At 40.6% G+C, this 425,060-nt stretch overlaps 29 protein-coding genes and 1 pseudogene across 46 annotated transcripts in view; 19 read left to right on the top strand and 11 right to left on the bottom strand.

Annotated features, from left to right (window-relative positions):
- LOC114473789 (drebrin-like protein) overlaps positions 1-1,946 on the bottom strand; it is a 13,218-nt gene extending 11,272 nt beyond the window's left edge. The window contains exons 1-3 of the mRNA XM_028463585.1: positions 1,811-1,946; positions 1,661-1,716; positions 257-369 (exon numbers count right to left, since the gene is read on the bottom strand). Coding sequence (XP_028319386.1) covers positions 257-369; positions 1,661-1,716; positions 1,811-1,893 — 252 coding nt within the window. The 5' untranslated portion in view covers positions 1,894-1,946. The remainder of the gene's footprint in view (positions 1-256; positions 370-1,660; positions 1,717-1,810) is intronic.
- A 1,794-nt stretch (positions 1,947-3,740) lies between these two features.
- casp17 (caspase 17, apoptosis-related cysteine peptidase) lies at positions 3,741-6,344 on the bottom strand. The gene is made up of 4 exons (XM_028463599.1): positions 6,136-6,344; positions 5,744-5,907; positions 4,937-5,054; positions 3,741-4,337 (listed from the first exon to the last, which is right to left on the bottom strand). Exons 1-4 carry the CDS (start codon positions 6,329-6,331, stop codon positions 4,033-4,035), a joined length of 783 nt encoding a protein of 260 aa, XP_028319400.1. The 5' UTR covers positions 6,332-6,344; the 3' UTR covers positions 3,741-4,032.
- A 2,850-nt stretch (positions 6,345-9,194) lies between these two features.
- Positions 9,195-10,743, bottom strand: cox5ba (cytochrome c oxidase subunit 5Ba). The gene is made up of 4 exons (XM_028463611.1): positions 10,587-10,743; positions 9,973-10,043; positions 9,621-9,720; positions 9,195-9,559 (listed from the first exon to the last, which is right to left on the bottom strand). Exons 1-4 carry the CDS (start codon positions 10,681-10,683, stop codon positions 9,447-9,449), a joined length of 381 nt encoding a protein of 126 aa, XP_028319412.1. The 5' UTR covers positions 10,684-10,743; the 3' UTR covers positions 9,195-9,446.
- Positions 10,688-25,176, bottom strand: LOC114473791 (uncharacterized). The gene is made up of 13 exons (XM_028463587.1): positions 25,164-25,176; positions 24,020-24,135; positions 22,680-22,796; positions 21,617-21,762; positions 20,812-20,932; positions 20,588-20,726; positions 15,818-16,022; positions 14,988-15,085; positions 14,241-14,307; positions 13,963-14,127; positions 13,810-13,847; positions 13,593-13,702; positions 10,688-10,823 (listed from the first exon to the last, which is right to left on the bottom strand). Exons 2-12 carry the CDS (start codon positions 24,106-24,108, stop codon positions 13,640-13,642), a joined length of 1,248 nt encoding a protein of 415 aa, XP_028319388.1. The 5' UTR covers positions 24,109-24,135; positions 25,164-25,176; the 3' UTR covers positions 10,688-10,823; positions 13,593-13,639.
- A 754-nt stretch (positions 25,177-25,930) lies between these two features.
- LOC114473663 (cell wall protein DAN4-like) lies at positions 25,931-28,664 on the bottom strand. The gene is made up of 2 exons (XM_028463426.1): positions 27,118-28,664; positions 25,931-26,055 (listed from the first exon to the last, which is right to left on the bottom strand). Exons 1-2 carry the CDS (start codon positions 28,247-28,249, stop codon positions 25,931-25,933), a joined length of 1,257 nt encoding a protein of 418 aa, XP_028319227.1. The 5' UTR covers positions 28,250-28,664.
- An 897-nt stretch (positions 28,665-29,561) lies between these two features.
- LOC114473664 (uncharacterized) lies at positions 29,562-36,002 on the bottom strand. The gene is made up of 6 exons (XM_028463427.1): positions 35,730-36,002; positions 33,868-33,978; positions 33,651-33,760; positions 30,281-30,565; positions 29,633-30,211; positions 29,562-29,576 (listed from the first exon to the last, which is right to left on the bottom strand). The coding sequence occupies exons 1-6, from the start codon at positions 35,935-35,937 to the stop codon at positions 29,562-29,564; spliced, it is 1,308 nt and encodes a 435-aa protein (XP_028319228.1). The 5' UTR covers positions 35,938-36,002.
- A 2,389-nt stretch (positions 36,003-38,391) lies between these two features.
- Positions 38,392-50,447, bottom strand: actr1b (actin related protein 1B). The gene is made up of 11 exons (XM_028463588.1): positions 50,255-50,447; positions 43,274-43,338; positions 43,057-43,132; positions 41,672-41,797; positions 41,450-41,574; positions 39,975-40,191; positions 39,812-39,904; positions 39,543-39,717; positions 39,182-39,243; positions 39,036-39,076; positions 38,392-38,954 (listed from the first exon to the last, which is right to left on the bottom strand). Exons 1-11 carry the CDS (start codon positions 50,300-50,302, stop codon positions 38,852-38,854), a joined length of 1,131 nt encoding a protein of 376 aa, XP_028319389.1. The 5' UTR covers positions 50,303-50,447; the 3' UTR covers positions 38,392-38,851.
- Positions 50,448-51,895: 1,448 nt separating this feature from the next.
- LOC114473802 (molybdopterin synthase catalytic subunit) lies at positions 51,896-60,265 on the top strand. The gene is made up of 7 exons (XM_028463610.1): positions 51,896-51,952; positions 57,060-57,152; positions 57,222-57,362; positions 57,980-58,093; positions 58,862-59,018; positions 59,086-59,209; positions 60,140-60,265. The coding sequence occupies exons 4-7, from the start codon at positions 57,982-57,984 to the stop codon at positions 60,209-60,211; spliced, it is 465 nt and encodes a 154-aa protein (XP_028319411.1). The 5' UTR covers positions 51,896-51,952; positions 57,060-57,152; positions 57,222-57,362; positions 57,980-57,981; the 3' UTR covers positions 60,212-60,265.
- A 2,560-nt stretch (positions 60,266-62,825) lies between these two features.
- Positions 62,826-76,981, top strand: ugcg (UDP-glucose ceramide glucosyltransferase). The gene is given in 14 exon segments (XM_028463586.1): positions 62,826-63,119; positions 67,355-67,490; positions 68,625-68,727; positions 68,813-68,914; positions 69,029-69,141; positions 72,554-72,732; positions 72,815-72,901; positions 74,340-74,380; positions 74,383-74,429; positions 74,431-74,447; positions 74,880-74,958; positions 75,990-76,005; positions 76,008-76,043; positions 76,046-76,981. Coding segments are annotated over 14 exon segments (1,344 nt in total). The 5' UTR covers positions 62,826-62,844; the 3' UTR covers positions 76,159-76,981.
- Positions 76,982-81,182: 4,201 nt separating this feature from the next.
- On the top strand, positions 81,183-89,609 carry hsdl2 (hydroxysteroid dehydrogenase like 2). The gene is given in 14 exon segments (XM_028463614.1): positions 81,183-81,350; positions 82,366-82,378; positions 82,380-82,530; positions 83,536-83,634; positions 83,713-83,827; positions 83,905-83,915; positions 83,918-83,992; positions 83,995-84,006; positions 84,079-84,177; positions 85,111-85,305; positions 85,375-85,446; positions 85,510-85,650; positions 87,370-87,525; positions 89,291-89,609. Coding segments are annotated over 14 exon segments (1,269 nt in total). The 5' UTR covers positions 81,183-81,333; the 3' UTR covers positions 89,404-89,609.
- Positions 89,610-92,672: 3,063 nt separating this feature from the next.
- Positions 92,673-101,260, top strand: LOC114473665 (mucin-5B-like). Its single transcript, XM_028463429.1, has 7 exons — positions 92,673-92,957; positions 95,428-95,538; positions 96,109-96,218; positions 97,350-97,628; positions 97,697-99,416; positions 99,580-99,910; positions 101,221-101,260. The coding sequence occupies exons 1-7, from the start codon at positions 92,750-92,752 to the stop codon at positions 101,258-101,260; spliced, it is 2,799 nt and encodes a 932-aa protein (XP_028319230.1). The 5' UTR covers positions 92,673-92,749.
- A 5,755-nt stretch (positions 101,261-107,015) lies between these two features.
- Positions 107,016-118,357, top strand: LOC114473666 (mucin-2-like). Its single transcript, XM_028463430.1, is given in 12 exon segments — positions 107,016-107,146; positions 107,214-108,085; positions 108,087-108,271; positions 108,274-108,444; positions 108,447-108,695; positions 108,739-108,846; positions 108,849-110,107; positions 115,338-115,622; positions 115,672-117,150; positions 117,917-117,985; positions 118,091-118,210; positions 118,313-118,357. Coding segments are annotated over 11 exon segments (4,800 nt in total). The 5' UTR covers positions 107,016-107,146; positions 107,214-107,255.
- Positions 118,358-126,393: 8,036 nt separating this feature from the next.
- Positions 126,394-134,410, top strand: il7r (interleukin 7 receptor). The gene is made up of 8 exons (XM_028463592.1): positions 126,394-126,513; positions 127,131-127,245; positions 127,320-127,474; positions 128,532-128,677; positions 133,296-133,452; positions 133,524-133,623; positions 133,707-133,779; positions 133,965-134,410. The coding sequence occupies exons 1-8, from the start codon at positions 126,453-126,455 to the stop codon at positions 134,268-134,270; spliced, it is 1,113 nt and encodes a 370-aa protein (XP_028319393.1). The 5' UTR covers positions 126,394-126,452; the 3' UTR covers positions 134,271-134,410.
- A 68-nt stretch (positions 134,411-134,478) lies between these two features.
- On the bottom strand, positions 134,479-150,082 carry capslb (calcyphosine-like b). Of its 5 annotated transcripts, XM_028463601.1 has the most exons (8): positions 149,956-150,082; positions 144,488-144,547; positions 141,201-144,379; positions 140,932-141,091; positions 140,388-140,565; positions 139,118-139,327; positions 135,675-135,804; positions 134,575-134,707 (listed from the first exon to the last, which is right to left on the bottom strand). In XM_028463601.1, the coding sequence occupies exons 4-7, from the start codon at positions 141,066-141,068 to the stop codon at positions 135,703-135,705; spliced, it is 627 nt and encodes a 208-aa protein (XP_028319402.1). In that variant the 5' UTR covers positions 141,069-141,091; positions 141,201-144,379; positions 144,488-144,547; positions 149,956-150,082; the 3' UTR covers positions 134,575-134,707; positions 135,675-135,702. The 5 variants fall into 5 exon arrangements, with proteins under 5 accessions (XP_028319404.1, XP_028319402.1, XP_028319406.1 ...); XM_028463603.1 differs by lacking the exon at positions 135,675-135,804 and having other exon boundaries at positions 134,479-134,707; XM_028463602.1 differs by lacking the exon at positions 134,575-134,707 and having other exon boundaries at positions 135,097-135,804.
- Positions 150,083-153,349: 3,267 nt separating this feature from the next.
- Positions 153,350-173,583, top strand: fer (fer (fps/fes related) tyrosine kinase). Its single transcript, XM_028462557.1, has 20 exons — positions 153,350-153,699; positions 155,619-155,712; positions 159,402-159,533; positions 160,838-161,011; positions 161,103-161,202; positions 162,323-162,506; positions 162,589-162,726; positions 163,595-163,714; positions 163,792-163,914; positions 164,908-165,103; positions 166,057-166,155; positions 166,228-166,434; positions 168,624-168,746; positions 168,857-168,913; positions 168,982-169,100; positions 170,328-170,422; positions 170,495-170,618; positions 171,450-171,604; positions 172,881-173,003; positions 173,072-173,583. The coding sequence occupies exons 2-20, from the start codon at positions 155,644-155,646 to the stop codon at positions 173,206-173,208; spliced, it is 2,475 nt and encodes an 824-aa protein (XP_028318358.1). The 5' UTR covers positions 153,350-153,699; positions 155,619-155,643; the 3' UTR covers positions 173,209-173,583.
- cdc26 (cell division cycle 26 homolog) lies at positions 173,579-175,764 on the bottom strand. Of its 2 annotated transcripts, none has more exons than XM_028462566.1 (3): positions 175,581-175,764; positions 174,384-174,474; positions 173,579-173,817 (listed from the first exon to the last, which is right to left on the bottom strand). In XM_028462566.1, exons 2-3 carry the CDS (start codon positions 174,462-174,464, stop codon positions 173,632-173,634), a joined length of 267 nt encoding a protein of 88 aa, XP_028318367.1. In that variant the 5' UTR covers positions 174,465-174,474; positions 175,581-175,764; the 3' UTR covers positions 173,579-173,631. The 2 variants fall into 2 exon arrangements, with proteins under 2 accessions (XP_028318367.1, XP_028318366.1); XM_028462565.1 differs by having other exon boundaries at positions 174,384-174,477.
- A 993-nt stretch (positions 175,765-176,757) lies between these two features.
- Positions 176,758-182,906, top strand: prpf4 (pre-mRNA splicing tri-snRNP complex factor PRPF4). Of its 2 annotated transcripts, none has more exons than XM_028462559.1 (15): positions 176,758-176,836; positions 177,294-177,465; positions 178,152-178,338; positions 178,401-178,482; positions 178,557-178,636; positions 178,730-178,823; positions 179,026-179,120; positions 179,200-179,258; positions 180,375-180,498; positions 180,573-180,662; positions 180,741-180,863; positions 180,947-181,054; positions 181,134-181,252; positions 182,558-182,664; positions 182,749-182,906. In XM_028462559.1, the coding sequence occupies exons 2-15, from the start codon at positions 177,309-177,311 to the stop codon at positions 182,833-182,835; spliced, it is 1,512 nt and encodes a 503-aa protein (XP_028318360.1). In that variant the 5' UTR covers positions 176,758-176,836; positions 177,294-177,308; the 3' UTR covers positions 182,836-182,906. The 2 variants fall into 2 exon arrangements, with proteins under 2 accessions (XP_028318360.1, XP_028318361.1); XM_028462560.1 differs by lacking the exon at positions 176,758-176,836 and adding an exon at positions 176,843-177,209.
- A 1,511-nt stretch (positions 182,907-184,417) lies between these two features.
- LOC114473141 (multidrug resistance-associated protein 1-like) lies at positions 184,418-201,712 on the top strand (annotated as a pseudogene).
- A 1,436-nt stretch (positions 201,713-203,148) lies between these two features.
- fktn (fukutin) lies at positions 203,149-211,400 on the top strand. 2 transcript variants are annotated; one of them, XM_028462562.1, is made up of 10 exons: positions 203,149-203,416; positions 204,686-204,724; positions 205,076-205,249; positions 206,396-206,542; positions 206,640-206,770; positions 208,349-208,481; positions 208,549-208,678; positions 209,589-209,722; positions 209,796-209,920; positions 211,053-211,400. In XM_028462562.1, exons 1-10 carry the CDS (start codon positions 203,321-203,323, stop codon positions 211,264-211,266), a joined length of 1,323 nt encoding a protein of 440 aa, XP_028318363.1. In that variant the 5' UTR covers positions 203,149-203,320; the 3' UTR covers positions 211,267-211,400. The 2 variants fall into 2 exon arrangements, with proteins under 2 accessions (XP_028318363.1, XP_028318364.1); XM_028462563.1 differs by lacking the exons at positions 203,149-203,416; positions 204,686-204,724 and having other exon boundaries at positions 205,212-205,242.
- ufc1 (ubiquitin-fold modifier conjugating enzyme 1) lies at positions 211,354-212,079 on the bottom strand. The gene has a single exon (XM_028462564.1). It carries the CDS (start codon positions 212,002-212,004, stop codon positions 211,501-211,503), a length of 504 nt encoding a protein of 167 aa, XP_028318365.1. The 5' UTR covers positions 212,005-212,079; the 3' UTR covers positions 211,354-211,500.
- Positions 212,080-214,356: 2,277 nt separating this feature from the next.
- Positions 214,357-229,103, top strand: ythdc1 (YTH N6-methyladenosine RNA binding protein C1). Its single transcript, XM_028462558.1, has 16 exons — positions 214,357-214,769; positions 216,998-217,105; positions 217,187-217,425; positions 219,416-219,758; positions 219,876-219,938; positions 220,009-220,103; positions 220,190-220,298; positions 220,373-220,490; positions 221,225-221,309; positions 221,380-221,534; positions 225,553-225,632; positions 226,366-226,402; positions 226,496-226,535; positions 227,408-227,470; positions 227,633-227,788; positions 228,676-229,103. Exons 1-16 carry the CDS (start codon positions 214,742-214,744, stop codon positions 228,862-228,864), a joined length of 1,908 nt encoding a protein of 635 aa, XP_028318359.1. The 5' UTR covers positions 214,357-214,741; the 3' UTR covers positions 228,865-229,103.
- Positions 229,104-230,180: 1,077 nt separating this feature from the next.
- On the top strand, positions 230,181-236,294 carry LOC114473146 (uncharacterized). The gene is made up of 11 exons (XM_028462561.1): positions 230,181-230,320; positions 233,266-233,373; positions 233,466-233,723; positions 234,282-234,408; positions 234,489-234,764; positions 234,837-234,857; positions 234,932-235,103; positions 235,179-235,261; positions 235,338-235,409; positions 235,484-235,614; positions 235,942-236,294. The coding sequence occupies exons 2-11, from the start codon at positions 233,274-233,276 to the stop codon at positions 236,091-236,093; spliced, it is 1,392 nt and encodes a 463-aa protein (XP_028318362.1). The 5' UTR covers positions 230,181-230,320; positions 233,266-233,273; the 3' UTR covers positions 236,094-236,294.
- A 1,133-nt stretch (positions 236,295-237,427) lies between these two features.
- On the top strand, positions 237,428-245,963 carry pisd (phosphatidylserine decarboxylase). Its single transcript, XM_028462031.1, has 8 exons — positions 237,428-237,672; positions 239,473-239,519; positions 239,594-239,733; positions 240,098-240,232; positions 240,310-240,408; positions 244,196-244,469; positions 244,586-244,746; positions 245,559-245,963. The coding sequence occupies exons 1-8, from the start codon at positions 237,488-237,490 to the stop codon at positions 245,829-245,831; spliced, it is 1,314 nt and encodes a 437-aa protein (XP_028317832.1). The 5' UTR covers positions 237,428-237,487; the 3' UTR covers positions 245,832-245,963.
- rnf224 (ring finger protein 224) lies at positions 245,523-258,122 on the bottom strand. Of its 3 annotated transcripts, none has more exons than XM_028462032.1 (4): positions 257,665-258,122; positions 249,066-249,193; positions 246,379-246,615; positions 245,523-246,302 (listed from the first exon to the last, which is right to left on the bottom strand). In XM_028462032.1, the coding sequence occupies exons 3-4, from the start codon at positions 246,577-246,579 to the stop codon at positions 246,009-246,011; spliced, it is 495 nt and encodes a 164-aa protein (XP_028317833.1). In that variant the 5' UTR covers positions 246,580-246,615; positions 249,066-249,193; positions 257,665-258,122; the 3' UTR covers positions 245,523-246,008. The 3 variants fall into 3 exon arrangements, with proteins under 3 accessions (XP_028317833.1, XP_028317835.1, XP_028317834.1); XM_028462034.1 differs by lacking the exon at positions 257,665-258,122 and adding an exon at positions 255,183-255,332; XM_028462033.1 differs by lacking the exon at positions 257,665-258,122 and adding an exon at positions 252,675-253,087.
- apc (APC regulator of WNT signaling pathway) lies at positions 252,695-278,034 on the top strand. Of its 3 annotated transcripts, none has more exons than XM_028462028.1 (18): positions 252,695-252,873; positions 258,323-258,466; positions 265,904-265,991; positions 266,071-266,188; positions 266,888-266,996; positions 267,199-267,312; positions 267,415-267,477; positions 267,548-267,598; positions 267,669-267,755; positions 268,457-268,634; positions 268,715-268,915; positions 270,523-270,618; positions 270,704-270,843; positions 270,920-270,997; positions 271,670-271,786; positions 271,851-272,065; positions 272,158-274,930; positions 275,995-278,034. In XM_028462028.1, the coding sequence occupies exons 2-18, from the start codon at positions 258,338-258,340 to the stop codon at positions 277,711-277,713; spliced, it is 6,276 nt and encodes a 2,091-aa protein (XP_028317829.1). In that variant the 5' UTR covers positions 252,695-252,873; positions 258,323-258,337; the 3' UTR covers positions 277,714-278,034. The 3 variants fall into 3 exon arrangements, with proteins under 3 accessions (XP_028317829.1, XP_028317830.1, XP_028317831.1); XM_028462029.1 differs by lacking the exon at positions 252,695-252,873 and adding an exon at positions 255,188-255,281; XM_028462030.1 differs by lacking the exon at positions 252,695-252,873 and having other exon boundaries at positions 258,331-258,466; positions 265,908-265,991.
- A 4,458-nt stretch (positions 278,035-282,492) lies between these two features.
- fsd1l (fibronectin type III and SPRY domain containing 1-like) lies at positions 282,493-295,143 on the top strand. The gene is made up of 13 exons (XM_028462666.1): positions 282,493-282,525; positions 284,154-284,249; positions 284,326-284,457; positions 284,523-284,624; positions 284,728-284,750; positions 288,230-288,351; positions 288,447-288,662; positions 288,725-288,823; positions 288,903-289,029; positions 290,220-290,308; positions 290,454-290,708; positions 294,513-294,601; positions 294,683-295,143. The coding sequence occupies exons 1-13, from the start codon at positions 282,511-282,513 to the stop codon at positions 294,773-294,775; spliced, it is 1,458 nt and encodes a 485-aa protein (XP_028318467.1). The 5' UTR covers positions 282,493-282,510; the 3' UTR covers positions 294,776-295,143.
- Positions 295,144-295,644: 501 nt separating this feature from the next.
- On the top strand, positions 295,645-303,054 carry LOC114473646 (cilia- and flagella-associated protein 53-like). Of its 2 annotated transcripts, none has more exons than XM_028463408.1 (5): positions 295,645-295,830; positions 299,583-299,604; positions 299,928-300,104; positions 302,620-302,863; positions 302,948-303,054. In XM_028463408.1, exons 1-5 carry the CDS (start codon positions 295,758-295,760, stop codon positions 302,996-302,998), a joined length of 567 nt encoding a protein of 188 aa, XP_028319209.1. In that variant the 5' UTR covers positions 295,645-295,757; the 3' UTR covers positions 302,999-303,054. The 2 variants fall into 2 exon arrangements, with proteins under 2 accessions (XP_028319209.1, XP_028319210.1); XM_028463409.1 differs by having other exon boundaries at positions 295,761-295,830; positions 299,549-299,604.
- Positions 303,055-306,117: 3,063 nt separating this feature from the next.
- Positions 306,118-375,910, top strand: myo5b (myosin VB). Of its 6 annotated transcripts, XM_028462376.1 has the most exons (40): positions 306,486-306,915; positions 317,331-317,441; positions 318,749-318,920; positions 318,989-319,133; positions 320,091-320,247; positions 320,610-320,753; positions 321,475-321,556; positions 321,625-321,732; positions 327,490-327,599; positions 332,333-332,598; positions 332,675-332,756; positions 333,983-334,123; positions 335,037-335,159; positions 340,587-340,670; positions 340,776-340,910; positions 341,140-341,237; positions 342,398-342,484; positions 342,618-342,729; positions 343,699-343,910; positions 344,007-344,163; positions 345,789-346,028; positions 347,140-347,211; positions 347,272-347,376; positions 347,452-347,545; positions 352,082-352,215; positions 353,412-353,531; positions 353,618-353,752; positions 353,893-353,958; positions 354,294-354,536; positions 354,730-354,821; positions 357,892-358,090; positions 360,305-360,398; positions 360,476-360,610; positions 361,620-361,771; positions 361,845-361,934; positions 362,014-362,164; positions 365,316-365,610; positions 366,309-366,483; positions 374,106-374,186; positions 375,306-375,910. In XM_028462376.1, the coding sequence occupies exons 1-40, from the start codon at positions 306,889-306,891 to the stop codon at positions 375,456-375,458; spliced, it is 5,379 nt and encodes a 1,792-aa protein (XP_028318177.1). In that variant the 5' UTR covers positions 306,486-306,888; the 3' UTR covers positions 375,459-375,910. The 6 variants fall into 6 exon arrangements, with proteins under 6 accessions (XP_028318176.1, XP_028318177.1, XP_028318179.1 ...); XM_028462375.1 differs by lacking the exon at positions 306,486-306,915 and adding an exon at positions 306,118-306,245 and having other exon boundaries at positions 347,140-347,376; XM_028462378.1 differs by lacking the exon at positions 345,789-346,028.
- A 3,701-nt stretch (positions 375,911-379,611) lies between these two features.
- denr (density-regulated protein) lies at positions 379,612-398,738 on the top strand. Its single transcript, XM_028463017.1, is given in 9 exon segments — positions 379,612-379,791; positions 387,303-387,415; positions 387,504-387,523; positions 388,845-388,929; positions 391,601-391,634; positions 391,636-391,688; positions 395,798-395,914; positions 395,989-396,128; positions 398,463-398,738. Coding segments are annotated over 8 exon segments (597 nt in total). The 5' UTR covers positions 379,612-379,791; positions 387,303-387,312; the 3' UTR covers positions 398,508-398,738.
- An 8,034-nt stretch (positions 398,739-406,772) lies between these two features.
- Positions 406,773-423,437, top strand: LOC114473667 (unconventional myosin-Vb-like). Its single transcript, XM_028463431.1, has 13 exons — positions 406,773-407,021; positions 413,048-413,158; positions 415,049-415,220; positions 415,291-415,435; positions 417,393-417,549; positions 417,914-418,057; positions 418,789-418,870; positions 418,941-419,048; positions 420,057-420,166; positions 421,019-421,284; positions 421,361-421,442; positions 422,846-422,986; positions 423,420-423,437. The coding sequence occupies exons 1-13, from the start codon at positions 407,004-407,006 to the stop codon at positions 423,435-423,437; spliced, it is 1,554 nt and encodes a 517-aa protein (XP_028319232.1). The 5' UTR covers positions 406,773-407,003.
- Positions 423,438-425,060: the final 1,623 nt, after the last annotated feature.

Raw genomic sequence — 425,060 nt, forward strand, 5'->3', positions numbered from 1 at the left:
GTATATTGTATAGCTAATCTGCTTCTGTCCTGTAATTTAGTGTTTTTTTAACGTTTTTCTATGGTTTTGTGTTTCTACTTGTGTTGCTTGTTTTGTAATAACAAATAAATAGAATAAAGACATGGACATGTCAAATATTAGCATGGCTAATTAATGATATCTGTAATTGTGTGTGTGTGTGTGTGTGTGTGTGTGTGTGTGTGTGTGTGTGTGTGTGTGTGTGTGTGTGTGTGTGTGTGTGTGTGTGTGTACTTACCCAGTTTATGAGGACACATTTAGGCAGACCAGAGTTTGGATCCTGAACCCGACAGAAGGCGTACATCACTTTTCCACTGTTCAACTCCTCCACCAACTCCTCCAATCCACCATCTACACACACACACACACACACACACGTAAATCGTAAGTGAGGGATAAGGTAATGTCCATATTTTAGTTACTATTGTCAGTTTGTAGAGCTGTTGTGTAATTTGGGTTGTTGTTGTTTTAATGTAGTTGTGTTTGTCCTCCTCTGTGTGTCTCTGACAGTCTGTGCAGTGTCTGTTTCATCTTCCTTCCAAACATGTTGTGTATATTCTCAGGTGAAGAGAATTAAAGTTAAAGATGAATCTTTGTGTTCCACATGTTACAGACGGTAGTAAATGTTTTTCTTCCACTGAGACTGGGAATAAACTCCATACAGAGACCAAGGCTGTGTTCCAAATGTCACACTCTGTACTACACACTACAAACTCAATTTATGTAATGAAGTATATATGAAGTATATACTGTCTACTATATACTATAAGTATGATTAGGATGATGAGCGTTCACACTGAAGTATACTCTCAAGTTTCCCAAGATGCATTTGGAACCTACAAAGACAAAAACCTTGTTCACACTGAGGTTAAATATCTCTGTTGATTCTCCACCTTTACTTTGAAAGTTCTGAAAACATTTGAAGTGAGAAAGTCACCAAGTAGAATATCAACATGTGCTCATTTGATCCATAAACACATTTCATGCTGACATTTTTCATAGACTATCCATTGTGCTACTGACAAAACTTTAAATTAACTTCAAAATAAGAGCAAAAGTGTTAAAAAGAAAATGAATAGAAGACAAGAAGAGATGCTTTTATTTTGAATAGGGGACGTTAGTTTTTTAGCTTGAACCCATCCCAGGACAATTTTACGTTCCGCTCACAATGCATCATGGGACGGTTGAGTACAAGTAGTGCCCCACGATACAAACTTCAAAAACGTCCCCATATAGTTTACATCCTGGTATTTATTTGTACTCATTCTTTTCATACTATCTAATGTGAACGTACTACATAAATATTTTAACATCAGACTCAGTATGAGTAGTACGTTAGTATGACGTTTACAACACAGCCCAGTCCACATGCTTGGTGGTTAGCTTAGCATGTAGCGGGGATGACTGAGCATGGGTAAAAGGGTAAAGGGGCGGGGCTCGATTATCAAGTTCACTTATCGCTTTAAATTCCTCGCAGACGATAACAATCAATGGAAAATATGTCAATAATAAGTTATTGGATCAATTGGAGAGTTTTATAGTTTGTTTTACAACAAAAACACTGTTTGCATGAGTTCGATTACGTCGCTCTGCATTAAAATGTTATTGATAATAATAATGATAGAATAAAGCAAAGTTTTACCTCCGGTCCCTGCCAGGCGGAGGTTGTTAGAGTTTCCCTCATAGGTGAAGAGTGCCCTGAAACACAGAGAAGTGTGTGTGTGTGTGTGTGTGTGTGTGTGTCAGTCCAGCTGTGGATCATCATGTTTGTCCATCAACTCCTCATCCTCACCAGTTGGTGTCTGTCCGTCCATCCACCACCTGTCTGTAGGCCGACAGCAGGTCCGATCCATTCTTACTGAGGTCCACTGACATGTTGTCTGTCTGTCTGTCTTACACACACAGACACACAGTCTGACCGGTCTGGATGAGCTTCAAACCTGAAGAGTCACATTCCTCCTGTTGGGTGTGTACATGTGATCCATCCCTGACGTCTGACTCTCTGGAGCTCTTATTGTGAAAGGGTGGGAACTTTGTGGAGATTAAACAAGTTTGTCTCTCTTTAGATCAATGGTTCTCAAACATTTTTGGGTGTTCCCCACTTTGAACGAAGGTGAACTTACCTATGCCCGTTTCCCCCCAAATAACACATTTTTAAATTCATTGAACTAACAGAGAACAAGTAACATCATATTTCATAATAAATCAAAAACTAAATTAAACTAATTACCTGCATTAAAAAAGTCGTCAAAAATACAGAAAATAACGGAACATTGTTTGCATTCTGTGACAAAAAGACTAAGAAAACAAAAAAGATCATATTTTTTTTAAAGTCAGCTATTAAAAGTTTGTTCATTGTTCCGCTCCACTTCACGTGCTGATGTAAATCATTATTTTTTAACTTTAGTTCCACGTTACATTTTTTCTCAGACGCATATCTAATGTAGTCTAATCATTTAAAGCACTTTTAATTTCTGCTTAATTTTTGAGCTTTTCATAATTACTTATTATAATAAGCATAAGCGTTGTTTCCTCCTGTTTGGCGCACCCCACCTGTCATACCTCCATTCCCCACCAGGGGCGCGCCACACACTTTGAGAAGCACTGCTTGTGTCCACTGGGGAGTAACAGACAGAAACAAGCTAAAGAAGTGCCCAGCAGGGGGCAGCAAACACAGTTGATGACCTGAAGGACTGACTTTGAAAATGTATACTTTAACCTCCCACGTTTATTTTTGGTAATAAATCTTGCCACGGTTCCCTTGCATACAGTAAACATCAAGGAAGAGATGAAATCTTGCACAATTGGAACATGATTTATTTTCCACAAAGGCATCTGTATAAAACAAAAGGTTTGTCAAAATGTACAAATATTTTTTTAAATAAAATAACACAAATTCAGAAAGTGGCATTGATCAGAAATGGCAAGACCAAGAACGTATGGATTATGTTTCATGGTCTCAGGTAATCTGGTCAGCAGTTTATGAAGAGACCATGTAACGAAAATTAAAAAAAAGAATCCAAAAGTAATAATTTACTCAGTAACAGTTGGGTGTAGAATTATATTAATTTACTTTACTTCTTTCAAAACGAATTTCAGTACAAGTAAAATGACTAATTTAGAAATATATTCAAAAGAGTACAAGTGCCCATTAAAGGTGCAGTCCGCAACTCTCAGATCCCTCCCTCCCCACTGCTCTCTTGCCCTGCCTCCAAACATTCCAAAGTCCCTCCCTCAGAGGAGCTAACAAGCTAACGTTAGTCCGACAGCAACATCACAGTAATATAACATGCTCTGTTAAAAGCACATTACTGCAGCACCTCTCTCTCTCAATGTGCATACACCTCAGCAGCAGCAGCAACAACACAGTGTCACTTACAGCAGCCCACACGGAGGCTGCTGCGCACACATGAACAACACATGCACTACAGAATTCTAGTGTGACAATTACAAATCAAAGACAACATAAATCAAGCAGCAGTAATTACCTTTCAAACAGAAAAGTTGCTAATTCCAACTTCTACTCCTCCAGACCATACACTGTAAAAAAGGGGCGGGGACTGTGAGCAACAGCTGATCAGATAGCCCATCAAACACAATCCTATCTCTGATTGGTTCTTTTTGCTCAGTCGCGGGGCATTCTGGCAATGAGCCTGTTTTTTTCACACAAACTACTAGTTTCTTGTAAAGCTGTCCTTACATAGTGACAGCTTCAGCAAATATGACAAAGAGTTGCAGACTGCACCTTTAACGCAACTCACTTACAGTAACGTGAGTACTTGTAATTCGTTACTTTCACCTTTGGTATTTGGTGCTGTATAAATAAAGTTGATTTGAATGGAACATCAATAATAACTCAATGTTTAATGAGAGATGGCGTCAGTGTGGGCATGTGGATTCATCTTCCTTCAAATGTCACATTCTTCTACTTCAAGCATATTTAAAAACAAGTTCATCATTTCATCGTCAGTCTGTTTCATAACAGCTGATAAATATCAAACAGAGTCAAACAGTCTAACTGATGGACCGCGTCCTGCTCCGTTCTCTCTCTGAGCTGACCAGTGCCGTGGCTGTAACTCCTGTGTCTCCGCCCACTTTTCTGGGGGCAGCGAATGGGAACACCTCCCTGGTGAGGCGTGTGGTCAGACAGGGCATCTGCTTCTTCCCAGAAAACCGGCCTCTAGCACTGAACCTGAGGGCCACGCGCTGAGAGAGGCGGGTCATGAGGCGGGTCAGCTCCATGTGGGCGTGGTCCTCCAGCAGGTCACAAAAGGTCTGTAGGAAGAAGGAGCCCGTGGGGTTCATGAAAGCTGCGTATCCTGAGGGGGAACAGAGAGCAGGTTTAGAACACACACACTGTTACAGGCCATTACAGACTGTTACAGTCCGTTACAGACTATGTTACAGACTTTAACAGACTACGTAATAGACCATGTTACAGACTACGTTACAGACTGTTACAGACTACGTAATAGACCATGTTACAGACTGTTACAGACTGTTACAGACCATGTTAAAGACTATGTCACAGATCCTTACAGACTTCATTACAGACTGTTACAGACCATTCCAGACTGTTACAGACCATGACAAGCTGTTACAGTCCGTTACAGACTATGTTACAGACTTTAACAGACTACGTAATAGACCATGTTAGAGACAGTTACAGACTACGTTAAAGACTGTTACAGACTATGTAATAGACCATGTTACAGACTATGTTACAGACTGTTACAGACTGTTATAGACTGTTACGGACTGTTATACACCATGTTACAGACTGTTACAGACTATGTTACAAACTGTTACATACTGTTATACACCACGTTACAGATTGTTACAAAGTATGTTACAGACCGTTACATACTGTTATAAATTGTACTTCTGTGTATGTCAGTGTATATATGTGTGTGTGTACCTGGTACAGCTGCGTACATCACTGCAGAGTCCACAGGAACAGAGAGATGTTGTGAGAAGCTGCTGAATGTGTTTGAGTCTGTTTGGACTCCATCGTCCATAGCTTCTCCCTGACAGGCCTGTAGGACACACACACACACACACACAGGTCAACAGCAGAAACCTGGAGGACCCTGTTATGGCAATTTTTATATTCATCATCATATCATCAAATGTATGTTCATGTGTACAATTTGTCATGTTTTAATACATGATGACTCCATTACTCTTTGCACTTTTGAACAGCTGAATCATGTTAGATTAAACAGTACAGATCGTATTGTACTCAGTGCAACACAGAGTCTCTGCTGAAGGCCAAAACTCAAACTCACATGCAGATATACACGAACGCACACACTATCAAGGACAGATAAGAGTGGCGCGCAGTCTTCCTCATAATATACACGTCTTCATCATCCTCAAATATTTCCACTGTTGGGCATCTGACCCCCCCTTCTCCTTACCTCAGGGTGGAACTTCTTATGTTATCTGTATAAAAAGCTTAAGCTGTGAAACGGTTAGACAGAGCGGGTCTCTGTCTTCGGATCGCCTGGCCGGGCGCTCACCAATTTTTGTCCACTTTGTACTCTTTTTACTTAATTTTATAATAAACCTTTTTTATAAAATCATCAATGCCTCGCCTGGACTCCATCACTCAACCAGAGCAATAAATCATGTCTCCAAATGAGGTCAACTGCAAATTTGCCGTGACAACCCTCTGCATCAGCACTCAGGGCTCACATCCTGGTCTGATGGACCTACGGCTCACCTGGATCAGGAAGACTTTGGTTTTGTCCTCCATTGTCTCGTTATCAAAGAATCCAAAGATCTTAGACAACAGAACGACTTTTCCATCTGCTCCGAACACACAACCCTGGTCACCGTGAGACGACAACACAGTCAGGAAACAGCTGTCCACTGGGCGCCTGCTCTCTGTGTACACACACACACACACACACACATAAGGGTCTTTACTGACTGTTAGGGACCATTACAGACCATTACAGACTGTTACAGACCATGTCATAGACTGTTCTTTGATCTGTCTACAGGTGAACACATGGAATAAATATGACTGTATGCACCCTGTCCCTGACTCCAGTCCACCTGATGGACCTGTTCTGGGCTCAGGTGAGGCTCCGCCCCCTATGGTGAGGGTACCTGTTCTGAACAGCTTGTAGATCTCCTCACTGGTCAGGTCGTTGTGCAGCTCCACGCTGAATCCTCTCCTGCTCAGACAGCCGTGAAGCCTCTTAGTGTCTCTGGGAGCTCCAGGTCTGTTGCTCAGCTCCACCCCGGGGTCAAAGCGACCCACTGACACCACCACAGCCCTGTTACTGGTTCCACTGGGAGACATGACTGGCAGTGAAGGCTCCTCTGAAGCTTTTATAGAGCTGATCCACCACTGACATGCCTTATATGGTCAGACTGTAACAGTATGTCAATAAATGTTACACAACTAAGTGGTTCCCGCCTCTGTGTGTGTGTGTGTGTGTGTGTGTGTGTGTGTGTGTGTGTGTGTGTGTGTGTGTGTGTGTGTGTGTGTGTGTGTGTGTGTGTGTGTGTGCAGGAAGCTGTTAGTCAGCCCATACAGGTAAGAACACACCTGATCACCATCATGTGATTTATGTTTAGTTTAGGAAACTCCATCATCTGATGGCATAATAAGTCGCTATTTTTCATCAGAAATTGAGGAGGAGCCTTTTGTGTGGATTTTTCCAGCACCATCTATTGAAGGGTTTCTGAACCTTAAAGTCAGGTCACGACACACAGGGAGGGGGTCGCCAGATGCCTTCAAGAAACTGAAAAAATGTTCTGAACAACTGGTGCTAATCTTCTATTTCTGCTCCTTTCAATACAATTTTTCAACATTACTCGCATTTCTCCATCAAATTTCAAAGCCTTTTCTGCACCTTTTTTCCACTTTAAAGACATTTATAAACTACTTCCACCGCTTTTCCCACTAATGTCCCACATGTTGACCCATTACGCAGTCACTTTTAATCTCTTTTCACCATATTTCATGCTTTTTTCCTTGTTGTGACCAATTTAACATGCACATTCACGGTTTACCATGCCCATTATTTGCCAGTTTAAACTTAACGTTCCAAAATTGACACTTTGAACAATTTTTATCACTTTCCTGTCTGCCATTTCACCACCTTTGGTCACTTTTAACCCATTTTATTTCTGATTGAAACAAGGATTTACATCTTTAAGATGATTATATACTATGGCACATATAATACATAACTTCCTGGTTAACAGTGGATATTATTCGGATAAATAAATAAATGTGCTTATCACAGATTTATAGATTTTGCTGACTTTATGGATGGGAATAAAATGTGATTGTGAAAGTGAAAGCATTCTTACATCTCCTGTGAACTTCTGTTTATATGAACTATATGTCAGTGATACACTCACTATTGCATAAGATAATGATAAATAATAATAATGCATTGGATTTTATATAGTGCTTCATCATAGACAATCCAAGGGCTTTACAGAATTAAGGCATTATTCTTTCACTCCACACTTAGTGGTGGTAAGCTACAGGGGTGGACTGGGGGGGAGTGGTCCGGGACTCATTGACAGACCGGCCCACTTAGTGTGGGGAGCCAGCCGGCAACACAAGTTTCATGTCCCTTGATGAAAAAAACTGCATTTGATGTTGCTTTAAACAATAATTACAGCAGTAGAATGATTTTACAGCATGTAGTGATATTAATGCTAACAGGTCATTGATAACTTTGACATTGAAATGCTATGAACATTCCTACTAGAGCTGAGCAATATGGAGAAAACCTCATATCTCAATATATTTTCTCTAAATGGTGATATACATCAATCTTGATAATTTTATTTCAAATGAAGTCTGGGCAGAAAGACAATTCTGGGTTAAATTTGCTGATGCAAAATGCGACACAGGCACAACAAACAGCTGCACAATGTGTGCTTCTTTTGGCTTTTTTTACCTCTACGGGACAGCACGTGTGAGTGAGTTCTGTAGTGTAGCTTGTTATGGGAAAGGTCTGGGTTAGTGTACTCATTGATTCATCTAACTGAGCTTTACATGTTGTTCTGAGAAGTAAAAGCAGCGACCAAAACTAGTATTATTTTTTAAAAATACGATATATATCAATATATGCGATATTATAGTTTTCTATATCGCCAAAATGGAAAACTCGATAGATCTTGAATCTCGATATATTGCCCAGCCCTAACTCCTAAATTATAAAACAGCCTAAATTTTAAAAAAAAATAAGTGTATATGACACGTTTATTTAATAAACTTACACTTTATATACGTACAAGTTAACACATTGCATATTTGCTGCTAATTTCACATTGCTTGTCTTTAAGTTAGACATTAACATTTTATTTTCAGTACAGATTTTCTTTTAATTTCTCATGCTCACTTTACATCCTTTAACAGTTTTTAAAACAGTGTATATTTGTGGAGCTTGTGATTGGCTGATTTTTCATGCTGACTTACATGGTTCTTTCCGCTGTGGTAGACGTTGAAATCTCGGTAACAAATCTAACAGAATGTGTAACTGTGTCACATCCTGCTGCTCTTTAGGAAGCTAAACTCTCTGTCACATTTTACAACATATTTACACCAGTTCTTTGTTTTTTCACTAGAAAATCTTCATTCATCGTCTCTTTTCCGAGTTGTTGCCGCTGTCAGCACTAACCTCGCGAGAACTGCCACTCAGGCCATTTCAGGTGGTAGTTCTCGTGATGCTAGTGACAGGGTTCAGTTTAGTAAGGCATCTTTTAATTATTACTACATTAAAATACAGGATATGTACGGGGAAATAATACGGGACGATGGCGGGAAAGAGGGGTAAAATACCAGAGCTTCGCGGCCAAAACAGGACACACGTATGTTTATTCCTTCTTTCTCATGGCCCTTTTTGATTTGGAAGACATTTTAATAATTATATGTTAATTGTATATATAATAATATCCCGTTTCGCTTTAAATTATAATTGACAATTTTTTATAGAATTTTCATGGCAATTACAATTACAAAGACAATTATTTAAACTCAATTACAACAGCCTTTTAAATTTACAATCATAATTACATCATAATTGTAATTATCAATTACATGATTAAAATTATAATTCACCCCCAACCCTGGTGACTTTTATACTGGTGCGACTTATAGCCTGGAAAACACTGTAGAGCTCAATAAAAACACAGGTTGATAATGTTTAATGTTTTATTAAATATGTAGACAGGTCTGTAACTGACAGGTCTATAACTGACTGGTCTGTAATAATATGGTACAGTACGACTGATCGTAAACTGGTTAAAGTGGAATTGTTGAAGCGTTTGAGTCCCAAACTGTGAGAATGTCACACGATGAGGTCAGCAGTAGGAGTAGGACGACCAATCAGAAAGACGTCATCTCCCTGATTAGCCGGTGTCCGCTGCACAGAGGGAAGCTCCGCCCACAGTTAGTGGGGCAGGTGGTGAGGAACCAGTTTGTAATGGGAACCACAGGAAGGACAGCGCTGGGCGTCGCCCTCATGGAGCCAGAACCAGACCACCGCCGTGTTGTCCTCCTCACCTGAGACACAGAGACAGACGGGTGAGGACAGACAGATGGCTGAGGAGAATAAAAGACTCACAGATGCAGCCCACGATGCGTTTGTTTGTGATGGAGGGAACCAGGTGAGGGTCGACCTTAGAACCAGCGTAGGATTTGGGCTTCATCATGCTGTAGGGATCCTGAGGGTGACAAAGGTCACAGCTCAATCTCTCGTGCAGTTCTTTTTCTCACTGACAAATGTCCGTTACTTAAAGTAAGGCAGTAACAAAGTTTTATTTAATGTTTTTATTTAAACTTGCGCCAGGACCCCCTACAAAACTCATGCCAACGGTGCACGCTTCCTCACTTTGCAATGTCCCTACACTGTAAAAACTGCCCGGTGAGAACCCTGCATTCACAAAAACAGTTATTCATCCCCCCTGTTTTCTTACCTTTCCTTCTTTCATGGCCGTCATGATGATCTTCTCCAGTCCTGTAGCCTGCTCTTCATCAGTAGGCATCCCTGCACACACACACACACACACACACACACACACACACACACACACACACACACACACACACACACACAGTTAACACTCTTCTCTTCTTCTATGGTGGTTTACATTCAGAAGTTAACTACAGTCTGTCACAGAGCACCTTCACTTTTTGCTTTGCTTTGCTTTATTGTGCCCCCTTTTGCTTTAAATCTTTGTTTTTATTCTGTTATTGCTTCTGAAGCTGTAACAAGTTGAGATATTATCCCCATCGAGTGTTTGTAATTTTGAAATTGTTCAAAAAAAAAAACAAAAAAAAAAAAAGCTAGTGTTCGTTAGTCAGCAGATAAAAGGAAAACATTACACCTGTCAAACTTCACCGAAATGTTTAGAATGACAATAGTTTGGATTTAAAGCTCGTCTTTGATCAGTTCGAGCAGCCCGCGGCTCGTTTCTCCTTAAACTTGCTGTGTTTTGACCGGAGTTCGCCATGTCCTTGCCCCGCTGTAAAAGCCGCTCTAACGGACGATACCGGCGGTCTGTGTCTCCGTGAGTCGGTCCGTGCTCACCTCCAGCACCCATCCCGCGACTGGGAACGATGCAGCGGGCGACCCTGCAGGAAGCCGAGGCCCTGACAGCAGAGCGGAGCAGTAACCTTGCAGCCATTTTTGAGTCTTCCTGCTTTTCTTCTTCTTCTTCTTCGGTGCTTTCCGGTGCTCTTTTTCTCCTTCCTCTTCCTCTTCGGTGTTATTAGCGCCGCCTCTGGTGACGCTGTGTCCATGTCCCACAGTTCTGATCATGACCACCTGTGTTGGTCAAGTTAGTTAGTAATGAGTGAATTACTCCTCCAAGGAAGTAATCCAATTACTCTACTGATTACTTCTTTTTGAAAGTAACTAGGTACTTTAATTACGTTACTTTATATAATTAAGGTACTTTTCAAAAATGTGATGCACAAAATATTAATCAGTAGACCTTTCAGCCTAATTATATTATTTTGACCTGTTCCACATTAAAAATGTCATCAAAAATGCAACAGTTTCTGACTCAAAGGAAATTGTTGAACATTTAAACTTATTTACTGCGCATTCGCCCAAATAACAATAAAATAAAGCTATTCTTTCTTTTATGAACTTATGTTTCTGACTTTCTCTGTGGTAGTTTGACGCTGTTTTTGGACAGTATTTTATTCTACGAGTTTACAGTGGAAATTGGCAACACGTCCTTGATAATATAGCCAGGGACAAACTTCATCCGTTCAGAAGCACTAACTTCTGTCGCTCTTAAATCTTTTTTCACCTGTTTTAGCAGGAGATTGGCCCTCAGAGATTGGCTCAGTGGAAGTGGTTGTAGCGGCAGTGGGATCTGGGCCTTTCTCAATGACCACGTTTACATGGGAGCTTTAATTCAGAATAAAAGTTAGATCGTCTCTAAACTGACCATGTAAACACTTAATTCCTAATGCAAATGTAATTCAGAATTAAACTTAATTCCGAATTTAATTCCAAATGAAATAATTCCTCCATCTTGTAAACATCTAATTCCACTTTAAATTAATTCTGACATTCAGCGCATGCTCGGCCAGTCGCGATGATGCGCTAGTGACAACATAATCAAAGGTTTATATGATAAGAGCCATAAAAGACATTAATATAATGAAAAGAGTGGATGGATGGAAGCATAAACATGCAGACATTCACACAGATATATTATGCACACATGGACATCAGCTAACAGACCAGGCTTCACCGGGCGGGTGATACTAAGACCTGGAGTCAGCGCAAATTCTGCCTCGTACTGCATGTACAGGCTGTAATATCACCAAGTTTATCATTGTACCTGATGTTAGAGCTACTATCGTTACCAGGGAGCAAATATTTATTCCTGGTGATTGTTTTCCGGAGTTTCACTGAACTTTATTTACCGGCGATTAGTTCCTATCTCCTTCTCGTACTATTGGTGTGATTTATGCGTGCAACTGAGGTGTACTTGAACGCACCATGAAGCATTTTTGGTACAATACGCCTGTACAGTACTGTTGGTGTGATTTGAGGTGCACTTGAACGCACTATGAAGCTCCTGTCGGCTCCTGACGGCTTTACTGTAATACGCGATGTAAAAGGGAATTCTAGTTTTAAACCGCTGATGGCGTTACTGCAGTCTATCTCAGGACCCGACTTCATTTGCTCGGGATCTCGACTTAGTAAGGTTTAAATCGCCATGCAATTAGAGTGATGAATGCATGACTGTTTATTTTAAAAGCATAAAAATAGATTATCCTGACAAAGAAAAAAAAAAAAAGAAAAAAAAAAAAAAATATATATATATATATTAGTTATGGTTGTAGATGTATCACTGTTTCAACAAAAAACAACAATCTACTAGCTACAATTTGATTTGTCTTTTGTGAATCAGGATGGGGTGGCATTTGGGGTAGCCAATCAGATTTTAGGGGTGGCCCAGGGTGCCATGTTGCCCCGCACTTGGACCTTGTAAACCCCTAATTCCAAACGAAAATGCCCATTCCGAATTAAACTCAAATCCCAATTAATGGCTAGTTTATTCTGATTTTAAATCCCAATGGAATAATTCCTCGATGTGGTATGCGTTGACTTAAGCATGCTTGTCCTGTCGTAATGACGCGCCATAATCCAAGATGGCCGCCCGAAGCAAACGTTGGACTCAAGCCAAGACTATTGATTTAATAAGAGCCTTAAAAGACATGGATATAATGAAAAAAGTGGATGGATAGAAGCATAAACACGCAGACATTCACACAGACATATTACACACACACGGACATCAAAACTGCAATCAAAATAAAAGTGAGTCCGCCCCCGACCCCGGCTGCCATGCCGACTCCCAGCGAAGGTGGCGGATGACGGCGGCGAAGCCAGGGAGTGGGGGGGAGCACCACCCCGGTAGCGGGGAGAGGAGGGTGGCGGCTGCTCCTTAAGCCGTGGCGCGAGCCCAGCCTCGCTTGGCACCCCAGTCCGACCGATCCTTATCCCAAAGTTACAGGTCAACTACTGCCTGCATACACAACCAAAAAACAAGGGAGGCTGGCCCGACTGACTGTTGATTTTTGCGACAGTGCTGCGGTGCTTGTGGCCACTAGGGGCGCTTGATGTGAAAGTCACAGGTCTAGCGTCCCTAGTGGCCAAAATTACACAGTGTGCCTTTAAAAGGGTTATTATATTACTCCTGAGTGTTTAATATTTTGTGTTTCTGTTGTAATTTTTGTGGCCATTTTGTGTATTTGGGATAAGTCTTTTGTGTTTTTATTGTCATTTTGTCATTTTATGATAATTTTTGTGTGCTTTTCTTGTCATTTTGTGTATTTTTATTGAGCCCACATGGGATCACGACCCCAAGGTTGAGAAACACTAGGGTAAACAGTATCTGGGCTAAAAGAAAATGTGTGTTAAGAGAGTTAAGTATTTTTTGGTTCATCAAGCAGGAAGTCGTATACAAAATCAGACCCTAAACCTTTGCAGATGGAACCCCGAGGAGTTCCCCTTATTTTGATAAAGGTTGGTTGAAAAAAAAAAGGAGGGACACCTCCGTTTATTTACCTTTCACACTCTCACTTCCCGTCACACTCCGCTGCATACCAATGACGTCACTCACATACACGGCGCATCGTAATAGGACAACACCGACTGCAGCGCTCACAGTACTGTAACTGTAAAAACAAAAATTGTAAATCATTGTCCTTCTGTAATGATGCAATTCTTGTAAACTTTTGATTGAGTGTTTAAAAAGAAAAAAGACCTCTTTAGGAGTACTTACACATGATGGAGTGGGTACAACACCACGTTTCCGCAGATCTGCAATAAAAAAAAGAGGCAGAGATTGTTGTTTTTGCAGTTGAAATATCACCGTATTCCTTTATAAAACTGTATATTGTGTTTTCCATGTATATACAATCACAGAGGTGCCTACACTGCAGCTGGTGGTCGAGTATTTTTAGAGAGCGGAGGACTTTCTGCTCCTCGAAGAAGATGTCGATGTGTGGCTGCCTCTGTGTTTCAACACTTTCCAGGTCAGACTCTGAGGTGTGCTGAGCTTCAACATCAGCCAGGTGTGACTGGGCTGCCCTCCCATTACCTGAGGGCACAACATACATCAGAGACTTTTTATGCTATAAATCATATGCACATGGGTTGAATAGTGCGTGAAATACTGAAAATGACATTGCATAATGAGAAGAACCTTCCTACCTTCATTTTGAAAGTCCGAGCCGTATGTATTTGATGGTCTGAGCTGCTGTGCATTCAGGTTTATTGGCTACAGGAAATGAAGAAAACACATGTTATTGTGAGGACGTAGTACATTAAGCTAATGCTAACGCTAGGCTAATGTGAGGCTAAAGCTAGATTAATGCTAACGCTAGGCTAATGCTCACACTAGGTTAATGTTAACGCTTGCTTAAAGCTAATGCTAGGCTGATGCTAATGCTACGTTAGACTAACACTAGACTAATGCTAATATTAGGCTAATGTTGACGTTAGGCTGATGCTAATTCTTGGCTATTGCTAACAATAGGCTAATGCTAATGTTAGGCTAATGCTATGCTAAGCAAATGCTATGCTAGGGTAATGCTACACTAGGTTAATGCTATGCTAATGCTAACACTAGGCTAATGCTAACGCTAGGCTAATGTTGACGCTAGGCTAATGCTAATGCTAGGCTATTATTTCATCGTCATTTTGTTTGTTTTTAGAGTCAATTTGTGCATTTACTTTTAGGGCCACCAGTTGCCCTTGTCTGTTCTAGGTCATTCACATGTATACATAGGGATGTACGCAAAAACTGTGAGCACATAGGCTACCCCCCCCCCCCCCCCCCCCCCCCCTTTTTTATCATGTAAGAAAACCTGGTCGGTCAAGTTGAGCCAGAATATCTTGTCTGGAGAAGCGTTACTGACACATCTGATCACAGACATACAGGCAACTGCGTGCATGTACCTGGGGGGTCAGATGATGTCTGTTCCCTGGAGGCCAAGACTGAGTGCAAGGATTTCTAAAACCTCTCCCTGGTTTATGTCCTTTCGTTGGTGTTTTACCTGGAAAAAAAAAAACAGAACAAATGAATTCAAATTGTTACTAAAAAATACTACCTCTAGTTTCCAAAAACAAAACTAAAAATTATTGCATATATTTGTTTGTGTTAGTGTCCCAGAATTGTTTTTTTTTTTTTTAACCTTAGGGGTCTTGTACTTTGAAAATGCATGTGCATATTTTTTGTCGATCGTCCACAAAAAAGGATAAAAATTACACAAATGTGCCTAACGAAAAAGAAAATGAACCCAATGACGAGGCAATAGATTTTAAAATAAAAGAAAACAAAAAAACAATAATACCGCATTTCGGAATGAATATTCAAATACCATGACATCAGTATCGTATATGAAACAAACAAAAGGCAACGTGCAGTTCCAGTAATACAGAAATGGGCAAATTTGATCAAAGTGGGGGCCACTGTGTTGGAAATGTCACACTCCGTACTATACACTACCAACTCAACGAAATAAACTGTCTACTTTATACTACTACTATGATTAGGATGGTGAGCATTCCCACTAATAATAATAATGCATTGGATTTTATATAGCGCTTTATCATAGACACTCAAAGCACTTTACAGAACTAAGGCATTATTCTTTCATTCCACACTTAGTGGAGGTAAGCTACAATTGTTCTCTCTTTATGACTTATTGCTTCAAAGGGCATAAACTGCCATTCAGATTCGACTTGTTTTTTGTGATTTTGTTTTGTCGGTTTCTTTGACCGCTCACCACTGAAAAGGGTCGACCCTGCACCGGGAGCTAAGTCCACTGTTGGTTGGTTCTGGCTGTGTCCGTCTGAAGAGCCTTCCTCCGAGTCCATTGAAGACGATGAAAAGACTTGCTGATCTTCGTTTGAGTCGCAGACATCGTCTTCACACTCCAAACTGTCTATTGACAAGCAACACTCAGACTCAGAGTCAGACTGATGGATGTCCTGAAACAGAAAGCAAAGCCAAGATGATTAGAGAAAAAGTCATTGTAACTTAAATAGGGTCTGAGCACAACAGTGCGTAGGACCCTACTGTAATGCACCTCTTTTTTATTATTATTTTATTTAAGGCGAATCGATCGCATTTTTGTGGGCGCAGCCTCCAGCCACTCCCTGGCCTCGCCACCATCACGTGGTCACGTGACTACTGTAAAGTGAAACATTCTCCAGGCATTCTCCAAGTCACATGACCTGGCGAAAGACGGTCCATCTCTCCAAACTTACATATTTGGTATTTCAAGAGGGAAGCCCCGCTCGAAGCATTGATACTGTCAAGCGCTCATATGGGTCAGCTCTTTAGGTCAAAAAGTCTGCGGTGTGCCTTTAAAGAGTGTGCTGAAACTTACTCCTTCTCCGTTTGTTCTTTCTCAACATTCAACAATGGAGCAGCAACAAGTTGCCGTGCTTTTGGTGGTTTTAAAGCCCTGTTTTGCACTGTCGCCGGCTCTACTTATCACCCACAATGCCATGCGGTCTACCATCTCCAATACTTCCTGTGTTTGTTACGCTCTGTGAACAGCTGTGTTCACGGCACTCCTGAAAGCGGGCAGACACTGTGCGATTTTTCCAATCGTTGTACTCAGCTCCAGCTCAAACTGCGCGACCCAATTGCAGAGTCAGAATGTGCGCTGCTCATGAATCATGTTCTCACACTGTACGGACCGACACTCTGACCCGATCTGACTGGTCAAACTGTACGTCCATACTCATACATGACACGTCGGAGTCTTGTTTCCCGAAATGCAACGTACAAATTAGAAGAACTCTGAAGCGTTGCAATTAAAACAGAAGTAGAAGAAGAACCCGGAAGCTGATAGACACTCGACAAAAAGAGCTGCAAAAAAGAAAAGGCGGCGATATGAATGACTAGGAACTGGCTTGACAGATGTGGGAAGTACAGTCTGTCAATTCTACAGTGGTGTTTGCGCATGCGCAGTGTGAGAGTTTGAGGTAAGCCGGTCTGTGGCACTGCTTCAACAGTAATTTTATTTTCTTACGACCATGCGATTGCTGATCGGGAGCTGGCCATGAGGTGTTAATCGCTTCTTGTGACCCCATGTATACTACACTATGTATACTTCACCATGTATACTACACGATGCGCGATACACAATTTAGCCGAGACTTGGCGTGATCCCAAAAATAGACGCACGAGCGAAAAATTGGCTAAAAATGGGCCAAAAATCATGTATGCCCGCCATTAATCGCTCTAGACTTTGATTGGAAACGCTCCGAGATTGACAGAAACAATCGCTCTAGACTTTGTTTGCACGTTCGCAACGCCCAAATGAGGAGACGAATCATAGAACATTTTAACTAATTTGGATACGTTGGTTACTTGTGACAAAAATTTATCACTTTTGACAAAAATCTTAGTCTAATCTTTCATTTTAGTCAACTTTTGGGGACTAAATTCAAAGGGTTTTAATTTCCTCTGATTGCTCAGTTAAGCTTTTCTCACCTCTTGCTCTAACTAATCTGCTCTCAAAATTAGCCAATGATTCTTTGAAATTAGTTCTAATATTTTTGTTTGAATGGAAGCATCATTCATTTGAGCACAGTTTTTCTTTGTCTGGTTTGCCTGCATCCAGTCCTAGACTAGTGTTTGTTGGGTGCAATATAAAGAGGACGAAACACACTATTGCAATGATTAACATGTTTTTGCCAAGCAGCTAAAAACATTTTAACAAAGTGTGTTATTTTCAACATGTCAACATGATGCGAGCATAAAGCAAAACTACCACTGATTCATGTATCAAAAACACTTGCACTGCTGCCCCTTAGCGGCCAAGGTGTGTAATGACACAAACACTTGCAAAATGTTGTTTTCATTCATTCATCCAACTTCTGGCCTGCCTATTGATGCAATTAAAACCATGCCAAAATCTCACAAACACAACAAGATAATTCACACACATAAATTCTAATACATTTTCTAAGAAATGTCCTCTTTTTTGTTGAATTTATTTTTCAGTTTGTACTTAGAGGATTTATTTTTTGCTGTTGCTGTATTTGGTTGATTGGATTGTTTCTTATTTGCAAAAAAATAACAGTATAACATTAGTTTGTAAATTATTTTTTGCAAACCACACTGAGGGCCAGATTCACGTAAATAAAGAGTGGCAATTCAGTTTCTTCCCTAAATTCTTTAGTGACGCAGTTTCCTCGCCTGCTGCGCGGAATTCACTAAGATTGCAGCAATCATTAGTGCACGAGCAGAACTGGTGCAGACCGCCCTATTTAAAGCAGAACTAAGTAACTTGCACCACCACCTGCCCCACCCCACAGCTACCTGCGCACCTTTGCTCTCCCAAGACGGTAGCACCCACCATCACTGAAAAATCGGATCTGAAGATGGATGAGTGGGTGAGTGAGTGAGTGAGTGAGTGAGTGAGTGAGTGAGTGAGTGAGTGGGTGGGTGGGGGGATGGATATTTGTGTGTGCTGCCTGACGGAGCGCTGGGTTGCGAGTGTGTGTGCATTCCTGTTGCCGCGATGACAGTGTGTTTGTATTGGGCTGCCGTAAATCAGTATGTCTTGCCATCGGTCCGGAGGCAGGAAAGTTGCAAGTGCTGTTTTCTGGCCAGAGACAGCAGGGATTTTGCTCGTTTAATGTGGAGATGCCAGTGCGCAAAATCACTGACATTTGAAGAAGTTAAATTTGAGGCAGAAGGACTTCTGTCTGCTGCATAAACATTTAATAATGTAGAAAACTAAATAAACAGGTTTCTTTTTTTTTTTTTTTCAAACAACCACTTTAAAACCTAATGATATCCCCCCCACCCCCCATTCGTGGGCTTCATTTATAAACGCTAGTGCGTACATACAATATAAGTGCGTACGCCACTTATAAGCAACGTTTGAGACTTATTCAAATATTAAAGATAGTGTTCGCACCTCCACGGCAGCTCTGACCCTGCCGTACCCACAAAATCATGAGAAACGGGAAACTCCGCCCCAAACAGGGGAAGGATGACATTAATGACAGCTCTGTTAAATTGATACATTTGTGTGAAATAATCGAACAATGCACATTTTGCAATACATATCAGATATAAAGGATATATTTGCAAAAACGAAGGAGGAAAAAATGATACTGACGCCCCGGGGAGTGTGTGCTGCGGTTAAGAGGATGAGGTGCTGCGGTGGAAGGAAGACGAAGCTGCGGTGCCCCCGGCCTCACTCACCCTAGCACCACTGACCAGTAAACACTCATAAAAATATGGTTTTACATTAAATTAAATATTGTGAATATTGTGAATTATTATTTCAAACAAATACAATTCAATCCCATGCTTCTAACACATATAGTGCATCTGTGTCCCCCTCAGCCTCCGTTATAACACAGGGAGGTTCACCAATGATCCTCCAGCTTTTTATCTGTGAGGTTGAGCTCTGGTGCGCCCTGTTGAACAGATGCTCTTCCTATGGAGAATAATTCACATTTCTCCGCTTCTATGTCTGACTATTTCTTTTTCAACTTAGTCACAGTGTGACGCCGTGGCAACACAACGTGATCTGCCTTTCTATCATTCGTAATGCGCACTGTGTCACCAAATTATGCTCTCCTGCATGTGTCCGCCTCAACAATTAATACCTCCACCTCACATTGAGTGAAATTTGTTTTATTTGCTCGTTTTCCTTATCGATCCACCGTGAAATTTGTATTAGTGAATATTCATGAAGGGCCAGACCTTTTATAGGCACCGTGTGGGCGGAGTCAGTTGTTTCCTCACGTGCGACAACTTTGGAGTTGATTGTGATTTAAAACTGAAGCAGTCGTGGAACAAGCCTGCGTCCTTGTTTATAAGCCGTAAAAGAAAATTTTGTACGCACTTCCTGGATTTTATCGTACGCCAGTTGAAGTGTGTTTCCCTAGGTACACTTTTAGAAATGAGGCCCTGATCTGCTGATTCTGGCCTGACATCAATATGACACGAGAGTTTGACGGTAAAACATGGACTGAAAGTAGCTCAGTGGAGCACACACACACACACACACACACACACACACACACACACACACACACACACACACACACACACACACACACACACACACACACACACACACACACACACACACTTATGACAGCGATGATCTCTGTGTGTGTGTTTGCACCTCCTTCTCAGTCGTGGTATTTCCTGGTACTAAAACTATCACCGCAAACAGTTCCAGATTTCATGAATCGCATTGCGTCCCTTGCATCAATTTATTTGCATTCACTCCTCCCATATTTTTGCTCCCCCACGGAGATCCGCCCGCTATGCATACTTATCAGAAGGAAACGCGCTAAATGGAATGAGGGCATATTTGGAAGCGCAGCGGCGGCGCACACCTGATTCCTTGGGCTTTGTACTCCTTATTAGTGCGTGGAGTGACGTTTTAATACCCCTAAACTTTTTGATGATCCACCCCTGAGTGTGTTTGTGAATAATTGGGCACGAACCAGAGTAAAACCCGTTTTATGAGTTTGTGAGGTTTGACATGACTTTAGAACAGACACTGTACCTGTGAGCTGTGATCCAGTTCTGGTTGCACATTGTTCTGCTCCTGAACCTGAACAGCGTCAGTGTTGGACTCCACAGCAGAAGGCCTTGGGCGATGATGGGATATAGAAACAGTGGCAGGTTTGAAAGGAAACAAGCCGCTTCATGAGAAAAACAAAGAAGAATGAATTAATCAATCCATAATCAATGAAAAACTTTAGTGTGAATCATAGTATAACTGCTAACCTGGCTTTGATGGTTTTCTGAGACAGCAAGAAGGGCTCAGGTTTGAACCAATTCAAAGAGACTCTCATTTGCTTCTTTGCATCCTCCTGATTGGTGACCTTTCCACTGAAGGCTGGAATAGCTGCAAATAATAATTAATAGAAAAGACATCAGTGAGTAGAAATGCGTGACAAAGTGCAAGAGACAGGCGTGTCTCACATGTTGGGGTTGTGACACCCGCAATTTCATAAAAACAAAAATTAATTTCCCCAGTTTTTACAGAGGAATTCATTTTTAGATTGATTGAATGGTGATCAAGCCAATCACATTTGACGAAGCCACGGTTCCGAGAAGGGAAACAAAAAGTTACAGTGACAGTGATGAGTAAAGTGTAAGTACAGTGGCAAAAAAATAGTAACAGGAGGCAAAAAATGGTACAAAAGTGGCAAGAAAAGAGTAAAAAGTGACTGAAAAAGGCCAAAAGCAGTCAAGAATGCCAAAAAAAAAGGACAAAAAAGAAGAAACAGGTGGTTTGTAATGGCAAAATGTGGCAAACAATAGTGAAAAAGGGCAAAGACGAGTAACAAAAAGAGGCAAAATGTAAGGAAAAAAGAAACAAGTGTTACTTTTTGGGCAAAAGGTAACTAATTTGGATGAAAAGTGTCAAAAAAAAAAAGGTTAAAGAATTGATAAAAAATTAATAAAAGTGTCAAAAAGAACTTGCATAGTGCAAAGTGGGCCAAAAAAAAAGGTAAAAAGAGGTTAAAAGGTTTAACCTGCTACACCCCTGGTATGAGATTCATTTTTTTAATTTCAAACGACTCACTTGGTTTACGTCTCTGTGCAGGAGCCCGATTGGCTCTCTGGAAGCGGTTGGTGGCGTCCTGGATCTTCTCCCGGCGTCGCTGGAGGATCTTTTCGCCCCGATGCTTCTCCTTCATGTCCAACTCTTTGAGTCTCTCTTCAATCATCCTGTGAATGAAGAAGACAGGAGACACATTTGAATTTGAATTCATTGATTATTTAAAAGGGGCAAAGCATGCTGGAAATTATGAGGCGCCAATTTTAAAGATGCGTATCTTAAAATAAACAAATTTAAAGTAACAAACCACGTTTAAAAAACGTACGGGAATTTTTGTGATACTTTTGACCAGATTTACAGCAATATTTGTGAAATTTGTTATCTTTACTTTTCTCCTAAAAATATAATGTCAATGTTAAATCTACATTTTAAATCTAAACCTAAATGTCAAATATTAAATCTAAATGTTAAATCTAAATATTAAATTTAAATGTTACATTTAAATCTAAATGTTAAATCTAAATATTAAATTTAAATGTTACATTTAAATATAAATGTTACATTTAAATGCTAAATATAAAATTGTGTCGTTAGATTGAACATTAAATATCTGACATTTTGCATTTAGATTTAACATTGACATATTTTTACAAGAAAGAAATACCACAAATTTCACAAATATTGCTGTAAATCTGTTCAAAGGTGACATAAGAAAATTCACATAAGTTTTTAAAACATGGTTTGTTGCTAAATGTTGCAAAACGTTGGTATTTATTTTTGCATGAATTAGCCAAAAAAGGCTAGTTTTCATCTGGTGTCAGATTTTTAAAGGCAACCTTAAATGTAAAAGGTCTTAAAATATAGAGAACAGGTATGATAAATAACCAAATAATTAATGTTAAAACAAAGCACTAAGCCTGAACTAAAACACCTCATTACACCTAAAATGGCCAAACTTTAGACTGAGAAGCACCAGTAAAGTCCTGAACCAGAACTAGACCAACACACGATGCAGCACAGCAGCAGATAAAAGCCAGAGGATGGAAATGGGAAAAAAAGTACAAGAAAACCACATTTAAACACAGACCTTCTGTGCCTGTTGGTTTCCTGCCTAAACTTGCGAGCCTTGTCTTCGCATTCTTTCTGCTCCAGGTGGAAAAGTTGTTCCTTAACGACGGCGTCGTCTGCTTCCAGGATGAAATTTCTAAACAACATCAACTCAGGAATAATATTTAACAATGAGGAAAAAAGTACCAGATTGATGAAAATAAATTAACAAATACATTTTTAAATATTAATTTAACAAAAAAAAAGCTATAATAATAAAGGAAAAAGATTGATCAATCAATCATTTTATTTAGTTAGTTGATGTTTAAATATGAATGAAATAATAAAAAAAGACTCATGCAAGTCAGCAAACAAACACATCAGCTCATATTTAACAACAGGGAAAAAAGTAGAAAGAAAACTACTGAAAGATTGATCAAAATAAAGTCAATTACTGAATAAATACATTTAAAAAATATCAATTTAATTCAAAATCAATCACATAATTGGTCATTTTGGAATGTTGATGTTCAAACACTGCGCAAACTGAATTGTACATGCTATTATGGTTTCCTTATATATATAAAATAGATTTTAAAATATATGTATATTAAAGGAAAATGGTTAATCGATTGATTGATCAATCAATAATTGTATTTACGGGAGATAGTTGATGTTGAACTATTATTAAAACACGATAATACAAAAAGTGAGAAGTGGGTCAGAAAATAGATGGATGGATAAATAATTATGATAAATAAATTAATAAATGAGATAAATAAATAAACTAAAAAGTTAGTTGATGTTGAAATATTACTTAAACATGGTACTGTTTAATAAAAAAAATATACTTAAACAGTAATTCATATACTCATAACACAATACATAAGATAGGATATATAAAATGCCTAATAAATGCATAAGTAAATAAATAAATAAAGCCTGCAACCCTGAAAAATGGAAGAAGCGGGTCAGAAAATGGATGGATAAATAAATAATTAGATCAATAAATACAAAAAAAACTGAAAAGTTATTGTTGAAATATTAATAAAACATGGTACTGTGTAATAAAAAATATTACTTAAATAGTAAGTCATCAACTCATAACACAATACATAACAGGCTACATAAAATGCCTAATAAATAAGTAAATAAATGAATAAATAAACCCTGTGACCCTGAAAAAAGGAACAAGTGGGTCAGAAATCGAATGGACAGATAAATAAATCCAAATAAATTATATCAAAATGACTATTAAAAAGTGAGAAGACTTAAGAAAAGGATTATAAAATTTTAAATTAGTGTATAAAGCAAACAATATAATATAACATCACTAAGTATAATTAATCATCATATAATAAGCCAAAGCATGAAGGATACATTTGGTTGAAGAAGTAACAGTCCTGGTGGCCCAAGGTCCCGGTCCCGGTCCCTTTTCTGGTCCGACCTCCGTTTAACGTTGAACTCATTTCACCAGAAAAACACGGCAAAGGCAACTAAAAGATACGATACGTGTGAATGATTTGAAAAAACTAATCTGTGTTCTTTTTTACTTTCAGTTTGTAGCTTCTTTTACTTGAAAGACGCGTCTCCGTGGCAACCGCTGTAATCGAACGCGCCTATATTGAAAGGGATATTCGCTTATTCACTCTTGGTCTTCGCAGACGTAATGACGTCAGGACTCAAAGTGACGTCATAGAGCAGAGGAAATAGAACAGTCCTTTTCGCCTTAATTGTTTAGGAATTGGTTTGAATATTCTTTTTAAAATTGCAACACACCACACAATCTTTAACAACTGTCCTATTTCACTTTCTCAAATATAAATATAGCTCAAGTTAAGAATACAGTATAGAGTAGAACTAAATATCTGAGCAGCTGGCTCATCTTGTCACTTTGTGCACTAATTATATAGCTACAGTATAAGACACGAAAAAATAAATAAATTCTCGGAGAAAAAAAAAAAGTCTTTGGGGTTCACCAGAAATTTGTAATGGATTGGCACCATGTCCAGGGTGTTTTACTGCTTCGGGAGCCATGTCCATCATCAAGGCTTTTATTTAGTTACTGTTCAAATTCAGTGATATTTATATAAAACCATGAGTTATAATTTTTCTGCTCTGCAACCAAAAGTTGCTGAAGATTGTGTAAAGCACGTCATCAGTAAATTATATTTTAACCTTTGGGACACTTTGTAAATGTAATTGTAGCATCCCCCCCCCCCCCCATGAAGGTTGAGACTTTACTGATGAAACAGGTTTATTGACAGGAAACCTCAAATTCACCGTAAGAGCTGAAATATATAAAAACAAAATATAAGCTAAACGCTAAGCTCTTACATCTCTGCATAAAATCCTACACGTGCATAAGTTCAAACAAACATCACAGAACCCAACAAAAGTACAACTCTGGACACACCAAACATTGATGCAACATGATCAAACATTTTAAACGTACCTTGTGCCTCTTCAAGGGGGTAACTCAACATAAAAACACTTTTAAAACCGCTCCGTGTCGTTTACTCACTTCTCCGTGTTTCCATCACCATTAAACTACCTCAAGCATAAGACGGCAAACAGGAAGTGATGATTTCAAAATAAAAGCATTACATATTTAAACCGGAAGTTAACTATAACTAACTGCAAAAAATGATAAGCACCAAAATAAAACACTTTAAACCTTGTTTATAAACATAAATATACCTGTGATTATTTACAGTAATTTATGTATAAAATTGAGTTTTGGGCCCAGGAACTCAGCACTCAGTCTGTGCACCATGTCACCCTTAACCTCATCAGTAGTTATTGCTTATTTTGGTGCTGTTCATGCATTACCATTAATGAGCTAAAAACAAAGCTTTGTTGGCAATTTGAAGTGTTACAACATGCTCAGTGGTTCTGTAGACAGCATCAAACGATAAACACGCAGGATTTTTTTTTTTTTTTTTTTTTAGTTAAGATGGATTGAGTTTGGATTTGTGCTGCTGAGCTTTACCACTCAGCAGTGCCAGTTCATGTTGGTTCCACTCTCAAGTCATTTAGTCACTTTTCAAAATTAGAGCATTTTTTGTTTTGCCTAAGTTTTTTTCATTTAACTTAAATCTGTCCAAAGTTTTTTGAAAGACTAATTTTAGCCCTAAATGACTGAAATATTCAACAAGCAGTGCTACAAACCTGATACCAGAGGTAACAAGGACAACCAGAGTACTCAGTTTAAAGAAAACAACTTTTATTTTGACAGGATATTAAAGTCAGAGGAAGCACTTTAGTAAAACACTTGTTCCTACTCATAAACTAGCCTTTGGTTTGCTGCTTTCCATGGTGGCCTTTGGTTTGCTGCTTTCCATGGTGGCCTTTGGTTTGCTGCTTTCCATGGTGGTGGTGGTCGTCGTCAGTGAATGTGTCGTTACTGCTGTGGCCTGAACAGGTAGAACCTTCACTGAAGGCAGAGTGCAGGAAGCAGCAGGTGAGGAGGTCCCACCAAGAACAACCTCCATCACCATTGGAGAAGCCATAACAAGCCCCTCCTAATCCAGACAAACTGCTGCCACAGGCACTGTTGTTACCAGCAGTGTGATTTGAAGTGCAGTTGGTAAGGCTGGCACTGCAGCAGGGTTCTTGACCATTTGTAACACAGGAAGAGTTGGAAGCTGAATTGTTGCAAAAAGTCCCATTAGAACAGTGGGTAAGGTTCATATTGCAAGCCCCGCCCACACCAAATGAACCACAGCAAGTGTCATTGGAGGAGCAGTTTGTAGAGCTGGCGTTGCACGAGTCTGTCCAACATGTGTGGTTAAAAACACTCGTACCGTTACAGTCTGTGAGGCTGGTGTTGCTGCAGGGACATCCTGAGCCAAAGTTGCCACCAAGGATGCTGCTGCAGCAACAGTCCAATTCAGAGCAGTTTGAGGAACTACAGTTCTGGGAGTTCAAACCAAAACAGGAACTGTTAAACATGTCATTGAATGAGCAGTCTCCCATTTGGCTCCCGTTACAGCACGGACCATCCAGAGCAAAGGTTTTATTGTAGACCCCACTGCATCCATCTATGCCATAGATTCCTATGGAACTGTTGCAGCAGGAAGAGTTGAAGACACTGATGTTACCAACAACAGAGTAAAGGGAGTTCATGCCCAAGTAACTAGTACCATTACTGCAATATGTATCATTTGATCCACAGTCACTAGAACTGTCATTGCAGCCCCTCAAACCAACACAGCCACAAGAAGCTTCATCTGTATTGTTCTGACCCCCACAACAGAAACCGTTGTGGCTCAAACATACAGTTTGGCTGCTACAGTTTTTATTTGCATTATTTAAGCATGACCTGTTGACACCAGAAAATACTCCACCACCAGCAAAGCAGGGTGACATGTTGCATGCACTGCTGCTGTATAAAGTGCTGAAGCTCATGTTGAACTGAGTTTTGTTTGTACCAGAGAAGCTCTGATGAAAGCCAAAACACGAGTCACCATTACTACCATTTGATGAGTCGTCAGCCGCTAGAAGAAGTGGGAAGCAACTGCTAGATAAACCGCCAACACCAGATCCAGCCATCGCACCACCGACTCCAGCACAGACAAAGAGAGCAGGAACACTACCAACTTCAGTTTGGAGACAACCAAATTTGACAAAACTGTCTGTCACACCATCAATAACCGCACTGCTTGGTACAGTTTCTTTAATACTAATCATGCTCTGGATAACACTGACAACATCAGAAGAATCTTCGTTACCAGTGCAGCTGGGAACTGGGACCGTAATGGCTTGGTTAGAACCAGTAACGTCGAATGTGGAATCATCAACCTCACCATCAGCTGAAAAGCTGGTGATTGTGGCAACACTACACAAACTGTTAATGAAGCCACCAACATTAACCAGCCTGGTAATGATGCGATAGATGAAGCAGATGGTAACAAAGTCATTATCTGTCGGAGCCTTGGTCGTCGTCAGCAGTGTCGTCAGAGGGGTGCTGGTAGTAGTCGGAGGGGTGGTGGTAGTCGGAGGAGGAGGGGTAGTGGTGGTCATAGTGGTAGTCGCCAGAGCGATGGTGGTAGTCGTGGTATTTGTCAGAGGAGGGGTGGTACTAGTAGTCAAAGTGGTGGGTGGAGGAGTGGGGGTAGTAGTCACTGGAGGAGGGGTGGTAGTCGTCAGAGGCGGGGTAGTACTAGTAGTCGTTAAAATGGTGGATGGAGGAGGAGTCATGGTGGTAGTCGCATTCGACAGAGTAGTGGTGGTATTTGTCGGAGGAGGGGTGGTACTAGTAGTCGAAGTGGTGGGTGGAGGAGTGGGGGTAGTAGTCATTGGAGGGGTGGTAGTTGTCAGAGGCGGGGTAGTACTAGTAGTCGTTAAAATGGTGGATGGAGGAGGAGTCATGGTGGTAGTCGCATTCGACAGAGTAGTGGTGGTATTTGTCAGAGGAGGGGTGGTACTAGTAGTCGAAGTGGTGGGTGGAGGAGTGGGGGTAGTAGTCATTGGAGGAGGGGTGGTAGTCATCAGAGGCGGGGTAGTACTAGTTGTCATTAAAGTGGTGGATGGAGGAGGAGTCATGGTGGTAGACGCATTCGACATAGTGGAGGCATTTGTCAGAGGAGGGGTGGTACTAGTAGTCATCGAAGTGGTGGTGGGCGGAGGAGGTAGGGCGGTAGTAGTCGGTGGAGGGGTGGTGGTAGTTGTGGAAGGTGTGGTGGTGGTAATATCACAACTTCTAGTACCAACAAAAGCACAGCCCACAAAGGCGACAGTGGAGCCATCGTTAGAAGTGCTGTCTGAACTGCTTCCTGCAACGTTCACATTAAAGCAGGCACTACCAACAAACCCATTAGAGACACCTTGACCTGATAAGTTCTGGAGATCACAGCAGGCAGTGTTGGAACCTGAATTGTTGCAACAAGGGTTACTTAGACACCCAGTAAGGTTCACATTACAACCAGCACAGCTACCAGGGACTCCAGAGAAGTTGGTGAGGTCACATGTACAAAAGCTGTCATTAAAACTGCAGTCAGGGACGGTGACATTAAAGCATGAGCTTTCAGAGGTAAAACTATTTTCTGAGATACTAAAACAAGTTGCTTTAAAGTCTAGGTTACTTGTACTGTTGCAGCAGGTTTTAGCTAAATAGTCCGTAAGGCTTGTGTTGCAACCAAAACCACAGAAACCATTTAACCCTCCACAGAAGGGAACATTAGTGCTACTAGACTCACTCGAGATATTAACGAATGTGTCAAAATTCAAGTTTGTCTTGCAGCAATTAATGTCACTTGAAGAGTCTGGAAAACCTAAATTGCAGCAGTTTTTATTTAAACTACAGGAATTGCAGGATGTTTTATCTTCAATGTTCTTATCACGGCAGCAAGTAGCATTTAGGTCCAAACAAGTATTATTGGAAAGACTTATATTAAAGGACCCATCCTCATTCAACAAGTCTGGAACGCCACAGCTCGACTCAATGAAACCAGAGAAGACACTGTCTAAACCAAAGCAACCATTAGAAATGTTGCTACAAGTATCGGTGTTGTCCAGGGAACCAATGTGAGTTTCAAACAGAGGGCCGTTTGTACCAAAGAAGCTCTGACGGAAGCAAAGATTTGGCAGGGGTTCATTAACACTGTTCAGTAAGCCATTGTCATTAGTTATTATAGTTGGGAAACAGCTGCCATTTGAACCTCCGATGTCAGACAAACCATCCATTACGCCGCTCACACCAGTACAGACAAAGACAACAGGAACTCTCCCAGATTCAGTTGGGACAAAACCAAATCTAATGAAACCACTGACAAAGAAACTGTTTCCTACGGCATCACCGATATCAAGACTACCTGGGATGGTTGCTTTGACAAGAACCACATTGTGGATGACACCAACAACACCTGAGCACTCCCCATCGCCAACGCAATTAGTGTAGGCTTGACTAGAACCAGTAACTTTAAGTGTTGATCCACTGCCAACATCAGCCAACTGTCTATCAGAGAAACTGGTAAACGTGCCGACACTAACCAAGCTGGTGAAAGAGCCTTCAACTTTAACCAGCCTGGTAATGACACTAATAGAGACGCAAATGGTGACGTTTGTAGGTTTGTCGCAGTCGGGCAAAGGCGAAGGCGTCACATCGTCGCAGTCGGGCAAAGGCGAAGGCGTCACATCGTCGCAGTCGGGCAAAGGCGAAGGCGTCACATCGTCGCAGTCGGGCAAAGGGGAAGGCGTCACATCGTCGCAGTCGGGCAAAGGCGAAGGCGTCACATCGTCGCAGTCGGGCAAAGGCGAAGGCGTCACATCGTCGCAGTCGGGCAAAGGCGAAGGCGTCACATCGTCGCAGTCGGGCAAAGGCGAAGGCGTCATATATTTGCACTTTGGGCCCTTACAGTGTGCGCCTGGGTATAGGAAGTCCTGTTGGTAGTTAAGTTCATACTGATGTGCAGGATGGTGTCCATACTCCCAGAGGTCCTTAATATGCTGCTTTAGAATATCTCTACGCTGACGAGTCCTCTCAATGTCCTCTCCTGCTTTTAAACAGGCAGCCAGCATGGAGAACATTTCACCAGCAGAGTCCAAATAAATTATTTCCAAGAAGGAATCCTGAAAAACAGTCAAATGTTAGTGCTCTCCCCCAAACCACTGAGTGATGGATGCCACAGGTGTCCTCACCTTATCTGCTGTGGTGGAGATCTGCACCAATACGGCATCTGGAGTGGAGGTGGTGAGCATCGACCCCACCACGTCACCTTTACCCAGAGCTCTGACCCTCTTCAGGCTGTTTCCTAACGGCAGCTTCACTGTCACATCTGTAGCTCTGCACCTCACCAGCGGTGCTGCTGGATACAGGGAAGACGTTGCAGGATCCTCACAGGAAGCCACAGCAGTCACGTTGGCCTGCAGAAGGTGGTCCAAATAGCGCACCTTGAGCTGGTGATAGTGGGTACCGTTTACCGTCTGGACACAAAAGTCAGGGTTAAAGTTAGTCCAGGTTTCATTAAAGGCAAAGCTCAAACCAACAAACAACAGTTCACAAAGACAAAGTTTGACCTCAAGCATTTCTTCTGATTTCCCCCCCAGTGAAAGTGGTCACTTACTGCTAAATGGACCAAGCTGACCAGAAGTGAGCCATTTCTCAAGTTCAGATCAAACATACTAAAACTGATCTATAACTGAAAGATGATTTTAACCACTGCACAGGACTAATACTGACAATTACAGACCATTTCCTCCTGAGTCTGGAAACTTGTTGAACATTGAATTGAAGTGAACAAATATGCTGAGTGAGGATATGACATCACAAAGTGGCACAGTTAATGAGCTCTAAAGCTCTTCTCTACACATCCAGAGCTCAAAGTGAAATCAGGTTTCAGCACTACTTTAGAGCTTTCTCACTGGTTTGGGTGGTGCTGAAGTCCCAGACCAATCACAACATCTAACTTCCCAGGTTGATTTAAAGAACTAACGTTTCCAGCTACTCTTCATCTTACCATCGGATGAATCATTGAAAAAAAAAAAAAAAGGGAGGACCAACCATACATCTCTAAAGTCCTCATTTCTAGTAGGAGACAATGCTCCAGGACAGGAACTTTTTACTTCTCAATATTACATAAGTTTAATTAAAGAGTAACTAAACCCTCCAATTTTCTATTAGGGGAACATTTTAAAAATGAATCACTAATGACCAGTAAAGACACTAAGTCTATACTATGATCCCTTAAACTACCTACGTAATACTCAATAGTTCTATTCACAATTCAGTCCAACTTACTCAAAATGGATTGCAGTCCACAGCTGCCAGTTCTTAAAGGGGCGGAGCCTACAGTCATACAACTAATGATGGTACAATAAAGTCATAGTATCTCATTCTCAGCCAATAGCAAAATTCAATTGTAATAGCAGAGTTTCAATCCATAGAGCGCAGTCACGATTATAAAACAGCACTACTTTAAAACACCATTATCTGCTGAAAATAAATGCATTTCATTTAGTTTAGTTACTCTGTAAATGTACAGAATATCAGTGGCTTTTGAAAGACCTTACAATCAATAGACTAATGTAAAAAGTATACATTAAAACTACACCATACAACACATTAGATAAAAGCACAACCACCACAACAGGCTAATGAGCAACAATCATCTACACAACCTTACAGTCCACCTAAACATGTTGTACATATGCAATGGTGACGTTGTTCCACCACAGAGGAATTAATGGTTCATTTAAATGAGTCAAATGTTTTGTTCATGTAGAACTGGATTTCTTAAAGTGGCACATAAATAAGTATGTTTATCTTTAGAGTTTAACTGTTTCCTTTTGACTTTAGTTTATGTGTCACTGACCTCTAACAACATTAATGCAATGATTTTCTACATGGTAAATATTGTGCCAATTATTTTTACTTATGAAAAATGCATTAAATTAATTGAGCAATGATGGCTTTATGATGTGGACATTTTCAGTTTTATAGTTTGTTCATCTGTTAAAGTTTTTCCACGAGGAGGTGCCATTTCACATCAGTTGTGTATATGATGAAGGTTTTGCTTTGTGTAATCCCAGGACTACTTTATTCTTTAGATTAATTGATCAGTATTAAATCTCTAGATTCAAGATGTTTAAATCATTTCATCATGGTATAGTCACCTTTTTTGGTTTCTGTTCATTTCAGTGTATTTTTCTGTTAGAGTTACCATGGCAACCATTAGAGTCATTTATTTCCTCAAGCTGATTCCTAGCAATATGTTTGGACTTGGGGAGGATCATCTTTACTTTATTAAATAAAGTATTGTTTATGGTTAATGCTAGGTTAGTGTTTATGCTTGGATAATGTTATTGTTAGGCTAACACTATTACTAGATTAATGCCAACATTACACTAATGCTATTACAATACTGATGCTATTGTAGGCTAATGCTAACATAAAGCTAATGTAGTGTGATGCTAGCCAGCACCTGCATCTTAATTTGCTTTTTCTTCAGGAAATGCAAATATTCTAGTTAGAACTGCTACTATTAAATTAATGCAGATGTGGTTTTGACTGCGTTATATCTGTTAGTGGACTTTTAGATCATAGCATAAAACTAAGTAGATTAGACATTGTTATCCTGTCTGCTTTATAGTAAATGCCATGTCAATTTGGGTTCTAGTCCGGGTCATTTATAATTGTTAGAGATATATAGAGAGATAGATATATATATATATATATAGATATAGAGAGATAGAGATATATATAGATATAGAGAGATAGATATATATATATAGATATAGATATAGAGAGATAGAGATATATATAGATATAGAGATAGAGATATATATAGATATAGAGAGATAGAGAGAGATAGAGATATATAGAGATAGAGAGATAGAGATATATAGAGATAGAGAGATAGAGATAGAGAGAGATAGAGAGAGAGAGAGAGAGAGATAGAGATATATAGAGATATAGAGATATATAGAGATATATAGAGATATATAGAGATATATAGAGATATATAGAGATATATAGAGATATATAGAGATATATAGAGATATATAGATATATATAGATATATATAGATATATATAGAGATATATAGAGATATAGATATTAACTTAATAACTTAAGTTATTAATTACAGGGGGAGAATGATCATTTTAGAGGGTTGTTTTCTGATCGAGAGGTTGGGGGTTCGATCCCAGTACCTGACTATGTGTCGAAGTGTCCTTGGGCAAGACACTGAACCCCAAGTTGCTCCCAGTGGTCGACTAGCGCCTTGCATGGCAGTCCTGTCCCACTGGTGTGTGAATGTGAGAGTGATTGTGTGAATGAGCCGATATGTAAAGCGCTTTGAGACTGCTTCAGTGGTGATAAAGCTCTATATAAATCAAGTCTATTTACAGAAAACTACATTTTGATGGTTTCTTTAAACAGACCAAATGGTTCCCATTCCATACCGGAACTGGAAATGGTTCTGGAACCAGAGCTAGAACCACTGCTCCATCTTAAAGTGCCAATGACGTGGCTTTAACCTCCCAGTCAGTGCTTCATACTGGTCCTTACCAGGAGCTCCACGTGGCAGCTGGTGTAAGGGATCTTCAGTAGCAGCCACGAGCCCAAGCTCTGAACAGAACCACGACATCCCTCCTCTACAGACAGCCACCTCCTCCCATCTGTGGAAACATGTGAAGACAAAGGAGTGAAGCACAAAGCCTGCCTTCATAGAGAACCAGGATGGAGCTCAAAGGAAGTGTTGAGGTGAGCGTCAGCAGCAACTCACCCTGCAGACGCAGGCCAGAGTGTCTGATGAGCGACAGACGGACAGACAGAGACGTGTCGCTGCAGCCAAACTGTGGACGGCCCAAATCCAAGGAGTCTGCAGCATCTGGAACTGACAGACATCAGTGTGAACATCTGGATCCACATCAGCAGGAAGCACAGACACAGGAGCTGCTATAGAGTCAATGAATCCCTGCAACGATTCACCATTTGATGACTCATCGCTTTGTGGCCTTGATTAGAGCATCTGAGCTGCTGATGGACCACTACAGGGATTAGCTCTTCTTCTGCAGTCCTGGAGAGCTGCTGTCCTGCATGTTCTAGCTCCTACAACAGCACTACTGTGTGGCTCAATACTAATAATCATTTAAAAAAAGAATATATCTCAGGCTTTCCACTATCCTGACTTCACTAATTCTTTAATCTGAAACAAACACTTGCAGAAACTTGCTGCAGTTCTATGTGAGTCTAACCCCCAATTTCCACTGGACGCGGCTCCGCTGCGCCACCGAAGTTGATAGGTTTCCACTTTAGTTTATGTGTTAATTTCCACCGGGTCCACTGCTATACGTGTCTGCTCCTTCCCAGCTGTGGTAGTCCGGTGCCCTCCACTAGACATATGCTTATTTTGTTTTAAAATACTCATTTTAGGAGTTGCTGCTGCTTTAATTTCTTCTCAGAGCATGAAAAGCCCAGTTAGATGGATTACTGAGTGCATCATAACCCAGACTTTCCCCTAAACAAGCCTCACTCAAAAGTCACTCACACGTGCTGTCTTTTTATAGGACAAAAAACATATTTTTAAGAGAACTTAACTGAATCAAATGTTTTGTAGAAGCTAAAGTTCCTTGAAAAATGTAATTTGACAGTTTGATAAACACCACTTGTTTTTGATATTTGAACTTGAATTAGAGTGAAATGAAATACAATTAATTTTATTTTGTTCTTGTAAAGTTGAAATTTGTTATTGATATCATGCTCTATCACGATGTATATTGTATAGTTTGGTATCAGGATATATAATATCTTACCACGCAAAACGGGAGTCATATCAGATTCATGGAAATGCATTTTGACTGATTAATGTGGAGCATTAATAGATTTTTTTAATTAATGCATTTATTTATTTTCAACCAATTTTTTTTTTTCTTAAAAGATTTGAAGATTTGACTTTTCCTCAGAATGACGTCACCTTGATTCCGTCCAATCAGAGCAGCTCTAATGATGCGAGCTGAGTTTCTCTGTGTGAACATTACAATGATCCTTCAGTGTTATAGAGCTATAGGAGAACATTTAAAACCTTTTTGCCAACTATAAATGTTATATGGATGTTTAACAGCTTCTGCTTCACTTGGTTTAAAGGAGGAAACATTAAGGAGTTTATCTTCACAAGCTGCTCTATGGTCTGATAGAGATGTCTGGCTCTCATCTAATGAGAATCAACTCAATACATTTTCACAAAAGCACATTATCTTTGGTCTTATGACTAAGTCACACCATAACTTCCTTAATATTTTACTACACATTTTTATAAACAAATATTGAAAACTCAAACCTAATTTTACAATATTTTTGCATTTAAAAAAACAAAAAACAAAAAAAACAGTTAAACGAGATTGAAGAATTTCATGTACGGTTAAAAAAAATTCCATAGAACTTATATAAACACCAATATAGAATGGAAAATAAAGAGGCATTGTATAAGGTAGATCAGTTCATGTTAAAGAGATTACAAAGCAGTCAGAATAAATTATTTATCAAATTGAATGTGTGAATATGCTTATTAATTTATTTGATGGATCTATGCAATATTTACACCACAAATGTTATTTATCTCAGCAAACTTTGAAATGTAACACTCACCTTCCACAAACCTCCACACCGGCACCGGGAGGAACTCTTCCCCGCTGCGGGGCTCCTTCGGCGGCTCAGAGTCCGACCACAGCGCCTCCAGATCGGCCAAAGTTTCCGCGGCGTCCCGGCGCGGTTCCTCCGCCATGCTGAGCCGGACTACGGCCACCAAGCCGAGCCAAATCCAGGCCATCATCGTCCGAACTGGAACCTTCTTCATGTCCGTCAGGAACCGCTGAGGAGCAGCTCACACACCTGAGGATAAATGTCCTCGGACACACCTGGAGCTGCTGCTGATTGGACAGCTGCACGGAGGCTGCACGTGTGGGGCGTGTTTTTGGATTTATTTATTTATGAAATGAAATGAAATGATTTATTTATATGTTTTTATTTTTGCTTTTTTTTTACATTTATAAGTTGTGTGTATGTTATAAATTGCAAATAAAAACAAAGTTCAACAAATAATAATTTTGCATCTGGCAATTTATGAAAGTGTTTTATAAATAAAGTTATTGGAAATCCAAAGTCTTTCTTTCTTTCTTTGTCTCTTATTAATTCAGTCAATGACATAGAGCACGTGTGTCAAACACAAGGCTCGGGGGCCAAATCAGTCCACAGGGGAAAGTAGAAATGGGTGTGAAAACAGTGTAAATTATTAAATATTTTAGTTCTAGATATATCAAAGGGATGTAATATGTCTGGCAAACTTCCACAGGAACTTAAGATTTGGAATTTTGGCAATAGGAAAAAAATAGGAACTATAAATGGGAATTCTTTATTGAGATTAAGCAGAAATTGGTAGTAATTTCAAATCACTGTATCATATCCAAACATAAATATTGGCATCCATGCAAAATAATACACTTAAAAAAAAAACAGACGTATTTGGAAGTAGAACTTTACAATTATTCAAGTGGAGTTTAATTGAATTTGTCACAAATTCATTGAAACTGTACAATATTTACAGGTGTTGACAGTTTTCCCATGCTTGGAAAACACAATGGACGTCATTTTTACTCTCAAATTGTTGAAAAAACCTAATTTTTCCCCAAATTCTGCTCAATACTCAAATTATTTGACAAAATGTCCCCAAATTAAATAAATATAGTCACTACCTGTCACCTTTTGCATGGATATTATCGGTGCCTTATATACTACATACCTTTATATCATCATTTATAATTGTAAATGCAAAGTAGCACTACAGTTGGAATTGTTTGATTCCCAACCTCTGTGGCCCACTGTGATCAAACATTTGTTTTTGGCCCCTGAAGTAAAATGAGTTCAACACCCCTGACAGAGCATCGTCTCCTTTGAGTTCATATTTATGTAAAATTCACACTGTCACTGAGGGAACATTTTAAACCCTAAATGTAACTAAACCAGAACTTTGGAAGTACTGTAGATTTGTGTTTTTATTATTCAGTCATAAAATATAAATCAAAAAACCTTTTCAGAAAAAAATGTTAATTTCAATCAAAAATAAATATTTTCAATTCAAGAAAAATAATGTTCAAATGCAGAAAAAAATTTTTGATTGAGAAGATTTTTTTTAATTGTCTTTTGTGTATTTGTGTCATATTATGGTAAGTACATTTGTGTCTATTCAATCAACAAAATTAAAAAAAATTCAAAGAAAAAAAATTGTAATCAAAGAAAAAAAGTTTGAAAGCAAAACAACTCGACCCTAAAAAAAAAAACATTTTTGATGGAAGTAAAAATATATTTTGATTGAATAATAGACACAAATTTACCTTCATACTGAACTCCCTCACATTTGCTTTTTTGAGTCTTTTAACCAAGCTTGGATCTGTTTTATGCAATAGGCATAGACTGCCGGGGGGGGGGGGGGGGGGTCTGGCATGCTCGGTTGGAGAGAGGTTGGAGAGGGCGTTAAGAGAGAGGTCATTTAGGTTAGAGAGGGACCGGAGAGGGTCCCATTCCTCTTTCAAACACTCCCTCTATGTCTGCTTCTTCCCTTGTGTGTTTGCTCCTGTACTCCTTCTGGCTTTTGTCTTGCAGGTCCGTGGGATCCTCAGTGTGGAGTTACAGAGACTCAGCGGCTCTGTCTCCACCCTTTCCTCTGCACACACCCAACACAGCATAACGTGGATGGCTGTTCATCATAGGAATGGGATCCACACAAGGTTCCTGCTGCTTAACAGAAGGTTTTCCTTGCCGCCATGATGAATTCATGTTGGGTGTGGGATACATATGTATGTGTATATACGTATATATGCATATGTGTGTATCCATAAAATGAAGAGTCCGTCCTTAAGACTGCTCTACTTTAGGTGTCTTGAGATACCATTGGTTATGATTTGGCGCTATACAAATAAAGATTGATTGATTGATTTTACACTTTAGTGGTAGACACAGGATGTGATGTCACACCACTTCCCCTGACAGTAACTCACCTTCATAGGTTACCAACATTTACCATAAACTTCAGATAATGGTAAATACATATTCATATATATGATGAATATATTACTAAAGACTTTTTAAACTCAAAATATTATCATTGATTAGTTCAGGACAAAAGCAGCAGCTTATTTTGTGATGTTTGTATTACATTTAATTATCCGTGTGTGTGTGTGATTGTTTTTATTTGTGTGTCCGTATGAATGTGTGTGTGTGTGTGTGTGTGTGTGTGTGTAAAATAAAAGAACACTTCTTATTCTCAGACTTTATGAAAAGTAAAAGCAACACTCGAACCGTCAGTTCTGTACGACCCCTTCATGGTCGTGGGAAATCTTAGCGTCAGAGGCACACCGTGTCACCTGACAGTCATGTGACCCGACAGTGTGTGTGCAAAAATTTCCTGTCAGGGATTAGCAGGATGCTAATGCTAAATGGAGTCACATGACAGCAGTGGTCTGACGTTGCTGTGGCGACGAGAGCAAGACAAACAAAAAAGGGGGGGGCGAACAACGAGCGAGTGAAGGGAGGAAGAAAGGGAGGGAGGGATGGCAGCGTCCCATTGCCTGGAGGGGGGTACAGTAATGATGTCACAGGAAGCAAGGGGACAAACAGACCTTCAAAATAAAAGCCCTCAGGCTGGAATGAGAGAACGAAGACGAACGTTCGGGGGGTGGGGGGGTTCCCACAGCAGGGGGCGCTGCATGGTGGCCTCAGAACGTCTTCCTGTGGATGGCTCGAGCTCGGTCCTCCTCGTACTCACGCTTCGAAACCCACATCTTCTTAAAGGTGTCCAACGAAGCCAAGATGGAACCACTGAGGAACAGAGAGGACAGACCGTTACTGACCAGTACTGACAGTCAGGGAGCAGAGGTCAAAGGTCACAGAGTTCTTTACCCAATCCACGTGGAGTAAAGTCTCTCCTGAGGGGCTGAGATCTACACACGCAAACACAAACACACAAGCAAACACACAGTGAGATGTTACAGTTACAGACTGATGTCATCATTCCTCTTTAAATAAACACGTCACTATAAACTCACCTTAATCTTCACGTCTTTAGGAGCCAGTTTCTTCACCTCAGTCAGTAACCGTTCTCCAAAACCTGAAAGGAACCGTCAGAGAGGAAACATCAGAGAGGAACAGTCAGAGAGGAACAGACAGAGAGGAACAGACAGAGAGGAACAGTCAGAGAGGAACAGACAGAGAGGAACAGTCAGAGAGGAACAGTCAGAGAGGAACAGTCAGAGAGGAACAGTCAGAGAGGAACAGACAGAGAGGAACAGACAGAGAGGAACAGTCAGAGAGGAACAGTCAGAGAGGAACAGTCAGAGAGGAACAGACAGAGAGGAACAGACAGAGAGGAACAGACAGACAGGAACAGACAGAGAGGAACAGTCAGACCTTTAATAAGCGTGGAACCTCCACACAGGACAATGGTGGAGAACAGTGTGCGTCTCAGGTCCAGGTCCGACTTCTGGATGGCGAAGGAAAGAACTTCATGGATTCCTGAGCTTTCGTCTCCGATCAGGTCAGGTCTGAAGAGCAGCTCAGGAGCTCTGAACCGAGCCGGGCCGATCTGAGGTGAGAGGTCACACAGGACGCTGACTGACAACAAATCCATGAAATGTTCCAACAAAAGATGATTGTGTGCATCAGTGTGTGTGTCTTACGTTGAGCGCGCTCCCATCGGGCAGCACGTACTGGACCTTCTCCGTCTCCAGCGTCTCGTCCTTCTGAGGGTTCAGTGAGAGGTAACAGGCTCTCTGTGGAGACACTCAAGTTAGACAGGAAGTGCCCTCCCTGGCTCAGGAAGTTACTCCCACACCTGCGAACCTCTTTGATGGTGCGCACCACCTCGAACTCGGCCGAGGTGTTGAAGTTGTAGCCCTCCTTACGCAGCAGCAGGCGGAGGTAGCGGGACACGTCTCTGCCTGCGATGTCCACTCTGAGGATGGAGTGAGGGATGGCAAAACCCTCATAGATCGGGACCACGTGAGTCACTCCGTCCCCCGAGTCCAGGACTACACCGGTGGTCCGACCTGTGGCGTACCTGTCAGAGGTCAAAACACAGCAGCTTCAGACCAAACATCATCAGCCTACTATGGATTATTCGAGGAGGGTCAAAAGCTCACATGTTTTCATTCAATGATCATATAAAGCAGGGGTTCTCAACCTTGGGCCCAGGACCCAATTTGGGGTTGCAAGACACTGGGAAGGGTCGCCAGATGCTGTCAAAAAACTAAGAATATTTCTGAACAATTTAAGCAAATTTTACCATTTCTCTGCAACTACACCAAACTTGCCATATTTTAAGCTATTTTCATCACTTTTTCTTGCAATATTTTTGCGCCTTTTAGCATTTTTGCTACATTACTCCCATTTCTGCCATCAAATTTCAATGCCTTTTCTGCACATTTTTTCCACTTTCAGACATTTTCAGCACTTATAAACATTTTCAACCTAATGTCACATATATTGATCCAATATAATTTTGAACCTCTTTTCACCATATGTCATTCTTAATTTTGGCAATTATTTGCCAGTTTAAACTCATTGTTCCTACTTTTAAAACTACATTGCCTCAACCCACCATTTTTGTCACTTTTAAGTCAATATTGACACTTTGAACCTTTACCACTTTTTCTGTCTGTTTTTATCCACTCCAATTTGCAACTTTTAAAAAATGTCTGTGGTTTTTAAAATCATATTTCATCACCTTTTCCAACATTTTTGGTCACTTTTAACACATTTTATTTCTGATTAAAACAAGGATTTACATCTTTAAGATGATTATATACTATGGCACAAATAAAAATAAACTTCCTGGATAACAGTGGATATTATTCAGATGAATAAATAAATGTGTTTATCACAGATTCATAGAACAATGGACCATCATTTTACTGACTTTATGGATGGACCCCAAAAATCTCTCCCCTTTATTCCCCCTTATAGATGGTCCTGTCTCCACATGACTGTTCTTCAATGTTCATGTCTGTGTTCAACCACCTTCAGATACAGTGGTGGTCCCCGCTCTCTGGAACCTTTATTTTGGGGGTCACTGGGTGAAAAGGTTGAGAACCACTCGTATAAAGTATCTACAGACTCCATGATAGTGTGGCACCAACATATTGTCAGTAGATGCGTCCTCGAGTGGAACATAGATGTGAGAATCCCTCACTAGTCAATGCATTGACTATTGTTGGAGCAGGAAAGCTCTTGTGATTTCTGTTGGTAATATGATCATGTGTGACACATTCCGCTAACCGTTAGCACTGTGTGTGTGTGTGTGTGTGTGCGTGTCTCACAGGCTCAGCACTGCCTGCATGGAGATGAAGAGTGCAGGAACGTTGAAGGTTTCAAAGAAGATCTCAGCAGCCTTCTCTCTGTTCTTACTGGGATTCAGAGGAGCTTCAGTCAGCAGCACAGGATGCTGTCACACGCACACGCACACACACACGCACACACACACACACACACGTCAGTCATGTGACCCTGAGCAGGTCAATTGATGCCGAACGCGCCCTCACCTCCTCTGAGAAGGTCTGCAGCTGCTCTTTGGAGTAAACGTACTGCCAGATTCTCTCCATGTCGTTCCAGTCACTCACGATGCCGTGTTCCATGGGATACCTGACAGACAGTAGGCCACGGTGCTCCTACAGACACACACACAAACAACTGACAGACAGTAGGCCACGGTGCTCCTACAGACACACACACAAACAACTGACAGACAGTAGGCCACGGTGCTCCTACAGACACACACACAAACAACTGACAGACAGTAGGCCACGGTGCTCCTACAGACACACACACAAACAAACAACTGACTGACAGTAGGCCATGCTGCTCCTACAGACACACACACATCTGACAGACAGTAGGCCACGCTGCTCCTACAGACACACACACAAACAACTGACTGACAGTAGGCCACGGTGCTCCTACAGACACACACACAAACAAACAACTGACAGACAGTAGGCCACGGTGCTCCTACAGACACACACAAAAAACTGACAGACAGTAGGCCATGGTGCTCCTACAGACACACACACATCTGACAGACAGTAGGCCACGGTGCTCCTACAGACAGACAGACAGACATAGTAGGCCACGGTGCTCCTACAGACGCACGCACGCACGACCTCTGCCTTGGGGCCTATGAACATGTCTCCTTCCATACACACACATTTATCAACCGTTCGTATGTTCAGATCTGAGCGTACGACATATGTTCGACCAAATTCATGTGATGTGATCGTACGCTACGATCAGATCTCACGTCAGGTCTGACCTTGTGCACAATAATCTGAGTGGATTAGTGGTTCGCACAGTCTAATATGACTGAGACTGAAAATAAAGTTTTAAAATAACCTCAGCTGTAATTTAAGCATAATCAGACACGCATTCAGAACAGATTAAAACAGATTATTAAAACTAACTAAACAAAATAGAATACATTTTTAAAAAAGCCCACATTATTATTGATACAACTTTTTGGTTTTCCTTTCACGGAATACTGTATAACCCCACTAATAAACTCTGCTACTGAGCAGGAGTGTATGGGTTGTTTGAGTGTTTCTTTAAGTCCAGTTTTGTCAAAAAGCTCATCTTTGTTTAGCTCCACCTCAGATGTGAAGATGCCAATTTTCATCTTGGAAAAGTTTCCTTTCTTGTTTAACCTCAGTGGGCGGGGCTTCAGAAACAGGAGGACGTAACAACTTAATGACGATGGAATTCAGCCGCCGCATTCATCAACACTCGATCATTTGTACGCTGGGATTGGTCAGATACGAATGTTTCATGAATCACATGTTGGTCCTGTCGTACGAACACGTTCACTCAGATTTACACCTGCTTTCACGAAAGGTTGATAAATGAGGGCCCATGACAAGCACACACACACACGTACCTCTGCCTTGGGGCCTATAAACATGTCTCCTTCCAGAGCTCCTGCCATCACTCTCACATGTTTGGGTCGACCCACACTGAAACACACACAGCAGGTGATAATAGTTCATTCAACACCTGAGGACTAACTATCACTATCATCCTAATCTGTCCAATCAGGAGCTGCTTATTCATGTGAACCATGGAACCTCTGTGTGGTCACATGACTGAACACTCACTAGTTGGGGAAGCAGTATTTGGGGATTTGGTCTCCGGCAAATCCAGCCTTGATGACGCCTGAGCCCTGCAGGAAGAGAGCACAGATCAGCAGGAAGTCATGAGACGCAGCCTGAGGATGTCCCATAATGCTCAGCGTCACATTCATAACCTATAGTATACACCGTGATACATCACATAGAAAACATTTATAGCTTATATCTCGTTTCCATTCCATCATCTTCTATGTTTAGATACTTTACTGCTATTAAACTTCCTCAACTTGTAGCAAATAATGATGAAAAGTCAATCATAAAATACATTAATGAGCTGATCACCATTTAAGCTAATACACCATCAGCTAAACCTGATTTTCTTACTAGAGCCATTTCACATTTGAATGCAGTCATGGTAATCTGAATAAACACATTAAAAACACACTTGAGATGACGCTCCACATTCATTTTCAGTCACAAGGAATTACATGATCACCACACAAACCGTAACACATATGAAAAGATCATAAATGGGATTATGGACAAAATTTGATGCATTTGTTTGTCATATTTTGAAAAATAGAGTGTAAATGTGTGATAATGTCCTAAAAACATGCGTGTGACTGCAAGACATTTCTGTGTCATGTTGGGATTTGATTTTAATTAAAGAGAGAGAAAAGAAACAGCTCAGATTGATTTTTCCCTTTCAAAGGCTCTACCTATACACAGTGATATTTAACAAATAAACCATGTAAAATGAGGTCATCTGATCTAATGGTCGTGGTCTGAGCAGCTCAGGCTTCCATTTCTAATTAAATAGTTACTCATGTTGAGCTGTCCCAATAAAGGAGCAGTATGTAGAATCATGAGACTTGTACAGAAACAACCACGCTCCACCCTCCCCTCCCTGTATAAAACATGCCGTCCCTTAGCGACTTTCAATAGAGACTAGTGACAAATGTAGTGACTTTATCTCATGTTATTGGAGTTGTATGATGTTCACAGTACTCTGCAGTTACTGTCCTCCAAAGCAGCAGCGGCTACTTCGACAAATCTATCCATTATTTTTTCGATTAGTCGACTAGTCAGCAGAAGGAGGAAGATAATATTTCAAAGCGGGTACGTCACTAACTCACTGATGAGTGCAGAGCTAAACATGCTTTCAGACGTACACACAGACCTAATAAAAACTATTATTAATTACTGTAATACATAGGGATGTAACGATTAATCGTAAGGCAGTTTAAAATCGATTAATTGGTATCACGGTTTACATCGCTGCTGTGAAATTGAATCGCAGTACTTTTTTAACCAGCAGAGGGCGCTATCCAGAAGTGTTGGCGGCGGGCGGAATCTGCTAATACTTACTTTCTGGCCGCCTTCTACTCTTAAACATGTTCATAAATGATTCCTTACCCCTTTGGCACTGAAATAATATCTGTAATATTACGTGAATGTCTGGAAAATTTAGGTTTTTCTATTAACTCTGTCTGCTAGCATAGCATCTCTTCTTCACTGCTATAATATCTGCATGCCAACCGACCACTGGGTTACCAGCGCCCTCTGCTGGTCAAAACAAATATCTGACGCAAATACAATGCAATTTTTTTAGTCCAATTGTTAAGGCACAAAATACATTTTCAGTTCCACTTTTAAAAAGAAAAAGAACTATTATGCAGTTTTGTATTGTTTACTATAGAACCAGAATTTAAATTATTAGGCTTCTTCTTCATTTGTATTATTCCTTTATTTATTTCATTCAAGATTTATTTTTTAGTTAAATTGCATTGTTTTGAATAGTTTATCAAGGGATTCTTTTGACAATGAAAAATAAAAGGAAAATAGTACAGTATTTTCCCAAAAAAAAATAAAGGAATATTTTTCAGTCATTTATGTACAGTCCCATTTTGTAAAATAAATTGTGAGAGAATCGTATCGTGAACCCAGTATCGTGAATCAAATCGTATCGGGAGTTGAGTGAATCGTTACATCTCTATACCTATCTGAATCAGAGACTGGTGGCTAACAAACACAGTTGCATGTGATTAGAAATGAAAGATTGGGAAAATATCAGCTGTAGTGATGTCACTCCTATCTCGGTCTGCGGACAAACCGGGTTCCACTGTGGTTCTGTTTGGGGGCTCTCTCCCTCCATGTATCTCCGTCGTGCTTTAATGATTGAGAGCTGAACTTCATAGTTTACAATTAGTGTTTCACTGCTTTGTTTTTGGTGAAAAGTTCTGAAGCTTTAGGTGGCATTACGCTTCTTCTGTTTTTTCCCTCTTTCCTCCATTCTTCTTCATCGTTTACTTGCACAAAGATGGTGGTGAAACACTTCCCCTAGTGGTTAAGGTAAGGTACTGCAACAGAAAGAAAGTAGCAAGCCGGCCACAGGCTGCATTTTGTCATTCATTTTCAAGATTAAACGACACATCGACGCTATAAAATCCGCATCGTAAATTTTTTGTCGTCGACAACCGATTATGTCGACTAATCATTGCAGCCTTACAGCTCACACGTGCAGCTGCAGTAATCACAGCTGCCAGTCAGACCAGCACCATTCCACATCCAGACTGCATATTAATTGCACCTGTTTTCTCCACCTTAGATAAGCTTCTCTTAGGTTTACATGTGGTTTATCACGTCTGTTCCCGCTCTCCCTCTGGAACCAATACTTCTGTACTTCCCCAGTATGCTTGTGCCTTTATTCTGTTGCTTCTCTACATCGGTCTTCCTTTCCCACTTGCTTTGCTGTGTAACCGTTGTGTCTAACGCTGTGATGGAGACTTCTGCTGGAACGTCCACCATTACACTTGACTACAGAGGACGTATACGGGCATTGACTTTAGTCGGGCCAATAGTAACAACCCAAAAACAGCTCATGGAGCACTCAGTAAACAGACATCTGATTGACTGAAAAGTGACGTAATAAGCCTGGATTTCTAAAGCTCAAATACAGAGCCAAGAGAAGGAGAAGAGGTACAATCAGAACACTTTGAATTACAATATACTCAAAGGTGATTATGGATTTTTTTAAATCAAATTAAGGCAAAAAACACATACTGCAGCTTTAAGGGGTACATTACGAAGTGAGATTACCTCTTATCGCACTAAGTTCCAGGATTAATCAGTGTGTGCTGTCCTACGAAGCTCGCTAACGTCTTACTGAGATAAATCACCATGGTAACTTAGGCTGAATGACTAACATGGTCGGGAGCAGGTATTGCTCTGGCTCTACATCACCCCAGTTATCCTCTCCACCATCACTAACTGCTAGGGATGCACCGAAATGAAAATTTCAGGCTGAAGCGGAATAAATTCTAAAATAACAAATACCGAATGCGGTTGTTAAGTTTTTCACTATTTTTTTTAATAGAATACATTTTTAGACATGTTTTTTTAAAGAAAGTAAATGTATGAATATTATGACATTTTTTTTTAAATATTCCAGTAGCCTTTGTTTTTCAAAAAAACCGCAACAAAGTTTTTAATTTATATTAGGCCTTCAAATAAAACAAAACATGCATTCCAAGAAAAATCTAAATCTAAATCTATTATAAATCACTTTATAATAGTTTTGCTACAGTGATATACATCCTTTTAGCCTCATTCAGAGGGACAAAGTTGAAAAGTTCTGTTTCCTCCTCCCTTGTTATAACTCATTTTGTAAAAAGTCAGCTCCAAACGCGACAGTTGGATTTTGCCCACGTTGGTAGGTGACGTCACCTAACACGCCTCCTAGAATGTGAGCTCCTCCCTCTCCAACAATCTAACAGCTAAAACAAACACTGCTGTTTAATATAGAATATATATTATACTTTATTGCCATATATGTAAATACAAACTGCACTACTGGATGCCCAAACTGCACTACTTTTTCTGCTGCCGATCGTGTTGGGAGTCACTGCTTGGAGCCACGGACCCATTGTTTACACACATCAGCTGTTAGCACTCTGTGCTAATGCTACACCAGTCTATGCAGCGAGACACGGTGTAGTGTAAGGAGGAAACAATGAGGAAGTTTACGGATTCGTAGCTCACAGCGCTAACAATGGACTCGGTTGTGGAATTGGACGGTTTACGTGGTGACGGACGACGGAGAGCGGTAAGGAGAGAGTCTGGCTGTGTTTGTGTGTGGGAAGGAGGAGCTGCTGCAGTGTTCCTGCAGCAACGCACACACACTTTCATGCACGTTGTTTGATAGCGTCAATGCTTCACACGCTACTATTCGGCTTTGCTTTTAACTCACAAAACCAAAGGCTGAATGTTGCTTTTTTTGCAATATTCGGCCGAATATATTCGGTGGCCGAATATTCGGTGTATCCCTACTAACTGCATCTCCGATATTAAAACCAGGATAAACAACAACTTTCTCATACTCAACAGCAATAAAACAGAACTCCTCATCAACAGCCCCACATCTCTCCTCCCCTCTGTCCAGAACTTTACCCTCCTCATTGACATTCACAGTGTCAACCCCTCCCCCTCGGCATCATAATGGACTCCACCTTCTCATACCAAACACACATCAACCACATTATTTTTCCACCTACGCAACATTGTCTTCCTCCGCCCCTCCCTTACCTAGTCAACAGCTGAAATCCACATCCACGCTTTCATCACTTCCAGACTCGACTGCTGTAAAAGCCATCTCTAAGGACTTCCCACCACTCATCTCCAAAAACTACCATACATCCAGAACTCTGCTGCCTATCTCCTCACTCACCCTCGGTCCAGAGAACACATCACTCCCGTCCTCCTCCTCACCTACAAGTCCCACCATAACCTGGCCCCGCCCTACCTCACCGAGCTCCTGCAACATGAACAACCAACCCGCCACCTCCGCTCAGACAACACCAACCGTCTCACGCCCATCACTTGCACTAACCGCCGGACCTTGGGGGACCAAGCCTTCACCATTGCTGCCCCCACCCTTTGGAACTCACTCCCACCGCCCATTCGAAACTCTGAGTCACTACCAAACTTCAAATCATTACTCAAAACCCACCAGTTCAAACAGGCTTTTCCATAAACCCCTTTTTGTTTTGTTTTGTCATCTCTATGTAAAACGCCTGAGTGTTCAAAAAAGCGCTATACAAATTTGAAGTATTACTATGATTATTATTATTATTACTAAATCTCCACCTCCTGACCAATCAGTTCTTTTAGAAAACAACCTGTCTATTGTTAGAAGATCCTGGTTGGTGCATATCTGACAGCTGCATTTAGAAAAGAAGATTATTAAGGATAAATGCAATCTTTTCATTTACCAATGACATCATTTAGGAAAGATATAGATTTATATCTGATGGATTGATTTATAGTCAGCTGATGAAGCCTGTGTCCATATGTGAAGTCATTAATTCATTAATTCAACGCTAGTGAGGCTGACAGCATCAGCAGGAACATACTACAGTGAAACAATGTGCTCTCATCCTAGTGTGTGTGATAAATAGGTCTACTTGAATAGCAAAACGTGTGTGCTGTAATAAAGTTTAACTGATCAGAGCGCTGTCTGTTTATCATCCAATGGATTCATATCATAAATAATCTCATGCTTTTACGTATGAACAGTATCAGCAGCTTCCTGCCTGTGTTCTGTCATTCCTGCCTTTTCTGTAACAGCAGTGTTGTTTTTGGTCTGAATTATGAATTTTTATTATTCATTATGTTAAACTTCAGCAACACCTAACCTGGTCGGTACCAAGTTATGAAGTGAATCAGATCTGAGCGAGTATAAAAGCTCCGCCTCCTGGTATGCTGCACTGACACTGTTGCTCTTCGCTGTCATCATGGATTTGAATTCATGATATTTGTTTAAGATCATAAACTGTTCCTTATGACGCTCGCTCTGCCAGGTTCTCCATTGATTGGTCAGATGCTGCAATCTCTACCCCTTTTATGTGAGCACGCACATACCAAGGCCGAAAACACTTGGCTTAAATTAGCATGTTGTTATCGACCTTCGTAGGACAGCTTCTCTCTGACAGGGAATGTTTGGTTAAGTGAAGCCTGCTAACGGGGATTAATCCAGGATATAATTAACAAGCTTGGTAGCATAGGCCCAAAATGAGCTGAGGTTATCTACAGACAGGAGGTAGAGATGAGCCGTTGAACATCACTAAGTTAGACTGAACCATCTCTAACAGTAGCAGTCTATTCTTTGAGTCCAGGCCTGAGGGAGACTTCCTGCTCTCTCATGAGAGAATGAACATCTTAAAGCACACACTCATGCGTCATACTCAGAATTTTATGGCCTATCATGTCAATAAAGGGTTTCTTCTTCAGTAAATCCTGCTCTTGTGTGTGTTTTTGTGCTTGGTGCTGAGGCGGAATGTCTCGGACCAATGTTTGATGAGTTCCATTTTAAAGATGTGATGATGACACACGTCTGTAAAAGCTGCTAAACTTTATGCACCACATTTCTGCAGCCCATTGTTACAACACAACCCTTCAAAATAAAAGTAGAACGTCTCAGTAGGTTTTGACTGGGAAATGCTGAGGACAAATCAGATATTTACATTACAGTACAGATATGAATTATTATCATGTAATTAAATAAAAGATCATTCATACAAATCAACATTATAATATTAATATTTACACGTTTATATGTATTTAATACATACACAATATCTATCTTACACACACACACACACACGCACACACGCGCACACACACACACACACACACGCGTGCGCGCACACACACACAAACTGACTGACAGACAATAACACACACGCGCACGTACGCAAACAATGACAGACACAAACACACAGACAGACAGTCTGAGCTAGCTTAGCCTCGTTAGCATATTAGCTGATGCTGACAGACAGAAAGTGCATCTTCTCTCTACTTTAATGTCAGATCATTCAACCCAGACCAATATAACCACTTCCGTTCGCACAGACGGGTTTGTTTAATCCTGGTCATTAAATAAGCCCGAATCAGGCTGACGGATGCTAACAGATGCTAACGGGCGTGGATCGGTGACATCATCACACTCACGTTATCGATGACCACCGGCTGGTTTGCTAAGATGTCGTAGGACTCCATGAGCGCTGCTCAGTCGGTGATTGTGTGTGTGATTAACAGTCAGTGATCCTGTGTCTGTTGTCTCTTGGTCGGTTTCTGTGTTTTCTCCGTTAGAATCCGCTCCGTCACCGCTACCAAGGCCCCGCCCTCTGTCACCAGCACAACCAATCAGAGAGAACGCATCTGGCTGACACAAACAATAGCCATTCAGAATGATGCACTTGGTGACTGACAGGAGAGAGACGCAATCAGAGAGCAGAAGGCGGGGTTTGTGAGTGACACTCCGGTGATCAAATCCGAGGGTCGTGGGCCAAACACGGCCGTCCACTTTATTAGTATAACTTCAAATTCCTCAATTTTCAAATGCATTTGACAATGATAATTTTATTTGAATATAAACATATTTCTATTCCCCAAAGAATACTTTACAAAACAAAAACATTAAGTATAAAAAAAAACAATAAAATCACAATATGATAAAATACCATGGGAACCAATTAGGGTAAGAACAGGCGGAGCAAGGTGCTCATTGATCATCCTCATTGATCTTCCTTACTGATCACTGACTACGCAAGGCTTTGTGGGATTGAACAGATCTGTCAATAGAAGACACATAAAAATAAAGAACTCGTAAAATAAGATGCCTCAGATAAACAACAGAGCACGTGTATTCAAAGCTGTCTGTGGTATTGAGTGTGTGAGTCTGCAAGTTTGTGTGTCTGTTGCGTTATTGTGTGATGATGATGACACAGTTGCACACAACTGTTCATGTATATTTGATGTATTTGCAGAGGTGTAAAGAGTACTGATATATCCTGATCAAGTAGAAGTACTGGATTGAAATTGTATACACAAGTCATACATAAAATACTCAAGTACAAGTCAAAAGTAGCTTAATTGAATAGTACTCAAAGTAAAAGTAAGTAGTTACTTTCACCCAGCAACTTTCTTTTTGGTAATAAATCTTACATTTCCCTTGCATACAGTAAACATCTCATGTATAAACTTAAAAAGCAAGAGACCAAATATACACAATTGGAACCTAATTTATTTTTCCAAAAAAAGGCATCTGTATGAAATGAAAGCTTGTACAATTGTTTTTTTTTTAAAAATAAAATATCACCAATGAATTCAATTCAAAATTAAAAAAAATTGTCAAGTTCTTTATGAACTCTAAATAACCTCGATTCAATGCTGTTTTTAGCGCGATGTATTACGTTTAATCTGATTGGTCGGCTATGATGTGATGCATTTGATTGTTGTCTGGTCATTTCATTTTTTTGTAGTTTCACAATGTCTGTTGATCATTTTAAAACAAAAATAATAACACTTTTCTCAGTAATGGTTGGGTGTAGAAATGTAACAAATTACTTTTGAAATGTTCTGAACACAAGTACAATGACTGATTTTGAAATACACTCAAAAAAAAAGTACAAGTACCCATAAGAGCAACTCAATTACAGTAACGTGAGTACTTGTAATCCATCTTTCACCTCTGTATTTGTGTTTATAAATGTACCTTTTCTTCCTGTGAGATACTCCAGTCCGTGTGGTGGCGCTATTGCTCCTTGAGGCTTGTTTTCCAATTAAAAACAATAGAAGAAAAATCAGCAGCAGAAAAAGAAGAAGAAGAAGAAGAAGAAGAAGAAGAAGAACTAAATGACTGCTCGGGTGAGTGTTTGTCAGTCTAACATACGGAACTTCACATAAAGTCAGACTAAGTTTAGCTAATGTTTTTGCACTGACCTTTCTCTGGTAGTCCGTAAAAAGTGGTGATTGTGAGATGAAGCCTCACTATTTGAGAAAGGGTTTATTTCCTGAAGCTTTATGTGCACATGATACCCCCTACTGGCCAGGTTTATAAGCACAGGCACCTGTGTTTCCAGAATCAGAATCAGAAACAACTTTATTGACCAAGTAATGTATTGAATACACACGAGGAATTTGTCTTGGTGAACTGTGCTCTCTCTGATAGCGTAAACATTAAATAATAACAATCAACTAGAATAAAATAAATTAAAAAAGAAGTATAGACATAAATATAAAGAGTAGTTAGACTAATATGTGCAAACTAAATAAAATAACAAGACAATAATAATAATAGTAATAATAATAATAACAATGAAATGAAATAAAAATGCAATAATAATAATAATAATAAGATAATAGTGCAGTAGTGCATTGATGAGTAGTGCAGGTGAACATTTAAACGAAAATATTATGTCCATGAACATTCTCAGTGACAGGTTGATCACCTAATGTGTGATGTATTGAATTGAGCCCTTTGGAATGACTATGAATTACGAAAAATGTATGAATAATATATTTCTCTACACATGTATTTAATTTAAATATTTTTTAATGTATTCTCTGGTGTACATTTTCCCAAAAATAGCGCTAACCGGATTTAAACGCCACCTTTTGTTTAAATCCTTCAAAATTTCTTCTAGCCCTGTTTTCTGACCGCCAGGCCACCGGACTTTTAACATGATTATATTTATTTATTTAGACCAAACAATGTGTATTGTTAATGTGTGCGTGTATCAGGGTTGGTGTCAATTATAATTGTAATAGATAATTACAATTAGGACATGATTGTAATTGCATTTGTAATTGAAAAATATATTGCTGTTGTAATTGTAGTTGAGTTCAGACAATTGACTTTGAAATTGTAATTGGTATGGAAATTCTATAACAACTTTCATTTACAATTTAAAGGTCCCATGTCATGCTATTTTTCACCCATCTCCATTTTTTCTAAGAACCCCAAAAACATAGTATTTGAGGTTTATTTTCCCAAACTCGCCTGTTTTACAGAGTTTTAGCCTCTGAAAAGTCACTTTCTGATCAACGCTACACAAACAGGCTGATTTGCGGCCTACTTATGCATATTTGTGAGTGGGCGTGCCTATAGACGCACAGTGACGTAGGGCCAGAGGACGGCCCGCCCTCCTCCCACCCACTCCGTAGCTGAGCTCATGCTGCTTTATAAACACAAGACATCGTGGGGGGCGGGGCGTTCACCGGTACATACATAGACTGTAGAAAATACATACATAGCACTGCGCGAAGGACGCTGAAATGCTCACCTTCGTGGGAGTGTCTGTTTACATGTCAATCACGGTAGAGAGTGTTATGGCAATTATTATATTCATCATCATATTGTCAAATGTGTGTTCATGTGTACAATTTGTCATGTTTTAATACATGATGACTGCATTACTCTTTGCACTTTTGAACAGCTGAGTCATGTTAGATTAAACAGTACAGATCATATTGTATCCACAGTGTAACTCACAGTCTCTGCTGAAGGCCAAACTCAAACTCACATGCAGATAAACACTCACACATACACAAGGACAGATAACAGTGGCGCCCAACCTTTCTCATAATATACACATCTTCATCATCCTCCAACATTTCCACTGTTGGGAGCATCTGACTCCCTCCTTTTCTTTCTTTCATGGTTGGGACTTTTTCTCATATCTGTATAAAGCTAAAACTGTGAAACTGTTGGTCAGTCATGAATATCCTGAGCCGGACACAAGACCTTTTGAACCATCCTGCTTAGTACCTGGCCGTCTTTACTCTAAACAGGATGGGACACTTCCTCTTTTGTACTCTTTTTCATTTAGTTTATAATAAATCCTTTTTTTATAAAATCATCACGCTTCGACTGGACTCCATCATTCAGCCAGAGCAATAAATCATATCTCCAAATGAGGTCAACCGCAAATTTGCCGTGACAAGAGCTTCCTGTAGGCGGGGCTTCTCCAGCTCAGTGCCCCGTCAAATTCGTCATCAAAGTGAGAAGGCGTCATCAAATTGTAGCGAGGTGTTTGTGCTCACCCTGCAGTAAGAAAGGAGCAAATCACCCTCTAACTAATGATTGATGGAATCAATGAAAAAAACACTTTAAGCATGTGTATGAAGCCCTAATAGAACTTTATCATGTTTAAAGTATAGAAAAGCAGAGGAACCATGTTACAGCTTTTTGGCTTACACATATGTAGTTAACAGTTATTAAAATATGTTTCATATGAACTTTTCCCACTACCTGTCAGTTCTCTTCAGGATCATTCTACCATAAAAAAATTAATAAATCAAGAAATATACTTACACCAAAAATATTAATACCAATATTTTCATGGATTAGGAAGCCTAACAAGGTAACCAAGAGATGAAAATCAAATTAGATGATAGTCAATATTTCTTAGTGTATTTTGCAGCTGATTTAAAACATGGGTGAAAACCGACCCATTATCACTAGAGATGCTAACAGAAAGCTAACACAAGAGAGGTTACGTTTTATGGGATTATTTATCAAAGGCTCAGTAATTGTAATTACTCTTTAGTAATTGAGAACATAATTGTAATTTACTTTCAGGGAGAAAATAATAATTGTAATTTTAGTTGTAAATGGAAGAAATTCAGCTCATAGTTATTGATCATGGACAATTGGAGATGTAATTGGAATTGAAAAATGTAATTGACCCCAACCCTGGTGTGTGTAGATGAGGTTGTGTTACTGGTGCTGTGATGCATTTGACTCTAACTTTTTAGTTATTTTATTTATATACAGCGGGTACGGAAAGTATTCAGACCCCTTTAAATGTTTCACTCTTTGTTTCATTGCCGCCATTTGTTAAAATAAAAAAAAGTTCATTTTATTTCTCATTAATGCACACTCAGCACCCCATCTTGACAGAAAAAACAGAAATGTAGAAAATTTTTGCAAATTTATTAAAAAAGAAAAAGTGAAATGTCACATGGTCATAAATATTCAGACCCTTTGCTCAGTATTGAGTAGAAACACCTTCTGAGGTAGTACAGCCATGAGTCTTCTCAGGAATGATGCAACATGTTTTTCACACCTGAATTTGGGGATCCTCTGCCATTATTCCTTGAAGATTTTCTCCAGTTCTGTCAGGTTGGATGGTGAACGTTGGTGGACAGCCATTATCAGGTCTATCCAGAGATGTTCAATTGGGTTTAGGTCAGGGCTCAGGCTGGGCCAATCAAGAATGGTCACAGAGTTGTTCCGAAGCCACTCCTTTGTTATTTTAGCTGTGTGCTTAGGGTCATTGTCTTGTTGGAAGGTGAACCTTCGGCCTAGTAGGAGGCCCTGAGCACTCTGGAAGAGGTTTTCTTCCACGATATCTGTGTTTGGCCGCATTCAGCTTTCCTTCAATTGCAACCAGTCGTCCTGTCCCTGCAGCTGAAAAACACCCCCATAGCATGATGCTGCCACCACCATGTTTCACTGTTGGGATTGTATTGGGCAGGTGGTAAGCAGTGCCTGGTTTTCTCCACACATACCACTTAGAATTAACGCCAAAAAATTCAATCTTGGTCTCATCAGACCAGAGAATCTTATTTCTCATAATATGGGAGTCCTTCATGTGTTTTTTGGCAAACTCCATGCAGGCTTTCATATGTCTTGCACCGAGGAGAGGCTTCCCTAGGGCCACTCTGCCATAAAGCCCCGACTGGTGGAGGGCTGCACTGATAGTTGACTTTGTGGAACTTTCTCCCATCTCCCTACTGCATCTCTGGAGCTTAGCCACAGTGATCTTTAGGGTTCTTCTTTACCTCTCTCACCAAGGCTCTTCTCCCACGATTGCTCAGTTTGGCTGGACGGCCAGGTCTAGGAAGAGTTCTGGTCGTCCCAAACTTCTTCCATTTAAGGATTATGAAGGCCACTGTGCTCTTAGGAACCTTGAGTGCTGCAGAAATTCTTTTGTAACCCTGGCCAGATCTTTGCCTTGCCACAATTCTGTCTCTGAGCTCCTTGGGCACTTCCTTCGACCTCATGATTCTCATTTGCTCTGACATGCACTGTGAGCTGTAAGGTCTTTTATAGACAGGTGTGTGCCTTTCCTAATCAAGTCCAATCAGTTTAATTAAACACAGCTGGATTCCAATGAAAGAGCAGAACCATCTCAAGGATGATCAGAAGAAATGGACAGCATGTGAGTTAAATATGAGCGTCACAGCAAAGGGTCTGAATACTTATGACCATGTGATATTTCAGTTTTTCTCTTTTAATACATTTGCAAAAATGTCTACATTTCTTTTTTTTCTGTCAAGATGGGGTGCTGAGTGTGCATTAATGAGAAATAAAATGAACTTTTTTTATTTTAGCAAATGGCTGCAATGAAACAAAGAGTGAAACATTTAAAGGGGTCTGAATACTTTTCGTACCCGCTGTACTTATAAAAATGTAATTTTATTCTGCACATGTTCAGTGTGTGTGCGTAAGTGAGGTTGTTACTTTGTGTGTGTGTGTGTAGGTGAGGTTGTGTTACTTTGTGTGTGTGTGCGAAGGTGAGGTTGTTACTTTGTGTGTGTGTGTGTGTGTGTAGGTGAGGTTGTGTTACTTTGTGTGTGTGTGTGTAGGTCAGGTTGTGTTACTTTGTGTGTGTGTGCGAAGGTGAGGTTGTTACTTTGTGTGTGTGTGTGTGTGTGTAGGTGAGGTTGTGTTACTTTGTGTGTGTGTGTGTAGGTCAGGTTGTGTTACTTTGTGTGTGTGTGCGTAGGTCAGGTTGTTACTTTGTGTGTGTGTGCGTAGGTCAGGTTGTGTTACTTTGTGTGTGTGTGTGTAGGTGAGGTTGTGTTACTTTGTGTGTGTGTGCGTAGGTCAGGTTGTTACTTTGTGTGTGTGTGTGTGTGTAGGTGAGGTTGTGTTACTTTGTGTGTGTGCGCGTAGGTGAGGTTGTGTTACTTTGTGTGTTTGTGTGTGTACGTAGGTGAGGTTGTGTTACTTTGCTCGGAGCAGGGAGCTGACTGAAGTGAAGGAGGAGGAGGTAACCGTGGCGACACCAATCAAGAGCCAGGACCTTTGGACACTGTTGCTACAGCGACATCCAAGGTGATGTCAGTTGTCTATATGTCCATCTACAGACTGTCAGTGTGACGTCAGTTGTCTCTCCGCATACAGACTGTCAGTACTGCAAGGTCACGTGATCTTGGCTGTCCGCCAGCAATACGTTGCTATCGGCGACCAGTCGGTGTTTCTGGGAGACGGAGACGAAGTGGCTGTGATACCCCCACTCAGCGGAGGCTAGACCTGGGTCTGTAGGTCTGTATCTGTCTGTTTAAATGGGGTCAGCCCTGTGGCTGTGACCAAACCTGGGGAATCATGTTGCAGTTCTATTACTTATACCTACGTAGTTAACAATTATTATTATGTTTTAGATCAACTTTTCACACTGTCAGTTCTCTTCAGGATTATTTTACCATTTTAAAAAAATAAATGAAAAAAAATCTAGGGGTATAGTGACACAATAAAGGCTCAGATGTCCATACCAAAAATATTATCAATATTTTCATTGATTGGGAAGCCTAACAAGGAATACAAGATATTAGAAACATATCAAATTATAGACCATATATTTTAGTGTATTTCACAGCTGATTTAAGACTAGATTTATGTTATCATTAGACATGCTAATAGAAAGCTAATGTAAGAGGAAGGTTACATTTCATGGGCTTTTTTATCATAGGCTCAGTAATTGCAATTAATTGTAATTAAAAACGTAATTGTAACTGACTTTCAGGGAGAAAATAATAATTGTACTTTAATGCAACTCATCATAATTGAGTTGTAATTCAACATGGATAATTGAAGATGTAATTGTAATTAAAAAATGTAATTGACCCCAACCCTGGCTGTGACCTTTGACCTCTGTGTTTCAGTGATGTCACAGGAAGTCGGAGACCTCTTCAGTCTGAAACACGATTGGCTGTCTGTACAGGAAGTGGTCGACGCTGTCACTCTGCCTTCCTGTGGAGCGATCTCTGTTTTTATTGGTCAGTTTGTTTGTAACAGACACTTAAATTAATGGCCCTCATTAATCAACCGATCGTACGCTCACATCTGAGCGTGCGTTAGACCAAATTCATGCAAGCTTGTGTATTTATTAATTTAATTTAATTAATTTAATTAATTTTTTTTTTTTTTAAAGCGTTTTGATTGTTAATTTCTGTTAATGTGATATTTATTGCCTAAAGCGTGCGGACTGATGCCGATATAAACGTCATATCTGTGTGTGTCTCCAGGATCTCTCTTGTGTAGTCAGCGCACACAGGGGGGCAGACTTCACCTGCTCGTTAGATGATTCCCTTCCACAGAGTTCAAATGTGCTTCTGAAATTCCGGTTTTGTCAAAAAGCACATCTTTGTTTTGCTCTACCTCTGATGTGAGGATTCCGATTGATTTTCATCTTGGAAAACTTTCTTTTCTTGTTTGACCTCAGTGGGCGGAGCCTCTGAAACAGGAGGGCGTAACATGTTAATGACAATCAAATTCAGCCGCCGCATTTAACAACACTCGATCATTTGTATGCTGGGATTGGTCAGATGCAAATGTTTCATAAATCACATGTTGGTCCTGTCGTACGACCAAATGTGAACTCAAATTTGCACCCGTTTTCAAATGAGGGCCATTGAATGTCACTGAACCAATCATAGTCTGTCTGTGAACTCCAGCTGATTTATTTCGTCCTAATTGATCAGCCATGAGTGAACCTCACAACACACGTCTCTCTGCCTGTCTGTAACTGACCTGTTGGTCTGTAGGTACGACCCGTGAGGATGAGGTGGAGGGGAGGAAGGTGATTGGTCTGGAGTACGAGGCGTACGAGTCGATGGTCCAATCAGAGTTCTCTAAGCTGTGCTGTGACATCAGAGCTCGCTGTCCCACCGTCGCTAAGATCTGCGTCCATCACAGACTGGGGTGAGCAAAGCTGGACTGGTTCTGTTCTGGTTTTGGTTCTGGCCTAACCCGTTACCCCTCCCTTAAGGTCAGTGAAGGTGGCCGAGGCCAGCGTTGTCATGGCGATTTCATCCCCGCACAGGAAGGACAGTGAGCAGGCGATCCAGCTGGGCATGAAGCTGCTGAAGGCCAACATCCCCATCTGGAAGAAGGTCCTCACCTCTAGATCCAACATTCTATAGATCAGGGGTTCTCAACCTTGGGGTCGCAAGACACTGGGAGGGGGCCCACAATTTTGCTTATTTTTACCCTTTTTTTGCAACTCCCCCAAACTTGCCATATTTTCATCACTTTTTCTTGCCATATTTTTTTTAATCTTTTATTACCTTTTTTCTACATTACTCCCATTTCTGACACTTCATCAAATTTCAATACCTTTTCTGTATATTTTTTCCACTTTCAAGACATGCTCAGTACTTATAAACCCTTTCCACCACTTTTCCACCTAATGTCACATATATTGACTCGTTATTGTCACTTTTAACCTCTTTTTACCATATTTCATGATTATTTTTGCTAATTTAACCACTTTCACAATTTGTCATGCCTATTATTTTCCAGTTTAAACTAATTGTTACAATATTGACGCTTAGAACCACTTTTTCTGTCTGTTTTTGTCCACTCTAATTTGCAACTTTTAACCAATTTCTGTGGTTTTTAAAATCCCATTTCACCACCTTTTCCACTATTTTCGATAACTTTGAACCCATTTTATTTCTGATTAAAACAAGGATTTACATCTTTAAGATGACTATAATAATACTAAACTTCCTGGGTAACAGTGGATATTAGTCAGATAAATAAATAAATGTGGTTATCACAGATTAATGAGACAATGGACCATCATTTTGCTGACTTTATGGATGGGGGAAAAAAAATCTCTCCTCTTTATTCCCCCTTATAGATGGTCCTGTCTCCACATGACTGTTCTTCAATGTTCATGTTTGTGTTCAACCACCTTCAGCTACAGTGGGGGTCCCCGCTCTCTGGAACCTTTATTTTGGGGGTCGTGGGATAAAAAGGTTGAGAACCACTGATTAAGAAAACACAAACAAGATAAGCATCATTATGTCTCTCCACAGGAAGTCTATCATACACAGGAAGTGAGCTGGAAGGAGAACGCTGAGTGTGAGTGGGCGGAGCTTAGCCATTGACCGATCACAGTCAGCAGAGAAACCACAGACTGAATAAAGATTTCAACATGTTTGCTTCCTTAGTGTGTTTCCTTAATACCTCAGCAGACTGAACACAGTCATTGGAATTATACTGGCTTTCACATTAGATTAGATTAGATTATACATTGGCAGTTCAGCCTCAGACAGGAAGTGCAGAGTCCTGTGAGCTGGGATCAGGAGAGATCCTCTGAGGAAACCAGTAAGAACCAGTATACAGACAGAGTTGGGCAATCTTATACTGTTTCACACACCATCAGCGGGTACCAGTATCACTGTTTTGTTCAAACTGGTGTCTGTGTTCACTGATTACTAACTTCTGAGTACAAGCAGCCAACTCCCATGTTGCATTCCAACTCCCTACTTGGAAAGCCGCCTGATGTCTGAGCTCCCACTTGGTAAAGTCGGAAATATAAAAGTCCCCCGAACCACGTGTCAGTGGTAACACAATAATTAATAGGATTTTTAATGCCAAAAGAATTAGGATATCCCATCTGGCATTTTAACGTTGAATCAATGTTAGGTGTCAGTGTTGGATAACTGTTACATTTTGTTTAAATTTTGCAAATCTAATCAACATTGAAATAGCAACGTCACATTTATCAACATAGGTGAATTCACCAACATTGAATAAATATTGATTTTAGTTTAGATTTTGCAAATCAACATTGAAATTTCAATGTCACTATGAAGTCCTACATTTCAACATAGTTTGACACACTATATATCTTTGTTGCACTGTTTTCACTCAGGTACTGCACTGCAAAAAGTACACTTAAAAAATAAGAAAAAAATCAGAATGTAATGTAAGACTAATTATCTTAACATTTTACAAGTTTACAAAAAACAAATAAGATATATCTTTCAACACTTTTATTGTGCAAAAGCACACAAAGTCTAAAAAAATTCAAGACCAACCAGAGTGCATGCAAGAACCAATAGCCAATCTCTCACATGGCACTTGTTATACATCATGGAACATGAGCCACAACTTAAACTAAAACTGATGTTTGATGTCTAAATCATTAAAATTTCTCCAATCAGTCATAGCTTTTTTGTATGAAGTAGTCATGTCCTTTTCATGGATGGTATCTAACAAATCCTGTGTTTGTAGCACAGACAGAAGGGTAGCAATGCATTTGGGATACAGTGGGGCAAAAAAGTATTTAGTCAGCCACCAATTGTACAAGTTCTCCCACTTATGAAGATGAGAGGCCTGTAATTTTCATCTTATGTATACCTCAACTATGAGAGACAAAATAAAAAAAATCCAGAAAATCACATTGTAGGATTTTTTTATGCATTTATTTGCAAATTATGGTGGAAAATAAGTATTTGGTCAATAACAAAAGTTCATCTCAATACTTTGTAATGTACCCTTTGTTGACAATTACAGAGGTCAAACATGTTCTGTAAGTCTTCACAAGGTTTTCACACACTGTTGCTGGTATTTTGGCCCATTCCTCCATGCAGATCTCCTCTACACCAGTGATGTTTTGGGGCTGTCGCTGGGCAACACGGACTTTCAACTCCCTCCAAAGATTTTCTATGGGGTTGAGATCTGGAGACAGGCTAGGCCACTCCAGGACCTTGAAATGCTTCTTACAAAGCCACTCCTTTCTTGCCTGGGCGGTGTGTTTGGGATCATTGTTGTGCTGACAGACCCAGATACGTTTCATCTTCAATGTCTTTGCTGATGGAAGGGGGTTTTTACTCAAAATCTTACGATACATGGTCGCATTCATTCTTTCCTTTACATGTATCAGTCGTCTTGGTCCCTTTGCAGAGAAACAGCCCCAAAGCATGTCAAGCATGTTGCCACCTATAGTATTCTACTAGATGTTTAGCTATGGCAGTCAGTTCACAAGGGCCTGGGTACTAAAATCATCCTTAGATGCTCTTTTCATAGCAATCATGCCTGTTACTGTATTCCTAATGAGTCTATAGAGCAAGTCTTTTGGCATGGTGTCGTCTTCTTCTTGTCCAACACGCTCCTTTTCAAAGTAAGCACTTCTTGCTGGTTCTAGTTCAGTGTCAGTGTATATAACATACTCTAGACTAATGAACCAAACCTTTTCAGTGGTCCTAGAATAATCTTTGTGTCTAGGTTTTGGAGGATTGAAGAGTGTTGGAGAGCAGATGATGTTGTTAAAGGAGGAGCAAGAAACCAAAGATCTGATTTCTGAATCTGCAACATAAACACAACAGACATTTGGCCTCAGTTCGCACGCAGGTAACTTCCGGTTTCTGCTGGATTTAAATGACGAGCTTCCGTTGAAGTTGCGCATGCGCACTGAGCCTGACAATGACAATACCCACTTCGCCATGTTCAAGCGGGTGTTGTCGGGAACCGTCAGAAGAGCCAATAGAATCCTCCAATCAAGCCATTGTATTGAACGATGTTCCAAAATGACCAATCAGACGAGAGTTCCTCTCAAAGTACGCCGGTAGATGTAGAAAACGCTTGTATCACGATTCAACAAACGTGGTTGTAAAAATAATGTTAATAATCATAATACACAATTCCTGGCTGTAAGAAATCGTTTTATGCATTTTGAAAATAAAAGCCTTTTACTTTGAAGGCGCGGCTGTTACATCCGCCCACTTTCGGTCAGATGACGGTCAGCTGTTTCCTGAAAATTGGCAGACCCTCCGCCCTGCTCCGCCCCCTCAGGACCGTCAATCGGCCCGCTCTGACTCAGTCCGGCACTGGTTCGCGTCTGTTGCTGAGAACGGATCCCGGGCCCGGACCCCCCCTTCCCTCCCGGCGTCCCGCTTCCTTCCCTCCCGACATGGCCCTGTTGGATCTGGCCCTGCTCGGCCTGGCCGGGTTCGGCCTGGGTCTGTTTCTGGTTCTATGGCTAATGCACTTGATGTCCATCATTTACGTGTGAGTTACACTCGCTATGCCCCGGTTGACGACTAAATGACGTTAGCTTAGCGCAGTTCTTCCTCATTATGACCCGGGTCACCGAAAACAAAGCTCGGTTCAGAACATGAACTGGCCCTCAAACCGTCTGACACCGTAGCATTTCGGTGCTACTTGTTAGCCTAGCTTGGTTCTGTCTCGTGTTGTTAGCTTTAGCCGCAGAGCCTCTGATTGATCCCCGATCAGGAAACGGCACTTTAACATTCGCGAACCCGGAACAAACACCGAATTCGGGGGCCGTTTGGACCAAAGTTTGGTAATAATAATATACCAGTAATTAATTTATTTTACTCTTTGTAGTTATTCTGAGAGCCAGTTCTCCTGCGTTTTATATTATGGGAAATGGTTCTTGTGTTTACACTGAAAGCAGGTTCTCCTTGTGTGTAATCTCAGAGCCGGTTTTTTTTTTTAATACAAACATTACAATTTAATTTATCAGACACTTTTATCCAAAGTCGTAGGTTTAAGGGACTTCCTCAACATCCCACAGTAATGGACCAAGTTGGATTAGAGCCAGTGACCCTCCGATTACAAGACCACTTCCTTCCAAAACAATTTTTCTTATTTTTGCCACTCAATTAACAAAGATTTCTACAATTGGTACAGTAATTATGTGCATTAAAAAACAACCACAAGATCCAGGATAAACAAAAAAAAAACCAATCAATAATAATGATAGTAATATTGGGAATATTGTTTTTTTTGTTGTTTTTTGTTTTTTTTGTTTTAACAACAAAAAAGTAATAGTGGGAATAATAGCAACAATAGTGTTTTAAGGTCCAGTGTGTTCGTACAACCCTCAGGAACCAATGTGTCACTCGAAGAGGTGTGACCTTATGGAATGACTTACAGGATGAATTAAAAGTGCTGTAAATTACATCAATATAAAAAACAATATAAGTATCTTAATGCAATATGCCAATTGTAACCACTAAGCGTGTCTTTTGTCGGTCTTTAGTACTACTACTTGTGGGCGACCGTGGCTCAGGTGGTAGAGGGTCGTCTTCTGATCGAGAGGTTGGGGGTTCGATCCCAGTACCTGACTATGTGTCAAAGTGTCCTTGGGCAAGACACTGAACCCTAAGTTGCTCCCAGTGGTCGACTAGCGCCTTGCATGGCAGTCCTGTCCCATTGGTGTGTGAATGTGAGAGTGATTGTGTGAATGAGCTGATAAGTAAAGCGCTTTGAGACTGCTTCAGTGTGGGGATAAAGCGCTATATAAATCAAGTCCATTTTACTAAATGAGTATAGGATAAATAATCATATCATGCTGATACAACTACTGTCACCAACGTCTCCACATGATCCGTTATAATTAAAGTGGTGTAAGCCTACTAAATAACCAACTTACCACTTACATACTGACTTTTGATATTGTTATACTCGATTAATACAACATTCTCGTATTCCTGCTTACTACGGTCTAGCTGTATGCTGTGTTCATGTTATTCTTCACGACATAACTTAAACAATATACAGTAATCTTTATAAGCTTGTGACTATATACGTTTGATGTGGAATGTAGCTATAAGCTCTTACCATGTCAAATGCTGCAAATTGTAAGGTCTATGTTATTGATAATAATCAGCCCAATTGTAATAGGAAAATGCAACTCATAAACAGGTACATGCTCATGGTTTTGTGCCTGGATATGAAAATGGTATACTTGAACTTTTACAGTAACTTTACCAATGTAACGTAATTTGTGAGATGCAGTTGTTATTAGTTGAGTTCCCAATGGGAATACAAATGTGTAATGTACGAGTACTGATAATATGAATATAGGGGTAGGCTCACATAAGCTTCCTTGCTTCAGCCTACTCCTTTTGAGCTTCCATTGCTATGTAATGTTGTGATTTCTGTAAGAAAATGAATGTAAACAGCTCAAATAAACTAAACTAAGAAAAAAACTCAACAGATAATCAAGCAGAGCAATAGATATTGGATACCCATAAAATTAAAACGAAGAATAAAAAATGGGGGTCGTACATAATTAGAATGTTCGCATATGTGTGTATATTGACACACACATACCATAGATATATGTACGTATACATCGTGTATAAATCAACAAAAACACAGCATACAGATATTTAAAATAAAAATAAGTAAATGATATGGTTATTAAATACATTTTATAGTTATTAAATAACATTATATAGTTATTAAATAAAATTTGAATTGGTCAGATGTAGTGCTGCAGCTATCGAATATTTTTGTAATCGAGTATTCTGTCTTTTTTCATCGATTAATCGGATAAATTACACTTTTGTGTTTGTAAACAACTATGTCAATAGTGTGTTAAGAAATATGAAAGACCTCTTAAAGTGAGCAAAAGCAATTGTCAGCTATTCCTCAAAATTTTATTCAAAATTATTTTTCAACACTTCAACTTAACATTAAACAAATGCCAGGGCAAAAATAAAAAATAAAAAATAAAATAAAAAATAAAATATATATATATATATATATATGTATATATATATATATATACAACCTATTTCCTTAGGTTTATTTTAATAAAAACAAAAGGTGAAACTCATCTGGTGAGAGGTGCAGCTTCCTCCACGGTGCATGAGGGACCTGTCCGGACACAGCTGTCCATGCTTCGCTGTGATGTACTGTGGAGGACTAAAAAACACATTGATTTGTCCAACAAATTCAATAAACTCATAAGTAAATCTATATGCTAATGATTGGAGGTTTGTCCATATTTAGCATTTATTTAGGATTTTTGGATAAATATTGTTTAGTTGGGTTTTTTTTTTTTTACTCATTTTCATATTTTTGTTGTTGTTTGGTGTATTTTTCTGTAGTGTATGTTTTTTGGGAGTCATTTTGTGTATATTTTTACAGTTATATAGTTGGTATTTGTTGTAATTTTGTGTAGAGGTCGACCGTTATGGGATTTTTAAAGGCCGATGCAGATAGCAATTTTTTTTAAATTCAGCCGATGACCGATATCTGAAGTCGATTTTGGAACCCAATAATTGAGGCCTATATATATATATATATATATTTTTTTTTTTTTTTTTTAAAGCACATTGATTATGAAAGACAATTGAAACAAATGCGGGGTCTTTCAATCAGTCAAGCGGTGGCTGCTGCTGCCCACAAGGGTGCCTGATCAAATATCCTATCTTATATTTTTATATCTTTGATTTGATTATAATATTAGGGGTGCCATTTTTAAATCAAGTTTTTTTATATAAAAAATCAATTTTTTTTAAAAATTGAATCAATATTTTTGTGTATTTGTGCAATATTGCAGTTGTTACAATGCCGTCCTTATGTTGTCATGGTTACTTTGAGACTTCTACACAGTAGTTTCAGTGAAAAGAAACTTGTTGCACTTTATTTTATGATGTCAGTGTGTAACACTGTATTTTCTTTTTTCAGTGAAAATATGCAAAAACACTAATTATAAATAATAAATAGGATGTTTTGAAGCAAATAGTTAGCAACTTTATTTTTCATCTCTACGTTTAATTTTGATATTAACTGGGTAGAATATTGATATTGTGACTCACGTATTGCAGCATCCTTGTTAAATTTTTTTATTTGTAAGCCTATTAACTTCAACCTCTCCCATGCACATGCTATTATTAGTATTATTTTATTACTGTATATTCATACATCTGAATGGATGTTTATGTTATTCCTTAATGGCTACTCAGAAGTGCTAAAAAAATTTTGGCCGATGGCCAATATTGAAAAAAGTCCATATATCAGCCGGCCTCTACTCTTACTTATGCCTCATCACTATTAACTCATAATACAGGCTAAAATGCATAACCTTGTAGAGGCTCTGAGTCTGCTTGCAGAAGTGGGGTTCATGTGAAGATGTTTTCTTTTCTGGTGCAGCATCATTGGGGAAGTCCTGTTATGGTTATAGGCTAGACCTATCTTACCGTATCTACGTTGTCCGCCTTGCGAAGCATAAAATGGTTCCACATTTGAGACATTTTCTGTCTTTTTTGCATTCCACCGGTGTCCACGTCTTCCGCCATTGCCAGAGAAAATGATGCACAACGTCTATTAATTCGTATAATCTGATCAGTGATTATAAATTATTGGCCTCATTAAGACAGTTGGAGCTGTTTTGTGGGTTCAGTTTAAATGTTTAATGTAGTTTAATATTGTCAGTGGTGGGAGGAGTCAGATTTCTTGTTGACCAGTCAGTGTCTCGACCTTAGGAGATTACGACTTCACCGGCGGAGGTCAGAGGTCAAACAGCCGCTGGTCGGTGTCTCTCTGCTCAAACCTCTGAAGGGCGTCGACCCCAACCTCATCAGCAATTTGGAGACATTCTTCACTCTGGATTATCCTGAGGTAACACACATACACATACACACTCTCACAGAGACACACAATATACATACACACATACACACGCTCACAGAGACACACAAATATATATGTATATACACACACATACACACTCTCACACAAATATATGTATATACACACTGTCAGAGACACACAAATATATATATACACACTCTCACAGAGACACATAAATATATATATACACACTCACAGAACCACACTCTCAGAGACACACACATATATATATATATATATATATATATATATATATACACACACATGCACACACTTACAGAGATGCACAGAAACACAAATACCGTGTGTGTGTGTGTATAATATATACTAGGGGAGAGGGTGGGACTCGATAAAAAATAAATAAAAATTTAATAGAGACTTTGTAACTAATTGATTTCAATTGATCGCAAAAAATGGCTTTTGGTGTATGACTGAGTTAATGAAAACACAATAAATGACCATAAACAACAAAATTGTGTTTATTTTCATCACTGACTCCTAATATAATGTGCAATATAATTAAAGAATATTATGAATGGATTGTTTACAAAGCACTAACTTTAGTTATATTCATGATTTTCTGGATTTTTAGTAAACTTTCTAAAATATATGTGTCTTTGTATTGAAATAAAACACAGCAGTTAGTCCAGAACATTCCAGAGAACAATGAAAATAGTGATATCTGTGGATATCATGAAATAAACACAGCAACTAATGAAGGTGATGAAGTTAGTTTAAAACAGTGATCAACTGTCAATCATTTATCCACTGACTTTGCTTTTTTTGTCACTCATGGAATTCATTTTAAGGTTCTATAGAGGTTTATAGTCAATTAGATAGAGATTTTTTTTATAGTGGGTTTTATAGTAGTTTATATTGTAATTCACATAGATGTATTCATAGTAGTTTATATAGTAATAAATATAAAGGTTTTTATAGTTGTCAATATAGATTTTTAAAGTTGTTTATATAAGGTTTTTTTTACAGTTTATATAGATGTTTTTATCGATGTTGTTATAGTATAGATTTATATAGAGGCCTGTCGGTGGGTTACCATGGTGACGGCCTGTCCTAGTGTGTTTGTTTTTGATGCCCCCTGTTGGTGGGTTGTGTGTCCAACAGTACGAGGTGCTGCTGTGCATCCAGGATCAGAGTGACCCGGCCGTGGACGTCTGTAAGAAGCTGCTGGGGAAGTATCCCAATGTGGACGCCCGTCTGTTCGTCGGTGAGCCGCCGTAGCCCCGCTCTACCTACCCCCCCTCCTCAACCTCACACTGCCAATGCTCACTACAGTTTGCTGCTGTTTACAGGAGGAAAGAAAGTGGGCATCAACCCGAAGATCAACAACCTGATGCCGGGCTACGAGAGCGCCAAGTATGACTTGGTGTGGATCTGTGACAGCGGCATACGAGGTAACGGCTAACGCTAATGCACACACACAGGAAGCTAACAGATGAAAGAAGAGCAGGTTTCAGGCCTATTTTTATGATGTGTGTCATACTGTGTGTGTGTGTGTGTGTGCACAGTGAAGCCTGACACACTGACCGATATGACCAGTCACATGACAGAGAAGGTGGGTCTTGTTCACGGTTTGCCATATGTCGCAGACAGACAAGGATTTGCCGCTACGCTGGAGCAGGTGAGGCTAACGTGGACACATTCAGGACGAACACTTAAAAACAAACATTAGAGAAGTGATGGATTTGTGTGAAACATTTCTTATCTGTGGAGGAAGTGTGGCACAGCCCTTTGAAACAATGAGTGGGAGGGGCCAAACCAAGGAAAATGATGGACATGACTTCCTGAAGCAGGACACGCACTACATGGACAATCACACATCGCGTGCGCGTGTGTGTGTGCGTGCGTGTGTGATGTCGAGTACATCCTTTGTCACAGGAAGTGAATTGATGACTTCCTTTCTGTGAAACACACAGGCTGGCTGTGTTTGAAACGTACTACACACTCAATGAGTATATACTGTCTACTATTAGTATGATTAGGTGGATGAGCATTCCCACTAGGGATGCAACAATATTTAGTATTTTACCAAACCGTTCAGTACGCCCTGTTCGGTTCAATGCACAACGGCAAACAACTGTATTTTTGGTAAATTTTCCCCATCACAAAACTTTTTCAAACTTTGTGCAGCCGTGCATGCTGTGTGATCCTCTCAGGAGCAGAGACATGAGAGCAGCACATTGTTCAGGCTCAGTGCCATGCGCTGCTCATGCCACCTTAAGAGCCAATCAGAACGTCCCTGAATTTCCTATTGGCTCCTGGGAAACGTCCTCCACTGTCAGAACAGCGTTCGTACGACTCATCACCAACCGTCCACGTTTCATCAACATTCCTCCACCTTTTGATTGAAGAGGTGCTGACAACAGTCCGCAGCCAGCCCAGGAGCTGGTGTGGATCCTGCTGCATGTGTGTCAGACTGGAGCTGCAGCAGCCTCTGCTGCTTCTACAGTATTTTCAGAACCCGCCCCAACCCAACGGCGTCATGCTTTACGTCCAATGTAGAGTTCAGTTTGTGTAAATAAAAAAGTTAATGCTGCTTGATGTGAACTGAGTGCGCCACACAGCCAATCAGCGCTGGCTCACAGCTGCGATGCATTCACAGACAATCGTAAAATAACACATACCTATACTTTTAGGTAAAAAAAATTAACCGAACCAAGATTAATTGATCATTTTTTCCCCCGCCCCACATCACTAGTGTGTAGGAATGTGCGATATTTTATCATTTATGATTCATTGTCAAAAACATTCTCATCGGTAACAATTTGTCATCCCACGATATAAACGATAAATTCCCATGTCGGAAATTAGCGAGGGCCACGGGCCATTTGTCCCTCAATTTAGCCAAGTATGCCCATAAAATCCTTGTTCTACACGCCAAAACTGCCCCTGTATGTTGTCAACTTATTATTCTCTGGAGTGGAATGCTATTTACGGGAACTCCGCAGCGAAGCCTCCGCGGCCGCAGTGTGCACCACCGCCTCCCGCCCCCAGCTCTCACACCCACAGACAGCGGTGCTCGTCACGGTTACCTGAAGCTCCTGAGCTGCGATGCATCATGGACCGTTACTTGGTTAAAACCAGACAACCATCCATCAAAGTGAACCGGTCCAAGTTCCTCCGTCAGATCCACCCAAAGTTCCACAAACACGGGGACAGAGATGAACCCATAGCAACGATTATGAACTGGAAACTCAACTAAAGCTAACTATGCTAAGCTAACCCACCGACACACAGAGCTGTTGCTAACCACTCCATATAAGGAACAATAGACCAAATAAAAAGAACAAGTCTTACTGTCATAAAGCCACTGATTTGTTTATGGTCAGATTTAACACTTGTATGGAAGAATAAAAGCTAAACATGTCACACATTGTGTGAAATAAATGTTAGCATAAATACTAATGTCACTATTCACTATTTTTTAATTATATTTCACGTGTTCACAGACAAAGCTGGTCCCATTAAACTAATTTAACTATTGAGATTATTACACCTAAATATACTGAATGATTAAATCATCAGCTTGATCTGGTTTAATTATAGGAAATCAGAGAGATATTTATTAACTATAACTTTATGTAACTCATATGATAAATGAAACAAGATTCAGCAACAGTAAAAACACTGATGGAGGTTTTTGTGCTTTTTTTTTATTTTATTTTTTTTTTAGTAAAATAATTTAGTTTAAGTGAGGATTGGAAATAAATTAATTTCGTACAATAACACTAATAGTGATCCGCATGTACTAATATAGTCCATAAAATATCAGCTCATGAACTTTTTGAGTCAGCAGATATTGTAGCATTTTTTAATGTGTTGATGTATTCAAATGTATTTGTAAGGAACCTGTTTACACTTTAAGTTGGGAATTGTTTTATTTATTTATATTTTTATCATGATGTTTATCGTTTTTGTGATTAATACCAGAAATTATCGGGATCATTTTTTTTTGTCCATATTGCCCATCCCTACTAGTGTGCATGTATATATGTATGTTTATGTATATGACTGTAATTTATGTGTTTTGTGTGTGTGTATATAGATATATTAGTGGGAAAGCTGTACCGTTGCATCCCTAATTCCCACTGAAGTATACTTCAAAGTTTCCAAGATTTATTTGGAACCTACAACGACAAAAACCTGAATCACACTGAGGCTAAATATCTCTGTTGATTCTCCACCTTTAAACATTCTGGTAAACATTTGAAGTGAGAAAGTGACCAAGTAGAATATCAACATGTGCTCATTTGATCCATGAAACTCACAAAAACATGTTGACATTTTGGAGATTTTAGGAGACCCTCCAATGTACTACTGACAAAACATAATTTGATTTTTAGCTTGAAGCCGGTCCCAAGATAATTTACATTTTGCAACATACAACGATGCATGCTTTTGTGTCCGTGTGCAACAATTATTATGATGGTACTGATTAAAAAAGGAAGAAACAACAGAAAAGCTCCTCCAAAATCACGCTCAAAAGCACTGGCGAGAACCCTGACGTGTGCCCATCGTGCATACTTGATATAGCAGACATTTGATCATTTTGAGCGGCCCCTGAAGTAAATACACAAAATGACACTAAAAACACACAACGGCAAAAAACAAAACAAAACACCTACTACTCATACTAACGTATGAGTAGTACTACTACTAATGCACTACTCATACTAACGTGTGTGTAGTGCGTTAGCGTGAGTAGTACGTTAGCGTGAGTAGTACGTTAGAATGACATTTACAACACAGCCACAGAGTATCTGAAAAGAGTGACCCTATAGAGGCAGGTTGGGATCATCCCACTGTTCCCAGTAGCAGCTGCTCTGGTCTTTGTGTGTGTGTTTACTCACTCACCAAAATCACAGCTCTGTTACCACAGCAACCAGCTCCACTAACAGAAGTCACCAGTTAAACCACAGCACCTGCTGGGAGAATGTGTTAGTAGCTAACGGCTGATTAACCCGATAGAGTGAGCACTCTGCTCCGTTTCTCATTGTCTTGCATGTTAAACTGAGGCCCTCCCACATGCTCAGGTGTACTTTGGGACATCCCACCCTCGCTCCTACATCTCAGCCAACGTGACGGGGATAAAGTGTGTGACGGGGATGTCGTGCCTGATGAGGAAGGATGTGCTGGATCAGGCTGGGGGGCTGGTGGCCTTCGCCCAGTACATTGCTGAGGATTACTTCATGGCTAAAGCCATCGCTGATAGGTGCGTATTTATTCATACGCTGGTATCTCACTGGCTGAGAGCTTTGGATCGCTTTAAGGACATGTGAATGTTTGTCTTACAGGGGTTGGAGGTTCAGCATGGCGTCTCAGGTTGCTCTGCAGAACTCAGGCTCTTATTCTATTGGACAGTTCCAGTCACGCATGATCAGGTGACCTCACAGCTCCTCCTCTCATTGGCTGCTTTATTTCTTTCAACCCTCCTATTATCCTCAAATATTACCAACGCAGTTTACCCTTGGGGTCGATATGAATCAGAATGGTGGAGAAATACACAACAAAACAACATCAGAAATGACAGAAAAATACACAAATTGACATGAAAGATATAAAAATTGACTCAAAAAAGTGAAAACGACAACAAAAATATGCAAAATGATACAATAATACAGCACATTTTGGGAAAAAAAACCCCCATAAAAAACAACAGCAATACACAAATAGACTCTAAATACATAAAAAGCAAAAACACGAAATGACAAAAAATGTCCAATGTGACAGAAAAGTAAACAAAATGATAACAAAAACATACAAATCAATGACAAAAATACACAAATTAACTGCAAATACACACATTTTACCCTTGGGGTCAATCTGACCCCAGGAATCTTTGTCTTCAGAAAATGATTTTCAAAAAGTTTTTGTGTCAAACCCTTTGTTTATTTTTTGAATACATAAATAAACCCTTGATAATGAAACCATGACCTGTTCTCTAGCACCACCATCAGGACAAACTTTTAAATTAGAATTAATTTATCTTGAATAGTTTTGATTCAAATCTTTTCAAAATTACTGACAACATTAATGACCACAAAAGTATGAATCGTTAATGGTTAGGCACAGGGGTGGGCAACTGACCTTTAGACATATCCCTGGTTCAAAACAATGTCAATGTGTTGTCATCAAGCTCTGCTGAAGCATGATAATGAGCCATTCATTTGATTCTAGTGTGTTGGAACAGTGACACATCTAAAAGTCTCAGGAATCCGGCCCTCGAGGACTGGAGTTGCCCACCCCTGATTTATGACCTTTACTGCAGCGCCACCATCAGGTCAAACTTTCAGTTTTAGTGAGTGTATCTAGAAAATGTTTCACCCAAATCTTCTCAAGTCAACTCAAAGTATCAACTGTACACACACACACACACACACACACACACACACACACACCACACACACACACACCATACACAAACACACACCAGACACACACACCCACACACAAGAAAACACACACCATACACCCACACACACACACACAACACACACACACAACTAAAACAGCTTGGCGTCAGAAGAATACTGATGTGTGCAATATGTGTTCAGCACAACGCAATAATATCTTATTTGTATGCATAATGAATTGTACCCATCAAATTAGAAAGTCATGAAATATGAAGTTAAACAAAAAGGTCAACTTGTTTTTTTTTTTTTTTAAGGAATGATGAAATATTGAATGAGTCAAAGTGACCCCCCAAGGACGAGAAGAGGATTAAAGCAGCGATGAGTCTATGAAGTTGTCAGGCAGAAACAAGTCTCTTTAGAAAAGGTTTTATTTTGAAGGCTGACATGATGTCTTTTATTGTGAAAGGTGGACAAAGCTCAGGATAAACAGGCTTCCTGGGACGGTCCTGGAGCCATCAGCGAGTGTTTCCTTGCCAGCCTGATCCTTGGCTGGGCCCGCCCACCACCTCCTCAGGTCTGTTTTTTATTCACTCATTCATCATTTATTCATTTATTTATTCATTCACTCATTTATTATTTATTCACCTTATTCATTCATATTTCATTCATTCATAATTGATTCACCACTCACTCATTCAGTCAGTTTTCATTCACTTATTCATTGATTCATTCACTCAGTCATTCATTATTTAATTCATTCAGTTCATTATTTATTCATAATAATTAATTATTCACTCATTAATTAATTCACTCATTCAGGTCATCTTCGGCTGTACACGATGATGACATAATCATCTCTTTAATTCATTAATCCTGCATTTATTCATATTCATCTGAGCATCATTAAACTACAGTCACGACAGGATGTCTCGTCAGCGTTCTTCACACAAACTTGATTAATGGTCACTATTAGAATGAACTAAGACTACGCTGTGTTTTCCTGAAGGTGGGACATGATGGTGTTCTTCATGTGTCACTGTCTCGCCTGGTTTATTGCTGACTACGTCCAACTCACCGGAGTCCAGGTACGCTCTTATTCTGAAGGAGTCCCGCTACGCTCTTATTCTGAAGGAGTTGGGCAGTGGTGGCTTAACCTGGTCCATCACTGTTGGATGATCATGTTTGTTTTAGTGTGTTATAAATACAAAGTAACAAGATGCACCACATCAGTTATTTTTATACTGCATTTTATTTGAATACTTTTGTTTCAGATTGTGTGTGTGTGGTAAATAATCATAATGATTCTTGTATATTTGTATTAATTGTATGTATATATATATTTTTTTAATTTATTATTTATTTTCTACTGTAATGTGTGCACTTGTATTAACCCATTTTTGTATTAACAGTCTTTACTTAAATTATTTACGTTTTCTTTTCTTCTTTTCCTTTGTAATATTTCTCAAGCCTCAATAATTAAAAAAAATTATTTAATAGTAATTTAAAAAATAAATAAAAAGGTCATTTTTTTATTAATTACAAGACATTTCAGGTGACCCCTTTTTAATTCCAGGTGACCCCACCCAGGGTCAAGACCCCAAGGTCACAAACATTGCTCTAACTGTTTGTGTTGAATGTTCCTTTGGAAAAAAAGCATCTGATAAATGAATTTGGAATCTCAGAGTCCAGGTATGCTCTTATTCTGAAGGCAGCTTCTCTAACAGGACCTGTAATACAGCTGCTTCTCTCAGTTAGCTCCTCCCCTAAGGCTCAGAGACCATTCAGTGTCTCTGTCAGTGAGGTCCCCACCCCCTCAATGATGGAGAGCTGTTGAGTATTGACTAGTTTAAAGTAGTAAACAGACAAACACCGGATGCTGAAGGACTCCGTGCTCCACTATACGTCAATATCCACTGTAGAACTTCTGCTTTCGTGGAGATTATTGTCATTCAACCTGGGCTGAGTATTTTATTTTGAAAATTAAACCGGCTGTTTTATTTTGTCTGTGCACGACTTCCTGTCCTGCTCGAGCTGATCTTTGCTGAATGTATGCACCATGCACATTGTGAGAAAGCATCAACAAGAACCAGTGTGTGATATGTTTGTTTGTGTCCAGGGCGGGTCTCTGTGCTTCTCAAGCTGGACTTTGCGGTGGCATGGTTCATCAGGGAGTCATGGCGGTGCAGATCTTCCTGTCGGCGCTGTGGGACCCCACCATCAGCTGGAGAACCGGCCGCTACCGGCTCCGCTGCGGCGGCACCGCAGAAGAAGTCCTGGACGTGTAGTAACCACGGCGACTGGGACAGACTGAAAGCACGGTGTTGTTATTTTTTATTTATGTTCGTTTGGTGCTAAGACGACACAGAAGAAGCCAATGAGCCGCTACAGAACAGTCAGTGTTTATTCATCAACCCTTTGACTTTATTTACCACACAATCTGTCAGATGGGATTAATGTGGCAGCTTCAACAGGCTCACCATCATTGCGCCTTCACAATAAAACATGCTCCCAAGACAAAACTGCTCCTTCACAATAAATGCTCTGATATGAGAAACAAATCACTCCTTTTGAATAAAATATGCTGATGGAGAAAAAAATTTCTCCTACAGAATAAAATGCTCACACATAGAGAAAACAAAACTGCTCCTTCACAATAAAATGCACTGATGTAAAAAAACAAACAACTGCTCCTTCAGAATAAAATGCTGACCTAAAATCCAACAAGCTTCTTTTTCAGAATAAAATGCTCCACATGAAAAAAAAAAAACTGCTCTTTCAGAAAAAATGTCCTGATGTAAAAAAAAAAAAAAGAACAAACTGCCTCCTTCAGAATAAAATGCTCTGACGTAGAAATCCAGCCAACTGCTTCTTCAAAATAAAATGCTTTGACGTAAAAATCCAACAAACTGCTCCTTCAGAATAAAATGCTCTAATGTAAAAATCCAACAAACTGCTCCTTCAGAATAAAATGCCCTCACATAAAAACAAACTGCTCCTTCAGAATAAAATGCTCTGACGTAAAACACCAACAAACTGCTCCTTCAAAATAAATTGCTCTGACGTAAAAAAAAACAACAAACTGCTTCTTCAGAAAAAAAATGCCCTGACGTAAAAACAAACCACTTCTTCAAATAAAATGTGCTGATTTAAAAAGGCTTTTAATGGGAGCAGTTTGTTTTTACCTCATTGACGTGGAGGCAAAACGCCTGATCATCAGTGTCATATTAGATGAAGATATTTTATTGTGAAACTTCAGTATTTAATGACCTGCGGTCGAAACATTTCACCTTTAAAAAACAAAAGAAAATTAATAAACGGGACCAAAAAAGAGAGAGAGTGTGTGTGTTTGTGTGTGTGTGTGTGTGTGTAGCTTGGGTTTGGTTGATGACATCATTTTGTCGGACGAGCCTTGGGTCCTGTCTTTAAATCACATCAGTAGAATTTGTTTATAGTTTTTATTGTTGTTGTAAATTGACCAATCACATGCCTGGAGTGTGTCGACAGGAACAATAAATTTTTAACCTTTAAAAGGTGAAGTGGGTGTGGCTAAGTGTTTTTTTTTTTTTAACACAACAGTATCAACAACAAACATGTGTGAACATATACAGTAGATCAGGATTGATCAATCATGGCTTTGTCTAGGCTCAGTGCACATGCAGAACTAATCAGTGTCATAAAATGTAGTTGTTGCTATGGCAACCTGTTGTAGTGACTAATTGCTGGGATAGCCTTTGGTGGACAAGGCTGATGACCAAGGGCCTCATTTAATCAATAATTAATTGTACAATGCGTAAGACCCAAACATGTTGGGATTTATCAAATCCTACTTTTTGTGCAGGGGAATTCATTTCCTGTCCCGCCCTCAACACACCCACATTCTACCATAAATGGCCATATGAGCTTATGAATAGATTTTGCATCGAAACCAACTGCTGATCAATGAGATTCTACGCTCTTTCTCCACAGGAAAGACAAGAAAAAGGAATTTCAGAACGAGGAAGAGCTGTTAGTGAGTGACGGAGGTCAGGAAGAGTATTTGTAAGAAATGTAGCACAAAGTCAATTAAACAACCTAATCTGAAAGAGAGAGTTTAAGAGCAGCGCTTCTCAACTGGTTCTCACATTTTTCATTCAAACGTGACTTCTTTTGTTTTCTTAAATTCAACAACCATAATCTTTTTAAAACAAATCGATATAATTTCTGTACATCATGCATTTCGCAGCATGCCTGTTTCTTTCAAATAACAGACAAGTCCAACATTGAGACATTAAGTATTTATTTATTTATTTTTGACCAGCTGTCCCCGACCCACCAGGACAGGTCCGTGACCCACCAGTTGAAAATTGCTGTCTCAGAGCATGAATGTAGGCGGAACACAACAGAAGGTTGGACCTGGTGGTCAATCCATGGATGCTGATGTGTTCCATCATGTGATGGCACACACTGTTTTTTATATTTAAAAATATGTATTGTACAATAACAATGGCTGAAGCATGCATACTGTACATGTATTAAGAATACTCAAAGGGTCAGAACGCAAAGAAATAATACAAAAATTTTCATGGATAAGAAAAGAAATTGAATGATAAATAATATTTTTTGTGTATTTTGCAGCTGATTTAAAACATGGGTCAAAACTGGCCTGTTATCATAAGAGATGCTAATGGAAAGCTAACACAAGAGGAAGGTTAAGTTAAATGTGCATTAATTGTAATTGAACCTGAGTAATTGAGATTTTCAGTGTAATTTACTTCCAGGGGAAGAATAATTGTAATTTTGATTGTAATTGGAAAAGATGCTGTTCAATGAAATCGTAGTTGAATTGTGATTGAACATGGATAAATTAGGGCTACCAAGCCTTTTCACACTCGCTCTGGTTCAGTTCTCGCACATGAGGTCAAAGGTCAAGGGGTAAAAACTCGCCATAGCTGACGGTGTAAACAGTGAGTCTGACAGAGATTTAGAACAAACAAAAAAAAAAAAATGCGAAAACGTGATATTGGTCTATAAGGAAGAAATGCCAAGTTCTATTTCATAACATTCATTATGATGTCTCACTATGGGATACACGCCCCCTGCGTCTATCCCAGAAGTCCTTTCTCATTCCGTCTATCCTGATTGGCTGATGAAAATGTATCCCTTCGCCGAGTTAGGGTTAGGCTAACCCTAACTCTAGCATAACCCTAACTTCTGTTTGCTATCAATACGTAGATTCCTAAACTACGTAACGAACCAACTAACTAACCCTAACCGTAAGTCTAACCCTAAACTATGTTACGGTCTAACTAACCCTACAATAGCACTGGGGGTTATGCGTACGGCGACGTATGAACAGCCACTATGTCAAATATATTATCAGATTATAACTGACATAAAACAGACACTCTGTGTTCAAGAAAAAGGGATCAGAGACGTTTTATCCACGTTATGTTTTATTCAACATAATTAATATTAGTGTGTTGTAAGATGAGTGTGAGCAACTGTTCTCAATATGATGTTCTTTTAGTTTAATTTTTATTCTTCGTAGCCTGGTCGCCTCTTTTCCTTTGATTTACATTTAAACCTTGTGATGATATTTGAGATTATGTCAGAGGAAAGTGTAAATGTGCTTTTTGTTTGTCGTTTTTTTCCATCACGAAAGACGTCACTAACCTTTGCGGCTGTCAGATTTTTACGTCACCTAGATGAAGTGCGTCTTGATTGTCAAAACAAACTGGATCACCCTTTTTCTAACACCTTTCCTTAACACCGTGACGTCATCTATGGGGTTATGGAAAAGTGGATAGGAAGGAGATAGAGGACTACTCGGACGCAGCCTTATTGTAAGTGAAAAAATGTAATTGACCCTAACTGTCATAAAAACTCTGCACCCCCCACCACCTGCCCACCCCACAGCTATATGCACAACTTTGCTCTCCAAAGACGGTAGCAACCGATCACTGAAAAATCCTAATACAACAGTGACACTAAGGGTGCTTTCACACACATAGTCCCATATGACCATGTGAACATTATGAGGAAGAGAGACGAGTAAAATAAATGAATGATGTGGGAGTGATACGGAAGTAAGTATGGAAATGTGTGTGATGTGTTTGTTTGTGTGCTGACAAAGCGGATCTGAAAATGGATGGATGGATATTTGTGTGTGTGCTGCCTGATGGAGCGCTGGGTTGCGAGTGTGTGTGCGTGCCTGTTGCGCAATCACATGATTATGATTGCTGTGTGTTGCTGCTGAGCTGTCACTGCATGAAGTTGCTCCGTTCCTCAGACAAAGGTCTACTCTGCCTTTTCTTTTTTTTTTTTTTGCTGCTTCCGCCATGATATAAGTTTGAGAAAAGTGAATTTGTAGCCAACCGTGTGCAGCCACAGGGCTGGTCATAATCTAGCATTAGTTTGTATTGGGCTGCCGTAAAACAGTAGTAGTTGCAAGTGCTGTTTTCTGGCCAGAGACAGCAGGGGAGATGAAAAGACCCCCCCAATCACCCCCATAAACACTTATATTACCCTCACAGGGACTATGAGAAGGATTTATTAAAGTGAAAAAGTTATTTAGTTCTGCTTTAAGCTGCTTTGGTTGAGGCCCTACGCTCTGGAGCAGCATGTAACGCTAACGCATCTGCTGTAAAACGAAAACGTAGAAGAGAAGAAGAAGAAGAAGAAGAAGGCAACAGTAGTTTATTGCCACATGTAACCCTAGCGTGTTGAGATCATAATTTAATAAGTACTTAATAATGACTAATTAAGAGTCAGTATATTACTAATTTTCATGCTAATAAGCAAACTAATCAATGGTTAATACGTGTTCTCTAAACTAAAAAGTTACCTTTTTATTTAAAGGTAGATTGGTCCTCTTTTTTTAATTTTTTTAATTTAACCTTTATTTAACCAGGAAAAAAAAAATCCCGTTGAGATTAAAAACCTCTTTTTCAAGGGAGTCCTGGCCAAGAGGCAGCAAAGTTACAACACTGAACAGAAATACATTTACATTACATTAAAATGACAGGATAACATAATAATCAAATAAAACAATTACAGACAACTGAGGCAGTCTCAAATTCTCTCAGTTTCATTTTAAAAGCATTCAAGGATAACAATTCAGTCAACTTCCAGTCTCTTTGCAGTGTGTTCCAAGCACAAGGAGCTGCTTCCTTCTGTTCCACTCAAGAACCGATGTGTGTACTAATGAAATAAAGTAGCTATAGAGCTCGTACTAGCATACGTAGCGGTAGATTGGCGGTATGTTGCTATCTAGTTATGGTTACAACCCGCCAGAAAACTAGAAGAAGAAGCGGCAGTTCTCCCTCCGGCCGTCAGGAGGCAGCATCGTGCATAGAGCCGTCAGTACTGTCAGTACCGTCAGTGGGTGAGAGGTGAAAGTCGACCTGCACCGTCCACACTACACACTACACAAGAACCAGACCCAGAACCAGAACCAGACTGGACACCGGAGACCGGACACCATGCTGCAGAACACAGGGTGAGCCTGAAAACGGAGCCGAACAGAACCGGTGTTCCAAACAAATATGTAACCGTCACATTATGTGACCACATTCCCTGAGTCAGTGTCTGTGAGTGTGTGTTCAACTTAAGGATAAGTTCTGCATTTAGCTGTAAACTGTCTTTGATTCAACATGTCACAAGTTAACCAGTTATTAACCAGGTTAATTAACCACTAACTAGTGCTGGGCAATATGGCCCAAAACTGATATCGTATGTCCAGCTCCATTATTTTAATTCAAATATTTCAATGGGGCGACCCGTGGCAGAGTGGTAGAGTAAGTTGTCCAACAACCGAAGGGTTGGGGGGTTTGAATCCCACTCTAGCCAAGTCATTGTCGTTGTGTCCTTGGGCAAGGCACTTTACCCACATTGAGAGTGAGTGTTGGGGTGGTCGGAGGGGCCTCGCCTCTGTCAGTCAATAGTAGCTTACCACCACTAAGTGTGGAGGGAACAAATAATGCTGTTTTGAGTCATGAAAATAAGGGGCTATATAAATCCAATGCGTTAAATAATAAATAAAGACTTACCATTTGGACAATTCAGGGTTAAATTTGCTGATGCAAAATGCCACACAGACACATTTATTACCAAACAGTTTGCACAATTTTTCCACTTTTGGCTTTTCTTTTCTCCTGTGGGACAGTATGTGTGAGTGAGTTCTTTAGTGTGGCTTGTTCAGGGTTAGGACACAGTCATTAGTCCATCTGTGTTTTTCATGTTGTTCTGAGAAGTAGTGAAAGCAGCGACTCCTAAAATAAGTATTTTAAAACAAAATAAGCTATTCAAAAAAATATATCTATATATATATATATATAGATATATCGATATAGGTGATATTGTAATTTTCTATATTGTCAAAATAGAAAACTTGATATATCTTGTTTTGATATACCACTAACCATTTAACAGCCACTAATCAGATAGGAGTGTGTTATGAGGCGGAGGGTGTGGAACAACCCTGCTGTGATGTTACTAATGGTTATTTCCTGCAGGAAGTTGGCGGGCTTGTACGCTGTTCATCACCGGAGCGAGTCGAGGCATCGGGAAGGCCATCGCTTTGAAAGCTGCCAGAGACGGAGCCAATGTTGTCATCGCCGCCAAAAACCACAGAACCACACCCAAACTACCAGGAACCATTTACACTGCTGCACAGGAAGGTTAGGGACCACTTCCTGTCTGTTTCCTCCTCGTTTCCTCAGTGATTCCTCCTTGTTTTCTCTCCTTACTTCCTTGTGTTTCTTCCTTAATGTCGCTTTGTTTTCTGTGTTTTTCCTGTTACCATTTCCTGTTTTTTTCTTTAATTTCCTACTTGTTTGTTCTGTGTCCTCTTTTTTTCCTTCTCTTTTTTTCAGTGCATCATCCGTGTTTGTCCATCATTTCCTCCTTGTTTCCTGTGTTTTTCTCAGTGTTTTGACTTTTTTTGTCTTTCTTGTAATTTCCATGTATCTTCTATGCTTCCTCCTTCCTTCCTGCTTGTTTTCTGTGTTTCCTCTTTAACCGTCTGTTTGTTTCCTGTGCTTTTCACAGTTGTTACAACTGTTTCCCTAGTTTTTTTCTTTGATTTCCTCCTTGTTTCTTTACTGTAATTCTCCGTGTTTTTGACCTTTGTTATTTTTTGTTTTTCCGTGTATCTTCCTTTTTCCTCCTCTTATCCATTGTTCTCCTTTACAATTTCCTCTCTGCTGTCTCCCTGTTTTGTTTCCTGTGTTTGTTTTTGCTTTGATTTCCTACTTGTTTCCTCTATATCTTCCCTGTATCCTGATCGTTTTCTCAGTGTTTTGACCTTTTGTTCCTTCTTGTTTCTGTGTCTTCATGTTTCCACCTTGCTTCCACATTGTTTCCAGTGTTTTTCCTGTTTACAACCATTTCTTGGTTTTCTCTATAATTTTACTACGTGTTCATCTGTTTCCTTCCTCTGTTTTTTCCTTCTCCTTTTTTTCAGTGCATCATTCTTGTTCTCCTTACTGTTTCTTGTGTTTTTTTCAGTTTTTCTCTTTGATTTTCCTACTTGTTTCCTCTATGTATTATCCTTGTTTTTTTTGACTGTTTTTCACTGTGTTTAGACATTTTTTCCTTATTTTTTATTCCCTGTTTACTTCTTACTTCCTCTTTATTTCCTGTGTGTTTTCTTCTCACTTCCTCCTTGTTTCCTGGTGTTGTAGTGGAAGCAGCCGGTGGGAAGGCACTGCCCTGTGTGGTGGACATCAGAGACGAGCAGCAGATCGGTGAAGCTGTAAAAAAAGCCGTTGACACATTTGGAGGTAAACGCAGGTCAAAGTGACTTCTCTGTAGGCCACGCCCTCTGTGATGTCATCACATCCTCGCTCTGTGATTGGCAGGCATCGACATCCTGGTGAACAACGCCAGCGCCATCAGTTTAACGGGAACGTTGGAGACGCCGATGAAGAGGGTCGACCTGATGCTGGGAATCAACCTGAGAGGGACCTACCTCACGTACGCGCACGCACGCACACACGTACGCATGCACACACGCACGCGCAGCATGCTGATTGGCTGTCTCTGTGTCGCAGCTCAAAGCTGGTCATCCCCACCTGCTGAAAAGTCGTTGTCCTCACATCCTGAACCTTTCTCCTCCGCTCAACCTGAACCCAGTCTGGTTCAGAACCACACGGGTAAACCATGGCAACCAGCTGAGCCGCTGCAGTGGAACTGGTTCCCAGTCTCACCCTGTCCTGTGTCCACAGCCTACACCATGGCCAAGTACGGCATGTCCATGTGTGTGCTGGGAATGGCCGAAGAGTTCAGAGGCCAGATCGCCGTCAACGCCCTGTGGCCCAAAACGGGTGTGTACTACACACTGACGCACACTGCAGTAGTTGACCACTAGTTCAGTGGTTCTCAAATGGGGGTACATGTAGCCCTAGGGATATGAAATGGCGCTACAGGGGGTACTTGAGAGAGAGAGAGGAAAATTAGCAGATGAACGCATTAAAAATATGGGCTTTTATAATGTTTATTTTTAGTTAAAAATTATAATAATACTAAATATTTCCAGAAAAATATCCTAAATAATAAAAAGAACAAACAACATAATACACAAAATACACACACACTAAGAGAAAAAAATATTTAACATTACCAGTGACACACAAATCAACAACAAAGACACTAAATGGGGGAAAAATATACAAGATCACTACAACATACACAAAAACAACATAAGAAACAAACAAACACACACACACACTGAGAGAATAATTTAATACAAAAAAAACGACAACAAAAACACACAAAATAAGAGAAAAATATACAAAATAATAAAAAGAACAAGGAAACAACAACAAAATACACAAAATGATCTTAATTAGAACGTGAACTGAAAATACAAGGTCAGTATTGTCCCACATCAGGAGGGAGATAAACAAAAATGATAAAAACTATAGAAATACATTTATTCAGTGGCCACTAAATACTGTTTAATTCCACTTATTTACCAAATGAGATTCTTTAAAATTTGATTTGTCACTTATTCATTCCATCATCATGCTCTATAGTAGTTTTTTTTTTTCCCAGAATTCTGAGCAAATGTAGTAGTTGGACAAAGGGGGGGGACTTGAATTAAGAAATATGAGAAAGAGGGTACTTGAGCCAAAGTTTAAGAACCCCTGCTCTGGTTGACCTCTAGTTAACCTCTAGTTAACCTCTGGTTGACCTCTAGTTAACCTCTAGTTAACCTCTGGTTGACCTCTGGTTAACCTGCACCCAACTCTGTGCAGCGATCCAAACTGCAGCCATGGACATGCTGGGTGGAGAGGGCGTGGCTAAGCAGTGTCGTACTGCGGACATCATGGCGGATGCTGCGTACACCGTGCTGTCTCAGCCCAACCACTACACGGGTCACTTCCTGGTGGACGAGGACGTGCTCAGAGCCAATGGGGTTGAAGACTTCACTCAGTACGCCGTGCAGCCTGGTGAGCCTCCCTCTGATAGGCCGCTGAACATCACGTGTTCCTTCTGACGTTGCTCTGATTGGCCTGCAGGTCACCCTCTGTTGCCGGACTTCTTCCTGGACGCAGAACCAGAAACGCTGGCTCAGCAAATGGAGCAGCACGGTAGGTCACATGACCTGACCTGAGTTTAATGTGTTTAAATACATCCTCTGTCCTTGTTGCTAGGGGCGACCCCAGCCTTTAAGCCTGCATCTGAGGCCCCGCCTCCCTCTTCTGCTGGACCAATAGAAAACACTTTCGACCTGATCAAAGGAGTGATCAACGACGAGGTCGTCAAGGCGACCAAAGGCATCTACCAGTTCAACCGTCAGGTAACCACGGAGACTTCTTTACCACAGCAGAAGAAAAAGTTATGTACGCCGTAGATCACGTATCAAACTCAAAGCCCGGGGGCCAAATCTGGCCCTTTAGAGCATCTAATTCAGCCCACATGAGACAGTAAAAATGACATTATAAACGTGTCATTGTGTAAATTACAAAATAATTCAGTTGTAGCTAGCTCAGCCCCTCCAAATATACATGGTATAAATCTATACATTTCTAATGCTGCTTATACTGTGTCACATGATGGCAGTACTTTTTTATTTTTTATCTAGAATTAATGAACAAACTAATTTTTTTCAAAATCCTGCAAATTTCCTCAAAATACTGCACTAAATTAAATAAAAATTATTCATAATATCAATGAAATATAAGTGAATTAAGTTTAAGGTCGCTTAATGCTCGGATATTGTTCGGACTCGTACTTTGTTTGATTTAATACCTAGATGTGCAAACTAGGGAACTTTATTGTTGAATAAAATAATAAAATCAAATCTGTGGCCTTTAGAGATCAAACTGGTCTGTATTTGGTCCCTGAACTAAAATATGTTTGACTCCCGACCATAGATAATCTGTGATCTCTCACCTTTAATCCACCAAACAGATTAATCATTAACCATTTTAAACACAACCTGTGAGCAGCAGGTGACTAGTTAATAAACCTGTGACTAGTTAATAAACCTGTGACTAGTTAATAAACCTGTGACTAGTTAATAAACCTGTGACTAGTTCATGAACCTGTGACTAGTTAATAAACCTGTGACTAGTTAATAAACCTGTGACTAGTTCATGAACCTGTGACTAGTTCGTGAACCTGTGACTAGTTAATAAACCTGTGACTAGTTAATAAACCTGTGACTAGTTAATAAACCTGTGACTAGTTCATGAACCTGTGACTAGTTCGTGAACCTGTGACTAGTTCGTGAACCTGTGACTAGTTAATAAACCTGTGACTATTAATAAACCTGTGACTAGTTTAATAAACCTGTGGACTAGTTAATAAACCTGTGACTAGTTTAATGACCTGTGACTAGTTCATGAACCTGTGACTAGTTAATAAACCTGTGACTAGTTAATAAACCTGTGACTAGTTCGTGAACCTGTGACTAGTTCGTGAACCTGTGACTAGTTAATAAACCTGTGACTAGTTAATAAACCTGTGACTAGTTAATAAACCTGTGACTAGTTAATAAACCTGTGACTAGTTAATGAACCTGTGACTAGTTAATGAACCTGTGACTAGTTGGTGAACCTGTGACTAGTTGGTGAACCTGTGACTAGTTGGTGAACCTGTGACTAGTTAATGAACCTGTGACTAGTTAGTGAACCTGTGACTAGTTAGTGAACTGTGGACTAGTTAGTGAACCTGTGACTAGTTCATGACCTGTGACTATTTCATGAACCTGTGACTAGTTTGTGAACCTGTGACTAGTTGGTGAACCTGTGACTAGTTGGTGGAACCTGTGACTAGTTGGTGAACCTGTGACTAGTTTAATGAACCTGTGACTAGTTAATGAACCTGTGACTAGTTAATGGACCCAGGCCTAGTTAATGGACCCAGGACTAGTTAGTGAACCTGTGACTAGTTAGTGAACCTGTGACTGGTTGGTGAACCTGTGACTAGTTGGTGAACCTGTGACTAGTTGGTGAACCTGTGACTAGTTGGTGAACCTGTGGACTATTGGTGAACCTGTGACTAGTTAGTGAACCTGTGGACTAACCGTCCCTCAGGCCAGCACAGCGGCGTCTGGTTTATGGACCTAAAGAACGGTGCGGGCAGCGTGGGACGAGGAGAGCCGAATGTCAAGGCCGACGTCGTCATGACGATGGACTCTGACGACTTCACCAAGATGTTTGCAGGTTAGTGACGACAACACTGCATCATTACACACACATTAATCCTGATTATTGATCAGTTAAACCATCTCTAAACAATCTATAAACAATTCATGTAATAAACCGAGAGCAAACATCACACACATCTAAATACACACACATATACTATGAAGCTGGATTTTCTCTTCTCACGCTAAGTTCTTGGATTTATTCTGTGTGTGCTGTACTACAACGCTGGTTAACTTCTTACCGGGCTAAATCACCATGGTAACTAAGGCCGACACGTAACCTGGTCGGGACCAGGCGTGTGTGTGCGTGTGATATATGGAGGAGTAAGTGAACAGAAACATGTCTGTGCTGTAATAAAGTGAAACTGATCAGAGTGATGTTCCTTTATATATATATATATATATATAATCTCACGCTTTTACGCATTAACAGTGTCAGCAGCTTCCTGTCTGTGTTCTTTTCTTCCTGATTTTTTTCAGTGACAGTGTTGTTTTTGTCTGAATTATGGATTTGAATTCTTCATATTTTTAAAGAATTATTCCTCAATTGTGACGCAAGATTCACAGTTTTTTCTGTGATTGGTCTGATGCTGCAATCTCCCCGTCACACATAGGCAGCCTGAAATCACCTGTTTTAAGTGATCGTATTTATATCCTGCTTCATAGTACAGCTGCTCTCTGACATGAGAATGTTGGGTTAGGTGAAGCTAACGAGCGGAGAGATATCAGTGCAAAATTATCCAGTTTCATAGTACAGAGCACACAGTGTTCTCTCTCTCTGTGTGCGTGTGCGTGCGTGCGTGCGTGCGTGCGTGCGTGCGTGCGTGCGTGTGTGTGTGTGTGTGTGTGGTGAGACACAGAAAAACTGTCCAAGTTACAAAATGTTCCCGTTGTTGTCATTGATCTGAGCTCAGTCCGTTCTCTGTGGATCAATAATTTACTGGAATTTAATTCCGTCAAAATTGAGTAATTAACATGGAAATTCTATGAAAAAAACTGTCAATGACAATTTATTAAACGCAAACCTGGGAACAATGTTACAGTTCTATGGCATACACATACGTAGTTATTAATAATAATTCAAATGTATTTCATATCAACTTTTCCCACTTCCTCTTAGTTCTCTTGAGGATCATTTTACCATTTAAAAAAAAAAATTAAATTTAGGAGTATACTGACACAAAAAAACTCAGATTCCCACACCAAAATTATTAATATTTTCATTGATTAAGAAGTCTAACAAGGTAACAAAGAGATGGAAAAAACCAATTATTAGTTGATAGATAATATTTTTTATTGTATTTTACAGCTGATTTAAGACATGGGTCAAATGACCTTATGATGACCCGTTATCATAAGAGATGCTAACATAAGAGGAAGATTAAGATTTATGGGCTCAGTAATAGTGATTCAGTGATAATCAGTAATTGATAACTTAATTTTAATGGACTTTCAGGGGAAAAATAATATTTGTAAATGGCAAAAAATGCCGGTCATCGTAATCATAATTGAGTTGCAATTGAACATGGATAATTGAAGACGGAATTCTAATTGAAAAATGTAATTGACCCCAACCCTGGCTTCAACAGTACACAATGAGGCAGCTTGATCATGTGACCTCAACATCCCATAATGCTTTGCATGCCATTCAAGATGGCAGAGGAAATAAAAAACTTACATCTCGTATTTTTGAATCAATGACTGAATAAAAGTCATAAAATAAAATAAAACACAAAAGCAGGAGCACTCACACCTCAGACGTGTATGTCTGTGTTTTTCAGGGAAGATGAAGCCCACCATGGCGTTCATGTCGGGGAAGCTTCGTATTAAAGGTGACATGACGCTGGCCATCAAACTGGAGAAACTGATGGGACGGATGAACTCCAAACTGTGAACCTGAAGCCCCGCCCCCTCCTCTGACCACGAGCACACGCTGTGCCTTATCATCCAGTCTGATAGTCTGTGTGTTGTATGTGGATTGATTGTACGATAATAAAGTTTGTAATGAGTAACAAACACCATGTGACCACAGAAGGATCACAGGTCATGTGATGTCAGAATTAAAACATTAATATGATAAACATCTGAACCAACAACAAAGATTAGTACATTTTGTTTTTATTGTTTGATCCTGGATAGAGACGCAAAGTAACAGATATTTACAAACATCAGGAGAAACTGTACAACAGAAAACTTTACAATTACACATTTCACCATCATAGTCTATGTTTAGGCAGCTTTTTTTATTTCTAATCTCTTTAATTGTGGCAGCATAGTGGATTTGTTTTAAAGATAGATAATTCACAAAAAAACACTAATCTTTGTCAACAATCGCTCATCAAAGAAAATTAAATGTTTTTTTTTCCTGGAAACTCTTCTTTCTTCTTGTTTTTCCTTATACATACAGTATTGCTGGACATGTTTCCAAAAGGTTCTACTGCACAAGCATTGATAAAATGGATGAGTGATGGTTTCCACACAAGTCTCATAATTATATAACTTCTATTTTAAATGTTTCAAACGTTTTTCTTTGCAGGGTAGATTTGATGTAATATTTTACGAGAGACTTATTGGGACAGAATTGATCATCATCCAACCATGCTTTGTGCCAGTCCAAATCGCTCTGAATTGTGCAGACCATTAGGTTTGTTCTCTGGCTAAAGGTGTAGAACGTTCTCAGATATCTGTTAGAGCAGGATGTGTTTGAAGTTCACTACAGTGACAGTATTCCTTTCAGTCTAGAAGCCGCAGCACACACTGACTTTCACAAGAAAGTCAAAGACCTCTGTCGTTAAGTAATAACTAATAAAGCTTAGTGAGATGTCCTGTTTGTCAATCAGTTTCAAGGTAACCAGAGCTTGTTGGTGAAAGTTGGAAAGCTTGACAGGAAGCTTTTCAACTTCATAATTACAGTATTTGGCCTAAGGAGTTCTGTGTGGAGTTTGCATGTTCTCCTGTGCTTACGTGGGTTTTCTCTGGGTCCTCCCACAATCCAAAAACACGACTTTTAGGCTGTAGTCTCTAAATTTGCCAGAGGACGCCCTGTCCAGGTTGTACCCCCGCCTCACGCCCAATGAGAGCAGGAGATAGGCACCAGTAGACCCCCCGTGATCCTGGAAGAAGGAACAAGTGGGTCAGAAAATAGATGGAGTTAACACGTGGAAAAATAGTTTCAAAAGTTTTTTTTTTTTTTTTTTTTTTTTTTTTTTTGTCTCCTTAAAGCTGCAGTATGTATGCTTTTTGGCTTAATTTGTTCAAAAATCCATAATCACATTTGAGAATATTGTAATTCAAAGTGTTCTGAGAGGAAATTGGACCTCTGCTCTGTTTCAGAGTGTGGGGAAGTTTTCCTCTTCCTCTAGAGCACCAGTGTCAACTCAAGGCCCAGGGGCCAAATCTGTCCATTTAGAGCATCAAATTTGGCCCACTTTCAAAAGTAGAAAATATAGAAAAAATATTAACCATTTTGTAATTACCAACTAATTCAGTTGTATCTATCTCAGCCCCTCAGAATACAAAACTCAATTAAAATACGCAATATTTGCAGAGCTCAGTTTTCCAGTTCTTACATCACATCCAAAATCTGGAAAATGTTCCTCAAATTATTCCATGAAATTTCCGCAATTTCCCAAAATCAGGGAAATTTAAGTGAAGTTCCTGCAGGGACTGATATACTCACATACTTTATCATTTACATATTATTTATACGTGGAAGAGCAAACCAGGGTGCATTTATGTTGAGTTTGCTCTTTTTCCCACTTAAAATCTGTGGCCCACTTAGGGTCAAACTGGCCCGTATTTGGCCCCTGAACTAAAATGAGTTTGACAGCCCTGCTCTAGAACCCCCTTCTAACAGTCACACTAAAAATAGAGCAACTGATTGTTTAAAGCATTAATAACGTTCCCCTATTAGCCCATCATTCCCGGCTGCTATGTTTCTATTAAAGGCATCAATACATTTTTGCACTTCTACTTGTTTTTTGATCACATGTTCATTGGAAATTTCCATAAATTCTCCTACAATCTGGTTGTTTAGTTTGAAAGAATATTGTCATCTAACACACATATATATATATATATATATATACATAGATATAAAAACTCACTACATATTGTGAGAATAATGTTCCATCCTCACACTCACTATCATTCCTTTTCTCAGGGATGATATTTCATGGTTTCTTTTTTCTAATTTGAAGTTTTGCGTTTTTCACCACGTTGAAGTCATTTCCTCCAGGATCAATGAAGGTACATTGAACCTCTTCCTCATCAATTTCATCCAATTCAGTCTGTAAGTGTGAGTGAGCCAAGTCAGGGTCAACTTTCTCTGATAATGGAATGATTTAGGTCCTAGGTTCCCAAAGTGGGGTACGCATATTGTCATAGGGGGTACGTGAATAGAAATTACAACCAGTGTGACAACATTGGAAGGTGGATATAAATCTAGCAGCAGTCAGGAGCCTCCACGCATTGGTCTCTGTAAGACTGCCCTGCCCAAAACGGTCATTTCCTCCAGTTTTTTCACATCAGATCTTTTCAACAACTTCAGACCTAAACATAAATATAAAGATTTTTCATTATATTTCGGTAATTGTTTTTGTTTTGTTTTTAACACTTTTTGTCATAAAATGAGAAAAAAACCAGGTGCATTTTGTATTTTGAAGGAAGAGGCTGACGTTTCTATGTTTAAACCACAATTATATGTCAGGATGACAATATACCCAATATGTGGTTATAATGGGAGTCAATGGGACCCGAACACAAAGAGTGTCGGTACATTTTATATCTCCTGTTTTATACATCTGCAATAAAAGTGATCATCGGATCATGGAATTATTACCATGATATTAAAAAATACTCCTGGTTCATACAATTAGTCTTTAATAATAATAATAATAATAATAATAATAATAATAATAATTCATTTTATTTAAAAAGCGCCTTTCAAACCACCCAAGGACACTTTACAATAAAAACTGAATAATACAAAGATGAAAAGAAAAGAAAAGCAATGTAGGCAAAATTAGGAATGAGAATTTACAGAGAATTTGTACGTTTGGTCCCCAAATGTCCCGAAGGTTAAATGTGCAGGAGTAGGTTGGTAAATGGCGTCATACCTGCAGGCCCCGCCCCCACACGTGCAGCCTCCGTGCAGCTGTCCAATCAGCAGCAGCTCCAGGTGTGTCCGAGGACATTTATCCTCAGGTGTGTGAGCTGCTCCTCAGCGGTTCCTGACGGACATGAAGAAGGTTCCAGTTCGGACGATGATGGCCTGGATTTGGCTCGGCTTGGTGGCCGTAGTCCGGCTCAGCATGGCGGAGGAACCGCGCCGGGGCGCCGCGGAAGCTTTGGCCGATCTGGAGGCGCTGTGGTCGGACTCTGAGCCGCCGAAGGAGCCCCGCAGCGGGGAAGAGTTCCTCCCGGTGCCGGTGTGGAGGTTTGTGGAAGGTACAGACCACCATGTTCTCCTATAGCTCTATAACACTGAAGGATCATTGTAATGTTCACACAGAGAAACTCAGCTCGCATCATTAGAGCTGCTCTGATTGGACGGAATCAAGGTGACGTCATTCTGAGGAAAAGTCAAATCTCAAAAATCTCTTTAGATCAGTGGTGTCAAACTCATTTTAGTTCAGGGGCCAAATACGGACCCGTGTGACTTTAAGTGGGCCACAGATTTTAGGTGGAAAAAGAGCAAATTCAACATTAATGTGACCTGGTTTGCTCTTAAACGCATATAAATTATACATAAATTATAAAATGTGTGTATCAAGCCCTGTGGGATCTTAATTTTGATTTTGTGAATTTTTGAGGAATAATTTAAGAAAAAATTGTCAACATCTGTTTGGCCCATTGACCAATACTGGGAGCCCTACAGCTTTTCCAGTTCAGTGCAATCAGAAGCTTGGCTTGTAGTAAACCAATGTCAATAAGAATCCGTTCACATTTAGCGTATTTAGGATAGTTTGGATAAATTCCCAAAATGAAAAAAGCAGGTTCTTGAGTGAAGCTTTTTGAGATGATGTCTTTTAAAGTTTGTGTAACTATTCCAAAAAGACTGAATTACCCTACATTCCCAAATGCAGTAAAAAAGTGTACCCTTTTACACTTTGTACAAGTATCTGGAATGTCAAAGTTGTATTTATTCAATTTAACTGGAGGAAAACTGAGCTTTACAAATATTGTGGATTTTAATTGAATTTTTCCATTCAGGAGAGCTGAGATATTTAAACTGAATAAGTTGGTAAATTCACAAAATGGTTAAGGGTTTTTTTTTTTTAGTTTCTTGAGCGGGACAAATTTGATGCTCTGAAGCAGTGTTTCTCAAACAGCGCACCTTCAAATAAAATGCAATAAAAAAAAAAAAAATCTGAGCTCGTGTGATCAAAAAATAATTCTAGAAAAAAAAATGTTTTTGGGGTTAACAGAAATTCTTTATCAAAATGGGGTCATGATTCAAAAACGATTTGGAACCACTGCACTATATGTTTCTTTCCACTTATTTACAAAATGAAATTCTTTAAAAGTGTTGATCTACTCGTTCATTCTATCGTTATGATCTATAGTTGTGTTTTTAAATAGTTTTCTCAGCAAAATGTTGTCGGACAGTACTGGAGCTTTGGCACCTGGGCCTTGAGTTTGACCAATGTGCTTTAGACTCTTCATGTTTACTTTTTAAACCAACTGAAACAGAATATGTTCCTGTTAAAGCTCCACATTAGACATGCGCATAAATTCTGAGCTGTAGTCGTCTGGTGGTTAAAGACGCAGGCTTGTAATTGAAAAATAACCGTTCACATCTTACCTGGGCCGTTACTGTGGAATAATGTGGACCCCACTTCTCAAGAATGGGTTTAACATACAGAACTTTTTTTGCGTATCCAACTCACCCTTAATTAACCTTATCTCCTTCACACCAGCTTTGATTAATTTTGATTTATTAATTACAAATTTCTGAGTGTTTGATTCAGATTGAAGGATTAGTAAAGTCAGGATGGTGGAAATATGATGGCCTGAAATATATTATTTTAAAATAAGTATACAGTAGCACAGCAAGGGGCTGGGCTGTATAGAAAAACTCGTATCGTGATTTATTTTTTTCTCAATACAGCAATATATGATAAACGCAATAATTTTAATTCAAAAAGTCTGACCAGAGACAATTCAGGGTTACATTTGCTGGTGGCAAATGCCCCACAGACTCATTTAACAGTTGATTTAATCAATCAAGGATAGTTTGATCTTGGATGTCGGGCTTCTATGTTGTAAAATAGACATTTTTGGGATCAAATGTTAAATATTCACAGGTGCCAGTCAAGGTTACTGTCAAATACTATCATTTAAAATCGCAGAGGTCCAGAATTTTACAAATGTGTTTTTCATTTTAATTATGTGACTTTTGGGTGGCTGCCTTGTCTAATATGGCGACCCCATTGAGAATCGGCTCCGGCTTCTGCCAGATTTCAATTAAACAGGTCAAAAACTAAAAGTATGCCAAATTTCTTGCTTGTAGAAAAATTTGCACAATTATTCCCCAAACAGACCAGACTGTACTGTAAGACATCACGTGTGAGTGAGTTCTGTAGTGTGGCTGTTTAGGAGAAGGTCTGGATTAAAACGCACTCAAAAATCCAATAATTGTGCTTTTAATGCTGGTTTGAATAGTAGTGATACTGGGGACTCTTAAAACGAGTATTTTAATACAAAATAAACTGTAAATAATATAAACAATATAGGTAATTTATATTAAAATATAAATCTTAATAAATCATCACTCCCTAGTAAGAGCTACAACTTAAAGAACAGCTGCTCTCTAGGACTGCAGAAGAAGAGCCCAGTTAGTGATGAATGGTGAAGCATTGACTCTATAGCAGCTCCTGTGTCTGTGGATCCAGATGTTCACACTGATGTCTGTCAGTTCCAGATGCTGCAGACTCCTTGGATTTGGGCCGTCCACAGTTTGGCTGCAGCGACACGTCTCTGTCTGTCCGTCTGTCGCTCATCAGACACTCTGGCCTGCGTCTGCAGGGTGAGTTGCTGCTGACGCTCACATCAACACTTCCTTTGTTTCAGTTTAACCAAAAATATTCAAACATAAATCACAATTGAAATATATATGTAACGAGACTAAAACAGGCAGAAACAAAAATACTTATATGCCCAACATAAATAACATTCAAGTAAGTTACCTTTTCCAATAATACACAAAAGAAATACAAGCGTTCAACAATTACATTTGAGTTGCCTTTTTTCAAATGCAAAACTATATACATACACATGTAGTTTTATATATATATATATCTGTCAACAGAATTCCACAAATTAACCCCTAGAACTGACAGACATCTTCATTAACTGCTAATCTTGTGGTAATCTAAAAACTACATCTTTAAATCCAGATTGTATTTTCTCGATGGCGCTTAATCCAATACAAACCTGGCCCTCGGATGTCTTATCTAGCTTATCTGTGGTCAATAATATCGAAGGCCTTTTTCAAGTCGATGTACTGTAGATGCTGATTGTATCTTTGAGCTCCATCCTGGTTCTCTATGAAGGCAAGCTTTGTGCTTCACTCCTTTGTCTTCACATGTTTCCACAGATGGGAGGAGGTGGCTGTCTGTGGAGGAGGGATGTCGTGGTTCTGTTCAGAGCTTGGGCTCGTGGCTGCTACTGAAGATCCCTTACACCAGCTGCCACGTGGAGCTCCTGGTAAGGACCAGTATGAAGCACTGACTGGGAGGTTAAAGCCACGTCATTGGTGCTTTAAGATGGAGCAGTGGTTCTAGCTCTGGTTCCAGAACCATTTCTAGTCTGTGGCAGCCTGAGTCAAAGCTAAAATATCCAGTGAAGAAGGGAGTGTCAGTGGAAACCATTTTGAGTCTGACTGAGTTCCGGTATGGAATGGGAACCATTTGATCTGTTTAAAGAAACCATCAAAATGTAGTTTTCCGTAAATGATTAATGGACCTACTAGAATCAATAAAAATACTAGAACCCTAATAGACATGGCATTTACCATAAAGCAGACAGGATAACTAACGTCTAATCTACTCACTGGATTACATTGATTGTAATATAAGAAAGTCCAATGAGGGAGAAGTATCAAACTATAAACGGTGTACTGAACATCCGTTTAATAATGTTTTATTGAGTAGTAAAGGTTTCCTCTCCTGGAGTATCATCTCCTACTAGAATTAAAGATTTTGAAGAGATGCAGAGGTCGGTCCCTTTAATCCTTTGTCCTGTCAAAAATGAAAAACAGCTAGAAACTTCAGTCCTTTGAATCACGCAATGGGAAGTTAGATGTGATTGGTTTGATGGTGCTGAAGTCCCAGACCAGTGAGAAAGCTCTGATGTAAAGTAGTGCTGAAACCTGATTTCACACTGAGCTCTGGGTGTGTAGAGAAGAGCTTTAGAGCTGATTGATTGTTCCACAGTGTGATGTCATATCCTGCCTCAGTGTTTGTTCATTTCCTCCAGAATCTGAAAACCTGCTGGAGCTTGAATTGGTCTGTAACTGTCGGTATTAGTCCTGTGCAGTGGTTAAGATCATGTGAACCTTTTGGTTTCCATCATCTTCCAGTCCATAGATGAGTTTGTGTTGGATCTGAATTTGAGAAGCGGCTCATTTCTGGTTGGCTTGTTACGTTATGTGCTGTAGTCTAGCAGTAAGTGACTACTTTAACATACGGGGATCAGAAGTGTATTCTACTTCAGAGAAGAAATGCTAGGGACCCAACCTATATTTAGGCTAGTTTAATCAGCACCCATAGTAGTTTGTTGGTTTGAGCTTAACCTTTAGTGAAAGCTGCACTAACCTTGGCCCTGACTTGTGTCCAGACGGTAAACGGTAGCCGCTATCACCAGCTTAAGGTGCGCTACTTGGACCACCTACTGCAGGCCAACGTGACTGCTGTAGCTGCCTGCCAGGATCCTACAGGGTCCCTGTATTCAGCAGCACCGCTGGTGAGGTGCAGAGCCACAGATGTCATGGTGAAACTGCCGTTAAAAAGCAGCCTGAAGAGGGTCAGAGCTCTGGGTAAAGGTGACGTTGTGGGGTCGGTGCTCACCACCTCCACTAAAGATGCTGTATTGGTGCAGATCTCCACAGCAGATAAGGTGAGGACAACCTGAGGCTTTCAGCACTCAGGGGTTTGGGGGAGAGCTAACAACTGAATGTTTTCCAGGATTCCTTCTTGGAAGTTATTTATTTGGACTCTGCTGGTGAATTATTCTCCATGCTGGCTGCCTGTTTGAAAGCAGGAGAGGACACTGAGAGGACGCGTCAGCGGAGAGATTCACAATTGCATATTAAAGAGGGGTGGGAGTACGAGGAGCATCCTTGGCATCATTCTGACCTTCCGCAGGAGTATGACCAACACACTGACACTGACATGTACACTCCCTGTGAGAATGGGGAAGATGAAGTGGACTGTACTGATGAGACTGCGTTGCCGATACTAGACTATGAAGTTGAGACAGACGTACCTTGGTCAGATTATGAGTATTACACGGATACACAGTATCAGGATTACGAGTATGAAACTGCCGCACCGACTTCGGCGTGCCACGAGACAACTGCCGCACCGACTTCGGCGTGCCACGAGACAACTGCCGCACCGACTTCGGCGTGCCACGAGACAACTGCCGCACCGACTTCGGCGTGCCACGAGACAACTGCCGCACCGACTTCGGCGTGCCACGAGACAACTGCCGCACCCACGTCAGCTTGCGCCATCACGACTGAGTCACCGCTATCACATTGCATCACGACTGCGCTCCCTCCGAATACGACTGCGCTCCCTCCGAATACGACTGCGCTCCCTCCGAATACGACTGCGCTCCCTCCGAATACGACTGCGCTCCCTCCGAATACGACTGCGCTCCCTCCGAATACGACTGCGCTCCCTACCACGACGGTCACGACCACGCTCCCGCCGAATACGACCACTATGGTCCCCACCACGACCACGCTCCCGCCGAATACGACCACTATGGTCCCCACCACGACCACGCTCCCGCCGAATACGACCACTACGGTCCCCACCACGACCACGCTCCCGCCGAATACGACCACTATGGTCCCCACCACGACGACTCTCCCGCCGACGACGACCACGGCGGTCCCCACCACGACGACTCTCCCGCCGACGACGACCACGGCGGTCCCCACCACGACCACTCTCCCGCCGACGACGACCACGGCGGGTCCCCACCACGACGACTCTCCCGCCGACGACGACCACGGCGGTCCCCACCACGCCGACTCTCCCGCCGACGACGACCACGGCGGTCCCCACCACGACGACTCTCCCGCCGACGACGACCACGGCGGTCCCCACCACGACGACTCTCCCGCCGACGACGACCACGGCGGTCCCCCACCACGACGACTCTCCCGCCGACGACGACCACGGCGGTCCCCACCACGACGACTCTCCCGCCGACGACGACCACGGCGGTCCCCACCACGACGACCTCTCCCGCCGACGACGACCACGGCGGTCCCCACCACGACGACTCTCCCGCCGACGACGACCACGGCGGTCCCCACCACGACGACTCTCCCGCGACGACGACCACGGCGGTCCCCACCACGACGACTCTCCCGCCGACGACGACCACGGCGGGTCCCCACCACGACGACTCTCCCGCCGACGACGACCACGGCGGTCCCCACCACGACGACTCTCCCGCCGCCGACGACCACGGCGGTCCCACCACGAACGACTCTCCCGCCGCCGACGACCACGGCGGTCCCCACCACGACGACTCTCCCGCCGCCGACGACCACGGCGGTCCCCACCACGACGACTCTCCCGCCGACGACGACCACGGCGGTCCCCACCACGACGACTCTCCCGCCGACGACGACCACGGCGGTCCCCCACCACGACGACCTCTCCCGCCGACGACGACCACGGCGGTCCCCACCACGACGACTCTCCCGCCGACGACGACCACGGCGGTCCCCACCACGACGACTCTCCCGCCGCCGACGACCACGGCGGTCCCCACCACGACGACTCTCCCGCCGACGACGACCACGGCGGTACTCATTATGACAAAGACTCTCCCGCCGCCGACGACCACGGCGGTCCCCACCACGACCACTCTCCCCCCGACGACGACCACGGCGACCCCCACCACGACCACTCTCCCGCCGACGACGACCACGGCGACCCCCACCACGACCACTCTCCCGCCGACGACCACCACGGCGCTCCCCACCACGACCACTCTCCCGCCGCCGACGACCACGGCGCTCCCCACCACGACCACTCTCCCGCCGACGACCACGGCGGTCCCCACCACGACCACTCTCCCGCCGACGACGACCACGGCGGTCCCCACCACGACTACTCCTCCGACCACCACAGGTGTTGCCACGACCACTTAAGGTGCTGGAGGCACTGCTGCAGCAAAGCTAAAGTGAAGGTGTTTGCAATAAAATATTTCATTTTAAGTTTTTGTTGCTTCACTTGTGTACAGTCATTTACGTGTTTATGGCCTTGTCCATTTAATCCAACAGTCTTGTTTTGTCAGATAATATTAAATAGAATGGTTCACCAGACATGATCATCATCCCTCACTAGATTAATTGACATTACTCAAAACGTTTTCCTAAATCTAAGAATTTGGATGTATACATAAAACTGTCACATCAGAATATAAAATACTATCTTAAACAGTTTGCAAGAAAAGCTGCCCACTTTAAAGATACCTCGAACAGAGTAAAGGGAAGCAATAACGCCGAACAAAATAACTATCTTATTTTCGAACTCAGTCAAGTTACTAATACCCTGAACCATAAACCAAATATGGTTATTTTAAACAATTTCTGAGAAAAGCAATCCCCTTTAACACGGACGAATGGAACTCAAACCTATATCCTCTTCCATACTTTGTGGCGGGGGATAAAGGATTCACCCTAGGCCACTTTGGTGAAAGGACAGGCAAAGATCCCTGGTTAAAATCATCCCTCAGTTTGAGCGAATCTTTCTCCGTCGGGGTAATTTAATTGCATGAGTAGCGTCATGAATGGGGCTTTTCAGAAGGCTAAACCTCCAAAAGCCAAACGAGTTTGGGAAAATAAACCTCAAATAATGTTGTTGGGGTTCTTAGAACAATTGGAGATATGTGAAAAATAATATAATACTGGACCTATAAGCGAGGTGATAAACTACGTGCGTGCTCTTGTGACGGGGTGGAGATTGTCGTGTCAGACTAATCACAAACTGTGTAGAGCAGCTTATGTTACAATTGATGAATATTTCTTTAAAAATATGAATTAAAATCTATAATTCAGACCAAAAACAACACTGTTGCTGCAGAAAAAGCAGCAAGGAATGAATGCAGGAATTGATGCTCAAAATAGTGAGATTATACATTGTTAGTGCAATAAACAGACACTGTGAAGAGTTTTACTTTTACCTTGTCTGTGGCTCTGATGCTGCGTTCATACAGCTCAGCCTACATCATAAGATGGACAATATTTGTATTTTATACAGCCTTATTACAGGACTGAGGCTCTCTGCATCACCACGGAATACAGTACATGAACAAATGAATTAATGAATTTATTAATGAACATATTAACAGCTGACTAATGTAGGTCAGTCCGTCAGATAAAAAAATCTATGTTTCGTATAGGATGTCATCGATAAAATAAAGGATTGCATCGATGTCTAAATATTCTCTCTCCTGTCAGTGTCACATCAGATCCACGCAGTGACATGTTCACAGAATGATCCTTCTTTCATTGGGAAGGTCGTTTTATAAGAGAACTGATTGGTCAAATAGATTGAGGGACTTTATACTCACTCAGATATTATCCAGGACCAGGTTAAGTGTTCAGCCTAAGTTACCATAGTGATTTAGCCCGGTAAGAAGTTAACCAGCTTAATAGTATAGCACACACCGAGTAAATCCCGAAAGTTAGCGCAATAAGAGGAAATGAAAATTCGTAGTACAGGGCTTTAGTGTTTACCAATATAGTAATAATTACCTCCGCCAAGCGCGAAGCACCGTGCAGTATGGTTATGATTTACCCTCCTTTTGTCCATCTGTGTGTGTGTGTTTTAGCAAGATAACTTGAAAAGTTACAAACAAATTTGGATGAAATTGTCAGGAAAATTGATAAATAGGACAAGGAATAGGTGGTTAAATTGTGATGTTCTGGTTTACCAAAAGAATATATATATATATATATCCCATTCATTTTCCCATCCACACTATGGAAGTTCTAGTTGATGTCATAGATTCTCTCAGAACACGCTTCGCTGATGATGTCATCAGTGTTCCAATTAGAAAAAGAACAAAAATATGGCCCACACACAGCAAGATTTGTAACGAGGTTGCAATAGTTTAATAACTATTCGACAATTAATATTGTTATTTCAAATGCTAAAGGTCTGTTTTGATTAACAATGAATCTAATAGTGTAATTAAAATCAATGTAGGACAACAACATAGGGTGGAAATCACAATATGGGTGGAAATGAGCTGCTTGGTGTTGTTATTGGGGCACAGTGGCTTAGTGGTTAGCATATCCACCTCACAGCAAGGAGGTCCTGGGTTCAAGCCACTTGGATCCTTTCTGTATGGAATTTGCATGCTCCTCTCCTCCGGCTACTCCAGCTTCCTCCCGCAATCCAATGACTGTTGGGATGTTTGGAGTCTCAAAAATTGGTCGTATAGTGAATGAGCGTGAGTGGTTGTCTGTCTGTGTGTTGCCATGCGATGAACTGGCGCCCTGTCCAGGGCGTACCCCCGCCTTGTACCGAGCGGGAGATAGGCACCAGCAGACCCCGCAACCCTGAAATAGGAAAAAGCGGGTCTGAAAATGGATGGGTGGATTATTATTATTTAGATATTATATAAATACAATATAAATGATATAATATACATTATATATCAAACAAAACAATATTTAACAGAATAAAGAAATGTGAAAAATCATAAAAACGTTTTTCTTTGTGTTTATTTGATTCCTATTCAAGACACTTTGGTAAGAATGACTGTATATTAATGTAAGCTTTATTAAACCTTCGGTTGGTGGTTTGCCTTGGCTCAAAAAAGGTTGAAAAACACTGGCATAAATAAAAATGAAGGGATGTATATACGACACGCACACGCACGCCACGAGCTCCAAATACGCAGGCCCCGCCCCCACACGTGCAGCTGTCCAATCAGCAGCAGCTCCAGGTGTGTCCGAGGACATTTATCCTCAGGTGTGTGAGCTGCTCCTCAGCGGTTCCTGACGGACATGAAGAAGGTTCCAGTTCGGACGATGATGGCCTGGATTTGGCTCGGCTTGGTGGCCGTAGTCCGGCTCAGCATGGCGGAGGAACCGCGCCGGGACGCCGCGGAAACTTTGGCCGATCTGGAGGCGCTGTGGTCGGACTCTGAGCCGCCGAAGGAGCCCCGCAGCGGGGAAGAGTTCCTCCCGGTGCCGGTGTGGAGGTTTGTGGAAGGTGAGTGTTACATTTCAAAGTTTGCTGAGATAAATAACATTTGTGGTGTAAATATTGCATAGATCCATCAAATAAATTAATAAGCATATTCACACATTCAATTTGATAAATAATTTATTCTGACTGCTTTGTAATCTCTTTAACCTGAACTGATCTACCTTATACAATGCCTCTTTATTTTCCATTCTATATTGGTGTTTATAAGTTCTATGGAATTTTTTTTAACCGTACATGAAATTCTTCAATCTCGTTTAACTGTTTTTTTTGTTTTTTGTTTCTTTAAATGCAAAAAATATTGTAAAATTAGGTTTGAGTTTTCAATATTTGTTTATAAAAATGTGTAGTAAAATATTAAGGAAGTTATGGTGTGACTTAGTCATAAGACCAAAGATAATGTGCTTTTGTGAAAATGTATTGAGTTGATTCTCATTAGATGAGAGCCAGACCTCTCTATCAGACCATAGAGCAGCTTGTGAAGATAAACTCCTTAATGTTTCCTCCTTTAAACCAAGTGAAGCAGAAGCTGTTAAACATCCATATAACATTTATAGTTGGGATATGGGTTTTAAATTAAAGTTATTCAAGACATATTATTGCATTGGTAAGTTTCTGTTATTGCGCAGATGAGGGGGTCCTTTTAAATGTTGATGCTGCAGGAATTGTGGGTCATCATTATCTGGTCTCCTTTGATTAAGGATGCATCAGTGTTTCCTAGGCTAAAGGAGGTTAAAAAGGAAGCATTGAGCCTCCCTTCCTTAGCCTTTTGAGAATTGGAACACTCCTTATCATGGGCGCCACTTAAACACTTGCGGGGGTTAAGGAAAAGTGGATAGGAAAGGCGATAGGAGGGAATATTCAGACTCACCCATTGACTCTATAGCAGCTCCTGTGTCTGTGCTTTGTGCTGATGTGGATCCAGATGTTCACACTGATGTCTGTCAGTTCCAGATGCTGCAGACTCCTTGGATTTGGGCCGTCCACAGTTTGGCTGCAGCGACACGTCTCTGTCTGTCCGTCTGTCGCTCATCAGACACTCTGGCCTGCGTCTGCAGGGTGAGTTGCTGCTGACGCTCACCTCAACACTTCCTTTGAGCTCCATCCTGGTTCTCTATGAAGGCAGGCTTTGTGCTTCACTCCTTTGTCTTCACATGTTTCCACAGATGGGAGGAGGTGGCTGTCTGTGGAGGAGGGATGTCGTGGTTCTGTTCAGAGCTTGGGCTCGTGGCTGCTACTGAAGATCCCTTACACCAGCTGCCACGTGGAGCTCCTGGTAAGGACCAGTATGAAGCACAGACTGGGAGGATAAGCCACTTGACTGGTCTCAGATTTGATGCTCTATGATAGAGCAGTGGATCTAGCTCTGATTCCAGACTAAGGGTCTAAGAAAAAAAAAATATATATTCTGATATATCACGGTATTTCACTGCAAGATTATCGTATCCATACAAACAAATTAATTCGTGTACCCTTTGTTCTGTTATTTTGATTTGGTTTTTTAAACGGAATAACCAAACTGTGGTTATTTTGTTTTACTCTTTTAAAACCAAAACAGAAAAGCAAAAAACCGACTAAGCAGCATTTATGTTTTAAAAAGAATATATTCTGTTTGTGTGATATTAGGTTAATCACAGGGAAATTAGCGCAAGATCTGAAGTCTGCTGTACCATGTTTCCCTCCTCAGGTCCTGAACCAGGTCTCCTCACACAATAGGACTGTTTAGGATGTGTTTCATGTGTTCCTTTTTTAAAAAAAAAAAAAAAAAATTTTTTAAAAAATTTGAGGTTTAATTTTTTTTTTTTTTCCAATGCACTTAAAAATTGCTGCAGATATATTGTGTAAAGTACAACTTTATTGCTATGATTGTCCTCAAGAGTTAAAATGCATAGAACAATCCCAAAATAAACGAGGCTCTGTCATTCAACAATTTTAAGCTTTAACCCAGTTTTAAGCAAAAGTGCAACATCAATTTCACAGTAGCTTCAATTTTCTGATTAAGAAATCAGGTAACAATTTTTTTAATTGTAACGTAAAATATGTAAACTCGCTAATTTTAACATTCCAGCATAGTGCAAATAAAAAATGAAACATGCCTCTGGCACACATATAGCCTACTCAAAGGATAAACAAATCTAAACAAAGAGGGGGCTGGCTGACATTGCGCTACGGTAACCCACAAGGACTGAACCTGAAGAAGTCTAAAAAAAACCCTAAAATTTGCCAAATTAAAAATGTTTTTATCTACAAATTTGATAAATCGATTTAAAACCAAAACAGAATTCCAGATAAAATTACATTATGTTCCATTTGAAATCAGTAAAACAAAATAATCAGTTTTTGATTTGGTTTTAAAATGGAATAACCAAAGAACGACGGATACACGGATTCAAATGTTCTAATACATTTTTTAATCGTGTTTTAATGAAAAAACATTTTTTTTTGTGCCTATGCATAGCACAAAAATGCTACGTCACTAGGTGTCCAAGAACCACATCAGACCTTTTTTAAGCTACATCACTCCTAAATGCATTTTAGCTGGAAGTTGATGACACTTTTTCATAAAACATACTGGGCACTTTAATGGATGTATGTGGTTACTTTTTTGAAAGTTTAACTTTATCAAACTGTCAAATTAAATTTTTCAAAAAACTTTAGCAGAATCTGTTCTAGTAGCCAAACATACCACTTGTTTTTGACATTGGTACCGAAAGTACAGTTGGTTGCCATTTACTTGTTCTCACAAGTTTAAAAAGAGTTGTATTTTGTTCTTGTAGAGGTGACATTTTTAATTATTGATATCACAATGTATATTTATTATTGGGTATATTGTATTGTCAGATTCTTAGCAATGCACACCCCTGTTCCAGACCATTTCCAGTCTGTGGCTACCTCAATTAAAACTAAAGAGCCAGTGAAGGAGTGTCAATGGAAACCATTTAAAGTCTGAGTTCTATGGAGGACCAACTCTGCCATGAATAAAAATAATGCCCAAATAAATATATGCCAGAAATGCTTTTTATGCACGCACAGTGAAATATTGGGCAGATTAGGGGCTGTCGACACTGTCTCAACTATTCTTTAACTCAGAACACTCAATGTCACCAGCAGTCAAACCAAGCGGGTTGTTTTCTGGTGATTCGTCAGAAAACAACCCGCTTGGTTTAACTAATGCTTGCAATATGGAGAATTATATACACAACATAATTATATAATTTTTCTTGTTTAAAATTATATGAAATGAATGGAAAACTGATGTTATACATAAACAAATCTCTCAAAATAAATGGTACTTCTGCGAATCTTCATTAAAAAAAAAATTGTGACTTTTGCTACATATACTATTGTCACGTGTTTTGTCTGATTTGTGTGTGGAAATGCCACCAGTGGGCACAAAAACCAACAGATGGCATCTGCTATTACTGTAACTGCAGTGAATTTTACTCGCAAGCTCCGTCAAAGATCATGACGGCAGAGATTTTGTAAGGTTCTCTTCTAAAAGTCCTTCTAGAGCAGTAGGAGATAAATTGGCACCAATTTGTGAGACACATTTGCAGCCATTTGCTTGGAAGATTGATAGTGGCAGTTTGTAACATGACTAATCGATGGACTTAATCTGGCTGAAAAAAGCATTTTTCCTCCCCATACCATAGTATCAATCTTCATGTCAGAGTACAGCTCGGCCGGTGTCAAATGATGTAGAATTAGGCTGGATCTGACATATATCACATGGTAAACGTTTGTATCTCGCAACGCTTTGTACCGCACTGCATTAGGTCTAACCTAGGCTAGTTTGTCTTTATCGGGATCCACAGGGGTTTGTTGTGAGCTTTACCTTTAATGAAAGCTGCATTAACTGTGGGCCTGACTTTTCTCTCCAGACGGTAAACGGTAGCCGCTATTACCAGGTTAAGGTGCGCTACTTGGACCACCCTGCTGCAGGCCAACGTGACTGCTGTGGCTGCCTGCGAGGATCCTGCAGGGTCTTCACTGTATCCGGCAGCACCGTTGGTGAGGTGCAGAACCACAGATGTGATGGTGAAACTGCCTTTAGGAAGCAGCCTTAAGAGGGTCAGAGCTCTGGGTAAAGGTGACGTGGTGGGGACAGCAATCACCACCTCCACTCCAGATGCAGTGTTGGTGCAGATTTCCACAGCAGCAGATAAGGTGATAACAACCTGAGGCGTCCATCACTCAGTGTTTTGGGGAGAGCTAAAATCTGAATGTTTTCCAGGATTCCTTCTTGGAAATTATTTATTGGCACTCTACTCGTAAAATGTTCTCCATGCTGGCTGCCTGTTTGAAGGCAGGAGTGAACTCTGCTAGGAGTCGTCAGCGCAGAGATTCAAAGCAGCCAGACATCATGAAGCTCTGGGGCTTGTATGAAGTCGAAGATTGTCAGCATGTCCCAGGATGTACGGAGACGAGCCAAGGAGCGTCAGAATCGATTCCAGAGCAAGAGTTACACGACTCAGAAATCTTTCAGATGTGGAACTTTAATGACATTCCTGTGAAGCCATACGACCCTGATAAAGAACCATGTGACCATCCCACTCCTGTCGCTACAACAGCAGAACCATGTGACCATCCCACTCCTGTCGCTACAACAGCAGAACCATGTGACCATCCCACTCCTGTCGCTACAACAGCACAACCATGTGACCATCCCACTCCTGTCGCTTCAACAGCAGAACCATGTGTCACAACCATGCCCAAAGCCACAACGACGGTTCCTACCACGACCACTCCCACAACGGTTCCTACAACAACAGTGGCAGAACCATGTGACACAACCACGACCACTCCTCTGACCACGACGGCTCCCACCACGACGACTCCCCCTCCGACGACCACGACTGCTCCCACCACGACGACTCCCCCTCCGCCGACCACGACGGCTCCCACCACGACGACTCCCCCTCCGCCGACCACGACGGCTCCCACCACGACGACTCCCCCTCCGCCGACCACGACGACTCCCACCCCGACCACGACCACGGCGACTCCCACCCCGACCACGACCACGGCGACTCCCACCCCGACCACGACCACGGCGACTCCCACCCCGACCACGACCACGGCGACTCCCACCCGACCACGACCAAGGCGACCCCACCACGACCACTCTCCCGCCGACGACGACCACGGCGACCCCCACCACGACCACTCTCCCGCCGACGACGACCACGGCGACCCCCCCCACGACCACTCTCCCGCCGACGACGACCACGGCGACCCCCACCACGACCACTCTCCCGCCGACGACGACCACGGCGACCCCCACCACGACCACTCTCCCTCTCCGCCGACGACGACCACGGCGACCCCCACCACGACCACTCTCCCGCCGACGACGACCACGGCGACCCCCCCCACGACCACCCCCCCCCCGACGACGACCACGGCGACCCCCACCACGACCACTCCCCCCCCGACGACGACCACGGCGACCCCCACCACGACCACTCTCCCACCACGACGACCACGGCGACCCCCACCACGACCACTCTCCCGCCGACGACGACCACGGCGACCCCCACCACGACCACTCTCCCGCCGACGACGACCACGGCGACCCCCACCACGACCACTCCCCCGCCGACGACGACCACGGCGACCCCCACCACGACCACTCTCCCGCCGACGACGACCACGGCGACCCCCACCACGACCACTCTCCCGCCGACGACGACCACGGCGACCCCCACCACGACCACTCTCCCCCGACGACGACCACGGCGACCCCCACCACGACCACTCTCCTCCGCCGACGACGACCACGGCGACCCCCACCACGACCACTCTCCCGCCGACGACGACCACGGCGACCCCCACCACGACCACTCTCCCGCCGACGACGACCACGGCGCCCCCCCCACGACCACTCCCCCGCCGACGACGACCACGGCGACCCCCACCACGACCACTCTCCCGCCGACGACGACCACGGCGACCCCCACCACGACCACTCTCCCCCGCGACGACCCACGGCGACCCCCACCACGCCACTCTCCCGCCGACGACGACCACGGCGACCCCCCCCCCGACCACTCTCCCGCCGACGACGACCACGGCGACCCCCACCACGACCACTCTCCCGCCGACGACGACCACGGCGCCCCCCCACCACGACCACTCTCCCGCCGCCGACGACGACCACGGCGACCCCCACCACGACCACTCTCGACCACTCTCCCGCCGACGACGACCACGGCGACCCCCACCACGACCACTCTCCCGCCGACGACGACCACGGCGACCCACCCCACGACCACTCTCCCGCCGACGACGACCACGGCGACCCCCACCACGACCACTCTCCCGCCGACGACGACCACGGCGACCCCCCCACACCACTCTCCCGCCGACGACGACCACGGCGACCCCCACCACGACCACGACCATCTCCCCCGGACACGACCACGGCGCCCCCACCACGACCACTCTCCCGCCGACGACGACCACGGCGCCCCCCACCACGACCACTCTCCCGCCGACGACGACCACGGCGCCCCCCACCACGACCACTCTCCCGCCGACGACGACCACGGCGCCCCCCACCACGCCACTCTCGACCACTCTCCGACGACGACCACGGCCCCCCACCACGACCACTCTCCCTCCGCCGACGACGACCACGGCGCCCCCACCACGACCACTCTCCCGCCGACGACGACCACGGCGCCCCCCCACGACCACTCTCTCCCTCTCACCCGCCTACGACGACCACGGCGCCCCCCACCCACGACCACTCTCCCCCGACTCTACCACGGCCCCCCCCACCACGACTACACTCTCCCGCCTCCCGCCGACGACGACCACGGCGCCCCCCACCCGACCACTCTCCCCCCGACGACGCCACGGCCCCCCACCACGACCACTCTCCCTCCGACGACGACCACGGCGCCCCCCACCACGACCACTCACTCCCCGCCGACGACGACCACGGCGACCCCCACCACGACCACTCTCCCGCCGACGACGACCACGCGCCCCCCACCACGACCACTCTCCCGCCGACGACGACCACGGCGTCCCCCCACCACCCACTCTCCCGCCGACACGACCACGGCGCTCCCCACCACTACTACTCTCCGACCACCACAGGTGTTGCCACGACCACTTAAGGTGCTGAGCACTGCTGCAGCAAAGCTAAAGTGAGGGTGTTTGCAATAAAATATTTCATCTTAAGTTTTTGTTGCTTCACTTGTGTACAGTCATTTACGTGTTTATGGCCTTGTCCATTTAATCCGACAGTCTTGTTTTGTCAGATAATCATTAAATAGAATGGTTCACCAGACATGATCATCATCCCTCACTAGATTAATTGACATTACTCAAAACGTTTTCCTAAATCTAAGAACTTGGATGTATACATAAAACTGTCACATCAGAATATAAAATTACTATCTTAAACAGTTTGCAAGAAAAGCTGTCCCCTTTAAAGATACCTCGAACAGAGTAAAGAGAAACAAAACAAAGGCAATAACGCCGAACAAAATAACTGCGAGCTCCTCATTTTCGAACTCAGTCAAGTTACTAATACCCTGAACCACACACCGAATATGATTATTTTAAACAATTTCTGAGAAAAGCAATCCCCTTTAACACAGACGAATGGAACTCAAACCTATATCCTCTTCCATACTTTGTGGCGGGGGATAAAGGATTCACCCTAGGCCACTTTGAGGGATGATTTTAACCAGGGATCTTTGCTTGTCCTTTCACCAGTTTGAGCGAATCTTTCTCCGTCGGGGTAATTTAATTGCATGAGTAGGCCCCAAAACAGCCTGTTTTTAGAAGCGTCATGAATGGGGCTTTTCAGAAGGCTAAACCTCCAAAAGCCAAACGAGTTTGGGAAAATAAACCTCAAATAATATGTTGTTGGGGTTCTTAGAACAATTGGAGATATGTGAAAAATAATATAATACTGGACCTATAAGCGAGGTGATAAACTACGTGCGTGCTCTTGTGACAGGGGTGGAGATTGTCGTGTCAGACTAATCACAAACTGTGTAGAGCAGCTTATGTTACAATTGATGAATATTTCTTTTAAAATATGAATTAAAATCTATAATTCAGACCAAAAACAACACTGTTGCTGCAGAAAAAGCAGCAAGGAATGAATGCAGGAATTGATGCTCAAAATAGTGAGATTATACATTGTTAGTTCAATAAACAGACACTGTGAAGAGTTTTACTTTTACCTTGTCTGTGGCTCTGATGCTGCGTTCATACAGCTCAGCCTACATCATAAGATGGACAATATTTGTATTTTATACAGCCTTATCTTACAGGACTGAGGTTGCATCGATGTCTAAATATTCTCTCTCCTGTCAGTGTCACATCAGATCCACGCAGTGACATGTTCACAGAATGATCCTTCTTTCATTGGGAAGGTCGTTTTATAAGAGAACTGATTGGTCAAATAGATTGAGGGACTTTATACTCACTCAGATATTATCCAGGACCAGGTTAAGTGTTCAGCCTAAGTTACCATAGTGATTTAGCCCGGTAAGAAGTTAACCAGCTTAATAGTATAGCACACACCGAGTAAATCCCGAAAGTTAGCGCAATAAGAGGAAATGAAAATTCGTAGTACAGGGCTTTAGTGTTTACCAATATAGTAATAATTACCTCCGCCAAGCGCGAAGCACCGTGCAGTATGGTTATGATTTACCCTCCTTTTGTCCGTCTGTGTGTGTGTGTTTTAGCAAGATAACTTGAAAAGTTACAAATAAATTTGGATGAAATTGTCAGGAAAATTGATAAATAGGACAAGGAATAGGTGGTTAAATTGTGATGTTCTGGTTTACTAAAAGAATATATATATATATATATCCCATTCATTTTCCCATCCACACTATGGAAGTTCTAGTTGATGTCATAGATTCTCTCAGAACACGCTTCGCTGATGATGTCATCAGTGTTCCAATTAGAAAAAGAACAAAAATATGGCCCACACACAGCAAGATTTGTAACGAGGTTGCAATAGTTTAATAACTATTCGACAATTAATATTGTTATTTCAAATGCTAAAGGTCTGTTTTGATTAACAATGAATCTAATAGTGTAATTAAAATCAATGTAGGACAACAACATAGGGTGGAAATCACAATATGGGTGGAAATGAGCTGCTTGGTGTTGTTATTGGGGCACAGTGGCTTAGTGGTTAGCATATCCACCTCACAGCAAGGAGGTCCTGGGTTCAAGCCACTTGGATCCTTTCTGTATGGAATTTGCATGCTCCTCTCCTCCGGCTACTCCAGCTTCCTCCCGCAATCCAATGACTGTTGGGATGTTTGGAGTCTCAAAAATTGGTCGTATAGTGAATGAGCGTGAGTGGTTGTCTGTCTGTGTGTTGCCATGCGATGAACTGGCGCCCTGTCCAGGGCGTACCCCCGCCTTGTACCGAGCGGGAGATAGGCACCAGCAGACCCCGCAACCCTGAAATAGGAAAAAGCGGGTCTGAAAATGGATGGGTGGATTATTATTATTTAGATATTATATAAATACAATATAAATGATATAATATACATTATATATCAAACAAAACAATATTTAACAGAATAAAGAAATGTGAAAAATCATAAAAACGTTTTTCTTTGTGTTTATTTGATTCCTATTCGAGACACTTTGGTAAGAATGACTGTATATTAATGTAAGATGGGAGGAGGTGGCTGTCTGTGGAGGAGGGATGTCGTGGTTCTGTTCAGAGCTTGGGCTCGTGGCTGCTACTGAAGATCCCTTACACCAGCTGCCACGTGGAGCTCCTGGTAAGGACCAGTATGAAGCACAGACTGGGAGGTTAAAGCCACATCATTGGTGCTCTAAGATGGAGCAGTGGTTCTAGCTCTGGTTCCAGACTAAGGGTCTAAGAAAAAAAAATATATTCTGATATATCACGGTATTTCACTGCAAAATTATCGTATCCATACAAACAAATTAATTCGTGTACCCTTCGTTCTTTGTTATTTTGATTTGGTTTTTTAAACGGAAAAACCAAACTGTGGTTATTTTGTTTTACTCTTTTAAAACCAAAACAGAAAAGCAAAAAACCGACTAAGCAGCATTTATGTTTTAAAAAGAATATATTCTGTTTGTGTGATATTAGGTTAATCACAGGGAAATCAGCGCAAGATCTGAAGTCTGCTGTACCGTGTTTCCCTCCTCAGGTCCTGAACCAGGTCTCCTCACACAATAGGACTGTTTAGGATGTGTTTCATGTGTTCCTTTTAAAAAAAAAAAAAAAAATAAATAAAAATTTGAGGTTCATTTTATTTTTTTTCCAATGCACTTAAAAATTGCTGCAGATATATTGTGTAAAGTACAACTTTATTGCTATGATTGTCCTCAAGAGTTAAAATGCATAGAACAATCCCAAAATAAACGAGGCTCTGTCATTCAACAATTTTAAGCTTTAACCCAGTTTTAAGCAAAAGTGCAACATCAACTTCACAGTAGCTTCAATTTTCTGATTAAGAAATCAGGTAACTATTTTTTTTAATTGTAACGTAAAATATGTAAACTCTAATTTTAACATTCCAGCATAGTGCAAATAAAAAATGAAACATGCCTCTGGCACACACATAGCCTACTCAAAGGATAAACAAATCTAAACAAAGAGGGGGCTGGCTGACATTGCGCTACGGTAACCCACAAGGACTGAACCTGAAGAAGTCTGAAAAAAACCCTCAAATTTGCCAAATAAAAAATGTTTTTATCTACAAATTTGATAAATCGATTTAAAACCAAAACAGAATTCCAGATAAAATTACATTATGTTCCATTTGAAATCAGTAAAACAAAATAACCAGTTTTTGATTTGGTTTTAAAATGGAATAACCAAAGAACGACGGATACACGGATTCAAATGTTCTAATACATTTTTTAATCGTGTTTTTAATGAAAAAACATTTTTTTGTGCCTATGCATAGCACAAAAATGCTACGTCACTAGGTGTCCAAGAACCACATCAGACCTTTTTTAAGCTACATCACTCCTAAATGCATTTTAGCTGGAAGTTGATGACACTTTTTCATAAAACATACTGGGCACTTTTATGGATGTATGTGGTTACTTTTTTGAGAGTTTAACTTTATCAAACTGTCAAATTACATTTTTCAAAAAAGTTTAGCAGAATCTGTTCTAGTAGCCAAACATACCACTTGTTTTTGACATTGGTACCGAAAGTACAGTTGGTTGTCATTTACTCCTCACAAGTTTAAAAAGAGTTGTATTTTGTTTTTGTAGAGGTGATATTTTTAATTATTGATATCACAATGTATATTTATTATTGGGTATATTGTATTGTCAGATTCTTAGCAATGCACACCCCTGTTCCAGACCATTTCCAGTCTGTGGCTACCTCAATTAAAACTAAAGAGCCAGTGAAGGAGTGTCAATGGAAACCATTTAAAGTCTGAGTTCTATGGAGGACCAACTCTGCCATGAATAAAAATAATGCCCAAATAAATGTATGCCAGAAATGCTTTTTATGCACGCACAGTGAAATATTGGGCAGATTAGGGGCTGTCGACACTGTCTCAACTATTCTTTAACTCAGAACACTCAATGTCACCAGCAGTCAAACCAAGCGGGTTGTTTTCTGGTGATTCGTCAGAAAACGACCTGCTTGGTTTAACTAATGCTTTGCAATATGGAGAATTATATACACAACATAATTATATAATTTTACTTGTTTAAAATTATATGAAATGAATGGAAAACTGATGTTATACATAAACAAATCTCTCAAAATAAATGGTACTTCTGCGAATCTTCATTAAAAAAAAATTTGTGACTTTTGCTACATATACTATTGTCACGTGTTTTGTCTGATTTGTGTGTGGAAATGCCACCAGTGGGCACAAAAACCAACAGATGGCATCTGCTATTACTGTAACTGCAGTGAATTTTACTCGCAAGCTCCGTCAAAGATCATGACGGCAGAGATTTTGTAAGGTTCTCTTCTAAAAGTCCTTCTAGAGCAGTAGGAGATAAATTAGCACCAATTTGTGAGACACATTTGCAGCCATTTGCTTGGAAGATTGATAGTGGCAGTTTGTAACATGACTAATCGATGGACTTAATCTGGCTGAAAAAAGCATTTTTCCTCCCCATACCATAGTATCAATCTTCATGTCAGAGTACAGCTCGGCCGGTGTCAAATGATGTAGAATTAGGCTGGATCTGACATATATCACATGGTAAACGTTTGTATCTCGCAACAATGTGTACCGCACTGCATTAGGTCTAACCTAGGCTAGTTTGTCTTCATCGGGATCCACAGGGGTTTGTTGTGAGCTTTACCTTTAATGAAAGCTGCATTAACTGTGGGCCTGACTTTTCTCTCCAGACGGTAAACGGTAGCCGCTATTACCAGGTTAAGGTGCGCTACTTGGACCACCTGCTGCAGGCCAACGTGACTGCTGTGGCTGCCTGCGAGGATCCTGCAGGGTCTTCACTGTATCCGGCAGCACCGTTGGTGAGGTGCAGAACCACAGATGTGATGGTGAAACTGCCTTTAGGAAGCAGCCTTAAGAGGGTCAGAGCTCTGGGTAAAGGTGACGTGGTGGGGACGGCAATCACCACCTCCACTCCAGATGCAGTGTTGGTGCAGATTTCCACAGCAGCAGATAAGGTGATAACAACCTGAGGCGTCCATCACTCAGTGTTTTGGGGGGAGCTAAAATCTGAATGTTTTCCAGGATTCCTTCTTGGAAATTATTTATTGGCACTCTACTCGTAAAATGTTCTCCATGCTGGCTGCCTGTTTGAAGGCAGGAGTGAACTCTGCTAGGAGTCGTCAGCGCAGAGATTCAAAGCAGCCAGACATCATGAAGCTCTGGGGCTTGTATGAAGTCGAAGATTGTCAGCATGTCCCAGGATGTACGGAGACGAGCCAAGGAGCGTCAGAATCGATTCCAGAGCAAGAGTTACACGACTCAGAAATCTTTCAGATGTGGAACTTTAATGACATTCCTGTGAAGCCATACGACCCTGATAAAGAACCATGTGACCATCCCACTCCTGTCGCTACAACAGCAGAACCATGTGACCATCCCACTCCTGTCGCTACAACAGCAGAACCATGTGACCATCCCACTCCTGTCGCTACAACAGCACAACCATGTGACCATCCCACTCCTGTCGCTTCAACAGCAGAACCATGTGTCACAACCATGCCCAAAGCCACAACGACGGTTCCTACCACTACCACTCCCACAACGGTTCCTACAACAACAGTGGCAGAACCATGTGACAGTCCCACTCCTGTCAGTACAACGGCAGAACCATGTGACACAACCACGACCACTCCTCTGACCACGACGGCTCCCACCACGACGACTCCCCCTCCTCTGACCACGACGGCTCCCACCACGACGACTCCCCCTCCTCTGACCACGACGGCTCCCACCACGACGACTCCCCCTCCTCTGACCACGACGGCTCCCACCACGACGACTCCCCCTCCTCTGACCACGACGGCTCCCACCACGACGACTCCCACCACGACGACCACGACGGCTCCCACCACGACAACTCCCCCTCCGACGACCACGACGGCTCGCACCACGACGACTCCCCCTCCGACGACCACGACGGCTCCCACCACGACCACTCCTCTGACCACGACGGCTCCCACCACGACGACTCCCCCTCCGACGACCACGACGGCTCCCACCACGACGACTCCCCCTCCGACGACCACGACGGCTCCCACCACGACGACTCCCCCTCCGACGACCACGACGGCTCCCACCACGACGACTCCCCCTCCGACGACCACGACGGCTCCCACCACGACGACTCCCCCTCCGACGACCACGACGGCTCCCACCACGACGACTCCCCCTCCGACGACCACGACGGCTCCCACCACGACGACTCCCCCTCCGACGACCACGACGACTCCCCCTCCCACCACGACGACTCCCCCTCCGACGACCACGACGGCTCCCACCACGACGACTCCCCCTCCGACGACCACGACGGCTCCCACCACGACGGCTCCCACCACGATGGCTCCCACCACGACGGCTCCCTCTCCTCCGACCACCACGGCGGCCCCCACCACCACGGCGGCCCCCACCACCACGGCGGCTCCCACCACCACGGCGACCCCTCCCACCACGGCGGCCCCGGCGACTTTCACATTCTTTCGTCTGGTCTGACCTTGTGTACGCAAACATGAGTGTGGATTTGTGCTGCAGCACAGTAAAATCAGACAGACTCAAAATAAAGTATTAAATGAGCCTCAGCTCTTTTGTAAGCATAAGTAGATACACATTAAGGACAAATTAAAATGAATTTGGAAAAAGTCCAAGTTATTACTGATGCCTGCGCTTTTTTGGTTTTACTTCAATATGGTAAATGCAGCTACCGGACTGGAGCGTATTGGTTCCACATTGCGCAACAAGCACCGCATACGAATGATGGGAGCTCTGCTTTTGCTCTGTGTGTTAAATCAGTAGGGGAATGCTGTATGATTGCTCCCCTCGGCGTAGACTTGGCAGTGTGTGCACTTCTCTATGCGTTCCCCCTGCTGGCTCTGATTCCTACCACCTTGCACAGGGTGAAGGAATGTGGCCATTCTCTGATCCTGGTGGCTCCCCACTGACCGGCTATGCACTGGTTGGTTGGAGATTTACCAGCTGCTCTGTGCTCCCACTGCGCAGGGATCTGTTGTCATAGGCGGGTGGTATGGTTTTCCATCCACGCCCAGAGAGTCTGGGGCTGCGGGCCTGGCCTCTGAGTGGCACAAACTTGGCCGTACGGCTATCACAGGACGTGATCTCTACCATACAGAGCACTTGGGCCCCCTCCACTAGATCTTTTTATGACTCTAAGTGGAAGGTGTTTGAGGCAAGGTGTCTCCAGGGTGGCCATATTCCTTTTCAGTGTTTGGTGGGTGTGATTCTGTCATTCCTGCAGGGCCTGATTGACAAGCGCAAGGCCTTTTCCACTGTGAAAGTGTATTTGGCAGCAATCGCAGCCTGTCACGTGGGCTTTGCGGACAAACCAGCGAGTCTACATCTGCTGATATGCAGGTTTTTGAAGGGTGCGCTCAGTCTCTTCCCCGTATCCAGATCAGTGGTTTTACCATAGGATCTGGCGGTGGTTCTGGAGGATCTTAATGGATCCCCGTTCAAACCGATGGGTGTGGCGGACCTGAAGTTTGTCTCCCTTAAAGGTGTTTTGTTGCTGACTCTGGCTTCGGCCAAAAGAGTCAGGGACATTCATGCGCTCTTGGTTCACCCGACATGCTCTCATCTTTCCCTAGGTGATGTGTGAATCATTCTGAGACCCAACCCAGCCTTTGTGCCGAAGGTGGAGGAGCAATCAGCTGTTCGTCTCCCTGGCCAACCCCCGTAAGGGGAGGCCTGTCTCTAAGCAACGCCTGTCACACTGGGTGGTGGAGGCTATCGCTTTGGCTTACTCGTGTCAGGGTCTGCAGCCGCCTACGGGTCTGTGTGCACACTCAACTCTAGGACTTCCCACATCCTGGAAAACCGCACAACATGGATGTTGTTCAGAATCTCGACGTACTCAAAAATGACTTTTCCACCAAGATTGATGGGGTCCTGAATGAAATCCTGGGAGATAAGAAGGATATACAAGACTTCTCGCATTGCATGGATGAAGCGGAAGAGTGCATCAGCAGTGTCAGACACACTGTTAATTCAGAGAAGAGCAAAACTGATGCGCTAACTAAACAAGTGGCTGTCCTTACAGACAAGCTTGATGATTTGGAAAATCAGTCCCAACGGTCCAATTTATGACTGGTTAATGTGCCCCAAAGAGTGGAAAGTAATGTCGCTATTGCTTTCCTTGAGAAAGGTCTGTTGGAGGCTCTGGGTCCTGCTACTTTCCTGTCTTCACCCATCATCGAAAGAGCACATAGGCTACCCGGCCAGGCACAACACAATAGGCCCCGTACACCGAGGATTCTCATTGTGAAGTTCTTATAAATTTCCAAGATAAAATCCGGGTAATGTGACCAACCAGGGCCAAAGGCAAAATATTATACTGTGGACAGGAGGTGATATTTTGCCCGCACATTTCTACGGAGCTTCACTGGCTACGTAATTATTTACCCTGCCAAGCTTGGTGTGACAACGATTGATGGACAAACTAAGGAGTTTGTCTCCATCAGAGGCCGAGAAGTTTGTCCACACACTTCAATGCAGGAAGGACTCACAGGGTAACTAAGTGGGACTCTTTTGGGATTTTGATTGCACTCCTCACCAATGTAAGTTTTGTGTTCACTATTCAAACATGCTGAAAGGTAACTTTAACTCTTGGTTGATTGAATTGTAAGCACCATTTAATACGACCAACTTGTTTATAATTCATGTTTATATATTGGTTTTGTATTTCATATTTTGGTTTCATGAATTGGGCTGTTTATAAAGAAAGCAAGAATGCATGTTATTTTGCCTTAAGAAGGTGCAGTTGTATTGTTTTTGCCCACAAACAGGAAGTTGTTTGACTTGATGAAGAATTAAAAAAAAGATGGCTAACAGAGCAACACAGTCGTTTTTACCGTGCTGCGACGGAAGAATCCTACACTGCAAGTTAATTGTTTTTTAATGTTATAAATGCTTGTTCATGTAGAATATACATGTTTGCCGGGAGACTCATATGTCTGGTTAGTTTTGTTTTGTCAGTGTTTTTATTACTTTGAATGCGTAGTCTGGTTTAACTGCTCCCTTGGTTATATTGGGTCAGTGTGTGCATTTAACTTCACCCCATGGGGAGGGCCTGTCCTGTTCAGGATGACAGCTGAGGTGATTTGTTTTTGGCAGGTTTTATATTTTGTTTGCTTGAGGTGGATGCTTAAATTGTCTTAATTAAAGCAGCAACTTGAGTCATCTATAGTTTTTATTCAGGAGTCACATTTATTAAAAGATTTGATGAAAGGTCGTAGAAGATGGCCAGGAAAAGTGCTGGCTTCATGTTTGTCTTCCCACTCTAGAGGGGTTATGGTGTTAATTCACAACTCTGTGCCATTCCAAGTTGATGCTGGTAGATTTGTAGTAGTGCAGGGAACACTTTTAAGAGAAAATATTCATTTGGTTAATATATGACCCCAATTATGATAACCCGTCCTTCTTTGAAGTTTTGTTTTTGCTGTTGGCCACCCTCCCAGGTAAAATAGTAATGGCAGTCAATTTCAACTGTACTTTAGATCCAAAGCTTGATCAGTTGTCTGAATATGACACTTACCATTTACAAACCAGAAAGAAAATACATCAATATATACAGGACCTGAACCTCTGTGACCCATGGAGGATTCATTCAATACACACTCCCGAATAGACTGTTTTTTAATTTCATCCTCTCTGTTAACAATAATAAATGATTGTATATGATAGTATTGTTTTGTCAGATCATGCGCCAACCTTGCTATTTTACAATGATTTTCAATTAAACAGATTTTATAATTGGCGGCTGCATCCTAAATGTTTGCATAATTCTGATTTCATAAATTTTATAAGTGAACACATTGACGTCGACTTTTCTTTAAACACAAATCAAACTGGCAGCTATTAGATGAGAGGCTTATAAAGCATATATTAGAGGGCAAATGATTAGTTTCACTAGTTCCAAAACTAACAAATTTAAAAATAGAATGAATGAATTAGACTCCAAAAATAGGGAATTAAAGAAAGTGTCTATTCTGGATCATTCAAAACAAACAAAACAAAAGCTACTCGCTCTTCAAGCAGATTATGAAGAGCTTTCTGCACTAAAAGCTAATGACAGTCTAATAAGACTGAAGCGAACCTTTTACGATCAAGGTGAAAAACAGAGTAAACTATTGGCCTGGCAAAGTAAGAAGCTTGATTCAGAAAGAGCCATAAATATAATTAGGAATGAACAGGGAGAAAAAACTGGAGATCCAAATGAAATTAACTAAATTTTTGTCGTACTATAAAACCCTTTACCATTCAGATGCCCCACTAAATCTGGAAATCCAAAAGAATTTTCTAGATGGATTAGACATCCCCTGTATTTCTCGGTTCATAAAATGAATTTTTTGGTTGTGCGCATATATACGGATATACAATCTCAGTACGATGCGCACTCAGTACAAGACACCGGTGTGGAGGTTTGTGGAAAGTATAGACCAGGGCCGGTCCTATGAAATTCTGGGCCGGGGAGCAAAATCATTGCGTAGGGACCCAACCTCCCTATCCACCTCTCTATCCCCCCCTACTTTTCTGTTCCCGTCCCATCTGAAACGACCTAGAAGCAGTGTTTGAGCTTCCCCTGCTTACAATAAACATGCAGTGTGACGGTAACAAGTTGTTTTGAGTCCTGTTTATAATGTTATTGACCCGCGGAGACTTCTGGATCTATACAGCGGGCGCACACACTCGCACACAGTGATACCTCTGAAGCCGAACCATTTCCAAAATTGACCCTTATTCTTAGTTTTTTTTTATTTACTAACTCTTCATTTGACTCTTTTCTTAATATTATCATTGTGGCTGGTGAAGTGAGTGAGTGGCGGAGGGGGGGTTTGGTAAGGGTGTGTATCCACAGTGTCTTCTTGTTCTGCTGCTGCGGCTGCTCGAACGTTAAACCACGAACAGTAAACCTTTTTAGCATTTTCTGCCTCCTTTTTTGGACTTTCTTTTCATTTTACCTCTCTCTGTTTCTGGCAACCCAATTTTAATCTATTTACCGACGTGTAGGCAAGCCACGGTCTGAATCTCGAGCGTTGACTCAAGTCTCTCTTGCGCATGCGGCATGGGCAATACTAAAGGTAGAGGGAGGGGCGTGATGACACACATTTTGACACATTTTTGAAAATAACTCGTTATGGGGGAAAAAACAGTAAGAGCAACATAAAGGGCCTTTTGTACTGTATGACAAAAAAAAAAAAAATAATATTAATCTGAATTTTATTTTTTGTGAGGATTGGGGAGGAGGCCCTCTTACCTGTTGTAAACACCTAATTTTGAATTAAACTTAAATCTGAATTAAGTGGTGTATTCCTATTTTAATTCCAAATTAATTAATTAATTATTCTTGTAAACGCTTTATTCTGCTTCAAGTTAATTCCTTTTGTGCATGCTCGAGCTTTCGTGAAGAAGCGCTGGTGATGACATAATCCAAGATGGCCGTCCGGACACTAGCTGAGACTATTTAATAAGCCTTTGAAGACATGGATATAATGAAGAGTGGATGGATGGAAGGATAATCATGATGACATTTACAGACATATTAATTACACTTATTAAAGGGGACATATCATGCTAAATCCACTTTTTTAGCCCTTAAATGCATTTTGTTGTATATTTAGAGTGCTTAGAAGTACAGAAAAAAATCAAATTAGTCTCTTCAGGTGCTCCGTTGATATCTTTATATTCTGTTTTGGTCATATTTTTCAATCTGTTTCGATTTTTATATTCTCTATAACGTTTTTTGAACAAAAACGTCACAGTATTTGCAGCGGAACTGCCAAATTAGGACATCGACTCCAGGCCCAACACTTCGAACAATCCGCCATTTTTATTTCTCGCTTTTATTTTGTAGTCCAAGCTCAAGGATGCAGAAGTTACGAGAGGATAAGTCAAAATGTTCGGTTGTTGGATGTAGTAACCCACACGCTTCATTACACCGTCTCCCAGCATCAGAACCTTTTCAAAGTGCCTGGTTGAGTTTTATTTTTTACGGAAATGTACCCACATGGGGCGGTGTGTAGCTCAGTGGGTTGAGCGCCCGCCCCATGTACGGAGGCTGTAGTTCCTCACCTGCAGCGGGTCCAGGTTCGATTCCCAGCCTGGGACCCCCTCCTGCGTGTCATTCCCTGCTCCCTCTCACCCCCTTCCTGTCAAGCAACTGTCATATAAAGGCCACTAGAGCCAAAAAAAATCCTTTAAAAAAAAAAAAAAAAAAAAGAAATGTACCCACATCTGTGGGTAAGGTCATTTTTGTGCGCGCGAAGCACTTCAAGGATGACTGCTTCATCAACCTCCACCAGTATAAAGAAGGATTTGCCGAAAGACTTTGTCTGATTGAGGGTTCAATTCCTTCTATCTTTGGAGACGATGAACAGAGCACTTCGGTAAGCTGTAAATAACGCTAAAAAGTGTGATGATAAGACGTCCCTGTCATTGTTTTGTTAGCATTAGCAGTTGCACCATCTTCATATGTTAGCGCTGTGTGCTCGTTTTAGATCCTTGATGATATGGCCTACATGGTTTAATTTAAGTCTAAAGTTTTCATTAGTCATTTCATTTTGACGTTTTGTCTCCGAAAAAACTGTATTAAAATGCATTTCGTGACGTTCGCTGGCGCTTGCGTTAGCTCGGCGCTTGTGTTAGCTCACTTGTTAACATCCAGATGAAGACGTTGTTCTGCAGGTTCATCTTCATTTTCATCTCGCTCCGCCGGGTCCGACTCTGGCTCGAACATGTAAGGCTGGATGGACAAGTCTTCTGTTGTTGACATTTTGTAAATAACGTGTGAATAAAAACTTTCTGCACCTCTACATAACTGTATCTCTTCTATCAAACTACAAAAATGGCCGAACAGGGTGGAGTTGAACCAAGTGTCACCTCTACAACCTGGAGAGGGGGCGGGGTATGAAGTGTCACATTTGCATTTAAAGAGACCTCACCAAAACGAGTTGCTCTCAGAAGCACATCAGAAAAGAGGTAGAAAAGGGGTGGAGCTATAATAATGAGGAATTCAGACCCAAGCATTGCAGTTCCGCTTTATATAGACCACAACTGTATGGTTTATATGTAAAAAGGAAGGATTTAAAAGCATGATATGTCTCCTTTAAGTAAGATTTTCACTCGTCCTGTTGATGGAAGTAGAGCAGCTGTTGCATTAACCGCTGGCTTTGATTGGCCAAAGTACGGTTGTCTGCCTCCCTTCTCTACTGCTCTATCTCATTCTTCTCAGCGAAAGAAAGTAAAATAGTGTTATTGTATTGCTGCTGCTTCCAAACTACAATCAAATAAAAGTGAAAATAGTACTTAGTGTGGTCTTCTATATTGCAGCCGAAAAGGTTTGTTGTTTCAGCCCCAATAGATGTCAATACGTCACTTTCGCCCCCTGTCCAATCAGAACCCTCCCCTACCCCAGACCTAAAGGGGAATTGAATAAAGCCGACTGAACCTTTTTTGCATGTAAATCTCAATTTGGAATGACTGTTTTTATGTAATCGTGAAACAATACTTTAATTCCCAATTAAGAAAACAGCATGTAACCGTGGACAATGTAAGTGAATGTATTAAAGCTCACCAGCAGAAATTAAAACTTAATGTGAAATGTCTACTATTGATGTGTCTCAATCTCTTTCTCTTTTTGTTTTGACTCTTTGGACTGAAAGTAAACGTCTCTAAGAATGAATCCAGCTCGTTTCCATCTTCTTTCGCATCAACAATAACGTAAACGGTTTCATACTTTATCATGAAATCTTCTTTTCTGTTTTTTTTGGGAGGATTGTTGTTTTGGATGACAAGGGACTCTGTGACTGAGGACTTTACAGATTCCCACGCTGTGCTGCAGCGGTAGTTTCCTGCCGGTTGGCGGTGAAGTGTTGGTACTGCGTATCTTTGACTGTTTTATTACTCGTGGGAGGAATCTGGTGGTTGCTGTGGTAATGAAAGCTCTGAAGCTAAAGGCAGCTGTTGTGATCAACCACATCCTCTTCCTGTCTTTGGAATGATCAACAGGAAGTGGTCCTTTACCGAAGACGTCGCAAGCTGAATAACACGAGGTGGATGTGCTGCGGCATGAACCGCATGAGACTTACATGATACACGGTACAAAATAAAAAACTGAACACGAGAACCTCCAGTAGAAGCATCCATCAGATAACTGGTTGACTGGTGTCACACAAATAAACTGGAAGTCAAAGACTCTGAGAGCATCATTAAAATCTCAGTTCATCACGAGGGATGTAACAAAATCTAAATCTCACGGTTTGGTATAAGCACGGTAGTAACCTCACCGTACAATACTTATTGTGATATTGTACACAGCTAGCAGCAAAGCTAACAATAGCAAGAATGATAAACATTGGGAAATTGTCTGTTCAACATTTATTGTCATACTTTTAGATGGAATACTGCCTACTCACAGATACAGATTATTTAGGTGAAGTGCAAAAATTCAAGAGAACACTCTTAAAGTCCACACAGCCTCGTAACAATAAACTCAATAATAAACTGTCAAGGAATTCAAAGTAGTGTAAACTGCCGTACTGTGTTTAGCTTAACTTTAGGTTTTTCTAGAGAAATGAAAGTCAACATTTGAGGTTATGAGTAATCTGAGCATTTAAAATATCCACTAACCTTTTAAAACCCTCGTCAACAGCAGAAAACAGCCATAACTGCGACGCATCTTAATTGTATATGTACTGAGACATCTAATGTATAAGTTTATCAGTCGGCTAAATTACCCTGAAATGACATTGTGCTTATACTGGTAAACACTGTCACTCATTGCACAACTCGGCTCTGAAGCACTGTTTTAAGTGTCTTTTCAAATTTGATTGTTAGACCTTTTTATATGTGTTTTTGTGTTTGTATAGTTTTTATGGTCCCCGAGTCTTAAATAATTCATTTCTTGAGTTCTTGAGCTTTTGACCAGACTTTTCAGGATGCCGGGTTTTTAAGTGGCTTCTCATGTTGCTCGTAGTTTCAGAAGAGTAGCACATGGTGCATTTGCAGTGTTTGCATATTCGCCACCTTTTCTCCTTTATGGTTTCTTGATGTGGTGAAACCGAAAGGTTTCCACACCTCTGATTGGAGCCGCTGCATCATGCACAGGTTCTACAAACACCTCCGTTTCTACCTCGCTCTCCTGGTTGCCACCATCTGCTATGTTTCCTTTCCCCTCTGATATATATGTAACTCAATGACTGAGCATCAAAATGTGTACCAATATCTTCTAATAATTTGATAAAAAGTATTTCAAACAATAAGTCATTCATTTTTCAGAAACTAGTTTATGTTGACCGTTTTGGAGAATGTCGTTCACCTGTGTGGAACCATTTTCATGACTTATTGAGAATATAAATATGAACTAATTAATTCATCCATCAGAGGGTTTAACGCTTTTTCAATTTTGATGATGCTCCAACAATTCTCCATGTCTGTAGAACTTCATGCATTGTTCTGCAGATCATTCTCAACATTGGCTCTGCTCATCTGCACGTTCAGTAGATGAAGTCTCCTCAGTTTGTCCATAGTGAAATGTGTCTCTGCGTTTTCCCTCTGGTTTACAGTGGGCTGATGGTTGGAGGCGCCTGACCCACGATGGAGTCCAACTGGTGACCCCCGGTTACAAGTCATCTTCCTCAAGGTGTGGATGTACCGTCTCTGAGGAATGATTCACCTCCTCTTTCTGTTTAACACATCGAGAATGGAGGGGGTGGAACCAAGTGGGTGAGGTGAACAATAATTTCTGTTCCTCCTGCAGACAGAGTTTCAGTTCAGATATGTTCTCTGTGTGGATGATGATGATGCTGCTGCTACTGACGGAGACTCAGGCTGACCGAGGTGAGACCCCACATACACTGCTGTGTGTGTGTGTGTGTGTGTGTGTGTGTGTGTGTGTGTGTGTGTGTGTGTGTGTGTGTGTGTGTGTGTGTGTGTGTGTGTGTGTGTGTGTGTGCGTGCGTGTGTGTGTGCGCGCGTGTGTGTGCGCGTGTGTGTGCGTGTGTCTTCAAGTTCAAGTAAGTCATACATAAAATACTCAAGTACAAGTCAAAAGTAGCTCAATTAAATAGTACTCAAAGTAAAAGTTACTAGTTTCTTTTATCCCCTTAGACCAAATCTTGCACAATTGGAACTTAATTTATTTTCCACAAAGGCATCTGTATAGAATAAAAAGTTTGTCCAAATGTACAATTATTTTTTTTCCTAAAATAACACCAATTAATTAAATAAAAAATGTAAAATTATCAAGCGTTGATCAGAAATGGTTCGACTAAGAACATGTGGATTATGTTAATTGGGTGTAGAAATGTAATTAATTACAGTAAAATTACAGATTTAGAAATATACTAAAAAAGACCCATAAAAGCAACTCAATTACAGTAATGTGAGTACTTGTAATCCTTTACTTGTGTGTGTGTGTGTGTGCGTGCGTGTGTGTGTGTGTGCGTGCGTTCTAGACCCACAGATCAGTTGTACGTCTCACATCTCGACCAGAGGATCCAATTTGACCTGCAGAGTGCTTCAACATCAGGAGAGTAACCATGAAGAAGAAATCCGAGCCATGAGTGTCTGGTACACACCCACACACACACACACACACTGACAGACAGACACACACACACACACTGACAGACAGTGTCTGTCAGTTTCACAGACTGGAGCTCGGGGCAGGGAACCAAGTGTCTGCAGACGTTTGGAGACTCTCTGAGTTCCAAAGATCTGAATCCTCTGCTGAAGCTGAACCTGAGTGTCCATCTGAGCACAGGACGCGTGTCCTCCATCGTGGACCTCAGGACTATAGGTCAGAGTCTGGACGCAATTATCACTTAGAAATGTGACGCACCGTGAGAAAACCAGGAAAAGTCGGCATGAGAGAAACGGAGAAAAAGCACAGAAACCTTGATTTTCTTTTTTTTGCAAAACATGCTAATTAAAGTCACAAAAAAGTTTATTTGGCGATACAAACACTTTTGTCATTGGCTTTGGCCGATAAACTCCACGTTGGAAGTAAAACACATGGCTACTTAAGCATCTGTTCTGATTATGGCACAAACAAATGCTGTTTTTGTTTTTATGTAATAGTTTTACTACATAAAAATGGACAATTATAGCAATGATGTCAGTGATAGTCAAATTATGGTAAAAATGGAGAAAAATAAAATGTATAATAATAAAAACCCTCACAAATATGACAGTAGTGAGGAAAAATAGAAGTACCTTACCAACAACAATGGAAACACTGGTGAAGTTCAATATAAGAAAACAAAAGCAACACAAAACACATTTTACAAAATACCTCAGCAAAAATCATAATAAGGATGTTTGACTATCACAGTCATTATTTGAATGATTCTGTCTGCAGTCTTGATTTTAGTCACTCTTTCCATTAAATACATTTATTTTACTCTATGATAAGCCTGTCATATTTATGACATCACCATCCTCCAGTTTTTTTAATAAACATACTTCACATTTTACAAAACAGTCTCCCAAAATGTTCATATTTAGGGCAGCACCAGAATAAGGATAAATAATTAGCAGATTTTTCCTCCATGTTTCCTCCAACACTCCCTGGTTCCTTTTGATTAGATGTTTGCTCAAATGTTTGGCATTAACCAATGATTGTCCTTGTGTGTTTCTATCGTAGCTGCGGCCATAACTTCTTTAAATATTATTTGATTTCTATGTATGTGACACCATTATTAACCCAAAACGCCCCCTGCTTTTCTCATGGCGTGTCACAAAAAATAAATATTAACTACCTTAACTTTCCAAAGCACAACATCATCTACGTTTGTGTAAGAGAAGCAGAGAGAAAGTGGTTGGATGTGGTTGGATGCTGACTCTGTCTCTCACAGTTAAACCTCTGCCTCCTGTGGTATGGAACGTGTCGGTGGATGAGACGCAGGCTGTGATCCACTTCAGGACACCGTACCTGAAAGATTACCTGAACGCGAACAACCAAGTGTTTCAGCTTGACTGCAGCAGCGCCGAGCATAGCCTGGTACGACCCCTGACCTCTGACCCCTGACCTCTGACACAAATAGCAACTATAGCATGGCCTGAAAGGATGGGTTCAAACGTGTTTAAAGTGAAACCCAACTGGAGCCAAACCTTTGAAACACAGACGGCAGCTCTGATCCTGAACAGGATGACCCAGGAACAGCAGGACTGTCTAAACCACACATGGGCAACTGGCGGCTCGGAGGCCACATGCGGCCCGCGGTCTAATTTTATGTGGCCCCCAAAGTAAACGTACAAAATGACAGAAAAATACACAAATCAAAAAATTTAATTTAAGAAAATACAGTAAAAGACAAAAAAAACACAGAAAATACTCCAAAAACACACAAAACGATGACATAAATGAACAAAATTACTCCAAATAACACAAAACAACAACAAAAATACGCAAAATTACAACAAAAGTACACAAAAAGACAAGAAAAACACAAAAAATTACTCCTCAAACCCACAGTACTAACAAACTAGCAAAATGACAACATAAATACATCTGAGCACAGGATGTTACACGCATGGGAGAATAGAGCCCATTCGGATTTATTCTCCTATGCACATAAGTCAGAAAAGCTGCGCAGTGGCGCTGTTTTTGGCTGCGTGCTATTCTCCCCCTGTACTTAAGTCAGTCGCTGCGCGCCTTCATTCCAGTTACGCACTCTGGGTGGAGCGACCTTGAAATGTGGGCGTTCCCATTCAAATCTGGCCTTGCGCGCATTCTCCCGTCTGCTTAAGTTATTTTCCTCTTAGGCGATTCTGAACCTGTAATAAATGCAGCATCCTGATAAGATAAGCAAACTGCTTCTCTCGTCAAAAAAAAAAAAAAAGAAAAAAAAGAATAACAAAACTTCTGTGAATGCAACCATGTCGGAAATAAACTGAATAAATAAATAAATAAATAAAGATGAAACATTATATTGCACTAGAACAGGGGTCTGCAACCTGCGGCTCTGGAGCCACATGTGGCTCTTTGACTCTTTTGCAATGGCTCTAGATAGCTTTCAAAAACTTAATAAAATAATTATTATTTCTTACAGAGGGTATTGATGAATAATGACATTAACGTCAAATAAAATTAGGATAAAAACAATTTGTTAACCTAAAAATAAATCACATTGTGCAATAACTTGCACCTGTGGCTAACCTTAAGTTGTAATGAAATCCCTGGTAAGATAACAAAACTAACAAAAAGACTGTTCTGGAAGAAAATAGATTGCTTGATATGTTGCAAGAAATTAAATTCATTAACTCATAAAATTATTTGATATTATTTCAACTTTATAGAATTTTATACACTGTATTGTTTGCATTGAGAAGGTTTTTTTTTTTTTCCGGCTCCAGAAGGACTTAAATCCTGGTGAGATTGGGCAAAATGGCTCCTTTGAGAGTAAAGGTTGCTGACCCCTGCACTAGAAGTTTGGACTCAGTTAGAATTTAAGCCACACGGACTCATAATCTTGCAAAAGAGACTCCCAGAAAGAATCTATCCAAATCAAACTGACACTGTTACATTGTCATGGGGTTCAATATGTTCACATTCAGCAGTTCTAGACAGCACAAAATGTGTTCAATTTTATTATATTTTTATCCATGCCGTCCACTCCTTTTTCTGCTTAGTGAGCTGATCAGCTGTGCGCACCCGAGTTGCACCTCGGCTGCTGCTGCTCGATAAATGAAACTCTGACAGACGCAGACTTCTGTCCACGTCGTCACAGTGACGTCCAACTATTTTCATACCATGTCCAACGTAAAGCCACAGTTTGATCCACTACAGCGTAAATAATAAGTGAAGCAAGCTGTCGTATACAGAGGTTGGTGAAATGCTCATGTGAGGATGGATACCTGAAACTGTTTCCACACATATTTAAATGAGGCTCAGCTTCAGTTCGGAATCGCTCACATCAGCTCCATCAGGCTTTGAACAATTTATATTTAATACTGCGTATTATGTAGGAAGCCAATGGTTCTGTTTCACTGCAAACATCTGTGTCTCCTCTGGATTAAAGCAGGACGCTCTGCGGGTATATTTCCTCAAACCTTCAGCACGTCACACTCGATCACGCTTTGGAGCTACAGGTACTGTATTGATGATGATGCGCTGATCATTTCTGAATGCAGAAATGGAAGAAGTTAATAAAATCAGGCTTTCTACACAAACAAATGTTAATCTGTGGGTTTGATTATAATGTTTGGATCCATTTTAAGAAATTAGGGCTGAATTTGAACCTTTTTAATGTTTGAATTAGGAATGTCCAGAATAGTTGGTCTAATGCCTTCTGTGTCTAATGATAAGGTCATTGCTATGGGGCCATTATTGTCACAAAACTATTTGTCTGTGCGTAATACAATGGGTGTCCATACCTTGATCCATGTGTGTGTGTTTCAATCCTTGTGTGTAGAATTACAATGTGTAAAACCGTTTATGTGCATAATACAGTTTGTCAGTCTGTACTTTGATCTGTGTGTAGAATTATGATTTGTCAAAGAAGTTCTCTGTTTGTCTCCGAGTGACAGACCCTCCAATGGGAGACCAGATTCATACAACACTTTTTAGAAATATGTATTTTACATTATACTGTATATGTTATATAATTTATAACTTATTAATAAGACACGTTGTTTGCCATAAACGCAGAAGAGGAAGAAGAAGAAACTACCGCCAAAAAGGAGGGTCTGTCACTTGGTTCCAGCGACAACTGGTGGTTTCTATTGGTATTGCACGAGTTACATGTTTTAAAAAGTTATAGATTTGCTAAATGTGTTATAAAATTCACCTGTACAGAGACAGCAAATAGTGTGTCCTGGTTCGATGACACGCATACGGATGTCAGTACAGCCACAGAATGTATTACTCCCAAACAACTTGTTTTACAAGTCACAATTCTACACACACGAATTGAAACACACACAGACCAAGGTACAAACACAAGAATTATGTTACGCGCACACAAATGGTTTTGTTACAATAATGGCCAAATACGAATTCCTTCAGTTTATTGTCTTGTGAAGAAGTCTTTAGATTCAGAACTCTATGAATATTACCACTATAGTACCTTCTGTTAATAAACCCAGTTTGGTATGAGTCCTAATCTAGTTTATTCTCTTTCTATATGAAAGTTGCCATTCATCAGTACTGAAGTGGGTCAATATGATGGACATTCTTTGTGTGTTACTACAATTGTTGCATGGTGTTAGCTACAGGTCATGGTTCCACGTTTTAATGTATAAGCCTTAATCACAGGGGGAAGTACATCTTTAAAAGTTTTGTAAAATTAATTCAGAAAACCATCAGGGCCTGAACTTTTATTGATTTTAGTTTTGAAATGATTTCCCTTATCACATTTTCAAGTCAAACATTCCCCTTTCAAAATAAAAGCGTCTGTTCTTGTCTTCCATTAGTTTTTAACTCTTTTGTAAATAGGGCTCTTTGTTTTGAAGATCAGGGCTCTCAAGTTTTGAACTCATTTCAGAGTGAGACTTTGGTTCCAGCGGCGGTTAGGGTAAAATCTGATAAAAGACAGAATTTGTACAAATAAAATATTTATTTAGCATTTAGTGTTAGCGCAAGACACTTCACAGAAAGCAGGTAAAAAAACATAATTACTTCATGACTTTGATGCTTTAGACCAGAGGTAGGCAACTTTTATCCCAGCGGGGCCACAAACATGTGTTTGTTTGATCGGAGGGCCACATGATCAACGTTCATGTCAGCATTTATAATAATGACCAACCTGAGCATTAATACAGGAAAGAACAAAACACTTTTATAGCAATTTTGTGTGTTTTTCTGTCATTCTGTGTATGTTTGATGTTATACTCGTTGTGAGGCATTGTATGCATTTCTGTAGTCCTTTTGTGTATTTTTCCTGGAAAATTTGTTTTTGCCGTCACATTGTGTATTTGTGCTGCCATTTTGTGTGTGTGCGTTTTTTTTTGTAGTAATTTTTGTGTTTCTATTGTCGTTTTGCTTGTTTGTTAGTACTGTGGGTTTGCTGAGTCATTTTTTGTGTTTTTGTCTTTTTGTGTACTTTTGTTGTCATTTTCTGTGATTTTTTAAATATTTTTCTGAGTAATTTTGTGTATTACTGTTGTCATTTTGTTCATTTTTGTTGTTTTTTGTTTAGTTTTCTGAATTCTGGTTTAGTTTTTAACCTTATTGTATTCTCTGCTCTGACTGCAGCTGTGTGACAAAAACTGTGTGTAACTCTGCTTCTCCTCCCTTTGCTCAGCGCAGAGAGAGATAACACACACAAACACACACACACACACACATTGATCAGGAGCTGGTTGAAATGTATGTGTCTCACCCCCAATGTGTGAGACTTGAGAGCTTTGTGAAGTTAACAGGAAGTTTTGTCAGCAGCACAATGTAGGGTCTCAGAAAATCCTCAAGATATTGGCATGAAACGTGTTTCCGTGGTCATCAGCTAAGGCTGATGGAAAAAAAATTGATATCGGCATTTGCCCTAAATGATCCATATCAGTCTATCCCTAACATTGATCCAGAACGTCAAAATTAGTGACCTACGTGCTGCCCTTTAGCCCCTCCCCCTACCATTGGGCTCATTGTGAACCCATAATGAACTGGTTTGTTCGTGACACAGACTGTAGACGTGCCGTCCACCAGTTTCCTGCAGATCCCTGTGAGTCGTCTGAGGAGAGGCTGCGACTACGAGCTGAGAGTCAGAGCGGCTCCCACAGGTTTCCTGCAAGGCAGCTGGAGTGAGTGGAGTTCAAAGGTCAAGCTCAGCGTGCCAGCAGGTAACACACACACACACACACAGGTGTAGAGGTGTTTGCAGCATGTGTGCGTGTGTGTGTGTAATGATCAGGTAATGCGGGGGTGGTGGACAGACGGTGGCTGTGGCTGTGGCTGTTGGTGGGTGTGGTTTCCATGCTGATGGTGGTTTTTTTGGGCCTGTGTGGTAGGAGGTGAGCCTCCCCATCATCTCTGACCTACACACACACACACACACTCGTACAGTCGCACACATGCACTGACACTGTCTCTGCAGGTTGTTGCTCTGCCTGTGGCCCAGCGTCCCTCATCCCAAGAAAGCTCTGCTTCACATCTGCCACGTCAACAAGGTGAGTGCAGTCAGGACCATGTGAACAATTGGAACCATGTGACCTGAGAGAGTGGGTGGGTGTATAGTGTGTATAATGCGCATGTTTAATGTGTGAATTGTGTGTGTGCATAATGTGTGTGTGTGTGTATAATACAGTATGTGTGTGTATATAATGCATGTGTGTATAATATGTGTGTGTTCTAGGCGCTGCTGCTGAAGGCATGGCCTGAGGACTTCAGCACGTTACGGGTCACAGCTGTGGAGAAGCAGCAGGAGGAGCCTCCACCTGTGGAACTTCCTTCACCCTCCTGTAGCTTCTGTGAGCAGCAGTTCTACAGCCTGCTCTGCACAAGCCCCTCCCCCTCCCACAGCACCGCATGCCTCACAGAGTGCCGCACAGAGCAGACGGAGGCCTACGTCACCATGTCCAGCTTCTGCCAGACCAAAGGGGAGGAGTCTCGGGAATGCCCTCCCACGTTTATTCATGTTCCAGGGCGTGTGGACCTCTGAACTGGAACAACTGATGCTTCTTCTTCACCATCTTCACCTCTAACATCCAATACACATGATGAGTCGTGGACATTTCAAGGACTTTTAAGTAGAAAAACATGATGATGACATGAAAAATAAAGTCTGATTTATATAATCTTGCTTTCACTTTCACTTTAGTCCCAAGGACTCTTCAGATTAAGATTAAAGAATCTGAGAAAGGTTCTGCTTTAGTTTCAAAACCACCCACAACAACAACTTTATTCTACAAGAACAACAAGAACAGGGCCGAGACCAGGAGGACGTTCACAGATCAGACTGAGGAACCAGCAGAACTGTTCTTCACTCAGAGGAACTCAGAGCCTCCAGGCGTTCCTCATCATGAGGATGAAGTAGACATCACTATCAATGGAGGCGCTGACTCCGCAGTAGTAGTTCACAAACTCGTCTTTGGTCACCTGAACAAGAGAAGAAGAAGTTAGGGACCAAAAAGACAGGACTACCAGGAAGAAGAGAAGGTCAGATTTCCAAATGGACAGAAGGAAAAACAGTTGAAGCTTTGAGTCCTCCTAACTTCTCAAGAGCTGGAAGAAGAACCATGACAGACATTTAACAAGAAAATCACCAACAATTTAGAAAACATGGACCTCCACCAAATCCACCCTCAGAAAACATGGACCTCCACTAGGGGTGGACTGGGACAAAAATGTAGCCCTGGCATTTTCTGTCCAGCCCAGCCCATTATCTACAATATCAGCGACACCATGTAGAAGCCGTTATTAAGTAAGTGATGCTCAACATGTGGCTTTTTATGTCTTCATTTTAATTATTATTCCCCCACAAAACGTTTTTTTTGACACTTTTTTTCCCCAACTTTTGTCCTTTCTTTAATTTTTTTGGCCACTTTTCATCCAATAGGCTATAAATACCAATAAGTACCACTGCTTTCCTTTTCTCCCCTTCATTTTGCCTATTTTTGTTCCACAGTTTTGCCCTTTTTCACTATTGTTTGCCACATTTTTTCAATTTAAGCTCCCCTTGCCATTACATACCAACAGGTTCCTCTTTATTTGCCCATTTTTAGCCACTCTTTGCTGTTTTTGGCCCTTATTAGTCAATTTAGGACACTTTAGTCACTTTTGGACCATTTTTGGCCACCTGTTACCATGTCTGCCTCCACTCACTCATATAAAAACCCAAAAACGTAGAGGACCAGACTGGCCCACTTCAGGTCGACGGCCCATCGGGAAGATGCCCGGTATGACAGATGGCCAGTCTACCCCTGGGTGGAACCAACTCCACCTTTATAGGACAAGGACCTACACCAACCTCACCCTCAGAGGACATGGACATCCACCACCTCCACCAACACCAGAGAACCTGGACCTCCACCCTGAGAGGACATGGATGTCCGCCAACACCAACCTCAGAGGACATGTAGGTCCAACGTGTCTCAGAGCTTCCAGGCCGTCGTCATCATAACAATGAAGTAAATGTCGGTGTCGATGGAGGCGCTGACACCTGAATAATAGTTGAGGAACTCTTCCTGTGTGACCTTCAGACGGGAACATAGCAGAATGAAGCTCCACACCTGATTGGACGATCTCAGTAAGAGCCAATCACAGGGCAGAAAGATTCAGATTTGCCCTGTCACTTCATCATCGTAGATACTAGTTAATCCATCACCATTACCTCCACCATGAAGGTTGTTTTTTTTCTCACCCAATGTTAGACCTGAAGCCATGAAACTACTGATGTTTGTTTTGTTTGTCTGCAGGGTTAAATCAAAAGTAATTTTGACAATTTTTTAGGCCATGGGAGATTCCAGTACATTTTGGAGGGGATCCAGATCAAAAATAACAAAAATCCCTATCTCTCATCAATGGTGAATTTTCAAAGATTCATATTTCGGTTCATAATTGACCGATCTCTATGAAGTTGTTCTCATTTATGTTGGGTTGGGTCCATAGGCGGAGTTAGAGATTCTTGCTGGGGGGTGGTGGGGGGTTGGGAGCAAAATAAAAAATGTAATTAAATACATAGACCGTTTTGAGATTTGTGCCAACCACAATGTGTGTAATGTATACAATATTGCAAAAATGATTATTAACAACTGATAATATTGACTACAAAAATGTGCGTTTGTGTGTCGTTTAGTGTTGTAAACTAAATTAGACAGGCGGCCACTTTCTACTTCATTTTTGCAGTACCATACATGAATTGTTGGGTGCAGTGTCGCTTCACCATTTACATTGTGAAGAAGAATTGCGCAACACAAAAAGCCTAGAGTCTCAAAATTTTGGGACCATTTCACTGAAAACCAGTGACGTGCAGTCAGGGTGTAGGCAAGGTAGGCAGTGCCTACCCAAGGGTGAATTGATATTTTGATTATTTGTTTTCATTATAATATAATTATAAATCATGTATTTCTCCATTTCCGATAGCCTACAGTACCTATAAGATTGAAAGTGTCAGCATTTTGTGCTTTTCATAACCTAAATGACTAAACATCGCTATTTCCTGGTACGGCTGAGATGCTGCACAGTCTCACTCTGCTGTAAGGCCACACCCTCTCCCAAAAGCACATTGCTGCTCCGCCTTTATCCCCATAACGTGCTTATTTGTGTTTGCGCATGTGCAATCAGTTCCCCAAGATGAAAACCATTTACGTCCAAAGGCAGCTCTCTACGCTGCCTTTGGCTGTGCTATGCTAAATGCTATACATATGTTCAGAGTGCATTAGTGAATTGATATCACACGGATGCTGCTGCTACGTTCTCTAGCTAGTGGGTGGGATAACACTACAGGAAGGATGACAGCGCTAGAGACAATAAAGAAACTTTCTTTTGAGGAAAAATGGCAGCTTTTAAAAGATGGGAGACCAACATCTGAGCTACCAGACCTTCAGTAAAGGTAAGGTCAGAACATGTTTCATACTTTTCACAGTGAATGGAACAAAAGGAAGGATTGACTTTGTGGATGCTCCTCACTGAGGCTGCTCTGAGTTGTTGTTGTTGTCATTTTCTCAACAGATGAGCTGCCGTGTCATGAGATATATCTTGTTGGGAGAGTATGGAGGCTATATTAAATAATTGTTTCTTTAATGGTGTTTACGATGTTGATTTTGTTAGATTAACACTTGCCAGCAGAAACATTTGAAATTATCATTGGTGTTGACATTGGTGGTCTGGATTTACAACGCCCTGCCTACCCAACCCTAGTGGTCACAGCACGTCAGTGCTGAAAACTTATACTACACACCTGAGGTACAACTAACATCTGTGACATGAAAATAAGGAAAATTTTAGAATCAAAGCAGCAGAAAACTATTTTATGTATTTTTTAATTAATTTGGGAAACCTAATGAAAACTTTTGACCACTATGGGGGTCAATGCTCCTCCTCCCCCCACAAACTCCACATATGGTTGTGTCATCAATTATACCACTGAGTTTCATCCAGGTCAGATCTGGATTGTTCTTTTCATGGTGATTTTTCAACAAAAAAAAAATGGGTGTGTCAATACATTGTGACCCACTGTATGGTTATTAATGGGAATATACATTTGTTCCAAGCCTTATAGCCGTTAATGATTATGGAACCATGATCAGGATCATTCATCCATCCATCCATTCTTTTTCTGACCCACTTGCTCCTTTTTTCAGGGTCGCAGGGTTAGGTAGGGGTACTCCTTGGACAGGTTGTATGTCCATCGCAGGGCATGATCAAGATCATTGATCCAGATAATTAACATTATCTGACAAAAACCAGATTTGGAGTTTGGAGGAGGTTTGACTCTGATCTGGTTCTTAATGTAGTGTCACTGGTTCCTCCATAGAGACCTAAATGTAATTGGCTTAAAAAAATAGGACTGGAAGGTTCTGGCTTCAAATCCAGCAAAGAAGTTGATTGATACCACTAAGGCTGAGTTTGAAATGTCATACTAACGTACTACTCATACTAAGCCTGACGTCAAAATTAGCATGTAGTGTGTTCACCTTAGATAGTATGGAAAGATTGAGTACGCAAGAAATACCTGGATGTATACTATATGGGGACATTTTTGAAGTATGCACGGTGGGCACACTAGTCATACTCAACTGTCCCATGATGCATTGCGAACGGAATGTAAAATCATCCTGGGACAGGGTTTAAGCTAGAAATCAAACATCCCCTTTTCAAAACAAATGCATCTCTTCTTGTCTTTTGTTAGTTTTTTACGCTTTTGTAAATATGGCTCTTATTTTGAAGTTAACTGTAAGTTTTGTCAGTAGCACAATGGAGGGTCTCCGATAAATGTCAGCATGAAATGTGTTTTCCGCGTGTTTTATGAATCAAATGACCACATGCTGATATTCTACTTGGTCACTTTCTTGCTTTCAATGTTTAAAGGTGACAAATCAATGGAAATAGTTAGTCTCAGTGCGCTACAGGTTTTTGTCGTCGTTGGTTTGAAATGCATCTTGGGAAATGTGGAAGTATATTTCAGTGGGAATGCTCATCATCCTCATTGAGTTTGTAGTGTGTAGTACGGAGTGTGACATTTGAACACATCCTATGAGTCGCAGAGGAAGACAATCAACCCCTTTGTCTCCTCCTAGTGGAGAATGGGTTAGATTGCAGACTAAATAATAGTAGAATGGATGCTGAGAAAAGTAAGGGCTGCAGGCTTGTTCTTGATCTTGATAAAGTCCTTAAAGTGTCATTAAATATGTTCCTCTATGGGTGATGGCATTAGTTTAACCACTGACCAATCACAGGCTGTTAAACATTAGGTAACAATGTTGTTTTGATTGTTCACTGAAGAATCCTGCTCCAGGACTAATATACAGGTACACCTGGTATGACTAATGAACTCTGATTGGTTACCTTTCCGTCTTTGTCGTATGGAGAGTCGAAGTTATCCAGGAAGGTCCTGAAGACCTGCTCCTCACTCCACTCTCCATTCTGGTACTTCGGGTGGTACTTGGCGTTGTAAACTCCTCTCAGGTCCTCGATGGTGATCACTCCGTCTCCAGTTTTGTCCAGTTTCCTGAAGGCTTGCATCACCACCTCCTTACGGGCCTTGGACATCGGAGGCTGCAACAGGAGAAGAGGAATTCTCACCACTCTTCATGGACGCTACATGTACATCTTAACATCCAACTGTGCATTTAAAGCTAATATCTAATATCTACTAGCTGACTAGTAAAGCCATTTGCAGCAGGACTAGTGAACGAGCGGGGCTAACCCTAGCTTATTAGTGAAAGGTAAACTCTACATGGACTGTTTGTGCTTGTGACCTGAATAAGTACAGTAACTATTTCCAGCAAGATTAATTTTGTCTTCTTTTTGAATAGTATGTTAAGTTAAGGTTTTCTTTTTTATTCAGACAAGATTTTTCAGGAAATGTTTAACTGCTGACATGTTTCAACTGTCAACTGCCAGTCTTCGTTAAATGACTTCTGATGACGATTGCCTTTAATGTTTCCTTTGATGTTTCACTTGACTTCCATGTAATATTACCTGGAAGTCAAATGAAACTCCATGTAAGTGGGCGGAGCACAGAAATAGGGATTCTTTGGGGATGAAAGAGCAATTTCAAGTTTTGATTTTTGCAATAAAAAACGACTTAGAATATCCTCGGTGTAACAGAATATTATAACTCCAGGATGTCATACCTCACAGGGTCTAGAATCTTTACACATTATTTATTTAATTAAAAAGGTAATTTAGGAGATTGCAAGGTTAAAAAAGTTTTGACAATTAAATGTAAGAACAACTCAATATTCTAATAAATCTAATGTTGTCTGACATTCTACAAAAAAAAAAAGGTTTGGCAAACAATTTTTGTGTAACTATGAACAAAAAAAGTATTCGTATTTATTGGGAGTGACAATCCGGAACTCATTTTTATGGTGATTTTTATTATGATTCATGTTTTTCTTGTGATTATTAAGAAAATAATGTATGGAAATCAAACCACGGGGCAAAGTGGAGGCAGGCCGGATTCGGCTCGCAAGCTTTGAGCTTGACCCATGATGCTGATGAAAGAAGACAGAGTGACTCCCATCAAAGGTCAAAGCCGTCAGAATAAGATTGGAGATAAACAAAGTGCTGTGATTGGTCCAGATCAGACCATGTGATCAGTGACACGAACCCTCAGCATTACAAGGAACTCCTCAAAGTCGATGGTTCCGTTTCCGTCGCGGTCGAAGCGTTGAAACAGATCTGAAGCCTCGTCCTTTTCCAACAGCAGACCAAAGTCATTCAGACCTTTGGTGAACTCTTTCATATCTAACGAACGGTTACTGTTATCATCCAACACCCTGAAGGTCCTGAAAGACATGGACACCATCAGGAACCAGAGCAGGTTAAAGAGAACTAGCCTGGCAAAAAAAAATCCACTCCCACTTGCTTACTTTTTGTAATAAAGTACAGAAACAACGTCATATCCCCTGCGTCAAGCAGTGTCAAAACAAACATGGCATTTGATTACTCTGCACGTGTGTCCCGCCCCGCTCAGCCCCCCAGAACTCAAACACCTGGTGAGCGCTTCCAGACCAATTGCCTCTATTAAACATTGAATAATACAAGGAGATTAGGATGGATTCCAGGCTAACAAAGAACACCTCATCCAACAGAAGTGGAAACATCCCAGAGCAATGACCCTCACCTGATCAGGTGTAGATCAGGTGACTCACCTGCCCAGCCCTTTGATGCCTGACGAGCCTCGGCTCAGACACTGCAGACGGAGCTTCTCTACGGGGTCAGTTACTTCGGACAGACGACGCCTCGCGTTCACCGCCATCTCTCGGTCGTGTCTTGCTGTTCCCGCCATCACACCTCACGTCCACCAATCAGCTGCAGAGAACAACAAACGGACACAAAATAAACACAACACTCCCAGGCACACACTGAGAGTGACACACACTCACCTGTATACGTGTGTGTGTGTGTGTGTGTATGTTACCATCTGCTTCCGTGTCGCCAGTGAGCACCTCCAGCAAACACAGAGGGTTACCATGGAGACCAAACACAGCTGTGTGTTTGTCATGTGACCAGTGAGGCTGTTCTGAGGTGTAAGAAAAAAGAAGGTTGTAGATCAATTAGTGACACTATTTCCTGGTGTTGATCAGTTGGTGCAGGAAAACAACACCCTGGTGTTGCCATTCAAATGGTCATCATTAAAACTGGTGATTCTTGTCAGTTGTAGGGGGAAGGTTGCAGGCTTGAATCCAGGGAACATTCTGTGTGAGTATTTCAATGATTTAATGCTGCCACTCTGTTTACATCCATTTTCATTCAATCTGTCCTTAGAGGTCCTCACAAGGTAACATGATCACCACTCAAAGTGGAACAGCACCAACAAGGGAAGTCCTAAGGCACACACTGGTTTCCATGGAGACTCATTGTGATGGGGGCCATGGTTAGCGGGCAGGGCGGGGCTACACAATCAAAACACTATGTCTATATGGACAATAAACACAGACTATGTGCTTTTAACCCTTACCTGTGAAGTTTTTCACTGGTCAGAATGAGTTGGGAATGTAAAGTGATAATATTATACACTTCCTCTAAATGTACTGGAAGAATAAGTCTGTAAATACATTTCATCTAGGGAAAGTAGACCAAAGTGTGAGAACACAGCAAGCAGCGCTGCAGGAGTCGCGTTGCCAGGTTGGTTCAGAGTGTGAAAGAGGGAATGGAGGTTATTATTTGACAGTTTATTGGAGCTCTATCTGGCAATGCAGGGCAGACACTTCATGGGTGACATTTAAAGAGCGACTCATTGAAAGGAAACATGAATAAATGTGTTTATTTGTGGTACATTAACACATTTTATGTTAAACCTTGGACTTTATCGTCCAGGTAGCCTTTAAAGAAAATGTGCAGAGAAGAAGTGTTTAGTTTGTTAAGAACATTCATTTGTGAAAGGAAGGGATTCAATTTAACCATAATCATTGTCATCATCTTTTGAGGAAATCCTCCTCCTTCATGTGTGAACAATCAGCAAATTTAGCACAAAGCTCCAGTCCCATTATTAATTTATTAATTTATTATTAATCTCAGAGTGTCTCAGATGCAAATACAGGCCAATTGTCCTAAAGGTGGCGCTAAAATACTTTTTAATGTTCACTTAAAAAAAATATACAATTTTGTAGTCATTATAGATCGCAGCTGTCAAACTCAAGGCCCGGGGGCCAAATCCGGTCCTTTAGATCATCAAATTTGGCCAGCTTGAGAAATGAATTTTTTTTTATAAATGACCAGCTAACTCAGCTGTATATACGTATCTCAGCCCCTCCAAATACAAAAACTCATTTAAAATCCACAATATTTGCAGAGCTCAGGTTTCTAATCTCAAATTGTTGAAAGAACTCTTAATTTCTCCAAAATCTTGCAATATTTCCTCAAATTATTCCACAAAATTTCCCCAAATCAGGGAAATTTAAGTGAAGATGATGCAGGGACAGATATACTTAAAAAAAAAAGTGCAAACCTGGTTCCATTAATGTTGAATTTGCTCTTTTTCCCACTCATGATTCGTGGCCCACTTGCGCTCATACTGGTCCATATTTGGTCCCCAAACTAAAATGAGTTTGACACACTTGTTGTAGATAATGTTTGGAAAATATCAGAATTTTCTCTAAAAAACTTTAAAATATATATTATGTATATCATTTTGAATTTTTCTCTCGTGCTAACAATTTCAGTCAATGTAAAAATTCTATTTTTAAACATCAATTTTTCACTTTATGAGCCAATAAATCATTGTTAAAAACTAATGACCAGCATCTCCATGATGTGTACATGTATTTTTGTGTTAATAACTGAATTTTTGACAGCTGTGTGGAATCTGTTTTTTAATGCTAACAGCATGTGCTCATTAGCTCAATGACAAAGAGGATGTTCCATCATGGATTAATGATGTGTTTGACTTATTGATTTGAATAATAATTGCAGCTGTGGAATTACTGTAATGAGTTAAAGAAATTTTAAACACGTGTACCACAGAGTTGTCTCTTACTAATGAACACAGTGACACAGAGCATCGTCTCTTGTGAGTTCAAGCCTTGAATGATGTAAAATTTACATTCGAACAACACCTTTTCTTCATCTTCCTACACTCTGCTTGTTTGCAGTTACCTAACATTATCTGCCCTAGTGCTTGAGAAAATTCAATAAAGATGCTGTATTTAAAATTGTATTTGTTTTAAATGTTAGAAGAAAATATTTTTTTTGTATTTGGGCCATATTATGGGAGGAAATTTGTTGTCTGCATTATTCAGTTCTGAAAAGATATTCCTTCAATCAAAAAAAAAAAAAAAAAAAAAAAATTAAAACAAATCAAATTGAAAAATGTTCAAATGCAAAAAGATAAAAACATTTTTTAATAAATTGCCTGGCCCTATTGCTGCGCAGCAGTTAGAATATGAAACTATTGTTGCTGAGACACTGAGCTGTGTAAAACTCTGCACTAATGCTGACTGACTTTATTTCTTGTATTTTCACAGACAATGTGATTCTCAGACTTGTATTATGGTCTAGATTGTGACTTTGTGGACGTGATCGTCCTCCATCACAGCAGAACACACTCACCTTCATTAAAATACTATTTATTTCACATTACAACAAAAACATCAGTAATAAAAATATCAAATGTGCCATTTGATCCTTCATCTTACGCCTCAGAGGCCAGTACTAAACACAGTGGGAGGAGTCACATCACACTGTGTTCTCATTGGTTGATGCGGGCAATTAAGGGAATAACACACACACATACACACACGCATCATTTGTGTCCAAACCAGCCAAACACTTCATTTTGTTCCTCAGACACATGGCCACGCCCCCGAAGCCACGCCCCCGATGGTCAGTTTTCGACACAGAATGGCAGCAGGAAGTTCTCTGTCACTTCTTACGTCGACAGCGGTAGCAGCAGGCCCCTCTGCGCCCCCCCTCCTCCTCCCCTTCCCTGTCCTCCTTCACCATGTATGGTGGTGGGGGGGCGGAGCTTGAGGTGGCGTAAGGGTTCCCGTCTGTGCTTACGACGGCCGGGTTGGCGATCACAGTGGAAGAGTCATTGGAGCGGAGGTGAGCTCGAGGGATGTGAACCTCGCCGTAGGGATTATCAGGACTGACCACCACCTACAGGTCACAGCACAGCCACGTGTACACTATGTGTGTAAGTACTGTATATTTATATATGTATATATATTTATGTGTGTGTATATATGTTTGAAGGTCTACACACACCTGAGACTGCATCACCAATCACGGGGCAGCCGGCCAATCACAGCAGGCCAATCCACCGTCCTGAGGAGGAAACACAGAAGGCGGAGCTTAGACGTTTGTAAACATGAAGCCAAGTATATCCAACTGCAGCCGCGGGTACAAAACAAGCAACGCGCCCTACAAACCACGCCCATGCAAGCAATTTTTCAATGCCCTGGGCCGTAAAAAACGCCCACGTGCGACGGTGAAGCAATTTTTCAAAGTAACCTCGAATTTAGCCAAAAAGTGGAGGCAGTAGCGGTTAGAGTTACTAAAAAAGAACGGTAAGTATTGCAAAGTTCCAAATTTGCCAGAATAGTGTAGGCGGTAGCAAGTAAGGTTAGTGGAAAGGTTCATGTCCAGGTATTGGCTCAGGGGGATAGATAGGGCGTATTTTGTAGGGGGGCGTGGTTTGTAGCAGCTGCAGCTAGCCCTTTCTCCATGAAGCAGCTGCAGCTAACCGCAATGCATGATGGGAAAGTGAAAGTGAGAAAGGCTGTTGTTTGGGCTTTTACTTTGGTGGAGAAGACGTGTCTCCCTGCAGAACAGGAAACCATCTTTGTCATCATCATCACCATCATCATCATCATCATCATCACCACCATCACCACCATCATCCATGTCTTAGTTTGTTAGCCCCTCCCCTTTTGATCCTCAGAGAGCTGCTAGTATAATCCACAGTGAGGAGTTGGTCCTTAAACCAACTCTAGCTCAGTAATGAGGTACTAAAGGATGGATCACTGATATCACAGATGTTTAGAAACGATGCTAAGGTTCCATCACATTAGCGCCTGTGTTACTGTGACCCAATGATGTTTCTAAATGCTTTCCCAGGAGAAATCGACAAGGATTCCTGTGTCTGACGCTGGGGCAGAAAAGTGTGTCCCATATCTGAGAGTGAAAAGGTGAGAAGAGCAGTAGCCACGCCCCCTTCCACATCCACCCAGGCACAACTAACAACTGACACAGACATTTGATAAGAGCACTCATTAGGCCTGTACTATGAAGCTGGATTTCATCTTATCGCGTTCACGTCTGGGATTTATTCCGTGTGTGCTATACTACGACACTGACTAACTTCTTACTGGGCTAAATCACCATGGTAACTTAAGCTAAAAACACCTAACCTGGTCCAGACCAGGTTATGAAGTGGATCAGATCTGAGCAAGTACTAAAATCCCGTCTCCTGACCAATCAGTTCTGTTGTAAAATGAGCTGCCCATTGTTAGAAGATCCTGGTTGGTGCAGATCTGACAGCTGAGTTTAGGAAAGAAAGATTTTTACTGGATAAATTAATCCTTTCATTTAGTGATGACATCATTTAGGAAAGATATAGATTTACATCTGCTGTCAGCATCAGCAGGAACATACTACAGTGAAACAATGCGCTTTCATCCCAGTGTGTGTGTAATAAATGGAGGAGGACTACCTGAATAGAAACATGAAGTGTAACTGATCAGAGCTGTCTGTTTATCATCCCATGAATTACTAATGTATAATCTCACGCTTTTACGCATTAACAGTGTCAGCAGCTTCCTGCCTGTGTTCTTTTCTTCCTGCTTTTCCTCCATCAATATTGTTGTTTTTTGGTCTGAATTACGGATTCAAATTCTTCACATTTTTGAAGAATTATTCCTCAAGTTGCTCTGCACATTATCTCCGTGATTGTGATTGGTCTGACATAGAGCTGCAACTGACGATTATTTTTGTAGTCGACTAATCTATCAATTATTTTTTCGATTAGTCGACTAATCATGATTATTGTTTTTGTTTTGAAGCTCATGTTTTTTAATCGCTAATTTAACCCACCTACTTAAATCCTCACGCCTGTGAAAGTGACCCTGTTGTACTCTGACAGCATGTTTTACAGAAAGGAAATAACTACTCATCACAGAAAGACTTTGTTAAAATATTCAAAATATGTTGCTAACCTGCCTTACAGGTTCTGGTGGTAAAAACTTTAAAGCGACTAAGCAGTTGTGCATGGTAAGGTGTCATCTGAATGGAACGTCTGTATCATCCTCAACCATGGATATTGGTCTCATATCAATAACTATCATAATCAGGATGTTCTCTGTTAGTACTTCAGCCATTTGGGGGGTGCATGAACCTCTCATGACAAACTCATCCAAACACCTTTACTTAGGAGCACTATTAAAAAAAAAAACAAGATGTATATTAGTTCACAGCTTAAAGATTATATATGTTTATCTCAATAAAATACCGATTACAAATTATCAGATTACCTACAAGTTAGGAAAAATAATTTATCAATATTATATAAAATGACACAATTGATAGTAGATTAAAGCCTTTTACATAATTAATGCTAGTATAATCAGAAAACAAGTGATTACAGCCTCGCTACGTGCGCGTGCACATGAAAGGGGTGGAGATTGCAGCGTCTGACCAATCAATGGAGAGAACTGTCAAACTGAGCACTGAACAGTTTATGATCTTAAACAAATACAATGAATATAAATCCATGATGACAGTGACGAGCAACAGTGTTAGTGTTGCTCACAGCAGGAGGCGGAGCTTTTATACTCGCTCAGATCTGATCCACTTCATAACTTGGTACTGACCAGGTTGCTGAAGTTTAAAATGATGAATAATTAAAATCCATAATTCAGACCAAAAACAACACTGTTGTTACAGAAAAGGCAGGAATGAGAGAACTCAGGCAGGAAGCTGCAGACCCTGTTAAGGAGTAAAAGCGCAAGATTATTTATGATATTAATCCATTGGATGATAAACAGACAGCGCTCTGCAGTTAAACTTTATTACAGCACACACGCGTTTCTATTCAAGTAGACCTGTATCACACCCACTGGGATGAGAACACATTGTGTATGTTCCTACTGATAATGTCAGCCCCAGCATTTTAATGAATGAATTAATTAATTTAATAACTTCAGCCGTCTGCACACACGGATCGACACACAGGCTCCATCAGCCGACTGTAAATCAGTCCATCAGATATAAATCTATATCTTTCCTAAAGGATGTCATCGGTAAATTAAAGGATTGCATTTATAATTAATAATCTTCATTCTAAACGCAGCAACAAGGATCTACTAACAATGGGCAGGTCGTTTTCTAAGAGATCTGATTGGTCAGGAGGCGGGGCTTTAGGACTCGCTAACATCCAAGCCAGAGCGAAACCTGGTCATGACCAGGTTAGCCGTTCAGCATTCATTGCCATTCTGATTGAGCTCCAGCGCGCTTTGTAGCCCAGCACACACTGATTAAATCCTGGAAGTTAGCGCAATAAGAGGTCATCTAGATTCGTAGCTTACCCCCAAAAGACTAGGATTTAAATATCATGAGTCTGTTACCTAAAAAACAAACTGAAGACACTACACTGTGCGCCTTACTTTAATAATGTTGTGTTGAAGTTTTTTGATTTGAGTGAAGCAAAAGAAGAACTTATTTTCATGTCAACATTTTTGTTTCATGGAAACTGTATCTGGGTCTGGGTCAATAATTATTCTAATTGCGTAAATGATAATGAATTACAATTAGGACTTGATCATAATTGGAATTGGAATTTAAAAAAATATTTTGCTGTTGTAATAATTGAAATTGAGTTCAGAAAACTGACTTGTTTTTTATTGTAATTGGCAAGGAAACTCTATAAAAACAGTTCAATGGCTTACACATATGTACCAATAGTTAACAATTATTAAAACATGTTTCATATCAAGTTTACAGTATCTGTCAGTTCTCTTGAGGATCATTTTAACATTTAAAAAATAATTTTAATCGGCTTAACAAGCTTAGCAAAGTAACCAATAGATAAAAAACTAATTGCATGATGGATATTATTTTTGGTGTATTTTACAGCTGATTTAGGACATGGGTCAAAACTGACCCGCTATCATAAGAGATGCTAACAGAAAGCTAACACAAGATGAAGGTTTAGTTTTATGGGGTCATTTAATAAAAGTTTAGTAATTGTGATTCATTGTAATTATCTTTATTAATTGAGAAAGTATTTGAAATTGACTTTCAGGGGGGGCAAAATAATTGTAATTTTAATTAGAATTGGACAAAATGTTAGTCACCATAATTGAGTTGGAATTGAACATGGATAATTGAAGATGTAATTGTAATTGTAAAATGTAATTGATGCTAACCCTGCTTGGAACCAGTTTGATAAATTCCAAACCTCGTGGTTGTAAAAGTCTGTTCAGGACTATGATTTTAAATAGGTCAATTGGTTTGTTTCAGTGGAAAATAACTCCCAAAATTGTCTAAATAATTTAAATAATAAAATTGTAATTAGGATTTTTCAAAAATAGAAATAATGATATATATATATATTTCCACATGGCACAGTTTGGATTCTCCAGCTGCTGCTGTGGACAACACTGAGCTATCAGAGGCTCTTTCTGATCAGCAGATACTGTGTACACCAGACAAAACACACAATGCTAACATAAAAAAACACAAAGTGGCAGAAAAAATACCCAAAATGACAAAAAAATACTGAAAAAATCCAAAAAGGTACAGATTGACAAGAAACAAAATGCAAACATAACACAAAAGAAATAACAAAAACACATAATAACTCATAAAATAATAGAGGTGTCCCGATCTGATATCGATATCGGATATTGGTCCGATATCAGCCAGAAAACCAAAAAAATGTTATCGGACTGCATCTAAAATTACCGATATAAGCGCTCCGATAAAATTTTCCGCTCCAGCACTTGTATTCATTGGTGACTGTGGTTCAAACTCCAACAATTGGCAATGCACCTTAACGTTGGTGCTGATCATTTATTTTTTTTTCAATTGTCTTGTCTTCTTCTTCTCTTTCTGCTGCTGATGTGTTGTTGGACTGAGGACCACATACAGGGATCTAAACAAAACTCTTAACGTATGTTTTTTGTTTTTGTTGCAGAGGTTTTGATACATTATTAACATGAGGATTTTTTTTTACTAATCCTTTTACAACAAACATTATTTTAAAAAAAAAAACCCTACAAAGTTTAATTAATGAAGTTACTACATTACACCTGAGTTTATTTACATACAATCTAAGTCAGGGGATCTCAACTTTAGGGTCAGGACCCCATTTGGGGCCGGGAGACACTTCAAGGGGGTCCCCAGAAACTAAGAATATATATTTTTTTACAATTTGAAATGATTTTTAAATTACTTTTACCATTTTTCTGCAACAACACCATATTTGCCATGTTTTAACCTATTTTCATCACTTTATCATCACACACGCACGCACGCACGCACACACACACACACGCACACACACACACACACACACAAACAAACTAGGACCTTGGTGAGGGTTCCAGTTGAGCTGTTCCAGTTCATTATGGTAATGTGTCTGTGTCAGTAGTAGGTGACCTGTTAGTGGGTCCCAGACAGACAGACAGACAGACAGACAGACAGACAGACAGACAGAGACAGACAGACAGACTCACCTGTTCACAGATTCAGACGAGCTCCCAGACTGTAGGAATCAACCTGTCCTTCTTCCTTCTACTGAGAACAACTCTCTACCTCACCCAGACCAGTTAAACCAGTGAACACACGCACTCTCTATGTGGAGGAACCGGTCAAACAGAAACTCTTTGTGACGTCTTTCATTCCTTTGTTTCTTCCCTCTCTAAGCCCCGCCCCCTGCTCTGCAGCCTTTGGGATCAGCCAGAGGATGACTGGGTGATCCTAATCATAGATGGATGTGTGAAACACAGTCATGTGTGCTGTCAGAGTGATGGAGGACTTTGTGGGGACGTCACAAAGCAGAGCCAACAGGGGGCGTCCTGACCACACATGGACCAAATGACTTCAATACACGCACAAGTAGCTCAGTCAAAAAGTATTACTGAAGAACTGAAAGTGATTAAAAACGTTGAACATAAATGCAAATAAACACTAATGCTTAGTCTGTTCCATGTTCATAGTACTGATGTACTGTAGAAGAACACTGTAGTGTTTCATGAAATACCAATTACATTCAGGTTAATAAAACCACATCAAACCAACCAATCGCCTTCCTTCACAGAATGAACAGAGTTGTTCATTAGGCTCAACATTAAACAAATAAAGAGTTACTGTAACTCTGCTGCATTCAGTTTTTTTTTTGTTGACAAAACTAATCTAATCAAAACGACATTCATTAAAGGGCCCATGTTAAGTTAAATTTACTTTTCTGTGCTTTAAACATGATAAAGTTCTATTAGGGCTTCAAACACATGCTCAAAGTGTTTTTTTCATTGATTCCATCAATCATTAATTAGAGGGTGATTTGCTCCTTTCTTACCACAGGGTGAGCACAAACACCTCGCTACAATTTGATGACACCTTCCCACTTTGATGATGAATTTGACGCGGCACAGAGCTGGAGTAGCCACGCCTCCAGGAAGCTCTCTGCTGTGATTGACATGTAAACAGACACGCCCATGAAGGTGAGCATTTCAGCATCCTTCACGCAGTGCTACGTATGTATTTTCTACAGTCTATGTTTGTACCTGTGAACGCCCAGCGCCCACGCTCTGTCTCGTGTTTAAAAAGCAGCATGAGCAAGATTGGTTTTTCAACAATTTGTGATTAAAAATGACTGCCACCATGCATTATAAGCGTGGGAAAACTGTGAGCCCTGGCCAATTTTGTGGATATTTAATGAATTTATATATTTGGAAGGCTGGGATATCTACAACTGAATTACTTGGTTCTATGCAATGATTCATGCTTTCTGTAATTCCCACTTTATCCTGCGGGCCACATTTGGCACCCGGTCCTTGACCTCACAATAAAGGCTTCAAACTGTCTTTACCAACTGCAAAAATTCCCTTAATTAAGGCAATTTTAAGTTTGTCCAGGTATAATAATAATAATAATAATAATAATAATAATAATTCTGACAAATGTTATACAGTCAGGAGGTGAAAGAACTATTACCAAGCACAGTGGCTTCTATGAAAAGGTATAGAATGTGTTGTAAATGTACCAGATATGATCATACAAATAAAAATAATACATTTGATTAATGATTGCCAATCAATTATGATCTTGTGATGAAAGTTAGATTTAGGAGAAACGTATCTCCTTTTTTGCCTGTAAACTTATAGATGGTTAACGCTGACCTTTTACATCTACTAGGATGTTCATTGTGCCCATGTTTTCTTCCTGGTAACACACTACACTTTTTATAGTATATAGATTTACCTCATGGTATCATATAGTGTCTGATCTTGTAATTATTTAAATATTATAAATGCAAATTTAAATAAAAATTGATAAAATACAGTATATTATTATTGCTATTATTATTATTATTATTATTATTATTATTATAATAATAATAATAATAATAATCATAATAATAAATAAAACAAGCCTGCTCTGAGCTGTGTAGGCCATATTGTTTATAAAAAGACAATCTCCAACTCATGTGTTTACTGTATCTTTTTTATACGTGAATAATAATGAAATCAGGTCTGCAAAGAACAAACACAACATTTTGTGCAGAGAGATAATATGAACATGTCTGTATCACAGTGATATACATCCAAACAGGTTGTAGCTGACAGTTCAGACGAGGCAGCAATGGTTTTATTAACGTCGTTTTACTTTGAAAAGCACAGGCAAACATGAACCAATCACAATCAAAGGAGCACTGAAGCACCGCCCATCAATGACTTCCATTTTTCATTTTATGTCCAAAAAACGAGTTTTTTTTGTGTTTCTGATTGTGTGGATTTAACAATGAAATCAAACCAACAAAAGGTACATTGGTCTTTATTTTCTCAGTTCTGGAGTGCATAAATGTAGTTATACTTTAACTAAGTATATTGTCCAAAATCAATTGCAGGATTTTTCAATTACAGTTTCAATCACACCATAGTTGTAATTAATTATTAATTACATGAATACAATTATAATTGACCACAACACTGGGTGTAACTATTAAATAATAAAGAACTAATAAAATGCAATGTTTACTGTGTCCTTTGTTTAGTTAACCAGACATTTAAATTGCTGCTTTTATGATGTGATTCACTTTTAGTTTTAAAAACCCTAAACGTAGGCCTAAGATAGAGTCCTGGATGCTCAGGATCAATCTCTGACAAAGTGATTGTCCAGACTACATCACTGTTAGACATTGAATTTAGGCATTGAAGAGCATGATGTATTAAAGGTTTGGTAGAACTGGGACAACCATATGAGAATGGTTAAGGAAGCATGAACCTATCAGTATCAGACCTGAAGCAATGAAAAACACTGAGCTGACAGAGAGAATGTACTGAGTAACTTCCCTAACCCTTCCCTTTCCATTGTCCTACCCTGACTCCCTCTTCCTTGTTCCTTTCCCCCTCACTGGGGTGTGGCACTACCCTCTCTTTTTATATTCTCCCTTTAATAAAGTTTTAGTCACCCTTCCTAGGGAGGGTGGTGATGCAATAAAATAAATGTATTTATTTATTAATTGTAGTTACCAGAGTAACTATAAAATTGAGTGGAGTAAAAAGTACAATAGTTTTGTTTTTGATTTTTTTAATGGTGTGAAAGTAATCCAACCAAACTAATACTCAAGTTAAGTACAGATACTAGAAAGGTACAGTATTTAGGTAAATGTACTTCGTTACTGTCCACCACTACATCAAACAGGATGTGTTTAAGAGCAGTTTTATGTGTTGGTTCATTTGTCGTTTCGCTCACTGTGTTTACCTTTAATGATTTATTTTGGTTTAAATGCGTTTATTTCACTTTCTACAGCACTTTGTTTCTGTTTAATTGATTAACTTTATTAATTAATCTAGATCAATTCGGATTTTGCTTTCTCAGACGAACTGACTCACTAACTAACTCTGACTCAATTCGTTTATGTAACGGTTCAACAGTTTCGTGTTTATTGACGGTGAACCCACCCCTCAAAGCCCCTCCCTGTTAGCCGTTAGCCGGGCCCGGAGGACCGGGGAAGAGCCGGAGAAAGACCGGATAAGCACCGAGGAACAGAGAGCAGAACATCGCTCAGAGGAGACATGAACCCGGCGTGCATTGGAACGCAGTGACGGTCAGAGACCTCCAGCAGTACCGGCCTGGGCCTTTGCAGAGTTGAACCGAGGAACCCTCCTTTCTGCTCCGCCTCACTCCACCGGCGTACCGGACACAGACCCGCAGGAGTCCCGGCCGAGGCCTGCTGGACGCCGGCTGTGTTTGAGGTGAGCCGCTGCGGAGCATCGGGCTCTGGTTAGCCTTTTAGCTTGTTAGCACTCCAATTCCGTTATAAAGCATCTCAGGCTAGTTAGCTTAGCCTAGTTAAGTTGAAATCTGTGTTTTTATTAGAACAGAGGCTACCGTTAGCTTAGCTGGGTGGATTTATTTTCAGCTGAAACTCTGTCTGACTTTGTGAGTCTGACTCTGTTTCTGTCTGTATCAGTTTAGTGAACAGGTTAGTGGGTAGTTTAGTGCAGGGCGTTTAAAAAAAGAATATTTGAGAGTAATTGACTAACTGTGACTTACTCCAACTGTCCACAACTAACTTTGACTAACTCTAAAAGTCTGAATAACTCTCAGTTATGACTAAGTGTAACTCCAGACTAGCTCTGACTCCTGACTAACTCTGACTCCTGACTAACTGTAAATCCTGACAAGTCTGACTTGAACTCTGACTGATGACTGTTACTCCTGACTAGCCTCATTCTAAATACAACTCCTGACTAACTCCGGCTCTGACTTAAACTTACACTAACTCACTCCTGACTAACTCCAGCTCTGACTTAAACTTACAATAACTGTAACTCCTGACTATCTCTAGCTGAGTGTCCATTACAGATTTATGCAAAACAAAAGCAATATTTCTAATGCTGCATTCGATTGCACTTGGAACTCGGATAAATCCGGTAGACCGAATCGTAAAAGTGCAATAAAACAGCCCTTGAGCTCGGAACCCCAACCTGGGCAGGATCCAAACCCCCATGAGTCGGTAGGATTGACGTTTTAGAAAAATGGTGGTGCCCACCGTTGGACGTAAACAGTCACTTTCTCCTCAACTTTTACTTTTTTGTGATGGTTAATTTGGCATGTGTGTCACTAAAAGTACAGAATAAACTCTGTTGTGGTATTCTCATTCCTACTTTATTCATTTGAAAGCCACTCTGCGTAAGTAATGATCGAAAAATATAAAAACAAACATCAGCTTGCTATGGCCAGTCATGTTTTCCGAGCTTACTGAATAAAACTCATTGACGTTGGAACTAACGACCCAGATCTTTCTGAGTTTCGAGTGCTATCGAACGCAACATCAATGTTGACAAAGTATAATTGCGCTTTGAACGCGTTTCCATTGAAGGTTGTTTTAATGCTAAGTAACGCGTCGGTGTCCTCTTCTGTTTACACGTAACACACCATGTTTTATCAGAGAGAAGTCGTCATGTGACCAGGTACGTCACATTCTGTGACGTGTTTTTGTGTGAATAGTGTTTCCATAGCACTTTTGCGACGCATTTCAATATCGAAATGGAAACACGTTCTGAATCCTCCTTAGGAAAGCGTAACAACTTTTTAGCCATATTTGAGTTTTTTTTTTTTTTCTCCTCGAAATGTCGGTTTTTCCATGACCAGTTTTTTTTTCTGAGATATTAAGATTTTGCCCATTTCCAAGAGTAATTGAAACCCAGCTTTTGACTCCTGACTAACTGCAACTCCTGACTAAATCTGACATTAACGCTGACTAACTAACTTTGACTAACTTTAACTCCTGACTAAATCTGACATTAACGCTGACTAACTAACTTTGACTAACTTTAACTCCTGACTAAATCTGACTTTAATGCTGACTAACTAACTTTAACTCCTGACCAAATCTGACTTTAACGCTGACTAACTCTTAACGCTTAACTCTGATGAACTCTAACACTGACTTTAACCCTGACCAACTCTAACTCCTGAATAACGCTGACTAACTGTAACTCCTGACTAACTCCAACTAGCTAACTCTGACTAACTTTAGCTCCTGACTAAATCTGACTTACTGATTTTAACTCTGACTCTAACTTTCACTATCTCTGACTTTAATCCTGAATAACTCTAACTCTGACTAACTTTAACTCCTGACTAACTCTAACTCCCTGTGCTTCAGTCTGTCAGACTCTCAGTGATCCAGGATGGGCTTCGGTCGGGACTTGAGGAATTCCCATGAAGGGCTGTTAAAACTACAGGAGTGGGAGCTCAAGGTTGGTTTAATTCACTCTAATTCAGGGTTTGTAAACCCATTGCTCCCTTTGCCCCTCCCCTTGTGGCTCATTGACCAATCACTAACCATCAACTCCACCATCAGCCTTATTCATTGTATTAAACATAAACAATGCATGTTTACATCTTGGCACCAAAATGAGAAAGACGTTTGCTGGAAAGTGATCGTCTGACTCAATAGAAGATCTTTGAGTGTTAAATGATCAGTGTGTATTAAAGCCCCGCCTCCTCACCAATCAGTTGTCTTGGAAAATGACCTGTTCATTCGTAGTAGATCCTGGTTGGTGCACAGATCTGACAGCTGTGGAGAAAAAATATAGTTATGGATAGAGTCGATCCTTTGATTTACAATGACATCCTATGTGGGGCCCTATAAAATCTATTTTATTTTTGTCTAAATTCCACGTTTTCTGCATTAATTTTTTTTAAAGAAATATGAATCATTTTTTTCCAGAAAATAATTACTTTTTAACTTCTGTGAGGAAACAAAGTAAATACTAATAAAAAGATAACATAATTAATCAAAAATGCAGGTCAAAAATAAAAAAATGTAATTTAAAATAATGAGTAAGATAAATTTAAAAGGTATATACTGTATAAGTTGTACTCATGTGGATTATTCTGACTGCTTTTTTTAAATTACAATATTTATGTTTCATATAAAGATGTATGAAAGCAGCATTAATGTCACCCAATTTCCCCTCAGGTATCAATGGTTTACTGAATCTGAGCAGGTTTATTGATCAAGTTTCTTTTTTTTTTTCCCCATCGTCTTAATTTAAGTTAACCTACTTATCCTGATGACATCATTCCAGACCAGAATGATTAAAAAAACAAAACAAATGAAAGCAACCCCACCCCCACCCAAAAAAAACAAATGGATGCAAGGATGCATCAGTTATTTCAGCACTCGGGGTCTAGAATATTTTACAGTATTAGAAGTTATCATTAGCGACGATGTTTCAGACTCTACAATCGCTGGCATCGATGGTCCACAAAAACAAACAACTGTTCCCTACGGATCTTCTGTAGCACAGATGAGATGTTGTTCAAAGGTTCTGAGCAGGTGAAGCTGATTAAACATAGGGGTGTTACTTTAATGCGATTAATTGATTACAGGAAAAAATAGTGCGCTAAAATTTTGTGTTTTTTGCATCACAAATAGTGGAAAACCTTTCTCCATTGCACGTGTTCCCGGTATATCCATAAATACTGATGCACCAGCTACAACGGTAGTAGCCGAGGAGTCTTTGAGCGCGTTAATTTAAGTTAAAAAAAAAACACACCGGATGGAAAACTAAAGCTCAGTTGACCACTTTGTTGATCACTGGAGGTCTTCTAGCCTCCAGCGGAGCTTTTTCCACCTCAATGCTAACTATGTAGCAGCTAGCACCTCAATGCTAACTATGTAGCAGCTAGCACGGACAGCGGTCCTTCAGACGAAACACCAGACCGCATACACAGAGTGGCCCATAATATCCACACTAGACACTCAGACAGGGTTCAGAGCCAAAATGAATAAATCAATGAGTGACAAATGAACAAAGTTGGTGGATAAATGATTGTAGTGGACAGTCCACCACTATTGGTGGTAGAGGATGTGGGCGGGGTTCATTAATTGTGTTGCTCAGAAAAGCGTTCTTAATGTTCTAACGTCTAGCACTACATATGAACCTGATCTTTTATTTCATTTCTATTATTTGGAGATTGACTAAAGTACATATCAATATTTCCCCTGATGGTCTAAACTAAAGGTGTCAGCAGCCCTTTATAGTGTCACATACAGAGGAATGGAAATGGTTCAAGTCTGTTAAAAACAATAAATGACTATAAAGACACTTTGTTATACATCAATCTTGCGATCTGCCACAATAATGTAATTTAAAGGAAAATACCTCAAGTTGAGGGTGTTTCTTAGCAATTTTTAGGTGAGATTAGAAAGAGATAAATTAATTAATTGCACAATATTTTAATCTAACATCACTAACTAAAGCTGATCATGATTACATGGAGCGCAGCTGCGCTTGACCAGAAACGGACGGAGCTTCACACACATATTAAAGTTAAGCGGTAACTGGTGGCTCCATATTTAGGAGTGAGTGATGAATTGCATAGTTTTTTGGTAGTTTAGACGGTGTTTCAGGCGGTTTGGACGCTGTTTGAAGCGACCACATCGGGAGGGGCAGGCGGTGCATCTAATGAGCGCTTCCTGGAAGTATTTCCCCATAAACTCACGGTGATGGCGTTTCATCCCATTCATCAGCGGATTCCATTTTCATTGGTCGATTCCCTGATTATACTTATATTCACTCAGCAAGAACATACAGTAGCTGCGCTGCGTGGGAGGGGCCTCTAAAATAATGTAGGATATAATACATACAATATATAAATACAAAAAGAGATTGTCCAATTAATTAATATTGTACAATTTCTCCAGTTTCCACACAGGCTGTTGTAAATGTAATACTGACAAACCGTTCATTCTAAGTCTGACATCAACAGAAGTATGTAGTGTGTTCACATTAGATAGTATGAATGGATTATGTGAGAAATACCCAGATGTATACAATATAGAGACATGTTTTAGGTATGCATGGTGGACACACTATACTTAACCGCCCTATGATACATTGTGAGCGGAATGTAAAATCGTCCTGGGACCAGCTTTAAGCTAAAAATCAAACATCCCCTTTTCAAAATAAAAGCATCTCTCCTCATCTTCCATTAGTTTTTTACCACTTTTGTAAATGGGGATCTTGTTTTGAAGTTGAGCAGAAGTTTACTCAGTAGCACAATGGAGGCTCTCCGAAAATCGTCGGAATGAAATATGTATACGTGAGTTTATGGATCAAATGATCATATGCTGATATTCAACTTGGTCACTTTCTCATTTCAAATGTTTTCAGAACTTTTAAAGGTGGAGAATCAACAGAGATATTTAGCCTCAGTGTGATTCAGGGTTTTGTCGTTGTAGGTTCCAAATGCATCTTGGGAAACTTCGTTCATCATCCTAATCGTACTTATCGCATATAATTGTTGTATACAGTATATAATTGTAGTGTATAGTACAGAGTGCCACTTCGATTACAGCCTCAGTCTTTCCTGCTTTTTTCTGCATCAACAATGTTACTTAAGCCTCAATTATTGATTTTAATTCTTCTTCTTTGTTAACAATAATTGTCTGTTCATGTACAATGTGTGTGTGTATTTTATTATAGCTTATTAAGAGCAATTGATCCTTGACTCTCAATCTTTTTTTTTGGTGGTGGGCGGGGCTTAAGTGGCTCTTATGATGCTTAAGGTATCTGAGCACTGCTCTAATCCTATGTTCTATACATTCCCTATAAATATAATTGATTATTATTAAAATAGGGATGATTTAATTACACATTGTTCCAAAACAATTAATGCAGCTGATGTTTTGTACAGTTTGTAGTTTATAGCTGTTGCTAAGATATTAGAATCAATGCACTATGATGGTAAAAGTACACATGCTAAAATGACACAATACCACACAACGCATGAATGCAGATAAAAAAAAAAGCAATCGTCACAAGTTTCACAACTGGCCAATAAATGACAATCATTGTAAAACTGTATTACACCAAATACCCTCAGTCCCAAATCCCAGAGTAAATGATGTGTAACCTGTGTGTGTGTGTGTGTGTAGCTGCTAGAGACGGTGAAGCGCTTCATGACCCTGAGAGTGAAAAGTGATAAAGAATATGCTGCTTTGCTGCTCAGCATGACTCAGCAAACGGAGAAACAGGAGGCTGCGGACTATGTCAGCACCGTCAGTAAGGTAGGTTTCATTCATGAGGAGAACACACAGCTGATCTTTGTGTTAGCGGGGCCAATCAGCATGCTTTGTGTGTGTGCACGCTGAGTGAGCAGCGTGATCTGAGCGACTGGAGCAATATGGATCAAACCGTAGACCAAGGCCTTGGCGATCTAATCCTCAGCTACAGAAGTTAGCTCGAGGGGCGTGGAACGTAGGGCTGTGCGTTGCCATAAATCTGCTTATATGATTCACATTTTACATGTCACGATACAATATATCCCAATACTATACAATAAGATATTATTGCGATATCAATAATTGCAAATTTCACCTTTACAAGTGTAAAATGGTATGAAATACAATTAACTTCATTCTTTTAAACTTGTGAGAACAAGTAAATAGTAACTTAACTGTAATTCATGTTTATCAAACTGTCAAAATACAGTTTTCAAAAAAAACTTTTGCTTCTACAGCAGATTCTGATTCTGAGTTAAGTTCTTAAATTATTTTTAAAAAAAATGAAAAGTAACTACATACATCTATAAAAGTGCCCAGTATGTTTTATGAAAATAAAGTGCAATCAACTTCCAGAGGAGTGAGGTAGTTTAATAAGGGCTGATGTGGTTCACTAAACACCTTTTTTTTTTTTGTTAAACATGATTTAAAAAATCAATCTTTACATTTTTTTCAATCGATACAATTATCGTGCTGTGAAATATTGCAATATATCGAGCCTGAGCTGTTGCGTGAGGTAGAGAAGTTCTGACTAGATATAAATGACCTCATCTGGACTCATAGCAAGGTTCAGAAAGCACAGGCCGCCCCTCCCACAAGCCTGCTCGGCGTGACCGCAAAAGAAGACCCTACACAGACGTGGGCCCTGCAGCACCACATGCTGCCACAACCCCGCCCCCTAAGACAGCTTGTGCCATACACCGGCCTGCTAGATCCTCCCAGGCAGACCCCGGAGGGAGCCCGATTCAGCAACACCATAGAGAAAATAAACCCCCAGGCAACCAAGCCTGCGCACCCGGTCGAGCCAGAAGAGCAGCCCAAAGCAACCCCCGGCACCCAGCCCCCCAGTACGCAGGAGCCGCCCCCGAGCAGCAGCTTGTGTGTTGTTTCCAAATCAGTTTTGTGCTGGAGCCGGTCCTCCTGCATACCCAAAATGCCGTTGCTGTCTACGGTTGTTCTGAGGGCGTTTGTGTTTCCAGCACCCCTGATTCACTGAGTCCGACAAAAACAAGCACTCAATACTTAATGAAGCACACTTTCAGGGCCCATAGGAACACATCCTTAATAAGGTGTATATTTGTATGTAACAGTCATGGTCTCAGCTGGTGCGTCACACGGAGTCTCTGGGTCGCATCATGCGTTGCCATGCCGACGATTTAAACTCTGGCCCACTACATCGTCTCGCCACGCTGATCAGAGACAAGCAGCAGGTGAAGAAGAGCTACCAGAGTCTTCATCAGCAGCTGGAGAATCACATACACAAGGTGAGCGCCCTGACTCAGCCAATCAGCTTCAATGTCCTGCCCCTCTGAGCTCATCGTGGTAAAGGGCCCCGCCCCCTTTCTGCTGTCCTAGGTAACCAGGAGCGACCTGGACAAGCTGAAGGCGGCGTATCGTCAGCTGAGCAGAGAGGCCTGCAGTGCCAGGGAGAAGTACCGAGAGGCGCTGAGCAAAGGTTATTTATAAAGCAGCTGTCGCTTTTATTTTGAAAAGCCTGATGTTTGTGTACGAGTCGTGGTGATCTGTCAGCTCACGCACAGAAAAGGAAAAGAGACATGGGCACAGGTTCAAGATAGAGCTGACGGCTTCTGATCTGATTCTGATAGTTTGTTCATGTACAGATTTTTATAGCTTACTAAAACAAAATTGGGGGATGGGCTTACAGAGGTAAACGTGTGCTTTAATCTCTAAGGACCTATACTGCAAAGCTAGATTTCCTCTTATTGCGCTAACTTCTGGTTTTTAATCAGTGTGTGCTGTCCTACAAAGCTGGCTAACGTCTTACGGAGCTAAATTTCAATGGTACCTTAGGCTGAACTAATAACTCGGGTCGGGACCAGGTTTTGTTTTGGCTAAGATCAGGTTCCAATGGTATCACACACATAGAAATCAAAGAATATTTGAAGAACTTAAGTTTTTTTTAATGTGGTCTCTCTCGTAATTATAGAAGGGAGTTCAGTACATTGGTGAAGTGAAGCGTTCACAAACAGTTTCACTTTTAGGAGCTGCTTGTGTTGCATTCATCAGATGAGCTGACGTGTTCTCTGCTTGTTTGACTTAATGCAATGCATTGGTAGAACAAAACAATGGAACGCCGTTTTAAATTGATTATATTTGTGTTCAAAGAAGGAACTGTTTAAAGCAGCTGACTTTAGGATTTACTCTGCTGCGATAAACACTGACTTCTGAAGCAGCAATTGTCTGACTCATAATCAGAATAGATGCTTAAGTAGCCATATGTTTTACTTCATCGTGTAGTTTATTAGCCCAAAACAGTAACAAAAGTGATCAGTAGATGCTTTGATGCTTTCCTTATGAAAGTACTTGTAGGGATGCATCAAAGCAATCACTAGATGCCTCTGAGGAAGACGGACAGTTGGCAGTCAAACATGTCAAGAGATCAGATTTCCTGGAGAAAGTGGTCTGAATAAATGAAGCCTTAACATATTAATAACAAAAGCTTTTGAATAGCCAATGTGTAATATTTTAATGTTTACCAGTTAGTCCAGTATAAACCCATCATCACACTGATGGAGTATGGAGGTCTCAATGGGTCTGTCTCTGTCCAATCACAGGCCGGGAGGCGGAGCGTGCACGGGAGCGTTACGACAAAGCGACGGCGAAGCTCCACAACCTGCACAACCAGTACGTACTGGCCGTGTGCGGCGCTCAGACGCAGCAGGAGGAGCACCGGAGACACGCGGCCCCCGCTCTGCTGGACGCTCTGCAGAGGATGCAGGAGGACATGACGCTGGCACTGTGAGTCACCACGGCAACACTCTGACACACCGACACTTGCTGACTGCCTGACGCCCAGCATGTTGTGTGTGTTGTGACCTAGTCGCAGCGTGTTGGAGGAGTACTGTGAGATCAGCAGCCTGCTGACAGACGAGGTGGTCCGCGTCCATCAGCAGATCTCTGAGGCCGTGCAGAGCATCGACCCCATGGAGGAGTACCAGCACTTCATTGAGGCCTACAGGTTACCGTGGTTACCGGCTCAGACTCTCTGCATGCCTTATATCAGAGGTTCTCAACCATGGGGTAGGGACCCCATTTGTGGTCGCAAGACACTGGGAGGGGGGTGCCAGATGCCTTTAAGAAAATAAGAATATTTTCTGAAGAATTTGAGCCCATTTTTGCTTATTTTTACCGTTTTTTTGCAACTACACCAAACTTGCCATATTTTATCCTATTTTCGTCACTTTTTCTTCTTCTTGCTACATTACTCCCACCTATAAACCATTTCCAACACTTTCCCACCTAATGTCGCATATTTTGACCCATTATTGTCACATTTAACCTCTTCACCATATTTCATGCTATTTTTTTTTTGCCAATTTAACCACATTTACAATTTGTCATGACCATTATTTGCCAGTTTCAACTAATTGTTTCTACTTTTAAGCCAATATTATACTGTTTTTGGTTACTCTGTTTTGCAACTTTTAACCAATTTCTGTGGTTTTTCACCACCTTTTCCACCATTTATGGTCACATTTAACACATTTTATTTGTCATCAAAACAAAAATGTACATCCACTTCCTGGATAACAGTGGATATTATTCAGATAAATAAATAAATGTGGTTATCACAGATTCATAGAACAATGGACCATCATTTTACCGACTTTATGGATGGACCCCAAAAATCTCTCCCCTTTATTTCCCCTCATAGATGGTTCTGTCTCCACATGACTGTTATTCAATGTTCATGTCTGTGTTCAACCATCTTCAGCTACAGTGGGGGTCCCCGCTCTCTGGAACCTTTTTGTTGGGGGCGTCGCGGGCAGGAAAGGTTGAGAACCACTGCCTTAGGTTTCTGTGGTAACAGTGTCTCCATCCCTCAGGTCTCCGGAGACGCCCGAGGTCAGCGTGGAGTTCGACGTGTCCCTATTGGAAGAGACCGACAGCCTGCCAGCCAATGACATACTGTGGAACACACTCACCTCCAACAACCTGCAAGACATGTAACGCCTTCACAATAAGAGCAGGCAAGCCTGCAATAAAAAAAGGTCTGCTCAGGCACACTCTGTTACTATTTCAGGTTGTCGTCGACAACAGAGGAGCTGATGCTGACTCAGCAGAATCTGCAAACCAAAGAATCAATGGCAGAAGAGCTGGACAGCAAAATCCAGCTGAGTCAGCAGAGCGCTGAGAGGAGGAGCGAGTGAGTGCCTAAAACACAGACAATGTTATGGTCTAATACAGTGATTCTCAACTGGTGGGTCGTGGACAGCTGGTCAAAATTAAATAAAGGCTTAATGTCTCTCATGTTGTATTTTATTTTGAAAGAAACTTTTCTTTTGATAGGCATGCTGTGAAATGCATGTTACACATGAAAATATGTAGATTTATGTTGGAAAAAATGTTATATATTAGGGCGACCGTGGCTCAGGTGGTAGTGGGTCGTCTCCTGATCGAGAGGTTGGGGGTTCGATCCCAGTACCTGACTATGTGTCGAAGTGTCCTTGGGCAAGACACTGAACCCTAAGTTGCTCCCAGTGGTCGACTAGCGCCTTGCATGGCAGTCCTGTCCCACTGGTGTGTGAATGTGAGAGTGATTGGGTGAATGAGCTGATATGTAAAGCGCTTTGAGACTGTTTCAGTGGTGATAAAGCGCTATATAAAATCAAGTCCATTTACCATATATGTGTTTTCAACAGCTATTTTTGAAAAACATTTCATTGGTTGAATTCTAAAAAAAAAAGTGTGTCGCGATTTAATGTCTGTGGCAAAATGTGGGTCCCAGGGTGGGACCAGTTGAGAACCACTGGTCTAATATATTTAATGTGAAGAATAAAGTGCATTATAAAAGCTCTGAACTGAAGTTTTAATGAAAGAGGCAGAGCTCTGACAGGAAATGCAGAGACCTTCACTCCTTACTCCTCTGAGACCAAATCAAGAGCTTAGTTTCAAAATAAAACACAATCGTGGGATACTTAACTGATTATGGTAAACACTGAATAATTAATGGCTTTTATAGCATACTCCTGTAGACTGTAAGATATTACAGGAAATCAATACCCTTCAAAGTAAAAGGGCAAGACCAATTTCTCTTCCCTGTAACTTTGGTTTCCAGAAAAATGTAACAATTCTGACTGTTCTTCAAAACTCATAAAAATTTTTTAGAACAGTAATAACAAAGTTCTAATATTTTCAGCTGCGTCCTCCTGCTCAGTCAGAAGCTCTCCCTCCTGGAGCTCAGACACGCCATCCAATCACTGCGCAGCTCCGAGGCTCGCTTCATTTCCCAGAAGGCTTTGCTGGATGCTAAGATGGCAACGCCGTCACCGCCGCCTCCTCCGGCCGCTCTGGCTCTGCCGTACGAGGACGACGCTCGCTCGGTGGGATCCTCGGTGAGAAACGCAGCATCTCATATATGCAGGTCTGTGGGTCCCTCACCCACCCCACCAGTAGGGGGCTCCACTCCTGATGCCTCTGTGGTCATGTATACCAGTGGTTCTCGACCTTTTCAGCCCACGACCCCCAAAATAAAGGTCATCTATAAGGGAGAATACAGGGGAGAGATTTTTGGGGTCCATCCATAAAGTCAGCAAAATTATGGTTTTTTGTTCTATAAATCTTTGATAACCACATTTATTTAGTCATCTGAATAATATCCACTGTTATCCAGGAAGTTTATTATTATCTGTGCTATATTATATAGTCATCCTAAAGATGTAAATCCTTGTTTTAATCAGAAATAAAATGGGTTAAAAGTGACCAGAAATGGTGGAAAAGGTGGTGAAATGGGATTTTAAAAACCACAGACAGCCAAAAAGAAACTGACAGAAAATATGGTAAAAAGGGTTCAACGTGTCAATATTGGAACAATTCGTTTAAACTGGCAAGTAATGGGCAATAAAAAATCATGAATGTGGTTAAATTGGCAAAAATAAGCATCAAATATGATGAAAAGAAGTTAAAAGTGGGTCGACATATGCAATATTAAGGAGAAAAAGTGGTGCAAAGGGTTTTTAAGTGAAAATGTCATGAAAGTGGGAGAAAATATGCATAAAAGGCATTGAAATGTGATGTTGAAGTGGCAGTAATGGGAGTAATGTAGCAAAAATGCATTAAAAGAAACAAAAATATGACAAGAAAAAGTGACAAAATTAGGTTCAAATATGGCAAGTTTGGTGTAGTTGCAGAAAAAGGTAAGAAATGAGCAAAAATGGGCTCAATTTGTTAAGAAAATATTCTTAGTTTCTTAAAGGCTTCTGGCGACCCCCTCCCAGTGTCTCCTGACCCCAAGGTTGAGAACCCCTGATGTACTTTGCAGATCTCAACCACAAGTGTGTGTTTTCAGGACAAGTCCAAAGAACGCGGCTCTCGCTTTGACACTCTGAGACACAGCCTGGCAGGAATGATCCGCTCCCCTAAGGCCTCGCTCAGCTCACACACCTCGGTCAGTGTCTGTGTCTGTCTTTAGTCTGTCGGTCTGTCTATCTCGCTCTGAGTCTGTCTTCTGGCCCTGCAGCAATTCTTCGATGTGATTCCCACCTCTGAGCGCCCCCTGGTGGAGCAGGAGTGGTATCACGGGGCGATCCCTCGCACTGAGGCTCAGGAGTTGCTACGACAACAAGGAGACTTCTTGGTCCGAGAGAGTCACGGAAAACCGGGAGAGTACGTCCTGTCGGTGTTCGCAGACGAGCAGAGACGACACTTCATCATCCAGTACGCTGAGGTACAGACATACACGTACAGACACACACGCGCACACACACACACACACACACACACACAGAGACAGGCAGTAAAGCTGTTGGTAAACAGGAAGCTAACCATCTAAGACAGTTCTTCTAATACTGTGTGGTGCGGCAAACAGGAGGAGAAACAAGTAATAGAAAATAGAGAACCTAACTATCAGTTGGATATGTGACATGTACGGTGACATGTTTGTAGTAGGGATGCACTGAATATTTGGTAACCGAATATATTCAGCCGAATATTGCAAAAAAAGCAACATTCGACCTTTGATGGATTGGGTTAAAAGTAAGCCTGAATAGAAGCGTGTGACACAAACAACGTGCAGTGGCGCGGTGTCCGACTCACATTTCTTAGTGCCCGTTTAACTTTGCTGTGCCTGTAAAAGCTCCGTCTGTTTTTCGCTCTGTGAGAACGTTATCAGCTTTAATCATCTTCACCTGCTCAGTGTTCGAACTGTTGTAGCAATGTTATCATAATGTTACATTCAAACAACATCAAATCAAAGCTACAGACGATCCATGGGACAAGTTGTTGTGGACGAGACCATTGAGTCTTAAACATCGTAGGTTAATAACTTCTGATACTGTCAAATATTCTGAGCCCTAGTGGTGAAATAACTGATGCTTCCTTGTGTCCATTTATTTTTGTGTAATCATTACGATCTGGAATGATGTCATCAGGATAATTTAAATTAGGTTCATTTAAACTAAGTTGATCAAAACTTATCAATAAACCTGCTCAGATTCAGTAAACCATTGATCCCTGAAAGGAAATTGGGTGACATTAATGTTGTTTTCATCTTTATATGACGTATAAATAATTAAAAAGGATATAATCCGTGTCACTACAACTTGTATCTACTTTTTAATTGTATCTTATTTTATTTTTGACATATATTTTTTGTTTAATTCTGTTTTGTTTTTAATTAGTATTTATTTAGTTTTTTCACAGGAGTTAAAAACTAATATTTTCTTTTAAAAAAAAAATGATGAATATTTCTCAAAAAAAAAAAAAACAGAACTGAAAAAATTTAAGTGGAAAACTTTGTGAAAAAATAAAATGGAATTTGTAAAAAAATAAAACAGATTTCATAGGGCCCTAGGTTTACATTATTAGCCTATCTACTGTGGCTAAGCAAAATAAAAAGATGTCAGAATATTCAGTAAACATTTGGTTTCTTGAAAAAAAAAAACATGAAAAATGTATTCTAGGCTATTTATGCACTATTAATAAAACACAGTAAAAAACTTAACAACCGTATTCGGCCAAGCATTGATATTTTATTTGGCTTCGGCCACAAATTTTTATTTCGGTGCATCCCTAGTTTGTAGTATTAAAGAAAAAATAATTTAAAGCCAACATTTCCAAGCACTGTGCTGACGTCATGCGGGGGACTCGACTTTAGCTGCCTGTTTCTGATACGCAATAACTTTACATTCAGAGCTGGGATTGGGCCGTGCCTGGTATCAGTGAATAGCTCTGGTCCTCCTGAGTCTAAATCCAACCCGCTGGAGAAGAAATGCACACTTTCTTGAAAACAGTCAAAAATCTGCTAAAAATGAAACTGGAGCTGAACACATCCTGCTGTCAGTTATTGTTTTGTTCATTTTTACTGATTTCTTACATTTTGTTACTGATTCCCTGTCAGAATCCGCGTCATGAATGAAGCCATTGGTTTGATTTGTTTGCTTAAAAATCTATTTCCATTTTTGTTTTCTTATGCTTTTTAGCACAGATTGCAAACAATGTTTCTTTATTTCCTGTCTTTATGTATTTCACATTTGTTTTTATGCAGGTAATTATTTTAATTTAGTTTTAATTAATTTATTAAATATGTTACTTGCATTATGAAACATGATGTCATTTCATACGTGTATTATATTTCCTTTTTTGTTTTTGGCACAGATTGCAAAAACTATTTTTGACCACGGCACTTTTAAATGAGTTTTTTATGCAGGTGATGAGTTCTATTTAGTGTTTGATTTATTATAAATATGATGTTACTATTTCCCTGTTTGTTCAATAAATTTGAAAAGGTGTTATTTATTTGCTAGGATTTTTTTGGGGGGCAATAATGAAAGTTCACCTTCGTTCAAAGTGGGAAACACCCCCAAGAAATAGAGAACTACTGCTCTAATCTAACAGATCTCTCTCTCTCTCTGGTAGAGTCAGTATCGTTTTGAAGGCACAGGATTCTCAACGATTCCTCAGCTCATCCATCACCACTTCACCACTAAACAGGTCATCACCAAGAAGTCTGGAGTGGTCCTGCTCACCGCTGTGGCCAAGGTTAACGTTCGCTCGCTCGCTCGCTCGCTCGCTCGCTCACTCACTCACTCACTCACTCACTCACTCACTCACTCACACGTGCTGATAAACCTTTGTTTTCTGCTTTTCAGGATAAAAAATGGATCTTGAATCATGAGGAAGTGACTCTAGGCGAGCTGCTGGGGAAGGTGACCTCACATCCTGTCCTCCTCCTCCAAGTTTCTACATTTCCCATCATGCCGTGCTGTGTTTTCAGGGTAACTTTGGTGAGGTTTTCAAAGGAACTCTGCAGAGAGATAAATCACCTGTGGCCGTGAAGACGTGCAAAGAAGATTTACCTCCAGAGCTGAAGATCCGCTTCCTGTCTGAGGCCAGGTAGAGCCCCGCCCACAGGCTCATAGCACGGGTTTGATCGTGTGTTACTAGGGTGACCAGGCATTCCGTTTTACCCTCACACGTCTTTTTTTCACTTGTCTGAACTGTCCAGCTGGATTTTAAAAACTTATGAAAATATTTGGGTTTCCCAGGGACCCTGAACGCATCTCGGGAACAGTTATTTTAAAAGACAGTAACTCTGCTAATATTTGCTCTATCAGTTTCTAACAGCTAATGAGTTGCTCTTTACAGCCAGTATCATGTCATTACAGTAGTTTTACTCACGTGTGACGGAATCATTAAAGATGTCGCTTTGTTTTGAAGAAATTGTCTGACACAAGGAGAAGAGAGACTCAAGTCCAAGATGGATTGAAAGAGACCAAATACTGGTGGATTTAATTACTATTTTTTTAGCAGAAAGATTCTCCTGGATGATCAAATGTTCTGTTTTATCATAGTTAGTCTGTGTGTACATTAATTTTTATGCATTTCAAACCTTATGGCAGGGGTGTCTAACTCATTTTAGTTCAGGGGCCAAACACGGATCAGTTCAATCTCAAGTGGGCCACAGATTTCATGTGGGAAAATCAGCAATTTCAACATAATGTTTGCATATAATTGATATAGACAGTATGTAAGGAATGTACAATATTAAAGCAATAAGTTACAGATTCTTCTTTAAATTTTCTGGGTAATTTTTGTGGAATAACTTGCAGGGAATTGCAAGATCATGAAAAAGTTTAGAGTTCTTTGAACAATCTAAGATGATATAAGCATTACATTGGGGAGTTTAATAGAATTTGTGTCATTGGAGGGGCTGAGATATCTACAAATGAATTATTTGGTAATTTACACAATAATTCATATTTTCACTCTCATTTTTTTCTTTCTGCTGCATGTGGGCCGAATCAGATGTTCTAAAGGGCCGGATTTGGCCCCTGGGCCTTGAGTTTAACACGTACCTTATGGACAATAACAACTTAGGTGTCTCCTATAAAGTATTTTGTCATTACAGGGTAGTTTCAAGAAAACGTTGAGTACTTATTGAGTGTGCCGTGGTCGGCCCAAGTATCTTTTTTAAAAAAAAAATTAGAATATGGTCACCCTAGAGTTACTGACACACAGAGCCACAGACAAACATGTTGGTTTGAACATTAGATGGTTGTACTTGGTAATAGGATGGCAGGATGTAACCATGACGACCGCTGTGTGTGTGACGCTGTGCAGGATCCTGAAACAGTACGACCACCCCAACATTGTGAAGCTGATCGGCGTGTGCACGCAGAGACAGCCCATCTACATCGTCATGGAGCTGGTTCCTGGTGGGTGGAGCCTCGGGAAAGGTCGCTCTGTGAATGGCTGAGGTGTGACATGGTGTGATCATGTGACCTCAGGTGGAGACTTCCTGTCATTCCTGAGGAAAAAGAAGGAGGAGCTAAAGACCAAACAGCTGCTGCGCTTCTCTGTGGATGCTGCAGCTGGGATGGCCTACCTGGAGAGTAAGAACTGCATCCACAGGTGAGACGTGACCTTTGACCTCACACACTGGAACCTTAATGGTCCAGCTTGGATGTTTTGAAGTTTGACAGGAAGTTGTTTCCATGGCAGCTTTCACAGTGAATGAAGCTTCATTCCTCTAGTGCAGAGGTAGGAAACTTCTGTCACAGAGGGCCACAAAAACATGTTTTTATTTGATTGAAACGCCACATTATCAACATTCAACATGTCAGCGTTTAGAATAATGACCAATAATCTGAGCATTAACACAAAGAAAAATGAGTTTCTATAGAAATTTTGAGTGTTTTTCTGTCATTCTGTGTATGTTTGGATGCATTATGTAGTCCTTTTGTGTTTTTTTTCCTTTAAAATGTATGTTTTTTTTTGAGTAATTTTTGTGTATTGCTGTTGTCGTTTTGATTGTTAGTACTGTGGGTTTGCATTTTTTGTGTATTTTTTTGTCTTTTTGCATACTAATTTTCTGTAATTTTGTTAAATTTTTTTTGAGTAATTTTGTTAAATTTTTTTTGAGTAATTTTGTGTTATTTGGAGTCATTTTGTGTATTACTGTTGTCAGTTTGTTAAATATTGTAGACGTTTTGTGTGTTTTTGCAGTATTATTTAGTTTTTTCTGCAATGTTGTAATTATTTGTATTTTTTAATGTATTTGTGCTTTTGTTTTGTATATTTTTCTGTCATTTTGTATGTTTACTTTGTCGCCAGATGTCCATGTCTGCTATAGTGACTCTGAAAGGATCTGCTTTGTTTCACTCTCACACAGTCACTGTTTCATGAGCCTTTACTGCTTGGTCTCCATCAGTGAGCACAGGTAAACTCCCCGTGTGTTTTCAGAGACCTAGCGGCGAGGAACTGTCTGGTTGGAGAGGGCAGCGTGTTGAAGATCAGTGACTTTGGGATGAGCCGACAGGAAGACGACGGAGTTTATTCTTCGTCAGGTCTCAAACAGATTCCCATCAAATGGACGGCCCCGGAAGCTCTGAACTACGGTCCGTCTCTTTTACACTTTAACACAAAACCATTAACACCTCGTCACAATCCCAGGGTTCTCACCAGGAAAGGGCAGGGGTGGGGAACCCCAGTCCTCGAGGGCCTGGTTCCTGAGACTTTTAGATGTGTCCCTGCTCCAACACACCTGAATCAAATGAATGGCTCATTATGATGCTTCTGCAGAGCTTGATGACAACACATGTGTTGGAGCAGGGAGACATCTAACATGATCAGGAATCAGGTCCTCTAGGATGGAGTTTGCCACCCCTGGCATAGAGGGATAGCGAGGTTGTAGGGTGGACCAGGTGCATCCATCCCCTCAGAAAAGAACTCGCCAAATTTATAGCTGAAGTTGTTTTGTGTTTTTAAATCTTTGTTTCAGACTTACTTTAAAGACAAAAGTTATTTGTAGAAATAGTGAAGGGTCATGATGAATGTGGTGAGTTACTCATGTTTGGTAATAGTTCCTCTACTAATAAATACTCACATACACTGTAGACACAAGAAATAACATTTCATTCAAAAGACTGATTCGATTCAAATCTAAATGAGGTATTATTTGCGATTCGCAGTAATATTGGTACAGTTATGGACACGCCCCCCCAACTCATTAATTTATATTTTTCTATTTTTTTTGTAGTTTCTGTTTAGATTATGAAGCACACTGTTTATATTGGAGGTGATTATGGGTTAGAACGCAGAGGATGCACACAGTAGAGCTTTGATCGATCCAAGAAAAGAAGACCCGAGCCTGACGGAACACGACCAGAACCTGTTCAACCTAAAAGATTCTCTTTAATCCCAAACCTGTTTCAACCCAACACTATTCACATCCATGCACATGTAGAAAGAGCTGTTATAAACAAGACGAGCAGCTTCATGTGTCGCTACACGCTACGTCTGGTTGAAGAACTCATTATATTAGACGGTGATTACGGTCACTGAGCGGAGGATGGACAAAGGCAACATCGGGGGCAGCTAAGTAGCTGCAGGGGTCCTCAGGTGAAGACCGAGCATCCGAGCAAATTGCCTGTATTAAATAGACGGTGCAGCTGATGTGCGTTTGTCGGTTATACAGAGTTTATGCCTTGAAGTCCATTTTGTGTGCAACAATTATTATGACGGTACTGATTAAAAAAGGAAAAAACATTAAATCCTTTACACTCAACAGCGCTGGCAAGAACCCTGAATCCCATTACACCTTAATCCTGCCGTGTTAGCCCCGCCCCCTCTCAACTTGCCGCAGCCTGCTAACGAGCCGATGTTGTGTCGTAGGTCGTTACAGCTCAGAGAGCGACGTGTGGAGTTATGGAGTTCTGCTGTGGGAAACGTTCAGTCTGGGAGTTTGTCCGTATCCTGGAATGACCAATCAGCAGGCCCGAGAGCAGGTGGAAAAAGGTACACACACACACACACACACTGCGCCTTCCCTGTCTAAGTGAAACTGAGGTGTCTCTTGTTGCTAGGTTACCGGATGTCCTGTCCTCAGCGTTGCCCTGACGACGTGTACAAAGTGATGCAGAGATGTTGGCAGTACAAACCCGAGGATCGACCAAAGTTTAGCGACCTGCACCGAGAGCTGAGCGCCGCCAGGAAGAAGTGACGAATCATCATCCCTCTGACCTCTGACCCCAACACTACATCACATTCATCACTATGTTTAAGTTGGAAACACACAGTAAGAAATATTAAATAAAAACCAAGGATCAATAAATAAATAACCTCAAGCCATCGACAGGTAAACAAACACATCCCTCAGATGTTTGTATAAAACAACTGTTTTCACTTTACTGTAACCATGGAAACGGTTCTTAACACTTTTATTTATTTTAAATGTTTTGATGGGCTTTTATTTTGAAAACCACTGATCACTGTGCAACCTGTAAATAGTTTCCCTTTTTTCAGCACGAGGACCTTTATTTGTTCACTTTATAATAAAAAAAACTGTTTGTTATAAAATAAATCACTCATAATCACGTGATAGCATCTTTATTTACACTCACAGCTCACTTTGTTTGTTTGTTTGTTAGAACTGTAAACTCCCAAACAGCGTGGGCAGCGTGGCAGGTTTGGGGTGGGGCTTGTATCCGATTCGCTCGTTAATTAGCTCCGTTCTGGACGCTGTGGATGAGGATGCTGAGGCTCCGCCCACCTCACTGGCCATAGCTCCGCCCCCTCCCGACTCCGCCTCCTCACGCTGACGCCGACGAGCCTGAAAACACACACGGTTCAGAATGAGCAGAACACAGCCTCCCAATATGTTAATGAGGCGTTCAGTCACTGGGCTTTCCTACGTAGACAGGATGGGGGTGTGGTTTCCAGTGTGAGTCACAGCTGTTAACTGGGAACAGAATGTTTCAGTGCTGAATTGGAAACAAACCTTTAGCTAGGGCTGGGTGATATGGCCCTAAACTCTTACCTCCATATTTTTCTCAAAATGGTGATATAAATATAAATGTCAATAATTTTAATTCAAATAAAGTCTTCCCAGAAAAACTATTTTAGGTTAAATTTGCTGATAGAAAAAGCCACACAGGCTCATTTATTAACAAACGGCTGCACAATATGTGTCACTTTAAGCTTTTTCTCCTCTACGGGACAGCACGTGTGAGTGAGTTCTGTAGTGTGGATGTTTAGGGGAAGGTCTGGAATAAGACGCACTCAGTAATCTAACTGAGCTAAAGTTGTAAAAACATATATTGATATAAGCGATATTGTCATTTTCTATATCGCCAAAACTGGATATATCTTGAATCTAGATGTATTTCCCAGCCCGACCTCCAGCTCCTTCTTTACGCTCTCGAACTCCTCGGTGTCGTCGATCTTCAGCTCCAGACGAGTCGGCTTTCTCCTCAACATTCTGCACTTCCTGCTAGAACAAAAAGCAACAGGAAGTGTTGCCCACATCAGATCCTGTGTTTGAATTCACACAGTAACCTGTCAGTGAGTCTGTAGGTCACAGAGCAACAGCTGCTGGTATTTAAACCCTACAACAGGAACAGGAAACTTTAAACTGCACCACAACACACACACACACACAAGGAATGACGACGTCATAGCAGGTAACACGGTTACCATGGTAACGGCAGATGTTTCTTTCATCACAAGTTCTCTCAGGACTTCCTAAAACTTGTCCAGTCACAGTTTGGTTTGATTTGACTAGATTGATTTATTTTTGAATTTGTAAAAAAGGAAATTAATAAAAGAAATGTCAAAAAAGTTAATTTCAAAAACACCAAGTAAGAATATTTTCAATAAAACATTTACATGTTCAAAAAAAGAGTAGGAATTAGTCTGACTTATTTCATCCTACCCCTTGTGTAACCATTATAGAGCTGGGTGATATATCGCAATATATTGAGTTTTCTATTTTAAAAAAAAATGACAATATTGCTCATATATAAATTATAGCTCATTTTGTTTGAAAATACTACTCTTGCTACTCATAAACGCCCAGTTAGATGGATTTCTGAGTGCGTCCTAAACCAGACCTTCCTCTAAACAAACACTACAGAACTCACTCACACGTGCTGTCCCTTAGAGGTGAAAAAGCCAAAAGTTGCACATATTGCGCAGCTGTTTGTTAGTAAATGTGCCTGTGTGGCATTTGGATCATCATTTAATTTATTTTGAAAAAAAAAAAAGGAGACATGAGTTTCTGTCCATATCGCCCAGCTCTACACCAGTATAACCAATGTATCTATGAGCTACTTAATTATGCATACACACATATGTACCTGTACATTTTATCAATGTGTTGGTTTGACTGGAAACATCAACAGAGCTTTGAAAGGACTTCTGATATATGTCATATAAACACACTGATCGGATTACAATAAGTTTTAAATGTGCATATAACACAGGACAGGACAGGAATAGAACCAATGATATTTAATAGTGTTACTCTGACTGAGTCTAAACAGTGAACGCATAAGTGACGTCACTGTGTGACAAAACAAAAACAAAACGACAAACCTGCTGTGTTTTCCCGCCTAAAGAGCCTTTGAACCGCCGCCCGTCTGTAGATAAATGTCCGTGTTTTAACGTCGGTGAACCACGTCTGTAACTCAACGGACAGGAGGATAAAACAGACCGAGGATGACGGACACACGTTGTCGCAGTTCTGTCCGTTGAACCATGATAGACGCCCCCTGCTGGTGTGGAGGAGAGAGTGTCACAATTTTGTTTTTTGTTTTCATCAAAAAACAACAATATGGAGGCCAAACCTGCCAAAACATTAAGTAAATGAATAACTAAATAAACGTGAAAAATAACAAAAAGGAAATTTGAGAATCAAATACAAGTAAATAGATATAAGTGGAAAAAATACAAAAGTTAAAAAATTAAATATTGTTCAAATATTAAATATAGGTTGATAAATAAAAGCGGAAAAACATATATGATTTATTTGTTGTTTTTTTTTACGGGTTTTAATTAATTCAATAATTTATTTTATACATATAAAAATATTTCAATTTTGTTTTCTTTTTATTTTCATCAACAATAATGATCAAGAACCAAACAAATACAATAAAACTACAACTAAAATAAATCAGAGGTCACTCAAAAAGAGAAATGTCCAATGTTTTGGGAAACCTTGGCAGCAGGTTTACATTGTACAAACTTAATATTATAAATTATAAACATTTTTAACTCATTTAAAAAAAGTGACAAACATGGCCTAACAATCATTTGATTTGTATAGTTTGTATTGTAAACAAAATATACAAATCTGTCAGGCAAATATTACATATTGCAATGTTTAGCGTGAACAGGCTCCTTCAAGAATACAAACATATTAAACAACGAAATGAGAAGAAAACTCATTTCAATAACACGAAGTTTACATACACAAAAAAAAAAAAAAAAACAGGTGAAGACGGAAGGGTTTTTTTTAGAAGTTTGGCTTTATGAATAAAGAATTTGGCTACGATTAGTAGGACATTCACCATTAAGTCTAACAGTGCAGGGACAGAGACATAAAGAGAAAAATATACTAAAGTAAATATATATATATTTTAAAAAAATCTACAGAACAGATAAAATAACTGAAAGGACAGAACAAAGTGTGAATATGAAGTTGTCTAACTCCAGCTCTCACTCACAACCAGTGGGTGGCGCTAACGACACCAACCGCCAATAAACACCAAAGAAGAAGAACTAACGACTCCACCGGAAAAGCTTAGCTCTGACCCGGAAGTAGAAAAAGTACCTGTTTCTAGAGGCGCGCGGTGAGTTGACGTTCGTTTTTCATTGATCGGATTAAAACTCAGAGAGAGATCGGATTATTAGTTAGTTTGGAGCAGATGACTTAGTTAACTTCCTGGTCAGTTTATAAAAGCTGTTTTTCTCGTAACAGAGTGCGTCCAATCAGAGGCTCTGTTACTGACTGATTCCTTCACTCCAGCAGAACCCTGAGATCCTCCTGACAATAAAACAAGACTTAAAAACCTTTTGCAGAATCAGAGGTAATTCACTATAGCAGGTGAAACACCAGACACAGATACACACAGGATTAAAATATAACCAATAGTCACATGAACAACACAGGATGTGAATGAGTGAGTGTAGACGTGAAGTCAGACTGTTTATGATCCCATTAAAGTGAGTTCATCACAGGCTGGACCTTCTGCTTCATCCTGATGGTGAACACCAGTTAAACCTTTGACTGTTTCCATGGTGATGAAGGTTCGTCTTCAGCTAATGATGGCGGACACAGACGGCGGTGCGCCAGCCCCGAAGAAGGGTCGAGTGTTCTATGGAAGTCTGGAGGAGAAGGAACGACAGCGTCTGAACATGACGACAGGAAACAACGCCGTGAAGGAGGGGATAGAAGCAGGCAACATCAACATCTCCTCAGGTAAACAAACATCTGCTCACGTAAACAAACAAACATCTGCTCAGGGGCATGCACTACGGTGCTGGATAAGTATATCTCTCCATTAGCTTCACCCAATAAAACATTCTCTGTCAGAGGGAAGCTGTACTACAAAGTAAGATATAAACATGTTCACTTAATCCAGGTGATTTCAGTCTGGCTACGTGTAGAGGTGGAGATAACGTCAGACCAATCACTAACAGAGAAACCGTGCAGACTTTTGTCACAATTAAGGAACAATTCTTTAAAAGCATGAAGAATTAAAATCCATAATTCAGACCAAAAACAACACTGTTGCTGGAGAAAAAGCAGGAAGAAAAGAAAGCAAGAACAAGCCTTTTCACACTCTGGAACAGCGCATGTGCGACCTGGGGGGGGGGGTCATAGGTCAAGTGGGACATAAACGTAAACAATCTCGTTCACTCTGTTGATATTTTCAACCTAACAGCGTTTGTAATGTTATTCCAGAGATCATTAGTGTTTTAACAGTGTTTATATTATTAATATTACACATGTTCGGACTCAAGGTGGGACCAGGACTTAACGCTGAAACCACTTTCGTCCGATCCAAGTATTTTTTAAAACAAAGTGAGCAGCTCAGCAGCAGTATGGAAGCATGGCGGCCTGTCGTCATGTTGACCTGTTGTCATGGTAATCTATCTTTACAGGCGAGTACCTGGAGATTGAGGAGCGGGTCAATGAACGTCAGCATGAGGCTCTGGCTGAGTTTGAGCGGCGTCGTAGAGCTCGTCAGATCACTGTCTCTACCGATGATGCTGAGGTGAAGGCGGGGCTTAGAGCGCTGGGAGAGCCAATCACATTGTTCGGAGAAGGACCAGCTGACCGCCGAGAAAGGTGGGACTGACTGACTAACTGTGTGCATGCGCATTTACTTACCGTGGTTGTTATATATTCAGGTTGAGGGGCGTCCTCTCTGTGATTGGTCCAGATGCTCTGAGGAGGAAGGACGAGGAGCGAGCCAAGAGGTCACATGGCGAGGTGAGTTCATTTTGATATGATTGATAACCCTACAGTCATCTGAACACCACATGATCTCCTCCGACCAATCACAGTGCCAGCAGACCTGGTATCACGAAGGTCCCGCCTCTTTGAAGGAAGCTCGACTCTGGTTGGCCAGATACTCCCTGCCTCGGTGAGTTAGACCCAAGCCGACCAATCAGGAAACTACGCAGACCAATCGTTGGTTTTCATTGGCTCCTCCCCTCTGCTGTGATTGGTTGTTTAGGGCGACCAAACGTCTGGAAGCTGCTCGAGCTTTAAAAGAAACTCCCGACCCATCACGGACTGTCAGACAGCAGGAGCTGCACCAGGGCCTCAGAGTAACTATTAACTATTAATTAATAATGTGATAATAAATGACATCATTAATGATATGAATGGTTAATTATTCATTACAATATTACTATAATTACTAATAAGAATCAGACTCTCAGTCTGAGAGTAATTATTACAGAAACACATGAAATAGTAAATAAAAGGGCAGAGCCTAAGCTGACCAAAAATAATTTTCTTCTTCTGCAGAATTTAAACAACTTCTGCAGTCAGATCGGAGACGACCGGCCAATCAGCTTCTGCCATTTCAGCCCCGACTCCAGCATGCTTGCCACGGCCTCCTGGTAATTTGGCACCAGCATCATCAGCAGTGTCATCACAGTCAGTAGGTTGTAATGTGATGGTCTGTGATGTCATCAACAGGAGTGGATTGTGTAAGCTGTGGTCGGTGCCAGACTGTAAGCTGATTCGCACACTCAGAGGTGGGTGGGGCTTCCCTTACTTTTGTTTGTGATGATGTGCTTCAAGCTGAGCCCTGAGGTGTGTTCCATAAAGGAGGTTTAACAAACTCTGAGTTTATCCATAAACTCTGGGTCAACATACCCAGCGATGGGAAACTCTGGGTATCGGATTCCATTACAGCTGGTATGAAGTGGGTCAATCAACCCTGAGTATGTAACTTATGTGCACGCGTACGATACTGAACGTACCTTCAGTGTCTATAGTGGCTTAAATCACCCGTGATTAGTCACGCTTTTTGGTCGCTTCATCACTTTATCGTTTCAGTGACGTGACGAGTGGTGAATAATATGAATAAAATGAGGAGACGTGTCAGCAGCATAGGATGTCTCCATAGAGAGCCCTCCTGTTACACTGGATATTAAGACAGTAAATGCCGTTTGATATCGAATAATTTATATTGATTTTTTATGTATTATTGTCGCCAGAGTCATCTCAATGTCCAAAAAATATGTCATAAAAAAAGACTGAAGCGGGACGCGAACCCGTGACCCATCGCTTCCACGAGCGGTGTCATAATTCACTGCGTCACCATAAATTCAAAGTTACGTGGTCTATTGATCAAACTGTATTACAATATAAAACAACAATCAAGCCTTAAAAGTGGATTCATTTAAATTGTCATCTCCCCTTTATATTATCCACAGGTTTGTATCCAGGGAACTTTACGACAGACGTCAGTAGATGTTTTAATGCAGATCAACCTCTCAGTGACTTTCACTAAATGCTCTGCATCTACAATGTTAGAAAGAAAACTACTGTTTGCACAAAAAAACCCAAACAACTTAAGCAACACAACATTAGTAATGATGTGAGCACGTCTGTGGCGTGTGATGTTACTAATGTGTTAAGGTCCATTAACTCATTCAGTGCCAGCTGTTTTTTAGCATTTTGACTGATTTTAAAGACCCACAGAATATTTTCTACCCTGACTATCTGAAATCTGACACCAGATTCTGAAAGATTGAACTCTCCGTTAGCTTGACTTAATTAAACATTCACATTACCAGATCAGCTGTACTATGAAGCTGGTTACCAACACCCCTCGTTCTTTCTTTCTGTCATCTGATTGGATGAAGGACACAACACCAGTGTGGGAGCGGTCGTCTTCAGGCCAGGGGTGGGAGTCTCTCTCAGCCAATCAGACGTCAGCCTGGCATCATGTGCTGCTGATGGAACCGTGAAACTTTGGAACCTGGACAGGTGAGACAGACAGAGAGACAGACAGACAGACAGACAGCGTCCATCACTCACTGATTGTTTCCTTGTTGCTATAGCGATGAGCCGGTGGCAGATATTGAGGGTCACACTGAGCGAGTGTCTCGAGTGTCTTGGCATCCTTCAGGACGCTTCCTGGGAACCAGCTGGTAACTATTGTAATCAGATTACTCTCATGTGATGATCATTCTGTGTGTTACATGTTGTATGTGTGTGTGTTGCCGTAGCTACGACTGCTCGTGGCGTCTGTGGGATCTTGAGGTCCAGGAGGAGATCCTCCACCAGGAAGGCCACAGTCTGGGAGTTCACGACCTCAGCTTCCATCCTGACGGCTCATTGGTCGCCACAGGGTGAGAAACAGGAAGTCAAAGTTTCTCTGGACCAATCACTCGTCTCTTAAGCTGACTCGCCCCTTTGTCTCTCGTCCAATCAGAGGCCTGGATGCGTTTGGCCGTGTGTGGGATTTACGAACGGGACGCTGTGTGGTTTTCCTGGAGGGACACCTGAGAGAGATCTACAGCCTGCAGTTCGCCCCCAACGGGTCAGCCAATCAGAGCGCAGCGTCACACCCACTGTCTGTGTGTCTGTGTGCGTTGACTGTGTGTATTGTGTGTTTTCAGGCATCATTTGGCCACAGGAAGTGGTGATAACACCTGCAAGGTTTGGGAGCTGAGGAACAGGAAGTGCCTGTACACAGTCCCCGCCCACCAAAACCTGCTGTCGTCCGTCCGCTTCCAACGTACGTTTTATTTTTATGTAACGTTTATTTTACCAGGAAATCTCTCAGTACGTAAACATTGTCCAACGTGCTTGACGCGTGTATCGTCAATGAAAGTTAAAACATTTCAGACCATTTTGAACTTGGAGCTCCACCCACATTTGTCCCTCCACAAGAAGCACCACCGACACCTGGAGGACACCCTAACTCTGCTCAGGGTCCATAAACCAATTGGTCCCACAAAGAAAGAAAAAAGTTTCCAAAACGATATCTAATTAATCTTCCTATGCTTTATTTTGAAAATGTCCTGCTTCCACTTTAACTCAGCATCCTGTTGATGATTGCTGCAGTTACACACACGCCCCCCCAACCTCTCCATGGTTTCACCAAACTCCTCCTACACCTCAGGCCCATGGTCTATAGTGCAGGGTTATTCAACTTTGGGGTCGTGACCCCATGTGGGGTCGCCTGGAAATAAAATGGTGCCGTCTGAAATGTCTAGTAATGATCAAATTTGAAAATATTAAAATGTTTTGAATTTATTTTTTAAATGCAGTCCTTAGAGCAGGGTTTTTCAACCTCGGAGCCGTGACCCCATGTTAGGTCGCCTGGAAAAAAAAATTAAAATGAAAAAAAACAATTATTGATCAATTTTGCACAATTAAAAAACAATAAATAAAATCAGAGGAAGAAAACGCTTAAATATAATTTTTTTTTTTTTTCAAATGCAAAAACCACACGCATTCTTAAACAATTGTATTTCTATACTTTCACTCTCTGAAATATAAATCTAGTTAAAATAAAATATCTAAGCTGGTGCATATTGTCAGTAGGGGTGTCCCAATCCAATATTGATACTGGATATTGGTCCGATATCAGCCAGAAAACGGATTTTATCTAAAATCTCTGATATATATTATATTTATTGAATTGTAGAATACTGTCGATTTTATGTTGAGGGTTAAAATGTCTGTCACCAATTGATTAATAATAAATGACTCAGTTTTTCTCATCCCTACTGTTGCTGACTATTGTTCTCTGAGTAACATCACATGATCAAAACTTTTCTAACATTCCACACTATAAAATAAGTAATAAAAGTATGTATGATTTGTGCTGATAACGTATTGGATCGATATCAATATCGGCCAATACTCAAGGTATTGAAATTGAAAAAGTTGTATAGGAACATCCCTAATTGTCACTATTGTGCACTACTACTGGCTTCTCTGTTTTTCTAACACAGTATAAAAAAACATGATGAAAAACGGATGTCTTGATTGTGTGTTTATTGTGTTGTTTGTGTGTTTATTGTGTTCATTTCAGCCACCGACGGTCACTTCCTGTTGACCGGAGCCTATGACAACACCTCCAAGGTGTGGAGCCATCCTGATTGGTTGCCTCTGAAGACGTTGGCGGGACATGTGGGAAAGGTAGGAACGCTGCTGCGCTCTCATTGGCTGGTTCTGCTGCTGATTACTTGGGCGTGTCTAAGCTGTGTTCTGATTGGTTCTCAGGTGATGGGCGTGGACGTTTCTCCAGACGGGAAACTGATCGCAACCTGTTCATACGACCGGACCTTCAAACTGTGGCTGTCTGAGTGATGTCACTGTGATGTCACTGTGATTTAACTGTTTGGAATGATTTGCTGTAATAAAGTTATTTGTATACTTTGTGTTGTTTTTGTGGGTTTTTAGTGATGTCAGAGCTTAGTGTTCGTCATGTGACTCCGTCGGGTCCTGGAGGTTGTTTTTTGTGCTTCCTCTTGAACGTTCCCTGGTTTGGAGATAGTTTTCAATCCTCTCAGCTTCTACAGGAGCTCTGACTCACTTAAAGACTTTGTGTGTATGTTATATGTGTGTTAAATTAGTTTCTTCTATTTATCGCAATATTTCACCACGCGATTATCGTATCAATCCAAAAAAGAGATTTTTTTTTTTAAATCAGCAGTTCTCAAACTTTTTTGGGTCTTTTACCCTCTTTCTCATATTTTTGAATGCAAGTACCCCCCCCACCCACCCCATCCCTATGTTCAACTACTACATTTTGCTCATAATTCTATGAAAAACCCACTATTGAGCATATGATGGAATGAATGAATGAGAACCCACGTTTTAAAGAATCTCATGTAAATAACTGGAATGAAACAGAATTTATTTTCAGTTCATGTTCTAATCAAGATCATTTTTATTAACATTTTGATGTTTTGTTCTTTTTATTATTCAGTGTAATTTTTTTTAAATTATTCTCACTCTGTGTGTGTTTTTGGTGTCGTTTGTATGTTTGTGTTGTTTTTGTCGTGATCGTGTGTATTTTTCTCTCATTTAGTGTCTTTGTTGTCGTTTCGTGTGTTGCTTGTAATAGTGAGTATTTTTCCCTCTTGGTGTTGGTGTTATTTTGTTTTTGCCTGTTCTTTTTATTATTCAGTATATTTTTTCTCTTATTTTGTGTGTTTTTGTTGTCGTTATGTAAGTTGCTGGTAATATTTAGTATGATCATCATTTTTAACTAAAAATAAACATTATAAAACCTCATATTTTTAATGCTTTTATTTGTTAATTTTCCTCCCTCTCTCTAGTACCCCGTGTAGTGCCATCGCGTACCCACGTTTGAGAAACATTGCTTTAAAAAAACATTTAATAGCACTAACATTCATGTAGTACATGTTTGCACAGCCGGAAACGCCCGGTCACTAGATGTCAGTGAACCACATCAGCCCTCGTTAAACTACATCATACTGGGCACTTTTATAGATTTATGTGGTTACTTTATTTATTTATTTTGGAATTTAAGAACTTATCAGAATCTAATAAAAGATTTTAAAAGTGTAATGTGACAGTTTGCTGAACATACCACTTGTTATTGATATTGGTACAGTTAGTTATTATTTACTTGTTCTCGCAAGTTTTAAAAAAATGTCATATCATTTTATACTTGTGAAGGTGAAATTTCTAATTATTGATATTTCAATGTAAATTGTATTGTTTAGTATTGGGATATATTGAGATATATTGTATTGTCAGATTCATTGCAATGTACACCCCTAGTACTGTATGTGTGTTATTCACTGCTGATCTTTACTTTCTCATGCTTCCAGTCATTGTGAGGTGTGTGTCACCGTGTGTGTGTTTCTCACATGGGTGTCGTAGACTAAAAGTAGACTCACACATTGACAGCATGTGGAGCAGCAGTGATGGAGGATCTGTGCAGTGCTTTGGACCATGTGTGGGTGAGTCCAGCAGCTGACTTTAATCTGACTTCATTGTTGTGTGTTTATTGTGTAATTAACAGAGGTGTATAGAGTACTGATACAGTATATCCTACTGAAGTACAAGTAAAAAGTAGCTCAATTAAATAGTGCTCAAAGTAAAAGTTGCTAGTTACTTTCACTCCCCATGTTTATATTTGGTAATAAATCTTGCCACAGATCCCTTGCGTACAGTAAACATCTCATGTATAAACTTATAAAGGAAGAGACCAAATCTTGCATAATTGGAACTTACTGTAATTTATTTTCCACAAAGGCAATTAATTCAATTTGAAAATCAAAACAAAATTGTGCAGAGTTTTGTGTAATTTCTAATACATTGCATTATGATATTGTCGCTTTTCCTATGTTTAAATGCAAATATGTCAGAAAGATGCACTTCACTTCAGTCCACATACAGTAAGTAGCAGTAGTTAGTTCTTCTTCTTGTGATGCTCTGAGGAAATAACCTCCATTTAAGGCTCTTTACATTTAATTTGTTGTAGTTTCACAATGTCCGTTGATCATTTTAAAACAAAAAATATGTATTTTACTCAGTAACGGTCAAATTACTGATTTAGAAATGGACTAAAAGAAAGTACAAGTACCCATGAAAGCAACTCAATTACAGTATCGTGAATACTTGTCATAATCCATTATTTCCACCTCTGGTATTGAATGTGTGTAACTAGGACTGGAACCTGACGTGGTCTTCATCTGAACCAGGACAGTCCCAGTGTTTCCAGCAGACTGTGTTGGTCTGGAGTCCGTGTGTGTTTCTGTGGAGCTGCTGTCCTTTCTACCTCCTCTACCTCACAGTGGGAAAACAACAGCAGCATGGGATCCCTGTGTCCAGGCTCTGCTGCTGCAAGACGGTCTGTGTCTGTCTGTCTGTCTGTCTGTAGAGCAGCTGCTGGGGCTCAGTCTGTTATCTTTCAGTCAACACTGTGTGTGTCTGTAGTTTGTGTGTCAGCAGTTTGTGCATCAGTAGTTAGTGTGTCAGTAGTTAGTGTGCCTGTAGTTTGTGTGTCTGTAGTTGTTTGTGCATCAGGAGTTTGTGTGTCTGTAGTTGTTTGTGCATCAGGAGTTTGTGAGTCAGTCGTTTGTGTGTCTGTAGTTTGTGTATCTGTAGTTTGTGAGTCAGTAGTTTGTGAGTCAGTAGTTTGTGAGTCAGTAGTTTGTGCGTCTGTAATTTGTGAGTCAGTAGTTTGTGCGTCAGTAGTTTGTGTGTCAGTAGTTTTGTGTGTGTGTTGCAGCTGCTGGGACTCAGTCTGGCTTCCTTTGGTCTGTTGGAGGTTTTTTATTTACTGGTGAAGAAAAACGAAGAAGTTCAGAAAAATCTGCTCCTGCTTCTCAGTCCAAGCATCCGCTGCCTCACACTGGTAACACACTGTTGGTACTGGTAACACACTGTTGGTACTGGTAACACACCAGCTCATAGTGGTAACACACTGTTGGTACTGGTAACACACCAGCTCATAGTGGTAACACACTAGCTCATAGTGGTAACACACTGTTGGTACTGGTAACACACTGTTGGTACTGGTAACACACCAGCTCATAGTGGTAACACACCAGCTCATAGTGGTAACACACTAGCTCATAGTGGTAACACACTGTTGGTACTGGTAACACACCAGCTCATAGTGGTAACACACTAGCTCATAGTGGTAACACACTGTTGGAACTGGTAACACACCAGCTCATAGTGGTAACACACTGTTGGTACTGGTAACACACCAGCTCATAGTGGTAACACACCAGCTCATAGTGGTAACACACCAGCTCATAGTGGTAACACACTGTTGGTACTGGTAACACACCAGCTCATAGTGGTAACACACTAGCTCATAGTGGTAACACACTGTTGGTACTGGTAACACACCAGCTCATAGTGGTAACACACTGTTGGTACTGGTAACACACCAGCTCATAGTGGTAACACACCAGCTCATAGTGGTAACACACCAGCTCATAGTGGTAACACACCAGCTCATAGTGGTAACACACCAGTTCATAGTGGTAGCACACCAGCTCATAGTGGTAACACACCAGTTCATAATGGTAACTCAGCTGTGTTTCTTTGTGTAGGTTCTGGCCGTGGTTCTGATGCAGGTGGAGAGGAGGAGGGGAACCCGTTCGTCCGTCCTGCTCTTCCTGTTCTGGACGTTGATGTTTCTCTGCTCATTGTTTCCTCTGAAGGAGGAAGTTCAGCACATGCTGAGACAGGTCTAACACTCACATCTCCATGACAACCTCAGCCATGATTTTGCAGGACATGCTAACGCTAAACATCATCAGATAGAGGCCAGTCTGTTTCATGTTCCATTATGGGTAACACTGTCTGTCCTTGTCCTCGTTTGAAGGGAGCGTTAGGGAGGACCGTGTGTCACCTGTACTGACTGAGGACACTCTGTCTGTCTGTGTGAAGACATTCTGTCTGTGAGGACACGCTGTCTGTCTGTGTGAGGTCATTCTGTCTGTGTGAGGACACTGTCTGTGTGAGGTCATTCTGTCTGTCTGTGTGAGGTCATTCTGTCTGTCTGTGTGAAGACATTCCGTCTGTCTGTGTGAGGTCATTCTGTCCCTCTGTGTGAGGACACTGTGTGAGGTGTGGCGTGTGTGTGACTTCATGCGTGCGTGTGAACCAACACGTGAGTGTGAAGGTCTTTCACATGTTCTGAAATCTTTGGACAACCACGTCTCACACCAGACGAGTGAGGACGCTGAGGACACGTTGTTAATAAAGACCAAAACATGAGTGGGTGTGTCCTCTCACGTGTGTCCTTACCTTTGACCGTTGCAGGGCGTGTCAGCTGACCCTGTGAGAACAGTCGCTCTCTTCTTCTGGTCTTTACTCCAACTTATTCAACTCATCCTCAGCTGCTTCTCTGACCACCGCAGCACCAAGACCACGCCCCCTCAGGTAAGGAGGCTCCACCCACACAGCAGAGTGCCAAATGTTTATTCTTTTGTTCTCCACTCTGTGTGTGTGAGTTGTTTGTGTGTTTGTTCACATTGTTTCATTTGTGTGTTCCAGAATGTGTGTCCAGAGGAAGAAGCCTCATTTCTCTCCAGGTTTTTCTTCTTCTGGTTCAGTAGGTAAACATTCAACGACTCAACACCAACACACAATAAACAATGTGAACAGCTGTACTATGAATCTGGTCACCAACACTTAAAAAGGGGTTTTCAACCTGGATCAGTGCGCTCACATAAAAGGGGTGGAGTCAGCAGCTTCCGACCAATCACAAACATGTAGAAACCCTGCAGAGCAGCCTATGCTAGCATGGATGAATAGATGATTATTGTTAACAAGGAAGAATTATTAAAATCATAATCCATGCCAATTGTAACACTGGTGAAGCAGAAAAAGCAGGAAGGAATGAATGCAGGCAGACTGAGTTCATGTGGAAACTGGAGAGATTTTACAAGAATTTATCAGATGATAAAAGTTCACCATCATTACATCACAGATGGGTTCTCCCCTCATTGTGGGTGGAGTCTATACAAAAAAAAAAATTGCTGTTCTCATGAATTCTAAAACCAAATATCTGTTTCAGTTTAAGAAAAAACCCAACCCTTCATAGAATCTTTTGGTAAACAAATAGAAGTCATTCATAGTCAGAATCTGTTTTAATAAACGACTGTTTTTTAATGTAATAAGTGGATTCTTGTTTGTGACAAACACTTTGACCTTTATCAGAATCAGAATCAGAATTCCTTTATTGATCCCAGGACGAAATTGCTTTTGTTACAGCCACAGAAAAAAAATCACAAATAAAAGAATAAAAATGTTAACAAAGACGAGAGAAAGAATACAGAATAAATAAGTGTCGCCACAAGGTGGAAGCCCCCTCACTTTCTGTCTCGTCGGCAGTGGGTCATGACATTTATTGACATTGCTTACCTGGAGCTCTCCACGGCACGGATGCATGGTGCTAAGGTGGGCACCACCAATATGTGGGACAGTACAATTAAAGAACTTAAGTCATCCCTTCTTTCAGTTTCATCATGTAGTGTTCTTGTTGCCTTGGACTTGTGTATGTTTATGTTGGTATGTTTATGTTGGTGTGTAATTTTGTTGTTGTTTGAAAATTAATAAAAAAAATTGATTAAAAAAAAAAAAAGAATAAATAAGTGTATAATTAAGTAAAAGACTGTTAAAAATAAGGATCAGATACACACACATTACAGTACTAGAAAACATAGTAGGATAGATAATATTAATAATAACATAAATAATAATTATACAAATATATACCAATATGATACATCTCACTTGTTGTGATGGTTAGCCATGTTCGATCAATCTGAGCAGAAAATTAATAATGAACCACTTCAAAAACAAAACCATCTTTTCTCCTTTGGGTCGTCACAGCCTCCATCAGCGGACTGTAGGTCAGTCCATCACATGTTTCTATAGAATGGAAGGATTAAATCTGCTGTCAGCATCCGATCCACAAATTAGTGAGAGGACACGCCCATTTTCTGATAAGAACAACTGATTGGTCAGGAGGTGTGGCTTTAAAACTCACTGATCATTTAACAGAACTTAACCTGCTCTGGACCAGGTTAGCTGTTCACCATCAGTTACCATGGTGATTTACCTGGTGAGAACTTAGCCAGCATGGTAGAACAGAACACAATGAAGTTAGCGCTATATGAGGAAATCCAGCTTCATAGTAACCGTGCTCTCATTGGTCAGTTTGGTAGTGCGGGGTTACCGGCGCCCCCTGCAGGCTGCAGATCTGTGGAGTCTGAGAGAGGATGACTCCTCCAAACGCATTATGGACGACCTGGAGAAGATCTGCTCTCAGAGGTGACATCATCATTTCACATTCACACACACGTCAGTCAGCTGACCTCTAACCAATAGGATCCCTCTCTCCTCACGGCTCTTGTAACATGGTCAACTGGTGCTGATGGGAGTGAATGATTGTCTCCATGACAATAATGTTGTTTTGTTCATGCCACTGGGTAACCATGGCGATGCTCTCCACACTTCTCCACAACATTGTTGTATGGTCCAATGAATGACAAAGATTGTTTCTATTGATACACAACAATGTAATGTGGAGATCTGTGTTCACTGAAACCTGTTGCCATGGTGACGGTAACGGCATGTCTCCACAGGTCTCGGTCTGACCATCATGGAGCTTGGTTTCCATCAGAGAAGACTCAGCTGCTCGCAGAGCCTCCAACCAATCATGGCCATCACTTCTCCATTGTTGGTGCTTTGGGGCGGAGCTTTGGGCCGTACTTCCTGTGTGGGACGCTGTGCCTCCTCCTGCATGACGCCGTCATGTTTGCCGTCCCACAAGTGCTGCAGTGAGTCCCCGGGACCAAGAGAAGCTGACTCTGTGTTTACCTAGGCTGTGTTGCCATAGTAACTGATGTTGCAGCTCTCAGGTCCCCAATGATCGCAGTTTATACTGGAATATACAACAGGTGGGATTAATCACGTACAGAGCCCTGACTATTAGCTCCGCCCCCTCCCTGAGGCTGAGAGCTGATTAGTCAGTAGATGTCTGTTTCACACACTCCTTTACCATGGAAACCGTCTCCAGGATGTAGTTATCCTTCTTCAAGAAACAGAAAACCGGAGTAAATCAGAGCTGTTGTTTACGCTTGTTGTTTCCTGTCATTGTTTACTGTTGTTTTTTACTGTTTGTGATGTTGTTGTTGTTTACTGTTGTCATTGTTTACTCTTGTTGTTCTTGTTGTTGTTTACTCTTGTCATTGTTTACACTTGTTAACTCTTGTTTTTGTAGTTGTTTACTCTTATTGTTTACTGTAGTTGTTGTTTTCTCTTTGCTCTGTGCTTGTCAGCCTGCTGCTGGACTTTGTGGCAGACAGAGAGGCGGTGTTGTGGAATGGCGTGCTGTTTGCGGTGCTGCTCTTTGTGCTGTCGTGTCTACAGTCGCTGCTGAATCATCACTACATGTTTCACTGTTTCACCGTGGGAATGCGGGTGAAGACCGCCGTCATGGGCCTGGTCTACAGGAAGGTCAGTAAAAGTACAGCACAGCTCAGCACACTTCCTGTCAGCTGGCCTATCAGAGGCAGCTCGCTGATGTCACATGTTTGCTCTTTTCTCCGCACATGCTCTGGTCATCCTCGCTGGGCAGGTTCTCCATCTTTACAATCTCTTCTTATTCATCATTCCGCCTCCAAGTCTCTGTCCTTTCTCCTCCTGTAGGAACACCTTCAATCTTCTCTGCTGGCTCCTCCCACCTGCTTCTGTAGTTCTCTGATCAGAGGCCGTGTTTTAAATGTCATACTAATGTACTACTCATGCTAAGTCTGACGTCAAAATGAGTATGTAAGTGCATTCACATTAGATAGTATGAAAAGATTAAATACTCGAGAAATACCCGGATATGTACTGGGCACACTAGTCATACTCAACCATCCCATGATGCATTGCGAGTGGAACGTAAAAATTAGTCAAAATAAAAGCATCTCTTCTTGTCGTTCATTAGTTTTTTAACTCTTTTGTAAATAGGGCTCTTGTTTTGAAGGTAACCAGAAGTTTTGTCAGTAGCACAATGGAGGGTCTTCGAAAATCTCTGAAACATCAGCATGAAATGTGTTTACGTGAGTTTTATGGATCAAATGAGCACATGTTGATATTCTACTTGGTCACTTTCTCACTTCAAATGTTTTCAGAACTTTCAAAGTTGGAGAATCAACTGAGATATTTATCCTCAGTGTGAACAAGGTTTTTGTTGTTGTAGGTTCCAAATTGGTAGTATACTTCAGTGGGAATGCTCATCATCCTAATCATACTTATAGTATATAGTAGACAGTATATACTATACTTTACTTTACTAGGTTATTGTGAATAGTACGGCATTTGATATTTATAACACAGCCAGACAGTTTTAATATGGGGGCGGAGCGTCGTGAGACAGGTTAGTTTTACCGTACTGATGATGTGTTGTTGCAATAGTAATCCTGCTCTCGCCTGTCATTGCCTGATCTCGTTAGATCTCGGAAGCTAAGCAGGTCTGGCCCTGGTTTGTAGTTGGATGGAGATCACTGAGAATCCCAAGTGCCACAGTGGGGTGACAGTCACCCCACTGGTATTTGTCATTGTGTCCTTGGGCAAGGCACTTCACCTACATTGTCTAGTATGAATGTAGTGTGTGAGTGAGTGTTGGTGGTGGTCGGAGGGGCCGATGGCGCACTATGGCAGCCTTGCGTACGTCAGTCTGCCCTCGGGCAGCTGTGGCTAGAATAGTAGCTTACCACCACTAAGTGTGGAGTGAAAGAATAATCTCTTAATTCTGTAAAGCGACTTTCAGTGTCCAAAAAAGCACTATATAAAATTGATGTATTATTATTATCCAGAACAAAACCTACTCCATTCAGCATCAGTTGCCATGGTGATTTATCTTTAAGATTAATCCTGTAAGTTACAGGATTAATGCTGAAGTTAGCGTGGTTATAGGAAGAGCTTGGTAGTCCTGGACACTGTCGTTGTCCACCTCTGAGGTCTGACCTTCAGGAGGTCCATCACTGCCTCAGTCTAACGCAGCTTTGATCCTTTGATCCTCAGAGTTTGGTTTTGAGCAGCTCGGCCCAGCAGCACTGCACCGTGGGAGAGATCATCAGCCTGGTGTCTGTGGATGCTCAGAAACTCATGGACTTTGTAGTTTACTTCAACAGCATGTGGGTGGCGCCGCTGGAGATCGCTCTGTGCTTCTACTTCCTGTGGCAGGTGAACAAACATCACAAACACAAGCGGGCTGAGAAACCCTGTTGGTGAGCTGCTGTGTGCTGATTGGTCCACAGCTCTTAGGCCCGCCTTCTCTGGCCGGCGTCTCAGCTGTGCTTCTGATCTTCCCTCTGAACGCTATCATCGCCAAGATGAGGAGCAGGCTGCAGGTGTGTTGTCCTCCTTCAGGTCCTCAGATAGGGCTGAGGACAGGGTTGGGGTCATTTACATTTTTCAATTAGCATTGATCTAGCAAGTTGAAAAAGGTTGAAATGAGTGGAAGGTTTTAGCTGAAAGTGAACAGATAGATGAACATTTTAAAGGTTGAATGGTTGAAGATTGAGGACAGAATAGAATTATTACTATTATAATTGAGCCAAAACCTGGCTGAGGGTGTCCTCCCTCAGGTCCTCAGAAGGCTGTGATTGGCTACGTTCACAGGAGGTGCAGCTGGGGTTCACTGACGGGAGGATCCAGATGATGAACGAGATCTTTGGGGGGATGAAGATCCTGAAGTTGTTCTGCTGGGAGGAGGCGTTTCTGAAGAAGGTGGAGGTGCTCAGAGATGGAGAGCTGAGCGCGCTCAAGAGCTCCCAGATCCTCCAATCAGTGTCTTTGGCCTCCTTTAGCTCCTCCCCCTTTCTGGTGAGACCATCACATGACCTCTACCAGATCATTAGATCAATGGAAACCAAGGTGTTCTTCTCTGTGTTAGGTGGCTCTCTCTGTGTTCAGCGTCTATGTTCTCACCGATGACAACAATGTTCTGGACGCTCAGAAGATCTTCGTCTCCATCACCCTCATCAACATCCTGAAGACTCCTCTGAGCCAGCTGCCCTTTGCCCTGAGTACTGCCTTACAGGTGAGCTCAAGGCTCTGCTTCCTCCAAACAGCTGACCTCCAACCAATCAAAGTCCTTGTTTGAAGACGTCACAAAGGTTAAAATCATAAACAATGGCTGTATTCGAAATCGCACACTAACGTACTATACACTACACACTCAATGAGTAAATACTGTCTACTCTATACTATTGGTATGATTAGGATGGTGAGCGTTCCCACTGAAGTATACTTCCAAGTTTCCCAAGAACCTACAACGACAAAAACCTTGTTCACACTGAGGATAAATATCTCTGTTGATTCTCCACCTTTGAAAGTTCTGAACACATTTGAAGTGAGAAAGTGACCAAGTAGAATATCAGCATGTGCTCATTTGAGCCATAAAACTCACGTAAACACATCTCACGCAGACATTTCAGAGATTTTCAAAGACCCTCCATTGTGCTACTGACTAAACTTCTGGTTAACTTAAAAACAAGAATCCTATTTACAAAAGAGTTAAAAAGCTAATGGAAGACAAGAAGAGATGCTTTTATTTTGAGTGTTCAACAGTTTTAAATTCCACTCGCAATGCATCATGGGATGGTTGAGTATGACTAGTGATCAAGTAGAATATCAACATGTGCTCTTTTGATCCATAAAACTCACGAAAACACGTCATGCTGACATTTCAGAGATTTTCAGAAATTTTCCATTGTGCTACTTACTAAACTTCCTGTTAACGCTAGGGTAGGTGATTTTATCTCTGGGACGCGCAAGCTTATTTAAAATTTCTAATGAAAGAACACTTGGAGGTTACAAAAAAAAAAGTTGACAAACGAGAATAACATATACTGCAGTGGGGCCAGAGCGGCCAGCACCACCGAAATCCAATGATTTGAATTTTGCGCTTCGGTTTTATCGTGGTCTAAGCGATTCTATTGGTCGACATGTTTTTGGGAGCCAATTGAGGGGCTGGTTCTTGTGGTTCTCCTGGTGTTCTCATGAAGGTGGCTGCTGGTGTGTTTCAGGCCGTGGTTTCACTCCGGAGACTTTGGTTGTTCCTGAATCACGACGAGCTAAAGACGGACAACGTGGAGCGCTCCACCCTAAGTACAGGTAAAAGAAGTCAGCAGACTTCAAAATAAGAGCTTTAATCAGCTGACTCTGTCTTCAGGTGGAGTGGGTGTGGCCATAGATGGCGGGGCCTTCTCTTGGTCCAATGGTGGACCTCCCTCTCTGCAGGGCATAAACGTGGAAGTAAAGAAGGGAACGCTGGTGGCCGTAGTTGGCCACGTCGGCTCCGGGAAGTCGTCATTGTTGTCGGCCATGTTGGGAGAGATGGAGCTTGTGTGCGGAACCGTGTTTGTGGAGGTGAAGAAGGTTCAGAGAGGAGATGTCCTCCTTCATATACAGAGTTTGAGATTCTTGCCGGGGGGGCAAAAGAAAAAAAATTGTTAAATATATAGACCGTCTCGAGATTTGCAGCTACCACAATACCTGTATGTGTAACTTATACAAAAATGAAAAAAATATTTGCAACATAATTGATAATGTTGACGTCAACGTGTTGTTTAATGTTGTAAATTCACGATGAAATCAGGCTGGCGGTCGCTTTCTGTTGCATTTTTGCTACAGTACCGTACATGAACTGCTAGGCACAGTGTCGCTTCATCATCTACATTGTGAAAAAGAATTGCGCAACAGAAGAAAAACCAACCTAAAGTCTAAAAAGTTTGGGACAATTTCACTGAAATCTTATACTACACACCTGAGGTAGAACTAATATCTGTGACATGAAACTAGCAGTAATATACACTGTTAAATGGCACTTAAGATATTTGTATATTATGTACATTATATTAAGAATTGTATTTTTTTGATTGAATTTCAGAAAACTGTAATGTAACTGTAATGCTCCCCCTGCCTCCTGCAAACTCCACGTATGGTCTCCTGATGTTCTCTGATGTTCCCCAGGGCTCAGTGGCCTACGTTCCTCAGCAGGCTTGGATCCAGAACGCATCCCTGAAGGACAACATTCTGTTTGGGGCAGAGAAGAAAGAGGGCTGGTATCACAGAGTTCTGGATGCGTGCACACTCCTGCCCGATTTGGATCTGCTGCCAGCCGGGGAGAACACGGAGATCGGAGAGAAGGTACAATGCGCTCTGTCCACCGAGGAGATGTGCTTTCCTTCAGACTGAAATTCCAGACTGGGATTGGGTTTACTAACAAGTAAACAAAGCTTCTGTTGGTGAACTGTTCATTTCTGGTTCTGAGGTGTTTCTGGTCTCAGGGTCTGAACCTGTCTGGGGGCCAGAGGCAGCGAGTCAGCCTCGCCCGGGCCGTCTACAGGAGGTCCGATGTGTACTTGCTGGACGACCCTCTGTCAGCTGTGGATGCTCAGGTGGGACAGCATATCTTTGAGCGGGTCATCGGACCCAGAGGACTGCTTAAGAACAAGGTGAGAATTTGCACCAGAACCGTTCCATTAAAGGGTCCGCGGGGCTCTTCAGATCAGTCCTGGTTGTTGATGAGCATGTGTTCTTTTAGACGCGCGTCCTGGTGACTCACGGACTGGGCTTCCTGTCCAAGGCAGACCTGGTTCTGGTGATGGAGGATGGGAGGATCTCTGAGATGGGCTCATATATGGACCTGATGGAACGACGCGGCACCTTTGCCAAACTCATCCACAGCTTCACCGGAACGCAGCGTCGAGAGAACAACCTCCGGGACAGAGGTAAGGACCAGAACCAGGATCAGAACTAGGACCAGAGCCAGAACCAGAACTAGGATCAGAACTAGGACTAGACACCTAAGGAAACCCTATGTGTTTCTGTTCGCAGGAAGCAGGAGATCTGTGTCTCGTCTCAGTTTCACAGAGTTTTCTCTTGATTTGTCTCAAGAACAGCTGATCAGGTACACACACACACACACACACACACACACACACACACACACACACGCACACACACACACACACACACACACACACACACACACACACACACACACGCACACACACACACACACACACACACAAACACACACATACACGTGAACACAGAGCTCATACATAGCAAGAGAAGAAGAAAAATTCAGACCTTGCTTTCTACTCAATGACCTATGTATGTGCATGTGTGTGTCTGTGTGTGTGTGTGTGTGTTACAGCTGCGACGTGAGCAATGCGAGTGTGCAGCTGATAGAAGATTTAGAGGATTTTGAAGCTGAGGACGCAGGAAAACTGACACAGGCCGACCAAGCACACACAGGCAGAGTGTGTGTCTGTGTGTCTGTGTGTGTGTGTGTGTGTGTGTGTGTGTGCGTGTGTGTGTGTGTGTGTGTGTGTGTGTGTGTGTGTGTGTGTGTGTGTGTGTGTGTGTGTGTGTGTGTGTGCATGTGTGTGTGTGTGTGTGTGTGTGTGTGTGTGTGTGTGTGTGTGTGTGCGTGTGTGTCACAGACTGGTTATACTGGTAACCAGTGACACAGAGACCATCCAGTAAAATAGCAGACTGGGAGGACTGGGGACAGTAAGACCCCCCAACCCCACCCTACTATTGTTCTGATTGGTTGAGCATCGATGCAGAAGTTTCCCTATAAAGCTCTAATCTGGTATTTGATATTTGATGGAACTGCATGTCAAACTCACTACAGGTTCTCTTTAACTTCAGCTCTCCTCTGATTGGCTCATTTGGCATCATGCCCCACCCCCAACTCAAAATATACAGCCACTGATTGGTCAAAGCTTGATTTCATTAACTTGCTTGATTTCATTAACTCACAATCTCTCTGTTTGTCTGTCTCCAGGTGAAGCTAGACATGTACCGCTCTTACTTCAGCACAGTGGGTGTGGTCTTCATCATGACCATCGTCTTCCTCTGTGCCTTCCAGCAGTCCGCGTCTTTGGCTTACAGCTATTGGCTGAGCCTGTGGGCGGATGAGGTGCCGACCAATGGGACGCAGCCGGACCACCTGCTCAGGCTGAGCGTGTTCGCTGCACTTGGTTTCACACAGGGTGGGTGAGAGGCCGGGAGTCCAGGGTCCTGGTTCTGGTCCGGTTTGCTGGATGCTGACTGTCTTGCTGGTGTTTCAGGCGTGACCCTGTTTGGTACCACGCTGGCCATTTCTTTGGGCGGGATTGTGGCGTCTCGGCAGCTTCACGCCGACCTCCTGACCTCTGTATTGCACTCACCGATGTCCTTCTTTGAGGCCACTCCCAGTGGGAACCTGCTGAACCGATTCTCCAAGGAGGTGGACGCCATAGACTGCATGATTCCTGAAGGTCTGAAGATGATGCTGAGTTATCTGTTCAAGCTGCTGGAGGTCTGCATCATCGTGCTGCTGGCCACGCCCTTCTCTGGGCTGGTGCTCCTCCCCCTCTCCTGCATCTACGCCTTCATCCAGGTAAGAACTGTGAGCAAAGCCCTCTGTGATCTTGGGGCGACCGTGGCTCAGTGGTAGAGTGGGTCGTCCAATAACCGAAGGGTTGGGAATTCGAATCCTGCTCTATCCAATTCATTGTCGTTGTGTCCTTGGGCAAGGCATTTTACCCACATTGCCTCGTATCACTGGGTATGAATTGTGCATGAATGTTGGTGGTGGTTGTGGTCAGAGGGGCCGTAGGCACGAAATGGCAGCCACGCTTCTGTATCACCACTGGTATGACTGACTGGTGTGAATGAATAATGGTTTCCGTAACTTCCATAATGTGCTTTGAGTCTCTTTGAAAAAAGCGCTATATAAATTCAAACCATTATTGGGTGACCGTGGCTCAGGTGGTAGAGGGTTGTCTTCTGATCCAGAGGTTGGGGGTTTGATCCCAGTACTAAGTGTCGAAGTGTCCTTGGGCAAGACACTGAACCCTAAGTTGCTCCCAGTGGTCGACTAGCGCCTTGCATGGCAGTCCTGTCCCACTGGTGTGTGAATGTGAGAGTGATTGGGTGAATGAGCTGATATGTAAAGCGCTTTGAGACTGCTTCAGTGTGGGGATAAAGCGCTATATAAATCAAGTCCATTTACCATTTACCATTTACCATTTATTATTATTAGTGTTATTATGATCTCCGTTTCTTCTCAGTATCTTCTCCCTCACACAGAGCTTCTACGTGGCGTCCTCATGTCAGCTTCGCCGTCTGGAGGCTGTGAGCCGTTCTCCAATTTACAGTCACTTCAACGAGTCTGTCCAAGGCGCCAGCGTGATCCGGGCCTTCGGCGAGCAGCGCCGTTTTATTCAGCAGGCAGACCGCCACATTGACTGCAACCAAGAGGCGTACTTTCCTCGCTTCGTAGCCACCAGGTTCACACAGAGGCCTGTGATTGGTTAGTCAGAAATGAGAGGTCCTTGTGGTTTGAAATTTTTCTTCTCTGGACCTCGTCAGATGGCTTGCTGTCAACCTGGAGTTCTTGGGGAACCTGTTGGTTTTGGCTGCTGCGATCCTGTGTGTACGCGGCCGTGGGGAGCTGAGCCCAGGCGTGGTGGGATTGGCACTTTCACACTCACTGCAGGTGACTGGCGTCCTGAGCTGGATTGTCCGATCCTGGACTGATGTGGAGAACAACATTGTGTCTGTGGAGCGAGTCAAAGAGTATGAGCGCACGCCCAAAGAGGTGAGTCTGACTTGCACCTTAAGCTGCAGGTGAAGATAATGGCACTCATTTATCAACCGTTGGTACGGACCTCATTCATGCTTTTTAGTGTAAATAGTTCCTTAAACGTTTACAAATGCGCTGCAGTAATCAGTCATGTGATGAATTATAAGGAAAAATGACTGAAGGCATAATAAAGACAGACAAGGGACAACATTTAGTCATTTTTAAGCCTTGTTTTTTTTTTTTTTTAAGCGTATTAATCGTTAATTTCTTTTAATGTGATATTTATTGCATAAAACATGCGGTTATATATAAACGTCATATCTGTGTGTGTCTCCAGGATCTCTGTTGTGCAGTTGTTCTCAGTGCACACGGGGGGGCAGACGTCTCCTCCTCAGTAGCTGATCCTCTTCCACAGAGTGTTTAAATGCGCTTCTTTAAGTCCAGTTTTCACATGTACAAAAAGCACATCTTTGTTTTGCTCCACCTCAGATGTGAAGATGCCAATTTTCATCTTGGAAAAGTTTATTTTCTTGTTCAACCACAGTGGGCGGGGCCTCCGAAACAGGCCGCCGCTGCCGCATTTATCAACACCCGATCATTTGTAAGCTGGGATTGGTCAGATACGAATGTGTCATGAGTCCTGTCGTACGACCAAATGTGAACTCAAATGTAGACCCGTTTTTACGCAAAGTTGATAAATGAGGGCCAAGGTGATGCTTTCTGGCTCGTCCTTAGGCACCATGGACTCTGGAAGGCCACGCCCCCCCGGCATCCTGGCCCCATACAGGAACCATCCATTTTGATAACTATGGACTGCAGTACCGCAAAGGTTTGGACTGGGCTTTGAGAGACATCTGCATTGACATCCAGGACCGAGAAAAGGTGTGAACACACATAAACCTCAGATACAGAACTTGGTCTGAACTGCGTTGGGCTCGCTCCAACAGGTCGGGATTGTCGGGAGGACTGGAGCTGGAAAATCCTCCCTAGTACTGGCAATCTTCAGGATCCTGGAGTCAGCCAGTGGACGGATCCTCATCGATGGAATTGACATCTCTACGATTGGACTTCATGACCTCAGATCCAGAATCACCATCATTCCTCAGGTTAGTCCCAAACAAACATAGCATCTGAAATGTCTGACGGAATGACTAAAGAACAGGGACATAAAGGATGGTTTTGAAGACAGTCTGAGATGAATACTAAGACTGTGGAGAACAACAGAGCTTGTCCCTTTCACATTTGGGTCCCTGACTTTGTGTCCAGGAGCCAGTGCTGTTTTCAGGGTCTCTGAGGATGAATTTGGACCCATTTGAGGCGAGTCCTGATGAAGAACTGTGGAAAGCTCTGGACCTGGTAAACCTGAGCAGCTTCGTGTCTGCACTGCCTCAAAAACTGAGCCACCAGTGCTCCGAAGGAGGCCAGAACCTAAGGTAGAACCAGAACCATCACACCCAGTACCATCATATCCAGAACCATCACATCAAGAATCTTCACATCTAAAACCATCATACCCAGAACCATTGCACCCAGAACTATCACATCTAGAGCCATCACATCTAGAACCATCACATCTAGAACCACCACATCTAGAACTATCACATCTAGAACTATCACACCGAGAACCAATACATCTAGAGCTATCACACCTAGAACTATTACATCTCAGTCCCAGTACTGTCCCAGTGGTGTTTGAATGTTTGTGAATGAGCTGATATGTAAAGCACTTTGTGACCTCTGTCTGTGAAAGGTGCTATAGAAATATACATTACTTACTTACTTACTATCTAGAAGCATCACACCCAAAACCATTACATCTAGAACCATTCCATGCAGAACCATCACACCCAGAACCATCAGACCTACAACCAACACACATAGGACCATTACATCTAGAACAGGGGTGGCCAACTCCAGTCCTCGAGAGCCGGATTCCTGAGACTTTTAGATGTGTCCCTTCTCCAACACACCTGAATCAAATGAAAGGCTCGTTATCATTGCTTCAGTAGAGCTTGATGACAACACATTAGTTTCAACCAGGTGTGTTGGAGCAGGGACACATCTAAAAGTCTCAGGAATGACTCTCGAGGACTGGAGTTGGCCACCCCTGATTTAGAACCATTACACCTCGAACCATCACACTCAGAACCATTACATCTAGAACCATCACACCCAGAAACAACAGACCTACAACCATCACACCTAGAATCATTACATCTAGAACCTTTACACCTAGAACCATCACACTCAGAACCATTACATCTAGAACCATCACACCCAGAAACAACAGACCTACAACCATCACACCTAGAATCATTACATCTAGAACCATTACACCTAGAACCATCACACTCAGAACCATTACATCTAGAACCATCACACCCAGAAACAACAGACCTACAACCATCACACCTAGAATCATTACATCTAGAACCTTTACACCTAGAACCATCACACTCAGAACCATTACATCTAGAACCATCACACCCAGAAACAACAGACCTACAACCATCACACCTAGAATCATTACATCTAGAACCATTGCACCTAGAACCATCACACCCAGAACCATTACATCTAGAACCGTTACAATATCTAAATTGTACTTTGACACTTGTATGTGTGTGTGTATCGGTGTGTAGTGTGGGTCAGAGGCAGCTCCTGTGTCTGGCTCGGGCTCTGCTGAGGAGAACCAGGATTCTGGTTCTGGATGAAGCCACAGCTGCTGTGGACCTGAAGACAGATCAGTTAATCCAGTCCACCATCCGCTCTCATTTTAAGGACTGCACTGTCCTCACCATCGCACACCGTCTACACACCATCATGGACTACAGCAGGTGCCTCTGTCTGTCTTTGTCTGTCTGTGCCTCTGTCTGTGTCTGTGTCTGTGCCTCTGTCTGTGTCTGTGTCTGTGTCTGTCCATGTCCATCTGTCTGTCTGTGTCCATCTGTCTATCTGTCTTTGGCATAACTGACTGTCTGTCTGTGTCTCAGAGTGGTGGTAATGGACCGTGGTCAGATCTTGGAGGTGGACAGTCCGTCTCAGCTGCTCGTTCTTCAGGGACGTTTCCATCAGATGTGTGTAGAGGCGGGGCTTATCTGAGGACACTTCAGTGGGCGGGGCTACTGGACAAAGACCCAGTGAACCTGTCCCTTGGTTTAACTGTCAGTGTGTTGTCCTACTGTAATCAAATGTTGTTTAATTTAATTAAACGTCTCGTTGTCTTCAGTGTCCACTGCATACTCCGTTTTTTGGGGTTAAACACTGATTTATGGCCGTCACTCAAATAGGTTTCTTATATTAATGCAGTTTTTGTCAAATAACACAGTAGAGTTATTAAACTCAGACTTTATTTGTGCAATTTTGAGCTTAATGAACAGTTTTTTTCTCCTGTTTGTGTTGAGTTGGCTTTTCCTTATGTGCCTGCAGTTATGCATGAATCTCCTATATGCGTATTCTCCCATCCAGACTCCTGACACGCACACCGTGCATGAATAGATCCAACATGCATAAGCTTGTGAATGAAGGCGAGGCTTATGTGCTTCATTTTTATTTATTTTTTTATCAAATTTTATTGACAAATTGCAAGATTACAAATCAGTAAAACAACATAAAAGAAACAAAGAACAAAGTCAGGGAAAACATCACTAGTAAGAACAAAACAAATACAGTATGTCACTTGGACGTACAGGAAGCAGTTCTTCATATAGAAGCAGATTTCTTTCTCTGTTTTTGTTTTTAAAAAACCTTAAAATATTCATATGATAACTAAACAAAACATTTTGGAACAATATTATTGTCAGTTTGAGGTAAATTTGTCTTAAAAAAAAAAAAAAAAAAAGCCTAAAAAGAAACTGAAAATATTTCCCTGCTATTTTTTAAGTTGATTGATCAATGTTTCCAAGTACCTCCTGCAATTTGCTTCTGTACCCACAGAAGGACTCTTACCCCAAGTTGGAGATTGTTTTCTTATTTGCATTTATATGAGGAAAATAGTGTGTATGATTTAATCAGATGAAGCAGTTTGCTCTGTGGTGATATTTGCTGTAAAACTATAAGATCAGGAGCGTGTGTGAGGGTCAAAGCGACCATTAGAAACAAGGAGAAGGAGATGTAGGAGACAACAGGCATGTTGCACGTTTGAAACTCCAAAAAAGGAAGAATACTACATAATTAACCTGTTGATCATCATAGCAAAAATTCCAAATTCATAAATGTAAATGTACTTAACTATTTCTATTAGAGTTACAACAATACACAGAACCTATATGGCCTTCATTAAACCCCAAAGCTGTAAAAACTATTGACTACTTACATTTATTTAACTGTTTCATCTGAAAGATGTATTTATTGATTCCTGTATTTTGTAAGCCTGGTATTTTCCCCCCTTTTCTGTTATTTATATAATTCTTTCATCTTTCTGTAAAATGTTTCCACTCATTGTTACTGAAAAAAAGGAGACAACAGGCCAAACATGAGCAGAGAAGAAGAAACGCAGGCTCCTCCCTCCACCACCAGGGGGCGGTGAAGCCCATAGACATTATATACGTATATAATATCTATGGTGAAGCCAACTAGTGACAACAAGAAGTGGGCGGAGTCCTGCTCTTCCTCGGTGGTTGTAAAGATGGCTGACCGCGCAGTGTTTTGATTCCATGCTTATTTCTGTGTATTTTTATTGTTGTTTTGTTGTCATGCATTGGTGAGCGAATGCTGCGGGTTACCCGGATGTTGGTGCTCCTGGCCGTTTGCAGCGGTGTTTACCTGCTGCTACAGGGGTACTACTTCCGCTTCTACCTCACCAAGGTAACACACACGCGCACAAAATAGAGCAGGAGGGACAATGACTCCATCCTCTGAGGAACACTGGCAGCACTGAGAGCTGCTCCATACAAACAGTTACTGCTGCTGCCAGACTGTACAACAAACAGGACACACACAGTGATGTACATTGCCATGAATCTGACGATACGATTTACGATTAGCATTTCACGATACAATATATTCCGATACTAAACAATACTATATATATCGCGATATCAATAATTAAAAATGTCACCTGTACAAGGATTTTTTTTTTTTTTTGAAACTTGCGAGAACAAGTAAATGGTAACTAACTGTAATTCAAGTACCAATATCAAAAAGAAGTTGATGTTTATTAAACTGTCAAATTATATTTTTCAAAATAATTAAAATGTTGCTTCTACAATGATTTTTCTTCTTTTTTTAAAGTAACCACTTACATCTATAAAAGTGCCCAGTATGTCAAAGTGTCTATCCATAAGGAAATGTACGTTTTCCGGACCTTTTCTACATAAGCGTAACGTGCCTGTGTTTTTTCACCGCGTCAGGATGGCTGAGTGGTCTAAGGATCCACCTATAAAAATACATTAAAAAATAAACATTTTAGGGTATTTCCTGGGTTAGGGTTGGGGCTAAAATAAATGGCATAGCGGGGTAGCTAAAAATAAATATGAGCTGGAATAAGTCACGTGGTGCACCTATCACGTCACCTAAACTGGCCAGTGAGGGGCCGCTGCGTACACGTCACCTAGTCACGTGGTCTAAAATGGCCAATGAGGGGGCGCTCCGTACGGATAGAGGGGGAGTCAATTGGTACGTTTCAGTACGAATAGCCACAGCCATGTTTTATGAAAATAAAGTGCACTCAACTTCCAGCTATAAAATGCATTGAGGAGTGAGGTAGTTTAACAAGGTCTGATGTGGTTCACTGACACCTAGTGACCAGGTGTTTATGTGCTTTGATATGTTGTAATTAAAATATTTTTTTGTAAAAAAAAAAAAAAAAAACCTGTTTAAAAAATTGATTTGGACATTTTTTAGGATTGATAAGATAATCGCGTTGTGAAACTTCGCAATATATTGCCAAATCTATTTTTTCTTACACACACACACAATTCCATACCCTGACCATCACTGCTCACACTTTGAAATATAATACAGTATATACACATCCTGAATAACCCTGTAGGCTTTACAAACCTGTACTCTGAAGCTGGATAAATATATCCTATAACTTCATGTGATTGGCTCTCTCTCTCTGTCTGTCTGCAGCCTCCCCCAGGTCAGCTGACTCCAGACCACGCCCACCAGGTGAGCCGCTGAGATCTGTTTACAGGTACATCTCAATTAGAATTTCATGAAAAAGTCCCATAATGCTTGTCACTGATTCCAGAAAGTGAAACACATCTATGATATAGACTCATGACAGATAGAGTGAAATATTTCAAGCCTTTATTCCTTAAACGTTAATGATTAAGGTTCACAGTAAAATGGAAACCCAAAATTCAGGTTCTCAGAAACTTAGAATAATACATTTGATCAATAAAAGAAGGATTAGATGTCTCTCCTCTATGGGGGTCAGCGCAGACTAGTTTTTGAGATGTACCTGTACGTGGTAACAGGCGTTCTGTTGGTTTCCATGGTAACTGCCTCTTCCCACAGACTCTGAAGGACTTCATGTCTGTGGCGCATCACTTCCGGGTCCCCGTTTTCCTGATTGACCCCGTGGCTCTGAAACACATTACCCACAATCCTCAGCGACAGAGCAGCTGCTACCTGTGCAGTGGCCAACCAATCACATCCTTTGGTCTCAACGCCAACCAATGGAAGTACGACGTGAGTGTGAAGACTCCGCCCACTTCTGTCTGTGTCCTATTCCAAGAAGATGGATTAATTTATTCTGATATCTTTCCATTAACTTGACTTAACCTAACAGTCACAATCCCAGATTAGCTGTCCTGTGAAGCTGGTTACCAACAGGTTAATTTAACCAGGGGTTTCCAACCTGGATCGGTGGGTTCAAATCAAAGGGGCGGAGTTAGGAGCGACTGACAAATCACAAACATGTAGAAACCCTGCAGAGCAGCCTACGTTACCATGGAGGAACAGACAATTATTGTTAACAAATACGAAGTATTAAAATCCATAATCCAGGCCTTGATCCAGCTTCATAGTACAGTTGATCTGGGATTGTTTGGTTAAGTCAAGCTCACGGAGAGATATCAGGATAAATTAATCCAGCTTCATAGTCCAGTACTAGGGTTTCATGATTGCTACTGTTTTTGATTTGATTTGATTTTTATTTCAAACATGAACACAATCAGCAGTGTATTTACCAGAAACAGAAAATAATAATAATAATTAAAGAAAATGAAAAAAGCAAACAAAGCAAAGAGAGAATAAATGGTTACAAAATCCCTCCACGTGAAGCCTAAACAAAAGGAGTGCAAAAAGGAGTAGAAAGAAGTATAAAGTTATATGATCCTACCTATTGTAATATCTACACTATATACTTTATTTCTATACATTAATCTTCTTATAATATACATCTATTTACAGTATACAAGGAGACATAATTAATTGATATATATCTATAAAATTAAACAATTCATGTAATTATGTCCATTATACATTCATCAGTTCAGACAGACACATACATAAGTATATACACACCTATTTATAATATTTTTCCCTTTAACACTTAGGCTTTGAGAAGATACATTTTATGTATTTATGTTTAAATTGCTTTAATTTCAGACTTTTTTTAATTTTATTTCTACACACAAACTGTTTCACAATCTTTTACCGTTTACTGACACTCAAAAGCTTTTTTTCGTTGTCTGTGCGTGCAGTGACCGAAAGTTCATTTTGTCCAGAAGGTTTTAATTCTCAGCCTTTTCCAGAAGTAGTTTCTGAATATTTGATAAATAGTTTCTGAATATATGATAAATAGTTTCTGTTTGTTTGTTTATTTATTTACAGGCTGGTTTCCTGGCCGCTCTTGTTTTGAAAGGTTTCGAGCTGATGGAAATCACAGGAAGTGACCCCCGGTTGGTCAGTCTGGACTTCCTGGCGGGAGAGGAGATCCCGCTGCACTTCCTGTTTCGTCTCCATGGCTACGTGATCCAGGTGTGGTGGCTGGTCTAGTGTTTGTTACCATGGTAACAGTGGGAGCAGTAACACAGGAGGAGCTTGTGTGTGTGTGTGTGTGCGTGTGCGTGTGCAGGTTGTGTTACTGTATGAGCGCAGTGGTAACTTCCTGTGGCACGGCGTGTTGCGTCTCCGAGACGGAAAAGATCGAACCTTCGTGGACTTCAAAAAGCTGCCGTATGGACGCCACGCAGGAGCGTACGACAGGTGTGTGTGTGTGCGTGCGTGGCATCTTTCTTTTATTCAGAACTAAACCTGATCTGGACCAGCTTAGCCGTCAGCATCCTGGGTTCTCACCAGCCAGACCATAGGGGCTCCCTACAGTGTGGTTTTGATCCCTTATGTTGTGATGTCACCCCTTACGGTGTGTGTTGTTTCTTCCTTTTTTAATCGGTACCATCATAATATTAGGGTTAGGGACTTCCACGGGTTGTTTTAACTCTCAATTTAATCTGAATAACCCAGAAACACATACGTCAGCCACACCGTTTATTTAATACAGGCGATTTACTTGGATGCTCCCGTCTTTACCTCAGGACCCTGCAGCTACTTAGCTGCCCCCAACGTTGCCTGTGTGCATCCTCAGCTTGGTAACCGTAATCACCGTCCAATATAAACAGTGTTTCATCCACTAGTGTGTAGCGGCACATGAAGCTGCTCGCCTTGTTTATAACTCGCAACAGATCATTCTACATGCGCGCGCACAGATGTGTCTGGTTGAAACGAGTCCAGCGGCTTAATTTGGGTCGATGGGTTTGGGTCGTGTTCTGTCTTTTTTAAGCTTTACTGTGTGCATCTACTGCTTTGTCACCCATAATCAGCATCAGATATAAACAGTGTGCTTCATAATCTCAACAAAAACAATCAACTAATTATAATCATACAAAAATATAAAACTAATGAGTTGGGGTGGGGGGCGGCGTATCCATAACAGTCCCAATATTACTGCAGGTCCCACATAATACCTCATTTAAATTTGAAAAACGTATCTTGAATTAAATGTTATTTCTTGTCTATACATTGTCTGTGAGGAATTAAACCAATAACTTTTGGCTTTAAAGTAAGGCAGTAACAAAGACAACAAAACCCAAAAAACGTTAGCTTTACATCACAATATTTGGCTCTCAGAAGGTTGTAGATTTCTAAATTTCACTGTAAAAAATTACTGGTGAGAACCCTGGCATCAGTTACCATGGTGATTTACAAGGTAAGAGATGAACCAGTGTGGTAGTACAGAACACAGGGTTAATCCTGAAGTTAGTGCGATAAGAGGAAATTGTGTTTTATTGTGAGTTATTGTGTGTTATTGTGTATTACCGTGTGTTATTGTGTATTACCGTGTGTTATTGTGTATTACCGTGTGTTATTGTGTATTGTTGTGTGTTACCGTGTGTTATTGTGTATTACCGTGTGTTATTGTGTATTACCGTGTATTATTGTGTATTACCGTGTGTTATTGTGTATTACCGTGTGTTATTGTGTATTGTTGTGTGTTACCGTGTGTTATTGTATATTACCATGTGTTATTGTGTATTACTGTGTGTTATTGTGTGTTTTTGTGTATTACTGTGTGTTGTTGTGTGTTATTGTGTATTACCGTGAGTTATTGTGTGTTATTGTGTATTACCGTGTGTTATTGTGTATTGTTGTGTGTTACCGTGTGTTATTGTATATTACCATGTGTTATTGTGTATTACTGTGTGTTATTGTGTGTTTTTGTGTATTACTGTGTGTTATTGTGTGTTGTTGTGTGTTGTGTGTTATTGTGTGTTGTTGTGTCCACAGACCAAGGCTCTCTCTGACAGTATTAGACGGTCTGGACGTCCGCGTCCCTCAGAATGTGTCTCACTTCCTGTCCCAGAAGAGAAACTCCCACTTCCTGGAGTGTCGTTATCGTGAAGCTCGCAACTTCCTGCAGGTCAACACCGCCGCACTCAAGACTTTTACTGTGAAAGAACCGCTGTGTGACGACTTCCTGTGTTCAGATGTATCCTGAGGACTCTTCTTCTACTGCGGTGGAGTTCATTCAAAGAGCCAAGTCTGTCCTCCGACTGACGACCGACGCCCTGAACCACATCGGAGTCCCGTTCTGGATCAGCAGCGGCACATGCCTGGGTAGGTAACCATTAATAATCAATAATAGTAAATAACCATTAATAACCATTAATAATCAATAATGGTAAATAACCATTAATAATCAATATTGATAAATAACCATTAATAATCAATAATGGTAAATAACCATTAATAATCAATAATGGTAAAAAACCATTAATAATCAATAATGGTAAATAACCATTCATAATTAATAATGGTAAAAAACCATTAATAATCAATAATGGTACATAACCATTAATAATGGTAAATAACCAATAATGATGAATAATGGTAAATAACCTTTAATAATTTGTCGTGGTAAATAACCATTAATAATCAATAATGGTACATAACCATTAATAATGGTAAATATCCATTAATAATTAGTAATGGTAATTAATCATTAATAATCAATAATGGTAAATAACTTAATAATTAGTCATGATAAATAACCGTTAATGTGTACTATAATAATAATCCTTACTATGCACTACAAACTCAATAAGTACAGTATATACTGTCTACTATATACTATAAGTATGATTAGGATGATGAGATAAAATAAACCTGGGAAACAGAAAATAAATATTTTTTTCCTTTGAGGTTCAAATCACCCTCTTTTCCAAAATCACCTTCTTTTTCAAAAATAATATAATTAAATAAAAGAAAATAAAAATAAAACGGTACATAGTTTTATATATCAACATACATAACCATATGCAACACATAAAAGTTAATATTTACCATAGTTATACTCAACACAATTACAAATTAAACTGAGATGGACTTACAGAAATTCCTTAGACAACCTGAGTGTCTTTTTTCTGCTTATTTGTCACTAAAACCTTTTATCTTCATTCTGAAACTGACGGTGCCTGAAGCGTCATTCAGCACTGAAGGACTAAATGTGTGTGTGCTGCCCCCTCAGGCTGGTTCAGGCAGTGCAGCATCATCTCCTACAGTCGTGACGTGGACATCGGCGTCTTCATCTCTGATTACAGCTCTGACATCATCAGCGCGCTGACGGGCGCCGGCTTCAAGCTCAAACACAAGTTTGGAAAGGTTTACCATGGCTCTGCCTTAGCGTTGGTGCTAACTGGGGTTTTATTCTGAAAGGGTGCCCTTTACTTTGAAGGTGGAGGACAGTCTGGAGCTGTCGTTTATGCACGTGGACGTCAAACTGGACATTTTCTTTTTCTACGAAGACGGAGACGTCGTTTGGAATGGAGGGACGCAGGCGAAGAGCGGACGCAAGTTCAAGTAAGTGTGTGTGTGTGTCTGTCACTTTGTGTGTGTGTGTTGAACTTCCTGTTCCTCTGTATTAACTCAGGATGGGACTTCCTGTCCTCTGTCTCAGAGGCAATGGACAATAATCTGTAGATGTCTCTGATTGTCTGAAGTGCAGCATGGGACGGCGGTCTTGTTTGAGTCCCATAGAGCAGGGGTTCTCAACCTTGGGGTCAGGACTCCATTTGGAGCCACGAGACACTGGAAGGGGGTCGCCAGATACCTTCAAGAAACTAAGAATATTTTTTTGTTAACAATTTGAGCCCATTTCTGCAACTACATCAAATTTGCCATATTTTAACCTATTTTGGTCAATTTTTCTTTCCATATTTTTGCTCCTTTTAATGTATTTTTTCTACATTACTCCCATTTCTGACACTTCTCCATCAAATTTCAATGCCTTTCTGCACAATTTTTCCACTTTCAAGACATTTTCAGCACTTATAAACCCTTTCCACCACTTTTCCAACTAATGTCACATGTTGACCCATTAATTTCACTTTTAGCCTCTTCATATTTCTTGCTTATTTTGGACAATTTTACCACATTCATGATTTGTAATGACCATTATTTGCCAGTTTAAACTAATTGTTCCAATATTGACACTATCTGTCAATTTTTGGCCACTCGAAATTTTAACCAATTTCTGTAGTTTTTAAAACCCCTTTTCCACTATTTTTGGTCACTTTTAACACATTTTATTTCTGTTTAAAACAAGGATTTACATAATTAAGATGACTATATACTATTAAATAAATGTGTTTATCACAGATTCATAGAACAATAGACCATCATTTTTCTGACTTTATGGATGGACCCCAAAAATCTCTCCCCTTTATAGATTACCCTGTCTCCCCATGACTGTTCTTCAATGTTCATGTCGGTGTTTAACCACAGTGGGGTTCCCCGCGTTCTGGGACCTTTATTTTGAGGGTCATGGGCTGAAAAGGTTGAGAACCACTGATGTAGAACACGTCTTTTGTTGTTGCTTGTGATGTTTGGTTTCTTTTGCTGCTCAGTGTGTGATGGAACCAACAACCTTCAGATCTGCTGAGTGAAATGTGATGTCATAGTAACATGTTGACCTCTGACCCCTCCTGCTCAGGTACGTGTTTCCGACCTTCTCGCTCTGCTGGGCGGAGCTACTGGAGCTGAAGGTTCGAGTCCCGTGTCAGACACTGGATTACGTGATGGCGAACTACGGCCGCTCGTGGAGCGTCCCAGTAAAGAACTGGGACTGGAAGTCTTCACCTAGCAACGTGCAGCCCAACGGGGTGTGGCCTGTAGGGCAGTGGGCGGAGCTCATTCAGGTGTACTGAAACAATGTCAACGATATGAAGTTTAACAGAGATAAAGTGTTTTATTTATGTTTGATTCTGTGTAAAACTTCATGAACTGATCAGAAACATTTTTACGTGACTTTTTATTTAATAAACAAATGATAAACAACTCATCTCCGTGTTCCTACACGCATAGAACGCATCCCAGTTTGTCAACAGCCTGTTTCAGTCAACGTGACGTCATATGTGCCTCTCAGTGACGTCATGCCCCAGTCACGATGTGGTCCCGGAGTCCCGGTGCTGCACGAGGCCCTTCTGGACCAGCTCCGGGACCTCCACCGCTAACCACGGGCCGAGACCCAGCGCCATGAGGTGCGCGAGCCCAAAACGCGGCGCGTTCCGGGCCCAAAGGGGCGCGAAGTGGTCGGTGAGGCAGATGCGACCGCCCCGGTACATCTTGGCGGTTTTCCCGTCCAGCTCCGGTATCGCCAGCTCGGGGGCGGTGTCCGGGTACGTGACCGGGATGTCAAATTCCAGCCCGAACTCGAAGCGCAGAAGCTCGTGCACGAACCAGCAGGTCCCGGTCCAGCGCGTGCCCTCAGGGTTGGACTGCAGGCGGAACCAGTCGTTGTCCGCCGCCTTGTTCTGCTCCACGAACCGGATCAGAGACAGGTACTCCTCCTTCAGACGCTCCGCCCAGCGGGGGTCCCGGGGACCCGCGTGCGTCTTTAGCACGGGGATCTGAGACACGGCGGCGCGGGTGGCCTCGTCCGCCATGACCAACAACACAGTAACACCAGGATCAGCTGACGTGTCTCAGACCGGGTTAAGTCACTTCTTACTCCTCCTCCTCCTTCTTCTCTGGTAGTTAACATTATTATTGTTGCACTACCGCCACCTTGTGGTCTTTATTTCTCCCAACGTTCAATCATCATGTCAAACTCATGGCCCGGGGGCCAAATCCGGTCCTTTGGAGCATCCAGTTAGGCCCGCAGGAAAACATAAAAATGACAGAGAAAACATGAATAATTATGTAAATGAAACTCAACAATGTTTGCAGGTACATTTGTAGGGAGGGCTGATGATGGTCACAATTATGCAATATATATATATATATATATATATATATATATATAGTATGCATTATGCAGTATGCATTACTGTTACTTTACTTAATTTACTTTACTGTTACTTTACTGTTAGTTTATATATGCATTACTGTTACTTTACTTCAGTTGGTGTGTTAACCTTGGACAGCATGTGCAGACAAGGCAAAAAAAACAAAAAAACAACTACAATATATCAGTCCTTCTCTCCTCCAACATGTTCCTCTGTGGACCAATCACATGATTATTTTCATGAAATGAATGCATCAATAAATAAACAAATACATGAATAGCATTTATGGCATATATATTCAGGTATTGAGTGATGTATTTACTAATGGATGTATTTATTATTATGGCAGAGTTTGTCCTCCATGCTATGGCTCTATTTGGTTTTTTGTTGTTGTAACTTTTATTGAACATTTTCAGAAATACAAACTCTTGATGAGGATAATAAACTCAACTTCCAACTTCTTCAAAAGCAAAGTACAAAAAACCACAACAAAAGGGGCTACGTTTATAAGGAAAGTAAAAAGTATTACAAGTCAACAAATAAGGTGCATCAGGGCTCCCATATGAGTTGGGCATATATATATATATAAATATCAGAAGTAAAAGTAATGGATTACAAGTACTCACATTACTGTAATTGAATTGCTTTTATGGGCACTTGTACTTTTTTAAATATATTTTTGAATCAGTAATTTTACTTGTACTTAAGTACGTTTTAAAAATCTCTACACCCAACCGTTACTGAGTAAACTATTATTTTTTGTTTTAAAATGATCAACAGATATTGTGAAACTACAAAAAAATAAATTAACCAGAGAACAATCAAATGCTTCACATCATATCCGACCAATCAGATTAAACGTAATGCACCGCACCAAAACAGCATTAAATTGTGGTATTTTCACAGTTTTATAGTTCATAAATGTATCTATACGTAGAGCTTTATATATATATATATATATATATATATATATATATATATATGTGTGTGTGTGTGTGTGTGTGTGTGTAATTATAACTGAATTCATTTGTGTTATTTTATTTAAAAAAATAATTGCACATTTTGACAAACCTTTTATTTTATACAGATGCCTTTGTGGAAAATAAATTAAGTTCCAATTGTGCAAAATTGTGTCTCTTCCTTTTTAAGTTTATACATGAGATATTTACTGTATGCAAGATTTATCACCAAAAATAAACTTGGGGGGTGAAAGTAACTACATTTTACTTTGAGCACTATTTAATTGAGCTACTTTTTACAATTTTAATCAAGTAGCAGTACTTGTTCTACTAGGATATATCAGTACTCTTTACACCAGGGGTTCTCAACTGGTTTCACCCTGGGATGCACATTTTGTCACGGTCATTAATTCGCGACCCACTCTTTTTTTTTTTGTTTTGTTTAGAAATCTAAAGACCAAGTTTATTTTTTCAAAAGTAGCTGTTGAAAACACACATACATAATTTTTTTAAAAACATAAATTTATATATTTTCGTGTGCAACATGCATTTCACAGCATGCCTGTCAAAAAAAGTTTCTTTCAAAATAAAAGACAAGTCCAACATGAGAGACATTAAGTGTTTATTTATTTTTAACCAGCTGTCCGCGACCTACCCAGTACTGGTCCGTGACCCACTTTTGGGTCCCGATCCACCAGTTGAGAATCCCTGATTTGCACCTCTTATTTATGCGGCCCTGGTTATTGCTGTAAATACTTGTACATCCTAAATCAGTTCCGGCATGGTTTTCCAAAATAAAGGTGGACACGCTAGCCCTTTCCTATCCACTTCTCCATAACCCAGTGCATGACGTTACGGGGCTAAGGAAAGGTGTTAGGAGAGGAGTTAGGAAAATGCTGATCACGTTTGTGTTGACGATCAGACGCACTTCCATTAGGTGACGTAATAATCCTACGGCCGCACCTCCTTTCCTCAGAAAAAATAAATAAATAAAAAAATCCCCAGAAAATTCTAATGCTCTTTTATCAAGGCCACCATTTAAACACTTCCGGGGTTAAAGAGCAGTGGATAGGAAAGGAGATAGGAAGGACTATTCGGACACAGCCTAAAACTCGAGAAATAGGTTCTGCTACCAGACAGATTTAAACGGTTAAAGAGCACAAAGTAGTTTTCAACAACAATTACACACACAAACAACCACAAATGTCCACTTTTATCTTTAAAAACAGGCGTCAGGACGGTGGCCTAACGCCAGCAGGGGGCGCTCTATCAAACACAGGCCACAGAAGAAGACGCTCCGCCATTTGAGCCTCTCCGTGTTTATCTACCGCTTCATCCGTTAATCTGTGAACTATCTGAAGTCAGACCGCATAGGTAACGCGTTACCGTCACCTGAGCACCGGCAACCTCCGCAGAGCCGTCTGTCACGTGCGAACATGGCGGCGGAGCGGCGCGAGGACAAAGGTAAGCCTACGTTAGCATTAGCATTAGCATGTGCTGCTCTTTGTTCCTTACAAGCTAGCTACTGAGTTGGCTTGTCTAGTTACTAGTTAACGTGTCCAACCAGTTGTTTATCGTAATAATTATTAATAACTCGACTGTGTCCGTGTGTGTGAGGTTTAAAACAGCAGAAGAAGAAACGGTGCGTGAATTAAACCGTAGCCTTTGAAGCTGCTCAGAGAACCTGTAAACCCCCACAGTTAACCTTAAACCATTAATCATAGGAGAGAAATCACACATTTAACTCTCTTTATGTTTCTTGATGTTATTTAAATCATTTTGAGCTGTTTTTATTGCAATAACCAAACAAAATAAATAATAAAAAAACAAAAACAAAAAAAAACATGACCTCTACTGAAATAAAAGCTTAAAAAGCAACATTGGCCAAATAATGACAACCACAGTGAACACACCTGATAATATAAAAGGTCTACAATTAAGCAATATCATGTCAGTTTTACAAGCGCATTTTATTAGTCAACAGTATTAAGTGATATATGTATGTATATATATTCATTTACTTAGACAAATGTTCCTTAGGAAGTCCACTTTGATCTCCTGACATGTTTCAACTGACAGTCTTTTCTTCAGAGTCCTCTGCTGATCGCTTTGAAGTTTCCAATAGAGATCAAAGTGGATTTCCCAAGCAACCGTTGTCTGAATTAATGAAACCATAACATATTCAACAAGAAGACTAACATAATTTTGCTGGAATTGTTATGTAGAAGTCAAGGAAACTTCAAATAATAAATTTATTGCGTTTCACAAGTTGGGACGGATGAATAGTGACGTTTGTTTTATGCTAACATTTATTTGTCACAACGTGTGACATGTTGGCTATTATCCTTCCATACAAGTGTTAAATCTGACCATAAGTAAACTAGTGGCTCTTTGTGGTTTGATGACAGTACTTTTTACTTGGTCTCTTCCTTTTATGAAGTGGTTCGCATTAGCGCTTAGCTTATGTTTCGGTGGGTTAGCTCAGCATGCTTTAGTCGAACAAGGTTTTTAGGGGTATTTTTGGATAAATTGAGGGCCAAATGGCCCGTGGCTCTCGCTATAGTAATTTCCAACACTGTCACTGTGAGTGCCCAATAGGGATGTAACGATTCACTCAACTCCCGATACGATTCGATTCACGATATTGGGTTCACGATCCCTTGATAAACTATTCAAATAAATGCAATTTAACTAAAAATAAATCCTGAATGAAATAAACAAAGGAATAATACAAATGTAGAAGAGGCCTATTAATTTAAATTCTGGTTCTATAGTAAACAATGCTATATATATTACAGATATTCTTTTGGTGCTAAAGGGGTAAATAATAATTTACGAACATGTTTAAGAGTAGAAGCCTCAGCATTTAGACAAGAGAAGGATAAATATATAGCGCCCTCTGCTGTTAAAAAAAAGTACTGCGATTCAATTTTCACAGTATCGATGTGAACCGTGATACCTATGAATCGATTTTTAACTGCCTTACGATTAATCGTTACATCCCTAGTGCCCAATCTTTTCACTGGCCTGATAGTTTCAGGTCCTTTCAACTCGTGCGCGTAGATTACGTCGCAATCCTTACGACAGAGCTGCTGGACGTGATATTTGAATGTAAACCGACCATATGTTTGTTAAATATTCTAATAGCACACATTTAAATATGTGACTCTTTTGTGGTGTTTTTAATTGTTAATACACAACATTGACAATCAATTACCAAAAAGACAACAAGATAAAAACCAAAATAAATCGGAATTCACTCAAAACATACGTTTATGATTATTTTTAAACAGCAGGGTTTCAACCTTTTAAATAGATTCAGAATCAAAACCTTATTAATCAAAATTGAATTGATTCCTGAAATTTATGATATCCAGTTCTAACAAATACATTACATGTTTTATGAATATTAAAAGTTGTTAGTGGCTCGTGAAATAGCAACATGAGGATTTTCTGTGAAATGTGATTAAAATTAAACAATTGCATAAATGAGGATAAATAAAGTGTTGCATTTTGAAACCTAAAGTGAAAATGTTGTATTTAATAAGTGCTTTTTAAACTGGTAGCCCTGTGGACTATTCACTAGCTTTGAAGTAGCTCACAGTTTCAGAAAGGTTGGGGACCCCCGTCGTAAACGATAACATATCACACCTTCGCATTGGTCGGTTAATGGGTCAGTTTCCTGGTTACAGACGGAGAGCTGAGTGTGTTGGAGGACCTTCTGACTGAAGCTCCTGATCACGATGATGAGCTCTATAATCCTGAGACGGGGACGGAACGCCACCTCGCTGACAAGAAAGGTACTGCAGCCCACACCCAACACTGGTTTTACCTTATTCAGTTACCAAGCTGTTAACCAGTAAACGTCTCCGTATGTCCAGGTTCCAAGAGGAAGAGCGAGCGCTCCCACAGTCAAGATCTGAAGAGACGCTGCCATTCGTCCAGCCACCGCTCCAGGAGGCAGGCTCCGCCCACCCACAGGAAGGCCTCCAGTCCTCGCCGTCGACACACCATCAGAAGCCAGTACTATGACGACAGAGGACGGAGGGACGGCAGGGGGCGGGGCCGGGAGGAGGGACAGCATCGACAGCCAATCAGAAGCTCTGGGAGCCTCAGCCAGGTACAGCAAGAACCAAGAACTAGTCACTGCTAAACTAACACTTTTAATACACGTTTTACTTATTTTGTTTTTACTTTTTATTTTTCAATTCAGTTAGTTTGTATTAGTTCTTTTTTTTTTTTTTAAATGCTTTGCTTCAGTTTTATTTTCACTAGTTTTAGTTGAGTTTTTGTGGTATAGTAAAAGTTATGTTTTTTAAACAGTTTTAGAGGATTTGTGAAAAACGCCTGCGGCATTTCCTGCTTTTCCATGGACATTTTTGCATATACCTCAATTTTTTGTTACCTTGCACATAAGTTATTGATGGGGCGGTCACTTTAACGCATTAATTGTGATTAATTACAGGAAAAATTAACGCACTAAAAAAATAATGCAGGTAATTGGATTTTTTTTTGCACTCCAAACAGAGCAGAATCTTTCTCATTTCAAGAGTTCCCAGTATACCCATAATACTGTTGCACAGATTACAGTATAAGATGGGAGATTGCCGAGCTGCTCAGCTTTGTTTGTGTTAATATTTGCTTTTAAAAACACCAGATGGAAAACTAAAGCCTAGTTGTTTGCAAATTGTGCAAAAAAGTTTGCTGATACCAATATTTATCACCGGAGCTTTGCAGCCTCTGCTACCACCTGAATGTAGCGGCTAGCGCGGACAGCTAGCGTGTACACTCGGGCGGTGCTAACTTCTACATGCTGCATGCCGTGACTGACAAATGAACTCATTGTATAAATATTAATATCTGAAGGCGAGAGAAAGCAACAAGTTCGGTGTCAGAAAAGTGTTCTTACTGTTTATGATGTGCTAACTTATAGCACTACATATGACGTTTTATTTCACTTGGATTTTCCATTATTTGGAGATTGACTGAAGTAAACATCACTATGACACGTTGCCCTTAGGACTCATCTCAAACACAGAGGAATGCAGATGTCTACACCTGTATCTGTTCTAGTCTGTTTAAAACAAACAATAAATGACTTTATAAAGCCACTTTGTTCTATATAAATGTTTTGATCTGCCTTAATAATGTAATTTAAATGAAAATAAATTTTTTCAGCAATTTTTAGGTGCGACTAAAAAAAGAGATGAATTAAATCAATTAATTACAGAGCATGATCAATTAATTGCACAAATTTTTTTAATCGCTTGACAGCACTAGTATTCATAATTACACTTTTTTGCATTTAAATTCCCATTCATCAAATAGGTTTGTTAAACATATTTGTGGTTTTCAGTAGGGGTGTCCCAATTCAATATTGATATCAGATATTGGGCCGATATTAGCCTGAAAACGGATAATCGGATTCAAATTTCCGGATTTCCGGATTTCTAAAAAAAATTTCTCTTAATTATTATTATTTTTTTTAATCAATTGTAGAATACTGTAAATATTATGTTGAAGGTTAAAATGTATGTAACCAATTGGTTAATAATAAATGGGTCCGTTTTTCTCATACCTACTGTTGCTGATTATTGTTCTCTGTTTGAGTGACATCACTTATGAGTAACATTCCACACTACAAAATAAGTAATTTGTTTTTTTTATTAAATAAAAAAATACATAAAATACATTTTAATGTATGATTCATGCTGAAATCGGATTAATATCGGTATTGGCCGATACACAAGGCTGCAATATTGGTATCATATCGTAAATTAAAAAGTTGTATCGGGACATTCCTAGTTTTCACAGTAAAAAGACTAATTTTTGCCCAAACAAAATTTTATGTTTTTGTGTTTGTATTAATATTAAATTCATACAGCTACAGTTGTGCTGAAAAATATGATGCTAAACAACGCAAGCTAAACTGTTTTTATGGTGAGATAAAAAGGTCAAATCAAATGTTGTCAAAAACGGACTCCAGAGGTTTAAACAAGGGGGCACTCATCAATGGAACCTCACAACTTCATCCCTAACGCAGACCTCCAGCATTGAGTGTTTCCATCGTCAATCTTAGTCTCACTGCTTTTTCTTCTTCTCTTCTTCAGAAGTTGCGTGTTCCGGAGCACAGGCCAAGCCCCTCCCCTCAGGAGGAGGAGAACCAATCAGAGGAGGAAGGAGCTGAGTACGGCTCAGAGATTGCCTCAGGAAGCTCCTCCGCCTCTGGAGAGGAGGAAGAGGATGAGGAAGGTATGGAGGATGAAGAGGAGGAGGATGACGATGATGATGATGAGGGGGAGAAGGAGGAAAACGAGGAAGAGGAGGAGTTTGAGCAGCGCGTGGAAGGAAACGACTACGACACTCGCAGCGAAGCAGGAGATTCTCGCTCCTCCATCAGCTTCTCGGATGACGGCCAATCAGGTCGCTCCGGCTCCGCCTCCGAGGCCTCAGGTACCTGTTTTCTGATTGGAGCATATGAAACCAGGCAGACCTGTGATTGGCTGAATGTGAGAGGGAAACGGTGTTCTGAAAAGACGCTAATGTAAGTTTTGGCTTTTATTTTGAAAGGCTCAGAGAAGAAGAGGGAGAAACTGTCATCTTCAGTTCGAGCCGTTCGTAAAGGAATGGACAGTGAGTCTTCTGATCAGATTATTACAATCTGATTATCTGTCAGTGACTTACGTCCTTTCTGCCTCCTTAGATCCAACCAATCAGGTTCGTTACATCCTCAGAGACGCGCGATACTTCCTCATTAAAAGCAACAACCATGAAAATGTTTCACTGGCCAAGGCTAAGGTGAGGGGGTGGGGCCAAAGCTAAGGTGAGAAGGCGGGGCTTCTCCTTTTGCCCAGGTGTGTGACTTCACTGTGATGTCATTGCAGGGGGTGTGGTCTACTCTCCCGGTCAATGAGAAGAAATTGAACGCGGCGTTTCGCTCGGCTCGAAGCGTCATCCTGATCTTCTCCATCAAAGAGAGCGGGAAGTTCCAAGGTGACGCCTCAGCCTACTGCGCACCTCACTTTCTGTGTGTCTCAGCTTCTGATTGGCTCTGCTCTCGTGCTCAGGGTTTGCTCGCCTGGCGTCTGAGTCCCATCATGGCGGCTCTCCAATCCACTGGGTTCTTCCTGCTGGGATGAACGCTAAGATGCTGGGAGGAGTCTTCAAGATCGACTGGCTTTGCAGGTGAAGTCCCTTAGGCCATAGGAAACTGGTGGCCCGGGGGTTACATGCGGCCCTTGCTCTAATTTTGAGCGGCACCTGAACTAATGGTTCGAAATCTCATTAAATCGCGACTCACTTTTTCAAAAATTCAACCAACCGAATTTAGTTGAAAACACACGTATGATATTTTTTTAACACGTAAATCTATATATTTGTCTGTACAACATGCATTTCACAGCATGCCTGTCAAAATAAAAGACAAGTCCAACATGAGAGACATTAAGTATTTACTAATTTTTGACCAGTCCCAAAACACAACATAACTCCAAACACACACAAAACAACAACACACAATTAGATTAAAATCACAAAATGACAACAAAAATTCACAAATTGACTCCAAACACACAAAACGACAACAAAAGACTAATTAGAGGAAAATTTGCAAAATGACTTCAATAACACAAAACAGAACGTGTAAAATGAGAAAAAAATACAAAACGACTACAAACAACTAAACTCAACAAATTACACAAACACACAAACTCATTGTTCTTCCCTGTATTAATGCTCATAACGATACATTTTCTAAATGCTGACATGAATGTTGATAATGTGACCATCAGACCAGAAAATCCAAATATGATTACAGCAGCAACAGATTTTTTCATTGTAATTAATTAAGTCAATTATGTGATTACAATTATAATTGAAACTAAACCCTTCCTGGTGTCATGTGATATGTTTGTGTTCAGGCGGGAGTTGCCCTTCATTAAGACGGCCCACCTGTCCAACCCATGGAACGAACACAAACCTGTGAAGATTGGACGTGACGGACAGGTGAGCCAATCGTTTGCCTTTGTTCTGATGATGTCATCATGCATCTGACTCTGGTTCCCCCCGCCCCCAGGAGATCCAACCGGAGGTGGGAGTTCAGCTGTGCACCTTGTTTCCATTGGACGAGAGCGTGGACGTTCACCTGGTTGCTCGACGCATTCGTCACAAGCGCGGCACACCGTCGGAGCCTCGGCCTCGAGGGCGGCCGCCGCAGCGGGAGCCGGGAAGGTTAGCCAATCATCAAGCTCCTCCCCCCTCTGTCGGCGGAGCAAGGCGCCCGGCAGCCGGCGGCTGATTGGTTGTAGTGGTAGCTGAGGGCGGGGCTAACGGGTTTCCCTGTGAGGATGTCACGCTTCTTCCTACTGAGATCACTAAGGAATCTTTTTTTTTGGTAGCTGGACTTTCAAAATAAAAGCAGAAAGGATGAGTCCTTGGAGTGATGGGGCGAGCGATCAGGGTGGGGTGGGTGGAGCCTCGGACTATCCAATCACAAAGTGCAGTGTGTGGGGGCGGGGCTTGTTCAGGTAAACCTATGAAGGAATGGACTGTTGGACTCATAGCTGGATGAGCCCCTCTCCCACCTCCTTATGGACAGGTGCCCCCCCCCTACTGTGGACGGACTGAGGGTTAAAGGGGCAGGGCTTTGGGTTTGATTGACAGGACTGCACCATCTTCATCATCCTCACCTTAAGAAAATAAGAGTTTGTTTACTGGGACTGTGTGTGCGTCTCCCCTGCTGCGGTACGTCTTCACTTCTACTGTGGGTGTGTGTACCTGTGCACGACAGGAAACAAAACACGACCAATCAGGGAGCTCAGAGCCAGGGGCGGGACTTAGGATCTCCTATTGAAGGAGTGAAGCGTCAGATTGTGAAGATGGTTTAATATCACTGAGAAGCAACCCCGTGAGCATCAGGTGAAGCGTGCAGGACAGCAACTCTCCATGAAAGTCTGGTCAGAATGGTGTAAATTTGTCTACAAGGATGAAAGTTGGCACACTTATGGCGGCCACCCAAATACTAGCCAGCCAATAGTCACATAATTAAGATAATTGCCTTTTAACCTTCTATGTTGTAAAGTGTCACAAGTGCCCATATTGGATTTTCCAATATGGCAATGCCAGTCAAGCTTACTTTACAAAATTTCAAAATGCCTAAAAATGGAGGTAAGGCTATATTAAATAAATAGTATATAATGAACCTTAGAAAAGTGTTTTTAATATTAATCTTGTGACTTTTAGTTCATTAGAAAAACCTGTTTATGGTTGCTGCCATTTTGAACTGTCCAATATGGCAACCGGTTATAGCCTGATATGTAACGGGACCCGCATTGTTATTGAAAAAAATTTAATAACTGGTCAATAATATAATATTATAGGATTCTATTGCTGAGCCCAAAACGTTAAAACATTTGGCCGTTATTACATTATGGGGCAGGCAAGAAAACGTTCCCTGAATAGTTTAATAATTTTATTACATCATAGTGTGTCAATGATTTATGGATTAAAGGGCTTATTGCTTCAATGTAGAGGATAGTATACACAAATGTGTATGTGTAAATGGCTGTATATATGCGTGTGTGTATGTATATGTATATATAGTTTTTCTTTTTCACTTCCATACATACATATATATATATATAAAAACAAAAAGTTTTTGTATTTTGGGCTCAGCATCTTGTGACATTATTGACCAGTTGTAACATTTCACATTTTATTACTCTTTTTTTTTTTTACAATTAGGATCTTGCTACATTTTGAGTGGCTGTTACATATCAGGCTCTAGCGCCCGTCAGATTTGAATTCAGCAGGTCAAAAACTATTAAGTGTGCCAAATTTCATGCTTGTAGACAAATTTGCACGATCCTTCCTTAAAATCCCCCTAAAAGGCCAGACTATGACGCAATCAGAAACCGACCAATCACAGAGCTAATCTGTACCTGGTGGTTTTATGTTGAAAGGCCAGGTTCACGAAGTCCTACATTGACAGTTTATTTGTAAAAGTAACTTTAGATTAATAGTGTGTTAACTAGTGTTTAATCGTCAGTTATATGAGTCAATTAATGTGTTATTAGTCTTATTAGACTGGCTGGTCAAATTTGTGTCACCACTGGTTGTTAATTAATTCAAACTGCTAGTTAGACTAGTCACATGTAGGTAACCTGAATACTGTGACTGACGGTAAAATAAACCACACAGTAACTATATAGAAAGGTATTAACTTAGTCCACTGAAACCTGGGAACCATTATCTTTTCTGAACACCCCAATGCATGCTGGGAAATTAAGGCTGTTTTCGAAATGGCATACTAACGTACGACTCGTTACTACCAAGTCTGATATCCAAATAAGTATGTAGTGCGTTCACATTAGATGTGTAAAAAGTATGCGAGAACAACCCAGATGTATGCTATATTGGGACATTTATTAAGTATGCACAGTGGGTACACTAGACATACTCAACCGCCCCATGATGCATTGCGAGTGGAATATAAAATCGTCCTGAGACCTGCTTCAAGCTAAAAATCAAATATTCCCTTTTCCAAACAAAAGCACCTCTTCTTGTCTTCCATTAGAAGTTAACAGGAAGTTTAGTCAGTAGCACAATGGAGAGTCTCTGAAAATTTTCGAAATGTTGACATGAAATGTGTTTCCGTGAGTTTTATGGATCAAATGAGCACATGTTGATATTCTACTTGGTCAATTTCTCACTTAAAATGTTTTCAGAACTTTCAAAAGTGGAGAATCAACAGAGATATTTATCCTCAGTGTGATCAGGTTTTTGTCCTTGTAGGTTCCAAATGCATCTTGGGAAACTTGGAAGTATACTTCTGCAGGAACACTCATCGTCCCAATCATACTTACTGTGTATAGTAGACAGTACTGTATATATTGTAATATCCAGACTATAACGCGCACCGTTTTATTGGCCGCATTCCAATAATTTTGCAATTTTCTAAGAGAAATTCACTCAAAGCCGCAGCATAACATAGGCTGCACCCTATTGGCCAATGAGGGTGTCCTTCAGACATCTCGGCCAATCAGAACGGACATGTAGGCGGGCTGCTGTACTCATGTTAGGTTTAACAGAGGTTTTTGTGTTTGAACTGATGAGTTTCCTTCTCCACATAAACTCACCTCATCACTGCCTCACGTTTACTTATAAGTCCATTTACAGTTTTTTATGGTCACTTTTTACTGGAACCAGACTGATTCACCGCTTTGTCTGTTCTCGTGAACTACCGCAGAGCGATCACACGGAGTCCAGACTCTGAGTCAGAATACGGACGTGATTGCTTCTAAACAAACGAAACGTGGGGATTTGGCAACTTTATGTGGTTTATCATATCCTTTTTTCTTTCTTGACAATAGAGAGGCTTTCACTGTGGATGTAGCGGAGATCAGAACAGCCTGGATACAGACTATCTCTGCTTTGTCTCTGTGTCTGTATTCCTTATGTCACAGATCACTCCTGAACAAGACTAGCGCGGTGATTTAATACCTTTAAGCCTTTTTTTCCTTCTATTACAAACTGGCTGGCTTTTACTTTATTACTTTATACAGGCTGCCGCAGCTCGCTCTCTCTCTCTCTCTCTCTCTCTCTCTCTCTCTCTCTCTCTCTCTCTCTCTCTCATTCTTCTGTTTGTTTGCCATGATAAGGGAGTGTGCATCATGACTAATCAGAATGATTCAGTGGGGGCGCGAACGATTGAATGTTACCCGTTTCGTTAGTCCATCTGTTCTAATGTGCCGGATCATTGTTTAAGCTGCAGGGTTTAAAGCGTGGGAAAAAGTAGCGGCTTGTAGACTGGAAATTACGATACTTATTGAGTTTGTAGTGCATAGTACGGAGCATGCAATTTCAAACACAGCCGAAGTCTGGGACTGAACGTTAAAACCTGGAAAAACTAAGTTAGACATCAACTATTTTAACTCTCTGGTAACTACATAACGAGCACTTAGTAAAATGGTTCACTCAGGTTCATCTGGTGCTCCGCCCACTTTGGCTCTGTCCTATTGTATGACTGCTGGTGATGTCACCAGTTAGATGATGTCGAAGTTAGAGAATAGTTAAAGCTTGTTTGCCTGTGCAACTACTTAGGCATCTGTAGGTAAGTGCATAGTTTAACCCACTTAAATCCTAACCTGTTATAGACTAAAGTTTAGTAACTTCACACCTTGTTATCAAGTGAACTTTGGTTACCGTGTGTGTATTTGATTGTGTATCTGTGTAACTGTGTGTAATGTAGGCGTCGTCCTGATGAATATGATCTTCATGCTCGAAAGAGACCAAGAACTGATGCAGCAGACTTCAACCAACGACCTGGCGGTACACATACACACACACTCTGTTAAACTGGGTGAACCCTACCGACTGTCACATGCACCCCTACCGTCTGTCACATTTGCCCCCTGCCGTCTGTCACATGCGCCCCCTACCGTCTGTCACATGCGCCCCCTACCGTCTGTCACATGCGCCCCCTACCGTCTGTCACATGCGCCCCCTACCGTCTGTCACATGCGCCCCCTACCGTCTGTCACATGCGCCCCCTACCGTCTGTCACATGCGCCCCCTACCGTCTGTCACATGCGCCCCCTACCGTCTCTCACATGCCCCCCCTACCGTCTGTCACATGCGCCCCCTACCGTCTGTCACATGCGCCCCCTACCGACTGTCACATCTGCCTCCTACCGTCTGTCACATCTGCCCCCTACCGTCTGTCACATGCGCCCCCTACCGTCTGTCACATCTGCCCCCTACCGTCTGTCACATGCGCCCCCTACCGTCTGTCACATGCGCCCCCTACCGTCTGTCACATGCGCCCCCTACCGTCTGTCACATGCGCCCCCTCCCGTCTGTCACATGCGCCCCCTACCGTCTGTCACATGCGCCCCCTACCGACTGTCACATGTCACATGCGCCCCCTACCGTCTGTCACATGCGCCCCCTACCGTCTGTCACATGCGCCCCCTACCGTCTGTCACATCTGCCCCCTACCGTCTGTCACATGCGCCCAATGGGAGCTCTTATCGGCTGCTCACTCTGATTGGTTGTGTTTCAGGCTTCATGCAGGACCATCGCACTCAGCAGTTTGACAGGTGAGACTGTCAGGCTTTTATTTTGAAACATAGAACTTCCTCCTGAAATAACCAGAGGGTTCAAAGTGTGATGTCATCGTTGTTTGTTCGCAGACGATTCTCCGGAGTAAGGCGAGACGTTTTCCTCAACGGGGTGAGCTTCATTCATCCTAGCATGCAAAGTTGGCCTGTCATGTTGCTCCTTATGTTGGCATGCTAGGTTACTATGACGCAGGGGTTCTCAACCTTGGGGTCAGGACCCCATATGGGGTTGACAGATGCATTCAAGAAACTTGAGAATATTTTTTGAACAATTTAAGCCCATTTTTGCTTAGTTTTTCCCTTTTTTTGCCACTACACCAAAAATGCGATATTTTTGCTCCTTTTAATGCAGTTTTGCTACATTATTCCTATTTCTGTCACTTTTCCATTGCATTTCAATGCCTTTTCTGCACATTTTTTCCACTTTTAAGACATTTTTAGCACTCTTTCCACCCCTTTTCCCACCTAATGTTGCATATGTTGACTTATTTAACCAATTTAACCCCTTTCACGATGTGTCATGCACTTTATTTTCCAGTTTAAACTAATCGTTCCTTTTTTTCTGCCACTTTTAAACAAACTTTTTCTGCCCGTTTTGACCGCACTAGTTTGCAACTTTTAACCAATTTCTGTGGTTGTTAAAATCCCATTTCACCACCTTTTCCACAATTTTTGGTCAATTTTAACCCATTTTATGTGTGATTAAAACAAGGATCTTTGTAGTGACTATATACTATGGAGCAAATAATCTTCCTGGAAAACAGTGGATGTAATTCAGATAAATAAATAAATGTGGGTATTTTGGGGGTCGATGGCTGAAAAAGTTGAGAACCACTCATCTAAATACTCAATGCATTAGAAACAGACTAAACAAAGGGGTGTGGCCTAAGTTCTAATGTAATTATCACTTACCTGGTTAGTTACTTGTATGTGTCATGTGACTAGTTGTTTGGCTAACCTAGTTAGTTCCTGTCTTCCTTTCAGTCCTACGATTACATGAGGAGCTTTCATCACAATGTTGGACCACCAACGCCATGGCAGGCTCTGGTATGACATCACTCTGACCTCTGAGGTCAAAGGTCACACTGATTGGAGGATTAGTGGGTGGAATAATCCCAGTAACACTGTAATAATGTTAAACGTGTGTGTGTGTGTGTGTGTGTGTGTGTGTGTGTGCGTGTGTGCGTGTGCGCGTGTGCGTGTGTGTAGGCATATCCCGGCGTGGAGCAGCCTCCTCCCCACCCCCCCTACTATCACCCCCCACCTCACCAGGCCTTCCATCCTCTGACATCACATGAAGCTCCACCCCCTCGATTCAGAGACAAACAACGTCCCACGCAGCTCCGCCCCTTAAACTCCAGCCCTGTCAGTAACTCCTTGTTTTTCTCTTTTTTTCTGTCTTTTTTTCTTTCTATGTTTTTTCTCTTTTTTCTTTCTCTTTTTTTCTCACCTTGTCTACACATGCTGTCAGAGGTCAACACTGCATGTAGTGTTTCTTTTCTTTCTTCTCTTTTTTCTTTTAATTTTTCTTTCATTTCTTTCCTAATTTTTTTCTTTTTTCAACCTTTTTTCTTTCTTCTCTTTTTCTCTTCTTTTTCTCACCTTGTCTACACATGCTGTCAAAGGTCAACGCTGCATGTAGTGTTTCTTTTTTTCTTCGCATTTTTTTTTCCTCTTGTTTCCCTTTTTTCTTTATTTTTTCTCTTTTTTTCATTTTTCTCTTTGTTCTTTCTTTCCTTGTTTTTTTCTTTTCTCTCTTTTTTTTTTTTTTTTTTTACTTTTTTACTTTTCTCATCTTGTCTACATATGCTGTCAAAGGTCAACACAGCATGTAGTATTTCTTTTTTCTTTTTTTAATTTTTCTCTTTCTTTTTTCCTTTTCTTTCTTTTTTCTCTTATTTTTTCCCTTTCTTTCCTTTTTCTTTTCATTTTTCTCTTCTTTTTTCTCTTTGTACTTTTTCTTTTCCTTTTTACTTCTTTTTTCTTTTTTCTTACTTTTTCCTCTTCTTTTCTCCCTTTTTTCTCTTTTTTTCATTTTTCTCTTGTTCTTTCATCCTTTCCTTATTTTTCTTTTCTCATTTTTTTTAAACTTTTTTCTTTCTTTGCTTTTTTTTCTTCTCCTTTTCCTTTTTTCTTTGTTTTTTCTCACTTTGTTTACACATGTTGTCAAAGGTCAACACTGCATGTAGTGCAATCTTTTCGTGACAGCAATGCATTATTGTCTGTTTCTTACACGCGTTTCCTGTCGACAGCACGACTATGACATGCGTGTGGATGACTTCCTGCGGCGAACGCAGGCGGTGGTCAGCAACCGACGGGAACGCGAACGCCAGCGAGAACGAGAGCGCGTCGCTCCCCGGCGAGAGAGAGAGAGGGAGCGAGGAAGAGAGAGAGACCGAGAGAGAGACCGAGATAAGGAGAGAGGGCGTTACCGCCGGTGATGATGTCACACATTCTCCTTGACATATGTTTTATGTGACTACAGTCAAAAGAAAAAGCTGGTACCTTTTCTTTTTTTTTTTCCAACCTTACTGTTTAATGTTTGGTCACATGATTACAATTCTGTTCTGTGGTTTCATCCCAATCCAAGCATTCATCCTCTTATTGTGAAAGGTCACTATGTCCTCAATGGATTTTCAGTTTGTTTTGTAGTTTGAAATAAAAACCTGAAAAAATGTCACTCAGCGTTTCTGTCACACGTTGCTGTAACTTCCTACACTCACAAAGACAGTGAACGTCTCACAGCATTAAATGCATCAACAGCCAGAAAATATTAAAAGTAATTTAAGATAATCAATAAAATGAAAACTAAGAATAAAAGAATGTCACAACAACTACTCATTCACCTTTGAATCTGCATTTTTTTTAGGCTGTAAACTACTGTGTGTACCAGAGTTGGGGTCATTTATAATTGTAATTGATAACTACATTTATGACTGAAATTTAATTGAGTTCAGATAATTTACTTTCTAATTGGAATGAAAATAAATTTTTAACACAAACCTGGGGAACCATGTTACATTTGTATGGCTTAAATAATGTAATTAAGTATGAAAAAAAAAAGATGTTTAATATCAAGTTTCCCATACCTGTCAGTTTTCTTGAGATTCATTTTACCATTAAAAAAAGTATAATCTGGGGATATATTGACAAAAAAGACTCAGACGCCCATACCAAAACTGTTACTTCTAATATTTTCATGGATAAGGAAGCTTAACAAGGTAACCAAGAATGGTTTTTGGTTTTTTTAAAAGATATTTTTTGTGTATTTTACAGCTGATTTAGGACACGGGTTGAAACTGACCAATTACCATAAGAGATAAAAGAGCTGACACAAAAGGAAGGTTACGTTTTATTTGAGGCTCAGTTATTAGGATTAATTGTAATTTAACTTTTGTAATTCAGAGCATAATTATAATTGACCTTAAAGGAAAATACAATAATTTAACTGTAATTGGAAAAAAAATTCTGGTCATCGTAATTGTAATTTACTTGTAATTGAACATTGATAGTTGAAGACGTAATTGTAATTGAAAAATGGTTGGAGCCATCCGATGATTGTGTGCAGGTGCACTTTATTAATAAAATAAAAAAGCTGATCATATAAAGATATTTGGAACTGACATGAGTCCAATTATATCAAATGATAAATGACTGAATTAGTTCAAGTCTGTAATTTTATTAATTTTATTGGCAACAGTTCAGAAGTCTTACTTTGTAATAACTTGGCGGATGCGGGGATATCACGTGAACGATGTGACGTCACTCGTATGTTTTAATGTGAAAGGGCATTGAGATGAGTTCCTGTATGAGGCTTTTATTGTGGCAGGTCAGCTCAGAGCACTGCAGAGGAAAATGACTTTTTAACGAATTTAACGGAGTGGAGGACCGACACAGGTAAAGTGAGCCAGAATTACCCAGTTAGACCCCGCTGTGACCCGGTTCAGACTCCTCTGACCCGGGTCACAGCGGTCCAGGCTCCCACGGACGGAGGCTAACGGAGGCTAGCCGCTGTTAGCTCTCCGGTCATTCTTTTAATCCTGTATAATCTGCGTCTGTGTTTAATGTGACGTCAAATGGAGAGAAACCAAATATCAATTTCACACCAGAACAACCGTGTCCGACTTAAGCGATGAAGTCTCGCGAGAGTTTGTGAGATGGTTGTTTTCAGGTCCGTGACCGGACTGACACGCGCGTCTCTCTCCCTAATCACCCCCTTCTTGTTGAGCTGTGAGCTCCGATTATCATTGAATTAGAATGTTGTTATTGTTATTGTTATTGTTATTGTTTACTGTAGTTAACAAAGTGTAAATACCTCCAGCTCTACAGGCTCCGCCCACAGCTCTACACGCTCCTCCCATCACTGATCCAAAGCCAATTTCTTTATAAAGCAAACACAGCTCATTCCGACCATCAAACTCAAAACAGCAGACTGGTTATACTGGGAACCACATGCAATCATTATTGACTCTAATCAATATTTATTCTGATCATTATTGACTCTAATCAATATTTATTCTGATCATTGTTGACTCTAATCAATGTTTATTCTGATCATTATTGACTCTGATCAATGTTTATTCTGATCATTATTGACTCTAATCAATATTTATTCTGATCATTATTGACTCTGATCAATGTTTATTCTGATCATTATTGACTCTAATCAATATTTATTTTGATCATTATTGACTCTAATCAATATTTATTCTGATCATTATTGACTCTAATCAATATTTATTCTGATCATTATTGACTCTGATCATTGCAGACTAAGGGTGTGTATTGCCTGCCATCTGGCGATACGATTCATATTCTGATACATAGGTCACAATGCGATATATCCCAATATTAAAGTATAAGGCGATTATTGTGATTTATATTTGTATATATGACTTAAGAAACAACTAATCTGTAAATGTGTACACCTTCATGAGAACATTATGCATGAAATATATTTTATTGACATATTTTACACTCAAAACATTGGCTTTAACATGCCATGTGCCAACAACTTAAAATAAAAAAAATAACATACAATCTGCCTGTGGCTTTTAAACCAACTTTAACTTTAGTGTAATATAACTGATGTATATGCCTAGAACAACAAATAAATGCAGAAAGTTAGTTCTTTCTTTTTAGATTAAAAAAAAAAGCATAAGCTGGTCAACATGCCCAGGTTTCAGTGCTTCTTTGAGAAGTTACTTTCCTGCTTGAATAAAGGTACAAAACAAAAAAAACAAAAAATTGATATGGATGCATTTTGAATTGATCCGAGAATCACGCAACGTAATATCGCGATATATCGCCGAAATATTTTTTTCAACACCCTATTGTTGACTAATCAATAGGGATGTAACGATTAATCGTAAGGCAGTTAAAAATCGATTCATAGGTATCACGGTTGATATCGATTTTCTGACAATTGAATCGCAGTACTTTTTTTAACCAGCAGAGGGCGCTATCCGGAAGTGTTGGCGGCGGGTGGAGTCTGCTAATACTTTCTTTCTGGCTGCCTTCTACTCTTAAATATGTTAATAAATGATTCATTACCCCTTTAGCACCGAAAGAATATCTGTAATATTACTTGAATATCTGTAAAAGTCACGTTTTTCTATTAGCTCTGTCTGCTAGCATAGCTTCTCTTCTTCACTGCTAGAATATCTGCATGCCAACCGACCACTGTGTTACCAGCGCCCTCTGCTGGTCCAAACAAATATGACGTAAATCAGTGCAATGACGGTTTTTTTTTTTTTTAAAGTCCAATTGTTAAGGCACAAAATACATTTTCAGTTGCACTTTTAAAAGAAAAAGAACTATTATGCAGTTTTACACTGTTTATTATAGAACCAGAATTTAAATTAATAGGCTTCATTTTCATTTGTATTATTCCTTTATTTATTTAATTCAAGATTTATTTTTAGTTAAATTGCATTGTTTTGAATAGTTTATCAAGGAATTCTTTTGACAATGAAAAATAAAAGGAAAATACAGTATTTTCTAGTTTTTTTCCCAAAAAAAAAATTTGTCTACAGTCTCATTTTGTAAATGAAAAAATCGTGAGAGAATCGTATCGTGAACCCAGTATCGTGAATCGAATCGTATCGGGAGTTGAGTGAATCGTTACATCCCTACTAATCAATATTTATTCTGATCATGATTGACATTTTATTAGAATCCCCATTACCTTCTGAAGTCTCAGTTGCTATTCTTCCAGGGGTCCCATCAAATTAATTAGGAAGTGTCTATTGATACGGAAACGTATCAATAGCCCCAGGGATTATGGGTACGTTTTCCGGACCTTTTATACATCAGCGTAATGTGCCTGAGAATTCTTCCTTTGGCTGCCGTGGGTTCGAATCCCGCTTTTGGTCATATATATTTTTTCATTATAAAATATTTAACACGGCATATTCCACCTTTAATAATACATATGTGAAAAAAATAAACATTTTAGGGTATTTCCTGGGTTAGGGTTACGGTTAGGGTTCAAATAAAAGGGTTAGCGGGGTAGCTAAAAATAAATATGAGCTAAAATAAAATTGACTGACGTTAAGTCATGTGGTGCACCTATTACATCACCTAAACTGGCCAATGAGGGGCGCTCATTTTTTTTTGTATTAATAGCCACAGCCTAAAATATATGTATGATAATGATGACAAAAGACTCTGACTCTGATCAATATGTATTCTGAGAATTATTGACTCATCAATATTTATTCTGATCAATATTCTCTCTGATCATTGTTTAGACTCATCACTAATTTCACCTTGGTTATGGATCGGTCCAAGACTCCACACTATGACAGCGCTCTCTCTCTCTCTCTCTCTCTCTCTCTCAGTTGATGTGATGCTCCCTCGATCTCTGAGCAACATTGACAGTAAAGGACAGGGGCGGGGCATGCTGCCCCAAGGACTCCCATTGGCTGATAAAAAAATGGCACCAGCAGGTCTGTCCATGTCTGTCTGTGTCTATTTCTTCGTGTTTGTCTGTGTCTGTTGTTGCTCAGGATCCTTTGCTGATTCTTTTTTCTCTTTTCAGTGTTTACTCACCCAACAGCCCCCCCTGCTGTGCCCTATCAGGCTTTGCCTCTTCCTCTGGCCCCGCCCCCTCACATGGCCCCACCCCCAGCCCCTTGTTGCCCCTGCGCCTCCCTGTTGCCCCGCCTCCTCTCTGCTCACCGGTTGGAGGTGCGTCGCCTGCTCAGAGGAGCGCTGACGACTCTCAGTCGTCGTCTGGACTCGTTGGAGCGAAACACTGTGAGGAAGAGCAGGAAGAGGAGAAGAGCCGGCTCTCCAGGTGTGTCACCTGCACTCTCAGCCTCTTTACTATAGGGTGCAGATTGTAAATGTGCACATGCTATGATAAACAACAACTTTTCGCTACATTTAGCAACAAATCACATCAAGTTTTTTATGTTACTTTTGACTAGATTTACAGCAATATTTGTGAACTCTGATACTTTTTTTCTCTTAAAAATATAATGTCAATGTTACATTTAAATATAAATGTTCAATCTAAATGTTCAATCTAAATGTTAAGGTTGAAAATAAATATTTAGCTAATATACAAATTCACCAGAAGTACCAAAAACAGCTCATTGACGCAAACGGACGCAACAAATTTAGATTTAACATTTAAAATTTAGATGTAACATTTAGATTTAACATTGACATTGTGCTTTTACGAGAAAAGTAAATATCACAAATATTGGTGTAAATCTGGTCAAAAGTAACATAAAAAAATGCACATACATTTTTTAAACTTGGTTTGTTGCTAAATGTTTATTTTAGCATGTGTATCTTTACAATCTGCGCCTCATACTTTACCTCCTCACTCCCTTTATCTTCTTCACAGGTTCACCTGCTGGTAGCTCCACCCCTTCACCTCCTGATAAGCAGGCCCAGCTAGGAGCCGACCAATCAGGGAGCGCCGTCAGTGTGGTCCTGAGGAAGAATGGCTTCAAGGCTCCGCCCGTCTATAGGTGGGCGGAGTTGTAACTCAATTACCATGGATATGGTTACGGTAACATATTTTAATATATGTCATTATCTCACTTCACAGTGTTTGGACCGACAGCCAATCAGAGGCCACCGCGTTTACTTTACAATGGCGTTTCTCAGACTGTGCCCCTCCCCTTTACACTTTCTCCAATCACACCCCCCTGCCTTGTCTTTCGGTGGTTACCATGGAGACCGCCTTTAGCCCTGCCCCCATGCGCCACCTGTTTACGGTTACTATGGAGACCTTGTTGGACCTGTTTAGAGGCGGAGTTTGTGTGAGGCCACAAAGGCTCCTCACTGATTGGACGGCTCCGCCCAGTCTGGGCGTCGACCATTGGTGAGTGTGCGTTATGCTTGTTTATCATGTGATTTAAGCTGGGGACTAACCCTGTGTGTGTTCTTCCTGCAGCTACAGTCGAGCGCTGATGAGGTAAACGCCCACTCTCTGCATGGCCACGCCCACAAACCTCCTCTAACTCAACTTTCAACCCATTTCTGTTACAGCACAGCTGTTTCTGCCCAGAGACAGCGAAGGCAGCGAGCCAATCACAGCACTCGAAACCTCCGCGTACTACGTCGTCGGCCCCTCCCCCTCTCCGTGTGCTTAACCAATGGGCTGCCAGCTCCTCTGCCTGCTGTCCAATCAGCAGCCAGTGCCAAATTCATCAGCCCTGAAGTAGGAGTTTCTATTGTGTTCGTTATTGTTTTTTTCAATGCGGTTAAAGTTTCCATCCACATGTTTTTCCTGCAGAAACGAGTGTCTCAGATCAGAATCCGTCGAGCATCGCCTCGAGAAACGCTGCTGACCCCGATGGGTTTGCCCAAGGCTAAAAGGTCAGAGGTCACAAAGCAGCGCAAACACTGGCGACAACAGACTTTAAAATTTCTTTAAAATCTTCATATTTTCTAGGATGAAGAAGAAAGAGTTCAGTCTGGAGGAAATTTACACCAACAAAAACTACAAATCCCCTTCAAGCAACAGGTTAACAAATACTAACCCCCACCAACCCTTAGAACTACAAATCCCAACAGTTTTTCCTCTGCTTTTGTGGGCAGGAGTTTAGAAACCATCTTCGAAGAGCCTTGGGAAAGGGGCGGGGCCTTACTGGTTATTGGCCAACAGAAACGCCGTCGGATGCTTTTATTTCCTGATTTCACTCAACCGAGGAAGAGGAGGAAGCTCCAAGGTACGACTAAATTTGGTTACCTCTGTTTAACCTGGTTAGTTTACAACAAGGGTTAACTTCAGGATTAACCCTGTGTGTTCTTGTTTGGGATTGATCACATGCTGCTAACTCAACCCCTTTTATGTGAGCGCACGAATCCAGCTTCATAGTACAGCTGATCCATAAGTGTTTGGTTAAATCAAGCTAATGGAGAGATATCAGGATAAATTAATCCAGCTTCAGAATCCAGGGCTCAGATCCTGGAGGGCACCAACCCAGCAGGTTTTTTATTGGTCCCTTGGGGGTCACATGATGATAATGGCCTGCTGCCACTTTTCTGTCTTTCAGGAGCAAGTCTTGCTGCAGTAGCACCCAGGAAGCGTTTGGCGGCGCGGCGTGCTAATGCTAACGCTAACACTGACTGTGACCTGGACGTGAAGCTATTGCAGCGACTGAGTGCACTCCACGACTTCCTGTCCCAGCAGGAAGTAGATGTCTGAGCCATGACATAGATGGTTTTGTTGTCACTGCTGTACTTGTGGCTGTTACCTAGCAACAGGCCACACCCCCTTGTGCACCTGTGGTGTTTATCACCCTTCCTGACAGACGGAGGTCAAAGGTCACTGTGTTTCATGATAGACTTCAAACCAAATGGACCGATGTTAGTCATATTTTCATCAATAAAATCAAAACTAAACCTTTGTTCCTGTTGTTGTTTATCAGAGCTAAGCGCTGAAATGGCAAGATTTGAGCATAAAGAGGCCACTAGGATTTCTGTGTTCCTATGTGTCCTCCTCACTTATCTTAAGCCTCCTATTATCCTGAAGTATTACCAACACATTTTACCCTTGGGGTATTTGCCTCCAGAAAATGATTTTCAGAAATATGTCAACGAAGTTTTTGTGTCAGGCTCTTTATTTGTTGAATACCTAAATAAGCCCTTGATAATGAAACCTTGACCTTTTCTCTAGCGCCACCACCAGGACAAACTTTTAAATTAGAATTAATTTATCTAAAAATAGTTTGCGTTTGAATCTTCTCAAATTTAGACATCATTAAAGACCATAATAGTATGAACCCTATTGATAACATATTTTTATCTCTTATTTTGTAACACATTTGGGGTTATTCACTATAAAGTCCTCTGTCTCAGACAATCTCCTCTTTCACTGTGAAAGAGCTGTTCCAAAATGAGGATATTGTCTCCTCCCCCCACCCCTCCATGTATCAACTTTGCACCTGCAGGTGTATGGATGGAAGGTCAAACATGGGTCACACACAGACAAGTTTTACATAACTAATACAGTTTGGGGTCAAATTGACCCCAGAGGAACACCAATGCGTGCTATATGTGTTAAGCACATTGAAAAAATAACAATATAATTATATTGTACGAACAGTATAGTATATTGTACAAATATGTTATATGTATGAACCATATACTTACAATATACATTTATATAATATACATTTTGTCTTTTTTATTCAGGCAACTTATTTTCGAGAAATTAGATCTCCCACCCAAAAGGACTCCAATGAACAAATAAACTCATACGGAAACAAATCAAAGTGATCGGCAGACGTCTCTGAGGAAGACTGGCAGTTGACAGTCGAAACATGTCGGATCTATTTTTGTGAAAAAAAGTTGTCTGAATAAATGAAACCTTACATATTATACTTATATTGTACAAACAATATATACAATATAATCATATTGTACAAACGTGATATTTGCTAAAAAATAAATAAATTGGAGTGCTAAAAATGAAATACCGTACTTGTTTTAATAAATAAAGCTCGTTCAAAAGGGGGCTTTTAGTTGTGTGACGTCATTTCCCCTTATCAAACACGTGTCAATGCCCGATCTTTTCAACTGCTTCGGTCAACTGTTGCCATGGCAACACTGACAGCGCAAAACAGCGTAAGCGATAGAGGATTTCGATTTTCAGCCAACATGAGAAGAGGCCGACCGGATGTAGACGCGTTTCGCGCATGCGTTGAAAGGATCGGGCACCTGGCACACATGGCGGCGGCTATATACCGGATGACTTCCAAAGGCACGCGGAGGATCAGCGGAAGGTACAGACAGCGCACACGGCTTATTCAGAGTATAACGTGACGTCCTGACTTCACACTGGTTTAGCCTCTTTTCTGACTCGCGGTTTGGTTGGTGGAGACGCCAGACGATGTGGCTCCGCCTACTTCCTGAACCTGCCGGTGTAGTGTAAAATAACCCTACCGTGACATTTTCCTACGGTCGACAATGGGCATGCGCGTCTGTCGCATTGAAGCTTTCCTTTAATTTTTAGGTTTAGGGTTTATCATAGTAGAAACATTTAAGGTAGCAAAATAGTGTACGTATACATGTGAATATTTACTACGCTATTAGTGCGCCCATAGGAAACGCGTAAGATTATTTGACACTACATCGTCACCTGGATGTGTTCTACCATGGTAACAGAGTCCTTCTAAGATGAGTGCGTGTGTGTGTGAGAGAGAGAGAGAGCGATCTGGTTGTACTACAGTAGGATGTGTAGTGACATCAGTTACCATGGAGATTACATCTGTGGAGTTAGCCTGCTCCAGATCAGGCTAGGTTCAGGATCTATTTAATCTCCTCCCTGTTTGTATTTACACATTTGGATCATTCATTTCAATCATTTTATATCAGTGACGATTTTAGAGGATTTTGCAGTCTGTGCGTTGTTAAAGAGAGGACGGTTGTAGACTAACGCAACTATTGATTAACTATAGCTAACTGTTGATTATCTACAGCCAACCGTTGATTAACGACAGCCAACCGTTGATTAACTACAACCAACCGTTGATTAACTACGGCTAACCGTTGATTAACTACGGCTAACCGTTGATTAACTACGGCTAACCGTTGATTATCTACAGCCAACCGTTGATTATCTACAGCCAACCGTTGATTAACTACAGCCAACCGTTGATTAACGACAGCCAACCGTTGATTAACGACAGCCAACCGTTGATTAACGACAGCCAACCGTTGATTAACTACGGCTAACCGTTGATTAACTACGGCTAACCGTTGATTAACTACGGCTAACCGTTGATTATCTACAGCCAACCGTTGATTAACTACAGCCAACCGTTGATTAACGACAGCCAACCGTTGATTAACTACAACCAACCGTTGATTAACGACAGCCAACCGTTGATTAACGACAGCCAACCGTTGATTAACGACAGCCAACCGTTGATTAACTACAGCCAACCGTTGATTAACTACAGCCAACCGTTGATTAACGACAGCCAACCGTTGATTCACGACAGCCAACCGTTGATTCACTACAACCAACCGTTGATTAACGACAGCCAACCGTTGATTAACGACATCCAACCGTTGATTAACGACAGCCAACCGTTGATTAACGACAGCCAACCGTTGATTCACTACAGCCAACCGTTGATTAACTACAGCCAACCGTTGATTAACGACAGCCAACCGTTGATTAACGACAGCCAACCGTTGATTAACGACAGCCAACCGTTGATTAACGACAGCCAACCGTTGATTAACGACAGCCAACCGTTGATTCACGACAGCCAACCGTTGATTAACGACAGCCAACCGTTGATTCACGACAACCAACCGTTGATTCACGACAGCCAACCGTTGATTCACTACAACCAACCGTTGATTCACGACGGCCAACCGTTGATTAACGACGGCCAACCGTTGATTAACGACGGCCAACCGTTGATTAACGACGGCCAACCGTTGATTCACGACGGCCAACCGTTGATTCACGACGGCCAACCGTTGATTAACGACAGCTAACCGTTTAATTAATTTACTTTGTTTGTTTGTCCATCAGCTGCTTCACAAACATGTCTTTGTTTTGTTTGTAGGATTGTCTGTCAGAGCTGGAATCAGCAGCAGCGTTACCTGAACACAGGTGAGTTCTACACACATACACAAACATATACAACAACATAAACAACAAACACAAACCGCTCTCTGTATCTGCAGGTCGTGGCTTCCTCTTCCGCCCTCAGCTCCGCCCTCTACCCGTCCTAGTGGTGACGGGTAGTGGTTTCATTGGTTACCAATATTACAAGGGGCAGGGCCAACAACCAGGGGATCCACCCCCTTTGGCCACACCCAACCAGGTACATACCAGTAGAAACATTCTGGGTCAACGACAGTTAGAGTAAGAAAAGCTAGAAAAAGAGTCGATCAAAGGGCTCGATGTGAGATGGTTCTTGTTTGGTTCCTTCAAACATTCCTTTGGCCTTAATGAAGAACATCCACTTTTCTATTGTGAAGCACTTTGTATTGTTTTTTTATGCATATGTATATTTAATGTTATAAATAGTGTTGATTGATTTTTTTTTTCATTGAGAATCTTCTGAAGAGTGTATATTTTCATATAAACAGACATTTTATATATATATATATATACATGTGTGTGTGTGTACACCAGTGATGCGATGTGTCAGGCTCCTCCCCCTGACTCCTCCTTGTCTCCCATAGGTGGCTCTGTACAGCTCTCTGCCCACGCGGCTACTGTCTCGTGTTTGGGGCCGTGTGAACAATGTTGATCTTCCAAACTTCTTGCGACGTCCTGTTTACTCCCTTTATATCAGAACCTTTGGAGTCAACATGCAGGTGGGACTGTTGCTCACGGGCCTGTTTGTTTGTTTGTCATGTAAACCCATTGTTTATTTTGTTGTTGATGTTTACAGGAAGCTGCCGTGGAGGATTTGAATCATTACAAAAACTTGGGTGAATTTTTCCGTCGTCCTCTGAAACCATCAGTCAGACCGCTCTGCTCCTCCTGCTTGGTAACACGTTTGTTTGTTTATTGTTTACCTGAGAAGCTGTACAAGTGGATCAGAATAACTTTTGCCTGTTTCACAAATATTAACCCAGGCTTAGCTAATCCCGACTGAGTGTTAAGGATTAGTACCTTCACAGACTGTGGCTGTGTTGTAAATGTCATACTAACGTACTACTCATACTAAGTCTGACGTCTAAATGAGTATGTAGTACGTTCACATTAGATAGTATGGAAAGATGGTGTGCGAGAAATACCCATATGTTTAATTGATTGGGACATTTTTTAAGTATGCACAGTGGGCACACGAGTCATACTCAACTGTTCCATGATGCATTGCGAGCGGAAAGTAAAATGGTCCTGGGACTGGTTTCAAGCTAGAAGTGAAACATCCCCTTTTCAAAAGAATATCATCTCTTCTTGTCTCCCTTTAGTTTTTTTTAGTTTTTTTAAACTCTTTTGTAAATAGGGCTCTTGTTTTGAAGTGAACCTGAAGTTTTGTCAGTAGCATAATGGAGGGTTTCCGAAAATCTTCAAAATTTCTGCATGAAATGTGTTTCTGTGAGTTTCATGGATCAAATGAGCACATGTTGATATTCTACTTGGTCACTTTCTCACTTCAAATGTTTTCAGAACTTTCAAAGGTTGAGAATCAACAGAGATATTTAGCCTCAGTGTGATTCAGGTTTTTGTCGTTGTAGGTTCCAAATGCAACTTGGGAAACTTGGAAGTATACTTCAGTGGGAACGCACACCATCCTAATTAGGGATATATTCGCTGGCCAAATATTGGAAAAAAAGCCACATTCAGTTTTCGGTTTAGTAAGTTAAAAGAAAGGCCGTACAGTATAGCGTGTGACGTGCACAACAACGTGCAATGATTTTGAGTCTGCATGAGCAGCAACAGCTCCTCCTTTCCACACATAAACACAGCCAGACGCTCTCCGTCACCGCGTAAAAGTTGGAAGCTGTCCAGTTCCACAAACGAGTCTGTTGTTAGCGCTGTGAGCTACAAATCTGTAAACTTCCTCATTGTTTCCTCATTACACTACACTTAGTCTCACTGCATAGACTGGTGTAGCATTAGCACGGAGTGCTAACATCTGATATGTGTAAACAATGGGTCCGTGGATCCAAGTATAATATATATTCTATTAGAGCTGGGCGATATATCGAATATACTCGATATATCGCAGCTTGTAGTCTGTGCGGTGTTGAAAATGACCATACCGTTAAATTCGCGGACTTTTTTTTTTTTTTTTTTTTTTGAAATGTCATCTTAATGACAACATGCACAAAAGGGCACTATTTGTTTTAAAATATTGTAGTGGCATTATGTACAAAAAGTGCACTTTAATTTTGTGTTTTGAAATGCCATGTGAGTTGCATCCTGCACTAATGTCTTGTTTTGAAATGTCTCTGTGACAATTTTGCACAGAACGTGCACTTTCTGTTGACAATTTTATGTTTCAGCCACTCACTGTTTAATAAATACAGTTATGTCAACTTTGACTTAGTTGTGATATCCCCTTTTTTGCATGAAAGTTTAAAATTGGCATATATTAATGCAGTATGATCAAGAATGTTTTAATGTAGACGTATAGAATCATCATACTGGTGTGATTTTGTGCATCAAAGTGTTAATTCAAGGGTAATGCAAAATATCGAGATATATATCGTGTATCGTGACATGGCCTAAAAATATCGCGGTATTTATAAAAGGCCATATCGCCCAGCCCTATATTCTATATTAAACAGCAGTGTTTGTTTTAACCGTTGGAGAGGGAGGCGTGTTAGGTGACGTCACCTACAAACGTGGACTAAATCCAACTGTCCCGTTTGGAGCTGACTTTCTACAAAATGTGGAATAACAAGGGAGGAGGAAACAGAACTTTTTCTCTGAATGAGGCTAAAGGATGTATATCACTGTAGCAAAACCATTATAAAGTCATTTTTTCATCATACCTCCCCTTTAATGCACATGTTTTGTTTTATTTGAAGACCTAAATGAAAAACTTTGTTGTGCTTTTTTGAACAGCAAAGGCTCCTGGAATATTTAAAAAATGTTAGAATATTCAATAAATATTTCCTTTTTTTTAGAAAAAACATGTCTAAAAATGTATTCTAGGCTATTTATGCACTATTAAAAAAAAAAAAGGTAAACTCAACAACAATCAAGATTTTATTCGGCTTAGGCCACACATTTTCATTTCGATGTATCCCTAATCCTAATTATACTTAGAAGTCGGCTGATATATGGACTTTTTTCAAGATCAGCCATCGACTAATTTTTTTTTTTATAATTCATGAATTTGTTTACATTTATTTAGCGCTTTGAGTAGCCATTAAAGGAAAAAAGAAAGAACATTAAAAAATCAATTTGGATGTATGAATATACAACAAAAAAAAATAATAATAGCGTGTGCATGGGAGAGGTAGAAGCCAATAGGCTTACAAATAAAAAGCAGTTATAATTGGATATGGATATAATATAATAGTGCCTGATCAAATACCCTTATCCTAATATACCCTTATTGTCGTGCTTTACTGCTACTTACCCATCCTGTACTTCTTGTTTTGCCAAACGATGCCCAACCGTAGACTGTCGTCTGTTACTGAGCAGTGAGAATAAAGGACGGACACGTTCAAGAAGTTTCTGTGGTTTAAACATTTTAAAAGTAAAGGGTTAGAATTGGTGTTATTTAGTCAATTTTCCATAGAAAACAAGTGAAGCATGTGATCACACCCTGATCATGTGAGTTTGATAACTTTTTAACACCTGTTTAATAAAAGAGATGCTGTAATAACTCACAGTTAAATAATATGTAATTTATGAGACTGGTGCTGTGTGCGCCACTGGATGTCACGTCCAACACTGCAGACGCTCCCGTGCAGGTGAGTAGTGCACAGGAGGTGTGCACTGCACGGACATCCCGAAAAGCAATAGTGTATTTTTGCCCTCGGGGGGCCTTAGTGCTCTGCCCTGTAACTGTTCCTGAGTAGCCCCTCCCTCTCTGTGTATTCAGAATTTGGATCCTCAATGAATGAACATATTTGTACCGTGCGGTAAACAGAGGCGATGGATACACACTTATCCTTATATAGACATATTATTACTGATGGTTCAAATACATGGAGGCTGTGATAATCTCATTAAAAAGTAGAACAGTAGTCAGCAATTCAAGTTCACTTCAGTAATTTTTTACTGTCAGTACATGGTGGGAACAACTGAGGACGGGGACAAAAACGTATCGGAGCACTTATATCAGAGATTTTAGATGCAGTCCGATAAAATCCGTTTTCTGACTGATATAGGACTGATATCAATATCGGATCGGGACACCCCTAGATTCTATCGTCATTTGTATGTATTTAAAATCATCTTTAAACATTTACCATTATATTCTGTTTAATTTCCCTTTAAAATACTGTGTTAAAGCGGCATTTAAAAAATAGTGTCTGCAGCTTAAGTCAAGCCTGCTGCTTAAACCTGGTTGGGAGCAGGTTTGACCCACGGACTGTGTTACTATGGTAACTAAGGTGTTTTCTTGTTGATGAAACGGCCGTTCCACTTAGAACCCGGCTTAACGGAGCCTGACTCTCAGGTTAAACCTTGACTTAACCCTGAGCTGGGTTTGATGAAATACCCCTTTTTTTGTTTATTTGCTGTTAACTGCTCTTTATTGTTCACTGTTTATCTGTTGTTTACTTGTTTATTGTTTACCTGTTGTTTATTTGTTTTTAATTATTTACTTGTTGTTTTTCGTTTACCGGTTGTTTACTTGTTGTTTACAGCTGTCTCCAGCCGATGGCAGGGTGCTCCACTTTGGGCTGGTGAAGGACTCTGAGGTGGAGCAGGTGAAGGGAGTCACTTACAGTCTGGAGAGTTTCCTCGGCCCTCAGAAGGAGCGCGGTGCGTTCAGGGAAGGTGGTGGTGCGTTTAAGGACCGCCTGCTGAGCTCTCCCGAGAATCGCCTTTTCCACCTGGTGGTTTATTTGGCCCCGGGCGACTACCATCGCTTCCACTCACCTGCAGACTGGAAAGTGGAGCACCGACGGCACTTCCCAGGTGAGTCTACCTGCACAGGTCCAGGCCCCGCCCCCAGAACATTTAACACTAACAAAGAACTGAAGACCTCTGAGTGAAGCTGGAGTTTAATGGCTTGTCATCCGTGTGCCCGTTAGGCTCATTAATGTCGGTGAGCCCAACTGTGGCTCGTTGGGTTAAAGAGCTGTTTGTCCTGAATGAGCGTGTGGTGCTCAGCGGCCGATGGGAGCACGGCTTTTTCTCGTTAACCGCCGTGGGAGCAACAAATGTCGGATCCATCAAAGTCTACTTTGACCAGGTATGTGTGTTTGTGTGTTTGTGTTTGTGTTTAATATGTGTACTGTTTGTTCTTTGGTTATTCCATTCTAAAACAAAATCAAAATAACTAATACATTTAAAACCTAAAAGTAGCGCTCGTCTTCTCTACTACAAGTCCGCCAAGAAGCCGCAGTGTTTGTCGAAATACACAGATGATTATCGGATCTAAGGTTGGCGTGAGGAACAATGGATGTTAGAACTTCTATGATTTTGACACTTTTGCAAAAACAATTACACAGATATTTTTATTATATGTATATATATCATATGTTATAATACCGCTAGCCACTAACGGTAGCCGTCAATACACGGAAGTTGATCACAAGAAACGAGGAGCACCAGTAGATTTAATACACCACTTCTGGTTCCTTTAATCACATATCATGTGCATGTTTTTTGTAACATTCATTTTAAATTCTTGAGTTATGTATTAATAACGTTTCAATTCACCAGTTCATCAGTATTGTGACTTATGCGTTACTCCTTTTTTTGTCCTGGAGTATAAGTCCACACCCATCTGTGGGTCCACTCTGTGTGGTGAGATTAAAACATGAAGCACTCGTTTCCCGTAAATATCCAAATATCACACAAACAGAACAAGATTACATTTTCAAACAGAAAAACGCTGCTTGTCTGGTTTTTGATGTTTCTGTATTTCTGTTTAGGTTTTAAGTCGGAAATCCAAAAGAACCACAGTTTTTGTTATTTGGATTGGATTTTTAAAATGGAATAACCAGAGAACGAACAGTACACGGATTGTGTTTCATTTGTTTATTTGTTTGTTTTTTTTAGGAGCTCCACACAAACTGTCCACGCTACAGCAAAGGATCTTTCGTTGATCATAGTTTCATCGATGTAGGGGACCAGGTCTGTGACGGAGAGGGTATGGCTATGGACAGGGGGGTGGAGCTCAGAGGGGGCGTGGCCTTGCAGAAAGGAGCGGAGCTTGGGGAATTTAATTTAGGGTCGACAATTGTCCTGCTGTTCGAGGCTCCGAAACACTTCACCTTTGACCTGCAGCCAGGACAGCAAATCAGAGTGGGCCAGAGCCTCGGCAGTTTCTGATTGGCTCATTCAGACTGACTAAGGGAAGGGCGAAAGTTCACCAGAAACCTGTGATTGGCCAATTACGTCTACCTCGTAGATGTGGTGATGATGTCATTGAGTTTTGTAATGAATAAAAGTTTTTTTGTGTCATACAGTTGTAAGTACATGCACACACACATTAAGATCATCCCATCACTAGCCCCTCCCACAGCAGCAGGACCAGCAGCACAACCAACCGGAAGGTAGCGGACAACAGTTGCCATAGCGATGGAAACGTGGCTCAGCCAATCCTCCGTGAGACCAGCCATCCTCTGGGATCTCCTTCCCCACCCAGTGCTTTCTGTCGGGGGCGGAGCAAGCAGTGGGCACTCCCCTGTGGGCGGAGCTCTGCTTGACACCCAGGAAGGCAGGGAGGTCCAGATCCAGAGCCGCGGCGCCCCCTCTGGGCCGGGGGGTGTTCTGTCGACACTGAGGACAGGTGATCCACACCTGAGGATGAGGCCGCTCTTATTTTGAAAGGCTCATGCATTTTTTTCCATCAATCTTGGACATACGCTTATCCCACCTGCTCGTTGATGACTGTGTCCAGTCTCCGCAGACACTCCTGACAGAAGGCGTGGCCACAGTGCAGTCGCCGTGGTAACCGTGACAACAGGTCGTAGCTGCCGAAGCAGACGATGCAAACCAAGTCCTGCCTCCTCAGTGACTTCACCGTATCCATGGCAATGCAGGGGGGGGGTGGGAGGGGTTGTCCATCATCTGACATCCTGCTCTGATTGGACGTCTGACTTCAACCAAATATCTGCAAATCAAATGCGGAGGAGCAATAGGTAATAGTTTGATTTAACAATACCAACATATAAACTAAATACAAGTTTAGTCAGAAAAAGTGTATTTCACACACCTCTTTAGCCATTTAACTCAGTGGTTCCCAAACTTTTTCTTGTTGACTCCATTCTTACATCACAATTTCTAGTGACCCTCAGAGACTTATTTCTCTAAAATTAGTTTTTCTTTTTTTTTTTTTTTTTTTTTTGTTATACTTTGTTACAAATACAATTGGGTAGCCAATATCGGTGCACAAAGGCACTAGTGCAGTGCCTGTAAAAAGTCTGTATTCACATGTATGGGCCAACTATCTAGGCTCCGCCCCTGGTGGACAATTTTATGAAATAATTCATTAACGGTATCATTGCAGTCCAAACAAATCCGACGTCACACACCCTTGAACCAAGCAGCAGCAATGCGCACGTTCCGCAAGCAAGTCACTATTGAGGTAGGACTGATGACATCATCACTGTAGAAGTAAAACCAATCTTCTAATATTCCAAAAGGGGTGGGGGGTGGGCTCGCTAGTGATTGGCTCTGGCGTGCACGTGGCTGCTACGGTGTGCAGTGATTGGCTAGGTAGGACCAATGTTCTAACTGATGACATCACTGTAGCTATGGCTGATGACATCATCAAGCTTGGACTGATGACGTCCATCGACTCAGGAGGTGGGGCTCCAAACAAATCCGATGTGGCACATCCTTGAACCAAGCAGCAGCCATGTTGAAAGTCTCAGGTCAGTCTGAGCCTGATCCACAGATATTTGAGGAAGACACAGACAGACAGACAGACCGAGATTCCTTGCTTTTACAGAGATTTCATACACAAGGCAATTCAATGTGCTTTGTGTACAAAGTAACAATAAGCCCCAGCTCAGATATTTTCATACTGCACTTTATTTTAACTACACATATATTTGATTGGGTGAAAGTGTAGAATACAGTTGCTTGAGTGTGGTGCTAAAATTTGAAAAAAAATGATTATTATTTTATTATTTATTTTAATTTTTAAAAATTTATTTTATTATTACTTGACGTTTTAGGTGACCCACATAGTGTCACAACCCCAAGGTTGACGAACCCTGCAAATGAAGAAGAAGCTATTCCTTTAAATTCTGGCTCTACAGTTTAAAAGTGAAACTGAAAATGTATTTTGTGCCTTAACAATTGGACTTTAAAACAAATCCCATATCAAAGAAATAATATAAATAAACAAACTACGGCTTTCATTCTCTCTCGTCTCTCCCTTTCCTCTCTGAGCCACTCTTACCTTGGATTTCACATGTTCTTTCTTTCTCGCCTCTTTCATTTTGTCTTGGGGAAGTCAAAATGCTTCCACACTTCTGATTTAAAACAAGGTGGTGCGTACTGAATTTCAAATTCTAAATAGATAGCGCCCTTTGCTGTAAAAAATAAATTAAAAAAATTATATATATATGTTTTTTTTTTTTCCAAGTATGCAATTTCAGTTTCAGAGTATTGAGGTGTAAACAAATAAGTATCTCCAATAGTGCTTTCTGTAAACAAAAACTAGGGTCTTTCTTACCAGCGACATCATTATAGGTCAATATTCTACGAAACAATATATTGTTTCCGTCAATGAACAGTGACAAAATTTCTGTGAAAACCTACCTGCACATGTTAGTGAAAAAGCAGAAAAGGTTTTGAAAAGAATAAAATAAATCTTAAATCCATCCATCCATCCATCCATCCATTTTCATACCCGCTTATTCCCGTTTAACGCGGGGGTCTGCCGGTGCCAATTTCCGGCTCTCATAGGGCGCTTGGCGGGGGTACACCCTGGACAGGGCGCCAGTCCATCACAGGGCAACACAGACACAGGCAACCATTCACTCTCTCATTCACTCCTATGGGCAATTTAGAGACTCCAATCAACCTTACAGTCATGTTTTTGGATTGTGGGAGGAAGCCCGCGCAGCACGGGGAGAACATGCAAACTCCACACAGAAAGGACCCAAGATCTTAAATCCCAAATATATAATATATATATATGTATTTTTTTCAAAACGATACTGTGAGCATATCGATAATTGAACGTGCGAAAAAAATATTGCGATATATCGTCGTATCGAGATATTGTCACACGCCCACTGTGTATGTATATATATTGTAGACAGTAAATTTCCTACAGGATTTGGTTAGCGTAGCACGTAGCTTCTATGTATTAATTTAAATTTTCAGAGGTGTCATGAAAAGGTGGGTGTTACATAAATTTGACTAAATGATGATGACCTCACGTCAGGCTCCTGAAATCACTTCCCACCTATCAAATTAAAGTTTAAATCTAGAAGATAAAATAACTGGTTCTTCCAGATAAGTCCTTTCAAAGTAAAAAAAAAAAACGATTATTTGTTGCACAACTAATGTCTGATGATCAGCACACACACACACACACAGACTCACCTGTTTTACACTTTCTACCAGTTCCTGTTTTATCGTTGATTCATTTTCCCTGTTTTTCTTCTTCTCTTTTTTTGTTTTGTTTTGTTTCAGTTCTGATGTTTTCTCTCGTCTCTTCTTCCTCTGCTCAGCTGGTCCTCAGAAACAAGAGACACAAAACCCCATTAAAGATTCAACACACACACACACACACACACACACACACACACACACACACACACACACACACACACACACACACACACACACACACACACACACACACACACACACACACACACACACACACACACACACACAGTGATAAAAGAGCTGGAAGTGTCAGCCAATAGAAAGTGCTGTCCTCAGGTTGCTGTATGTTGAGATCACCTAGCAACAAAGTAATGTTCACACACACACACAAACACACACACACACAAACACACTGGTTAATGTTTCTAATGGGGACTCTGTTAAGGTCTCTGATTGGTGGAGAGGAGCAGCTGTTGTTTGTTGTCTGTTCTTTATTCACACATTGATCTCTTTAATGGGCTTTTACATAGAACTTGACATATCTACCCCTGGTCTTGGGGGCCACTTTAGGTGGACTCTAGGGTGCATCCAAATACTCCCTCCTATCTCCTTTCCTATCCAATTTTCCTTAACCCCTGGAAGTGTGTAAGTGGCGGCCATAATAAGGAGCATTCCAATTCTCTAAAAGCTAAGGAAAGGAGGCTCAATGCTTCCTTTATAACCTCCTTTAGCCTAGGACACACTGATGCATCCTTTACCAAAGGAGACCAGGTAATGTTATGCTGATGTTGTAAAATGAACACAGTAAAGTAAACTTTTTGTACAGCCTACTCTCATGCAGCTACGCTAGTACTGCATCTCTTATTATCCCATCCAGACTTCTGACACGTACACCGCGTGTACAGATGTGAATGAAGGTGTGGCTTATGTGCTTCATTTACAACGAGGCGTAAATGAAATGGCATGATGTAATTTTTTTGTGCTATCTGGTAGTCATGGAACATGTTTTCCCAACACTTGTAAATGTCATTGAAATAAACGTTTTATTTACACACGGTGTTGTGATGTGTTCTAGTTGTGTTATCCTAGTATATGATGTATTATAGTTGTGTTATACTATTATATGATGTTTTATAGTCGGGTTATATGTTGTGTATTGTTGTGTTATGATGTTTTATAGTTGTGTTATATGTGTTATAGTTGTGTTATACTAGTGTATGATGTGTAATAGTTTTGTTATACTAGTATATGATGTGTATAGTTGTGTTATATGATGTGTTATAGTTTTGTTATACTAGTAAATGTTGTGTATTGTTGTGTTATGATGTGTTATATGATGTGTTATAGTTGTGTTATACTAGTATATGTTGTGTATTGTTGGGTTATGATGTGTTATAGTTGTGTTATACTAGTATATGATGTGTTATAGTTGTGTTATATGATGTGTTATATATATATTCTTTATTTAAGTAGGGACAATACATATTAATGAACATTCAAAAAAATGTAAATATGCCAGATTGTAGCCAACGGCTAATTTCCATCTGCTGTCCCTAGACAGGCTAATGTAATAAAATGTTACACTTAACAATAAGACATGGCAAGACACAAAACAATATATAAAAAGATTACATACAGGAAAAAAAAAAAAAAAAAAAAACATAGGGATCATAGAATACAGTAACATTTCATGTAAATGGAACACTGGGACCAGAACAACTACACACAAGAGAAAAGACAGGATGCTGTGGGGCCAAGAAATGTACAGGGGAAAGAAAAGCAGTTCACTTCCACATAGTCAGGGTTGGTCAGTCACAGGAGTGCAACAATAAATTTACATTATCATAATAATTTATTTAAAGTGCCACTGTACATTGCAAAGAGCCCTGAATTGTCTTTTAATAAAAGAAATTAAAAAAAGAAAATAGTTATAATAATAAAAATATATATATATTTAAAGTGCTGTAGTGCATTCCACACAGCCCTAATGTGCTTTGTCTCATATTTGTTTATTTATTTAAAGTGCTATAGTGTATTGCACACAGCCCTAAGGTGCTTCTTTCTAAGATTTTTTATTTTTATTTTTAATTTAAAGTGCTATAGTGTATTGCACACAGCCCTAATTTGCTTCTTTCTCCAATTATCATTATTCTTTTTTTTTTTTTTTTTTTTTAATTTAAAGTGCTACAGTGTATTGCACATAGCCCCAAGGTGCCTCTTTCTCCAATATCTGTACTTAAAGTGCAACAGTGCATTGCACGTAGCCCTAAGATGTACCATAAAAATATTAGTTCAAATCACTTGTGGTCACAAGTCTGTGTTGAGCTGAGCCATTCCTTTAAATGACTTTTAAAAGTGTTAAAGCTGTGGTTGGTAAACTGTTCCACTGAACGCTGCCTTTGTAGGACAAGACGTTTTGACCAAAGGTAGTTTTTCTCGCAGGCACCTGACAGTCACCCCTGCTTATGGCCTTAGTGGTCCTCGAGGCAGTCTTCATGTATTTAATGTAATTATTAAGAGGCGGTGGAGCCAACCCATGTAAGCTCTTATAAATAAAACTTACATTTTTGAATTTTATGAAGTTCTCAAAGCTCAGTAGATTATACTTTGAAAGAATACTGCAATGGTGGTATGTAGATGGTTTTTTGTCTAGAATTTTCAAAGCTTTTTTATAAAGCCTCTCAATTGGTTTTACCTGTCAGAGACCAGCTGGTTATACAGTAGCTTACATGGGAGAGGATCATACAGTGCAAAAACATCATAGCAGCTTGATTAGTCATTGATCTTCTTATATGGCTAAAGTTAGACAAATTGTATTTAATTATTCTTGTTATCATTTTGACATGACTCTTGAAGGAGAGTGTAGAGTCTAACAACACTAAATATTTAAATTCCTTCACTAATTGCAGTTCTTCATCTCCAAAATACACATTGGAGCGGGTAATATTGGAGGCCTTTTTAGAAAAAAACATACAGACAGTTTTCTGTGTATTTAACTGGAGACAGGAAGTGATGAGATAATTCTGAATGTGAGTTAATGTTAATGTTAGAGTTTGAGCTGCTTCCTCAGCAGTGTTCCTCATATGATGTGTTATAGTTGTGTTATACTAGTATATGTTGTGTATTGTTGTGTTATGATGTGTTATAGTTGTGTTATATGATGTGTTATATGATGTGTTATAGTTGTGTTATAGTTGTGTTATACTAGTATATGTTGTGTATTGTTGTGTTATGATGTGTTATAGTTGTGTTATATGATCGTTTATATGATGTGTTATAGTTGTGTTATACTAGTATATGATGTGTTATAGTTGTGTTATATGATGTGTTATAGTTGTGTTATAGTTGTGTTATACTAGTATATGTTGTGTATTGTTGTGTTATGATGTGTTATAGTTGTGTTATATGATGTGTTATAGTTGTGTTATACTAGTATATGATGTGTTATAGTTGTGTTATATGATGTGTTATAGTTGTGTTATACTAGTATATGTTGTGTATTGTTGTGTTATGATGTGTTATAGTTGTGTTTAGTACTTTTTGTCTCTATTTATTAACTCAGACTAATGGTTTTAAGGAAATTAACAAATTAATATTTACCAACACACGTGCACGCGCGCACACGCACACACCCAGGAAAGAAGATGGCGGACCGCTGCAGACAGAGACCTCCTCCATAACAAACACACTGGGCTTGAACTGGCACCAGTTCAGTTCACTAACTGGGATCTGTTCGCCCGCTCGGACTCGTTGACCCGCTCCAGTTCGGGATGTTTTGGTGTTTTAAGGCGTTCTGAAGGTAAGACCTGTGTTAGCTTAGCTCAATGCTAACAGAACTAACAAACTGAATCTCAACCTGTTTAACCACTAGAGCCTAACCGAGCCGTGCTAGTGTCACTAAGTACCGGTGAGCTAACGGCTAACAGGCTAACACTATAAAGACTCATGAAATAACCAGTTGTAGATCATATGAGACCTTTTATTATAAATGAGACACCCATTAGCTCCTCAGGCTAACGGTTTACTGGTTCCAATGGTCAGACTGGTTTTTGATAAACCATACACACACACACACACGCACACACACACACACACACACACACACACACACACACACACACACACACACACACACACACACACACACACACACACACACACACACACACAAACACTCTCTCTGGGAAAAACTAGAGACTGATTAATGACACGCAATAAACTACACACACACAGTGATAAACTGCACACACATACTGATAAACTACACACACTGTGATAAACTACACACACACACACACACACACACTGACACACCCTGTGATAAACTACACACACTGTGATAAACTACATACACTGTAATCAACTACACACACACACACTGTGATAAACGACACACACACTGTAATAAACTACACACACACCCTGTGATAAACTACACACACCCTGTGATAAACTAGACACACTGTGATAAATTACACACACTGTAATAAATTGCACACACACACACACACACTGTGAGAAACCACACTCACACACGTACACTGTGAGAAACTACACACACACACACACACTGTGAGAAACTACACACACGTACACTGTGAGAAACTACACACACGTACACACACTATGAGAAACTACACACACACTGTGAGAAACTACATACACTGAGAGAAACTACACACACACACACACACACACACACACACTGTGAGAAACTACACATGCACACTGTGATAAACTACATACACTGAGAGAAACTACACGCACACACACACTGAGAAACTACACACGCACACACACTGTGAGAAACTACACACACACTGTGAGAAACTACACACACGTACACACACACACTGAGAAACTACAGATTGTGATGAACTGTAAAAAGATTCAATCACAGTATGAAGAGGTTCTAATGATCTTTTGGTTTCTAAACAAATGAGTGATGATGTCATGTGACCAGTTCTTTGTTTTATTTATCATGTGTTTAACATCCAGCCAATGAGAGAGGGTGTTACTGACCCTGCTGTGCCTGATGGGACTGTCTGACGTAGTTTGAAGCTTTTATGTGACTCGTGTCCAAGTTTGAGGAATGAAAGCTGTGCTGAATGAAGCTTCATCCCTCTAACGTACAGATCAGTTAGTTTATCCCTCTAACGTACAGATCAGTTAGTTTATCCCTCTAATGTACAGATCAGTTAGTTTATCCCTCTAACGTACAGATCAGTTAGTTTATCCCTCTAACGTACAGATCAGTTAGTTTATCCCTCTAACGTACAGATCAGTTAGTTTATCCCTCTAACGTACAGATCAGTTAGTTTATCCCTCTAACGTACAGATCAGTTAGTTTATCCCTCTAACGTACAGATCAGTTAGTTTATCCCTCTAACGTACAGATCAGTTAGTTTATCCCTCTAACGTACAGATCAGTTAGTTTATCCCTCTAACGTACAGATCAGTTAGTTTATCCCTCTAACGTACAGATCAGTTAGTTTATCCCTCTAATGTACAGATCAGTTTATAGCTACAGTCATGGATTGACATATACAATTACAAACATAATTTTTCACCTGGAAATACTCCTGTATGGAATTATAATTACATCCGTAACTTTTACTTTGAGTACTATTTAATTGAGCTACTTTTTACTTGTACTCGAGTATTTTATGTATGACTTAGTTGCACTTGTAATTGAGTACAATTTTAATCAAATAACAGTACTTCTACTTGAGTAATAATAATACATTTATTTAAAAGTGCTTTTCCAGAAATTCAAAGACACTTTACAGGTGAAATACTGTATATATCAGTAGTAGGATATATCAGTCCTCTTTACACCTCTGATTAACAATAATAATAATGATTGTAATGATTAAACCAAAAACCATATATATATATATATATATATATATATATATATATATCAATTTGTCCTTCTATCGTACAGATCAGTTTGTTTTCAACCTTCTAATGTTGACGATATAATCAAAGCTCACATTGATCTGATTTCCTCTGGGTTTAATGAGGATGGACACACTCTCTGGAGAATAAGGTCATTATGCAGAGATTTCTCTGCTCCCCCTCTATCCTGCACCCTGTGTCTGGCACCTGATTGGCTGCTGGTTGCCTGTGGCTGCTGATTGGCTGTGTGCCGGTCAGCTGATCCCTCTGTCAGACACAGAGGATGATGGAGGCGACAGCAATGGGGTGAGCTGCCATTTTCTGCTGCTTCATCCTCACTTTTATCTTTGATCCTCGCACCGTTGTGCGCGTGTGTATGTGTGTGTGTGTGCCTGCGTGTGTGCATGTGTGTGTGCGTGTGTCTGGGATGGGTTACTGAGCGTTAGATGAATTTAATCAGAGGAGGATAGTGATGATGATGATGATGGAGGAGGAGGAAGGGAGGAAGGGGAAGATGGAGACAGGAGGGCAACGGTTGGTTTTTAGACTTTCCTCTCTGTGATGTCCTCACCATGATCAGGTGTGTGTGTGTGTGTGTGTGTGTGTTTTTGATATGTGCGTGTCTATGCGTGCATCTGATGTGTGTGTGTATCTAATGTTTGCGTGTATCTGATGTGTGCATCTGTGTGTGTATCCAATGTGTGTGTATCTGATGTGTGTGTGTGTGTGTGTCTGTGTGTGTATCGGATGTGTGCGTGTATTTGATGTGCGTGTGCATGTGCGTGTGTGTGAGTGTGTGTGTGTAGGGATGTAGCGATTCACTCAACTCCCTATACGATTCGATTCACGATACTGGGTTCACGATACGATTCTCTCACGATTTATTTTACAAAATGGGACTGTAGACTGTACTATTTTTCTTTTATTTTTCATTGTCAAAAGAATTCCTTGATAAACAATTCAAAACAATGCAATTTAACTAAAAATAAATCTTGAATGAAATAAATAAAGGAATAATACAAATGAAAATGAAGCCTATTAATTTAAATTCTGGTTCTATAATAAACAATGCAAAACTGCATAATAGTTCTTTTTCTTTTAAAAGTGCAACTGAAAATGTATTTTGTGCCCTAACAATTGGACTTTAAAAAACAAAAAAACCGTCATTGCACTGATTTACGTCATATTTGTTTGGACCAGCAGAGGGCGCTGGTAATACAGTGGTCGGTTGGCATGCAGATATCTTGCAGTGAAGAAGAGAAGCTATGCTAGAAGACAGAGCTAATAGAAAAACATGACTTTTACAGATATTCAAGTAATATTACAGATATTCTTTCGGTGCTTAAGGGGTAATGAATCATTTATTAACATATTTAAGAGTAGAAGGCGGCCAGAAAGAAAGTATTAGCAGACTCCGCCCGCGGCCTACACTTGTGGATAGCGCCCTCTGCTGGTTAAAAAAAGTACTGCGATTCAATTTTCAGAAAATCGATATCAACCGTGATACCTATGAATCGATTTTTAACTGCCTTACGATTAATCGTTACATCACTGTGTGTGTGTGTGTATTTTTTTGTATCTCTGTGTCCGTGTGTGTAACCCAGGGTGGGGGTATTTATATCAGTACTGGCATAATTGGTAACTAATTACAATTATGACGTAACTATAATTTGAATCGTAATTGAAAAAATGTGTTGTAATTACTTGGTAATTGTAACATGTATGAAAATGCTATAAAAACTGTCAATTACAATGTAATTAAATGCAAAACTGGGGAACCATGTTACAGTTCTATGGCTTACCCATATGGAGTTAACAATCAATAAAACATGTGTAATATGTGGTTTACAGTAAACTTAATATGTGTAATATTAAGTTTACTGTCAGTTCCCTTGAGGGAACTGACAATTGCAATTACATTTCTGGGGGTAAATAATAATTGTAATTTTAAGTGTAATTGGAAAAAATACCGGTCACTAATCATAATTGAGTTGCAACTGAACATGGATAATTGAAGACACAGTGATGTTGCGAGAAAAAAACATAGTTGGCTAAAAAAAAAAAGTAGTTAGCTAAAACTCGCGGCGAGAAATCACTGTTGCAAAGCCGCCGATAGCACGCCACAACTAGGGGGGTTGGAAGGAATGCCCCCTCTCAGAAAGTTTTGCAAAAATTATGCTATATGGTGGCTTTTGGTGCATTATATTAGTGTAATTGTGGCTTTTCTTCTGTTTATTTTGTAGCACTTTTCTTAGCATGATGTATTATCTCACCTAGTTTTTGTTTGCATGATGCATTTACAAGTTGAAATCTGGTATCCATGATAACTATTATTATTATTATGATCATTATCAGTTTACCTCTATCCAGTTGAAAATGTACCAGCTTTAGCCCGGCAGAACACGACCCGATCATGTCTGACTGGAATGAAGCCGAAGTCTATTTAAGCCCAAACCCATTTCAACCCATATCCGTGTGCAAGCATGCAGTGATCCGATTCAGCTTTATTTACTGGTCCCTTATTCTGCATACAACTATAAACATGACAAGTGGCTTCATGTGGCACTACAGACGGTACATGAGTCTTTCTTGCGCTAATCGAAACACATCACCTCATCATATATTTACTGCACAGCGTCAGAACCCGGCCTGGGCCGGGTCGGGTTCAGGAAAAGAATTTAAACTCTACCTTGTACTCTTTCTGGGACATGTCTCTCCTCAAAGCTCGCCTTCATCTCTCCTCTGTTTCACCAGGTGGGTGAAATGCAGGTCGGTGTTCCATTTAATGTGGGTCGATGTGAAAAACACATGCCGAGCAGTGTTTTGTGTAATACCAGGTATGCGAAGTGGAGTCAGGTGGTTGTAAAATCTGGGCTTTCCACTTAATTGGCCTGGCGGAGGACCGCAGTTCCACAAACGTCCCGCTCGAGTATGTTTGAGCTTTTACTGCGACTGGAAGATAAACAAGGGCTTTTCTGATACCCCTCTGAACCCACACACAGCCACACCCCCTAGTGGCATGACGGTAAATTGCGATGCATTCCCTCAATGCACAACTGATGACGTAGCTCATGCCGCAAAAGCATAAACTAGGCTTCAGCGTAGCACCCTGACTTAGCATCAAGCTAAAATGCCTACATGCACCTGTCAATGGTGTTCAATGTGTGTGTGTGTGGATGGGGCTACAGATAGTCCGGCCCCAGCTGAGCAATGGCGTTTACATTTACAAACACTTTTATTAGGTTTAAAGGTCTTTTAGTGCAGAGCTTTCTCAATCAACATTATCATGTGATGCCTTTGAGCAGCAGAAGTGGAGGAGCTAAAGTTGTGTGTGTGTGTGTCCTCAGGTGTGTGTGTGTGTCATGGCGTCCTATGATCAGCTGCTGAGGCAGGTGGAGGTTTTAAAGATGGAGAACTCCAACCTGAGACAGGAACTGCAGGATAACTCTAATCATCTGAGCAAGCTGGAGTCAGAGGCCTGCAACATGAAGGTACGTCAGACATCATCCATTCATCTATTTATCATGTTCCTCGCATACTATCTAATGTGAATGCACTACATACTCATTTTGACATCAAACTTTGTATGAGTAGTACGTTAGTATGCGATATACAACACAGCCCAGTTCTTAGGGTTTGTGAAGTTGTGTGTTCCAGGCGCTCAGCCACATGTCCCGTGTTATTTCTTTGCCCAGTTCTCTTTTTCCATCTTTGTTCCATGTAGTTCATAGCGTCCTTCTTCAGAGCGGGGTGGGTCCTGCCCTGGTAGAGCTTGTTTAAAAGTCAGGGATTGTTACCAGAGTTATAAGCATCCATGAATTTATGAGTGACTGCAGACTTTTGTCCATAAATAGTCCCTTAGCTGCAAATATTTATAAAAATCCTGTTTGTCAAAACCAAAAGTCTCATGTTTTTAAAACTGGAAAATCTTCCTTTTTCAACAATCTTGCACAAATAGATGTAATTTCACAGATAATTGCTTCAACCCATGATTTAATGTTGCTGCTTTAAAGTCTGGGTCGTATGTCGAAAAGGTATGTTTAACAGTTGGAAGCGTTCGATCACTTCCCACCAAACACTTAAGGAACGATTTAGAAATTGACTTGGTGTCACTCTAGCCTTTCTCCCGTGGTCCAGAAGTGATTGTATTAGTGTGTCTATTAATAAGGACTCTATCGTCTTCCATTGGCTACGTAAGATGAGTTTCATCATAACACTAGATGTATTATAATAATTAGTGCTGGGACTCATGTTAATTGCAATTATTTATTCACAAAATTAAAACCGTGTAAAAAAAAAATACTCCGTTAACCTCAATGCTAAACATGTAGCAGCTAGCATGGTCAACGGCCAACACAACTTTGTTGTTTACTCATTTATTGTTTTCATTGATTCAGTCATATACAGTGCCAGAATCCATTTTAATTGAAAAACGTTGCTTCTCGTGTCAATTATTGTTAGGTGATTAACTGAGATTAATTAATTAAATAGTCTCTAATTAATTAGATTAATCTTTTTAATCAAGTCCCACCACTAATCCCTTGATGTCCCCCTCAGGCTACAGCACTGTAGTGAGTTTGATTCTTTGTCTCCTTTTTCTCCCAAATAAAGTGTGATATTGTTATATCTATGTGTATATATATATATACTGTATGTATGTTTGTTCCATTCCCTAAAATTCAGAGGTTTGTAGATAGACTGATTCCTAGATATTTAATGTGGGATGAATTATTACATTTCTGAGTGACCTCCTGTGTTAATGTGTAGTTAAATGTCATTATCTGGTTTTCATGTTTTGTTGAGGACACACCCTAAATATTTTCAATATGTTTCAAATATTTTCATTACTAGCAGTAGGCTTGAATCTGGGTCTCCAATTGTGACTAATATATCGTCCTCGTACAAAACTGATGTTGTATCCCACTCCACCAATAGAAATAACCTTGTACATTTTTGTCCTAACAAATGGCCTGGGCTAAGGTGTTAATTTTTTACAAAGGTCATGGCAGCTTCTAGTCTGCCTGCCAACATACAGTAGTTGTTAGTTTGTAATGTGTGTGTATAATCCTATACATTCCAGACTATCTTATTATTTTGCTTCTTTAAGGATTACTGATATAAGGGGCTCATTCCCCGCTGTGGGCCTTCTTTGAAGGTGTGGTTAAATCAGGGCTCCAACAGTAGCAGCAGGTTTAAGCTCATGATTTTAAAACATTCTAGGGGGAAACCATCTGTGCTGGTTGATTGATTAGTTTTCAATTTTGAAATGGCTTTAACCATTTCTTCTTTTGTTGCTGGTGAAATAAGATTTTGGTTGATTTCTCTGCCTTAAGGCTCAAACATACTCGGGCGGACCCCGCGCACAACGGACTCAGCGCAGACTGTTCGCTCTCCTTAGAGCTTACATAATTTGGCGAACCACTGTGTAGTAGTTTCCATTAAAATCCTACATGTCCCATGATTCTTAGCTCTTCTCTGTTGACCTTGTACTCCTGGGACGTGTTTTAAAGGTGTGTCGCTACTGTTGTAGCTCATCTGCCAGTCTCTCCTCACACCGAATGCGACTGAAGTGACGAGATTACATTCAAAATCAATATAAATGACGAGACTTCAACCAAACTCCCTTCAAGCAACCCGACTTGCAGTTATCGTCTTGAATAAGCCGACATTCTGAGTGAACTCATCTTTTAGTAACTCCATAAGTTGATCATTTAAACTGTAAAAGCGCTGCTGTCTATGATATGCGCTGTAAATGTATGACTGGAGAAGAAGTGATCAGTCCTCTCTCTCCCCTGTGTTCCCTATGTTCAAGCGACTCATCACGTAGTGACTGCAGTCGCGTTCGGTGTGAATGCATCGCTCGTGTTTATCTCTCCTGCTCTGTTTCACCAGGAGGGTGAAATGCATGTTGGTGTTACATTTAATGCGGGTCGATACAATGCCGAGCAATGTTTTGTGTGACACCAACTACGCGGTCGTAAAATCTGAGCTTTGCATTTAATTGGCTCCGCGTACTCCGCTTTGCAGGTGTACGCCCGAGTATGTTTGAGCCTTTAAGCAGGGAGGTCCAGAGCTTACTTTTGGCCGGATCCTGCTGGATTAGGCACCTCCCAGAATTTGACTGGCACTTATTTGATTAGATCCAGCCCCTCTATTATTTTTCTTCTTCTTTTTCCCAGCACCTCATTTTGATTACATTTTTAAGTATCATATTTGGACAGCTGTCTTTTCTTGGGTTGAAATCACTGGAAATTTCATTGTACACACAAAACTGAATGTAAACACTGAATGCGAGTGAGGAAGAGAGGGACAAGTCAGGCCACTCTCACACTACGTCTAAAGTGTGATTTTCAGCAAATATTGTGTCTTGTCATCTTGGAAGATGGTAGAAAATGGCAAAAAGAAAGCCAGATGGATTTAGATCGTGTTTTTAAGACAATAAGTGAAGCTAAGCCTGAGGTAAATAAGTCCAAGGTGTTTCTGTGGAAGTGGCGGACAAAAACAGCAGCAGTTAGCTTAGCTAGTAGCAGCACCTGTAGCGATGATGCTAATGCAGGAGAACCTGCCTCCAACAGACAGGACATAGGAGGACTCAGGGACAGAGAGAAGAGAAGGAAACGACGGGGAAAGTTCTGGTATGGATATTGAAACCCGGGAAGTTTGGACAGAGGCTCAGTTAAAAGCCAAGATGTGCTGCTACTCTAGACTTATGAAAGACAATTCAGGCCTCGGCTGTGAAATATATGAAAAAGTTGCGCGGGTACAAAGTTCTCCATTACTGTCTTTTTTTTTGTTGCTGTTTTGGACCACCAAAAAGGTAAGCAGTGCTGCTGATTAATTAGAGGAGTTATGGCCTTATGGGTGTAAAAGTTAATAAATGTTTTGTATTTGTGGGTTTTTGTGTTTTAAAAGTTTAGTGACCTTAGTGATGAGAATAGCTAAATTAGTGGTGATTTTGCGCTGTCCTTGGTGCTGAAGCTGTCACTCACAGTGAGAGATGGATGCGCTACGTAACGGGCCATTTTCTGACCCGCATGCTCCTTTTCAGGGTGGCGAGCGTTTGCTGGTGCCTATCTCCAGCTTTTTTCAGATGCTAGGTGCTACACCCTGGACAGGGCAGCAGTGGATAGTTTGTCACATATAAATATTGCACATATCCATGGTTGAATCACAATAATCTCCACAAAAGCTGAAGATCTACAGGGCAGGACCAAGTCACTTTCCTTCTGCTTTTCTTCAAGGACACAATCAACTGTTTGTATGGCTTTAAGGTTCTCTTTGTATTCACTACTACAACGCAAAGACGCATGAATTAGTCAGATCTCTTGAGTCCTCGCCACATCGTCCTGGGACTGGCTTCAAGCTAAATGTCAAACATCCCCTTTTTAAAACAAAAGAATCTCTTATTCTTGTCTTCCATTAGTTTTTAACACTTTTGGAAATAGGGCTCTTGTTTTGAAGTTAACCGGTCATCATCCTAATCATACTTATAGTATATATTAGACAATATATACTCATTGTGTTTGTAGTGAATTAGTGAGTTCTCCTGAGTCCTCGCCGCAACAGTTTTACGCATCACAGATGGAGGCGGTGGGGATTGATGGACCACAGAGCAGTTTCAGGGATACACACACACACACACACACCTCCTTGTTCTTCCTCAGCAGTTTTTACTGCAACAGTAGTACCTCCTTAGAATTCCTCCGCTAAGGGCGCCATCTTAGTGCTGCAGTTCTTGAAACATAGGACCTTGTTTAGCTTCAGAGAAAAACGCAGGACACACGCCCATGCCCACGCGCACACACACACACACACATGCTCAGAGGCTCAGCTTTAGTGTTTCCTCTTTAGTCTAACTCCGTTCCTGTTCCATGTTGCTCTCGTCAATCATTTCCTGTTAGTGCAAACGGACACAAAGTGTGTGTCTATCAGTGTTGTCCTGCCTTTCCTCTACATTGTTCCTCTCGCCTCCTTTTCCTGTGTTTGTGTGTAATTGGGGGCCAGGCTGCATTAGAGCTGTAATTGGGCCTTTTACTAAATTAGACCCGGCCTAGCCTGAGCCCGACAGAATATGGCCCAAACCCGACCCAAGTTGATTTCTTGTGCACGCACATGTAGAATGATCCGAAGTGAGTTTCTTTAATAACTCAGCTTTATTTACTAGTTCCTTGTTCTGCATCTGACTATAAACATGACAAGCAGCTTCATGTGTCTCTACATAGAGGTTTACTTCTGCTGTAATGCTATAAATCGCGTGGTTTAACACTGCTGTGCTGTAACACACACAACTCAGAGACCTGCTGTCTATGTGACAGTTCCACAACAAGTCCTTTATACGTTTTTGACATAATTTATTCATGTACAGAGGACAGCCTTCCATTCTTTTCCTCAGCATCCAATTGTACATCTTTCTCACCCTAATCCAAACACATCACCTGACTGTTCATTTACCGCGCAGCATCCAAAACAGTTTCTTGATTTTAAAGTGTGGTTGGTAGATGGCTCACTATAGTATCTTGTATTTATCTGTATTGTATCTGTATATCTGTACAGTTGTTTTATATTTTACTGGAATGTGTGCACTTGTATCTAATCCTTATTTTATTAACAGTACTTTACTTAATTACGTATGTAGGTTTTCTTTTCTTTCTTTTCTTTTTTTTAGTGTTTCTTCCTTTCAATTGTAATATTTCTTGAACCTCCATGAAAATGTAATTTTCCCCTTGGATCAATAAAGTATTTCTGATTCTGAACCCGGCCCAAGCCCGTGTGAAGTGAGCTGGGATACAACAAACCAATTCAAAATTCAAAACAAATCAACCAGATGTGCCCCTTTCTTGTAACTTTTACCAAAACGTAGCCCCAAAACTAAAGAACCGTTGGTTCATTTAAACCTATTGTAAATTCTAAATTCCATTACTCTGTTTTTTTCCAAAAACTGTAAAAATGATCAAACTTATCTCCTCCCACAATGTTTGCTCAATTGACTACAGCTCATTTTCAGACTGTTCTACACAACCCATCACCGGAGATTATTGATTCATCAAACGTTGATCCTACAGTGCATCCAAATATGCAACTGTAAATAATAATGTAAACATACCTGCAAATGAAATCTTCAATGTTCATAAGACATTTCATCATTGTTGTCGATGCTGTTTTCAAAAAATCCTATTTTTATCTCAAAAACTGATTTTTCTCTTTTACATCATTTTGAATTTTGCTCTCATGCTAACAAAGTCAATGGAAAATTTTCAAAAAACATCAGTTTTTCCCTTATGGAGCCAATAAGTCATTGTTAAAACTAATGACCAACATCACAATGCTGTCTAGATTAAATATGTGTTTTTAGATTTTTGTGTTAAAAACTTAATTTTTGGCAGATGTTTGAAATCTGTCTTTAAACGCTAACACCTTTAATGATCTTTTATCCCTTTTTTCCATTTATGGCGATGATTTTAAGTAGGTGAATTGTTTTTTAAAATTATAAGTTGAAAATATTCTAAATGATCTGAATGACAAAAGATGCAATAAAATTGTGATTGTAATTTTACAAAAAAAAAATTACGATATGAATTTTTTTCCATATCGCCCACCGCGACGTAGTGTTTATACGAAAGGTGCTTTCACACCGAATGTGACTGAACCGACTAGATTGCATTAAAATCAATGTAAATGACGCGACCTCAAGTTATCCCCCCTCAAGCGATGTGACTTTCGTGATTTGAGCGATGAGGTCAAGCGCAACCTCGTCGCTCAAAGTTGAAAAATTTGAACTTTTTAAGCGACTTCAAGGAACAACTCTTTCATCCTTCACTGTCTGTAGAGCGGAGGCTGCAGCCCCTCCCTGCTCCCTCCCGCTTCAGTGCAGACGGCTGCAGCGGAGGGCTGTACGACTTCCTCAATTTATCGGGGCAAAATTAAAGCGGTTACCTTCTTGAAAACCACGGTAACTACTGATCATAACACATTGAGTGAACTCATCTTTTAATATCGTTGTACGTTGATCATTTAAACTGTAAAAGCGGTGCTGTCTATGGTAAGCGATGTAAACGTATGACCGGAGAAGAAGTGATCAGACCTCTCTCTCCCCTGTCTCTCCCCTAAAAATCAAACATCCCCCTTTCAAAATAAAAGCATCTCTTTTTGTCTTCTATTTTTTTTTAACTCTTTTGTAAATAGGGCTCTTGTTTTGAAGTTAACCGGAAGTTTTGTCAGTAGCACAATGGTAAGTCTCCGAAATGTCAGCATGAAATGTGTTTCTGTGACTTTTATGGATCAAATGAGCACATGTTGATATTCTACTTGGTCACTTTCTCACTTCAAATGTTTTCAGAACTTTCAAAGTTGGAGAATCAACAGAGATATTTAACCTCAGTGTGATTCAGGTTTTTGTCGTTGTAGATTCCAGATGCATTTTGGGAAACTTGGAAGTATACTTCAGTGGGAACGCTCATCATCCTAATCATCCTAATAGTATATAGTAGACACTATATACTCAATGGGTTTGTAGTGTGTAGCCACTCTGTACTTTGAGTTTAAGCCTGAACTGATGTAGAATTCACATTAGAATGAAACCTTTGTTTCATCTTCCTACACTGTAACACATGAGCCATGGACGAACCATGTGGCTCAGGGGGAGGAAGGGGCTACCTCCTGAGCATGAGATTAACGGTTCAAATCTGGGCTTTACCTGAAATGCCCTTGGGCAAGACACTGAACTCTAAGTGTCTTCAAATGGGAGCTCTGTCTCAGTAATATGTGAATCTTAAATTATATTTTAAATCAGGTCCATTTTAACATTGACTCAAATTGCCTGATTTAGCCTAAAGTTGTCTGGCCCCAAGCCTTGCTGTGCAGCAGCTATAATCATTGTGTTTGCAATGCTCCTCATATAGTCATGTGACGTGGATGTTGCTTCCTGACAGGAAGTGTTGAAGCAGCTGCAAGGCACCATAGAAGAAGACTCTGGCGAGGCATCCGGACCACAGATGGAACTGATTGGCCGACTAAAGGGTGAGTGACACACACCTGAGCACAGGTACCACACTCACACACACGCCGTCAGTAACCATGGTAATGTGTGTCCCCTCAGACCTCAGTCTGGAGCCACCCGGATCAAAGCCCCGCCCCGCCCCCTCTTCCTCTGGAGGAAGAAAAGCTATAGGAAGAGACGGAGTGGAGCGCAGCATGGAGGAGCTTCAGAAGGAGAGGTAGGATGTGGCCACGCCCACATTAGAACAGTGCTGAACTCAGGGTTGGAGTCACTTACAGTTTTCAATTACAATTATGTCTTCAATTATCCATGCTCAATTACAACTCAATTATGATTACGGTGACCAGCATTTTTTCTCTTTCCCCTGAAATTCAATTACAATTATGTTCTCAATTACTAAAGGTTCAAATTTAACTAATCACAATTACTGAGCCTGAAATAAATAACTCCATGAAACATTTTTATGCCTATTAAAGCCTTATCAAAAAATAATAATGTTTCCATTTTCATCTACATGTTTCTATTTTCAATCTTTACTATAGCATTATCTTTAAAGAAATAAAGTTCAAAACGTTTTTTATGCCTTACTAGAGCCTTATCTCAGAATTTATTTATTGTTTCCCATTTTTATGTCTTATTTAAAAAAAGGTCCAACATTTTTCTATTTTCACTCCTTACTACAGCATTATATCAAAAAACAAATCCAAAATGTGTCAATTTTTATGCCTTGGCACTGATAGTTTTTATAGAATTTAAATGATCTGAACTCAATTACAAATTAATTATGATTACAACAGCAACATATTTTTTCAAAGATGATTACAATTATAATTGCTTCATAATTGTAATTAGTTATCAATTACGTGATTACAATTATAATTGAGCCCAACCCTGGCTGAACCCATGTGTGTGCCAGGTCTGCGCTGCTGTCTGAGCTGGATAAGGAGGAGAAGAAGAAGGACTGGTATTACACACAGCTCCAGAGTCTGACTCAGAGGATCGACAGCCTGCCTCTGTCTGACAGCGTGAGTACTGGGAAACAATGTCCTCAAACATCAGCATCACACTCACATCCTGTCACAGCCACTGCCCTGTTTCCATAGCAACAGCATTGGTTGGTAGAAAACTAAGGTTAGAATAGGGCTCTGTGATTGGTGGAGAGTATTCCCAGTGTTGATTGTTTGCTGTGAAGGTTACAGCTATTGTGTGTGTGTGTGTGTGTGTTAGTTCTCCTTACAGACTGATATGAGTCGTCGTCAGTTGGAGTTTGAAGCTCGTCAGATTCGTTCTGCGATGGAAGAACAACTGGGATCCTGTCAGGAGATGGAGAGGAGAGCTCAGGTACACACACACACGGAGACGCACATACACACACTCTCTCTCTCTTTCTCTCTCTCTCACACACACTCTCACACAAACACACTCACTGTGTGTGTGTTTCAGGGCCGTGTGAGTCGTATTCAGCAGATTGAGAAGGAGATTCTCAGACTGGAGTCTCACCTGAAGGTAACTTTTCCACCTGCTTCTATTCTTCTCTGTGATTGGCTGTTTCACTCATGTATCTGTGTGTCTGCAGGGGGAGGGCAGTCAGGGGGCCAACGGCAGCAGCGGATTGGCTGCAGCTCAGGTGACTCTTCTGTTCTCTGATATACTGTAAATCATGGTTCACTTGGTAACTTACTTCCTGCTTCCTGCAGAGCTGCGGCAGCAGATTGGACCAGGAGCCGACCAATGACACGAGCTACTCTGTGCCTCGACGAATTACCAGCCATTTAGGAACAAAGGTCTGGCGCGCGCGCACACACACACACACACACACACACACACACACACACACACACACACACACACACACACACACACACACACACACACACACACACACACACACACACACACACACACACACACACACACACACACATACATACATACATACATACATACATACATTATTACATACATTATTACATACATGAAATTTGTCCTCTGCATTCAACCCATCCCTGAGGAGCAGTGAGCAGCCTGGGGAGCAGTTAGACAAAGGGGGATATTTGAGCGAAAAGAGTTTGAAAACCATTGCTCAAGAGAACCGACAGGTAGTGGTAGAATTTGACATCAAACTTATTTGAATATATATTAACTACGAATGTGTAAGCCAGAGAACTTTAGCATGGTTCCACAGTTTTGCGTTTAATTGAATTTTAAATTACAGTTTTTCTAGATAATTTTCTTGCCAATTACAAAGTTAGTTATCTGAACTCAATTATAATTTAATTACAACTGCAACAGATATTTTCAGTTACGATTATAATTGTCATAATTATAATGAATTACCAATTATAATTGTCATAATTATAATGAATTACCAATTATAATTGTCATAATTATAATGAATTACCAATTATAATTGACCCCAACTCTGACACTCACCCACTCACTGACTGACTGACTGACTCACTCAGTAAGCGTGTGACCCCTACAGGTGGAGATGGTGTACAGTCTGCTGTCCATGCTGGGGACTCATGATAAAGACGACATGTCCCGGACGCTGCTGGCCATGTCCAGCTCTCAGGACTCCTGCATCGCCATGAGACAGTCCGGCTGTCTGCCTCTGCTCATACAGCTGCTGCACGGAAACGATAAAGACTCCTTGCTGCTCGGTAACCATGGCGACGCGTGGGGGGGGGAGGATCCAGTGTTGGTGCTCAGGTAGCTCACCTGTGTGTGCGTGTGTGTTCAGGTAACTCTCGGGGCAGTAAGGAAGCCCGAGCTCGAGCCTCGGCCGCTCTGCACAACATTGTCCACAGTCAGCCCGACGACAAGCGCGGACGCAGAGAAATCAGAGTTCTCCACCTGCTGGAACAGGTCCGCCATTACTGTGAGGCCTGCTGGAGCTGGCAGGAGAAACACCAGAGAGGAGCAGAGCAGGAAGAGAACCCCAGTAAGACTCTCCGTTCCACATTAACCTCTCATTTTATCATAACAATGGTGAAAATGCATCACACTCCCAAAGCATTGCGGGGATGATATCATCTGCGTATATTAAAATGTTCCCCTCACTAAGCTATTCCATTTTCTCCTCGGCTTGTTACAACAAATGTTGGTATATTGGATTAAAAATAATTTAAAGATGACTATAAAACCAACATTTCAAGTGAAAAAGGAATTTTAGGTCTCCATTTAAAGCCTTAGGATGCAATGGGTACCGGAACTTTAACGAGTACAAGTATATTAGTGCAGTATCAGCTCAATACCAGTAGTGGTATCAGTGCATCCCTACTTTTTGTGCATGCACACACTGATATTTTAATTCAGTGGTTCCCAACCTTTTTTGGATCGTGACCCTATTTTTATATCACAAATTTATGGCGACGTCAAATATTTTTTTCCATAATTACTTTTTGATCATGTTATAGGGTGTAACAAATATATCCAGATTAGTGCACAAAGTGACACGATACACCAGCTCAGATTTTATTATACTGTATTTTTTTTTTGCCTTTTTTCTTAATTTTTCTTTTTCTTCCTTTTTTTATACTGCATTTTATTTGAACTAGATTTATATTCGAGAAAGTGAAAGCATAGAATACAGTTGTTTAAAGGCACACTGTGTAACTTTTGGCCACTAGGAGCACTAGACCTGTAACTTTCAGGTCAAGCTCCCCTAGTGGCCACAAGCGCCACAGCACTGTCGCAAAAATCAACAAACAGGCAGTCGGGCCAGCCTCCCTTGTCTTGATTGTGTATGCAGACAGTAGTTAAATGGACTTGATTTTATATAGCGCTTTATCACCACACTGAAGCAGTCTCCAAGTGCTTTACATATCAGCTCATTCACCCAATCACTCTCACATTCACACACCAATGGGACAGGACTGCCATGCAAGGCGCTAGTCGACCACTGGGAGCAACTTAGGGTTCAGTGTCTTGCCCAAGGACACTTCGACACATAGTCAGGTACTGGGATCGAACCCCCAACCTCTCGTTCAGAAGACGAGCCACGGTCGCCCGTAGTTGACCTGTAACTTCGGGATAAGGATCGGTCGGGCTGGGCTCGCGCCGCGGCTGGGTCTCGGCGAACTCCTCAGAAGCAGTTTTAAACGTTTTGCTTGTCTCGGCCATGACCAGGAGTCGATCGGGTGGAAAAATAGTAGCAAAAGTCTTAGCTTAGCTCCATGAGTATATCAGAGCCTGCGGTCACATGACTGCCATAAAGTGAAACATTCTCCAGGTCACATGACCTGGTAAAAGACGGTCTGTCTCCTCCAAACTTACATACATACTGTCAAGCGCTGCATATTGGTCTGAGGAATCATTTAAAATAACTCATATGGGTCAACTCTTTAGGTCAAAAAGTCCACGTTGTGCCTTTAAGATTGTGTGTTGTTTTAAATTAGAAAAATAATAATAATTAAAAAAAAAAATAAAACATTGAAGAAATGCATTTTTAATCAGAAATTATTTTTAAGACATTCCAGTTAGAATGCCAATCTTTTCATCCACGATCGCCCTGCTGTGAGCTCACTGTGTGCGTGTGTGTGTGTGTAGTGCCCTCTCCAGTAGAACATCAGATCTGTCCTGCTGTTTGCGTCCTCATGAAACTTTCTTTTGATGAAGAGCATCGACACGCCATGAATGAGCTGGGTGAGTACAAGCCTGCACACTGGTTACCAGTGGTTCGTTACCAGTTGTTGGTTACCAGTGGTTAGTTACCAGTGTGTGTTTCCAGGTGGGCTGCAGGCGGTGGCAGAGCTGCTGCAGGTGGACTGTGAGATGTTTTCTCTGAGCAGTGATCATTACAGCATCACTCTGCGTAGATACGCTGGCATGGCTCTGACTAACCTCACCTTTGGAGACGTGTCCAATAAGGTGAGACTTTCTCTCTGACTGTCCGTCTCAGTGGCCCAATCAGATCTCAGCACAGTGTGGTGTGTTTCCCCATCAGGCCACGCTTTGCTCCATGAAGGGCTGCATGAGAGCCATGGTTGGCCAGCTGAAGTCTGACAGTGAAGACCTACAGCAGGTGAGTTTATTCACATAGACGTGTTTACAGGATATAGACTGGTCCCAACATGTTTACAGGGCATAGATGGGTCCCAACGTGTTTACAGAACATAGACGGGTCCCAACGTGTTTACAGGACATAGACGGGTCCCAACATGTGTACACGACATAGACAAGTCCCAACGTGTTTACAGGACATAGACGGTTCCCATCATTTTTACAGGACTTAGACAATTCCCAACTTGTCTACAGGACATAGGCGGGTCCCAACGTGCCTACAGGACATAGGCGGGTCCCCACGTGCCTACAGGACATAGACGGGTCCCAACATGTGTACAGGACATAGACTGGTTCCAACGTGTTTACAGGACATAGACGGGTCCCAACGTGTGTACAGGACATAGACGGGTCCCAACGTGTGTACAGGACATAGACGGGTCCCAACGTGTGTACAGGACATAGACGGTTCCCAACGTGTTTACAGGACATAGACGAGTCCCAACGTGTTTACAGGACACAGACGAGTCCCAACGTGTGTACAGAACATAGACGGGTTCCAACGTGTTTACAGGGCATAGACGAAAGAGTAGAAATCTGAATGAATGAGATCCTTTGACTGATGGAGCTCCTGTGTTTCAGATCATAGACTGAGCCTAATGTTTCCAAGTATAAACTGAATGTTGTGCTCCAGGTGATAGCCAGTGTCCTGAGGAACCTGTCGTGGAGAGCCGATGTGAGCAGTAAGCAGACGCTGAGGGAAGTGGGCAGCGTTCGGGCTCTGATGGGCTGTGCCCTGGATGTGCAGAAGGTCAGTGAAGATCACAGAGAATGTGTTCTTCCTCTGTGCCTCGCTGACCTTGTGTTCTGTGCAGGAATCCACGTTAAAGTCGGTGCTGAGCGCACTGTGGAACCTCTCCGCTCACTGCACCGAGAACAAAGCCGACATCTGTGCAGTGGACGGAGCGTTAGCGTTCCTCGTTAGCACGCTAACGCACCGCAGCCAGAGCAACAATCTCGCCATCATCGAGAGTGGAGGAGGAATCCTGAGGAACGTCTCAAGCCTGATCGCCACCAACGAGGAGCACAGGTACACACACATCTCTGTACAGTACACACATCTACACACATTACACGCGTTGTGTGTCTGTGTGTGTAATGACTTTCTTCTCTCTCTCACAGGCTGGTGCTCAGACAGTTGGGGTGTTTGCAGGTTCTCCTGCAGCAGCTCAAGTCCCACAGTCTGACTATCGTGTCTAACGCGTGTGGGACTCTGTGGAACCTTTCTGCTCGGGACGTGAAGGACCAGGAGTTGCTATGGGAGCTCGGAGCCGTCGGCATGCTGAGGAACCTCATACACTCTCGCCACAAGATGATCGCCATGGGCAGCGCCGCCGCTCTGCGAAACCTGATGGCCAATCGGCCGGCTCGCTACAAGGACGCCAGCGTGATGTCACCGGGGGGCGGAGCTCCGTCGCTGCAGGCTCGTAAACAGAAAGCTTTGTTCGAGGAGCTCGATGCTCAGCAGCTCTCAGAGACCTTTGACAACATCGACAACCTCAGTCCCAAAGCAGCACACAGGAAGGGCCGCGGCTGTAACCGCTCCTTCGCCAACACGCCTGTCCTGTCCAGCCCCAAGAGTGCGGACGGTTCCAAGCGCTCAGAGGAAGTTGCCTATCCTCGCGCGCTGTTTCCTCCCAATGTGCGAGCATCCAGCGACAGCCTGAACAGCGTGACGAGCGCCGACGGCTACGGAAACAGAGGAAAGACCAAACCTTCCTCGGAGACGTTTTATTCTTCAGACGAGAGTGGAAACAAGTGCTGCGTCTACCGGAAGTACCCGGCCGACCTCGCACACAAGATTCGCAGTGCCAACCACATGGATGACGACGGCGCTGAGCTGGACACGCCCATTAACTACAGCCTAAAGTACTCAGACGAGCAGCTGAACTCTGGCAGGCAGAGTCCGAGTCGACGTGGATCCATCACCGGCGATGACAACCACCAGAAGAATCCAGCGCTGAGAAGAAATGACGGCGACTCGGCAGCCAGCGTCGCACCCCCGCACTATGCCGTAAACACGGCATCAGCCAACTACAGCAGTGAAGCAACCCCAGAGCAGCCCATCGACTACAGCCTTAAATACGGCGACTCCAGCCTTAAACCACTGTTCAAACCGGAGGAGAAGGCTCCAGCCCCTCTAAGGCTCCGCCCCACTTCCAACAAGCTCCGCCCACCACCAGGACGAGCCAAGAGCCACCTGGAAGCGCCACAGACGTACTGTGTGGAGGACACTCCTATCTGCTTCTCCAGAGGCTCCTCGCTCTCCTCCCTGTCATCAGAGGACGAAGGTGATGGCAGGAAGAGGACAGGAAGTGCGCACGACACTGAGTACCCCACACTTCCTGTTAGCGAGAAGGACTCGCAGCAGCGACTGAAGGAGGCCGAGAGTCAAACCTCCACCGCGCCGTCCACGCGCGGACGTCGCGGTCACCATCATCACCATCACGCGACACCTAAAAGTCCTCCAGAGCCGCCGTTCGCTCAGGAGACGCCGCTGATGTTCAGCCGCTGCACGTCCGTTAGCTCACTCGATAGCTTTTCCACGTCCTCCATCGCCAGCTCTGTGCGTTCCAGTGAGCCGTGCAGCGGCGTGCCAAGCGGCGTGGTGAGTCCCAGCGACTTGCCTGACAGCCCCGGACAGACGATGCCACCGAGCCGCGCCAAGACGCCTCCGCCGCTTCCCGCCCAGAAACCCTTGAAAGAGGAAAAGACCAAAAAGGAGGAAGATGATAGCAGTGCTGACGTCCTGCTGCACTTTGCCACAGAAAGCACGCCGCACGGCTTCTCCCGTGCCTCTAGTCTGAGCGCGCTCAGTGTGGACGAGCCTTTTATTGTGACTGAGATGAAACAGGAAGTGCCGCAAGTCAGGGAGGTGGAGCCTGTAAAGCCCGATGTAGACGAATCAGATGACGACGACGACATTGAGATCCTTGAGGCCTGTATCAACATGGCCATGCCTAAATCATCAAGGAAACCAAAGAAACAGCAGCAATCAGCGCCAAGAAAACCCAGCCAACTTCCTGTCTATAAGCTCCTCCCCCATCAAGGCCGCAGCCAATCACAGCTGAGGAAAGAAGTCTTGTCTGAGGAAGTTCCTCGAGTTTACTGTGTGGAAGGAACGCCACTCAACTTTTCTACCGCTACATCCCTTAGTGATCTCACCATTGACTCTCCACCCAATGAGGGGGTTGCTCCTTCAGCTCTGCCCACCTCCGGCTCTGGCAGGGGGGTGGGACTTCCTGAGGGTGATAATGGTGACGACATCTTAGCTGAGTGCATCAACGCCGCCATGCCCAAACCCAAGAAGCTGATTCGCCCGACGGCAAATGCAGAGTCCCTGCAAGCTCCGCCTTCTCTTCCTGTAACCCTGCCCCCTTCTTCTGTTGCCCCGCCTCCACCTGTGTGCCCACTCCCTCCTGCTGTTTCACTGCCCCCTTCTGCCATAGCCCCACCCCCTCTGGCCCTCCAGCAGCAGAAGAAAAAGCCAACGTCCCCAGTGAAGCCGATGCCTCAGCGAGTTCATGGCGTCTCAAAAACCAAACCAGGATTTTCCTTCGACTCGCCTCGAAACTACACGCCCATCGAGGGAACGCCGTGCTGCTTCTCACGCAACGACTCGCTCAGCTCACTGGACTTTGAAGAGGATGACGCAGGAGACACAGAGAGGAAGACAAAGGAGGACGAGGGTCGAAGGAGAAGGCAGCAGATGGTGGCGGTTCCCCCTCGAACTAAAGCGGCCAATCCGATGGACGAGAAGCAGAAGTTCTCCATGGAAGACACGCCCGTTTGTTTCTCCAGAAAATCGTCCCAGAGCTCGCTCAGCGACATTGACCAGGAGAACAACAACAAAGCTCCTTGTGCCGAGCAGAACGACGAGGGCCGGCCCTCAGAGGTACGTCCTCCGGTGCATACTTTTCTGAAACCATCCTTTGTTACGACAGAGTGAATTCATCCATCACATATTTACAAATAAAAGATAATGTCCGTAAAGAACCAACCAACCAAAGCTAATCCTCAGTCAGTCTGGGATTGAAATGTTTGGCTGTGTTCGTAATGGCACACTCCGTACTATGCACTACAAACTCAATGAGCATATACTTTAGTGTCTACTAAATACGATAAGTATGGTTTGGATGATGACCAATTGAAGTTTCCCAAGATGCATTTAGAACTTACAACAACAAAAACCTGAAGCACACTGAGGCTAAATATCTCTGTTAATTCTCCACCTTTGAAAGTTTGGAAAGCATTTTCAAGTGAGAAAGTGACCAAGCAGAATTTCAACAAAATATCAACTCGCGTAGACACATTTCATGCCGACATTTCAGAAACTTTTGGAGACCCTACATTGTGCTACTGACAAAACTACGTTAACTTCAAAACGAGAGCCTCATTTATAAAAGCGTAAAAAAATAATGGAAGACAAAAACAGATGCTTTTATTTTGAAAAGGGGATATTTGACTGTTAGCTTGAAGCTGGTCGCAGGACAATTTTACATTCTGCTCGCAATGCATCATGGGGCAGTTTAGTATGACTACTGTGCCCAAAAATGTCTCCATATAGTATACATTCAGGTATTTTTGCATACTCAATCTCTTCATATTTTCTAATGTGAATGCACTACATACATATTTTGACGTCAGACTTGATATGAGTAGTACGTTAGTATGCGATTTCAAACCCCTTCTGGCAGATAATAATAATAATGGCATGGATTTATATAGCGCTTTTTTCGAGGAGACTCAAAGCGCATTACAGAAACCATTATTCATTCACACCAGTCACTCACACAGTCATACTGGTGTTGATAAGCTTCAATGTAACCACAGCTGCCCTGGGGCACACTGACAGTTTTTGGTCATCAGTCACTTAAAATCCCAAACTGGCTGTGAGTTCTGCTCAGACAGAATTGTTTCTGATCTGAAAAGACTAATCTGACCTCTGACCTCTTACAGGTGGAACTGAAGCCCCGCCCCTCAGCTGCCATTGGTTACGCTCCCAAAGCGTTCCACGTGGAGGACACGCCCGTTTGCTTCTCCAGGAACTCCTCGCTAAGCTCGCTGAGCATCGACTCTGAAGATGACCTGCTGCAGGAGTGCATCAGCTCCGCCATGCCCAAGAAGAAGAAGGCTGCTGCATCACTCCCCATCTCAACGTCCAATGAGAGCGCTCAGGAGCAGCCTCAAGATGCTCCCAGAAGCCCCGCCTCCCCGGATTCTGAGTCCTTTGATTGGAAGGCGATTCAAGAAGGAGCTAACTCAATTGTCAGCAGTCTGAATGCTGCCGCTGCCTCCTCCCTGTCCCGTCAGCCCTCGTCAGACTCGGACTCTGTGCTGTCGCTGAAGTCCATCGGCTCGCCTTTTCACCTGCCGACTGTTTGTAACCAGGGGGCAGAGTCAGAGGTGAGGGGCGGGGCAAGAATTTTAAAGCCTGGAGAGCGCAGCACATTGGAGCAGAAGAAGAAGGAGGAGGATGAAGGAAAGGCTTTGCGAGGCAGTAAGAAGGTTTACCGCTCCCCTATCACAGGGAAGCCTCGCGCTGAGCCAGCAGCTCGAGGGCGGAGCAAACCTCGAGGAGGCGGGACCTCCCGTGACTCCCCCCCCTCTCGATCTGTGCCAACGAATCAGAAGACAGGCAAGCTGTCCCAGTTACCGCGCACTTCTTCTCCCGGAAGCACATCCTCAACCAAAGCCGTGAAACCTTCAGCGAAGCCTTCAGGAGCCGTTCCCAGGAGCGAGTCCTCCTCCAGAGTTGCAGCCAAGAAACCGAAGCCCGAGCCAGAGAAGCCGGCGCTGGTTCGTCAGTCCACCTTCATCAAAGACACTCCCAGTCCCACACTGAAGAGGAAACTAGAGGAGTCCTCCCTGTCCGTCCTTTCGTCTCCGTCCAGTCCCGACACTGCGCTGCCGCCATCCTCCAGGAAGCAGGAGGTTGGCCGCTCTCACTCTGAGAGTCCGTCCCGCCCTCCGGACTCGGACTCGTCTCACTTTAATCGCACCGGGACGTGGAAACGAGAACATGGAGGAGCTGCGAGTGCAGGGAAACACTCCACGTCACTGCCGCGGATCGGCACCTGGAAGAGGACGGGAAGCTCCTCCTCAGTCCTGTCTGCATCCTCGGAGTCCAGCGAGAGAGGGCGGAGTCAGGAGGACGGTAAGGGTTGGAGCCAGGAGGATATTAAGGGGAGAAGTCAGGAAGAGAGCGGCAAGTCAATGGGGACTTGGCGGAAAGGAAAGAGTGCGGGCGCTTCTGACCCATCGGTGGACGTGTGGGTTCGTCTCGAGGACTGTCCCGTCAATAATCCTCGTTCATCCTCTTCCTGCTCCGCTCGCTCGCCTTCCTCAAAGGCTCCGCCCATCATTGACAGCCCCGCCCCCTCCAATCTGAACCTGAGAGGAAGCTGTGAGAGTTTGGATGAGAAACCGTCGCTTGAGCGGCAGCAGCAACGTGCTCAGCAGCGCGGTGTCGCTGTCGCAGCTCGAGTCAGTCCATTTAACTACACGCCCAGCCCAAGGAAGAACAACGCCGATGTTACCGTTGCCACAACGACTGCCGTGACATCATCAACTCCCCCTCGACCCTCGCTCATCCCAACGCCTGTGAACAAGAAACGGGAGCCCAAGGGCGACGGAGACGGGGGCGAGCGCGGCTCGTACATTGTGACTTCGGTGTGAGGTGTTGAACTCACCTGACCAGGTGTTGGCTCCTCCCCTTTCCCAGCTCCTTCCTTGATTGGCTGATTGGACCTTTCTGTCAAATGATTGTTTTTTACCACTCAAGTATGTTTAGCGCTGAGCCCCGTCCCCTCCTTGCATGGCCTCCCCCTGAACCCGCTGATGACTGTTGCCATGGAAACATAACGCTGATGTACACTGTATTGGTAGTTTAAGCAGAGCGTCACTTCTTCCATCGCCATTGGAAACCGATGGCTGTAAATCGTAATTATTGCTGTAAATCTGAATTTTTGAAGCACAAAGAATAAAGATGAACACGAGTGTCTTTGTCTGTTCAGGCTACAGCCGATAACCCTAAGTCAGGATTTATTAATCCTGACATGGTTGGGAACATTTCATGGGATGAATCCAGAGTTTTCAGATAAGTATTGAGGCATGGTTGGATTAAAGAGTCAGAACTGTAGTGATGATGAACATTCATAGTTCAAGGGCCAGACCAGATATCGGTACCACCTGGGGTGTCACTGTGTTTTCTTCAAGGGTATATAGTATATACCCATAGACTACATTGGAGCGAAGTTTGGAACACAAGCTCAGTGCAAGTAATCGATTCTTACTGTATATATGGAAGACTGGGTTGGATCTAAGATCATAAATTATGGGGTGGGGAAATTTAAATTCAAAGTGCAATATCTCTTTGATGAATTGACTGATTCAAACAAAATGACCACTCAAGATATTTGGAATTGTATGTTCTACATATATGTCATGTGACCAATATGCTAATTTAATTGACTAGAGGTCAAAAGGTCAGAAAAATGGACTGCTTAATTAAAATCTGAGGAATCTTCCAAAAAAAAAAAAGCCCACCATATCCACCATACCACTTAGAATTTATCAGCCATGTAGGACTTAATAATGGATATAAAGTGTCCAATTCCATTTCATGCCTAAAACTGAGAAATCTGTCATTTGTGCATTTATTTTCTGTTCTGGGTATATTTCTGTTTTTTGGTGTCCTTCATATTGTTCTGTAATTTTGTATATTTTTTTCTTTTTCTTTTTCTTTTACATTTTATTTCTGACATTTTTGTAGTGGTTGTATGTTTTGTAGAGCATACTATTCCGAACATTTTGAGTGGTAATTTTTAAGAATCGGCCCATGCATTCAAGAGATGATATATCATCCTTTGAATTTCCGTCTATCCGTCCATTTTCTTCCGCTTTATCCGGGGCCGGGTTGGGAGGCAGCAGTCGCAGCAGAGATGCCCAGACCTCCCGATCCACACACACCTCCTCCAGCCGTTCTGGTGGAACCCCAAGGCGACACCAGGCCAGCTCAGAGACATAGTCCCTCCAGCGTGTCCTGGGCCTACCACGAAGTCTCTTCCCAATGGGACATGCCTGAAATACCTCCCGAGGGAGGCGACCAGGAGACATCCGAAACAGATGCCCGAGCCACCTTTCAACGTGAAGGAGCAGCGCCTCTACTCCGAGCTCCTCCCGGGTGACTGAGCTTCTCACCCTATCTCGAAGGGTGCGCCTAGCCACCCTGCGAAGGAAACTCATTTCAGCCGCCTTTATCCGCGATCTTGTTCTTTCGGTCATTACCCAAATCTCATGACCATAGGTGAGGGTAGGAACGTAGATTGATCGGTAAATTGAATTCCCCCACCCCATAATTTATGATCTTGGTTTCGACCCAGTCTTCCATATATAAGAGCTGATTACTTGCACTAAGCTTCTGTTCCAAGCTTGGCTTCAATGTTTTTATATTTATGCCGTATATGCCCTTCGGAAGAACAGACTGAAACTTTACCACCCCAGTTAGTACAGATCCTTGAAAATATGCGATTTGGCTCATGAGCTATCATATCTGAACATCCTGTCTGAAGCTAGTTAGCTGGCTCTCAGTTAGTGCTGGTGCTCAGGGGAGACCCTACAGTTGCTACGTGGTGCTGACTTCTTTAATTCCTTTAGTCTTCCTTGTTTTACTGATTCTAGTGAACTTTCCTTTCCTTTTATTCCGGTGGCAGTCGCCGATAAGTGTGCGTCTGTACAAAGTTTTTTGTTGTTGTTTCTAAACCTCTGAGGTGTGCTCTTTAACTCTCTGAATGATGCCACTCTGTCATTCTTGGGCAATCTGCCGTTACTGAAAATCTTAATTTTGTCAATCTCTCAGTAACTATGCATGGTATTAAAATAGTTTTGATGTTTATACCCGTGTTTTGAGAGGTAAAGAATCAGATTAAACCATTTCAATATTGATTGCACCAATATTTTCTAGAAAATATGCAAAAAAGGAACGCCATTATTGATAATGGCAGTGATAGCGATCTGGTAAAAGCAGGCACTTCTTCGTTATTGAAACTGACCTTTACACCTTCAGTTGCGGCTCGGACTCATTTAGGGGTTTTTTTTGGAGGTGGACTCACCAAAGTTTAGGTTCATGGACTTTCATTGACCCATTGAAGTTGTTGGAACAAGTTGGCTAAGAAGAGGGCGGAGCTTGTAGCCCTATGAAATAATGCTCTGTTACATTTGTCTGATTCAAAAAAATGTTCATGCACTTTTTACGTGTAAGTAGTTGTTTTAATGTTCACGTTTGTGTGCAGTAGGAAACACGTGAGAGGAACAGCTTTGACTTTATGTCACGTTTACTTATGGTTTGTCATCCAATCCGTTCTGTTCCTGCCTATCCTGCACAGATCACAGCTGATTGGCTGTTTTAGCTGGATTATATAAATAAGAAAATGTAAGCCCATTTTTGCTAAATTTTTTACCCTTTTTCTGCAACTACATCAAACTTTCCATATTTTAACCTGTTTTCCTCACCTTTTCTTGTCTTTTATGTATTTTTGCTACATTACTCTCATTTCCCACCACTTCTCCATCACATTTTAATGCCTTTTCTGCATTTTTTCCACTTTCAAGACATATTCGGCACCTATAAACCCTTTCCACCACTTTTCCCAACTAGTGTTGACCTAATTATTGTCACTTTTAACCTCTCACTATTTTTCAAATGCTTATGTTTTTTGCCAATTTAACTACATTCTCGATTTGTCATGCCCATTATTAGCCAATGATATATTAACACTTTGAACCCTTTTAACCGCTTTTTCTGTCCGTTTTTGGCCTCTGTAATTTGCAACTTTTAACCAATTTCTGTGGTTTTTAAAATCCCATTTCACCACCGTTTCCACCAATTTTGGCCACTTTCAACCCATTTTATTTCTGGGTAAAATAAGGATTTACATGTTTAAGATGACTATATACTATGGTGCAAAAAATAAATATCCTGTATAACAGTAGATATTATTCAGATCAATAAATAAATAAATGTGATTATCACAGATTCATAGAATAATGTACCATCGGTTCAGATGTTTTTTTTCCCCCTGTTCTGCTTACCAAAATAAAGAAAAAAAATACAGAATCAGTAAAAAAAAAAAAACCTAATGTATGCAAAATGATCTCAGGTGAAAGCCTGCAGAGGCCAACAGGGGGCGCTCATGCTTGACAGTAAGTTCACCAATGAATGGTTTATTATGGAATGGACACAGAAGAAGTCTCACTGTTCTTATAAACTTTACATTATCAACCCTTCTTCATCCAATAAACTCTGCCACTTAACAGACTTGATTGGCTAGATTTTCATGGATCAGAATTCTGAACCAATCAGAGCTCATAGAGACAGTTCACTGTTAGTTTATTTTAACTGGCATGCCGGATTGTTATCAGCAACACATAATATATATATGTGTGTATATATATATATGTATGTATGTATGTATATATATATATATGTGTGTGTGTGTGTAGATATATAAATATATTAGAGCAACACATACATTTAAATGACCCGTGAAACGTTATGAATACATAAATAAATCTAAATAAAATGTAGAGATTGAGACAAACACTTGAACATTTGCGATTAAATGAACCAAAGTTAATGTTATGAATTTACTGGTGCTCCTCGTCTCTTGTGTGTGTGACATCCAGCTGCCGCTGGTTAGCTCCACGTATGAAAACATGGGACATATAATATTTTACTGCATTCACTGTAACTAAAGCTGTGTACTTATTTAAATAAAAGTCTCTCATCGTATGTTTTCTAACATCTATTGTTTGCTTCACACCGGCAACACTGTACTTAGACCTTAACACCATAAACTCAACTTTAAGTGAGCCACTTTTTGACGAGCTGAAACAAACACCAGAAAACTGCTAAAATAAACCCTAGTTCTATCCTCACATACAGTAGGTTTCTGTTGAGTTTTGAGATACTGTCGTATGCAGTACCTGAGATTGCATACAGAGAGACATAGAGGTTTTGCTTTGCTGAATCACTCAATCAATTTATTACAGATGAACAGAAAATCAACAATATCAAGTCAATATATATGAATATAGATTTGGTGCATTTTGGTTAAACTGTCTTATAGTGTTAATTCGAGAGTGTCCCAGTTATTTATATCTGATTTGTCTCATCGCTTACGTACGTACTTGTGTTATTGTGAGATTTAGATTAAATTGAAATCAGATGTTCTAAAAATGTTCAAAAAAAAAAAAAAAGGCTGTGAAAAACAATCTATTTTATTATGGTAAACATGAACTATTGGACATTTAATTATAGTAAGTGTAAAAAAAAAACATAAATAATGATCATATATTCCTATCATATAATAAACATCATTTATTATACAGTATATGTCTATATCCTCTCTGTGTACTGCGTGCTTTATTGTGAAGGTTCAGCAGACTGTGACGCAACGTCCGCTGTGTCACGTGATGGAGGCTCAGAAGGTAAGCCCTCAGAATGATCATTCAACGAATATTTATTGATTTAATGATTTTTTGATGGAGTCTGGGTTGTAAATGTTGTCAGAGTAGGAACTTTAAACTTGATTTAAAGATTCTGACGTAACATGACTAAGGCTCTTATATATTATACATATCTATAATAGATCAGGTTTAGCAGGGGCGTTGCTAGGCATTACCATCTACTGGGAGCACAGGCCCCAGTATATATATATATATATATATATATATATATATATAGTATATCATACCTGTACCTGTTTACAAGCTGCAAAACGTAAGAATTCAGCATTTGAATAATTTATACCTAAATTTTACTATTTTAGTGTTTTATATCTGTCTTATTTGTTGTGAACTGCTGGGTAAAATATTGTCTGGTGCAGACTTACTATTTTTAAAATATGGTTTCAAATTATAATTATTATTTTTTTTTTTTTTTCCTTTCAAAATGAATGAAACAAAAACATTTTTATTTTATTTTTTTAAGTGTAGCCCACCTAATATGATATAAAATATATCCCACACAAATGTATTGAGTCCCCAATGTTGTCTGTTATATAGAGATTATTGTGTGATTAACCAATTCAAACAAGCAATAACTTTGTTTGGAAAAACGCCAAACTAATGGGCATCGATTGTAAAGTTGCGCGTGCTAAAATAAACGGCAACAATTTACAACATTTAGCAACAAACCACGTTTACAAAACGTGTGTAATTTTTTATGTTACTTTTGACCAGATTTACAGCAATATTTGTGAAACTTGGGATATTTACTTTTCTTGTAAAAATATAATGTAAATTTTAATTGTTAAATGTTAAATCTATATGTAATTGTTCAATCTATGTCTAAAGGTTTAATTTAAATGTTAAATGTACATAACTGTTAAATTTAAATCTTAAATTTAAATGTTAAATGTACATAACTGTTACATTTAAATCTAAAAGTTTAAATCTAAATGTTAAATGTAAATCTTAATTGTTAAATCGAAATGTTTAATCTAAATGTTAAATCAAAATATTAAATGTTAAATGTACATCTTAACTGTTAAATCTTAATGTTAAATATAAATATTAAATGTGTATCTTACCTATTAAATCTAAACATAAATGTCCCGGGTGAAACTAAATATTTCGCTAATATGCTAATTCACCAGAAGTAACAAAATAAAAGCTATTTGATGGAACTCAACAGTTAATACAGACATTTATTATTAGCTCAAATTACATTACTATAAGACATGTTTTATTTATTTATTTACAAAACGTGGCAATTTATATCATTATTAAAATCCGTTTAGTAAAAAGGGGACTCCCAAGAAGCGCAAGCCCTTATGTACAGGGACCCTCTGCTAAAATACAAATGCATCCAAAATACAGAACAACCAAATACAGAATTACAAAAGGAAGAAAAAGAAAAAGAAATTCACCCTTACTCACATTATTATGTGGAAAATAGTTGATGAATTCACAAAATCATTTATATATAATAAAAAGAGAAGAGGTCCCAATATGGAGCTTTGTGGAACTCCGCATGCAATAACGCTTATGGAGGAGAGTCTGAGAACTAAAGAGAGCTTTAACTTTATAAAGTCATCAGTCTTATTGTGAAACAGGAAGCGCTGCGTCGGATCATGGGCACTGTTTCCTGTAAGAAGGCCGAACTTCAGGGCTTCGTTGATTGGTTGGGTGTCAGTCTGAACAACCTGCAGGTCAGCACCTGATGAGATGAGGAAAAGAGGGCGGAGCCACGTTAGAAACAAGCTTTAACTGAAACTGTCCAATCAGGAGGAGTCATGCCGAGTGATGTCAGAGTTAGAGGAGGAGCTTGAGCAGCTGAGGGTCATCCTGGAGGAGAAGGGGGCGGAGCTTCATCGCATCATAGAAGAAGAACGGCAGAGGAAGGAGGCGGAGCTTCAGGTGAGAATCATGGTGTGAATGATGGAATAAAGACAGAGATAAGTGAGGATGTTCTCTGTGCACAGACTCAGCTGTCTGCGAGCCGCTCTGCTCTGACTTCCTGTGAGGATTTGCTTCAGTTTTCAAACCACGCGCTGACGATCAGTCGAGACGACGACTTCCTGACGGTAACGACGCTAATGGCTGAACGTGTCAGCCCCCCCTGGTGGATGGACCACGTCCCTGCTGGTCCATGATGATAAAAACTCTGCTTTTGTTTGTATTTTTAAGGCTGCCAAAGAAATTAAGGAAAGGTGAGAAACAAACACACCTCCACGTCGTTCAGTGATTGATTTGTTATTATTACCCTTTTTTTATTTGATCTATGTTTAAATGTTTAGAAAACCTCCTTATTTACAGCTTATGAAGAGAGAAACACACTGAGATTAGAGTGTGGACTCATTCTGTGATGGTGGGTCGTAACTGGTCGTGATATCTTAGAACTGTTGTCATTAATGTAGTATTAGATGATTGTATCTTTAAAGGGTACCTGTAATGTTCATGTTTACAACAAAAATGTGTTTAATGCATTACCAATAAACAAAATATGTGCACGTTAAAAAAACACAAAAAGGACTTTTTAGAACGATTTTATACCTTGGGGCATAAGCTATGGATAGTCGCCATTTTGGACTGGATATGACGCACGTTTGTTGATTTCTGTTAGCTGTTGCTAGGCAAAAATCCCATAGAAATATTTCTTTCGTGTCTCTGAGCCAAATAACGACACTAAGTCAGAGTTATCCAGACGTTGGCTCCATTATATCGACACGGGATACACACTTAAAACGTTTACGTTTGGATGAAATTCGCTGCTATGTGAGGACCAGTGTTGGGAACGTTACTTTAAAAAAGTCATTAGTTATAGTTGTTACTCATTACTTGATCCAAAGAGTAACTGAGTCAGTAACTGAATTACTCTATAATAAAAGTAACTCATCACCAAGGAAAGTAACTATTTGCTTCACTGTTAAAAAAAAAGTTGCTATTTGTCAAAGAATTCAAATTTTTTAGATGCGTGTGTCATTGTGAGGTGCTTCATTAAATTCGAGTTATTTACAAAGGATGTGGACAAAGTCTTCACTCCTGGATATAATGAACACTTCACATACACGTTCTTGTCTTTGACCACAATTAATTTAAAGTAGTGTTTGTATCGCCACCTTAAAAATAACAACTTTTCATCAGACTGCTCCACGCTCACCATCTCTGCTGAGTCATCAAATCTGTAGTGTGTGTGTGTGTGTGTGTGTGTGTGTGTGTGTGTGTGTGTGTGTGTGTGTGTGTGTGTGTGTGTGTGTGTGTGTGTGTGTGTGTGTGTGTGTGTGTGTGTGTGTGTGTGTGTGTGTGTGTGTGTGTGTGTGTGTGTGTGCTGGCACATGTGTAAAAACACTGGCTCTGATTGGCTACCATGACACATGACACCGCCTAAGCCAATCATAATCACTCACCTTGTTTTTAACCCACCTCCTCACTACAGCTGAGTAAGAAGCCAGGGTTGCTTTCGGATAACAGTTTATTTAATCAATGCATGTAACGCACCGCATTTAATGTTCAGTAACGTTAACGGCGTAAAAAGTAATTGTTAGATTAGCCGATTACTGAAATTACTAAAAAATGCTGTTATTTTAAACACCGTTATTTTAAACACTGGTGAGGACGGCTTCAAGCTGAGCTGCTATGAGAGGGATCTGTGGGCTAAGCTAATGGGCTAAGCTAATGGGCACCAAGCCAAAGTTACATCTGAAATCGGACGTAGTCCCGACAGAATTCCTTCACAGAAAGTACTTGAATGCAGCTTGTAAACGTACTTACTACGTTTCTGTTTACAGGAGATACTATGGGCGGCTGTCATGACACTAACCGCACCCCCACCAGATTGTTCCCTCTTAGTTCCTTGTGGCTAAATGATGAACTCTGTGAGGAGAACTTACCTGTTGGTTAAGGCTTCATCAGGTGCTGATTCTCAGAGGCAGTGGAGCATCATCCCATCAATGAACAGATATCCTTTCATGCAGCTTTCATCACAGTTGCTCGCAATATTTTTGCACTTCCAACACCTAACTACTCAGCCATGGCTCGTTTCTGCTGCTAGCAACAGCTCTGTCCGTTAGGTTAATTCTGCTGCTGAGTAGGTGCAGGGATAGACACAACAAGCAGGTATCGTCATTTCCGAATTATAAAGCTCACCGTATTCCTTACGTCAGCTTCTCCATCAGCCTCAGAGTCCAGAGCACTGATCGCTCCTGAACAAAACTAATGCAGGTTGCTAGAGACCAAGTCAAAAACCTTGGTGTTCTGATTGACTCAGATCTTACATTCAGCAGTCAGATCAAATCTATCACAAAAACATCTTCTACCACCTAAAGAACATCTCCAGAGTGAAAGATTTAATGACTCAGAAAGATCAGGAGAAACTGGTCCATGCTTTTATCTCCAGCAGACTGGACTATTGTAATGGTCTTCTGACAGGAATCCCCCAAAAGAGCATCAAACAGCTACAGCTGGTTCAGAACGCTGCAGCTCGGGTCTTAACCAGAACAAAGAGGTCAGAACACATTAGTCCAGTTTTAAAGTCTTTACACTGGCTCCCAGTCAGCCTCAGAATAGACTGTAAAGTTCTGCTGCTGGTGTATAAATCTGTGAATGGGTTTGGTCCAGAATACATCAGTGACATGTTAGTCAGGTATGAACCCAGCAGGTCTCTCAGATCTATGGACACAGATCAGATAGTGGAGCCCAGAGTTCACAGTAAACATGGTGATGCCGCTTTTAGTTGTTATGCTGCAAAGAAGTGAAACAAACTACAGCAGAGCTGAAGTCAGCATCACATGTGAACATTTTTAAATCAAAGTTAAAGGCACTTTTTTTCTCTACTGCATATGATTGAGAGAGAGATTTTTGGTCATGTTGTTGATGTAATGATGATTTTACTGATGGTTTTAATTGATTTTACTGATGATTTTAATTGATTTTACTGATTTTAATTGATTTTAAATGAATTCAATTGAATGTTTTATCATGTAAAGCACATTGAGTTGCCTTGAGTATGAAATGCGCTATACAAATAAATTTGCCTTGCCTTGAACAACTTTAAGGTGTTTATTTCCTTTTATTACAAACTAGCTGATTTTAACTTTATACAGGCTGCCACACCGCTGTCTCTCTTTCTCTCTCTCTGACAACAGAATGATTCAGTGGGAGCTCGAACAATTTAATGTAAACAGTTTCATTGTTCCACCTGGTCTAATGTGACGGAGCTCAATCTTTTGGCGTCATGAAGCTTGAAAACCAGAAAAATCCACAATTTAGCAGCATCATTGTTTAAGCCGCAGGGTTCAAAGCGTGGGAAAAAAGTAGCGGCTTATAGTCCTATAGAGCTGAGAGGTGATATCTAAACCTGGATGGTGCACTTTAACATGGCTGCTTCACGCAAAGAGTGGACAGAAAAAAACTACACTTCCCAAAATGTAAACAGACCTGTTACGCCTCCACGTCCCACAAGACACCATTCCTTTAACGCGACAGATCAGGCTGATCAATGAAAGTGCGTCATATTCTGGTCAAAATGGCGGCTCCCCATAATTTATGCCCTAAGGTATAAAATCATGTTTTAGTTTCATACATTTCCACTACAGGTACCCTTTAATGGGAATGGATTGATCCCATAAATCAGTGTTTATTTCAGTCTCTCTAAATCCATTCCCTCTGATCCCATCCTGCTCGTTGCCAGGGTAACGATGGCCGCAGCCTTCAGGATGTCAATGCGTCCGTGCGTTTCTGAAAACATGTCAAAGTTTACCGTCGACTTCAGCGCTGAGAGGGCGGGACTTCAGCAGCTTCACTTCCTGCCAGGTCAGAGACTGTCTGTCTCTGTCTGTCTCTGTCTGTCTCTGTCTGTCTCTGTTAGTCTGTTTCTGTCAGTCAGAGTGAAGTTGTGTCTCTTTCAGTTCCTGCGACTCCTCTGCTCGAATCGTCAGACTGCGTCATTCGGGACAACAACATTCAGTTGTCATGGCGACTATTGCTTAACGATGAGGTCATGGGGGAAAGTAACCATAGTTACGAGCTGGAGTACAGAAAATCAGACAGCAGCACGCTGACTGGCTCTGAAGCATCCTGGGAAAGAATCAGCAACATCCAGGAGGCCAAGGTCACCATTAGAGGTTAGAGGTCACCATCAGAGGTCAGGGGTCAGGAGGACCCTCATGTACATTATCGGTTTCAGATCTGAAGTTTGACTCCCGCTACGTGTTGGTTCGCGTTCGAGCTAAGAACAAAGCGGCGGCGGGTGAGTTCTGTGAGCCTGTTGCCGTGGAGACCAGAGGTGAGGACCTCAGTGAAAACACCTGGACAGGAATTAATGCCACGCGCCACTTATGACTTCCTGTTTGTTGTGTGTGTAGCGTTTACCTTTGGATTGGATGCAACGACTGCTCACAGCGAGCTAAAGGTGGAGGGGGGCGTGGTCAGCTGGCAGCCACAGGTCAAAGGTCACGACCCCAGGCAGAGAGCCAAAGATCCACGGAGCAGGTGAGGGGCGGGGCTGATGATGTCATCAGTTTAACTTTGCTAATAGTAATGCTCAGTCTTCTGTCCCTCCTCAGTCTCCGTCTTTGAATTCTCAGGTACCCACCGTTACCTAGCAACCACTTTGTTTACCAACTCATCACCATTGACATCATTACAAACATAACCGCTGACATCATCGCTGACATCACCAGTTTATTTTGCACAACTTGAATAATTTTCAAAATAAGAGCTGTAAACCATTTTGTTGAGTTTGATTTGGTGCTTTCACAATAATGTCAGGTGACCGTGTCAGTTGTTAGTGGTCAGTTATTGGTCAGTAATGCTGTTAATGGTGAGCAGCAGTTTGACTTTCTTTAACCTTCGTACTTCAGCCTTTATTGTGAAAGCACCAGTTGAATGGGTTTTTTTCATCCTCTTCCTGCTTCAGCATCATTGGTCATCAGCGCCGTGTGTCTCCACCAGGGTTGAGGTCAATTACATTTTTCAGTTAAAATTGCTTTTTCAATTACCCATGTTCAATTACATTTGAACATTGAACCAGCATTTTTCCAATTACAATTAAATAACTTTTTTTTTACATTCTCAATTACTAAAGTTAAAATTTAATTAATCACAATTACTGAGCCTGAAATAAATGCCTAATAAAAGTTAACATGCCTCTTGTGTTAGCTTTCTGTTAGCATCTCTAATGATAACAGCTCCTAAATTAGCGTAAAATACACTAAAAACAAATATTTATCATTGAATTTATTTACTATCTATTGGGTACTTTGTTAGGCTTCCTAATCAATGAAAATATAGGTTTTAATATTTCTGGTGTGGGCGTCTGAGCCTTTTTTGTACCAGTATACCCCTTGATTTATTTATTTTTTAAATGGTAAAATGTGGGAAAGCTTGTTATAAAACTGTTTAGATTTAAATTATAACTGACAATTTTTATAGAAATTTCATAGCAATTACAATTACAAAGTAAATTATCTAAACTCAATTACAATTTAATTACAATTATGACAGCAACAGATTTTTAAAATTACAATTATGACAGCAACAGATTTTTAAAATTACAATATAATTACATCATAATTGTAATTCATTATCAATTACGCAATTACAGTTATAATTGACCCCCAACCCTGGTCTCCACCCACTTCCAAAAGCTTGCCTCTGATTGGCCTTCATTTTTCTTTCAGCAGCCGCAGCTCCACCCCTTCGCCCAATCAGATTGCAGCAGGCCGGATTGGACGCGAGCGATTTGCTGGAGAGTCGTACACTGTGTTGGGTCAGCCAATCACTGATCATTGCTGTTAATCGCTGTGTTTACTGTCACTTCTTCTAGTACTGAAATGTTATTAGTTTTATTTTGAAAGGTATGACCTTAAACTTCTGTCTTATTGTGGAAAAAAATGACATCGTCTGTCTTTTAGGAGACCGTGAGATAAAAGACAGCTGTCACTACTGGGAAATCCGTCCAATCAGGGACTGGAAGTCCCTCAGTGTGGGTGTGGCCTACAGAGCCAGCCTGGGTCGCTTCGACCAATTGGGAAAGAGCTCTGGATCGTGGTGTCTGCACGCCAGCCAATGGCTGCACAGCTTACTGTCTGCAAAGCACAACAACAAAGCCAAGGCTCTGGATTGGCCGATACCTCAGCGAATAGGAATCTACTGCGACTATGACAACGGTTTGAACATTAAAAATACAATACTTACAATATACATACAATAATAAGAGGCCATAGGCTACGATAGCTGTCCATGCACACATAGACATTATAATACGTAGACGCCGCATCGACTGCTGCCGCCCACTAGAGCGGTGCTTCTACAGGGCGGCCATCTTGGACTGGTGGCAGTCGCTCCTACAGTGTGTTACATCTATAGAGGAATGATGTGTTTACACTATTAAAGTTGTCATAAATCACTCAGTTCTCAAGCAATTTTCACGGGGTTTGTTTGTAACAAACGTCAGACATGATAGACAGATTGATAGATAGGTAGGTAGGTAGATAGACAGATAGATAGATAGATTCTCATATTATTTTGTATTGCTATTGTTATTATTATACCCATTACTATTACTACTATTACATCGTCATCATTAATTATTTTAGCCAAATAACTGAAATATTCAAGGATGTGGGTGTGCAGATTAAGTGTTGAGTGGTAAAACCAGCATTTTCTATATATCCAAGCACCTTGTATCATAGCTACATGTGACGTTTTTAAAAAATTTGGAAATCGGTTCAAAATTCAATGAATAATTCTACTTAGAGATTGAGAAATACCTCTTTCTGTCGTAATGTCCATGGACTGCTGCCTCCACCATCACCGGTCCAAGATGGCGGCGTTGTTGACGTGTCCCTCCACAGTCGATGTGGCGTCTACGTATATAATGTCTATGCTTGCTTTAGGGTGTTCTGAACATGATATCAAATGTTAGTATTGCATAAGTTGAGATGAACTTGTTACTTTGGTATAAAGTTCAGGGGTTCCCTTGAAACATATTTGGAATTGATGCATTTCTGAATCAATTTTCATGTTTAAAATTTTAGTCATATGCAGCAGCTGTATACTAATAAAACACACAAATGGGGTACCACATTAAAACTGGGCTTCTGCTTGTTCCAGTTAATACAATTAAAGATATGGTTTGAATTTTTTTTTTTTTTATTACATGTTAATTCAATGCTGCCAAATATAATAATGAATTCTTAATTTTCTATTTCTGTGAAGTCCATATTTCAGGTTTGATCGTAATTACAATATATTGCCAGAAACTGTGTATAAACATATTTAATTTTACACTAAGTTACCTCACAAAGTTATAACGGATTCAGATGTAAGTAATATATCACAAAACATGACCAGGATTGACACTTGTAAAATTTGTTAGCATCCCACATCTTTAACATTGTTGGATTGATATACTGTAGCAGTAATATATTGAAACTCAAATGAAATCCAAGCTTCTTCTGAATCTCTTGCAAACAATATTCTTTGATTCAAAAATACCTTATTAGCTACAGTATGACCGCACCATTGTACACATTGGGATCTTCAGAAATGTTCAACATTAATCCGTGTATCATTCATTCATTCATTTTTCATTATGTAACATAGACATGAAAAACAAAAAAAAACAATTATTTGATATTTGTTTCCAAACCAAAATGAAAAAATGGAAAACGCCTTGTTTTTCAAATTCAAGCTCTTTTGCTTCGGTACAGAAAACGGAAAACGAACACCTTTATTCGTTTTCTCCATTACCGATTGGCCAAAGTACGTGACCCGGAAGTGAAGCGTTACACATTCCGAGATATCTTTAGCTCTGCAACACTTAGAAGTCTCTAAAACCCCTGAAATGTCCGTGAGGAGGTTCTGTGCCCAACAACAGCTAAAGCGAAAAGGACACGTTTCGGATGCACAGTTGGAAGCAGCGATCTTGTCATGCCAAACTGACGTTAGCATAGCCGTTAGCGTCGGATGACGGTACACTCCCGGGTCACGTACTTTGGCAAATCGGTAATGGAGAAAACGAATAAAGGTGTTCGTTTTCCGTTTTTTGTTTTCTGTACCGAAGCAAAAGAACTTGAATTTGAAAAACAAGGCGTTTTCCATTTTTTCATTTTGGTTTTGGAAACAAATATCAAATAATGAGTGTTTTTTTTAATACAACCCAAAAATGTTACAATTTAGACCAAAAACAACACCGTTGGAAGGAATGAATAATGAGTGTTAATGCTTAAATTAGTGATATTATACAATATTAGTTCATAGGAGAATAAACGGACACTTTATTACAGCACAGACGTGTTTCTATTCACGTATCCGCCTCATTATGGGTGGAGTCTGTGGCTCTGATGCTGCGTTCATACAGCTCCGCCTTCATCATAAGGTGGATAATATTTGTATTTTGTACAGCCTGTATTATCTTACAGGACTGAGGCTCTGTAATGAATGAGTTTATAGGTCACAGAGCGCCCAGGGCTTTATCAGCTGACTAATGTAGGTCAGTCCAGCAGATAAAAATCTAGAGGATTTCATCAGGTAATGAAAGGATTTAATCTCTCCATTCTTTTTCTCCTGTCAGATCAGATCCACACAACAATGTGGACACACAGAGACGGTTTTTAAAAGAACTGATTGGTCAGGAGGCGGGGCTTTTTTAGGCACGCATATCCTAGCCAGGACAAAACCAACTCCCAACCAGGTTTGCTGTTCAGCCTGAGTTACCATGGTGATTTAGCCCTGTGAGAAGTTAACCAGCGTCGTAGTACAGCACACATGGATAAAATCATGGAAGTTAGTGCGATAAGAGGAAATCCATCTTCGTAGTACAGGCCCTTAACAACAACAGAAAAAAACATAAATGACTACGTCTAATGGTTGTTGAAAACCACAATACAAACAAAACAAAACTACAAAAAATAAGAGCAACAAAACACAATGACAAACACTATAGAACAGTGTTTTTCAAATAGGGGGACGTGTACCCCTATGGCACTAAAGGAGGTACTTGAGAGACGAATGAATGCATTTTAAAAAATTGGGATTTTTAATGTTTATTTTTATTATGATAATCATAATAATGATGATGATGGAAAGGATCTTGGTTAGAAAATGGACTGAAAATACTGTTTCATTTTTTTTTAATTGAATTGAATTTGAATTTTATTTCGGCAAAACAAACAACACTCAATTGTGTAATTCTTCAGCTGAAAGGGTGTAGGTTGAAGCAAAGCTTATACAGTAAATACCTACCCCATCACAACAAAACAAGGTTCTCTACATAATATCACTATTTTCACAATATACATTCAATATGTATTCAGCACAAATTTTATATATACACTTTATACATTGACATCAAACATATACATATGTACACACATATACATACATACACATGAATGTATATGACATGTACATAATATTATTATACTATTTCATATTTACGACACAAATTTCATCAATTAAATTTAGAGTGGCAATATATAAATTAAGAAAAACCTTTTATTATGTATTAATATATTTTATACCATACAATATATGATTTAAAAAAGCTTTTTAAAGTTTATGTTGGTGCTTTGTTTTATTTCATCCTTTAGGCAGTTCCATTCCACTTGTTTACAAAGTTCGATTCTTTAAAATGTGTTTTATCACTCATTCATTCTGTCATTATGTTCTACAGTTGTTTTTTTATAGTATTCTGAACAAAATGTTGCAGTTGGACATAAGGGAGGACGTAGAATCAGAAATAAGAGAAAGAAAACAACAATTCAAGCTATTATTTTCTTTAGCATGTTTTCGTTTGGGGAATCGTGTTGATGTTGTCTGTGTTCCCAGTTTAAACGCTTTGTTATTGGATGTTAGCGTTATAATCTCCTCACTCTTCACACGCTGATATATTGTTGTTGTTTTCAGTAGTAAATAATAATTGTGACGCCGTCAGAAGGTCAAATAACTTGTTTTTTTTTGTTTCCAAGGTGATTTGTTGTTTATCGATGTTGATCATCTTCATCTTCTTCACTCCTTCAAAACAAAGTTCAACCAACCTCTCGTCCCCGCCTTTACTGTGAGTACCACAGAAGAAGAACAACCTGATTTAGTAACATTTTACTGTTAAACGTCTCATCACTCGCTGACATATTTTCAGGTGTGGTGCGGAGGAATCTCCTTAGCAACAGGGCTCCAGGTGCCGAGCTTCATAGACAATTTGCTCCCAGCCAATCAGAGTCCCTCTCAGTAGTTCTTAGTAGTTCTAGTCACTACAGAGATGTGCATCACTTCCTGTTGGTGGAAGTATCAGTCAGTGGGTAAAATACATATTTTATGTATTATTTTTCATCATCATATATTATTTATATTATTGATGATTTCCTATAATTATTGTTATTTATTATTTACTGTTGATTTTCAGGGAAAACATCAGCAATTAGTGTAAAGATAAAACCCTGGAGTCTTTTTTATTTTATTTTTTGACAGTTTGGCGTTTATTATGTAACAGTGTTTTAATTTGAAAGTTTGTAATAATGTGAGTTTGTCTTTGAAAGAATATTTAAATCACGGTCATCAGTTATTAACATGATAAGAAGAATTATAATTATTATTAATATTACATTAATGACTACTTTTTACATCACATATGTTAGTATTATTATGTGTTGTCACAATTTGGGATGTGTCTCTGTTTAGTTTTCTTGTTTGTTTCTATTATAAATATACTGTACATTTATTATATTGATATATATGTGTATGGATGTATAATGTATATATTAATTTGTTATTATAGATATAATATAGATGTTTGGAGGTGTTTTAGGTCTCAGTGTTTGACAAAAAAACCTAGGATTTATTTTAAATAAAGCTTCCATTGATTGAAACAGAGTTTGAATGTTCTCTTTTTTTTCTCCTGTGTAGCATTAGTTTTAATCAGAAAAAAAAACCTCTCTGATGTAACAGTGAAGTTTGTTTCCGTGTTAGATGGTGAACACCTGAATCAGAAAACATCAAACTGCTTTTAATCCCTAAGAAAACCACCATCTGTTACGATCACCAGCTGAAACATTACACCATGAACCGCTAATCCTTACACACTGACCGGAAGTGTACACAGTCATACATTTAGTTGATTTTAAATCTCTATGAGCGCATAAAGTACATGATTAATGTCAATAATTAGAATAATTTAGTAACGGAACGCTCGTGTGCCGCTTTAACCCGTTAAACGCATGCGCGCACACAGCACGTTGTTTGGTTGCCCTGGTAACCAGAAGACGAACGCGGGCCAAAATGGAGAGGCAGGTAAGACTCCGCGATAACTATATATTTTAATAACAAAGCAGCAAAGATTGGTTCATCAAACTTCACCATCTGTGTTCGACTCAAACAAACCATTAAGAACGTTTTACTATTAAAAGTAAGTAAGTAGTTTATTTATAAAGCGCTTTTTGCAGATAAAATCACAAAGTGCTGTACAGAGTTGTGGTAAAAGTACAAGTGCAACACAATAGAATAATAAAACAAGAGTACATAAATATCATAAGAACAGCAACATTAGGATAAATAAAAATTAAAATCCAGTAACTAAAAGCTTTACTGTAAAGTGTAGTCTTCAGCAGTTTTTTAAGTGTCCACACAGTTGAGTGACACAATTACATGGATTAAATGACCTATAGGCTGTATTACTACTGCATATGAAGTATAAATACTGCACATGAAGTATAAATACTGCATATGTAGTATAAATACTGGACATGTAGTATAAATACTGCACATGAAGTATAAATACTGCACATGAAGTATAAATACTGCACATGTAGTATAAATACTGGACATGTAGTATAAATACTGCACATGTAGTATAAATACTGGACATGTCGTATAAATACTGCACATGTAGTATAAATACTGGACATGTAGTATAAATACTGCACATGAAGTATAAATACTGCACATGAAGTATAAATACTGCACATGAAGTATAAATACTAGACATGTAGTATAAATACTGGACATGTAGTATAAATATTGCACATGAAGTATAAATACTGCACATGAAGTATAAATACTGGACATGTAGTATAAATACTGGACATGTAGTATAAATACTGGACATGAAGTATAAATACTGCACATGAAGTATAAATACTGGACATGTAGTATAAATACTGCAAATGTAGTATAAATACTGGACATGTCGTATAAATACTGCACATGTAGTATAAATACTGGACATGTAGTATAAATACTGCACATGAAGTATAAATACTGCACATGAAGTATAAATACTGGACATGTAGTATAAATACTGGACATGTAGTATAAATACTGCACATGAAGTATAAATACTGGACATGTAGTATAAATACTGCACATGTAGTATAAATACTGGACATGTCGTATAAATACTGCACATGTAGTATAAATACTGGACATGTAGTATAAATACTGCACATGTAGTATAAATACTGGACATGTAGTATAAATACTGCACATGTAGTATAAATACGGGACATGAAGCATAAATACTGCACATGAAGTATAAATACTGCACATGAAGTATAAATACTGCTCATGAAGCATAAATACTGCATATGAAGTATAAATACTGCACATGTAGTATAAATACTGCATATGCAGTACAAATACTGGACATGTAGTATAAATACTGCACATGTAGTATAAATACTGGACATGTAGTATAAATACTGCACATGAAGTATAAATACTGCACATGAAGCATAAATACTGCACATGAAGTATACATACTGCACATGAAGTATAAATACTGCTCATGAAGCATAAATACTGCATATGAAGTATAAATACTGCACATGTAGTATAAATACTGCTCATGAAGCATAAATACTGCATATGAAGTATAAATACTGCACATGTAGTATAAATACTGCACATGAAGTATAAATACTGCACATGAAGCATAATCACTGCATATGAAGTATAAATACTGGACATGTAGTATAAATACTGGACATGTAGTATAAATACTGCACATGAAGTATAAATACTGAACATGAAGTATAAATACTGCACATGTAGTATAAATACTCGACATGAAGTATAAATACTGGACATGTAGTATATATACTGGACATGCAGTATAAATACTGCACATTAAGTATAAATACTGCACATGTAGTATAAATACTGGACATGTAGTATAAATACTGCACATATAGTATAAATACTGCACATGTAGTATAAATACTGCACATTAAGTATCAATACTGCACATGAAGTATAAATACTGGACATGTAGTATAAATACTGGACATGTAGTATAAATACTGCACATGAAGTATAAATACTGGACATGTAGTATAAATACTGGACATGTAGTATAAATACTGGACATGTAGTATAAATACTGCACATGAAGTATAAATACTGGACATGCAGTATAAATACTGGACATGAAGTATAAATACTGGACATGTAGTATAAATACTACACATGTAGTATAAATACTGGACATGAAGTATAAATACTGGACATGAAGTATAAATACTGGACATGTAGTATAAATACTGCACATGTAGTATAAATACTGGACATGAAGTATAAATACTGCACATGTAGTATAAATACTGCACATGAAGTATAAATACTGCACATGTAGTATAAATACTGCACATGAAGTATAAATACTGGACATGTAGTATAATTACTGCACATGTAGTATAAATACTGCACATGAAATATAAATACTGCACATGTAGTATAAATACTGCACATGAAGTATAAATACTGGACATGAAGTATAAATACTGGACATGTAGTATAAATACTGCACATTAAGTATAAATACTGGACATGTAGTATAAATACTGCACATTAAGTATCAATACTGGACATGTAGTATAAATACTGCACATGTAGTATAAATACTGCACATTAAGTATCAATACTGGACATGTAGTATAAATACTGCACATGAAGTATAAATACTGCACATGAAGTATAAATACTGGACATGAAGTATAAATACTGGACATGTAGTATAAATACTGGACATGTAGTATAAATGCTGCACATGAAGTATAAATACTGGACATGAAGTATAAATACTGGACATGTAGTATAAATACTGGACATGTAGTATAAATACTGCACATGAAGTATAAATACTGCACATGTAGTATAAATACTGCACATGAAGTATAAATACTGGACATGAAGTATAAATACTGGACATGTAGTATAAATACTGCACATGAAGTATAAATACTGGACATGAAGTATAAATACTGCACATGAAGTATAAATACTGGACATGTAGTATAAATACTGCACATGTAGTATAAATACTGCACATTAAGTATCAATACTGGACATGTAGTATAAATACTGCACATGTAGTATAAATACTGCACATTAAGTATAAATACTGGACATGTAGTATAAATACTGGACATGTAGTATAAATACTGCACATGTAGTATAAATACTGCACATTAAGTATAAATACTGAACATGTAGTATAAATACTGCACATGTAGTATAAATACTGCACATGTACTATAAATACTGCAAGTGTTGGAGGTAACTAGTTATTTTTGTAATATATTACAGTAATATATTCCTTTGAAGTAACTCAGTAGTGTAACTCATTACCAAAGTGAAAAGTGGTCATAAATTACTAGTTACATTTAAAGTAACTAAGTTACATGCATATTTAATTTAAATGCACATCTGTTTTGTTTTCTCACTGTTTACAATTATTTGAGGAAGAAAAAAAAAAGATGATCATTCCTTAAATATAACTTATGGGGAACAAAAAAGAGCTTTTTGCACTTTTGAAACAAAACTTAGACCGATGTTATTTGAACACATGTTGTATAAATGAAATACTGCACATTAAGAATAAATACTGCACATATAGTGTAAATAGTGCACGTAGTATATAAACTGCACATGATCAATACCTCACACTGACTGACAGGCTGTGTCCTTAAAAGTGTGTTGTTTTGTGTATCTGTGTGTGTTGTGTGTGTGTCAGTCTCACAGCTCGGCGCTTGCTCTGTTTGAATCAGATCTGCAGGAGCGAAGACAAAGGTAATCTGATTACATTAACACTGTGATTACAAGTTTTAATTGAATTGTGATTGTCTGTTATTAACTTTTAATTATTTACATTTTAAATGAAATTAAAGCATTGCCTGAAGTTGACTAAAATACGTCTACAATTTCCAAGAAACAATGCAACTATATGTTATAAATGTAAACATAAAAACTAGTTAATTCTAAAGTCAAACAGTTTGACTCATTAACAAACAGAAATACTAGTTAAAGGTAATCAAAGCAGTAACAACCAAAATGTGGAATAAACATAAATCTATTGAAGATCTGCTGAAGGTAATCTGATTACTCCTCCTCAGGCTGAAGGAGCAGCTGCAGGCAGAAGAACAGAACTTTATTCAGGAGCTGCAGAAGAAGAAGGAGGTGGAAAAAGAGGAAGAGAAGAAGAAGAGGAGAGAGCGGGTGATCGAGCTGAGAGAGCGAAGGGAGAGAGAGAGAGAGCAGCTGGTTACACACAAACTGGAACAACTGTTCAGGTAACACACACACACACACACACACACACTATAGGTGAACACGATGTAAAGTTTTTCTCTAACTTTTATCGGATATTTTAATTGAACACACTTGAACTGAGGACAGATGACGAGAGTAATATCATTTCAATGAGGTTTATTCTAGATTACAATCACAATCAATGTAAATGATGCAACGTCAAGCAAATTCCCTTCAAGCGACACAACTCACTCGATTGCAGCCACTCAATCGTGCCATCTGAGTTGCCTGAAGTCGCTCAAAGTTGAAAATTTTGAAAATTTCAAGCGACTTCGGCTGATGCTGTATCTCGACATCCAATTGGCAACGAGCCTGAAGTGCCACTGGAAACGACAATCATCCATATGGTATTCACAGAGCTCTGAGCGCTTCATGAGGATCTCATGAATCCAGAGACGACGGCGTCTAGCCTTCCAGCGTTTCTGGATTTTGTACAAGTTCAGTGCCACAATCGTGAGAGGATCAGCCATGATTTATTTAAAAATGAAAATTGAGTCGGAAACAGGCTTTGAAATTGGCGCGGTAGATGAAGCGAGAAAAAAGCACAACTATGGTTAGGGGACTCATCATGGGTAATTTAAGCAACTGGAGTCGCTGAAGTCGCGTTCGGCGTGAACGAACCTTTAATTTGGTGCGTTCACACCGAAAGCGACTTTGGCGTCTCTGGCGACTAGATTACATTTAAAATCAATGTAGATGACGCGACGTCAAGTGTCCTCCCTTTAAGCGACGCGACTCACGCAATTCCAGCAACTCAATCGCGCGATCTGAGTCACTGGAAGTCTCTCAAAAGCCGCGTCCCAATACCCACACTACGCCCTACGGACTTCCACAAAGGGTACACTTGGTGTAAGTGAGCTTTGGATGTAAAGTGTGTAATTAAACAAGTGTGCCGAAAGGGTAGAATTGGGACAGTTTGCGGTTACATCAACCTCCTGAGTCAGGACATCATCAATTGTTAATAGCAGCTGCGCTGGCTACTGTATATGAACTATATAATATAGATATATAAATTATATTATTATTATTGGGATGTCCCACGACAAAAGGATTTATGGGTAATTCCCTTCATCAGAGTCTACTTGCATGCACGCTTCGCACAGATGTGCATGAAGGGTGCATAGTGGGCGGAACTGAAGCACACTACATTTGATTGGGAGTGCACAACCGAGGGGCGCAAGTGTGGGTATTGGGACACAGTCAAAGTTGAAAATGTTGAACTTTTCAAGCGACTTCGAATGACGCTGTGTTGCAACATCCGATTTCTCCCTACGTCACTTCCCCGCTTGTCACGTCACTGGAGAAACATGAAGGAAAGAGTCATCGTGGCTGTATGCGGCTAGCTCTTCTTGTATGATACTTGCGCTCCTTTTTTTACCGGAACCACAATAAAAGGGAGCAAGCATGTGTGAGAGTTATTGTGGATTTTGTACAACAAGTACAATACTGCGATTGTGGTCGGATCAGCCATGTTTTATGTGAAGAAGAAAATTGAGCCGGAAACAGGCTTTGAAATTAGCGTGGTAGATAAAGCGAGCGGGCTATTTGTTTATACCGAAAGCAACTTCAGCAACTCTGGCAACTAGATTACATTCAAAATCAATGTAAAAGACGCGTTGTCAAACGACATCCCTTCAAGCGATGCAACTCACGCAATTCGGAAGTCGTTCAAAGTTGAAAATGTTTTCAAGCAACTTTCGCTCTGCGTCACTTCCCCAGTCTTCACGTCACTGGGGATACATGGAGGAAAGAGTCATCGTGGCTGTATGTGGCTAGCCCGTCTTGTACGACACCTGTGCTCCTTTTTACCAGAACCGCAATAAAAGGGAGCAAGCATGGGTGCAAGTGGTTGTGGATTTTTTACAAGTACATTGAGATCGTGGTTGGATCAGCCATGTTTCAGGCCGGAAACATGCTTTGAAATTGGTGGGGTAGATGGAGAGATGAAGCTAGCAAAAAGTGTGACTATGTTCAAGTGACACATCATGGACGATTTTAGGTATTATAGATGCTGAAGTCACATTTGGTGTGAACGCACCTTTAATTCGGTGCATTTACACTGAAAGCAACTTCAGCAACTAGATTACGTTCAAAATCAATGTAAATTACTCAATGTCAACCGACGCGATTCCAGCGACACACTTGCGTGATCTGAGTCGCTGAAAGTCGCTGAAAGTTGAAAATGTTGAACTCTTCAAGCGACTTCGAGTGACGCCGTGTGGCGACATTCAATCGTCAACGAGTTTCTTCCCACGTCACTGGGTACCACACCTGTGCTCCTTTTTACCGGAACTGCAATAAAAGAGAACAAGCATGGGTGCAAGTGATTGTGGATTTTTTTGTACAATACCACAATTGTGGTAGGATCAGCAGAAACAGGCGGAGTAAATGAAGAGATGAATCGAGCAAAAACGCAACTACATTCAAGTGACTCACTCACTCACTCACTCACTCACTCACTCACTCACTCACTCACTCACTCACTCTGGTCCTCAGGCAGAGCTCGGAGCAGCGTGACATTGAGACGACCCTGAGGCAGCAGCAGGGGTGGGCGGAGCTTCAGGCTCAGGTGAAGCAGAGAAAGGAGGCGTGTGATTGGAGGATGAAGGAGCAGCGTGCGTTTGAGGAGCTGTGGGAGTCTGACAGGAGAGCCAAGGAGGAGCGCCACAGGAGGGAGGAGGAGGAGAGGAGGGAGAGACAAACTCAGCTCCAGCACGAGCTGCGTCTGCAGAGAGAAGAGGTCAGTGTGGTGTGTGTGTGTATGTGATGCTAATGTGTTGTTGTCTCTTATGCTTTGTTTGTGTGTTTGTTGTGTGTCTGTCAGAGGAAACGTCAGAGTTTGGATGGAGACGAAACAAAGCTTCAGAAGGTTTGAGTCCCTGAACGCTGCCTTTAAACAACTCTGTTTTATTTAACATCTGAACCACTGACACTAAACATCTTCTGTAAATCATCAGATCATTGTTCATTGATCCTTGAATTAATATTTCTCAAGCTTTGATCTCAGGGTTAGGTTAGTGTAGGTTTTTTCTCTCTGTTCTTTTATTGAACAGCTCGTATGAGGTGTCAAATGTAAAAACTCGGTCACTGTTTCATAACCAACATATTTTGAACATTTAGCTCACTTTTCTTTCATTTGAGACAAAAACTCATGTAAAAAAAAAAACAGCATGCTCTATATCATTGTTAAAAAAGTTTATACAGTACATGGAAAATAAATCTAAATGTTAAATCTAAATTGAAGTGTTACATCTAAATGTTAAATGGAAATCTACAGTATGTAGTGATTTGCATTAGTATGTAGTGCTATCACATTAGATAGCATGGAAAGATTGAGTATGTGAGAAACACCCAGGTGTATACTATATCGGGACCTTTTTGAAGTATGCACGGTGGGCACACTAGTCATACTCAACCGTCCCATGATGCATTGCGAGCGGAATGTGAAAGGGTCCTGGGACCGGTGCCATGTACTGAGTTTACCTCTGTACTGAGATCATAACCCTAACCTAATCCAGTAAACAAATAAAACACGTGTCCGTTCAATTTGAAAACAAAAATAAACAAAAATTATTTATTATCTTTTTAGCAAAAATTCATTTTCCGGTAGCGTGCATATGCAATCCCAGTACATGACACTGGCTTCAAGCTAAAAGTCAAAGATTTTCAAAACAAAAGCATCTCTTGTTGACTTTCATTATTTTTTTTTTTTTTGTTTTTTTTTTTGTTTTTTTTTTTTAACTTGTTTGTAAATAGGGCCTCCAAAAAAGAAATGTGGGAATTAAATGTGGGAATTAAATTAAGTGTGGGAATTAAATGTGTTTCTGTGAGTTTTATGAATCAGAAGTGGAGAATCAACAGAGATATTTAGCCTCAGTGTGATTCAGGTTTTTGTCGTTGTAGGTTTGAAATGTATCTTGGGAAACTTGGAAGTATACTTCAGTGTGAACGCTCATCATCCTAATCATACTTTTCTCGTAAAAATATAATATCAGTGTTAAATCTAAATGTTAAATTTAGATTAAACATTTAGATTTAACATTTAGATTTAACATTTAGATTTAACATTTAGATTTAAATATAACAGTTAGATTTAGATTCAATATTTATTCATTTAAACATTTTTATGAGAAAAAAATCCAATTTCATAAATATTTCTGTAAATCTGCTCAAAAGTAACAAAAAAATCAGACATGTTTTTTAAAACATATTTGTTGCTAAGTGTTACGAAGAGTTGATGTTTATTTTAGCATGCGCAACTTTACAATCGGCGCCCATAAGTATATACTGGTACTCATTGAGTTCATTTGTGCGTGTGCGTGCGTGTGTACTGAGGTGTGATACATACGCCCCCCTGTGGACTCAGTAGGTGCTGCAGGTTGTAGCCAAACTGCTTATCAACAAACACAAACCTCACAAATCTATGAAAGGTTCCCTTGTGTCTGTGTGTGAAAAAATAAAAGTTCTTCAACATTATTTTTTACGAGCTTTTCTTTTGAAAAACAATGCACACAACCAGGTAAAAACACATCATCTAAATGATGAGGATTAGCTCTGAGGACACAGACACACACTGAGGCTTAAGTGTGGATTAGAATTAGACTTTTATTCTAAGGAGTGGTCCAGCAGTGGTAGAGGATTGGGTGGTCCAGGAGCAGGCGGAGGACCAGGAGTTATTAGTCAGTGCAGTGACTAAGGTCTCTGCAGAGAGTGGGGGGAGGGGATGGGAGGGGGGGGTAGATGGAGGAAAGCAGGTAGTCAGGACTAGAGCATGGTCATGACATCACTAACGGAGGGAAGGAAATGTGACGTGTGAAACCCTTTTTTCCCTCTTTGTAACTTTTTTTTTTTAATACAAAATTAAAAACTTACCAATGGAACCACAATTTATAATTTGTTCACTTCACTCAAGATTAAACAGTGTTATGGTAAACAATCATAGAAAACAAAATAAAACAATGAAACAAAACAGGGAATGTCATTTGTGCATTTATGAAAAAAATCACGTTAAAAACTAAGTATGCAAATATCAATCATTTAGAATAAAAAGAAGAAATTAAAAAAAATACACAGTAATAAACAAAGTTCAAGTCAATCCTTATTGACACAAGGGGACTTTTCAATCAATTCTGCTAATCAATAATCTAATTCAGTGGGGATTTTTTTTTATAGTGTCTTTATAGACTTCATATACAAGTTAAATTTGTTTAGGAAAACAACACATTTTGGGGAGGATTTTAAAAATCTATTTCTGTGGATAAAGAATTTGGTTAAACATAACATTATGTTACAGCAGCGTTTCTCATTTTTATTTAGCAAGATCATACCAAAAGTTATGACATCTTTAGAAAATGCTGGAAATAATGTAATTTTATGTTTGATCCAATTTTGAATACTGTGCCAAAATATCTGTATTACATCACATGAAAAAAAAGGTCTGTAGTTTCAGTGTTGGTTTCATAAGATGTGCATGCAATATCTTCAATATTAAAATGCGATCTAAGTGATTCTTTAAACGAATAAATACTTTTCATCATTTTGAAATGTGTTTCTTTCATTTTGGGGGCGTGTGAAACCTTTGAGTGGGTAGAAAACCAAACAATGTCAACATGGACACAAACATTTATTAGGGAAACAAAAGTAGAATCAGTTTCTACAGAAAAGACAAATCAAAGACTTTATCAAAGTCTAAAACATCAAAGGATCAAAGGGAGGAGTCACTCGGTTTAGACTCATGAAACCTTCATCATCATCATCATCATCATCATCATCACAGTCAGGGTGTTGACTCCAGTGTTTACTGTAATTACACACTGTAGCCGGTTGCATCACATTTTATTGTGAAACAATTAGAATGTAGAAACAATTGTGTGTACCTGTGTATGTGTGTAAGTATATGTATGTATGTGTGTCATACCAGGGGAGGGAGTGGTCTGGGAGTGGACACACACACACACACACACACACACGCACACACACACACACACACACACACACACACGCACACACACACACACACACACACACACACACACACACACGCACGCACACCTTGTCATTTCTCATAGTCTTCTTTCAGGTCCTCGGATGAGTGGATGGCAGATTACAACCCCTACTCTCAGGTAACTATGTGTGTGTGTGTGTGTGTGTGTGTGTGTGTGTGTGTGTGTGTGTGTGTGTGGGGGGGGTTAATGTTCACAGAAACACACAATCAGATGCGATAACTCAGGCCAGGGACACGTGACCAGAACTTGCCAGTGAGGGGAACAATTGGCCTTACACTTACACACACACACACACACACACACACACACACACACACACACACACACACACACACACACACACACACACACACACACAGTGACATATATATACACACACACACACACACACACACACACAGTGACATATATATACACACACACACACCGGCTCTAACTCTAATCGGATCGTGAGTCCCTCCAGGCCTCTGATCGGATTAAATACTCGGTGTCTTGTTTTTTTTAAATAAACGCCGCTTTGGGAACTGCTTGTCTTTAATGCGCACGCGCGCACCGCACTGTGAGCGGACCGGAAGAACCTACCTGTTACCTCCAGGAAGACGTGACGTCACATACAGTGAGCGCACCTGCTGAGCTTCAGACTCACAGACCGAAACTCACCGACCGACAGAGTGAGTGACGGACAGTCTGTGAACGGACAGACGGACTAACGGATGGAAGTTTATTAACGGACGCGGTGTCGGTGACGGACGGAACAAACATGTCTGTGAACGAGTTGTTCACTCAGGTGAGTGCAAACAACAAGCCGAGCTCACTGAGTTGTTAAAGTTCAACATCCACCCACAGAGGAACTAGTGTGTGTGTGTGTGTGTGTGTGTGTGTGTGTGTGTGTGTGTGTGTGTGTGTGTGTGTGTGTGTGTGTGTGTGTGTGTGTGTGTGTGTGTGTGTGTGTGTGTGTGTGTGTGTGTGAGAGAGAGAGAGAGAATGTGTGTCACTATGTGTGTGAGTGTTAATGTGTGTATATGTCAGTGTGTGTGAGTGTGTTTCTGTGTCTGTGTGTGGGTATGTATATGTCAGTGTGTATGTCAGTGTGTGTATATGTCACACTGTGTGTGTGTGTCTGTCTTTGTGTGTGTATATATATATATATATATGTGTATGTCACTATCTGTGTGTGCGTGTGTCATGCATTGATACACGCACACACTGCAGTGAGTAGGTGGATGTAGTAGGGCTGCACGATTATTGCCAAAATGATCATCACGAATATTTTGATCAATATTGTAATCTTAATTATTAATCACTAGGGTCATGAATCTGACGATACGATTCACGATTTTTATGTCACGATGCGATATATACCGATACTAAACAATAAGATATACATCGCACAATCAATAATTACAAATTTCATCATTACAAGTACAAAATGGTGTGAATAACTATTGAATTCATTTTTTTAACTTGTGAGAACAGATAAATGCTAACTAACTGTAATTCCAGTACCAATATTAAAAACAAGTGGTATGTTTATCAAACTGTCAAATTACATTTTTCAAAAGTTTAACTTTTGCTTCTACAACAGATTCTGATTCTGTTAAGTTATTAAAAAAAAAATACCACATATATCTATACAAGTGTCCAGTATGTTTTATGAAAATAAAGTTTTATCAACTTTCAGCTAAAATGTATTGAGCAGTGACGTAGTTTAACAAGGTCTGATATGGTTCACTGACACATAGTGACTGGGCGTTTACATGCTATGCAGATGTTAATGCATTCAATTGTTTTTTTCTTTATAAAAAACATGATTAAAAAAATCAATTTGGGATTGATACAATAATCGAGTGGTGAAATATTGCGATATATTGATGAATCCATTTTTTCTTACACCCTTATTAATCACAGTTATTCATCATGTTGGGAAAAGTTCTGTATTTTGATTGAAGTACTTTTTAAACAAATAATATGTGAATAGTTTGGACTGCATGGACAATGATAAATACTACAAAAATACAAATTTACCCCAACATTTGAACTTTCCTATTCTTTAACTGAATAGATAAACTGTTACAGACTCAGGGTTGGATTCACTGTGATCTGAAACAAAGGGTGGTAAACCACGTGCGTCCCTAATTCCGTTGGTCGTGCTGTTTCCTCGCCTGCTGTGTGGGAATTCACTAACATTGCAACACTAATAAGTGCACTTATAGATGCGGTTGAGACCGCCCTATTTAAATAAACATTTTGCTTTTTCAACGTGGAGAAGTGAGTACGGTGGCTGGGAAGTGTCAGGTGAATGCATTTACAGAAATGAACACAAATGCAAAAAGGTCACAACACGAATGCAAAATGGCCACAACTAAGTGTTTCCGCAACGTAAGTGTTTCCGACGGACCGGTATTATGATACGATAGCCTAATATGAAAAATATAAGAGTATCCTAATCAACTTTCACTTACTTTCATACGTGTTTCGATGTCTTCTTCTTGTTCTTCTCTGTTCTGGTGGGTTAAAAACATCCGCCAGAAACGTGTCCGTCTGTAATACCGGTCCGTTGGGGAAACCCGGTGGCTGGGAAGTGTCAGATGAATGCATTTAAAGAAATGAACACAAATGCAAAAAGGTCACAACACGAATGCAAAATGGCCACAACGGAAGTGTTTCCGACGGACCGGTATTACAGACGGACACATTTCTGGCTGATATTTTTAACCAGCCGTAGGTGAGTGCACAGAATCACTAAATGACATTTGAAGAAGTTCAGTTGGAGGCAGGTGGACTTCTCTGTCTGCTGCACAAACATTTAATAATGTAGAAAACAAAATAAACAAATACATTTTTTAAATTTTTAATCTTTTTTAAATAACTTTAAAAGCTAACCTAAAACCTATATTTTTTCCCCCTAATTTAATGTGGGTGCTCCGATAGGTCCTGTAACTTTGCTCTTTAAGCATGCAGATCTGATGTTGCCATTGATCTGAGTTAATGCAGCAACACAGTCTGTCAATTAGACAATCAGCACCATTTGAAGATGATCTACTGAGCGTCATCCAGCAGGTCTGAGCTCCTGTGTAGTCACGCGCACTCATTTGTAAACATTGTGCCATCGGTGCATAAATTACGCATGCTTTTCAGCTGATTCTGGCCTGACGCTCCTACCATAAACATGACACGAGAGTTTTACGGTCAAAACTTGGAGAGTGTGTTTTGTGTCATCATTTACTGCAGCTGATCTCTGTGTGTGTGTTTGTACCTGCTTGTCACTCATACTATTTTCCTGTGCTAAAACAATCACCTCAAATGGTTCCAGATTTTCTTAAATGCATTGCACCCACTGCATTAATTTATTTGCATTTCCTCCTCCCATATTTTTTGCACCCCTTATGAGATCCGCCTACTATACATATTCATCAGAGGGAAACGCGCTAAATGGACTGTGGGTGCATTGTGAAATGCAGAAGACGCGCAGTCTTGATTCCCTGGGGTTTGTACCCCTTATTAGTGTGTGGAGTGACGTTTGCACACGTTTTTAATACCCCTAAACCTTTAGTGAATTTGCCCCTCAGAGTGCAACTCCTTGAAAAGAAATCTCAGCATCTAAACAAAAGTTAAGAACATCAGGTTTTGGGCAAGAAACACCAGCCTGTCAACATTTTCTAGCTTGAACGTCTGCTAGACACTAACAGAGATGTTGTGAAGCAACATTCAGGTGGATGAAAAAGATTACCTTTCCCTGTGGCGCACATACACAACTTTGCTGCACTCTTTACATGTGACTTCTTGTTTAATGGTACTTGCTCTTAAAGCTGCAGTTTGTGGAATCCTCTCTCCGCTCTGTTTTGAAACTGAAACTAAACCTCCCATACCGGTGTCTTTTATGAACGCTCTTAGTGACTTTTTGCTGTTTTAGAGATTCTAACATGAATGCACATATTACTCTGTAGTTACTGTCCTGAGCAGCGGCTGCTGCCGTCGGCTCGTCCCCACCACAAGCACACACGGGGCTGTGATCTCAGCTGCCTGCCGCTCTGAGCGGATTGATAACCATCACTCCGCATCCAGATTTCCAGACTATAAAATGAATTCACCTTGAATAAGCTTCTCTAGGTTTACACGCTCGTCTGTTATCACGCTCTCTCTGACACCAGTGTGTGTGTGTGAATGGGGGCGGACCCTGCGCGGTCATGGAGGGTCCTGAGGACACAAAGTGGTCCGTTCCTCCTCAGTGTTTGTGGCATTAAACTGTTGCTTCTCCACCTCGGTCTGACTTTTTCCTAACGCTGTTATGGAGACTTTTACTACCGATGGTACGCGAATGCGCCTGACTTCAGTCGAGCAGCCAATAGTAACAGCTCATGAAGCACACGTGTCTGTAGAAAGATCTCTGATTGGCTGACATAAACTTAATTTACAGGGCCAGGAGGAGATAAGATTCACGTGTCCACTCAAAACACTTTGCTTACAATATTCTCAAAGATGATTATGGATTTTTGACGAAATGATGCCAAAAAAAGTTAGATACTGCAGCTTTAATCCGAAACAGCATCATGGTGCTGCTTTCTTCTCTCGACATGACTCGTTCTCATCAGTCTAGTTATCAAGGCTGTGTTCAAAATGTCACACTCCGTACTACGCACTACAAACTCAATGAGTATATACTGTTTACTATATACTATGTACTACATCCTAACCATACTATGTAAGTATGGTTACGATGATGAGCGTTCCCACTGAAGTACACTTCCAAGTTTCTCAAGATGCATTTAGAACCTACAACGACAAAAACCTGAATCACACTGAGGCTAAATATCTCTGTTGATTCTCCACCTTTACTTTGAAAGTTCTGAAAACATTTTAAGGGTGCTTTCACACATATAGTCCACTGGACTGCGGTTCTTGCGGCAAATCTGCAACATTGTTGTTAAATGTTGTTTATTTAAATAAAATACTCCACATTAGATGAGTTTTTGTACAATAAATATTCATAGATATATGGAAAATGTAGTTTTTTGACACTTAACGCAACCTTGACCTTGACATTTTGGCTCCAAAAAATGTCGTTGACATTGCCCCTATGAGATGACATATGTGTCATTAGTGCTGCATTAATAGCCTAGAAGGAGTTCTAGGACAAAGAAGTTGCGGAAGAAAAATAATCAGAACTCCTATGATAATGATGTATTTGGCAATTTTCAATTACCAAATACAATTATTAAAAATGACCCATAAACAAAATGAGTGTGGAAATGTTTGTGTATGTGTGGAGAGCACTGGGTGTTGAGTGTGTGTGTGTGCAGTTTGTTTTACTGCTCTGCTGCCCTGTCACTGTTGTGCCGTCACGTCCTACATTCGGTTCCTCTTCCTATGTTTTCCAAAAGAAATCCTAAAACAATCCCTGCAGAATCCCCACATGATCCCACAACCTGCGCTATGCACTACATAAACACAGCTGATGCCGCGCCGTCTCACGCCTCAGAGGCGTCACGTCCCCGGTAACCTACCGCAGAATAACTTTAACATCATTGTGTCCTTGCTTTCAATATCGGGTTAAATTCACTTAAAAATTGTTGATTTTGTTGCCAAATTTTGTGTGATTTAGTGAAATTGTTTATGAGAAAATCAAGATTTGTGAAAAAGTTGAGTTTTTTCCACAATTTGTATTTAAAAATGACTGCATTCACATTATATAAACAAAGGAAAAATGCAAGCCCCTAAAATGTTGTGCTTTCATTAAATTGGTGAATTTGAGATATTTACAACTTTTATTATTTGGTTATTTATGCAATAATTACTGTTTTCTTTGTCATTTTTAATTTCTCCTGTGAGCCAAACTGGAGGCTCTAAAAGGCCAGATTTGGCCCCCGGACCTTGAGTTTGACACATGTTATAGATCATTATGTCTGAGTTAATCAAACTAGTTTATCATTATTTAATGAACTAATGTGGATCCAAATGATTTAGATCTGAAATACAGGATCAATTTATTCTGACTTTGTCTTAAAAACAACTCTTCAGTCACATTACAAACATTCACATTTTCTAATAATTTCAGCTGACAAATGAGATTCTTCAGTGTTTATTCTGCTAGTCTGAGTCGAGAGCTTTATTATAAGATCACATATAGGTGGATTGTTGTGAGAGAAAGACGACGTGGAGATTATAGACCCTCACACATGGCAGTGATTACCTGGATTAAAACGTCTCTCATCATATAAAGGGTTCCTCTCCATTTACTCAGATTTCAAAATAAAAGAACATGTTCATCAGAAATCAAAGCAAACATTAGGCTACCTCACTTTTATTCTATACAGACCAAAGATTCTGAGATTTTTATTTGTTTTTTTAAATTGGGACTAAATGTATTAAAAATATTTTAATATGTAAATACATGGGATTGTAGCTAATTTTCATCTCTTGTCCCATTAGCAGGTTGGTGATAAAACAAACATCTCTAAATAAACAAATTAAATAATTAACCAAAAAAATTAAATAAAAAGAATAAAATAAAACATCCATCCATCCGTCCATTTTCTTCCGCTTTATCCGGGGCCGGGTCGCGGAGGCAGCAGTCTCAGCAGAGATGCCCAGACCCCCGATCCACACATACCACCTCCAGCCGGTATGGGGGAACCCCGAGGCTACACCAGGCCAGCTCAGAGACATAGTCCCTCCAGCATGTCCTGGGCCTTTCACGAGGCCTCTGCCCAATAGGACATGCCTGAAACACCTCCCGAGGGAGGCGACCAGGAGACATCCGAAACAGATGCCCGAGCCGCCTCAGCTGGCTCCTTTCGACGTGAAGGAGCAGCGACTCTACTCCGAGCTCCTCCCGAGTGACTGAGCTTCTCACACTATCTCGAAGGGGTGCCCAGCCACCCTGCGAAGGAAACTCATTTTGGCCGCCGTTTATCCACAATCTTGTCCTTTCGGTCATTACCCAAATCTCATGACCATAGGTGAGGGTAGGAACGTAGATCGATCGGTTAATTATTAATATTATATTTTATCATACAGGTGGTCCAGGGCCCTTTGCTAAGAATAAAACACAGAGATCATATTAAAAAACCGGTAACGTACAAGAACCGTGAACGATCTGTGTGACAAGAAGATAAAAGATAGACCTACAAATTTGGGGACCGTGACAATTATACATCGTAGATTGTAAAGTGCTTGTGTGTAAGTTAAAGTGGCGTAATGCTAAATTGCTAAAGTGCATGGTGCTACCTCATTATATTGCACATTGTCAGATTATTGTACAGGAATATGAATGAGTATATAACATTGCACACTACCCTACTTTCCTGATTATTAAGTGCTATGTTGGCGATATTATTGCACGATGCTCATAACACACAGATGCACATGCAGAAATGTAGGTACAGTATATATTGTACTAAAAAGCATACATAGATTTATTCATGTACGCAGTAGTGTACAATTGTATGTGGTTCCCCAAAGATTAGATACAATTATGTCCACAAATTTGGTTTTCCAACAACCATTCCCTAAGGCAGGGGTTCTCAACCTTATGGTCAGCAGACCCCATTTAGGGTCGTGAGACACTGAGAGGGGGTCACCAGATGCCTTCAAGAAACTACGAATATTTTTTGAATAATTTGAGCCCATTTTTGCTTCTTTTTACCCTTTTTCTGTAACGACACCAAACTTGTCATACAATATTTTAACCTATTTTCATCACTTTTTCTTGCCATATTTTTGCTTCTTTTAATGCATTTTTGCTACATTACTCCCATTATTGCCACTTCTCAATCACATTTCAATGCTTTTTCTGCACATTTTTTAAACTTTCAAGACATTTTCGTCACTTATAAACCCTTTCCACCATTTTTCCACCTAATGTCACATATGTTGATTTATTATTGTCACTTTTAACCTCTGTTCACCATATTTCATGCTTATTTTGCCAATTTAACCACATTCATGATTTCCATGCCACTTATTTGCCATTGAATTTTAATATTGACACTTTTAACTCTTCTTTTTCCCACTTTTTTTGTCCGTTTTTGGCCACTCTAATTTGCAACTTTTAACCAATTTCTGTGGTTTTCAAAATTCCATTTCACCAGCTTTTCCACCATTTCCACAGATTCTTTTTACAAACTTTTGAAGTGGTGGTTGGGCTTGATCATGTAAGATTTTACAAACTAGTACAGAATCAGTATATTTTAACACATTGTCCCAGTTTAGACTGTCATGTTTTTTTTAAATATCAGACCGTGCTTTTAATGCCTTTTTATAAACAGTTTCAATATTCAATCTATTTTATTCAAATACATTCTAACAATATTCTACAATCTTAATATTTAATTCCAGTTATATGATTCTACCAATTCACAAGCTAAACATCTATCTGACATGTTTGATTTTACACAAATTTATATACAGTAAGCAAGATGTTTCTGCCTTTTTTTTTTTTTTTACATTTTTTTTAACTTTTAACTTAAAATATACAATCATACCGTACAAGACACAGTAATGACAATAATTATTATCTACCCTTTGCCCGTACATCACATCCTATAGAGGCCCTCTGCTTTGGAATAGTTTATCTCCCCTAATCAGATCCATATCCTCCTCCTACTAATCACTCTTTAAAAGGCAGTTAAAAACACCTTATGCATTTATAAGTCATCCTACATTATACAGTTGTGTGCGAAAGTCAGGACACCCCTTTAAAAACAGCATATTTTATATATTTAAAAAGTTATATTCATATTTACTGTCTCTCTGGTATATGTGAAAAAAAGACAATATTGTCAGGAAACATTAATGCATAGTTACATTTTATTTTATAAATTGAACAAAATTACAAAAATGAAAAACATAATTTTGGCATGTGCAAAAGTCGGGGCACCCTGAGAGTTTCAAAGTGTCAGATTCTTTTTACAAGCTCAGACCTCTACCAGCTCATTGGTCCTGAAGCATGTGTCAACAATTGTCATTAGGGAGTGCCAGCTGGTGCCAATTTGAGGGTTTCTTAAATACGACGACTCCACAAACCTTGTACAAACACTCAGCAACCATGGGTTCCTCTAAGAAGCTGTGTAAGACAGAAAAAATGAAAGTAATTGATGCCCACAATGCCGGGGAGGGCTACAAGAAGATAGCAAAGCGTTTTCAGCTTGTAGTTTCCACAGTGCGAGGCATATTTAAGAGATGGCAGGTGAGGGGAACTGTGGAGGTCAAGAAGAGATCTGGAAGACCAAGGAAACTCTCGGAGAGAACAGCTCGTAGTCTGTTCAGAAAGGTAAACCAAAACCCACATTTGACTTCAAAAGACCTCCAGGAAGATTTAGCAGACTCAGGAGTGGTGGTGCACCCTTCCACTGTGCGCCGATACTTGCACAAACAAGACCTTCATGGAAGAGTCTGTAGAAAAAAACCTTATCTACGACCTCATCATAAATTACAACGTCAAAAATATGCAACAGAACATCTACAGAAGCCTGATGACTTTTGGAAACAAGTGCTGTGGACTGATGAAGTTAAAATAGAACTCTTTGGCCACAATAAGCAAAGGTATGTTTGGAGAAAAAAAGGAGCAGCATTTCATGAAAAGAACACCTTGCCAACTGTTAAATATGGGGGTGGATCCATCATGCTTTGGGGTTGTGTTGCAGCCAGTGGGACAGGAAACATTGCTCGGGTGGAGGGAAGAATGGATTCAATTAAATACCAGCAAATTCTGGAGGCAAATATCACAGCATCTGTAAAAAAGCTAAAGCTGAAAAGAGGATGGCTTCTACAACAGGATAATGATCCTAAACATACCTCCAAATCCATCATAGACTACTTCAAGAAACGCAAGCTGAAGGTTTTGGAATGGCCTTCACAGTCTCCCGACTTAAACATTATCGAAAATCTGTGGGTAGATCTTAAAAGAGCTGTGCATGCAAGACGTCCTAGGAATATTGCAGAACTGGAAGCCTTTTGCAAGGAAGAATGGGGAAAAATCCCAAATAATAGAATCCAGAGACTTGTTGTTGGCTATAAGAAGCGTTTACAAGCTGTGATATCTGCCAGAGGGGGTGTTACTAAGTACTGAAGGTACTGATGCTGTAGGGTGCCCCGACTTTTGCACATGCCAAAATTATGTTTTTCATTTTTGTAATTTTGTTCAATTTATAAAATAAAATGTAACTATGCATTAATGTTTCCTGATAATATTGTCTTTTTTTCCCATATACCAGAGAGACAGTAAATATGAATATAACTTTTTAAATATATAAAATATGCTGTTTTTAAAGGGGTGCCCTGACTTTCGCACACAACTGTATCTAATTAATTCATGCCCTCTCTCACTTTACTCTATGCCACAATGACTACAATCCACGTGTAATATGTATGTTTGTTTTCGCATATATGGATGTATGTATATTTGTTTTAATTTTGTATTTCTTTTTTAATTTTCAATAATTTTGTTCAATAATGATTTTTGTGTACTTTGTTTATATATTATTTTTCCTCGTATAGCAAAGTTCAATTGTGCATTTGGTCTGATTTTATCAGTGTTTATTTGTTATCCCTCATTTTATTTCATTTCATTCAATTTTTATTTGGAACAGTTTATAATACAACGAAACATAATACTATCAACAGTGGACAGACATTAACAGACATCAATACACTTTAGAGGCATGCTAGGGAAAACCCAAAAAACCCTCAACGGCCTTGACGAAGACGGCTCCTGATATGACAATTAAACTTTAAATACTTAGCCTTTAAATTGTTTTAGGCTCAGAAGTTGTTTTGTTTTCTCACCAAGTTGTGTGTGTTCATTCATTGTGTCTCATCGACCAATCAGCTCAGCTGCTCGTGGTCATGTGACTGCTGTTGGTTTGACTGGATTTGAATGAGTGTTGACGTCAGGAAGAGCCGGTCGATCCGGTCTCAGACTGAGGATGAGGTCATTCATTTCAGAGTGTGTGTGTCTAAAAAATCAGTTCAAGTCACTAAAAGTAACCATTCAGGTGAACGCATGGATGTATGAATAGAAACGTGTGAATCTATGAATTATGAATGTATGACTGTATGAATACAAAGAAGTTCAAACACTGACAAACGCTGAGCTTGGAGGCTTTGACAGGATAAATCATGACTCAGCATATTTCACACAAAGGAAAAAGGTGTTGATGTGCCTGTGAGTCCAAACTGAGGGACTGTGTTTGTGTGTTTCAGCGGACCCGGGTCTGGATTCCAGACCAGCAGGAGGTTTGGAAAGCAGCAGAAATCACTAAAGACTACAAAGAAGGACAGACAGTCCTTCACCTGCGACTGGAAGATGAAACGGTATCTACAGACCACAATTATTCACCTACAGACCACAATCACCCACAGACCACAATTATTCACCCACAGACCACAATTAATCACCCACAGACGACAATTAATCACCCACAGACCACAATTAATCACCCACAGACCACAATTAATTACCCACAGACCACAATTAATCACCCACAGACCACAAATAATCACAGACAGACCACAATTAATCACCCACAGACCACAATTAATCACAGACAGACCACAATTAATCACAGACAGACCACAATGAATCACAGACAGACCGCAATGAATCACAGACAGACCGCAATGAATCACAGACAGACCGCAATTAATCACAGACAGACCGCAAAAATCACAGACAGACCGCAATTAATCACCCACAGACCACAATTAATCACCCACAGACCACAATTAATCACAGACAGACCACAATTAATCACAGACAGACCACAATTAATCACAGACAGACCACAATTAATCACAGACAGACCACAATTAATCACAGACAGACCACAATTAATCACAGACAGACCGCAATTAATCACCCACAGACCGCAATTAATCACCCACAGACCGCAATTAATCACCCACAGACCGCAATTAATCACCCACAGACTATAATTAATCACCTACAGACCACAATTAATCACATACACACCACAATCCTCTACAGACTAGGGGTGGGAACCTCTGGGTTCCACGCGATATGATACAATATGATAACTATTATCTCACGATATGACGATACTGCGATTATTGATATATTGGTCAGAAATCAATCTATGATAATCTATGACATAACAAGAAAAAATACCAATTTTTATTTTATGTCTCTGAAAGACTATAAATTGAAAAAGTGTCCTATGAACAGTGACACTATTTTAGTGCCACATTTTTTGTAAATAAGTGTCAACATACCAATGTAAATGAATAAGTATCTCCAATAGTGCTTTCTGTTAACAAAAAACAGGGTCTTTCTTACCAGTGACACCATTATAGTGCAGTATTCCAGTAAACAATATATTGGTTCCTTCAACAAACAGTGACAAAATTTCTGTGAAGACGTACATTTTAGTGAAAAAGCAGAAAAAGTTAAAAAAAATTATCGATATGCGAAAAAAAAATATTGCCGATATATCGCCGTATTGAGATATCGTCACACTTCTACTACAGACCACAATTAATCACCTACATACCACAATCCTCTACAGACCACAATCCGATACCGATCACAATCACCTACAGACCATTGTAATGTTGTTGTGACATTATTTTGACATTGTGATGTGGTTGTAATGTTGTGTCAGACGGTGGAGTATCCCGTGGGTTCAGGGAGAAACCCGCTGCCCTTCCTTCGTAACCCTGATATCCTGGTGGGAGAGAATGACCTCACTGCTCTCAGTTACCTTCATGAACCTGCAGTTCTTCACAACCTCCGGGTCCGATTCCTCGAGTCCAACAACATCTACACTTACTGTGGTCAGTGTGTGTGTGTCAGTGTTTGTGTGCGTATCAGTGTGTGTGTGTCTGACTCTGTGTGTTTGCAGGTATTGTTCTGGTTGCCATTAATCCATATGAGCAGCTGCAGATTTATGGAGAAGAAGTTATCCGGGCGTACAGCGGACAGAACATGGGAGACATGGATCCTCACATCTTTGCTGTGGCTGAGGAGGCTTACAAGCAGATGGCTAGGTGAGGTTCAATTTAGCCCAGATTCAAGCTAACGTTAGCCTAAACTGGGGTCAAAGTTAGTCTTGTATGTTTTAGGGTTAGGGTCAAACATTGAGTCCTCCCATCTGACAGGGACTCTGGTTAGATTCTTAGTGATCTGCTTCAATCCAGTGGGTCATTTGGTCTGATCTGAAGTCATGGTCAAAGAGTGAATGAGGAGAGGGAGGGAGGTTCTCAGTAAAGGGATGAAACAGGTCGTGGCTAAGTGGACGCTTCCCATGAGGAAAAGACTCCCAGGGTTAGTGGAGGCTTTGAAAAGCATGGACAGATGGATGCTAACCAAACCGGATTCCCGCCCTCGTCACACTCACAATGCATGTTTGCTCATCTTCCAGTTGCGTTAGGTTCTACCAGTACAAAGACAAAGACAAATGTGCTGCAGTAATTGGTAATGTGATGAATTATTGGTTAAATTGGCTGAATAAACACAAAGGACAACATTTAGTCATTTTTAAGGCTTTTTAAAAGCGTTTCGATCATTTGTTTCTTTTTATAAGATTATATTTCAAATGCCTAAAGCATGCAGACTGAGGTTGATATAATAATAATAATAATAATAATAACAATATTTCATTTTATTTAAAAAGCGCCTTTCAGGCCACCCAAGGACACTTTACAATAAAAACAGAATAATAAACGTCATATCCGTGTGTCTCCAGGATCTCTGTTGTGAAGTTGCTCGCAGCGCACACAGGGGGGCAGACTTCACTTGCTCAGTAGCTGATCCTCTTCCAAAAAGCGCTTCTTTAATTCCAGTTTTTACGCTATCTTTTTTTTTTTGCTCCACCTCAGATGTAAGGATACAGATTTTCATCTTGGAAATCGGCCCCGTAACAAGATAATGACAGTCAAATTCAGTTCTGTTGTAAAGTAAACTTCGAATCAGTTGGCTGACTTGTTTCTTCTTCTGTGGTGCAGAGACGAGAGGAACCAGTCCATCATCGTGAGTGGAGAGTCTGGGGCGGGAAAAACTGTCTCTGCAAAGTACGCCATGCGATTCTTCGCCACGGTGGGTGGCTCGGCCAGTGACACCAACGTGGAGGAGAAGGTCCTGGCTTCTAGTCCCATCATGGAGGTGAGTGGCCTGCAGCTATTAAATCACTGTTTGGCAACACCCATTGTGTAAGATGAGTTGGTATGGTCTGACTCTAACATCTTTAAACTAGGGCTGGCACTTTAATGCGTTAATTGCAAATAATTGATTACAGAAAAATAATGCACTTCTTTGCACTCCAAACTGCACTCATTTCACAAGTACACCCATAATACTGATGCACAGACTACGGGAGAACTTGAGGAGAAAATGTTCCTGTGCTTGGCCGTTATGTGATTCATTTAAATTAATTAATTACAAAGTTTCTAATTATTATTATTTTTTTTTTAATCTAATTTTACCACTATTTTAAATACAAACTGAGTGAGCCACTTTTTTATCAGGCCATTGGAAATGCAAAAACCACCAGGAACGACAACAGCAGCCGCTTTGGGAAATACATCCAGATCAGCTTCAGCAGGCAGTACAACATCATCGGGGCCAACATGCGCACGTACCTGTTGGAGAAGTCGAGAGTGGTTTTCCAGGTAAGACAGAAGAGTTTTCCAGAAGATATCAACAGGGGCTGGACTGGAACAAAAATTCTGCCCTGGCATTTTCTGTCTAGACCAGTCCACCACATTATCAGACACCACGTAGAAGCTGTTATTAAGTTAGTGATGCTTAACATGTGGCTATTTGTCTTAATTTTAAGAATTATTCCCCCAGAAAAACTTAAAAGCGGGAACTTTTTTTAACCCTTTTTGCCTATTCCTTTTGTCCAATTTTTTCCCCTTTTCAAAAACACTTTTTTCAGCTCATAGCTACCGTTTGCCAATAATTATCTCTTTTTTGTCCTTTTTTGCGAGTTCTTTTTGACACTTTTATCAAATTTTTGTCCTGTCTTTAATTTTATTTGACCACTTTTCATCCAAATAGGCAAACTTTTGCTCAATAAATGCCACTTCTTTCCTTTTTCCCCTACATGTTTTTCACTATTGTTTGCCACATTTGCTCATTTTAGCTACTTTTTGCCATTACATACCACTTTATTCACTTTTCACTCTTTTCTTGCAATGTTTTTGCCACTTTTGGACCATATTTGGCCGCCTGTTACCATGTCTGCCTCCACTCACTCGTCAAAAAAAAATGTAGCTGACCAGACCGGCCCACTTTAGGTTGACGGGCAATATGCCAGCTGGCCAGTCCACCCCTGGGTATCAGTGTCAGTCTGTCTGGATTCTGTAATCCCTGTTGTTTGTTTGTCAGGCTGAAGATGAGAGAAACTATCACATCTTCTACCAGCTCTGCGCTTCCTCCACCTTGGCAGAGTTCAAAGATCTCGGCCTCAGTGAGTCTCCTATGTGTTTTTATTGCTCAGAGAGCACCAGTGTGTTCTGACTGGTTTCTCATCAACAGCCTCTGCTGAAGACTTCACCTACACGTCTTTGGGAGAAAACATCTTCATAGAAGGAGTGAACGACGCTGCAGATTTCATCAAGACCAGAGAGGCCTTCACACTGCTGGGTGAGGATGGAATTCACAAAAGTTTATGGTTCGAAAACCATGAACAATGGGAGTGACATGGTCCAGGGTTGGGGTCAATGAGATAGATAGATAGGTTATTTCAGACTCAGGGTCCATAAAAAACATTCTAACAAACACAAAAACACATAAAAAGGTCTAACAATCAAATTTTAAAAAGCACTTATACCAGTGCTACCCATTATAATTGTATATGCGTAATTGGTAATTATTTACCATTATGTATTTATTATTGTAATCGTAATTAATAAAAACATCTGTTGCTGTTGTAATCGTAATTGTATTTTAATTGATTTCAGATAATTGACTTTGTAAATGTAATTGGGATGGACATTCTATAAAAATTGTCATTTACAATTTAATGAAATGTAAAAACCTGGTGAACTGTTCTATACCTTACACATGCGTAATTAATTCTTAAAATATCTGAGAGCAACTTTACCTGTCATTTCTCTTTAGTATCATTTTACCATTTAAAAATAAAACATATAAATCTAGGGGTATACTGACAGAAAATAGGCTCAAAGGCCCACACCAAAAATATTAAAGGTCCCATATTATGCTGTTTTTCACCCATCTTCATTTGTTGTAAGAACCCCACCAACATAGTAGTTGAGGTTTATTTTCCTAAACTCGCCTGTTTTCTGGAGTTTCAGCCCTCTGAAAAGTGTCTTCCTGAGCAATTCAAAAAATGGGCTGATTTGCGGCCTACTTATGCATATTCATGAGTAGGCGTGTCTGTAGACGCTATCCACACACTCTTGTTATTGTTTTCAGCCAAAAAACTGCACATTACAGTAAAACACATGACTATTTAAGAGGCTATTGTGATTGTGACTCAGAAAAACGCTGTTTAATGAAGTGTGTGCGCCGCGCGCCAGCATTATATGTCTGCAGAGCAGCAGCAGCAGAGGAGTTCAAACACTTACTGAAGCAGCTAAGTCGCTCTTGTCATCATCTCATATAGTGATTACAGAAATAGTCCATTCAAGGTGATGGTCCGCTGCACACACCAAACTTCACCTCGGGGATGAACGGGCTACTCTCGGATATCACTGCGTTAACGCCATCAGCGGTTTAAAAGTAGAATGACCGTTTACATTGCGTATTACTGTAAAGTCGTCAGAAGCCAAGCATTTTCTCATAATTACACAAAACACACCCGATACATACAGTACTGTACAGCATTATTCTACCAACTACTCACAAATGCTACAGTGAATCCGGTTGAAAATAGAGGTACCTGGGAGGCTGTAGAACAAGAATGTGGTGGAGTTTGCTGAAAACAATTTCATTTTTGATGAATTTTTGGCTTCTGATGACTTTACCGTAATACGTGACGTAAACGGGCATTCTTTTTTATTTGATTTGATTTTATTTATTTATCTCAAACATGAAACAATATAAAGCAATCATTGCTCACTTAAAAGAGCCCCAACAATGTTTGAGAAGGGGCAGAAGGTTAACGCATAACTAATCCTGCCCGTACTTCCAAGCTATTTCACAGAAAACTAAATAACTGACATTTGAGCAAATGCATAGATATGTATATATATATATATATATGTTCAATACATATTCTGCACAAGTTTTATATATACAGTTTATACATTCACTTCAAACATATATACATACATACACACGCATACATACATACACATGAATGTATATGTATGGATTCCCGGGAGACTTTACTGGGTTGGTTTTCAAGATGGCGCCAGCATGTACCGGCTGCCGTCTGCTGGAACTTTTGATTGTAGCCGCAATGATTGGTTTTCTGTGCCAAAACATCACTGCGCTGATAGTTTACGACCGTCAGGCACTTATTCTTCTTAATCGTTCATATGATGTATGTCTGGGCTTCAACTCTGAGGATCAAACATCCAGACTTCCTCCTCACTTGGCGTCAGTACCTGACTTCCTGCTGCGCTCACCTGTCCTCCGGAGGAAGCGTGCCAAAAAACGGGGTAAACGTGGTGGAGTCCTGTTGAGGATAAAGGCGTTCTGGAGGTCAAACCCTGGGACTGATCCTGGACGCCAGTTAACATATGGATTACGATGGATTCACCTGCCGCTCGAAGCGCCGCTCCGCAGATGCCGTCACCGGCATCGGGGTGTGGATCACGGGTGGCTTCGTCCGCTGCGCCGCGGCTCTACACAGGCCGACGAGGAAGTGACTCTACGCCTCGGCTTGCAGAATGCTAGATCGCTAGCCAACAAATCTCACCTCCTGAAGGACCTTTTTTTGTCCCGCGGGTTGGATCTGATGTACATTACGGAAACATGGCAACGGCAAGATGAGTATGTTCATCTTAATGAGCTGTGCCCTCTGGACTGCTCCGTGTTTGGAACTCCACGATTTATACGACGTGGAGGAGGATTAGCGCTCGTATACCGAGACGCTTTCAGCTGCAGACTGTTGGACATGAACACGTTCGACTCCTTCGAGCTCCAGACATGTGAGGTTGGAAATGAACACTTTTACTGTATTTTAATCTACCGACCTCCTGGTCCTGCTCGTTAATTCCTAGATGAATTCTCTGAGTTTATGTCATCTATTGTTAAGCTGGAGAGTGTATTAACCCTTGGTGATTTTAATCTACATGTTGATAATTCATCCTGTCCTATGGCAGCTGAGCTGATGTCTCTAATGGACTCTTTTCACTTTGTGCAACATGTGTCAGGTCCAACACACACTAAAAGTCATACTTTAGATTTGGTGTTTTCTTTTGGTTTAATGATTGACCATCTGGGTATTGAAGACTTATATATAAGCAACCATTGCTGTATCGTATTTAATCTGTCAATCACACTGGTACAGACTACTTTCTTAATGACGCAGCAATCAGTGGATTTTCTGCCTCTTTTGATCCAACTACATTTGCTAGTTGTGATGATGTTGACACTTTTATGACAAACTTCAATAGCCATTGTCTGTCTGTTTTGGACACAGTAGCACCAGCTAAAAATACTCCAGGCTCTAATAAGAAACCTTGTCTGTGGATGAATGAAGCTATTTTTAGCTTTAGGAGAAGCTGCCGAAATGTGGAACGGTTGTGGAAAACCACTAAACTAGAGGTGCACAGACTCCATTTAAAAGAAAAGATAATGGAGCTAAATGAATTAATAAAGTGTACCCGCTCTGCTTATTTCACTAATCTTGTTTTGCAAAATAAGAGAAACCCCAAGGTTTTGATCAATACTATTGAAAATCTTGTTGCACCCTCACCGTCCCATGTGCCTGTACACACACAGGAGGACTGTAACAATTTTTTAAATTTCTTTGTAAATAAAGTACAAGACATCAGGGCTAGCATCACTCCTCCCTTGGTTAGCTTGTGCACTGCATCAGCCCCTGTGAGCTCATGGTCCTCCTTCACTCCTGTCAGGCTACAGGATGTTCAGGTTTTAGTGGGAAAGATGAAACCCTCATCGAGCACTGTAGACATTGTTCCTACTTCTCTGCTTTTAAATGCTTTTGATGTTGTTGGTCCTTGGATGGTAAAACTGATAAACCTCTCACTTTTATCTGGCTCTGTCCCCAGCTTCTTTAAACATGCGATAATAAACCCCATTCTTAAAAAACCCAGGGGGAGCCTCTAAACTACCGGCCCATATCTAAGCTTCCCTTCATGTCTAAAATCATGGAGAAAATGGTTGCTAAGCAGCTAACCTCATACATGGAACAGCATGATATTTATGACAAATATCAATCTGGTTTTAGATCAATCCACTCCACTGAAACTGCTCTTCTGAAAGTTTCTAGTGACTTGATGATGGCCGCTGACTCTGGTCGTTGCACAGTTTTAGTTTTACGTGATCTGACAGTTGCCTTTGATACTGTAGACCACAGTATACTGGGTGATCGACTCAAATCTGAGATGGGTTTTTCTGGTACTGTCCTCCAGTGGTTTACCTCTTACATTAATGGAAGAACCTTTAATGTTGCTATTAATGATGTTATGTCCAATATGTCCAACCTTTTCATATGGAGTAGCCCAGGGCTCTGTTCTGGGGCCTGTTTTGTTTTTATTGTATCTGATGCCTCTTGGTCAGTTCATCTGTGGTTTTAAAAATGTGTCTTATCATTTTTATGCTGATGATATCCAGTTGTACTGCTCCTTTAATGACTCTGAGTTTCACTTTTTATCAGAGTTCTTAGATTGTATATCCTGTATCAAAAGCTGCTTGTCATCAAATTATCTCCAGATAAATTCAAACAAAACAGAATCTCTGATCATTGCTCCTGATAAAAAGATCCTCTAATTAAAAAGTCTCTTGGTGATCTGGGCTCATCTGTTAAAACCAGCCTCAGAAACCTTGGGGTTGTTTTTGATCAGTCCATGTCTTTGGAGGGACATTGTCGTCAATTGACTAAAAACTGTTTTTACCACCTGAGAAATATCTCTAAAGTGAGGCATCTATTATCAGAATCAGATCTGGAACTGGTCATACATGTATTTATATCATCTCGTATTGACTATTGTAATTCTGTTTTTACTTGTTTTAATAAGTCGACCCTAAACAGACTCCAGATGGTTCAGAACGCTGCTGCCAGAGTTTTAACTGGTGCTTCTAGAACATCCCACATCACCCCCATTCTTGCTCCTCTGCACTGGCTTCCAGTTAAGTTTCGCATAGTATATAAAATGTTAGTTCTCACGTTCCGAGCATTACATGGTCAGGCCCCTAAATATATCTCGGACTTGTTGTGCCCCTACTCATCAGGGCGATGCCTTCGGTCTTCAGACCAGGGTCTCCTAAAGACCCCAAAAACTAAATTTAAAACCAGAGGAGACCTGGCGTTCCAGGCTGTACCTCCCAGACTCTGGAATAACCTGCACCAGTCTCTCAGGGAGCTCAACTGTGTGGGCACTTTTAAAAAAAACTGCTGAAGACTACACTTTACAGAAAAGCTTTTAGTTAACTGGATTTTAATTTTTATTTATCCTTTAATGTTGCTGTTCTTTTGATGTTTATGCACTCTTGTTTTATTATTCTATTGTGTTGCACTTGCACTTTTACCACAACTCTGTACAGCACTTTGTGATTTTATCTGCAAAAAGCGCTTTATATGTAAACTACTTACTTACTTACATACTATAGTTTTAAACAGCTGATGGCGTTACTGCAGTCTCATGTCTCCTATCATCGCTCAGAGGAGGTCGGCCTATGAAAATGACTCCTTTGGTTACATCATGACAGGAGCTGAATCTGAACAGCCTGTAGGAGCACCATTTTACCAGTGGGTGGGATGCAGAGACCACGCAGGAATCACTTGTTTTCCTCATTCTGGGAGTTGGCAGACTCAGGGAGGACCAGTTTATAGATGTAGAGACCAGAAAAAAACATGTTTTTCATAATATGGGACCTTTAATACCAATATTTTCATTGATTAGGATGTCTAACAAGGTGACCAATAGATGAAAAACTATTTGAATGAAAGATAATATTTTTAGTGTATTTTACAGCTGATTTAAGACATGGGTCAAAACTGAGGCGTTTTTATAAGAGATGCTAACAGAAAGCTAACACAAGAAGAAGGTTACATTTATTGGGATTATTTATTTCAAACTAAGTAATAATGATTAATTGTACTTGAGAATGTAATTGTAATTGAGTTTCAGGGGCAAACTAATGATTGTGATTTTAATTGGAATTGGAAAAAAATTGGAAAAATTGAACACAGATAATTGAAGACGTACTTGTAATTGAAAAATGTAATTGATCCGTGTGTAGGTGTGAAGGAAAGCAGTCAGATGAGCATCTTCAAGGTCATCGCTTCCATTCTTCACCTTGGGAACGTGGAGATCTGCCCAGACCGAGACGGAGAATCCTGCCACGTGTCTGTGAGTGTGTGCATGTGTGTGTGCATGTGTGTGTGCATGTGTGTTAAGGCTTGTCTCTGATTTTCATTTCTCCTCCTGTGTTCCCGTCACTGTTGGAGCTCCGTGAACGTCGTCCTCAGACCTTTACTTTGAAAGGGTTAGGACAGTGGTTTCCAACCTTTTTTGGGCAGTGACACAATTTTAATATCACTAATTTCTGCTGACTTTTTTTTGATATTATTATTACTGTTTCATCATGTTTGTGATAAAGTTTTACGAGGAGCACTATAGTGACGAGATGCACCAGCTCAGATATTTTTACACTGTATTTTTCAAACTAGATTTATATATGTAGTAATAATTGAAATGTAATGTAATCATTTTTTTCATTTTTTAATGATGCAATTATTCCATTTTAATACTGTTTTTAAACTAGATTTATATTTTTAATAATTACAAAAATTATAAAATATTATTTTTTCTTTTTTTAATTATTTAAATAACTATTTAATTATTTGATTTCATACTGTATTTATTTTCAATCAATCAATCTTTTATTTGTATAGCGCCAAAATATAACCAATGGTATCTCAAGACACTTTACAGTAGAGCAGTCTTAAGGATGGACTCTTCATTTTATGGATACACACATATGCATATATACGTATATACACATACATATGTATCCCACACCCAACATGAATTCATCATGGCGGCAAGGAAAACCTTCTGTTTAGCAGCAGGAACCTTGTGTGGATCCCATTCCTATGATGAACAGCCATCCACGTTATGCTGTGTTGGGTGTGTGCAGAGAAAAGGGTGGAGACAGAGTTGTTGAGACTCTGTAACTCCACACTGAGGATCCCACGGACCTGCAAGACAAAAGCCGGAAGGAGTACAGGAGCAAACACACAAGGGAAGAAGCAGACATAGAGGGAGTGTTTGAGAGAGGAATGGGACCCTCTCCGGTCCCTCTCTAACCTAAATGACCTCTCTCTTAACGCCCTCTCCAACCCCTCTCCAACCGAGCATGCCAGATCCCCCCCACCGGCAGTCTATGCCTATTGCATCTTAACTATGAGCTATGAGCTGGTTCCTACCTAAAAGCTTTACCAAAGAGGAATGTTTTGAGCCTAACCTTAAAGGTAGAGAGGGTGTCTGCCCCCCGAACCGTGGTTGGTAGATGGTTCCAGAGAAGTGGGGCCTGATAACTGAAAGCTCTTCCTCCTATACTACTTCTAGAGACAAATGGAACAACGAGTAGGCCAGCATTTTGAGAGCGTAGTGTTCTGGGGGGATTGTATGGCACTACAAGCTCCTTGAGATAGACTGGTGCCTATCCATTTAAGGTTTTATAAGTGAGAAGAAGAATCTTGCATTCTATTCTATATTTTATGGGAAGCCAATGCAGAGAGGCTAATACAGGAGTAATGTGATCTCTTCTCCTAGTTTTAGTCAGTACACGTGCTGCAGCATTTTGAACCAGCTGAAGTGTCTTAAGCGACTTGTTCGGGCAGCCTGCTAAAAGAGAATTACAATAATCCAGTCGAGAGGTAACAAAAGCATGGACTAGCTTTTCGGCGTCGCCCTGAGACAGGATAGTTCTGATTTTAGCAATGTTACGGAGATGAAAGAAGGCAGTTCTTGAAGTTTGTTTTATGTGAGAGTTGAAGGATAAATCCTGATCAAATAGAACCCCAAGGTTTCTAACAGTTGTGCTTCGTGCCAGATTAATGCCATCTAGGGCAGTTAGGCTAGCATAGGTTTCTCTAAGGTGTCGTGGGCCCAGTACAATGACCTCAGTCTTGTCTGAGTTAAGAAGAAGAAAATTTTGGTCCATCCAGGCCCTAATGTCCTTTAGACAGGCCTCAAGTTTAGATAGCTGATTTGTCTCACCTGGCTTCATTGATACATACAGTTGGGTATCATCAGCATAGCAGTGAAAGTTAACAGAGTATTTTCTCATAACATTACCAAGGGGGATCATTTAGATACAGAAGAGGATTGGACCTAGCACAGAGCCCTGAGGAACCCCGTAGCTTACTTTAGTGTACACAGAAGACCTATTATTCACGTGTACAAACTGGTACCTATCAGATAGGTAGGACTTAAACCAGTTTAGGGCAGTCCCTGTGATTCCAAGTAATTCCTCTAATCTCTCTAGTAGAATATAGTGATCTATAGTGTCAAAAGCTGCACTAAGATCTAATAAAACCAGCACTGAGAGTCGTACTTCATCTGAAGCCCAGAGTAGATCATTAGTTACTTTAACTAAAGCAGTCTCTGTGCTGTGTTGAGCTCTAAAACCTGACTGGAAGTCCTCGAACAGGCTGTTGTTTTGAAGGAAGTCACAGAGCTGAGCCGCCACAACTTTCTCAAGAATCTTTGAAATAAAAGGAAGATTAGATATAGGCCTGTAGTTTGCTAAAGTGCTGGAATCAAGAGTAGGTTTTTTGAGAAGGGGTTTGATTACAGCTACTTTAAAGGACTGTGGCACGTAGCCTATTGATAGGGATATATTTATTGTCTCCAACAAAGATGGGCAGACTAGGGGAACAACTTCTTTAAACAGCTCAGTTGGGATTGGATCTGAAAGGCAGGTCGATGGTTTGGAGGATGAAATAATAGAGTTAAGTTCCTGAAGTCCTATATGTGTGAAACAGTTTAGGTTAGGCCTATTTACATTTAATGGTACAGCAGGCCCAGGTGAAGGCAGGGAGTGGCTAATTTTATCTCTAATCTTATGAATTTTATCGTTAAAAAATGTCATAAAGTCCTCACAGCTGAGGGCTAGAGGAATCATGGGCTCAATAGAGCTCTGACTTTGTGTTATCCTGGCTACAGTGCTGAAAAGGTACCTCGGATTATTTTTATTTTCTTCAATTAGTGAGGAGTAGTATGTAGATCGACTATGTCGTAAGGCTGTCATGTATTTACTATGGCTTTCTTGCCAGACTATTCGTGACTCCTCTGTTTTATTGGAGCGCCACATTCTCTCTAATTTACGGGTTGTTTGTTTGAGTGTGCGAGTTTCAGAGCTAAACCACGGAGCTTTCCTCTGACGTTTAATAGTTTTTTCCCTCAATGGGGCAATTGAGTCCAAGGTGGATTTTAGTAGACTAGCAGAGCTATCGACAAGCAGATCCAGTTGAGAGGGGTTATAATTAATATCATAGTTATTTATTGGATGGTGCACTGAGTTTAAGGCAGCAGGAATGGCCTCTTTAAATTTAGCCACAGCACTATTGGACAGATTTCTACTCCTAACTATTTTATTACACAGTGCGAGATCCTCTAGGATAATGTTAAAAAATATTAAAAAGTGATCTGATAGCAGAAGATTTTCAGGGTAGACTTTTAGTTCATTAATATCAAGGCCATATGTTAGAACAAGATCAAGAGTATGATTTAAACGATGAGTAGCTTCATTAATAGTTTGAAAAAAGCCAACTGAGTCTATTAGGGAAATAAAGGCTGAGCTCAGGCTATCACTATCTTTGTCAACATGGATATTAAAATCTCCTACTATCAGTATTTTATCAGAACTGAGGACTAAGTTTGATATAAACTCAGAGAATTCTGATAGAAATTCAGAATAAGGGCCTGGAGGACGGTAAATTATCGCAAATAAGACTGGCTGGCAGGTTTTTGATTCGGTATGAGATAAATTTAGAACCAGGTTTTCAAAGGAAGTGTAACTGGCCTTTGGTTTAGGATAGATTAGGAGAGAGGAATGATAAATAGCTGCTACACCACCTCCACGGCCTATGTCTCGTGGCATATGAGTATTTCAATGACTGGGAGGAGTGGCTTCATTTAAACTAACATATTCATCTTGATACAGCCATGTTTCAGTTAAACAGAATAAATCAAAGTTATTTTCTGAGATAAGGTCATTTACTAGTAGAGATTTGGATCTCAGTGATCTAATATTTAATAGAGCACATCTAATGGTTTTATGTTTTGGTGTTTCTAGATTTGAGATTTTAATTTTTTTCAGATTTTTATAATTGATAGCTCTTTTATTTGATTTTGTGTTAAAATCATTGTGAAATTTGGGTCGGGGGACAAGACACCGTCTCTATAAAATAATATTCATCACCATCACAACAGTTGTCATGGCGATGAACACAGCTATCATAATAGCAATGGGAGGGAAACTGTCCTAAGGCAAGCGCAGAGGGGCGTGGAGGACTCCCCCTCTGTAACATGGTCTCATTCATGAGATGTCATAACAGTGACTGTGCCATGTTTTCTGATAGCAGAGATGCTCCCTCCAAAGTAGGATGGATTCCATCTCTTCCTATCAGGTTCGGTTTTCCCCAGAAGGATCTCCAATTATCAATGAAGCCCACCCCTTTTAATAGATTTAAATTTGAGGACGTGAACGTATAGGATACTTGAGTTTGTGTGTTTGTGTTTTAATTTGAAAAGAAGAATAATTAAAAGAATTACAAATACATATATTTTTTTATTATTATTTAATTAACTATTTAATTATTATACTGTATTTACTTTTTACTTGATTTATATTTCAGGAAGCGAAAATATACTATTCAGTTGCTTGAGAAAAATAATTATTACAAAATTTGTTGCTTGAGTTTGTGTGTGGTGTTTAAAAAATCACAAAAATATAATTTTAATCAGTAACTTTTTTTTTTTTTAATCAATTAATAGTAATTTCACGACCACAAGGTTGAAAAAGACTGGGTTAGGAGGATGTTTTGTTGTAAGTGTGTTAATGTGTGTCCTAGAGGACTGATGTCCACCTGAAGCACTTCTGCCAGTTGTTGGGGGCGGAGCTTCAGCAGATGGAGCACTGGCTGTGTCACAGGAAGTTGGTGACGGCGTCGGAGACGTACGTTAAAAACATGTCGGCCAAACAAGCACTGAACGCCCGTGATGCGCTCGCTAAGCACATTTACGCTCGCATGTTTGAGTGGATCGTTGAACACGTCAACAAAGCTCTGCACACGTCGGCCAAGCAGCACTCGTTCATCGGGGTCCTGGACATCTACGGGTGAGGGGCCGGACCACTACTAGCAGCTGTTGCTTTCTGATTGGTTGCTTTCTCTCACTTCCTGTTCTTTCTGCAGGTTTGAAACATTTGAAATTAACAGCTTCGAGCAATTTTGCATCAACTACGCCAACGAGAAACTACAACAGCAATTTAACTCGGTGAGTGTGTGTTTTTTATTTATTCTTATATTTAGAAAAGGGAGAATACATATTAATGAACGTGTAAGATATGTAAATAAGTCAGATTTTAGCCACAGGCTAATCTCCATCTGTTGTTCCTGAACAGGCTGACGGTATCTTTAAAAACATACAGACATTATAATCAGAATTACACACATTAGGGTCACAGACAACAGGAACTACACATTAAGTTCAGAAACAACAGCAAATTAAACACAGTACAGGACCGGAGAGATTTACCTCCACAAACAAACACAGGTGTGGTCAGGCAGAAAAAAGGTCACTCATTAATTTGCAATTCACAATTCATTAGTTTCGTGTGTGTACGATGTGCATGTTTTACTGGTATTTTACTTTTCATTTGGAACACTAATGAATTAGCAAACAAACATCTGTTAAATCACCCTAACAAACTTCTATTCTTTCATCATCGAACATAGCCGGCCTTCGTCGTCACAGGAGCTTGCACGTCGCCAGGCTGAAATCACCTTGCTTAAGTGAACGTGTTTATATCCAGCTTCGTAGTACAGCGGCTCTCTGACAGAGAATGTTTGGTTAGGTGAAGCTAACAGAGAGATATCCAGGATATATTTATCCAGTTTTGTAGTACAGGCCCTAAGTGTTTGTTTTTTTTTTTTCCTTCGTAAAGTGTCTTTTACTTTTTTGAAAAAATGCTTTTATTAATCTAAAATGTTATTATATTAGTATTATCTTTATTATTGCAGCACATGTTTTAGACTTTTTATTAGGATAGCTTTGGACATGAACAGGTTGGATAATATGAGCCTTATTCTGAGCTCCTGGGCTCCCCCTTGCTTTGTGTTTCTGTTATTTTGTTATCCGGGTCCAGAAAGAAGCCCTCACAGTGCTACACTACTCTGAGCTCCTCTTCCTAATTCTAAGGCTGATTAGAAAACTGCTTTCAGGAGCTGTTACTGGTGAATTTTATTTTTTTGCTCAGAGCTCATAGCAAAGACGAGCATAAGACAGTAATGGGCTGTGAACAGAGCGCTTCACCTTCTGTCTGAGCTTGTTCTTCACCACTTTAGGAATAGTTAAACTTTCACATTTCACACAGAAAGTTGCACATATTGTTAATTCTGTAGTAAGGAATGGAATATGATCTGTAAATCACATGGGACAGGATAGGATGTTCATAGACATAGGTGCAACCATAGACAACATGATCTGCTCTGTGTCCTCAGCATGTTTTTAAACTGGAGCAGGAAGAGTACATGAAGGAACAGATTCCATGGACGCTCATCGACTTCTACGATAACCAGCCGTGCATCGACCTGATCGAGGCTCGACTCGGAGTCCTGGACCTGCTCGACGAAGAGTGTAAAGTAAGACAGAAGCGCATGCGATGCTAATATGCTAGCTTTGTCACTAACAACAGAAACAAAGTAGTTTTACCGTAACTCTCACGTTACACTTATTTTGTAAATCACAAAGAATGGAAAGAGTCGTACGTATCTTTGTTGGTCGTTAGATTGTGCATGAGTAGAAATTGTGTCATCTATGGGGCCATTATTGTAACAAAGTTATGTGTGTGCAACACAATCCGTGTTTGTGTACTTTGATTCATGCGTGTGTGTTTGTATTCTGTAAATATGATCCCTTCCAATTTAATGCATCAACAAGAAAAATTAGGATTTAAAAATTTTGCCAGTAGGATCTCAAATTAGGGTCAATGACGTATAAAGATTTCACTGCATGATATTTCATAAAACGGGCGTCATCGGGCAAGGTTTTCATGAATAGTATGATGAATAAATATGAAAATACTTTGAATTTTTTTTACAAGACTATAATATACAGGTAACTTAAATGTAAATAGCGTGAAAGTAATTTTAAAGATTTTTCAAAACAGCAGTCATGGTCAGTCACATCACATTAAATTTTGACACTTTCAATAACTTCAATAAATTACAGAAATAAGAAACATCAAACAAAGTGAGTGCATATATTTTCCCAGATAGCTTAACTATTTCTCTTAGTCATTGATTAGCTTAATGAATTAATCATTGTTTGCTTACCTCACTTCCTTTATTACTCAAGCTTTGAATAGTTATTTTTTCTTGTGTTGCCTTTAAAGCCATATTTGTTCATTTAACCAAATTATGTTTTTTGCTTGAATCAGAGACACTTCTACAGAAATGTTTTTTTTTTTTTATTATTTTGGTTACCATGGCATCAAAAGCTTTTTGGATATTATGGGATTGTTCAAGTCAGTTCAATGAGCTGTTTGTGTTTCAGATGCCAAAAGGAACGGATCAGAACTGGACTCAGAAACTTTACAAGCAGCACTCCAACAGCGCTCACTTTCAGAAGCCTCGGATGTCCAACACCTCCTTCATCATCAATCACTTTGCTGATAAGGTCAGAGTCTCACTCTTTCAGCTCCTTTTTTCATTCATTCATCAGGATGCTGCATGCACTAAATGATGAGTCTGTTACACCTCATCAGCAGTAAATAATTACTCCTAAAGTTTTATATCCAAACTTCAGTGCTTATTTCGTATTATGGGATGTCTGGTATCTCAGGTTTTCTTTTTTCTTTCTGAGAACCGGTTCCGAGTAATCCAATTCCTAGGAATAGTTTGTTTGCTTGTATTTCAATTCCGCTTATCAGTTCCTCTTACGTCACAAATACGTAACGATAAACTTCTCCAGGTCCTGTATATTGTGTTTATGCTAGCATCAAGTGAAACTCCTTCCACCATATAGTTGTTTGCTGTCCACCGTGGAGAATCCACCTCCTCCACCCACAGCTGTGCTGTCGTCCGTGCTGTGTTTGTAGCGTCTCTGTTGCTACGCTTCCGGGTTCTGTACACTCGTGCTAAAGTTGCTTCTTGCACTGACTTTTTTTCCAAAAACAACAAACTTCCACAAGAACATACACCTCGTCACCAGTTTAGGTCCTCATAACAAGTAATCAGACACGGGAAACAGATTGGTACTGATCATTGTCTTTATATACTTCACCTTATTGTCGAGACCATGGGGAGAGGCCCATTGGCGGTGGGGAAAGACCCACGGACATCCGTGAAAAAATGAATGACAGCTCAGAAAGATGGCACTCAATAGTTTAAGGGCTATTACCCCGAAGCACTGCACAAAAAGCTACAAGTTTTGAACAAAGAGAATACCCCCAGGCGGACTGAGGAAGGGGGGGAGGATAATTTGCCATCAGACGGATCAATGGTCAAAGACCCGGACAATGGAAAAAAGACAACGAGAACAGACACAGAAAGACAAAAGTCTGAAGCCAAAAGAAGATGCAACATCTGCGGAGGACTTTTTAAGCACAAGCGTGGTGTTCAAATTTACCAAGGCAAATCCAAGTGCAAAAAGCAGTGTCAGCAACGCAGAACACCTAGGCTTACACAGAGTAACCTCTTGAAGTTTGTCAAGAGTGTTCATCAGTAAGTTGAGGAGGACCAGGGCCAGGAGGCAAACCACAGTGCCCCAGACCTCCCTGCTATAACTACTCAGAGCACAGGAAGAGTCGGTGAGCCTGAAAGTCTAAAAGACTTTGACAGGAAACCACGTTTGAACTTACCACCAGCAGCAGATCGCAGATGGGCCCAACTGGATGACGATCTCAATACCATCCTGGAAAAAAATCTGAACGGCGATGCAGCTAAGAAGATCAAGTCCATGTTTGGAGTTGTATACAGGGTTTGCTCCAAGACCTTTGGCGCAAAAGAAGCCAAGACTTCCAGGCCACCAGCAAGGCCTAGCAGGAGACAGCAGCAGATAAGAGCTGAAGACCTGAAGGCCCTCAAGAGAAGGTGGCGGAAAGCAAGTGATGGGGGAAAAAGCCCCTTAATGAGATCAGCACAGAGAAGCGGAAAAGGCTAATCCACCTTCGGAGAACTGAGACCACGTGGTAGAAGCAGAGGGAGAAGCGCCGAAAGAGGAAAACCTTTTTTAATAACCCTTTCCAATTCACAGCAGACCTACTAGGAAAGCCCAAGGGTAGGACCGTGGCATGTGCAAAGGAGGAAAAGAAATCTGTGTGGCGGCTGCACACAGAGACTCCTCCAGAGGTATTCCTCTGGGAGAGTGTCCAAACTGCTGACTCTTAAACCACACACCCCTTTCAACATGGCAAACTTCACCCATGATGAAGTGAGGGCAGTTGTGAAAAAAGCACAAGCAGGATCAGCCCCAGGACCACCAGGCACCACCCATAAAATCTACAAATGTTGCCCAATGCTGTTGAAAAGGTTCTCTAACGTTCTCTCTTACGAACACTGTGGAAGAAGAAGCTGGAACCCGGGCTCTGGACTTTAGCTGAGCGCTGTTTTGTGCCAAAAGAGCTAAATTCCACAAGACTCGACCAGTTCCGGGAGATTTCCCTGCTAGATGTAGAGGGAAAAATCTTCTGGTCCATCATTGCCCAAAGGCTAATAACATACCTGCTCGCCAATGAGTTTATCGACTCCAGCATCCAAAAAGGAGGAGTTCCCGGATATTACGGCTGCCTGGAGCATACAGCAGTGATTAGCCAGCTCATTAACAAAGCCAAGAGTAACAAGACAACACTTTCTGTCGTTTGGTTGGACCTCGCCAATGCTTACCCAAGCGTCCCACACCAGCTAATCCAAAAGGCATTAGATCACTACCGAGTTCCATCAGAGGTAGTTGAACTTGTAATGGGACACATGGATGCACTGCAGATGAGATTCACCGTGGGAAGTGTAACCACCAAATGGCAAAGGCTTGAAAAGGGCATCATGGCAGGATGCACGATTTCCGTGGCCCTGTTTATAGCGGCTATAAACTTGTTGCTAAATGCAGGAGGATTCCAGTGCAAGGGGCCGAAGGCAGACGACGGCATGAGACACCCCGTTTGTCGAGCTTTCATGGATGACGTGACGGTGATGTCTCCATCAATCCAGGGGACACAGTGGGTCCTGAGCACACTGGAAAAGATGGCCACTTGGCCACGCCTGGAGTTTAAACCCGAAAAGTCAAGGAGCCTCAGTATCTTGAAGGGAAAGCTAGCAGAAAACCTCTTCAGCATCCAAGGCTCCAAAATCCCAACAATCCAGGATCAAAGGATCCAATGCCTTGAAAAGCAGTATGACAGCTCCCTAAAAGAAAGCAGTAACCTCACGGACACCAAAGCCCAGCTGAGCACCTGGCTCAAGGCAATCGAGCACAGCCAACTGCTCGGGAGGTTCAAAGTCTGGTGCTTTCAGTATGGCATCATACCCCGGCTGCAATGGCCCTTTCTGGTTTATGACTTCCCCATGTCCCAAGTGAAAGGAATGGAAAGGTTGTGCAGAAAGTTCTTGCGGAGATGGCTTGGAGTCCCACCATCTTTCAGTGCAACCAACTTGTACAGCAAGACCTCCAAGCTTTCCTTGCCAGTCTCATCGGTGGTTGAGGAGTTTAAAGCCACCAAGGCAAGGGCAGTCAGTACACTTTTCTCGTCTAAAGACAGAAAAGTAAGACATGCAAGCAAGACCATCACGTGCGGCAGAAAGTAGAAGCACCAGCAAGCCGTGATTGAAGCAGAATCCCACTGGAAACACCAGGAAGTCTTGGGTGTGGTATGCCAGGGACGCCTAGCCTTGGACACTACAGCAAGGAAAGGTGGAGCAGGGCTGATGCTAGAGCCAGAAGAGGCCTCGTAATGCAAAGAGTCCGTGAGGCAGCAGAAGAGGAGAGCCAGGTGAAAGCGATTGGACTTGCCTCCCAGGGTCGATGGACGCAGTGGGAACAGGAACAGGAGCGACCACTGTCTTGGAAGGAACTGTGGGAAGTTGAGTTTTCTCCTATGCTCTGTGACTGACCTGCTGCCAACCCCAAGAAACCTGAAGATCTGGGGAGGAGAGGAAGATTCATCTTGCAACCAATGCGGAGAAGTCACCTGTACACACAACCACATACTGACCGGCTGCCCAAAGGCATTGGCAGAAGGGCGGTACAGATGGAGGCACGACAAGGTCCTGATGGAAATCGCTGAATGGGTGGAACAGCAGCGAGTCGAAGCCAACAACAAGCAGGCCCAACCGCCTAAAGCCACATCCTTTGTGAGGAAAGGAGACAAGGCTCATAAGACCAGCACGATGGCCAAGAACCCACTCTCTGCCTTGCAATGAGCTTCCGACTGGGAGATGAAAGTGGATCTGAAGAGCAGGCTTGTCTTCCCGCAGGACGTGGCAGTGACATCACTCCGACCAGATATGGTCCTTTTATCCAGGAGCATGAAAACCATCATAATGGCTGAGCTCACGGTGCCCTGGGAAGAGAGGCTAGCCACGTCCCACCAACTGAAAAAAGCCAAGTACCAAGACCTGGTCGATGAAGTTGTTTTAAAGGGGTGGCATGCAACCAGCTACATTGAAGTTGGCTGCCGTGGTTTCCCAGCAAAATCGGTGCGCTACTTCTTTCAGAAAGTGGGCCTGGAGCCCAAACAGCTGAAAAAAGCCACTAGAGAAATAGCTGCAGCAGCCGAGTCCAGCTCGAGATGGCTGTGGCTGAAGAGAGCCCACAGTTGGAACCCTACTGGTAGTGAAGGCTAATCAGTCTTCGCTGCCCCACTCAGGCGAGGTGTTCAGGTTAAGGGGTAAAACACCTGAGACCCTGAGATCCCTGCTGATGATGTGGAAGGGTTCCAATGATGTGGAAGCTCCAATAAACACCATCTTAGTTAGGGTAGTTCCTGCAGTAGCATCTTGTAGCAAAGTATCTCTGATGTTTACTTCACCTTGGATCAAGTTGTTCAAGTTCAAAAGGAGCACTGGAAATATTCTCAAATGTTTGTAGCCAAAATAAATGTAAAAATAATAATTAATCAATTTTATATAACGCTTTTGTATATATAATTATCCAGTGACAACAATCTATACCTGGTGGATTAAAAGAGAGCTGATATTCCTGCAGAAATTTAAAGGGCCAAAGATAAAATAATAGAGTTAAAGCAAACAAATCCATTTGTATTATTTAATTCCCTCACCCAATGAGAATTGATATGAGAATCGAATCGATAAGCAGTATCGATAATGGAATCAGAATCGCTAAATTCTTAGCAATTCCCATCCCTTCTAACCCTAATCCTAACCCTAAGACGCTACGTACGTGCACTTTGCTAAACGTACCAATAGCATCGGGGGTTGTCCGTACGGCAACCGTACGAATAGACACTTTCATAAAAATAAAAATAATTTAAAAAAAAAATAAAAATTATACAGAGTTCAACACTTTTCCAAGCAGGCATTCTGCTAGTTTTAAGGTGTTGCCCTTCTGATGCAACAGGCAGGCTGACTGTTTTCTATATTCAATGATGCGGACAACCTATGCTTCTTGTCAGTCAGTCCTGTTCCAAATATTTTATATCTTATCCTTAAAGTAGACCCATTTTTCCACATCCTTGAAGATGTATCCATTTGTAAATTAAGTGTTTAAGTAGTTTTTTTTTTTTATTGTAGGACGTTCAAGGTTTGTCCATCTTCTTGTGATGTTTTTCTTTGCTGCCATTACCATTATTCTAAATAATTGTTTATTCGGATTCCCCATGATGCAGTCATCTCTTCCCAATACTTTTTTTTAAGTGATTGCGCAACTTTGTGTGAAAATTTTCCTCCATTTTATTGTGTAAATCACACCAAAATGTTTTCATCCCCGAACACTCCCAGAACATGTGGCAATGGTTTGCTTCCTGATTCACTGATGTGTTTATAACTTGGGTGTGAAGGTATCTCAGGCTTTCTATCTGCTGCCTTTGATCAGGTGCACTCTCATTGGCTCCAGATTGTATTTGAATCTGTTCTCTAATCTGTTTCTCCTCAGGTGGAGTATCAATGTGACGGTTTTCTAGAGAAGAACCGAGACACAGTCTATGAAGAGCAGATCAACATCCTGAAGGCCAGCCAGGTACAAAAACAGTGTCTTTGTGCTGTGTCCACTGTGAAACATGGAGACATCAGAGAAGGAGAGAGGGTTTCATTGGTCTCGTTATTGAAATACTTTCACTTTCAGTTTCAGCTCGTGGCCGATCTCTTTCACGATAAAGACGACGCTCCAGCCTCGAAGTCGGCCAGAGTGAACGTCCGTGCTGCCAAATCAACTCCGAAAGCTCCAAACAAGGAGCATCGAATGACCGTTGGACACCAGGTGAGCTGTGCAGCCAATCAACAGGACCATGAATCAGAATCAGTTTTATTTGCCAAGTAGAGTTTTTAGACAATACAAGGAATTTGATTTGGTAGATGGTGCGAGAAAACAAACCAGAAACAGTATAATAATAATAATGATGATGATAATAAGATATATGAAGGATGAATGATGTGTTGTGGATTAAACAGACGAGGCCTCACATGTGTGTGTATGTGTGTGATATCAGTTCCGCAGCTCTCTTCATCTCCTGATGGAAACGCTGAACGCCACCACGCCTCACTACGTCCGCTGTATCAAACCTAATGACATGAAGGAGGCTTTCTCGTAAGTGTTTCACTCTGTGTGTTTCAGGGCTGCGCTCAATTATAATTGTAATCTTGTAATTCATAATTATTTACAATTAGGACGTAATTATAATTGGAAAAAATATGTTGCTTTTGTAATTGAATTGTAACTGAGTTCAAATAATTGACTTTGTAATTGTAATTGGCATGGAAATTCTATTAAAACTATCAATTACAATTTAATTAAACACAAAACAGTGGAACCATGTTATAGTTCTATGGCTTACACATATGTAGTTAACAATTATTGAAATATGTTTCATATCAAGTTTACCTGTCAGTTCTCTTGAGGATCATTTTAAAATATTTGAAATCAAGGGGTAGAGTGACAGGAAGAAAGGCTCAGACGCCCCCACACCAAAAATATTAATACCAATATTTTAATTGATTAGGAGCCTAACAAGGTAACCAAGAGATGAAAATCAAATTAGATGAAAGATAATATTTCTTAGTGTATTTTACAGCTGGTTTAAGACTTGGGTTAAAACTGACCCGTTATCATAAGAGATGCTAACAGAAAGCTAACACAAGAGGAAGGTTACGTCTTAGGGTTATTTATTGAAGGCTCAGTAATTGTGATTAATTGTCATTGAACCTTAGTATATGAGAACATAATTTTAATTGACTTACAGGGGAAAAATAATAATTGTAATTGTAATTTTAATTGGAAAAAATGCTGCTCTCCGTAATCATAATTGAGTTGTAATTGAACATGGATAATTAAATATGTAATTGGAATTGACCCAAACCCTGACTATTACTGAGTTTGACCTGCGGGGGGCGCTCTATCTTTTCCTGGGTTGAGTTGAAAGTCCAAATATTCTTGATGAGAGACGCTTCTTTACTCGTTTGACTGTTGAAGTCGTTGTGAGAGCAGAGTTGTCTCTCATAAAAACTTCAAGTCCAAGTAGCATCTGAATGAATGTGGGTTGTTGTCAAATCATATTTGTTCGGTCACATGTCGGCCTATCAGCTGACACTCGGCCTCACAGAGCGTCCACCCTCAGCCCTCGCCCTCACCATGTTGTCCCACGTAAAAACACAGAGCAAAGGGGAAGGTGGGCGAGCGAGGAGATGCCGCTGGACTCGGAGTTTGTGTGTGTGTCAGTGTGTGTGTGAACAGTTTGTGTGTGTGTGCAGGTTTGACTCCAAGCGGGTAGTGCAGCAGCTCCGAGCCTGTGGAGTCCTGGAGAACATCAGGATCAGCGCTGCTGGGTATCCATCCAGGTGAGTGTGAGGGTTACCTGTTCACTGCCACGCTCAGCATCACGTCTACTCATCTGTGTGTGTGTGTGTGTGTGTGTGTGTGTGTGTGTGTGTGTGTGTGTGTGGGTGTGTGTGTGTGTGTGTGCGTGCGTAGCTGGACATACCTGGACTTCTTCAGCAGGTACAGAGTTTTAATGAAGAAGTCTGACCTCATGTCTTCAGATAAGAAACTGGTTTGCTCAAATCTGCTGCAGACTGTGGTGAAGGTGAGTTTGTGTAACTCTCAAACATCCTTTTACTTTATTTTAATGAGTGTGTAAATAGAACCCATCCTTTACTAAAGAGTCTGTAATCAGATGTTAGTGCAGGACAACAAGGTTTCAAAGATGATTTAAAGGTCGTCTGCAATCTTAGAGAGTTAGAAGTTTTGAAGTTTTCACCACATTTTATACTGTATTTTTTTTTTAACTAGATTTATATTTGAGGAAGTTAAAGTATAGAATACAGTTTAATATTGTGTGTGGTTTAATTAGAATAATAACAATTAAAATGAATATATTTATAAATATATATATATATTTTTTTTTGTTAATTATATATTTTAAACTAAATATATATTTGAGGAAGTTAAAGTATAGAATACAGTTGTTTGTGATTGCATGTAGTGTTTTAAATTGAAAAAGAATAATAACCTAAAAAGTTACAAAACATAATTTTAATCAGTAGTTTTTTTATAAATCAATTGCGAGCCATTTCAGGCAACCCCATTTGAATTCCTGGCGACCCCCATGTGGGGTCACGACCCCATGGTTGAAAAGAACTGTTGTAGTTGGTATGAAAACGCGGCTCACACTGTAACAACTTTGTCATGTTGAGAACAATCAGCACTCGTACACATCCACATTATGTGTGTAGGACGCTCACACGCTGCAGACATCATCATGTTACTGTGTGTACACACACAAATAAACATGTCACGTGAAGCACGCTCCCTCTCACACTCACAAAACAATCTGTGGTTAACAAACAAACTGAGGCATGGCAAAACCTGGGGAGTGTGATGTGGATTCAGTAACAAATAAATACTAAAATAATCCCAGTCCTCTGAGGAGGAGATCAGGCTCAGTTTGGTCATGTTTGTTCCATCAGACCTTGTATGAACATACAGCAAGGAGCTGTGCTCAAGTTTACCACAGAAGCTTTATTGTGCGTGTGCGTGTGTGTGTGTGTTTTAGGAGCCTGACATGTTTCAGTTTGGAAAGACTAAGATCTTCTTCCGAGCGGGACAAGTCGCCTACTTGGAGAAGCTCAGAGCTGATAAGTTTCGCGTTGCCTGCATCAAGATCCAGAAGACGGTTCGTGGCTGGCTGCAGAGAGTTCGATACGTCAAGATCCGCAAGTCTGTCCTGCTCCTGCAGAGATACGGCAGAGGATACCTGGCACGCAGGTCAAGCCCCCCCCTCAGCTCATTTTTAAAAACACAGATGTACTGTAAGTGTCTGTTAGGTTGTAGTGAGTCTCTAAACTCCTTTTTTTTTTCCAGATATGCAAAATTTCTGCGTCTGACGAAAGCCGCCCTGGTTTGTCAGAAACAGTATCGCATGGTGAAGGAGCGACGAGCGTTTCTCAGGCTTCGACGGGCGGTGGTCACCATTCAGGCCTACACCCGAGGGATGTACACCCGCCGCATATACTGGGAGGTAATGGGAGTCCTGGTTTTTAGCTGACAGTAGTTCAAATGAAAGTGACTCAAACTTCTTAAAGATTGAACCGTGTCGTGAAGAAGATACAAGAAGGGGCGTGTACTACAAAGCTGGATTTCCTCTTCTCGCACTAATTTCCGGGATGTATTTTGTGTGTGCTGAACTACGACGCTGGTTAACTTCTTACGGGTCAAATCACCATGGTAACTTAGGCTGAACCTAACCTGGTCAGATGTAGGTTTTGTTCTGGATAAGATCTTAGTGAGTATGAAATTCCCGCCTTTTGACCAATCCGTTCTCTTGGAAAACGACCTGCCCAGGAATAGGTGGATCATTCTGTGAACACGACACTGTGTATCTGATGCTACGCTGACAGAGAGAATATTTAGACATCGATGTCGGTGTCAAACTCATTTAAGTTCAAGGGCCAAATACGGACCAGTTTGATTACGAGTGTGCTGCAGGTGTTAGGCGGAAAAACTAACAATTTCAACATTAATGTGCCCAAGTTTGCACTTCTATTTTTAAACTAGACAAACCATTAAGTGACAGACACTTAAATGTCCTTTGATTTATTTATTCTTGACCAATTTTTATTTAATTTGGGTAGATTTTGTGGAATAATATGAGATAAATTGCAAGATTTTGCAAAAAATATAGTTATTTGAACGACAATTTACGACTGAATTATTTGTACATTTACACAATTATTCATGTTTTCTCTGTCGTTCTCACTTTCTCCTGTGGGCCGAATCGGATGCTCTGAAGGGCGGGATTCGGCCCCCGTTCCTTGAGTTTGACACGTGATGAATTCTGTTGTGATGCAGAGAGCCTCAGTCCTCTAAGATAATCCAGGCTGTATAAAATACAGATATTGTTCACCTTATGATGGAGGCTGAGCTGTATGAACGCAGCATCAGAGCCACAGACTGCACCCAGAATTAGGCGGATACGTGAATAGAAACAAGTCTGTGCTGTAATAAAATGAAACTGTACAGAATGTCCGTTTATTCTCCCTTGAATTAATATTGTATAATCTCACTAATTTAGGAAATTAACACTCATCAATTCCTGCATTCCTTCCTTCCTGCTGTTTTTGCAGCAATAGTGTTTTTTGGTCTGAATTATGGATTTTAATTCTTCATATTTTTAAACAATTATTTCTCCAGTGTGACGTAAGTCTGTTTGGTTTCTCCATGATTGTGATTGGTCAGACGCTGTCACAAGAATGCACACTGAACCTGGGCTAAATGAACATGTTTATATCCTGCTTTGTAGTACAGCTGCTCTGTGACAGAGAATGTTTTGTGAAGTAAAGCGAACAGAGAAATATCAGGACATATTTATCCCGCTTTGTAGTACAGGCCCAAAAGGTTAAGCATTGTTCGTTGATCAAGATGATCCTAAATAGATGTTAAACAAGAAAAAGAAGGTGAGAACATCAACCAGAATATCAGAAACTGGTTTTACTGGGATCAGGATCAGATTAAAGTACTTCCACTGCTAATCTAACAGAAGGTTTTCTTTTATCCATGATCGGCTCAGCTCTCACTGCTTAATTCCTAAAGTTCTACTAAATGATGGTTTGTCGCCCGTAATTTGACCTCTGCCTCGTCCCACAGTTCCTACTTCACCATCGGGCTCTGATCATCCAGAAGAACGTGCGAGGTTGGCTGCAGAGAAAGAAGTTCCAACGAGCGCGCTCAGCCGCCATCACCATCCAGTGTGGTTGGAGGCGCGTGCTAGCCAAACGACAGCTGCAGCAGAAGAAGATCGAAGCTCGCTCCGCCGAGCGCCTGAAGAATCTCAACACGGGCATGGAGATCAAGATCGTCCAGCTGCAGAGGAAAATGGACGACCAGGTATGTTGTGACGTCATTATGGCAGGATTCAAACAGGGAGAGATGCAGATATGATATCAGCAGCAATCATACATACTTTTATGACTTATTATGTAGTGTAAATGTTAGAGAAGACTTAATCATAGAGATTTTAGTCAAACAGAGATCAATAGTCAGCAACAGTTGGAATGACACAAACTAACCCATTTATTATTAATCTATTAAAAAGAATAATATTCTACAAGTGAAAAAATATATTAGAAAGCCCTAAAAAATAACATTAATAAATCAAATAAAAACAATAATATTTTAAAATTCAAGATAACCGTTCAAGTTAACCAGAGTTTTTTTTCCTGTCAGCTGCTGATAGAAGTACTGGAGCAGTTCTTAAAATTCAGGTGACCATACTTCCGTATTTACTCGGACATGTCCTCTTTTCACGTCTTGTGCAGATTGTTCGGACGGATTTTACAACTCATCAAAACCTCCTGGTTTCCCAGGGACCCTGAACACATCTGGGGGAACACGTTAATTTAAATGACCATAAATCAAATAATATTTGCTCTATTGGATAAATTCCAGCAGTTTCTGGAAGCTAATGAGTTGGTCCTTACAGCCAGTATCAAGTCATTACAGTAATTTTACTTTGGCGCTTTTATATTTGCCGCTTTGTTTTGACAAAATAATCAGACACAGACAGAGAGAAGAGAGACTAAAGTCCAAGATGGATTAAAAAAGATCACATACTGATGGATTTTATTAAAAAATACTAACAGGAAGATCCTACTGGATGATAAAACTTTCATGGAAGTCCAGAGATGGGCTTGAAAATAACGCCACTGGGAGAAACTTAGAATTTAGGAAATTAAGGTAAATTTTCCATAATTTGATTTGGAACTCATCACCTACAAAATTACACGAAATGACTAAAAAAAATATACAAAGTATGCAAGAAGACAAGCAAAAACGCAAAAATTACTCTGCAAACCCACAGTACTAACAAACAAGCAAAAAGTCAATAGAAATACCCCCGCTGGCCCCCGCTGTGAGAGAAGTGGCCCACCTCTGGTTTAGGGTTTGCTCTCCCATGTCAGTGTAAAGGCTTCTAAGTGATGATGATTTTGTGCTCCAGTCCAAGGACTACAAAGCCCAGAACGAGCAGCTGAAGGTGATTAACACCACCCTGGAATCAGAGATGACCCGGATGCAGAAGGAGCTGGAGAACACCAAAAACCGGAAGAGCAACGAGGACGAAGTAACGTCTCTGCAGACGGAGCTGCAGAGGTTGAGGCAGCAGCTGGAGGAAGCTCATGCTCTGAGGAAGAGGATGGAGGAAGAGCACAGCACAGAGAAGCTGAGCCTCACACAGGTGAAGCTCACAGTTTCACACCTTCTGTTGGTGGATTCATAACAATATTAATGTTGACATCGGTTTTGCTTTCAGACAGTGGAAGAACTGCAGAAGGAAAACGCTTTGCTGAAGAGTGAGAAAGAAGAGATGAACCAAAGGATTCAGCAACAGTCAAAGAGCAGCGAAGGTGAGCCAGTCATGTGTGTGTCATCTTCAAGCTGCCTAATCTTAGTTTGGTTTAAAAGCTTTGTTATTAATTAAGTTCTACAAAATCATGGATAAAAGTATGAACTGCATTTTTAAATTCATTTTATTGATCTTCATTTTACAAAGTCAGGATTTGTTTTAAAGAAGAAATTATTGTTATGAAATGGCTTAAAAATAATCAGGTATCAGAATGGTTGGAAGGATTTGGTTAGTATGAGAATAAAAAGTTATCTGCCCATTAATTCTTAGCTTTACTAAAATGAAAATCTGCAACCATTCTGCAGCCCAACAGAGATTCTAGAAAGTGAAAATAAAAAGCCAATAATCTATATATTGTGGAACCGAAGAAAAGGAGTCGGAGGTGGAGTATTCAGCATAGAACTCCAATCTTTATTTGCCATTTGAACAGGCTCTTATTCACCTCTCTAGCACACAGGGGAGAGATGCATGTGCAGCACCAAAATACTTCCCCATGGAAACACCCTTCACAACACAATAAGTTCCCCCCGCCACTCCACATTCGTTTGGTGAATTATGAACGTGAAGAAAACAGTCACCACATGAGCCCCCCCAGAATTCACCCATATACAAAATCACTGTGTCGAGGAGGCACAACAAGCCGGCCCCTGCGACTCCGCGTACCGAGAGAAGAGGGGCGTGACGACGCCGAGTCCAACTCAGCAGCCACAGGGCTGCGGGGGGGTGCGTCAGGGAACACTGCAGGGCGATCAGACAAATGAGACACCGCGGGAGGGCGTCCCCGCCGCGGGGGTTGCGCCAACTCAAGCGGGAGGTTTAAGTCCAGGTGAGCAGGCTTAGCGTGGTCCACCGAAACACGATCCGGCCTGCCACCTACGTCCACCACCAAATGCTTAACCCCGTGATCCAGGACCCGGAAGGGGCCGTCATACGGGGGCTGAAACGGAGCACGATGCATCTCATGTCGAATGAATACATGACTCGCCGAACGTAGCTCCGTCGGGACCCTAGACACAGGCATGCAGTGCTGAGAAGTAGGCACTGGGGCGAAAGACATGCAACGAGGGCAGGGGACCCACCAAGTCTATGTTAACATGATCGAACCGCCACTCCGGGACTGAGAAACGCTCCAAGAGAGCCTTTGTGTGTCGGTGCACTTTAGTCCGCTGGCAAGCTACACACGTGTTTGACCAGGACCTCACGTCCTTTTTAAGACCCTGCCAAACAAACTTAGCCGCCACCAAACGCACAGACGAGTTTCTACCCGGATGCGAGAGGTTGTGGACCGCCTCGAACACCGAACGCCTCCAATCGATGGGAACATCTGGCCGTGGCCTGCCAGTGGACGTATCACACAGGAGCACCGTGCCCGCGTCGCCGAAGGGTACTTCCACCAGGTGTAGGCCAGGAGCCTGAGTCTTTAAGGGCCAACACACTGGGGTCGGAGGTCTGGTCCTTTGCCATGCTGACGTAATCAAGCCCCAACTGAACTGCCCCGACCAGGACCCTGGAGAGGCAGATGGCGACCACGTTCAACTTGCCGGCGAGGTGTACACCAGCTGGCGCGCAGACGACGGCTCTGCCACCTTGGATATAGCGAACGTTGTAAACTCCCGACCCTCAAGCAAAAAACGGAAGTGCCGCGCAGCGAGCCAAAGGGTGAGGAGCTCCCTGTCAAACGCACTGTAGTTACGTTCCCTGGGAGTCAGTTGTCTGCTAAAGAAGGCAAGCGGTTGCCAAGCGCCCCCCACCCACTGCTCGTGAACGGTGCCGACAGAGTAGTCAGGCGCGTCCGTAGTGATGGCCGATGGGGAAGGGTGAGCCAACAGCGTCGCTTGAGCTAGAGCTTGATGCCTCTGAAAGCTAGATCCTTCTCCTCAGTCCAGTCGATTGCCTGACCGGGGGATTTACCCTTAAGAGCCTCATACAACAGTCGCATGATGTGGGCAGCCCGCGGTATGAAGGGGTGGTAAAAGGTCACCATACCGAGGAACTCTCTAAGCAACCGCGTGGACTGCAAGCGTGGAAAAGCTACAACCGCCTCTACTTTCGATGCGAGGGGGATCGCCCCATCCTCGGTGACGCAGAGCCCGAGAAAGTCCACGGCCGAGCGACCAAAAACACACCGGATTGATGATCAGCCCATGCTCGCTGAGCCTCGTGAAATGGGCCCGCAGGTGGGTGAGATGCTCAACCTCAGAGGCCCTGGCGACCAGAATGTCGTCCAAGTACAGGAAAATCCACGGCATGTCCCGGAGAACTGAGTCCATCAACCGTTGAAACGATTGAGCAGCGTTATTAAGCCCAAACGGCATGCGCAGGTACTCAAACAACCCAAAGGGGGTGATGACCGCCGTCTTGGGGATGTCCGCTGAGTGCACCGGAACCAGATGATATCCACAAACTAGGTCCACCTTCGAGAAAACACGTTTGCCAGACAGGTGTGCCGAAAAATCCTATATGTGTGGGACCGGGTAGCGGTCAGGCACAGTCTTGTCATTGAGGCAGCGGTAGTCCCCACATGGACGCCAACTGCCATTGGGTTTAGGGACAATGTGCAGAGGGGCCGCCCACGGGCTGTCAGGGCGGCGAATGATGCCCAGTTGTTCCATGTGAGCAAATTCTGCCTTCGCCGCTGCGAGTTTGACTGGATTGAGACGCCGCGCCCTGGCGTAAGTTGGGGGACCTTCGGTGACGACACGGTGCTCCACCCCATGTCTGACTGCAAGCGCCGAGAATGTGGGGGATGTTAACTCTGGGAACTCGGCGAGCAGGCGGAGATGTATATCCTCCTCTGACAACAAGGCTGAAAACCCGTCATAGGCGGCCACACCTCTGGAGCATGGGAGAGAGGAGAAAGTAAATGCGTCGACTAACTGGTTGTTCTTTACATCCACCAGGAGACCGTGGGCGCAGAGGAAGTCTGCCCCCAAGAGGGGAAAAGCAACATCAGCACTCGAACCTCTGTCCTCTGAAACACAGCTCGATGCTCTGCATGCCATAAGAGCGGATGGGGCTACCATTAGCGGACGCTAACGGCGGCCCGTGACCCCCCACCGAGATCTCTGTCCTTGATGCGGGAACAATACTTCTCTGGGTGTCGGTGTCGCAGAGGAACTTGCGACCATAGACAATGTCTTTGATGAAGAGTAGCCTGCTGGAGCCGCTGACGTTCAGGGCCACTACTGAGCCCTTTCGTTTCCCCCGGCCTAAAGTTGCATGGGGGTGGCACTTCTTGGCTTTGTCTCCGAACCGTGCATGATAGACGCACAGCCCTGAAATTTCACGGCGATCGGGCTCTGCAGTGGCATTAGCTGTCCGTGTAGCTCTGTTCGGGGTGGAGAGGCTGAATGCCGGGGCCAGTGTGTCAGGGAAAGGCTGCTGCGTGGCCAGGGAAAAACGGTCGGCCTCTGTAGCCAGTGCCCGTGGCTCTGTAATGCTGGTATTGGCTAAAGCAGTCTGAACACGAGGAGGCATGTGGCGTAGGAACATTTCTATAAAAAGAAAATTGGGTTGCTCCCCTCCAAGCAGATTTAGCATTTTTTTCCATTAATTGTGATGGTTTGCTGTCCCCCAGGCCTTGGATGGCGAACAATTGACGGGCTCTCTCTTTGAGGGACAGTTCAAAAGTCTTAATGAGATGGGCTTTGAACGCCACGTACTTGTCTTGGGCGGGAGGATTAGAGATGAAATTGACCAACCTGGAGGTTCTGGAGCTTCCGATCGCTGCCACCACATGGTAGTATCTCCTTTCATCCTCCACGATACCACAGCAGGCGAAGTGAGCCTCCACGTGGGCGAACCACGCTCTAGCGTTGCACTCCCAGAACTCCGGCAATCTCACAAAACTATCATTGTTATTCATGTTCGCTACGGTCCCAGAAACTTCTTCAGGACCTGGAACGTCGGAGTCACCAGTGTGGAACCGAAGAAAAGGAGTCGGAGGTGGAGTATTCAGTATAGAACTCCAATCTTTATTTGCTATTTGAACAGGCTCTTATTCACCTCTCTAACACACAGGGGAGAGATGCATGTGCAGCACCAAAATACTTCCCCATGGAAACACCCTTCACAACATAATAAGTTCCCCCCGCCACTCCTCATTCATTGGGTGAATTATGAACGTGAAGAAAACAGTCACCACAATATATATTTTCCCCCCACACCTACTTGCAGAGATCATGTAGTTTATTTAATGGGCTCAACAAACAGAATTATTATCTAACTCTTTATCTTGTTGGTAAATGCAGTAATAAGACGAAGCTGAAAACAATGTAACCTCAGTAATCATTTTGTGCAAAATAACAAAAATACTGTAAAACACATCATATTTACTCATGTTTTTAGACCAAACCATGATAAAACTTGCAGCCTATCCTACTTATGACATGTACTACCTTCTTACCTACTTAAATGTTGTATAATTTTTAATTTATAATATCCAATAATTCTGTGTCAGAGCTATGGGAGGGTTAGTGTGTGAACGGACCAGAACCATTACCAGGTTCAGTGTGTGACGTGTCTCTGTGTGTTCCAGAGGGACGTTCTGTTGGGGTATCACTGCAGACTGAGCTGGAAAACGAACGCCAGAACTACCAGAACCTCCTCAAACAGTTTTCTATAGTGGAGCAGAGATATGATAACCTAAAGGAGGAGATGTCACTGAAAAAGGTTAGCATTTCCTCAGGCCTGGACTACATGCTGATTCAGCAGATTAAATTCAATTCAACTTCAATTATAAAGCGGCGATGGATGACAACCCCAACATTTCCACATGAACAGCATCAGGAAAAAGTATTTTAGAACAGGAGGAAACCTCCAGCAGAAGTAGACTCTGGGGTGGTGAACATCTGCAGGACTACCGCCTCACCGCCTCAATCAAACACCCACACACACACTCGACATGGGAGGAAAACATTATAAATTTAATTCACAAACATTAGGTACAAACTAATGCATATGACTTAAGGTCATAATAACTATCAGCTGCTGTTTTGCCCATAGGCACAAACAAGAGTCGAGCTCTGTCCCCCCCCCCACCCGCTGCAGAGGGAAGTTTCTACCGGAGTAGACAAGAGGGAAACTTCAGAGCCCTCGCTATGTGTTAAGGTGATGCCGGCTATATCTAGTTGGAACTCCTCAACCTCATGCACATGCTCTGGCTCCTTCCCCACCAGAGAGGTGACATCCCACATCCCTAGAGCAAGCTTCTGTAGCCAAGGATCGAATCGCCAAAGTTCTTGCCCTAGAGTGCTGCCGATTCCCACTGCACCGGCCCCATACGATCCCTCCTGTGGGTAGTTATCCTACTGGAAGTTGGGCTTATGTCATCCACTAGTTGTTCACCTTAGAGCTCAAACCCCAGGCCTGGCTCCAGGGTTGCCCGTACCGCCAGTCTGAGTGACTTGCACTTCCTTCATTGTTTTTATTGAAATATTTGGCTTTTGAACTTGGTCTTGGTCTGACCTGTCACCTGGGACCTGTTGGCCTTGGGAGACCCCACTGAGGGCATTAAGCCCCTACAATATAGCTCTCAGGATCATTTGGGTGCTCGAACCCTTCCACCATGTTAAAGTGGTGGTTCATGGATGATGCCATACTGAATTGATATTTACATTACAGATATATTTGATCACAGTTTCAAACTAGGATTTGGGTTTCCTACATTCAGTAAGAAGATATGAAGGTTGGCTGGTGCATGATTAACAATAATTGGGGGTTGGAGGGGCTGAATGCTCCACTCTATTGTCAGTCAGACAGCGAGACGGTAATCTCAGCTCAGTTACAGAAACTTTAATCATAAAGAAGGAAATGTACGTTAAAATGAGTCACTGTGAACAGAAGAGTAACTCCACCTTTTTTTTCAGTTTCAGCCTGGACACAACAGAAATCTGTCCAATCAGAGCATCTCAGAGATCGACTCAAATGTCCCGTCCATCTCCACCTCTGAGGTGGGAGACACTGAGGACGCCCTGCAGCTTGTGGAGGTCTCTTTACTCTATTTTCCCTTTTTGCAACAGTACTGTGTCCCATTCTTTGTGTTAACCATGTGTCCTGTCCTGACCGGCTACAGGAGATGGGAGTAGACAGTGCTGCGATGGACATCCAAGTGTTTCTGAAGTTGCAGAAGAGAGTCCGGGAGCTGGAGAGGGAGAGAACGAGGCTGCAGAGCAACCTGGATAAGATGCAAGAACTATCACAGTCCAAGGTTTCTGTCACAGTCCATGTCAATGCACTACATCACAATAATCTCCTTTTTTTTAACGCAATTCTTTAGACTCTAAGGCTGTGGCAAATATTTAAAGAAACACAGACATCTTTTTTTTGCATGTTTGTGTTTTGTTCCAGAGCTCAGAGCCCAGGACTTCTTCCAAAGAGGAGGACGCTGCAGATTTAGCCTACAGCAACCTGAAGGTACTACACTGTAGACAGGAGCAATCATATGCTTCTGACTTCTCAACATGCTTTGCATTTAGTGTTGATAGTTACAGAAATGTTGGTGTCAACAAGGCCGATCTTCAATTATTCACATCCAATATTGGCAATGGGACATTTATTTCAAAGTGTTTTTAATTATGTCAATCCATGTGAAAGGACATATTATATAAATATAAATATATGTTAGTGCTGTCAACACCGTTCTAATGCTGTCCAGTCACTGTTGTCATGCTGCTGCTTGTTGAAAGTGCATAATTTATGACCAAAGAATAAGAATTATTAGCACAAACGTAGTTGTGGTGTGATTGCAGAGGCAAGAGCTGGAGTCTGAGAACAAGAAGCTGAAGAACGACCTCAACGAGCTCAGGAAAAGCATTGTAGATCGAGCCTCAGAGTCCAGCTCCGCTAATGATCTACCGGACGGATACAACATCGTCCTCAGTCAGCTCAAAGCTGCCTCAGAGGAGCTGGATGCTCGTAAGGAGGAGGTCTTAATCCTGAGGACACAGCTGATGAGCTCCACCAAACTGTTAGAGGAGAGGAAAGAGCCCGTGGTGAGACCAACAGCTAGTTTGTTGTGAATGCTACAGAACATCAAAGCCGAGATGTTAACAAATAAGAAGCTATCAGCTCAAAGCTCAGCAGAGACATCTCTCTTACAGTTTGGTTCTTTGATGTTTCAAACTGAAAAATGAATTAACCAAATGTGTTGAATTGTGTTTGTTTGTGTGACTCATTGTGTGTTAGAAAACTGAAGACACTGTGATAATCAGCAACACGGAACCTGCAGACAAGGAAGAGGCACTGCAAGCATATCACCAGCTGTGTGAGGCCAAAAAGTAAGTACACACCCTGTCACGGGGCTACCCTGTGCCCTCTAAACTGTTTGTAAGGTTTTAATCTAAAAACAAATGCATCATTAGTAGTAAAAAAAAAGTGTTTGTCACCCATTGCTCCATGTGCTTTGTTTGTTGAACCAGGAAGTGGCAAACAGAATAGAAGCCTGTCATTGGTTTATATAGTGGTCTGCTTCTCGGAAGGTACCACATGTAATAGAGTTGGAGGGGTGTTTCTTAGCAAGGGGGGGGGTTGGTGGTCTGTGTCAGAGCTGTCAGGTGGTAAAACAAATTTGCACAGAGCTGCAACAGAGTTTTGTGTAGAGCTCAATCTTTATTTGTTTTCACTTTTTCCCCTCTTTTTGGAAGTTGGATGTCTTCTATTTTTGTTCAGGCCTGCACTGCAAATACTGCTGCACTTTTACCACTGTAAATAAATACACTTTGACTGCATTTTTAGAACCATTGTTACACACCCCTTCTGTGAGCTGTAGATATTTATCCTTTATATGATGCATTAAGAATGCATGCAGAATCAGAACCAAAATCAGTAAAGTTTTATTTCCAAGTAGAATATTTAAACAATACATGGAACGTGACTTGGCAGATGGTTCTAGACTCACCCGAGCTAAATGGCCTCGGCTCATTCAGTCTGCAGAGAACTGAAAGGTGTCTTGTTGCCTGTTCTTTCTTCCTTCTTTCCTCTGTTAACTTCCAAATTTTACCCCAAATCTCTTCCCCCGTTTGTCATTTCATCTGTCTTTTTTGTTTGATTGAAATAGTAGTCTGCCTGTGAGGTGGTTTTTTTATGTCAAGTAAAGATTTGTTACAGTTTTAATTTTTTCAAAAAAACTTAAACTAAAACCTTTTGTGAGCGACCCTTTATGGCACGACTTATTTGTGACAAGAACATAAATTAAAGAAGAATTGACAACAAAAATTCTAATGAAATCTTTATTCATGATGAAGGATGATGCTGAGCGGCCGGACAAGCTGCTTTTGGTTGTAAACCAGCTCCATCGTTTTCCTTTTCAACCAGTTAAATCTGAACTGACCTGGGGCCTCATGTACAAAGCCTTGCGTAAAAAATAGTGTCTTTAATCCCTGAATGTGTCACGTTTCCACATTTTCTGGATTGGTTGATTGATTGATTGATTGATTACACTTTATTAATCCCAGAGGGGAAATTCAGTTTCACTTACATCCCGACCAAGAAACATGAAGGACAATAACATATCACATGGGGGACAGGTACGGGAGTACTGGGGAGCAGCTAGCAAGAGCAGCGCTCCGTTTCTTAGATGAGAAATATGAAACAATGGGTAGGAAGAAGAGATAAAAAAAGGCAAAAATCTAACTAGGCCCTTGTAGAGAGTTTGGGATCATGAAAAAACTCTTCAGCAAACATTGCAACGAAAACTCAACAAACACAACCTACAATTCAATACAACAGCACGTTAGCACAGGGAATGGATCTTTAGGATGGGTAGTTCACAGGTCAGCCACAGTATGGTGCTACCCTTATGATGCGCCTCGCATTGCCAACTGCTGGGAAGGAGGAGGGTTGGAGCCAGAGGAGACGGTGACAGAGATAGGATATGTAGTGATGTAGGAGGCGTGAAAGTGTTCGTTGAGATGAGCCTGTTTACTCAAACTCTGCTGCTGACTCTCACATAAAGATGACCAGAATGTGTGTGTGACGGTGTGTAATAATGATTGCTGTTTGGTGTTGGCGAGCTGTACTTTATTAACTACCTGCACTGTAAACATAAACCTCGCTACCTGTCACGGTCACCGCGTTGGAATGAACCCAGGTCTTAACACACACACACATCTGCTCCACTGACACACACACACGAGTATCGGCCACGCGCATGCACTCGTTCCCTCACTCAAAATGAATACGTTCAAGCTAGACACATCTCACTGCACTTTTCTTGCTTTATTTTTTATTATTAATAATACTTTTATTTATGTTCCCTCCCATTGCTACCACTGTGTCGGTCAAAGAACGGCCATGATCGATGTCCAGGAAAACTAATCGATCTTAAGGATCAAGCCGAGGTCCAAGCCATGAGATTTGATTGACAGACCGAAGTCATTCTGCTGAAAAACGACATTATGAAATAAAAAGGACTTTATGGAAATAGATATTTAAAAATAATAAAACGTATTCCATAATAATATTATATAACAATTTAATGGCCATATTATATATTTGTCTGTTATTTATCAAAATGGTATTTATTTCAAAATGTTGTTTATTTGTTTAATTATGACCCTTTTGGGCTTCCATATATAACAAAACTGTTCAATTATTTATAAAAAATAAAATGAGACTAAAAGTATATTTGAACTAAAATGAATTAAACTCAGAGACTAAAATGTGACTTTAACTAAATCCAGTCTTTGGTGAGTAATTAAAACTAAAAGGAAGTAAAAGTTTGTTGTCAGAATGAAAATTGGGTTGTTAGGAATGTGATCAGTATAACCTGAACATATCAGCTCAGGATACATTAGAAATCCTGTTCCTGTAACTTCATGATAGGATTAGCAGCTTTGGGGCTGCACTGAAGAAAGCCTTTCTCCTCACTCTGATTTCCTTCTTTTTCTTTTTGCTGCATGCAATCTTTACTGTTTCTTACATTCTTTTTTTTCTCTCTCTTTCTTTGTTTTTCTGCTGCTGGGAAAAGCAATAAGCAGGACTGGTGTTACCTGAATGAAGATGGAGAGCTGGGATTGGCTTATCAGGGTCTTAAACAAGTGGCCAGGTCTCAGGGAGCTTATTTTCTCTTTACATCAACAAAAACTCATGTTTGTTTTTTAGCCAGCTTGTGAAATATTAAGTGTCTCCTTGCTCTAAACATTTCCACCTTGTATTATCTGTTCAGGGGGAAAGTGTTTTTTTTTTTTTTTGTTTGTGGCGCTGAACCATTTTTGACTGTGAAGTTTACATTGAAGAAGCAGACTTAAAAAAGACAATTATTATAGTGCTGTATGTTGTTGTGTCAGCTGTGGTGTTATGTTGTGATGCAGTTTGTCAGACGCAGTGTGTCCCCATGTGTCACTTCAGGCTACTGGAGGCTCAGCTACAGAATCAGTCAAAGACTCATAAGGACGAGCTGGAGGCTCTTCACACACAGATCGAGCTGCTGAAAAATGACATTGAGAAGAAGCAGGAGATGCTGAACTACACCATGTCTCTGTCTCCAGAGGCTCAGGTAGAATACAGCGTCCAGCACGAGATCACCAGGCTCACCAATGACAACTTGGTGAGTTACTGTTTATACTCTATTAGGGCAAAATTTGTATTAGGGACACAAATGCAGGAAAAATATGTCCGGGCCTGATACTTTTTAACCTTTTGTTTTCAGGAAAAAATGTACCCACTGAAATATTAGTGTGTATTGCTTAATAAAGCTGTTCTGCTAGGTTTTTTGTAATGCAGGTTCGATTAACGATTTTCAGCACATCTCTGGGTCCCGTCATTGCAAAATAAATTTAGCATACTTGATTTCATGCTACATCAGCATATATGCCATTTTATTGTCCAGTATGACCACATATTTGATGCTCAAAAATGTGAATGTCATTCCACACTAAAAAATTATTTTAGTTCGTGTCCCTAATGCTGCGTTCACACCGAATGCATCTTCTGCAGCACCGGACGCAGGGTCCGCAGGATCAAAAAATGTCCCCATTCACTTCATACGCACGTCTGAAGCGAAGCCCCGCCCACCAGCGACACATCCAACTCGTTGAGTTTCACTGCTTGCTGAAACAAGGAGCTGAGCTCCTTTTTCTCCTCTCATAAACATAAACCATCAGTGAAAAAAGAAGCCGTTGTAATTAGCGGCTAATACTATCTTAGCTCAGTGCCAACTTTCAAAGGTGAAAACTGCAGAGAACTTTTACCTGCTACTACCACTTCCTCGCTGATTCTCCTCCACGCCAAATCCTTCCTAGTTCGGTCCCGGTTATAAAGGCTGTGTCATTCAGCTCCAGGTGGTCACACACAGCTTCTATTCCATGGTTGAATGGGTGAACAGACCGGTGTCCTTGTTTACGGCCTGGCGTCATGGTCAACAAAGACTGTGTTTGGCTTTCATCATGCAAAACGGTCGCAGGAGTTCAATATTTTCAACTCGGGAATGTGCGGATATGTGTAAAATCGGGAGCGAGCTTGCATGACCAACGCACTTGAAGTGCCGATTGCACCGCACTGCCGCACAGGAAAGCTTTTGCATCTGGGACGCATCTATCCATTGACTTTGTATGTAATCTGGACGTACCGACATTTCATGACGCATCTGGTGTGAACGCAGCATAATAAGTCAGAGTCCTCTTGATAATAATTTGGCCTCTGCTAAAAATAGCTTGTGTAACCCTCACAGTTTTGACACCGGAGCTTGTGTGCATGTGCACTAGGGGTTGAACGACTTCATAATTTTAAAAGTCGACTAGTTGATGATGTCACCAAGAGCCGTAGCCAACTGCCGGTGTTATGCCAAAATTTGTGACCCGAAAAAATCTGTGACCGCAGGTGGCAACAGTTCCAACTCCTGCAGCTTCTCGGTGGACATTTACTCCCCCTAAACACATTTGTAATTCTTCTTCAGTCTGTATTTACGTCACCCACGGGAGCATCATGTTTAAGGGGGAGTAAATAGCTCCTTATTAGCTACGAAGAGATTTACTCAGTTGACGTAGCACTCTTCTTCTCTACCGCCGAGAAGCCGCAGCGGTCACAGATTCCCACTAACATGGAAAATTAAAGCTGCACTATCTGATTCTTGAACCATGACAGAGAGGCATGGCTGAATTTGAACCGTAAATCCCGTCCCCCACTCTGATAATCCCTCCCAGTCTCCTCCTGTCACGAAAGTGCACGAAATCGCGCACAAGAGCTGAACGTGCACCGGTAAATCACGTCGCCACGCAAAAGGATGCACACAAAATATAGGAAAATGGAACATTAAATTACCTGTCTAGAAGGAAAACAGCCACTTGTGTGTCCAAAGTTAGTCCAAGACTGAAAACTAGTTCGCAACATGCACGTGCTTCACTATATATCGTTGCAGCCAATGAGGAGGCTTTTTCATGGGCTCTGCTCACCCCTCCTTTCTCTAAATCCTGTGATTGGAACTGGAGGGGGTCACCACCAAGATTTGTATGATGTTTTTCAGAAATTATTAATTATCCTATATGATGCTAATAAGAATCTTTTTTTAATTAATGAAAATTTGAGTACCCTAGCTTTAAGTGAGCTACTGCAACCTTTGAGTTCCGTGATATTTAATGTCCCAAATGTGCCTCTAATGAAAATGTCGCCCATAAACTAAAGCTTGTGATTGGTTCCTGTCGGCTTGTCACAGTCTTCAGGTTTGTTTGCAGCTGCCAAACTGTCAGCGTGTTTAAAATAAATGATTATTCAAAGTACAAACAAAGAACCTGTGATCATGGCTGCTTTGTGTATCTGTGTGTAGGACCTTAAAGAACTGGTGGAGAAACTGGAGAAAAATGAAAGGAAATTGAAGAAACAGTTAAAGATCTACATGAAGAAGGTTCAAGAGCTTGAAGGTACAAAGATCGCAGACTTTTTTTCTGCCACCTTCTCACACCCAAACCCTAACAACTGGTACGTGTTCTTTTTACAGCCGCTCAAGCAGCGTCGCGGTCCCGACCAGAGCTGAGCCGGCAGGTGACGGTTCAGAGGAAGGAGAAGGACTTTGAGGGGATGTTGGAGTACAACAATGAGGATGAGGCTCTGCTTACCAGGATGCTCATCACCGGTGTGTCTCACACTGTCAACTCTGACTAAATTGCAACTTAATTTTAGTCCAAATTTAGTCATCAGTACTATTTCAGTTATAGTCTGGTTTTATTCAGCTAAAGGACATTAGGATTTAGGTTGAATACTTTTTTTTTGGATATAGTTGACTCAAATATTTACTGAAGCTCAATAATTTATGCAATTTTCAATATATGAGACAGTGTTGAGGCTTAATTCCAGCAAGTTTATTTTGTCTTTGTTTTTTAAATATACATGTTTTGTTTATTCAGACAAGGTTTTTTTAGGAAATATTATCTCCTGACAAAATTCAAATCATGTCAGGAGATCAAATTTCCTGAAAAACCTTGTCTGAATAAACAAAACGTTAACACAGTATTGAGGCTGTTATTGTCCAACCTTCCACATGACAAAAGTAGTTTTGATTGGATTTCGTTTTGTTTTTATCAGTTGACGAAAATATCAATGCATTTTGTTTTCTTTTGCAATTTTGTGTCATGGTCTAGTTATTGTCACTCAAAAAAATGGTGTCGACAAAAACTATGACAACATTTTTAGTCGATAAAAGATTAACACTGGTGAAGAAGTTGGATTCCGTCTTTGGATGAAAATGGAATTTTATTTTCAACATCAGAAATTCTCTTATTTAGGTTTTAGATTTTAATTGATTGGTTTTCGGCCACATTAGATCAAATGAATTGGCTTCACGCTCGGGAGGAGGCTGCTGTCTGCTCTCACTCCCTCCGTCCACCCACCCACCCACCGTATCTCCAACTGTGACAGTTGGTTTGTCTTCAATAAGCAGTTACTGAGACCAATGAGGGAATCAAGAATACTTATTTATGTGTGATTTCCTGTTAGCTGTCATTGCAGATTAAATACACTTTGAGAATCACCTAAAAAGACTTTCAGAAACAGTTTGGTTTAATTTACAAACTTTCAAGATTTTTATACTAACAATGATATTCTTCCAAGTTACTAATGTGTGTTTGCTGTGTTCTTGTGTTAAGACATGATACCCAGCAAAGTTTCATCAACCGTTCCCTGTCTGCCCGGATACATTCTCTTCATGTGCATTCGTCATGCTGATTACATCAACGATGACGGAAAGGTGGAGTCTCTGCTTACCTCCACCATCAACGCCATCAAGAAGGTCCTAAAGGTCAGTGCGCAGGCCCCCACATCTGGTTGATGTCATAAAAGCTTGTATTTTATGAATTCTCTTTTGTTTGCAGAAAAACAACGAAGACTTTGAGATGATCTCGTTCTGGCTGGCCAACACCAGCCGACTGCTCCACTGTCTGAAACAGTACAGTGGAGACGAGGTAACCCTGAAGCTTCATGAGCACCTTCAGAATCTAGTGTAACCATCTGTTAGAGCTCTGCTTTTCCTTTTTGTTTCAGGCGTTCATGACCCAAAACACACCCAAACAAAACGAGCACTGTCTGAAGAACTTTGATTTAGCCGAGTACAGACAAGTGTTGAGTGATCTTTCGATCCAGATTTACCAGCAGCTGATCAAAGTGGCAGAAGGCACCATTCAGCCCATGATTGGTAGGTTACACATGTAAACACTGGTGGATTTTAGGAACTTTTATAACTGAATAATGCTTGCAAGGTTTTGGATCGAAGTTAGAAGATTTTTTTTAACTCATGTCAAATTTTTGGTTGTTCTCATTTGGAGACATGATTTGTGCTCTGGGTGTGTGTGCGTGCGTGCGTGCGTGTGTGTGTGTGCGTGTGTGCGTGTGCGTGTGTGTGTTTGTGTGTGTGTGTGTCTCCACATGTGAGTTTGAGTTTGGCCTTGGTCAGATTGCAGCTTGTCTGTATGTGTAGGTGAGTTTTTGGTATGAGGCCTTAAGCAGAGACTGTTTGTTGCTCTGTGAATACACTGTCTGTACTGCGGGTAATCTAATCTGACTCAGCAAAGGAGCAACGTCTCTGTTCAAAAGCACAACGATATAATGCAGTCATTGTGTATTAACACATGACAAATTGTAGACATGAACACACACTTAATAAAGGATTATCTTATCTTATCTTATTTGATGATATGATGATTAATATAATAATTGCCATAACACTCAGAAGTCCATATAACTAAAGAACTGCAACTTCATTTATCAGCGAGCGGAACATAAAATTGCCTTGGGACCGTCTTCAAGCTAAAAATCAAACATCCGCTTTTCAAAATAAAAGCACCCAAAAATAGGATTAATCAGCTTCTCTGTGTTCCCATACTAAATCATGCTTTATCGCAGTGATTCTCAACCTGATCAGCCCACGACCCCGGGGACCCCCACTGTAGCTAAATGTGGTTGAACACAGACATGAACGTTGAAGAACAGTCATGTGGAGACAGGGCCATCGATAAGGGGGAATAAAAGGAAGAGATTTTTAGGGTCCATCCATAAAGTCAGCAAAATGATGGTCCATCGTTCTATGAATCTGTGATAAACACATTTATTTATTTATTTATCTGAATAATATCCACTGTTATCAGGACGTTTATTATTATTTGCTCCATAGTATATAGTAATTTTAAAGATGTAAATCCTTGTTTTAATCAAAACTAAAATTAAAAGTGACCAAAAATAGTAAAAAAAAAGTGGTAAATTGGATTTTAAAAACCACAGAAAATGGTTAAAAGTTGCAAATTAGAGTGGATGAAATTGACAGGAAAAAGTGGTAAAAAGGGTTAAAAGTGTCAATATTGGCTTAAAAGTGGAAGAAATGGGGGAGGGGAGGTTAGTGTAATTTAAAAAGTCGAAACAAATAGTTTAAACTGGCAAACACTGGGCATGACAAACCGTGAATGTGATTGATTTAGAAAAAACAAGCATGAAATATGGTGAAAAGAGGTTAAAATTGACAATAATGGGTCAACATATGCAACATTAGGTGGGCATAAGTGGTGGAAAGGGTTTATAAGTGCCAAAAATGTCCTGGAAGTGGAAAAATATGCTAAGTCTTTTAAATTTGTTGGAGAAGTGGCACAAATGGGAGTAATGTAGCAAAAATGCATTAAAAGGAGCAAAAATATGGAAAGAAAAGGTTATGAAAATAGGTTAAAATATGGCAAGTTTGATGTAGCTGCAGAAATGGGCTAAAACTGAAGGCATCTGGCAACCGCCTCCCAGTCCTGACCCCAAGGTTGAGAACCCCTGCTCTATTGAGCTGATTGAAATTCAATTCAATTCCACTTTATTTATATAGCACCCATTACAACAAAAGTCATCTCAAAGCGCTTTCAAAATAGAAAATTCGTTATAAAAAGCAAAAAAAAACAAATGCATTTCACAGGACTTAATGACTACAGGCCAGTGGCGCTGACGTCTGTGGTCAAGAAGTCTTTTGAACGCTTGGTCCTGCCCCACCTCAAGGACATCACCCCCCCCTTCTGGACCCACTGCAGTTCGCCTACAGAGCCAACAGGTCTGTGGACGACGCAGTGAACCTGGCCCTCCACTTCATCCTGGAGCATCTGGACTCCTCAGGAACCTACGCCAGGATCTTGTTTGTGGACTTCAGCTCTGCCTTCAACACCATCCTCCCTGGACTGCTACGAGACAAGCTCCACCAGCTCAGCATGCCCGACTCCCTCTGCAGGTGGATCACTGACTTCCTGACGGACCGGAGACAGCACGTGTGGCTGGGGAAGATCGTCTCGGACACTCGGACCACAAACACTGGAACTCCTCAGGGCTGTGTACTTTCCCCCTGGCTCTTCTCCCTGTACACAAACTGCTGCTCCTCCAGTCACCAGTCCGTGAAACTGATCAAGTTTGCGGATGACACCACCCTCATCGGGCTCATCTCGGATGGTGATGAGTCCGCCTACAGGAGAGAGGTGGACCGGTTGGCGTCCTGGTGCAGCCACAACAATCTGGAGCTAAACGCCCAGAAAACAGTGGAGAGGCGTGTGGGTCGGATCATAGCTGACCCCTCTCACCCCGGACATAGACTATTCACCCCTCTCCCCTCAGGCAGGAGGCTATGGTCTATCCAGACCCATACATCCCGCCACTTCAACAGTTTTTTCCCCTCCACCATCAGACTCATGAACAAAAAACAAGTCTCTGTAGCTTAGTCATAGACTCATGGATGTATTCTGCACTTGCACTGTGTGGTCCGTCCACACTTAGACCCGCTGCTATTGCTATCTCTTATCACTTAATCACTTTATATAACTTAATATCACTTTATACTCATACACATCTGTAAATACAATCCCGCTGTTGTTCAATGTCAAATTGTTGTTGACTTACCATATGTCACTTTTATTTTATTTTATTTATTTAATATTTTTTATGCATGCCCCTATAGCCTTATAGTTTAAAGTTTTTTAGCTTATTTTTATCTTAACTCTGTGTTAAATGTTCTATATTGCACGTTTGCACCGAGAAAAAATTCCGAGTTTGTGAACCTGTTCTCAAACCATGGCAATAAAACTTATCCTGATTCTGATTCTGTTTATTTGCTCTGTAAAGGAAACTTAGCCCATTGTCTTTCTGACATATTCTTGTTAGTGCTAATTAAAATGTTTTTAAGTACATTAAGTTAATATAATAGTTTTTCTTTCAACTGAAGAGAGGTTAGGTAGTTATTTGAAAAGGAATTTTACAGTCTTTGTCTTTTAGGTCCTTCTCATATCCCCTACGTAAGTCACTCTCCTGACTCCGTGGTTTTTTATCTGTGTGTTCAGTGTCTGCGATGCTGGAGAGTGAGAGCATCCCCAGCCTGGCGGGAGTCAAACCCATGGGCTACAGAAACCGCTCGTCCAGTATGGACACAGACTGTCACAGTCCCAGCAGCTACACCCTGCAGGCACTCATACGACAGCTGGGCCAGTTCTACGGGATCATGCAGGAACACGGTTTGGACCCAGAGATCGTTGGTCAGGTCATACGACAGCTGTTTCACTGCATCAACGCCCACACCCTCAACAACCTGCTACTGCGCAAAGATGTGTGTTCATGGAGCACCGGCATGCAACTCAGGTGATTACAGCTGATTACTCTCACTTTTACAATCATTAATCAGGGTAAGGAAGAGCCTAACACCTTTTTACATGTGACCTCAATGTTCTGTTCATAAATCCTGACTTTTTCGTGATGGATTCTGCAGCATAAGAAGCTTCACCTTCCATTATCTGTAAAATACACAGATTTTACATGATATTAAACAGTTTATAAGCTCATCCAAATCTAACAATAAACATTAGCACTAAAATAAGCCCAGCCTGATCTGAACTAAAAAGTTGGATCCGTACAATGTATTCCAAATAAGAGTTTAGGTTTTACTACATTGTGAGGTGACTGCCAATTGAATCTTGACTACATAATCCAACAGGATAATATTATGATGAAGGATGATACTAATACAATATGAGGCGGTTTATGTAACTGAGAAGCTAATACAATCTGTTAGTCTGTTTTTGGTAAATGTGTGTGACACTTGTCCTTCATCTGTTCAGTGGTTTTTTTTCCTGCTGTTGGGTCATTCTATTAACCTGGCAAGAGCCAGATTAATGTGTAGCCACATGGATCTGGTTAGTTCCCAGCTCCCATTATTAGCAGATGAGTCTAAATTGGGAATGGTAGCAAATTATGATTCGATTTTTAACTGCCTTACGATTAATCGTTACATCCCTAGTAACTTCTATCTTATGATTGTGTGTGTGTATGTGTGTGCACAGGTACAACACCAGTCAGCTGGAGGAGTGGCTCAGAGGGAACAACTTGTATCAGAGTAAAGCTGCAGCCTCCCTGGAGCCCATCATCCAGGCTGCTCAGCTGCTGCAAGTGAAGAAGAAAACTTCTCAGGATGCTGAAGCCATCTGCTCACTGTGCACCGCCCTTAGTCTGCAGCAGGTCAGTCTGCATGCAGAGTGCATGTTAGGAAGACAATCCCTTCTTTTTGATTGTGTGAGATAGTCAAGTCAATTGATTTACAGTCTGAGGCCTGCCATTTGCGGCGATCGGCGGGAGTGACAAAGGCGGAGAGTTCGGACAGAGAGGCGACAGGTTGGGGGGTAGAGAGGAAAGAGGAAGAGGGAGGGACGCATGTGCGGGCCGCAGATTAGGCAGCCGCATCAGCGCATTCATTACCACGAGAGACATCATCAGCAGCAGAGGAGTGAGCTGCGCATTTACAAACAGCAACAGAGGAAGGTAGCTGAATAGCATCGAGAAGAGCAGACACAAGGGTGGAGTTCAGAATTGGAGAGCCATCAGATCTGAGAAAACCACACTGTTTCCAGAGCCCCCCAAAATCATGCACAACCCCAAAAGCATAGCGAGAGTCAGTGTAGATCGTGGCAGACCTACCTGAGGCCAGGCGGCACGCCTCAGTAAGGGCGCAGAGTTCTGCGGCCTGGGCGGAGTATTGAGAGGGGAGCGAGGATGAGGAAACAGTGGATGAGTCGGAAACAGCAAAGCCCACCTGGTTAGCCCCAGTGTTGGGGTCATGGGATGCATAACCATCCACGTAGAAAATGTAGTCAGGGTAAGTGAGAGGGACAGAGGAGAGATCAGGATGAGGAACCAGAGCCTGAGAGAAAACAGCAGTGCAAGAGTGAGGCTCTCCATCCTCGGGGAGAGGTAGGAGAGTAGCATGATTCAGAGTGGAACACCGGCGGACATGCACATCAGGAAGACCCAAGAGGGTGGTGTTGTACTTCAACCAGCAGGCCGCTGAGACATGCAAGGTCTGCATATCCCTCAAAATGGACGTGACCTAGTGGGGCACATGGAGATGCAGGGGAGCATAGCCAGTGATTTCACGAACTGAGGAGACAGCAGCCTCACAAGCCGTGACGGAACGTAGACAAGGCGGTAAGGCTCTGGCCACTGGGTCAAGTTTCTTTGAGAAGTAGCCACAAGGTTTCAGTTTGTCCCCGTGCAGCTGGCACAGGACGGAGGTCATGCAACCCCCTTTTTCATCCACAAACAGGGTGAAAGGACACTGGGGATAAGGGATTCCCAGGGTGGGGGCTGTTTGGAGGACCGCTTTCAAGTTTTTTACCACTGCCCTCAAATGGCATTCATAACCAGAAAAATCAGGGATGAAATTTCGGCAGAAAGAGCACATGCCCAATAAGGACAACATTTGCTTTTTAGTCAAAGGTTTGGGAAGAGCGACGATGGAAGCCATGCCTTTTCTGGACAGAGTTTTTCCCTCACAGGAAATGGTATGACCAATGAATTGGACGATTTCCTGGACAAACTGAAGTTTGGAAAGCGAAGCCTTGTGGACCTGCTCATGGAGGTGGTGCAGCAGAGATAAGGTGTCTCGCTCACATTGATCTTTGGAAGGAGCTGCGAGGAGTATGTCATTGACATACTGGAGGAGGGAGGAGCCCTGTGAGAGGGCAAGGAAACAGAGGCTCTGCTCAAGGGCAGAACAGTAAATGTGGGGGCTACACATGAGGCCCTGCAGCAACCTGGTCCACGTGTATTGCTGTCCCTTAAACATGAACGCAAACCAGAACTGTGAGTCCGGGTGGACTGGGATGAAGAAGGAGGCGTTAGCCAAATCGACAACAGTGAAATAATTTGCTGATGATGGGATCAACGAGAGAATGGTGTGAGGGTTTGGAACCAGAGGGGCAGGAGGGATGATGGCCGAATTAACGGCCTTTAGGTCCTGCACAAACTGCCACTCGGTTGGTTGGCCTTCCGGGCGAATTTTCATCACTGGAAAGATGGGAGTCAAAACAGGTGAATCGGAACATGGTACAATCACTTTCTCTTTTAAGAGAGAGTCAAAAACAGGTTGGATGTCATTCAAGGCATCACGTCGAAGGGGGTACTGCTTCCTGTGGGGCCTGTAGGAGGACTTAGGTGTGATCACCACGGGAGCACAGTCTCTGATGAGGCCAATGTCATACTTGTGCTTGGCCCACAGTCCAGGTGGCACCGATCGCAACAGGGGTGAGACGTCCCCAGGCTGTGGTACCGACAACGAAGCCAGTCTGTAGCCGGTGGACAGACTGATGGCAAAAAGGGAGCGGAGACACTCCACAGTCATTGGGGGAACTTTAACCCGATAGGTATTCACGACGGGTGAAAACCACGTCAAAGGGGTTGGAGTTGGCTGCCAGTCGACAGCTAAATGACAGCGTAGGACAAAGAGTCCCAAATCCTTCCACTGAAGTTTGGTAGCTTTCGCAACCGAAATGTGAGGGAAGGAGTCAGGAATGTCAAACAGAGTTAGCTGGTGTTCCGTGAGCTGCACAGCAACTGCAGCGTGGTGTTGGTCAAAGTAGGTGGTCGTTTACAGCATCACCCAAAAGGGGGTCGCCGTAAAAGTCAGCAGCAAAGGAATGGTCTGGATTGTGTGAGACGTGCTGCACAGTGGCTGTACTCAGGCTTCTTCAATGTGAGGTGTTGAGGTGCATGTTGTTTGGCCCAAACGTTAAGCTTGTAAGCATCATCAAAATTAACCCACCAGTTGTAAACAAAAAGTGTTCCAGCGGACTCTTCTACAGAGTCAGTCATCCTGAGGAACATTTGAGCTAAGGTTAAAGGTCATGAGATCTCAATGCCGGCGTCAGTACAAGTGAGAACTGCTTTGAGTTTAAGAAGCAGGTCTCTGCCCAGTAGGTTTACTGGACCGTTGTTTGAAACCACGAATTGGTGAGAAAAATGTGTGTTTCCTGCTGGCTAAATACAATAAGCAGGTCTGGCTAATGGTTCGCGAGAAGTAGCACCGTTAGCGCAAATCAAATAAACGAAAGATGGTAGGACCGTTGTTTGAAACCACGAATTGGTGAGAAAAATGTGTGTTTCCTGCTGGCTAAATACAATAAGCAGGTCTGGCTAATGGTTCGCGAGAAGTAGCACCGTTAGCGCAAATCAAATAAACGAAAGATGGTATGAGCTGTTGACGGCAGCGTTCGGAAAATTTAATCACTGAATTTGTTGCGCCAGTGTCAATCAAAAAATTTGAGGGGAGTACCGTTAACAATGATTGTGGTTACCGGTAACCTTCGGTAGGCGTCGGCCTTCATGAACAGACACGATGTCGGCTTATCAAGGGAGACCTTAGAGTCAAAAAGTAAATGCTTTTGTACCAAATCCCTTTGGGTGTCCCTTTGAGCCTGCATTTCTTTGTTTAAATCAGGAAAAAGCCTAAAAAACTGATCCTCAGTGAATAGTTCCGGGTGTTGCAACGCGTATGCCTTTGTGTCAATCAGTTCTGGCAAACGTGTGTCTGGAGCTGAGATGTGTCCGGTGCGTTGTTAGTCGGAGGTCTAGGCATTGTACCCATCGATTGGACATTCACGACCCCTCCTAAACCCACGTCCGCCAGTCAGTCTGCCTGTTGGTGGTCGTCATTTGGGGGACGGCCTTCACCACTCTGTCTGGCAGGGAATCGTTTCTTTTTGTAGTGTTTGCTCTGTCGTCCGCGATATTTGAGGGGACATTTATTTGACCAGTGGTTGGGTGAACCACAATTGAAGCATTCATTCCTTCTCCTTCGGACTTTGATTGTCGGGTGGGTATCGTGGTCTGCCATCACCCTCGTATCGTTGGCCGTATTCTTGATTGTGTTGAAACAATGTGAGGGGAGGAAAAACACCCGCATTAGCCATCATTGCTTTCTCGTGCATTTGTCTCAAGGCTTTTGGCGTGTGAAGCGTATTTGAGGATTTCAAGCCAACGGTTCTTTCGCCATCCACCAATCAATGTTTTTTCGACTGGAGCGGAGGGAGGGGCGGAGCCCAGAGACGAAGAAGCTTTTGGCTAGAGCCTCATAGGATGATTTGTTGGCTGAATTGAAGCCATGTTGTGGCTTGACATGACCGCTGAAGGTGTCGACACAAGCAGTCAATCTGCGGCTGTAGTCTTCGACGAGTTCACTAGGTGCCTTTGTACAAGCCTGAATTTGCCCCATATCCATGCGCACGTTGAAAGTTTGGCTATGATGTGTTTCACCCATTCTCCATTGAAGTCCCAGCCCAGAACAGTCTGCCGCAGACAGTCGATGTGGGGTAATTCGATGGAGGCCTGGATCCGGGCATATTCAATAGAAGACAGTAGAGTTTTGAGGATTCTGTTTATCTCCGAGCACGTTGGGCGCCAGACTTGCAGAAAGAAGTGAGAACCTCTCCAAATGGTTTACCCCCATTTGAGATGGGAGGAAACTCATCCTTTTCTGCTGTAAGCATCTCAGGTAACATGTGTCTATATACTAATACATTGTCTGTTGCACCTGCCTGGGTTCGTGTTGTCTGTCCGCATTTGCATGTCTCTTGCTCGACATGAGGCGTGGTTTGAGTGGTTGAATGAGACTGAGATGGATGCTGTAGAGGCTGCGCACGTTGAAGTTGAAGAGCCTGTTAAGCTTGTAGACGCAAGTGTGCCGCCCCTGCGTCATCATGCAGAGCTGACCTGTATGCTGGTGGTGCATTAAACACAAAATTTGGCAAAGTGTAGGAAATACAGTATGGTGAGAAGGAGAAAACAAAGTCTCTGGCATTCCAGTGTGTCATCGTGGCTTGGCTTGAGATTGCAGCTGTAGCCTGTGGGTGAATGTATGGTGGAGCACTGGCTCCAGCTGCCAGACGACAGTGAGCATTACACTCTGTATTTGGATTTTTTAATTAATCACCTGCGTTACTTGATTCTGCCAGCAGAGGGTGGCAGAGAGCCGTGGTGGAAATTGCCTGGCCAGAGGGAGGGACGTGGGCGGGCGGAGACGTGGGCGGGCGGAGCCGTGGCGTCCGGGTATAGAGATGCAGGGGGAGGGGTTTGAGTGTGTGTGTGTGTGTGTGTGTGTGTGTGTGTGTGTGTGTGTGTGTGTGTGTGTGTGTGTGTGTGTGTGTGTGTGTGTGTGTGTGTGTGTGTGTGTGTGTGTGTGTGTGTGTGTGTGTGTGTGTGTGTGTGTGTGTGTGTGTGTGTGTGTGTGTCAGCAGGAGGAGAAATGTTTGGAGCTCTTGAATCAGAAATGAATGGATTATTGCTGTGTTTAAATGATTCAGTAGTGTTTTTCTCTTTCTCTTTGGTCGCTAAAGCAGCGTCCTTTTTCTCCTTTGCAGCCCTCCATAAACTTTCCCTCTCCCAAATTTGCAAGCATTGCTCATGCGCCATCAAATCCCTCACATAGTGGCTTTTTACCTTTGTTTTTTGTAAGAGTTTTTTTTTTCTTGTCTGATAAGCTATCTTTAAGTTGCGTCAGCTGTCGGTCGCTTAGGCTACCTTTAGCCGGGAATCCGAAGCATGCAACCCAAATAGGTAGTTTTTCACAACATTCATCATCATATTTTCTCTTCATCTGATTTATGAGAGGTGCGCTCCAGTCCACTTCCTCTTTGGAGGATGCTATGCTTTGATTATTGCCCATAATTTCAAGACAGTTCATTCCGTGCTGATTAGGCACGTTACACTGGCCAGTGATTCGGAACCTTGTCCGTAACTCGACCTTCACCTTTTTAAAACAAAAGACTGGGAGTATCATCATCCGGACATCAACACAAACATCACTCAACTAGAAAGCACATTACTTCTCTAGGCGTCTTAATATCGGACCGTCGGGACCTGTAGGCAGTATTTTACTTAACAAAAGTGGAGCGCCAACCTTTAATCATATATCACTGCAGAGCAAAAAGGACAGAGAGGTTTTGTGAAGACAAAAAACCTTGGTATTGTCGAATTGTCTACCGTGGTCCGTGTTCCAGTCCCGGTCTGTGCGACGGTCCGATGCGAGTCGGTTCCGGGGGGTGCCCCTGCATCATAAATTCTGGCTCAGGGCAACAGCGCGTCCGCCACCCCTCGGCAACGGCCCGCGCAGATCGCACACAAAGACCGGAGAAGGATCCTGTTCGTGACGGCAATTGTTACAGCTAAATTTACGGTTACCTCGTATTTATCTTGTCAAACACGCTCTGCGTTAATAAATGATGAAAACCAGACTGAAGAGTTGATGAAGTAAAAAATGATTTATTCTAAACTAAATGAAAAAGGTACAAAGCAGGATGGTCAAAAAGGATTGTTCCTCCGGCCAGAGGAAAAAAGCAAGACTGACTAAAAGTTCCACACACACACATTTCTACACAGCTCGACTGTCCCACCCACAGATAAGAAAGAAGAGGCAGGGAGGAGGTCAGTTTGCCCTTTGGGGATGGCGCCACCCGGTTTCTGATGTGATAGTCATGTGCGCAGATGTGCGTAGGTGTGTGTGTATGATGCATTGTATGTGTGTGTGAGTGAGTGAGCGTGTTGGGGGTGTGTGTGTCTGGCCTTCAGATAGAGCCATGTTTTGGGAGTGTGAGCCAACTGACCTTCCTGAGAAAAGCAGACAAAGACAGGAATGGAAAGTTACAACTTAAAGCATTAAGTTGAGTAAGATCTATGAGTAAATATAATTAATCAATTTTGCCATCACAGAATAAAAGCTAAACATGTCACACATTGTGTGAAATAAATGTTTGCATAAATAATAATGTCACTATTAATCCGTCCGAACTTGTGAAACACAATATTTTTTAATTATATTTCACGTGTTCACAGACAAAGCTGGTCCCATTAGACTAATATAACTATTGAGATTATTACACCTAAATATACTGAATGATTAAATCATCAGCTTGATCTGGTTTAATTATAGGAAATCAGAGTTATTTATTAACAAGATTCAGCAGCAGTAAAAACACTGATGGAGGTATTTGTGCTTTTCATGTGCTTTTTTTTTTAGAAAATAATTTCATTTTAAGTGAGGAAATAAATTAATTTCATACAATAACACTAATAGAGTGATCCACATGCACTAATATATTCCTTAAAATATCAGCTCATGAACTTTTTGAGTCAGCAGTTATGGTAGCCTTTTTAAATGTGTATTCAAATGTATTTGTGTTTGTAAAGGAATCTGTTTACACTTTAAGTTGGGAATTGTTTTATTTATTTATAGTTTTTATTCATTGTGATGTTTATCGTTATTGTGATAAATACCAGAAATTATCAGGATAATTTTTTTAGTCCATATCGCCCATCCCTAATTAGGGTAAATAGGGTACGTTTTCACACCAAGTCTTCACTGCAGTTAATACTTGTAGTGAAGCAACAGAGGATGTGGTACATGTTCATTAGAATAATAGACTTTGATTTGCCTTTCATGTGTTTTTTCATGTGTTGCAATTGTATTTCCTTCCACCGTGCATAAAAATATATATTAAGTTAATTTAATCTTCTAGAATTAATGTGGAGTGAACAATTTTTCATCATGCGTACTGTGCACAGTTGTGATTTCCTCTATTTTAGACCAACTATTTATCTGTTCAAGGCATACCTTAAATCTGCTTAACCGTATAACTTTTCCTGTATTTCATCCAAAAGTTGTTCTCGTCCACTACTGATGATAGTGTTTCCCCAAAAACACTGACACTGACATTTCTGGTGTTGATTTACCAATCATTGGTGTTTGAGTTGAATATAATTTGTGGATAGTTTTAACTTAACCAAGCCTTCGGTCACATTCCTTTCTGTTGCAGATTGTGAAGATCCTGAACCTATACACGCCTCTGAATGAGTTTGAAGAGCGAGTAACGGTTTCCTTCATCAGAGACATTCAGGTGACGCTCACGCACACGACAAATAGAATATTTAGATTCAGTCTCTGCTCCACATTTAGAATTTTAGAGTGAGGCTGTTTGTGGTCCAATGTTAATGTTCAACAGGGATACTTGGCTTAGTTTTCTGCTAGAAAAACAACATGTGTATGACGTGTTAAATAAGCAGTGAAAATAAGAAGCATCATTTAGCACCATACAGCATGATATAGCATAATTTATCATCATATCGCATAATTTAGCATCATGTAGCATCATATAGCATGATTAAGCATCTTATAGCATCATTCAGCATGACATAGCATAATTTACCATCATATCGCATCATATAGCAGCATTTAGTATCATGGAGCATCATGTAGCATCATATAGCATTATTTAACATCATTCAGCATGACATAGCATAATTTATCATTGTATAGCATCATTTTTTTTGGTTAATTAATTAATTTGTTTATTTATTTGACAGGGACAGTACAGACAGACATAGTTACAGCAAAAAGATGCAACTGATGTGATGCATACAGAGTGTATAACTAATGCTTATTCTCAACTCCTGTCTCTGGTTGAGCTTTTCCCTAGGTACAAAATGTATAAAAGCACAATCTTATTTAGCATCGTATAGCAGCATTAAGCATCATATAGCATGATGATATAGCATGATTGAGCATCTTATAGCATCATACAACTTTATTTAGCATCATATAGTATCATTTAGCACCATATAGCATATTTCAGTATTATATAGGAAAGTGAGTCATGTAGTATTGTATAGCATCATTTAGCATTATATAACATCATTTAGCATCATATGATGGATGGAAATGGCCATTAACAACAAGTGTTTGTAGTCTACAAACAAAATGTTCACTTAGTTTGATTATTTTATTGATACAATGAGTTGAAATAAAAAAGGGCAAAAATGAGAAATCCAATATGATTAGCCCCCTGGCCATTAACAGTCAATAATGAACCCTTTTTGAGATACAATTGACAACAATCTCCAACTTGAGCACAATGAGCATAACGTTTGTATGAAACATGCAGAGCAGGGATTTATGCGTTTAGATTTGAGTGCTTGAATCTTACATGTTTTCCCTCTCATCCTTTGTCTGGTTTTAGAATCGTCTGCAGGAGAGAAACGACCCCGCTCAGCTGTTAATAGACACCAAACACACCTATCCAGTCCTTTTCCCGTACACTCCATCTGCTCTGAGCCTGGAAACGCTGCACATTCCTGCTGTGCTCAACATTGACTTCCTCGTCAGAGTCTGATATTTTGTGTCTCTGCCTTTAATGGAATATGACCACTGCTGTTCTGTTTTAATATTTAATTTCTGGATAAATGGCACTGTGAGTTCTACTCAACCTCTTGGCCTGTTTGAATGTTTACCCAGTCTTTTATTTTGTCTTCATGAAGGGTCTTCCTGCTTATTTTTTTTTATCACTTCTAATAATTATTTTGTTTAATTTTTTTAAACTGTTCACAAACAAATGTTTAAACCTGTTGGAGTCCACCCTCTGTTTCTGTCTTTATTGAACTCTGGGCATCAAATCCTCAGGTTTATTCTATTTAGTCTCATATGTTGGTTCTTGTTATAGAAAAGTAACTAAACCCTCAAACCTCTTTGTTTTGCTGAAAACAAATGTATTTGGTTTTCCGTAGTGTTGTTGATTCATTATTGTCTAAAGCAGGGGTTCTCAACCTTGGTTTCACGAGACACTAGGAGGGGGTCGCCAGATGCTTTCATGAAACAATTTGAGCCCATTTTTGCTTATTTTTACTTCTTTTTCTGCAAATATACCAATCTTGCCATATTTTGACTTAATTTCATCACTTTTTCTTGCCATACTTTTGCTCCTTTTAATGCATTTTTGCTAAATTACTCCCATTTCTGACACTTCTCCATGAAATTTCAATGCCCTTTGTTGCATTTTTTCCAAGATTTTTTTTGGCACTTTTAAACTCTTTCTACCTAATGTCACATCTGCTAACCCATTATTTCTTATTTTTGCCAATTTAACCGCATTCATGATTTCTCATGCCCATCATTTGCCAGTTTAAACTAATTGTTCTTTGCAACTTTTAATCAATTTCTGTGGTTTTTAAAATTCCATTTCACCACCTTTTCCACTTTTTTTGGTCACTTTAACCCATTTTATTTCTGATTAAAACAAGGATTTAGATTTTTAAGATGACTATATACTATGGTGCAAATAATAGTAAACTTCCTGGATAACAGTGGATATTATTCAGATAAATAAATGTGGTTATCACAGATTCATAGAACAATGGACCATCATTTGCTGACCCTTATAGATGGCCCTGTTTCCACATGACTGTTCTTCAATGTTCATGTCTGTGTTCAGCCACCTTCAGCTACAGTGGGGGTCCCCGCTCTCTGGAACCTTTATTTTGGGGTCGTGGACTGAAAAGATTGAGAACCACTGCTTTAAATCATTATCTTTTACTCAAAGATTTTCCATTGAGTTTATTTTGTTGTAAAACATGTAGCAGTGACTGCTCTCCATGGGTTGTAACCTGGCTACCACAATGCATTTTTGCCATTGGCTGAGAATGGAGGTTTGTGACGTTTTGGTGGCTTTAATTACTGTTAGCTCCTCCCCCTCCTATGAAAACTAACGTGGACAATCTGAGGAAATAGATTAAATTAAAGAATTATGAATAGAAAGTTATTGTGAATATTTAGTAGCTAATTATCCTAGCATAGATTGTTCTTTGGACATTTTATAGTATAGACTGGGCTTGTCTTAAATGTTCCAGAAGCCCCGCCCCTAAACAAAGCATTTTTTGGTTTGTTGTTCCAGTGGCACGTCAGACAAACCCTGGGGTTTTAGTTACTTTTTAAACACATTTTATGGTTGATATTGACAAAAAAAAAAAAAAAAAAAAAAAACAAGGTGCTGTGCCACGGAATCAACATCCACCAAAAACTAAAGAACGCAGAATGAAGGATTTTAGTTCTGTAACATGTAATCATGTTATCTGGAGTGCTCACACACATACACACACACGAGTGCTAACCTTAAAGTTTAGATGCACTCTCTTTCCTGATTTATTCAGGTTAAAGAAAAAGCCTCCAGACACATTGGAGCATGCATTTCATTTTCTATTGATTTTCAGATGAAGGCTTTTATCATGTGGCTTAAAGGATGACATTCACTGTAACACAAGTAGCCAAAAGCAGTAATTTATTCATGAATGTAAGAAGTATGTGTCAATGAGCATTTTTTTGATAAATGAGTTTGGTTTTTTTTCCAATAAATGTTTACTCATTGTTCTGAGTAATTTTCCACAAGATTTTGTCATATTGCGGTACTAAAAGTTTTCATTTATTCAAAGGAGGAAGTGTCACCTAATATTTGTTAAGCACTTTTGTGATGAGACAATACCATGACTTGTTTGGTTTTTAATTAGTTCTTAAAGTTAGATTTTAAGGAAGTTTTCTGTATAAAATAGTTTTTATCATTTACAAATGAAATAAAATCCAAAGTATTTGTTTATTTTCTGAGTGGTATCTGTATAAACCCAGAAACTGTTTTTCTCTGGCTAAAGTTTCTCACACGTATTCGGTAGAGGAAATCAGAGCTGGGCAGCTCTTATCACAGTGGGGGCCTCAAAGTGATTGTCTGATCTGAGAGCCATTTACAACATTCATGCCTTGTATTTTTATCTAATTTAGTGTGTTTTTGTGTATTTTTCTTTTTGTTTTTTTGTTTTTTTCAGTCATTCTTAGTATTTTTCATTTTCCTTTTGTTTGATTTGAGTCATTTTTTGTATTTCTGTTGTGATTTTTGGTTTTGTATACTTCTTCTATAGCTCTCGTTTTTTTGTGTATCTTTCTATTGGTTTTGCGTTTTTGGCGTAATTTTGTTGTCCTGTGTATTTCTCTGTATTTTTTTATTTTTTGAGACATTTTTTGTTGTTGTAGTTTTTGGGAGTTATTTTGTGTATTTTTCCGTCACTTGCTCTTAAGTCATTTTGTGCTTCTACTTTTTTTTTTTATTATTTATTAAGGATTTTTTTTTGGCTCTAGTGGCCTTTATATGACAGTTGCTTGACAGGAAGGGGGTGAGAGAGAGCAGGGAATGACACGCAGGAAAGGGTCCCAGGCCGGGAATCGAACCTGGACCCGCTGCAGGTGAGGAACTACAGCCTCCTAAATATTACTATGACATCTATATATACATTTTAGATAAAAATTTAAATGTTAAATTCACATGTCAACATTGAAACTAAATATTTAGCGAATATGCAAATTCAACGGAAGAGCCAAAATAAAAACTCATTGACGCGAACGAAGATTTAACATTTATATTTCTTTTTAATATATTGATTTAATATTTAGCATTGCGATTTAACATTTATATTTAAATGTACCATTTAGATTTAGATTTAACATTGTCATATTTTTACGAGAAAAAAATTCACAAATTTCACAAGTATTGTAAATCTTGTCAAAAGTAACGTAATTAAAAATTCACATACGTTTTGTAAATGAGGTTTGTTGCTCAATGTTTCAAAAAGTTATTTTAGCATTGTTGCTAAATGTTCCTATGGGTAGCTCATATCACAGTGGGTACTTCAAAGTGATTGTCTGATCTGAGGGTCACATTATCACATTTGTATCAGCATTTAGAATAATGACTAATCTGAGCATTAATACAAGAAAGAAGTGTTTGTATTTTTATTGTCATTTTGTGTATTTTTCTTTAAATTCGTATATTTTTTCATTCATTTTTGTTTATTTTGCACATTATTATTCTTGTTTTGTTATTTTTTCTGTCATTCTGTGTATTTTTGTTGTCCATTTTTGTGTTGTTAGTAATTTTTTGTATTTCTGTTGTGCTTTTATATACAGTATATATATATATTACGATGGAGTATTGTAGTCAGTTAAAAAAAATCAGTTTCCTGAATCTGTATTTTTTTTAAATTCGTTTTCCAAATTAATATTTTTTTAAATCCGTTTTCCGAATTAATGTTTTTTAGTCCGTTTTTCGAATTCATATTTTTTAATCCTTTTTCCGAATTCATTTTTTTTTAAAATCCGTTTTCATAATTAATATTTTTTTGAATCCGTTTTCCGAATTCATTTTTTTTTTAAATCCGTTTTTCGAATTATTATTTTTTTTAAATCCGTTTTCCGAATTCATTTAAAAAAAAAAATAATAATAATAATAATAATATTATATATATATCTTGTTTTTTTTTTTGTCACTATCTGTTTTTTATGAGTACGGAGAACTAAAAAAAAAGCTTTTTAGTTTTTAACATATTTTATAGTGTTGAAGAATTTTTGTAACTCGTTTTCAATATGATGTTCGTTGGTTTTGCCTGTACTTCCACTTTTGGGCGCTGCACATAATGACACATAGGGCCGCATGTGTAGTATTCCTCCGGGCCGCTGGGGGCGCTGTGGCTCTTGTTAAACAGTTTCTGCTAAGGCGTGCTCTGCTCACTGCTAACCGAGCATTAGCTTTAACTCCATCAAAAAGAATGTGTTTGTAATACGAATCACAGACAGTGACAATAATGCGACCAGCTTCACTGAGCAGAAATTATATTTAGTGACTACTGTTCATGGTAAGTTATCTACACGTTCAAGCTGTTTGTATGTGTTGTGCTGTATCCAGAATGTGGTCATTATTACTCATCATGCTAAGCTAACTGAGCTTAAGTCCGTTCGGTCTATAATGCTAAGCTAATTAAGCTAACGCTGCTCTTTGACTTAATTTAGTTTAAAGCTTTTACAGTCAATGAAGATACTAACATTTAGACGTGGGTTTAACAAATACGGCAGTGTTTTATTACAGACACGTGGTTTAATTTTTAACGTGTTTAGCTACAAAAGTGTATGAACTACAGAGGATGGTTTAAAATTAATGCTAGTTTAAGATTACTGGTGTTTTATTAATAATTGTCTAATATGTTTCCATTTTTAGACATTTTTTTATGTGTGATTATCCAAAATATATGAATCTTTGCGCTACTAATCAGAAATGTTCTTTCTTTATTGGTAACATGTTTAATACGTTATTATTTGATTGAATTAATATATTTAGGATAACGCAAAACTACTTAATGTAGTTTTAATCATGGGGCAAAAAATCTTGACTTATGCATGGGAAAAATAACTTCACCAGACTTTACTGTTAAATAACTTGTTCATTCAAAGTATCATCACATAACTGTTAATTTACTACCAATTTTCATTCTATTTTTAACATGTTATGGGCGTCCTTGTTAACGTTGCACTTGGTAATTGTTTCTTTTTCTCTGCAGTCAAAAATGATCCTGCATCATTTGGCACAAAACCTATCTATTTCAGAATTGGGCAACTTTTGTTACAGTAAGGCACAAAAATGTGATTGTCTGACTGAGGGTTACATTAAATATCAACATTGATGTCAGCATTTAGAATAATAACTGATCTGAGCCTTTATATAGGAAAGAACAAAGGGTTTGTCTGTATTTTATTTGTCATTCTTTATAGACTGTTGCTATTGGTCTGGACCCAGACCTCAGACAATCCTGACTATAGTTCGGGCACTTCCCACGCATGCGCAGTGAGCCGAATGTCAGTAGTTCCGTTACTGCCGGACTCATGTTCTTCTAGCTATAGTTTCATCAGTTTTTTTAATCCCTATCCCTAACCCAGGAAATATCCTAAAATGTTTATATATTTGTTTGTATATGTATTTTAAAGGTGGAATTGCTGTGTTAAAGGACGTTTTCTTTCGATGATATGGGTTGAGTCTCACTTTTTTTTTTTTTTTTTTTTAAACATATTAAGTCTAGTGCCTAGACCTCTCGGCTATTCTCTTGTTTTGTGTGTTTTTTGGAGTCATATTGTCTTTATATTGGTTGTTGTTTGGTATATTTATTTTTCTGTCATTTTGGGTGTTTTTGGAGTCATTTGTTTATTTTGGTGATAATTTTGCATAGTCTTCTCTCATTTGTGTATTTTCTTGACATATTGTATTATCAGTAATTTTGTGATTTCGGTTGTCATTTTGTTAGGCCTGGGCAAAAAAATCGATTAATTGAATTGTAGATAAAAACTGTTTTTATGTTGCAAATTCAAGTTTACAATTTGATTTATATATTTTTTTTAATTTTTGTGTTCCGATGTGAGCCAGCCCCCTCTTTGTTTATATTTGTTTACCCTTTGAGTAGGCTATATGTGTGCCACAGGCATGTTTAATAGTTGATTTGCACTATGTGCTGAGATGCTAAGGGAAGAGTTTATTAATTTTTTAATTGTAATGTTAAATGTTATAAAATATGTAGTTATCTGATTTCTTAATCAGGAAATTGAAGCTACTGTGAAGTTGCTGTTGCACTTTTGCTTAAACCTGGGTTAAAGTTTAAAATTGTTGAATGACAGAGCCTCATTTTTTTATTTTGGGATTGTTCTATGCATTTTGACTCTTGAGGACAATCATAGCACTAAAGTTGCACTTTTGACAATTTATCTGATGTCTGCAGTCATTTTTAAGTGCATTAAAAAAAAAATCTAAAATCTAATTGAAACCCAAAATTTTTCTTTAAAAAATCTGAGTTTTTTTTTCCAGGCAAAATTAAATGAATTAAATTGGGCTTTAAGCCTTTATTGTCATGTATATGTTGTTACACATGTCGAAATTTCTCCTCTGCATTTTAACCCATCCCTGGGGAGCAGTCCTACATTTTGTGTATATTTGCTTTAGTTTGATGTATTTTTTTTTTTGTTTGTTTGTTTTTGGAGTCATTTCTGTGTATTTTGGTTGTAATTTTGTGTATATTTGCTGTTGTTTTGTTAGGTATTTATTAGTTTATCTAGGAGGGACAGAATAGAGAGCATTGTCCTTGGGCCATCTAGCCAAAGGCTAATTTGCAGATCCATACCCCAATATAAAGTAGGCAAAGACAGTGAGTTATGCATACATGTTTAAAATATAGATAATTAACAAACTTTAAAAATTATTTAAGTTTTTGTATGCTTGGTTTAACTTTAACCAGTGCTTCACTTTGCTGTTGAACAAGTTTTTTTTTTTTGTCATTTGTAGTGTTACTGTTTACCTTGGGGTCCCCATGTCACCCATGGGCTGCCAGTTGCTCATCTGAGATATATAATATATATATATGTATGTGTGTGGTGTGTGTGTTGTTTTTAACATGAAAAGAATGAATGCACACTTGAAAATAGGAAACTAGTACCAAATATTTCTAAAGCTTTTTTTAAACTATAATCTTAATATAAGTTTCTATAATATTTGTAATAATATGTTTATGTTGTGAAATGTGAATTCTTTGTCATTTTCATGTTGCTGAACAACTCCTTTTTGGCGGCCAAAACAACAACACATAAAAGAACATTTCTAAGGCAACAAAGAAAGAGACAAAACAACCTCTTATCATATGAAAAGCTTACAAAGGAGTGTAAATATATTACATTGTGATAAGTTATATATGGAATTTGTGCGACTGTGCGCCCGTTTTTGGCCAGCCGGGGGCAATTTTCTGATATTTTTACCAATATTCAAGACTATCAGTGCTTTATTGAATAAAAATCAAGTCTCTAGTAAATTTAGTTAAATTATTTTTATGTAAAATGTAGTGGTGTTCACCTCATCTATTAGTTACACGGTAAACATCACTGCTTTTAATGCCATTTTTAAAAACAATTGAAAATAAATATTTCACTATAATAATGTAAATAAAAGTATTAAAAACTTGTTTTTTATTGACTTTGATGCTTTAAGTGTTGAATATTAGAGGTCGACTGTTATGGGATTTTCAAAGGCCGATACCGATATCGAAAGCCGATTTTGGAAACCGATATTTGAGGCCAATATACTTTTTTTTTTTTTTTAAATCACATTGATTATGAAAAACAATTGAAACACTCATATGATATAAATGTATATATTAGAAATGAAATTAAGTAAGTTGCAGTAAAGCATGACAACAATATACAATGTGCAAGTAGTTGTTTTAAACTAAATACCTGTTTTAGGTAGAACCACTCACTTCTTCCTTCTGTTCACAGCCACCATCATTATACCTAAGCTTCACACTTGTCACCTTTATTGAATATTGTCAAATGTGATAGAATGGATCTCTGATGCGATGGATCATGTGATTGTGATCCTGCTGTGTGTAGTTTTACCTGGACAAGATGTCCATTTTTTAACTGAATGCTAAATGTGTCCTATAAGAATGTGCAATATATCGTCAAAAACATCCTCACCGGTAAGAATACGTCATCCCACGATAGAAACAATGAATGCCCATGTCGGAATTCAGCGAGGGCCACGGACCATTTGTCCCTCAATTTAGCCAAGAATGTCCATAAAATTTCCCTTCAGGGATTAATAAAGTAATTAAAATTAAAAAAAAAATAAATAAATTAAAAAATCCTTGTTCCACGAGCCAAATTGCCCACAAGTTTGTTGTCAATAACTTATGGAGCGAAGCGCTGTTCACAGCAGCGGAGCTTCCACGGTGTGCACCCCAGCCCTCACATACACCCCGGGAGTGGTGGTGCTCGTCACGGCTACCTGAAGCTGCCGTGCTGCGATGCATCATGGACCGTTACTTGGTTAAAACCAGACAACCATCCAACAAAGTGAACCGGTCCAAGTTCCTCCGTCAGATCCACCCAAAGTTCCACAAACACGGGGACAGAGATGAACCCATAGCAATGATTATGAACTGGAAACTCAACTAAAGCTAACTATGCTGAGCTAACACACTGACACACAGACTGGGCTAAGAGCTAATGCTAACCACTCCATTAAAAGGAATAGATTAAATTAATTACATACAATAACATTAATAGTGACCCACATGCACTCAAATATTCCATAAAAAATCAGCTCATGAACTCTTTGAGTCAGCAGATATTGTAGCATTTTTTAATTTGTCTAGTGTTGATGTATTTGTTTGTTACGCACCTGTTTACACTTTAAGTTGGGAATTGTTTTATTTATGTATAGTTTTTTATTTATCGTGATGTTTATCGTAAAATAAATACCTGAAATTATCGGGATAATTTTTTTTAGTTCGTATTGCCCATCCCTAGTGTCCTATCTACCCGTATAAATCTATACATATGAGTGGGACTGATGTTATTACGAAAGACACTGAAAGTTTGTTTATTTTTTGGGTTCCTATGTTAAACTTTACATAGTTGTGATGATTTTTTTAAAATCAAACTTTAAAGCAATTTATACCAGAAGTTCATTAAATTGTAGAATATTGCACCTTTCAATTTAATTACATTTTTTCTACAGCCAGGGCAATCAATTACAATCGCAGTCAATTACATTTTTAAGTTACAATTACATTTTCAATTACTTATGTTCAATTACAATTCAATTACGATTACAGTGACCAGCATTTTTTCTCTATTACAGTTAAATGAAATATTTTTTTATTCTCAGTCAATTGCAATTACGGTTTCAATTACTAAAGGTCAATTACTATTAATCACAATTTTTGAGCCTGAAATAAATAACCTAATAAAAGTTAACCTTCCTCTTGTGTTAGTATCTCTTAAAATAACGAGTCCTAAATCAGCTGTAAAATACACTAAAAGCAAATATCTATCATCTAATTACTTTCCTACCTATTATTCTATCCTAATATTTTTGGTGTGGGAGTCTGAGCCTTTTTTGTGTCAATATACCCTTAGATTTATTTTTTTGAAGAGTAAAATGTGGGAAAACTTAATGTGAAACACATTTGAATAATTGTTAACTACATGTGTAGAACTGTACATAGAACTGTAACATGGCTCCCCAGTTTTGTGTTAAATTATAATTGACAAATTTTATAGAATTTTCATGACAATTACAATTAAAAAGTAAATCATCTGAACTGAGTTACGATTACAGCAGCAACAGATTTTTTACAATTCTAACAAGAACTGCAAGCAGTTATGAAAGGGGGCCAAGCCTTCCCGTACGACTCATTCCCCAGGTTATGCGAAGCCCATGGATGTATGTCACGAAGGATGACGGGCTTGGGGCGATCAGGCAAGTCTGGAGATTGCATGTGCAAAGTTTGGTGCAGATAGAGCTTAAACACTAGGAGGAGTTAGAAAAAATAGGTTTTTGATGTGTAGTGACTTACAAAGAGCAATATGTTGTGGGAGTGGGCGTGGCCTATGTCAGAAGATGCAACTCCATTTGGGGAACACGTGGATATAAAATTTGTGATGATGTGATTTAATATGTGAAAGTTACAGGCCAAAACATGTTTGCACTCATTATAGCGCCACCTAGTGGCACATATTGGTATGGGTGGTTGGTGTGCTCTTCTATATTTACCCTGTAAATTTCACAACCCTCAACATAATACTTAAGCTGTAATAAATGTTTGTTGTTTATGTTGTAGTAAGCCACGCCCACTTTGACCAATCGCGATTAACTTCTAGATGTGGCCTCAGGAGCGACCCAAGGTCATACCTACCAAATTTGGTAAAAATCGTTTTTGCCTTTCAAGAGATATAAATAGGGATGTAAGGATTCACTCAACTCCTGATACGATTTGATTCACGATACTGGGTTCACGATACGATTCTCTCATGATTTATTTTACAAAATGGGACTGTAGACAAATGATGACTGAAAAATATTTCTTTGTGTTTTTTTGGGAAACCCTTTTTTAGAAAATACTGTACTATTTTCCTTTTATTTTTCATTGGCAAATGAATCCCTTGATAAACTATTCAAAACAATGCAATTTAACTAAAAATAAACCTTGAATGAAATAAATAAAGGAATAATACAAATGAAGAAGCATATTAATTTAAATTCTGGTTCTACAGTAAACAATGCAAAACTGCATAATAGTTCTTTTTCTTTTTAAAAGTGCAACTGAAAATGTATTTTGTGCCTTAACAATTGGACTTTAAAAAAAAAGTCATTGCATTGTATTTGTGTGAGATATTTGTTTGAACCAGCAGAGGGCGCTGGTAACCCAGTGGTTGGTTGGCTGGCATGCAGTTATTCTAGTAGTAAAGAAGAGATGCTATGCGCTAGCAGACAGAGCTAATAGAAAAACGTGACTTTTACAGATATTCACTTAATATTACAGATATTCTTTCACTGTTAAAGGAGTAAAGAATCATTTATGAACATTTTTAAGAGTAGAAGGCGGCCAGAAAGAAAGTAGTAGCAGTTTCTGCCTGCCGCCTCCACTTCTGGACAAGAGGATAAATATATAGCGCACTCTGCTGTTTAAAAAAGGTACTGCGATTAAATTTTCAGTGTATCAATGTGAACTGTGATACCTCGATTTTTAACTGCCTTACGATTAATTGTTACATCCCTAGATATTTGTAGCGCCCCCTAGTGGCCGACATTATTCAAATTTGGCGCATACCCTCACAGTCACATGCCAATCAAGGATCTCAGATTTGGTGGTGTTAGCATTTATTTTGACCGACATATGTACCAGCTCACGTTTTTATTGCAAGCTAGAAAACTTTACTCGTTGATAATTTGTGCATATTTTGACCAAACAAAAATCTTTACTCAACTTTAGATTTAGGTTCAACTGAAGACTCTACTTTCAAGTTTCACACTGATTGTTTAAAACCCCAAGGAGGAATTTGAAAAAGGAGGTTTTTGCAATTTTGCGCCAACAAAATTATAGGCGGAAATGGGTGTGGCCTAGCCCAGGTAGATTCAGTGCTTTTCAGGGAATTTGTGAATATGAGGTGTTTTGAATGTGCGACATATGGTTTGGGAGTTATGTGAGTTTTTGCATCTCAGGCAAGCTGAGGGGTCTGGATCAACCCTCCAAAGGGCACCGCCCTCCCTTGCATAGTTTATCCTGCAGCTCCACTTTAACCAACATAAAAATAGAAAGAATAATAAAAATCAGACCAATTACAATAGGTGTTCCCAGCACCGCTCGTCGGGTCCCCTAATTATGCCATAATTGTTGTTAATTATCAATTACAATTGTAATTGACCCAACCTTGTCCGCAGCCATGCGATGTGCTGCTTCTCAGCTTTGATTGTCCTGTAGCACCTCCCTGTGGTCAGCAGGGAGAATGTTTTCTGAGTTGGAGTTTCTCCAAGTTTTCTGTCTTTATTTAGAAACCTGGTGATGGCGACTACTGAGATGGACTCTGGCTCTTCAGAGAGTCGATTAGAACACGGGACCACAGACCTCAACTCCAAGTATCCACTCAAAGTCCTTTACTGTGGAGGTAAGTTTTATTTAAACATGTTTGTTGGATTGTTTTTGAACATATCAGAGATTATAACGTGTACTTTTCTTTTTGTTTTTCCCTGCAGTGTGTTCACTGCCCACAGAGGTAAGACCTTTAGATGAAAACACACACAGATGGTGGTTTGTAGAGCAGCAACCATTCCTCTAAATCCTCTGATACCTCCATTTAAAAACAAAAAAGGTTGTTTTTTTTTGCATTTTTTCAGCATTTCTGCATTAGTCGTCTTTAGTTGACGCCACATGCAGTGGAATTCTTTCATGACAAATAATAATGTTTTTTTCTTTTTCAATTTTGCATAAGACGTGGTAAATAAATGGATAAATGCAGATTTTTTAAAAACAAGAAACAAATAGGTAGGTATTTAAGTGATGGGTTTTAGTTTCAGTTGTGTGTATATCTATTTAAAATTGAGCTTCAATTAAACAGACATATATTTGATATTATTAATATTTGATTGCTGCAGGCCTAGTTTCTAAGCCAATGTTTTTCAGCCTTAGGGTCGTGACCCCATGTGGTTTCTTTGCTGAAATCTCTAGTAATTGATAGAAAAATGAGAAATTATGTAAATATATACAATTATTATTGTTTTTCATATTAAAGCATCACACAATCTCAAACGCCTGTATTTTCTTTCACTTTAATATAAATCAAGTTCAACTAAAATGCAGAGTAAAAACATCTAAGCTGGTTCATCTTGTCGCTTTGAGCACTAATCCTGTCTACTTGTAACAAATTATGATCAAAAACTAATTCTAGTGAGGAAAAGTCTCTGGGGTCACAGAAATTTGTGATATAACAAGTTCTGATGAACTACGGCCGGGCCCGTGGAATGTCTCCATGCCGAATAGCATGAGAATTCGGTCAAATGACTCGTTTCCACCAAGTAAAACAAATCAAATTGTGCAGCGTAAAATCATAATCTACGTTGAATTGCCTTTGAAATGATCTATCACACGACTAGTAGAAATCACTGAAAAAAAAGGGTGGGCCCCTGGGGCCCTTAATTGAATTGTGCGAGGCATAATCGTAATCTACATTGAATTAACTTTGAAACGATATGTCATTTGAAAAATGGGGCCCCCTGGTGCCCCCGTGGCACGTACTATATGTTGGTATGTGACAATGATTGGCTTCCACCAGCCGTCTTAATATTTTGAGGCTTTTGTGGGCTCCAAATCGAAAATCGGGCTGCGAGCATCGATGCGTACACATCCATAGATTATACCTTCCAAATTTCAGAGACGCAGCGATTTTAACTAGTGTACACAACAACAAAGCGAGTGGCGTTTTGAGCCCGGTAACCCAGCCTAAAAATGGGTTCACGACCTAAAATGGTTAGGAGCCATGTTCAAAGTGTATGTGTGTGTGTGTGTGTGTGTGCGTGTGTGTATGCGTGCGTGTGCAGTACTGTGAGTACATGCCTGAACCAGCCAAATGCAGGCAGTGGCTGGAGAAGAACTTTCCTGCTGTGTTTGCAAGGATGACCCTTGGTGAGTTTTTATACATTCCACAAAAATAAGTGTTTCCCTAAAGTTTTAAAATGTACCTCACTGTCTCCAAGGGATTATTTCATTCAATGAAATAATCCCTTGGAGATGTGAGTACATTAATGTTTCTGTAGCGACTTGTCTATTACAATCAATTTAAACCGTATAAAAAAAATAATCTACACGGGCAAAACATTGTCTTCTTCAAAATTGTGAAAACATCTGCATAACAAGTTATTAGTAGGAATACGAATAAGAAGTACATACTGAGACAGACGACCATGTGATCATTGCTTAACATCTAAAGTGATGAATAAAAAATAAGCAAATCACACTGGCCACTGGAATTAATGATTGGAGCACACTGACCAAGAAACATTTGAACAATAAACAGTCCAACATGCAGTAGAAACATTTAATCAATGTGTTCATTAATCAAATAATAAATCACATCATCAGGATAACCCACCACTAATTTAGCATCAAATATGTGAGAATAGAGGTTTGTTAAATAAATGAATATATTTTCCAAATTACAAACTCATGAAGCTTTCACTACTTAATCATACAAACGGAGGAGCTAAGTAATCAATAACACTTCTTATACTCCCATTTTCGATGTTTCGTACACACACACCGCTTCCCGTCGTCTTTTATGTTTCTTCCTTTTTCCTCAGATCATTACATCGTTCCTAAGTAATAGTGACATGCTAACGTTAGCTTGCTTAACTGCTCTATCGAAATCAGAAAAGTCTTTATTGCCAAGTAGAGTTTTAACAACACAAGGAATTTGAATTGGTGGTGGATGGTGCAAAACACAAACAGTATAATAATAAATATAAAAAATGATCATATAAACTTATAGTGCAGGTAATGTTATTTATTGATGCTCTCATGCTGAATTATAATATGGATGTTTTATGTTGCTGAAAGACATTGATCAGTTAAAAATGTGTTTTTCATATGTTGCTTTATATATACAGTGGGGAACAAAAGGTATTTAGTCAGCCACCAATTGTGCAAGTTCTCCCACTTAAAAAGATGAGAGAGGCCTGTCATTTTCATCTTATGTATACCTAAACTATGAGAGACAAAATGAGAAAAAAAAATCCAGAAAATCACATTTTTGGGGTTTTTTTTCTCATTTATTTGCAAATTGTGGTTGAAAATAAGTATTTGGTCAATAACAAAAGTTAATCTCACTACTTTGTAATGTACCCTTTGTCGGCAATGACAGAGGTCAAACGTTTTCTGTAAGTCTTCACAAGGTTTTCACACACTGTTGTTGGTATTTTGGCCCATTCCTCCATGCAGATCTCCTCTAGACCAGTGATGTTTTGGGGCTGTCGCTGGGCAACCCGGACTTTAAACTCCCTCCAAAGATTTTCTATGGGGTTGAGATCTGGAGACCGGCTAGGCCACTCCAGGACCTTGAAATGCTTCTTACGAAGCCCTCCTTCCGTTGCCCGGGGGTGTGTTTGGGATCATTGTGGTGCTGAAAGACCCAGCCGTGTGTTTGGGATCATTGTGGTGCTGAAAGACCCAGCCACGTTTCATCTTCAATGTCTTTGCTGATGGAAGGGGGTTTCCTGGTCCCTTTGCAGAGAAACAACCCCAAAGCATGATGTTACCATCCCCATGCTTTACAATTGGTATGGTGTTATTTCTCCTCCAAACACGACGAGTTGTTTTTACCAAAAAGTTCTATTTTGGTTTCATCTGACCATATGGCTATCGCCCAATCCTCTTCAGGATCATCCAAATCCTCTCTCGCAAACTTGAGACGGGCCTGGACATGTAGTGTCTTAAGCAGGGGGACATGTCTGGCACTGCAGGATTTGAGTCCCTGGCGGTGTAGTGTGTTACTGATGGTAGCCTTTGTTACTTTGGTCCCAGCTCTCTGCAGGTCATTCACTAGGTCCCCCCGTGTGGTTCTGGGATTTTTGCTCATCGTTCTTGTGATCATTTTGACCCCACGGTGTGAGATCTTGCATAAACCTTCATATCGAGGGAGATTTTCAGTGGTCTTGTATGTCTTCCAATTTCTAATAAGTGCTCCCACAGTTGATTTCTTCACACCAAGCTGCTTACCTATTGCAGATTCAGGCTTCCCAGTCTGGTGCAGGTCTACAATTTCGTTTCTGGTGTCCTTTGACAGCTCTTTGGTCTTGGCTATAGTGGAGTTTGGAGTGTGACTGTTTGAGGTTGTGGAGAGGTGCCTTTTATAATGATAAGGAGTTCAAACAGGTGCCATTAATACAGGTAACGAGTGGAGGACAGAGGAGCCTCTTAAAAAAGAAGTTACAGGTTTGTGAGAGCCAGAATTCTTGCTTGTTTGTGGGTGACCAAATACTTATTTTACCAATGGATTTACCAATGAATTCATTAAAAATCCTACAATGTGATTTTCTGGATTTTTATCTCTTAGTTGAGGTATACCTATGATGAAAATTACATGCCTCTCATCTCTTTAAGTGGAAGAACTTGCACAATTGGTGGCTGACTAAATACTTTTTTGCCCATTTTATATATCCCTCTTACAATCCTTTAAAGATAATTATTCTGATGTATCCTCGTGCTAACAAACACATGACTAATTTGTTGTGATATGGGAGTTATAATTTACTGCCGGATCAAGTTTTAATGTTGTCTCCCGTCTCTTTTTGTGTCACTGGTCCGACAGCAAACGCACCCAAGAAGAGCCCAGCGCGGAGAGGCGCCCCCTGCCGGAGAGGAGGAAGAGAAGAAGAAACAGAAACGAGGTGAAGAAAGCATAAATCACAAGGGTGCTTTTTCAGTTCAGAAGAACTAAATCTTTGGCTGTGATTTACAAAGTTATAGAATGAAAAAGAAAACAGACGGACAAAAGACCCACTTTAGCTTTCTGCTAATTATGTTTAATCAGTGGCGTGCCGTGCATTTCACACCTAGGCCTTCAGTGATGTCCTACACTGAATGAATCCACCCCTTAATACCGTCATTATGACACCATGGCTCTCGAAACCATACATTATACAGAAACAAATAGTCGAGTACAACTACTTTTTCTGGAGCATTTAAAATCAATACATCCGTATTAACAATTAAGAGTAGTAAAGTAAAAGTTATATGATCGCTTGGATACTGTCACAACTTAAAAATAAAAGGCAATTAGTCTACAAAAGTCCACTAAACGGCACATTGTCACACCCGTAAAGCAGTTTCATTCATTCATTTCCGACAGTGGTGAAATGGTGTAGCCTACTCCTTGAGCGTTTGACATAGATTAAAGCGAAACAATTCAGTCCCTTCACTGAAGTCACAGGTGCGCCAGGTACCGGCACATTATGGGCTCTGTCCCGACGGTAAAGCACAGGCTGCGGCACGGCGCAGCCCGCTCCGCCAGACCGTCAAGACAGGGCTTACGTAATAAAATCACAAAAATATAGAAAAAAAAAAAAGCTTTGTACTCACCAAAACGACTATCCCCGCTTATTTGAACACAAAATCCATCCTCCTTTCTCTCCTCAAGAAGACTTCAATGACTGTTGTACAGATTATCTGTCCGTCTCAGTTCCACCAATAAGTCCTTTTTTATTGACAAGGAGGCTAGTGCTGAAAGCCGAGTCTCTCTGAACCTGTGAGCCAGGGATACCGCACGTAGCTGCTGCTTTGAAAGTGGCGCACAAACCCTTTTCCCGGCTGGGACAGGTTAGCTAGCGCGGGGTTTGGACGACCCATCCTCACAATATCAAGTTTTTCTTGAAAGGTCCGTCTTGAAAATGGCGTTGCATGTATATCAGCGACCAGGTCAATCTCTTCTCCTCCTAAAGCCATTGTGGGTTGAAAAAAACACTATTAACGTTTTAGCTCGTTCGAGTCGCTAACGGGACACCAGCTTCCATTTGGTTAACGTCACTCTACTTTGCATAGCGCTGCCTCTCACTAGTGCGTATCCAATCAGAGGACGTGAACGTCAGAACGTGTCACATTCAACGTGACACCTGCTAGCTGGCCCTGATGTTGCCAACTCGAAATCTGATTGGTTATCACAATCTGTCTGTTTCAGTTCATTTAAGTGTACAGGCGCCCCCACTTTTAATTCTGAAGGCCTCGGGAAGATTTCGTGGAGCCTGGCAACACGTGACAGCTCAAATATGATTGGATGAAAGCTACAGTTGTGTGCGAAAGTAAGGGCACCCCTTTAAAAACAGCATATTTTATATATTTAAAAAGTTATATTCATATTTACTGTCTCTGGTATATGGGAAAAAAAGACAATATTGTCAGTAAACATTAATGCATAGTTACATTTTATTTTATAAATTGAACAAAATTACAAAAATGAAAAACATAATTTTGGCATGTGCAAAAGTCAGGGCACCCTACAGCATCAGTACCTTCAGTACTTAGTAACACCCCCTCTGGCAGATATCACAGCTTGTAAACGCTTCTTATAGCCAACAACAAGTCTCTGGATTCTATTATTTGTGATTTTTCCCCATTCTTCCTTGCAAAAGGCTTCCAGTTCTGCAATATTCCTAGGACGTCTTGCATGCACAGCTCTTTTAAGATCTACCCACAGATTTTCGATAATGTTTAAGTCGGGAGACTGTGAAGGCCATTCCAAAACCTTCAGCTTGCGTTTCTTGAAGTAGTCCATGGTGGATTTGGAGGTATGTTTAGGATCATTATCCTGTTGTAGAAGCCATCCTCTTTTCAGCTTTAGCTTTTTTACAGATGCTGTGATATTTGCCTCCAGAATTTGCTGGTATTTAATTGAATCCATTCTTCCCTCCACCCAAGCAATGTTTCCTGTCCCACTGGCTGCAACACAACCCCAAAGCATGATGGATCCACCCCCATATTTAACAGTTGGCAAGGTGTTCTTTTCATGAAATGCTGCTCCTTTTTTTCTCCAAACATACCTTTGCTTATTGTGGCCAAAGAGTTCTATTTTAACTTCATCAGTCCACAGCACTTGTTTCCAAAAGTCATCAGGCTTCTGTAGATGTTCTGTTGCATATTTTTGACGTTGTATTTTATGATGAGGTCGTAGATAAGGTTTTTTTCTACAGACTCTTCCATGAAGGTCTTGTTTGTGCAAGTATTGGCGCACAGTGGAAGGGTGCACCACCACTCCTGAGTCTGCTAAATCTTCCTGGAGGTCTTTTGAAGTCAAATGTGGGTTTTGGTTTACCTTTCTGACCAGACTACGAGCTGTTCTCTCCGAGAGTTTCCTTGGTCTTCCAGATCTCTTCTTGACCTCCACAGTTCCCCTCACCTGCCATCTCTTAATTATGCCTCGCACTGTGGAAACTACAAGCTGAAAACGCTTTGCTATCTTCTTGTAGCCCTCCCCGGCATTGTGGGCATCAATTACTTTCATTTTTTCTGTCTTACACAGCTTCTTAGAGGAACCCATGGTTGCTGAGTGTTTGTACAAGGTTTGTGGAGTCGCCGTATTTAAGAAACCCTCAAATTGGCACCAGCTGGCACTCCCTAATGACAAGTGTTGACACATGCTTCAGGACCAATGAGCTGGTAGAGGTCTGAGCTTGTAAAAAGAATCTGACACTTTGAAACTCTCAGGGTGCCCCGACTTTTGCACATGCCAAAATTATGTTTTTCATTTTTGTAATTTTGTTCAATTTATAAAATAAAATGTAACTATGCATTAATGTTTCCTGACAATATTGTCTTTTTTTCCCATATACCAGAGACACAGTAAATATGAATATCACTTTTTAAATATATAAAATATGCTGTTTTTAAAGGGGTGCCCTGACTTTCGCACACAACTGTATAAGATAAATATACATTCCTGGAAGCAGCGCAACCAAGAGGAAAGCTATGAAATGAAGAGAAAAGACTGAGGAATAATTGAATACATATTTATGAAAAAAATATAAAATTAAAATTATTTTAAAATTTATTTTCTGATTATGTTTAGGCCAGCAGAGAAGGCCTTGCTTGCCCTGACGGCCCACCACTGTGTTTTATTTGATTTGTTGTTGGTTTTTATTTTTGTTTCTATCAGTTGATTTTTTTTTTCTGCCCCTGTTACTGTAGTGCTTTGAGATTGCTAAATGTAAAGTGCTTTACAAATGAAAGTTATTTTTATTAGAAATGGACTGTCAGACAAACTTCAGATTAAGGAAGAGAATCTGGTCCAAAAAAGTACTCATTCATTTTATTATATCATACATAAAAAGTTTATTTTAATGGCTTGTTTTCCTACTTCATATTACATTGAAAATGTTAAACTTGCAAATGATGCCAAAAACCACATGGTTTCAAAGCATTTTAAGCAGTTACTAAAATTATTATTAATATTTTTTACTTTTTTTTTTACAACAAAATGCATCTTTTTAAGGCTCTATTTAAAACTTTGGGTATCCTGTTTTGAGGATTATTTTTTTTTGACTTTTTATTTTTTAATTTAACAAAAACATATGTATCTTTGGCTTATTGTTCGTTATCACCAAACTTGCTTCAATTGATTTACAAACATTAGTTCAATAATTTCTGCTTTTGCAGCCTTCCGTAATGACAATTGGCTTTATATTTAATGTAAATCTCTTGGGTTTTTTGAGCGGACTACAGATTTCTGTATTTAGAAACATGATTCATTGTCACTCAGTATCATATATTTCCAAAATGTTACATGAACTGTAACCACTAAGGGTTCTATTTCAATCTGGGAAAAAAAATTGCCATTTAAGTCATGTAGAACGTTTGAAAAACATTATTCATTATAGGTATGTGATTGTCAGTGACTAGGTTGGTGTTTAACAGGTTAAACAAACAAGTCTAAAGATGCATCGATTTACATCTGATTTATTTCTGTGCTTTTTGACAAATGTAACCATGCACGTGCGGATGTTTCCAGGTGGGAGGGGTCAGATCAAACAGAAAAAGAAGACGGTGCCTCAAAAAGTCACGATAGCAAAAATTCCTCGAGCCAAGAAGAAATACGTGACACGAGTGTGTGGCCTGGCGACGTTTGGTAAGACGTGTGTTTGAGGATGAATTCACTCTCCTTGTCTTGTTTTTAACACCTTTTTAATGTGGCCTCTGCAGACATCGAACTGAAGGAAGCTCAGCGCTTCTTTGCCCAGAAGTTCTCGTGTGGCGCCTCCGTCACAGCAGAGGATGAAATCATCATTCAGGGAGATTTTACAGACGACATCATTGACGTTATCCAAGAGAAGTGGCCTGAGGTGAGCTGCCTGCGTTTCAATGCACGCTCTAATAGGCTCTGATTTTCAGTTTCAGAACTTCCCCAATTCCATTTGAGAGCTTACGCATTTCAACCTCACTTTTACCCTTTTCTTTTTTGTTTCTTTCCCTAATCTGATGTCATTACTGACTTTTAAACTTTCCAAAATCATGCCAGACATGCTTAATATTGTTAATGGAGTCAACTATTGCTATTAATTTCCTATTATTATTATTATTATTATTATTTTTATTATCTGATATGACACGGGTTTTTTCAACGAAAACGTGCCAAAGATTGCCAACAATCATCCTGCTTTGTGAATGCTACATCAGTAAACCAGCTAGCACTGTTAGCATCATATGATATAAGGTAGCATACCAGAATGGTCAGTGTAATAAACTCACACCATAGCAGAGGATCTGATACTGCCTGCAACATTATACATGGTCTCTGTCCTGCTGGAGGAAACAAATGCTGCAAAAATACAATTTAATGAAGAAACTGACAGCAACATAGGACTGGGTGGTATACCGGATCATACCGAATACCAGTATTGGTTATGACTGGTGAATTTTCGGAACGCTACACTCTTTTCAACGTTGTACTTCTAAATATGAAGGTAAACAGTAGCGCTCTGGTGTTAAGACACAATTGAAAGCCCTGAAGCTGCATGTGCCTGCGTGCGTATGCCTCTGCTACAGGACAACAACACTCAGGGACACAGAGGCATGGTTAGCTTAGCATGTCGGCAGTTCGACAGTAATACGCCAAAAAAAGAGCAAAGGATCTCATTTTGTAATTCCTATAACGCGGAAATAAGTCGTGGTGGAGCTGCAAACAAAACGTTACCGTATTCACCGTAAGAAATAGTGGTGCATCAAATCATCATTGATCCGTGATCCACACGGATCTCTCTCCACGGTTCAGCACGCACGTGGTCCGCCGATTGTTTGAAGAAAAAAAAGAAAACTTTTCATAGTGATCCGTGCATCATTAGTAATGCCTCGATGAAGTCTGTTCCATTTGCGACGTGTGTGTGTGTGTGACTGAGAGCGAGCGTACCCGTGCATGTTTGGTTTGCGCTCCTTGTGTGTGATTGCATGAGAGTAGAAGAGAGACACACAGGGAGGGGGAGAGAGAAAGGAACAGCTCTGTGTGCTTAATAAGTCCGTGTGAATGTCATGTTTATGGCTACGTCCATCCATGTCTTTTAAGGCTCTTATTAAATAAATATTGGCTCTAGTCTGGATGGCCATCCTTGACTATTGTAAGAATTTGAAATTATAAACTCAGATCTGCTTTCTTTTCCTTCTTTCATTCTTTTTGATGATGTGGGCGTATGCTAGTTTTTAATTCACTCTCCATGTTTTAAAAAAGGTGTCATGCCTAATTTCTTCTTTTGTCATTGGATTGACAAGTTAAATGTTGTTTGTATTTAATGAGAAGAAAAATGTTGCACTAAGTCTTCTACAAAATAAATGGAGAGTAAAGTGATTTCTTTTTCTTATTTTTTTGTTGATCCGAAAAATGATCCGATCCGTGACTCAAAACCGTGATACGATTCGAACCGTGAGTTTTTTGATCCGTTGCACTGAGTATGCAGCATTTGACAGAAACTAATTGAGAAGCACTGAATTAGGGAAATGGGTTTACCCTAAAAAGAATTCTAGTAAAACTTTGAACTGAAAATCAGAGGTTGTAAATTAAGTTTAGGTGACTTTACTCTTATAGAGTAGAAAATGTGTATATTAGTCTACTAACATGGTCATGTAATTAATATAAATTTGTTTGTCTTCATTTAAAATCAGACCCCAATATGAAACAGAAATACCTCACATGCATGTTTTGGCACAATATTACACATTTACACACTATTTTGTGACTGGAAACAAGGCGATTAATTGTCTAGCTAGCAACAAGTGGAGCAAACAGACCAATATGTCAAATTTCGCTCATCTTGTACAAAATCTCACACTATTTTCAAGCAAAATTAAATCAAACAATCTCTGACACAAACCAAACCCTGAATTCCATGTTTTGGGACCATGTCACATACTTCCAGTGTAGCAAACAAAACATGTCAAATTTGTTGCGATTTCAGCGTAACTTTCCCAGCTTTTGTAAGTCATCTAAAGTATAGGAATATAAAATTAATAATGGTACTCAACTCTTTTAACCTTTTTTACCATGTTTGGCACAATTTCTGAAAGTTTGATATCAGTAAAGTCATTAAAACAAGGAGAGATGATGACATGGAGCTTTAGATTAGCTAATAACTAAGAACTCTGTAGTTTTTAAACGTCTCATATAAAGCTTGACGTTTGTGTTTCAGGTGGATGACGACAGCATTGACGATCTGGGCGAAGTGAAAAAGTGAACACCAAATATGCACTTTTACCCAAACACAGATGTGAGCTGACTGGGCCAAATGTACACACGACACCGTTTTATACTTTGTCTTTTATTTACTGTACATACAAACAGCAGCGCTGTGGACTCACTGGGTTCCTTCTGTTTGTCACTCGCTGCTTCCTGTGGTTTGACAAAAAGGTCAAACACTCTTCACCTGAGAAAACAACTGTAGGCTAATAAATTTCAGTCACCTTCACCTCAGCGCTCAGTTTCTTTTTTTATCCTGTTTGTCTGATGCCTGAAAACTAGCACATCTCTGCATAGTAAAGTGTTAATTATTAAAAGTATTTAAAAAAGGTAAATGCCTCAAAATGGAGAAAAGTAGTAAGGCATATCTTTCAAAAATAAAGTTGAGTTAAGACCATCATTAGAACCTAAAAACTACTGCAAATTGTCACAGAATGGCTTAAGACCACAACAAGAATAAAACAAGAGGAAGATAAAAGTGTGCACTAGCATTTATTCCCCAAGACCTCGGGGCAACCAACCATAATCCTGCCACAGGAGCAGCCACAACCAGTGAGAGCCAGGACTCGTGCTGCAGCGAGGATGGTGAACGATGCTTCCTTTTCTCCATGGCTTTCCTGAGGAGATTAGATTTGGCGATGATTGAGTGAATACTTGCCTGCCGCGCGCCTTCTTTTTCTGGGGAATACGGAGTATGGTTGCAGATGGCTTCATCTGCTTCAGAGTCCTCGATTCGATCTGCTTTGGGGCTCGTCGTGGCCTAGGATCTTCTGATGAGCAGCAGGTAAGCCAAAAGAGGCATCTGATGATCTGAGCGACAACGTTTTAGATGCTTGCGACACGCGAGGTTAGAGGCAGCTGTTGCAGTTTAAGTAGTGCTTCCTGTGTGCTTTGGCCAATAGGGAGCCAATCTGGGTCATTGGTTGATTGGAGGTGTGGCTGGCTTGACATCCGAAGCCTGCCTGAACTAACGCTATGCTCAATTCATCTCATTTGTTCTGTTTACATAGCAATGCTGATACCTTTTGGTGATTCACGGCTACTAATGCCTTAACAATGACACTCGGCAATGGATAAGGATAAGTTAATAGCATTTAATAGAGCTGGGTAATAACGTCTAAATAATAATAATATACAACATGACTTATTTTGGCATACAAAGAACCAACTTGTAACCAAAGACTACACTATGTAAAATGCGAATTAATTTCTGTTATGGCAATTATTATATTAATCATATCATCAAATGTGTGTTGATGTGTACAATTTGTCATGTTTATACACGATGACTACATTATATCGTTGTACTTTTGAACAGAGACGTTGCTCCTTTGCTGAGTCATGTGAGATTAGATTACCCACAGTGCAGACAGATTGTGCTGTATTCACAGTGCCAGCAAAAAACAGTCTCTGCTCAAGGTCTCATACCAAACCTCTGATAAGAAGAGCTCTCTAACAGTGATTTTCCACTCCTTCCTCCCTTGACACCCTCCTTCCCTCTCATCTTAGGGTGGGGCTCTTCCTATCTGTAAAAGTTGGTGCTCAGAAAACTTTCCGTTAGCTTGCATTCCTCCCTCCTGCGCAGGATGGAACACCCTTTTAAATCCTTTTTTTTTTTTTTTTTATAAAATCATCATGCCTTGACTGGACTTCATCATTCAACCAGAGCACAAATCATGCTTCCAAATGAGGACAATCGTAAATTTGCTGTGACACTTCTTATCAGTAACTTTGTTTCAGTTTTCAATTCATAAATAACATCAATGGGTATGTCTGCCTAGTGTAGTCCATTTATATAATCCGGCTCTGCTCCTCAATGCATTTTAGCTGGAAGTTGATCGCACTTTCTTTTCATAAAACCGGGGTTCCCAAACAGTGGTGCGTGTACCCCTAGGGGTACTTGAACACCTCTCAGGAGGTACACAGAAACATTTGTCAGTTTATTTTTAAACATTATAGATTTTTTTTTCCTAATTTGTGGCACAACTCTTTAAAATTAGTTGGAAAGGTGAAGTTCAAATTCTAAAACGAGCCAAACATCAGAAATAAATTAATAAAAAAGGCCGAAACTCAATGTTAATGTTTAACGAGACACAGGAAAGACAAATAAATTATGCATAACATGAGCTGAGGGGTACTTGTGTTAAGAAATAAAGGCTAAGGGGTACACAGGGCAATAAAGTTTGGGAAACACTGTCGTAAAATATACTGGGCACTTTTATTGATGTATGTGGTTACTTACTTTTATTTTTAAGAATTAAACAGAATCAGCAAAAGTTTAACCTTTTTGAAAAATGTAAATAAACAGTTTGATAAACATATAACTTGTTTTTGATATTTGTACTTGAATTACAGTTAGTAACCATTTAGTTGTTCTCACAAAAAGATAATCAATCAATCAATCTTTTATTTGTATAGCGCCAAATGATAACCAATGGTGTCTCAAGACACTTTACAGTAGAGCAGTCTTAAGGACGGACTCTTCATTTTATGGATACACACATATGCATATATACGTATATACACATACATATGTATCCCACACCCAACATGAATTCATCATGGCGGCAAGGAAAACCTTCTGTTAAGCAGCAGGAACCTTGTGTGGATCCCATTCCTATGATGAACAGCCATCCACGTTATGCTGTGTTGGGTGTGTGCAGAGGAAAGGGTGGAGACAGAGCCGCTGAGTCTCTGTAACTCCACACTGAGGATGCCACGGACCTGCAAGACAAAAGCCAGAAGGAGTACAGGAGCAAACACACAAGGGAAGAAGCAGACATAGAGGGAGTGTTTGAGAGAGGAATGGGACCCTCTCCGGTCTCTCTCTAACCTAAATGACCTCTCTCTTAACGCCCTCTCCAACCGAGCATGCCAGATCCCCCCCCCGGGCAGTCTATGCCTATTGCATCTTAACTATGAGCTATGAGCTGGTTCCTAACTAAAAGCTTTATCAAAGAGGAATGTTTTGAGCCTAACCTTAAAGGTAGAGAGGGTGTCTGCCCCCCGAACCGTGGTTGGTAGATGGTTCCAGAGAAGTGGGGCCTGATAAGTGAAAGCTCTTCCTCCTATACTACTTCTAGAGACAAATGGAACAACGAGTAGTCCAGCATTTTGAGACCGTAGTGTTCTGGGGGGATTGTATGGCACTACAAGCTCCTTGAGATAGACTGGTTCCTGTCCATTTAGGGCTTTATAAGTGAGAAGAAGAATCTTGAATTCTATTCTATATTTTATGGGAAGCCAATGCAGAGAGGCTAATACAGGAGTAATGTGATCTCTTCTCCTAGTTTTAGTCAGTACACGTGCTGCAGCATTTTGAACCAGCTGAAGTGTCTTAACACTAGAAGTCCCACAGAGGTGTCAAATGAACTTTTTACCTATAAAAGCCAGAGATGGGTCATTTGACCCAAAGGATTTGAGCTAACGCCTGTCCTCAGCTGCTTTTGTTATGTCAATGAGGCAGTAAGTGTCGCACCACAGGAGGGGCCCTGCATCCTGGGTTCAGGAAGAATTTCAGTTAATATATAGTTATATACAGTTGCATTGATATTTTAACTCTTTTTGGTTTTTTTTACATGTGTTAATGGACTATGTAAGAAATATATATTTAAAATTCTCATAAGGTGGAGGCTTTAACCCTCTATGACACAGCAACCTTTTTTCCTGACTTTGTCATTTTTTGTATAACATCTACAATTTTTCTGGTTACTTTTTTTATTTTTAAATGCCAACTTTCCAACACAAGCTTCATTCAAAAAGAACACAAAAATTATTTATTTTTAATGACTGTGTGGTGGAAGCAGTCAGCTATTTATTCCCCACAGCACAAAAGGCTGCATGAAAATAGGCTATTCCTATAGGTATGGAAATTATCCCAGCTCCTCCCTACCCCACCCCAACCTGTGAACATACTCTGAACACATTCTGAACATGCTATGATTTCATCAAAGTTCATAAATTCTGATGCACATCAGTGTCTTGACCAGGTTGTGAAGGGACTTCTGGGGGGATATAGAAATCCCTGGGACTTCTAGTGTTAAGCGACTTGCTCGGGCAGCCTGCTAAAAGAGAATTACAATAATCCAGTCTAGAGGTAACAAAAGCATGGACTAGCTTTTTGGCGTCGCCCTGAGACAGGATAGATCTGATTTTAGCAATGTTACGGAGATGAAAGAAGGCAGTTCTTGACGTTTGTTTTATGTGAGAGTTGAAGGATAAATCCTGATCAAATAGAACCCCAAGGTTTCTAACAGTTGTGCTTCATGCCAGAGTAATGCCATCTAGGGCAGTTAGGCTAGCATAGGTTTCTCTAAGGTGTCGCGGGCCCAGTACAATGACCTCAGTCTTGTCTGAGTTAAGAAGAAGAAAATTTTGGTCCATCCAGGCCCTAATGTCCTTTAGACAGGCCTCAAGTTTAGATAGCTGATTTGTCTCACCTGGCTTCATTGATACATACAGTTGGGTATCATCAGCATAGCAGTGAAAGTTAACAGAGTATTTTCTCAAAACATTACCAAGGGGGATCATATAGATACAGAAGAGGATTGGACCTAGCACAGAGCCCTGAGGAACCCCGTAGCTTACTTTAGTGTACACAGAAGACCTATTATTCACATGTACAAACTGGTACCTATCAGATAGGTAGGACTTAAACCAGTTTAGGGCAGTCCCTGTGATTCCAAGTAATTCCTCTAATCTCTCTAGTAGAATATAGTGATCTATAGTGTCAAAAGCTGCACTAAGATCTAATAAAACCAGCACTGAGAGTCGTCCTTCATCTGAAGCCCAGAGTAGATCATTAGTTACTTTAACTAAAGCAGTCTCTGTGCTGTGTTGAGCTCTAAAGCCTGACTGGAAGTCCTCGAACAGGCTGTTGTTTTGAAGAAATTCACAGAGCTGAGCTGCCACAACTTTCTCAAGAATCTTTGAAATAAAAGGAAGATTAGATATAGGCCTGTAGTTTGCTAAAGTGCTGGAATCAAGAGTAGGTTTTTTGAGAAGGGGTTTGATTACAGCTACTTTAAAGGACTGTGGCACGTAGCCTATTGATAGGGATATATTTATTGTCTCCAACAAAGATGGGCAGACCAGGGGAACAACTTCTTTAAACAGCTCAGTTGGGATTGGATCTGAAAGGCAGGTCGATGGTTTGGAGGATGAAATAATAGAGTTAAGTTCCTGAAGTCCTATATGTGTGAAACAGTTTAGGTTAGGCCTATTTACATTTAATGGTACAGCAGGCCCAGGTGAAGGCAGGGAGTGGCTAATTTTATCTCTAATCTTATGAATTTTATGGTTAAAAAATGTCATAAAGTCCTCACAGCTGAGGGCTAGAGGAATCATGGGCTCAATAGAGCTCTGACTTTGTGTTATCCTGGCTACAGTGCTGAAAAGGTACCTCAGATTATTTTTATTTTCTTCAATTAGTGAGGAGTAGTATGTAGATCGACTATGTCGTAAGGCTGTCATGTATTTACTATGGCTTTCTTGCCAGAGTATTCGTGACTCCTCTGTTTTATTGGAGCGCCACATTCTCTCTAATTTACGGGTTGTTTGTTTAAGTGTGTGAGTTTCAGAGCTAAACCACGGAGCTTTCCTCTGACGTTTAATAGTTTTTCCCTCAATGGGGCAATTGAGTCCAAGGTGGATTTTAGTAGACTAGCAGAGCTATCGACAAGCAGATCCAGTTGAGAGGGGTTATAATTAATGTCATAGTTATTTATTGGATGGTGCACTGAGTTTAAGGCAGCAGGAATGGCCTCTTTAAATTTAGCCACAGCACTATTGGACAGATTTCTACTCCTAACTATTTTATTACACAGTGCGAGATCCTCTAGGATAATGTTAAAAGATATTAAAAAGTGATCTGATAGCAGAGGATTTTCAGGGTAGACTTTTAGTTCATTAATATCAAGGCCATATTGATTTAGGGATTTAGGATTTAGGGAAATCATAAATAAATATTTCATAAATAATGTTTTAGGACAATATCACACAGTGCTCAGAAAACTTTCCATTCAGTTTGCCTTCTTTTTCCCTGCAGGGAAGATGCCTTTTTTTTTTTTGGTACTCTTTTATTTAGTTTAGAATAAATAATTTCTTATTACTTCATCACATCCTTGTCTGGATCTCATTTTCAACACAGAGCATTCTCAACTGAGTTTAAAACGAGGGCAACCGTAAATTTGCTGTGACACCTGGATAAAGGAGGAGGGTTGACACTAGCAATAGGCGATATGGACTAAAAAAATTATCCCGATAATAGGGATGTAACGATTAATCGTAAGGCAGTTAAAAATCGATTCATAGGTATCACGGTTGATATCGATTTTCTGAAAATTGAATCGCAGTATTTTTTTTAACCAGCAGAGGGCGCTATCCACAAGTGTAGGCGGTGGGCGGAGTCTGCTAATACTTTCTTTCTGGCCGCCTTCTACTCTTAAATATGTTAATAAATGATTCATTACCCCTTAAGCACCAAAAGAATATCTGTAATATTACTTGAATATCTGTAAAAGTCACGTTTTTCTATTAGCTCTGTCTGCTAGCATAGCTTCTCTTCTTCACTGCAAGATATCTGCATGTCAACCGACCACTGTGTTACCAGCGCCCTCTGCTGGTCCAAACAAATATGACGTAAATCACTGCAATTACGGTTTTTTTTTTTTAAAGTCCAATTGTTAAGGCACAAAATACATTTTCAGTTGCACTTTTAAAAGAAAAAGAACTATCATGCAGTTTTGCATTGTTTATTATAGAACCAGAATTTAAATTAATAGGCTTCATTTTCATTTGTATTATTCCTTTATTTATTTCATTCTAGCCTTATTTTTTAGTTAAATTGCATTGTTTTGAATAGTTTATCAAGGAATTCTTTTGACAATGAAAAATAAAAGGAAAATACAGTATTTTCTAGTTTTTTTCCAAAAAAAAAAAAGAATTTGTTTACAGTCCCATTTTGTAAAATAAATCGTGAGAGAATCGTATCGTGAACCCAGTATCGTGAATCGAATCGTATCGGGAGTTGAGTGAATCGTCACATCCCTACCCGATAATGATAAACATCACGATAAATAAAAAACTATAAATAAATTAAACAAATTCCCAACTTAAAGAGCAAACAGGTTAATTACAAATGCAAATAAATGTGAATACATCAACACTAGACACATTTAAAAAGGCTACAATAACTGCTGACTCAAAGAGTTCATGAGCTGATATTTTATGGAAAATTTTAGTGCATGTGGGTCACTATTAGTGTTATTGTAAAAAAAAAAAAAAAAAAAAGCACAAATAACTCCATCAGTGTTTTTACTGTTGCTGAATCTTGTTTCATTTATCATATGAGTTACATAAAGTTATAGTTAATAAATATCTCTCTGATTTCCTATAATTAAACCAGATCACACTGATGATTTAATCATTCAGTATATTTAGGTGTAATAATCTCAATAGTTACATTAGTTTAATGGGACCAGCTTTGTCTGTGAACACGTGAAATATAATTAAAAAATAGTGAATAGTGACATTAGTATTTATGCTAACATTTATTTCACACAATGTGTGACATGTTTAGCTTTTATTCTTCAATACAAGTGTTAAATCTGACCATAAACAAATCAGTGGCTTTATGACAGTAAGACTTGTTCTTTTTAATTGGTCTATTATTCCTTATATGGAATGGTTAGCATTAGCTCTTAGCCCAGTCTATGTGTCGGTGGGTTAGCTTAGCATAGTTAGCTTTAGTTGAGTTTCCAGTTCATAATCGTTGCTATGGGTTCATCTCTGTCCCCGTTTTTGTGGAACTTTGGGTGGAGCTGACGGAGGAACTTGGACCGGTTCACTTTGTTGGATGGTTGTCTGGTTTTAACCAAGTAACGGTCCATGATGCATCGCAGCTCAGCAGCTTCAGGTAACCGTGACGAGCACCGCTGTCTGTGGGTGTGAGAGGGGGCTCAGGGGCGGGGGGCGGTGGTGCACACCACGGAGGCTCCGCTGCGGAGCTGCCGTGAACAGCGCTCCGCTCCAGAGAATAAGTTGTTGTCAACAAACTTGTGAGCAGTTTTGGCTCCTGGAACCAGGTTTTTAGGGGCATTCTTGCCTAAATTGAGGGACAAATGGTCCGTGGCCCTCGCTAATTTCTGACATGGGCATTTATTGTTTATATCGTGGGATGACGTATTCTTGACGATATATTCCACATTGTTAGTTGACAGGTAGTCATGGTAACTCAGGATGAAGTTCTAAAATGGATAAAACCCGGGTAACATCAAAGGGCTTTGAAGACTGACTATAGTGGGTGTAATATCTGCGTGTCTTGCCAAACGTTACAATTTCCTGTCCTACCTTTGTGAAACCAAGAGTCTTTCTTTCTCTGCAAGCTGCAGCTAGCCTAAATTACAGAGCCAAATATTAAACCTCCCACTTTTGTATAGCAATACATACTTCCTACGGGGACTGCACTAGTATTGCAAAAAGACCGAAGCGAAGCATGATGCTGGGCAAAGAGGTAAGTGAGAAAGTGACCAAGTAGAATATCAACATGTGCTCATTCACATTTCATTTCAACATTTCGGAGATTTTCAGAGACCCTCCATTGTGCTACTGACAAAACTTCCTGTTAACTTCAAAACAAGAACCTTTTTATTTTGAAAAGGGGATGTTTGATTTTTAGCTTGAAGCCGCAATGCATCATGGGGCCGTTGAGTATGTGTATACTTCAAAAATGTCCCCATGTAGTATACATCCGGGTATTTCTTACATACTGTCTATGTGAACGCACCACATACTGTTTGACATCAGACTTAGTATGAGTAGTATGTTAGTATGACATTTCTAACACAGCATGAGTGACACGTTTATTAAAGTAGCTTTAATCATGTCATCCTGGTGGATGACTGACTACTGCGGTTCAGAAAGTGCCTGATTAGACCTGCAGCAGAGCCCACATTTTAAATGTAAAAATCACAGATAATCAGGTTCATTAAATCATGGAGGCCAAAATCGTAATTGTGAATAAAATTAGAATTTTAACTGTGCAGCCATAGGATGGAGACGCTAACTCGCCTCCATCTATAGTCCAAAGAACAACTTTAACATCATTGTTTCTTAGTTTTCAATATTGGGTTAAATTCAACTAAAAAATTGTTGATTTTGTTGCCAATTTTTGTGTAATTTAGTGGAATTGTTTGCGATATTTCAAGATTCTTGAAAAAATTTAGTTTTTTCCAGAATTTGTATTTAAAAATGACTGCATTCACATTATATAAACAAAGGAAAAATGCAAGCCCCTAAAATGTTGTGCTTTCATTAAATTGGTGACTTTGAGATATTAACAACTTTTATTATTTGGTAATTTATGCAATACTTAATGTTTTCTTTGTCATTTTTAATTTCTCCTGTGAGCCAAATTGGAGGCTCTAAAAGGCTGGATTTGGCCCCCGGACCTTGAGTTTGACACATGTTATAGATCATTATGTCTGAGTTAATCAAACTAGTTTATCATTATTTAATGAACTAATGTGGATCCAAATGATTTAGATCTGAAATACAGGATCAATTTATTCTGACTTTGTCTTAAAAACAACTCTTCAGTCACATTACAAACATTCACATTTTCTAATAATTTCAGCTGATAAATCAGATTCTTCAGTGTTTATTCTGCTAGTCTGAGTCGAGAGCTTTATTATAAGATCACATATAGGTGGATTGTTGTGAGAGAAAGACGACATGTGGAGATTATAGACCCTCACACATGGCAGTGATTACCTGGATTAAAACGTCTCTAATTATATAAAGGGTTCCTCTCCATTTACTCAGATTTCAAAATAAAAGAACATGTTCATCAGAAATCAAAGCAAACATTAGGCTACCTCACTTTTATTCTATACAGACCAAAGATTCTGAGATTTTTATTTGTTTTTTTAAATTGGGACTAAATGTATTAAAAACATTTTAATATGTAAATACATGGGCTTGTAGCTAATTTCCATCTCTTGTCCCATTAGCAGGTTGGTGATAAAACAAACATCAGTCCTCTCTAAATAAACAAATAAAATAATAAACAGAAAATAAATAAACAAAAAGAATAAAATTAAAGAAAAAACACAGAGATCATATTAAAAAACCGGTAACGTACAAGAACCGTGAACGATCTGTGTGACAAGAAGATAAAAGATAGACCTAGAAATTTGGGGACCATGACAATTATACATCGTAGATTGTAAAGTGCTTGTGTGTAAGTTAAAGTGGCGTAATGCTAAATTGCTAAAGTGCATGGTGCTACCTCATTATATTGCACATTGTCAGATTATTGTACAGGAATATGAATGAGTATATAACATTGCACGCTACCCTACTTTCCTGATTATTAAGTGCTATGTTGGCGATATTATTGCACGATGCTCATAACACACAGATGCACATGCAGAAATGTAGGTACAGTATATATTGTACTAAAAAGCATACATAGATTTATTCATGTACGCAGTAGTGTACAATTGTATGTGGTTCCCCAAAGATTAGATACAATTAAGTCCACAAATTTGGTTTTCCAACAACCATTCCCTAAGGCAGGGGTTCTAAACCTTATGGTCAGCAGACCCCATTTAGGGTCGTGAGACACTGGGAGGGGGTCACCAGATGCCTTCAAGAAACTACGAATATTTTTTGAATAATTTGAGCCCATTTTTGCTTCTTTTTACCGTTTTTCTGTAATGACACCAAACTTGTCATACAATATTTTAACCTATTTTCATCACTTTTTCTTGCCATATTTTTGCTTCTTTTAATGCATTTTTGCTACGTTACTCCCATTATTGCCACTTCTCAATCACATTTCAATGCTTTTTCTGCACATTTTTACACTTTCAAGACATTTTCGTCACTTATAAACCCTTTCCACCACTTTTCTACCTAATGTCACATATGTTGATTTATTATTGTCACTTTTAACCTCTGTTCACCATATTTCATGCTTATTTTGCCAATTTAAACACATTCATGATTTCCATGCCACTTATTTGCAATTACATTTTAATATTGACACTTTTAACTCTTCTATTTCCCACTTTTTTGGTCCGTTTTTAGCCACTCTAATTTGCAACTTTTAACCAATTTCTGTGGTTTTCAAAATTCCATTTCACCAGCTTTTCCACCATTTCCACAGATTCTTTTTACAAACTTTTGAAGTGGTGGTTGGGCTTGATCATGTAAGATTTTACAAACTAGTACAGAATCAGTATATTTTAACACATTGTCCCAGTTTAGACTGTCATGTTTTTTTTAAATATCAGACCGTGCTTTTAATGCCTTTTTATAAACAGTTTCAATATTCAATCTATTTTATTCAAATACATTCTAACAATATTCTACAATCTTAATATTTAATTCCAGTTATATGATTCTACCAATTCACAAGCTAAACATCTATCTGACATGTTTGATTTTACACAAATTTATATACAGTAAGCAAGATGTTTCTGCCTTTTTTTTTTTTTTACATTTTTTTTTAACTTTTAACTTAAAATATACAATCATACCGTACAAGACACAGTAATGACAATAATTATTATCTACCCTTTGCCCGTACATCACATCCTATAGAGGCCCTCTGCTTTGGAATAGTTTACCTCCCCTAATCAGATCCATATCCTCCTCCTACTAATCACTCTTTAAAAGGCAGTTAAAAACATCTTATGCATTTATAAGTCATCCTACATTATATCTAATTAATTCATGCCCTCTCTCACTTTACTCTATGCCACAATGACTACAATCCACATGTAATATGTATGTTTGTTTTCACATGTGTAAATGGGTGTATGTATATATGTTTTAATTTTGTATTTCTTTTTTAATTTTCAATAATTTTGTTCAATAATGATTTTAGTGTACTTTGTTTATATATTATTTTTCCTCGTATCGCAAAGTTCAATTGTGCATTTGGTCTGATTTTATCAGTGTTTATTTGTTAGCCCTCATTTTATTTCATTTCATTTCGGGATGCACCGAAATGAAAATTTGAGGCCGAATAACATATAAACGCTTGGCTGAATACCGAATATTGAATGCAGTTAAGTTTTTCACTATTTTTTTTGAATAGTGCATAAATAGCCTAGAATACATTTTTAGACATATTTTTTAAAGAAAGTAAATGTTTATTGAATATTATGACATTTTTTAAATATTCCAGTAGCCTTTGATTTTCAAAAAAGTACAACAAAGTTTTTTATTTATATTAGCCCTTCAAATAAAACAAAACATGCATTCCAAAAAAAAAAACTTAAGTGCATTAAAGGGGAGGTATGATGAAAAAAATCACTTTCTAATGGTTTTGCTACAGTGATATACATCCTTTAGCCTCATTCAGAGGGACAAAGTTGAAAAACTTACGTTTCCTCCTCCCTTGTTATTTCATATTTTGTAAAAACAAAGTCAGCTCCAAACGGGTGAGTTGGATTTTGCCCGCGTTGGTGGGTGACGTCACTTAACACGCCTCCTAGAATAGAAGAACAGCTAAAACAACACTGCTGTTTAATATAGAATGTATATTGTACTTTATTGCCATATATGTAAATGCAAACTGCACTACCTCTTCTGCTGCCAATCGTGTTGGGAGTCACTGCTTGGAGCCATGGCCATTGTTTGCACACATCAGCTGTTAGCACTCCGTGCTAATGCTACACCAGCCTAGCAGCGACACCCGACATCGCTTGTGAACTGAGGAGGACACAATGAGGATGTTTACGGATTCGTGGCTCACAGCGCTAACAACGGATCGCTTGTGGAATAGAACGGTTTCCAACTTTTACGCGGTGACGACGGAGAGCGGAGAGAGTCTGGCTGTGTTTGTGTACGGCTGCTCTGCTCTGCTCCTGCAGCAACGCACACACACTTTTCCGACTCAAAATCAATGCACGTTGTTTGATTGCGTCATTGCGTCACACGCTACTATTCGGCCTTGCTTTTAACTCACTAAACCGAAGGCCGAATGTGGCTTTTTTTTCAATATTCGGTTGAATATTCGGTGCATCTCTAATTTCATTCAATTTTTATTTGGCACAGTTTATAAAGCAACGAAACATAATAATATCAACAGTGGACAGACATCAACAGACATCAATACACTTTAGAGGCATGCTTGGGAAAACCCAAAAAACCCTCAACGGCCTTGAAGAAGAGGGTTCCTGATATGACAATTAAACTTTAAATAAAGAGAAAATAAGTAAATATTAATTAAAATAGAACTACAAGCAGTTATGAAAGGGGGCCAAGCCTTCCCGCGCGACTCGGCCCCAGGTTTTGCAGAGCCCTTGGAAGTACTTCACAAAGGATGACGGGCTTGGGGCGAGAGTCAGGGCACAAACCAAGTGCCATTTGCTGTGAACAGGTGGGTATGAAATTTTGGAAGATGTGATTTTAAAATGTGAAAGCTACAGGCCAAAATGCATTTGCACCCATTATAGTGGCGCACATTTTGGTATGGGTGATCTGTGTGCTCTTATATATATATACCCTGTAAATTTCACAGCCCTCAACATAATAATTGAGCTGAAATAAAAGTTTGTTTATTTTTATGTTATGTTGTAATAAGCCACACCCACTTTTACTATTCGCAATTAAATTTGAAATACAGCCCTAGGAGCGACCCAAGGTCATACCCACCAAATTTGGTACAAATCGGTCTTGCCATTTAAGAGATATAAATTTCCCATATTTGCTGCGCAATTTGCACATATTTTACCCGAACAACGCAAACAGGTTCATTACAAATGCAAATAAATGTGAATACATCAACACTAGACACATTTATAAAGGCTACAATAACTGCTGACTCAAAGAGTTCATGAGCTGATTAAGTTTAGATCAGGTCCAACTGAAGACTTTGTGTGCCAAGTTTCACGCTGATTGGACAAAATCCCAAGGAGTAGTTTGAAAAAGTATGTTTTACAGTTTTTGCGATTTTGCTCTGACAAAAGTTTAGACAGAAATGGGCGTGGCCTAGCCCAGGTGATTCAGTACTATTCAAGGAATCTGAAAAATAAATAAAAAGATTTTGATAAAAAAAAAAATTATTTCATAAAATTGTCCACCGGGAGCCGACAATCATCACTGTGGATTGAGCCTTTGTCACGTGGCTCAGTTGGCTTGGTCTCATTGACCAATCAGCTCGGCTGCTCGTGGTCATGTGACTGCTGTTGGTTTGACTGGATTTGAATGAGTGTTGACGTCAGGAAGAGCCGGTCGGTCCGTTCTCAGACTGAAGATGAGGTCATTCATTTCAGAGTGTGTGTCTAAAAAATCAGTTCAAGTCACTAAAAGTAACCATTCAGGTGAACGCATGGATGTATGAATAGAAACGTGTGAATTTATGAATGCATGAATATTATGAATGCATAAATGTTCAAACACTGACAAACGCTGAGCTCGGAGGCTTTGACAGGATAAATCATGACTCAGCATATTTCACACAAAGGAAAAAGGTGTTGATGTGCCTGTGAGTCCAAACTGAGGGACTGTGTTTGTGTGTTTCAGCGGACCCGGGTCTGGATTCCAGACCAGCAGGAGGTTTGGAAAGCAGCAGAAATCACTAAAGACTACAAAGAAGGACAGACAGTCCTTCACCTGCGACTGGAAGATGAAACGGTATCTACAGACCACAATTATTCACCTACAGACCACAATCACCCACAGACCACAATTAATCACCCACAGACCACAATTAATCACAGACAGACCATAATTAATCACCCACAGACCACAATTAATTACCTACAGACCAAAATTAATCACCCACAGACCACAATCACCCACAGACCACAATCACCCACAGACCACAATTAATCACCCACAGACCACAATTAATCACAGACAGACCACAATTAATCACAGACAGACCACAATTAATCACCTACAGACCTCAATCACCTACAGACCACAATCACCTACAGGCCTCAATTAATCACCTACAGACCTCAATCACCTACAGACCACAATCACCTACAGGCCTCAATTAATCACCTACAGACCACAATTAATCACAGACAGACCATAATTAATCACAGACAGACCACAATTAATTACCTACAGACCAAAATTAATCACCCACAGACCACAATCACCCACAGACCACAATTAATCACCCACAGACCACAATTAATCACAGACAGACCACAATTAATCACAGACAGACCATAATTAATCACCTACAGACCTCAATCACCTACAGACCACAATCACCTACAGGCCTCAATTAATCACCTACAGACCACAATTAATCACCCACAGACTACAATTAATTACCTACAGACCACAATTAATCACCTACAGACCACAATCACCCACAGACCACAATTAATCACCCACAGACCACAATTAATCACAGACAGACCATAATTAATCACCCACAGACCACAATTAATTACCTACAGACCAAAATTAATCACCCACAGACCACAATCACCCACAGACCACAATTAATCACCCACAGACCACAATTAATCACAGACAGACCACAATTAATCACAGACAGACCACAATTAATCACCTACAGACCTCAATCACCTACAGACCACAATCACCTACAGGCCTCAATTAATCACCTACAGACCTCAATCACCTACAGACCACAATCACCTACAGGCCTCAATTAATCACCTACAGACCACAATTAATCACAGACAGACCATAATTAATCACAGACAGACCCCAATTAATTACCTACAGACCAAAATTAATCACCCACAGACCACAATCACCCACAGACCACAATTAATCACCCACAGACCACAATTAATCACAGACAGACCACAATTAATCACAGACAGACCATAATTAATCACCTACAGACCTCAATCACCTACAGACCACAATCACCTACAGGCCTCAATTAATCACCTACAGACCACAATTAATCACCCACAGACCACAATTAATTACCTACAGACCACAATTAATCACCTACAGACCACATTCACCCATAGACCTCAATCACCTACAGACCAAAATCACCTACAGACCTCAATCACCTACAGACCCCATTCACCTACAGACCTCAATTAATCACCCACAGACAACAATCACCCACAGACCGCAATCCCCTACAGACCGCAGTCACCTACAGACCAGTCCACCACAGACCAATATTACCCACAGACCACAATCCCCTACATACCACAATCACCCATAGACCTCAATCACCTACAGACCACAATCACTTTAAGACCTCAATCACCTACAGACCTCAATTAATCACCTACAGACCACAATCACCCATAGACCTCAATCACCTACAGACCACAATCACCTACAGACCTCAATCACCTACAGACCACAATTAATCACCTACAGACCACAATTAATCACCCACAGACCGCAATCCCCTACAGACCATAGTCACCTACAGACCAGTCAACCACAGACCAATATTACCCACAGACCACAATCCCCTACAGCCCACAGTCAATCACCTACAGACCATTGTAATGTTGTGACATTGTGATGTATTATTGTGATGTGGTTGTAATGTTGTGTCAGACGGTGGAGTATCCCGTGGGTTCAGGGAGAAACCCGCTGCCCTTCCTTCGTAACCCTGATATCCTGGTGGGAGAGAATGACCTCACTGCTCTCAGTTACCTTCATGAACCTGCAGTTCTTCACAACCTACGGGTCCGATTCCTCGAGTCCAACAACATCTACACTTACTGTGGTCAGTGTGTGTGTGTGTAAGTGTTTGTGTGCGTATCAGTGTGTGTGTGTCTGACTCTGTGTGTTTGCAGGTATTGTTCTGGTTGCCATTAATCCATATGAGCAGCTGCAGATTTATGGAGAAGAAGTTATCCGGGCGTACAGCGGACAGAACATGGGAGACATGGATCCTCACATCTTTGCTGTGGCTGAGGAGGCTTACAAGCAGATGGCTAGGTGAGGTTCAATTTAGCCCAGATTCAAGCTAACGTTAGCCTAAACTGGGGTCAAAGTTAGTCTTGTATGTTTTAGGGTTAGGGTCAAACATTGAGTCCTCCCATCTGACAGGGACTCTGGTTAGATTCTTAGTGATCTGCTTCAATCCAGTGGGTCATTTGGTCTGATCTGAAGTCATGGTCAAAGAGTGAATGAGGAGAGGGAGGGAGGTTGTCAGTAAAGGAATGAAACAGGTCGTGGCTAAGTGGACGCTTCCCATGAGGAAAAGACTCCCAGGGTTAGTGGAGCCTTTGAAAAGCATGGACAGATGGATGCTAACCAACCCGGATTCCCGCCCTCGTCACACTCACAATGCATGTTTGCTCATCTTCCAGTTGCGTTAGGTTCTACCAGTACAAAGACAAAGACAAATGTGCTGCAGTAATTGGTAATGTGATGAATTATTGGTTAAATTGGCTGAATAAACACAGACAAAGGACAACATTTAGTCATTTTTAAGGCTTTTTAAAAGCGTTTCAATCATTAATTTTTTTTAATGAGATTATATTTTACCGTAATTTCCAGGCTATAAAGCGCACTGTTTTATTGGCCGCATTACAATAATTTAATCCACACAAATGCCGCAGCCTAACATAGGCCGCACTCTATTATCTGATGAGGGTGCCCTTCAGACAACTCGGCCAATCAGAACGGGCAGGTAGGCGGGCTGTTGTACTCAAGTTAGGTTTCACGGAAATGTCGGTGTTTCAACTGATACGTTTCCTTTACTACATGAAGTCTCCTCTTCACTGCCCCACGTCTACATATCAGTTCATTTACAGCTTTTTATGGCCACTTTTACTGGAACCAGACTGATACACCGCTTCATCCGCTCTTTTTACCGTGTATACCGCGGAGCGATCACAGCGAGTCGGACTCTGAGTCAAAATACGGACGCGATCCAACGTGGTGATTTGGTAACTTCATGCTGTTATGCTACAATTACAAACTGGCTGACTTTTACTGGATACAGCCTGTATCCAGGATGTTCTGATCTCTGCTCCGTCTGTTCGTCCTCCTTACAGAAGCGTCTCCATCAGCCTCAGAGTCCAGAGCACAGATCAATCCTGAACAAACCTAACGCAGTGATTTAACAACTTTATGCTGTTTATCTTTCTATTAGAAACTGGCTGACTTTTAGTGCATCCACACTGATGCTGCTCTCTCTCTCTCTTTCTCTGACAACATTTCTCCGCATCGTTGCTATGATGAGGCAGTGTGCATCATGACAAAATGAGTGATCAGAATGATTCAGTGCAAGCAAGAATGATTTAACAATTTCATTGTTCCACCTGGCCTAATGTGACAGAGCTCAATTTTGTGGCGGCATGAAGATTATAAAACTGGGAAAATCCACAATTTAGCCGCGTCATTGTTTTAAGCCGCAGGGTTCAAAGCGCAGGGTTCAAAGTGTGAGAAAAAAGTAGCCGCTTATAGTTCGGAAAATTGCGGTAATTGCCAAAAGAATGTGGACTGAGGCTGATATAACAATAATCATAATAATAATAACAATACAAATATTTAGAATTCATTTAATTTAAAAAGTGCCTTTCAGGCCACCCAAGGACACTTTGCAATAAAAACAGAATAATAAACGTAATATCCGTGTGTCTCCAGGATCTCTGTTGTGAAGTTGCTTGCAGCGCACACAGGGGGTCAGACTTCACCTGCTCAGTATCTGATCCTCTTCCACAAAGCGCTTCCTTAATTCCAGTTTTCACACTGTCTTTTTTTTGCTCCACCTCAGATGTGAGGATGCCAATTTTCATCTTGGAAACGTTTCTTTTCTTGTTTGACCTCAGTGGGTGGGGCCTCCAAAACCGGAGGCCCGTAACAAGATAATGACAATCGAATTCAGTTCTGTTGTAAAGTAAACTTGGAATCAGTTGGCTGACTTGTTTCTTCTTCTGTGGTGCAGAGACGAAAGGAACCAGTCCATCATCGTGAGTGGAGAGTCTGGGGCGGGAAAAACTGTCTCTGCAAAGTACGCCATGCGATTCTTCGCCACGGTGGGTGGCTCGGCCAGTGACACCAACGTGGAGGAGAAGGTCCTGGCTTCTAGTCCCATCATGGAGGTGAGTGGCCTGCAGCTATTAAATCACTGTTTGGCAACACCCATTGTGTAAGATGAGTTGGTATGGTCTGACTCTAACATCTTTAAACTAGGGCTGGCACTTTAATGCGTTAATTGCAATTAATTGATTACAGAAAAATAATGCACTTCTTTGCACTCCAAACTGCACTCATTTCACAAGTACACCCATAATACTGATGCACAGACTACGGGAGAACTTGAGGAGAAAATGTTCCTGTGCTTGGCCGTTATGTGATTCATTTAGATTAATTAATTACAAAGTTTCTAATTATTATTTTTTTTTATTTTTTATCTAATCCTACCACTATTTTAAATACAAACTGAGTGAGCCACTTTTTTATCAGGCCATTGGAAACGCAAAAACCACCAGGAACGACAACAGCAGCCGCTTTGGGAAATACATCCAGATCAGCTTCAGCAGGCAGTACAACATCATCGGGGCCAACATGCGCACGTACCTGTTGGAGAAGTCGAGAGTGGTTTTCCAGGTAAGACAGAAGAGTTTTCCAGAAGATATCAACAGGGGCTGGACTGGAACAAAAATTCTGCCCTGGCATTTTCTGTCTAGACCAGTCCACCACATTATCAGACACCACGTAGAAGCTGTTATTAAGTTAGTGATGCTTAACATGTGGCTATTTGTCTTAATTTTAAGAATTATTCCCCCTGAAAACCTTAAAAACAGGAACTTTTTAACCCCTTTTTGCCTATTCCTGTTGTCCAAATTTTTCCCCTTTTCAAAAACACTTTTTTCAGATCTTAGCTACCGTTTGCCCATAAATATCCCTTTTTTTTCCCTATTTTTTGTTCATTATTGCGAGTTCTTTTTGACATTCATCAAATTTTTGTCCTGTCTTTAATTTTATTTGACCACTTTTCATCCAAATAGGCTAACGTTTGCTCAATAAATACCAGTTGTTTCCTTTTTCCCCTACATGTTTTTCACTATTGTTTGCCACATTTGCTCATTTTAGCTACTTTTTGCCATTACATACCACTTTATTCACTTTTCACTCTTTTCTTGCAATGTTTTTGCCACTTTTGGACCATATTTGGCCAGATGTTACCATTTCTGCCTCCACTCACTCGTCAAAAAAAAATGTAGCTGACAAGACCGGCCCACTTTGGGTTGACGGGCAATATGCCAGATGGCCAGTCCACCCCTGGGTATCAGTGTCGGTCTGTCTGGATTCTGTAATCCCTGTTGTTTGTTTGTCAGGCTGAAGATGAGAGAAACTATCACATCTTCTACCAGCTCTGCGCTTCCTCCACCTTAGCAGAGTTCAAAGATCTCGGCCTCAGTGAGTCTCCTATGTGAGTGTTTATTGCTCAGAGAGCACCAGTGTGTTCTGACTGGTTTCTCATCAACAGCCTCTGCTGAAGACTTCACCTACACGTCTTTGGGAGAAAACATCTTCATAGAAGGAGTGAACGACGCTGCAGATTTCATCAAGACCCGAGAGGCCTTCACACTGCTGGGTGAGGATGGAAATCACAAAAGTTTACGGTTTGAAAACCATGAACAATGGGAGTGACATGGTCCAGGGTTGGGGTCAATGAGATAGATTTTGTTTAAATTTGTGTGTATTTTGTTGTGTGTATATAATATATATATACAAGCATTCATAGGCCTACCTAGACTTACATAACATCTACATGTCCACCTACCCATCAGATTCTAGTTCTTGTACTGAAGTTATATATATATTCAATACATATTCTGCACAAGTTTTATATATACAGTTTATACATTCACTTCAAACATATATACATACATACACACGCATACATACATACACATGAATGTGTATGACATGTACATAATATAGTTTTAAACAGCTGATGGCGTTACTGCAGTCTCATGTCTCCTATCATCGCTCAGAGGAGGTCGGCCTATGAAAATGACTCCTTTGGTTACATCATGACAGGAGCTGAATCTGAACAGCCTGTAGGAGCACCATTTTACCAGTGGGTGGGATGCAGAGACCACGCAGGAATCACTTGTTTTCCTCATTCTGGGAGTTGGCAGACTCAGGGAGGACCAGTTCATAGATGTAGAGACCAGAAAAAAACATGTTTTTCATAATATGGGACCTTTAATACCAATATTTTCATTGATTAGGATGTCTAACAAGGTGACCAATAGATGAAAAACTATTTGAATGAAAGATAATATTTTTAGTGTATTTTACAGCTGATTTAAGACATGGGTCAAAACTGAGGCATTATTACAAGAGATGCTAACAGAAAGCTAACACAAGAGGAAGGTTACATTTATTTGGATTATTTATTTCAAATTAAGTAATAATGATTAATTGTAATGAAACTTTAGTAACTGAGAATGTAATTGTAATTGACTTTCAGGGGCAAACTAATGATTGTAATTTTAATTGTAATTGGAAAAAATGCTGCTCAACATAATCATAATTGAACATGGATAATTTATGACATACTTGTAATTGAAAAATGTAATTGATCCGTGTGTAGGTGTGAAGGAAAGCAGTCAGATGAGCATCTTCAAGGTCATCGCTTCCATTCTTCACCTTGGGAACGTGGAGATCTGCCCAGACCAAGACGGAGAATCCTGCCATGTGTCTGTGAGTGTGTGCATGTGTGTGTGCATGTGTGTTAAGGCTTGTCTCTGATGTTCATTTCTCCTCCTGTGTTCCCGTCACTGTTGGAGCTCCGTGAACGTCGTCCTCAGACCTTTACTTTGAAAGGGTTAGGACAGTGGTTCCCAACCTTTTTTGGGCAGTGACACAATTTTAATATCACTAATTTCTGCTGACTTTTTTTAATTTTTATTACTGTTTCATCATGTTTGTGATAAAGTTTTATGAGGAGCACTATAGTGACGAGATGCACCAGCTCAGATATTTTCATGATGTATTTTTTTTACCTAGATTTATATTCGTAATAAGAATTACAAAAATATAATTATTTTTTTTCATTTTTTATTATTTATTTAATTATTTGTTTTTTAAACTGTATTTTTGAAACTAGATTTATATTTGTAATAATTACAAAATACAATTCATTTTTATTAATTATTTAATTATGTTGAAAATTCTGAATTTTTTTTTAAATAGATTTAAATTTGGGGAAGTGAACGTGTAGGATACAGTTGTTTGAGTTTGTGTGTTTGTGTTTTAATTTGAAAAAGAATAATAATTACAAATATATATATATATTTTTATTATTCTTTAATTAACTAATTGTTATACTGTATTTACTTTTTACTAGATTTATATTTGAGGAAGTGAAAGTATAGAATACAGAAAAATAATTATTACAAAATTTGTTGCTTGAGTTTGTGTGGTGTTTAAAAAATTCCAAAAATATAATTTTAATCAGTAACTTTTTTTTTAATCAATTATCAGTAATTTCACCCCAAAGTTGAAAAGCACTGGGCTAGGAGGATGTTTTAAGTGTGTTAATGTGTGTCCTAGAGGACTGATGTCCACCTGAAGCACTTCTGCCAGTTGTTGGGGGTGGAGCTTCAGCAGATGGAGCACTGGCTGTGTCACAGGAAGTTGGTGATGACGTCGGAGACGTACGTTAAAAACATGTCGGCCAAACAAGCACTGAACACCCGTGATGCGCTCGCGAAGCACATTTACGCTCGCATGTTTGAGTGGATCGTTGAACACGTCAACAAAGCTCTGCACACGTCGGCCAAGCAGCACTCGTTCATCGGGGTCCTGGACATCTACGGGTGAGGGGCCGGACCACTACTAGCAGCTGTTGCTTTCTGATTGGTTGCTTTCTCTCACTTCCTGTTCTTTCTGCAGGTTTGAAACATTTGAAATTAACAGCTTCGAGCAATTTTGCATCAACTACGCCAACGAGAAACTACAACAGCAATTTAACTCGGTGAGTGTGTGTGTTTTATTTATTCTTATATTTAGAAAAGGGAGAATACATATTAATGAACGTGTAAGATATGTAAATAAGTCAGATTTTAGCCACAGGCTAATCTCCATCTGTTGTTCCTGAACAGGCTGACGGTATCTTTAAAAACATACAGACATTATAATCAGAATTACACACATTAGGGCCACAGACAACAGGAACTACACATTAAGTTCAGAAACAACAGCAAATTAAACACAGTACAGGACCGGAGAGATTTACCTCCACAAACAAACACAGGTGGTCAGGCAGAAAAAAGGTCACTCATTAATTTGCAATTCACAATTCATTAGTTTCGTGTGTGTACGATGTGCATGTTTTACTGGTATTTTACTTTTCATTTGGAACACTAATGAATTAAAATTAAAATTATTAATTAAATTGGGCTTTAAGCCTTTATTGGTATATGTTGTTACACATATAAATTTGTCCTCTGCAATTTAACCCATCCCTGGGGGGCAGTCAGCAGCCATTTTGCGGCACCTGGGGAGCAGTTCGGGGTTAAGGGACTTGCTCAACATCCCACAGTGATGGCCCAGGTGGGGCTTGAACCAGGAACCCTCTGATTACAAGGCCAGCGTCCTTAACCACTAGGCCTTTCATTATCCAACACAGCCCGCCTTTGTTGTCACTGAAGGTTGCACGTCTCCAGGCTGAAATCAACTCGCTAAATTGAACGTGTCCAGCTTCGTAGTACAGCGGCTCTCTGACAGAGAATGTTTGGTTAGGTGAAGCTAACAGAGAGATATCCATGATATACTTATCCAGTTTTGTAGTACAGGCCCTAAGTGTTTGTTTCTTTTTTTTTCTCCTTCGTAAAGTGTCTTTTACTTTTTTGAAAAAAACGCTCTTATAAATCTAAAATATTCTTATATTATTATTATCTTTGTTATTGCAGCACATGTTTTAGGACAGCTTTGGACATGAACAGGTTGGATAATATGAGCCTTATTCTGAGCTCCTGGGCTCCCCCTTGCTTTGTGTTTGTTATTTTGTTATCCGGGTCCAGAAAGAAGCCCTCACGGTGTTACACTACTCTGAGCTCCTCTTCCTAAATCTAAGGCTGATTAGAAAACTGCTTTCAGGAGCTGTTACTGGTGAATTTTATATTTTTGCTCAGAGCTCATAGCAAAGACGAGGATAAGACAGTAACGGGCTGTGAACAGAGCGTTTCACCTTCTGTCTGAACTTGTTCTTCACCACTTTGGGAATAGTTAAACTTTCACATTTCACACAGAAAGTTGCACATATTGTTTATTCTGTAGTAAGGAATGGAATATGATCTGTAAATCACATGGGACAGGATAGGATGTTCATAGACATAGGTGCAACCATAGACAACATGATCTGCTCTGTGTCCTCAGCATGTTTTTAAACTGGAGCAGGAAGAGTACATGAAGGAACAGATTCCATGGACGCTCATCGACTTCTACGATAACCAGCCGTGCATCGACCTGATCGAGGCTCGACTCGGAGTCCTGGACCTGCTCGACGAAGAGTGTAAAGTAAGACAGAAGCGTATGCGATGCTAATATGCTAACTTTCTGACTAACAACAGAAACTAAGTAGTTTTACCCTAACCCTCACGTTACGCTTATTAAATCACAAAGAATGGAAAGAGTCATACGTATCTTTGTTGGTCGTTAGATTTTGCATGAGTAAAAATGATGGTATCATCTATGGCTAGGGTTGCCACCTTTCAGAAAAGAAAATTAGGGACACCCATGGGGCCGTGAACACAATCCTCAAAAATAGAAATATTTTGACATAGAACAGTGTTTCCCAAACGTTATTGCCCCATGTACCCTGAGCTCATGTTATATATTATCTCTTTGTGTTCGCAGGCTCGTCTAAACTCTTTCCTGTGTCTCGTCCAACATTAAAAAAAAATCTATAATGTTGAAAAATAACCTGAAATGTTTGTGTACCTCCTGAAAGGTGTTCTTGTACCTCTAGGGCAACGGTATGCAACCATTATTCTCAAAGGAGCCGTTTTGCTTCCTCTCACCTGGATTAAAATCCTTCTGGATCCGAAAAAAATACCTTCTCAATGAAGACAATATAGTAGAAAATTCTATACATAGTTACAATTATATCGAATAATATTATTAATAATAGTTAATACTTCTTTAGTTGATGTATTTGTAGTGCTACAAAAAATAACTTGAATTTGATAACACATGATCATGTCGGTCAACACATACTAATTGCTGATTAATTGCAACAGCTCAAGCATGCTTATTAATCCGGCACGTTGGCAGTTAATTAAATATTTCCCCACACAAATAAAATCTTCCAGAATAGTCTTTTTGTTGGTTTAGTTATCTTACCAGGGATTTCAAACGTAAGGTTAACCACAGGTGTAAGGAAAGTTTATGGTTGATGAGAGTTATTGCACAATGCAATTTATTTTTGGCAAATTGTTATATCATGATTTTATTTGGTGTCAATGTAATTTACAGTGGCGTGCACAAACATTTTTACAATCTTATAATCCAACATGATGTATCAGCCTTAGGAGATGATGGATGTATGAAGAACTTTTCCGATTGTTCATATCTACAGTGTTGTTTTCCTGAGGCTGTTTGATGTCAAACAGTCCACTGTGTGACACTGAAAACTCTCTGAAGTTGGACATTTTTAGGGTTTGAGCAGCGCAGGTGTGTCGTTTCTCTTTCTCTCTGTCCAACTGTCCCTGAAAGCACCACACACACACACACACACACAGCCAGGTACACATGTCAGGACCCACCACACAGAGCAGGGGTCCTGCTGACCACGGTGTTGCTGGCCTTGGCATTTCCTGCGTTTTTGTGTGTGATGGTCTGACGGACATGTCTAGTGTTCTGGTCATTTATGCAAATACTGAACAAACAGCGTTCCATTTTGGCTCAGTACGGGACGCACCATTTAAGGTCCAAATAAGGAACGATTCCGTATTTTAAGAGACGAGTGGCAACCCTATTTGTGGGGCTATTATTGTAACAAAGCTGTGTGTGTGCGTGTGCGTTTGTGCTCTCTAAATACAACCCCTTCCAATTTAATGCATCAACAAGAAAAATTAGGATTTGAAAATTTTGACAGTAGGACCTTATATAAGGCTCAATGATGTATAAAGATTTAACTGCATGATATTTCATCAAATGGGCGTCATCGGGCAAGGTTTGCATGAATATTATGATTAATAAATATGGATTTACTTTGAATTTTTAGAGTAATTTTAAAGATTTTTCAAAACAGCAGTCATGGTCAGACAGTCACATCACATTAAATTTTGACACTTTGAATAACAGAATAATTTACACAAGTAAGAAACATCAAACAAAGTGAGTGCATATATTTTCCCAGATAGCTTAACTATTTCTCTTAGTCGTTGATTAGCTTAATGAATTAATCATTGTTTGCTTACCTCACTTCCTTTATTACTCAAGATTTGAATTATTTTTTCTTTGTGTTGCCTTTAAAGCCATATTTGTTCATTTAACCAAATTATGTATTTTGCTTGATTCAGAGACACTTCTACAGAAATGTTTTTTATTTATTTTGGTTACCATGGCATCAAAAGCTTCTTGGATATTA

This window comes from Gouania willdenowi, chromosome 12 (assembly GCF_900634775.1).
Source record: "Gouania willdenowi chromosome 12, fGouWil2.1, whole genome shotgun sequence".
NCBI classification, from domain to species: Eukaryota; Metazoa; Chordata; class Actinopteri; order Blenniiformes; family Gobiesocidae; genus Gouania; species Gouania willdenowi.

Excerpts from the sequence above, each read along its gene's own strand:
- casp17 (XM_028463599.1), bottom strand. The coding sequence starts at position 6,331 with ATGTCTCCCAGTGGAACCAGTAACAGGGCTGTGGTGGTGTCAGTGGGT. Across the intron at positions 5,908-6,135 it reads CTACAAGCTGTTCAGAACAG|AGAGCAGGCGCCCAGTGGAC; the intron begins GTACCCTCACCA and ends GTGTGTACACAG. Across the intron at positions 5,055-5,743 it reads CCAAAGTCTTCCTGATCCAG|GCCTGTCAGGGAGAAGCTAT; the intron begins GTGAGCCGTAGG and ends TGTGTCCTACAG.
- cox5ba (XM_028463611.1), bottom strand. The coding sequence starts at position 10,683 with ATGGCTGCAAGGTTACTGCTCCGCTCTGCTGTCAGGGCCTCGGCTTCC. Across the intron at positions 10,044-10,586 it reads TCGCGGGATGGGTGCTGGAG|GGATGCCTACTGATGAAGAG; the intron begins GTGAGCACGGAC and ends GTGTGTGTGCAG. Across the intron at positions 9,560-9,620 it reads ACGCATCGTGGGCTGCATCT|GTGAGGAGGACAACACGGCG; the intron begins GTGAGTCTTTTA and ends TCTGTGTCTCAG.
- LOC114473791 (XM_028463587.1), bottom strand. The coding sequence starts at position 24,108 with ATGAGTTCAACGTTAAACGGAGGTCGGACCAGAAAAGGGACCGGGACC. Across the intron at positions 20,933-21,616 it reads TGCACAGAGACGTAAACCAA|CTATTCCAGCCTTCAGTGGA; the intron begins GTGAGTCGTTTG and ends TATTATTTGCAG. Across the intron at positions 20,727-20,811 it reads CAGAAAACCATCAAAGCCAG|CGGCTTGTTTCCTTTCAAAC; the intron begins GTTAGCAGTTAT and ends TTTCTCATGAAG.
- LOC114473663 (XM_028463426.1), bottom strand. The coding sequence starts at position 28,249 with ATGACTACTAGTACCACCCCTCCTCTGACAAATGCCTCCACTATGTCG. Across the intron at positions 26,056-27,117 it reads GGCTGACGACTCATCAAATG|GCCACAGCAGTAACGACACA; the intron begins GTAGTAATGGTG and ends CTACCTGTTCAG.
- LOC114473664 (XM_028463427.1), bottom strand. The coding sequence starts at position 35,937 with ATGAAGAAGGTTCCAGTTCGGACGATGATGGCCTGGATTTGGCTCGGC. Across the intron at positions 33,979-35,729 it reads GGTGTGGAGGTTTGTGGAAG|TTCCAGATGCTGCAGACTCC; the intron begins GTGAGTGTTACA and ends GATGTCTGTCAG. Across the intron at positions 30,566-33,650 it reads GCTGCCACGTGGAGCTCCTG|ACGGTAAACGGTACCCACTA; the intron begins GTAAGGACCAGT and ends TTTTGTGTCCAG.
- actr1b (XM_028463588.1), bottom strand. The coding sequence starts at position 50,302 with ATGGAGTCCTACGACATCTTAGCAAACCAGCCGGTGGTCATCGATAAC. Across the intron at positions 43,339-50,254 it reads AGCCGGTGGTCATCGATAAC|GGCTCAGGCGTCATCAAGGC; the intron begins GTGAGTGTGATG and ends CTCTTCCTGCAG. Across the intron at positions 40,192-41,449 it reads ATGCAGGCAGTGCTGAGCCT|GTACGCCACAGGTCGGACCA; the intron begins GTGAGACACGCA and ends GACCTCTGACAG.
- LOC114473802 (XM_028463610.1), top strand. The coding sequence starts at position 57,982 with ATGTCACAGGAAGTCGGAGACCTCTTCAGTCTGAAACACGATTGGCTG. Across the intron at positions 59,019-59,085 it reads TGCGTCCATCACAGACTGGG|GTCAGTGAAGGTGGCCGAGG; the intron begins GTGAGCAAAGCT and ends CCCTCCCTTAAG. Across the intron at positions 59,210-60,139 it reads ACATCCCCATCTGGAAGAAG|GAAGTCTATCATACACAGGA; the intron begins GTCCTCACCTCT and ends GTCTCTCCACAG.
- LOC114473665 (XM_028463429.1), top strand. The coding sequence starts at position 92,750 with ATGAAGAAGGTTCCAGTTCGGACGATGATGGCCTGGATTTGGCTCGGC. Across the intron at positions 96,219-97,349 it reads GCTGCCACGTGGAGCTCCTG|ACGGTAAACGGTAGCCGCTA; the intron begins GTAAGGACCAGT and ends ACTTGTGTCCAG. Across the intron at positions 97,629-97,696 it reads AGATCTCCACAGCAGATAAG|GATTCCTTCTTGGAAGTTAT; the intron begins GTGAGGACAACC and ends AATGTTTTCCAG.
- il7r (XM_028463592.1), top strand. The coding sequence starts at position 126,453 with ATGTTCTCTGTGTGGATGATGATGATGCTGCTGCTACTGACGGAGACT. Across the intron at positions 127,475-128,531 it reads CGTGGACCTCAGGACTATAG|TTAAACCTCTGCCTCCTGTG; the intron begins GTCAGAGTCTGG and ends TGTCTCTCACAG. Across the intron at positions 133,624-133,706 it reads TTGGGCCTGTGTGGTAGGAG|GTTGTTGCTCTGCCTGTGGC; the intron begins GTGAGCCTCCCC and ends CTGTCTCTGCAG.
- capslb (XM_028463603.1), bottom strand. The coding sequence starts at position 141,068 with ATGGCGGGAACAGCAAGACACGACCGAGAGATGGCGGTGAACGCGAGG. Across the intron at positions 140,566-140,931 it reads GGCATCAAAGGGCTGGGCAG|GACCTTCAGGGTGTTGGATG; the intron begins GTGAGTCACCTG and ends CATGTCTTTCAG. Across the intron at positions 139,328-140,387 it reads AGTTCCTTGTAATGCTGAGG|CCTCCGATGTCCAAGGCCCG; the intron begins GTTCGTGTCACT and ends CTCCTGTTGCAG.
- fer (XM_028462557.1), top strand. The coding sequence starts at position 155,644 with ATGGGCTTCGGTCGGGACTTGAGGAATTCCCATGAAGGGCTGTTAAAA. Across the intron at positions 163,715-163,791 it reads TCCAACAACCTGCAAGACAT|GTTGTCGTCGACAACAGAGG; the intron begins GTAACGCCTTCA and ends TTACTATTTCAG. Across the intron at positions 169,101-170,327 it reads CGCTTCCTGTCTGAGGCCAG|GATCCTGAAACAGTACGACC; the intron begins GTAGAGCCCCGC and ends GACGCTGTGCAG.
- cdc26 (XM_028462566.1), bottom strand. The coding sequence starts at position 174,464 with ATGTTGAGGAGAAAGCCGACTCGTCTGGAGCTGAAGATCGACGACACC. Across the intron at positions 173,818-174,383 it reads GCGTAAAGAAGGAGCTGGAG|GCTCGTCGGCGTCAGCGTGA; the intron begins GTCGGGCTGGGA and ends GTGTGTTTTCAG.
- prpf4 (XM_028462559.1), top strand. The coding sequence starts at position 177,309 with ATGATGGCGGACACAGACGGCGGTGCGCCAGCCCCGAAGAAGGGTCGA. Across the intron at positions 178,483-178,556 it reads CCAAGAGGTCACATGGCGAG|TGCCAGCAGACCTGGTATCA; the intron begins GTGAGTTCATTT and ends GACCAATCACAG. Across the intron at positions 181,253-182,557 it reads GTCGTCCGTCCGCTTCCAAC|CCACCGACGGTCACTTCCTG; the intron begins GTACGTTTTATT and ends TGTTCATTTCAG.
- fktn (XM_028462562.1), top strand. The coding sequence starts at position 203,321 with ATGCTGCGGGTTACCCGGATGTTGGTGCTCCTGGCCGTTTGCAGCGGT. Across the intron at positions 206,771-208,348 it reads CACGCAGGAGCGTACGACAG|ACCAAGGCTCTCTCTGACAG; the intron begins GTGTGTGTGTGT and ends TTGTGTCCACAG. Across the intron at positions 208,482-208,548 it reads AAGCTCGCAACTTCCTGCAG|ATGTATCCTGAGGACTCTTC; the intron begins GTCAACACCGCC and ends TCCTGTGTTCAG.
- ufc1 (XM_028462564.1), bottom strand. The coding sequence starts at position 212,004 with ATGGCGGACGAGGCCACCCGCGCCGCCGTGTCTCAGATCCCCGTGCTA.
- ythdc1 (XM_028462558.1), top strand. The coding sequence starts at position 214,742 with ATGGCGGCGGAGCGGCGCGAGGACAAAG. Across the intron at positions 221,535-225,552 it reads CCGCAGCGGGAGCCGGGAAG|GCGTCGTCCTGATGAATATG; the intron begins GTTAGCCAATCA and ends TGTGTAATGTAG. Across the intron at positions 227,789-228,675 it reads GCCCCTTAAACTCCAGCCCT|CACGACTATGACATGCGTGT; the intron begins GTCAGTAACTCC and ends TCCTGTCGACAG.
- LOC114473146 (XM_028462561.1), top strand. The coding sequence starts at position 233,274 with ATGCTCCCTCGATCTCTGAGCAACATTGACAGTAAAGGACAGGGGCGG. Across the intron at positions 234,858-234,931 it reads TACAGTCGAGCGCTGATGAG|CACAGCTGTTTCTGCCCAGA; the intron begins GTAAACGCCCAC and ends TTTCTGTTACAG. Across the intron at positions 235,262-235,337 it reads GGTTTGCCCAAGGCTAAAAG|GATGAAGAAGAAAGAGTTCA; the intron begins GTCAGAGGTCAC and ends CATATTTTCTAG.
- pisd (XM_028462031.1), top strand. The coding sequence starts at position 237,488 with ATGGCAACACTGACAGCGCAAAACAGCGTAAGCGATAGAGGATTTCGA. Across the intron at positions 240,233-240,309 it reads CCTTTGGAGTCAACATGCAG|GAAGCTGCCGTGGAGGATTT; the intron begins GTGGGACTGTTG and ends TGATGTTTACAG. Across the intron at positions 244,747-245,558 it reads TCAAAGTCTACTTTGACCAG|GAGCTCCACACAAACTGTCC; the intron begins GTATGTGTGTTT and ends TGTTTTTTTTAG.
- rnf224 (XM_028462032.1), bottom strand. The coding sequence starts at position 246,579 with ATGTCAGATGATGGACAACCCCTCCCACCCCCCCCCTGCATTGCCATG. Across the intron at positions 246,303-246,378 it reads ACACAGTCATCAACGAGCAG|GTGTGGATCACCTGTCCTCA; the intron begins GTGGGATAAGCG and ends CCTCATCCTCAG.
- apc (XM_028462028.1), top strand. The coding sequence starts at position 258,338 with ATGGCGTCCTATGATCAGCTGCTGAGGCAGGTGGAGGTTTTAAAGATG. Across the intron at positions 267,599-267,668 it reads GCGGATTGGCTGCAGCTCAG|AGCTGCGGCAGCAGATTGGA; the intron begins GTGACTCTTCTG and ends TGCTTCCTGCAG. Across the intron at positions 268,635-268,714 it reads TAAAGACTCCTTGCTGCTCG|GTAACTCTCGGGGCAGTAAG; the intron begins GTAACCATGGCG and ends GTGTGTGTTCAG.
- fsd1l (XM_028462666.1), top strand. Across the intron at positions 284,751-288,229 it reads GCCAAAGAAATTAAGGAAAG|GGTAACGATGGCCGCAGCCT; the intron begins GTGAGAAACAAA and ends GCTCGTTGCCAG. Across the intron at positions 290,709-294,512 it reads CTACTGCGACTATGACAACG|GTGATTTGTTGTTTATCGAT; the intron begins GTTTGAACATTA and ends TTTGTTTCCAAG.
- LOC114473646 (XM_028463408.1), top strand. The coding sequence starts at position 295,758 with ATGCGCGCACACAGCACGTTGTTTGGTTGCCCTGGTAACCAGAAGACG. Across the intron at positions 295,831-299,582 it reads GGGCCAAAATGGAGAGGCAG|ATCTGCAGGAGCGAAGACAA; the intron begins GTAAGACTCCGC and ends TGTTTGAATCAG. Across the intron at positions 302,864-302,947 it reads TGCGTCTGCAGAGAGAAGAG|AGGAAACGTCAGAGTTTGGA; the intron begins GTCAGTGTGGTG and ends TGTGTCTGTCAG.
- myo5b (XM_028462375.1), top strand. The coding sequence starts at position 306,219 with ATGGCAGATTACAACCCCTACTCTCAG. Across the intron at positions 346,029-347,139 it reads AGAGGAAAATGGACGACCAG|TCCAAGGACTACAAAGCCCA; the intron begins GTATGTTGTGAC and ends TTTGTGCTCCAG. Across the intron at positions 361,935-362,013 it reads AACAGTACAGTGGAGACGAG|GCGTTCATGACCCAAAACAC; the intron begins GTAACCCTGAAG and ends TTTTTGTTTCAG.
- LOC114473667 (XM_028463431.1), top strand. Across the intron at positions 415,221-415,290 it reads CAACATCTACACTTACTGTG|GTATTGTTCTGGTTGCCATT; the intron begins GTCAGTGTGTGT and ends GTGTGTTTGCAG. Across the intron at positions 418,871-418,940 it reads GTTCAAAGATCTCGGCCTCA|CCTCTGCTGAAGACTTCACC; the intron begins GTGAGTCTCCTA and ends TCTCATCAACAG.